Below are 415,429 nucleotides of genomic sequence, written 5' to 3'. Positions count from 1 at the left end.
GCCATCCTGGCAGGCATCTAGTTTGAATTTCATTGTTTTTAAACACCATTTTCAGCCTGTAGTGGCTTAACAGACACTTGGAAGAAACATGTTGGCTATGACTGAATTCTTGGGAAGTTCTCGTCTGAATGCAAAACAGTTGCGAGTGGCTCTGGCAGACTCTCTAGTCTGTGCCAGAGCGATGAATCACAATTCATAAGAAAAAAAATTGTTTTTTTAAGGATAATTAATGTGGTATTACAACAAAAATTGATATTTTGGAACATGGATGCCCCCCACCCCGCATTTAAATGAGAACTGTTGACGATGTAGTCAGGGGTAGACCTCAGTTTAAATTTGATGAACAATGAAAATGTAGGTCACCGCAATGTTTTGACAACAGTGTAGAACCGTTTAATATAACTGTGACAGTGCTGAAAACTCTTTTTTAATGGCTTTGTTTGGCCACCACGGGCATTTTGGAACAAATCATTATTGCAGTGCTTATTAAAGGTGAGCCAAATGCTCCTTCTCACATATCCTCCAGTCAGGCTGCGCATTCATTGCTGTTTCAGGTACATGAAAGGAAAAATAGTCTTTATGGGAAATCTCAGTCCTGCTCCTCTGCCCCTCATCAGCCCGAGGCATATGTAGTGGTCCTGCTCGCTCAGCTTTGGATTTACGGCTTTGCAGTCTCACAGATTGGTTTGTCTGAAGCTAGCTTGCTCTTTGAAGAAGACCCATAAACCTGACCAAATGCTGCCACTTAATGCTCAGTAATTAAAACAAGCTGGCGTGAAGCAAAGTCCCTAAATTATCAGCAGCCGGGCGAGAGATGTGAGATGTGGTCGTGCTTCTGGGAGGTCATAACTATTGACGCCTCTAACCCCAAAATAGATTACATCTTGAGTGGAATCCCGCGCCCACACGGAAAACCTCAAGGACTCCCGAAGCCACGGCGCACAATATGTTGTGTACGTTCAGGATGGGTGGCCGTACGAATCCAAACAAAATGCCACCGGGTTCGTGTAACGCGGGCCATTAATCAGAACAAAGCAATCCATGAAGTCAATCAAACGATCACGGACTATTTAACCTTTTTTTCTTGTGTCTCATACATGTACGTCATGCACATAAAATCATCAAAACACAATTTTGCTGCATATCTGATTGCCACTGAACAATCGCAACCTTTTTAATATGTACCATAAGATGGGGATGGAGGCATTTTTGTTCACCGAGTATACTTGAATTTAGGGTGCAAATCAAGCATGCAAGTTGTTTACGATGGTGGTCAGTCCATGATTCACTGACCTTGTCAAAGAGTAATGAACACGAGCTTGCTGTTTGGAAAGCGCCGAGGACGGATGGACTTTGCTGCCGAGCCTAGAAAGGCCACATGGAATGCTTTCAGAATAATGATTGCACGCGGTTATGAATATATATATTTTTTCAAAGCTTCTACATAATTGAGCTAAATTCTTGATTATCCTGATTGTTGGAAGGTTTAGCGTACGCCGCAGTCGGGTTAATGAGACTTCTCCTTTCTTCTTTCTTTACAGATCGGCAAATTGCACTCAGAAGATGACCTTCCATAAAAATCCATTATTCCCGTAGACGCAGCCGGATGAAAAAATGTTCTTTCTGAGATATAACTGTTAATTGAGTAGTGAAAGTGAACAGGGAGGCAATTCCAACAGATGGTCATGCGTCAGGGAGAAGACCTTTTTAATGAGTTTGTCTGAAGAGGTTTCTTCATCAGACCCCGCTGAATATTTACGTTTCACTGGCCATCAGGCAGGTTCTTTGCTGGCTCCCAAAAGCAGTGCTAACGGCCATCTGTTGGCGGGGAGGTTCCTGAAGGGGCCCAACATATACATAGCTGAAGGACACCAAGAAGTTGCGCTCATGGGTCAAACTTAACAAGAGTAGATTTAAAGTACAGGTCTGAAATTGAAAGCGAATCAGGTACGTTCTCACTTTTGATGTCATATATATTTTCGTGTGTGATGTTTATGTCTGGGGCGGCCTGGTGATCGTCCGGTTAGCGCGTCGACCTCACAATACAGAGGTGCAGTGTTTGATTACGGCTCTGACTTCCCTGTGTGGAGTTTGCATCTTCTCCCTGTGCCTGCGTGGGTTTTCTGGGGGTACTCCGGTTTCCTGCCACATTCCAAAAACATGCATAGCATGTTAATGAAACACTCTAAATTGTCCTGAGGTGTGAGTGTGAGCGCGGCTGGTTGTTCGACTTGGTGTGCCCTGCGATTAGCTGGCGACTGGTTCAGGGTGTCCCCCGCTGCTACCCAGCACCCACTGCGACCCTTGTAAGGACAAAGCGGATCAGAAAATAAATGGATGGATGTTTGTGTTGGAGTCACTGATGTAAAAGTTCACTTGCCTGATTTGCTGCAGATAGCATGGCTTCAATTCCCGCTCAGTGACAGTGTAAACGCGAATGTGACTAGACGTCTGTCTCTATATGTGCCCTGTGACTGACTACTAATCCGGGGTGTGTCTGCCTTTCACCTGAAGTCAGCTGGGATATAGACTCTAAAACAGGGGTGCCCAAACTTTTCGGATCGAAGATCTACTTTTCGATCAACTAACCTCATGGGATCTATCCTTACCGATGTGCGCACACGCACACGCGCACGCACATGCGCACGCACACGCACACACACACACCATGATGAGAAACAGCCTGAAACTGAGGCATGCGACGCACTTCTGCAGCCTGTTAACTATCATAGCTCACACGTACCGTTTTAAAGTGCTTACCTGGGCCCTCCTAGATTCCTATTCTTTGCCCGTGACCTCGGTGAATTGTACACGAAGCAAACTCTGAATGAGAAGAATGACGATAAAAGATAGAGCGCAACAGCTCTTATCATAAGCTGCAATTGCAGACCGCTGAGCGCGAACAACTTCCGGTGACGTAATCAGGCGCCACCATAAATTCAAGATTTACCTGCTTTATTTTATTTTTTTAAATATTTATTTTGTGAAAATGAGACTGATAGGATGATTAGGGTGCAGCGTACATGAACACAAAAAAATATGTTACGAACATGTACAAAGACACACAAATGGTTGTTTCTTTTTTTTCCTCCTCAACACTCTTCAGATCTACTCGGGACCTGTCTTAGATCTACCGGTAGATCAGTATCTGCCTAATGGGCACCCCTGCTCTAAAACATGTGACCCTGAACAGGACGAGTGGTATACAAAATGGATGGATGGATGAATTGCTGCTGAAGTAACACGAATGCATTCATGGCATTATGAAGCTGCTTCTTCCCTATGGAATTTTTGCACCACTATACAAGGAAAGCGAGCGACACTCTACAATTTGAAATGGATCCTTAACCCTGTAATGCCTGACCCATCAAGGAATAGCCAGAAAAATCTGATTTTTCAGAACTGAGATGTTCATTAAGTATAATAATAATAATAATTAAATGATGTGAAAAACAATTGTAAATAGCACTGCGACTTATCCATTTTGTATTTACATTGCATTTAATTGAACAGTGTTTGTTTGTTTTTTCTTCTTTCTTCTTTCTACCTACAATCTTGCTGCTGCAGACTGTAAATTTCCCCAGTGTGGGACAAATATAGGATATCTTAATCTTAATTAAGCCTTATAACAAAATCCACAAAAATATTTTTGCCATATCACGTTGTTTTAGATATTTTTTGTATCACATTTATAAGCATGATGTAGATTACATCTAAAAATGATCATTTGGGGAAAATCATATTTTAAACCTCTATCAAATTTGACAGATGATTTCATGTAATATAAAGAATGAGTTACATAATGAAAATGAATGTATCAAATATGATACAAATGGCATTATAGGGTTAAGGCATAGGTGTCAAATTCCCTGTTGCAACACACCTGATTCAAATGAACAGGTTCAATGTCAGGCTTGCGCAGAGCTTGCTGATGATCTGATTATTTGAATCAGGTGTGTTGCAACAGGAAAACATGCAGGACAGCGGCCCTTCAGGACCTGAGTTTGTCATGATTTGGTTTGGGACCAACAGGTGGCACTGTAGGGCTCCCCCTGCAGCTGCACACCTGTTGGTCATTAGGTAATTAGTGCTTTAAAACGACTCCCAGCCCGACCACTCATTGTTGGGTCATTGTTTGCTTGCAACTGTCATGTTTGTTTCTGTCATGGTTCTGTTCCTGTTAGTTTTTTTTTGCCACAGTCATGGTTTTGTTTTGCTACTTTGGATTAGTTTTGTTTGTTAGCACTGTGTTTGTTTTGGATTCAGTTTTCTCTATTTTAATAAATATAATTTGTCAAGTTCAGCCTGCTCCTCCCTCCTGCCAGCTTTTTTGGGGTCCGCCACCACCTTGCAACGTGACAGAGTTTGACACCCCCGGGTTAAGTGAAGGTCACTTGATGAGGGATAGCACAGAGTACAGCAGCATATCTTGTCATCACTGTGGTCAAAAACGTACATTGATAAATGGGCTTTCCAAAAATCATTTTGTTCTGGGAATGCTTGGTTGGTCAGTGTGACTATTTGTGCATCATTTACATTTTTGTTTTTGGAATTCTTTAAAAAATAAAATAAAATAAAATAAAGTTGAAATATGGGAATTGGAAATTTTTCTCTACACAGTACTTTTTTGTCCAACAGGCATATAAACCTGTACACTGTACAGGTTTATATGCCTGTACAGTGTACAGCTACTGGGGTGGTGGCTTTATGTTGTGTCTGGCTCACGTCTTGGCTAAGGGAACATTCTCTAAGCCAAGCCCCTATAGATAAATGATCAGCATCGCCAAAGAGCCGAACGTGCCTGGCTTTTTTTTTTGGTGAATAAGGAAGGAAGCAGACAGAGAGAGAGAGAGAAGTGAAAACACAGATACCTTGTCACCCAGAATGTATCATCGCCATTTTATCAAGATGCGTATTGCTGGAGATGCACATCCAGTCAAATACTGACATTGTCTCATATTATTGGTGTCCTGACCCATTTAGTCTGTGCGTTGAACCAAAGCTCAGGGTTGGGATTTGCCCTTGCCTTTATTGTAACTGTTGCAATCTAATGACACAACACACAGTGGCCTCTGAGGTTTAGTGTCAAAGGTCACCAAGCACAATAGAAATTGTGTTCCAGGGGATGATTTCTTGATCAACACACATGACAAATAAATAAAATTAGTTTCGCGTTTCAGTTTTCAACCCATTTCTTGTTACGAATCACGGATAATTATTTGTGCTTTCCCCTTGCTCGCACTTTGCCGTTGTGTTTCTTTCATGACATTCTCGATTTTAGTCATTCACTGCAGCACTGAAGGCTCCTCTTCATTGTCAGTGCACAGTAAGATGTTGCGCATATTCTCATCAGACCATTTCATGCACACTGCAGTGCTGACAGAGCAAATCCAGCCTTTGTAACCCCCCCGCCCCCTCAACCCATTTCCTAGCTCGCATTTGAGTGGTGTAGGCTGCTGACAGCAAGCTGTCAGCGTTAGCCTGAAGTGGAATACATATAAGCGCGGAGGTTAATTACACAATGTTTAGGTCCCTCCCTCGCCTCCCCAGCCACACCGATGCCAATCACATCCTGATAACTGCCTAATCAAACGTAGGCTGGCAGCTCTGCGGCATCGCAACAGTTACTTGATGGTGGCTCGTCTGGCAGGAAGTGTGTATCCTGCTCTTTGACTGTTGGAATTGGTTCGTACACGGGTACAATCAGCCTTTCTATTATTAAACCCCAAACCCCATTTATTTTTTTTTCTGTGAATTAGCAATAGCCTACACCAGCCTCATTAAAACTGGCAAAATAGAACTATTTGTCTTTGATACAGACTTTCAATACATTTTATTTCCCAACAGCATCACCCTCCATTTCAAATTCAGTCAGTTAAAAGCCGATTTTAAATACAGATTGACAAATTTGATTACCTCTTTCATGATCATCTGTTTTTTTTCTGCATCTGCAGTAGGCACTTTAGAAAGCAATAAAAAAACAAACATAAATATCCCTGGATGGTACTTGTACAACAGCATGTTGTTGTTAATTATTTCCTTCCATGACTATATTGCTCTATGGAGACTCATATATTTAGAAAAGATGGAAAACTTCTACAGATTCCCCAAGGTAATTCATTTCAGAGAGAAACGTCATTAAACACACTTTTCATGACTAGTGTTTGGAAATAGAAACCAAACAGGTTTGAAATCAAGTGGATGTTTTTATTTTGCTTCCACAACTTTGGCCCTCATGAATTTAGAAACTGAATTGGATGGTGACGCCTCTGAGGATAGAACAAAACACATAACGTCCTTGATGACACTCTGTGTCAGTGTCCATGCAAGGCACGCCCGCTCTGCTTTCATTGTGCTCCAGACAAGGTTCCGCAGATATTTCTCGGTCCGCCATCATTCCAACCAGATAGCACACGGCAAACTGCCTTTGTTAATGAGCCGTCATCTGTTTTAAGGCACAGCTCATTGATTAGGTCATGATTGCTAATAGGACGTGAAATGCAGCTCCCTTCTCAATAGACTACGACGGTGGTTCTTCACCTTGTTAGAGGGAGCGAACCCAACCAGTTCATATGCACATTCACCGAAGCATTCATTAGTGAAAAATGTAAATAATAATAATTTTATTTTTTTTACTAATCAAGACATAAAATGACACATTTATTAAAGATAGAAAAAAAGTAAACACGATTATTATGACGTACAAGTTTTTTTAATTGTGCACAAAATGAACCTGGGAGTGATGGCCAAGCGGGCGTATCATAACTAATTGACATGTTGAGTCGGGTGTGTCTTAACCTCCATGGCAGAGGCTCCGTCGAACCCCTGAGACTGATTCACTGAACCGCTATAGTTCAATCGAACCCAGGTTAAGAACCACTGGACTAGAATGAGTGACTGATTTAAATCGGATAAGTACTTGAAAAGGCAAACGCATTGATACATTTTTAATCAATTAAATTTTCTTAATCCTTTTTTATGCTTGGTCATGCCTGCTACTTACAACTGCCGCACAAACAAGGTTGAAATTTATTTGGCATTCACATTCAGAATAATAATAAATTAAAAAAAGAATCTAATATTATTATTATTTTTTGACTCATGTTGATCTCTTGAGAAATGTGACGAGTGAGGATGAACAGGTGGGCCCATGCCTGCAGGCATGTGAACCCAAGGCCTTCACTTTCCAGACTTTGCACTCGAGAGAGTTTTGGTGGACATGCAGCCGCCCCACCCCCTCTTCCCTCCGCCGCCACAGCTCCACAAACACAGTTGTTCATGAATATGGATTGCAGGCAAGGCTCCCTGGCACCATTAACGTGCCACAAGCCAGTATAAATCTCATCACCATAAAACCTCCAAATGTTCTGATAAAGAAAGTGCCACGATAACAACTGGTACAAGTCAAGAAGACAAACACTTCTTGACAGACACGTCGTACATTGTGGATTTGTCGCTTCGTCTGTTCTTTAAGTCGGTCATAACTCGGAGAGAGTCAGATGACAATAGTGCACTTAAGGACTAGTATGGTTTTGATGCAGAGATGGCAAACAATTAGAAAAGTCTGGCGATCTCAACAAGGGATTATTTTTTCCACAGACCTTTTAATTTTTATTTATTCTTTTTTAAATTGTTGTGTTGTTATATAGAAAGTAGGGCTGGATCGTTGTTTCCTCTAAAGGACCTTCTCCGCAGCTGCAATGTTGTTGAATGAGAACCTTTATGACTTGGGTTTTATGATACACGTGAATATGGTGTATTCTCAAGCCACGTATTGAACATGATGGCCTTGCGTCGTAAACTCTTCTGTTTAAGCGATGTCACTGCTGAAGGGAAATGAGCTGGGCTGCGGTGAATACGCAATGCAGCATCAGCTGGCTGCACGCAAAAGATGCCCATCCAATTAGGCAAAAACACACAAGGCAGGACATTCGTAACAGCATGCTAATGATTCACTTTATCTCTCATCAGTTTTTAAATGTGCCTGCTTTAGTGGAACCCTTTCAACTCCGATCCCAGGTTAGATATTAAATCTTCTCACCGGTGGTGAAAAACAGTACATTGCTTTAATGGGATTTGCTCTTGCTGGGTCAAAGACAGCAAGTCATCTATCCATCTTCTATACTGCTTGGTCCTGATTAAGGTTTAAGCACGAGCTGCCTATCCGCATTTTTGGCCAAAATGCACAGTTCACACTGGACTGGTCGCTAGACATTCATGCGGCACGTCCGCACAGAAAACAAGGAAGCTACAGTACCTGTAGAAAACCCAAGCGAGCATGAGGAGAATGCGAGGCAGACATTTGGTTCACTGTCGCCTGACAGCAAGTCATAAATAAATGAATAAAGAATTTAAAAAAAAAAAAGATTTAATGTCGACCGGTCAGAAAAGACTGGCTCCAGTTCCCCCTCGTCTCTAATGATGACAAGCGCTCTGGAAAATTGATGGATGGACAATTTAAATCATAATGTCACAACAGCAGCGAGCGTACTTCTTGTCATGCTTTTCCTGACGTTGACCTGCAAAAAAAACCTTCTATATCCCAAAAAAGAGGTGCCGTGAGACATTTTTTGTTTTATTTTTTTTATTTTTTGTTTCTCTAGTGTTCGGGCATGGCTCCCCGAAATCGACACATGAATATGGAGGAGCCAAGACTCCATAAGGCGGGCGGGCAGGCATCTCCTCTCTTCTTCAGAGCCGCTTCAGATGAGTTTCTTTGCGGGGGGTCTGCAGTGAATTCTGGGGGGCAGCACGGTGTCTGTGCTCTCAGCACAAACGTGCCACTTTTGTCTTGAGAGGAGCCCTTGCAAAATTCATTGTTTCAGCGCTCCAAGACGGCGCACGGATACGTACAAGCTGATGTGAAAGGAGGGAAGACGCCTCTCGGCAACGATGTGAAGATTCTTTTTCTGTTGTCATTGATGCCTATATGTGAATATACTTCTGTCAATATGCATCAAAAAGATGATCCCTTCCAAATGAGGTGAAAATAATCGATATTCACTACGACACTGAGGTCACAGCAGAGGTGCTTTTGTAAGTCTGTCAGTCATCCTTCCATCATTAGTTCAGGTTGGCCCAGTCCGTTCATTGTTGTTGGTGATCGCCAATCGGTGTCGTCCTTACTTCTGTCACAACGCAGACGCAGAAAAAAACCCCGGCTATTTTTGTTTTGTTTTGTTTTTTTGCGTGCATGCCCATGTGATGATTTTCTGTCACCGACGATGATGGACCGGGCCGGCCGGAAATAATGACGGAAAGATGACCGATGGACTGATGCGCCTAACCTCCACTGACGTCCCCCAATACTTGATCTCAAAGTATTTTTCTTAAATTTTAGTGATCTACTGAACCAAACATAGAAATGTGAAAAAAAAACCTTGACAGATAGAAACCTTGTCCAGTGTAAACTGAGTTAAATGACATTTCTGCAGTGTACCTGTAGGGGTGTTTGTTTTAGTTGCTCTGCGATTGTAAAAAATAAAATAAAATACACGCTAGGCTAATCACCATTTTTATGAATTGCTCTGATTCATGACCGATCCGTTCCGACTTCCTCTAGGAATTCCCACACCATGAAATCGTCCATTTCAACGCCACAGACGCGATGGTGAAGTACCGCAAATGTTAGCCTGTAATGCAATGAAGAGAACCGCGTCTGACCAAATTGGATTATCAGTTAGTTTATCAAAAGTGTATATTAAAGTGATGTAATTACAAGCGCGGGGTTGGCTGCTAAAGCAATTATTAAGATGAGCGGATATTCCCAAATCACATCACAACGGTGAACTTCAACCTCTCCACGCTGAGAAGGACTTGAAATTGAGAGAAGGCTCGTGGTCTCCATTTCCATTTGTCTTCGAAGGGATATCACTTCAATCTTCCATTTAAAATCACTCTGACCTTCCTTTGTTGCATTTTTGAATTCACAGACTCTCCCAAGTACTACGGATCGAGTTGCGCACGGTGAGAGGCTCAGAGCAGGTGGGGGCATACTGTACTTATTTGCCCCGCAGCCCCGGCTCGTTGCCCGTACCTCGGGGGTTCAAGCCCATGAACAAGAGCGGAGCCGCGCCTGGTTGATAGATCAGCTTCAACATCAGCTTGCGTGAGAAATCAAGGTTGCGTCCTCGTTTATGCATGCACAAACCTTTAGTAAACCAGGCTCTTCATCAAACATTTCCCGTGTGTGACAGTTTCACCTGAAAACAAATGCGTTCGTTTTCCATCGATCCCAATAGAGAAAATTCAATCTCAATATGAACAAACTGGAGGTCAACCTCGGTATATTCAACATTTGGAAGAAGCAAACAAAAGTCAAGTTATGGAGTTAATAGGTTTGTTCACAAGGACACGGGTCAAGGTTTTTGCCTTGGGGACGGGATTATGGCTGCGCTAATGACAAGCCGTGCACTGGGTTGGAGGTCTGGTACTGGAGGAGCTTGAATTGACTCCTTAATGTAATTATATCCGCTCAAGGGAGAGAAGGAGACAGAAGAAGGCCGGGAGTGATGTGACAGCCTCACAATGACAAGCAAGAGAGCGTCAGGAGACCCATCCCTCTCTGGGTAAAGAGTTGCGCTCATGGCCTCGGGCCAGGCACAACGGATTAAAAGATCCTCGCCACAGGCCCTGAAAACGGCACATCCGAATGCAGGACAGAGGGGCTCGTATTAGAATAATGGCACAGGCAGCTCATGCATATAATTCATTGCTATTCCAGTTCTCTGCAACGGGTGTCTTTTAATTTTCCAAACGGTCTATTATCAGTGGCGGAAATGTAAGCAAAAATATGCACAAGATGCTGCACTGTCCTTTCTATCGTGCAACCGTGGAAAAGAGTGCTCGCTCTGGTTGGCGCGCAGAGAAAGAAAGAAGAGGAAAAAAAAACGTCCTTTGATGAAAGCACCGCAGCCAGACCCCCACCTACACTCTCCCACTCTCTTTTGCGTCCTTGCCCTCTGGAGTTAATCTGGCAAAGAGGAGGCAGCCTCAACCAATTTACGCAGGCAGCATTCCATTCTTTTTTTTTTTTTTTTTTAATGCCTCACCGTTAGCTTTTTGCTACCCTTGCCCCATACCTCCGCTGTCATCCAACTCTTTTTGTATACACTCACATTTGTGTGTTGTTCTTGTGCATTGGATTTCGGAAAACAATCACAAGTCCATTAAAATGGAAGACAGTCCAACCGTTGAGGCAGGCAACATCTGCCGCGATGAAGTGTCACGGCACGGGTAACCACCAGCGCTCTTTGCTATCCGCTGGTTGTCTTCTTGCTTTGTTACCACACCATCTTTGACTCTGAAAAAAAAATAAAAATAACGGATGGAAGAGAAATTCCATTTTGAACTTCAATCTCAGCCACACCTCGAGATAGAACACATTTTATTTGCGAACGGGAGTCGGCAGTGGAAGGAGATGCTTGAATCGGAGCCGCGTGTGCTCGCCACATCATGGAGAACGAGCAGTGTTTATTTACCCTGTTCATCACTGTGTCTGAGCAGTAATTGGGCAAACGCAAACAGAGGTTTTTGTTTTGTGACGGTATTAGTCACGCTGGTGGGAGACGCTCGGTAGTGCTCGCTCCTGTAATGTGTTCAATAAATCCTCGGCACACACACTGATCCTCTTGAATGTTTTGGAAGCAGATCCAAAGCTTGCGGCCCATCAATTTTCTCTCCGCTGGGCTTGCCCAGATCAATTAAATCAAAGTTCAGTTCAACCGGACTTTAATTATTTAATGAACAGCATCTGGATCTTTGTGAGCACCGAATGGGAGTTGATGAGAATGTTATTGGTCATGACCACCTTCATCTTCGGAGTGTGTATCCATGAGAGCATCGTGCTGAATTGATAATAAGGAGACATTATTCAAATGTGCAATACCTTAAGCTGTATAAAAATGAAACATTTTTTTTTAATATTAATTGATAGATCATCTGAGATTTTGAGGTTATGAACAGCGCACAAAGAACGAGCTTGGCAGCTGAATAAGAATACAGTACTTCCTCATGCGGCCCGAGAAAGCACAAATAGTATAAATGATAATCATCTTCATATCACAAGGATTGATCGGTGAAACAATTTCAAAGCCATTTCAGACAAAGCCCTTGAACACAAGCCAAAGAGGCTGAACACAAGTACTGAATCTCAAACCAAAGCGAAATGATCTGTTTTTAACAAGCGATTTTATTATTTGTCCATTGTTGTTATTCAATATCTTTGATTATTAGCTACTGAAAGAAGAAACAAAGCTACCTGAGCTTTTTTTTTGGAAGGGGTGTCATGTCTGTCTTTCTGATTAGTTTTAAGCCGCAGCTGGAGTGATGAAGGGCGTTTCCCTCCAGCTGGCGCACCTGTTCCGCGTTTGCCAATCAAGCCTGCCATGTATTTAAGGACTGCCAAAGGGCTTGGACTGTTGTCGGATGATTGACCTTGCTGGCTGTTGTGCTTCACGTGTTTTATTCTTGATGTCTTTCGTAGTCGCTCCCGTTTTGTCAGTCTTTTCATGGTTTCTTTTTACCGATCTTGAGATTTAGTTCTTGGACTTGTGATATTTCGTTTGTGTATTCTCGGTGTTGTCTTGTACCTTGAATTGGGAAGCACCTTTTGTCATATGCTGAGTTTTGTCCTGGCTCCTTGTGACCAGCGATTTCAGTTTTTCACTTTGTTGGTGCGCTTTTCTGTGATAAATATTTTTGTTATCACACTTTGTTTGAGACTGCATTTCTGGAGTCCACAACATTATTTGGTTCGGTTCAGAATCTGATAGGGGCAAGTGGAAGAAGGCTTTTTTTTTGTGTTCATAAAAATACAGTTGGTACTTGGTAGACTATACTGCATTTTGTCTGGATGCTGGAACTCATGTACTGCATATTCATCTGTAGTTTGTTTCAACAGTGTTTGATGACTGCTCATGTCGTCTGATTGTACCAACCTGCAAATAAAAACAAACTGATGCACCGAGTATTGAGTACGACTGAAGTCAATTTTTGTATACCTAATTGTCGAGAGAATCTCTAAATCCGTGGTAGCAACAGTTGTTCCCGTTTCTTTTTGATGGACTTCTAGTATACGGAGATATGGAATTGTCATTTAATAGAGAATCTAATCGACAATAAATTTGTCTGCATTGAGATTGTCTTGGAGGATGATGATCCTTGTTTTTCAAGTGATGATGCCACCCAACTCCATGACTGATTTTCAAATTGAGCAATTTCACTAACCGGTTCCCCAATTTTTTTTATTGACAAAATCTGCAACATATCATTGTGCGTCCATATGCCAGCCCCATATTGTGACAGACAGAAATAACTGCTCTTCCACTCGATGACTGAGGGTATGATCAACCTGTCTATCCACTTGTTATGCAGTCATGCAGTGACAAGTAAATCCATTCGTCCATTTTCTATTCCGCTTATACTTATGAGTGTCGCAAAGTAGAGTTTCAAACTCGGGATGATATCCCGTGAACCACCGCCCCACCGTGACAAGTGTATTTGTGGGTAATTTGAGATAAGATCATTATTTCAGGTAAATACTGATCATGTTAAGACTTTCATGGTGGTAGAATGTAGACAGACAAATTTACCACAAATGTATTTCATATTTATATTTCTGTTTGATGTCAATGCGGCACATGCCGTGTATGGTGTGTCACATCAGCGGGCCTTAGAACCGCTCTCATCGCAATCTGCACAATGATGCATCAGCACTTTGGGCGCCCTATGTCAATATAAGTCTGCCAGCACCTACTGCAGCCCGTCACACTCAATCGACGGGCTGACATGACATGTCCTGCACCGTTGATTGAATTACCAGCCATTTGTCCGCCATGATTGTCTTGCCGTCATATCAGCGTTAATCTCATTGTGGGCGTTGTCATCGTGCATTATAACGGAATCAAGACATTTTACTGCCATTGGCTTAACTCGAGCTTTTCACATGACCCCAGCCAGACTGAGTTGTGCTTTTGTTTTATGATGTTCATAAATTCAATATTTGGTGTCAAATGAAACCTCGAATGGGGGTGAGAAGACACAAACAAACGATGCAAAGCTCCACCTTGTTGTTCTTTGATTTACTGTCCATACAGATGAATCGTGCGGCTTGGTCAGAAGCTCATTCAGTTTGTGCAAACAATTTACAGTATGTGATGAGCTCTGCATGTTCGCACTGTATGTTCTGTGCTGCTCAGACATATTTCCAGTGAATTAATTAGCAGAAGTGTGCAGCGTGGAGTAATTACCATGCAAGGGGTGGCGCTGGCTGAATTACGATTAGTATGTGAATAAATCCTCACTGGGGAGGTTTCGTTTGGGGGAAAATGCTTCTAGTAAACTGGGGTGTACCAAAATGATGAACAAGGTTTTTTGTTGTTGTTTTTGATGTATTGAAAATATATTCTCTCCTGTGGAATGTCTGGAAGATGCAGCCGCAATGGTGGGTCCTCAGTTCGGAATACAATCGTGTATAGCACGCGTTTTGATTCGGTCTCATTTTTGTGCATTTTGTTGTTGAAAAACTGAAGACAATACTGTATTTGTTGATTTTTTTCACACTGACCTTGAAATCGGAATAAAGCAGTTTTCAATTTTATGTTGAAATTGACGCCTAAAAATGCACAAGGCGTCCTTGATCGCTTTGGGGGAGGAGAACGCAAGAGTAAAGAACGAAGAAGCTGTTAGAAAAATGTTCATGTAAGTCAAGAGCATTTTGAGTTTCTGCCAAGATTTTGATCAACCATATTTCAAATATTTGAATCGTTAATCATGATGAGCTGACAAAACTGGGTTCAGATCCAGACCGGTGGGAAACCTCTAAAAGAAATCAAATTCAACACAATAACAGCTTGATTGGTTATTTATATTTTGGACATTTTGTATTCAGTTCACAGTTCAGGTAACGTTTGCCCTTTCACTTCTACTGAGACGAACAGAATTGTTAATAATTCAAACGATATTGGAATATGCATGCTTAGTCTCCCCATCGACTGCTTAAAATTCAGCGACGGAGACTGTTCAAATATAGATTTTGTATTTCATGCAGAGAACATTAGATTCACGACACTGTGAAATTTTTTCAGTGAAAAATATAACACTAATCAAAGTTTTTCCCTGTTTAAGCGTTTCTTCGTAATGTACATGGTGGTAATTTTGTCGCGTTCTGTAATGTACAAAGAACATAAATTCTCCCAGCAGGATGTTCAAGCATCACACGAATCTAGCCACACTAATGGCCTTGCATGTGCAATTTTATATTTATTTATTTTTACAGCCCATCAGGCCTTTAGCAAGGCACCCAGTGACACAACTTCACAGCAACCCGCAGATGGCCGTAATTCATTGGCTGCGGTGTTCAAAGCCTCGTAGTTCACCTTGCTCCCATGATGGCGACCTGGCCTGGCACGTTTATATTTAACGGGAAGATGAATGGCAGCTAGGGCACCGATCCTGTGTTACGGCGCGAGTCATGATAAATAATGGCAGCCGATTGACGGGACACAGGACAGTAAAGGGTTGAGATATCAACATCCATGCAGGCTCAACCAACCGCGGTGTAATTTTGCAAGTCGTTAAATCACCAACAGAGAAATATGAGTCCAAGGTTATTGAGTGCATCATGAGTGATGGAGGCTTAGGGAGTGGTCTGCAAGCCTCATGTTGTTGCGGAAATTAGATTTAACACTGTGTTGTTCCCTATGGGGGTTGGGGGGGGGGGATTGTGAATAACCCTCAGAACAGTAGATATCTGTTGATTCTGATGTTTTTAGGAACTATAATAGAGGTGAAAATAAAAGACAAATAACATACTGTGTATTCTTCAAAGCTATTACGGTTCTGGAAGGGCTCTGGAACAGAATCGGACTCAAAACGTGTACTCAAATGGAATTGAAGAAAAAGAGTTTATTCATGAAAAAAAAACAAGATTGACAAAGTATTACAATTGACGCTAGTTACAACATCCAGGGAAAAACAAAACTAACTAAAAATGCTTGCAAAAGGCAAAAATAAAACATTGAAATAGCTCGTCGTGAAAAGAAAAACACGAAGAATACAAAACCGAGACTAAGCTTAACAACAAAAATTTTTACCAGTACTATGAAGAATGCATAAACGTGGCAAGAATTTACATGATGTGAACAAGAGAGAGTCATTCAGACTCTGATCAAGTCTAGAGAAGTCAAAGTCATGAGCAAGGCGAGTAATAATCCGATAAAGACTTGGCAGCTTGACAGTCATTAAATACATGGTTAATTGAAATGAACATCGGCAGCAGGTGTGCACGCTGGAGTGAAGGCCCTCCTCTGCCACCTGCAGGAGAAACACACAAGAGCAGCAGAATCGTAACAAAAGCAGGTCTGTTTTTACACACCCCCTTCAACTTTACACTGGAGGGCGGGGCTTGTGTTGATTGGGATAGAATATGTGATATGAAGGAAGGTGTGTTTGGGGGTCGGGATGCGGGGGAACATCATCCCACTTTGTGAGGGACCAGATGCTGTCCCCTCAAGCAAAGAATTTTGCCCCAAACAGCACCTGTAAAAATCTCCATCTGTTGCAGTGGGCCACTGAATACGTCAGCCCTGGCTGAAGGCTCTCTTACTGTGCCGAGTCTAGCTGTCTGGCGTCGAGGAGCTCGTCCTGTCGGCTGCACCCCATCGGGTGGTAGAAAGAGAGAGAGAGAGAGACAGAGATGCTTTGGCAGTGTGACAGCAGCTTTATGCCTGTGCCATCTCACTGGAAGGAATGGAGAGGGGAAAGGAAGGCCTGTGTCGAATGTCATTGTGTTGACAATATTGTAACCGGGCTCATCTACGAAATGTCACAAAAGGTGCTCTGTGCTTGCAGCTGCTGTACTTGCACCCTTGGAGAACAAAAATCATGATGATCAGGCAGAGGCACAGATGTTACCTAAAAGCCTGTATGTTGTTTTTGAGTGCGGCGATATAAAAGCAGAAATAAACAGGTTATGTGCTCACAAACCAATACTGATGCCTGCTCAGCTTTACCATTCCTAATGTGATAGTCAAAATCCAGGAAGGCTATTTGTCTCAAAGTGGTGCTTTTGCATTTGTACGGTACTATTTTTCACTTACACGTATCATAGCGTTAGCATTCTCCCTATGCTAAAAACTGAATTGAAACATTTATGACTGGTATGCCTCTCAGTTTTTCTTTTTTGACAACGTCATTAGAAGATCGCAGGATTGTTTCTATAGATCGTGTTTTATTTAGCTGTGTGGCCTCTTCTGCGAAACCTCTATGAAGAAAAGCAGATTAGTTGTAAACATGTCAATAAAGTTTATAGGCCACATGCTCATCAAAATGCATGTTCCATTTGACCTCTGTTCAAAAACACCTCAGTCAAAGGAAACCGCTCATTCATCAACATTCAACTGTGAAGGATCTCTTAAAAACATGTTTCTGTGGCTCGCTCTCTCTCTTTATCGTACTGTTTTTTATTCAGACTCTTGACTCGCTTTCTTCCAAATACTTTTTTTTTTTCTTCTGAGTTGTAACATGTCGCTTTCACACCCGCGGCCGCATATCGACGCACATTCAACCCCTTTTTGCCGTAATCAAGGTTATGAGCTATGCAGTAATTGAGTTAATGAAAAGCTTGGGGGGTTCAGACAAAAGTGGACTTTAGCCTTCCTTTTCCAAGGTGGTTTAATGATGTGCCATATTTTGTGAAATGGCTGTTAGGGTTTTTTTCCTGGCCGGATGAGAGAACTCTGAATATTCATTAGGCTTTCTTAACTGGCATTTGCAGACACAGTAGCACTTCAGCAGACTCGTCTCTGCACCTCACTTGCTCAACTGAAGCAATGTTACGGTCGTAGTGGAACGCCGAAACGCAGTGTTGGACCATGCAGTACATGGCCAGTGCACTTCTACTTTATGTGCAAATAAGACAGGATGCACCAACTATTTGCCAAGTATAAAAATAAACAACAATCCCAATTAGGAGTGATCTGTTCCATCCAAGTGGATTTAAAACAAATCCAAATCCAAAGTGGAACATAAGGGCTATATCCTCCCTCTCATTTGCCTTTGATAGCCAACGAGAGCAAGCCAAAGCATGTGGTGGACATTTGCATGTTCAAAATACAGACCATCGTCACGCTTCATTTCAACCCAAGTACGTGTTGCTCAACATAAATGCGACATAAGAAGATTGTGGAGTGTCAAGATGTAATTGTATTCTCCAGACGAAAGCTGGTACCCAATCTCTTGCCATATGCACTTGCTGCAATTCATTTGCACGTCTGAGCATATTAATGCGAAGGTCCGTTCATCTCTCTCTAGCTCACACACGTGCAAAACGTATCCGCCTGTACCATCTTGGAATTAAATTGAAAAACTTTGCGCAATGATGACAATCGTGTTACAATTTAGAACAGTGCATCCAATACAGCTGTATGGCACGGCTCTGGTGAATTCAGGATGTTCTCTTTTAATGAGCGGAGCAGAGAGCTGCAGGGCATGACAGCGTGACTATAACGTGTGGCTGCCGCTGCTATGGAAATGTTTAAAACATGACGGGAAACCTCAGCTTCTCATGTGCAGACTGACGAGCTAACAGCACAGACGAATTGTTGAACAAATGAAAACTGATCTTGATGAGGACTGAAGAGTAGACATGAGGCGATGCTTTTTTATGGGCTTATCGTTGAAATAGAGCTGAGACAACAGTTTATTTTCCCGTTTGTTAATATTTTTGTCCCAAGGCCGAGGGTGTTTCAGATTTTTAGCGAGTATATAATTGTAACACCCAAGGGTGTGAAACTCATTTTTGTCACGGGCCACTTTGGGGTTACATCTTCCCTCGGAAGACCGTTACAACAGTGAAATGAAATAAATTTTTCTATATTGTTGCTTGTACACAACAAATTGATGGATTACCAGATTAGAAATCAGTCAAATTATTGTTTGAGTGAGTGTTAACAGGGTAACAAAATTATTGCAAAATCTCAACGTTATTTATTACACATGACAATTTGACATTTTGGTACAGATTTTAGCAAGGATCATGGAAGTTGATTTGCTTTCACGGGACGCATAAAATGATGTGACGGTCCGGATCTGGCCCCCGGGCCTTGAGTTTGACACAGGTGCCCTAAAAGTCGTGCAAAACGGAAAGCGCACCGTTACATTTCACTTGGTACAAAGAACTTTGACATTTTGCCTAAATTGCTTCATTCCATAATCAATTAACACATGACGAAATGATCATTTATTTATTTTCATTTTAGCAAATCTCACAGTATTTCACCACATCTTGTGAGGTTCCCCAATAGCCATTTAGTTTTATGATGCAGCTGTATTTTTAAACTTTAACCGGTAAGACTGTTGAAATGTTACTAAAAGCACAATGTTTGGAGGCAACAGAGTACAGTAACTGGATTTTTTTTTCTTCATTTCCCATTGTTTCCTATGGGAATTCAAACAAACCTGTGGTTGACCGGCGCCCTTACGCTGTGTTCAATGACTCGCTCAGCTGTGCACTGTACCTTTTAGAGCTGTAATAAATCACAAATGTGAAAAGAGCTCGGAGCCAGCAATTTCTTCGTGAAATGTTGTCGTGATAATATATTGATGGTTGTATTTCCTGATTTATATCACAAGAGAACGATATTGGTGGCAGTGGTGGAGATTGTTGCACCTTTGATGCTCATTTGTATTCATTTGTTGGCATCAAATATTGGTCAGCTGAAGAATGGCCATCTCTCTCCATGTCCTCCCTCCACAAATTCCACAAAAATAAAAACTGTGGGGCCTCATGACTTCAGTTGGGCTTGATGCTGGGCCCAACCCGCTCTTCTAATGAAAGTGTCACACACGCAACAGTCCTGGTATGTTTTAATTAAACGACCGGCTTCAGCATGGGGAGGCTGAGTACTCAATACCAGGACGAGAGTCATCTGCCCCCACAAGCACAAAGCCAGATGGACACCTATATGGGGTCTTTTAGTGCCAATTATTACGAGGATGGTATTGCTGCATCGGTGGCCTTGTGATAAAGTGGATCATACATAAAGCCCACTCCACAACGTGTAAAGTTGTAAGTGTAAGGTGTGATGTCTGTCCTTCACCCTTCTAGACAAGCAGCTACAGCAGGAAATCTAACATTGAATGCGAAACCACAAAATTTCAGGAAATGACATACAAAACTTTGCCTGACCATTTTTTTTTTTTTTGCAACATCACATTCAGGAGAGTTAAGTTCAGAGCACCAAACGAGTATACACAAAAGGACAACAGGGTTCACCTTATTATGCTCACATGACAATTAAGAAAAACTTTTCGAACACCCTAAATTGGATTGTGTCGACCAATTGCTTCAAATTTTAGACTCATGAAATAATATGAAAAGATGCAGGAAGTGAAATCTTCCATGTGGCTGTGCTCACCCAAAATCAATATCTACAGTGTGTGCAATTTCTTTGAGAAGGTTACGCACAATTTATGGCAGCAGACGTTGTCAATGTTGTTTTATAAAATGAACAGTAAAACGTGTTTATCGCATTTTGGTCATTGTGGGTTTTCCACGCAGAATTATTCATTTGAGTTGACAGTCCATCTTCATTTTATTGATTGGTTTATTTATTTTTACTGACATGAAATATTAATCTGACCTTTTGTGAACATACCGTTGGCCATACTGAGCAAAAATTAGCGATAATAGTCGTTTTCATGCTTTCGTTTTAAAAGCTATAGGGTGGCATAATCTCATTTTTTATTCATGAGATCTTCAAATGAATAATAGATTGTGTCCTTTTGAGCCCTGTGCCCTTGTGCTTATTCTTGTTATTAAGAGAATTCCAGATCATATCAGTTCGGCACGTTTCCTTTGGTGTCCTTTTTTTCCTTTTGGAAAAAAAAAAGTCTTCCGGCTCCCCGGCCACCAATCCATCATGCGACCTCGCTTTTGCACATATCGTACATCATCGTATATGATCTACAATTCTGTGTGTGTGATCTACTGTTCCGTGACATGTAATATATTTTCTTACCTCTGTCTTCATAAGAAACATCCAACCTCAGCTTTTCTTGTGTTCGTTATTCTCCCCTTTTCCTCGAACCTGCCACCTTTAAAATCATTTCACTCCCCCTCCATTCATTCCAACCAAAATAATTACCCACGCGGTATGAATGAATGTGTGATTATCGTACAAGGTAATATTGGAAAGATACACTCTTCATTATGGTTGGCTGTGTTTTGAAATTGCAATAATTAAACATCTGCCACATTTCAATTATTTCCACTTGTGGGGAAGAAGAGCCCCCGAGCAAATGGGGTGTTGTGCCCTTTGCATCTTGGGGAAGAGAAGAATGAATAATTGAGATCATTATCTCTCTCAGCAACAGGATTTCTCAAACAAAATTACCATAAAACATTGCTAATTTTAATGGGCGAACGAGAGTAATTCAGCTCAAATAATTTGAGCGTAGCGAGAGGCGTGAATCTTTCACCCCCACTTTAGGGGCTGGGGGTGGGGGTATGCAAGAAAGGAGCTTTGTTGTGTTTTGTACATCGAAATGTTGCACTGCAGTTATTCCGGGTCGGCGAGCTTGATCTGATAATCATTAATGATTCGATTTGAAGACATTTCAAATGGCTATATTATCCCATCCGTGTATTTTTCTTTTTCTTCACCGCTTCTACGAGCCCGTAAAGGTCAACCAATTAATCTAACCATAAAGCGTGATAAATTACAATGCCCTGTTTTACGTAATAATCCATAAAAATAACTGTGTCTATACACTGTGGCAAAGGGCTGACTCGAGGCACAAATACCACAAACTCTTGGTTGGTTTCTCATCATCAGTCGGCTTTGCATTGTCTGACACAAATTGCCAACTCGGTCGTTTTCGTATTTCCTTTGTCGGCTCTGAGCGAACAGCTCTGGAGGCATTGAAGGACGGTGTCAGCGTTGTTGCGGTTCAAGATCTTCTCACCCCGAGCAAAACCTGCACCAGAGCTTTAGAAGTTTCCGTCAGCCTTTGTAGGATCCTTGTTTTTACGTCATTCCTCTCTCAAAGCGCTTTGACGTATCTGCTTGAGCGTTCCCAACAGGAAGCATTCATCGTTTTGGATCAAAAGTCATCAGAGAGGTGTATTAACACAGCTGCTCATCGCTGACAGAGCCGAGGTCTCCCGCGTTTGAGCGCACAATATCGGCTTATCCTCTTAATGAAGCCGCTGTAATCACACTGGCACAGGATGGTTGTCTCTCATTAGCACGCGGGTCGGGGAAACGCTCCGCCACGCTTTGATGCAGTCAACGATTCCACCGGCGCTTAGAACAAAGAACGTCTTCCTGCAGGAAAAAGGGGAGGATGATTCCGTCAGTCTCAAAACTGCTCGGAGTTTATGGGGAAGCCTTTGTTTGGCTTCCAAAACAATCGGGACCGTTTTAATTAACTTTTGATTGTGAACAAATCACAGAGGGCTGTCAAGAGAACCGTGATTGAAAAAAAAAAGTCCTTTTAGATTATCTGGTGACCCGTGCAGTATGGTTTTTTTTGTTCTACTGTTGCTAAGTTGATGCTGATATCACTGTGTAGTTGACTCGGTTATGAACAATTAATCTTGGGGAGGAAGCCATACATCCTCCCAGAGGTCTAAAAAAAATATGCTCCCCCCCGCCCAAAAAAAACAACAAGTCTTATTCATCTTTTAGACCAGCGCCTAGATGAAATTATATATTCTTCCCATATGGGCAAGTTCTCTGCCCAGATGCTGTATGTCACAGCGGCACGAGGAAGGCTAAGAAATGAGAGAAGACAACAAAAACAGAAAGCACAGCTATTGCGAGAGACAAATACCGTACCTTTTTTTTTTCTTGAATCATTTAGAGTTTGTCTGGCCGGGGCTTCAGTCATACCAGGTAGCGTCCTGCGTTCTACGCTGATTAAAAGGCAGAACCACTCTCCCGCTTCCAGCAGTTTAGCCGCAGGCTATAATAGCAAACACAGAGGCTCTCCTAATTGTCTGCATACCTGTAGGGCAGTGCAAGTTTGTTCTCTAACCACAGACTGTTCACTCACCATGTCTGAAGGTAAATGGTTTGGGGGAAGAAAAAAAGCAATACGGGCAATCGTTATGGACTTGAGCAGCTGAGATTGGTTTAGAAACCCATTTTTTAATCGTCAATGTATAAATTGAATGTGCAAAACGGTTACTATGTCAGGTCGCTGAAGGTGAAGGGCAGTGAAACACACGCACAGTGACGATGCAAAGGGTAATTTGTTGAGCTCAGATCGTGTGTCAAGGTAATATTTTAGAAAAGTAAGGAACTGGTAAATTGAAAAAAGTGAAGGAAAAAAATGTATAACTGCCAAACAGCAAAAGTGGAAATGACTCTCTGCATTTTGTAATAGTTTTGTAATTCACAGGTTTCATCACCGTCATGATGTATTTGGACATTGACTTCATGAAGTCTTCCTTGATGCGTTATTGATTTGATTTAACGGTCCGCCATCAATATGCGAGAATAGAGGCTTCCGTTGTTAACATTTCAAATTTACACATGGCAGCCGGTACGACAAATGAGCTCAATATGTGTCAAGTATGTGACTGTACATTATGATTTGTACTGTTTTTAGATTTATTTACACTACTGTAATGTGAGCATTTAGTTAATGGATGTGCTTGGCGATGACGGTCAGGGATCAGTGCTTCCGGATAGATCATCTGTCAGTGACCAATGCGCCGGTGTAATTGTACCAGAAGGAAATCAACTCTCAGCTGAGGGAAATCACGGTTTTAATTGAATTAAAGATAAGACTGCACACAAAGGACAACAATGAGCAGCTCTTTAGACTCTACAAGCAGGTGACCCTCGATCGCCAGCCCTCTGGAGAACCATTTAATAGCTCACTGCTCAACTGTTAACATGGAAATCTTTGAGGGGAACGGCACGAGGATGCGCAAAGGCCACCCCGGTTTCCTTTATCTGATGGACATGACTTCGCATCACTTTAGATTTGTTAATCTGCCTCAGTGACACCAACATTTTTATTTTTTGTAGTATAAGGCAATGTTTTTTTTCCTTTTTTTTCCCTTCAAAATGCCAAATCTTTTTATTTGCCACGATGGCAATCAAGAGATACCATCTCGGAAACATCATCAGCTTCGTGCGAGCGTGAGTTTTTTTGCTGCTCAAGCACACCATAAGAAGCCGAATGGCGCGGTAGATTTTACGACTCAATAGATAAACACGTTATCGACAGAGGGAGACACACCTCTGAATCCTGATTACAGCCACTTTGTGACACCTGGGGGACTGAGAAAGATGTCTTTAAACCTGCCATAAATATTCACTGTGACTTAATTGTGCATGTGGATGTCATATGAAGATCCAGTAGCAGCAGCAGATTTCGCAGAAATTTATGCAGCAGATCTGCGCACTTTGCTCTTCCTGCACTAAACCTGGGAACATTCAGTTGAGAATATTGAACAAAAAAAAAAACTTCCACCGCTCACCCTCTGCCATTTTTTTTTCTTGATCCTTTATGGGTACCAACCCCCAGTTTTTATTGACCATCTCACTAATTGCAACCTGCATAAACAAAGCGTCAATGGGTGGGGCCGGGCAGGATAAAATGCTCAGATAATTAGTTTTGCCGAAGGAGGACGATGTCTGCCAACATTGATCCGATGCTTTTCTCTATTGAATGGTTGAGGGAGGGACGCAAGTGACGGTGACAGGTAGCTTGTGTCATGGATCACAGCCTCTCTTCAATACCTCGCCCCCTGACTGGGGGTTGGCTGGTTACCAATTGATTTGGGATAGCACCAGGGAGGAATAATTTAACACATGATGAGGGTGTTTTTTCTTTTTTTTTTTAATTATATGTTGCTGTCTTCTTCTGTCCACCTTCGAGTGCTACCTGCAAATTGAGTAACATTCTATTGATGTAGATTTGCGTGTAGACATAATAAGGATAGATAGATAGATCGCTAGCTAGTGAGATAGATAGCGAGCTAGCTAGTGAGATAGATAGATAGCGAGCTAGCTAGCAAGATAGAATAAACTAACAAAATGAAATCATGAAATGACAATTTGACATTTTCACTATCCAAACAAGATTTGAAGAAAAAAACCGTGAATCCAATGAAATTGAAGTTCATCTGTCCAATGACTAACACGCTCAGCGACTGCACAAACTCATGCCCTTTGACTAGATGCAAATTCAGGAGAAGGGGTAGCAGCCAGTATCATGCTGTCAGGGGCCTCAAAGCATTTTTTGCAGGCCCAAACACTATCAAAGGCACAGACCTACATTTCCAACTTAAATTAAGTGGCAATAATTTATTTCCAGCAGTTTTGACCAGAATAGCACATCTGAGCAGCCTATTCCTCCCTGAGCTATTTCCTTGCCTTTGGACATGGCGGCACAGCTTGTGTTTAATTGTCCCAAGTTATTTTTGAACGCTGTGTTGCAAATAATCATAAGTCAACTTGTGCTTTGTCTAAGTGTTGACAATAGCTACTGTGTTTGTCGTAAGTCCTTTTTTCCCCGTCTAGAAGGCTGTTTTGGAAAGGCCTCTTTAGTGACGCCTCAAAATAGAGCTGGCCCTTGAATACTGCTAATGGATTTTTAGTGACCCTAGGTGGTTGTGGTGTATGTTTTTCTATAGATTGAATGTGTTGGAGTGTCTTGAGACACCAGTAGAATGTTAAAAGATAAATCTTCTCTTCTTGCCTGTGTTTGGGGGGAGGTTTTACGCTGTTACTTCTGCTAAGCGCTATATAGGAATAAAGATTATGGTGGTGCATTGGGGTGCCAGTGCACAGAGCGTTTCAGGGGCGGTGGGGTGACCTTGGACATGGTGGTGAGGCAGCCATCTGTCTTGGGCCATGAAGAGGTGACCCGACATCATTGTATAGTCTGACGGGGTACACTGGGGTCACTGGGAGGGCCAGGCCTCTTGGGTGGAGAGCAGAAAAGGGTGTCTGAGCCTTATGTAAACTGGTGATAAAAACAATCAGCATGTGCACCAGAGACGCACTACCCATGAAGTATACCTTTATTTTTGGATTTTTTTTTACGAGTGTGTGGAAGAACTTCACCATGACACTGTATGTCATCGCTCAAGGAATACGCAATACGATAATTATCGTCGTTATAATGTGACCATCACAATAACCCCTTATTAAAATGGCGAGACATTTGATCAAAAGCACGAAAAGGAGAAGTTATTCTATATAACGTGCTCATAGACTCAAATCAAAATGGGCTTTTAAGTTCCCTCTTTCAGGAACATTTTAACAGGATCTATCATTATTTGTGTGAGTGTCAAGACTGCGAATAACAACATGTGAATTCTCCTCTTACTTTAGTGAAAACATGCTGGATTGAAGTTAGCATTTTTTAAAATTTAAATTTATCTGAAGCTCTTCTGGAAATCACATATGGTCTACTCTCGACTTTATTCAAAATGTATGTTGAGGACATGAGGCCCTGTAATGGGCAGCATTTTTCACAACCTCGTTTTGTTCAGTGGCTGTATCGGCGGTGTTGGACAGTCTGGCTGCTGAAGTTGAGGATGTGGAGAGAGGCGCGTTGGCGCAGAGCGCCGATGCGTATTTGGAACCGAGAGTTGCCGCTTGGAATTGAAATGGATTTCTATGGGACAGGAGAAGTGAACCAATCTCCTTTTTTCTTTTTTTTGTCAATGGATGCTACAGCTTCTTGTTGACTTTGAAACTTAGCTTGTAGCTGACTTGTGCACATTTTGAGCATGACGTCTCTGATCCACTGGTTAAAGGAAACTTTGATTCTCTCCTCTTTCATCTCAAACTGCTTCAAACAACAAAGCGTGTGACGGAAAAGTGGTTAGGACTGACTGCACGACTGTCCGTGTTTTATGTTATGTGTTGTGTTTATTATTTTACTTTGTTAACTGTTTTGTTAAGCGCTTTGTTACAGCTGTCGCTGTTTTGAAAGCGCTATATAAATCAGCATGTATTGTATTGTATTGAGGACCCTTTCCTGTTATTCATTCATTCATCTTCCGTACCGCTTGATCCTCACGAGAGTCGCGGGGGGTGCTGGAGCCTATCCCTGCTGTCTCCGGGCAGTTGGCGGGGGACACCCTGAATCGGTTGCCAACCAATCGCAGGGCACACAGAGACAAACAACCATTCGCACTCACACTCACTACCTAGGGACAATTTAGTGTTCAATCAGCCTGCCACGCATGTTTTTGGAATGTGGGAGGAAACCGGAGCACCCGGGGAAAACCCACGCAGGCCCGGGGAGAACATGCAAACTCTACACAGGGAGGCCGGAGGTGGAATCGAACCCGGTACCTCTGCACTGTGAAGCTGACGTGCTAACCACTGGACTACCGGGCCGCCCCCTTTCCTGTTATTGATATTTTAAATAGTTTTTGTTTTGATATTTTTGGATAATCCTTCAACTTTATGAACGGCTTTTCCGTGCCGGTGTACTTGACTGAATCAACGGTGCTGTGGTTGGGGCAGCCAAGTGGTGCATTGTATTTTACTTCAACTACTTCAAGACTATGAAACAACAATCGTGTCAAAATAATTAATTCTGAATTCTATGGGATCACTTAATCAATCATTAATAGTAACATTTTGTCAGAATTTTTTCAAGGGGCTATATGCACAACAGGTACCACAATTGATTTTCAAATGGAGTCATTTTATTATTATTATTATTATTGTTATTATTGAGAAACTCAGAAAGGCTTCTTGTTCTTTCCTTTCTCCTGTGGTCTCTGCAAAAGAGTCCAAGACAAAATGGGATCTGATGAAGCAGTCAGACATATTGGGGCCATAGCAGACAAGGTGTTGAATGATCGAGGGCCCATGTCTGTGCTTTCAGGGTTAATCACAACCCCGTAGCTCAAATTTCCCTTGGCAGTTTCAGTCACCGGTCTTTCTTTTCACCCTGGACTTGACCTGCTCAACTTGTACGTCTCCTGCCGCTTTGATGTAATAGCAAGTTTTCACTTCTCACCTCATGCTCATTAGTCACATTTGTGAGCAATAACGTCTTTTTTTTGTTGCAAGGTCTATAAATTCACAGGACTGCAGTCACATTAATGAGTACCCTTTTCTTCAGGTAGCTGTCAAGTGAAACCATCTCAATGTGTGTCATAGTTCAGTTATTTTACCCCATTGCTCTAAAGTGTTTTTTTTTTCAAAGGAGGCAATAAATGTGTTATTATGTGTTAATCACAGCCGACTTCAAAGCCCATGCTGAGCTTCCTGAACTTCCTGCACTCCATCTGGACTTCCAAGCAAGAGCAAGTGAGATCAGAGGTCGTGCTGGAGCTGCTCTCTGTCTGCTACTAAGTGGATAAAGAGTGTCAGAGAGACAAGGAGCTCATGAAAGTCACCATAAAATGGAATTTACAGCTTTGCATAGTAAAACTGACCCCTTCACATGTCTTGGCTTATTCGAATGTCTAATAGAGTACCGCAATACTGACAAGTGCTTGAGATGGAGCACGGTTGGTTGATGGCAGCTCTTGCGTTTTGTATGGTGAAGCGTTTGGGTTAATTAGTGAGCCATGTTTGGTCTTAACAGACATTTCGTTGACAACGTGCGGCGTTTGATCTTCATCATCATATGTGACCGAGAGGAGACATTGCTACATTGAACAAAAGCCAACTTATTAAATCACTAAGACTGAATTACTGTACTGCAGTCAAAGACAACAGCTGTGCTATGAACCCTTAAAAGCATATACTTTTTTTTTTTTGAGAGAAATGCCAAGCCAGATGAAATGTGACACAAACATGCTTTAAATCCTGCCGCTGGTGAGCTTGTGCAGTGTATACAACCTCCAAAATGACCATTACAGGAAGTCATTATCTCCCTAAGACAGACTTAATGTGCCATTTTTGGCTAAGCTGTTTTATACCAGGTCAAGACTAAGTGTGTGAATTGTGTGGATAGCTTCCTGATGTCTGTCGCTGCGATTTGCGGGTTAAGATAAGAGGTAACATTGGCTGGCCACTTAGTAGAGTAAAAAATGTTACTGGACTTGAATTTTCCTACTCAGTGGAATGGAAAATAGTACAAAAAGAGGTGCAGCAGTAGACCCACCCCACCACCCAAATCTTGATTATCACATTGAGATGCAAAATCTATCTATCTATATGTGCTTTGTAGGTATCGAAGCATACAGTGCTGTGAAATTGTATTTGCCCCCTTCCTGATTTCTCTGTTCTTTGCATATTGATCACACGCAAAGATTTCAGTTCATCAAACCAATTCTAGAATCACACAGTAACAACCCAACTGTACATGTGTACTGCAGATATGGATCTTGAGCTGCAAATGTTTGCGAGAACCCCCAAAATATTTTCGGGGCTTGCATCTGTTGTAAGGCAACTCGCTTGACAGGTGCAACCAAACTCTTGCCGGATTAAATAGCCATAAATGACTGTAGCCAAAATAAGATGAGACTAAAATAGAACCAAAAATAGAATGATGGAATAACAACCAGAATTATGAAAATAAAACAAAACCCTAAAGATGTCCTGTACATCAATGAGGTCACGATGATGATATTTAAAAATCTTGCCGCTTTGGCACTTCAAGCCTGACTGTGGACTCCACTGATTGACTGACTGATGAGATAATGAGTGAAAGAAAAAAGATGAGTGGGAGTGGGTTTGTGTGTCACCAAAATTCAGCATGTACAGTTTGTTTGAACTTGGGAACAGATGTCCTTTTTGCCATGTTGCATATGTTCACATTGAGGTGAACATAAATTGTAACCCCAGGTGTGTGTAGCTCTATCGGTTCCTTTAAGCAAACACGTCTCTGAAATGGTTCATTTCATGGATGGTTCGCAGCACTATCCCCCCCCGTCCTATTGAGTGAAGGTTGAGCCCGTATAAATGCATGGCTTTGCAAGTGCACAGACAACCTTTTCCTGCTGCTCCAAGCCACTGTGTATGTGTGGGTGAAATGATGTGTGGTGAATCCCACTTTATTATTTTTGCACGGCTAGACACTTTCTCACGCGCCAGGCTCCATTACTCTTTCATCTGGACCAAGCCGTATGAAATAATAGTGGCCTGGAAGCTGCCACCATATTCCCGAAATGACTTTTCCAAAATCTTGATGGTATCAAGCTCAAGAAATGGATAAAGAGGAAAAAGAAAAAAAAACTGAATACACTGAATCAAAAGGGGTCAAAGGGAAACCTGATTATTTAGCATTTTTGTGTGCTTTATTGGACATTTTTATGACTCGGATTGAAAATTTATCTGTTAAAGCAGTTCATAGTGAGACATTGCTAGCGTAACGACAGTCTCATTTGTGACCCTTAGCCACTTTACGTGTAAAGCTCTACCCAAAGCACATGCAGCCCTGTGAGCAAGATCCTGACTTTTGACCACTGACAATGACATTGACAGGATCATGACCTTGTGGAAGATGGAATGTGGAAGACATAAGGCGTGCCCTGACCTAGGCTTTTAGTGCAAGTGATTTTGATATGCCCTATTCACTTGATGCTGACTGATGAGTGCTTCCTTTTCTTTTGGAAGAAACAAAGAGGAACCAAACCCATAACCTAATTAAAATTATTTCCATCATGGCAAGTCTCCAACAGTTTAAAGACTGTTTAACTGATGAAAATGAGCCTGTTGCAGCTCCTACCAATTCGTTTGTAACAAAACAGGTTTACTCAAATGGGCTATACAATATTAGACGGCAAAGCTCTATTAGTTTCAACGGCACTTCCAGATTACGGCTGCTGACCATTTTACTAAATATGGTGCCCTGCTGAAGTTGATTAATTATACTGTTAAATACTTATCCTGTGAATGAAAAAAATGTGTTTTGTTCCCCTTCAAGCCATTATAGTTGACTAAGTTAACCAATCGTGAACAACAAGTTGATGTTGTGTTTGTCTTATTTGTAATGCATTAGTTTTTCAAATGTTTTACCTTTGATATGAGGGACCCGAAAAAGCTCCTTTGTTATAAATGTGAATTACACTGCGTATGTTAACGACAGGTGATACAATGTTGTTAGCCGTATTTCTTACCAATGCTAATATTTTGTTTTAAAGGCATGGCTTACGAACACCCATATACAATAGTGCAGGTGTCACCAACATTTTTGAGGGTGAGAGCAACTTCATGTGTACCGATTGTGTGAAGGGCTACCAAATTGATACACGTCTGAAATAACATATTTGTCCAAAATACCTTCAATAATATGAGGATGTGTTATTTTAAATACTTGATGATTTAAATTGTCAGACTTTGATCGTGTTTCGAAATGTCTCACAGTACTGCCAATGTTTGCATTTTTAAATCATAATTTCTACTAGCAAATCACAATGTCCAGGCACTGGCGGGCTACTCAAGTGGTCTTCACGGGCTACCTGGTGCCCGCGGGCACCATGTTGGTGACCACTGCAATAGTGTGTCTGAAAGTATTTTTTGTGTTGGTGGAAGTTAGCGCAGTACAGAATATACACTCAGCAGGATGCAGTCAAAGCCGTCAAGACCTTCTCTACTGGCCTTAAGACTAGCAAAAGAGCTGAGCATTTTGTCATGATATGGTTTGGGACCAACAGGTGGCACTGTAGGGCTCCCCCTGCAGTTGCACACCTGTTGGTCATTATGTAATTATTAGTTGTATAAAAGGACTCCTGCCCGAACACTCAGTGTCGGGTCATTGTTGCTTTTTGCTGCTGTCATGTTTATTTGTGTCTGTTGGTATGCTACCGTCATGTATTTTTCAGTTTTGGTCATGTTTTTGTGATTGAGGGTTTTAGTTTTTTTTTGTTTGCTACTTTGGATTTGTTTTGTTTTCATGACTTTGTTTTGGATTTAGTTTTCTGTGTTTTATCAATACACTTCTTCAAATACACCCTGCTCCTCCCTCCTGCCTGCTTTTTGGGGTCCACCACCACCTTGCTACGTGACACATTTAAACCTTACACGAAACCATGTCAGTTTGTTTCGGCAGTCTTTTGTCTTCATTTTTTGTGTATCACTTGGCTTAGTTTAATTTAAGTTGCTGGCTAACCCTTGAAAAGAAATAAAACTCACCTGAAGCCACAGTGCAAATTCAGTAGGGAGTCGAATGCCGGTGATTGTTACCTTGTAAAATGTCGCGTTTCCACCCGAACTTCCTCTTTAGCCTGCTTTAGCTTGAACACTTAACCAGTCCATTAAATTAGATGTGTGCACTTATGTGTTTCTAGATTCTAGAAGGACATGTTCATTGTTGACATCGTTCAGCTCATCTGTGCTTAAAGGAGCAGGAGGGATGAAATGCCACCTGCTTGTCTGAAGACTTGCTGCAACATTACTTCTGCATTCATTGAAGCCAGCACGCCATCTGCATGCCAATTACACTGTCGTACTAATCTCCCCCTACCACATGCGCACTCACGCTCGATGCCTTTCAGTGAGTGCACAGCCCCTGTAGGTACGGACACAACATCTGTAAATGAACTGACAGTTCTTCAAAGCAGCCACTAATTGACTCTTGCTGAATTTTACAGTCATTACCGAAGATATCACTACTCTACCTGACAAATTGTCTTCACATTATATGTCGTTATCCAATGTATCCAATGAAGTACAGTATAGTTGTAAGTACACAATGGTCTAAACCACAGTTTCGGAAGTTAGTTCAGCCCTGGGCCAAATCTTTTTCCAAACAATACAATCGAGGATCAGAAGGCCATTTTCCCATTTAAAATGTCTTTCTATTATCGGGTAGGGATGTAATAATACTGAAAAATTACAGTTTGAGTTAATCATGATATTGATGTGACAATACCAAAGTACATTGTTTTAAATTTGCTGTACCTTGATGGTGGAGTGGTTAGCCCGCCGACCTCACAGTGCAGAGGTACCGGGCTCGATTCCAGATACGGCCTTCCTGCGCGGGTTTTCTCCGGGTACTCCGGTTTCCTCCCACATTCCTAAAATATGCATGACAGGCTGACTGAACACTCCAAATTGTCCCTAGGTGTGAGTGTGAGCGCGGATGGTTTTTCGTGCCCTATGTGCCCGGCGATTGGCTGGCAACCAGTTCAGGGTGTCCGAAGACAGCTGGGATAGGCTCCAGCACCCCCCGCGACCCGAGTGAGGATAAAGCGGATCAGAAGAAGGATGGATGTACACTGATGGATCGGCCCGGTCCGGAAATGGACCGGTCATTTGGGAAATTTTTCCTGAAATTCACCATGGCCACCACACCCCTGTTTGTGTTCCAGTGCACAAAGCAACCTTTTTCAGCACTTTCACCAGTCTTGACACTGACACGGAGCTTGGAGGGAGGCACAAAGGTCTGCTGCCCTAAAACATGTTGGACGTTCTGGTGTTAGAAATTCGAGAAATAAGCAACATAACGGCTAGCATTATTGATTCTTCCCCACCGCAACTGTTGTTTTGGATCAGAGGACTACTCCAGCTGCAACACAAAGGAACACTTGCATCAACTGAGGCAATATGAAGGAGTTGTTCTTTGGTAATCATTTTTTGAAACCCATTGGTTCTTAAAATACTTTTGCAGAGGTTTAAAATCATTCAGGCGCCGACACACATGACATCGCTCCATGTGCAAGCAGTACTCGTATGGATGTTTTAAAGACGGAACACCTTAAAAAAAAAAATATACTTTATGTCCGCAGTTGTACATGCAAAAAACCAAGACCATCTATTTTGCTGGATTACCTCTTGGTGGATTTAGGCAGTAGCGAGTGCCTCACCAGAGACAAAAACAACCTGTCTTGATTTATTTTTTCTCTTTATCGTGTGTCAAGCTTCTTTACAGAGCCAACCTTGAAGGTATCTGTGGCACTTGACTTTCATCAAGGGATTAACCACATGGTACTTGCCTGGCTTTGGACACATTGCCAGTGCGATACTCATATTGAGTGGCTTGGATGAGCAGCAGGTCAAGAATATCCCATAACACTGCATAATACTGGTAGCAGTGCCAGCAGCTGTCCCCGTCCCTTCTACCTCCCCCACACACCCTGATTTGACATTTCATGTCACAATTTTGCTTGCACAGTTTTTATTGCAAGTCTTTCTACCAAATTGGATTTTAGCTCAAAGATGATGTTCCCAAGTCTAGCAGCGGACACAAATGACATTGCGAACGATATACAGTATTAACACTTGAATAAATGTGGTTTGGAATAAAATGGTTGGGTCAATTTAATTCAGATTGTCCACATCATAAATGATGAAGTCTGAACTCTTTATCTCCTCCAAAGGCTGTAAAAGAGTCACGCACCTGATGATTAAACACACTGGGATTCATTTCCATTTTTCTGCCACTTGACAGTAGATGGTGTCTTCTATATGATCTGTTTGACCCCAGGAGCTACATATACTCACGATGTAAATGAATTAATTAGTTTGCGCTGTTAAGAGAAAAAGTCGCTGGGCGTGTATCGGATGGAAATGCTCGAGTCCAGAGTTAAAATACAGATTCTGCTGTAATCACATTTAGTTCAGACAAACAAGATACTTATTAGACGAGCATATTAGACTAATATGCCCAAGTGGGGGCAGGGTGGCCATTGGGAAATTTGGGAAAATGTTTTTCCGAGGGCGGCCCGGTGGTCCAGTGGTTGGCGCTTTGACCTCGCAATGCAGAGGTACCAGGTTCAATTCCAGCTCCGGCCTCCCTGTATGGAGTTTGCATGTTCTCCTCGGCCCCGCGTGGGTTTTCTCCGGGTACTCCGGTTGCCTTCCACATTACATAAACATGCACGGCAGGCTAATTGAACACTCTAAATTGTCCCTAGGTGTGAGTGTGAGCGTGGATGGTTATTTGTCTCTGATTGGCTGGCAACCGGGATAGGCTCCAGCACCCCCCGTGACCCTTGTGAGGATAAGCGGATCGGAAAATTAATGAATGAATGTTTTTCCGAACGGGCAGCGCATTTCTGGGCCAGTCCTGGCCATCATGGCTGGCCAACACCTCTCTCGTGCCGTTTTTCAACACTTGACTGCTGCACCGCATCACTGGCTATGTTTCGACCTGTTGACAAAGGGATTTCAATGCATGATGGGCACCCCCTCTAATTGATGATATTTTTTGGCAGCCACTCTCGATGATTATTCTTGTGCCGAATTGTGTTAGTATTACGCCCCTGTGCTCAAGGCAAACTCCACCTGGCTAACACCTCATTGTGCCAACAGTCACCCTATGCAAAATGAAGTGAGGCGCTTAAGCAGGTCATTATACTTTCTTTCATTTTCTGAATTACTTGTTGATTTTACAAGAGGACTCCAAAGAAGCAATTTTAAGGGGGAATTTTTTTTCATCCCTCCCCCATTTCCTCTTGTGCTGGTCAATAAACAATTTGCATAACTTTCCTGCATCAATAATAAATGTGGGCGCCAAAGGTCTCTTCACCTGCAGTCTGGTTTTGATGTTTGCTACTTTGAAATTCACCACACGCTCAAACCATCCCAGGGGAGATCCTCATTGTATGCATGTGCGTGTTTGTGTAAGATGAGTGTGTTTGCATCTGAAAATTGTATGTGACTTGTCTTTTACAAGTCTGCCTTTTGCCATGCTGGCGACCAGTCCAGGTGGTGTACCCCCCACCTGTCGTCCTAGTCAGCTGGGATAGGCAGTAGCTCTCCCGCACTGTAGAAAATGGATTGATGGAAGTCTGTCTTTGTTTGTGGCCGTTTCCGTCTCAGAGGTGCTCTGCTTCTCTAAATTGCTCACAGCCGCTCTGTCAGAGGGGTGGGGCAAATGACGGTGGGGTTTTTTTGTTCTTTCTAACGAGGAAAACAAATGAGCCCACACGACCACACAATTAGGTGGAAGTCATGGCTATGTGTCGTCTTTAGATGAGCAACATGATGGCCTCTTTACCCCTGGCGAGAGGAAAGCCCTGCCCCAGGAGATGGCTCATTAGGGCTGAGGAGGGGAGGCGCTGCTGACAGTCAACACAGTGGGCGTGGTAAGGGGCTGGGGCGGGGAACCACTGCCAGTCAGGCACGAGAGAGATTTAAGCCTTTGACAACAAGTACCGTTCTGAATCTGCACTGATGTCTAATGCAAAGTCATGATGTCACACACTGTTAGCACATACAACGTGGTTGTATTTGCAGTTTTGATAATGCAAAAATAAGTAATTTCACAGAAAAGTGTGAAAGACAGATCATTGATTATAATTCAAGGGATCCTACACATCAATAGAGCATGCACGCATGGTTGTCAAGAAGGTGAGAATGGCTGCCCACCTTGGTTCAATGGGCTTGAAAATGCAACTGCAAAAAGAAGCATGGTGTAAATAAGAACCATAAACAGATTTATCACCTGACGGTATGGAGGATGAGATCACTGCATGAGATCGCCTTTGTTCAGTGGGCATGGCAGCGCTTGGTCCCATTGGGGAAAAATCACAGAGACTGTAAAAAGCCGGAAGAGTGCCACCACATGGTCAACAGTGGAATTTATGTTTTCAATTTCATGACCCATTGCATCATACCATTGCTCTCGGATTGCATCGACATTATTTTGACAGTTTGTTTTCTCGATTTGGTACATTTCTCAGATCAGAATTTAATTTCTCAAACCTATTTGTTCAAATCACTGTGTCACTAAAACTTTTTGAAGCTTGCTTATATGGACAGAAACGTTTTCAGTGGATGCTTGTAAAGTAGATAGGCTGAATTAGTGCTTCTCTCACACCCCCAGAATTTTAATAACTAATAACAGATCACTGTGGATGTGTTCTACGAATTAGGTGGTCGTGGTGGGGTGAGGCGGTCTCTTTTTGCAAATGGATGTGATATGTGTGGACGATAGACACTGTGAATCAAAGCTTTATGCCCTTTGCTCAGTACTAAATGAGATGCAACCATAAAATCCTTAATGGCTTTTTTTTCCCCCTATCACGTAATGGATGTTTTAATACAAGATGTCATGAGAAGGGACTTCTACGAGCGAGTCCTTATTGCGTGACATGTTCGCCTATCCCAGTAGTCTCCGGGCAGTAGACGGGGCAATCCCTGAACTGGTTGCCAGCCAATCACAGGGCACACAGATGAACAACCATTCACACTCACACACACACCTACGGACAATTTCAAGTGCTCCATTAACCTGCCATGCATGTTTTTGGAATGTGGGAGGAGACCGGAGTACCCGGAAAAAACCAACGCAGGCACGGAGAGAACATGCAAACTCCATACAAGGAAGTCCGGAGCCGGAATCGAACCCTGCACCTCTGCATTGTGAGGCTGGCGTGCTAACCAGTTTCCCACTGTGCCGCAGGTCGTTGGCATATTATTAAAAAATATACATGTGAAAAAAAATGCAAGACCATAGTTGAGTCTTTCCATCAACAAACACGTTCATTCATTTCCTCAAGCTGACGAGAGGAAATGCAAGACTGCGCGTAACCCCCATAAAAATATACCCCACGTGAACTACTTCAATGATAATTAAAACCTGTGCTGGCGTGTCTTCTTTGAAAACAGCAAGAATACACATTTCCCTTTTTATATTTTACGTCATAAAAAACTATATCCTTTGAAAAAGGAGACTCTCACCTTCTTCCCCCATTCCTTACAAGACAGATTCAACAATTAGCCTGGCAGAAAACGACATGTTTTAATTAACTATCGATCACACCACAAGCCCACCCCACGTTGTCCATCTCTGTCATAGCACGAGCTTGTCTGGTCCGGACACGGCCACCCGTGTCCCTACGGGACCGTGATGTCACACCATTCATCAACGTCTTCTGAAAGGCACGAAGCAACGGCTTCACCTTCGAATGTCCCCGCACGGCCTCGCTGCTCTCCCGTCACCCTGTGTGCTCTCCCAGGGGAGGTTTCAATTAAACAGCCCAAATATTTGGGAGGTTTTAATCCGCCTTCCACATTGTTTATCTCTCCCACAACCACCAGTGCCCAGCCAGTGGAGCCAGGAATAACACCGTCGCTCTGTCCTCCTTTTTATGGAGATTAGAGATGCCGCGTGTATGGGATTAGTCTCTTTGAGCCCATTTGGAGGCCATGAAGAGAGCGTCTCACGAGACCGCAATGTGACTGTTTAGCATCAAGCTGCAACAGAGTGAAACAAGTGGATTAAATTAAAAATGGAGTAAACTTTGCCGAAAAGAATGGTGAAAATTAATGGATTATCTTCTTAAGAACCTTTTTAATGCCAATAATTCATGCGGCAAACATCCTACTCACATTGCGGCACATGACTTTTGAAGCGGGGATATGATCAGCCCACAATAATAGTCAGGGGTCGGATTTTGGCATTTGTGCGAATGTTGTCGACCATTTTCCGACAATGTTTTTGTCAACCCCACGTGTGCATAACTTGTCAGTGACAATCTTTGGCCAGCGATTTGCTTGGAAATAGCTTGTTAATGGTCAATTGATTAGGGCTTAATGAGAGTATCGATCGGGGTGTTCCGCAATGTGATTTTTTAAATGAATTTTTTTTGTTCAGAGCTCAATTTGGAATGCTGCCATGTTTCTGTGGGCCGCTGTTAAATGCACATCATTACTGTTATTCCAGCTCTTCACTCAACTGGTAACAGAGGCACCTGGGCAGATAAGGGATATTACCTTGAGGAATGGTCTTGGGGATCATTTATTCCCACTGTGCTTTTACTTTTCTGTGACGTGAGAACCCGCAAGCGGCTCTATCTTTTACACCAAGCTCCGCCTAGTAAACAATTGTTTTTGTCTTGATGTGCCACTGCCCATTTCGAACCAGGGAGTCTCTATATTCTCTTCGTCGATCAATACGTAGATGCTCATTTGCACACTCCAGACACAGTCTTAATGCACTCTTCATTAATGAGCTACTGTATCTCCAAAATGGTCGCAGAATCGAAAGTGATTCAGGCTGATCACTTGTAATATGCATTTAGAAGCTCGAGAATGTGGATCATTTGGTGATAAACGTCTTGTGTGTCGTTCTCGAATATGTTTCAGTCTTACCATGAACGTACAGTGCTGTTTATCGGTCTGTGCCAGAGAAGCCGCTAGAGGCAATAAAGACGTCTTGGTAAAGGATGAGAGGCCCCCACTTCCAGAGAGCTTCATTACTCATCAGACACTGTTAGGGAAATTTAGGAACTTAATTTCGTCTTTCCAGGCGCCTGACACAGTCGCGATTCCAACATTGTTATAGCGGAGACTGATGTTTTCTTCAGAACTAATGTGCACTTGGCCAGCAATCCCTCAAGGAGAAGGATGATCTCTCCAGCTACATTTTTGGAAGTCATGCTGAGCGGGGGGATCTGAGCTCTCATTTTCTTGCCTCCGTTATATGTGGTAGTGTGAACATGTGCTTATGGATTGGGATTGTTGATCCTACATTCATGCAATCACTTTACATTCCATGCACAGTGTATTATATGAAATAGAAGTATGTAAAACACATCTTGGCCTTCTTATGCTTTTGCCACTGTGTAAATTAGTTACCGTATTTTCCACACTAAAAGGCGCGTCATAGTATAAGGTACACCTTCAATGAATCTCTTATCTATTTTAATACTGTTTTTGTATATAGGGCATTACATGACAGAATAGAAGCTACAATGGTGCCTGAGGTTGTGTTATGCATCCACTAGATGGAGCTACGCTAAAAGGAGCACAATACAATACACCTTTATTCATATAGCGCTTTCACAACCGGTGCAGCTGTAACAAAGCGCTTTACAGAACATTTAAATTACTATGTCCAAGAACTCAGAATATTGGTCCATGTATAAGGCGCATCGGATTATTTTAGGTGCACCTTATAGTACGGAAAATACTGTCATTGTGTGCTGCTCTTAATCTCCAAACATTGTATGTCTGCATCGTTGTCAGCTCTTAAACCACTGTAATCTTGCAGTTAATAATGTTTTTGTTTTGGCCATTTTGATCTTGGTACGGGACTTTTGAATTCCCGACACTTCCAATGAGGAAAATGTGTTCAACCTTGGAGGTTCCAATGTAGTTAGTGATCATATCTTCCACAATTGTTTTGTCTTCTATTTTTATATAATATTAAATTGTATCTGTGACTCTTTGTCCATTGCTCTGATGAAACGAGTCATTTGAAAACATCAGATTGGTACTACTAGCCCTTGTCAGTCTTTATTATTTATTTATTTATTTCATTGACAGCATTTTCAAATTTTCAGAAAATGCTAAAGTATGTGCTCTTTAATTCGACTTGATTTTCCATTATTAAAGCCAGACTGTACTCTCTGGCCTTCATTGGCCATAAAATCCTCTTACATTAGACCACACTCGATGCAGCTTCATTTTCTAGTTGTGTAGAAAAAAGATGGGCGGAGAAAATCCATTTCGACGTTGCTCAGGGCTTAAGATATGACCGTGGTTTATTTTTATATTGCCGCGCTCTTGTACCTGGATCTCCATTTTAATGGGCTAATTAGTGGGCAGTTATGCCAGCTGCCTGCGTCTGCCTTGGCCAGCGCGCAGCATCCTCAGCCAGCAGACTCGGGACAGCCGGCTGCTTTGCAAGGCTGTCATCGAAATCCTTTTTTCTAATCCTGCGCTCCCCTGCTGCGAGCCTGTTGTTGCTGAAGCGCCATGCCGAACATATGACAGCGCTGATAAGAGGGGACTTCATGAGATTGAGTCAAATTAAAAAAGGATCACTCTGCGTTATTAGCAAAACTTTGGCGGGAACGTTCTCACACTCGTAAGGATCCCTTGTCAACAGTCGTGTAGTGACACTAAATGCGTCTGGCTGTCATTGGGGTTCGCCTATGAAGAGGAGCGGATAGGCAGCGCTTAGACTTAATTATTTATTCGTCTCATTTCCTCATCTTAGTGAAGTATGCGTGTGTGCTCCTGATGCGAATGTGTAAATGGCGTCTGATGTAAAGGCGAGACAGTCGCGGTTTTCCATATGATTTGCCGTGCTGCGGCACTGAGAAGAAGCTTCTGGTTCCTCTCACGAAGAGATGAAAGAAATTGAGAATTGTCACTTGACTAAAGTTTGCAATCTAAAGAGCACATTACATTCATGTTGGGACCGTTATGGCGGCATCCTTCTTCTTGATGCTACACGAGCATCGAAAATGGAGTCCAGAACATTCAGAGATGCTCCAGTCTCACTGAAATTAAAGAAGAATTGACCAATCAGCCATTTAGTTTCCCTCACCAAATTGAAACCGTACTTTTATCTCTATCATTCACTTCTTTTCTAAGATACGTATGCTGTGTAAATGCACATTTGGACATGGATAACATACAACACTGTTGCCTGTTGTGTTATTGTTCTTTAATCAGTGATCACTGAAGACCATGTGATGGAAATGCCAGTCAGATAATAAAAATGAGGCACAATGCTCTCGATTTGACCACAGAGACCTTGAAGTGAGTCTTAAACGATGCCTTCTTTTGCGGCAAAAAGAGGAGTGAGAGCCATAAAAGTTGAATGATGACTTTAATTCACGGGTTGAAAGGGTTTACCACGATAACTTGTTCTGTTCCATAGCTCATCAGTATGGTTGATGGTGTGCTATTTGTAAAAAAGAAAAAAAAAAGCATAAATGTCTCCATGCATTCGCTTGAAGGGTAAATTGAAATGATAGGTTTAAAAGTGCTTCTCTGTGCTTCTAATAATCCCCATGTGATTAAAAAAAAGACAGGAATGTCTTTTGTCGTTGGTGTGTCTGGTGCAGATAGAGACGACCCAACCCCCCCCCCCCCCCCCGGCCCCCCTCAGACACACACACACATCAAGCGAATAAAAATGGCCTGCATGTTGAGAATGGGTCTCAGCGGCTTCTGATTGATTTGGCTGTAACAGTGACAACAGGCCTCCCCTGTGTTTCGCTCCGCATAATTCTTTGATTAATGCCGAGTATCCCAAAATCGGTCCACTGCAACACAAAAATCGAATTAAATCACCTGGATACAATCTGTAATTGATTGAAAGTGTCAAAAAAAGCGGGTGATACCATTAATAATGTGAAGGACCTCTCAAAAAAGGTGTATTAAGAGGTTTCCTTTTAATGGTGTGTTTATTTGGCCCATGATACGTTCCATCACGCCTGTGTGGAGCTATCAGGATGTCACAGGTGACGTATAGGTGTCGAACATCATCTTTCTTTTCAGTCCCTCTTTCACCCAGACATATTCCGATGTCACGACACTTCCCCACAGGACCAGCACATTGGCACGTACTATGTCTCTTTGTGTACAAAATCACAAGCCACAGATCACTAGACCAATAAATGGGAGCAGTGTGCACATCACAGTGTATGGACTTTGTTTCGAATCAATACTGTAAATTATTGAAGACGTGGGGTGCGGATATGCCAAATCATATTCATTGAAGGGAGCGAGGTCCCCCTTGGGCTGCCAATAAAGCAACTCATGTTTTATTTTCGTTCCCACTGTAGCAAGGAAATGGCGACTTTGCCACATTGTATTTTCCATGAATAACAATTACACATTTTCACAATTCTTCATATGCGAGAGCCTATTGCTTTATTTCTGTGCACAGTGCATACACTCCGCCAGCACACTTCATTATGGATTAGGCAAGCAGTAGTCCAAGACAGAGCAAACAAATCATATTGAAAGGTGACACTAATTGGCTAAATAGGGTGCGCACAACATTTCACTTACATTCAAAAGTATTTCAACACTTCGAAGTTGCAAATAGCAACGGTAATATACATTATGTGAAAGAATATTTCTGGAACTACCAAACCAAAATATGCATTTTTATTTCGTAAAGGCAGGTTTTTTTTTCAGGGGTTGCTTTGTATACAGTGAAGGGTTGTCATTTTTAATTTTTTTCAAATCGGTAATTCTATAAACTATTCAGTTGAATGAGTGAGTTATCGGATGGATTGCCAGGCATGAATATTACACTGGCCTGCAATTTCACAGTTTTTTTTGGTTAGTTTTTTTGTTACACATTTTCCCGCAAGAATCCCCTCCCTTAAAAGTCACAGGTAATCTCTTTGTAGCAACGTGTTGCTAATAGACGTGTATCTCTGTCAGCAGGCAGCAAATAAACTGCAGTAAATTTAGCGTTCTTGCATTTCTAACACAAATTAGCTTCTATTTGCAACTCTCTCGTCCACAAACGCAGTACAGTATGCGCCAACTAGTGATGCTAGCGGTAAGATGCTAGTGGATGCTGGACTCCAAATGTCAGCGACGATCCCAAAAACCCAGATTTAAAAAAAAGGGGGGGGGGGTGACATCAGGAAGGGCATCACATGTAAAAACATGCATAACATCGATGTGGCGATCCACTGACGGGATATGATTGACTGTAGTATCCACTTCCCACCAATAGAGGGCTTTCATAGACAGTGAAACGGTCATATGTAGTTCAGTTACAGAGCCATGCTTCGTTAATGTAGATGGAAAATCTCTGCGTGGATTGCATACATGCAACTGGCAAAGCCTAGGGTCAAAAATGTTTGCATCTCATGCAGCGGTTTTGTCTGTTGTGGCTATTGAGTCCACTTACATCCAATTATGTATAAAACGTCCATCCGTAACCAGCCACATTTACATTTTTAATGCGGTTGTCTCATGCCTATGAGGAAAGAGTGAAATGTGCACTCAGCATCGTTGTAACCCCGACTTTCTGTCATCCATGAAGTGAAGCCCTTGCTGTGGCATCCCTGTGAATTGAGCGCGTGCAAACCCAATGTGGCGTGTGCATCATTAGCAGCCGTCGTGTCAAAGAGCGTGCATATCACCTTCTTCAGAGCAGGTTTGGGTTTGATAAGTACCACTCAAGCTCTGCCGACCTTCCATTTTTAGGGAAATATTCAAGCCAAACAAGCGCAATACATTATGGCCTGTCACGGTCCAGCAGTTCCTGATGCGAGATACACACCGATGGCTGACAGCCATTATTATTCTCACTGCCGGTATTACACACGCAAGTGAGCAGATGATGCCTTATGTGTCGTAGCCCGATAGAGATGTCAATAACCACATCCACTGCCTTGTCAACGTGTGCGTCCACCAGCTAGCATCTGTTGGGCTCAGCGCCGTTGAATAAATCAGCGCCTTGTGAAATATGCAAGGATTTTTCAGGAAATAAAATCTTGGTCAAAGCTAAACTAATTGTTATCAGCATTTTATTTATTGATGAGTACGGATTGTTTATTTCTTGATTTAGTCAGTCATTTAAAAAAATGAATTGTACCCAATACTATTTGTTTTTTTAAAAAATGAGCATTTCTCATTGTGCTTTGCTTGTACTGTAACACTACCAGGCGCTTCTGCTTGTCTGCTTTATTCACACTGTTCAACCAGTGAAGGTGAGAATACTGAATGCGGGAACAATTAGTCCTCCAACCGCATTGAACGCTTGAAACGAATTCGGAATACAGGACAAAAGAAATGGAGAACGGGAGCTATTTACAGATTTCATATCCACCATGATAATTCTAGGTTAACTAATCTTCAAAATACAGCATGAATTGCTTCGTTGTTAGACAAGCATTCGTGCATATCCAGACCGCCTATTGACTAAATGCCTTATTTGAAAAGAGTAGCCCGCTTTAAAGCCAAATTCAAATGTGTCTTAATTAAGTGAAAATTAAAGTGGATAATGTGGTGTGCACCCCTACCCCAAGAGATAAAATGCCTGGAGTTTGGTGTACTAATGTGTAGCGCAATAGCAAGTGCTCATCTCTCTTCGTTCTCTTTTCATTCTCCTTGTAGCCGAATTCCATTCTGCAATCATCATTTCCTGCTGTGAGCTGGGCCATCAAGAGGAGGTTGCTGCACGCTTCTCTACACGGTATTCACTCTCAAGCATTTTTTTCACTCTTGCCCCCCGACCCCCCTTCTTGTCATCTTACATGTGCAGCAGCAGATAAGTTCTTGCCTTCTTTCATTACATCTTGAGTCAATTCAGGCAGATGGTTTAATCTCATTTAGACACTGTTGACCAAAAGGTGGGCAACAAGGGGTAAAATATGAACAATTGGGTGGAGTGTCTATTAGATTCCGGTCAAGTTAAGCTCCATTCTGGAATTTGTGGAATAAGAAAATGCTGAATGTCAAGATTCAACTGTTTTTGATTTTGTTTTTGTTTTTTTTTGTGAGGAAAATATCGAATGCCGAAATGGTGCATATAATCAGACAAACCACGATCTGTCAAAATTTGGTAAAAGGATTTCAGCCAGCATCATCACAAATGCAGGCACACCACAAGGATGCGTCCTCAGCCCCAACCTTTACGCCAGGATTCGTCAATCGTATTCCTCGATGGCCAGTTTGCAGGATGTTTTATATGTTTCTCTGCTGCCTCATAGCTGATTCAAATATTGCAGCAGGGAGCGGTAGAAAATAGGCAGGACAGCGGCCCTTGAGGAACAGGACTGAAGAGCCGTGCTTTATACCTTGTTGTGTGTTATCTTGCAAAGACATGAGAAATTTGATGACACCACAGTTTAGGATTGTATACTGGCAGGGAGGAAGCAGTTTACAGGATGGAGGTGGCTACAGTAGTCTGATGACATGGTGGGAGAACACAAAGAAGACAAAGGAGATCTAGTGGATATGAGGAAAGGGAGGAGACCACCATTGATCTGGAGGCTTGAAGTGGAAAAGGGCACCCACATCGGTGAGGACATTATCTGGACACAAATCCTGATCCTAACGTTACGCATCTTGATAAAAAGGCTCAACAGCAGCGATATTTTCTCAGGTAGAAATTTAGTCTGTCGCTCCACAACTTCTGCAGAAACATTGCAGAGAGCATCTTGACCAACTGCATCACTGTGTGGTACCGCTGATGTGCACTGCAGACGCCTGCCGAGAATAGTGAAATCTGATGACAAGATCACCACGACGCCAACAGAGCATCGACTGAAATAAGGACTGCCGACATCATCAAAGACCCCAGCACGGGCTCTTCACCCCCCCAGGCCCGAGATACAAAAGTGTGAAATGTATGACTACCAGATTGGTACTTTGCCACTGCCATCTGACTTCTAAACAGCTGACAGGAGTACGAGTGTGCTTATGATGCTCCCCCTAGTCAACTTTCCTTTATGATAATGTGCACAATCATGTTTTGCACAAGTTGTACAATTGCCATATGGGTTTAGCGTTTGGAATCTAGTTATATGGTGTTTCATTTTGCTTCATATGATTGTTTTTCTTACATCTGTTTACAGCTTTTTATTTGATCTTACTTATGGCATCCATTCGGATGACAAAATAAGTAAAACTCAGTCTCATGATAGGCAGCACAACTGAGATTCAAACAATAGTTGCTGAAGTCATATTTCAACAATTTCAGAAAACCAGCAAAAAACGAATTTCTAACAACACACGACTTAAGTAACATTAAAAATGACTTAAGCAATTATGTTACGAAGCCAACAATATGCGTGTTATTGTACTTTTCTGCATCATCATACATCTTCTATCCCTACATTCTACGTGTAGTCATGAGTTGTCTTTCAGAAAAAAAAAATTCGATCTCGCAAATGATTGAAGGTATATGTTCAACATTGGTTGCCAGTACGACAGATGACAGCTTTATTGTGAAAGGGATCAATTTACCAACATTAACCTCTGTAAACTGGCCAGATTTTTCACAGTTTCAGGTAATTTCTGTGTCATAAAATCCAGCAAGATGTATACGATTTTGATGACTACAAGCCCGTCAAATGTGACAAAGTCAACAGCATACTATAACTGTGCTGGAGTGCAGGACCATAAAAAAAACAACAATCCCTTTAGGATGACTTATTGTTCAAGTGAAATCATAAACCAAGTGTCCAGAGGTCTAAGCCTCTCACTTTATCACAGTATAGTATGGAATTGTAAACCTGGATCTGGCTTGGTTTTTCACTGCAGGGTCTCCTGGTCAGGAGGTGAAAATGGCACCAACTTGGTATATTCATGCTCGTATAACGTTAGACCAGCGTCACATCAATTAACATCTCTTCTTTATCATGTTGATCTTGAAAAATCAGACCATTGTTTCAAAAAGTTAATTGGTACGCATTCAAAAGAAATTCTACCATGACGCTACCATGGTATTTAAGAAATGATAATTGTGAATTTTCCCCATTCCTTGTCCCATCTCGGAACTCCTGCTGATTTTGATGCGTTAGATTCAATTACATTCTGTAAATAATGCACTAATACCACAGCAGTCATTCAAGGCCGGCTGGGTTTTAATTACTGCTAATTACAATTTGCATAAAGCTTTTCAACAAATGACTCCTGAAGCGCCTGTTATCATCAGGCATGGCCGCTTGTGTGTGGGTGCTGCTGAAAAGCCATCCGCCGAATGAAAGTCCAAAAAGCAAAAGAGCGAAATGAATGTCTGTAATGCATCAATGAAATCTGGTCTGTGTGCTTGTGTTTGTTTGTGAAAAGGTACAACTATGTTCTCTTAGGATCTATTTGCCATGTATTTCCTCTCCAATATTAAGGACAAAATGTTTTGTATAACACCATCAACTATCCACTCGACCGATTATTAAACCTTTTGTTAACCCTTTACCAACCTCACATATGAAATAGCAATGGCAATTTGGTTGGATATTGTATTCCCTTTCGACAAATATACCAAATGTTAGTAATAATGTATCAATAGCAATTTTGAGTAATGTACTGTATTTTTCCCACTATAAGGCACAGCTAAAAGCATTTAATTTTCTCAAAAGCCGACGGTGCGCTTTTTAATCCGATGCGCCTTGTATATGGATCAATATTCTGATTTCTTGGTCGAACTATTTGAAATGTTTCGTCAAGCGCGTTGTTACAGCTGCAGCGGTTGTCTAAGCTTGATATTAATAAAGCTTTATTATATTGTATTGTATTCTCTTTAGCGTCGCTCCATTTAGTGGATGCGTAACACTACCACTATTGTAGCTTCTATTGTATGCGCCTAATAATGTGGTGCAGCCTATATATGACATCAGTTTAAAAATAGGCCATTCATTGAAGGTTTGCCTTTGACTCACAATTACTCAAAATTTATTGAACATTTGGGCCAACGTGAGGTATTATATCATTAAATGTGATTTATGTAATAAAATGTGATTTGGGTGTCTGCACCAATCACTTATTTCTTCTTCAGAAACATTAGAAACTTACATTAGAGAGCTCCTCAATCACTTGGCCGAGGCCATCTCACCGCTCACAATTATCCCCTTTCCATTGCAAAATTTTGCTTCATATGCAAACTGAAAATAAATGTAAACTCCATCACGAGCTATTCTGCAGGACCAATAAGTGATAACCTTCACTAGCGTAGCCATTGGCCCATGTGGCATTGCCAAACGCCTCGACCTAAAAGGTGACACGAAATGAATTGGGCTCCACTGAGATAAGCATGGCCTAAAACTGAAATTATATTTGATGGCAGTCATTAGTTTGGTTCGTTGGCCAAATACATTACGCTGTCACAATTTTGGCTGATGGTACCAATTAAACACCATTTGTGGGCTTGTGTTAGAAAGCAGCAAATTGTCCTTGTGCAACAGAGGTTTTCTGTGCTATTGTTTGTAAAAAGGTGAAAGACTACGGACAGGCAGACAAATCACACTACTGAGGCTGATCTTGTGAAAAATTATTATGCTTACTGTATATTCTTATTTGCGTGCACACCCTGTATAACATTGATTGTGTTACCGGGGATAAAAAAAAAAGGAGATGATCTTACATGACATTCAATGCATGACAATGAACCAGTATTCTAGCTCATCCCAATTTATGATTCATAACGATGCTCAATCGCTCACAAATCATAAGGACACATAGTATCACATAAAAATGAGCAAACCATTTTTGCAAGTATTTTATGACACTATATATCTTCATGGGCCACCGCAAAGGAAATAACACTTTTCCACAATGTGAAGTAGTCAGTGTACAGCACGTGTAAAAGTAAATTTACTCCTCTCTCTCCAAAATATCCTGTCACTGGCAACAAAAGTGAGAATATTTCTGAGTGAAAATGTCCGAATTGGGACCAATTAGCATTCCCGTCCAATGTGTCATGTGACTTGTTCATGTTCAAGGTCTGAATGGGGAGCAGGTGTGTTAAATTTGGTGCTGCCACTCCCATATTCGTCACTGGATGGTCAATATGGCACCTCATGGCAAAGAATTCTATACGTAGCTGGAAAAAAAAGGTATGTTGTCGGGCATGCTTAAGGGGCACCTTTGCACGGGCATCAAAAGCGGCTGATTTATAAAAAATGTGAAAGTGTACTCCATTTGGTGCAACACTGTACATAGCGTCCTGGGTCTGCATCCTTTTCAGTGACTCCCTTGTCTCGGTACCTGCTTCAAAGTACTCCCCGCGATGAACGCGGCTGATAAACACGACAGCTGTGACAGAAAAGAACTTGTGTCGAGCTGATGTCGCCTTGTGACCCTCATTGTCCCCCTCTTGTCAACGTTTGTGACGCCACGGTGACAGTCGCTCTCAGGGGAGGAGCCTGCAACCTTTTCTTAACTAATGGATCCTTCATCATTCTCCTTTGCCACCAGTGCAAGCCCTGTGTTTATTGCTCTTTATTTTAAATTAAATCCACGGCCGCGACCATCTATCATGGTCGCCCATGACCTTTACTGAAGGTGGCGCCTTGGCGCTGCAGAAGCCAGTGTGTATGCTTTTAAAAGAGGCGAGTACACCAGAGAAGACAGTGCAATCTCTCCCACATATCTGGAGTGGAAAATCTTGAGTTTCTTTGTGAGAACACAGATAATATTGCTGATTATTGGATTGTTGTATTTTCTGTAGTTTTATTGACAAGTGCTGTTCCCGCACATGGAGAGCTCATTTTTGATCTCAGGGGGAAAAAAAAACGGTAGAAAGCGCAAGTATTAAGCCGATTATATTTAATTGAAATAAAATGATCATACTATCCATTCATCCATTCTTTTTCTGATCCGCTTCATGCTCACAAGGGTTGCAGAGGGTGCTGGAGCCTATCCCAGCTGTCTTCGGGCAGTAGGCGGGGGACACCCTGAACCGGTTGGCAGCCAATCGCAGGGCACACAGAGAGACGAACAACCATTTGCGCTCACAATAACACCAAGGGACAATATAGAGTGTTCCATGCAGGTTTTTGGAATGTGGGAGGAAAACGGAGTACCCGGAGAAAACCCACGTAGGCAAGAGGAGAACATGCAAACTCCATTCAGGAAGGGCGGAGCTGGGATCAAACCCATGACCTCTGCTTAACCGTACGACTCTAAAAATAAAGCGTTTCCCATTTAGTCATCTTTGGTTGACTAAATAAAATCAGTCAAACACTGTATGAGGAAACTTTATGTTCAAGCAATTGTGTCAGTTAAATTAAATTATATAATAATATAATTAAATTAGCATAAGCATGTGTCATCATTTTATGTCAAAATATGTAAATAAATAAAAAATATTAGCTGGCCCCTTTTCAAAAGCAAACTTTTTCGAAAATAAATGGCATTTGAGCCGTTGTTTCTTGTTGTTTCTGGACACACAAGTGCTTGAAAGCAGGATGTGGTGACCTCTAATGTGAAAATGTCAATGTAAAAAATAGTCTTTGCCCTTGAATGGGGAGGGACCACTGATTCCCGCTCTACTTGGGTCTCTGCTGAATTGGAGAGTGCAACTGTGCAGCAGAAAGTAGCACTCTCCCCAATCCCCCTGAGTCTGACGTGATGGCGCATCACCTACATGAGGAGCACTTCCCGTATGGCTGATACGATCTGCCCTCCAGGATGTCTTGACAGGGCAGGAGTGCTTCCTCCTTTTCTCTGATTTTACTTTGCCTCTTCTATTGAGCAGCGCCTCTTAAAATGTCATGTTGTATTGTAGTGGTCTAAAGATCAGCTCAGTTTTACACGTCCCAAGTTCTTTCCAAAGAATGATAAAATACGGTGAATTGGTGTTCCATTCAACTGGTGCTGTCTGGAAACTGATCAGATTTTCCATTTTATGTTCTGAAATTACCTGTCCTTTTCTACTCCTCTTTTTTTCACTTTTTATATGTTCAGTCTTTGTACGGAACAAAGGTTAAAAGCTCAGCATTCTATTCGATTTACAAGGCAGAGTGGTTTTGATGGCACTCTGTTAGGAAAAAGTAATTTAGGAAATGGAGGAATTATGTTATATATTTGAAGTGGTTGAATGTAATTTTGTCCTGTGTGCAGAAATGACTCTAAAAGGCCACTTTGCAGTGCTTTAGGCTGGTGAAATGTTTGTCTGTAAATGTGTTATGGTGCTTGTTGTACAATGTAACTCGAGATAATTCTGTACATTTATCCACATGGAAGCATCGGGCAATTTTGGGGGTAAATGGTTTGTGGACGTGGGATAACTGCATGTGTGCATAAGCGTGTGTGTCTCTTCGGGCAGTAGGCAGGGGACACCCTGAACCAGCCAATCACAGGGCACACCCAGACGAACAACCATGTGCGCTCACACTTACACCTAGGGACGATTTAGAGTGTTCCATTAACCTGCCAGGAGAAAACCCATGCAAGCACAGGGAGAGGATGCAAACTCCTTTTTGGAAGGCCGGAGCTGGAATCAAACCCTGCACCTCTGCACTGTGAGGTCGAGGTGCTAACCACTTGTCACAATGCCGCTCAGCCTTAATAATTTAAAAGAAAATATCCATCCATCTATTATCCTTGCTGCTTCTCCTCATTAGGGTTGCGGGAGCCTGTCCCAGCTGTCTTCAGGCAGTAGGCGAGGGGGCACCATGAACCGGTTGCCAGCCAATCGCAGGGCATACAGGAGACCAACAACAAACCACGCTCACAATCACACCTAGGGACAATTTAGACCATTCAATCAATCTACCAAGATTGTTTTTGGAATGTGGCGGGGGCGGGGGGAGACCGGAATACCCGGACAAAACCCATGCAGGCATGCTGAGAACATACAAACTCCACACAGGAAGGCTGGGGCTGTATTCAAACGTCGCTACCCACACACCCAGACCCACACACACAGACACACACATATACTTTATCTCTCTCTATTTTTCATTTTTCGTTTGCAAATTGAAAATGGGGGCGGGGGGGGGGGTGATACACGGATTGAAAACAAGTCAATCTCCTCAAACTCTAAAACTAAAACAAGGTGTGCACCCACACAAAATTCAAATTCACCAACCGACGGTGCAGGCATTCCAGCAACTCAAGGAGGAATCATCCTACTCCATAGTTAAGCTTCAGCTTGTCTCATTGTCACCCAACAGTTGCTGGTAACTGTGAAGAATGCTGCTGCTTGCAATCCGTTTTCATGACCATAACCCCTACAGTACACACAGCGCACCATTTTACCGTTATACCGTACGCTGTTATAATTGTTTCTTCCGTGGTTTTATCCGTGCGTTTTTTCCAGTCAATGGTGGAATATCAAAAGCGATACCCAGCAGAAAATCTACAACCTTTTGCATCAGTGTTTTCAAACAGCCCTGCTAAACGCTGAATATTTAATGAACATTTTTCATTATCATGCGGGCCTTTTACTACTAATTTGCTGTTCAGCGTAAGAGCATGTTCGAAATTGCTTGATGTTTACAAGCACATAGGTCACTGGCTCCAAGGTCAGATTTATTGTTGAAGATTGCGGCTAATGAATATGCAAAACGGAATAAAGAAGCCTCCGCAGTACACTGCATGTCATTTTCATAGCTCCTGCAGCCAAACACTTAATGAGGCTGAGGTCTTAATTAATGGATTGGTCCCATATGCCCTTTATCTAGTTCTTGCAACATGGCATTATATTCCTTCTTGGACTTTTGTGTCTTTATACTACTCTCAGTCATTGTCATGTTTAATGCATGGGTAAACAGATATCGGAGCCTTTTCGATAAGTCCACACTGGCACGAAGATCTCCAAAGCCAACAGATAGGACTGTGACCCTCTCCCGTGGAGCAATCCCCCCCCTCTTTGGAGCCGGCATGTCCGTTTGAATGAAATGGAGCGATAGCTGTCTGCCCTTATCTTCCAGCATTTGCTCCGCAGGGAGGGATTGAGCTGTTTTGGGAAATGGAACCAGCCTAGTAGAGCTGCCCATAACTCACCGTAGGGTATTTTCTGATGACCCCAACGGAACACAGAGCCCAGTAAGATCACATTAACACACACCGTGGAGTAACCACATACAAGATAACAAAAGAGAGTTCTCGCGGGCTATAAAGCCAGTTGGCCATGAATGTCCTTTGTCTCTGTCGCCGCATCATTCCTCCTCCATTTCCACTTTGTCCTGTCTTACCATAATGGACTTGCCTGGGATTTAAACGTTAGGTCAACACCCCGTTTCCAGACTCATCAGGGTACAGGATATTGAAACCGATAAATGGAAAAGAGGAATGAAAAGAGCTGCAGGGGCTTGGGCACGTAAACGCAATATTCCTGTAAGATACATGGAGATATACTGCCATTTGCCTTGATTGAATTTTGAGCCCCAGAATGCTCTGTCTTATCAGCATTATCGGCTATGCTTGTATTTCAAAAAGCTGGAGCGTTTGCCCAAGTAATGCTCACCTTGGACCACAGTTTAGGCATGCCACATGTCAACTGGTCGATACAACAATCACTGGTTGTCGCGGTATGCTGTGTGATTGGTGTTTTCCAAAGGACACATTACATTAGGATGTGAAATATGCACACAAAAAAAAGACCTGAAAGGGCAATTGTTAACATGGCCAAACCGCCTTTTGGTCAATGTCAGTTTCAAACAAAAGCTTGTGCTCAGTTTGCTTGAGCATTATTAGCGATACATTGCAGTTGGATAGTTCCCCCCCAGACGAACGGCTGTGGGTTGGCTTGGTACATGGTGGTGCTCAGTGCTATCGTTTAGACGTTGTGTATGTGTTCAGTAAAAATAAGTCATGTGCTCCAATAATGTTAGCCTGTGACCTGTTGCTGTTCCTTGAAAGATGTATTAGCTGATCGATTCCTCGGCCTTTGGAAACCAGTTTGTGTTTACTAATACAGTATACGTTGCAAAAAGAGCTTGTGTTATGTGGCAACAATAACGTCAAACGCGTCTTAAACACTTTTTAAAGTGTTTCAAATGACGACAGGTGTCAACTCCTACTACGTAAGTAGGCTTTGTAAGTACCCTATGTAACAAGTTCCTACAAGTTTATTACAAATGTGACTATATCACAGGGAACATTTATCGATCCTGCATGATAAGTTCTAAAGTTGAATGCTTCTCAAGTAGTCCATGCATTTTCTGATCTGCTTTATCCTCGCAAGGGTCGCAGGTGTGCTGTAGCCTTTCCCAGCTGTCTTCGGGCAGTAGTCGGGCTACACCCTGAACTGGTTGTCAGCCAATCGCAGAGCACACAAACTGTCGACGAACAACCATTCACACTCGCAATCACACCTAGGGACAATCGAGAGTGGAGTGAACAATTAATTAACCTACCATGTAGTGTATGTCTTTGGAATGTGGGAGGAAACCGGAGTAGCCGAAAGAAATCCAGGCAGGCACGGGCAGAACATGCACATGAAGGTATAGAACGGCCAGAGACAGGATCCAAATCAAATCATTCATGTTATGATTTTGTGTGCTTTATTGTCAATGAGTCAGCAGTACGTGTGAAACAAATCAACTTCACACATGAGGCCCATGCAAGTACCGCAGACCAGAAATACATTTTGTTGAAAAGGATCGTTTTAGTATTTTATGGTCCAAAAAAAAAAAGCCCTAAACTGAAACATTAGAAATCTCAGTAATTAGTGTGATCAACTCCACGACTACATTTGAACATTTAATTTGTGCTTTGATTTTTTTTTTTTAGACTTTCAATAACCCAGTCTCCCACTTGTCCTTTTGAGACGTCACCTCTTGCTAAAGCTCCTGCTTACCAGGCTTCCAGGAGTACATGTTGCATATGTGGCAGTCGCTGTTAATAATTGGGTGGGGATTTCGTCCTCCCAGTTTGGGGGGGTAACAGTTGCTACCTATGCTAATAACCTTGGCAATTATCCTCTGGAAAAGGGCCTCATCTCCATTCGGCACCCTCCCTGTTTTGGTGAAATCAAAACCCCTCTGCTTCCAAATAAGCCTGCTCCTTTAAATGGCCTATTTCTTACAGGCTTGCGGTGTGCCTTGCAGTAGGAGTTTCTCATCCGTCTCTGAGATGGTGTTGAGTGGTCTGCACGAAGCAGACTACATATCCATCTGGCGAGCAGAGAGGAGAGTCCCCGTTGGACGTGACTGATCCATACGGCCCCCGGTCGTGACTGGTTGTCAGCGTGTCCTGCGGGTGTAATTAGGGAAAGGGCAGAAGAGGTCCGGCAAGGCCCGTTGTGCCGGTGAGGCACAAATGGACCATCATTTAGTGGGATTGTAATGACATGAGCGCTGTTGGAGTTTTGATGACATGGCAGCCAGCGGTCATCATCACCATCATCAACACCGCACATGAGATGATGGAGGCAATATGGAGGTAGTTAACCGGTGCTTGATGCTGTCACGCGTTGAGCTTTTGTTTTCAGGGTCACTTCCCAAATCATTAGACGTACCACCAACAGGGAGTAGGCTACTCATGGGATTATGTACTCTCAAATTGCTTGATTCTATCACTGACTGGAGCTCTAATGGTTGCATGGGAAGAATCTGATTTTCATTTTGCAACCATTTTGTTATTTTAGCATGTGTGTGGCATTATTAAATCCCAAAAGGGTTTGTCAGACCCTCCAAAGCATGTGTGCGCCGCCTGACCGCACCCTTTCCCACCATCACTACCACACACGCAGACACACTTGTACACCCACACACAGCTGCTTCTGGCATAGGGGATAATTGTAAAGTGTTTATACACAGTTGACATTTCGATATTTGAGCAGGCTTTTCCCATAATCCCGACGGGGAAGTGTTGAGTGTTTGTTTGTGACATTTACGTACTACATGGCACAGGCAGTGCTTTGTGCATGTGTGGCTAAATTATGTTACATATCTGTACTCATGCTTTGTTAGAATTTAGGACTATGTTAGTTATAATAATCTCAAACTGATTAATAAAAGAAGGACAAATAATTGTAAGGCTTCATTAAATATTTATAGATAGATAGCTTAGCAAGCAAGCTAGCTAGTTAGTTAGCTAGATAGATATCCTCACCAATACAATACATCCTGATTTATATACCATACACTTTGTGTTTGTTTCTGGTGTTTAGTAAATGTTCACACTGACAAACAATGTGGGACACTTGATTAGGGACATGACTCAAGAGACAAAACATTCGGATCTAGGCAGTTAAGCAGACTTGGACACTTAGATGGGCAGCATGTAAATTGAGCACTCGAAATGTGCTGTCTCCTTGTATTGTCCGTATTGTTCAGTTTATAATCATAAAATGCACAATTATCCCAATTTAAAAAAATCAGTAAGATATTATACATCCTTTTTCCCCTTGTGATTTGTGAAAAAAAAAGTTGGCAGCGCTTTTGTAAAAAGTTTTCGATAACAGTGAAGCTCCAAAAAAGCCGTCTCTGTCTCATGAGTACATGTTCTCTCATAAATCTGTCAGCGTGCAGAGGTGCCATGTGCACCCACTGCCCCTGATTCATGCTGTTACATTTTTTCTCTTCTCTGAAGTGCAACCTTAATACACCTCTGTCCCATTTAACTTCATGTTCTGTTTTATTCATGATATCTTGCTCAGTTATTTCCTTTGATTTCTGGTGCACCTTTTTTTTTTTACGCTTGTTGTTCAGAGGCTCAAAGTGGCATCAACAACTAATTTGTGCCTCTGATTTCATTGCTTATCTTAAAATGCATTTTTTCACCCTTTGGCTCATCCAATGCTTTGATATACAATGAACATGCAATGAATTTCTTTTTTTGACTTTTCTCCTACCTGACAGTGGGCTGGACCTGTACCAGCAGCCCCTTCATCTCCCACACCCTAGCACAGCGTGGCAACCGAGACATAGCGCATGACAAAGAGTGGTGATTGCATAGCAATCCATAGTTATTACCCAAGAGGTGGAAAACATGAGCTGTTCAAAAGAGCAGCCCTTCAGATTGCCGACACCACATTCCTTCGCTTCCCGAGTCGTTCTTCCAGGAAATAATGACCACAAATGATAGTGGAGAAACACCTGAGCATGGTGAATGATTGTGCACGGCAAGCTGCGTTTAGATGAATGGTTTGGCAACATCGCTTCTCTAAATTAGGAAGCGCCCGCTTGCTGCCCGAACAATGACAACCTCTAAACTTAACAATGCCTTAGGACTCTGTAAGACAGGCTTGTGCAAACTATTTCTTCCAAGACCCGTTTCTTCGAAAAATGTAAGGGCATATTTTGCCTTTCATTTATTTAACGTGTTTAAACCAATCCATCAATCGAGGTAATGACATACAAAGCAATTCCATACATACTGGGTTTGTCCCGATCCGATCAACATGATCCGTAAAAACTGTGACGTTGTTTCTTTTGGTATACGTCACTCTACTGTCACGTCCCGTGTTTGCCAGCAGGGGGCAGGCTTCCTGCCTGCCGCCTACACACCTGTCACCCATTGGTGACTAATTACTCAGCCTTTATTTGGACGCTCTGGCAGTCTACTCACTGCCGGAGTATTCCACGCCGTGCCAAAATTCTCTCGCCCAATTCCTATTCGAATTATTCATTGCCTCTTAGCCTTGTGGCTGTTATTGCGCGTCATTATTCCTCTTTCGAGTGAAATTTATAGCATTGTCTAATCAGACCCTCCATGCTATTTTTTCCGCAAGCGTTTTCTGTTGTTCTCTTTATTTTATCCCTGGTCCTTATTTTGACCAGCGCTTTTTGTTATTCTCCCGGTCGGGTAATTTTGTGTTTGTATTAAAGACTCATTTTTTTCTCTGACAAACCTCTTTCTGTGTCTGCTATTTCGGGGATCCACTTTCAGTTATTTGGTTGTACATGAAGCGATTATTCTGTCGCTTCGGGTACAACGTGACATCTACGTTGTGCTTTGTGTGTCACATCATGGAGACATTGCGTTCATATTAGAAACCACATTTGTTTTAGTAGTAAGAATGAGTGCTAAAAAAAAAAAAACAGATTTAACAAAAAATATGAACTGGGCATGATGCCCAACATAGCCTGATAATAATAATTCAATAATGTATTTATTTATATAGCACCTTTCAAGCAATTCAGCACAAAGTGCATTACAAACAAATAAAAATAAATTTGTTGGTGTTCTGTTTTGTTTTCTGTTGCAATGAGAGTTGATGGGTAGAGTTGTTGCATCGCACCTGCGGGCAGTTGTCATCAGCGGGGTGATTAGAAGCAGGAAAAATGGAAGGCAGAGACTGACTTATTGCTCTATGACTGTTACAATTTGAACAGCATTTTGTTCAAATTGTAACAGGAAATTTCAAAATTATCTTCTGCCAAGAACTACATTTTGTTTGACCATCTACTATGGAGAGTTGCTGGGTGGAGTTGCTGCATCGCACCTGCTGGCAGTTGTCATCAGCAGGGTATTTAGACGCAGGAAAAATGGGTGTCAGACACTGACTAATTGCTCTATGCCTGTTATAATTTCCACAGCGGTTTGTTACTTTCATGCCCATTCACTGCCAGGAATTTCTTTTTGTCTGACCATCTACTTTTAAGTGCTATCGTGATTTTTCTATTTCTTGTTTTACACTCTGTGTGTGTTTTTGATTTCATATTTTAGTGTGCACCAGTTGCCTTCCTTCAATCGTATTCTGTAAAATCTTCTTGGTTGAGTGTGTTAGCTTTGCAATCCACCGTCAGCATTTTTGCGCCTCCTGACACAAATCTTAATTTTACTAAACGACCAGACCGCGAACAAACGGATGATGAGCTGCAACACCCACCCCCAGCCCACACCCCAGGGGGCTATTTTGGACACCTGTGGGAGAAGGATTTCTGAAACAATTAATTAAAATATACAAAACGCTTCAATCATGTACAAATGAGATGGTATTTTTGATGACGCCTTGCACAATATGGGCCAACCGCGGCTACCATCACTATTACAGTACATGTGTGGCCCAATGACAAAGAACACCATCAGATACACTATATAAAGACATATGCAACATATTAACACATTAAAGACTATTCAGTATTATCGTCAGATCATTTCTTATCTATCATGTGATTTTCCTCAAGACCGAACAAGCCACACATTACGATGATACCGTTTCAGTATCAATTAATTCGGCTGAGCAGTGATGGATGCGATGAAATGATTTGCACTTGGTGAATGAATGCAAATCAGGGCCAATAAAACCTCACTGCCATGTTATACTGCGGTGAAGTGTCATCCCCATAAAATGTGATTGAAAATCAAATGGCAGCTGTTAGCAGGTTTTTGTAAAGAAGGGTTTATGAGCAGATGGTGACTTCCAGATTTTTTTCCCCTTTTTTTTAGTATCATTGTACTGACCCGAAGACCTGATTCTGCTTCACAGTTCTGCTGTGATTCTTCTGATTCTTTGTTTTTTGGGTCCGTGACTTGTTTTTTAACGCCCAAGATGGCTCATAGGCCAAACATCATGCCATTTTGTTGACAATCTTTTGGGGAAAGTATGTGCCTTTTTTTCCCGGCATCGTTTAATGAACTTGCAAGATGCAGATCTAAACTGTCTCACTGCATCTAATCAATGAGCACTTTGGGTTTATCTCCTTCGCCCGAGGCTGTTTATTATGACCTCATGCAGGCTGCTCTGTCAGGATGCTCTTTTTTCTTCCGAGAAATGTAACTGTGGAGTAATGATGTGGAATTACTGATGCTTCGAGGGTCAAGGAAATGGTTGCTGCATAATGTCAGGTGGATGAGGCTGACTTGTGTATCATTCACCCACCATGAGGAAAATTACCAGAGACAAAATTGTTTACAGCTGGACGCCTGATAAATCTGTGTTGAGGTAAATTTGATGCTTTGTGAAAAAGGTGGAAAGGAGATGGTTTGGATTATCAAGATTGTGTATTTGAATCACTGCTTTAAGCACAGAAACAATCTAATGTTTTTTTTTTTTATTGCAGTTTTTTTCCAGTTCAGCTCCATTTCACTTAATTTCCTTTCAAGTAGGAAAACACAGAAATCGTTTTGTACGTGTTTAAGTTGGATTTTAGGCTTCTTCAGGTGCTGCTCACTTCTGGGAATCAAATTAATCTTTGAGAGAGGCAGTGATTATGCACACCGGATTTCTATTACATGGCTTGGAGCAAGTGTAAACTTTGCCATATTGTCGCTCAGCGAGCATCTCGCTATGCCGGCTTCTCTTAGTTGCAGTGCTCAATGTCTTCCTGACGCTGTTGCTTGCTGGGATCAGCCAAGCACAGATTAATCTAGGAAACATGGTAGGGACCTCTGCGCGCCTCTTTGCTCCATTGAAAACGTGACCAGGAATCCAAAATTAAAACCACAGAGGAATACAACGTTAATGAGCTTTTTTTTTGGGGGGGGGGGGTTGTTTTTTACCTCAAGTTCTTTTGACTCTCATTTCAAGGTGCAAAATGGATATGCCATGGATGTGGTCCCCCGGGCTACAATCACTCCACTGTTTGGTGTTAAAAGGATATCCCTGCTAACTGAAGGCTAATGCGAGGCCCCCAGAGCAACTGGAGACTGTAATAAATAGAAATAGAAGTGAAACAATAGATGCCAAAGAGGGAAATCAGTCAAGAAAGTGCGTTCAACTTCGACATCACACACAATGATCATTGACTAGTCTCACGAGTGAAGAGTATGAACATAAAACCGCCAGCATGTGCCATGTGGGATGCTCTCTTGACAGGTGGCAGAAAGTAACTGTGATGCTCGCAGATACGGCAGCTGGTCTCACAGGAAACTGAGAACAGTCATTTTGTTCAAATCTATGTGTCAATCAGCGCTTCCTTTAGTTGTCTATAAAACCTTGAGGGAGGGGTTGGAGGTACATTAACAACCCCAGCTTTCATCTGTCTTGATCTCGCTTTTCTGAATACTTATATTTACGGTATGCTTATTGTGGCTTCGTTCTATCACGGGGCTTTCATTTGTGACCACAAGCTCATCTATTGGGTTAATATTTTGTAGACCTTCTTGCTGTATAAAAACAATAATTTTCTTCAGGGGAATGTTGTTTTACAAAATCTGAGACCATGAACATTAGAGTTTGTCACCCCCAAAATGCCACTTCCCTCATTGTGGGTGCATACAGAGATATGCTCAGAGTATACTGCTTCAGTGCCACAAGTCAGAATGTTGTTCAAATATCAGCTTTGTTTGGAAAGGAATATGAGCCAAGAACGACAAAACCATAGCTGAATGTTAAGTTTTCTTTATAGTTTAAAATGGCTTACCTTGACCAGAATCCTGCATTGCATTGAAGACAAATGGACTTTACTATCAATGTAAAGTGTCCTTGAGTGTTGTGAAAGGTGTTTATAAATGATATGTATTATTATTATTATTATCATGGGTGTGCTGGGCCATCGAGAATTTCGGGAAAATGTGTTGATTTTGTCAGGACGAAATCAACACACCCACAACGCCATACGGCACAGTTTCCACAACAAGGAGTTGTTCTTCATTTGACATTTCACAAGTTACATTTATTAAGTGTAACGAGTCTTTAAAAGAGGGGGAGCCGTAAAAGAGGGGTAAACCCAAACAAAAGTCAACCTCAATTTGGCGGAAATTCACCTATTGCAGGGGACCGCGTGGGTTGCGAAAAGTGAGGAAACACTGCTCACACATTTTGATTATTCAATACCAAGCGTCTTGGTTTTGTTCACAGGATAATGGAAAATGCATTGGACCGTCTAAAGTCGAATGCAACTTCTACCATTTATATGTGACCACAACGCTCTGGGAAAATGTGCAAACTGGAAGAAATGGTTGATGACAACTATCGAACTGAATATGGAGCTTATTACAAAGTTGGTATGCAGTACGCCCCCGACTATGTTTTGCCTGCTCGATACGATACAACTAAGGCGACAATCGGTAAAGGGGAAAAAAAAGATTTGGCGTTAGGATGGGTAAAAGCTGTGATGTCGGGCAAAGACATCTATCATCGAGCTTTGCTTCAGTTGTCACAGGGGTTTGTTTGTTCTCTTTTACGGGATGCTGGGAAAAGAAACTTGGACTCTCTTTGGGTAACCCTGTCCGTGCTCCTGATACACTGGCTCATAAAAAATAAAAAAAATGTTGGTACTTTGTGGTTACAGGCGGCCTCACTTTAAGTTATTTGAGTTTTGGGAGGGTGTGCATGCTGGGAAAGGTTCCTCCTAATGAAGACAGATATACGCACTGAAGAATGTGCATGATGGGACATGACTTCAGGAACTTATACGAGACAACATATTTGTAATTATCCTTCACGGCTATCATTATCTGTTGCATGAGTTGAGTTTTGAATTAAAAACACTGGACTGCTTTTGTCAGGTATTTTTATATGACCTGTTTCTTTGGAAGCATAAGGGTATAAAAAGTGAACTCTCTGACTTCCCGTTATGCTTGATACTACAAATATCTTCAAATAGTCGTTTTAACATCATCACATTGTGTTAAATAGCATTTGATTGAAACATTTTTTATTGTAAAGTAAAAGGACAGGACTAATAAAATGTGAGTGTCACAAAAGAGACACAGTTATGATTATAAATCAAACTACACTTGATTAAAAGTGTTTGGTTATTCATAACCATCTGGCTCGGCATTAAAGGATGTTGCTTTCACAAATTATGCAAATGCATCCCACAGAATGCACGCGTAATTAACAAGAGCCGCTCCAAATGGGTTTGATGAAAGTGCTTTTGTTTTTCCTGCCACTTTTCAACCGACTGACTCAAAACATTCTTTCATTCGGGTGTGGATAAGTATACGAATGCTTGTCAGCTTTTTAATTGAATGGCTTGTGAGTCTTTCACATTTTTTTTGTTTCGCCTAATGGCAGTTAGAAAGGCTCCGTCACCCCGTGACCCTGCTCAAAGTGCTACTGCAAACAGGTTGATGGATTTTTTTTGGGAGGTCAACAATGAGAATTAAAGCAAAATGTGGACGAAAACAATTTATACGAGGACCTCGTGAAGCGCTCAGAAAAGAAAATGCTTAAACCATCGCCACGACAAGTGACTAATTAATTTCCTCTTTCATCGAACTAATATAATCTAATATCTAAACAGAATTTTCACCGTTTGTTTGTCGATCCCAAGCGCCACCCGAGAGAAGTTTTATTCAGCCCTTTGACAGACTAAAAAGAACGGATGGACTGTAGTGCCCCCTGTTGCCTTGGCATGCGCTTGACAGTCTACAGTCCCAATACATTTTCACTTAGTTGACTATATACTCTTGTATAATACGAATAGCATGGACCTAGATGTTTATATAGCACGCTAAGCTACGTGGATTGCGAGAAGCATGCTGTTAAACATTATTGTATGTAGGTGAACATATTGTGACATTTTGATATCGTAAAATCCCAATTCTAAAAAAAAAATGTCGATTTTCACTCATTCTCGACATAGGACCCAGATAAATAAGGCAAAGTTAAATGAAAATGGCAGACAGTAACTGCATCATATATTGTGAAAGGAATACAAAAGTGAAAATCAATTGAAGGTTTATGGCCACTGAGCCAGGAGATGCACCGTCTCTCGGGGCAGTGCATTGTTCAGATGATCTGTTCGACCCGCGATACATCGAGCGATACGTCCGAGGCGGACTGAACTGGCATGCAGTGTGCGGGCTTACGCAACTAGTTTTCGTTAGTGATCGACCACCGCCTACTCTCCTTGATAATCGCAGCGTGATGCTTGGGATTCAACTATACGTGCACCCGCCGCGGTCTGCCAGCAGATACAATAAAGGTTTTTGTTTTTAATTTCCTATATGTATGAGTGCTGAGCACATGCCTTTCAGATGAGATGAGAACACCACACATGACATACGGAAAATGTTTTAGTATAGATTGTCCCCCTCCCCCAACACACACAACGCATTGATATGTTTTGGGGAGCAATCTGAACAGCAACTAGTTGAATGGCCGTGATTACAGTTACGAAAAACAATCTTGGCCAGCAGGTTGCAGATATAAAACTGCTAAGTGCGGTTTAATATCCACTTGCTTCTCTTGCCCACAGACATTTTCAAACCGTCCTTCACATTTGGTACGTGTGCCAGAAACCAATAAACCAGAAGAGTATGTTCTCTATTCTAAAGGTCTGCAATCTCCTTCCTCACTGTGGAAACACGCAGTGGCATTTCAGTGGTTGGCAGGTGTCGAGCTCTGCATTTGTCCTTGACAGATTTGAGAGAGAGCCGCTTCAAACGCCCGAGTGCTGACCGCGACAGTCAAGTGGCTCAAGCCAACCAAGCTGACGTGCCCAAACTGATGCAGCGGGGAATAAAGAGATTCTTCTGTAATTGCCTGTCAACACACCATTTTACAGGTGACGACACATCACAAGATGGGCAGAGGTTCAGTTGTTGGTTTCCAGGTTAGGTGTTTGAAGTATCAAGGAGGAGGTCCCATCATGTTTTTTTTTTCTTTCTTCTCTCTACTTAAATAACGACAGAAGCCAGGATTGGGTTCATTGGTTGCATTGCTGTGAAATTCTCATCAGCTTCATTCAGCCCCGAGACAAATAACCACTTTTTGAATGACTGATATATGATGTCTGACAAGAATGAAGCAAGACCCTGGACACCACGCAATGGCGGGGTGCTGTCCAACGTTTTGCCACTATTCTGCTGGAGCATTATTCACTTCTCTCTGCATGCAGTTATTTTTACAAAGTTAATTTGCTTTGTCATGCAATTGAAGAATGCAGAAAATAAAATAATCAAGGGTCAAACATGGGATAACATTCGTGCAGAACAGAGGTGTGGTATTTTACAACATATTTTCCAAGGTACTAGCCGTCAAATGTTCATTTGTGGGATGGAATATTATTAAAAAAAAACAAACATGGTCGAAGCAAACTACGTTTTCTGTTTCTATTGTCTCGCAGCTACAAAATAAAAAAAAAAAATTAAATTCTTTTAGTATTGTTTCCCACACAATGTCTTGTAGATTTTGGGTTACCAGGCATTTAAAATGTGTGTAGTTTTTCCTGCGTGTTGGTGGGTGACGGAGAAGCTATGTTGGTTAACAGAGCAGTCAGTCTGGAGTGACATTTCCAGGGAATGTGTCACGTGCAAGTACGAGAGAGATGATGGAGTCGAAGCCTGGAGAGATTTACAAAGTACTACGCCAAAGCACTTTTCCGTTAAAAGACATGCGAAGTTAACAGCTGATGTTAAAGAGGTCTTCTCACGTTACACGTCTGCGTCCTTCATCGCTTTCCCCCGCTGCCCCTCCATTCTTTAACTTTATGGGTCAAGCAGGTGTAAAGCTAAATGATTTTTCCCCCCTACTGAATCCGAATGTGCCCTTGTTTTATTTTTCATCGAGCACAGTGGTGTCAAACTCATTTCGGTCACTGGCCACATCATAGTTTTTCCACAGAGGGCCATTATGACTGAAGTTCACGGGATGATGGCGTCGCGGGCACCCGCAGCGGCTTCTCTCCCTCCTGTGGTTGAGAGGAAAGAAATTTCATCTGTGCTGTATGTTGCACATGTAGCACATTTGACAATAAAATTGACTTGAACTTGAATGCAGGTTTGGGGAGGACCGGAATCAAACCCTCAGCCTCTGTGCTGTGGGGCATACGTGCTAACCAGTCTTTCACCGGGACACTGAATGATAATAATAATAATAATATAAAATGTTTTGCAATATTTGTGAGCTACGAGTTGTAATCAGCAACAGATGATTTTTTTTTCCTGAAAGAATTAAAACTTGCTATTGGTCAGTGTCATTTCAACATTTTAATTATTCTGTAAATGTAAAATAAATCACTTACCTATATTAGTCGAAGTGGTTTCTTCATCTAAACATCTGTTAGTGTTGTCTTTGGGAAGGACAACTTTAACCATCTTTTGACTAACTTTTACCATCACTGGATTAGGCCTAGATACCTGCAATGTAGAAATGATGAATTGTTCGTTTTATTACGAGATGTAGAAGCCAAGTGACCAAAAATGTACAGTGTCAATCATGACATCACTTGGCAGTAATGGTGAAGAGACGGTTTGGTGCCATCATAGAAAATGTCAAATTCCACAATGTCATTCCCCCTACTTTTTTGTTTTATTACCATAAACCAATTTTCTCCTCTTTACCATTCATCACACAAGATGACCGAATGTCGAGTTTTTACTACCGTCTAGATATTGCAACGCAAGTCCTCGATATGTAAGCTTTATCTTCGACAATTTGGCCATTTCTCTCTTCGGGATATCATCACGGCGGAAGACGCGCAAAGAGCCATCAATATGTGGGTGTAGGTGACCTCTCCTGCGCTCTGATTGTTTGTTGACAGGTCTGGTTGAGGGAGGGGTGAGTTGTGATACGAGACAAGGAACGTGCACAGGCACTGCAGGGTACCGCTGAGAGACCTTGGGTGCGATGTGCTGTCTCCAAAGATACATTTCCTGTTTAATCATGTTTACAGAAGAGCGCAAGAACACACTCGTAGCTTCGAAAACCCAACATTCACATTGCAATTACAGCCTTATCTTGAAGGAAACGAGCGATGTCATATAAGATGACTTGTTGATATTCATTATGCGTTACCAGTGCTGAAAAAGCGCTCTTGTGTGTGCTTGTCCCTATAGCTCTATGGGGCACACAGACACACACACACGGCGCTCATGTAGTTTGGCAGTCTGTGTAGTGAGAACATCATTTCCAGAGGAAAGAACATGTTGGTGGAACATGTTTAAAATCGGGAGCCCACCGAACAAGCGCGTGAAACATGAACACAAACCGTGCCAGTCAAAATGACTGATTACCTCATCGGGGGCAGGCTGTGAAAATTCAGCATTCCAAACGCGTGTCCACCCATCCTCCAGCCGCTACATGACCACGAGCCTTCATTCACCTCTCCCTGGGGTGTTCAAAAATGTATAATCATTAAAATACAACCAGTGGTTGGCCATCATTGTAATTTCTAAGTCTGAACTACCTTATGCATCAGATGTTGCCATTAGTCTCCCACGGAGACACCTGCGAGTCTGAATATATTATATATTTTAATTCAAAATCTTTGTGTGTATCTCTGTGATGCTAATTTGACTATACAGTACATGGAGTATAAATAGAGCCCGATAGCAGACCCATCACGACTGTGTGGAATATCAAAGGTCGGCTACATGATACGGCAGCGTGTGTGCACTTCCTGAGCAGTTAGTTGAGGTCCTCGGTGTATCTGCCGCCGTAAAAGCTCATATGGAAGTTGAGCCTGACTCCCACTGGTGACTGCCTGGGTGTCTGTTGGCTCTCTGTATTTATAGCTTGTTTTATATAGGAGGACTAGCCGCCCTCAAACTGCCCTTCACATCCGAAGCAAACCTTAGTCACTCGACAGATCACTTTCTTGTTTTGTGAATTTACTGACACTGAGAATTCATAAAACAAAGGATCACATGGATTTCAAAACAGTGTTCTCAGCCACACTGAGGTAACATATGTAGAATATGGTTTGGAATTGTCACGCTAAAATAAACAGGGACGTTCCCGAAAAAAAATGAAGTGCGGCATCTCGGTCCAAAAGATGTAGCCTTCAGTATTAATGGTACCTTCGCACATGTGCAATTTACCCCTGCCATGGGGACTAACAGCCCAATGTCATCACAAATGCTGTCTTTTGCACTTTGCACTGTTAACAACCCGGATGGTCCTTTTACCCTTTTTGCACATTGAGAGATGTTCTCAAACTGTTGCTCATCCTCACTCAACTGATTGAAATCAACCTGTGGGCTGTTCCAAACAGGGGCGGGGCATTCCTCAACTTTCCCAGTCATCTGTTGCCACGTTCCACTTTTTTTGGAACATGTTTCAGGCATCAAATTGAAAATGATTTGTCCACAAATCTAATTTCTTTCATTCCTCAACTAATCAGGATTATATTTGGATTCGAATTTCACCTCCATTGTCTTCCTTATTGTGGCAAGTTGCTGCAGAGCAAAACAAGATTTTAAGCCCAAGTCCAAACTGTTTTGCTCAGCAGTTGCTTGCCTTGAGCCCTTTCCTAGTGACCGTGTCAAACGGCCTTCCACGGATCACAGGCCTTTGACAGGAGAATAGATTGCATGTATTTAGAATTTGCCCCCACCCTCAAAAGAAAAAAAAAAGAAAGAAAAAAAACTCAAAAAGCAGTTGGCTGCCTAAGGGCTAAGAATGCCTCTCAATGTCCTTCATGACACTTGCTCAGGAAATGTGTCACACTTCAGTCTGTCAACACGGGGAAGAAGAATGTTGTTTCATGTTGCAAAGGAAGGGTTGAAGTAAATAAAATCTGCAGGCAATGGGTCAGATCTGCAGGCAATACGCCATCCGCCCTCTCCCTAGACATGTTGGATATTGAAGAAGCTCAATCTTGGTTTTTCTGATGTGAAATATATTCATATTTTGCTAAAATTCATCTCTTTTGTTGGAAGTCCTCAATTCACAAGCTCTACTCCTCCATATAGCCTCTCCCTTCAGGTTGACAGTATAATCATGAACCAGGACGGCATTTTATGTGGTCTCCTTTAATAATCACCAGAATCGTTTAACCTCTGAGGCGCACCTCGAAGGCTCCACCTCCTCCTGCTCACCCCAACGTCAATGGTCAGGGTGACTGTCACCCTCCCTATTTTCGTGGCTTCCTCCTCCTGTGTTGACATGCTCAAATGCTCCAGTAATGCCTTATAGGATTAAAGGTCATGGCTGACCCATCATGCTGGATTGGATCTCAGACATAACAGCGCTCTTCCCCAACTAGACTGAATGATAGCATTCACTTCACGACACTTCAATTAGTGATGCACAGTAATTGAATTTTGCTCGGTCTGAAATACCAAAATGGAAACTACAAATACGCCAATTGCAGCATTTCATCTTATTAAATGGACACTTACATTATTTTGACTAACATTATATTACAGCATCTTGTGTTAAATGATACATTGTAAACTGGTTATCCCGGAAGGGGTATTGCCCCATATGCGACACCTTCTCAAGGTTTCAAAATGTTCTGCTTTTTTTTTCTCCCTTGCTTTCCTGGGTTTCAAGGTCAGGGGATGTCATTAATACTTGTCACCTGTAGGCATGCGGAGCCCTTTGAGATTTTCTGTGATTAAGGGCCAGATAAATACATTTCAATTGACTTGACAAATGTTTCATGCAGAAAGTCCTTTGTTTCATTTATGTCTCCAGTTAGTGATCAAGGTTTGCTTGAATGTCAGAGGATGACCAATTACAAACATGCAGTGTGGCCAAAGCTTGGCAGAAAACAACTCCTCTGTTTAATCTCATCCAAGAAACTCGATTATGATAGTTTGAAAATTAAAATCCTGCATTCATTTACATGCTTCACTGTCATACGAAAATGTGCCCTTTTTAGCTGATACGAGGCTATGAGGCAATTTGGCTATAGTAAAGTAGCAACCATGCTGTCGCAAGTGTCTCTGAGCAGTCATAGTGTGAAAGTGCTTTTTGCACTTTGAAGAAAGTAAAGTGAAAGGCAAACTGTTCTATTTGAGATTTTTTTTTGCCCGATTGTTTTAATCAATTTTCTTTTCATCAGAATGTCAGTTCCAGTACCTCAAAATGGCCCAAGAAAATAAAGACCCCTCTCTCAAGATACTAATTATCTTGTCAGAGCCCTTTTCAGAAAACTCCCTTCTCTTCGCCAAAACAAAATGTTCTTAGAACAATTAGAGGATTTGATTTGGTGACTAACTTTGCCTTGAATTGAAGGCAAATCTCCTATTGAATACATTGATTCAAGCTGTGACTTGAGAAAATCAACAAGAGCATCTGCCGTTGAAGTCCACCAGGAGTGGATGCCTTGAATATTGTGATGTGATCTCTTTGGGTGTACGACTCCATTTGGATTTCATTGTGTGCACATCCGTGTATGTCATGCGTGTCTGGTGATTGATGGAGATGTTTCTATTTCCTCCGGACGCCACAGACGGATCATCTATCCTGTAACAATTTGGCAGTGCCCTGAGAGCCTTCGTAAGCTGAGAGGGGAAAAAAATGGTCAGCAGAACTGACAGCAGCCTTAATGAAAGACTCATCTGAGGCTCCGGGCGAGCAGGATGCGAGTTGTTTCATTGTGCGGGATAGATGGACTCGTTACATGGGTAGCTGTGGACATTTGCCATGTGATTCCTGTAGGCAACGGTTTACCAGGGCAATGAACTTTGAAATCAGGGATGAAGCTTTCCCCTTGTCTAGGGTTTATTTTCATGTGAATGGGCTATTTGAGATTGCCCAAAAGCTAAATAGCCGATGATATTAGCCTGCTTCTCCATAGGGACTTGTAAAGTGATATTGCAAGCAATCACTGTTAAATTAAACAAATTAAATGGATACGGGTTCCAGCGCCAAGTAGTTTACATCAAATTTCAGGGAGACAGATGATATGTTTCATAAAATGCGGTGTCTGCTACCACCTACCTTGCACAAACACTAAAAGAAAACACGTTTGGAGATTTATAGTGTGCAGCTGCAGTTGTCTTTGGTGTCCATTTTAACTGTAAACTAACCTTGTTTCTCAGAATGGTTGTCTGTGACAAATACATATTTTATGTTTATGTTTCAGTCGGGTTAAAAGTCTTTCACTTTCAGTTGCTCGGTTGGAGCAAGGAAAATGTCATGATGAACCTGGCAATTTGGAAATTATTTTTACAGATGAAAAAGAATTCCGTTTGGATTGACGATGACTCTGAATCCCGTCACTCCACAGATTATGCACCAACCTCTTGTCCTGGTCTGCGTCTCCCTCACCTAATGCGGTTTACGCAACCACAGAAAATACATGAACAATGAAGTCGCAGCAGACTTCCTGCATTTTCATTTAGTTCCAGCAGTTCTGCTTCTCTGTGTATATCAAAGTGGAAGATGTCCAGAGACAGAACCAGGTAATGAAGGCAGCATTAGCGAGCTAATTAGGCCGCAGTCCTGCAATGGCAGAGCAAATTGTTTCATCAAGTCATTTGCAACACGACTCGTATTTCAGAGCCAATTTCCTGCACCATGGCTGTATTCACAGACATAGACTTTGTTTTCCTAAATCTCGGGAGGCCGGGGATTGATTCAGATCTTACAAATGCTTTTGCCTTTACCGAGAGTAATAGTGTAAACCCAGCGCGCTTGTTCGCCTTTTTCAAAGTACATGAAAACGGATGATTACCCAAAGGATTACATTTCATAATCTATGTGCAGGTGTTATTAATCGTAGTCTCCCCAAATTGACTCGCGCAATTTCAAAACGACACCAGTAATCAGCGTAGGAGGAACTACATTTCAAATACCTTTTGATCAACTACAGGAAAAAAAATGATTGATTAATCACTGATTTTTGTTTGAAATAATTTCACAGGTCTATGAGGATGTAGCTCCTTAATGACTCAGCTATTGGGGCCTGAATCAGCATAGTTTGTTTGAACTGCTCGAAAAGGTACTTAATCAACAATCAGTTCCACACAATCTACATCAAGTTAATAGTCAACGAGACAATTAATATGCCCATTCTTACGTGCGCTCTTACATTCAACATTACCAATTCAAGAGTCGGATTGAATTGAACGTGAATCCAATTTTGCAGTCTTTGAGTGGCGATGGCATCTCCAGGTCTGTGGTCAGGCTACACTCTCAGCATCCCCTTCCATGAATGGATTGCTGTCCTGCCACTATTCGCTCGAAAAAGATTATGTGTCTTAGCTTTTCAAAGTCTTTTTCTTTGGAACTCTCGCCAAACCCCCTCCATCTTTCTGTCTGTGGAAGGTCACCTGAAGGAGGTAATCCCTATTCCTCTCTGGTTTCGTTTGCTTTTATCTGAGAAGCTTTGTGGCCGGTGCTGGAGCCCATCCAGCGATCAGCCAAGCAGGAGCCAGCACACAGAGAAGCAGAGGGGGGGGGCCTCAGTGCAGGAGATTGCTGCCTTTTATCCCCCTGGTATGAATAACAAAATAGATACCTTACCATGAGCTCTAAGGCTTGTTGCATGGAAAATACAAAGTATATATGAATCCCATTTCCCAAATATATTGTGCCGACTTATATACATATACAAAAGGTAACCAGGAGGTCCCTCTGTGAATATATGTTAAATCACAATGCGTTGCATCTTGACAGCGTTCCCATCGGCAGGAAAATAATAGCTGTTTTCTTTTTGCCTTAGAAACCGCTAAAGTTTGTTGACATGCATTTTCAACAGTCGTTCTTTGTGGAGATCTGATATCTACGCTTTCTGGTTCGTAGAGAATTTCCAAGGGTGTTCACCATTCCTCCTCATGCATGTGTGCCACGACAGCTAAAATTTAAGGGCCATTCAGTGCAAACGATGAGCTAAAGCCGAGGTTATAATCGCCTCTTCTGATGCTTGTTGTTGTTTTTTGCCCCGTGTGTAGCCTGCGAGCCATTTGGACACGAGGATGAGTGGCTTACAGTGACTAATGGGACAGTAAAAGAATGAATCACCTCCACAGGGGAGGTAGGCTGAGCTGCCAGAGTTTTGCTTGCCAAGAACATTACTGAGCTGTGTATATAATGAGACGTATTTAAAACAGCAATCATCCCCTCTTTTGAACCCTGGGTCATAGTGCAGAATCAGTCCCTCAGATGATTGAAAAGAAAAGCCATATGTGTGTGAGACTGAGCATATTAACCAAGGTCACATCCAATGGATCTTCTCCTGGAATTGCTGAGTACGATTAAATCTTGAGCTTAGAATCACATTCTGGCTCTAAATCATACGCCGGGTCATTACGCCAACGAGGGTCTTCTCCCAGCGCATTCATTCCATTGAATTAGAACATTATTCTGGACAATTTGGCTTGCAGATTAGCACTTCACACAGGCCATGATGCCCATAATTGCTTTCCAGTGAAGACTCTCGGGTGAAACATTTAAGGAGGTCTTCAAAATGAGAAATGTTTTGTCAACAGTTCGTTTTTCATAATTGTCATCAAGACACCTACTGTCCGGCTTAATGTCCCGAGAGACTCTTCAGGTCAAAATTCCAAATTGGGAATGATCATGTTAATTGATTCATTTTTCATTAAAGACCCTCTAAAGCAGGAATGCTCAAGTCCAGTCCCCAGGACCTCCTATCCAGTCTGTTTTACATGTCTCCTACCTCAAATACACCTGATTCAAATGATCAGGATTGTTCTCATAGTGGATTCAGACATCTGTTTCTAAGAACATTAAACAGGTATGAAGATCGTGGCTGGAAATGTGTGAATACTGAGAGCTATGTAGAAGCATAAATTGCCCCTCCCCCACGTACATAACATCTTGAGCGCGCTTGTTAACATCAAGGGATATCTGGTACAATTGCAACGTGCAGTCTGCTGGTACATCTTCCCTTCAAATAGGCCGCTAACCCTTTGAAGCGCTGAATTGTTGGCCTTGAGTGCATGCTGAAAACACACAGAGAAGGAGGGAAACTTTTTTTTTTAAATGTCTGACTTGACAGTGTGTGCACTGGATCTTCGGACTGGTGGCCACTTTAGAGTGCCTCATGGTTGAAGCATGGAAAATCCCCACAAAACCCAGGTGGATACATTTTTGCATCTCAGAAATGTAATTACAGTATGTGTAGGAATATAAAAGATGGTAAATGAAGTCGATTCCATTTTCCAGGTAGGTAGACAGATGAGTGGCGTGTTTCAATGAATTCAGATGACATGCCCACGTTGTTTGGAAGCAGAAAACAATGGCCTCATTTTACAAATATTTACTTGATTTTTTTTTTCAAACATTAAAATTTGGCAGAATTGTGAATGACATCTCTGTGGTGAGTCAAGTTTAGAAGACTATTTTATTTTAAGATATTTAGATTTTATAAAGCTTTACACTTATTTTGCACTTGCATTTTAATATAAAACTTAGTCATGCGTGATTTATTTCTGACTTTGCAGCTCAACTTTGCATTTAATTCCTCATTCCTATTCCAAATTGTATAACGTCAATAGCTTAGTAAAAGTGGGTTAAAAATCTTTTTGTGATGCTTTTTGTCATCTCTTGTTTTCAGGTTAGGTGATCTGGCCAAAACATGTTTGTTAAGCACCGTTCACATTTTAAAATTGATTATTGAAAACCCACAGCATTTGTTCAAATTGTGTTTGATACTTCAAATGGTTTTTAATTCATTTTAAAATGATTCTCAGTCAATGATGTGACTAATTAGATTTCTATTGGGACCTCAATGTTCTCTTCATGCAGCTGAAGCGCGCTGCACGCAGATGTCACCGCTGTCATTAAGAATTATTGTCTCCATTTAAAGTAAGAGTCTTTCGGGCTATCCTAGGAGTGCATGCATGCCTCTATTTGGCACTAATGGGAATTAACCAAGATATTAACCCCCTGCAATGTCCGATAACAAGATAATAATGGCACGAGTATGTTTTGTGTTGTAGAGTCATTGCCACCTGGATAGTTAATTAAGGCCCAGCAGATAAGGTACTCTTTTTTTTTTTCAGTAAAGGTCATTCATGGGAACATTGAGAGGGTGAAAGTGAAAAAAAAAACACGATCAATCACCACCTAAAAAATATCCGCTTTATTTATAAAAAAGATATGCGGAAATAATTCCATGAGTTGTTTTGAAAATATTTAAGACCTCAGCTCCGCATTAGACTGGAAATGCACAGTGATATACACATATCTACACCGCTGGAGATAAATTCTTGCAGAGCAGGCAGACATCATGAAAACGGAAAGTTATACTACAGTGATAATGAACTGACAAGTCCTGCTCCGCTGCCGTGCTGCCATAAAGCCCGGTGGGAATTTATGGGTGCAGCCATCACCTCACCCTTCCACAGATAACTACCACAGTCGCGAAGATCAGCGTCTACGAGTCAGCGAAGGCGAGGCGCCAAAGCTGTTCGGATTCATGATATGCGACGAGAGTGCAGAGGTCGCTGGACTCACTGCAGCACACCTTCAGGTGAGCGTCATCATCATCATCATCATCGTCTGTTGACTGTGCTGACCGATTTGGCATTTAAAATGTCTCCCGGTAACATTGCCAGAAAGATGGCAAGTAAAAAGAATTTATACATCGCTACATAAATATGATAATGTAATATTGAACATTATGTTAGATGAACTTACAGCCCGAGGACAGTGATTCAATTATTCAGGGGAATGTAATTACAAACCTCAGCAGCCAGAATACGAGGCTTGCTGCAGAGCACTTTTGCCACAAGCAAAGATCATCCACTGTCTGTTTTTTTTTTATTGATATTCTCATTTCTGCTCTGGTCAGGGATTTCGGCAATTCCACACCACCGATCAACGCAACACAATTAGAACAGTGCTTGCTGGAAGGAGCAGTCCAGGGAGAGGGCCGAAATAACTAGACCATACTGAATTTGTAATACTGTATGCTAAGTTAGTCCCTGAATATACAGTTGGAAATTCCACAGTGCCAGTCAGCGAAACTTCTTCTTCGACAATCAATAAGTTCCAACAAATATACAGCAGACGCATGGTGAATGTAGCCAAGGGTTTGTTTTCAATTTCAGCTCCCTTTTTGAGGCGTAATTCTCAGGTGATCATTCCGCCGTTAGTGTTATATGTTTTTGTTCTCATTACATTTGGGGTTTTTTCACTCGTGTCCTTTTTGTCGTCGGCTGTTCTCGTCATCCGGGTCCCTTCAGTCAGCTCTCCTCAACGCATAGTGCCTTGTCCAGGTGTGTCTCGTTGTCTCGTCACTTTGCTTGTATTTAGAGGCTCACCTTCTCAAAAGCCGACACTTTTCATTCCAGGTTGCTTACAGTGGCTGAGGAGATGAAATACTGGCCCCCAGAAAGCCATTTGGCACCTAATTGAGCAATCCTATTACTTCTCTCTCCCTTCAGACTGCCTTTCATTGCTTTCAAGTGATGACTGGAAGCTGCTATGAATGACTGTGTTACAGCCGTGTGTGAGCGTGCAACATCGAAGGAACTTTGTTGTGATAGCATGTGCGTGTGTCCTCGCGCATGCTCTTGGCCTCTCCTCACCTGAGCTACCAAATTGACTTAGGTTTTCTTGGACAGCGACAGAAATTACAGCTTCTGATGACTTTAAGAAATGACTGTTTTTCATATGTGGGCCTTAAGCATCACAGTGATTGATCTCTTCTTCCGACGGTCACCGTGGCTGTCCATTTTCTTGTTGCACTCTGTCCCTTCGAATAAAATTGGTCTGCTTAACACCAACAGCCATAAACGGAGAATACGGTGGGTCGCCTGTGTTCTGCTGTATCGTTGTTTTTTTAGCACATTTCAATCCATCTGAGATTCTCATTGCATTCATGTGTAAAACTGACAGCCTCAGAGAACTGGCCTAGTTCAACATGAGATTTTACCTGGGACAACGCTCATCGTATCCCTTCAAATAGACTTATGAGAGCTTGGAATGCAAGATCATTATACTCTACTTACTCTTTGCTGCCTTTCTGGTAAAGTTTTTGATACGTGACGGCGAATGCAATCATAGAACTTTCATCATTGAATCCAATGGATATTATCCTCTAAAGATGTAAATGACAAGTGATTAGTTCAATATTTCTTTAGCGAGTTTCCATAATTAAAGTCTCTGACCAGAGTCTTATTTTCAATCTTTGCCGGTTTAAGATATGCACAGACATACACTTGGAGATGATTAAATAATCTTGCAATCAGCATTTAAGCAGCGTGACTGTAATCTGCTGAGCGGGAATGGAATATCAGCCGGTAATATCTTGCTTTCATTGAATAGTGCCTGAGAGAGAGAAAGAGAGAGAGACAGTATTTATGTACTGTAGCTCCTGGTTTGGTGGCATATACTTTGAATCCCTTTTTTGACTCTGAATGTTCTTATTAGAGGAAATTAAAACAAATTTATAATTAATAGTAAATAATGAAAATCACTGTTTCTGTGCCCTTTTTTGGTCACCTAATTGACTGGCAAAAAGCATCAGATGCAAATCTCTATATAGATAGATTTTTAATGTAATTTTGGGCAATGTTCTTAGAAACAGATCTCTGAATCCACTTTGAGAACAATCCTGACCATTTGAATCAGGTGAGGTAGAGGTAGGAAACATGTAAAACAGACTGGATAGGAGGTCCTGGGGACTGGACTTGGGCATCCCTGCTTTAGAGGGTCTTTAATGAAAAATGAATCAATTAACATGATCATTCCCAATCACTATTTTATGGTGCCTGAGTGCCAAATACACAACTTTTGGTGCTCAATTAAGTGCCACACCCAAATTTCTATGTGCACCCCTGCTTCTATTCCTTTAGGCCAAGATAGATCCAGATGACTAATGTCATGTTATCAGGTCGCCTCTGCTTTTATCTGTCTCGACGGCGGATCCTTAGCCAAGGAGGTTTGAGGATACTCGATACATGTCTGCTCCTGCTTTGTCCTCCAGTACATTACCTTGTATTTTTTTTCCCTTTTTACAGCGGGGTACACCTCACTGCACAATTCATGAGGTATGATTAGTTTGAATCTCTCCCATTTAGAGTTGCCGTCACATCGCAGGAATTGCAGGTTGTTGTGAAATTGAATGCGGGTCTTTGTTCATTAGCCTGCATGAATTTTGAACAATGCGGAGCCCCACCGTGGACGAGCGCTTTCAGCTTCAATTTGTTTGAACAATATAAATGATTTTGACTCAGCTCATTTCCTGCGCCTGTGGCTGGTAATGCCTTGATCCATCTAAAGATAGCCTAGAACCCCTAATTACTCACTGGGCTGTTGATGTATTAGTTCTCATTTGATGATAGAGAAGAGACTAGATTCTAAATTGAATCGTCACCTTCTCCTCTGTTTAAAGCATTAACGTTAATGCTGCTTGTGGAAATATCCCTTTGTTTTTTCTGAAACACCTCACTTCATTAAATTCAAGGCTCTTTGGGGGTGATGTCTGTGATTTATTGTTGACATTTTTTTTTCTTAGAATTTACAGCAAAGCCTTGAGAGGAGATGGCTCCATAATCCCAGCTGTTTTATTTGTATTTGGACTGCAATTCCAGGCTGTTGAGGGCCAGCGCTATCTAGGAAGGTAGCAGATGAGGTCTTATCTCCCCCAGCAGCCCTCTTCATGAGCCACGGAGCCTCTGTGGGCCTGGAGCTTCGACCACACTGCATCTGTGTTACACGGCCTCTTGGTCTGAGACGGGGCTGGCCAAGTCCAGTCCTGGAGAGCTCTTATCCAGCCTGTTTTAGATATCTCAGTCTTCTAACACACCTGGTTCAAATGATCAGGATCGGTATCAGGATTCTCAGAGCTTGCCAATAAGATGATCATTTGAATCAGGTTGTTGGAGGAGGGAGACATTTAAAAATAGGCTGGATAGGGGCTCTCCAGGACTGGACAAAAGCATCCTTGGCCTGGCTACAGTGCATTTGTAAATTTGCAGTTACAATGGCAACTTCTGCTTCCTTTCCCAACTACCGTATTTTCCGGAGTATAAGTCACAGTTTTTTTCATAGTTTGGCCATGGGTGCGAATTATACTCTGGAGCGATTTATGTGTGAAATGGTTAATACATTGTACACATCACATGGTATTTTCACATTAAACCGCAAGAAGGTGCTCTCGGCCTGTGTAGATACTTCCCACGTTGGCGGTAACTGAGAAGAACAACTGACGATGACTCTGACGTATGCGACGTAGAAGAGGAAGCGCTGCATCTTCTACCTCCGGAGTTGGCGGAGTTGTTTAAAAGCGACACCGAGCATGAAAATCTCATTGGATTTCGTGATTTGGAGTGACGCTGATGATTTGCTCAATTTGTTAGCATGATCTTTGTGCTATAGTTGTCGAAATAACTCTTAATATGTTACGTGAACATACCAGGCACACACAGTTCATTGTTTAAGCATCATGTAACGTTGGCATATCGTACATGTATTCAGCCTGTTGTTCACTAGTTTTATTTTAATTTTAAATTGCCTTTCAAGATGACATGTATGTTTTTGGTGTTGGATTTTATCAAATACATTTCCCCCAAAAATGTGACTTATATATGTTTTTTCTTTCTTCATTATGCATTTTTTTGGCTGGTGCGATTTATAATCCGGAACCACATATAATCCGAAAAATACGGTAATACTGTGAGAAATGAAATCTCATGATGATACCGTCAAACTAGATTCAAAATGATGTAAACACATTTAATGGCTGCTAACTCAACAGATTAGTGTGGGAGTGGGTGGATGCCTGACGGTCAAGCCGCAGCCATTTTTCAGATTTGTAGTTTGGTCCAGTTGCTCTGAAAGCAACTTGGGACACCAATTACTTCAGCTAGAGCTCTCTGCTGTAATTGCATTAGGACAGAGTACATGTTTATTAATGTGTCCATCCAGTGCTGGCCTTTCACCTACGTACATCTCTGCTGAATATTTATATTCACACCCCGCCCCCCTCAAAACTGGCACTCTGCATGAAGGAAGTCCACCCCCTCCGCATCAATGACTCAATCAATAAACCCCTTGAATTTTAGCATGTCTTTTACGCCATCACTAATCCCATCATTCTGTATCAGTGAGTCAAATGTGCAGTACTAGACTTAAAAAACAAACAGACTCAACAACACTTCAATCCATTGGCACATTTCGAAATGCACAAATCATTTGTGTGCGTCTCCCAGGGTAAAAGTAAACACGGCTGACTTAAAATATCGAGCTTTTAAGAGATAACCACATTTAGAGTTCTCTGTCAGCTTCGTCTGTCCACACATGGCCTCATGCTGGGTGTGATAATGGCAAGACACGGTCCTCTCACAACCCATCAGTTGCCCCATGCAGAGCCAGGGAAATGAACGGGATGTGTGGTTGTATGGGCAGTTATCAGCGTATTGCTTTGGACAGCTGAGCTCCTGGATGTTCAAAAAAAAACCCCACAATCTTAGTAAGAAACCAGATGCTTAATAGCCAACATTCAAGTTGAAAATCACCTATTAAACAGAACAATTTTGGCATCATTCTTGAGTTTTGTCTGTCTAAACAGAATTTGTGATTGAAACTTTCCCCACCAATGCCACAGCAATGAGTCCTCATTCATTATCATTTGGATCATGACGCTTACAGTCCTTGTCCAAGTCAATTTGGACCCGCTCAGAATTTTTTAAATATGCCAGAAACCAGCTGCGGTCTGTTTTTCTGTGTTATCACAGAGTACAGTAACGTAGGAGCATCTGCACTCATCATCTTTCTCCATTCATGCCTTAATTTGACACCAATCCACTAGTTACACTGCAGAGTGGACTAGCTCATTTTCTGCGGTCCAATTACTGCCGAACTGTAACTAGCTTGGCTTGTATCCAAGCTCTGAACGAGTGTACTGACACACAAAGAGGTAAACGCGCTTTGTTATCTCAAAAATCTAATGACATGTGCCCTAACATATCAAACATCTCGTCAACACGAACTATTGGGCATTTAACCAAGATCCTGCAAGGTTTTAATTAAAATTCAAACATACTTCACGAGTACCACTTGAGTGTTGGAAATCTGAGCTGTAACCAGGTGTTCGTGATGAACAAAATTCAACATTCCCAAACAATTTGAGCTTTAAGATGTCCGAATATATCAGTTCAACTTAGTTGTCATACAGTATTGACAGCCAAACACAAGGGGGAAAATGTTTTTTATTACATGAGCTCATGAACTAAACAACATAGATCAGGGGTGTAATACTCATTTTAGTGTCCCGGGCCAATTTGGAATTATGTCTTCCCTCGTAGGGCCGTTATGACAGTGAAACCACAAAATTATTGTTTGTACACAACAAATTAACAGATGACGAGTTTTGAAATCAGTCAAGTCACTTATAACCGTTTACACTCACTTGAACAATAATTGAGCAAACTGTGTAAATTTTTTTTTATTTATTACACATCACAATTTGACGGGACACATTTTAACAAGTTGACACACATTATTTGCTTTTCCGGACCACATTAAATGACCTGGCGGGCCGGATCTGGGCCCCGGGCCATGAGTTTGACCCTGTGACATTGACTATGATCCACTGACTGATAGATACAGCTAAAGCACAGACATAAGCAAAGAAATGTAAAACGTTCCCAGATTGAATTTTCTATTCTGTCTCCTGCCTGTGTTTAGCGTGACTCACATCTGTTGTGAGTAATTGCACGGGTACCTTTGCTAGCCAACTGTTTATTTTCTTCTCGCACATTCCCTGTCAGGTTGTGATGTGCAATTCCGGGGAGAGGCCAAACTGGTTAAGGATCAGTGGCATGGGACTTGCTTTGCTCAGGTTGCCAGAATTCAGCCGTTTCATCTCTGCACAGTGAAGCATCGCGGGTTAGCATGGCATGTAGATCAAACGCAGAGCAACAGCTAAGGTGCCAATGACAGAGACTTGCTTGTACAGTATCAAGGCTGACAGACAAAGTTACAATGAGGGAGCTATGGATACTATAGCTTAACTCTCTGAGACAGGAGCCGTGTCATATAATTGATCATCACTTTGAGTTTGGACAGAAAGAAAGACAAAGAAAGATGCTTTTAAAGAAGGGGGTTCTATGGAGGCGATGGCGGACTACCAAGAGAGGGCCAAATTTCAGGAAAGGATGAGGGAACTCCCACCAGATGTTAGAGCATTAATTACTCCTGTTCAAGTACGGTGCCAACCTGGTGACAGTGGCGGGCATTCTGGAGACACAAGGGCATTCGTGATACGCACACACATACAGCAATAAACACCATTATACTGTAAAATTAAATTTACAAGTTGCACAAACAAGTCCTAAAAATGTATGATTGGATTGGGTAGAAAAATACCCTCCATTATCATTTCAGTTCACCATAGATCGATTAGGTTTCGTGTATCTGAGGGAAAAGGAGCTATTGTATGTTGTAAATGTAGAACTGAATTATTCTTGTCGCATTCTTTTAAACTCGATATGGGTGTGCGGAACCAATGTTTTTTTTTTTTTTGTTCCCCCTGCACTAAGAGGATTACAGCTTGTTTGTTATGGCTGGTGTCTGCATAATGACGATAAGGACGAAAGCCACAGATCCACCAGGTAAGGTGATGTCTGGGTCACTGCATGCCCCAATATTCAAGCCACCGGTGGTTTACTGAAGTTTAGTTTGGAAAATTACTTTCTTGTGAGTTAAGATTTTTTTTTTAAACATCTTTCATTAAGCGTCTTTCATTTGGCACCTTAGTTGAGCAGAGGCACAAATAGATGGAGAGTGGTGGTGACTGTCATCATTCCAGTTTCTCCTTTCTCCTGCTCCCCGGGGGCTGATGCATCATTTGGCTCACTCCAGTGCAAGTATAGCGCTATCGAATAGTTAGCAAGGCACCTTTCAAACGTAACGCTCTAGACTTTCTGCTGTAATTTCGCTTGCTGTTCTCATCACACACTGCTGGAGTGGCAAAATCCGATCCCGTGGATGTAACTTTTGCAGTCTGACGCAAAGCTAGCCAATCAGACTCCCATATACCGCGATAAGCGTGCGCGTGCATCACACCGTACGTACAGTATCGTACACGTTGCAACATTGGTCACCAGTCTGTTTTCACCTCTCTTTGACCCCCGCAGACAGAGCCTGGTGAGTGCTCTAAAATCCCCTCAACCACTTCAGTTAGGCTTGGCTGGCTGAAGAAGAGCACTCTTTGACTGCTCAGCCTGTGGATTACTCCTCAATATGGGATTACGCTCCATCGAGTATGTGCAGACACAATAGTTTGGAGGCCAGATCTCATCTAGACAATTGATTGGGTGTATAGATGCCAAATTGGTGTCATCTCATATTTTGTCTTTAATCCGAAACAACATTTATTTTGAATGATTGTTCACGATTGCAAAAATATGGAACAATGGGAGAGGATTTGTTTCCAAGGTCCTCATAAACCTCCACCCAAACTATTTAAAAAAAAAAAAAAAGAATATTCACTCAGTTTACGTGACAATTTATGTTGTATTATACACAATCGTCTCCGCAATTGCCTTTGTTCAAGTTGGGACAGCCGCATAATATTCTTACGAGAATTTAGGTCGTAATAATAAAGCTTCACTATTGCATTTGATGACCTTCATGTGCACGTGGAGTCGTGTGATGTGGTTGAAAAGTTATACGTAGTGAAGGTTATTATGCCGCTTGAAAAGACATTTATGTTGGCTTAACATGAACTCGGTGTGCAATGATTTTTGGCCCCTCATGAGACTGGAGAGTTGCCAGGAATTGGATGGTATTCCTGACAGAGGCTGCATGTCAACACTTTTGGACACTATTATGGTTTTCTACTTGGGATAACAACAACTGGCCAGCTGGCCATGCTTCTCCAAACCATTCAGTAGCACTAAATGTCAAGTGCAACCGACTTCTATTTACAACAAACCACAACCACATCATCAAATACAGATGTTCACACAATACAGCATAAATAATGAGCAATATTTGAAACATCAGGATCCCTGGACTCGGGGTCGTCAATGGCCTTAATTCATGATCGTAGGCCGTTTTGGAAGTGATTTGGAGGAAACGAACTTTTTGTAGCTCCAAGACAGCTAACAGTTTTAGAAGACTCATGCATAAAATATGTCTTTATCAAAGTGTTCATATTAACCGTTCTCTTTTCACAGCATGGGAAGTGTGATTCCTATTTAGAATTCAATTACGCATTTCGGATTTGAACTCAGGCATTTGTGAAGACTCTATAGACCGTAGAATTTTAGCAGCATCACTAAATGAATAACAAAAAGATTTACCGTCATTATGGTGCTATGCCGAACCTTATTTTATTGTTTACCCAAGCATACAGTCATAAGGCTAAGAGAGACTAAATACGTCCCAAGCTTCTTTTGAGTGACATGATATTTGCATTGATTGTCTCGTTTTGAAATGATTACTTTGAATTAGCATAAAGGCTTTTCAGATTCAGGAGCGAGGTTGTCATCGCAACTTCGAGCATCTCATCACAATGGTTTCATGAATTGCTGCCCAGCAGTTGTTATTCTACAAGTACATCTTAAGAGACAACTACTATACAGTATGTGGTCCCAATTTATTTTCCCCTTGCTTTTATGGGCCTATTTTTCGCTGCATTTATCCCAGATCCAACTGCAGCGCCGTGCACAGTTTATCACCTAGCCTTCCCGTGTGCTTTCAGCCCTCAAACCACTTTAGCACGTTTCAAACCCCCTTTGCATCCAGAGTTTATCACTCATGAGATGCCCTTTAAGAAGGAAGGATGGGTTAAAGCCCCGCAATTAATTGTTCAGATGAAGAAAAATGACTAGGCGCAGAGTTTTTGCTTTGGAGGTAGTCCAGTCCCTCCTCCTCTTTTGTGCTATAAAGCTCACCGAGCTAATGCGTTTCACTGTAAAGTGGAGAATTGGTCGCTGCTGGTATATTCCGCCAACTAGAGCTGCTGCCCTTGCCATCTTGTCTTATTTTTCTTCTTTCCATTTATCTAGTTCTATGTATGAGGAGATTATCTGAAATAAAATGAAAGAGGAATTGAATCGACTATCTACATGCTGGGATGTGGAAGTTTGAGGTAAACTTAGAAATAGTAGTCGGTGGCACAGACACCCATTTGCTACTGTCCATTTAATTTCCCCGCTGACGATACGAGAATCGTATTCCTATCTCTTAAATTGGATCTCTGGTGTTTCTTTAAAAAAAAAAGTGACATTTGTTTCTATTTCCATATTTTTACCGAGCAAGCAGACAGCATCCCAAATTGATTTACCGTGTACGCTTTTGCCGCAATCAGGAAGGAACGGAAGAATTTGTTGGCATCCCTTCTTCTGGCAGCCATTAATCTCCTTCTAAGACAATAAATCCCTGGTTAGTGATGTAATATTAACAGTTTGCACTTTAAATTCATAAGCAAGAGTTGTAGTTATTAATGAACACAAGTGGAGTTCATCCATTGTTGCCCATTTGCAGCATGTCAACCTTCATCCATAACCCAATCAGTCTGTTCGGCCGTTATGGCTTAACCCGCAGAGTATCTGTGTGTATAACAAGTGCACATGATTCATTTTCTCACATTAACACATCACTCCCTGCTCTGGCACTCTCATTTATTTTGCATTAATTCAGAAGAAGCTACAGGTCAAACCACAACGTGGACTCTGTACAGGCGAAATCAGGGCGACAGCTGAGTGAGTTACAAACATGGAAGACAACTGTCCCCACCCAGCGGTCACAATGGAAACTGCACGTTAAAGAGCTCTAGAAATGAAGTTGGAAGATAAACACAGACTTCAGTATTACTGCATAGCGTTGCTTCCGTCTGTCATATAACTGTCCACCCTTTGCCTCTTATCCTTGCGCTCCTCCCATCGCCCTCGCTCTCAAAATCACTTTGGGTTTGCATAATGAACAAAATTCGCCAAAGTCTCATTGCTTTGATCAGACCACTGTGCCGTGTGCGTCACCCTCTCCTCCTATCATGCACGGTGGATGGTTCTGCTACACAACCACCCTCACAATTGTTCAAGTTCAAACAAACCCTACCGGTGGTGTAATGACGCCTTTGTAGTGCAGCGCTTGTTCCGAGTCAATGGAAGACGCCTCAGCTGACATCCCTCTGAGCTGTTCTGAATCAGTCGTCTCTCATCATCTTACTCATCTGTGAGCTCACCGTACTGACTGAAACACTTAACGAGGTCTGCAGGCTTCTCCCGCCGCCACCATTACTTTCCATTTAAGTGTCCGCCACGCAAATTACACTACCGAGATATGGAAAGCGGACTCGGGGGATGATTGTCACGCGGTCCATGAGCTCAGGACAGGTGCAGGAGACGAAGGTTCCTTTGGAAAGGATCAATCTATGAAGCGCTTTAACGGTTACCCTTCATTGCACTTTAGCGCCCGCCTGGACCATCCCCATGTGCCCCAACATCCATCCCAGCACACGAGCTCGGCGTCTACCATTAACATTCATCAAGCTGCAAAGAAGAAGTGATGAGTGGGGTCGGGGGGGGGGGGGGGGCTGTTGAGCTGTGGTAACTGCAATAGAGCTAATGACATGTCTGGTTACCCCAACGGGAGCAGATAGACATTACGTCAGATGGAGCGGTGATGAGGCAATCCTGCTGAGGAGGAATTTTCGCGAGGCACCGCGAAAAAGTCGTATGGTCTTCAAAGAAAAAAAAGGCATGCTTTTTTTGGGGGACGGGGGCAGTGAAATATATGATGCTTAGCACTTTGTGCACATGCATGTCTCTTTGCAAAGCAGGGACATGCGGTCAGCCGAATGACTCTTACAAACCCGCCTTCCAAAGGGTAAATGCATAAATTCACCTTCTTTTATGATTCGATCTCATCCTAAATCCATTGAAGCTGATATTACGATATTGGCAAGGGCCCTTGCCACGAGTGCCAGTAACGGCTTTGCCTCGCAATATGCAGGACAAGCCATTAAAAATCTGAAATAGAAAGGTTGTAATGAAATATCAATTAGGCCGTATAAGAGATGGTTGATGATAGTTTAATGAGAACAACGCTCATTAAGAGGACGAGACGACTCATTCTGCAGTTTTACACTCCACATTCCAATTAGCCCACCGATGTTGCGGGTGAGCTAGAGGCGAATATCGGCCTTCGGCCGGGAAGCAGGATACACCTTGGACTGGTCGCCAGCCAACCATTTATTGGGACTGTGGGATGTGCAGGAAAAAAAACAACAACTTGCAAAGAACACAGAAATTCCACAGAGCCGCATTTCCAACCCTGAAATTTAGAGCTGTGTGGCGGACGTGCTCGTCACTAACCCACCATGCTGATTTCTTATAAGAAAGCATGAGGTTAGCCATCCGAACAAATGGACCGAGCTTGACCAGCATCTGGAGCAGATTGTGTTCAAACTTGGAGATTCTGCTCTATGTGTCCTTTCCGGCCATGCGTGTTATTCTATAGACTTCAAATTCCCTGCTACTTGTGACTCTTTTTTTTCAGTGCATCCTTTCACGCAAGATGATTTTGAAAGCTCTCAGAATAATCATCTTGTGCAAGGTTTGTTATTGCAACGCATGGCATGGCAGCTTATAAGAAAACATCAATTTTTAATCGGACATGTTTTTTTTTCTGTTTTCAGGGCTCGCTGACCTTCAGCCCGTGAAAATTCAACTCAATAATTCAGCATCCTCTGCATTTCCTTCCCCCCCTCCCTCCCCCCACCATCTCACACATCCAGCACACTCGCACACATACGCATCCCGGTATGAAATATGGATTGTGATTGCTGCTGGTGGGGTTTGTGGGTATCCCCACTGACAGCTGACTTTGTATCTTCGCCGACATTTTCTTTTAGATTACATTTTCCTTTCACTGATTTTTCTCCTCCTTATCTTCCCGAGCTCGGGCCAGGCTGCCGCCGGCTATCGGCACGTATCCACCCATGTGCTTTCTGTGAGACATTTAGGAGCCCGATTGACTGGAATGCCCAAATATTGTTTTGAAAGTGCAAAAAGTTCAAGATAAATTCATATACCGGTATGTTATTCAGCCAGTGGATCCCGGCTTATAAGTCAGTGAATCATCACATTCTCTTGATGATGATGCGGTCGACAGTTGAGATATTTTCATCAATTATACACTCCGGAGGGCCTCTCCAGTTGCTTTACACAATCTGCGGTCACGTCTCCTTCCGGTTTAATTTCACACCTGAGCAAGTGTAGCAGTCTGCCCGCAATGTCTATTCATCTGTCACACAACTCCATTTCATTTCAGGCTGGGTGTGACTCACACACTGTCAATCCAATCCGCTTCATCCGTGACCTTGTGTATCACTGCACTGATTACTGCAAGAGATGAGACAACATGCGGCCGCATATAAAAGACAAACACGCCGAGCATTATTCTTACAGCGTGTTCGTCATTGTTTGATGTTTTATTCCTTTTGTTTTTTATAAAATGAGGAGTGACACAACGAGGCGATGGGGAGAAGTCTCATTATCGGCATACTGTAAAGTGCAGTCACCATCAGATGAAGTGCAAGGTGGCAGCTGTTTGAATGAAAACAGGGGTCACCTCTTTCAGGCAGAGCCAGGAAGTTAAAATATGCAAATGGCTCCCAGTGCGTGTCTCTGCTTAAAGGGAATATCACATCTGTTGAACGGTGGCCAGCCTCTCGGATTAAAAACACGGGGTTGTGCTTTATCTACATTGATCTACCACTTATTTGAACCTTAAAAAGACTGACTGAAAACTTCACTTTGATAAATTATTCCAGAGAGAGTTAAAGAATACTATATGTACGTTGAAGTTTATTTTTAGGGGCCCCGTAGTCCAGTGGTTAGCGCGTCGGCTTCACAGTGCAGAGGTACCGGGTTCGATTCCAGCTTCGGCTTCCCTGTGCGGAGTTTGCATGTTCTCCCCGGGCCTGCGTGGGTTTTCTCCGGGTGCTCCGGTTTCCTCCCACATTCCAAAAACATGCATGGCAGGCTGATTGGACGCTCTAAATTGTCCCTAGGTGTGGATGGTTGTTAGTCTCTGTGTGCCCTGTGATTGGCTGGTAACTGATTCAGGGTGTCCCCCGCCTACTGCCCGAAGACAGCTGGGATAGGCTCCAGCACCCCCCGCGACCCTAGTGAGGATTAAGCGGTTCGGAAAATGGATGGATGGATGGATGGAAGTTTATTTTTAGTTCACAATGCTCTTTTTTTTCAAAAGAAGAACTTTATTTGTAAAACTGTATTACAGGCAGGATGGAACATTAACACTTCCCTTCCACGTACATTTTTTTAACCATGAATTAATGTAAATGGTTTCTATGGTGACATTTACAATGCTAGTAAGAAGATGATGAATGCAGGACATTGCTATCTGAAAACCTACTGTACGTGCTTTTTTAAAATCTGATTTTGTAGCAGTTTGAAAAACATCAACAGCATTTTCTTAATACAAACACATTTCTATCTGATTGGAAGATGTGCAGCACTATCGTCTCGCCCAAGGATATATCCGTGCTGCCTTCAAAATGTCCCAGTAGTCCCTTTATTAGACTCCTTTTTTATCACCAGCAGACAAATTCGAGGAAATATCCGTCTTTCTTTTTTAATGCTTCAGATAAACATTGCTACAACTCGGACAATTTGCGATTGTGTAAAATAGTCTGACGGCTTTTATTTTAGTCATTTCTCGACTTGGAGTTAAAGCTATGAATCTTTTTTAAGCGCCATTTCTGTTAAAGTACTCTCCAAAAGTCCAGCTCAGGTTAGGCTCGACGTGTCAGCTCTTGTGTTAAATGTACATGAGCCTTTCAATGGTGCCGATAGGTGACACAAAGAGTTTGAGGAATGGATGGAAAAGGCCAACGTTGTTGAGTTCTCATGATTCTCCTTCAGCATTTTAACCTGCACGATCCTGTCAAACAGCTCTTCTCCACCATGACATTATTTTTTACTGCGATACGCATTCCCGCAAATGAAGCTACCGACTGAAACAGTAGAAACAACGTTATCTGAAATTGAACGCTTTGTGTCGGCGCCGGCATGAGCCTGAGATGGAATTAAGCCCGAAAGATAAATGTAGCTGTTTAATTATCTTCCTTTATCTTCTGCATGCAAGGGGGAGAGCAGGAAGAAGCGATCTGCTCTGTGTGTCCTTGTCATCTTTCTCCATGAGTGACCAAGATGCGGCTCGCCAACATGGCCGCATGGCAAGTAAGGTGCCTTTCATGGTGGCTATTCTTATTAGACAGTATCAAGTCACTGATGCATGCAAGCTGATGCCATATAATGTAACTCGAGGGCACTTTCCAAGGCTCCTGTCACATCACTTAGCAACACCGGTCCAGGTTTTTATGTTTTTTTTTCTCTCCTCTACAAAATAAACATGGGTGGAGTGCACCCCTGAAATCTGTGATGTGAATAGTCTTTTTCATTCTGCTGGCTGTGAGCGTGCACTTAGATAAACCGCATGTTCTGTCTACATTTTAGCTGATTGAAGCCATTATCGCTGGCCTTTGCAGCACAGTCGATCACGAACATTGATATCTCGTTTGATGCATCCAATGTGAGCGACTGTAACACTAAAAGAACAGGCCAATGGGTTGAACCTGACTGAATATTTTTGTGTATTATCAAAATAAGACATTTTTAAACTTCCACTTTTACTCCGCAAAACATCAACCGCATCAATATCTGACTTGGTTTCAAAAAGCTTGCTGAGCACAACGGCAGTCCCGCTCGTGTGATATTGCTTAGACAACAATAATCATAAAAAGGTGGTTTTGTAATACACTTGAATGCAAAATGCAATTTTATCAGCCTTTTCGATTAATCGATGAGAAGAATCCATCCGCTTTATCCTCACAAGAGTCGCAGGAGGTGCTGGAGTCATCTTCGGGCAGTAGGCGGGGCCACGCACTGAACCGGTTGCCAGCCAATGGCAGGGCACACACAAACGAACAATCATTTGCGCTCACAACACCACCAAGGGACAATATAGAGTGTTCAATCAGCCTGCCATGCATGTTTTTAGAATGTGGGAGGAAACCGAAGTACCCGGAGAAAACCCACGCAGGCCCGGGGGAGAACATGCAACTCCACACAGGAAGGCCAGAGCTGGGATCAAACCCAGTACCTCCACACTATGAGGTCAACGCATTAACCACTTTTCCACCGGGCCACCCAATGAAAGAATCAATTCTAAAAATATTCAACAGTGACAGCCCTAGACTCTGCCAAAGCTGCGCTTTGTCACTGATTCATAACCACCCACAGCGAAGGCCTTGAAGGGGTTTGTGTTGATGGCCTCTCTTTTGAGTCCCTGCTTTTTGAGGATGTGGTTCTGTTGGCTTCATCAAGCCTTGATCTTTAATTCTTCCTAGAACGGTTTGTAAGCGTTGACACGGTTAGGATGTGAATGAGCTCCTCCAAATCCGAGGCCTTGGTTCGAAGTCAGAAAAAGGATAAAGTGCCCTCTATGGATCAAGGATGAGACCCTGCTCAGGGGTGCGATGGAGCCTCTGCCATATAATAAAATTTAAAAAAACTTTTCTTATGTCTTGAAATTTTACTTTCCTTTTTTTCTGTTTTTAATAAATGTGTTTTTTAATGTCTTGTATTTGTAAATACAAGTGAAGGTGCATGTGCAACTGGTTGGGTTTGACACCTCTAACAAGGTTAAGAACCACTGCATGAGAGTGATGGTGTCGCAGCATATGAGACAATTGTTTTGGCTTCTTGGGGTGGGGGAAATCATCGTGTGACGATACACAAATATTAGCCGCAGGTTCGCACTAGACCTTTACTTGTACTCACTGTGGTTTGGCATTTGAAGAATCTCATGATTGGCCAGTAGCTACCAATTTTGTTTGTTTGGTTTTATTTTTTGCACAATCATCAATAATAAACCTAACACACACACAAAAAAAAACGATAGGGTCTTTGTGCTTGGCGGAGGTAACAAAGGCTCCTTAATGACATTTAGTATGCCTATTTGCCATAAACCATTTGCGAGAAGCATTTGCATAGAGCAGTAGACCTCCAGGAAACCCTACCCATCCTCTTCAATACATTATCTATGTGTAATAAGATCACTTTGTCTCCGAGTATGGCCTGAATGAGAGCGACACCACTGAGATCAGCAAAAGCATGATTAGACGATGAGCGGCATGTTATTTTCATAACCCATTTGAGGGCCTCATTCCTCTTCGGCCCGTCTTGAAGATAATGTCCTATTTAATTAGAAATTGGAGATATCACATTGTTTTCTTTTTTTTTTTTTCTTACGAGAGGGCCACTTTAGTGCGGCATATAAGACATCAGAGAATCCTACACAGGGAGGATAATGGCCTCATGTGAGAGCTTGAGGGATTCAGAATAAACGGTTTTTCCCTCAACTGCTTTTTATCACTTTTTCTCCAAATGTGTCACACTAATCTCCTTTAACATGGAGTGCGGGAACAGTTTGGGTACCTGTAAAATGCTAGATCAAACCGTTTCCATCAAACGCTTGTGCCAGTTTTTTGTCTCATTTACACACACACACACACACACACATTCTCAATAATTCACGGTTGTATCTTTTTGTTTAGTTCTGGGCTGACGATATGCAGGGTGGAAATGAAATGCAAATGAGTGTGTTTGCTTGGGGAGAACATAGTCAGGAAGCGCTGAGCCATGAAGGCTGCTGGTTCAGAATTTTAGCAGGCCGCTAATTCCTCTGCTGGTGTGTTGGCACGCTTGGGGGGCTTTGACTTTTTACTACGTCGATATCGTGGAGAAAAAAAAGAGAAGCGGGAGGGGACATTGCACAGAATCGGTCAAATTTGTATTACCAAGAAATGCATGAAAGCACAATGAATTTAACTGTAAAACACCTTTTTTTAGTCAATCAATCTGTGAATCGATCTGATTTCATATGTAAAACAATCTGAAAAATTCATAGACACTAGCTTGAACGCATAATAACATAATACAATTTGTTGCCTGCCCCAGCTTCCTAAAATGAAATTTCAGCATGAATGATAATGTATTTTCCGCACTATAAGGCGCACCAAAAAGCAAAATCCGATGCGGCCTCTATATGAATCAGTATTCAGATTTTTTGGACATCGTATTTTAAATGCGCTTTGTTACAGATGCAGCCATTTGCCATATAAATAAGGCTGTATTGTATTGTATTCCCTTAAAGGGAATTCAACTCCAGCCACTAATGTGGCTTCTATTTTATGTGCATTATAATGCGGTTCGTCCTGTTTTTAAATAGACCATTCATTGAAGGGAGTACCTTATACTCCGAAGCACCATATAGCTGAGATTAGAGGGTCCCGAATTATTGAAGGTAAGGCAAAAATCACGCGACGTTGGTCCCAGACGTCTCGTGACTTGTCAGTAACTAAGCCAAGCGCCATCATCTCTTCTGCCTTTCCTTTCGTGAATGACACTGGAAGTTCCGCGAAAATTACGTTTGAATTTATGAAGATTGCTTCACCTGACGTTCACCTTGTAATCTATGCTTGTAATTCACATTTAGGCCTTCAGTCCCCAGTGTGGTCAAGAAGAACCGTATTTCACGCTGACAGTGTAATCTCAGGGGCGCATTAAAAAGTCATTATTGTTTAACATTCGGGTCCTGCCTGGGAAAACACTGACCATACTGGGTATAACTGTCGTTCCTATTCACATGGATGTTTAGCCCAGAATAGAAGGAATCATGATTGAGGTCCTCGCTTACAACTTTATTGATCACAGAAGGCTTGGTGCGCTCACGCCCGCTGAGTAATATGGCTCTCTGATGGTTTCTTGTGCGCTTTTGGTGCTGATTAGCAGGTAAACACAATAACAAGCCTTGATCCCTGCAGATTAGCGCCTGGATAAATATGGCTCATGGCAGGTTTGTTGGGATTCTTTTGGCACTCTATCTCCGCTCTACCATACGGTGGGTTTAGATGTGGGGATTTGCATGTATTTTCGACATTTAAGCCCCCCCATTTCTGGTGCTGTTGGTCAGGCTATTTGATTTGTGAAGTAATGAGTTGGATTATCAGTTTAAAAAACAAACAAAAAAAACCCTACAAAAAACATGATTGGGCTGGAAGGGACTTTTATTTATTAGCTTTGGTGGTATGAATTCCGTAAATTGCAGCACGTGGTAAGACACTTGCTAAGTGCTGTCCGGTCATCCTCGTAACTCTTGTGTCTCATTTCATCGGCTTACGGGCTTTTCATCGTATATTCCGTCACATGACAGATGGAGGAGCGACTCATCGCTCTCCATCCTGAGCTCTGCCGTTTTACACTCGACTGCTCGGTGCATAAAATTTACTTTGATCCTTGCCCTGAAAGGTCCTTGTCCCTCACTTTATTTCAACAACAAGCTAAAGTTGAAAGAACAAAGAAATGGTCGGCTGATCCATCCAGCCATCCATTTTGTGAAGCTCTTGTCATACGGTCGTGATGTAATCGTTTGTCTTTTAAATGATGGTTTAGCAGTGAGAAGGCATTCAAAGAGACAGATACTCTTTTTAATCATCTGAAATGAATGCGTTGGGTCTGATTACTGAGTTTCATGCTTTTAATTTTTTATTTTTTGAACGATTGCATTTTGCATGATTGTCACACCTCCTGCTGACCTGCTGAGGAGGCAGCCACTGGTGAATCATTATTGACTTCCTGTGCCGGCCAGGCTTTAATCAGTAAGATTTCAGGATGGATCAATTGCTTCTTTTCATTTTTCACACTTTGGGGGGTGGGGGGGGGACGCAGGGGGGGGGGATCAGTGGTGCTGGCTTTGTGCCTTCTCCTCCCACGTCTCCATTCACACAACTGTCAACTGTTCATCATTCACTAGCTGTGATCATGGTTGACGGCAATAAGTTGTCCATATTTTATGCGTTGTGTATGCGTCACATAATAGGCTGCGCTGTAGTGAAAATGCTCCTTGTTGAACTTGAATTGATTTGAACCTAATCGTCGTTAGCGATATGTTTTAGCAGGAAAAGAGCAATGTGCTTTCTGCGAAATGCATCTCCAAGCTCAGATGAGTGCGGCGGTTTTGTTTTCCGACTCGATTCAGGATCCTTGCTGGGATACGGTTGGGGCTCGTGTGATTACTGCTTGAACACTGATTAATGCCTCACTTTTAATTATTTGGGTTCTGCAGTGTGGCGGGGGCAATGTTGCCTTTCTTTTGTGAGCAACGTGGAGAGGGTTGCCCTCACTGCCGACTGATATGAAATTGGGATCCACACACTCTTCCGTGATGCCTTGCACATCAGGGTCGAAAAAGGGAGTTTATAATAACACAGAGTATGAAAACCATGTTGAAATTCGGCGGTAAACTCTGAGCACTCCCCTTGTGGGCCAGTAAATTCTATGGTTGTGAGAAAGACACACTAATCACAAATCGCATCACTAAGTCCATCATCTCTTACTTGTTCTTGCTTTTTACTCCGTTTTATTTCTTTGTTTATTTTAATGACGCATTCTGCTGTGAAATTACCAGATGCAAGTCTCATTTGAACAATTTATTGATTTAGAAATTCTCCCAGTATTTATGCAAGCTTTGAATAGGGTTTTTGTTTCTTTCTTTTTTTTGGCCAAAGTTAATTAGCAACAAGTGTACATTTTCGGCACGTCCTTCCCGTGATTTATTGCTCCATTTTAATTTCCATGCAAGTTTTTGTTTTGTTGTTGTTTTTGCAGTGTGATTTATTGGCACCGCTGAAGCGTGCTAACAATTAATCTATGGACTCTGAGTTTACACATATTAGCTGAGTAAATTATTTGCATGACATGCTGCAAATGCGATTCCACGCCATTCCTTTAGGTGGTGACGAGCTCTTCTGTAACCACTCTATTAGGAATCCATGCATCCATCCATCCATCCACCTTCTGATGCGGTTATCCTCACAAGGGTGGCAGTCGGTGGTGTACACCCTGAACTGGTTGCCAGCCAATTGCATCGCACACATCAACGAACAACCATCCGCGTCCACACTCACTCCTAGGGACTGTTAACCTGCCACGTATGTTTTTGGAACGTGGGGGGAAACCGGTGTACCTGGATAAAACATACGCAGGCACGGGGAGAACATGCAAACTCCACACAGGAAGGCCGGAGCCGATGTCGAACCCTGCCGCCCCTGTCTGGAATCACTTTCTTCAATCAAGCCTTGATCTGAATCAAAGCCAGATCAGTTTAATTGAGCTGCTCTTCTACAGAAACAGAGTTATTTGGAAGTTAATTTGGCGTTATCTTACTTATAAACTAAGGTAAATCATAGCCCCTCGCCTCACATACTTTGTAGTGACATTAGCAATAAAATCGCATAAAAGCCATAAGCGTGGCAATGAATCAGATCTTAAAATTAAACGTGCATATATCTCTGCTGAACACGCTTAATTAAACGACATCATGTGCATGTGACAAAACAGCTTTGAAGGTGCAGAAATATTCCGTGGATACCAATTTCTATATTTCTCAAATGAAAAGGAGCTCGTCTAAGCTACCAAGGAGACATTCTGAGGCTAATTCGATCGGATTTACTGAGAACTGAATTGAGTCACATGTACACGTGACCACCCCATGAAACATTTTTCACGGTGTTTGACAGAACAAATCTTTTTAGTTGACCGACGACTGCTCGCAGAAGCAGGACTATTTCTTGGATGTACAGAGTGTGGTTTTTTCATGTTTAATTGTTCCAAATGTCCCTCATTAAGCATCTCAGGGGAGAAGGATCAGTCATTTATCCATTTTGACCTCATATCACCAGCCAGGCTGACTCCAATTCATCTTCATGTTGTTCCCCCAGAGCTCCTTCATGTCGGCAACATGCAACCTGCAACAGTGTGCACTTTTATAAAGAGGAAGAGATTAAAGCAGGGAAATCAGTCAAACAACTTGGTTGTGTTGACCACAAAAATTGCTTGATGCAAAAATGTATCCCTCAAAAGTATCTGATAATCCCATGTAATGATTTTAAAACCTTAAAAATTGTCACACACACACACACAACAAAACAAAAATGAAAAACAGAATATCAATCCTTTTTTTCTCAGTTGTAGATTTTCCAAACCGGTCAATTTGACTGGCAATGTAACAGGAGGGTGAAAATATTCTTTAGTTTGGGGTTAGTATCGTGTTCAAACATCATCATTGACTGACTTAAGTGTTGTGTCAAGGCATCCAGAGCGATATCTGACATACCAAAAAAAAAAAAAAGTCAGTCAGTTGGGGAGTGTACAAAGGGGTGCATGCGTTGCGTGCAGAGGATTCCCCCGAGTAATCGATGGAATAAATGATGCGAGAAGCTATTCCAGAAAGATTTTTTTGTCATCCAAGAAGTGCTACAGCAAACTGAAAGTGATGTCCTCCTCTAAACAAAAGTCACTAATTTGTTTGGGTCACAAAAATTTCGTGTTTTTGTCACAGTATTTGATATCTCCGTACATTTTTCTTTTCATACTCATTGTTTTATTGGATGATTCCCCCCCCCCCCCCCCCACCATATATAACAACTGAAGCATGTCCTTTGAAATACACTTTGCTAGTCAACAACCGTGTTTTTGTTGTTATAACTCAACGACTGCATCGGTAGGTGATGCTGAGGTGTTTGCTAAGTAAAAAACAAACAAACAAAAAAAACCACAATGATGGATATATCACCTAATTGGGTCGTAGCATGGATCTCTGCTGTGCAAGCAGGTGTTTTCCTCTGAGGGGACACTCCAGCTTGTTCTCTGTGGGGGGGAGGCTTGTAATGAGATTAGAGACACAGCAGGACTTCATATGGGAAATATGATTAGGGGTAATAAGGCGCAGTCATTTTCCTGGTCTGTGGCTGAAAACTCCAGAGACCGCCTGAAAGAATAACCTGAGCAGAAATGTTTGCACAGCAATTGTGACGTCTCGCTGATTTGCACCCATTTGGTTTGGCTGCTCTTGAAAGTCCATGGCCGCCATGTTGCCAGGTGTGGACGCAGACATGTGCTTGGTGTGACTTTGATGGATTTGCTTGCTCATTGTAAGCTCCAATGATGAGGTCAGAGGCCCGGGAGACGGCAAGAACCTGCCGCGAAATGCTGACGAGAGACTTACAGATTGTAAGTCACTGCATCACTGCCAAGCTGGACGACACGATCTCACAGAGCTGCTGGAAACAATACAGCAGCCCTCCTCAGAGAACGCGACTGGTGGACGACTAACCAGAGTTGGAACAGTTTTTCGGTCAAATCTCTCTTTTCCCTGGAAGGCTTGAAGCAATGTGACCTCCGCGCTCAAGGCCTGGAGCTTCTCGACAAATACATTCTTTGTTTCCATTCTAAGTGTGAAGAGAAGATGACGTGCGGACTGCTTACCGCCATCTCGTTTCCCAATAACGCTGCTCCCGACATCCCAGCAGCCCATTTTCATTTCATCAGCAGTGAATTCTCCGACTGAAGGATTGACTGCGGTGCTTGTCAGGCTTTTATCTTTTGTCTTGATTCATTTTCATTTCCACCATCAAAGTGAGGAGAGACCGAGCAGCATCCAGTTCTATTATTTAGTTGGAGACGTGCTCATCTCACGGCACAATTCAAAGACATATCATCTCATGTGAGCCCTCCAATTGTTTCTAAAAGACACGGAGACATTAATGTACGAGAGAGAGATGATTGCCTTCGAATTTTATGGGCTATTACTGGAAAAGCAATGGATCTGGAAGATGCACTCTACCTTACGCCAATAAAGAAATTAGATAATACAGAGGGAGACAGTTGTTTTCTATTAAAAAAATAAATATAAAAATCCTGTTTTTGCTGTCCAGTTCTTCCTAATGAAAAAGCTACTGAAATTTGCATTTTTTTGAACAGTGTGTCTCGTTGCTTTGTTCAACAGCCCCTAAAATTGTGAATTATTAGCAACTGATACTTGCACTTTATTGTATATGAAGGCTGCAACCGCCACACTGAATTTGTGTCCCTTCCTAGTTCATATACTATAGATCAGATTTTTATTGTTCGGGATAGTTTGTTCGCGCAAATAGTCTTTTCTTGTTTCCGCCAGTTCACAAGCCCATAAAATTGAAGCAAACTTCAGCTGACATGAACTTTTGGGAAAGGACACAAAAGGATTTGAATGGGAGAACAACTATTGCTGCAGTAAGCGCTGAAGTCTTTGTAAAGATAAGACGGGTGTTTTCTCGCCACTTCCATGTTAGCGTTTTGTTAGAACACACACACATACTTCTTTGGATGGGTGCTTTTTATGGCTCACGTCACAGAGAAATACGCTTCTATTTCTTTTGATTGCTCTTGCCCGCTGGGCACTTTCATGTTTTTGTTCTATTGGTCAAGTTAATATGTCTAATAAGAGTTTTCTCTCTCTCTCTCTCTCTCTCTCTCTCTCTCTCTCTCTCTCTCTCTCTCTCTCTCTCTCTCTCTCTCTCTGACATTACTGAAAAAAAGACCAGTTCGATTTCATTTGAATTCTGACATTATAAAATATATCCAAATTGACAAATGCTTTGGGCCAGTCATCAAGATTTTTACAGACTTCTCTGCCCACTTGAGGCCGAAAAATATACTTTAAAAAGAAGCGAAATGCTGCTGTTGTGTAAGATAAAGCGCTGAGGTGCATCGGGGCGCATCATCATTGTTGTGACCTGGTTGTTTTGGGTCTCGCGACATCAAACATCCTCACCAGACGTTGATCAAGCGCCGACTTGCATCCCGGCAGCACCCGGCCACGGATCAACACTCCTTATGCGGTCATCTGGATCGTTCTGTGGCATTGCTTGTCAATAACAAATGTGAGCTCAAGCAGAATCAAAGGTTATGTTTTTTCAGAGTCCAGCTGGAATGATGTTGCTGGATGTGTTGTTATAACTTCAGATACCTGCCCAGGTGGACTTGCTGCTGCTATTCAGATGCCGCTTTGAGGAAATCGCTTCTTGAATTTGGTTGTGAATGTGATTTTTCTCCATTCCGGGCAAATTAGATGTTATTAATTGAGGAGTGGTGGTGTTTGCTGGTGCTTATAGCAGTGTGTATGATCTCAAGAAGTGTTGGAGCGCTTGGTCATGGTGCCACTGCTAGCAGCATTCCCCCAGGAACGTTGGGCTGACCCTGGAGAGGTGTTCCAATGATCCCCCTCCAGAGTGAGCAGAGCAGTTACCGTTCTCGCTCTTAAGCAGGTTTACTGAGTTTGATCAAGCATCATAGACAGCCTGAACAAGGAACGCTTGCATTGCTATTCTGCCCAGGTAATCCTGCACCGTGATACTGTATGTCTTTCCACCTTGTCCGCACTCCCTGCTGCCTTAGTCCCACTGTCACATGGATAAAACCGGTGGTTTTGCAAGCATGTTGTGCAATTTTTGCCACCAAGATCAAAGCTGCAAATGAGAGTTTTGTAGTCTACCCGCCGGTGTGATTTTGACTTTATAAATGGTGATCATGACTACACTGGCCCACAGATTGCCCGAAAGAGGCCCTACTTACAGTTTTTGTAGCAGGGTGCGATTTTGGGATTTTCATTTATCGGATTTTTAATCACATCGGATGAAATCTGTACCTGATTTCATCCCTATCCCATAATTAGAGGAAAGAACAAAATTTCAACCAAGCCTGGTCCTGAAAACTGTGTATTTTGGCCACCTGTTACAGAACCTCACTTTGAGCCCATTTTGTGTACGACTAGCGGTGTAAGGTCTGAAGCTCCTACATGGGTTCAGGTTGGAGTTTTTTGGATCTTTTAGGACCACAATATATCATGAATATGTTCAGTATTGTTAATTGAACAAAAAGCAAGCTGGAGTTTGTTGTGTAACAACCCGCAGTATGCTTCTGTGAGGTGCCGTGCATCACTCTCTCTATCTATATTTACCGGTACATCCAATGCAAGAATCGATCTGACAAGCAAATTTTTTAAAAAATGTATGCGGCGTTTGGAACCCACCACCAACCCCGAGAGCCGTGCGACGTTGTAGGGACGTGATGTGAAAAGCTCTCCGTGATGAAACGGACAATTTATGTCTACAGTGTATGACACTAAAATGTCACAGTAGCCCAGTTTTTGAAAAGCCATTTCATTTTTCACTGCTATGTGGGACTTTCAGGAATGGTCTCCTCTCATTCCACAAGTTCCATCACTGATACACATCCCATCCAATAATCTCTGGCCTTCCGTGACCTCAGGCAGTGGATGCAATTATCTGACATCTAATGCCCAACGAACTGCGCAAAGAAACTGCTTTTAGACACGCCGAGCCCCGCACTATTCCGCAGACACCCCATGGATTTCACTTTGTCCATTTCATTCGGAATTGGATTGAAAATATGACATCACTGTGGGTCAGAGGGCACAAATGGAATAGTGTAATAGCAATAAAGGGGAAAAAATGCTTGATGCCTTGGCAAACCTGCTGGAAAAAAAAGGACACTGGAAGGTTGGAGACTTGAATTCATATCATTTGGCATTAATTGCAGATATGTGTCACAGTGTGCACTATGAAGAAATCTGACGGGGTTTGTTCCCTTTCTGGTTGTGTTTTCAGATATTTCCCTTTTCAAGAGAAAATCTCATTGTATATTTAGGATATTTTAAATTTGGGTTCAATCCAAGACCCCCGTACACCATGTTCAAATGTTATTCTTGCAGTTTTTTTGAAATAAAGAGACCCAATGTAAAATAACATATCAAAGCAATATGCAGTACATTATTTATATTTTTGCCCAAACTGGAATCTGGTATACGGTCCACTCGGGGTGTCATCCATTATACTTTGGGCACAATAGAACATCACGGTATACAAAATAAGCTAAAACCTCCTTGTGCTGCACATCCCTTTCAACCTGTCTTGACGGGTGTTTCGCGGGTGCGCTCGTTTTGTTTCATGATTGTTTTCTCCCCTCCTGATGTGGCAGAGAAGCATTAGAATTATCAGTGAAAACAGCATGTGGCTGGGATACATCCTGCAGTAATAAAACCAATATTGCTAGATAATTATCATGAATTTTTACAATATGACCGCTGCTTTTTTTTCCCTGGAGGGGAAACCATCAAGCGTTTGTAGATGAATTCATTTTTATTAGGCCACAATAAAATACTGCATCGGGGTGTTAGCTGCAACAATAACCCCCCCGGCTTTATGGTCAGGGGAAACGGCAATAAAAAGTCTATGGTTGCATACCAATGTAATGGGCAACATCATGCAGCGTATAGTATGTCGTCACATTGTTTGCTTTTTATGTGTTGAATATAATTCATGTCCAGAGCAGTAAAATAACCTGTTAATCCTTAAATTTAGGGTAATCTGCCAAGCGTTTTACTGAATTATTAAGTGCGTTTACTACCACTATCAACTGAAAATCACAACGTTATCTTTAGATTTTTGTTTATTGTATATTTGGTGGTTAAGTATCAACATTAGTTTAAAAAAAATATTTGTTTTCTACAAAAAGTACAGAGCATACCGGTACATAAGACTTTGGTGGCAAGCTGGGTAAAACATTTTATTTTAAACCATCCCCCCTGCATCTGTCACCTAATTTCGCTTTTCGTGACTCAGAAAGTCGCCTGAGAGCTAACAACATCCAAGTTGTTGCATAGCCAGCTAACTCGAGGGCTATGGCACCCATTCAGCATGTTTGGGATACTCCGGATCAAGCTATATGACGGCGTGTTCCGGTACTACCATCCAACCATTGTCTTCTGCTGATCCGGTGGAATGCGCCCAGAAAACCACATCAGGGAGGCATACTAACATGATGCCCGAGCCTCCTCAACTGAGTGCTCTTGACGAAGAGGAGCAGCGACTTGACTGGGCTTCCCACCCTATTTCTAAAGGAAAGTCTGCTCCATAGCGGAGCAAACTCATCTGGGAGACAAAGTCTCTTCAAGGCATCCTGGGTCATCCCCAGGGCCTCCTGCTGGTGGGACATGCCCGAAACACCTCACCAGGAAGGCGTCCGGAGATATCCTAATAAGATACCTGAGCCACCTCATCTGGCTCCTCTCAACATGCAGGAGAAGCGGCTCGACTCTGAGCCACTCCCGGATAACCGACCTTCTCACCTTATCTCTCAGGGAGAACCCGGTCACCCTGCGGAGAAAACTCCTTTTGGTCACTTGTATTTTGGATCTCGTTCTTTCGGTCACTACCCAGAGCTTGTGACCATAGTTGAGGGTAGGAATGTAGACGACTGGTAAATTGAGAGATTCACCTTTTGGTTCAGCTCCTTCTTCAACACGACAGACCGATGCAAAGTCTGCGTCACAGCAGATCCTGCAACGATCCGCCTGTCGATCTCCCGCTCCGTCCTGAACTCACTCGTGTACAAGACCTCAAGATACTTAAATTCCTCTACTTGGGGCAAGATCTCATCCCAAACACAGAGAGGACACTCCACTCTTTTCCAACTGCGGACCATTGTTTCAGATTTGGAGGTGATGATCTTCGGAAGGGCTAATTTGACCATTTTACTACTTTTTTTTCACAATAGGAGGAGCAGCAATTTCAGCGAGACCAATGTCAGTTTACTTTCGATGAATTCCTTCGTCTTTTTGCAGCCTGTCACAATGAGCTATGACTGAGTAGTAGCGAATGTCCCTACCACACAGAGGTCTGTATCAGGAAGTCATAAATTCTTCGCTGCCTTCTGTTTGTTTACACCTCCCGTTTCCCGCCAAACAAACTATAGATTTCCCCTGAGAGGGCTATGTCATTCCCTCATGCTTTATGGCCAGAACCAGATGGGAACAGTCACAACACAATTTTTAAAACGGCATGTTTGCACAAAGGTGAGTAGCCTTGTTGAAATGACAAATAGACGATGGTCAAAACTAGCATGTACATCATGATGGTTATTTTTGTGAGGCACCTTTTTTAAAATTTCATTTTAATCCATTTTTTGTTTCGGGTTAAATGTAGTCATAGAATGGATTATTCGGATACGAGTCAATATCACGTTAAAGTGGTTTTGGTTTCCTTATGAAAATCACTCTGGCAAAATGAAAATACAGCAGAATAACAAGAACACTCTTATTATATTAGATTTGTTTGCATTTTAATTATATACAGTTTGCAAATATTGGTTTGGTTGCAACCTTATGCTCCAAGATCAGCGATCACTTCCCTCCAAGAACGTCCTGTTTGAAGCCTTACAATGGAGAGGTTTCATTTGACAATAAAGTTGTACTTGACTTGATCTATTTTACAATTTGTAAGCCACAAGTTTCAAACTGCAGTACTCAAAAGCGGCTCTCCTGCACATTTCGCTTCTCAACACATCTGATCGAAATGATCATCAGCAAGCTTCGTGAGACCTGATAACAATCCTAATCATTTGAGGCATGTGTATTTGCGGAGGGAAACATCTACAAACATACAGGATAAGGGGGCTCTCGAGGAGGTGACAATATCCTGAACTGCTCGCCAGCCAATCGCAGGGCAAGTAGAAAAACAAACGGTGTGAGTGAATGTGTTTCAATGACTGCATCAAATTATCGTGCGCATCCTCGGTCGCACTGCTGAAATTGTAATGGAAGTGGGAATAGTCTGGCATCCTGTTTGTCGATTAAAGTGGGGTGGAAATGAAGGCATGAGTGTGGAAATATAGTGTGCGCCAACCGTGACCGTGCGAGCTGAGAGAATGGGAGAGGTGCGTAATTGATCACGGGTGCGGTTTAGAACATTGCTCTGAAAGGTTGCGTGTTCAGTGTGCAGATCGTGCTCCCCTCCCATAGCCAAATAGCCTATTTTTTTGGGTGGGGGGGTGACTGGTATCGGGTACAATTTATGGAGTCATCTCGTGTGACATGATAAATGACAATTACGCCACAAAAGTTTTGTGCAACTCTTCAGGAGTATTACTACTTTGAATGTGAGTCCAATTCCAAAATGTGTGCCGTCAGGGATTATTGCATTTTTAAGTGCCTCTATACTTAAATTCAAATATGCCACAGTACATTTGTGATTTTTTTTAATTCAGATTTCAATGTGCATGTAAAATAATTAATTTCCTTATTCAGAAAAAAGATCCTGTTTTTTTTCTACATTCCAATTAAAAAAAATCATGCGCCTTTTTTACAGTGCCCATTCAACTCTTCACATTCATGAAAACATAAATTCAAGTATTTATCCCATCATGACACATACCTGTCACAAACACATTCTGACTGTATTTCCAACTGATTAACACCGGTTAAATCATGGCTTGAACCAGCGCTCTTTTGTGGAGGTGTGCACCTGCTATTTGGGGTTTTATACCCACGTGCCAGAATGTTTTATTAGTGTTGTTTCCTGCTCAGAGGGGCTGATGTATTTCACTGGTGAAGGACATGGCCCTGGCTGTTTATTTCCCATGATGAAATTGTCCACAGGTTCGTGTTGACTGTAAATAAAAAGTTCAATGAGCTTGGACCTCACCCCTTCCAGTGACTATCCCATCTACCCGTGTAATCATACCAGAACCTTTCAATTGTTTTCAATTGCATCAGTTGAAGGCCATTGCAATCTATTTTAATCTGTCTTAATACAACGAGTTAAAAATATCAAAGTTTAGCATCATTTTGTCATTAACTTCTAAATTAGCTTTGATGATGATGAATGTTAATATTATTATTTGTACAGGAGGAAAAATACACCTCATGAGAATGGGTTGCACAGTTTTAGAAGGTGTCCACTTGGGGGAGTAAGAGTGGAGCAAAATGGATGAACCCAGCAGAGGTAGAGATGTCGAAGCATTTGGTTTGACCGGCAATTCATGATTTGCTTTTACTTGACTGTGACGGTGATGAATCCAATGCAAGCCAAGTTAAACAGCCTGTTTGAAAGTCAGCACTTGAGCAATTAAGTGCTGACTCTGCCATGCATTGCTGAGTGTGCTGTAAATGTGACTCTCATACAATAGAACCTCTTGACTTTCTGGTGATTCGTTCTCCAGTCTGATTTTCAGCTCATAAATGATTGATCAAAGTTACTTCTGTTGAAATGAGAATTAGATACCCCCGCCCCCCCACCACTCCCCAAAAGGTGTCTATAATGATGTGATAACTTTAGCTGGGATCTTTGTGGCTGTGCTGCTGACTTGGCCAGTGTTTATCAGTAAAGTCAGTGGGTCAGATAATTGAGTAAAAAGAGACAGATGGTTGCAGCATTTACTGCTGATTACATGGAGGTCATAAAATGCCTTCCAGTAGCTGGGGGTGTCAGGTCCAGGCCTATTAAACTGCCAGAATACGACACCAATGTAAATGCCCTGGCCACAAGGTAGAGGTATTAAAGTCAAAGAACTGGGTCTATTCTTCAGAGAACTAAACAAGGATATAAAGTCATTTCAATGCTTACTGTGTGCAATTCAACATCTATCTATCCATCTATCCATCTATCCATCCATCCATCCACCCACATATATATGGGGCAGGGGGGGGGCGTTCATGGGGGAACCAAACAAAAATCAGCTGCTTTATCTCGCTTGGTTTTCAAACTCATTGAAATACAAAGTTTTCTTGCATGTCAGTTTTGCATGCTTGATTGAAGACATTTTATCCATCCATCCATTTTTCCAATCCGCTCACAAGGGTCGCGGGCATGCTGGAGCCTATTCCAGCTGTCTTTGGGCACACATAGACAAACATCCATTCGCACTTCCAATCACTACTAGGGACAATTTAGACTGTTCCGTCAACGTGATGATTTTGGAATGTGGGAGGAAACCCGAGTACCCGGAGAAAACCCACGCAGGCATCCGGGCGGGGGGGGGGGGAATGCAAACTCCACATGTGAATGCCAGAGCCTGGGTTCAAGCTCATGACCTCTGCACAGTGAGGCCAACGCGGTAACCAGTTGACCATCGCGTATGAAAACCTATTCGATCGTAAGATGGCTGAAACTATTTTGTCGTTAACCCTTTCATGTACAGCGGTTACTACAGTGGACAGCCTATCTATCATGTTATCACATTACAGGGTGCATGAAAGGGTTAAAACAGGCACTTGCTCCCTACATAAAAAAACACCACTAGCCATGAAATTCATCCACTTATGTGACATCAGTTGTCTACTGTCTGATCTTCAAATCCATACTGTCACTCGGTGTGTGATGCAATGTGTTCCGCTTGACCGCCTTGTAATGAGGAAATGCCTTTCGTTATCGGTCCATTAGGAGGTGACCACACTGTCTGATGCCAAGAAGCCCCCCCCACCCCCCCCACCATCCGAATGTCAGCCTCATGCTACGTGACATGCTCACTGGCGTAAGAACATGCACCCGTCTGTATTATCCACCTCTGATAAGACTGTATAATCAAGTGCTGGAAATCGTTTAGATCGCCCACATTGTTCAGTTCCTGTCTGACCTGCCATCAGATGCAAAATGCTTCTAATCTTCATCCACTTTGCATTCACCACCATTAAAATCCCTAGCTAGCTCACTGCACTGGAAATTTATGAACACTGACTTTGCTCATTTGCTTTCTCTGATCCCAGTCATGTAACCCAGGCTGCATGCTAGTGTGAAGTGTACACCCGTCACTCTCTGCACATTTCTCGCGGCGTTGTTAGTTGTGGCAGAGTATCGTGGGTTGCATGCAAATACTTTTAGAGTGCACGCCTGATGGATAAATGTTTGTTGTGTCTGTTTGAACAGTGATGAACTCTTTTTCTTTCTTTCGCTCTCGATTGATACAGATCTCAGTGGCCCTGTGCTTACATCTGTTGGCTTGCTGTATGGAAAATGTCCCTCTGGTATTTTCATGTAAAACACACACACACAGCTTTCACTCTCCCTTAGTTTGTGGCAAGTCCTCTTCACACAGTGAAAGCAGAATGGTGGAAGTCAAATTTTCTTTTGTTTTAAACATGCCCACATAGGCTTGATTGTTAAAATATCAAGTAAACTTTTTTTAATCTTAACGTGGAAGAGCTGAGACAGATTTTATGTCAACATCACAACATTGTACTTTCTCCTTTGATGGAGGTGGGGGGAGAAAGCATCTGAAAAATACACAGCTGTGATTGGTCCAGAGCTCTGCCACTCGACCAGCAAATACTCTCCACTTCCTCTGTCCTCCTTTCCTGGTGCAGCCTGGGAAGAGGGAAGGGGATGAATGTGATCAGTGTGAGTCGCCGGAGCTCCCTCAGCCTGCTCCTTCTTACTTGTCCTTGACGGGACAATCGGGGACGAATAGCGAGTTAGTTTGCGTCGTCAGTTGCTGATGCAAGGGCTGAAGTGCTGATTTGTGCTGGGCATCTTGGAGTGCTCTGATGGGAGGCAGTGCCGGCTCCGGCTGGGACTGGGGATGTTGAGTGTGGGGAGGGAGGGCCTGTTTGAGCTGGGACAGCAGCTCCAGCAGCAGGGGGAGTACCAGGCCGCCCTGCATTGCTTTCTCAGCTGCCTGCTTGGACTGACCCACGTGCAGAGTTTCACCTCTCTGCCCAACTGCCTTCACCAGGTGAACAAGCTTCACATTGTTGTTGTCCCATAAATTGTTTTTGTTTGCATATTCCCCACGTGCATCACCCAAATCTGACGCCTGGTAAATGTGTGCGTCTGCGTTGAACGTGTACACGGTGCTTATTTAAAGAGCACCCTTCGAACTTAAAAGAAACTCGCTATTGTTAAAGGGATACCAATTCTTGCCATTGTATGGGATTCACAAGGCCCGCGAGGGATTTTTCTTTTGCCCGATAAGTCCATGAAGGAATGTCCCAGATGTCAAAACATAGTCCACTCCAGACCACGTGAACGGTAACGTGATGATGAGCAGACCGAGGATGCTTCGAGGCGATAACAAATCATTTGTTTGACAACTCATGACATCATCCAATGTTTTTAACCCTTGATCGTTCTTCTGTGCTTTTCAGATTGCAGAACTGTTCATCACTGAAAAGAACTGTATCCTGTTCAATTTAGCTCTCTTATGTTTATTAGCCCTCGAGAGATCATGTACAGAATTCAATACAAATGGAAGGGTTGGAAGGAGAGGGAGTCAATATCTGTTGACAGGTTCGTACCTTTGTCCTGCAATGATACGGTGTTTGTCTAAAGCTCATGCATTAGTGGTAAGAGGATTTGTAGGCTCTTATCTTGGCACAACAGAGCGGCAAAGTAAACTAATTAACTTGTAGGCTATCTGCACTTGACTAGCTTGCCCATTGCCATTTAACAGCCTCCATAAAGCTCAACGTTATACAGCATAGGGATAACAGAAGGTGTTTGGTGTCTGTGTATATTTTCCTCTCCCCTGTCACTGAGACACTGCAACTCTTAACTGGCCTGCTACATGAAGCGGTGGCTACCCCTCACTAACCATTGTTTAAATGGCGTCGTTTGTTCAGTGTCGCTTCAGCTCAAGCAATCGGCAGGACCCCAGCAGCATGAAACATTATCCCTTACCTAGTTGGACAGGGTTACATCCTCTGCCCTACAGTACATTACTACATTACGGCATCAATATTCATGTCTACGTGTTCAATTGTTGAATATTTAGTGGCCTTGTGTAACCACAAAAAAAAAAAAGATAAAGAATTGCGGAACCTAAAAGAGTTGATGATAGTCTTCCTCGGCATTGTTTTTGATTGTTGTTTTTCCAGTGGCCCTCTGCAAAACAAGGTCAAAGTTCCGTAGCGAGTAATGATGAAGCACAGAAAACAGTATTGACCGTCTCTTCTCAATTGTGCAAAAGCTGAATTTTCTCATCAAAGATTTGAGTCACATTTGCTGGTATACACTTAACAATGAGGGCACATTAACCGGTTAATGGAGGCCTACTGTTTGGTTATCAGTGCAGGGACCTTTGTCCCGGCCAGAAGCTGTTTTGCTTGTTGAGTGTTTCCTGATACGGTTCCTGGAAAGCATGTGGCAATGAAGAAGGACATCAGATAAAACCAGTGTTCCGTATTTCCTATAATTATGGTGTGATGAGGCAGAGGGAGGGGCCAACACACAGTATACGGTAATTACATCTCTTCGAGTCTCTTGCAGTGATACCCAGCGAATTATCCACTTTCACTTAAGTGGTCCAAAAAAAAATGAGCAAGGCATTATCTTTTTACATCTATCTTTGCCAGCAACCTATAGTGACAGACGGAACAATTAAATGGGCTTCCACCAGATGGCAGAAGGTAAAATTGACCTGTGTAGCCAGCTGTTGCCATTCATATAACTGCATAACTTTGTGTGAAACTAAACAGGCCTTCAGTATTCAGTATACAGTCATCAGTATCATGATTTCAGGAAATTTCTAAGTAAAGTGAGATAAGTGCATCATTTTCCTTTGGCAAGGTGCCATTAGCTCACGCAAACGATGTGCCTCGGCTCAATAAAGATTGGGAATGTTTGTTCTATAGAAACAAATGAAAAAAATATATATAGTGCACAATGTTAAACGAAGGTGCCATCGTTAGTGTAAGCGCTCAGTGATAGCACAACGCTTAAGTTGTGTGCAGTTCTTCTTGCTTCCATTGTTGTGATCCACTCAGGCTAAATATAGCGGGCACAGGAAGTGCCCTGACCTTCAATGATGGCCGCAACCCTCACCCTACCCCCAAACAGTCTAACGCCACTTATCAAATGTATTTTCCCCCTCTGCTCAAAGTCCAAATACTTCTGGATGTAACTATTTATGAGCAATGGAAAGTCACATGGCCGATGAACACTAAGCAATTATTTTTGCACGTGAGGGATGTGGTTGAAGTAGGTCATTTAGACAGTAGGGGCTGTGTTTATTTTTAAGCACGTGGTCTTTAAATTCACCTGACAATTATCACTAGTCTGTCATTTCACAGAGGGCCCAGTACAATGGAGTCTTTCTGACAACTTAAGAAGACCCTATTTTTGAAGGTGCTTTTAATAGAGGCTTTTGATGACAACAGTACCGGTACTCAGAAATAACTGACGTCTGGCCAAAAAAATCCAACATTCAAATGCGATGTAGTTAGTACTTTGTGGAATAATGACAGGACTCCGCATACTCGGTTTAAAAATGCATTTCAGGTGTTGCATTTGTCACAATATGGTAACATTGATTGACACCAGAACTCATCAACAACCTGTAGTGTTGTCAGCCGGTAGAGGTCATTCTCGTGATGAGCGGGGGGGGGGGGGGGGGGGGGGGGGGGGGAATGACACAAGAAACAGAGCTGAGCTGAGCAACAGGGCTGTTTTTAACTTCAACAACTGACTCGTCCCACTGGACAACTGAGTGATCCTTTACCCATATAAACAGATGGGAAGGCCCTCCAGTTCATTCAAGCTGAAAAAATGTTCTACGAGGTGGCGTTGATCGAGCTCACGGCTCTACACGGGAGCACAGGCAAGTTCAATATGACAATGTGTATTTGAGCTCTCAGGATAGAGACGCATTTATTGTCACCATAAATCGGGATACTTCACTATATCTGCTTTGAGATTGGAGAAAAGTATCTGAAGTCAAATGTAATCAACTCACAAAATAATTTAACCTGCAATGGATGGGGTTTTTTTGGGGGGGGGGCGGATTTTTTTTTTTTTGTTCGTCTGGTTTGCTGCTACAGAGTATGAACATTTATTTTATGATAAATAATATCCAACTTAACTGCCCTGTTAATAGTACAGGTATTCTTATGCAGCAACATAACACAGTTCCCAAAAGTCATTTGAATCTTGTGGTCAAAACTCAGATTGGAAAAGTGTTTTGACTATTTCAAAGGGAAGGAAGTATATTTGCTCGCTTAAATTTGAATTGGACTGGACGTCGTGTGCCTCGTGATAATGATGTAGCCTCCAACCATTGACGGTAATGTTCCAGTTTTTCTCAATTCTTTTGAATTTTTGTCATCTTGTTCTGTCCCACGTCATTTTGTCACATGTCCACATTTTCTTTGCTCGCATGAGTATAAAGAAGCCTTTAGCCTGCATACCTCTCATTACTTTGGCTGTTGCAGATAAGACTTGCCGGCAATCAAACTGAAATCACAACATAACACTCTTTATATTTTTTATGTCCTGGTGATAAGCAACTCAACATTAATATTTCACAATATAAAAATAGCTACCGTACTATGAGGAAATAAAAGAATAAGGATACTACTACTACAACTAGTACAAATAATCATGTCCCGCCCGCGGTGATGAGACTTTTTTTCCTCAGGTGAATCTTGACTTTTTCTAATAAAGGGAAATATGTGAAGCTTGAGATCACCCAATCATCAATGGCTTTCCAGAAATAGCTCATTGCAAGTGAAGATAAGCACTTACTCCTCCCTGCTTCGAAGGAGAAACGCGAATGAGAACTTGTGGCCAAAGACCGTAAGAAGACGACACTGTAATTCCTATCGTGTTGCATGTACGATTTTCCCTTGTATTAGGTAATTGCCTGATATTTGCATCTCAATTTCTTTTTAAAATCCGTATTATCTTTGTGCTAAGTAGTGCCGTCTTTTCCTTTCCATACCACAATGAGATGGTTTGTCAACAAATTACGCTGCAACCAAATAAAAGTGAAATATAGATCTTGCCCAGTTTCGAACAATCAATCTACCACAGATATTCAAACTTTCAATTTGGATTACCGGTACTGAAATTGTCAAGCGAAGTGGCAGAACAAGCCTCCAGAGTACACTTTGACTGTCCTATCCATACACAAAGATGATGTTCCCCTGTTGGCACGCACATGGTCTGTGAACACAAATATTTACTTCTGAGCAATGCACTTCGGATTTTGAGAAAGAAACTGGCTTTTGCAAAGGAACCGTGATGTTTTGCATGTTGAGTACAAATTGTTTTTGAGAGCTTACCGTGTTTCCAAATTTAAATTCTGATCTGAGAAATGCACCAAAGACGCCGGGAACAACTGCAATGATAAAAATTAAAAAAAAAAGGAAATATCTGGCAGCTATATCTTCATCTGAATTATTGTGAAAATTATCTTAACATAAAAAAAAAAAAAGTTGACCTTCTCAAGGCAACCGAAGGCCCTCTTTGACGTGACTCCGTGTTTGTTTACCTACTGGAAGTTGAGCCACTATCAGCAGTGCGCTGGTCATTCATCATATCTTTCTCTCAGATCTGCGTGTCTGCCTCCTTCTGCATTTGCTGCAGAAGTGCTGTGTATCGTACCCGAAGTGGAGGGGAAATATGGGCGGTCATATGACCTCATGACTTTCAATCGAAGCTGTGTGTCGCTTTGCTTCAGAATACTTCAATATCCCATTGATCACTAGCTCGCTTTTCTCAAATGGGCATTAACCGTATTAAACTCATGTACCCCCTACTTAACGTGTGAAGCGTGTCCACAGACTTTCTATTTGTTGTTTCACATTACACGGATGTGTGTCACAGCGTTCTAGTGGGTGTGGCGAGTGTGTTGTTTGATCCCCTTATCTGCTCTCTTCGACCCATATCTCTGCACTCTTGTCTCCAGTTCTCAGTTGTTGCTTTTCTGCCTTCTCAGAAGTACCAGATACTCCGATACTATTTTTTTTCTTTATTTTAAAGCCCGCATATCACTACTCGAGAGGACTTTGATAGCCTGAGTGTTTTGTTGGCAGTCTGATTGTGATCCCATGCCCTGTATTTGTGAAACAGGGCTCCAGGAGGAGCCTTCACTGGGCTCTGCAGGATGCGCGACCCAAGAGGAACTCTCGGAGCAAGCATCCCAGGCAGAAAACCTGGAGCGCCTGGCCCAGCTTTGCATCATGAGCAAACAGTAGGTAAAACTTCCACCGAGGAATAAAGATGCCATTCAATGTTCAGATGGACATAATTTGTTGATGGCTGTTGAACCACCAGAGGTTGTGATGCAGTTATGAGGTTGTCATGCAAGTCATTTGTTTTTGAAATAACAACCACAACTGTTCCATTCACTGTAACTCATTCAAGGCTATTTTTAAATTATTATTTAAAAAAATTAAGAATCCAGGCATTCAATTCCAGGTGATTGATATATTTTTCAAAAATGTTCATGTGGTAGGGTAAAGAATGCTCTGAAAATAGCTGCCACTGAATGAATTCTTTAAAAATGTCATTTTTTGTTTGGTTTTATAAAAACAGTTTACTTAAGCCATAACTGTAAAAACAACAACAACAACACAGCACTCTACGTCGGTAGGAGGAATACCACACAAGATCTGGTGTCTCGGTCTGTTCTTTTTGAGGACTTGGGCTAAGGAGTTGCCGCAGAGGTTTGGCTGCGGTGTTTCTGTTGTAGAAATGGAACGGTTGTTCAACTTCTGCAGTGTACCTCAGGGAATGAATGCCCTCGCGTAGCAATACAGTTGGACATGCAAAATTCCAATCATGAAATGAGTTATCTTAGAACGAATACCGCCTTAAAGCATCAATGCCGCCATCACTCTTTCAGCCATATCGTAGGGAAGTCTTTGTCGGTGTTCCTCGATCAGGTGTCCGCTACGGGCCGTTTAAAAGCCGGAAATTTGACACCCGGCCATTACTAATTGAAGGGAAGTGTGGCTTTGGAAAAGCGAGTCTGACATTCTGTCACGCTAAACAGAGCTTGCTCGACATGATTACGCAAGACGTGAGGGTGTGAGTGCGGCGCGTTGACGGGTCATATATGAGGAGACACGGCTGGTTGACCTGCATATTTTCTGCATCGTGTCGACCTGGATGAACACTAGAAGGATGGATGAGAGGCAAAAGCCCATAAAACAACCTGCAGGCAAGAATAAATCAATTTTGCACTTCCTCCCCAGGCAGCAACCTTCTCCCCGCATCTAATCCCAGCAGGTGCATTTTGAGGTTGGTCTCGGTGCTGCACCTCCGACTCTGAAACAGATATAACGTTCACATGACAACTAACACGAGTCAACCCAGTTGACCCACATCGGTCATGGTTTTCAATTTTCTCTTTGAAAACAGAAAACAAGCCGAGTCAAACCAGTCAGTTTGTTTCAGATCGATATTTCACATTTGGCAGCAGTTTAAATTGAAAAGAGATTTCAAAAGTCATATTCAGACACTCGGAACATTTTATTCAACCGCAAAAATGAAATCAAATTGAAATGAGTTCTACTGTGGTTTGCCATTTTGAATACAGTACGACATGAAGAATTGCATTCCATAAATCTGAGACACGCGTCAGATTTATTTCCCCCCCTTGCGTCCTGAAAATATTATGGGTGTGGTTTCAACGTGACCATCTTTTAGTCCACAAAGATTTTATGGCTGCTCTTGATATTGTGGGTGTCACATGTTTAATCCATGGCAAGCCTACATGTGATTAATTACTTTTTTTTTTAATACCCCATTATAGACCTCATCTTGCGCTAGAGTACAGTGGAAAGGTATGTCACTGCCCTTTTTTCATGCACCACTTATGATAACCTGTAACCTGACAACATAAACTATCCACTGTAGTAACCGCTGTCCCTGAAAGGTTAAATTGTTATTTTGTCAATATTTGATACATTCAGTTCTGATTTGGACTCCCTTCAGGCTGCAAAAATCCACCAGAGGGCCTTTGGTAACGACCACCCAATAACTGCCAGAAGCCTGGAGCTCATGGCCACAGTATATGCCGAGATTGGCAAAACGGAATATTCAGGTAGGTCGTACTTGTCTCGTTGAATGGGTTTGCCGACATTGTTGAGATTCTTTGGCAGCCGACTCAGCTACATGACAAAACAAGAAGGTGCGCTCATACATATGGCGTCTAACCATGTAAGATATGAGGATCTCTTTTTTCAAAATAAAACAAAGGGCATTTGTTGTGTACATTGTTTGGTTTTACTGTACTCTGGGTACTCCATGCATATTAGGTTCATTGAATTTTCTTCACCGAGCTGCAAGAACTACATGAACAGTCGAGATTTAGCCTTGATAGGTTGATTATTTTTAATGATCATACATTCGCTTATCATCAATGTTATTATTAATGTTATGTTCATATTGAGTGATTGATTGATTAATTATGCTTGCAAAGAAGAAAGCTTATGCCTGACATGATAAATTGATTATGCTTGCAAAGAACGCTTATGCCTGCAATCATTAATTGACTATGCCTGCAATGAAGAACGCTTCTGCTTTTAATAATCAAGCCTGCAGACATTTTACCCTATACCAGAAAAATACGGGAAAATAATCATGACTGCCCTTTTATTCTTTTGGGTACACATTTCCATTCGTTCAAGTTAACCTCTACAAGAACTAGTGGCGTTATCAATTGATCACATTAATCCTCACATACATCATGCAAATCATTCAACATTCATTGTTGACAATGCTTACAAATCATACCTGGTGTTCAGCTGAGGCAAGATTTAAGTTGGGGCAACCAAATTGAAGATTATTGTGACCTCATTTGACAATAGAACACGTTATTCTGCAGTCGATAAAATAATTATTGGTATTTGTTTGTATTTTAATTGAAGATTGTATCACAGTCAACATGCTCGGAAAAAAAAGTTTGCATGTTTAATGTTGTTTGACTTGCCTTTGAAGTAGCCTGCGGTTTGATACAATATTGGGAAGTAGTCATGTGTGACTATGGTTGTGTTGCAAGACTCCCTGGGTCAGCGTGTGTCTGCGCTCTCCAAACGCTTCGCTGCTGCCGAGTCAATCAGGGAAGCCGTCAACGGTTTTCCTCAGTTACATCCGGAGAAATACTCGGAGGTTCACCACAAAAATAACTTTTGCCATCAGCAGGAAGACAAAACGGAAAACAAGGTAGAGTCAGATCCACCTGCGCATGCACACACACACACACACGTGCGCGCACACACACACACACACACACACACACACACAATGTCATGAGTACAAGAACACACACACACTTGTTTGTTCTGAAGGGAGATAGTTCCTTTGCACTGTTGGTCACCGTATTACATGCATATTGAACTGCCTCATTGTAAAGCGTGTCAAAGTAATAATTTAGCCTGCATGTTTTTTTTCATTTAATTTCTTTTTTTTTTAAACATTCCAATTGCACTTTCAGTTCGTCAATGGAAGAATTCCCACATCCATCCTCAAGAAGCCAAGCCCCACTCACGGGTCAGTCACAGAAGCCCTCCAAAGCCGGAAAGGCGAGCGGAGGGTTCGATTCCGGGAGCCCGAGACTACGGTTCATGGTGAGAGAACAAGAAAACAATGTGACTGAAAGAAACTATGCTGCCATCTGGTGTATCTGTTTTACTCCCATCTAAACATTTTGTAGCCTGTCCAATAACGTCAACACATACCTTATATCCTACATTTCTAAATTCAATGAAATCCTCCAAGGTCGCATAAAAATTTTAATTTCAGTGGCGGTCAAGCATGATAATCATACAAGACGTGGGTTTTCTCCGGGTTTCCTCCCACATTCTTAAAACATGCATGGCAGGTTAATGGAACACTCTAAATTTTCCCTTGGTGTGCGCACATTCTTGTTCGTCTTATGTGCCCTGCGATTGTCTGGTAACCAGTTCAGGGTGTACCCCGGCTACTGCCACAAGACAGCTGGGATAGGCTCCAGCATGTCCCACGACTCTTGTGTGGAAAAGCAGATTAGAAAACGGATGGATGGATGGAGGGAAGATTGATGGTCAAAATGTGATCACGGAACAGATGTATTCCGGATCGTGTTTTCTAAATCCGAAAAAAGGTGCACCAAAATGAATTGCAGCGGCTCCACTGTATTTGATTACAGATACCATTTGCCATTTCGCCATGTACAAACTTCCCCCGTTCATCCATTGACAATAGAAGGTGCACGGGTTGCACCAAATAAGAGGACTTTGTACTGTCTGACTGCTATGACAAAATAAATAAATACATTCAATACGGATAGAGATAAGATAAGATAAGATAAGATAAGAAAACCTTTATTAGTCTCGCAATGGACAAAGTCCCAATTCACAGCAGCAAAGTTTCAGCTGTAACTGCAGAGCATCCCGAATGTTTCCTTCTTCCACCTGACACGCTGCTTTTCTGTCGGCTCCACAGACATTCCTTCCTGCCATTTCCTTTATCCTTTATTTGTCCCACACAGCCTCCAGCAGCAAGAATGTAGGTAGAAAGAAGAAAGAAGAAAAAACAAACAAATACAAAACGGATAAATTGCAGTGCTAGTACTTAGCACTTATTACTTATTATTACGCAGTGATGACACAGGTGGTAATAATAATAATAATAATAATAATAATAGTAAGTTTCACTTGATGCATACGCAAGTGTCAGCAGTACTGCATTTATTTATTGCTTTTTAAAATTTGGATGAACTAAGCAAGCATCGCAGGTGGGCTGGGTATCGAATCATTCACTTATTCCTGTCGTCACTATGTAAGAAATTGCTATTGCATAATTGCAATGTGCCAGATCAGCTGGCTTGCCTTCTGTGCAAAGCGTTGACCAAAGAAATTAAAAAGCATTACAGTTTGTATATTCTTTTAAGTTTATTACAATATTAACCCTTTCATGCACCCTGTTACCTGATAACATCATACGCTGTCCACAGTCATAACCGCTGACCCTGAGAGGGTTAATCCAAACAATGCATTTTATCTCCATCTGTGTTGTGACGTATTGCTCTAAATATATGATTCTTATAATTCATATATTTGGAGCAACCCTGATAAATGTTTCTCGTGCTGAAAATCAAACAATATCCCACAAACTGGAAAGATTTTTTTTTCCATACCAGCACAATGCATCATGGGCTATGTTTGATTTTCTAGTGAACCGTCGTTGTTCATTACTTTTCAAGAACACTGTGGGATAAATTCGGGCTAATACATCAGAGATAAGGAATCACGACACATTCGAACGGCACAACAAAATGATCAGCTCCTTATTTCAGGCATGTAGTGGAGCGGGAGTGATTGCAAACACGGATTTGTCCTATTCCACCTCTAACACTTATCACAGTGAGTGTGATACAATGCTGCAGTGTGAATGACACTTGACATTCAAAGTAGTTTAACCAGCAAGGACTAGTGTTTATTTTTGTCAAAATCATCTTCTTTATTTAATCTTGCGTGTGTCTGTTTGTGTGCGTGTGTCTGTGTGTGTCCGTGTAGCCTTTGTAGCCTATGAAACGACGCCTTCCCGCCCTCACCTGTTCCTGTTCACTTGCCTGTTCCTGATGATGTCCTTCGTGGGCGTGGCCATGTACTGCACAGGCCGGCGACATCCACAACGAGTGTGCGAGCAGCTGGAGGCCGCTCTGGCTGTTTACCTGCTTCACATGAAGCAGCTTGTTTGGGGTTGTTGGGTGTGGTTGACCATGCAGTTATGAAGACCAGTCACAGGACAGGACATCCTTTGTGGTGAGACATCCAGCTCCCACGTGTGCAAAGCTGTTGGATTTATTTGATATATAGCTTAAAGTCCATGAATGAGTACGCTGAATATTCAAAGACAACGCATCTGCACCATGCGCTTGTTTGACAATTTGGCAGACCAGTCTTTGCCATGTTGGGTGGGACAGTGCAGCCAACACAACACATTTAAATCATTAGTCACTAAACAGTGAGCACCAAACCCGCTGAATATTTGTTTTATATTTTTTTAAATCGTCCCATTGGATGGGACATCTATAGGAGTGGATGAGGTGTGGGGGAGGGCTGAGCGATCGGGGACATTTGGGTAGTCTCCAAGTGGCTCATGTCATGAATCCAATATGCAACGAGTGCACTTCATTTGAAGGCAATTAAAGGAGCTACGGCGGCCCGGTAGCCCAGTGGTTAGCACGTCGGCTTCACAGTGCAGAGGTACCGGGTTCGATTGCAGCTCCGGCCTCCCTGTGTGGAGTTTGCATGTTCTCCCCGGGCCTGCGTGGGTTTTCTCCGGGTGCTCCGGTTTCCTCCCGCATTCCAAAAACTTGCGTGGCAGGCTGATTGAACACTCTAAATTGTCCCTAGGTGTGAGTGTGAGTGTGAATGGTTGTTCGTTTCTGTGTGCCCTGCGATTGGCTGGCAACCGATTCAGGGTGTCCCCTGCCTACTGCCCGAAGACAGCTGGGATAGGCTCCAGCACGCCCCGCGATCCTAGTGCGGATCAAGCGGCTCGGAAGATGAATAAAGGAGCTGCTTTGTTTGGCCATGATTGAAGTCAGCTGTGACCACTCCCAGAGTGGCGCAGTACATCCTCTCGTAGTTCCGCCGGCCTTTATTCATCTGAGAAATTACCAACATCGGGTCTAACCTGCCTCCAAGTTACGCCACACGCCGCACAGGATTTCCACCAGTCGCTAAGATAGAGCCATCGGTCCTCACTAGTAAGACAATTCACCAATACTAGTAATGGGTTTTTTTTTCCCACTGCTAGTGCTCGTTTTTACTAAATTACTGTGCTGTACTAGCAACGCCAAACAGGAATCGTGTATTATGTAATATTAGTCTTCTGGATCCCACCCGTAGCACCAACATAACCCATCGTATTGTCTCAATAGAAGTATGTAGTTCTACTAGGATGTCAAAGTTGTTCTACCAATGTGCATTAATGTCACACATTAGTGGAAACAAATTACTATGAAATACGGACATTCTATGAGTGTGTTTATTTTTCTTATTAGTGAAGGCAAAGTGCATCCTAGTACATGGACCTTAAGCTGGATAACAAGGATATCGAATAAATGCTCAAATGTATTTTCATACCCGCACTGATGCTCATGTGTATGTGACGTATGCATGAACACCTCAATGGTGTCGCTCCGGCTTGTTGCTCCTATTCGTCCAATTTTGCACATTTACTCTCACATTTTCCTTGCCACACTTGATTCCGCAGCTGCCCTCTATTGTACGGATTGTATAATTGTATGATGCAAGTATTTATTTTTGTACAGTACATGATTTGTGTATAGATGACATGAAACTGAATGTGTCAGTAACAAATATCATAAGATTCTGCTTTATACTTGTCCTTTAATAAAGGTAAATAATATTCAATTGACTGGACACAAAGTGACAACACTCTCGCACAATCCAGTGCAAGTGCTACATCAGTGATGTCGTCTTTATAAAGACAATAATGCTCAATTTTGACACTGTTTTTGAGTTGTGTTTTGTAATATTGTAGCCACGACAATTGCAATTTTTAGATGCAGTACTTGTATGGGACCGCATTAGCTTGTGTAGGTGTCTTTCATGTGGCCTATAAGTGTATTTGGCAGCTGTTATTCGGGTGAAATGAGAAGGAGAAGGATATTGCTTTCCGTCTCATTGCAAGACCGGTAGACAATCCATCTGGAAAGCACATCTGATCAGACTTTGTATAAGGTTTCTCATTGTGGACGTTGGGCTATATATTTCATTCCAAAAGCAACAATCAGTTTTCATTTGCGGTGTCTGATCAATGTCAGGGTGAGTTACAGTTGGAGCATGTTCAACTTGTTAGGTGATTTTGAGGCAATACACAAACGACAAATGGAACCAGTTATGTGAGTCTCCTTTATCAAAGCACAACTCACACCGCCATACACATTTAAATTATAGGAGCACAACACACGGTGTACTTTTCGTTATGAGCAATAAAATATGTCTCCGTATTTACCAATGATGAGTAATTCTTAATGGACTTTATGGAGAGTGGATTATGTCAAGGCAATATTGAATATATAATAACTATATGGAAGCAAATAAGGGTTATTCTTGAAAAAAAAGGATCCCAAAATAAGACATTTGTTCACACATTAGCTTGGTAGCATTTCGCATTTGGTCACTTTGTATGAAGTGCCTTCACGAAGGGTTTTCTTGGTTCCTTCTCTTTTATGATTTCAGTTGTTTGGAATAAAACTCATCCAATGGTGGTCGTCTTTCTTGTGAGATGCATGCAGTCATTTTTCTGCTTCTTTTATGGCACACAGTATGACTGTTTAATGATGGCAATAAATAGTAGGGAGTAGCCTGAGATACGGTTTGACACCAGTTGCGAAAAGCATTTGGGGACAGACTGCAGAAGTACAGTTATTACTGTATTATTATTTTTTTAATAACTATCATTCAGTTCAGGAACATCACAAAAGCATGCCGTTTTATTACTTTTGCCACAGCATGCAGGATGAAGTGTGGACTTCGAATAACACGAGTCTCATTGATTGGCGTATAAAACGAGATATATGGTATGATCCATTTAAATCTAAAAGCAATTGTAATATTATTTTGCCATGCATTTTGTCTCATACACAAGGTTTTACAAAGACATGATCCGACCACGTGTCCAAGCCTTTAACACCTTTTTCTGAGTCTCAAACGGGGAGTGCATTTGCAACGCGTTGGTACGAGCTCGACGATCAGATTAAAAGAGAAACTAGTGGGTGAATGGACTCAATCAGGGAAGGATTAACAACAACCCGTGGATTTTCCTTCGCGGAAATTAATCAACTAGAGGACAAAGGTAAACCCTTCTATTCACTCTGCACAACGGGAGCAAAAGTCAACTGATATTTATTGTCAACAGAGGCAAACATTGGCGAGTCTCATGGCAATAAACTTGAAGTGTGTGTTTGTGTGTGTGTGCGCGCATCTTCTGCTTTCTAGATGAGGCCGGTTTTGAGGTCCGAGTTGCGGCGAGAGGAGCGTCCGAGCAGCAGATCCTTCTCGTGGATGAGGCTGTCCAGCAGGTCTTCTTGTCTGTAGTTGTGGTAAACCTTGAGAAAGGCCAGCACGGCGATGGCAAGCCAAGTGAGCCACGCAGCCCACAGGCCAAACTACGAGAGGGGCAGAAATGTGTTTTCATGGCGAGTGACAGAGGTTTTTTGTTGGCTCTTTGGGATGATGACAGGAGAACTCACCTGAGCTATTGCAAACTGATCATAGAAAGCAGAGTTGTCCAGGCCCAGTTCCAGGTCAGTGTCCTGCATGTCTTCACAGCTATGTAAAATAGGACACGTTACTGTCACAAAATAACATCATAGAACTAGAACACTCAGTAGCGGACACATCAACCTAGATGTCAGGATGACTAACGTGTCGTGTCTAGTGGTGACCTTTGGGACCTGGAAAATAAGCCTGAACAATTAATCAAATTCAAATGCACAGCGCAATGACAGAATGCAATTTTCAAATCGCAAAGGCTGCAATTTTGAAAAAAAAAAAAACCCAAAAAACTCTGCTTCTTTTCAATAAGTCAGAAGGATTTATTTATTTTGGTATTTATTTATTTATTTATTTATTAACGACGTGACAATTTCAGCATTAGTTAACATTAGCATGTGTGTTTATTTTTCATCGTTTGAAGTCATATCCTCTAACATTACATTTACACCGCAATGAAAAATCTGGTTGACCAACGAGTGACCAGCGTTGGTTTACATCAGGGATGCCCATTAGGTAGATCCTGATCTACCGGGAGATCTAAGACAGGTCCCAAGTAGATCCGAGGAGTGTCGAGAAGAAAAAAAACAAACAACCATTTGTTTGTCTTTGTACATGTTAGTAATATATTTTTTGTGTTAATATACACTGCACACTAATCATCTTATCAGTCTCATTTTCACAAAAAAAAAATATTTAAAAAATAAAATAAAGCAGGTAAATCTTAAATTTGTGTGTGTGTGTGCGTGCGCGCGCCGGTAAGGGTAGATCCCGTGAGGTTAGTTGATCGAAAAGTAGATCTTCGATCCAAAAAGTTTGGGCACCCCTGGTTTACATTATCAGTCAAGCGTGCTCGGAACTCTAGCTGATCCGACTTGGATCAAAACATAGCCTTTTGTCTCTTGTGTTTGTTTATTTTGTGGTTTGCAAAAAAAAAAAAGATGTGGTGGGTCATTCACCGACCTGCTGGGCATGGTGCCACCCTCGGTGATGGAGTCGCACCACAAATTGAATCCCACGCTGACCATGGTGCTCGACAGAAAGACGGTGAACACCACCAAGGAGCTTATCAGCAGGTTGAGGAAGGCATTGAAGATGGAGCTGCAGAAAAAAAATGGTGGGCAATTATTATCCATCCTCATTTGGGTCTCGGGTGCACTGGAGCCTGTTGCATAGTACAGATAGAACTAACCATTCAGAGTCGCATACATATCGATAGAAATTTTTGAATCTTCCACTATCCTGACATGCATGTTATTAAGCCAGAGTATGAGGAGTATTCACCATTTCACATACGTAATCGCAAACCTTTATGGAACTTTGGTGCCACCAGGCATCTAGGTGTGAGTTATTTGAGGAGCTTCACTAAAGTACTTAGTTGTACTTTGTGCCAAGGAACCATTTTGACGTGAGTTCAGGTGTTGAAAATAATTTAAAATAATTGTTTTGTGCCATCTTATGTCATCTTGCTCCATTATAAACCTTTTGGGGATGTCACTTGCAAATTTTTCACAATTTGCAGCGGGCCTTGGTCCTTGTAACAATAAGTCCCAGACAAGTTAAGGCATAAGCAAACGTGGTGGCTGTTTGGGTTTCCTAGCCATTAGAGACCAAAAAAATGATTATGTGTCATGTTTTTGTTGAGATTACATTTGTTTTTGTTCCCTCGTGTGCCTTTTTTGTTTCCACCTGTTCTCGTCATCTGAGTCGTTTGTGTTGAACCAATCAGCTCGCTGAACCCTTTGTGTCTTGTCCAGGTGTTTCTCGTTGTCCCGTCACTTTGCTTGTATTTAGTTCCGTGGGTTCTGTTAGTCTTGGTCAGATCATTGTGTGTGTGTCATGTTTTGCTTCTGTCATAGGTTTCTGTTGTTTGTTACTTTGGTTGTATACTTCGGTTAGTTATTTTTTTTCCAGTGTACTCCTGTTTTTGTTCAATACATTTTGTCCACCCTCCTCCTGCTTTTTGGGGTCCTCCAGCTACCATCATGCAATCCATGAAATTATCATTGTTATACTTATTATTATTATGATTATTTGCAACACATGAAATCCAACTATGCTTAGAGCCCTATTAAGGCGTGAGCTGGCAGTATGTGTTCCCTCCATTTTTCTAGCATGACAGATATTCTTCTGTGTTTCTGTTTGTGATGCTCAAAGTAGCATGCAATCGGGGCGTTGGATGTGGACGATGTTGAAATGAGAACATGGGCACGGCCAGTACTCACTCGTCATGTCCTTTGCACAAAAAGAACAGCAGCCTCCAGGCCTGCACTGCGGACAATATGAGGGAGGCTATCCCGACAAAAGCGATGAAGCTGCAGGAGGACTCTGCTCCCCACTCCTCCACGATGAAGCGCTGCTTCGATACCGTGATGTTCTCATTCTGCCACATCCCACGAGTGAACAGCAAACATTTGCCACCGAAGTCCTCCGTATTTTCGGACAGAGGCACCACGGCGATGAACCCAAACAGGAAGGCTAAAAAATAAAGAACGCACTGAGCGAAAATTAAATTATCGAGAGCCATTTTATCCGTCTCCCTCCTCAGTGCAGGGTCCTGCAGAGGTTGCGCATGCGCAGTAGGGGCAGGTGCCGCATCCAAAGACTCACAGCTCTGAAAACTAACGAGCACGGGAGGCCCTCAAGCCACATCGTTTCTAATACGTCTTGACAGTTACTTTTTACACCTGTTCTAAAAAATACTACTGTCATTGGCATGCCTGACATTAATAGAACTGTTTTTTTGGGGGGAGCGGCTCAGGGGTTATCAACATATACGCATGTATGCTTTATGACTTCACAACATGCGTCCCCGTTGGATTCTGAGAGGATGGTTGTTTTGCGAAATTAAAGCCACACGTTTTTATATGTATTTAATCTCTATAAAAAAAAATAACGAGACAACCAAATTCCAGGTCCAGCATGTCAAAAACATTCCTGTGTATGTGTGTATTTAGTTATTAAAATACAAAGCCATTCACTCAATGTTTGCGCAATGTAATATTTTTGTGTTTTTACATTGATGTTGACTGGACTTACATTATATAAGTCCATCGTTTATTTTTTAATTTAAAGACATTACTTCATATATCCAATCTTACTGCAACAAGCACCATTTATATGGTGTTGCTTCTCACTTCTCCTTTTACAACGCCAAGAGAGAATTTCATTGCAAAAAAAAAGCTTGTGCCTAAGGCGTTCAAAATGAATTAATTTAATGCGGGCTCCATAAAATATTTTCATAATCATGATTATAAATGTTCATGTTAGATTAATTTAATATATTTAAACATGTAAGCCATTAATTTGGGGTATTGATTCAGGGGTTGCTGCTGTGACCACTGAATTTTCCAATTCATAATTAAACATCTGCATATTTAATAGTTTTAAACTACATCCCATAATGTATAGAATTAGATTTCGGCCTATAGGATCAGAGACCAGATCAAATGTACAATTGTGTTTTACCTTTTATCGAACAAAACATTTGGTCAACACAAATGAGTGTTGTTTGTTTAAAAAAAAAGTGGCAGTGTTGAAGTCAGAGCCAGGGGTGCTCATTTGATTTGCTTCACAGGGTCCATCTGGACCACCAAATCCATCTGGCACCGCTTACAGTGCCCTCTAGTGGATAATTTCCATTAATTGTCCTCTTTGTGCTTGATATGTGGTACGTGGTTTCCTTGTCAACAGTACCTGTACAGTGCTGTTAACGGGGGAAAACACTGTTCGACTATATAGCTCGTGTTATATGGAGGCCTGTTAACAAAATGGCATCGTTACGAATACAGTTTACAAAACAATCAAACATTCAAATCATGTAGCAAGAGAACTTGCTGAGGACCAGGCAACGACGATTCAGCTTCATCAACTCATTTGGAATCGGAGAAAATGAATAGCCACATGTGCTGTGAGATATTTAGTTTCTGCAGTGGAGCTGACAAGTATTTATGTGAGAGCCGTGCACACATCAGATGGCTATTTGTATCCATCATGCAAAGCGCATAATTTTGCATCCACTCTGCATGTGATTTATGTTTCGTTGGCACCACACCCCTCCGCACATTTATAACATGTTATCATATTAACTTGGTTATTGTGTGTTAGCTTAGCATGCATGAAGATGTTGACAGCAAAGATCTCGTCATTTCTTGCCTGAGCTTCTTTATATATTTTATGCGTTTCTGTAAGCACTTTTTTACTGTTGGTCACAATGAATCCAGACTGTGAGAAGAATTTTTAGAAGACACACGCACAAAAATAAAATAAAAAATCTGGCTGAACGTGATGTTGTGTTGACACACAGCTTGTCTGCTGTCAAAGTTTGATACAGGATCAAATGTAGAGGATGAGCAGACAACTCCACGGGGCATTCCAAATAAACGTGAAAGGGCGATTCCATGCACACCCACACGTAGAGGTCCTCAAAGCCTCACTTCTAAATAAAACAGTATGTGTGGGCTCATGAACCGAGCACCCAGGGGACACCAACTGCAAAAGTGTGTCAGGCTGAAATATGTTATTCCCGAACCTCCGGCCCCCTTAAACAGACTACAGAGGTGTAGAGGGGTGTGTGGGGGTGAGGAAGATGAGGAGGAAGATGCTAAGCCAAACGTAGTCCCTGGATTCAGACGAGAGAGAGCAATGGGCAGCAGAAAGCAAATAGGGGGTCATCCATTTTTCATGAGATGCGAAGGCGGCAAAGCAAATACACTTTATCGAGCGCGCTGAACAATCTAAAGTGTGCTTTCAAGGACACCATGAAATGAGATGCATTTACGCTCCAAATTGTCTACCGCACGTCCTTGCAGCGTCGGCCGCAACATTACAACAACACACGCCGGCTGCACAATTTATTTGGTCGGATTTTAATCAGCGAAAGGTTTAATAATTCACACATGATTAATAATTGCTTAGAAATACATTATAGAAGATTCATCTTTTCAGGTGAAATAGAGAGAGTGGGAGGGCGTGGCAGGACAACAAAATAGCAGGGGCCCCTCACAGAAAGCAATTTATTGGTGACAAGTAGATGCACAACACGGGCAGGTTTGCGACACCTTGCTATAGTCGCTTAAGATCACAAATATTTGGAAGTGAATAGCGATTTGATACACTACCACAATGGATTTCAATTTTTTTCCATTTCCCATCCAGCAAATGATGGCAGATTTCTTTTTGGGCTTGCTAAATGATCGCTGGCTTATACCTGAGGGGAAAACTCATTGTTTGTAGCTTGGGTTTGAAGTGTGTTTTGTGTGACACCAGTGCTGGACCTTCATCACACGATAGTGATTGTATATTTACACTTGTTTTACTTCATTCTTCTGAGCATGCACACAAACACCCTGAGCATTCCTCGGACCACTGTGAGCAACACCAGACATGCACACGGTGGCCAAACCAATATCACACCTGTCCAAAACCTGCGATCATAGCAAGGTATATAAGGTCTAATTACCTTTATATCAAAATAGAACATATCATCAAATGGAGACTTAGGACCTGAATAAAATTGGCCCAAGTTTGTGACTTTTATTTTCAACAGACAGGTGATTTTAAGTATAATTAATTAAACCAGTCTGTATAACTAGGTGGGCGGCCTGGTAGTCCAGTGGTTAGCACGTCGGCTTCACAGTGCAGAGGTACCGGGTTCGATTCCAGCTCCGGCCTCCCTGTGTGGAGTTTGCATGTTCTCCCCGCGCCTGCGTGGTTTTTCTCCGGGTGCTCGGTTTCCTCCCACATTCCAAAAAAACATGCATGGCAGGCTGATTGGATGCTCTAAATTGTCCCGAGGTGTGAGTGTGGGCGTGAATGGTTGTTCGTCTCTGTGTGCCCTGTGATTGGCTGGCAACTGATACAGGGTGTCCCCCGCCTACTGCCCGAAGACGGCTGGGATAGGCTCCAGCACCCCCCGTGACCCTCGTGAGGATCAAGCGGTTCGGAAAATGGATGGATGGATGTATAACTATGTTCACACATTGGAAAACATGTCATCTAATAAAACACAAAAAAAGTCTCGTCACCTGACTTTTGAAACTCGCAAGAGAGCCTCATTCAAGGGGCTCGTTAACTACGTCCATGTTTGGACTTATCGAATGGCGCGCTTGCAGCCTCTCGTCTGTGGTGAGTGTGAGTGAATGCGTGTCAACGTACACATAAAACTATCCGACAAGTGAGTGTTCACCCTCGGTCGCACTGCTGAAACCATAATGGAAGGGGGAATAGTCTGGTGTCCTGTTTGTAGATTAAAGTCATGTGGAAAGGAAGGAATGAGTGTAGAAATGTAGTGTGGGCATCCTATGCGCCAATTACCCAATTGCTCACGCGCACACCTTAGAGGGAACGTTGCTGCCGAGCATTAAGAAAGTCAGTCTATGATCAACGATATGGATACTATATTTCTTTTGTCCAAATACTCTATTATAAGCTCATCATCCATCCGTTTTTTTTTGTTTTTTTTTAATTGTGTTTGTCCTCATCAGGGTTTCAGCTGAGCTGGACCAGCTGACTTATAGTGAGAGGAAGAGTACATTCTGGACTGGTTACCTGTCAGTCTCTGTGCAAACAAACAAGCATTTAAACTCACATTCACAATTTCTCACAATGGACAAATCGCAGATTTCGTTTAACCTTTCGACTCTAAGTCGGATGTGTCAAACACTTTCCAATGTTCTGTCCTCTGAGCTTATTATAACCAATTAGATTACTTCGGAGTATTCATATTCAAATGCACAAAATGCCCTGTGTCCCATACTGTGCTTTCTTTTGAATATACAGTATATATGCAGTATATCAGTATATACTGTATATATATATATTTTTTGTGCCAGTTCTAATGGCGTCCTGTGAAGCAATCCTGCCATCTTTGTGTGCCTGAAAACAAGCCAAAACAAAAACAGAGAGAATTAGAAGCTCATATCCTGCACACTGATGTGCTAGGTCTGATGAAATATCCTGTAGACATTCATCTTCCCCCTCTGAGAGCACTGGGCCAGCCACTGATTAAATGCTCTTAATAGAGGCCATTCATCTCCTCCTGTTGAATCCACAGTGTTGTTTAAACACATACAATTAGCCAATACAACATAAAACCCTTGTTATGTGCTAATACTGGCACGGTTGAACCTACATCACAAAAACTATCGCTGTTTAATTTGGTGATCGTACGCTCATCAAGACTGTGCAGCTTCGACCAACACGCCAAACTCAGGTCCTAGTGGGCCGCTGTCCTGCATGTTTTCCAAGTTTCCCTGCTGCAACACACCTGATTCAAATGAACAGGTTCAATGTCAGGCTTGCGCAGAGCTTGCTAATGATCTGATCATTTGAATAAGGTGTGTTGCAACAGGGAGACTTGGAAAAAACGCAGGACAGCGGCCCTCCAGGAACTGAGTTTGACACCTGTGCTTTAAGGCACCGGGTCACATGAGACAGAAAACATGATAGCTCGATTGCTAGATAGCTAGATAGATACAAGTACCGGTATGTAGGTTGATAGAAAAATCACAATTGATGATTTTTAAATAATTAATTAGCATATTATTGCATGACATAAGTATTTAATCGCCTACGAACCAGTTCTCCCCACTGTAGATAGATATGACATTTACATCCAAGAGGAGAGTTTGTCAAATTTCTGACCTAATTTGTAAATAGATGTCATGGCATCAGTGTAAACGTGCATTGTAACACTCACATAATTGGCGGTCTCTCGTTCTCTCTCTCTCTCTCTCTCTCACACACATACACACAAGCTCAGCAAACATGACTTAATGAAGTTTTACCTGCCAGATGCCATATGGACCCAAATTGTAAACTAAATAATGAGACGAGTGCGTCACACTGAAATCATTATCCAATAAAACACTGCTAAAACAATTATCTGCTCATATCCTGCCAATTATACGACAATGTTTGGCCTTCTAACCCAGCATGTATTTGCAGAATTGCAGAATCAAATCACAAACATTATGATGGTGTTCTTTTTTGGACAAAGAAAAGGTTATCAGACAGGTCACTCACATCCCACCATGAAATTTTGGCCTTCGTTTAGAAGATGACATATCATGGCAGGCTTTGATGTTGATGCTGGAAGACAGGAGAAAAGTAATGAAAAGGGACTCGAGGAGCGGGCGGTACTGATGAAGAGATCACATGCCGTCTCGTGATGAAACAAAATCCTCTGAGACCACCATGAGATCATCGATGAGGCTGTACAGTGTAGAGCACTAGCGCCCCCTACAGACTACTGATCATCCACACTTCAGTGAGTGATGAGCAGGTTGAGTACTTGTTGTGACTGTCTTATTAATATTGTTTGTTTGAAGCAGAAAACATAAAAAAATAAAATAAAATTCCCAGCGCGCAGGATTCTCTTGTATAAAAATGATAGTACAGTACCTCTTTTTTTAAAAAAAACCCGATTCGAACGCATGCGCAGAGGAGATGTGCAAGTACCTAATTGACTTCTTTCACAAACAGTGGTCTGTGGTGCCATCTTGTGGGTTAGGGTTATTCCAAGCTTGACGCGTTATGGTTCAGTGTACTTTTTTTTTTTCAATCTCCTTGACTTTCAGGTCCATTGCCTTCATTTAATTGTGTAAATGATAATATGCTAGTTTGCCATACAGAATCATAGGAATGTTTTAGGTAGACTACAATTCAGTGTGTGCTCATAGTGCTCAGCATGATCATGAAAGTATCTTCAAGAGGAGTAGGTATGGTGTTATATAATTTTCATCATTCTGAAGGCACATTGTATCGGCACTAAAATATTGCCGAAACAAATATGGCAAAATAAAGAAAAGTATTGTACACTAATTAAGGCCAATATACTCGTGTATATATATTCTAACTGAAGTTCAAAAACAACAGAGAGGCAAGTCATTTCTGGCACTAGTTTATTCTTGTTCCATCGAAAGAAATGCACAAATCCGCAAAGCTACTACATACAAACGGCCGTACAATAGCGATTCCAAGTCAACTCGGATGTCATTTCTACAACATGTAACATTGCATGTACGCTGCATTCAGCAAAACAAATAAATCACATGTTCTTCTCTCATGTTAATGAAAGAAAAGTGGATCTGTATTCTATTACTTACGATAAGAAAAGACGGCACAAAGTTTTGCATAGCTTCTTTGTAATGTAGACTTGCTACTACAATATAAGGCACTTCATGGAAAACAAATTTTTAAAAATTATATTTGACATAATACCGTTTGCCTCAACACTTCACTTGCAAGGTTACATGACAAACACACTTCACTCTTCTTTTGGCATTAAGTCTCAAAATTCTCTAAATAATCAGGTTGGATTCTTGTGCATAATCTGACTGACAAACTGTCTAAACACCCCCACAAACCCCACTAGTTTCTCAAGAGGACAACGTAACACTGTGCAATGATTGTGTGTGTGGGAGGGGGTGGGGTGGGGTGGGGGGTTATGCAGAGTAAAAGGCAATGCTGTCCCCTGCAAATTCAAAACCTGACGAGGTGAATTGGAGACTGACATCTGAAGTGAGGGTGGCGAGGGCAGCGCTCTTCCTTGCTAAATTAAACATGTCATTTGTGTCCCACTCTGCTTAGTGTGAGTAGGGGAGTTCATGGGTGCAGATTAGAGAAGCAGCACCCATTCGGAAGAAGGTAAGGAGGAAGCATCCGCTCTATCCCAGTTGATCTTCGTACTGCTTGCGGAAGCAGTCTCCTGCTGGGAAGAAATCCCAGCACCGCTCTTGGTACATCTTCCACACATATGACTCCTGAGGCACATACGCACACAAAGAAAAGTATGGTAGCAAATTGCTTAATTGACTGTATGTTTCATTATTTACAGGCATGCATGCTTTTATTTACAAGGGTATTATTATCATAGGTTGTGAAACAATAATTTCAAATAATATATATATTTTTTTATTATCACGTGTGGTCACACCGGTTCTGATTCTGTCATGATTTGGTTTGGGACCAACAGGTGGCACTGTAGGGCTCCCTCTGCAGTTGCACACCTGTTGGTCATTATGTAATTGTTAGGGCAGGAGTCCTTTTATACAACTAACACTCAGTGCCAATCATTGTTGCTTTTTACTGCTGTCATGTTTTTGTGTCTGTTGGTATGCTACTGTCATGTTTGTTTCAGTCATGTTTGTTATTGAGAATTTTTAGTTTCTGCCATGTTTTTTGTTTGTTACTTCGGATTTGTTTTATTTTCATAACTTAGTTTTGGATTTAGTTTTCTGTGTTTTATCAATACACTTCTTAGAATACACCCTGCTCCTCCCTCCTGCCTGCTTTTTGGGGTCCACCACCACCTTGCTACGTGACAGATTCAGTGTAATGTCAATTGATCACAACAAATCATGCTGCACCTGGCCAGTGTGCTCAGTCTCGTCCTTGTTGATGAGGTACATCAGGAAAAACCTTGAATGAATAAATGAAACAAAGCAGAGTCAATGAAAGAGAAACACAAATATCTGTCATAGCAACACTACAAAAACAGACAAAACAAAATGAAGCTATGTGTGTTCGGTAGAGGCGGCACGGTAGTCGGCTGGTTAGCACGTTGGCCTCACAGTGCGGCGGTGCAGGTTTCGATTGCGGCTCCAGCTTTCCTGTGTTAGTTTGCATGTTCTCCCCGGACCTGCGTGGGTTTTCTCCGGGTACTCAGGTTTCCTCCCACATTCCAAAAACATGCATGGCAGGCTGATTAAGTACCCTAAATTTTCCCGAGGTGTGATTGTGAGCGCGGATGGTTGCTTGTCTATGTGTGCCATGCGATTGGCTGGCAACCAGTTCAGGGTGTCCCCCGCCTACTGCCCGGAGACAGCTGGGGTAGACTGCAGCACGCCCCGCGAGCCTTGTGAGGATAAGCGGATTAGAACATGAATGAATGGAGGATTAGATTACTTCTCCTTTCAGCGGCTCTTGCCAAGCAATGTCATGTGGTTCCAATGTTTATTTCACATTTTCTGCAACAGAGAATTGAATTTCTGAAAGTTTCTTGAATGTTTACTGTATAAGCGGATGGGGGTGCCTTGGGTGACTTTGGTACGACTATTAAGAACTAAAAACTTCATCATAGATACAGAAAAAGATAATACTGTATTGAACTATTCTAATGGTGGAATACTCACAGGTAATTGGCCAAATTGTGCTCTTGCAAAGTGTGAGTCTCAAAGCCATGAGGCGTTGTGTCAAAGTAGTCGTTTCCGATCCCACAAATGAAACATTTAGTCTGATGAGAGAAAGAAGAAATCATAAGGATGAGGAGGAAAAGGGAGGTCATCGCTTGGGTTGATTCTATTTCCGTTTGTCTGAAATCTCTCACCTCCATGTCCTCTTTGACTTGTTCCTGCTGGTCTCTCAGCTCTCCAAAAGCATCAATTATCAAACCTGCAACCATCAACAGATTTAACTTCATGGATGCCTTCACTGAAGGATAGAAGGCTACGATGTGTGTGATCTTCATAGTGTTGGACAGTCAGTGTGCGAAGTTCTCCCACAATATTTTACGACTGGCCCAGTCTCTCTCAGCTTATGATTTTGCGGCGATTCATCATTTGAATGGCAGTTGCACAATGTTGCAAATTATATCAAATTATCTCATTGCATGGAAGCTTCCAAACATTGAGAAAAATACATTTCTGAAATCTGCAAGTGTGACACAGCCTTCCACTACGTGCTGTCAAGCGATGGAAATGCAGGAAATATCTATGACACGGCTTGTGGTTTACAACAATACGTAACCATATTAATCATTTCAAATGGATATGGATGAAAGAGCGAAACTCGTAGTATAAAATATATACACGAGCGGGGGTGCCGACCAGGCCGGTTACATTCAAATGAACAGGAAAAGGTCCAGTGCACAGTCGCGACGACGCGTCTCACCCTGGATGATGGCCAGGAGGATGACGATGACGAAGAAAAAGAAGGTGATGTCAAAAAGGATGCGATACAGCTCATAGGGATCGCCAGCCGGGTCTTCAATCTCGTCACCGATGCCACCTCCAGCTCTCACACCGACATACATGTGGAATAAGTAGCACTGTGGAGGAAAGATGACTCTTACACTTGCACGGATTCCACTCTGGGGGGGGGGGGGGGGGGGGGCTATTAGAGTCGTTGTCTTACAGTCATCATGTCGTCACACTTCATGTCCGGTTCGTCGTCATCTCCGCTCTTGTTGTAGAACTTCCTGAAGAAGTTGAAGGCCACCACAGTGTAGAGGTAGACTACGACGGCCAGGAGACCCACTGTCAACACCAGCTGCGCACACACACACACAAGCATAGCCACTCTGTTAGAAAGGAACATCCCATTATAGGGTTATGGTTGACCGGTTATTCTACACCCAGGGCTGGTCGTATTTTATAATGGACAAAAATATTACAGTCACGGGTACGCTGTGCCTCACCTGCTTGCCATTATGGGTAACGGAAGACAAGATGGTGCGGAGCGTCTTGAATCCCATGGCGATGTCCAGTAGATGTGCAGCAAAGAAGAAGTTGTTATAGTGGCCCAGAATGGACATAGTCGTGTACCACCCAAGGTAAAGGAATGACTGATAAGGAAAGGCACTTGAAGTTACTTCAATTCTCTTATGCATGTATTCATCGATCTAAGCATTCATACTTACGTTGTCTGTAAACACCACCCCCATTTTCCAAATATGATACATTGTATCGATGGAGCTCAACCTGTTGACAGAAAAAGGTATGTCTCATCAAGAAGTTTCTTCTTAGACATCTCATCTCTTACCAGGACACCAACGATGCCTCCTTGGTAACAGCCTCCTCTGTCGGATTAAAATCCAGAGCACTTTTGTCCAAGCCCAGCAGCTCTGCAATCCTTTCGGCGCCATACAGATCACCATATTTTTTGATCACCTACAAGCAAAACAGGAGCAGGGGAACAGGGGAATGAGTCCCCAACTGATGTTTGCAGAATATTAGTATTCTACATGCTTGGTATCAGTGGGTGTGAAAACTTCCATGCATTTTTTTTAAATAGCACATGTACTCATTATGGTTAGCTGGAATTGATCACAGCTGACTCTGGTTGATAGGTGAGGTAGGCATACCAGGGACTGGTTGCTTGCTAATAACAGGGAATTTATATACATTTTTAAGTTGTTCTTCTTAAATTAATGAAATACAGATTGTGCTTTTCACAGTACACCCGTGATTGGTATATATTCATTCATTCATCTTCCGAACCGCTTGATATAATATATATATATATATATATATATATATATAAAATTGTTTTTTGTTGGTGATATTTATCACAACAATGTCAGTTAGCACAACAAAGCAAGAAAGTTGTTTTCTTCAAAACAATTTGCAGAGTTGTTTTTAAATCCGTAAATTGCGGGACAATATTAGGGACAATTAGTTGTGTAAACCTTGAGTTCTTTGTTGAAAATCGGGGCAAGCCAATTTTCACAGGAGCTAAACAAACTCCACATATTTTGTTGAATTGCCCAACTAAATTATGAGTTTGTTGTCTTGAATTTCTTTTTTACAGTATATGGATATTTTGAAGTCTTTATTGAACCTCATATCTGGAAAGCAGACTACCCTGAGAAAACCCAAACAAGCAGGGATTCAAAACCACACTCTCAAACTGTAAACCAGACATTCTAACCCCGAAATCAACTGCGTTGCAATGTGATAATGTCATACAATTGAGCCTCAAAAGAGAAATTCATTTTACACCAGTGACAAACAAGGCTGAAACAGAGATTCTTCATTCACTCAATCACCACTGGTGTTGACAATTATTGCATTATTATTACTTTACTGAATAGGGTTTGGTCCCTTGCTCGAAGGCACTTATAGGATGCTAAGGAAACAAACTGGCATCTTTAAAAAATAAATAATAATTAAGAACTATGTTTTCTTATCCAAGCAAACCCTTTTAGGATTTAGCGACTGCTACTCCACAGATACAATAGTTTGGTTTGAGAATATCAAATGCTCAATACCTTACCTTTCGTTTGACAAATTTATCCCAGTAGTTGTTGGGGAAAGACCTGACAAGACAGCATGAAAAAAAAAATACCGTGACACTCTTGGAAATATAAAGAAAGGATATGAATCGGCAAGCCGGACGTACGGCGTATTAATGACCAGCCTGTCCCACTGTCCTTTAATGTCGTCATCTGATGGCTGCTCTGTGATGTAGAGTCCAGCAAACTCCAACTTCCTGGCTATTTCTTTCTCACGCTTGAACACCACTAGAGGAACCTTATAGGCACACCATAAGTCATTCAATTAGTCCTTCGTGGTGTTTTGGTAATCTGTTTTATAAATTGTTTCATTTGGACAGTACGCTATATAGACAAAAGAACAGTGGAATCTTCCAAGGGAAAATTCTGATCCGCAGTCATGCAGAATTTGGGCTTTTAACTGTCGCCGTACAAGATGTCACCAAATAAAAGCACGGGGGGATATTACAGTTCACATACACTTTAATGTTTTACCTATTAACATGTTGACACACGCAGAGGCTCTTAGGGTTTCTTACCTCCCCTGAGGCTTGTTTGATTTTATGAGTGCACTGGTTAGAAATCTTGAATTCAGAATTGGAAAAAGCCAAATAAGGGGTCATTTTGAAGCGCTCGCAGCTTTCGACATGTCATAAAAGAATACGGGGCCCAAATGCTTTTGTCGATATAGCGAACCGTATTTGTATTTGTACTGTCTGTAAGTTCATTGGGCAGGTATGTGTGTACCTTCAGGTAGTAGTATCCCACGACACACAAAAAAGATATAACAGTGTGCAGTATTGCTAGACAGCGAAGTGTTGGCGCCATGTATCCTGTACTCTCTTGTAGGATAAAATATTCAAGAGAGCTGTCTTCTTCTTCCTCCTCCTCAGTTCTCCCTCGACCATTCCAAGGGTCCTCATCAGAGTTATCGCCAGTCACCTTATAACATCATATTTTTTAAAAAGTCAAATATTTTTGTTTTTTATTTTTACATGTTTGCAAGATGCATTTTTTTTGACTCACTTTATAGAAGAGAAGAATGAAATTGATTGCAAATGCGACAAAGAGTGCCAAAAATCGCAAGTTGTAGAAGTTCCTGGCCAGGTAGTTCTATAAAATGCAAGAAGTCACAAATATCCATCAAATAGTCATCGGTCATTAATTGGAGGGTCTGTCATAGAAATATAATCTGACCAGCATCTTGGTCTGGTAGATTTCCAAGCCAGCAAAGAAGCTGGCCGTGAAGGCCTCCGGTGGTTCTTTCTTGATGCTGAGTCTTTTCTTGGGGACCTTCTTCTCCAGTGAAAGCTCAGGAGGGGCTTCATCTTTGGCCTTGTCGTGGTCCTTCTTCTCACCATCGTCAGAGCTACACCAAGAAACATTTAAGACACATGTGGCAGGAAAGTCCTCACGAGGGTCGCGGGGGGTGCTGGAGCCTATCCCAGCTGTCTTCGGACAGCAGGCGGGGGGACACCCTCAACTGGTTGCCAGCCAATCGCAGGGCACACATACTGTAGACAATCACACCAATGGACAATTTAGAGTGATCAATTAACCTCTACCGGCCATGATTTGGGAATGTGGGAGGAAATCCACGCAAGCACGGGGGAAACATGAAAACTCCACATAGGATCGAACCCACAGTGCCGCCACCCTCTAAATTTAGTACCCCCCCTCCCCAAAAAAAGACAAAACACTGACTCTGCTTTCTCTGAATCAGATTTGTAGTCTCCATTTGAAGCCCTCTTCTTTGCAGCCATCTAGAAAACAGATGAACAATGACATAAACTTCTACAGCGGAAATTGTCATTGCACTTATTTTACAAATGCAGATTCGGTTCTAAATATTGCCTATTTTTGACCAGATCATGTTTCAATATTAAATATTGTCACCTGTGGCTTCAGTAATTATTCCCTACCAAAAACACCACCCATGTAAATACAAAATGTAGTGCAATATAACCTCAAAGTTTAAACACCCTAAAAGCTAAACTGGAAAAGCATTTCAAGCCATATACCTCAAAAGTCAAACAAAACGTGAGCTTGAAACATTCGATCGTCATGCATGATAACCAAATCTCACGAACCTTCACAGAGAAAAAGAGGAGCACCCGTGTTTATTTTTTTTCCCCTCCCACAAGTTTTTTGAATGCGACATGACACTTTCAATACCTCTGCCACGACATGACAGTGTCACTTTGCAAACATCGCCATCTTTCAGGCATCTTCAAATCGTGAGTCGTTTGACTTTATTTTAGCCTTACTCGATCCTTACACGTGTATCGGAGGAGTATTAAAATATTTCTTTCAATTTTTAATGGTAGTTGGTGGCAATTTTTGTAGACTGCTTATCCTTAGTACGGTTTGCATTACACGGACTGAACAGATTGTGTTCGATTGAAGGTTCCGCCGTTTTCGATGGTACTCACCTGAGCCTTCTTCTGCTTGACAGCGCTGGCTATGGACGGCGCGTCACCCCCGACAACCACCTCGGACACGTCCCCTAATCCGGGCTCCGCTGCATGTTTACCCTCCTTTTTTGGCTGGATGTTCAGCAGCTCGGCCATCAGGTCCGCCTCCGCCACTTCCCTCTGAACCATGTGACCCATCTCGGTCAAGGCTGATGCTTCATGCGCCTCCATCTTCTCTGCCTCCAACACATCGCCGTGGATCCCGAATTGAGTGGGATCCGGCATGTTTCCCAGAATATCCGTGACCTTCATGTTCTTCGCCCCTTCGACGAGGCCACCACCAAACATGGTGGTCCACAAAATATGAAAGAAACCCCAAACCAAGCTGTACACAAAGTGGAGGAGGCCGGTGATAATCATCCAGAAGAAAGCAAAGAAGCCATGCACCGTCTCCCTCACGCTCATCCTCCGGAATTTTCTGTACTGCCGTTTCATGCTCTTGAAAGTGAGCAACTGGCGAATGTGGCAGATGCTTTTTCTCATGGAGACACAAGCGATGGTAAAGGCCGATGAAGACTCCAACCTCATATTCTCCTCCTCTTCCTCCTCCTCCTCCTCCTGCTGGTTCTCCGCCAGGTTCTGTTTGTCGTCCTCGTCGTCTTCTTCCTGACGCTCAACTGGGTCCGGCTCTGAAATCTGAGATGCCAGTTGCATCTCGAAAATGGTATCCTCGCAGAAATTGACAAACAGCTCCATCTTTTCGCTCTCTCCGCCTTCGTTGACAACATCAAAGATGAACTGTCGCTTGGACTCTTTCACCTGAGGCTTCTCCCACTGGGTTCGACTCGACTCGCTGATTTCAAAGTAGACTCGTTCGATGCGCTTGGCTCCGCCCATGATCTCGATACGACCCAAGTAGGGTTCAAAGTAGCTGAGGACACTTTGGGCCAGGTCCTGGAATGTCGAGAGGCGAGCATCGTGCGGCATGTGTTCCGAGAGGTTTGTTAGCAGAACGGCCACGTTAAAGCCGATGTCCTTAGCGGGCTCATGAAATCTTTCCACGAACTGCACGTAGTTGAACATGTCGTTTTCATCCGCCTCGGCGCAAGACAGAAGAAACTCAATCTCTGACTGCGAATACTGCTTCTGGTTCTCCATGGACTTCTGGAAATCCTTCTTCGAGATGAAACCTTTGCTTTCGGCGTCGTAGATCTTGAAGCTGTCCGACGTGGTCAGATCCTTCAACTTGAGGAACATGTCAAAGAACTTGAGGATCATTTCCACATTGCTGGACGATTCCACCAAGGTGTCCACCATTTGTTTTCCAATGGTCCCGTTGACAACATTTCCTGTGATGGGATCAGCAACGGATATTCATCACACAAATCGTATTCATTGTGCAGATGACATTGTTGCGTTTTGCATTCTGCATACATGCTGCTATAAGAGATCCGATAGACTTCACCTTCGAGAAGAGAGAGCATCATGACGATCATGTCCTTCTGCAGGTCCAGCAGCTCTTTTAGCAGTTCAATTTGACTGGAGTCCTGTTGAACATTTTTTTTTGTTTACCAAATAATTCCATCAATATTTCTTCTTAATGTCTTAAGCGTTAATTCTACAAATGCTTCCAAACTTTAGACTGGAACTGTAATCTACCCTGTTTGGGTCTCGTTAAGGAACTGAACTTCCAAATTGGGAGATGAGCTGAAAAAAAAAATGGGTGCCAACCTGGTTGACTGGAATTGTATAAAATCTGAAAAATCAAGATTTCATACCTGGGATAACTTCATCTGCATATTTGCAAAAACATGCAGGAAGCCGACAACTGCATCCCACAATCTGCTATGAGCCAGACTCTGTTGGTTGCCTATACATGGCCCCTATAGAACACATGACACAGTTCATCAATTCATAACTTGTCCTCAGATTGGTCAAAACCGAGGTCTTGTTAGATGTCGGGATATCGCACCTGTATGTACTCCGTTAATGAGTTGAAGACCTGCTTAGCAACTGCCAGCGCTCTGGAGAAATTCCTCTGACCCGCCTCGTCAATGATATCTTTTCCAGAGTAGTACCAGTAGAAATCACTGATGGATTCCTATCAGGAAATATGAACACATGAAACAGCGGAAAATAAAATAGACAATTCATGAAGTGTTGTATATATTTTAAGAAGTGCTCATAAGCAGATGATCACACCTGAAGTCTCAGCAGGTAGTCCACGGTACTAATAATGATGTTAACTGTGGTAGTGTTTCCTGTCTGGGTCCTTAGAAAGTTCTGGAAATCTGACGAAAATGAATTGACATCACTAAGCATTAAAGATTCATCAATGAGATAACATGTTGTGATTTGGTTTAAGTGTGCGAGCGTACCGTTGTTGTGTCCCTCACACAGTAGTTGCAGAAATCGAAAAAGATCCTTAGTGAACTCGTCATTCTGAAGCACTTTGGAACCTGCGGTGACAAGGAACCAAATAAATGGTTGGTGTCAGTGGTAAAGCGGATGGATGAAATTCCTGTTTATTGATAGAGGCAGTAGTGGAAGAATTAATTTTGCAAGTATATAAGGATGTTTTCTAGTTAGCTAATTGCGTATACAGTAAAGACCCCTCCATTGCAGTTGTTCACAGTCCCCTGATTTAATGCAATTTTTATTTTTGTCTTGGTTCATGACTATTTTGTTTTGCCTCTAGTTTATTCTGGGAGCAATTCCAATGTTGACCACTGTATAGCAAAATACTATTTAATTCGACACAATGGAAATCTGACTATAAAAAAAAGAATGAAAACAGGAAGTCCGGTATTTTAGCTCACCCTCTTGTTGAATGTTTTGGTATTTTCTCAATCAGCTTTATGATTTGGATGATGCTTTCTGACCTTCCGTTTACACCTGTACATTATTAAGAGTTAATAGCTTCAAGGTGTTTCCAAACTTTTGACTTGTACTGTATGTAATCGACATAAATTTTTTAAACATTTTGTGACACACTTCTGTGTAGCAGATTGTCGTTTTTTTATTATTGTTGGGGCGGTCTGGAACGTAAACTTTGCGATGGAGGGCAATTGCTGTACCGCAATTACTCTAGTAATAGGAATACAACTGAGCAGTGTTGCTTAAACTCCAGACAAAACATATTGGTTTGGTGCAAACAAAGCAAAGATTTTACTCTTGATAGACACTGGTTAGTATAATCCAAATGAGGGCAAATCAATACAACTGGCAAGCATGACCTTGTGAAAAAAGAAGGAATTTGGGTCACCTGACCAAAGACTGAACAATATACTGTATTGATTAACCAGATGTTAAAATAAGCATGCATGCGTTCCGGCTGCTTGGGTTAATACTGTAAATAAGGAATAGGGAGATGCTTGTATTGCATTCAGGGTGCAAAGGGGGGAAACATCAGAGGGGTCAAACGGGTGGGAGGGAGCAATCAAGATGTCAGCATTGCATAGAAGAGTAGAGTAGAATCTAAACCGTGTATTTACCCCGCTCACTCACGTTGACTGCGACCGACGACATATCAAAAAAATAAATAAATGATAGGAACACACAAAGAGCAGACATAAGCAAAGGAGAAGACATTGATATTCAATCACAACGATAGGAGAGAATGATTGCACTCCAGATGTAACTTCTACATACATTGATTTGCAACATCAGCTTGCAATTGAAGTTTTAAAAGAAATTCAGTCTATTCTCTACAGGCAAGGATTAAAACGGTTCCCATCACTTATGCCTGAGTTGTGGTGAAGTGGAAATGAGCTCCAATGTTGCGTCGTGGATCATATTTTTGTTTCGATACAACTTTAGGTACAAATGCACAATCGAATGGGATCCAACGCAAGACTTATATTGACTCTGTAAATATAAAGCAATAAGTTACATTGTTAAAAATTATTTAATTGATTGTGCCAATGTACCTAATGAAGTTATCCATGATTCTACATACTGTATGCAAACCTGCAGTCAAATTTATTCCGTATTGGGCATGATTTTAATTGATGTCACAAAGTAAACGTAATTGATTGGCCGCAGTTAGACAGGACTTGGACATACAGTAACACAGGTGCACCTGTATGATGATAATATCAACATGAAACCAAAAAAACATGATATGAAAATGGAATTGTGCCACCCAAAAAGAGCAAAGGAGTCTTGTGCCGGTCTGCAGTGTCCCGGAGATGTGGCCAGCAAGGCCAAAGAAACGAGAACTGTGCAAGCCTGACCGACATGTTTTGATTTTTGAATCACCAAACTTTGCTCATAGCATGTTGAATTAATCGTTAAATGACTTCTCAACACATGGTTAAATCATCCTCTGTTTTTAAAGGGTGCATTTATTCATTCATTCATTCATCTTCCGTACCGCTTGATCCTCACTAGGGTCGCGGGGGGTGCTGGAGCCCATCCCAGCCGTCTCCGGGCAGTAGGCGGGGGACACCCTGAATCGGTTGCCAGCCAATCGCAGGGCACACAGAAACAAACAACCATTCGCACTCACACTCACACCTAGGGACAATTTAGAGTGTTCAATCAGCCTGCCACGCATGTTTTTGGAATGTGGGAGGAAACCGGAGCACCCGGAGAAAACCCACGCAGGCCCGGGGAGAACATGCAAACTCCACACAGGGAGGCCGGAGCTGGAATCGAACCCGGTACCTCTGCACTGTGAAGCCGACGTGCTAACCACTGGACTACCGGGCCGCCCAGGGTGCATTTATTTCTACATATAATTAGATTAGCCAGGTGTGCCTATTGAAGTGGCCAGTCATCATGAGCGTACCTTTCATTGACCTGAAACTAGCTAATATCACGGACGTCGAATACCTGTTGTATGTATGTTCCGTACTAATTTATTGCTCTCTGTCCGACTAATAGCAGGATTTTGTGAACACTAGGAGGCAGACTTTCACTTTGAGGCACAACGCAAGGATCAAATAAGAAACTATTGTATGTACAGCACGATTATACTGTCATATAATTATCGATTGGGAAGGAAAATGTGAGGTTATGTTGACGAAACATTACTCCTGTTTGAGTAAGAATGTACAACCCAACAAAAAGTTCTAACAAACAAGAAGAATGTTTCTTTATCTGAAAATGACAACATGGTATTTTGGAGGCTAAGACTTATACTGTAAATGAAACAAGAACATATTGTTGGTGCTGCTTTCGTTACATACTTGATCCTTCTTCTGTAACCATTCCAAGACCTTCTGCTTTGTTTTGCCTCTCGAAAGCATTGAGGTCCAGCACACTACGAAGGAAAGATGAAACATTATCGTCTCATATTTGTATCGCTTCATTAGACTACCGGTACATTGAAAAAGGGTGGTGGGGTGGGTATCGGTGTCTGTTACCTGCAAGACATCATTAGTCCAGATAAGCTTTTGAAGAAGCCGACATCTCGCTTCTCTTTCAGGTAGTCCAACATTTTCTGCACAAAACAAGGATGTTAAGAGGATGGTTGACGTAGCCGTTTAAATTGTTTCTGGTTCCCAAGCAGCGTTTACCTGCTGTACCAGAATGTTCCCGCCATTGAGAATCGAGATGCCCAGTTTCAGGGTGAAGGTTACCATAGCATCGAGTCGACCTAATGACCTCACTGTGTCAATCATACTTCATACAGTGGCAAATGTGGTGAGTGTATAAAGGTGGACAGGTACCTTTGCTAGCGCCAATCATCTGGAGGACCATCTCTGCAGCCCCACGGTCGTGCAGTCGAGCCTGCTGGTACAACATCTTTTGCTTCTCCATTTCCTTCTCCTAAAAGGCAAGACATTCAGCACACCACAAAACAGTGTGACAGAAAAAAAAAAGCGTCCACTGTTTGCTTCACTCGTACCTCAAAAGTTTTCTCTCTCTCATCATTCTCCTCTTCACCTTCAGCACAACTCTGAGAGGAGAAATATCATGTCAAACCGCTACATGGTTGCAAAGACGTTCAGACAATCATGTACCTTTGCCATCATGTCTGCGTATGCGATATATAAAGGATCGTCTTCCAAAGAGCTGAAAACAAACAATAGGACATGGTGAAAGGATGTACAGTCACATGATATGCGGTGTCACATGACGTGTGTTCACCTGCACTCTGTGAGAGCATTGTGGCTGAAATGCAGAATGAGCTGGTGAAGAGGATCGGGCTGCTTTCTCACCTCCTCCTCTTCCTCTTCCTCCACTTTGTGATGTATTTTCTGCACAAGTCATGGCCTTAGTTAAGACGGTAGGACCTGACTGTGCTGTGACAGTACCTGATATAAATTGTACCTTTATATAATAATATTGGATACGCTGGAAACGTGCAGACCAAGCACAATCATTAATTAACGTGCTAACACACACACAAGCAGAGGTGACATGCAGCAAAGAATGGCAATGAGCAGGAATGAGCGCTTGATATTTTTGTAGTTCTATTGACATCCAACTATTTATTCAGGAGTACAAAGATTGTACCAGCTGTCTTTTGTAGCAGAAAAAGAAAATGCTATTTTTCAACTATTTTACAAAGTAATCGCTGGGTCATAGCACGTGTATGCAGCAATGGCTGTTTGAAAGTGCTCTATGAATACAGTTGAGTTGAGTTGCATTGAGTTAAAATGTTTTCCCCTGTGGTTTCAATTTCACATTATGTGAGGAAAAAGCAAAACAAAACTAGAGTCTGTTTTCAAAATGTAGGTTAATTTGCACTTCAGTATAATTTAGTTCAGAAAAATACCAGGTGTAAAATTCAAATACCTTCAGAAATTGTCTTTGGATGCTGAGGTACTTTGCCTAGGAATACCAAAGGGGGAAAAAAACCCCAATCAGGAACGACTACATTGTTAGCTATTGAACGGAAAGCTACAGTGCCCTCATATTCCGCCCAAGACGACCATGATTATAACGCGACTCCCTCGTTTACCAGACTCAATTTTGAAGAAAGACTTTTGAAGAAAGACCAAATTCATTTTCAAACAGAAAATAATTACAGTACATCTGAAACAAATGATTATAACAATATATTTGAGAAAAAAAGCATGCTATTTTGCCTCATCCAAATCTTAAATAAATTGCATCATAACTTCTCCTCAGCTGCCGATTATCCTGGCCAATCTTCGACCCCCTTTTATCCAGATTGTCGCTACGTTTCTCCATTTTCTGTTATCTCTTCTATTATTTTCTTCTCTTTTCTTTCGGATCGCCATTTTTTTATTTTTATTCTTCGTGCTACCCCTATTTTTTATTTTTATTCTTCGTAACAGGGGTTCACTTTGGCCTGGGGAATCAAGTTCAGCATTTGCTTCAATGATATCTGGCGCCATCTAGCGTCGCGAATGGGTATAATATCTAGACCCCAAATATAAGACAACCCCGACTTTTTCAGTCTTATTTCAATGCAAAAAACACCGTCTTTTATTCGGGCCAATACAGTACTTTGCCCGTGTGCATTCTATAATCCGAGCATCATAGGGATGGCAAAAGTATGAAGAAGACAGAAAACCCAAATGAGGCAATGTGATTTGGATGCGCTCACAATGGGATGAAACACTGCAGGTGCACAAGAAGACGACTGAATGGTATTGCTCTGCATCAACCGCCATGTCATGCTCGCGACACAAACGTGCCACCTGGCTGACAAGTGGGAAAAACACCTTCAAGCATTTACAACAATGTCACGGGTACAACAGAAGGAGGAGAGGCACGTCTCCCCCGGGGCACACGGCCACCATCGCGAAGGCGCCGGGACAGGCTTTTATATCCTGGAACTACTTACTGCAAGATCCTGTACTAGCTTCTCCTCAAAGGAGTACTCCTCTGTTTCTATCCATATTCTCTGATAGGCCAGGAGGAAGAGGTTAATAGAGCGATGCCTAGGGAGGGGGTAAGAGGAAATTGGCCTGGGTTAGATTCAAGCAAAGGAGAGGAGGGAAGCAGGCCCTTCAGAAGAGGTTTCGAATTGTTAGTTAGTTCTGGGTACTGGTACATCCCACTGGTCATAAATACGGTTTCAACCACCATATATTTCAGTAAAGTCAAGCTAAAATGCTTTCAGAGGCAGCACGCTGGGACAAGTGGCGAGCATGCCTGCCTTAGATTTCGGAGGTTTGAATCTCAGCCTCAGCCTTCCATGTGGAGTTTGTACATACACTTTGTGCTTGCATGAATTTTCTCATGGGTATTCCTGCTCCCTCTCAATTTCCACAAAACATGAATAGTAGATTAACCCTTTCATGCGCCCTGGAACCTGATAGCATGATAAACTGTCCACTGTAGTAACCGCTGTCCCTGAAAGGGTAAATTAGACTTGAAATTGCCCAAGTGAAGTTCAAATGTGATTTTGATTTTTTTTAACATGTCACGCAAGGCCAGGGTGTGGCCCACATCTTGTCCAAACTCAGCTGGCAAAGGCCCCATATCACCCATGACATGAGTGACGAGAAGCGATATCGAAAATGGATGAATTTGTTTTCAGAGGAACACCGGAGCATCACACGCTTTATGTCAGAAATGTGTCACGAACTGTGAGGAGGGAAATTAGATGAAGAAAATGAAAACCAACGGTAATTGAGTATTGTACCGACACCCTGTCACGTCATCACGTCTTTCTGCTTGACACCTTACTGCCTTATAAACCAACAGACAGACCAGTGGCGAAACCAGTGGGGGAATTTAAATGAATGAAAGTTAAGGTTTGTGTTGGAAGGGAAGCAAAGGCTCACGACAAGAGGTTGCGCATGATTAGCAACGTGGGTCAAGGCTACGTTACCGTCAGCACGGAGAGCAGACTGTCATAGTCTGAGTTCTCATGCATTTTCTCCAACCAAATATGTTGATAGGCATTCAGGAAGTAATTATTGTTTTTGTCCCTGAAGGAGGCAAGTACAAGACAGTGTGACATTGAGGAAGAATTTCACTGAACTTTGTATTATCCTTTACATGCGGGGACCTCGTATTCGGGAGCAGAAGCACATCTGCATTGGAAACAGAATTTAATAAATGTTTGCTATGCCGGCACATATTTCAATGTCAACAACTGGGAAAGAATGGAATACACTGCCTGAAGGCAGGTTGTCGCAACTGAGCACATATCGAAGGTGGCCACCCTCCTGCTCGAACCACGTAATTGTTTTCCTCCTACTGTAGCTTGCTTGCTGTAATTGAGACCAGCAGGGCATGAAATTATGAGTGTCCCTTTTTGTATTTCTTGAAAACATCTGCAGGCCAGACATTTTTCCTGCAAAGGGGGGAGCCTGTGCACATGAAACACCTGCGAGTTGATTTGTTTCCTCCTAATACCTTGGCAGATTATAAAGTGGAGCCATTCGGAAACACGCAACGACCGCTCTTTTCCGCTGCTTGGATAGCAACTTTTGCCAGACGCATTTCTTGGATCTCAGGGGTTGTTCCACCTGCCAGCAGAAAGAAAAGATTCACGCTAACACATGCAATAGGCATCACCTCAAGTGTTTGTCATAATGTTAATGTTGTTGAGAACCGAATCATGACCGAGTGAAGGCAGGGTTAGCCATGATATTTCTGTATGTCATGAATCTGTTTGTGACCAACAGGTGGCACTGTAGGGCTCTCCCTGCAGCGGCACACCTGTTGGTCGTTATGTAATTATTGCTTTAAAAGGTTTCCCGGCACGACCACTCGGTGTCGGGTCATTGTTTGTTTGTTGTAGCTGTCATGTTTGTCTGTTATGTTCTCAATCATGTTTTGGTGACTATTAGTTTTGAGCTTCCGTCATGGTTTTCATTTGATACTTTAGTTCGTTTTGTTTTTAGGACTGTCCGACTTTGTTTTGGATGTAGTTTTCTCTGTGTTTTATCAATACAACTCGTCAAGTACAACCTGCTCCTCCCTCCTACCTGCTATTTGGGGTCCACCACCACCACGCAACGTGACACTGTACAGTGGTGTTTTTCAAATATCATCCTTATCCAACATACTGTATGTCTCGCCTCATGATTTTAGTTTATTCTTTTTAAAAACCCAATTTGATGCAGAACCTTCCGGTTATGCACACTACATTATAACTGCAGTTTACTCTCACTTCTTGTCCAATGTACTTTTTTACTTTCAGTTTCAGTTCAAGTGTCAACAAATTAAACACAAAAAAAAAATCGGATCAACCAAATATGCTTATATTTATATTGTCTTCTACTTTCTCCCTTTCATAATTTTGCTGGTGTAAATGGGGAATTTCTCCAATGTGAGACATAGTTTTTCTTTTCTTTTTTTCAATTGCTTATATTAATTTGTATTGTTCACTCATTGCGTGGCTGCAATTTCAAAATCACAAAATTGTAACATTTAACGGCATGTTTCCATTGGCCATTGACCTCCACGTCACACACAACTATTTGCTGCCACCACCCCCAGACAATGTGGGGAAAATGTAAATGTTCTACCTGTTCTAAGTTGAAAACGGCAGCAGAGATCCTCTGGATACGGTCCACCACCTTGTCAGGGTCAGGGGGGCCCTCCACTCGTACCATTATATCTTTGTAAAGGTTTAACTGCCACCTCACAGCGGGGTCTTCCGACTGGGACCGGGTTTCCGAGTAGCATGTCAAAAAGGCATAACAAACGTAATGTAGAATAGGAATTTGCAATGCAATGTCTATAATATGCATGCACATTACATAAAGTAGTCCACTCTCACCTTTTCTCTGAGGTGAAGATTTTGCCGAATGTGATCTTTGACCTCATCATCCGTGTCTCTCTGTAAAACCAAATCAAATTTGAGTTTGATCAGAGGCGCGCACTTGTCGAACGAGCGGGTTTTAGTCTGACCAGCAGATAGCGCGTCTTAGCCAAGGAGATGAGCTCTTGGTCCCCCGGAGTGCACATGTTGAGGCCGATTGGAAGCATCTTCTTGAGTGCAGCCACAATCAGTGATGTCTGGATGGAATAGAACTCACCGCGTCTTTTCTTGTGTTTCCGTTCCTGGTCTTGTCCGCCAGACTGAAAAGATACATATTCAAGATAGAAGTCACCATACAAAATACACAATGTATCAGAAATGTATTCCTAAATGCATTTTGCATTTAGGAATGCATTTAAGGAATTATTTTCCCTGCATGTCACCAGTCTTGATCAAATCTTTAAACACCGTTTTATCATTTTATTTGTGTGTTCTCGAGGTGGATTAAATTAAAAGCAACACACTACTTTTTTCTCAGCCCTGACACAATCTAGGAAAACACACACTTCACTGAAGAATGATATTTTCCAACTGCTAACCACAAAAATAATTCTCTATTTAATAAGCAAGAAGTTTGGGCTGGACGGTGGCTGATAGGTCTGAAAAAAAAAAACTCAATTTTTCTCCTGAATTGAAGCAGTCGACTCTTTGAAAACAAAACAGCACTGTACATACACACCTGGACAAATTTGCGGTTACCCTGCTGTTAATGAAAGAAAACCACAGTGGTTTGAGAAAAAAAAAACTTGAATCTGACAAAAGTAATCCGCCTATTTTCAAGCAGTACCAACAATTTTTTTTTTGTCTTGGCCTGTTTCATTAATTTTATTTTTTTCAACAATTGTGTTTAACTACAATTTAAAAGGAAGGTCTGATTTTTACTGGACAGTTTTCTTTTTTAATTTTTTATTGTTTAGTTTTTCATTTTTCATTTTTTTAATCATTATTTTTCTTTCATCAACAAAGGGACACAAACATTTCCACACGTCCATGTGTGTATTCACACTGACGTAAACACACACACATAATACATATAATCACAAAGATATACACTTGAAGCAACTGTACACCCAAATACAGCACACCACACTCTATCAAATAAAAGCACATTTGCCGAAAAAGGGTCTGGATATCATTATTTCACCCCCGAAGACAATTAAAACCAAAAACAAAAAAAGGAAATTCACAAGGCCACAATAATCATGAAAGTAGAAGACACAAATAAGATAGGGGACATGATAATAAGACTTCATTATAAATTACAAGGCCTTGCGCCATTGGTTCTTCAGCTTAAGAGCTGTCATGTAAACATGCTGCATCACTCTACCTTTTCCTTAAAGGACTGTATGAGACAGAAAGAAAGACAGGAAGGGAGAAAGACAGGCAGATAGCGGATAAGGATGACAGTTAATGGAGACACACATTCATCACTTGTGTGCAGTGTTTTGAATAAACCCTTCCAATGCATTCAAGGTCAACAAATATACAAAAATATTTGTTTCTGATGGATGAGTGTTAGTTGCATACATACGTAACAGCTCACACACATTTACAGACCTCATTTTTTCCGCACTATAAGGGGCACCTAAAAATTTTGTCCAAAGCCGACAGTGCGCCTTATAATCCGATGCAGTTTATATACAGATCAATATTCTGATTTCTTGGACGTCGTATTTTAAATTTTCTATGTAGCGCTTTTTGACCACTGCAGCGGTTGTCAAAGCGCTATCTAAATAAAGCTGGATTGTATTGTATTCCGTTTAACTTAGCTCCATCGGGAAATTCATTGAAGATGCGCCTTATACTCCAAAGCACCTTATAGTGCGGAAAATACTGTACTCTTAGAATGTTCTTTCTTGCTGGAATATCTTCTTTGCGAGTCCAATGGAGAAAATGTTTTGACTTTGTTTAGGCTGGGACTCGACAAAAAAAAAAAAAAAAAAAAAAAGACCACTGTTCCGAATAGCTAGACAGACCTTAGGAAGAGATCAGGCTGTTCTGTCATCAATGCACGATAGAAAAAATGGGGAGAAAAATGACACTCTGGAATATCATATTGAAAGATGTTGGCTATGAACCAGAAACTAAAACTCATTTGATAGAATCACGACATACAGAGTGAAATATGCCATGTATTTATTTTTAATAATGTTCGTGATTATAAATCACACCTAATGAAGTTCCCGAGATTCTCCATCTCAAGATTAAATATGGAAATTTGGTTTTGCTATGATGCATAAAATGTCATTTTTACTTTCTGAATTGCACAACTACTAAATGAATTTGTTTACCATATTGCGATTTATTGAGAGGCGCCTGTGGTGTATGGCTGTTTGTATTCTAGTTGCTGACCTACAAAGTCCTTCCCCACGTGACTCAATGTGATAGGTAATCCTATGTTATAACAATGTATTGTGCATAATTGATAAACCAACCTTTGACATCTTAGTTTTATTGTCTCCAGTCAAGAAGGAAAGGTTGTTTATTTCATTCTGGACCACAAAGTTCTGCTCCTCTCGTTTGAAATGCTGTGAAAAATTAAAGATTATAGATAAACTCAGAAATGACGAATCTGCGGATAAATCCATTCGCTCCTGTGTAGATCTTACATGTGATTTGCACCAAAGAATAAAAATTTCAGCAACCATCTTGAAGAGCTCATTTGAGTCAGCATCTGGTTCTTTCAGCCATCGGGACCTGCAGCAGAGGGACATTTGACTCTGATCGTGTCTACCTGAAGAGCTCCATCGTTGTGAACTAACCTGTTGTTGTCCACGTAACGTATGAGCATGGGGTAAAACGCATAAAGGTCCCTGCAGAGTACAGCAAACTCATCCAGGATGAGTAGTTCGGCCTCCTGCGTGTCTCCCTTGCTGTCTGCCTTCAGCAGCTCCTCCTCGGCCACGACTTTCACCGTCTTCTTCTTTAGCTTCTCCAGCGTAGGCAGGAAGTGGCTCTTTAGTAGAGCAGTGCGAGCTTTGCTGATAATGGGCTGCACATACACTGGACAAAAAGCAAAAAAGTCTAGCACGCCACAATATGTATTTGAAAAGCATGTATTAAAGGTAATTTATGTATGCAATTATTTCCCCTTGTGATTACGCTTTGGCCGTAATGGAAAAATACGGAACATGACAATATTGTGATGATTACACATTCTTAAATATTTCTAAATAGTGAGGCTACGCGGTTCAGAAAACAGATGGATGTTAAACGATGTGCTAGAGAAAAAACAAGGACGGATTCTGAACCAGCGCAAAATATATAAATAAATACATTTTGAAAGGTTTACTTGCATCTCTGATTAAATAACGTGCCCAGTAAAAAAAAATGTGTTGACCGGTGCCTTTGGCTGAATTAAAATACTGGCCTTGTTGAAGCTTGAAAAGTGTGCTGTTCTGTTCGTATGCAAATTTCATACGAATAAAAAAGAAATTGATCATCGAGAACACAATCACTAAATTGCTGAAAAATTTCCTCCTACTTTATCCTCTGAAATTGTTTAATTGTGCTCAAGTTCGCCTACCATCAGAAGATCTCATCTTTGAGAGTCATTATGGCTCAATGCATTGTACCCACCTGCGATCCTTTTCATCCATGAGGCCTCATCAATGCCCAGGTTGTTGTTAAGGATTTTCAGAATGTTGCCCAGAATGAGGCTTAGGTGCTCTGAGGTGATGGTGGAACAGCACATGCTGCTGCCACCAGGCGGCTGGTTCTCAGGCCCCCTCTCCCACCAGTAGGACAGGTAGTTACAAAGCATGGGCAAGACCACCTCAATCACATGGGGCATCTCGGTGTACCGCGCTCCAGATTCCGCCATGTCGTCGATGTCCTTTATGAGCCCGTCGAGCCGGGGCATTCCGGGACACATTTGTTCAACGGAATCCGGAATGCCGAGGACTAAAGATACCAGTGTGGATTAGACATTAAAGTGTCATGCTTTGAAATGGATTTTATTTAGAACAACTGCAGACTTGGTACAACTTGTGACTTACTGGCTCGTTCACGGCCACTCTTGGTGGTAAAAACTGAGAAGGGGTTGTACATGTTGAGCATCGGTTCTAAGAAAGCCACCGGCATGGCCCCCGCCAAGGTGGCCAGACAGTGACCGAGAGCTGGCAGCTGTCTATGGGGACACAGAGAAGCTTCGTGTCTGTCAAGGCATGGATTTACTGAACTCCAGCATTCATCACAATGGATACCTTTCTACGTAGATGTTTTTCCCAGTCCCCAGAGCATAAAGGCTGGTCAGGATCCGATAGCAGGACACTTGGACATCATCCACTGCAACAATCATGAAAACGGTATTATATTGTATTCCCTTTAGCATAGCTCCATCTAGTGGATGCATAACGCAACCCCAGCCACTATTGTAGCTTGAATCTGTGAGCTTTATAATGCGGTGTGCCGTAAATATGAAACCAGTTTTCAAATAGGACATTCATTGAAGATCAGCCTTATACTCCAAAGCGCCTTATAGTGCGGAAAATACGGTAATCTTAGAATGTTCTTTGTTGCTGGAATTTCTTCTTTGCAAGGCAAATGGAGAAAACAGTTTTCTTCTAAACAAAGTCAAAACATTATGTTCTGCTCAGCTTTGTTTTTGTTTTTGTTTCAGCACCAGCTGGAGTGTTGGGCGTGACCCTTCTGCGGTGCACCTGCGTCTCGTCATACAATCAAGATTCTTTGTATTTAAGGAGTCTCTCTGACTTCTGCTTCTCCTTGTCGGATTCTTGACCTTGTTCGCTGTTCATGCCCAAGTGCCATTATTTAGACCTCATGCTCGAGCTCATAGTTGCTTTTGTCTTGATACATTTTGGTTTCATACGCGTCTTTTTTGTGTCAAGTTATTTTTGACTAGTTCAATGTTCGTATGTTTGGACTCTTTTTGTGTTTCCAATTTTTCCTTGCCAGTTGCAGGTGTCTTTTTGTTGGTCTCAATTGGTTTCCTGGCTGTCAACCATTACAATCTGAGGAACACGATGCGTTCAAACGTTGTGGTTACCAGAGTGTGTCTTTTCTGTGGCCACGTTCACTTTTCACACTATTTTAATATCATCTGCAAATCCACGAACTCAGTTGACATCTATTGTTCATCTCAGTGCAATTTAGGTGTCCAATTTAGTATGACCTTCTTGCTTATCTGACTGCACTGTCAAATGGTTGGCTTTTCAGTCCCTGTTGATGCATCGCTGAACAAAAATAGATTTAAAAAATTGTAGCTCAGCGAGTATGTTTTGGATTTGCTTTTAGTTTATTCACAGTTGGACAACAAAAAAAATGTTGAATTTACTCACTTTTATTCCATTAATTGGTTCCACGAAATAAAGTCAACTGGAGCCAGATTGATCGACTAAAAAGATTTATCTGGATCCAGATGATTTTATTGACAATCTCTACGAATATATATCATACTATAGTACAGTTTCCCATGAATCATTTCTCAAAATGTAAAGAGCATCCCATTTCCCTGCATATTAACTTGCGCTTGATCATGTATCAGCTGTGGTAACTTACAAAGCAGGTCTATCCCAAAGTGATGTTCCGTGATGTGTTCAAACAGAGCAGTAAGGATGGGGAGCAGAGCCACCGTGGTGTAGTTGATGTTCTGCGACACGCCTTTCATCTGCGAGCGCGAATGAGTGAACTTCCCCAGTTTGAGGTTCTCAAAAGTCCTCTCCAGGTCCTCGGCGGCATTCTCAAAGAAGGTCCTGAGGCCGACCCTCACCATTTCAGAGCCTGACTTCATCACTGTTCTGCCATAGTGAAGAAAAATGGCGATATCACCACTCAGTATATTGAGTAATAAACAACTACATGACTCTTGTCATATAAAGTACAGCACTTCCCGGTATGAACGTTCATGAAATACGAGTCATCCAGCTCATTGCCTCTTGCGGAGAAACAATTAAGATTTATTCAATAAATGAAAAAATATTTACGATAACCCTTTTGGGGACAGCGGTTACTACAGTGGACAACTCATCATGTTATCAGGTTACCGGGTGCATGAAAGGTTTAAATCCGACTCTGACTTTGCTGATGTCGGAGTACAGAAAGAATATATGCAAAGCATTAATATGAATTGTCTATTTTCAGCATTTCATAATTCATAATAGTTAAATGAATAACAAGGGCTTGATGTGTCCCAGTAGAAAGGTGAAATGAAAGGTGAGACGCAATATGGCCTTCGTTATGTCTGAGCTGCATTAACAAGCAGCACATTGTAAGCCTTGGGCATCAAATGCTGCATGCAACTTCTTTGCTTAATTAAATGCCAAAGGATGCTCTTTGCTAATACCAATGCCTCCCACAAGACACTCCAGCAATAATATTTCATGACAATTATGTTTTAATGAAGATAGAATATACAAATGATTTAAAGCCATAGTCGTTGTACACCAGAAAAGTGAGAAAATCCTTTTCATGTTTTCAGAGTGCCTTTGTTGATACTTCAGTAATATTACTCTATCCATCCATTTTCTGACCCAGTTATCCTCACAAGGGTCACGGGCGTGCTGGAGTCTATCCCAGCTGTCTTCAGGCAGTAGGCGGGGGACACCCTGAACTGGCTGCCGGCCAATCGCAGGGCATACACATATGAACTACCTTTCGCGCTCACATTTAGGGACAATTTAAAGTGTACCATTAACCTGCCATGCAAGTTTTTGGAATATGCGAGGAAACCCGGAGAAAACCCACGCAGGCACTGGTAGAATTCCTCACAGGAAGGCCAGAGCCTGAATCGAATTCTGTACTTCTGTACTTTGAGGAGGACATGCTAACCAGTCAACCACGGTGCCGCTCGTCATCCTACTTATATTATATGCTGTCACGTCTACACCCACCTGGTATCCAGTGTGTGTGCCAGGATGTGCAAACAGCTCACCATCGTGGTAGAGTCACTTCCTAGGAGATATCAAGCATGCAGAAGGAATCATCAGCATGAGAAAAAAAGAAAAACAACTATGACATACAGTATTTTCACACAAAATGACACATTTGTATGCAAAAACAATGCAAAGAGCAAAAAAAATTATATATATATTACTTTTTTTTGTTCAGTAGAAAAAAAAAATGCACTAGCTTGAATTTAAAAGACAATAAATTTGTGTCCCAAAATTCAGCATTTCTGCTGAAGGGAAAATAGTCCAGTTTTATTGTCATATGGTGCTTAACATTTTGTACGGTTTGTGATTTCCACTTGCTTTGACGTGTGCCACTAGAGGCAACTCGGAGATTACAAAGTTCTGCGGCACACTGATGAGGGGATGTACATTAAAAAAACAACAACACAGATATGATAATAATATTGAAATAAAATTGGTTGTTTTCAATTGAAAAGATTACCACTACTCCGATCAGAATACCTGTATATCTTTGGATGTTGTCGCTTTCCAGTGATAAATATGTTTACAATGTATTCATTCGTTTATGATTGTTTTAGATAGGAATGGAATTCATATTTTTTGAGTGTCTCTACCTAAAGTATAATGAGAAAGAGAAGGTTTTGTTTAATTAAGAAGCTTAAAAGATTGCTGTTATTTAAAATGCTTTAATTTCAATTAAGAAGTCCTGATTTGCGCGCACACACACACACCCACACACCCACACACACAAATGCAGACGTTTACACAGAGAAGGAAGCAGCTTACCAAAGAGAGAGATCCTATGTCTGACAAGAGCTGCCAGTTTACAAAACAAGCTGGAAATTTGAAAGTTAGAAAAGGGAAGAAATTGAACAAGGTACAATTGAGTCAACAGCCAAAGGAAAGACAAACAATCAAGTTTGTTGTCATGCAGTGAGTGTTCCTCTCATGCTGTGCACAAGAGTGCAAGAGTACAAGAGTGTGCGTGCAGGGCAATGTAGAGTGACCTGGTAACCATTTCTTTCTCCTTGTTAGATGAGTAGCCGCTACTGCTCAGGTTCTGATTGGGTGATGACAGGAAGTAGAGGGAGTGATTCTTGAAGTATTGGTCAATGAGTGGAAGAAGGACCTGGTGAGGCAGAACAAAGGTGACATATTTACATATCACAGATATTTATACATCATATATGAGCGCATCGCAATCTTACTTTGGCAAAAAACTTGATTTCTTGCTCATGCGGTGACCTGTCCGTTTTGCCACTGGCAGCCATGGCCTCTGGATCAAATCAGTATTCGCATTAGAATTGAATCAAACATTCGTACGGTTCTAGTCGTGACATAATCATGATCATACCGAGGTGAGAGATGAACTCCTGGGCGGAGTCAACATACTTGAGCAGCTTCTTCAAGAACCTGTACGCAAACCTTTTCTCCATTGTGGAGGAGTCCTGCTCTAAGTCCCTCGGACCTCTGCAACACAATTCATTACATAATTTCCCCGCCAACAGTTCCTCGGGGTACGCGCATTAGTCCCATTTGTGTCCACCTCGTGATGCTGTAGCCGCTGATTTGCAGGAAGCGGAAGAGATCCTGAGCCTTCTCTCGATCACGAGCCTTCTCTTTCGCTGTCAGCGTCTCATAGGGCACCAGCAAAGGGTGCGTACCGCCGACTAAAAGCACAGTGTCCGATCAACCATGAGCAGTCGGGCGGGAAGATGCTTAAATGGAATGGAGGCAAAAAAAAAATCTTGTGCCTGGACAATGACCAAGCATTCCACCATGTGTTTGTAGATAGGTGACATGTTTATCTTGTTTGTTTCTTTTCTCTTGTGTCTATCTCATGTTTAAAAAAAAGCCCTCGTCCAGAGGATTTACCTCTCTACTAGTGACCCTTCACATAAGGCAAAAAACATCCCTCACCATAGCCACTGCCTCTCACACTATCCAACTGCCCTGTGCCAACGGTCGAGACCTTCAAGCTCCTGGGAATCACAGTCTCTCAAGACATCCAGTGGCAGGTCAACATTTAATTCAACTTGAAAAAGGCCCAGTAGAGGATGCACTTCCTGAGGCTGCTTGAGGAAGCGCAATCTGCTGAGGCAGTTCGACACAGGAGTCATCCAATCAGTCCTGTGTTCCTCCATTATAGCTTGTTTTGAGACTGACACACAAAAAAAGATAAAATGCTACTGCAACGGGCAGTTCGGACTGCGGAAATAAAAAATTATAATAATTGGCACCGCTCTACCCACTCTCGAGGACTTGCACGCCGCAAGAACCAAAGGCATGGAAAATCCGACTGGACCCACCGTACCCTGCCCACCACCTTTTCCAGCTATTACCCTAAGGCAAGCGCGACCGATCCATGCGCACCAAAACCAGCAGCCATTCAAACAGCTTCTTGTTTTGCTACCCACGCCCTAAACAGTAACTCAAATCTAGAATGGCTCTTTGGATTTGTTGCACACCCCTGTGGAACACTATTACCGCAATAATCATTGTATCTCCATTCTCTACATAGTTGAACAATTGTCATTGGTCAATATCCTAAAGCACCAGACACTTTAAATTGCTCAAGGACTTTCTGTATAATTGCACACCTAAAGTTGTACGACAGTTACTACTGCTGACCGCTTAAAAAACGATTATCTGCACCAACTGCACAACCGTCATAGTATTGAACTACTGCACAATGGTACCCATACATAATGGAAAGTTTTTCGATAATTGTATGTCATGTCTTTGTTTATCGTAGTTGCTTGTTCTTGCAATACAAGTGTAGCCTGTACTCCCGGAGACAAATTCATTGTGTGTGATGATTGATTCTGATTCTGGAAAAAAAACTGCTGAAATAGGCTGATGCTAACTAAGCACCTCAGACAGTTATGGACCTACTATACTTCAATACCTTGGAGACCTTGACGCAAACCATGATGCCCAAATTATTTGTATGCATGGGACTAGCAAGGATTTTTGAGCTACTGTAATTTGAGACATACAATGAAAAGAAACAATCGATCATATCACTTGCACTTTGGCAAGATTTAAAAAAAAAAACGAGCAGGTAGAGTTCCTTTCATTCGACAGTGACATCTGAATGTATTTGTATGTGTAAACAGTGAGCACAATGGTGCACAACAGTTCTACATCACCTCTACTTCCAAGGTCACTCTTTTTCCTTTTGGCCCAGATGTTATGGTAATTTTCAGCAACCACCTCAACCATTCCCTTGGGCCAAAGACAAAACAGAAGGAAATGTGGATCTCAATACTGCTTCAATAAATTGGGTGTATGTGTGTTGTAATCTTTTTGTTTGTCTTTTGCTCTTTGATTCACTCACTTGTAGCTCTCTGGAAAGGATCACGTTGCTTGTATCTATTGGGCCGGGATTAAAGCCATTTGCCTAAAAATGTTAAAAGAATGTGTAGTCAGTTGGTGAAATTATTCTATTGGTGTATTAAATCCATTTATAATATGTAGATTTTTTTTGCATCACACCTGTGAGGCCGGAGAGATTTTTCGTAGCTTTTCATTGTCCCTATGGTGGGACATGCTCTCTCCATCTCTGGTCCGGTCAACACTCCAGCCCATTGCCAGCATGCTCTTCAATGACTCCCTGATTGGCCACCTGTAAATCTCTTTCTCCTTGACATCAAGAGGTAACACAATGAAAGAAGCGAGGATCACCTTTGTTTGATTTACATATCCTAAATCTGACGTTCCCTACCTTCTCTGTCAGAGCTTTGTATGTCCTAAGCTGTGGGTGAATTCTAGCCTTCTCATCCACACAGTCTCCGTATTTCCACCCAAGCAGCACCTGGAGAACAATCGGAGCGGATTGTGATGGATAACGCAGCTTCTCTATTGTTCTCTAAAATCCTCCGCACAATGATACTTTTGGATTTTGTTCTACTTGGCTATTTGTTGATTTGTTCAGAAACAACAATGAATCATGTGGTGCAGTTGTGAATATTAAACAATGGAGGGAATTGCTCTTCCGTGCATAAACAAGCTGCCTTGTTGTCATGAGAATAAAGGGGCTCACAAAAGTCATTTTACTACAACCACTATTCTATTGCTGCATAGTTTATTGCAGTATGGATTCTTTTGTTGCGGGATTTTTTTTTCTCAAGTGTTGTGCTGACGAAAAGTAGCTTGAGGAGGGTCGCTATGGCCTTACCTTCTCTGCTGACCATTTCTCATGAGAATGTTCTGCATACTTGTTAACAAAGTGCTCAAGCTTCTCCGGGAGGGAAACGCTTAAAAAAAAAGACAGAAGTCTCTTTATTGCTATTCCTTTAGGACCACAAAGGCTTGTAAATGAGCATGATAAAATGTAGCTCTAGTGTGGCTTACTTTGCAGTTGTGATAGGTTTGGGTTCAAAGTTGCCTTGAGAATTTACAGAAACAGGCTTGTCCTCTGTTCCCCCAACGGGGGCATCGACATAGTCAGGCGGCAAGGCTCCGGCGATGGCGCTGAGGCATGGCATCGCCATCTTGAACAGCTCTGGGTCATATTTCTGCTCAAAAGGAAGAAGAAAGCTTTGCCTAATTGAAGCATTATCATTCATTACTTGCTCATCGGAGCTGGGAGGCGAATGAAGTAATGACAAGACAAAGAGGAAGCTGTAGAGGAGACGTTAACGATGAATTATGTTAAGAGCTGAAGCGCTCGCATGCTTCAGACTCTGGATCAATATCATCCATTCGGATATTGATGTATTTTTTTAGGCTGGCGCTCGGCACAGGCTCTTTTCGCTGGCATGCCTCTTGATAAGTGTGCTGAGTCCAGAGATTTGCGATATCTCAAGATGTCTTCTGCACACATGCGTGTTCATTTAAATAATAGAGCATGTGCACGGTCAAGACATTTCACCAAGCACATTTAAATGTCTTTGGCTGCCAAGGACAAATTGGGCTTTTTTGCTTGCCAGCTCTGCCAGAGTGATGTTTTCATACGTCTGATTTAGTTTCGCCTGTTGCTTGTGTACAACTGAGCCCATTGACGGGTTTGACACGAGAACTTGATTTTTAACAGGGATATATATATATATACAGGTATATAATGTTTTAATTTCGTGAACATTTATAATATGATATTACTGATAATAAAAATAAACGTCAAAACTTGCAAAAAAAACAAATTATACCTCCGTTCAATCCGACGCAATTCAGATGAAATTTGCTCTATGCATGCAAAGTCAAAGACTGCACATAATTGTCCAGGTCATTCGTTTAGTACACCACTGCAAATGGTCATAAAGATCCCTCAGGCCACTAATGAATGTGCTAGTTTTAATTTGAGAAAATCTTCTTGAGTCTTAGTCCCAAGACTGCCTTTAGAATATTTTAGCTCCTTATAGTTCTTAAGATCCCAGCTGCTCACTCACTCTGATCACATATTAGTTCTCAGTCCTGCTCATGATTCTTTTTGATAGGACTTCTATCTTGGTCCCTGTTTGCATGTATAAGAGGAGGTCGTGTAATTATGACTCCCGCCGCAATCCTTGGCGGCGATTTGGCCCTCTCACCGCATGTTTAGCAGTAAGGCTTTTTCATTTGACCTATCACATCAAAACAGAAGCAGCAGGGAACAGCTGGAAGCTAAAAGCAACCTGGAAACTTGCCCAGCAGTAAAATCTGTATTTTGAAACGTACATGGAAACTGTACAAGTTAGGTGTAATTCATATTGTTTTGTTTGTTTGTGTAATGTAGACCAATAAATAAATAAATATTCAGATGTATGGACAATTTAGAATCTCCAATGAACTTAACATGTATGTTTTTGGAATGCGGAAGAGATCTGGGTACCCGGAGAAAATCGATGCAACCACAAGGGGAACGAGCAAACTACAAACATGAAAGCCGCAGCCGAGATTCAAACAGAGAACCTCAAAACTGGGAGGTAGACATGCCTGTCTGTGTTTTATGTTTTGAAATGTTTAAGTAGACCCGCAAAATAAATGTGCCTGCCCCCCATACAAATGTGTTTCTATGAAAAATTGCTCTGAATTATTGTACACTGTGCACAAAATATTTATGAATTTTTGCCTGTTACCGATTTCATATTTGGATCACATGTATTAGCTGCACATTTTTTCAATTTTAGAGCTGCAATCTTCTCACTGTGGCTTGTCCGGTTAGCCGTCTCTGCAGCGTGCCATCCTTTTCCATCGAAATATATCTTCTGCATCCTTCTCTCAAACACCAACTGTCTGCATATTTTCTTCACGATATCCATTAATCTATCTTTTAATAATAGATTCATCTGGCAAGCCTTCTTGGGGAACTGTTGTTGTTTTTGTTTTTGTTGTTGTTGCTGACTTGGTGGATAGTGTAGATGTAAATGGACATGATGCCTCACCCTCTGGGACAACGACTCAAACACTCCCCAGAAAATCTTCTTGGTGAGCTGCAGTTCATCCTCAAGCGCTGTGCCATAGCTGCCCCAGCCTGATGGAAGGCAGTAGTACTTCCAGTTCTGCTCGTAGTGATTGGTTAGCAGCTGGAGGACAAACGGGGATAAAAGGTAACTTTTTATGAAGACTTAAAATACGTTACAAATTATTCACCTCATTCTTAGAGAACACTAACAATAAGCACAGAGGCTTTGGAAATGCAGAAAAGCACCATCACGGGCTCAGCATAAATTAATTCTGGATGTGTCTACGTAAAAATGTTTCTCCTATTTCACAGGCAGGTCACATCTTATAACTTTTTTTTTCCCCTGGCACTCAGATGGAAGAAGTGGCTGAGCAGAGCCAACAAAACCGTAATCACAAAATCTACTGCTTTATCCACTTGTTTTTCCTCCCTTGCTGCCCACCTCTTCCTCACTATAAGTTTAGCACGGAGGTGTACCACCAAGCGAGTGAGACACTGGGGAATAAAACGGCTATCTTAGTCGTACAACACACTGTAAGACTGTAGGTGACCAGAGTACCAAAGAGAGGTCTGATAATTAGGCAGGATTTTGAAGTATGCAGAAAAGGCAATAGGGGGAATATGATGAGAGATTTAAACAAAACAAGAAACAGAAGTAAAGAATATGTTGGCCACCCTCAGAGGCATCTTGCAGTATTCAGTCAGCATGGGTACATCAAAGACGAGGCGGTGCAGAAGCTGCTGCAGCATTGAAGGGCGAAGGTGCCTGGAGAAAAAGGCGAGAAAGAGATAAGAGCACCCTCTCTGAGTTGCTTTAACCCTTTCAGGGACAGCAGTTACTACAGTGGACAGTTTGTTGAGTTGTCTGGTTTCAGGGTACATGAAAGGGTTAAACTACAGTCACTGACTTGAGAGACAAGCCAGATCCGATTTATCGTTAATCTCAACCTCGGTCGACGCAGATAAATATGCTTTTTGTGATCTCCTCACTTGCAGACAGCCAGCAGGCACTCCTCTATGGCGTCTCTCTGGGCCTTGGTGAGGGAGCGGCCCTTGGAGAGGCGGTAGATGGTGTGCAGGGTGGAATCAATGAGCGTGGCATGGTGTTCGGTGCCGGCAAAGAGGGGTGCGCAGCGAGTGAGGAGAGGGAGAATGGCTGAGCCGATATAGCGGTTCATGGCCAACGCTGTCTCGGTGGTGCACAGACCCTCCTGGGGATAGTGGGGGTAAAATTAGATCTTGATAGCTCATTAATACTTGGGACGATAAGACTTCAGTGGTGAGATACAGAGTCCAACTAAACGGCACAATTTTTCTACTTTATTTCAAATACTGATTTTGCTTGCACCTTTGCCAAAGCTTTTGTGAAATATGACATTATAAATACAAATAATTACCGGTAACATGAAATGAGCATTACAACTGGTCACAATAATGAACTTAATTAACTTAAATTGAAAGTACCTATTTTTTGGAGCTACAAAATAATTGTTAAAATTGCTAGAAGGACACTCTACCCACACTTCTACTTACTGTATCAAGAGAATTTGCCGCCCTCAGGTCAGGAAGAAAGCCAACTTCAAGAAGGTGAAGAAGAAAGCTCTGGTCCTCAATACCATACACTCGGTCCAGGAACAGCACCATGGGGGCCTTGTGGTCCGGACAAAAGCAGGCTGACATATCAGGTTCTGTCACAGAGCCATCTGAGACACAACAAAAGGAATATGTATCTCATTTGGATCCTTGAAAACTTGCTTGGATGCACATTATACAAATGAAAGTACTGTCCTGGATTACACTTACAAGAAATTACTTTTTCCGCATGACGCATTTTAAACTACTCCAAAAAAAGAGTCATGGGATTGGCCAAAATTTCTTGGTAACAATTGAGATTCAAGGGTAAAGATTTGAATGTTGACGAAATAAGAGCCTCAATACTTTGGTCACTATTGGATCTTTGTTTATTCAGCTGATGAGACTTTTCTGTCTTCTACAACGGTCTGCTGACAGAGCTCACAGCTGCATCAGAGGCATATCTTGCCCTGCTTCTGCAGATCAATCAATAGAGCAAGACAGCTCAGTGTAGAAGCGATCTGGCTTACTCAGAGCTGTGGGAGTGCACAGGAAAGCGCTTGGCTGATTAAAAAGGCATGAGCAGTAAAATGAAATCAATAACCTTCTGCCCTGCTCTAAATGTCCAAGCTTTTGTAACCATTCTTATACGAGACACCCTGTTGTGATATGCAAATATAATTAATACTGTTTAATATCATACGACCTGTCACTAGAGTGGTACATTTGACGTTTGACAGCTTGTGAACTACATGGAATGATTGTTGCTTTTGTGGGAAACACTCGGTACATTATTTGGGTCGACTAGTGTTTCCATACCAGGCCAAGTCTAGTTTATAATGTTTGTGAATTTGGTAGACTGCGCTGCACGTAGGGCAATTTCTAGTGCACGTCTACCGGCGCATCTGCAAATTTATTTACAAATGTAGACTATGTAAAACCATGACTCTGACTTGTGGTGCTCAATGTATTTTACTGAGGTGCAGGCAGACAGATTTGGCGCTCTGCGGACATGCGTAGTGAATGTTATTGCATTTCATTGATAAAGATGACAACTGCTTAGGACAATCCTTCCGAATCATTGTCTCAATCAATTCATTGAATCAATTATAATCAGTATTATCTCAACAATATTTTAATAGCACATGTGTCAGTAATGGGGTGTAACACATGAACGGACAGTCGCGGGTGCAAGGCGTTCTCCTATTGCTCACATGCACGGCCAACTACATCATCCGCAAGTGCAGATCTTGCAGTTTATCAGTGCATGACATTGCACTGACCAGTGCGAGTCTATTTCTATTTCTAGTTCCCACAATGTCAAGTATGATATACTTGTGCATACTATGTGCTGACTGCCTTGATTTTAATGCAAATGAGGGTTGCTGCTACAATTGGCCATGAACAGGGTACTTACAACAGCGCATGCCGATTCTAGCTTTGCAATGTCTAGCAAAATAGCAAAAGAAAGAAAACTTCACCTTGCGCACACTTTGACTGCGCTTTGAGTTAGACTTGCACTGGGAACAGAAATTGGGCCCTTGGACTGGCTATAGAGTGAAGACTATACCTCTATTTATGATCGGTGTTTTGAGAGGTATGCTGATGATTCCCACCAGGTCCTCAGTGGGCACAAGGGAGCGCAAAATGGCACGAATACGAAGAGCTTCACCTTTCCCTTTGTTGATGAGCTTCAAACAGCAAATGAAGAAGTATTTAAATGCAAATAACAAACAAAACAAACAAAAAGAAGACATAAATATAATTTGTAGCGACCGCACATGCATCTCTGGAGCACAACGTCCCAACAGGTCAATGAGAGCTGAGTAGAAGGACATGATGGCATTGCCCATGTGGACCACTTCCTCTTCATTGTCACCATCAGTGGATCTACAGGTTGGGAGTGAACACAAACAGAAAAAAATACTTTCTTTCTGACATTAACTAAAATAGGAAACATATGGAAGCGAAAAGGGATGAGCAGCTAATCTAATGGCCAAGTATTCGGGTTGATTCACAAAATTTTGCTTGATCTGTTGGGCTCACACGTCACAGCTGACTCCCTGCACAGAACCAGGCAGATCCAATGCCGGCGTCTCGGAGATCTTGATGGCTTCTTTCATGGCCGCCAACAGTCCATTCCCTCCCTCCCCTCTCAGTGCAGGTCCAAAACACTCCGGACGACGGATGAGTAACTTGACCACGACACTGGAGTTCTCCTCCACACTTTCACCTACCACACAATTAAGTCATTCAAGCATCAGAACACATGCACTCAGCAGACACTGCAGAATGGAGATATCAACAACAGTCGTACCATTGACAAAGACGGCAAAGCGCAAGAAGGAGAGGTAACGTTCTCCCTCAATGGGGTTCCAGCCAATATCTGGATAACCTTTGGCCAGAAGCATCGGACAACTCTGGAGACCGCAGCCCGCCAAGTAGGTCACCACCTGCAGGTGGAGAGAAAACATAACCTAACATGCTGCCAACTGGATTTCAACCACATACCTTCATTGGGTTTGGTTTCAGCAAAGCCATGTATTCTGCACAATGCCCTTTTAAGTGACATTTCTTTGTTTTCTGCTTGGTTATGCAAAATGGAGGATCTGTCGACCTTTTTATACCACAACAGTTTGATTGACCCAGTGATCCCTGCTATGTGGAAAAAAGGATGCGCTTGGCCATCGCGCAGGCAGTCAGTCAGCTAGCCAGAAAGAACCCGACTCCAGGATCCGTGCGATGTGGCTCTACCCACCTCTTACCCAATGATTGTCACCAGGGTCCAAGATGCGGCCCTCGTGTGGTGATGGCGAGCATCAAAATCTTTGCAATTTCCAAAGAGTTCTACCTTGTCTAGATCAGGTTCTTCCAGTGCGAGGGCCAGACCGTTGTTGTCCATAACCGAGGAAGCAGCCACATCGAGAGGAGTGGAGCCCCTCATAGCTGGTGAAGCTGCAACACAAAATATACTGTACACTTCAGACATAAGCATTCTCCCATTGTTCAGTTGCATTCGCGGCTGAACAATTACATATAATGACATGAAGTGGGAGGAGTCAAACAAGAATATAGAATTTGCAATGTTTCTCTATTCAAACAATAGTGCAATAGCGCAGTGTGTAAATGTAGCATGTCAACAGAATTCAAATTGCACCAACCGAGGCCCACGCTGCTATTTTCCAGGAGGTAACTTAGGTGGTCAAACATTGCCTTCTGGTTCTGACGACTGATGCGGCAAAAGTAACACAGAAAGCGACAACAGCTTGCCACCATCTTGGGGAAGGCTATTTCCTGCAGGGTGAAAAATACAACATGAAGCCAAATTGCAATCGTCTGGAAATGTGTGTATGTGTGTGTGTGCGTGCGTGCGTGTGTGTGTGTGGTTATTTCCATTTGCTTGCCAGACTGCAGACTCGAATAATAATAATAATAATAATAATAATACAGTTTATTTATAAGCGCCTTTCAAGACACCCAAGGACAAGGATGAACTTCTCACAGCTCATCCATTCAGAAGACAATCAGTGAGTGCAAATTGCTGGTGTACAAAATTTGTGCCTAAAACTGAGTTTTAAGTTAGTCAAGGAGCAGTGTGCCCATCTTTTTAGAAGGTTACCATCTATCTCGCACCAAGAGCATCCATTTTTAACTGATTTTATGATTTTATTTTCTTCCATCCTATAATGTTCTCATTCTTTGTTTTTATGGCCTCTTCTTCCCAATACCCATGTAGATTTAGAGAAGTAATGTTCACCTCAGAAAACAAAAAATCAAAATTGACGTAGAAACGCTCAAGTATAAGTCAGCCTTCTAACGAATGACTGATTTTCAGAGGTTTTTCATCTGCTTCGGCCTTTAAATTTAATAAAGAAAAAAACAACATGGTGCCCCTGAGTAGACGACAGACAATAAAACACAGCCGCCATTCATCATTACATAATCATTATCGCTAAAAGAGAGATAATGACATTTCTGCAGCACGGCACGCTACAGCTGCAATAATAAATGTCATTAATCTCTTGTCTCTGATTTTGTTCCCCAAATGTGTGCAGTTTGATCTTTGTGAAGGCAATTTCTGATACCACTCAAGTGTTGTTGTATTTATTTTTTTTGTAAACATGTACCTAATAACATGGCGATTGAGCCTAAATAGCTTTCAAGCTTTCAAACCTGGGATTTGTCCCCTCCGAGCACATTGACCATGACCTCCATGACAGTCTCATGCATGCCCAGAATTCTCATAAGATTGGGGTGTTGATAGAAGACCTTATTGTTCATGATGTCACTGGAAGGGAAAGAAGAGCACCGACCGGTTGGTATAAAGTGTGTATTAAATACTGTATGGGGGAGGTCAATGCTGATAAACCCAAACAGTTTCACCCACCCAAGTCCATCGATCATGAGCTTCTCCTCCTCTTTCCCCATCCGAACAGAAAGCAATGATCTGATCTGTCCCAGAGAAGCCAAGAGCTTGATGGTGTCCTGGACTGAGGCGGCGCTGATGGTGTAAGTCTTCCTCATGGCCCTGAGCAGCTCACCGATGCTGTCATACTGCCTCCTCAGCAGGCTGAACATCCTCCGTACCAGCTCTGGGTCTTGGATGTGACACTCCTGGGCCCAGCTGACCATCGTCTGCGAGATCAATTCCTTCAGGTTGGCTGCAAGAAACGTTAGAGGAAATACACAATTTCATGTGTGTCAACACGCCCTGCAGACACACCGATTTGTCCACACCAGAAGGAGCCGAGATTGTTTTTTTTTTCTCCATTGTAAGTGATCTTAAACAATCCCAGTTTCTCCATCCAACAAGCAACAAGCACAGGTGTCAAACTCAAGGCCCTGTGCCACATCTGGCCCGCCACGTCATTTTATGGGGCCCGTGACTGAGCTCAACTCGTCATCTGAGTTTGAGTGTTGACCACGTGCCCCAGCCCATCAAAACTGATTGGCAGCTAGCCCATTTCCAGTAATACTGTCAGCGTCTTCTCAACCTTCTTATAAATCAGGAAACTGGCAACTCCAAATGGCAGAATACCTCCTATCGAGGTTCCAACAATATATGCGTCTTTCACGCTCTCCATGGAAAGAACGAACAGGAAAAACCAGCGCTTTAGAAGGTCGATGGATGTACTCTCCATAATAAGGAAAAAGAAAACACACCCACTACCTAACCAACAAACAGAAAAACTGGGATATGCACATTTAAAATGAAGGGTTTTATTTATGGCCAGAGAATTAAACAAAAAGAGTCTTGCCTGCAGCGATTCAATTCTCCCTCGGTTATTCCGCTGCCCTTAGCACACTCTCCAAAGCCACCAGGTGCTGCTGAGGTAGACATTTCTGAACTGCAGCTGCCACTATAAACCGGTCCTCTAATCAATCAGCCCTTATGTAACACTCCTAACAGTCTTTCACAAACAAATGTCCACTCCTCAATTTCATTCCTTCGTTGCACTTTGAGTACTTGGGCGGTCCGTATCTTGTTAATTTAAAAGCCTTGCATCAGCTTTAACGATGACACATGCGTATGGTCGTATCTCTAAACAGAAACAATGTGACACTTGATGATAACATAATGGCAATTATCCATAATAATAATAATAATAATAATGAGTGGAATAATAAAATGTACATATCACTGATTCTGTAATAATTTCAAATGAGCGCCTTGTTAAGAGGTCATCCAAGTGGAAAACGAATCCCCCTTTTGTTCTGCATTTTGGATTATGTTTCAACGGAAACCGAGCGTGCCGTGATTGTGCAACACCAGCACATTTGCTGGGGCACAAACACAGCCTGTCTATTGCTTTAATCAGTTGAAGGAGCGGATTTGATCATAAGTGCTTTGTTTTTATCCCCCCCCCCCCCCCCTTCTCCCACCACCCCACCCCTCACAAACGGTTGAATGATGCTCTTCACTCTGGAGCTCCATTAGCATAATGGAATTGCAAAGAAATTGAAAGAGGAAAATCTCGGCCAACCTCGTGATTTGGTTCACGAGACCTTTACACACTTAAAATTATTTTTAAGGCATTGTTGGTTTTGAGTTGCATTTATAGGCTTTTTATGCTCCCTCGCTTTTTGAAGCCCTTGTACCTGCCTCTAGCGTCACCAAAAGTACTTTGTAGTTTTCTTGGAATGACAGCTACTTTTATTCTGATTATACTGTCCATGAAAATATTCTGATTTCCACAAAAAAAAGAAGAAATCTTGACCATTTCATTTCCAGTTTTTCATGGCTTGGTAGTCGTTTTAGCAAGTACTCAATGGCTTCTTTCCTGGATGCAGACCTCTGTTTTGTTTTCTTCCAACTGGTGAAATGTATGATCTGGCATCAAGTGAAGCATGGATGTATTAAATGTCATCTAAACTTTGGTGCAGGCACCTATTTACTGCACAAGCGGGGTGCCAAATGCTATCATTACAGGGTATTGCATCATGTCAGCGGTTAATTGGAAACACCAGCGAGTCCTCCGGATGATCAGAAAATAATATACTGCAAACACTTCAAAACCCCAAATAAATGAATATCATACTCACATGGCGCAGCTTGTTCCTTCTCCAACGGTTGCTCTGTTTTATGAGCTTGTCCTTTGATTTTGTTCACCAGAGTTAGAAGACGGCCTTTAATGGATGTATCTTGCTCGTCCTCGTCTTCCTCCATCGGGATTCCTCCAAAAGACAAAGGGACGCGGCATAAACATCATGTGAAAAGCTCATTGTGGCAATATGTCAGGTCAAGCTAAGCCTCCTATGGGGTTGTACATGTCAAATGTAAGACGTGTGCTGCGGTACGAACTGGTTCTCATGCTTGTGGGTAATTCCAAGTTAATTGCTTCTCTTCGTGGAGGAAGCTCATGACAGGTTGGTGCGGTGTAGCTGGACTAAAGCTGCCATTAGATCGGCTGTACTGTGCACGGCCGGGCAGTACAATTATTTAGCAATATTTTCGCACACTGGAGAGGACGTAAGAGGAAAGCAAATACTGGTGATCCATAATTGGTAAAAGCAAGAGTGAGTCGCACTATTTCGGCATAGGGCTATTCTGTGTTTGTTTGTAATAGAAATTAGATCACTTTGAGTTTTGTGAATATCGAGTAAAATCACATGTACTGCTGTTTGGTGTTGTATATTTGAGCCTTTGGCGTTCTAGGTTTTAGCCCCGACACATTTTGGCTTACTTCAAGGTCACATACTGCATATTTCCCTAAAAAAAATTGACCAGAGACATTTATTTACTTAATTGCAGATAGTAGCAACTTGCAAGTATTTATTTGAGGTATTCTTAAATAAAATGACATACTACGTGATACAATATGAATACATATTATAAATACTCGTATATTATTTTGTCGGTTTTTGAAGGTCAGTACATCACAACGCGGATGGATTAAAAACGAAACCAATAAAAAAATTGCCTCAGTTGTACAGTTGGCATAGGTATGGTTGGGCATGAGTAAGTTGTTTTAAACTAAAAAGGAAAATATTTCCAGACAGTAAAAAAAATGTTAAATCGGGTCCATTATTGACAATGATAACAGATTTGAAGGATGCTATCAAGAACAATTTTTGATAGCATAAAAGTTGAGTCAATGCTAGGTATTCCTTTGTTTAAAAAAAAAAGAATCAAATGTGATGTCTGTGATTTTCCTTCTTCGTATAAGGACTCTGCAATTTAATAAAAGAGGGAAACTGTTTATTTTGACGTACATTTTTTTTAAACTGACAAATCTGTACTTTTATTTAAATAGTCCAGCATGTAAATCCTTTTGTCACCTCTGGCATTACAACCTTTTCTTCAAAAAATGTGATTTTCGAACGTAATATCCAGCTCACCACAATGTAGCTGCAACTGGTTGTGAAAATCAAAAAGCTCTCCTTGGATATCCGATGGACACGGACAGTCATCGCCAGTGCTGAAGGTCAGCAGCATGTTGATCTAAAATATAAAAAGGATAATAACAATTTTTTTACATATTCACAACCATTATTTTGCAAATAATTCGAAATATTAACACCAACAAAAAGCTCAAGTGTTCAATTTGGCGGTGAGAATGAAGGAGACGATTGGAAGTCATTAAAGCACCGTACTCTGTATCCAGCTGTGACCCCCCCAAGGGTGGTCTGGAGTGTCTGTGCTCATGTGTCTGCTTGGGTGAGCATTTGTGCCAGTGCGGGTATGTGCTTGCAAAACTGAAGCTGTATTTAGTGTGTGGAATCAAATTGATGAAGAGGACTTTCAACACCGACTACAGCCACTACAACTAGGCTGTGACGCCACGATTCAAGAATTCCGTGATACAAAAAAGGTCAGTGGGAATTGGAGTGTATGCAGATAAATTAGTCATGTTTGTGGAAAATTACGTAGGTTATAGAAAATGTTGCTCATAAATCTTTTAATTAGAGAGCCAGAGAGGCTGCCGACTCTGTGGTCAGTGATATGAACATGAAGGTATGTGTGTGGTTTATGATTTGTTCTATCTACAAGCAAATGCGTTTACAAGTGAGTCAAATAATGCATTTAGTATGTGGATATTTTTAAATGTTAGCCGTATTCATCTCGTGTTTCCACGTTTGGAAATTAAATCCAGTAAAACAATTATTTCATTGAAAGTACGCACAGCAAATTTACCATACACTTAAAAAAAGACCTCGACAGTATCAAAGATAACACTGCGCAATATCTATCCTTATTATTGTAGTGCAAATATGGAGCGCGAATGGATCATAATTAGACAAGCTTGTAGGATGTCCCATCATAACAGCAATAAAAATAAAAACAAATAATAATGAACAACAGTATTTCTACTGTAACGGCAATAATTATCATCATTGTATGAGCACTGCGGTGACGGTGTCTATTGGCCACACCTGTTCTTGGGGAGGCGAGCGAAACTCCTTGGTCTTTTTTGCCGTGACAGCGGCGGACATATTAAGGGCCAGCATCAGCTCGTTGTATCTGAATTTTTGGTTGAACTGTAGTTTGGAGACAAAATTGTCGGAAAAAGACACGATAGCTTCGATGCGGTGCTTGAGCTCACAATCGCAGAAGTAGTGTAGCAGCTCACACATCTGGGGAGTAGACAAACATTGTGTTGAATGCTTTGGAAATCGGGTGCTCTTGTACTCGATGTACCTTCCTGTTACCGAAAGTTTGACTGTAAACATTCCTGTTGATGCGATGGACAGGTATCCAGAATAAACCTAATCTGTTTGTGTGTGTATGTTTTCACCTGACGTTTCACAGGTTCAGGCAGCCTTTTCTCCAGAAGTCCTTTCATCAGCTGTTTGGCCTCTTTGGCTGCCTCTTCCTCTCCTGCTTCCACTGCCTTGTCCTCCGTCCCCGTTAATCCTTCTTTGTCAGTGGTACCAACGGGCCCTTTGTCATGCGGTGTCTCCCTAAATACGTTCGAGTCAATGAGGCATAAAATTTTGTGAACGTCCTCACTGCCGAATACGCCCATGGTCAGTAAAGTGCTGATGAGCTTCAGGATTGGCACAAAGTGGTACTCTACACCTCCTCCGACAGGATCACGGATATAGTGGCCACCACCTTGGACCGCCTCTGTCAACATTGAAATGGATTTTTCTTTTAATGCATCCAGCGGGATCTGCGGACTGTAGAGGTGATGCTCCCGTTTGGTGTTGATGAAGCAGGGAGGAGCGAAATTGAGACGGGGTTTGAGCGACGTACTCAGTCCCACCCCTGGCGGCGAGTGCTTTTTGGAAGCGTTGGAGAAGAGACGGATGGAACGCGTCTCCGCTGTGACCGGGATAATGAATTCATCTTTCATCATGAGTCGAGCACCTTTGGCGGTCTCCAGGTGGATGCTGATGAGCAGATTGTAAAAACCCTCTCGTAACATGCCCGACAGGTACTGGTTGTCAATGGTGTATAAGAGCTGGGATTGATCCAGGTGACTGCAGAGGGCGTGGGCCACACGGGTATTGCCCAGAGCGCAGAGGGCGCAGTAGAGCTTTAAGGTGTGGTAGTGGAACTCCCTCATGTCCTCCTGCTCCGACAGTTCCATGATGTCCACACACCTTTAAATAGATATAATAGATACAGTATGTATATTGAAAATCATACACAGTTCTGGGAAAAATCCAGCAAACCATTTGCCGTCGCTGTTTGATGACAACCGTGTATGCTAAAAGATTTCAGGAACTCCATTGAAACTTCACTTCTTACCGTATTTTTCGGATTATATGTCGCTACGGATTATAAATCGCACCAGCCAAAAAATGCATAATTAAGAAGGAAAAAAACATGTATAAATCGCACTGGAGTATAAGTCGCATTTTGGGGGGAAATTTATTTGATAAAATCCAACACCAAGAACATACAATTTAAAATAAAATGGAAAACAACACACTGTGTAAATGTACGATATGCTATCGTTACATGACGCATAAAAGATGAACTGAGAACGTGCCTGGTATGTTCAAGTAACATACTAAGAGTTATTCAGATATCTCTAGCATAAAGAGCATGCTAACAAGTTCACCAAACCATCAATGTCACTCAAAATCACTAAATCCAAATTAATAGGAATGTAAATGTGTTTTGTTAAATGTTCGTAACTATTCAACCTCGAACAATATCCGAGTCGAAGGCATCCCTCTAATAATGGTAGTTGATGAAGATGTATAGAATGTCACACTCCTGGTCATTGTGTTTTACATTCACGAGTCTGATGTATAACGCAGAGAAAACACCTGATATTTAGAAACATAACCATTTTAACATTTCTAGATCGTCAACCCGGAAACCTTTTCGAGCATCGGAGAGGAAAAATGATTCCCGAGCCACACACGGGCGCACACCGTCTGAGAAATCTGAAAATCTGTCTTCGCAGACTTTAACACTAGATGGAGGAAATATACTCAAACTAGCAAAAGCGTTTTATACTTGTGAATAGAAGTATCACTCTAGTAGCTCATTTTGGTCTTGAGAGAATTAACCAGAAACTGCAGCAGTGGAATAAAAAAATAAATACCTGTTCTCCTCAGGTATGTGAACCGCCATCATCTGCAGAGGCTCCACACACTGGACCGACCATCCGTGTCTCTCGCTGACCCTCGCTGTTTCTACTTTCAGGAAGGTGTTTGGCATACGGCTCCACAAAACCGCATTGATGGTCTGAACATCAAGGCGAGGGGGACACTGAGGCACCGGGTTCTTATGCTCACTCTTAAAAATGGCTGACGACAGTGGCATGGCGTTCTGTGCAGGGGGCATCACATATAGGCCGTTAGAGAGCTCCGTGCACGGAGTGATCACCCGCGATAAAAACGCAATGCGGTGTTAAAATGAAAGTGATTTAAAACTTTCTGAATAAATGACTTTTTTAAAGTAGAATGTGGTTATGTGGATGATTTATCCTATTTTCCGACAAGCAAATGGCACAAGTCCCCATCTTGTTACTGTCGCCTTTAGCATCTTATGATGACATTAAAATGCTAAATAGGGACTCGTCTGAGCTATTCAAGACAGAGCAATTTAATTTCCTCTGTATGTGTGCGACAGTTACAGAGAGAAAGCAATCATGATTTCCCCATTAAGCATTGTTTCCATCAAACGGTACAGTTAAGTATATATTGCTTATGCATGTGTTTGTTTGTTTTTTCAATTCCAATCTCAAAAATTGAGACTGTCACCAAATTATCACATGTGTTCCATTCTACTTTTTCGCATTTTCTACTTGGGCTACAAAGCAGAGCAGCACTTGATTAGTCATAAAGCATTGACTGGCAGAGTGTTTTTTTCAGAATTCTGGTTGGATGACAATGTTATCCTGAGTGATTCTGTGTTTCAGATCAGACAGTAACCTTGGAAATATTACATAAAGAGTCACAAATTGTACCTTTATTTTGGCTAGTTCAAATTGAAAGAGGTTAGGGCTGGTGGGTTGCACAAATACTGCGGGAAAAAGCTTGGTGTTTGGTTCCACCTGGAGCGGAGACAAAAGTAGCCATCACACACACAAAAAAACTCCCACATACAAATGTATGACTTGAGCAAAGCAACTTAATGTGGCATCATAAAACGTCACCATTTCGGATAGTGTGTGTGTGTGTGTGTGTGTGTGTGTGTGTGTGTGTGTTATGCATCATGAATGCGACAGTGAGGATGACTCAGCGCTGGATGACACCACTGAATTTAAGAAGATTAAACCCTTCAAAAGAGTTCTCAGAGCCAAACAGAGAAGTTGTCAAATGTGTGGAAATCAACAATGCAAATGTCATGACTATGTTAGGAAAATATGCAAAGACAGACAAGACAAGATTATCATTACAAACTGCTACGAGATGTATGGATGAACAATTGCAGAGGGTGTTATTGTCACTCTTCGACATTGAGAAATGTTTCTCAGATTATCTATCACAGGTCATTCTACAGTGCTGTATTAATCTTTAAATATCAATAAGTGGGTTAGCTTCTACAGCAAGCACATTCGTTACCTGGTAGGATGTGGATACTTCCTTGCCGTTGACTGTGAACTTCACCAGTCCAGTGGCGAGGTCACTGAGACATCCAATTTCCAGGTCGACGTTGCTACGGCTTGAGCCATGAGTAGCGTTGGTCACATCGCCACCCCACACCATGTAGCAGTTACTCCTCTTGACGCTATCAGAAGGTCGGTAATCATTGATTCCTCTACGCTGAAGACAAGACTAAATACGTGGCACACCGAAAATCTCACCTTTCATGGACTCGCCCTCGCTCATCACCCAAGGTCACAGTCACTGTTCTGGTCTTGCTGAGGGCAAAGTTGTTGCTATAGTAATGGTAGTCGGGGGTAACCCAGCCGACCCAAACATATGCGGGGTCTTGACCGGCAAAGACCCTCACGGAGTGGTAGTACTGTAAGGAAATGTGGAAGAGTGTAAATGTTGTGATGTAGCGATTTACTATGCATGTTAATTGATAATGTTTCACTACCGTTGTAATACTGCTGTAGTCCACTCGTCTACTTTCATCACTGTGCCGCACGGATCGCAGGGGATACCTACCAACGACCACATGTCAAAGATGATTTTGAGATGAGAATGTTTATTTGTTCATAAAAGGTGGTGGCTCTTCACTTCAGCCTGAATCTTAAATTCGCTACATCATTACAAGATATGTTGGACAAACCATGCAAGACGACCGCAGTACAAAAAGGGAAAATAACAACAACAGAAAAAAACCCAAATGGAAACAAATTCCCACACCCACAGTCTGCTTTGTTTGAATCGCATTACTTTACAAGGCCCATGTTCAAAGAATAAGCACCTATGTTTGACTTTGAGGGTGTCATCATCGTGCACTCCATTCACATCGATAACAGGACTGGTCTTGAAGAAGGAGTGAAACTCCACAGGCATACTGAGTCGACAAAACACCATGTCTGTGTTGCTGTTCTGGGTGCCAAATGTCTTGTGAGTAACCTTGAGACACGGCGGGCTATCCACAGTCCCGTCAATCCTTGTCACCTGCGAAGAATCGACAGTCTTATTATCCATACAAATGACCGCCGTTGTTTGCAAAAAGGTATTTCGGTCTATTGTCTTAACTGTGATGTGATTGTGCTCCTTCGGCACATTGACAAACGTTGGCAGACGCTTGCTGAACCACATGGTGAGCTGTCTGTTCATGTTGACGGCGAAGGGTTCAAATCCCTCTTGAAGGCCGCACATGGTGTAATACTTGAAGGTGCTGGCGTCTTTGCCAAGATTCATACGACCCACCTGAGCTAAGCCCAGGCTGCACACTGGGATGAACCCTGAAAAGCAACAAGGGCAGTCAATAAATCCTCTATTATCTTCGCCTCTACCTGCAGGATGGGCCATATACACTGCGCATGTGAAGGCTTCATTTCAAGACGATAGCAGTCTTATATTTGGTGACCTTATAGCAGTGGTTCTCACCCTGGGTTCGATCAAACCCCAAGAGTTCGGGGAATCGGTCTCAGGGGTTCAACAGAGCCTCTGCCTTGGATGTTAAGATACAGCCGACTCAACATGTCAATTAGTTATGGCACACCCGCTGCAAATGATCACATTACATGGCTTGTCCAATAAGTGCTGCGGGAAATGTAGTTCACTCGGTCGTCAACTGGTGAATGTCATGATCGTACGTCGTGTGATTTTTTTTCTTTTAGAATTTTTTGAAAATACATGCTAACTATGTCGAGCAAAAAAAGAAAGTGTTCGGACGAATATGTACAACCTGTATTCACATGCATCACGGAAGGTAATGGGACTCAGCATCCTATCTGCATGATTTGTCATGCCAAGTTGAGTAACTCAAAACTGAAAGAACACTTCTTGAATCATATTTGTATTTTTCCCTAATGAAGGGTTCTGTGAATGGGCATATGAACTGGTTGGGTTCGGTACCTCCAACAAGGTTAAGAACCACTGCCCTGAAGTAATGGTGTCCACTGAATCCCACTTCACAAACACAGTTTCTCACCATCCTCAGTTTCAAAGTCGGTGAAGCAAAGTTCAGAGCCTTTGTTGGTGATAAGTATCTCTCCGTTGAGTGTGAAGATCATGGATTTGTCCTCCATGTTGATCATACAGCCAACCACATCACCACTGTGCCAGCAGCGCCCGAACAAACGACCGCCCAAATTCAGACAGTGGCCCTGTGCACATGTCAAGAAGACCGGATGAAAATGTGCAAAAATGACCTGCTGACGGCCTCCTTTTAAAAAAATGGCAATATTGCACCCAATGAGTCTTTGGCAAAGAGTAAGGAGTGATTAGTGAGAAAGTCTGTCTGAAACCTAATGATGTGTATATCGATATTAATTTCCTCTCAGACACATGTTGATGATTCGAAATCACTGCTGGTTGCTTTGTCATTAAGAAATAATTGTTGCAAGTTTGAAAAGCTTTCCCTGAAAATGCACCATATTTCATGACTTCATTTCAACTTGATTGAATTGATAAGACTGTTGTCAAGACGTCCGGTTGAGAACTGCCCGCAGATATGCCAAAAGGTATCAGATAATCTGACCATTGATCTCCAATACCAAGAGGGAGATGCATTTGTTCAAATAATCCCTTGTGCTCTTACTTTGACAAAGACAAATAGAAGAGTAATAATGGATGCGATTACCCTGTATCCGTCAAAGACGAAAGCCAACTGATCTGTGCCAAGTTCCACATCTGGCTTACACCCAGGTCTTGCCCAGCCAACTCTCATGTCTCCTCCTGTGACGGCCTCAAATTCAAAGTACCATTTCCCCGTCTTCACCGCGTATGTGCGTTCTACTCTGAAGAATCGGATTTTGTCGATGCTGAGTCGCTCAACCATTTGTCCTGGATGGGATGGCAACGTAATTAGAGAAGGCTTCTTAAAGACGAAAAAGAGTTTTGAAAGTAAGAGCTATGTGCATGGACAAAAGTATTGGGGCACTTGGCAATTACACCTCTTGTCTCCTCAATGCTTTTGTCCATTTAGCCCACATTTTAAGATGCAACACACCACCTTCTTGATCGGATGGCTCCACATTGTAACCGTAACCAATCAGGGTGCGAATGGCCTCGCGTAGGCTGTCACGGTTTGATTTCCTGGTGCGCTCATCCAGGAGGGCATAAGGGACCAGGCGAGGGTTACGTTTACTTTTCAGATCCTGAAAGCACCACAGAGGAAGAAAAACAATATAAAAGTACAGTATACCACAAATGCATGTTTAAACATGCAACCTACTTCAACTTGAACGTCGCAGTCATTCATGCTTCTGGGATCATGAAAAAAGCTGAACTAACGCCATTATAAATTCGTGAAGTTGTTTATATTGTAGAAATGTCAACATTTGTGCTGAGCCTCCACTTCACTGTACATGAGCACATACGGACAATGTACCTGCTGAATACCGTACGTCCAACCCTGCTTTATACGGTCTTTGGCCCACACATTGTGTGCATTCTCTGCCAGTTTGTCCACCAGTAACTCTTGACCAGGCGTCAATTTCATGTCAGACAGGTCCAGTGGGGATGGTTTGTAACCACTGGACATCATGAAGCTGCAAGAGAAAAAGAGCAAATTATTGATTTCAAAATGCCAAATGACTATAGACTAAGGTTAGACCAGAAGAGGAGGAAAAATCAGTACTCTTACTTCTTTGGGAGTTTAATCTTCTTAAGTGACTCATCAGCATTTGAATTGACCTGAACTACTCGGCAGCCCAGTGCCAGCAGAGTTCTGTGAAGGGGGAAAAAAAACAGCACAGATCATTTTTAATCCCAAACATCACATCCGCCTTCGCCTTGACTACCGTATGTACATCCGAGAGTGGTGAACACTTGGTGGGGTGAGGTAATGTAAAAAAATTGTACAAATCTGCCATCATAAAACTCAAGGGAATTCCCAAAGGACTGTAAAGGGTGTGAAATTGTCTTCACACCCTCTGAGAGGATGTTGCAAAAAGCACCTTTTCATGGACATCATCCAGAGACTCAGACGACACATCAAGAATAATTATGGAAAATTCTGGCCTTCTGTGCATCAAGTTGAGAGTATTTATGTAACACATTTGTAATAGGTCCCCGTGGGACTTTTGGAGGCCAATTTAAGTGTTGTGTGGAATGCTGACAAACGGTTCAGGAGCAAAGAACATCTGACCTTGTTTGCATGTGCACTGCAAATGGAGAATTCACAACACCCAAAACCCCCTTAACGCATTCAAACCCTTTGACGTCTAAAAGCGCCAATTAAGGCATAGTCCCATATATATATATATATATATATATATATATATATATATATATATATATATCTCAATTTTTACATTGTATTTTCTTATTGTTTGTACAGTGTCCTTGGGTGGCATGAAAGGCGCTTTTAAATAAAATGCATTATTATTATTATTATTATTATATATACACACACAGTATATATACATACATACATCCGTAGCAGTAAACATACTTGAGAGTTTCTGTCGACATTTGCAGGTTGTAGTTCTTTTCAGTCTCAGGAAGCTTGGAGAAATCCACCAGACATGGATGCTGCCGCTTATTATCATCCCTGATCTAAGGGCAATAACAAGATGTATATCAACTGAATCTCCATCCCCAACAGCATTTGGTACTAAGCACAGAACTACACGTCTTGTCACTGTGGGCTGACAAGTGAAAAGAAATGTATACCACAGGCTGCCGCTGATGAAGAGTAACAGGCTGCTCTAGTGAATATGTCATGGAAGACAACGAAGAAACACATCCTCTCCTTGCATGACGGGAATACCAAGCGAGAGATGTATTGCCTCTCGAGAGGCTGCGCTTTTTGCCAAAAATTCCGTATTGGCAATGCTGCATGGCGATGGTGGATGTTTACCACAAATGCATGCACAGTTTGTGCGTGGACGTGATGAACACCAGCCAGCTCTTTCGAAAACAGTTTGAGTATCTTTTGAAGCAGTTTTTCACATCTACACAGGTTTAGAATGTAAAAAAGCTTGCTGAGACTTTCGGCCTTTGCAAATTCTTTACTCATAAAAGAAAATACTGTCGTAGTCACAGAGGGAGGATGTTCATGTGTTTAAATAATACACATACTATATTCAACATGCCTTTATTTCTTCTTAATAGGGCAAAGCAGGTTTTGTATGTTCATCACTCACTGCATGATAAACCAAGAGAGAGACATTCTCTTCGGGGTGCAGGTTTCTCCAATCAGTCGATTCGATACGTAGCTCGATAGCTCATTTTGGTTCACAAAGGCGAGATTAAGATTCAATTCGATATGATACCGCTCAGTTGGAGAGGGTGTATATTGTATGAGGAGATGAGTTTCTCATTGTCCTTTTACAATATAAATCAGGGGTGTCAAACACATTTTTGTCGCAGGCCACATTTTGGTTACCATTTCCCTTGGAGGGCCATTCTGACTGGAAGCATTAAAAAAAACAACAGAAAAAAAACTATTTATTCAACTATTCTTTAAGTTCCTGTCACGAGGAGTTTAGTAACAAAGAAATGCTTACGCTACAGTATCTCTCTAATTTATTCCATATAAGAATTTTACATTTTGGTAGCGATTTTAGCAAGCATCATGGAAGTTGACATGTTTAATTTGCTTTCGCGGATCACATGAACTGATGTGGCGGGCCAGATCTGGCCCCTGGCCCTTGCGTTTGACACCTGTGATATAAATGAACTTGTCAGTTCTGTAAATGTGGCATTTCCTTCAACGACAAGACATTTCGATTCGTACCTCAAAAGATCTTCGATTCAGTTCGATTCGATGCACTTAAATCTTTTCAATCAAATTCCATTTTCCAATTCAGATCATTCTTGTTGTTAAAATGTAATTCAGGTAAATGATCGTTTAAACTTCTACCCCTAAAACATTAAGAATAATATGGTTTACTTTTTGTTTGTTCACAGTCCCCGATACAAATAGAACTGTCAAATGTTGTTCTGTGGGAGTACTGCTGAAAGAAATTCATTTTGTTGGTTGAATCGTCACTTCTCACTTCACGCAAGAAAGCACTACAGCCTCCTATATTTTTACATGTTCAGGGTGCTTTGTAGTGCTTGCATATTCAATTAAAATCCTCATTTATGTTCTTCAATAAAGTGGATAATTAAATGTCACCTTGCAGAAAAGGCAAAGAAAGTAAAGTGTTCCTCTTGGTTTGTCACTGTACCAAAACTGGAGAGATCCTGTTGTGCCCTTGGGTGAAACAACAGTCAGTTGTGACTGAGTGTACACTGAAACACAGACCGCCATGTTGTGTTTCCTCCAAATAAACTGTGAGGAAGCTTCAGATGGTATGGAAAGCTCTGTGCATGGAGAAGGTAATTTGTCTTTCCACTTACCCTCTTTTTGGTGTGAAACGCAAATTATGGGAGAAAAAGCAAGATGACGTACAGGCTTTTGTGATAGATTCAATCCTAAAGTTACTCACTTTTCACTTAAGAACATGTGTGTAATTTCGATGTTTGTTTTCTCCAAAATATGACAAAATGGCTGGACTGTTTGTTTTTTTTTATTATCTTGATGAGGACTTTGTTGCCATCGTAAATGGCTGACGGAAATACTCTCACCTTGCCGTAGGACCAGCCCAGTTCGATTTTATTCATGCCCCACAATTCGTGGATGTTCTCCGCCAGCTTGTCCCGAACTTTCTCTAAATGAGGCGGCATAACGATCTGATGACACAAATGGAGTGGATTATTTTTTTTCATGTCATTCTTGCAGTTCAAGACCAACACTCCGCTCATTACCTGGCTGGTTTCCACCGGTGTGGGAATGAAAGAGGCCTGTGACAAGATGAGGGTGGTGCCAAGCAAATCTCGGACCCCGTCCACGTCCCTCTTGTACTCTTTAACTGGCTCCACCCTCAGCTTCTCTTTGGGCAGCAGGGCTTCGTAACAGGGGGCATAACTTGATGGTGGCAGGAATTTAAAGTCGCCATGACGACCACCCAACAGGAACCTTACCCTGATGACATTAAAAAAGGGTTAATTCCTTACAATGGAATGGAATACAAATAGAGGGAGCAGATGCTTCTCACTTTGCGGTCTCATAAAAATCTGCATCAGCGACTCTGAAACTTGAAGAGGGACCAGTTTAACTCAAGAGTATTAAAAACAACGTCTCCGCCGCCGCTGTTATGAAGCCCTCCTGAGGCAGCCCGATATAAAAGATTGGAGTAGATGTCGTGACGTTAACGTGGTGACACAAATGAGTCAGCCCTCAATTATTGAAGAGCCGGAATGCCACAAATGGCAAAGACTTTCACCTTTGTTCAGTGGGTCAGCGGGTTCATTTGCAAGCACGTCACTGCCCAAATTAAATGCCGCATCTGGAAATCACACAGCGTGAAAGGAATAACAAGGGCAGCCAATTTTCGTTTCTGCTTTGATTCATAACAGTTGATAATCCTGTGTATGAGAGGACAATTTTGGATTTGAGCACCACTGGTGGAGCATGTGGCAAATGAATCGACCTCACAGTCTCTGGGTTCAAATTGTCTGTTTGGCAGCGGGGAAGCAAGGAAGGCAAAGACTCATCTGCATATGAAGAGTAAGAAAAACAAGTTCATAAATAATGACATGAAATTGTTTTGTTTTAGTTCTTTGTCGTGCGATTTATATTCATTTTCATTTTGAATCCAATAATATGCATGATTTCATCAACAGAACTGCTGAATTTGTATATTTCCAATTTAAAAACATACGAAAAATGTGTGTGAAAAGAATGCTGGTGTATTTTTGTAAAACTTTTTTTTTTTTGGGGCTGCGAATTTCAAAATACACTACAAGGTTTGGCTCGTACATTTTTAAATTTGACTCAGTGCCTCACCAGCCATTCTTTTACAAGCAAGAAATAAAGCCCAGTGATGAATTATAACACAACAAAAACAAAAGTTATCACACTGATTCTGTACCAGAAATGAAGAATAAAAAAATAATAATAATTGCATCACAGTTGATCTGTTTGGTAGGCCCCTCCCACAGCAGCACACCTGTTGATCATCATGTCATTAGTAGATTTTCTGGTAAAAGGACTCCCGGCCCGACCACTCACGGTCGGGTCATTGTTTCTTTCACTGCTTCTGTTCCTGCTTCTGTTAGTTAGTGTTTGTGTATTACTGCCATGGATTTTTGTTTGAAGTTTTGTCACGTGATGCTTTTTGCTGATGCCGTTGGTTTTTGTTTGTTACTTTGGATTCTTGTTTTCAGGACTTTGTTTGTTGTGGATTTAGTTTTCTCTGTGTTTTAATACAATTTGTTAAACTCACCACCACCACCACATTCGTGACAATATGTTGCATGTGTAATGTTTTTTCATGTTTCAGCGCCATTACGGAGTATGTAAAAAATGTTACTTCGATACACCATGTTGAGAGTACAAAGATAGAATGCTGTATCATATTTAACATTCATAAAGTGTGTATACTTGGATAATAGACATTTGATATGTACCACAAGAGAAAAACAATATTTTGTCCCACCCAAAATGGACACCACTGGAACCTACAACTATGATGATAAATAATAAAATAATCCATTAACAGTCATTTCATTTTACAAAGTGACCATTTCAGAGATTGATCGTGTACTTGATTTCATCAGACTAAGCACGTGCACTCAATGTCGGGGAATGAGAAGGAGAAGAATGGTTCCACGGTATTCCTTGAGTAATGCTGCCAAATAGTAAACCAATCTTGCTAAATAAAGCAAACAGTAAATTATAATTCCTGTCAAATGTTTCGGGGTTTCAAAGAGTTAAATCGGCATTGCAAAAATCCGCCAGTCCTTATGAAAAACTGCCTGGGCATGAAATTGCATCAATGCAAGTTAACCACACTATCGGCGGTCGCCACGGCAACAGACAAATACAGGCCAGCCAGCCAATTTTACCTGTGTTCCAATCTAAAGGCTTTCAGGATGCATGCGCGCATGCAATTGGAGTGGGTTGGGAGGATGAGATGGCTTTCAAATATGCAAGGTTTTGTGGGAGTGGAATGTGTGTCTGTCTGAATCATCTCATTGTGCTTGTGTCTGCTCATCATGCGCAAGTGTGATGAGTGTATTTGCCTGACACAAACAACAGCAAATCTTACTCAAAGATGTATTTTTCATGCCAATTTTAAAAATATCTTTACATCAGGTTTTTGACATATTTTCTCTTTTTAAGTTTGACCTATAAAAGCTTGAGTGATTTTACCAATGCGTGAGGGGCAGGGGGGATCCACTTGTTGCTGACTCGACCCCTTAATTCATAAAGGTGACTAAATATTTTACTATACAGTATTGCATATGATGTTATTGTTCTGAAAACCTGATGCGCTAGAGAAAAGAACAAGGGCAGATTTGGAATCACAGAAAGAATATCTAGAAAAATGCACTTGCGTCTCAAATTCTAATATTTAAAAAAAACAACTTGTGTAATTCAAAACTTACTTGACACCCGCAGAGAAGCTGACCACGGGAAAGAAGAGTCCGTCTGTGTTAAAGTTCTCAAACATGCCCTGAACGGGCTGTCCGTTGATGCGGAAAGAGATGCTCGGAGCGCCGAGGTCGAGGCAACAGCTCACCACATCCTCTGAAGTCAGAATGTGCTGGTGGAGGGATGCAACCGCCCGGGGGATGCGTCCTAGGAAACATATAAATGCACGCTGATGTTGTTGGGTTTTAGTTCTGTCTAGACGCAACTCATCTTGCATGCATCAAGGGACTCAAAAAAAAACACACGAGGAGTTTCTGACCTGACCAGAGGTGCAGTCCATCAAAACCATAGGAGTAGAGGTCATCTCCCACGCCATTTGCCCCCCAGCCCTCACCCCCTCCAGGGTAAGGTGCGTAGCCCTTGGTGTTGGCCCAGCCCACTCGCAGGTGAGAGGGTTCACTGGTCACAAAGTGGTCCACCTGGTCAATCATCAGCTCGTAGTACCACTTCTTATACTGAGCTGAGCCCTCGCTCACCCCAAGGAAGATATTCGGTCTCATACTGCCAAGGGAAGAAAAACATGCAGTCACTTTAAGTAATTTTGTTCCAATATATTTGTCCCCTCCTCAGATCTAATTCTATGTGTGCCGTAAGGACAATATATTTAAATTGGACCGTTGCATCCCATGGTGCATGGGCCGTAAAAATCTGGTCGATACATTGGCATATCTAAAGCTGACAACTTGGTCATCTAGTCAAGAAGTACTGGCTTTCTCACCTTTGGACATCATTGACCAGCTGAGTTTGTAGCAGCAGGTCTCTCTTGGGCAGCAAGTGATCACAAATGAGGTTTTGATTGGTTCGCACGACGACGCCATTACACACACACAATGAGCAAAGCACATCGAGGATCTAGAGGCAGACGAGAGGATCATACATACTCATCATCATACATCATCATACATAATAGTGCAGTCGCTCTACCGATGTCATCCGGTATTTGATGTATGTGCTACTGACCTTGTGGTTACGTCCATGTTTGTATAGCAGCGATATGATGGACTTGATGTGTCCTCTCTGGATCATGTTGAGAGCCTCTGGGCTTTCAATTAGAATACAGTGCAGAACTTCGAGAATGCCTGTGAGTAGTCTTCAATTAGTCGACAACACGGGTCTCAAAGCATCAACCGGTATCTTTGATCAGGGATATTTCATAATGCAGCTGACGAAGATGTGCGGTATGAACAAGAATGACAGTGAGCTTACCTGAAGAAGACTCCAGTCTCTCCAGCTTACTAATGAGCCAATCCAAGTTGTTGGAAAACTGAGTGCAGTTGTTCCTGTTTCCTCTGATTAACGCTGCTGCATGGTATAAGGAAAGAATGCATGCTTGTTACAAAAAGGGGAGTCGTGGAAGGCAGACAAATAAAGGCAAACACAGAGAGGGGAAAAAAAATAAAGAGGCAATTCTAAATCCACTTAACACTGCACAGTAGCATGTGAGGGGAAGGGGGAGTGGATGGAAGGAGGATGAGACATGGCTGAAATACTAATATACTGTAACCCTGCAAGTGAAATAAGTGTACATAAGCATCTGAAGGCCACTAGCTAAGGGTGGGGAGTAGCTTCAGGATGATAGGATATTTAGGATTTAGGTTGTCCACAAACTCCCGTTGAACAAAAAAAAATCTAAAATAGATCACAAATGAATCATTCCCTTTTTCGCATCGCTTTCTGGTCGTTAATTAACCAGAGAGTGTTTGTGTATAAGATGAAAATGAAATGCAGTCATCTTTCGACGTCACGTCACTGAATTTATGAGCTGTCACAGGTGAGCAGAACATTTATGAGTGTGCAAGTTGAACATTCTGAACCGTCACGACCTTGGAAATCAAGTGTGCAGAGTCAGTAAGATGGGGGGGTTAAATAGCATGTCGGCGTAGCTCTAGTTGGACAAAGCCATTCATCACGGCAAGGAATCGCATGTGTGCATTGTATTATCATAGCTTACCCAACAGCTCATAAAGAAGGTTGAGGATGTCTTTCCAGGCTGCTCCGGCCTCTGGGCCAGCACACTCCCCAAAATGGGCCACACTGTTGTAAACATTCAGACGGTCTATGCAGTTGGACACGAGTGTCAGCATGCCCTACAAAATGAAGTCAACCATTAGCTTGTCAAAAATGGCACACTTGGGACAATTCCTTTGATGTACCCCACGGCCTGGAATCTGTGGTGCCCCCGTTGCCCTGAAGGGTGCGGGAAGCTGGCAGCCATTTGACTTCTGATCGCCAGACAATCACAGGGCACATATACACAAATAACCGTTCACGTCCATTTTCATGGGCAATATGGAGTCTTCAGTGAAGCTAACATGCAAGTATTTCAAATGTGGAAAGAAACGGCAGTACACAGAGAAAAACCATCCAAGCGGGGCGAGAATATGCAATCTCCACAGAGATAGGCCAGAGCTTAAATTTGAATCCAGAAGATCAGAACTGTGGGGTATAGTGAGGGACAAGGGCCTTCATTACAATGTCAGAGTGAGCTACTAAACAGAAATGTGAGGGGGGTGGTTCTGTGGTCTAGAGGGAGTCACTATGTGTTTGCATATGAGACCAACACATCAAGATACATTTGGTAATCCCTAATCAATCAATCAAAGTATACAGTGTGTATGTAGGGTTCTCTCTAAAAGCACATGACATCCCCCCCCCCCCCTCCATTGGCGTGTCTCTTGTCCCCTTCGGTGCTGGTGTCATGGTGATTTATGCCGCACGCAAGTATCTCCAGTGATCAGCTATGATAAACGCACCAAATGGAAATTGCTGATGATTTATAACGGCAGGAAAAATCAAGAGTCAGCTGTCTTGAGTGACAAATTGACCTTGTGAGTGAAAAGTAAAAGGGTGGATCACAGATTACCCCAACAGTACCTCGAGAGTTAAACTCGATAGAAGATGATGAAATACGGCCAATTTTCACGTTGTATCCAAATACATTTTTAATGATGTGATGTGATTATTATCAGAATTAAAACGAGTCTGGATACTTTTTATTTTCCTCTCCACTTAGCGTGAAGCTAACATTTGCTAACCGATGAAAACAATTTGGGTGTTGTCCTGATGGCTCGCGATCACTTCCTGGTAAACCGTAGCCGGTACAGGCTCCAACTCACCCGCAACTCTAATCAGGACAAGCCCAAAAGAAACTGGATTTATGAAGACACTACAAGGACAAAAGTATCGGGACACCAACTCATACAAAACCAAGGGCCTCAATTCCTGATTGCTAACTAATTAATTGAGAGGTATTTACTCAAAAATGTTCTGGTGTGCTTAAACTTACTTCCTGTTTGAAAAGATTCTGCCTGTTTTTGAGGGAGCGAAGCTTGATCTGCCTCTCTTCGTGCTCCAGCTCAGCATCAGGAAGCTGGAAGTAGGTGATGAGGTCGTTGAGGGTTTGGAGTACCTCCTCAATGGGCAGAGTCATAAGTGCCTTGTTCTTCAAACCCAGACAATCCAGATCCCTGACGAGGGGAAACAGACGTGCAAAATATTGCTCGCGTGTCGACAAAATACTACCATTGATGAATATGCTCTCGAAATGACGATAGGCTGGGATCACAAAAGCATGATGTTTTAGCCCACAGGGGAATCTATGCTGAAATGCTGATTTCCCACTGGTTGGCTAAAAATAGCTCCTGTCGTGGGCATGGGAGGAGTGTGAGGGGATGTGTGTGTCACCGCCTCAAGGGAGGCTGACACACACTCATATCTTCCCACCATGAGTGCTTCCAATTCCACACAAGGGACACAAGATGGGCGGCTTGATGACAAATAAAGGTCCTAAGCGCTTCCGCTTACACATTCCACCGCTTCCTCGTTCATCTTGGACAATATGCGGGCCACATTTATGATTTGGAAAAGCATGAATGGACCGCTGTCTCCGCTCAATTCCAATATTTTTACAATCTGGAGCAACGTTACATCATGACTCACGGCACTGAGCAAGCATTCGTGGGATGAGTTTGTACTTTTCATCACCAGGATAACTTACAACATCATCTGGAAAAAAAAAAACGGCGCGTGTTTGCTCCGCACAATATGGAGCAGAAGCACCTTTGCGTACCTGATGAATCTGTTAAAGAGGAGCGTGGTATTGCGGATGATGCGCGCTGCTCGAGATTCCTCGTGTTGACAGCGCTGCAGAGTCAAGCCGTCGTCCATGTGACCTTCGGAATGTAGACAGGCCTTCAGAAGGGTAGAGAAATAAAAGGGAGATTTTGTCATGATGAGGAAAAGCTACATTGGGTGTCAGGATGTCAGGAGGATGTCCTGCTTTGTTTCAATGAAGGTGTTTGTTATCATCAATTACAATCGTTTGTCTTTCACGCCTCCATGTACCCTGAATAATGGGAAGTTTTACATTTAGTGAAGGCGGCGATACAAGTTGAATCAACTTAACTGTTTGCTTCCGTCTCTGCTTTACATTCTAAGTTGATGGTGTGTGCTTTAGTTACGACACTCACTCGTCTCTTGAGAGGACCCAAACGTGCAGATTTGACATCAGGTGCCTGGTAGGAGAGCCACAACCCTGTGGCCACATGCATTATGAAGCTGAGCGAGTCTCCATATTTAATCTCCGCCACGCCCATCCCTTCAATGTCCCGCTTGGGGCTCTGGTCAAGCTTCTCCTGGACAGGGGAGGAGACAGAAACAAAAAGTCAAAGTTGTCAGTGTCTAACCCGATAAATGTTTCTACACCAGTCAACATTATGCCCACTTGCAGAATACAGTGATAAATGCAAATAAATAGACTCGAAGTGAAAGTTGTGCTTGAAATGCATCCTTTGGCAAAAAGCGCTTTTTTTCTTGGAAACGAGTATATTCAGGAAACTTACCTATATTCAACTGCTGTTTACTAAACAACGGTAAAAGGTGTAGAACCGGGGTCCCCTAACTTTTTCCTGTGAGGGTCACATAACGCCACCTACCTTGTCTTGTTTATGTCTGCTACCGTCTTGTTCACGTGTTCTACTAATTGATCTGAGACACAACTAAAACACTGAAACGTTCTATAGTGTGTAAATAACTTTGTGACCTTGATTTCAACCCTATTTGCATCATGGGTCATTGTGCCCCGAAGACCACCTTTGTACTTTTTTTTATACAGCTTCCATGGAAATGTGAATAAAAACATTTCAATTTTTCTGCAGTTGGGGACAATCTGGGAAAAGTCAGAAAATTTCAAGATAAAATTGTATCATTTAGGTGGTTTTGGGGGCGTTTTTAACACAGTGACGGGTCATTTTGACCCGAGGACAACAGGAGGGTTAGAGGGCCGGAACAAATGTGCCGTAGTTTGAGGACCCCTCGTGTAGAAGGAGTACTTTCTTTTCCGTGATGGAAGAAGCTTTCTTTTGGTCGCTTCCATGCTTTTATATAGCCGGAGAACTCAATTTTCTGTTGGCCTTCAAATATTCGTGAAAATGGTCCAAATTGGCTGGCAGCAGCTCTCCCAATTTGAAGGCATCGAAGGAGTTTTTAATGTGCGCCGGTGATCCTTTGTGACATGGGCCAACTTGTAGAGCAAAAGCATGCATGGTTGTGTGGCCTTGCCTTAGAAGCTCTGAAGCAGAAAGCAGTTGAGATTGTGTCGGACCTCTCGCGGTCCTGCAGCACCAAGCCCCGGTCCTCAGTCAGGGCCAGGTAGTGTCCCGTTGTCAGGTGTCGTAACCGGAACGGCTGACCCCATCGGATATGGCTCCCGCTCCAGCTAAATTGCAACATGTGCACACACGTAAAGGTGTCACAAGAACGTGTATAATTACTATTTTACAAACCCTGACAGTGTAATATCCACTAATTATAGCTGATCTGAGTATTACTGCCGGCCATTAATTATCAAGTGTGCCGTGTGATGAGGTAGAATAATTGGCAAATGGCTGGCAAAAATAAATAAATAAATAAACTGTTTCAGCATAGACAGAGGAATGAAAGTGCAAGAAAGCATTGAGGAAAAAGCAGGTTGACCAAAAAATGCATATATTTTTTAAAATGAACAGAGATTAGGTAAACGATTCACAACCCACCTGATCCGGAGTGGCTCCAGCCTCCATAATGACCTGGCCTTGGCACCGGCTTTACCTATTTCATAGTTGACTATCCTATCAACAGAAAGAGAAGCATGAGGTGGAAACTGTGGGTGCTTGAAATATCCAGACACCACGATACAGTCAAGGTCATCCATCCTACGTGTGACAAAAGCATCCATTTGTTTTCATCTCTCGCACGGTTAATCAAAGGAGGATGTCTGACACAAGCCCGCGAACAATAAAGCCTAGCATGTATTGACTCTGCGACCGGTGCATTCAAAGACAGGCGCATGTGTCCCCCGATAAGCTGCAGCAACATCCTCTATCAGTGAATAGCACTTGCAAGACTTGGCTCATCGCTCCAAGTGACATCTCAGAGAGAAACGTACGAGACGTGCTTCTTTTGTGCCATTTCAAGGGCACAAAAGGAGGCGAAGCCAAAAATGGAAATCACTACTCAATCCGGCCTCCCACAATTGCTGCGCTCTGCTCTAAAAATAGACTTTGTGCGTGCATGTCTGGGTGAACGTGTGCTTCGGAGGAAGACGCACAAGCACTATAACACAGCGTGTTGGTTGTAGAGGACCTAGCCCATTGGATTGGACTGAAAAGTCTTTCAACAAGATGTTGATTGTGCGTCTCTGATCATTTTTGACCATTCGTCCTTCACTGTTGTGAAGCCGGAGGTAACTGACATTGGTTGAAAAAGGATTTGAGACCCCGTGGAAATTATCACCGAAAAAACGAAAAACGACTTCTAAGGCCCCTATCTGTCCATTTTATTTGATGGAGTTGAGGTGAGTCCTGGACCAAGACTGTAGCTTTGACCCACTTCCAACTCGGTGTGCTATATTTCCCATCCCGAAATGTTTTGAAGACTCAGCAAGTCCCGGGAGGGCTTTGGATGAGTACTACGGTGGAGAGAAATGTTCAAGTAGCAAAATACTTGTTGCAAAGAGGCTAGTTTACTTGCTGGATACTGTCAAGGTGCACTTGAGCAGGGCAGTGTACACCCCCCCCCCATGACCCCCAATTTAACTCATTCAGTACCATCCAATTCTGGACCAAGTCTGAAAGGACGTTTAAAAACGCCTTTGGGAGTGAATGAGTTAAGTGCCGCAGCACTTTTTGAGCATGTACCTCTTTCACTCCAAATCTCTATTTGCACGTCAGCGTGTGCGTTGTTTGGTTCTCCGCGCAGTGCCTAACACAAAATGTATCGCAAAATGTGTATTTGAATTTGCCCGATGTGATCGTACCGATTGAATTATTGGCCATAACCTGTGCACGACCTGGAAATTACATCAGGCCAAAAGCAATAAATCTTTTTTTTTTTTTTTGTACCTCTGCTGCTCTTCACTTTTGTCTGACCCCGGGATGGTCACCACCTCGTCATGCCCATGAAACAGCCGCATCACATGGCCACCCAACACGTAGCCTAGAGGAGAGAAACGCAAGAACAGAGACTGGACCTTTATTGTCATGTTTTATTACTGCAACAGTGTGAGAATTCAATGACAAGAGAAAGAACCATTGAGATTGCAAAAGGCGAGGTGAAAAGAAAGTCATTGCACACACGAAGCAAAAAGGTAAGAATCAACAAGGAAAACCGCGATAAAGTTCAGGCGCATCGCTCATTCATAAGAATTAATTTGATTTAATAAAGGCTTCCCACTTGCTCGTTTGATTTTGATATTATTACTTTTGCAATTATTAAGGTAAGAGAGAGCCTATTTGGCACAATTGCTCTCTTGAATATTTTTTAACATATATTTTCACACTGCGCTTCTTTTGTTTTTTGTCGTGTTCATAAATTATTCACACCCAGACGAGTGAAAACCAAAGCAACGAAAATCCATCTTGAAAATGGCGAAGAAAATTAGACAGCGTGAAGGAAGGGGTGTTGGCTCAGCTGTCTACCTTCCTCTATGTTGCTGCCAGAGCAGATGGGATGGACGTTCCACAACGTCTGCATGAAGGATGCGTCCACCTGGATGTTGCCATTGGAGATTGATAAATGCTGTCGGACACACAAGATTGCAAACTGTGTTTAAGCTCATTATGTGCAACCAAACACTAACAGCATACGAGCGGTTTCAAGATTCAGTAATATTTACATAATACAGCATGCTCACTGCTCATGTGCATTATATTTACACCACAAGTATTCTGCTATCGGACTGGAGCAATCCCAAATGCAAGCTATATATTCTTATGTTTCCTTCTAATTTCAGTGTACCTGCAACATCTGGATTGGAATTTGGATTGGATAAGATTTATTGGCAAATGCACTGTGTATGTGTAACATCTGGTAAATACATGTAAAAAAAACAAAGTAACAAAAGAAAAAGCCTTTAAAAATACAATCTTGTTCAGTGTTGAGGGAGACGGTAATTTCACCGTGGTTATCAGTGAAGTTGCAGCTTACAGCCGTTTAGAGTTGCGATGCATCATGTGAGTGTAGGTACTGTGGTCGCAATATTTATATTATCAGTTCATGTTATGAAATGAAATAACCAAAATAATAATAATAATAATAAACAATTAAAAAGTTTTTTAAAAAAAGAAACATGATTTTTCTTGCAATGGCGTCATATAGGGCTTTATCTCTTGTATTGAATTAGATCTTGTAGATGTACCTAATGTTTTGTCCGTAGCGTGTGTTTCATACTCCAGCAAATTGAGTGGCAGCTGTGTCTTGAACTTTCTCCCCAGAGTAATGTGCAGCCCTTCAGTGCTACGTGTCCCCACAAACCACAAAGCGTGGGTGACAGCGAACGCAAATTGCCAGACTGACATTAGCGACTACAAGGCAGGCTCACATCATTCAAGGCCAAGCCCTTTGCTGCTTGCCGATGCTGTCGCCATCGCCATGGATCACACAGACTGTGCTGTAATGGTTTCAAGTGTGCAGCTATATCATGCAAAGATCAGGGGAGGTGATGTGCTATGATATGGAAGAACCCTTGCTGGAGGGAGTGACAAGGTTTAGAAAAAGGTGATGAAAGCATAGGCCTCAACCTCTTTTTCAAAAGCACCGAACAGCACTTGAATGGCAACTACACGATCATTTTGCAGTGAAGGAATATGGACTTTCATCCATTCGAGGAAGCCTTATCGCAGCAAGTGCTGAGGGTACTTGCGACCATTAAGAAAACGTTTGTGACATGAACATGACAAGCAAGAGCTACTTACAAGATATCGCTCAGAGGACACGCTGACAAGGATGAGGTCATCACCTATGCGCACCTTCTCTCCTTCTGATCTCTGCTTAGAGGCAGGGTGGATTGTCCACCAACAAGCCTCACCTACAACGATGTACACATTTACTTATACAATAGTATGTAAAGTGAAACACCCCACGGTTGGCACTCAAATGCTGTAGATTTCAGGTGATGGTACGATGGAGAAATGGCACCATTAGGACATGCTTCAACAATGAGGTGACAGCTCATCAACTGCAAATACTGGAGGGGGGGGGGGTGTTACTATGTAAATAAGAAGTTGGACTAGGAAAATGGATAGCACAAGACTATAAAATGTGTTGGAGACATCAAATCAGCCCTGACTAAAGTGGACAGAAATACATTTTCTGTCCACAGCGCTTTATAAGGAACGTTAACAGTGATGATAAAAAGGCACACAGTGAAATTTGCTCAGGAATAACAAAGAGATAGATCAAGAGGGAGAGGAGGCGCCGAGGGAGAACGACAGAGAGAGAATCTGCCGAGGATTAAAACAAAATAATGAAGCTTGTCTTTTTCTGCTTTTACCTGTTGAATCCTCCTGTAGGCCGACATCAAATGATAGCTTATCGGTCTGTGACCTTGATGTCTTCAAACAAGCCAGGTACTGTGAGAAACACACCCACACACACAGAAACACACTTATAGACACACACATTAAATAACCCTGTGCCACTGGCAGATGCTGAAATCTTCCATGACCAAATGTGCCAATTATGTTGCAATGAATGCAACGAATGCCAAGCGAGCCAGGTTTACCACAAGGTGATCCGAAACCACCCAAACCCAAATGAATCGAACCTTTCTGCGAGTGTAATTTTGTATATTGCCGCAAATTGGAAATGCATTTTACATCACACCGTTGTGTCCTGTCGTTTTCCTAGTATGTATTGTAAATGCATATCATGGTGCCGAACCATTTTTAACCCTTTCGTGCACCAATAATGATACCCTGTCATGTGATATTACCATGATAGGCTGTCCACTGTAGTAACCGTTGTCCCTGAAAGGGTTAATATGAAACAAAATAGGCCATCGTCTTGTCATATACCATATTCTGCTCCTGCTGCAATCCAGATTCATGGCTTGCAATTTCTTACCATGGAACTGAACGAGTGCCGTAGGAGGATGGCGTGTCCATACAGTAGAGTCTTGTGGCCACCACTCTGCGCTGCCTGAAGACATAATTCACATGTATCCATCATGATGGAAATGACATGTCATCTAAAACTGCCATATATGACCTCAGCGAGGAAATCCTCGCAGATAAAGACGGCCTCATGCTGGGAACACATATTTTCGAAAAGGGATCGTCTCCCCCTGAAATATGTGCAAGGATACTTTGTCATCTTTCCAACAATCCATCCAGAGGGATGTGGGAAAAATGCTAAACTACGGTCAGTCGTGTGAATATTAGCAGGGAACGGATCCATCGATTATGGAGTTTCAGATGCAGGAAGGGAACGAATGATATCGCTGAAGGAGAAATTTTGATGCTGATTTTGTTCAGCAGGATACCCCTTGATTACTCACCTTTCTTATCAGCCTCTAGGAAGCATTAAGGTAAGACAAGAGTTTCATTATTCTAAGACTTTCTTGTCACCGTGGTTGGTACAAATAACCAACATACTTAATGGCTGTAAGAAAATGTACCTTTTAGAAGGAAAAATTGTCTGTGATACTAAAAGGGCCCAAACTTGGTGCCAAGTGCAAGTCTTGTGCAAGGTGCAATCTAACTGTGCGTGGGGGTAGAATTTTCTTTCTTTTGGTATTTTCTTTGACGTGCCGTTAGAAATGGCCGTTTGTGCCGTTGTGGGACCGAACAGAGCCAATTTGCTTCCGGGCCAATGACCCATGGTTGACATGGCGAAAGAATAATGGACTCCCTGAAGTCTGTGGAAAAGATTGGAATGGGCAAAGTGTGTTTATTAGGAACTGCAAGCCGATTTCGATCTTGTGGATGATGTAAAGCTGGCCACTGCGAAGTAGGCACTTGGAGACGGCCTTCAATCCACAATCGTGTGTCTGTGTATGACATAGGGTAACCATTAGGACCAAATCTACTGCTAATAGATCACTTAACTGCTTTAAAGGCGTCTCCCATGACTTTTGTCCATGTAGTGAATATAAATTATACAATTGATCATTGGAAGCATTCACTCATTCGTCTTATTCTTACTTATTCTGTTCTCTCTACGGTATATAACTGTGCACCTCCACTGGTTACGAGACAACAGCAAGCCAGCGATTTGATGTTGACTGCAGCACTGGCTTCCAGATTTGTGTGCAGCTGTTTGAGGTATACTGAGTTTAACGTAGTGAGACACAGCTAGCTGCAATCACCACGACCAATAAACTCAAGTCCCCCGGCCTTATAGCACTGTGAGGCAGTTATCTATATAAAGGGAGCACAGTGCGAATGATCGAGGCTCAAAAACACTTAAGAAGCTGGTGGCGCAATTACTAAAATGAGAAAATGCATCAGCCATAGCTAACTGACCCATAAAGGTAAAGCATGCATTGAAATGGATATAAGAGGCAGTGGATGGTGTAGAATGTCATCCAGCTTTTGACCATTGTGTAAGTGACATATTTAATCTAACAGCTAGATGTCTGACAGACAACCCCAGACAGACAACCAGGGTACAGCTGTTTGCATTATTAGCCATCTGTTGTGCTCTGGAAGGACCCACAAAAAAGAGCAAAGACGGTGCACATTAAATGTCTGCAGGGTAGTGCTGTCTCTTTGATGGACCGATCTCAGCCTACTGATGGATATCAAGCTCTGTGGGGATGGTATGCGCTTGGGGTGTTATCTTTGTCGTTCATGATGTGTCCCCTGTGTCGTCTGGCTAAATCAGAGCCAACTAGCAATTTGCTTCAGCCGGCATCTATTGATAAGGCCATCTGTTCCAAGCTCTATATTTGCCGAGGCACTATAGCATCATATCCTGTGACTACATTTACATTAAAAGAATCAATGATATCTCCTAACTCTGTTTAAAGGTCTCAACCTGAACCAGAATCCACGGCGACTGTGGCCCTTTCCACTGGTAGAAATGTCTCAAGGCAATAAGACCACCTGTGACACTCCCATTTCTTTCAAACAATCCGTAGCCCTATAAGGGATCCCTCGTTTTTTCTTATATCGGTAATGTGTGATGTCATAATTTATTGGACGCCATTTGTAATCTCGAAACATGTACTGTACGTCAGTCATAAAGATGACCCCCTGTACTGTATTTTAATCATCGGGCTGCTGTGCCTTGTGACTTTTGTCTTCCCCGATGTACATGGAGGTGCAAGAGCCAACTCATTGCTCCTTCCAGCTTAGGGTATGTTTATTTTCATTAGATGCAGAAGAACTTCCTGATCTGGTTCAAACACTCATTTCCCAAATGAAATATGTCTTGGCTGAGGTCTTCTGCGCTGATTGCCCTCGTGTGAGGAGGAGTAACTTTGAACTCCTGGTAAAGGAAGTCTAATTGAGCGTTACCTCCGTGTTTAATATTTTGAGCCGTCTTTTCCTCTTGCTGCTGCCCATAATTCCCTGCCAGCACACCCTGAGAGTGGCGGAACCAATGGTCTCATCTGCTCACAGGCACCCCGTTACAGCCGCAAAGCTGAAGCCCTGATACATCCATTTATCTTGGACGTCAAGGCAATGAATATGATCCGCTAACAGTCGAGGATTTATTGGAATTCTCAACATCATTAGCCATGTGGCATTAAGGGGTGAACTGGCTAAAAAGATGAGAAGACTAGCTTTTTTTTCCCTTTGCTTGACATTACTGGTGGAAATGTGTGCTCTCTATTCCAGATAGCTTCTTCTCAGGGTTGTTTGCATCATTTCATCGAGTCACAATTTCTGAAAGAAGACAGTGACAAGCATAAGCTTATCTTGCTAAGAATATCATGAACCAAATGATACGGCTATGAAAACCAACAGAATGTCCCCAAGACACAAAAGATATCCTGATGTTAACATTTGTGAAAGGGAGCTAAACTCTATTTATCTCTGTCAGTTGATGTATTATATCCAGAGAGAACCAAATTCTATTTACCAGTAATCCACATCAACCACAGCTCCTATGATGAAGACAAATATTGCAGCGTGACGTGTCTGTGCGTCATTTCACTGCGTCATGCAGGAGAGACGAGAAGTGAAATGGTATGAGAGGTGAACATACCCATCGATCCGGGCCGCGTGTCTACCATGTGGCAGATGGAGATTGAGCACAGAAAATAAAACACCATGATGGAAGAATAGACATCAGAGAGACAGGTAGCACGCAGTAATATTAAGAGGAATTAGAAACACAAGACAATAAATTCATCTTGCCTTGATTAAATGTGCGACCCAGCGGCAACTTGTCTCATTATCCTCGAAGTAGCTCGGTAATTTTTTTTTTTTTTGCAAAGTTTGTTTCTCCCAAAGAAAACTAGGGCTAAATTGGACTACTGCATTCCCTTCATACACATTAATATTCAGGCAGGCCAAGACCTCTTGGCAACTGGGGTCCACTGATCACTGCAGTGGCTTTACTTAGGCTATTCATCTCGAAACTATGCTGACTGCAGACACTGCAAATGAATATGATTTCCAAATACTGTATTTACGCAGCACGTTATTGCTACATATACAGTATAAACAGTGTAAGTGTCCAATGGCAAATGATTTGAGTTTCAGTTTCAGTACAGAATTGTGTTTTCTGTATTTGTGTGTAGCATTGCTCACCCCTTCATTGTTCTGTCCACTTTTAGCCAGCATCTCTTGCAGGGCCCGCACCGACAGCGACTGTTCCAGCACAAAGGTACAGATGCATAGGTCTGGAGGGACATACTGCAGCAACAGAACAGAGCAGAACCCGGGTTCGTAATTACGACATGTTAGTGTATCGTTTCATTTTTGGACTATGCATTTTTTGTACAATGCCCAAACGTGAGAGAGTAATTCAAACAAAGAAGCTGTCATCACGTCAAGCGGATATTTTTTTCATACAAGCATATTTGGATTGAAGAACTTTTTTGCCATCAAAGCAAAATATCCACACGGACGTTGTAATGTGATGCCCAGTCATTAAATTATGGCTGACTACTGCAGTTTCACTGCACCTGACATATAATTGGATAAACAACAGTATACTGTATATCGGATCTATTATATCCTGTTCATCTTGTGCATGTCAGATTTCAAGTACAACTTGGAGCCCCGCCATATCCAGAGTTTTTTTTGGACGACGCTGTGATTGTAGGCTAGATCAGGAAGGAAATCGCTTTGGATGTCAAGAGACACAGAGCTCAACCTGAACCGGTTTATCTAAACGGTGACAGTGTGTTATTGTTAAGACAATGACATGCAGGTAGTTAATCAGAATCAACAGTCCGATTAATTGGTTACCGAGTAAGGTATATCAAGCCCATCCCGTTCTGCTGCACGGTGTCTCATTATCAGACCAGCTCACAGTTTTAGTGAAGCTTCTAATCTGGTACGGGTTTGTTCTGTGTGTTTGAGTGTGTTTTTAAACAGGGCACCAATGAAGACAGAGTGCAATATGGGGAAAACATCAATCGCACAAGTTTAATTAACACTCAATTGGGAGGAGAGAGCATTACCCATCCTCAGTTAACATACATAAATAATCTTTGAAATGGTAGCCAGTACTACATTTCTTGTGAATTATTCAGGTCCGATTTCCATTAATATAAAAATAAAAAAATAAAATAAGATCCCTGGGTTACTCCTTTTTTAACCCAAATATTTGGTCACATAAACGTGAATCGAGATGCCTCCAATTAATGGAGGATTTGATTTTGTTATGCTCATGCTCTATCCACGAGGAATCTAACCAGCTGTCGGATTATTCAGCCTTGCTCACGACTCTTGATTCTAAGTGCCGGTATGTTCTAGACGTTTATATAGTTCTTCCTTGTAGTTTACTCACCACACAAGTATTTTCCTTGTACGTACAGTCGTTCTTGTTGATATGTCTCATTTTGTGGTTTCGCGTATTGGATTTCCTTGTCCTTTGAGTGGCAAGCGATTGACATTTATCTTTATCCTTGCCTTTTGCAGCCGTTTTTGGTTCATTTTGTTTTGTTCTGGTTCTTTGTCACCAGCATCATTTGTGTACTTAATCGGTCTTGTGTTTTTGTCTTGAATAAACATTTTTGTTAACAATCTTATTCGTCGTGTCTGTGTTTGTGGGATCCGATTCTGTTCCGAACTCTATACGATGGATCAATGCTGTGGTGTGAGTAAACAAACTGTATATACAGCAGCTATAGTTGGGCCAATTGGAAATTGCAACGTCGGCTACAAACTCGCCTCTCAGCAATAATGTTGAAGGCATTTAGCCCAAGTAACAACACTGTCTATGAAACAGTCTATCAAAAACATCCAGGGGTGTAATTCAAGGAAATGATCGCCAGACTGCAGGTACACAGAGGCAGAGGCATCTCTGAACCTTGAAGAAAAGCTCATAAAATGAGTCTGCTGTAAATGCAAGTTGATACTGTAATGTACTTTTCAGTGCATCTCCAGTTGGCTTCATTTACTGTTTGCCGCAACAAAGGAATGAGCTTAATGGATGTTTTGTTTTTCCAGCAGAGCTCTTTCCTGGGCGACTACAACCTTTCATCCCAGTTCAATTTCATCTAAACTGTTTTGTGGAATTATCTGACTAGATTAGATGATTTTACAGAGAAAAAAAATGATAAAAAATTAAAATCCAATAAAGTGCATTTAATTTGACTCCTTTGACAATGTCCATGTCACATGGACCAATGAGCACCATACAGACACACTGATCCAGAAAGCATGAATAAGCCCTTAAATGACAGTGATGTTACTAAATCAGCCACACAGACTGAAATTCTGGGTTTGAATCTGAGTGTGGACCTTGCTTTAAGGAGTTTGCATGTTCTCCCTTTGCATGCATGCTTTTTTCCCCCTTGGCTATGAACTGAACAAGTGGTTGAAAATGGATGGAAGTTAGACACTGACAAGACTGACCTGCTGGACAGACAAATGCAAGGTAGAGAGGAGTGTGTGTGCCTACCTTTGCCTCAGACGTGGGCTCCAGGTAACATAGCCGGTTGCCCAGCCCCTCAGCAGCCAGGCAAAATTTTCGATTCTCTTTCTGGATGCAGGCCACACACTGGAGCACCACTTCATCATCCTGTGAAGACAAAACAGACTTCAATCTGGGTGTGCACTCATGCAGAGCCCATGGCACCCCAAAACGTCAAATTGGTATATTTACTGTTTACACAGTTGCAAAGGTAAGAAAATATATTAATTCTTTGACATTACCTTGATTTCTACATACAGTGGTTAGTTATCTAACTTCATCATAAATAAATAAATAAAAGTAATACCACAAAATTACAGCATACTGTATATGTTTGTGTTTTTATTGAACACAACATTTAAATGTCAAATCACAGGTAAAAAAGCAAATGTAAATATTGGGATTTAATAACTGGTTGAGCTTGCTTTAGCAGCAATAACCTCAACCAAACCTTTCCTATAGATGCATATCAGACTAGCACAATGGCCAGCATGAATTTTGGACCATTACTCTTTCCAAAACTGTTTTAGTTCCACAATTATGTCTGGTATAAATCACTCTCATGTTATCATGCCATTAAATCAATAGTGGAGCAGTTAAGATACCAACTGGAAGGGAATCGCAACCTGGAGACTCAAAATTGAATTGATTCACAACCCAAAATATCAAAATTGAATCAAAATTGTGAGGTTTTAGTAATGACAATGCCAGCTTGAATGATCATGTACAGTTTATTTTGTGTTTATCATTTTTCATTGTTGTTTTTGTCTTAACTTGTCTGTTTCATTATTTTAGAGCAAGGTTTTAAAATCTGGTTGCTCCCCTTGACCCAAGATAAACCGATAACAACTAATGCTAAGACCGCAGCAGCCATTCAGTTTATGCTCGCTCAACGCTTTCAAAATGCACTTTGAAGGAGATATTGTATGACTAAATACAATTTGCTCCCAACATTTTACTTTGATCTAAGACACACACCGGTAAATACATGTAGAGTATTCGATATATAAAATGACTATGATCATCAATATGCTATGGTTAATTTGACACATCTAAAACCCTAATGAGGACTGCCGAAAGAGCACGAAACAACATCTTACTCTGCTGCTGTCGCTTCTGTTTGTTTAGACATTTACTGAAGTGGTTCACATCAGCAGACTACTGTATTAGCATCGTCAAAGAATCATTGAGCAATGCTCTGAATCCTAAACACATTTTCCTAAGAGGATGCGTAATCGTTTCATATTCCCCAAGCGTAGCATGCTATGCTGCGAATCTAACACTGAGCACTCCAGTACACCGCAAAGAGTTAAAGCTTAACATTAAGCAGACAGATTTGTTTTTCTCTCCCTCGACTGGCTAATTGGAAGGTTTTCCTTTCTAAATGTGATGATCAAACACATCCATGGCTGAGCCCACCCAATTTCTTTCAGGCTATTTACACTGTTTGTATGGTGCAAATTAGCTTGAAGCAATTCATTGAGTTTGTAACATTCAAGGATAAAAAAATAAAATAAAATAAGCAATAGCCTGCGTAAATGAATACATCTGTGGTATATTTTGTGTTGTCTTGTGTTATTTTTGTTATTTTGACTTCAAAATGGCGCCGCGAGAGTGGCTGCCTTTCCAGCAGCTCCTTTATTTTGTTGTTCTACTTCTTACTTTCATAACTTTGCTGCTGTGAATTGGGAATTTCTCCATTGTGAGACTAATAAAGGTTTTCTTATCTTATCTTATTCTAACCGCATGTGATGGTTTGTGAGAATTTCAACATTTTTTTTTTTACGTTTACGTTGGCATGTAAATAGCGTAATAATGTTCTACAACATTCATGCAGATGATTGGCATCCCTTGACTGCAGTGCTTCAGTTTTCTTCCACTGCTGCTCAGCACTTGCTGCCAGCTTGATTGCATATCAGTTCAATTATCCCCTTTGCCAAAAGCTACTTCTGCTAAAAAAAAAAAAAAAAAACAGCAAGCAGGGCCATTGTTGCATAAACTTGATGATAGCGAGTGAAGACTATAAACACTGAACTCATACTAGTTACTCTTCGTGATAGCAGACGAAGCAGAAATCTGCTGATATGTGGCGTTATGGAACGAGTAAAGGGGGCGGAAGATTGTTGTACAACAGCCAGATGCATTATTTAAAAGAATGTGCTAAGAGCAGAATGCGGTGGTAATAAAGTAACAATATCCATAGGCCTCTACTGTATGTTACAGTGCAGCCTGATGAAAAAGTGCAATGAAAGATGCCCCGTGTATCTCTGGCATGCACGTACACACATTGTAGTTCCTCATTTGTTCATTTGGAAGAGCTGCATGAAAATCGAAAATAAGCCTCAGGGCCCTGATGTGCGTGACACATTTTTTTTGTCGGCTCTCATCCAGGCCAGTTCAATAAACTGACTGAAATTTATGAGAGTGAAGTTTGATATGACCATAAATATATATATATATTTTTTTGGGAGGCGGGGGAGTGTTCTTTGCACAATTTCACATGAAGCATTTTCTTATAAAACAAGTTACCGGTAATTGTCATTTTTGTCATTACTTTTTTATGGAAATTGTTTAGAAATAAAAAGTAATAATTCTCATCCTTAACCCAATCTCAATAAGAGTTCGGGGGCTTGCCACAATTTGCCAAATGTCTGAAAATTCTGCCTCAACTGTCTAAAGTGCAAGAACAAGGACCAAAAAGAGATTGACCCTTAAGGCACTTGACTTCATCTTGTGACATTAACGTCGGCGTGAGACTGAACGCCCTCTCTCAAATTGAAAAAAAAAAAAGCTTGAGCTCACTGATATAAATGTTATTTGAAGACCCACAGCTCTGTAATTTCATTAACGAGAATAATCGTATTATCTTAAAAGAATGTTGGGTTTGAGTTGAGTCTCCAACGGGCACCTTGAGATTGAATTTGACTTGGTTATGATATTACCCTACCTCACACACACACACACACACACACACACACACACACATTCCCTTATGCCTTTGTTCTGTGTCAATCTATAATCCTGTCATCTCCATTGTGTGCATACTGCAACAACACTGTAAAATCCATTTACCTCTGAGACCTGTGTGAGTAGCTCAAAAGCATATCAATGAGCACTCCCATCTTTGCGTTTTCCTGGTTTGGACCAATCACCCTCGTGGCATGCATGGGGAAAAGACAACATTGGGGGACTTTTTTTGCATAGTGACTGGAGGGCTTATTGAACGTCTGCCCACAAATACTCTAAGCCAATCACTAAACATGGACTCTCTGAGAGGCATCATAAGGGCTAACTTGGGCCAGAGCCCGCCAAAGCTCAGCTCCCTCTTTTTGTATGTACCACACGTCCTGTCAAAGTGCAGCACCATCTACTTCTACCTGCTGTCACTTGATGCAAACAAAAATCCAGTGAAAATCAAAATGGAGCATGATATACATTGTGGCAGAGCGGCACAACCGGGATGTGCAGTCCTCTGCTTCTGATACAGAGGATGAGGACTTTGATGGATTTCTGGGTGGTGATTGATCGAAAAACGTGAGAACATTGTACGATGGCTAAATAAAATACACCCGAACTCAGTTCTGCTTTCGTTGCCTTTTTAAAAACATGTTTTTAGCTTGTATCTGTATGTCTTGGCATGCTACCGTATGCTTCAAGCTAACGTGTTTTTAGCGTGCGCGCATGCATGCCGTATGTTTATAAGCTGGCGTATGTTTTACCACTTTAAAACTGCGGCCAATCATACCGTGTGTTTTGTCTATGTGTAAAATACAGAAATAGCACCCATTAATGAGACTGCGCCCAACCGTACGGTGCGGCGAATGGTTGTGAAAATAAGGTAATCCACAATTATGGCTAAGAGGACAACTTCACCAAGGGCCCACTGCCAGCCAGCGACAGTGTACATAGGCTCACTCACGTGATGACACTTTGTACTCGACAGAATGCTACAGCTGGAGAACAAAATGGAGCTGGCCAGCAGTGTCACCTGTCGTTTTCTCCACTCACACGCGGTCACTCATGCAGTGTGAGCATACTCTACAAGAAAGGACCCTTAGTCAGCTTTTCAAAGCTCAGAAAAGGGAGGACAAACTTCAGACTACTACTAAATGAGACATTGGGAACAGAATAAAACCCTCGCAACCTACTTTGGACACTTGTTTGGACATGTTTTGTTTTGTTAATTGGTTCCACGGTAAGCTAATTATTTTACCTAGTTGATGCAGCTATCACAATTCCGCCTACACGCCCCCATGATAGAAACACAAGCCAGATCAACGTTTAATGCTAAACCATAAGCAAGGGAGGCTTGTTTGCAAGCATGCAGACAGACACTTTGATTTTCCCGACATGTACAGTCCGACATTGAAGTTACGGGAACGGAATGAAAGGATATTTCCATTCAGTGTGAAATTGGCACTGGAGCATCTAGTCCTCCACAGTTGTAGCTTTAATTTGGCAGGTAAGCATTTTTTGTCATCAGGGTGCAGTAGGCCTTCAGTCTTTTACACTAAAAGGGAAAATACAGGAAGAAACACCTCTCCAAAAAGGATTGTGCTATGCAATTACATGCCTGAACAATGAGTAATGTATTTTACTGAACTATGTTGATGGAATTCGGGGAATATGGCAGCATTTTAGAAGGGGTTTGTCGTTGGCGAGGAGGAGGAACAAACAACAATCACCAACTCCGGTCCCTCATTTGCCAAGGGAATTGAGACTCTTTGTGAAACATATTGTATTTTTAGGCGAAAAAGCTTCTTGGAGGCCCAGTGGGGGAGTATTTCTTGCGCTGTGTACACAAAGCAAATTCTGGTACTTCAGTTTTCAAGCAAAATAACAAAGGGCAGCGATTGGAAACAATTTTTAATGCCGTTCTTGTGGTATTGTTGTGTGAATCCTTAAGGCACATATGGCATTCACATGCAATTTCTCCAGAAATTGTTTCATCACATTTTTGGGGGGTCTTTTTTCTGTGTTTTTGTTCTGTTGATGTTGTTTTTACTCTTTACTCTAGCATGGTTGAAGATGTCGTGGTTCTGTTCCGTTTGTGACCAACAGGTGGCACTGGAGTGTTTCTCCTCCAGCTCTGCACCTGTTGGTCATCATGCCATTAGCTCTTTTTTGTTAAAAGGACTGCCACGCCCACCGCGGTTCGTCAGATTGTTGTGTTACTGTCATGGTTTTGTTTTGTTTCTGCTGCTGTCACGTCGTTTTGTTTGTCATAGTGGTGTGTTTTGTTGTTACTTTAAGTTATTGAGTTTTTCAGGACTTTGTTCGTGTAATGTGTATGTAATGTGATTTTGTATGGGTCAATATATGACCACCGCTGCTTTAACTTGGATGAGTAACTTTTCAAAGAAATACAATTCTTCTCATGTGTTGTCATGCGCAAGTACCTCATGAAGTGTCCCCTGATTTTCCTGCCTCACACTGGGGAATGTATGCTTAAGCTGTGGCGATTCTTCCTCCACGTTCATCCATGTATCAATGCAGCTTTACGTGCAGGGGGGGGGGGGGGGGGAGACTGACTTACAGCTGAGACACTGTTATGTCAAGCTTATTTGTTCGGGGACTGTGGTGATACGCAGGTGAAGCGTTCACGTGCCAACTCTTAAGCACAGCTGAGACTATTTACAAAAGAATCAGAGGAGAGAATGGGAGAACATGGAAACCAGGACAGTGGGAAAACGTTCTGTGACAACTGACAATTCTTTGGATTGGCTACTGAAGGCTTATGACAAAAACGTCAGATGTTAAGCACAAGGTATTTCATCAAAATGGTCTGATTTTTAAAAAAATATCTCTCCTGAAGAGGCTCTGAATAATTTTGTGTCACTGTTCAGTTTGGTTTTGGGGTGTTTTCAGGCAAACTACCAGTTGAATCAATTTCAAAACATGCTCTGGTGGAAAAAAAAAATCTTGCTAGAAGCATAAAGACAGAGAAGCATTTTGTGTCTGCTTTGAGCCTCAGAGAAACTTCCATCTTCACCTACAAGGGAGGGCAAGATTGCTGCAGTTAACACTCCTCTAAATGGCTTACTCGGGGCGCAGCGAGAAGAAAGAACATTGGACCCCATTACAGGCAGATAGCGGAAGTGATGCATGTGGGAGAATGATTCACAAGCGCAGCCAAAAGAGGGAAGACTTTTAATGAATAAAATGCGACACACTGACATTGTTTCTGTGGTAACGCGGCTGTCGCTTACACGGTTTGCTCTTCTTGAGAGAGAGGAAGGATAACAGACTTCCTCCATGCATGTAATGAGGAATTGTCTTCAATAGTTAAGATATGGTCAGACCAACCCCATAATTTCTAGCTTGCGACATACACTTTTTTTTTAATCGGTCTACAATTTGCTATGGTTGGATGCACCCGGACTGTATTTTTTAAATTGGAGTTTGGAGCAAGCACAATCCCATCCATCTATCCATCCAGGGGATTCGCTGGAGCCCATCCCAGATAACTTCATTCAGAAGGCAGACTACACCATGAACTGGTCGTCAGCCAGTCGCAGGGGCACATATAGAGACAAACCAATATTCACATCCACATTCACACCGCCACTGAGTGACCACTGAGTACCGAATCCACGCTGCCCGGACACAAGTCCAGCGTGTGTACCGCTTTACTGTCAGCGTCAGGTCAAATTTATAATTGTGTCCTGAATGTGCGCTGTTACTGTAAATGCAACATCAAATAAAAGTATCAATCAGTATACAACCAATTACAGCAATGAGTCAAGTAATGAGGACACATCACAGGACTTGTATCAGAGGTACGACCTCCACACCAAAAAATTAACACGGCCGTCCGCAAAGCTTCCTTCACTGCCTTGTTAAATATTCACACTCTGACACACAGGATCAATCAGGGCTGCTTACTGCATGCTACTGACACCACTGCGGAAATTTCTTCATTTGGTGGCACGATCAATCGCTCATGACAGCAGCTTTACGCAGGCATGTCTGTGGGCTTGCTACTTCTGTTCACGCCGAGCGCTGCCACAGCACGTTGGTCACCGAGCCAGCGTGGCCTTTTCAAATTCACTACACCCACTTAGACTGATAATAAGTTGCCGAAATGTTATATGTGCCTTTGCAGGGATTCCTCCACCAATGAGGCTTTGTTTGTTCGTGCACTTATCATCGCATGGCACGCATGCTCTTCCGAATCCCTCCTCTTGCTCACTACCATGCCCACTCTAATGACATGGCACACAGTGAGCTCCCAATTCATTTAGAGAACTACTCGTGGATAATGAGCAGTCTGACCATAAGCTGATGTTCCATTCATATTATTCCATGCTCATTATGAAGCCAGTGTTTGTGCATCCAATTTGAAACAGGATTTAGGCAAGTTCCTGTGGCATGTACTATGCAGCCTTATAAGAAGCCCGCGGACATTAACACATTATTCATTGCCAGCCCATGGTAAAATAGTGGACCTTTTGACTTCTATAGCTGTCAATGGCAGTGGCGGTGAATGAGTTAAATAGTTTGGAGGATGCAAAGTCTCATGGCTCACAATCAACACTGCTCCTCTTCCTGTCAACATCAAATTACCCACCACTGAATCAACTTCAGCCGTTGCCTCACTACTTTTTCTCTCCTCCCACAGAGTTGGCTTTATAGGCAGCAGTCCGGCAGGGGTAATTTTGGCTCCCACTCCAGGGAAATTACTTTTCGTTGTTAGAGAAGAAGCATTTTCCAAACTGCTTTATCAAGCGCTTTGACTCCAATAACAGATGACATTTGGATGCCTGGAAGGAACATAGGGCCTCCATAACCAGGCAACTCAAAGAAGGTACTTAACTCCAGGGCATATACAGTCTCCTGCATGTGTGTACTCATGCTGCTCTGTTTGTACAAACATACATGTACCCATGTTAAGCATTCATTTCTGCAGGAATGAGCTGTAAATTGAGCACCTACGCTACATAAACATATGTGTGTATGTGTGTGTCTCCACGTTATGATTGGACTGATGAATAATATCTGTACTATGTTCTGCTGTGGCACGTCTGGTGCAGCCTGACTGCACCACAAATCTCCACATTTGCATTCACCGCACACACATGCACACCAAGCTTATTCACTGACCTAAAAGTACCAAATCCAAAAATAGGCTTGCCTATTAAAAAAAAAAAAAAAAAGAATGCAATTATGAAATGATGCCATTGACATTCTCTTCCAGAAAAGAAGAGCAATGGCGCAGAAATGTCAGCTCCTTTTAGTAGCAACAAGCGTGTTGATTTGGTGACCTCTATGCACTGCGGTTAAAAGGTTGAGCGGTTGTGGGGACACATGAGCAGGCGGTATCAGACGACAGTGAATGAGACAAAGGAACATTTTAAAAGATCACTGCTGTTCTTGGGGGAAGAAAGTACATCAACTACACATCCAAGACTCCATCACTTACAGTACATATAAGTGGTTCAAAATAGGGCCGTGTTTCTCTGATCCCTATTGACATCTGTAGAAATGGATGATTCATTAAAAAAGTGTTATGTAAACGACAAAGACAAACAGTAGGAATCCTTTGTTATTTGAATTTAATGGAAATCAGCGGCATCTATGCTTGCTACACTTCCAATATATCATCTCCTGCTGGCTTGGGGGTTTATCAGGATTTCTTTTCAGACAACACATGATTCTGTTTGAATTTGACCACAAATGGGCACATTATGTCATCATCTATTTTTTGCCAACAGTATTCTTGTTTCTTTAAACTGCTACCAAGACAGCCTACGCTGCATATCACATTGAACCCGAGTCCCTTGTCTGTCCTTATCATAATGATCAGAAATAACAATGAACATTGAATCTTGCTACATGGACTCGTGCTGCCGTTGCTGCACCGACCAAGCCTGGAGCAACTGTCTGCTCCCACTGCCATGGCCCCACATTTAAATACATTCACTGGTCATAAGATTAGGTACACCGGAAAGATCCAGAAGACTACCGCTATCTCAAATAATGTCTTTACATATATATATATATATATATATATATATATATATAGTCTTGTGCGACTGTTCTGTCAGCTCCTGGTTGACAGAACAGTCGCACAAGACTGCAGGTCCCGACGTACCAACCTGTGCACAGCCTGGATTGATTACAAGAAAGCCTATGACTCGATGCCACATACATGGATCACTGAATGCTTGGATGTGTATAAGGTGAACAGGACCCTAAGAGCCTTCGTTGCGAACTCGATGAGGATGTGGAAAACCACACTTGAAGCCAATGGCAAGCCACTTACCCAAGTGTCCATCAAATGTGGCATATACCAAGGTGATGCACTCTCCCCACTGCTGTTCTGCATAGGACTGAACCCCCTAAGCCAAGTAATCACCAAGACAGGCTATGGATACCGCCTCAGAAATGGAGCTACAATCAGTCACCTCCTCTACATGGATGACATAAAGCTGTATGCTAAGAGCGAAAGGGACATAGATTCCCTGATCCACACAACCAGGATCTACAGCAGCGACATCGGGATGTCATTCGGGCTTGAGAAATGCAGTCGGATGGTGACTAAGAGAGGAAAGGTAGTCCGCACTGAAGGGGTCTCACTCCCTGAAGGAACAATAGCAGACATTGAGGACAGCTACAAGTACCTTGGTATACCACAAGCCAATGGCAACCTCGAACTGGCAACAAGGAAAGCGGCTACGGCCAAATACCTCCAGCGAGTGAGGCAAGTCCTAAGAAGCCAGCTCAATGGCAAGAATAAGACCCGGGCAATAAACAGCTATGCCCTGCCAGTGATCAGATACCCTGCAGGAATAATAAGGTGGCCAAAGGATGAGATTCAGATCACGGATGTTAAGACCCGAAAGCTCCTAACCATGCATGGAGGGTTCCATCCCAAATCCAGCACCCTGAGACTGTACGCAAGCCGAAAGGATGGAGGCCGGGGACTAGTGAGTGTGAGAGCCACTGTCCAGGATGAAACATCCAAGCTCCATGAATACATCAAGGAGAAGGCTCCAACGGATGACGTACTCAGAGAATGTCTCAGACAATGGGGAACAGAAGATGAGGCGCTGGAAGAGGGACCATCATGGGAGGACAAGCCCCTACACGGGATGTACCACCGGACCATAACTGAAGTGGCTGATCTCAAGAAGTCCTATCAGTGGCTAGAGAGGGCTGGCCTGAAGGACAGCACAGAGGCACTCATCCTGGCTGCTCAGGAGCAGGCCTTGAGCACCAGAGCCATCGAGGCCCAGATATACCACACCAGACAAGACCCAAGGTGTAGGTTGTGCAAAGAGGCACCTGAGACGATCCAACACATAACTGCAGGGTGTAAGATGCTGGCAGGGAAAGCCTACATGGAACGCCATAACCAGGTGGCTGGCATAGTCTACCGAAACATCTGTGCGGAGTATGGACTGGAAACCCCAAGGTCAAAATGGGAAACACCTCCGAAGGTGGTGGAGAATGACAGAGCGAAGATCCTGTGGGACTTCCAGATCCAGACTGACAAGATGGTAATGGCGAACCAACCAGATATCGTGATCATAGATAAAGGGCAGAGGAAAGCCGTTGTAGTGGATGTAGCTGTCCCAAGTGATGGAAACATCAGGAAGAAGGAACATGAGAAACTCGAGAAATACCAAGGGCTCAGAGAGGAGCTGGAGAGAGCCTGGAAGGTAAAGGTGACAGTCGTGCCTGTGGTGGTCGGAGCACTCGGGGCAGTGACCCCCAAACTAGATGAGTGGTTGCAACAGATCCCGGGAACAACATCGGACATCTCAGTCCAGAAATGTGCAGTGCTGGGAACAGCAAGGATACTGCGCAGAACCCTCAAGCTTCCTGGCCTCTGGTAGAGGACCCGAGCTGAATGAGGGACGGACACCACCCGAAGGGTGAGATGAGGATTTTTTTTTTTTTTAATATATATATTTGTAGTTGTATCGTTGTGCTAATAAACATGCTTTGCATAATTAAAAATATTTGTAATATTTTTCCCTTCTGAGTTGCGAGATACTGTAAGGAACCCATTGGATGCCCCTCTGATTCTAATGTATTAGAGCACAAAAGCTTCAACCCTTTGCTGAAAAAAAAAGTACAGTATCACAAAACATTTCAAACTACTAACCGTATGATGTCCAGTATGTTCTACACACCGATTTTAAATTTGTATTTACCCGCCTAGTGTCATTCAAAACTGAATATGATTAACCTTACAAGGGCAGATTTTTGTGACTACTCCTGAAAGAACTGTTGGCTACTAACATATCAAATCTTGTGGTTGTGAGCGTACAGAATATAGCACCATACTGTAGTTCATCCTTCATAAAGAGGGTTTTGCACTAAGGAGACATTGTAACTACGCTGACAATAAAAGATTTAAGATACAGTATTATGAGCTTGATGGACTTGTTCCCAAACTTATTTATTCAAAGACTGCATAGTGCATTTATGCATAGCACAGGAAGTAATAACTAAGATGTTTCACAAACAATACGGCACTATAAACAAAGATGTGTGCAAGGCTCGAGCAGTTTCTTTATGTTATGACTGAAACAAAAACGCCCCACACGATGGGCACTTGATTGAGACAGAAAACAGCCTCCTTTGCACGGGATGAGGATAACATTTCGACAAAGACAAGTCTGCAGAGCAGCACATCGGCAAACGTGTACTCACAGTTCTGAGAAACTGAATCTCATCCTCTCCTTCCCCACCTTCAGCCATGGCTGCAAGTGAGCCCGCTCAGGCGCTGGCTCCTTTTCCTGGTCGACGTGAGCATGCAGTTAATCCACGCTCATACAGCGGCGAGACTGCCGGCCAAATCCCGGTGCTCAAGACTCCTTCACCGGTGGCCCCGGGGGGCGGGTTGGGAGGGGGGAGGACATGGAGTGTGCAGAGAGGATGCTGCTGCTCAAGATGATGCTGATGCTGGTTTGGCCGACCGTGTGGACGGCGTGGCGCGGAAACAAGGAGAAGCAGAGACAAATCAGCGACGTCGCCTTCGGATGCCAATACGGGAATATTATTATTACCTTTACAAACAACAAGGCTAACAATTAGCGGTCTTTTTTCTTTGATATTGTTGCTCTCGAAAAGCTTGCAAAATGGACCTTGGAAGCGAGCACGTTATCGCGTCAGATTCCATTTACCAGCTCAGATGAGCAACACGTCTAAAGAATCAATGTTTGGCCACAGCAGTCTGCGCGATCGTGAAACAAGAAAACGTTCTAAAACGACCCCATAACCAACAAAGATTTCAGTCATTTCAGATCACTAAAATTCATAAGTCTATGATTTAAACAATGGAAAATATAATATCGGTCCGTGATAGTGAAGTCGTGTGTGAAGACTGTTTTTCTGCTCTCAATGAAGGAGATTTCTTATTAAATCCAATGCTGCTCTCTAGTGTAAGAGTAGTGACTTACAACGCTCCAAAGAATTTCCACCCCCCGACATACTGTAATTGTTTGTCGGTTGAACTATCAGGCCTTTTCTGTTGGCGTAAAAAATGCCAGAATCACAGAGCTAAATTCGTATAGGTTTTTTCTCAATTAAATTGGATCCGTGTATTCATTTTTTGCATCCCTGTGGCAATGGAAACTGGCTGCAAACTGGCCGGATTACAGCCAATTAAAAAAAAAAGACAGTCTTTGACCAATTCTTCTCATGAAACAATTGACTATAGAATTGCTGTCTTTTAGGTGATGTTTTCATTTTATAGTCAAAGTTGCAAACTTGAATAATACATGAAACAAATATACATTGAAAGGTCATTTGATAACTCACTGAAGTTAGCAATTCCTTGTGTGTGGTTGTTCGTTTCTGAGTGCCCTGCAATTGGCTGGCAACCGGTTCAGGGTGTCCCCCGCCTACAGCCCGAAGACAGCTGGGATAGGCTCCAGGACCCCCGCCCCCCACACCCCATGCGCGACCCTAGTGAGGATAATGCGGGTTTGGAAAATTGATGGATGGATGGATAAATAAAGCATTAAAAAAATGAATCCAAATAGGTCCTGAAAGGTTCACCACCACATTTCTCCACTAGATGTCACTGTTTAGCTTTACTGTTGTAACTAAATGATGGGGACAAAAGAGAAACATAATCCACGTGTTTTCGCTACAAGCGTGTTACCTCAAATTGTAAGGAACACTGAAAGGTGGAACCATCTGACCGTAACACGTCATCATTAGCTGTCGATAGCTCCGTCGTTCTGCTTGCGAGTTGCAGTCGCACTAGCTCAAAATATTTGGAAACAGGCATTGAAAATAAACCAATCACATCACAGTTGGGAGTGCAAATCCTATTGGATCCCAGTCTTGTCAATCATCGAAGAAGAGCCCAGTAAATCCGCGGTGAGTCCTTGTGGCTGGCTGCAAGCCTCCAACACATACATGGCCAAAAAAAGCATTCATTGCAAGTGAATCGGGTAAGTAAATTTCTGCTTTGTTTCGACGAGGTGTTTCGATTTAACTTACGGTCGGTGCACTTGCACATTGCGCACTTTGCCCTTCCATTGTGGACCGCAAACTCAAGATGATGTATATTTGGTTAGGACATCAAACTGTGTTGTGTGTGCATTTTGCAGTGAATATTGCGCAATATTTCTGAATTGAATCGGCAGTTTGGTGAGCAGCGCCACAAATGAAAGACACATTATGCGAACGGTGTTAAGGAAATGCATGTAGTATTGTTTATTGCAAGGTGAAATCAACACCAAAGGACTGGGATGTACACAGGAGAGGTGCATTTTCCAAGTGTTAAAACTTGTCCATCGCTGATAAAAAACAACGTTCACGGTTTACTTCAAACGGGGAATGAAAAGAAACACGAGTAAAATGAAGATAATGTGTCATGAAACATTTACTCTATGTGCCATCTCGTTAATGTTTCAGTTTTCTCGTGGGCCATCTCGTTAATGTTTCAGTTTTCTCGTGGTGATATCATGTCAAAGGAGAAAAGGGAGGTAATGCAGGGCTTTATGATTCGACACATTAACCACTGACTTTGACCTCAGGAATATTTTTTTTTATTCACTCAATATGGCAAATTCAAAACTATATTTAATGTTCTGCTAATTATGTAACGGTCTAAAAAATGGCTGTCCATAAAAGTGTTTTTGTCTTCATGTGTTTTTCATGTATTTAGTCAAACGCATTGCTGTTTATTCTGTAACAGCGTAAGGATGGGGCATACGGTGAGCAGTCAAATCCATCGGTAGGTGGATCGCCTCCTTAGGTGAACAACATGTCACCCACCCATCATGGAGGGAACACACACTGTTTTACTTCTGTATGTGCCCATCCGTGAGCTCAGCAACACCAGCCTATATTTCCCTAAACGGACGGTCCCAAGGTTCAAGTACAAGAGTCGCACCGCTCCCTCTGCCGGGACTTGTAATGACCATGACTGTGGAAATGATGATCTCGCTGCGTCCAAACAAAGAGTCCAGTCTTCCAACTCCTTGGGCAAACCCCTCAGCTACCAGCGGGCAACAAAGACGGCTGTCGCAGAGCTCTCCTTGCTGGCTGCAGAGCACCACCAATTGCTGGTCGATCTCTTATCCTTGTGCAGGAATTGTGCCAACAAAGTCAAGATGGGTAACCAGGACGGGAAAATGCAGGATTACACCAAGGGGCAGAAGGTTGATCGTGGAGGTGAGGTTGTCTGCAGTAGCAACTTAAGTTCTCTTGAGCAAACGGCAACAAAGAGCCGAAAGATGAAGATGAAGGAAGGCAAGCGGCTCGATAGTGCAGAGTATTCCCTGTACTGTCAGATGAAGACGGGCGTTTCAAATGGAACTCCATCCTTTAATCTTCCTGCTAGGAATAGTGTAAACACAGCCTCTACAATGGATGAGACTCCTTCTACATCTTCATCTCTCCATGAGTCTCACAGTTTTTTTGTTAATCCTGTCCTGCCCATGGAGGAACCATTTCAGAATATCCGAGAGAGCTGGGATTTTATTGAGAGCAACCAGACGTTCGACTCAGACGTGGATTTCTGCAATGACTTCTCAGAGTATGACAGTGAGCAGGGTTTTGAATCAGCCTCTTGCAGTCTGATGGAAGGCCTGACCCGGAGGGAAAGCGGCACTAACCTTCGGCCTGTCAAGAAATTTCCACTGGAGCATGCGACAGTCAAGTCCACTCAGCAGCTGCAAGGTGAAGCCGACCAGAGGGAAAGAGGGGTGCGGTTGGTCGTTAAAGTGAAAGATTTGGAGGGGAAAGTACAACGTGTCAGTCATATAAGCCCGGATGGGTCAGGGTCTTCTGATTCATACCCAGGAACCAGCACACACACAAAGAAGTTTGGACAATCGAGGGAATTAAGCAGAGAGACTCATGTTAGAGTCAGCCGAGAAAAATCTGGTCACAAGCTTGCTGAGGGGCTGCGTTTGCCGCTTTCCCATCCCCATGAACTCCAACCCTTAGCTAAAGCTCGCACTAAGAGCCCATCTTCGCCTTCTCTCGCCGGAGTCTTCAACACATCCTTCCCTGCCTCCAACAGTCTCCAAAGCATGTCACCGTCCCCATCACCGAGCCCCAACCTCAACCACCGCATAGTGCTGCTCTCAGATCAAGATGTAGACCATGATCGGGACAGCAACAGCACCACGGATGAGCCCAAACTCTTCGCGGAGGTCGCTGACAAAAATGGCAACCGCCGAACCGTCGCGCATTTGGATTTGAATTTCAGCAGACGGCCGAGCAACTCCGGAAAATGGAATTCTTCTGGCAACTCCACAACCACAGGTGAGCAATTTGGAATACCCGCTTGGAACACGAGCATTTCCATCATGTAATCTGGATGTGAATGTTGACATTGAATGTTTCATCATTTTCAGGACTTTAGAAGGAGATAATCTGATTAAAACTCATTCAGTACCAGCCAATTCTGGACCAAGTCTGAAAAGACGTTTAAAAACGTCTTTGGTGGTGAATGAGTTAAATACTCTTAGTTGTGGCCTGAAGTGCTCATTTCCTCTCAGTTTTTACTCAAATTTTAGGCCATAATTTCTTTTGATCTCAGTCGAGGATGTGCCAGTGGTCTGTTTTCTTCTTTCAACAATGACATGTGACGTCCCCTACAAATTAAAAGCTACCCAGCAGAGTTATACAAAGAGCAAGGCGAGCTCTGAGAATAATTTGGTTGATGATCCCTTTTTAACTCTCTAAGCACTGCGGCCAAGTCGGAGATTAGTGTCTCTGATCAAAGGCTCAAACTTGACGCAAACCTCCACCCGACCATGGTTCTCATGAGCATTGCGCTAACTGAAGCATTGCCAATTTACTGCCAGAGGCTTCTAAACTCACAACCCCCACCCTCTCCAAAGGCCCATAGTAAGAGGAAACTGACAAAGGGTCACCGGCAGGTATGAAAAAGGATTATAATGACCTTCTTTTGTAAAACATCTTTTTGGAAATCCTTATCCCGTGTGTTTCATGCTATCTCCTGCATTTGGAGTTTCTTCACGACAGCTTTTCTTTCTATGTTCGTAGCCTGTCTTCGGTTTTTGAATTTTGGTTCCAGCACTCAGCTTCTGTCCCTATCAGTACTTAAATGAGGACTCAGAACTCAATGATGAAAAGGGTCGGAACCTCATGGTTTCGACCACTTGGGGGCAGCAGTGAAGGGCATGTTGACGTAATCTTACCTTGAAGTGTAATGGCATTTAATTTTTTTATTTTGAATTTTATTTGTTTTGATGCAACCAGTAAATATGTGAACTGATAAACTTGGTGTTACTTTCATGTTAGATTTTTGGGGGAGTGGAGGGGGGGTGCACCAGGTAAAAATGTGAACTGATTACCTTGAGACGAGACAACAAATCAAATTAAAATCGACTTAAATGCTCTAAAGAACTCGATATTCACGGCGGATTATGTTCCAAAACATTTGCCGCACAGGAGGAAAGATTATGACTTGTCGTGGGTTTAATCAAAACTATCTATCCTTAGTCCAATTAACTTGCCAGACTCTATTTAGTCCTGTCTCTCACTGTAGTCCTCCCGCTTAATACCTGACATATTTGATGTCTGTCGTCAGGCAGTTTTTTTCTGATCAGATTATCCCGTACGTTCCAGCAAGGTCACATGAATCTGAGCAGTGCAAGAGCTCCTTCTCTTCGCAAGATGTCATTCAACATAATGTGGGCTGCCTTGCAACATTGTTAGGCCACTGAGAACAAGGGTCAGCTCTTTTCAGCTGATTAAATGGACTTTGCCGACACGAGCTAAGAATGTTCCCCTTTTTTCCCATATGTCTCACGCAGCTGCAGAGAAATACAGCCCAAAGTTATCTCTCTGTAACCCCTGCAGCATCTTGGTATATCGTCATTACAACCGGATCGATTGTGTGTCTGCTCGGCTTTAAATATACATTTACCAGTGAAGCGAAATAAGGTTAACCAAATTGTCTGTGCCTGAGTTGGTAGGCTGTCAATCGCAATAAAGACACTCTTTCATATTCTTCCATTTTATGCTTCCCATTTGCCACCAGAATTGTATTTTAAATGAAAAATGACATGTGGGAGCTCTCTGGGTTAGTCTGCTTTTGATTCTCAGAGAATCAGAGACCTTTTCTCTGTCAGAGCAATCAATCAATCGGTCCGTCTTTCACAGCAAATGTGTGGTGAAACGGCAGTGAAGGCCACAAGACCAGCTCAATGATTTATAATAAGCCTTGCATTTCTCATGATTTATACAAAAGTTGATGATCCGCCATCCTGGGTAAAAGCAGTGGAGGAAAGTGGAAGCTGACACATGCTCTCAACATGCCCTATGGCCTACTTGCGTGACTTTGACTGATTATGTTATGCGTTTTATTGGACAAAATTGGGCAGCGTTGGCGAATATGTTTGAAGGTCTTACACAAAAATGAGAAGGAGTTGTAATCATCCACCCAAGACCATTTTCAATAATTTGCCACCAACATGGTTGGTATTGTTGCACAATTAAACAGGTTCTAGGTTTTGATGGTTCTACTTTTATGTTTCCTGTATCTAACTGAGCCCAATATCCATCCATCCATTTTCCGATCCACTTTATCCTCACAAGGGTCGCGGGGGGTGCTGGAGCCTATCCCAGCTGTCTTCGGGCAGTAGGCGGGGGACACCCTGAACCGGTTGCCAGCCAATTGCAGGGCACACAGAAACGAACAACCACTCGCGCTCACACTCACACTTAACTCATTCAGTACTACCCAATTCTAGACCAACTCTGAAAAGACGTTTAAAAACGTCTTTGGGAGTGAATGAGTTAAGGACAGTTTGGAGTGTTCAATCAGCCTGCCATGCATGTTTTTGGAACGTGGGAGGAAACCGGAGGACACTATATGCTTGAATTGAAAGTCTGTGTCAATTATTATCAACGTTCTTTTTTATACAGCACTTGTATTGGACCATATTACACGATACACATACTGAATCTTGTGAGTAATGCCTTATAGGTAAATTTGAAGGCTGCAGAAATCACACATGCATCCAAATTCGCTCTATTTTTAGTGTTATCGGGACCTGAATATTATTATTGATATGAATTTGCCCTACACTGTCGCAGCTAACTCAGCTTACTCCTGGCAAGCATTCGATTCAGTTCGCAGCATCCTTTGAGTAATGACCAGTCAGTGTCAAGTGACTTCAACCCTCATCCTTGACAATGCCACCCTGTCAGCACCTGACGTTCAAATGTTTCTGTGCCGTGCGAAACGCAGACAGATTTAGCCAATTTAGAGTATAACACAGCAACACCCACACGGTGTGACAGATGCTCATTTTCAATTTTATTACTTTTGTCACTTACAGCTGCACAGCAAAATAAAACTGACCTTGCCAAAGAACATGATGTACCGGTACATATGGATGGGTATGATCCAGTTTTAGTGTAATGCTCTTCCTACTTAATTGAGTCGTCTGAGAGCACCCGCTCGTCTGTACTGCGTGTTGCCGTTTATTGACAGTTTATGAGTCTGTCTCGGCAGGGAGCCAGATTAAATGACGGCAATGCCCCCCCTCCCCACCCCCACACAGGGTCGCTTAAAAGTGTGCATGTATGTATGTGCTAAATGAAGCCCTATGAATAACGTATAAAATAGCCTTTCTTTATTTCAAATGATAGTTCCTGTTTGCTCATTGCATAATGGAAACTGTTTCCAATCCGAGGTGGATAGTGGTGCCATTACAATGGTGTGTTTGTGTGTGTGTGTGCGTGTGGTCACTATAGAGCCAGACTGCAGTGTGTATGTGACAGAATTAAGGTTACACTCTGACCAGATGGAGGCAGTGTTGGCATTTTTAGGCATGTTAAATATGCTTCACTTAATCTCTCTCTCTCTCTCTCTCTCTGTGGGAATGTTATACAGTACAGCAGGGGTGTCCAAACTTTTTGCCAGGGGGGCCAGATTTTATGTGGTAAAATGTCGGGGGGCCAAAGAACAACAATATTGTTCAACAAATTTTAGTAAGCCAGTCTGTTTCACATGTCCATTTTTATTTTAATTTCAACAATCTTAAGAATTTCTTTTGGTTCATTTGAAACAGGTATATCACTTGCAACTGCTTATTCACTTGACTTTTTCTTAAACAGAAGTCTCCTGAGTGCAAATTGATTGATTTGAAACATAAAATGTATCACCATGACTTTTCAATAGTCACAAAACCTTTGACTCGAACAACAGGTAAATGAACAAGCAATACACATATCCATAACTGCAAGGATCATTTGAAATATGACATATCAGTCAATATAAACACGGAGTGATGTCTTGTTAACTCGTGAGTGATGCCCTCTAGTGTCTAAATCCCTCTTCCTCAACTGGCGGACCGCGATCCACTACCGGACCGCCGACCTCCTCTGTCCGGACCGCTGACCTCCTCTGTCCGGACCCTCGGCAAATTGTATGAAATAATAATTTATAAAGTGATTTTTACGTTATACATTTTATATTTGTGGACTATAATCTGCACATTACCGCGATCGCTTGTTAAAATTATCCGTTGTATTCTTTGCGTGCACTAACAGACGTAATGCAGAGGACCGCGGCAGCGCGACTTTGTGTGTATAATGTTTGACTCACTGGAGACCCTGGCTGAGCAGAGCATGTCGGCGATAACTATGCGATGATTGGCTCCTCTGAACTGAAGGTGTGCCCATACATATGCTTCAGCGTATACGATGCGCTGATTGGCTCCTCTGAACTGAAGGTGTGCCCATACATCGCGTCAGCGTATACGATGCGCTGATTGGCTCCTCTGAACTTAAGGTTTGCCCATACATACGCGTCAGCACGCGTCTATCCCAATACGCACGCATTCAAAATGGATGATTGTGTCAGGAAACAGACGCATGCGCGACGCTACAGTGTGCTCACAGCGTCAGCCTAGAAGATCCGCACACAGACAATTACACAAGACGAATCGCGTGAGGTTTCGATTGTGTGCAGTTATGCTCCCGTCTACCCGGGGATCTTTGCAGCTGTTTAATAGCAGAACACCGCAACATGGTAAATGGGCATCACAATGGCGTCAAATAATATTTGCATGCCTCAGACATTGCATTCACCTATAGTGGAAGCACATTCCTGTGCTCCCTTGTGTCAGTATTTAAAATGGTTCTTAACTCCTCTTCTGATATATTTTTAAAGTGATTTCAGAGGGGATGTGAAAAGGGGAATTGTACAAATGAAAAAGATATTTTTGTTTTCACGTTTAGTATTTATTTTGGTAAAATTAGTATTTTGTTTTGTTTTTGTTAAATTAAGGGAAAAAAAGACGACTACTGTTTAACAAAGTTAAAGTAAAAATGTCTTATTTCCCTAAAAGGGCTATTTCTATTATTAAGCTGGCACAACTTAACAAAATAAAAGTTACTCCCTTGAACATAACTGTGTTGAATGAAGACTGATTTCTTTCTTTTTACTTTTTTATCTACCTTATTTTCTGTCAAATTATTACTGTATATGTTTTATGTTCAATAAACAAACAATCAAGTTCCTGTGCCTCAACACAATACCTCTCATTATTTGCTGTGTACTGGCAAAGTGAAAATTTGTTATTTTCATGCACCCCATTATTGGTTGGTTGTGAGGGGTGTTGATTTGTATAAGCTTGGCCATACTAAATGGGCATATAGCCCTGCTCCCCATGACCGCCGTGCATGGGACCGGACCTTGGTCTTATTAAAAAAAAAAAAAGTGGACCGACAGCATTTCTAGTTGAGGACCACTGGTCTAAATGCTATTACTCATTTTGTGAATGCTATTACTCATTTAGTCACTAGAGGGAAGCAGTACTCTATGAAACATCAATCACCAGTCTACGAGACCTCAGTCAATGCAACACGTGTTCCATTGCGCCCAACCTGGGGGCCACACGGCACTGATTTTATGACAGGGGCCGAGGGCCGGATGAAATTCGACCGCGGGCCGGATTTGGCCCGCGGGCCGGACTTTGGACATGCCTGCAGTACAGTGTTATGAAAAATAATGTGCCCCTTTCCATATTTTTTGTACTTTGCATATTTACCACACACAAAGATTTCAGTTCATCAAACCAATTTTAATATCACACTGCGACAAACCAAGGAAATACAAAATGTTGTTTCTAAATCCCATTTTAATTTATTTGAACACAAAAAAAAATCCAACCCTACAGGTCCCTATGTTGTCCCTATGTGAAAAAGTAATTGCCCCTGAACCTAATAGCGGCTTGTGCCACCTTTTGGCAGCAATAACTGAAATCAAGCGTTTGCGATAATTGGCGATACGTCTTTCACATCCCTGTCGAGCAATTATGGCCCACACGAAACCTTAATTTTGATATTTTTTTAGCCATACAAAGGTGGATTTACTAGTGTGTTTCAAACCTGCTGCATGATCCAAGAGTGCTTGAGCTTGAGGGTGCAAACTGATTGTCAGATGTTCTCCTTCAAGATTTTCTGGTAGATAGCTTTTTAAAAAAAAATATTTTAGAATTTCTTCTAGAATTTCTTCAGATCATGACATGATGCATTTGTTTCTTGAGATCTTGTAGCCTATTTCACTTTGTCTGACAGATTTTATTTATGTAATTTCTTGATTCAACAAATGTGGTGCTCGATTGTTTCCTCTAAAATTGAACTCAGCTTTCCTAAAACTGTCACGAGTCACAGTTACTTTGTGATTTAACAAGGCAAAGGCGGGCAATTTTTCAAATACTGGGACAGGTCGTTTTCTAATTTTTTTGGGGGGGGGTCCCTTAATAAAATCACTCGTCATTAAAAACTGCATTTTCTATGTTCTTGGGTCGTGTCTATGCTAATTAGAATTGGTTTTATGAACTGAAACCATTATATGTGATATGTATGTAAAGAACACGGAAATCAGGAAGGGAGCAAATAGATTTTCACAGCACTGCATTTGCAGTGGACCACCTACTTTCAAATGTTAAAGAGCTTTGAAGAGAGTAATTGCAGTCTGTATTTGGAACTGTCCCAACACCCATTCAGCAGTCTTCACGGTGGCACTCTTTTCTCCTCTGCTCTCCAAGTGTGTGCCATGACTGAATTGAAGTCATTTGGCCTAAACTCAGATTCCAGGATTCTATTCAAAGTGACGAGCAATCCAAGTGATGGGCGACTGCAGTCATAGTGCAGTTCATCCAACCATCCATGATCTGATCCACTTCTCCTCACAAGGGTGATGGGCATGCTGGAGCAAGCGAGGGAGACCCTGAACTGGCTGCCAGCCAAATGGCAGGGCACACATAAACAAACAACAACCATTTCAACTCCCAGTCACACCTAGGAAATATATAGTGTTCAGTTAACCCGAACATGCATGTCTTTGGAATGTGGGAGGAAAACCGGAGTACCCGGATTCAAACCCGTGACCTCTGCACTGGGAGGCAGACGTGCAAGCCAGTCTACACCGTCCACACTGCAGTCCCCACATTTTATTTCAATGATACTTGATGCTCTGTTGGTCGTGTTTACAGTTTGCCACTGAAATTGTAATACAAAAATCAATCAGTTTGGAATGATAATGTGAAACATAGCAAGCCAATCACAAGTCTGAAATGAGAAAACTAGATCCTGATTAAGATGCATGTTTTTCTATTGACAGGAGTGGGCAGGCTACAGTGCATATTCTGTGTTTGCAAGGCCCACAAATTGACTTTTTTTTCTTTTTTTACACACCTAACCTGCAGATAAAATTGTATCAGCGAAAGGTGTTTTTGGAATTGTCTTTATAGGCTCACTATAGTTAACTGCTGGTGTGGCCCGTAGGAAAAGAGCTGAGTAAGTGCCGATAAAAATAGCCTCATGCCCCGAGGCTTGCAGAAAAACAGGACTCTCAATTGCTGTATCTTTGATGTTAAACGATTCCGACGCCTCCTTTCAAGCCACTTGTATTATCCACACCGGCTACACAGCACAACCTTAGTCAAGTCACATTTATTTATATAGCCCTTAATCACAACCACTCTCAAAGGACCTCGCATGCCCACAGTTGACAAATATTAACTAAATCCCTTGGTCTTGACCCCCAGTAGGACAAGGAAAAACTTCTAAAAAAAATCATCTAGGGAGAAATGAGAAACCTTGAGAATGGGCAGCAGAAGGGAGAATCCGCCTTCCAAGATGACCAGGCTGCAATGGATGCCGAGTCGGCAGCATTTGACACAATATAAAATTACAGTGTTGGAATGAATAAAAGTCAATTTAAGAAGATGAAAAAAACGGTGCAGTGGGGCGCCCTCGGAGAGGTTTGTCTCCCCCTCTGAACCTGGCCCAGTCGGTCACTGTAGAAATCTTCATTGCAGCGCCTCCGAGTGGTCGATCCAGCTCTTGTCCAGCCCAGTCGGCGCAAACAAATTGTGTAGCTCAGCAACTCGGCAACATAACACACTGCTAATTTTTCTGGGCTTGTCTGTATGTGTGTATCCCCTCCACTAGAGGACTCCCTCCTGCGTCATGATGATATTTGGATGGTCGATGCCGATGACCGTCAGGAGCCCTTGTCCCGTGTTCCCCGCCCCGATCACCTTGATTTCCTTCGCATTACACCGCCTGAGGATGACATAATTGGGGATACACCTTATTATCCCAAGCTGGGGTGCACGGTGAGAGTCCCTTAAACTTTCACATCACATTCTCCACATAGCCCTGGCATTTTTCCTTACCACATGATCGCAAATTCTTGAAATGGATTATAAGGTCAACATAGATTTTAATCTGCAGACAGATTCTATGCCAAATCTGGCTGCTAGGATTCCCTGTAACAATGAAATCACAACCGTCCAAACTACGGTGCCCATTTTGAGCAATTGTAGAACTTCCCACATGTATAGCCTTCTTCGAGCAAACATAAGTTTGAAATGTTTAATAATTTAAAAAAAAACACATGACCATGTCCTACCCAACAGAATCATTACATAACTTGTGCGATGAAGCCTCTCCTAGTTATTCAGATGGCATTTGATCAAGGTATTCATTCCTGTGGCTAATGAGGTAGATTACTTAGATGTGGTTTTGGTAGATGTGGGTATTTTATGGGTTTGTATCAGTCCGTGAAATCGAAATACTATTAGTACTTTTTGCAATCAATGCTGTTTGAGCAGGGCCTCAGAGGGGATTTAGCTCTGTGTGCGTGCGTGTGTGAGTGTGTGTGTGTGGAATACAACTTTGATTACATAACAAAATCCGCCTAAAGCCCACATTCACTGCGAGATTTTTTTTTTTCTCGGATGAAGCTCTTGAATGTCCTGAAAAGCGCCTATCAATAATACAAAATGTAATACAAACAAATTAGATCCGACGTAAACACTCATAGTTTACGTAATTAAATTTGTAAATGATAAAAATAGTGATAATGACCGATGATGAAATATTGATCTGAATTGTTTGCGCCCGATATTATTTGGGAACAAGAAAGTAATCTAGAGCAGGGGTGCCCAAATTTTTTGGATCGAAGATCTACTTTTTGATCAACTACCCTTACCGGCACGCGCACGCACACACACACACAAATTTAAGATTTACCTGCTTTATTTTATTTTTTAAATATATTTTTATAGTAAAAATGAGACTGATTAGTGTGCAGTGTATATTAACACAAAAATATATTGCTAACATGTACAAAGACACACAAATGGTTGTTTGTTTTTTTTCTTCTCGACACTCCTCGGATCTACTTGGGACCTGTCTTAGATCTACCGGTAGATCAGGATCTACCTAATGGGCACCCCTGATCTAGAGGTTTTGAAACTTTCTGTTTCATTCACCCTGATTACAGTGCCCACGTCAAAACATTTCTGTTTCGCATTCATCCATGGCTACAGATTAGTTGTTCAATCAAGCAGATTGTGGCATTCTAAAGGCAATGACCTTTTGTTGCTGAGAGCAACAAGAGGAATGCAAGTTCTCCCTGGAACTAGGAAAACAACCAGCACAATTTAGAGCGGATCAGAATCGCAAATAAGCTGAAAGTGACGTGCTTTATGAGTGCAGTTACCACGAATGGCAGTCGCGTTGAGTCACACTTCAATACCAGCGCTCTGTAACTGTTACTTGATATGTGACTTATCACAACAGGTTTATTGACGTTAGCATGCTAGCTACTCCTGTCTACAACCGCACAAGCTAAAGTTCACACGCTTTGTAACTGTTACTTGATATGTGACTTATCACAACAGGTTTATTGACGTTAACATGCTAGCTAATCCAGTCTCCAACCGCACAAGCTAAAGTTCACGCGCTCTTCAATGCAATAACTACTTGCTGCGATGCAGAGCCACTGAACTTGTATGTGCCTCTCCAGCTGAAGACACAACGCCCTTCTGTGTTTCCTACTTTGCCACACTGCCATGTTCTAAACGTGAGGTAATCAGACACCTATGGCTGGTGCTACAGGTCCCCTCCCAGAAAGGGAGGGACGTGGTGTAGTGGAAGGCGTCCACAGACTTGGTAGACCAGTGAGATTTTTTTTCTTCCCACAACCTGTAATTTCTTCTTTTTTTTTTTCTCATGCAACAGTCGCCTGGACTTTTCCTTCTCGCCAAAACAGATTGCTAAAGAGTGAACCGAAAGGAACAGCTCAGTCATGGACCGCATACTTTACGGCACCACTGAGAGAAGGATAATCCAAATCATCAACAAGGAAAATACAGCTCACCTTGTGGGAATATTTGCAATTGCTCTGTGAATGTTGAACTCTCGTCTGCTCTCCCGTCAGGATTACAACAGGATATCAATCTAGATATTGAACAGATTGACGGCACAGGAAACTTTGTCATAGCACTTTTTTTTACTGTACCGGTGCTAGTTTTTCTCTGACACAATGAGCACGTTTTGTATTCAACCTGTTTATTTGTCACACATACAGTAGAATTGTTATTGGTGCCCTCTTTTAGAAGGTAAGAGGAGATTCGTCCATACAAAGACCTTTTTGTTTCTTGCCAATGTTTGAGGTGGAATAGGCTCAGCTTTGGGACCCGCGGCTTGGACGCATATTTAGATTTTCCTTTCAATTCTGTCTATATGACACTCGAATGAGAATGGACGATTCACAGAATCTCTCTTATGACCATGGACCAAAGCCCACTCCTGGTTTATTAAATGTCTTTAACAATCTTCTCACGAGGGAGAGGTTAGGATCAGATGTGCAGCCGGCTGTGCTGACGTCTTTTAAGGAACTGTCAGATGTTGAAGAATGTCAAACTCTCAAAAGTGAAAATGCGCTGAAAGGGAGCGATGCGCTCTCTCCGGGGGATGAAGCCGCTTCCTATTCCAGAGAACAAAATGTTGACAGTGGGGAATGTCACAAGGATTCTGACAGTCCGGTTAAAGGAGAGTTGTCACACTGGTTGGACGAAGAATCAGTCCGGGTGACTCGAGTGATGACCTATAGCGACTCTGAAAATGAGGAAGAGGGGGCGGGACTTGAAAAGAAAAGCCTGTCAAAGAAGCTAATAATTGTCAGGAAGCCATCCTCACCCGAGGATAACAAGGTTCTCATGCACCGCGGTGATGAAGATGTACAGCAAAGTGCCACTGAGGCAGAGTTACATGTTCCGCAGTTTCGAACACATGGGTTGAAGGTATCACCTTTGGAATCATTTTTATCTGCAGACCGGTCCAGCCAAAGCACCGACTTTCGAACTTTCCCTATCTTATCAGCTCCCACAGAGAACACGGCTTCGATATTTAACAGAGTCGAAGCATCTAGCACAGAAGACGATGGAAGTAAACAAACCAAAGACACCGTTGAGGAAATGAACTCTTCTAAGCCCGTTGACTCCGTGATCCTAGGCCCTGATACAAAGCTTTCCCCAACATCACATCAATCCGGAACATGTGAGCAAAACTACGCCGATCCGCTTTCGAGCCAAGCGATCCCCTCCCCGAGTCTTGAAGAGCAGTCAGACCATGTCGAAAAAACAACAACATTGCTCTCCTCTGGTCTTGATCTCCAACCAAGTGCCAAATTTTCACCTCAACATTCACTTTCGTCAAAGACCTTGGATGTGTCCTCGTCCGTCTCACCCCAATCCAAGGACACATCCCACTCTTCGCCTCATTCTTTTCAGATGCCAGCTCTGTTTAGTGGCCTACGGGTGCTGAAGAAAGGAGCAATAGGGGAAGAACGAGAGACTGTGTCAGAGATCAAGCAGAGTGAGAAAGATACTGACTTGGCCTTGCTCAGTCTGAAGAAGACGGTGAACAAAACCAAGCTCCTACCTGAGCAGAAGACATCCGCTCCGACCAAAAAACACCTCGAGCCTAAACCTCTTGCAGGAAATCTGAAAAACAGTCATCACTTTAACCTTGATAAGCACAATGAAGCCAAAAGTGAAGGACAGGAAGCTGATCCAGAACTGAATAAAAATAAAGACTTTGAGACTGGAGATGAGGTGGCGAAAGATAAACCCCCACATTCAGAAATCAGGAAAACCTCTGACTTGGCGTATGATGCTTTTCGAAGTATTTTTGGCCCCAAGTCTGCCAAAAAGGAAAAAAATGAACCTGTGGATCTAGAAGCAGTGAGAAAGAAAATCAAGAATGACAAAGAAAGTCTACGATCTATTTTTGAGAGAAGCTCCAAAGCTCTGAGCAGGGAACCGAAAGCTCCTACAGAAGCTAACGTATGTCATAACCTCCCTCTATTGTTTCTTTTCATCCAACGTATTTATGATGGCAATAAAAAAAAAAACGTTCCGCTTTTTCCGGGAATATACTGACGTGATTGTATTTGCTCTGACAGACGGAGACTACGTCGCCTGCGGACAGTGAGGACCGAACTCCGGGTCGTCTGCAGGCTGTGTGGCCACCACCCAAATCCAAAGATGAGGAAGAAAAGGTCGGACTCAAGTACACCGAGGCAGGTAAAAGCCACATACTGTTATCTGTATTTACCGCGCTCCCTGTGAGCTGAGAGAATGCCGTGGCTCGAGGAAATGACACGGAATGAACTCTGATGCTGACATGTCTTTTTCGAAGACTGGATCGCGCAAGAATCAAAATGCGAAATAAAACGCGGGAAGTGTTTTGGTTTTAGGATTTGGATGCCAATATCGGGCATTTTGAAGAGCAATTTGACAGCATATTCATTGAATCACACAAATAAATCTAAGATAAGTCTTTTGCACTTCAATTGGTTCATCATCGCACTTTTGCGTGGCTGCACGCAAATCAAAATGTCAGAAATGATTGACACTGCCAAATCTATGTTTCCAATTGTCCATTGTTGGTATGATCATGCACACAATTTCATGACATCTCACATGTTGGACTATATTATTGTCACCAAAAGGGGTAACCTTTAACTCACTACAAAGCTTTACATGTTGATCATAAACAGAATACATTTAAGAGCCGAAAAAATTAATGCGGACCATTGATACTATAAGAATTGATGATGAAAATGAATGAATCCTGGTTTAGATGGGGGGGGGGCGTTCTGTCTTTACAGTTTTTATCAGAATCAGCAGATGATCTTTCTGACGTGTTTGACGTGACAACATGTTTTTAGAGCACCACTCTGTCACCTGCACGATTAAAAACAGGTTGTCCAAGTTGCAAAACCGGTCCTTCCGTCAACAATGACCCAACCCTCATACACTTAAAAAATGTGCCGAATTTGCCGACTTCGATTTCGTCAAGTGGTTGCATGAAATAAAATAAAAGATGAATTGTTTCGTAGACTATACATCTACAGTATTTGTAATGTGTCTGGATCAAGATGATATTTATTGCGACCACTTTGCGCACTAAAATTGATTATGTCCAACCAACATTTTTTGTCCGTGTGGAGATTTATCAATCGTTTGATCAAACGCAGCTGTCGAGCAAGAAATGCAACATTCTTCGTGTTCAATTACGTAGTTATCCTGTCTGTACATGTGCAAAAACACCAATAATGATGACAAATGTGTTTGCTGTGTCATCAAAATGTAGTCCGGTTGAGAAATGCACTATACTTTTTTTTCCAGAGCACCAGGCTGCCCTCCTGCAGCTCAAGAGGGAATGCAAGGAAGACTTGGAGCAAATGCATGTAAGTTATGTCACATGGCAAAGCCACCTACGGCGCTTTGTCAATACACCAGCAATAATGAGACTCAACGGTGGAAATGTACTACTCTACATGTACTCTAGAAAAAAAAACTCAACTCAAAAGAAATCAACCACTGTACTTAACATTATGAACACAGGATGGCGCCAAGTAAGCATGAAATGTTCAAGCACAGTCACACAGATCTGATACACGCCTCTCTACGCAATTTTCTTCTGAACTTCAGTCACTACATGAGGGCACGGTTTCAATTTCATTCAAGGTCGAATCCAGGCATTACCCCCAGAGAGCTTGTCGTTGGAAATATATTAACAAAATTAATGTTTTGTTTTGTACAGTGTACGACCATCCGCCAATATCGAAAAAAAATCTTCAAAAATCTTCCATGAAAAAGATGACGGGGAGGACAAAAATAAAAATAAAAATCTAAATATCTGAAAATGTTTGAAAAAATATCTGCAAATATGTGAATCCACAGGTGCCGAATTGCTGACACATTCTTGCAAGTATGGGGGGTCTTGCGAGATTATAAACTCCTTAACCACATGACCCCCCCCAACACACACAAGAGTGGACTGATGTTTTAGACATATTTTTTTTAGAATGCCAACAACTGAACAACAGCAGTTGATAAAGAAAATATGCGAATTTAAAATATAATAAGTTTTGAGATCTTGGGTTTGGTTCTTATTTAAACTGAAGCTGGATTCATAATACGATTAGTTGAAGTATACTGAAAAACAATATAGAAATAGACGAAAAGAATTCAAACTGCACCACGAAATCATTTTGAAAATGTGATCAATTGTTCAGTGCAGGTTTATTTACATGTAAATGATTGATTGTTGGGATCAACTGACGGTGTCTCAATCGAGCGCTGTGAAGTCACATACTGGTGGGAAGACGTTCAAACACCTTTGGCATTTTAAAACATTTAAATATATGATGATATAAAATCTTACAGACCATGTAGAAGGAGCTCCCAGTTACAAACCCTACTAACCAGATTTTTTTTTCACATTATTGTCACCTAATTATGTTCCGCCTTCTCTTAAAGTTAGACGGTACGCAATCGATTCATTGGCAATTTCTTCAATCAAAATCTGACCTCAGGAAGGTTTTCTGAGTCCGCCTGTTTGCAGGCTTTAATATACCCTCCTTAATAGACTGATGCCGAGACTGAGAAAAGTGTACAACAGTCAGCCCACAACAAAGAGTTGGAACGTGCCTCATGCTGTTTCGAAGTGAAACAAGTTAATAAGGAACATGTGTAAGGTTCATTGCCCAACAATTTCCTTGTTGTTTCCAGTCAATACTTTGCTTTTTCTTCTTTTTTTTTTCTTGTTTGAAATGTCAACTGTCGGTTGCTATAGATTGTCTTTGAGCAAGTCATTTATCACCCTGTGATGCACACACAGGCAAAATTCCGCTGATACTATAATATCCATTATTGTGCTTTTACAGTCTGATTTTGAGCTTGAGATCTTCCAACTTCGAGGCGAGCATGCCGTTGCATTATCAAACCTTGAAGGCATCATTGCCAAGTTGCAAAAGGACAAGACCTACAGTGTGGAGGGCAGACAGACTCGAGACGTGGCTGTGTCAACTGCTGACCACCCAACAAGTAAAACTAGCCGAACTGTGGGGATCCAGACAGACAGGGAGACGTTCATCAAGAGCCCAGAGGGTGAGGCGGGTGGTCTCGTTCAAGCAGTTAGCCAGAACATGCCGAAAAAACTTAACCTGGACTCTATCGGACTCAGTCTGGGGCTCAAAACAGCCTCGGGGCCTGCTGGACCAGCCCCGCCTCCGCCACCCCTGCCAGGCCCCTCAGGACCACTGCCACCCCCTCCACCTCCTCTGCCGGGCAATGTTGGAGGACCGCCGCCGCCGCCACCACCTTCACTCGCCGGGGGTGGCCCTCCGCCACCCCCACCGCTTCCCCCTCCCGGTCTACCTGGAGCAGGACCTCCGCCTCCTCCCCCTCCTCCGGGCAGCAACCCCCCACCACCTCCACTCATGGGGGGATTCAGTTTCAGTAAGATGTTCGAAAAGCCCCCTCGGAAGCCTGCAATTGAGCCCGCCTGTCCCATGAAGCCTCTGTACTGGACCAGGATTCAAATACATGACGATAAGTATGTGCAACGTATGAAACGTATGAATCTGTTTCACCATAACATGGATGGAATTTTCCACTCAGTAATGATAAAATATTGCGACATCATTGCTAAGTGTATTGGTCATACAAGTAGCGGCTCTTTTTAGGACAAGGAATGATACACCCTAAAAAGTGCTGAGTAGAAAGTACGGTAACCTAAATTGGGTGAAAGAGCGAGCCCAGCGCTGGGTCCAAAAGGGACTGAGCCAATCCTGAGTGATTTATTGCCAGCGCATTCATTGGCTTGAGGGTGCATGTTGGCTCAAGATTTTTATTCAACAAATGATTTTTTTTAAAACTACCCTCATATTGTGAGAAAAGGCCAGCATCAAATTGGTTACCAAGTTATCAGTGGAGTTGTAGTTAAAAATAGTAATTTTATGATCAACATTTTCCAAGAAGAAAGAAAAAGGCCCTTTCTGTCAACTTACAATGCAATCACTGTTGCTCAGGGCTCAGGTACTGACCAATTATGGCTCATCTGTTTTCTGAAGTTGAGCCGTCGTGATTGGTCGTTACCTGAGCTGTGAGCAAATGTGATGTCATTATGCCATTATTAGCTTGACTCCCCTTGAAACATTCATATCTCATCTTTTTTTTTAATGTTTAAAATTGCAATTTGTGAATTCAGGTAATTTTAACATGGCGAATTGGGGGTCTGTCCAGTACAAATTGTTCACCTCAGCACCATTCCCTTGCACTCAAGAGACTGTATTTGTAAGTGGATTATCCAGCCCATTTACTGCGGTTGTGGTTGCTGCCTCATGAGTGCCAGGCGTTCAACTTTATGAACTTGTATTTCCATGGCTGGATTAGTTGGGGGAAGCTAAATTTTGGTCCGTGCATTCTCACCGGACCAGGCACCACAGCAGCAGCTATAAATGTAGCCATAAAGTGTCGAGTTAAGGCGTATTAAAAGGGTTTAACTCTAACTGGATCAGCTGTGTGATCTTTTTTTAAATGGTGTGATGTTATGAACAGTGTGGAGTTTGAAACGTTGCCAGGTCCTCAAATTTGAAACAAAGCACAAATCTTAGCTAGCAGCTTAGACGACAGACAACTGAATGAAGGAGAACAACATTCATTCAGTCTACTCAGTAACGGAGTTGTCTGTGGAATTTTGAGACTGAATGGAACTGGGTCTCAGAACTTCGGGGAACATGTCGTCTTGGCGTGGTCAGTTAGACCCAACCCTAATTTTGCCCTCTTAGCAATTCTTGTGGACTTTAAGTCATGAGATGCCCATCAGCACTTTGTTTTGTTTTAGTAGCCAGTTAGGCAGACGAGGTTAAATCTGTCTGACAGTTCTGTTAGTGGTTATTTTTTCTTTTTTGTCTTTATGTTTATTACATACTGGCCTGATTCTAATTAAAGCCATGAGCACAATTATTATCAAACGATAACTGACACAAGAGAGTTAAAGTACTCTGACTGAGTGGATGAAATGGGCGAGGTTCTTCACTTTGTTACCTCTCTGAGTCACAGCAGACTTGGACCTCCTCCACAATGTTCATGCTTTCACGAGCCTGGCCACATTCTGGAAAAATTTGGTATATGCTTCGTTGAAGGCAGTCTAAATACTGAGAGATTTTGAGATGAGAGTCTGGATAGTCAGTACTCCAAGATGGCAACATTCGTACCCCACGGAGTCGTGTTTAGACTACTTCCAGAATTTTGGAGTAGAGAAAAAAAAACGAGAGATGAGATAGGCTAAACTCTAAAGGTAGCTACCTATCTTTATCATCTATCAAAGAAAATTGTAGTGCTGTGAAGAGATTTTAAAAAAGTGAGATTAATTATGATCTGTAATTGATTGATCTAATGAATCTATATTTTAATCTCAACTAAAAATTGCCGCAAAAACTTAAATTCTCGAGTTTATTTTGGTGGAGAGCTTTGCTATGGCTCGCTAACGCTTTCGGTGTGAATTTTAGCTGTGGCTGCACTTGCCACTGGGTGCTCTGCATTGATGTGGTAAGCTAAACTTGAGTTGATTCGGTGGTAAGCAAACTCCTTCTTACAAATTAGGCACATCACTCTCCCTTTATCAATAGTGCTGTTAGGGCGTTTTTTTGGAATGTACATTTTCCATTCAGGTAAGCCTCACCGCTGCTTACCTGGCCCTCCCAACTCAAATGGTAGCCTATCAGCTTATGCGAAACAAGCCCAAACATAATGACAGCCAATGTGACTGACCATTGTTTCCCACCCTCAACAACTCGAACACAGGAGGCCAACACATAAAAAGGGATTTCGATCCCACCTACAGAAACAATAGTTAGATATTAAAATTTTAATTAACGTGCTTAATCTGACTGTCATGAATTATTCACAACTAATGTGATAATTTGACACCTCTAGAAAATTGTCCAAGCGTCTTGTTTTATGTTTAGTTACACTTTAACCTGCTGGATTTACACAGTGTAAAAGACTGATCGATAAGAGGTAAACTACAAGGCAGTGTTTTCATTCCTTTTTGGATGTGAAAATATTGTCTCTTGATTTGATTACCATAATTTAGGAGTGCCAGCAGATGACTGGTGTGTTGGTAACAGCAGAGTGTTAAACATCCTCTTGAACTTTAAACAGCGCATGTTCTTGTTTCTACATCTGTTTGTTTTTATTATCCATGTTACTCAGCAACTTCTGAATTCATTGTAGTTCATTTGTTGGAAATCTTCCATAAGGACACAAACAAGCTTGCATCAATGTGTGGTTGTATTTATCACCCCGGGCATAACCAGTGCTTTTTAAGGCACAGAGTACAGTCTGGTTTAGAAGGTTTTGCTCCATGTTTTTGGTCTGACAGTGGAAATGAATATGTAAAATATGTGGCTCGGTTCAGTCAACATCTGTAATATTCCACACATACAACACACGATTCCTGCTTAGGAAGCTGAATCTGAGCCTTCATCTGATTTCTGCAAATGTTCTGTTCTTTTGTTTTGTTTTTCAGCAACAACACTTTGTGGGGGTCTCTGGAGGAGCCAGACATCATTGATCCGAAAGAGTTTGAAGATCTTTTCTCCAAGGCCACGTCTCAGCCATTGAAGAAACCTCTGTCAGACACGTATGAGAAGAAAGCCAAAGCAAAGAAGGTAGATGGACTTCATTTCCACTTACTTTTTGAGTTTTGTTTATTCCTGGAAATTACAGACTTAGGCATCTTGCTCAATGCAGGAGCCTCGGGGTGTTTGTTTATTTTTTTTCCTCAAAGCAAGGCCCTTCTCCGTTGGTTATAAATTAAAGAAATAACACAATGTGACACAGGAAAGATTCGCCCTCCCCCAGACTGCCGTTTGCATTTGTTAGTCATAGCATTGGGCAAACACACAATTCAGCTTTATGAGTTCACTCCTTTGTATATTCATTGTGGGAGACTATAAAATACACTGTTACTTTTCTCTCTTCTCTTTTTTGTGCCCTAACCTCTGCATAAAATCTGTTCCCGGGCACTTTCAAAAGATAACTAAAAATGCAGATCAAACAGCCGCCATCAGAAGAACCTTTATTAACTGTATAGGCAATGTCTTAAAACCATGGTTCTCAAATGTTTTACACCAATGCCACCTAAAAAAAAAAGACAAATGTAGTTCTCAAAGTACCGCAATAATAAGCAACATTAAAATACAGTAGCTTGCATTTTTCGTTTTGTTTAGTTTTTTTCTAAAAAGCTAAATAGGGGACAAAAACTGTCGTAAAAATAATCCATCCATCCATTTTCCGAACCGTTTGATCCTCACTAGGGTCGCGGGGGGTGCTGGAGCCTATCCCAGCCGTCTTCGGGCAGTAGGCGGGGGATACCCTGAATCAGTTGCCAGCCAATCGCAGGGCACACAGAGACGAACAACCATCCACATCCACACTCACACCTTGGGACAATTTAGAGCATCCAATCAGCCTGCCATGCATGTTTTTGGAATGTGGGAGGAAACCGGAGCACCCGGATAAAACCCACGCAAGCCCGGGGAGAACATGCAAACTCCACACAGGGAGGCCGGAGCTGGAATCGAACCCGGTACCTCTGCACTGTGAAGCCGACGTGCTAACCACTGGACTACCGGGCCGCCCCCGTAAAAATAATGTTAATTAAAATAATAAAGAAAATAAAATCAATAAAATTAAAATGTACTGTGCTTAAAATGAAGGGGGGAAACGCCTTAATTAATGCATCACAACGGTGTATCTCAAGGCACCATTGTACTTTGAGGGAAGTTAGAGGTGGATTTCCATAAACATTTGGTGGCATTTCAAATTGTACTGTATTCGACTTAAGAGGTTCCACTGTCCTCACCCTTCACTTAAGCGCTTAATGCTTTAAACATCTTGTCAGATGTTGCAGTTCCGAGCATCTGCTGTAGCCATTGCCATGTCAGCATGTTGGCCGCCTTGTGGTCCTGACTGCGGTGTCCGAGCAGACTGTCAACTCCAAATCTATACACGTCCCTTTTTCTGATCAATTTGTCAAGGCTCCACATGGGTCCACAGGGCCACAAAGTGCAGTGTGTGTGTATGCGTGTATGTGTGTGTGTGTATGTGTGTGTGCGCGCACGCGCACGTTGTTCTTGGTCTCCATTCTCAAATCACCCCATTCAGTCTGGTCACTCTTAAAGTGGCAAAAGCATTTGATCCACCAAAGGCAGCCACAACCAGACACAAATCCTTCCAACTGTCTCCTGTCGGGACTGACATCAGCTTTGCAGAAGTCTGACCAAAAGCGTGGAAACTTTGCTGGCACACTGATGTAAAATCCATCTGTGAAAAATAACACATTAAATTTAATCGGACCCACGATGCTCATTTTCAGCTCCATGTTTTTTTGGTCTTTCACTAACTACAGCTTTGGTGGCTCACATTTCTAAAGAAACAGGATTTAATGGTCCTCCTGTATTACTTTGAATATCCCCCACCCGCACCCTCTCTCTATCGGTGAAACGTTTCTGTAAATTAATTGTGAGTTGTCTAGTGTGGCTGTTTCAAACTGTATTGTATCAAAAGGTTTTATGAGGCAGGCATTTATAAATAAAGTGTTAGTATGACCTGCCTTATGAACCATTCTGATAACTATTTTCTGGATTGTACATAACAGCCAGAGTGAGGATTTGGAGGTGTTGTCCCGAGCACACCTCCAAATCCTTCCACAGTAATTCCAATATGGCCAAACAAGTGAACATTATAGTTCTCTGTAATTCAATAAATCCTTTTTTTTTTTTGCTCAGGACTGAAATACCTCTGGATACTTGGACTTGAATCTTTTTTATCTTAGGTTTCCAGCATATCTCGTGGTCAGTTATGTCACCCAAAAACTCTCCACATGAATACCTTCTAATCTTTATGTCAGCATTCTTGCAATTTCCCAACAGTATAAACTTGAATTTAATAACAATGCATTTCCATCAAACCACTTATTTAATTTAGTCCATTCTAAGGTGATTTCCCCCCATGAGCGTTCATTGAACTTTTTAAAAATATGGGGGCTGGGGGGTAGTTTCTCCTTGAATTTCTTTACAGGGTGTCGAAATAGCCTCCCCCAAAAGCTGATTTTTAAATATGAACATCCTCCCTCCTGCAAACTAAAATTCTAGAGGAACAAATGAATTTCAGCAATCATTAATTGAGCAAGCGCGTCGGATTCACAGTGCAGAGGTAACGGGTTCGATTCCAGCTCCGGCCTCCCTCTGTGGAGTTTGCATGTTCTCCGCACGCCTGCGTGGGTTTTCTCCGGGTGCTCCGGTTTCCTCCCACATTCCAAAAACATGCGTGGCAGGCTGATTGAACACTCTAAATTGTCCCTAGGTGTGAGTGTGAGTGCAAATGGTTGTTCGTTTCTCTGTGCCCTGAGATTGGCTGGCAACCGATTCAGGGTGTCCCCCGCCTACTGCCCGAAGACAGTTGGGATAGGCTACGGCACCCCCCGCGACCCTAGTGAGGATCAAGCGGCTCGGAAGATGAATGAATGAATGAATTAATTGAGGAGTGTGTTTGCGTGCGCGCGCGTGAGCATGATCGTAGCATGTCTTTCAGCATTTTATGCACTTGCTCCAAAAGTGTTGCCAGATCACGTTATCCCCACAGCCCGGGGCCTCAATACAGTCAGAGGAGACGAGTGGGGCGGGGGACTTTAATGTATTCGTACATTATGCATATAATCCACTTCCCTGATCTCCCAACAACTCCGCACAGCATAAGTGTAACATTGGGGGATGTTGCTGATGCCTCCATGAGTGATAATCTTTATCATGTGTGCCACAGAAGGAAAGAAAAAAAAAATCAAAGCTCTTGTTTATTCTGGATCCTTTTTTGTGTGCTGATTCGCATATCAAAGCAGAAGAGCCGACACGGATGAGAGCTTTTTTTTTTTTTCCCCAGAGCGGACAGGGTTCTCTGTAATTGCAGGCATGTGGCTTCACTCGAGCGGCTGTGCACCTATAGAATTTGGAAAGGGTGCGAGCAAACAGTTTGCCTGTCACTGCGGTCTTGATTGAATGATGACAAATCAGTCAAAGAAAACGGCAATCTCGTCCACAAATCAAATGTGAATCAACTATGCCTCTCCATAAACAAAAGAAACCCTTTTAACTGCTTCATGGGAATGAATTATGCGCAGTCATGGTCCGTTTATTGAAGACATATTTGGGAGTAGGTGTAAGATGAACACCATCGGGTGAGACTGGGGTTTGTTGAGTTTATCAAGGTGATAACAGACAAATAGTCGGGCAGACGGTCACCAGTGCTGCTCAACTGTGCATATTGAAACTGCTTGATTCTTCCCACTGTCAGTAATGTCGGCCACCTGCTTCTTCTCCCACGTTCTTCTTCGATCATTACCTCTGCCAATGACATTAATTTCTTTTGGTTTCTTTTAAGTTTGAAATTTTGTGTGCAATGTCCCATTTTGTCTAGATTTTTTAATGGGGTATGCTTCCAAGGATATTTACATTTTGGGAAGGTTTTACAAATTATCAACATTTCCTCCTTTGCTGCAGACTGCCTGTTTCACCTGCTGATGTCAAGCGGAGAATAAACTTGTCCAACATTCATTTAGTGATTAAAATGCATGTTGGACAATTTTATTCTCCTGGAGATTGATGCTACAAGTTAAACTGTAACCAATGTGTGCCATTTGTAGCAGCGTATACCTTTTAACAGCTTTAAGTGTGTAATTCTAGATTGTCTCTATTGTTTAAATAAGCTTAGTATTTTGTAAAAGTCTTCAGTTGAAGTTCTGAAACCAGAATATGTTTCAACATTTATAAAGAAACGATTTTGAGCCCAATTTGAAATTAATTATCAAGTAGTTTTGTTTTTTTGTTAAAACCAGCTTTTTTTTTCAACAATGTGGAGGAGAAAAAAATATGCCCTAATGTGCATACAGGGTATCGCACAAACCCCATCAGGTTGTTTTGGGCCTGTTGTGCCCAATTAGGATCTCATCCAATATCTAAAAGGAGGTCTCAAAATATCAGAAGCACAATTAAAGCAGTTCGCATATTGATTTCACGTGGTGTCGAAAGCCTTAGCCGGGGTCTTGTTTCATATAAATAGCTCCTTTGCCTTTCCACTTGAAACTTATTTGGCTTTTCTTGAGAGTGCCGCCGGACCCCCCCCCCCCCCCTCCACCCCCCCTCAAAGATAAAACAGTTCCCCTTTGTTCCACAGGAGGGAGACGTTTGCTCTTGATGTCTACCTGTCCTAGCATCAGCGTCGGACTCTTCGCTATTTACCTTAGCTAAACATCTATGAATGAGACCAAACATTCAGCATCACTTGTCTTTTCTCATTAGCTTAACTGTCGAGGCTAATTGGCAAGTTGCTACAGCCACAGCGAGAGGGAAAGGCTCCTGGGCCGCTTTAAGTGTGGCCCGTCTAAAGCGGTTAATTAGAGGTGTTGAGGAAAGCCTGGTACTCAGCCGTCCCGTGTCCATAGAGCGCGAGATCCCCAGTGATCCAGGTAATAGAGCTGGAAGCAGCATGGCACCCACTAACGCCCTGTAATGCAATACCCACTTCTAAGGCTTCTGCACGCCAGCTCCCACTGGACAACCCAGTAGCCGACAACACCATAATACCTAATGAAGAAGCCTGACACATTAACTTTTAGAGCAGGGCCTTACCATGGCAAAACTCTCTTTGGCTTTACAGCTAATTCACCCATAAGTAATTGTGACCATGTGTAGGCCCAAATAAAAATGCTGTGAATTTATAGTTTGTTATAAAGGGGGGGGGGGGTAATGCTCCTTGCTGCCTCACTCTTTTAGACTGTCCTTTTATGGTGCCACTGATGCCTTTGTACTTTCAGAGCGACTTGATATTTTTTGATGATATGTCACACGTGGGCGGCCCGGTAGTCCAGTGGTTAGCACGTCGGCTTCACAGTGCAGAGGTACCGGGTTCGATTCCAGCTCCGGCCTCCCTGTGTGGAGTTTGCATGTTCTCCCTGGGCCTGCGTGGGTTTTCTCCGGGTGCTCCGGTTTCCTCCCACATTCCAAAAATATGCATGGCAGACTGATTGAACACTCTAAATTGTCCCTAGGTGTGAGTGTGAGTGGTTGTTTGTTTCTGTGTGCCCTGCGATTGGCTGGCAACCGATTCAGGGTGTCCCTCGCCTACTGCCCGGAGACGGCTGGTGCTGGGCTCCAGCACCCCCCGCGACCCTAGTGAGGATCAAGCGGTACGGAAGATGAATGAATGAATGAATGAATGAATGTCACACGTGTTCTTTGGTGAGGCGGAGAAAGCGCTTTTCCCGTTCGGAGCGTGCAAGGGCATTTTGCAGCTGGTTGTGTCACACTGATGGGTCGTGACATTGTCATTTTGTTGGGTCAGTGCAAATGTTTCCCAACTTCGGCCCTCTGCCTTACTCATCCATCAAGTGGCGAAGAAAGAGCTATTTACGATAGGCACCCACCGCAGACTTTTTAGTCGTTAGTTGCTCTTTGAAAGGTTATTTTGCATTTTAAATATTGGTTATTTTGGCCCAATGCTAATAAAATATGCAAAGGAAATGGGAACAGGACAACGTTGCATTAGGTAGAAGTGAGAAAGTACATAGCAATGCTCTGTTCTGTCTAACAATAGCAAGGAATTTTGGTTTCTCTCCAGATAATCAAGCTGCTGGATGGGAAGCGTTCACAAGCTGTCGGCATCCTCATATCAAGCCTGCATCTGGAAATGAAAGACATTCAGCAAGGTGAAAAAAAAAAAGAAAATTCCTGCATGCTATCAGCATGTCTACAATCGTATTAATGCCTGAAGCAAAGAGATCACATTTACAGTAGATGCCGTGTTCTAGATCAGTAACCAGACTTTCCAATGTTTCCATTAACCAATAAATTGGGAAAGGCTCTTAATGAAATGCAGATGAAGTATTTTTAATGTTAAAATGGGAGCTCAACAGCGCAGGATAATTTCCTACAAACTTGACAGCTTCTAATTTGTAACTCGAGAGGCGTTTTAGTATTTGTTTCCCTTTCAAGTGGAATGTGGGTGATTTTTTTTTTTCCCCCGTTTCCATGATGGGAAAGAAAATGCCTCGATTTGTCAAAATGTGAGACACCACCACTGGCATGCAAGCGGACATACCAGTGGAGCCGAGATCCCTTCTCCACTGTTTATAATCAGAAAGCCTTCTGCCTCAATTGAAGAACTGCACGGTTGGACCGCATGCTTAGTGGATAATCTGTGGAAAATGTAGGCGTGCACGTAAACACATAAAATAGTGCATTCGGGACAGCGTTAGGTGGGCCGGGAATGGGTCCTGTGCTGGGATTGTGGCGGGGAGTGCTTGCCGCCTGGTAGTCTGAGCACGCGGCCAACGGATCTGTTTATTGTAGCCAGTGACGGTTTCCACAAGCCTAATGGGACTGACACCCCGCTAATGATCTAAGCATGAACAAAACCACCATCAACACTTAGCAGAAACGAAGCAACCACATAAAACACGAGCAAAGAAAGCCTCGCATGCAACCCGCTTGCCCTCTCCGTTGGACCTCTTTTCCTGAGATGGGGGACACGACTCTTTTGATTTGACACAATTGGAAAGTTGTTATTTTTAGGACTTTTTTAGGACTTGCGACTCGCTTATCAAAAACTTGGAACTGACTTGACTTCGGACTTGATATCTCAGCAGCTGGACTTGACTTAGATTTGAACTGCATGACTAGACAAGATATCTCGTTTATAGTTTGGCGTTTTAGGGAGGAAATCAAGAAAGAAAAAGAGGGCTTTTGTTTCCATTTACGCCAACCTGGGAATCCGGGCGGTGTCATGAGTTGGTGTGAAGTGGCAACGTTAACACCAACATCATGAGAATAACTCCAAGGATCATTCATTTGAATTGTAATAAACTTGTCGATGACGTTGACAAAAATAAGATGGCAAAACATATGGCATGCATCTCACGGAATGCATTCCCAACACCGACAACGTCACTCATTACAACGTCAACGTCATGACAAAACCCACAGACGGGTAAATGTAACTTGGGTTGGGTGAAAACTGTCGTTGTGAAAACTGTCAAAACCATTTGTTTCGACTGTTGCGTTTCGGTTTACATAGTCATGCCAAACTACCTCCCTGTGCCTTCTATTTAAAAATAAGGTGAATCGATCTGCACTAGGACAGTACGTACCTCTTATTTGCACTTTAACCACAGAATGTAAAAGAAGCAAAGTGGCGTGTAGCTAGCAATCAATTATGGAAAGCAAAAAAGGTTTGGAGGGATTGAAGGATGATCATTATTGATCAAACTGGGAAAAAGACAACAGCAACTTGCAAAGTTTGAAACTCAAAAGATGAGACACACAAATTCCATGTTTCTCACACATCTAAGATGAAACGAAGCTAGCTGAGTTAGCTTGGTAATTTAGATCGCTAATCTTTGGTCAAATTACTTCAGACTATAAAATAATAAATAATACTTTGAAAGGCAAAAAAAGTGATGGATTAGACACCAAACTCATATTTTATGTGGTCATGCCCCCATAAACGAATGAACGAATGAACATCAACTTCACTCAATGTCAAAAAGTGGCAACTTACTTAATGCCTTCCATTCATTCATTCACCATATTAACAGTGTGCTGCTTTTCTAAAAAGTTCTGTTAAAAAATGAACACGTATTGTTCTCAATAATTTAAGTGTAGCTATTCATTTTAGAAGCTAGTTTTCATTTCATTTTAGCGGTGTAAATGTTCATTTAATTTTGAGAGATAATTTACTTTTTGTGGTATGGTCAGTAAAAAAATATATTATCACTCCAACATATGTTATGACTGAGCATTTTTTGACTCAACTTGACTTTCTTGTCAAAGTCCCCACAGTGACTTGGGACTTGCTTGACACTTGCGGTTTATGACTTGCATCGAAGGATTCTTCTACATACCCTGGACTACTTTCCAGTAGTCACTTTGAACAGTGAACCCCATGCTTATCACAGGTGGCTCGTTCCAGATCCACCTGCAAAAACCACATACATTTAATAGCTTATTAATCGTTCCCACACGCTTCAAATACATGTGAACTTGTTAAAACATGTGTTAAAGTATTAAAATACATTTTAAAGTATTCCTTCTCATTCTCACGGGAGAAGACTCGGAAAAGACAGAACGAAGGTAGCAGGGAAGAACAGAAGACAGTCCTCTAGTTAAAGAGACGGGTTAAACTGCAGCCATCTGAGTGACTGGGGGCCTGAAGGGCCACCATGGTTCAAGAGCATTAGGAGGGTCTCCCACAAGCAACACCTAAGCCCCCCTGTATACACACACGCACTTCCTCACCTAAGCCGATGAGTGAAAACTGGAAGGAGAGGGTGTGAGTTGGTTGGCAGGCAAGCTTTGATCTGTCGCCGTGGAGAGATATCCGGCTCCCCTCGGATCAGAGCGTTTCCATGCACACTGGAGCAGGCCCCCCTTTGGTGTGTGATTGACGGCTGCATGGCTGAGGGACTGAATAATCCACTCTAATAAGATGTAGGAAATGGACCTCCAGCGCTCCCCCTGTACCAGACATGGTGACCACATTGACAGCTTCAGTGCAGGGGCAGCAGCTGGGAACCAGAATGCTGCGTATGACCTTGTTAGCTGGAAGCAGTGCAGGATTGAAAAGAGAAGGTCTGTCTAGTATTAATGGAGAAGCATTTGGACCAACATTTTCCAGTCTGAATTCAAGTCTGTGGTGTTTTTCTATACGGAAAGAAAAGTAAATTCCTACCGCACTTCTCTCCCAATGTTGACAGCAGAAATGACAGGGGATTGGTTTTTTTTCTTCTTCTTTTTAAATAAAAATGAAAATGAAGAGAGTAGATAAACAGTTTTGCTGTGATTCGTTTTCCTGGTTATTTCATGTCACACGGCCATGGTTACTTGTTACTAGCCCAGCAGAAGAGTGTAATCACATAAATGCAGAGATGGAAGGAAGGAACGATAGACAGATAGATAGATGATTCCTGTGCCCCCTCCTCCCATGCTAAGTAATAAAGCTTTGACACCGCTCCAGACGCAGAGCAGGAGTTTTACTTTCCCTTTCAGCGCTGTCATCTATATTTATGTGAGCCACACATGATGAAGATTAAGCGAAACCTGTTATAGGAAATGAAGCACATACTGTAAATCACACACATTGTAATCAAAATTTTTTTGCTCTTGCCGAGTTACAGTCACAGCATCACTAAATTGGAGCCAGTGTTTGTTTTTTTGTTTTTAATCGTTGCTCTTTAATTCAATCCAAAAGGACTGAAAGTCATATGTCATTGCGTTGGTTGCTACAACTGAACAACATTTAATTTTAAGTTTCCATTACTAGCGAGAAACAAAAGTTTGGTCCTCCCGTAGATGCACTGGGAAAGCTTTAAAGGCAGAAAGCTTCGGCCAAGAACCTCTCTCATTTACTTATTTATTCGACTCATTGTTGATCATTAATACTGTGTTTACTGTTTCAGCTGTTCTTACTGTGGATAACTCCGTTGTGGATTTGGAAACCATTGAGGCTTTGTATGAAAATGTAAGTACCGGTACATCCAAAAAAAAAGTTTAGTCTTTGTGTCATGCTTATGGCAAATCTCTCTGCCTTGCTGTAAATCGGGTTTGGCAACATTTATTAGCATATAGAGGTTTCTGCATTTGTCGATTTACTGTAAGATGGCGTGTGCTTTCATCACAGAGGGCTACTGCTGACGAGCTGGACAGGATCAAGAAACATTATGAGACTTCCAAAGAGGATGAGGTCAAGCTGCTGGACAAACCTGAACAGTAAGATGACTCCTGACAATGTTCAGACATTCAGACTGTGCCATGTCTGTGCTCGGGGGAGATGAAATAAATACTGTATTTGATTGAAATGTGAAATGACTAGGACAAATCACATTATCGCTCAAGTCAAACACTTGACGCCACCTTACCTCTCTGAGCTCATCCGCCCCTACACACCTGCCCGGCGCCTCAGGTCTGTGGACCAGTCTTTGTTAGAAGTACCAAGAACTAAACTGAGGCTCAGAGGGGATCGACCCTTTTCTGTTGCTGGTCCCTCTCTCTGGAATGACCTCCCACTGAACATTCGGCAAGCCTCCTCGCTGCCCATCTTTAAAGCCCTTCTCAAAACTCACTTGTATTCTTTGGCGTTCGACTCAGCATGACTTAGATTTGTTCTTGATTTTACTGCTTGGTGCTTTCTACCACCTTTATTACCGATTCGTCTTACTGTTTATTGTGTATGTTAAATCGCTCTATGTACAGCACTTTGTGTATGCAGCGATGGCTGTTTGAAAGTGCTCTATAAATACTGTTGACTTGACTTGACTTGACTTCTTCCTGGACATTGATTAGTTGATTCTCTCTGTGAAAACTGACACTGATTTCAAATCAAGTCCAAATTTGGAATCATCGCAATTAAATCAGATAGGGAGGTTTTCCATATCTTTCTTATCCCAGCAATATTTTATTGAGCAGCCAGTGCTGAGACCTGTGTCTCATTATGCTTCATATTGTATTGTATTCTTGGTTCTACGGTCACTATCGCACTGCTCTTCTTTATCAACATTAATACTCTTCTGTGGTTGAAAAAAATAAAAAGCTATGCCCGGTGTCTTGTGTTGTCTTGAGTTCAAACCCAACTCATAAAGACACAAGCTGTCGCTGAGATGATTTGTTTGCATTGACTCAAGGGCACCGCTCTATCTTCATGGAAAAATGTCAAAATTCTCCGAGCATGACTCGAAAAGAGTTCTTTTGGTGTGTGTGAAAGGGTCGCCTCTGCAGTTTCATGTCGTCAAGGTTAAGTAGTTCGGGCCAGTTAATGAGGCTTTGACCGAGCGGTGCCGCTGATCCTGGTCTTCCTATTTCCATGTTTGACCAGAGCTGTCACTATGGCTGCCTGAGTCATCCCGACTCAGTGTCAGTGGGCTCTAATCACACAGGATGTTACAGCTCCGCTCCCCTCCGACACTCCACTGTTTACATAAGTCGTCCCGCGTCGGGCCGAGGCCAACTTTGATCAGTCCCTGGACGCCGCTCGGACCTTTCTCCCCACCGACCCCGCAGCTCTTTCGAGGCCAGCCAAGCGACACCACCCATGACTTTGGCCTGCCAGGGTGCACCGGCACTGATTCAGCCGGTCCTGCGCAGGGAAGCGTGGCCTGCCAAGAACCCGGAATAGTCCTTCCTGTTAGACGTTTTGTTTAATTCTGTCATAACACATCTCCCCCCCACCCCCATTCTCCTCCTCCCCTTGTGTTTTCCAGGTTCCTGTATGAGCTCTCACAGATTCCCAACTTTGAAGGCCGTGCCCACTGCATCATCTTCCAGTCAGTTTTCTTCGACACCATCTCCTCCATCCGCTCCAAGGTGGAGATTACGATGAGCATATGCAACGTAAGAACACCGCTTCGTTATGCTACCTTAAGGCTTTCAGTCATCAAGGTGCGTTTACGTATTTGTGTTTGTCAGGAACTGCTGGAGTGCAAGAATGTGCACAATGTCATGGGTGTCGTTCTGGCCTTTGGGAACTACATGAATGGAGGGAACAGGACAAGAGGTCAGGCTGATGGCTTCTCACTTGAGATCCTCCCCAAATTAAAGGACGTCAAGAGCAGGGTAATGGTCAACTAAGTAAACACTCAAAACGCTGCGTCAATTATTTGCATTATTCACCCCCCGCACCCCAAATATTATTTTGCAGGACAGTCACATCAGTCTGGTGGATTATGTGGTTTTGTACTACCTGCGAAATATTGATAGCGTGAGTTTTCTTCAATCGAACAAACATGTTCGTCAAATTCCTCAATTTAATCGTCGTGTTATTCCTCCAGAACGCTGGCACAGGCAAGAGTGTCTACCCTTTGCCGGAGCCACAAATATTATTCCAGGCTGCACAGGTCAAATTCGAAGACATAACGAAGGACATGAGGAGCATGAAAAAAGATTTGACAGGTATGTATACCCTCTTCGAACCGTAACCCTTGCTCTCATTTCTGCGTCACACCCCCTTGTTGAGATTTGGGTTGTCATGTGTCTCATACGCGCAAACTAGATTCAAATATGTTGGTGTGGTCGTGAGGTAAATGAAGCAGAGTTACCCCAAGTGGAGTACAAAAGAGAGGCGAAGGGAGGGGGGGGGGGGGGGGGGGGATCACGTCTTTATCAAAATTACTGAAGGTTTCAAAGTGACACAGAATGTGCGTAACTGGCAACAGTCAGATCCAGATGGTCTTGCCCGATGCAGTAACACTGCCGTCAATGCTGGCCAAGTTCGGATGCAGTCGAGATAAAGCGGAGAGTGGCACGTGATCAGACAAACGTGGGATGATCAGACATGGGGAAACTTGTGCTTCTTGTTCAACAAATGCTTTCATTGCTTGAGCTTTTTGAGCATCTATGCATGTCCACTCGCGTGACACTTTCCAGCACGTGTATTTTTGACATTTTCCATGTTCGGTTAGCGTCAAGAAATATTCCTACATCGGCACTGCTTAAAAGCAGATAATTAAACTATGCGTCCATCCATTTTCGAATCAACTTATCCTCACGAGGGTTGCGGGGCGTGCTGGAGCCGATCCCAGCTGTCATCAGGCAGTAGGCGGGGGACACCCTGAACCGGTTGCCAGCCAAACGCAGGGCACGAATAACCATCCACGCTCACCCTCACACCTAATTTAGAGTGTTTCATTAACCTGCTATGCATATTTTTCGAATGTGGGAGGAAATCGGGAGTACCCGGAGAAAACCCCACGCAGGCACAGGGAGAACATCCAAACTCCGCACAGGAAGGCCGTAGCTCGAATCGAACCCCGCACCTCCGCACAGTGAGGCGGACGTGCTAAGCAGTCGACCACCGGGCTGCCCCAAGAACTCCAGAACAAAACTAAATTAACCTTTTTGACTTCGCATAGTATTTCCCTCTGCATTAATTAATTGTATACCTCCAAGGTTTCAAAAGTTGTAGTTTAACTTTCTAGCCGGTCCGTCATGGCCAGCCCAGGCCACAGAGAGGTGAAAGGCGAAGCCCCCCGTGTTCCCCCTTATGTCTGTGGTTATTTAAATCAACCAATAATATGGCATGTGAAAGCAATTAGATTTGCTCTCAGTTCTCCCCTCCGTTTTTTTTTTTTTTTAGATCGCTGTTAAAAGAACTCTCCTCTCTGACCTGGGGTTAAAATACAAAGAGTCTCCCAAAGTAGCCAGACCCACCTCAAGCTGTCACTCATTTATGAGGGAAAAATGGAAGACCCGAAGACAATAAATGCAACACAAGAGCGCTCGTATTTGATCCGTCGCAGTGCAGTCTGGCACAGTAGTCCTCCGGGGTATAAGCATCACAAGGCGAGCGTTGGATTGTGGACTTTTGGTGAGCCCCACCTATGACTCCCACCAGCTATTATCCTGTGCAGCCGCCAGGAATAAATATTTATGCCTGTTCTAAACTCACCCGAAGAAAGCAACTGGTCTTAATTACAACGCTAACACATTGTAGACAGTGTGAAATGCTCACACTGACTCCCATTTTGAGATTTGACTTTCTCAAGCAAGTCTGTGTGCCCCTCACCTCATCCTGAGATGGCGACCGCAGTGTCATTACTCTCTGACCTTGGGTTAACGGTCAGGTGACTTGGTGTTAGCACATCTCTTCCGGTGTAGCCCACACGCTTCCAAATTGCTGTTGACAGTTTGCATCAATGGGACATTGTCTCTTGTGATGATATATTTAAGTCTGCAGTAATGTGTGAACAAAACGGGGGGGGGGGGGGGGGGGGATCATATTGTACACACATTGTTCCAATAGGTGTCTGGGGCGCCATCCCCAGACAGTTTGCTTCTGCAGAAACTTCATCCACTTTGGATGGGCTTTCCTGTTTGGGGCAAGGCTGATGACCTCAATGTGGGGGAGAACAATGAGTGAATCAAACCCAAAGGATCTAAACCTCCTGGAACATCACTTTGGAGTTGCCACCAATAATGTAAAATATTGTCAGTTCTTTGTTTTTGGATGTCGTCAAAATTTGGCTAGCCTTTTTTTTCCCCATTGGATTAACAATTCAAACCCAACTTGCTACTTAATTACAGTGGACAGCAGAGAGATGACGATCCCAAGTAGCTCAAATTAAAAAATAAAAAAAGAAACACGGTTCTTTTGCTACTCGGGGGAGTTTAGTGTTTCACAGAAAGTCTGTCCCGCAGTTTGGCATTCATCACTGTGGCAAAGCAGACAGGGTCCTGATGTTAAATGGCCCTTAATGTCAGTTTCAGACATGGCCTTTAGTCTGAAGTCCATTTTACAATGCGGGCTGCGTTCGGAACGCCATGTGTGAAGTCTCATACGCGGCCGTGTTGCGCTGTAGCACCCTACAGTCCAAACCGTGCAATTGATAAAAAGGTGCTCACAGTAAAATTAGCGCGACAAACGGGCCAATAAAAAGCCTGCATTCAGTGATAGATACTATCGTGAATGAATAGTTGTTCGATTACTGTTTATTATGAAGTATAAATCAACTTTTGTCAGGCCATGCCATCCACTCAGCAGCTCATCTGTAGTGAAAAGTTATTCTTTTGCATTTGTTGTGTTCTACTTTCATTTTCCTAAGTGGAGGCAAGTGTGGACTGAAGGTCAACTCAACAAGCTAAATGTCAGTTGTTTTTCTTTTTTTTTTTTCTTCTTTCACTTACCGCCCCTCATCCTCCCACATTTGACTTCATTTCACGCAATAACCGGTGGACGCTCTTCCGCAGGGCTTTTGCAGAATGTGCGAAACATTTGTTAAGTGGAACTTAAGAGACTGCTGGTTATCCGACACGTGTTTATCTCTTGTGTGTGGGCTCCCGCTTGGATGCGCTTGCAGATCGCCGTTGGCTCGGGAAAGGCTCAAATTCTCTCGGGGGGGGGGGGGGGTTGTTGATGTAACCCAACCTATAAAACGCACGCTAACGTTCATCACCAAACTGGTTCTGTAAACGACAGAAGCATGCCAGCATTTTTCCCCCCCCAATATATCTAGGTGGCAAGTAACTTGGCAGCTAAAGACGCTGAGTCTCACTTTAAAGATCGGTGCTGGCTCCCATCATGACCCAGACTGTCTGTCTGACCAGCACCAGTTGAGACAGTTGGCAAAAAGAAAAAAATCTATGGTTGTGGTTGTCTGTCAAGTGAGTATTAAAACACTCGAGTTACATGAGAGCTAATAATTGACCTTCCCACACTCTCATTGCCTGTTTTAAATACATCTTAGAAATCATCCGTCTCCATTTTGTCTGAAAAACCTCCAGTTGAATGTGGAATCTCTGTCTTAGTTGGATGTAGTTTGCTTGCGCATCCCAATTTATTTGAATGCTTACACTTAGCGAGGTCGCTAGCTAGGTCTTTGGCCATAGGTAATGGGCAGTCCCATTCGTGGGAGCAGATGTTGTATTTATATTATATTATATTATATTATATTATATTATATTATATTATATTATATTATATTATATTATATTATATTATATTATATCGACAAAGTGTGTGTCCATGTGTGTATGTTGGTCGATATTGCTGCTGTGATGTTTTAGTTTGTATTTTTTAAACTAGCGGTATATAGAAAAATGCCCGCCATTGGCTGGCAACCAGTTCAGGGTGTCCCCCACCTACTGCCCGAAAACAGCTGGGATAGGCTCCAGCACACCTTTGTGAGGATAAAGCGGATAGAAAATGCAAAATGAAAGTTCAGGAAAATATGCACCACTAAAATAATGCCGGCGGCCCGGTAGTCCAGTGGTTAGCACGTCGGCTTCACAGTGCAGAGGTACCGGGTTCGATTCCAGCTCCGGCCTCCCTGTGTGGAGTTTGCATGTTCTCCCCGGGCCTGCGTGGGTTTTCTCCGGGTGCTCCGGTTTCCTCCCACATTCCAAAAAATATGCATGGCAGGCTGATTGAACACTCTAAATTGTCCCTAGGTGTGAGTGTGAGTGCGAATGGTTGTTCGTTTCTGTGTGCCCTGCGATTGGCTGGCAACCGATTCAGGGTGTCCCCCGCCTACTGCCCGGAGACAGCTGGGATAGGCTCCAGCACCCCCCGCGACCCTAGTGAGGATCAAGCGGTTAGGAAGATGAATGAATGATGAATGAATAAAATAATGCCATTTAAAAAAACATAATGATTCTCAAGTTGTTCTTAAAGGGGAATTGAAGTCAATTTTTTTCTTTACAATATGATCTATGCGCCTTTACTACTGTTTAAATTAGTGGAAAGAAATGTTTTGACTTGGTGTCCTCTTAATTTTCCGTGCTTTCATCTGTGATTTATAGATGCAGAAATGAGGTTAAAGTACAGAATGTCTTAATCAAAGAAATGTTGTTAATTGGGAATTTAGGTTTCATGAACAAACCGTTTTTGTTGTTGTTTGTTTGTTTTGTTTTGTTTTGTTTTTTTTCTCCAAAAGTTAGAGAAGTGGTATTCTTTACAGCTGCTGTGGCTTTGTGGTATTCCCTCATGCAGAGTTTTCTGTCTGGAATCTGGACCGCGTTTTGAGCAGAACCACTTCAAAATTGTTCTCTCTTGATTTTAATGGGTCTTTTGGAGTTGGGGTATTTCTGCAGAGGAAATGTGGTTTTTCGAAACAGGATATTTTGGTTGTTTTGTTTGTGTGTGCGTGGGTGTGTTGGTGTCTGTGGGTTTTTTTTTTAATATATTATCGTAATTGTTGCTCTAGTCGATTTAGAAAGGGAATTTGATTCTCCCTGTTCATAGTTAAAGCAGACATTTCCTCTTCAATTTCTTTAGACAACCAGTCAATAAAAGATGTCATCGAGTGAGTTGAGTGAGCTGCAGGTGCAAACGTCGGAAAGAGACAACGCAGCGCTTTTAACGCTTGTGTTTGTTGCAAAACAGTGTAGCGATTTAGTCATTCGAAAGTGGAGGTATTTATTGCAGCCATTAATGACTTACAGGTTGGAACATGGTGCCAGAGTTCTCTCATCCGGCATCTGTGTGTATCGCATCCCAGACTTACTTTTGACAGGAAGTGGGAAAGGTATCGGTTGGAACGTGCTCAGTCACGGCTGTTTCCTGCAAGCGCGTGCGAGTCACGTCATTTGGCACAGCGGCGAAAACTCATCCGGAAACGCAACACACGCACATGCACAGTCGCCTCCGACGGAACCATACCAAAATTTTCACCGTCAGCATCTTTGCTGCGCTCTTTTTTTTTTTTTTTTCATCACCTAATTGCTTTCTTAGCATTACGTTATTTGTTTAACATCTTTGTTTTTGGGCACCGCTGTGTTACATCTTTAATCACTTACAATAGCGTATAATTGATCATTAACTCCTTTTTTTTTCCTTCCCCCAGCTTGCGAGCGAGATGTACAGAGGGTGTGCGCTACCTCCGCACAGGAACACCTCCAGCCATTCAAAGAGAAGATGCTGGGCTTTGTTTCCACTGGTGAGTCAACTGGACTATTTATGAAAACGCGTTGTAAATATGCTGTCGCCAAAGATTTTGTTTTCTGACAAACTCGCATGTGCACACCATATAATGTACAGTGTGCAACATGCGCACCCTATTGTTGTACCGATGTCACTGGAAAATAGTTCATTTCTGAACACACCTCGCAGTTTCTTCTCTTTCTGGTAAGAGTTTCATTCCGATGGTGACGATATGAGCCAAATCTGTACGCAAGCATTATCGAGAAGCTAACTATGCCATGAAAGTAGCAAAGTCATAATTACTGAATATATGTATCTGAAAAACAGTTAAAAGCCAGAAATAAAAACTTACAAAATTCAAATGAACAACAATAAAGTATGACAGTAATCTTTCGAATGACGCTTGACTCGCACCTTTTGTAAATTTGAAATGTTGTATGTTGGCACTCTGGTGCTTTACTTTTGATTTACATGAGTGAATTCCCATACCTATAATGAGCACAATGCAGTAATTGCAATGCTTGTCAGTCATTTGTCTCAAGCTAATGCATTGTTCAAGCTGCACCGAAACACAGTTTCTAATTGTTTCGATTTGCAGGGCGCCTGACCAAGAATTGACAAATTAAACTTTATGTACCACAGAAGCTTAAAAGGCATAATTGTTGTTGTTCTTTGAAAGTAGTCCTCAATCAGCAGTGCGCTCCACTTTGTCATAGTTGTCACAACCGAGTTTTTTTTGGGGGGGGGTATCACTTAGCTGATTATTATACCAATGTCAAATAAAGGACTATGATTTGTTTGTTTATTATTTAGTTTGTTTTTCCACGATTCCACAAATGAATCACTGCCCTTTCAATATTATGCTATATTCACTCATTCACTCCCAAAGATGTTTTTAAACGTCTTTTTTAAATTTGGTCTAGAATTGGCTGGTACTGAATGAGTTTTAAACATACATTTGTAACATTTAAAATCTTTTCTCAATGAGTCAAAATCACCTACTAAAACTCAGATGAGGCAAAAGGAGGAGCGCCAGTGGTGAGATGGCCTGTCTCGTGAAAATTCTCTGCCTCTTCAAAAAAGAGCAGAAGCGATGGTCAAGAAGCTGACTATGGAGCCTTCAAAATGAGAAAGGTTGAAAGGAGAAAAACAAAACATAATTATATGTTTTGTTTTTTTGACACGTCAGACTCTCAGCTGCTTCGTGCCCATGCCTTCTCAGTGAATTTGTGTAGTTGCCGAGCCAGAAGCTGTCGTAAGACAGCGTGAGGAGGATTTACTGTCCTGTAGAAAGTATTGCTTTGCCTCCATCATGACTCCCTTGTACTCTTTCTTGACGTAAAGCAAAGGGGTATCTCTAGCCGGCGCCTTGTAAAGACTGTGGACCAGCGTCACAGGAGAAAATCGGTGGTGACATACAGTACTTATGTGTTTATTTATTTATTTTGGTGGCGGTGGAAAAGTCCCAAAATGTTTAAAAGCATTCCAAGCCACGAAAGTTGCCATCGACCAGAACATAACAAAACTACATCTGGACATCAAGTTGCAAAGTGTAAACTGCCTTTTTTCACCACAAGCTGTTGCCCATATCTTTCGAAGGGTATGGGATGGGCGGATGTTACGGCACGTAATCATCTTTTGTGATGATTCTGTGACTTCAAACGGCAAAACGTTTGCACATCAAACAACGGCGGAGATTAGTCCGTTCTGACTCATCAAAGTGATTGGATTTGTCACCCAGGTAAACGCCGGCTAGCCCGGCGCAGATGCATGTGTTTGACACATTGTAAAAATTGGATCGTATCCACGAGACACACATATGTACGTGTGTTGAGGCCGACCCGGGTCCTCGTGCTTCGGGTATGGTCAGACAGATATAGTGTGTGGTGAACGTCGCGCTCCCGGGAAACGCTGACCTGTAACCCAGCCTGTGGAGAGCCTCGCAGCGGGGGTGGGGCCTGCAGGTGAACCCAAAAGCCCCTCGCTCTCCCTCTTCAATCTCCCCCCCCCCCCAATATGATCTCTGCCTGTTTCAGCAGCGGATCCCTCCCAAATTGCAAGCGAGCCGTGCTTTTTACACGCTGTTCTCCTCTTGTCTCACTGCGCCGCTTGCCTCGCTTTGGAGCCACTTCAGACAAAGAGTTCTTGTTAAACAGCAGACAATGAAATTTCACAAGAGATTCACATTTCATAAAAGAAAATAAGGGGCTCCTTCAGCGCCGTTCTTTTTCTTAAACCTTGAACGGCCGGTCCGTTTGCTCTGATGTCATCCCACATGCTGCTCACGACTCGACATGGGGATTGCTGTATTCCGTGATCTATGGGCAGCAGCACCCTTGTTATCTACCCCCCCCCCCTCCCTGCATCGGTTTGGGAACCACATTCACACAAAATCTCAACTGCTTTTTCATTGTTTGCCCCGTTCCAATGTGTAACATGTTCGAACCAGAATGCGACGTTTGTGTCGAAAGTTGCATGTGAATGGAAGCGCTGCTGCTGTTGAACACATGCGCCATGTCATGAATGGACTTGTTAAAATGTTGAATGTGAGACTAAAAGTTGAAGTGGTCTGAATCGGCCACAAAAAGTGGAAGGAGGAGGTAAATACGTTAAAATAATTTTGAAATTGGGTGGTTGTTGCGAAAAAGTAGGAATGTGGGGAATGGGAATCGTTCCCCCAGGTTTTTTGAAAATTGAACAGCTTGAAGTTGGAATGGTTTGAATTGGGCACAGAATGTGGAAGGAAGATGTCAATGTGTCACATATCTCTTCAATTTGGGACTTTTCTTGCAAAAAAATGTGGCCTTTTTTGGGGAATGTGGAAAATCGACCCTAAGATGCATCAATTGAACTGAACAGTTTGGAGAAACTTTTTTTTTTCAAATGTTGAATGGCACGTTGACACAAAGGCATTTTTTGGGGGATGGAAAATGAGGAAATGGAGGAAAAATGTGAATTTTTGCAGCGTGTCAAAATGCTCCTCATGGTAGATCGAATTTTGGGAAATCTTTTGAAGTTTGAATGTTTTGAAAAGCGCATTCTTCAGCATTCACACAATAATAAGCACACTTGACGACACAAACTTGTTTTTCCTAACAAAATGTGCACATCATTTGATTCATTTTCTCATCTTTTCTCATTTCCCAAACTTTGTCGGTTCCGAAATATTGGACAAGAATTGAAAACATGAAATCCTACGGAGCAAAGGGAGGATATGGCAACGATGCCATAACGCCGCTTTTTTTTTTATGTCATCCCTCTTGTATGCTGTCTGGGGTTTCTGCTGGCAGTGATAATGTCATCATCGTTCAACCTGATTTCCTTTGCAGAGAATTGCATTTTATATTTAATTTGACATTTGAGTTGGCTGCCCACCCATCAAGTGTGAAATGATTTATTTCCCCCCTTACTTCAAAAATAATAACTGATAATTGTGTTGTGTTTGAGGGATGGGATATTTTTGACTTATTTTGAAGTTTGAAAGACGTCACTTTTAAATTATGGATGGAATCGCTGAAGACTGCACGTCTTTAAAATGCTTCTTTGTCTTCCTGTGTCCTTATCATTCGCAGCTTTCCCTTCGAAAAGAATTTTGAAAAAAAATCAGTTGCGGTGGAACTTTAATGATCCTCCTTTGGATTCCCTTTTTTTAATGGGAGCTCTTTGAAACCTCTGGGGAGATTTGGACGGGCATATCCGTGTGGTGAATACCGGCAATGGCTAATTGAAAACAAGTTCCCGCTTTTAATCTCATCATGCTGGTTTTGTGCGAAGGTGTAAAAGTCTCATCGCAGCCCTTGAGGCTATGTTTGTCAGTGAGTCACAATTTTTGAAACAAGCGATTTGCATAACATTCGCGTCTTCATCCTTGTCTAGTGGAGCTACCGGTAAGTCAGACAGGAAAGGATGGCCCCCAAGGTCCTCAGCATCGCTCTTCCAATCGTCTCCTCTCTTCTCTTTGTTATCTGAGCAGCAGGTAGAAAAGGGACTTGAGAAAAAGTGTTTCGGGGTTTTAAAGCTCAAATTTATTGTCCCTCTCAGCATGCACGTCTCATAACTTTCTCCTTAGCGACTACTGGTTTCATGTTTACACATAGGGAGCGCAGAAAGAGACACTTCACGCATGCTCTGGCCTCTCTCTCTCTCCCTCTCTCTCTGCCCCCCCCCCCATCCTCTCGGCTCCAGTGCCACCTCTACACAGCCCCGGCGCAGGAGTACCTCAGGCGCCAGCCTGACCCCCACTGTGTCTAACGCTATTGGTCATGGCCCCCCTCCCTCTATCCCAGACATGGTCAGCCCCTCCCTTCATTAGGGCTACTTTAGCACAGTGGCCCACATACATGTAAAAAAAAAAAAGGAATAATGTGGAAGGGGTGGATGGTTCGGTGTGTGAAGCTTACGTTTTCCCAAAAGACCCCCAATCCGGCCTTTGAACAAATTTTGGGAGACTTCCCCCTCTTAAATCTCGAAGGAGGAAAGGTCCCCCATCATTGTAAAAGAGATGAATCTGGAAAAATGCAATAAATCTGAGATCACAGGCTCTCTCTGGCCCTAGATAAATTCTTGCACCTCGGCCTAGCTCGGCGCACACATCTGCCTTGCATTTAGACACTTTAACATGGCAAGCGTCCACAGGAGCCTCTCTGTTCAACCCGCATTGAGCCCACTCGTGGTCCACATGTACACCTCCACTAACGGGGCGCTGCTCCACGCCAAGACACACCCGCCGTCACACTCACACTCCCGCGCGTCAACACTTGGTGGCATGTCCAATTTTACAGCATACACGCCCATTGTTCTTCTTCTACTGCCATCACTTGACTAATTCCACGATGAGCACACAGTGCCCTCTTCTGGTCTACACCTGAGTTGGGTGGGGATTATTCTGAAGTCTCTGTCAAGTCGAAATATACGTCCGTACATCTCCATAGTTAGCATCTTGTTAAGAAGATAAAAAAAGAAAACACGACGAGCAATTCCGAGTCCCGCTAAAAAGTGTACAGCATGACTGGAATCCGTTTCGCATTGCTTTGCTTACCACAAGAAAGGAACCCAAACACTGAGTCAATCATTGTGCGAGACATGCGTTTCCTCGCCGCAAATATTTTCGCCTCGTCGTCTTGCCTCACTTGTACATCAAGAAATCTGGAAAGAGACTCTTCAACAAAACGCTAGCCAGTCCATTTGGTTTTATGTTTCATTTTATTATGTTCAATTGTTAAACGTACACACCGAACGGGCATTTGCTTCCTTCGCTGCTATTAACTTGGTTCGAGGTAAAGTAGTCGACAACCGACCATTGTAAACAGTTTCCATAGTGCTCACCGGATAGGCCAATGTCCCCGCTCACCATTGTCCAGGAGTATTCAACAAGTTCCACATGTTCACAAACGGGTAACAGAATTTCTCCACACGACAAATGAATTTTGAGGGTATGGGACTCCAAGGGGTGGTTGACTGGTTAGCACGTCGGTCTCGCAATGCAGCGGTGTGGGGTTCGGTTGCGGCTCCACCAGTTTGCGTTGTTCTCCTTGTGCCTGCGTGGGTTTTCTGCGGGTATTCTGCTTTGGTCCCACATTCCAAAAACATGCGTGGCAGGTTAATTGTCCAAAACCAAAAACAAGCATTTATTTTATCTGTCAAGAAAAAAATACAGTATATTGAAAAAAGAAATGTACTGAGGTTGGCTGAAATTGGCTCCAGCACCGCCCGTGACCCTGTTCAGGATAAGCAGTGCTGAAAATGGATGGAGAATCCTGTGGAAGTCAATGCAAGGGAATGCTCTGGGAAAACAATTGTTTCAAAGCTCGTTTGCTTTGAGGAGAAATAAACCAAGTTCCAGAAGGGGAAACAAAAACAAAGAGCAAAGCTGTTTTAAATAACGTCATTGTCCTTTGCTATTTCGATAAGCCACGGTTGGACCAATTGATTAAAATTTTAAATCTATTTTTACGGGGAGGGGTGTGGGAGGGGGGCTGTGGATTTTATTTGGCGACCAAAGGAACCATCACTTGCATCATCAATGTATGAAAGGCTAAGACAATATAGTCTCTCTCTTTTTTATTTTTTACAGCGAAAACGGAGCATTCAGTGGAAGAGGATCGCTTCAGTGCTGCACGGAAAAGGTAAGAGAGCACCTCCGCCACTCGAGGCTAAATGAAATTTTCATTTTAGTTTCGAATCTTGAGTGATACAGAGGCATTCTTTTAGAAGAGGTATCCAACACATCTTGGTTATTTAGCATGTCGTATTATAAAGGTTAGCATGATTTATAACTTGATCATTTCCTCGATGTGCATGTGCTGAACTTCTTGATCTTCATCTTAGGGGGGGGGGGGGGGACAGCGTTGGATACTACTCATTACTTAACTTGGATATCAATTTGCTTATTTGTGGCCTTTGCCTCCTTCCCGTATCCTTAACTTTCTTTCCTAACACCATCTCGTGCATGAGGGACACGACAAGAATGAAGGTGTTGAACTCGAAGGCGATTATTGATCAAAAGGGCACTATGGCTGTCGGTCCCTTCGCTTTTAATGAAGTTTTCCTCTAATTTCATTGAAACAGGGGGGTGCGGGGGTGCTGGTTGCCTGGTGTTAGCTTGAGCGAGCGCCAAGTGAGATGTGGAGGGGCTGGGTGTGGGCGGAGGGGGGGTGAGGGGTTCTCTCAGGTTCCCAGAGACCCACCTCATAAAAATGACACGCTGTTGATGAATATGGGCGTCAGCGGGCTCACTGGGGCCTGGGTGGGCTCTCACATCTGTGCTGGATGAGGGATGGTCACTCCCAACACGCAAGAGCAGCAGCAGCAGTCGCGCTAACATTATGGCATGGTGTTAAGAAAGCAAATAGACAAGCAATCCTGGGCGCTACCTGACACCTCAGCCTCACCGGGAGGCTGGGAGTTGAGACGCCAGCAAGAGTCTCGCCGTAGGGCACCCACTGCTTTTTGTTGCCATCTTCACATATTAGCGGCATGAACAACTGCTCATTTTTGGATATCCCACTTCTCATTTTCCATCCTTCATTTTACATAGGCGCTTGTCCTCATTAGGAGCCCATCGCAGCTGAATTTGAGAGGCTGGTCACACCTGGACAGGTTACCAGCCAATTGCATTATACTGTTGATTGGCTGCTTGCTTGCTTTGGATTTTGGATGAGTAATCCTGCTCCCTTGCAACACCCCAAAAAACACCGTAGCTTGAGTTAATTGAAGACTCCTCGTTTTTCCATCGGTGTGAATGTGCATGCTTGTTTGGTTAGTGACCAGTCAAGGGTGTTATTCATTCATTCATTCATTCATCTTCCTAACCGCTTGATCCTCACTAGGGTCGCGGGGGGTGCTGCAGCCTATCCCAGCTGTCTCCGGGCAGTAGGCGGGGGACACCCTGAATCGGTTGCCAGCCAATCGCAGGGCACACAGAAACGAACAACCATGCACACTCACACTCACACCTAGGGACAATTTGTTGTTCAATCAGCCTGCCACGCATGTTTTTGGAATGTGGGAGGAAACCGGAGCACCCGGAGAAAACCCACGCAGGCCCGAGAGAACTTGCAAACTGCACACAGGGAGGCCCGAGCTGGAATCGAACCCGGTACCTCTGCACTGTGAAGCCGACGTGCTAACCACTGGACTACTGGGCCGCCCGTGTTATTCACTTTTTGGTTTTTTTTTTGTCTCAATGACTCGACGGAATTCCATGATTTCACGCTCCGTGTCTTAATTTGCCTCCACTCTGTTCGGTGTCATTTGGTATGCGATCCATCAGCATTTGCGGTTGTGTTCCCGCTCGCTGCTCGACATGGTTTCCCATGTATCGACTTGTCAAACTCGCTCTCAGATGCAAGTTTATTTCTCTCTTTTTTTTTTATTTCTCTCTTTTTTTTCTTTTTTTTTTAACAAAGGAATGCTGGCCTGTTGGGCCAAATATTTCCCCGATTCTCCTGGTTTTGTAATGCATCTATTTTATTTTTATTTTTTGGAATATACACAGCTGACAGTGAGGAACGCCAGAGTAAAGCCTTGCACGGCAACTTGATCATCGATGTGAGAAGCAGTAGAGTTAACGTTGTGTGTGAAGTTTAGCAGGTTTGCCAGGTTCTATTTGATTGTGTTTACGTTGTGTAGGTACACACACATGCGCGAACGCTCTTCCATCTGTTTCAAATGAAGTTTTGTCGATCTGCTTCTTACGTGAGCTCCGTCCGGAGAGTACGAGGAAAAGGAACCGTTGCTTGATTTGTGCACGCTTTGACACCATGACCCAGGGGTCAACCGAGGACCTGATCGACTCGGGTCATTGTGCCAGAGCAAGTCGGTGAGCTGGAGCGGCATGATCTACAGTTCTCTTTTTTTGGTTTGTTTTGAAGCATTGCAATAAAATGACGCCGGGTTGGAGGAATGGGAAGCGGGATTAGGCAGAAGTCCATTTTCTTTCCCCAGCTGGGCGACATCTTGCAACATTTCATTCACTGTGAACATGCCTTAGATTAGCGTCGCAAAGCTACCTTCCATCCGGAGGTCAGAAACTCTGCGAGTGACCATGTGGGACGAAAGGGAGCATCGCTTGACTCATGACCTCTTAGACAGGCCCGCCGAGAACATCTTTCATGTTTGGGTCGGAGAGGCGATCAAATCTCCCGCCCGTGCGTGCTGCTGGGAGTCCCACCAGGAATTCTGATTTGAATGCAGATTTCATGACTGAGGGGCGGGCCAACAACTGACTCTCTTGGAAAACGGATCCCTGATCGTGTTGCGCGCACTGGCACAACCTTTTTTGTTTCCGGTTCCTCGCCTCTCAGTCAGCCGAACCTCTGATTTTTGCAAAGAAATTTCATGTTGGCTGCTTTGCGACAACTCATGTTATCCGTTCTACAGTGGATGTACAGTAACCAAGGCTCCTCAGAATAAATGGTCATAATATCTTGTTTTGTACCTAATTTCGAATAAGACTTTAGTCGTTCAACCCATTAAAGAACACCAAACGAGTTAACGGGAACACCCGAATAAACTGCTTGGTATAGGATTTCACGCCGTGGAGAAATAAAACTGCTTTGCCATTGTGTAGCATTATGGGCCAAGATCCATTGTTGCAACAGACAAACAATGCATCAAACATAAGTTCTCAAGATTTTGTGGGATTTTTTTGGGGGGGGGGTTACGTGTTCAATGCCTCGTTTCCCTCGGTTCCAGGTTCCGGGAGATGGTCAACTACTTTGGGGTGAAACCAAAGTCAGGAGACAAAGAAGTGGACCCGAGTCACGTCTTTATGCTGTGGTACGAGTTCTGCAATGACTTCAAGAACGCTTGGGTACGCCAAAGCAAGAACATCTCCAAAGAGAGGTGAGCTGTTTCCGCTCACTTGCCTCAGATCGCCCAAATCCCAAATGCCCTAACCCAAATGTATCAAAGTAATTCATCTTGCCATCAAAAGACCTTTGTCAGTCTTGTTCTTGTTGTTTTATAAAAGCGAAAAAAAATATTCGCGGCAAAGTCACTATTCTGCCTGACATGTTTCTTCTCACACAAAGCTCATTTTCTCCGCTTTTTGGTTAGAAACCCGATGTTTTTGCTGATGTTGTCAGAGAACAACTTCTTGAAAATCACTCGAGATGATTCAAAGTGAAAAATCTCTCATTTATGATTGCACTTGTAATTGACATTAATGTAAAACTCCACTACATTATATTCGGTTTTGTGTTTTGGTTTTTTTTTCATTGAGCTGAATAAGGCAACCACAAGATAGAATCTAACTTCAACAATTTGAAATTCACATCCTCAAAATAGCACCTGTTTTGTTTTTACTTCACATCGGGACAGTTGCTTAACAAGTTGTCAGCATCACGCAAAATTAGCCTTGATTGTGCATGGGTCACGTGTGGTGGATGCTGCGATGTAATTAGAACAGAGAGGGAGGCCATCAAAGAGGAGGCGTCCTGAATTTATGATGTCTCCCGCTGACCTGGGGTGTTTTTTTTGAGGAGCCGGGTGGGGGGGGGGGGGGTTATTCCACCAACTCTCCTTGCGGCCGACTGTCTTTACTAGCGAGTGGATGGAGGCCACTGGCCGTTTAAGGCAGAGCACTCTGGAGAATTGATGAACACTGTAATGAAGCTGGACAAGCAGCCCAAAGGGCAAGAACGCTGCTCGTGCGGAGAAGACGGCGTGAAGCGCAGCGCTCACTTTTATGTTGCTTTTGGAAGTATCTTTGTGGTGCCATCGTGCCTCAGCATAACCTGGACTCATACTTACGCATATCGATTTGTTTTCCAAGCTGGAATTTAGTTAGTTATTTCCCCATGAGGTGATGGAGTCGCCTACCGCAAATCCATGTGCTGGAGTTGAATTATACAGTTCAGGTTTACTGTGGTATGAAGTCACCGATTACTCGCAGCTGATTGTGCCAATGGACAATTAACTCTATTTGAAATCCTTTTTGGCGGGCTCATTAAAGCCAAGGCTGCCTCATTATCGCATCAAGCAAGCACGTTTCGGGGGATTTTTTTGGGGGGGTCAGGGGGGTGTTGACTGGGCGCGAGCCGGAGATGAGTGTGTCAGCGTCTTAAGAGTCTTGAATGCAAGTGAAATAAATAAGTGCAGAGGTTGTGGCTTCGATCCCGGCTCCGGCCTTCCTGTGTGGAGTTTGCATGTTCTCCCCGGGCCTCTGTGGGTTTTCTCCGGGTATTCCGGTTCCCTCCCACATTCCAAAAACATGCATGGCAGGCTAATGGAGCACTCCAAGTTGTCCCGGGTGTGATTGTGAGCGCGAATGGTTGTTTGTCTCTGTCTGCCCTGCGATTGGCTGGCAACCAGTTCGGGGTGTTCCCCGCATACTGCCTGAAGACGGCCTGGGGGTAGGCTTCAGCATGCCCCGTTACTCCCGTGAGGATAATATATGCATTGGCCAGTGATCAGATCAGATTCAGTATCTGACGATACTCAGAATTAAAAATGTTTACTTGGGTTATCTTTGCTGGATATTTACATGATCATAAAGTGGAGGAAACGCAAAAAAAAATAAGAAAATAATTTGAAAAGAGGGCAAAAACTCTTCTGCAGCACTGTCAATGACAATCAACGATGGTCTGAATGTTTCCCTCAAGGTTGAAGGAAGCCCAAGAAAACATCAAAAAGATCACAGATGATAAGCGAGTCGAAACGAAGAAGATCAACGCCAACAGTCTGGTAAGGCTTTCCCCATCTTGTTTTGTGTGTCCGCCTCCAAAATGTTGCTCTGTATGTTGTGCCCGAGAGTTTTGCGTCTGCGCTTCACAGAAAGAGAGGCTGCGGCAAAAGGAGTCAAGCGTGTCGTCCAGTTGAATGGCCTGAACACCCCCCAACCCCGCCCCCCACCCACCCACCTCCTCGAACAACGCGCCTCGACCTTTTGGGTACACGAAGAGTCTGCTGCAAGGTTGCATGGCTGACACAAGCCCAAGTGATGAGAGCCCCAAAGGCCAAAGGTGGATCTCATTCATCCAGCGCGGTGTGACCCTCTTAGTGACCAGCTTGTGAAAGGTCTCAAGAGGTGTGGGGGGGGGGGGGGGGGGTCACTTCATGGTTCTACTGACACATCCATCAGGTTCCTCCTGGAAAATGGATTCTGTTCCTCATCTGGGCTGACAATCGCTTCAAGTTTGTTTGTGCGCTCGAGCTGCTATTTGAAATGATGCCCAACGCTCTGCTGCGGCTGGCTGCATTTCATTCGATCATTTTTGAAGGCAGTATGTTGTCGCAGGAGGAGTGGAGGGGACGGCGGTAGGGGGGTGCTTTGTTATTGAGGCATAATATGAGCAGCGAAAGTTTTCCTTTCCTTACTTACGCACGCGTACACGTATTAGGTCTCCCAGGTACATGCACTCACTCATTCAATGTACTTTTAAGGCTGCTAATGCCTCACCGGCGCCGACATTGGGTGACATGTTTGAAGCACTTTTCTTCTTGCAATAGCTAAGTTGACCCCCGATTGTAGTGTCCTTCAGGTTGTTATACAGCAATACCCGTTTTGCTGTGCTAGCTTGTAAATTTCTGTCTGTTGTTTTTCGAGCCTTTTGATCATGTGGCCACGTTTTTATGTCCGGAAAAGGTATATACGCTTCTCATTCGAGAAAAGTCTATTTATGTAAGAAATGATTTATTTTAATGTACAGAGACAAGAGGATATTTTAGCATGAACCTGTAAAGTGGGAGCTTTTTTTTTTGGGATGAATTTGACAATGCACGGTTCGGAATATTTAAACCCAAAGCCACAATTATCAGAATACCTCAGCGGGACCTCGATTATTAGAGTACAGATAAAGATGCATGTCATGTCCAGTGACCTGTTTAGCTTCCACCTGTGCCATTTATTTTGTAGGGAAATCAATTTTTGGGCAGAACTGGAAGGAAACAAGAAGACGAGCCGTTTGTTGGGTCGGTGGATGGAAGCTCTTCCACAGCTCTCATTTTATGGAATTGTTTTAAATTTCAAGAATAAATTCCTGGATGCTGACACAACAGAAGCATTCTCTTCATTTATCGCTCCCATCGTACTGATTTAAAAAGCTACCAAGAACAACATATTAATGTAAGAAACCTGTGGTGGTGGTGATGAATCCGTTTAATAACTGAGTAAGAATGAGGTCATCGAATCTGGCTTCTTCTTTTTTTTTTTTTTTAACTTGAACATTTCCTGGAAGGTTCTTAAAATAAGCAAATAGTGTTGTAAACATGTGGAACTTGTTAGGCTGTTGGAAGATGCTTTAAGCAGGTTTTTTTTTTTGGTTTTGTTTTGTTTTTTTATTAATTTGAGGCTATCAACATGAAAAACGTTACTTGTTTTGCTGTGCCAAAAATAGATCTGATCTAACAACTTTAGCCACTTAATCATTGTGAAGTCATTGTGGAAAAGCATTCAGTGCGTTTTTTTCAAATCACGTGTCTGTCTTATTAAATAACCACAACAAATTATGGTGGAAGCATTTTTTTTTTTACCACTCAACACACTAAAGAGTTGTAAGAAAATGTGCCTTTCCAAAGCACTTTAATCCTTTATTTATAGTTTGGTTCAATGCATTTAGCTCCATGGTGTTCATTTTTAAAAAGGCAATTCTAAAAGCATGATTGAACAATACCATTCCATTCAATCGTCCGTGAAATGAAATGAAAATGATTTTTAAACAAACTATTGCCAATTTCAAAGTGTGGATCATTCAATATTTTTGTTTAAAAAATGCTAAGATTCAAGTAACATGCATAATATTTCAGAATCCATTTATTATCTATTTTTCAGGGATAACTTAACGAGTACACCAAACATCCTTTACATGTAACATCTACATAGTTCATCTTCATAGGGTACAAACCACCACTGTACTTTTATGACCGATTGGCATCCAGCTAACCAAAACTCAACATTTTCACATTAAGGTTAACTTAAAACCATTCTTGAAATAATAAAATAAAATTTTAAAACAAATCACATTTTCCATTTTCAAATGTTGCTGCTCATTCTCCCAATTCCACACAGTGGAAAAATAAAAGATGAATTTAACAACGTCTGCGTGATTTCTTAAATAAGCCAAGGTGAGGAAAGGCGTACAAAAAGCGTGCGCATTACCGTCCAGCCAAGTGCCTCCATTCCAGACGTCTTAAAACTTAGATGGTCAAAATAGCTTTCGAACTTTAACATTATATGTCCACCATTTTTGTGCAAAAGGAAAATAGGGAAGATTGGATGCGACGTTCTCCAAACAGGAGATAAAAGCATGTGTTCTTGCTTCCTCCTCTTTCCTCTCAAAAAGCAAGCAAAGTAATATGAAGATATATGAGGAGCCTTAAAGGCTGACCATTTACCTCTCGCATTCACCCCCCCCCAAAAATCAATGTGTGCCCGAAAATAAAAAAATAAAGGCACTCACCCAAATACCTAAGGCACATGCAGAAAACACAAAAAAACTCACACACTTATCACATCAATCATTCAAACTCATTAATCATTACAACCTCTCACACTCACCCCCCCCCAAAAAAAAAATCACACTTGGCAAAAACTAATATTCACCTAAAAAAAATGAACAAAAGACACTCACCAGCAATCACACCCCCACCCAAAAAAAAACATTGCATACTCGCACCTCTTGCAAAACTGTCACACTCATTAAAGAACTAACTGGCCCCAAAAAATTATTGCAAACACACCAAAAAAAAAAAAACTCACACAAGCTCTTGCACTCAGAAAAACTCACGTGCAGGAAAAAAAAGTAATTCATGTGAAAACCTGTCATGAAAAAAAATCTCACATTCACAGACCCCCCTCCAAAAAAATGTCACCCTCCTAAGAAAAAACTCACATTCGCCCAAAGAATTTCTTTATCACTCTCACCCCAAAAATAAGATGCATAAAAAAAATCGACCCCCCCCCAAAAAAAATCATCCCAAACAAAACTGACATTCACACCTCTCCCACTGATCAAAAATTACATTCTATTTAAACAACCTCTCACAGGTTGTTTAAAAAAAAAGCTGTCACCAAAATCATCCTCTCATACAGACAAACTAAAATACACACATGTACTCACTCACATACAGTAAAACAAATCTCACTCACACCCAAAGTGTATCTTACTTATCACGAGGTTTGTGCGTAAGTGTGTGTGTTGGGAGGTTTTGGGTGAGACTGAGAAGGGGCGGTTTGGGGTTTGTGAGCGAGGTCAATGTTATTTTGGGGCCAATACTGCACCTCATTAAGAAACCGACGTCGATTATCGTTACGCTTGACTTAAGCGTTGGCTAGTCCAAGTCAATGGATATACAGCGACACTGTTTTACGCGCTGGATGCGTTTCTTCTTGGTGGGCGGCTGCAGGTCGGGACAGTTCAAAGTAAAAGTCATGGTGGTAAAGCGGTTGGGTTTACAGAAAGAGCACGATTGGAAGGCTCCCTCCTCCCTGCGGATGTGTCTTGGGATGTAAAAGGAGTTGCACTGTCCGTAGCAGAAGCGGTTGATGATAGTGCGGCTGACGCAGCCCTCCTCGTGGATGGTCTGCTTGAGGGGCTGCGTCTTGCACCAGTCCCGTTTCAAGTACTGCCGCTCGGTCACGTGTAAAGCCTCCTGGCTGGACTCCAGAACCTCGTCTGCCGGGGAGGGCGAGCCTTGCCTCTGGCGGGGCCGTGAGCCGGTCCCCGGGGGTCGAGGCTGGCGCTCCGACTCGTTCGGATTGTTTTTGTTGAGATGAGGAATGGCGCCCTGGGAGCCTCGGTTTCTTTTGGGCTCCCCCGGAGTGGATAGCAAGCCGACGAGCAGGAACAGCGTGCTGCACATGATACTCGTCCACTTGGCCATCCTGAACAAGAGACGAGAATGAAACAGCCACAAGTCGTTTGGAGTATGGATACGTTAAGTGCCCGAAAAAATGTACGCTCATTTTGTGGCAATTTACTCTGTGAGCGATTTCAGTGGTAGAAGTTGAGTTTGAAGTAAAAAAAAAATTGATGCATTCGTCTGCATGCGATATAGATACAGATAGAGAGAAAGAAATAATCCGGTAGTTGCCGTATAGGCAAATAAATAAGCAGATTGTCATAATGTGGCACGATAACGATAATTCACCGACCTGCAATCCTCAATGCGGCGATGACTGAATGTTGTCAATCCTCAGCAGCACCTTCCCGAGGCGGGCACCCACAATCACTGTCCACTGTACACCGCGGGGACCTTGGCAAGGTGGGAGACCAAGTCCTCCATAGACTTGAGGGGAGCACGGGTTCTAAGAGAAATTGCTGCAGCGCCGTACTGTCTCCCCTTTTAAATGTCTGCCAGCTGAGATGCGAACAACACTTCCCTCAACATTATTGGCTAACAACGATATGGAGAAAATCTAAACTTATCCGCCCCCTGAAACGCTTGAATGTATTACATGGAGCAAAGAGGGCAGGACCAGTGAATGCATCACAGGGAGCGAGGGGAAAGTAGGGGAGGACACTTGAACGCTTCACAGCGAATAAGGAAAGCAGGACAATCACATCGCAAGACCCGGAGGCGTGGAGGATACTTCGATGCGTTCAAAGGACCAAGTAGGCAAGACAATCAGTACAGAGCGTGAACCAAATAGGCGGGTCATGCAGAACGGGACCAAACTTGGCAGTCTAAACGTCACAGGGACCAAGAGGACAGGACACCTGAATCCACCCTCGTCATACACAACCACACCGTGTTTAAGATAAAAACGCGCACAGTACTTTACAAGTGTCTATTTCAGGGGTCACCAACGTTGAGTGATGTGTCGGTCGCGAACGAGCCGGTACAAAGAGCCGGCTCTTTGAAGTGAATGATGAGAGTCGGGACCCTCCCTCGAGAGCCAGCTCTGTCATTTTCCTTCTCTCTCTCTCTCTCTCTCTCTCTCTCTCTCTCTCTCTCTCTCTCTCTCTCTCTCTCTCTGTCTCTCTCTCTCTCTCTCTCTCTCTCCCTCTCCCTCTCCATGGCTCTCTCTTTTGGCAGTGGCTCAGCTGCCGTACTCAGAGAGGTAGACCAGAAGACAAAGGGGAACAGCGAGGGGCTTGGTAGGGACTGCACGGAGTGCGCGCTGAGCACATGCTCCGTCGCGTCTGCGTGCGCAGCCACAGACAGACTAAGGAATTGACTTTCCCAGTTCCAACTCTTCCAGAGGATCATAAACACAACGACAAAGACCCATGGTGATACAGCACCTGTAAAAGGTGCCGAGAGAGTTGTATTTTTTGGTGGCACTGTACTTGTAAAGTTGAAAGCCACTTCAGTTGAAGGTTTGTCGTTCCTATTGGTCACCAGTAGACGGCGCCCTTGCGTTTGGCAAAGACCTTGTCAACACCGTCGACGACGGGTGCGAGCCTCTTGCGAGTTTGCGGTCGAATTTTACTATGATTCTGGCTGCTGTTAGCTGACGTTGGAAAGCGAAACCGGGTTTATTGTTTTCCCTTGCCAATGGCGGGCCCTCTGCTTGAGTTTGAGACCGAAATGTTTCTGACATGATGATCGATATACAGTGAATACTTTGTGGGGGAAAAGTGATCAGGGCCCTCAGAAAGTCATCCAATGTTTCCTCCCCAATCTGAAACAATTTCACTGCGATCCTTTCGGGTTTTGCAGGTTCTTTAGCCCCCGGCCCCAGTGGGAACAACAAAGTACACCCCGAAAAAAACGACCATGTATAGTAAGGCGTTTTTAGACGAAAACAAAAAAACGACCATGGACTGTATAGTCAGGTGTTTTTCGACAAAAAAAAAGTCCTTGTATGGAAAGGCGTTTTTAGCTGAAAAAACCCCAATCATTTTTAGGAAGGCGTTTTTTGACGAAAAAAAACGACCATGTACAAAAGGCGTTTTAACCCCAAAATAACGACCATGTATAATAAGGCTTTTTTAGACGGAAAAAACGACCATGTATATTACGGAGTTTTGAGATGAAAAAAACGACCATGTATAGTAAGGCGTTTTTAGCCGAAAAAAATGACCATATATAGTAAGCCGTTTTTAGATGAAAAAAAAAGTCCATGAATAGTAAGGTGTTTTTAGACGAAAAAAAACGACCATGTATAATAAGGAGTTTTGAGACGAAAAAAAAAACCGACCATGAAATAGTAAGGCGTTTTTAGATGAAAAAAACAACCGTGATTAGTAAGGCTTTTTTAGATGAAAAAAACGACCATGTATAGTAAGGCGTTTTTAGACGAAAAAAACGACCATGTATAGTAAGGCGTTTTTAGACGGACCATGTATATATAGTAAGGCGTTTTTAGACGTGAGGTGTTTTAACCCGAAAAAAATGACCATGTATAGTAAGGCGTTTTAACCCCAAAATAACGACCATGTAAAGTAAGGCGTTTTTCAACGAAAAAAAACAACCATCTATAATCAGGCGTTTTTAGCCGACAAAAACGACAAGGTATAGTAAGGCGTTTTTAGACGAAATAAAAACGACCATGATATAGTAAGGCGTTTTTAGACGAAAAAAACCCGACCATGATATAGTACGGTATTTTAGACGGAAAAAACGACCATGATTAGTAAGGCGTTTTTAGACGGAAAAAAAAACACGACCATGGAAAGTAAAGCGTTTTTAGACGAAAAAAAATGACCATGTATAGTAAGGCGTTTTTAGACAAAAAAAACGACCATGATTAGTAAGGCATTTTCGAAGAAAAAACGACCATGTAAGGTGTTTTTAGACGAAAAAAATGACCATGTATAGTAAGGCGTTTTAAGACGAAAAAAACAACCATGTATAGTAAGGCGTTTTTAGACGAAAAAAGAAACAACCATGTATAGAAAGGCATTTTTAGATGGGAAAAAAAACACGACCATGTAAAGCGTTTTTAGATGAAAAAACGACCATGTATAGTAAGGCGTTTTTAGACGAAAAAAACCCCGACCATATATAAATATAGTAAGGCGTTTTCAGATGAAAAAAAATGACCATGTACAGTAAGGCGTTTTTAGCTGAAAAAAAACGACCATGTATAGTAAGGCGTTTTTAGACGAAAAAAAACCCCGACCATATATAAATATAGTAAGGCGTTTTCAGATGAAAAAAAATGACCATGTACAGTAAGGCGTTTTTAGCTGAAAAAACGACCATGTATAGTAAGGCGTTTTTAGACGAAAAAAACGACCATATATAAATGTAGTAAGGCGTTTTTAGACCAAAAAAAAACGACCATGTATAGTAAGGCGTTTTAGAAGAAAAAAACTACCATGTATAGTAAGGCGTTTTTAGACGAAAAAAAACCCCACCATGTATAGTAAGGCGTTTTTAGACGAAAAAAAAACCACGACTATTTAAGTAAAGCGTTTTTAGACGAAAAAAACGACCATGGATAGTAAGGCGTTTTTAGACGAAAAAAACCGACCATGTATAGTAAGCCATTTTTAGATGAAAAAAAACGACCATGTAAGGCGTTTTTACACGAAAAAAACGACCAGTAAGCGTTTTAAGACGAAAAAAATGACCATGTATAGTAAGGCGTTTTTAGACGAAAAAAAACCCGACCAGAAATAAATAAAGTAAGGCGTGTTTAGACGAGAAAAAAAAACCTTACTATACATGGTCGTTTTTTTTTTCTTTTTAAAACCCCTTACTCAACATGGTTGTTTTTTTCATCTAAAAACGCCTTACAGTACATTGTCATTTTTTTCATCTCAAAACTCTTTACTATACATGGTCGTTTTTTCCGGCTAATAACGCCTTACTATACATGGTGGGGGGCGTTTCGTCTAAAAACGCCTTAGTATACATGGTCGTTTTTTTTTCATCTCAAAACTCTTTACTATACATGGTCGTTTTTTCCGGCTAATAACGCCTTACTATACATGGTGGGGGGGGGGGGGGGGTTCGTCTAAAAACGCCTTAGTATACATGGTCGTTTTTTTTCCGTCTAAAATTGCCTTACTATACATGGTCGGGTTTTTTTTTCCGTCAAAAAACGCATTACTATACATGGTCATTTTTTTCCGTCTAAAAACGCCTTACTATACATGCTCGTTTTTTTCCGTCTTAAATTGCCTTACTATACATGGTCGGGGGTTTTTTCCGTCTAAAAACGCATTACTATACATGGTCGTTTTTTTCATCTTAAAACGCCTTACTATACATGGTCGGTTTTTTTCCGTCTAAAATTGCCTTACTATACATGGTCGGGTTTTTTTTCCGTCTAAAAACGCATTACTATACATGGTCGGTTTTTTCATCTTAAAACGCTTACCATACATGGTCATTTTTTTCCGTCTAAAAACGCCTTACTATACATGGTCGGTTTTTTTCCGTCTAAAATTGCCTTACTATACATGGTCGGGTTTTTTTTCCGTCTAAAAACGCATTACTATACATGGTCGTTTTTTTCGGCTAATAACGCCTTACTATACATGGTCGTTTTTTTTCGGCTAAAAAACGCCTTATGATACATGGACGTTTTTTTTTGTCTAAAAACGCCTTACTATACATGGTCGTTTTTTTTCGTCTAAAAACGCCTTACTATACATGGTCGTTTTTTTTTTTTTTTTGTCTAAAAACGCCTTACTATAGATGGTCATTTTTTTCGTCTAAAAGCCTTACTATACATGGTCGATTTTTTTCATCTAAAAGCGCCTTCCTATACATGGTCGTTTTTTTCGTCTAAAAACGCCTTACTATACATGGTCGGGTTTTTTTTCGTCTAAAAACGCCTTACTATACATGGTCGGTTTTTTTCCGTCTAAAATTGCCTTACTATACATGGTCGGGTTTTTTTTCCGTCTAAAAACGCATTACTATACATGGTCGTTTTTTTCGGCTAATAACGCCTTACTATACATGGTCGTTTTTTTTCGGCTAAAAAACGCCTTATGATACATGGACGTTTTTTTTTGTCTAAAAACGCCTTACTATACATGGTCGTTTTTTTTCGTCTAAAAACGCCTTACTATAGATGGTCATTTTTTTCTTCTAAAAGCCTTACTATACATGGTCGATTTTTTTCGTCTAAAAGCGCCTTCCTATACATGGTCGTTTTTTTCGTCTAAAAACGCCTTACTATACATGGTCGGGGTTTTTTTCGTCTAAAAACGCCTTACTATACATGGTCGTTTTTTTCGGCTAAAAAACGCTTACTATACATGGTCGTTTTTTGCTAGTTAAAAACGCCTTACATGGTGGTTTTTTTCCGTCTAAAAACGCCTTACTGTACATGGTGGGGGTTTTTTTTCGTCTAAAAACGCCTTACTATACATGGTCGTTTTTTTCGTCTTAAAACGCTTACTATACATGGCCGTTTTTTTCGTGTAAAGACGCCTTACATGGTCGTTTTTTTTCCCCGTCTAAAAACGCCTTACTATACATGGTCGTTTTTTTCGTGTAAAAACGCCTTACAGTACATTGTCGTTTGTTTCATCTCAAAGCTCCTTACTATACATGGTCATTTTTTTCGTCTAAAAATGCCTCACTATTATACATGGTCGTTTTTTTCGGCTAATAACGCCTTACTATACATGGTCGTTTTTTTCGGCTAAAAAACGCCTTATGATACATGGACGTTTTTTTTTTTGTCTAAAAACGCCTTACTATACATGGTCGTTTTTTTTCCACGGCTAAAAATGCCTTACTCTGCATGGTCGTTATTTTTGCCTAAAAACGCCTTACTAGACATGGTCGTTATTTTATTTTAAAACGCCTAACTATACATGGTCATTTTTTTCGGCTAAAAACGCCTTCTTATACATTGTCGTTTTTTTCCGGCTAAAAACACCTGACGATATATGGTCTTTTTTTTCATCTAAAAACTCCTTACTATAAATAGTGAGGTTTTTTTCGGCTAAAAACACCTTACTATACATCAGGTTTATATAACATACGGCCGGAAGTGGCCCGCCAGGAGGTTTGATTCGGCCCGCAGGTTAATTTAATAGTGAAAAAATGCACAAACGACACGGAATGAATATTTTTAATAAGGTGCAAGTTGTGGAATATCCACTGTTTGGACTCCAAACAATAAACAAGCAACAAAATTTAAAAAGACTCCAAACTTTGGATCCTTTTTAATGTTCAATAAAATACATAAAAAGCCGTTTCTTTGCTTGATAATTCTTGCTATTTGCAGTCAGTAGAGTGCAATATTTAGTTCACCAAGTCATTTATCAAAATGTATGCTAAATGTGTCATAAATATTTAAAAGAAAAGCAAAAGTTAAAAGATCCGTTTGAGAGCCAAAAAGTGTCGGCTCTTTTCACTGAGCCAACCAAATGAACCGGATCACTGAAGAGCCGAAAAATCCCATCACTACCAACGTTGTAGGCAGCGAGCGCCGAAGAATCACATGAGTGGCACGTGGCCCTGTTCGAAAAAGAGCTTACCAGTGAATGGGGCATTATAATTTTCTCGGAAGGATGTAAAACTGATCGTTTCAAAATGTAGACTTAATAGAAATCGTGTCTTAAACGTTGATGTTCGTACCCTAATTATTTTGAGAAATCATTAAAATGAACTTCAATGAGTATATTAAGTTTCACCACATTTTCTTTAATATGTCATGTATTTATATACAGCAGAAGTCATTTGTTTTGCAGCGAGTCGTCCGGGACATCACAACAAACTCAGAAATGGCTATGCAGCCCCCTCTAGTGGCTGCTAAGATATTGTCCTTTGTGCAACAAGATGACCGCTGACATTTTTTAGAGGTACTTATTGAGTTTATTTGTCACGTGTGTTTTACTGGTTGCAGAATTTTCTGATTTCTTGAATAATATTTGGCTATCCCCCCGCACCCCATCAAAAACTGTACTGACTCTGGCCTAGTACAAAAATAAGAAACAATTTAACAATAAAAAGAAACATGAGCAAATGTAAACAGTAATAGCCATAGAATGCATAAATTAAAGGGATATTACAATTTCCAGGAATTCCACCACGAAAAAGATTCACCAACACTAAACTACAGGAAAGTATCGTAAGGCAAAGGCACGTCATTTCTTGAGAAGGCAAATAATTTAAATCCCACATCAATAAGACTCAAATCAACTGTAATTTATGATGGCAAAAGAAGCATTGCTACAAATCAACAGGTTTCGTAGCCGGCAGCAGTCGTGGTTGGTTCAGAGGGTTTTTGGGTGAACCTCTATAATGTCGCACTTCATCCTCTGCGAGCTGCTTCAAAACAACCTTCTGCGCTGCTGCTGCCTGCCGGATGGACGAGTCCACATTGGCCCTGCTTTGGAACTTGTTGGTCATGTCGCCTAGAGCAGAAGTGATGCTTCTAGCAGCCAATAGGCTTGGCTTTCTGGGTGGGACAGGGGGCGGTTTCTTCAGCGGTTTGGCACTGTTCAGAACCAGTTGAGCCTCTCCCTTGGATGGCTGAAGATGTGCGCGCGGGGAAAGGCCGCTTTCCAAGCTCAAAGCTTTCATAGCTTTGATGCCTCGAGTGTCAATCATGTCCACATTTCGAGCGGGTCTGCTGTTCTCTCCGAGGAGAGAGTTGATCCTCCGGACGGCCTGACGCACGGGAGTGCGCTGAAACTTGAGCGGCGACCTGACATGTTTGGCCTCGGCGCCTCTGGGAGATTTAAGGGTCAATTTGTTGAAATGTTGAATGTGCTCTGCCACTCGGGGATGGCGGCAATCTGGAGCGTGTGGCGGTTGATGTTGCATTTGGGTGCTAGCCTTGGAGGAAGACACATCCTCGCGATATGCTGCGCCCTGCTCATCTGCAAGCCCAAGGCGCGGCGCGTAGGGGGTGGACCGCAGTCCTGGCGAGATACCAATCCTAAAGTGTGCCGGACTCTGTACGTCTAGAGCTTCAATCAGTCTGCTACAGCGAACCTGGTCGGGTGAGTCGTCACTTCCACCCATCGCTGAGCTATTGTGCCCAACAGCAGCAGTGCAAAATGAACCCTGAGCAGGACTGCAACTCCCAGCAGAATCTAAAACGATACTATCAATATGCAAAGGTGATAAGGCGGCTATGTCAAATGTAACGTTTAGCTCATGATGAGGTGGCAACTTGGACATGAATGTGTCCTCAGTGAAACGCACAACTGGGGGAGTCTTGGGCGGAGGGAGCAGGATACTGTCTGACAGCTGTGTTTTGGACTCTGGTGTTGGAGCTCCCAATTCTACGAGGGCATTCTCCACCTTCGGCGGGGATGCTATTATCCGGCACGAGGCTTTGGAAATGGAGGATTCCATTTCCAGGCTCTCCGCGCTGGAAGCGCAACACAATTTTTTGGACAGGTTGGACCCAGTCAAAGGTTTGGACACGACAACGGCGGGTTCGGACATGAAATGGCTCTTCAGACAAACACTTGTGGGCGTTTCAGGGAAGGCCCCTGTGCCAAAGAGCTGTGCTTCTCCGGGGGTCTCCCAGCTCCATGAGGTGTGGTGGGCACTGGGCTTACACTGGGGGGACAGCAAGTTGTCCTCAGACTTGCTGATAAACTTTGACCCTATTGGGGGGGTGGGGGGTGGACAGTAGAAGGAATGAGTCAAGCAAAGGGTCAAAGTATTAAAAGCAGCAATGCAGAGAAACAAGCGCCCTCAGGTACTTACTGTCGGATTGTGCATTTGTGGGCAGAAGCGATGGCTTGAACGTAGTAGTCTCTTTGGTGAAACAAAAACCGGTGGTGCTCTCCTGGGTGGCGAGTCGCCAACCTATGGACTGGGATCCCTACACCAGCCACCAGCAAGGAATGAGAAATGAAAAGATGAAATAGATGTCAGAGGACTTTTAGGACTAGTGTTAAAATGTTAAATGAACCCACAGATGTGACCCAGAACGCAATATTCTTTGTTAATTGCAGTTAGTTCTTCAGAGGATGAGGGAAGAAATGAGATTTTGCTCTTGGTGGTCAGCAGGTTTTATTAAGTCAAAAATGTGATTTGATTACATTTAACTGTAATACATTTGTTATTCAGTGACCACTCACCCAATGTATCAAAATTATTTCACTACAAATACCATATTTATACTTTAGATTGTGCCGCGTAAGTATTGTGCTTAGCGTCATAGAAACGATTGGGAATTGGGCTTCAAAAATATATTTTAGCTGTGTACCATCATACCCTACCCCAAATTCAAGTCTGAGAACAACCAGAAGATGCCTTTATCAAGTTTAAAATTATTACCAGTAAATATAAACTTAGTCTCTGTAAACATGCAAAATATAGTTGTTGTTGTTTTTTTTGGTGGGAGAACAAAGATGACCCCATCATTCATTCGTTGACTTCCCCCGATCAGTGGAGCGCACTTACGGCGTCTTTGTGGCTCCTCCCCAAACTGAAACGCTGGCGCAGAGACTTGCGCTGTGCTTCTTTCTTGTTGACTTTGGGAGAAAAGCAGCCGGCTCTTCCAGATTCAACTCTGGAATAGGATATAAACCAATACAATGATCAAGATATACATAATTTATTGCCATGTTGACCATTCAATTACTGCTCTTTAAGGCACTTCGGATTATAGGGGGCATTGTCGGCTTTTGAGAAAATTGAATGCATGTAAATGCGCCTCATAGTGCAGAAAATGCGGCAAGTGTTTTATGATGAATTCACGTTAATACTTCCGACGAGTCTTGCCACCAGTGTCTTGGAATTAAATAAATGCCATTGAGAAGGATGGAGTCCGTGTATTGCGACTCGTTGCTTTTGTGTGGGTCTACCTAATCATGTGTCCTCTGTGTGAACACTGAGATATGAAGGCTCGTGTTGAGTGGTCACCTGCTGACGACCTGTCTGCCGCTCAGTCGCCTGCTCTTTCTCCTTGCTGATGCGGCTGGCTGCCTTTGACACTTCCCATCAGAGGACAGAGCACTTTGGGATGAATCCAACACCCCTGAGGCGCTGCAAGCTTCACATAGAACAGAAGGAAATGCTCTTGAAGCAAACCACACAGCGGAACGTTTTGCTAGACTTTCGAGAGCAATTCAAATTACCTGATCCGGGAGTGGACGTGCCGCTGAACAAGGAACTGGGAAGCAATTCCATTCCAAGATTCTTCTTGACAGATTTACGTTTCTTGTTTGAGAATCCAAAAGAATAACCGGAATCCAAAGGTAGTTTTCGCTTGGAGGATGGTGTCGCAACCACAGGAGTGGCAGAAGAAAAGACTAAAAAAAAAAAAAAAAAAAAAACAAGGGTTCAACCACAAGTACTACTCCTAAAGATCTGTACAACAATTGATGAGTAAACATAGACATTGAATAACAGTGGAGATATTAATATTCCTTGCAGAAACCCGGTGGTTCAATAAATAATCAGCTGCTTTACTACCCAATTTTTTTTATAACATGGTTGATCATGATGCCCACTCGTACACTGAATCCCTGACAATCACATCTTACCTCCAAGACTGTGCCTGTGTCTCCCCCTCATCCCTGAGTTTTGGTCCAGCTCCTTAAGTTCATTGAACAGAGGTGACAGAATTGCTGGCTCACGGCGCATGGTGTCTGAAACCTTCTCTTCAAGGAACTTTGGCAGCACACCTGTGAGGCCCAGACCAGGGAACAGTTCGAGTTAAACCAGACTCAGGCCAAGAAGAGCAGCAGCTGAGGATGCGCGTCAAGTGCTACCAAAGTTATGAGCGTGCTCGATGAAGCAGCGAACAACAGCCGTCTGTAATCTGATGCGTTTTTCTGTGTTGGCGTTCATCTTCTCTGTGCCTTCTCCACAGTGGAGGAGATTGGGAGCCAAGATTACGGACAAGTTAGCACTGTCCATCTTATTCTCTGCGCTCCTGGAATCAAACGATATCAGAAGGCATTGATACAATGAGAATTGTGACTCAAATCCAGTATGACTGTCTACTGACAAAGCATGAGTTAAATTTTGCCCAAATTGTACAAAAATAGATCCATGAACATCCACATGAGGAAATGACAGCACATAAATGATGCATCAATTATGCAAATGATTATGGCATTACATACCATTCGTCGGCCGGAGCGGACTCTTCCTTTCACCGATTTAGATGATAACATCATCAAATGTAGTCGGCAATTAATTGGCCTACTTAATTGTAAGTGCCGTATCTCTAATGCAGCATGTTTTGACCCGCTATTTAATCGCCTATGCTTTCACGATAGTTTAGATGAAGGATGGGCAATTGGCAATAACGCTGATTAACATTCATGATACACTTCCCATGAAAAACTGGAGTTAAATGCAGGAAAATGGGAAAAATAATTTAAAAACAGAGGAAGAAAAATCTGTGAATCTGCATGTTCCAAATTGCAAATATGCAGCAGGTGCCTTTAGTGTTAAGTTGTATTATCAGCATTCACCACTAGGTGGCAGGCATGGCTTAATTGTGCTTACAGCAGGAATATTCTACAACAGGTGTACAATTTTTTTTTTTTTTTTTGGTGGATTAGCAATAGGCAGCCCAATAGTCCATTAGATAGCGCGCCAACCTCACAGTACAGAGGTTGTGGGTTCAATACCGGCCATCCTGTGTGGAGTTTGCATGTTCTCCCCGGGCCTGCGTGGGTTTTCGCAGGGTACTCCAGTTTCCTCCCACATTCCATTTTCTAGTCCGCTTATCCTCACAAGGGTTGCAGGCGAGCTGCAGCCTATCCCAGCTGTCATCGAGCATTAGGTGAGGTATACCCTGAACCGGTTGCCAGCCAATTGCAAGGCACACATAGACGAACCAACCGCGCCCACAATCACTTCTAGGGATAATTTTGAGCGTTCCATTAACCTACCATGCATGTTTTTGGAATGTGGGAGGAAACCAAAGAAAACCCACTCAGGCACAGGGGAAACATTCAAACTTCACACAGGAAGGCCGGGGCCAGAATTGAACCCTGGCACCTCTGCACTGTGAGGTGGACCATCACGCCGCCCCACATCAATGTCAAATGAAAAAAAGGAAATGCAAGCACCTCTTGGAGACATTCTGGAGGAACTCAAAGAAGTGCTGCAAAACACTGAGGCTCCTGTCAGGCAGGACGCAAGACAGCAACATGGTGGCACAGGTGCGGTCCTCCTTGGTGGGAAGCTGCTGGGCCTTGAGGAAGGCCTCCTGCAGCTCAGTGGGCAGAACAGGTTCTGGTAGCTCCCTAAAAAACTGCTTCACCAGGACGGCCACATCGCAGGGAAGCGCGGTAGACAGGCACTCCTCACCAGAATCCACTTTAGTCTGGTAACATACAACAAAACCCAGCTGTTAGAAACCCATTTCAAGGGGTCATGGTCACACATTGAGAGCAAAGTCACCAATCACTCACCTGCAGCACTTTCAGGCGAACAACAGAGCCCGATTTTCTGAATAGGCCTTCTGTGTCAACATGCGCCTGCAACTTCATACATGCATCCACTAGAAATCTAGGACAGCACAGATATGGTATATAAGCGCAATTGTAATACTGTATGGACTGACATGCCAAGTTGCCAGTATTCAACACATTAGATCACCCCAAATTGTATTCTGCGACATGGCACCATTTCGTAGGAAATACGGTCAAAACAATTATTAATTCCAGGTTAAATTTGTCACCATTCATATTCAGATTCATTTTCATCTCTCGTGTAAGTATAAAAAAGCAAGTTAGCCACTCGACAGGCCCAGTATGAAATGTTGTGATGAGTTGCTTCGCCTCCCTCTGCTGGTGGTTTGGCACAATCATTTTCTTTGTATGTTTAATTTCAGTATCTGTTCTGGCAGGTATATTTATCAAAACGTGTGACACCCCTACGGTTCATAATGCATTCCACTAGAAGATATGCTGGTTTTTACACTCATTTAATTTTTTTTTAAAAAAGACACTGCAGCCGTTTAACACATTGGTGAATGATCATGCGTGTCAGAAAGACAGACCAGTTCTTTGGTTCTTTGTGATCACTGCCATCCTTCACTGGTATCATCACTGTAACTCCCAACAAAGCCAAAGAAAAAGCAAAACACTCCTAAAGAATTTATCCTTGATATGCTTACTGAGTTGACGTCTCAGACAAGCGTGATGATGAATCTTGTTTGACACATTAGGCAGACTTTTCCCCCCCAGAAAATTTGGGTTGAACTTCCAATTGTAAATATCTTGGGGCTTTCAAAGTTGGAGGTTCCACTGTACATGTAAAAGAGCACATTAACTTACCGTGGCACGCTCCCATGTGTCATGTCATAATATGGTAAAATCTCCAATGGCACTCCAAACACCTTGGTCTGGGGGAAACAATTTGAGGAAAAAATAGAGCAGGATTAGAATTATAGCAGACCTAATTGAATCTGGAAATATCTATGGCATTGCATACTTGAGATTCTCATTGAAAAATGTCAAACAATATTCATCTACACTCATCTAATGTGATCAATAATGTATTAAAAATGTGGCATTTACACTTGAGTGATGCTGCTGCAGATCTATAAATGTAGGATTCTTCTTTTTATTATTATTATTGTTATTACTGAGGTTATACTTGGCAGTGCTACATTCCATTAAAAGGTGCTCATCATGTATTTTGGGAGATTTTGCATTACCATCTTCTTGTGTTAGAATTTTTTTCCTGGTCCCCAATAATGAGCATTCTTTTATGCAGACTTTTTGCACGTTTCTTTGGAGATTATCCAAATGGGGAAGTAAAAGGTCATTTCAAACAGAATCAAGTCTCGTGATCACAAATATTGTGACTCCAGGCCAATTTGAAAACAACAACATAAAGAACAAAGCCTGGCTTCGAATCTATCCTGTTTTATATGCTGTTGTTTGTATTCTCCAAGACTGTAGCCAGAACACGTTCTATTTTAAGTTTATGAAATAAACTGGTTGCACATAGGCTTACAGAGCAAAGTTTAATACATAATGTAAACGTCATCTTTGTTTACTCACCGAATTTGTTGTTGTAGACTTACAACTGGCTGCTTTGTTTTTGTTCCAGTTCTTTGTCTTGATCCCATACGTTGTGCGGAGATGCTGCACAGCCACTCGGCGAACCACATTTCTCTCCTCGACCATCATTTTCGTCTCCTACACTGCTAAACTACACCCTAAAAACGACGTTCACTTTCTTCTCACAAAAAGCGTGGAACTCCTTTACGTTCTGTCTTTTTAAACAAACAGTCGTGAAGACATCGTTACGTATGTAAACTCAACAAAAAAATGCAATCACGTTTTATGACACAAAGCGCAACAACAAAAAACGAACAAGTTTTCTTAGTCCAAAATTATTATTTTTTTTTAATCTGGTCGACGAGCTTTACATGAGTTTGCCAAGTACATATGGATAGCAATGCAGTTACCGAAGCTAACTTTAGCCAGCCGCAAAGAAAAACATTCACGTCGCTAAGAAAATAAATCTATATTATTCCATTCGAAACCCCCAATTAGACCTCTAAAGCAGCGACCACCTTGCATCGTACAAATTTCATGAATTAGCTTTCGCCTACATTGCCTCTGTAGCCATTTTTCTCCACTTCGGTGGGAAAAAAACTGACTCCCGACAGTTTCCGCAGTGTGTTCAAACTACAGCGCAGTCTTCTTTCGGCGATCTGATTGGCTGGACAAGATTTGAATGCCATTTTTTTCCCCCTGGTGCGCTTGGTTTATATGTCAAGGGTGGCCCCCATTGGTGAAGCGATATTTTCACTACTCTTTCCTGCCTGAGGACCTCAAACCACTTTTAACATAAACATTTTACAGTCACATGATTGTGATGTCAAAAGCGAACGTTGGAATTATATAATACATTCATTCAGGTTCAGCAGCAACTTCTCAGACTACTCTAACTCCCCCCAACAAGCACCTCCAGCAATTTTCACCCGTCCATCCATTCTTTGAAATACGTATCCACATATTTTGCTTTTTTTTACATTTGTTTGAACATTATGAGCTACATTTGAAAAGTGATCCAAGTGTTAAAATTCACTCGTTTCCACTCTAAATAAAATAAAACTATTTTCAATGTTACGGTCAGAAAAACACATTGCCTGCAGCTATTGTTATTTTATTTTTACAGCTATTATAAGTTGTTGTGGTGGTCAAATAATACCGTTTTGATAAACACTTGGGCCTATTAAATTTCAGTTTTGGTCATGATGTTACTTTAAGAGCCGAGTATTTCTATTCACTTGTAAAAAGCTATCTATCTGTCTATCAATGAAATGTAATTTTTACTCCAGTCCAGCTGGTGACGGTGTTGGTATATATCCAGTTTGTCAATCGTCATTAAGAGGAGAGGAAGAAATACAAGCAGCATACTTTCGGGTTGGTTGTTGTTTCAGAATTCCTGTCAATTTAAATCGTAATGATAAGTTTCATATCATTTCATTTAATGGCATTCAAATTATTCGTATTTCCTCTTCATTAAGTTATGCAGTATGGCAGGAAACTCGGCTGTTTTCAGTCGGCGTTTCCTCGCGGCGTTAAGGACAAGCACTTGGAGAACTAATGAGATAGCAGGCACCCGGTGGGTCTCTACGGTACTGATATCCAACCACGGGGGCTGTGGCGACCACACACAACTGGACCGCAGGGCTCCGACCTGGGACAGGGAAGGAGAAGGCGACCGCAGCCGATCCAGTCTGCTTCGGTCATTGTCCTTGGGCTTGGGACTGTGCACTTCTCTAGCGCTTCTGGATCGTCGAGAGGACGGCGGACCTGTAACTGAGCCCAAATCACACGGCATACTTGAACGCATCCTGCCGTCAGCTCAGTGCGCGTCTCCTTTTAAACCCGACACCCCTCGGCATAAATACAACTTCATAGCAGATGTCGTGGAAAAGTCCACGCCGGCTGTCGTCTACATCGAAATTGTGGGAAGGTGAGTTGTCATAATCGGGGGACCAAATGTCACGACGGTATTCCAACCAAGCCAATGCACATATACAGTATGGCACTACAAAAGTCTCCAGGTACACCACCAAAGAAAAATGTCACAAGATGATGTATCCTGACACAATGACGACCTCGAATAGAGTAGTGCACACAAGAAGACACTGTCAGTTACCGCCATACTTATTTGTTTTCATTAGACATTATATTGAGGGCCCCATTTGCTTTTGAGTGACAATTTCAAATTGTGAGACAGAAGTCAGATTTATTGTAATATGTAGAAGGGGTCCAAATATTTAATCAAGTCATCTGTTGGGTATTTCTTTGTTTTGTTTTGTTAGTGAATCGGATTTTAAAAACCTGATTTAATTTCAATCGCTTTATTAAAAAACATGACATTATTATAAACAGAAATTCTTTGAAAAAAATTAAACTACTCCCCCTTTTATATATATATTTTTTTTAAATAGACACCCATTTTCCCGGAGGGAAGAGGCAGTGTCCAATGGCTCTGGTTTTATTATAAGCAGCGATGGCCTTATCGTGACCAATGCTCACGTGGTGGCCAATAAGCGAGGTGTTCGTGTCAAGCTCACTAATGGAGATATGTACCACGCCACCGTGCAAGATGTCGATCCGGTAGCGGACATCGCCACCATCAAAATCTCTGCAAAGGTGAGAAAAAAAGGCAGAATTTGTTCCGCATGCCTCATGGAAAATAAAGATTGTAGCGCAACACTAAAAAGGGATGTGCCAAATATACCTCTTGCCCATAATATGCCTATTATTTTTTTCAATAGCTGGGAGAGGCTCAAGCATGCCCTTGACCGTGTTGAGGATAAGCGGTTCGGATAAAGGATGAACTTTGAGTTATTTTATTTAGTAAACTTCCATTTTCCAAGGGTTCAAAATTACTTGAAGTGACATAATTGTAAACACACATTTTCAAATTTGGCAGTCCCCTTCACTTGCTGCTTGGAACGGTTCTCAAACTGGGGCCAAGGACCTGCGGAGGTCTGCGAGACATAACTTGATGGTCCACAGAATAATTTGCAACAATTACAGTGTATCTTTTTTTTTAAAGTACATGCCTACATACAGGAATCAGCATCAATAAAATTAACCTACTCTGATGTGGTTGTAACATATCACATACAAATGTAATTTCCCTTCATAGGTGAAGCATTTTCACAGTAGCTCTCAAACGGCTTTTTCTCACGTGGACTGGTTAGCATATTCTGGACTTCCGGATTATGGTGTCCAAGTAAACTTTACTTGTTCGAGTGTTTTATGTTCAAACCAGCAGAGGTTTAACCTGCCCCCTACCCTGACTCGCAGAATCCCCTACCCACGCTCGTACTTGGCCGTTCATCTGATGTCCGCCAAGGAGAGTTTGTGGTGGCCATGGGAAGCCCGTTTGCATTACGGAACACAATCACATCAGGGATCATCAGCTCAGTGCAGAGGGGCAGTAAGGAGCTTGGCCTGTCGAACTCGAACATGGAGTACATCCAAACCGATGCGGCAATCGACGTGAGTGCGAGCTACAGTGACGAAGCAGACAGTGTAACTACCAATGTGTCTTATGAAGATTATTTGATTTTGCAGTTTGGCAATTCCGGAGGTCCTCTCATCAACCTGGTGAGTCGGTGCCACTTTCTGAAATCAGGGGTGGACAAACTATGATTCACATACATGTAGGAATGTTCTAAACCCCCTTTTTTCAGACAGATATTCACTCTGTGAGTACTGAACAATATTGTTTACGATACCTCTCGTACTTTTGATGTGTATAATTTTATTTAACACATTGATAAAAATGGTGAACAAAGACTTCAGACAAATTAGGTTTTTTTTTTGTGGGCTTTTTTTTTGCCCTGGTTTTGGTATTGGTGCATGGTATCGGTAGCCGCCTCCGCCATACCTGACACTTCAAAATAAGGCTGGTATCAGTACGCACCCACCCCTGCGTACATGAATCCAGACAGGAAGTTAGTTGAAATGATTTTGTCCAACATGATTGTCACCTGTGTTGATCACTTGAATATGACTTTTTCTTCAGGATGGTGAGGTCATTGGAATAAACACTATGAAAGTCACTCCGGGCATCTCCTTTGCTATCCCGTCCGATCGTCTGAGACTATTCCTTGATCAAGCTGCCAAAAGAAAAAGTACGAGTTTGTTTTTGTTTCCTCATGCCTCCTGTGCAGAAAGTGAAAAGAGATCTTTGGAAATTACTAACACTGACACACCCTGTTGTTCCAATTTCAAATGATAGGTTCCTGGTTTGGCGAGTCCGAGACAAAGCGGCGGTACATTGGCGTCGTCATGCTAACACTGACGCCGAGGTGAGCTTTTTATCTGCAAGGGTTGGGAGAGAGAAAAAGAAATCCAATCCAGTTAAACTGTCATCTGAAACCTTTTTTTGTGTTGTATCTCTCCTGGTGCCTTAGCATCATTGCTGAGCTGAAGCTGAAAGACGCATCTTTCCCAGAAGTGACACATGGAATTCTGATCCTCGGAGTTATCAGGGGCTCTCCCGCAAACAGGTGAGTAGACATATTGACAGTGGATCACAATCAATGGCAGCCCATACATTCTGTACCTTTTGGGCTTTCAGTGGGGACTTACCCACACCACCACGTCATACCACAGTTCAGAAAATAATAGAACTACTGTAAATCATAAGAACATACAATAAAATGCATCTCACCTTTTACTCTTCACCCACACTGTCATCTTTGTCAGATCCGGACTGCTGCCAGGAGATGTTGTGCTGGAGATCAATAGAGTGAAGGTGAACACCTCAGAGGAGATCTACGCCGCCGTGCGTGGTAGTGATAAAATCACAGTGGTGGTGCAACGAGGAGAACAGCAGCTTCAACTGCAAATGACTCCTGAATACACAGAGTGAAAAGCAGCCACACCAGATCTCACATTTTGCTCACATGCCAAGTAAATAAATCATGTTCATGGGTATAACTGTGAAACCCGTTAGTAGCTATAGTTGCCTGGAAATAAAGGGCACATAGTATGTAAAATTCACTTTTGAATCACCAATATTTTGTTGTTGTTTTATAGCTGTATTTCTAGAGTGCCTGCTCACCTGTCAAGTTTGAAATTGACTGTAAAATTTTGTGAGCCGACCTTTTTTGAAAATGTGTGTGCGCGCGCACGTGTGGGGGGCGGGAGGGGCAATGCAGTGTACTGTATGTCTCCTTTTAAATGTTTTCACATTTTATCCAGTCAGCATTTGATAAACATTCATCTATTTCTCATTCAACGCCTTCCGACGGTGTAAATTCATGACACATTAAGTAATAATTGGAAGACAGCCATTTAATGTTAGTAACAAGAAGCATGGTATAATTGATTATTTGTTCAATTACACAGACTACAATTAACGGAGCGATGTTGGACAAATTACAAATGGTGCTATGATCACATCAGTAAAATGCAGCTTGTTCAGATCCCCCTTATTTGTGTTTTGAGTGGAACCCATCTTTAAAAAAAAAAAAATCCTGGTTGATGGAGAAAAAGCAATGTGAAGTAACGCAAACCCGGTTACATATTTTGGCAGAGCTCAATTTGAGAACCCAAACCAAGTTAATTTCGCTGGTGTACAGTACATACAATAACACACATACAAGAAAGTAATAAAGTGACCGATGTACTGGACTGCTACACAAATGTATTCAAAGACTAACAAGACAAGACGGTGAATAAATGGAGCCAACATTCTAACCATATTTGTGGACTATGGATATTAAGACAAAACGTTGTGGGAGCAAAAAATTAAAGTGTTCAAATTTCATTAAAACTAGTTTTAAAAGGCTTAATATATTTTGCTGGTAACAGTATTCTTTTTAAGAAAATATAAATTGTGCGACTGAAGCTTACAATACACTGCTGGCAGTTGCGCCAGATTCTTGGTGGCCTGCTGGAAAAGGTCATCTGAGAGGCGCCGTGTGCTGAGAAACTCCCAGGAGGAGAGAAATGGAAACAGAAAGAATCAACAAACTGGAACCTTGTGATCCCCGAAGTGATTCAGATGCTGCTATGGCGTTTGTCACAGTGGAATGCTATGGACTTCACGTAATGTGCACAAACAGCAGCCAAACTTGAGTTGGACGTATTCAGATATATAAATAAGAGAATGGGCAGGAGGAGGAGAAACTAGTGTCAAGTCCAACAGCGGACTCAGTTGACGTGGTCCAAGGCGCGCAGAAGCTCCTCCCCCTGCAGCAGATACTGGCGGCCCTGTAACGGGGCGTTGACTTCGCAGTCGTAGCGGGTGAGCTGCGGCAGGTTGAAGAGGGACCTGGTGGCCTCTGATGTGCTGCCTAACAGGCAACTCGCCAAATCTACAACAACAACAACAACAACAGCTCATATTAAGAATAGAACAAAAGCCACCGATGGAGCAATCCACAAGAGGAATGTCCTCAATTCAACCTGAAGGCAGCAGGAGTACAGTTTGTGTTGTGCCCAACTCAACCTTCAGTTTCTTCCCTTGCTTCATGTTTTCCTTAGGCAAAGTTTCCTGGAAAAAATATCAATTGTTAATTTGGATGTCAAACTCGCATCTGGCCCACGGCATTTTATGTGACCCAGCTTGCCACCAGCCGATACAAATAAACAGTTACGGGTTGTTCTATGACAAATCACCTAGTGGGATTAACCAAGCAAATTTAGATTTGGACGAGACTTGTACTTGTTCATAGTGATGGCACAACCCTAAATCTCAAATTAGAGGTCAATCACAACGGGGTTCAACAGGGATTCCCAATCTGCAATCATTTTGAATATTGGCGCATATTTTAGTAACTTGACCTTTTGACCTATGATTTGACCTCGTGTATCTCCGAACCTTAATTTTTTCCCGTGAAATATAATTGTGACATGTTATCTAAAACATAAATTCCAGGTGTATTTTATTTATTTATTCTTAGCAATAAGGAGTAAAGGCATCCATACCCTCAGGATCTATCAACGAATATCTGAAAAAAAAAGTGTATTTTCAGTTGCAGAACTAGCCCTGAAAATGATGATAACCACGAGCAGTTATTTAATATGGTAGGGCAATTATAAGGGTTCCCTTTACAGAACAAGGGACAACGATTGGAACTGCCTCACAGCTACACACCTCCTCGAAATAAAACGCAGTGCACCTCAAATTCTGTCTATTCATATGCTTTCGCCAGAATCTTGCTGTGGGCCCACTAAGTGCAACTATTATAACGAGACTTCACTTGTGATACCAAAATGTTACCTGGCCGACCATCTCTCGTATGTCATCCATTTTTCTTTTGCGCTGTGCATTTTGAGCTGCCAGAGTGCGTAGGGACACCTCTTCGTCCAATTGTGGTGTTCTGCGGCACAAACATGACATGATGATACTACCGCACATATCATGCAAAATTTTGGACGTCGAGGTTAGCAGCTAGAGCATATGGTGGAACCTTTACCTCTTAATGAGGCTGGAGGAAGAGGGGGAAACAGCGACTCGGTCAGGCGGTGTCGGGGACGTGGTGCCACTGCTTGGCGTACTGAAGGACAGGCCAAGATCGTTATGCAGATCCTGAGTGGCGTGTGACGAGCTCTCGAGCGATTTGACAAGTCCACAAGATAGCGGCTGTTCGGGGCTCACACTACGCAGCTGGAAGTCATCATCCATGGGGATGTAGGGAGCCAACATCTCAAGGTCCAAGTCCTCCATTGCCTTTCGGGAAGAGAACCATTGTATCATTTTGTGTTCATTGTTTTGAAAGATCAATCATGAGCAAGACCATCCTTTCTGGTTTCTTTACCTGCATGGTAAAGGGGGTTTTGGGTTGTGTATCAATGGCAAACAGCTTCTCCACCAAGTCTAGTTTAAAGTCGGAGATGTCCGGGTCCATGGTCAAGCAAAAGTCCGGAGGAGGAGGTACCTATAGATAGAAATGGAGTTGCCTCTTATTGGAGAATTAAACAACAAATGCATTATCTGGATTGTGTCTTGCAGTCCACTGTAGAAGTGCGTAAAACTGCAATTACAAAGTATTCTACCGAGGTGAAAGTTTATACCATACACTACTCTGAAGTACCCATTCATTTAATGAAAAATGTTAGCTATACACAAGAACATAAAGAAAGGTAATGAAATGAAAAAAGCAATTTCTTCATGAACGAGGCCATTCGTGAACTCAAACTCAATGTACATCCAAATCTTGGTGGATTACAACAATAAATGGATTTAAATTGAGCATTTGGCGGCTTTACCTCTGCTGTGCTGTTGCTGGTTGTTGATTTGGACACGGGCCCGACATAGTTGTCACTTTTCCCGTTCGGAGCGGTGACATCAACACTGAGCGGCTCGCTGGGCGGCAGAGGAGAAAGAGGCAGTGCGAGCTTTTCACTGGTGGCAGGAAGCATCACATCATTGTAGAGGGGCACATCTTTCAACAGCTGGATGTCAGATTCTGTAGTAGAGGACAGCAAGGTGTTAGGAGGCAAGCATTCCATACATGTACAGTCAAAAGGACTTCCAAGTATGTATAAGGCCACAAACCAGGGCAGCTGAAATCCAAGGAAATGATGGTGTCTCCAGCTGCTGGGGCCAGCAAAGTCAAGGCCTCGGGCTCTTCCTTCAGCTGCTCGTACAGGCTGGTCACTGGCTTTGGCTCAAGCGTTTGTGTGAACAGCTTGATCACATCCAGCTCAGGAGCCTTCTCCTCCTCTCTTTCCTTGTTTTTCAGCAGGGTTGGGGACTTCTCTAATGAGCAGCTCAGGACAACAACCTTTTCGTGATCCTTCTGCTCCTCCTTCACAGGCTTCGTATCTTCTGTCTGCTCCAGGGACAAGATCAGTTTTTCGTCCTGGATGCCACTGTAGAATAGGGAGACAGGGAACCCGCGCCAAGTCACAGTTTATTATTCACATATGGGTCACCTGAGTTATTGTACCTCCAAAATCATCACTTTTCAAAAGACCAAAGAAAACAGCGTTTGTTCAGTTATTAACATCACATCGTCAAAGAGAGCAAGCCATTTGCAACGCTTCAGATTGGGCAAGAATTTGTAAAACTAAATAAATAAATAGAAAATCCCGCACGCACACACACGTGAGCATCTTTAGTATGGTTTTGTGAAAATGTACGACATTCACCAAACAGAGGTTTCGCCGCAACATCAGCGACATTCACCCTATTTTTCTGTGGACCCGATCCTCAACTAAAATTGCCTCTTATTAATGGTTTGAGGGATGCTGTCACTTTCTAGTATGCCACAAGATGGCGCCAAGGCAAAAGTGGAAATTATTGTTTGCGGGAAGGACATTTGTAGACTTAATACTTCTTGACTCAACATAAAATAAGCCTGGGTTGCAAAAAAAAACCCCTCACATGAGTATATTTTCGCTCACGTGCCTATACATGTGTATCTCCATTTGTTTCCATTTACTTTTTAATGGCAATGTTGTACGATGAGTTTGTGGGCGATGAAAGGCATTTTGTGATCACAGTTTGTATTATATTAATGATTTAAACTGTTAATACTGGCATTTATACATTTGATCAAATACAATTTATATTTCCATTGGGTGTTAATTACTCCCATTTTTTTATTGGTGGCAGGGTCCCCACGAGAAGAGCATGGGTTTATGTACTGTTAAAAAGGAGTGAGATATTTTATATATATATATATATATATATATTTTTTATTTTTTTTTTTTAATATGTATTTATTTTTTAAACTACCCACAACATCACTGAAAATAAAATGTTTCATTATAACCAAAGATGATTTATTTCTTATTATGAAGGAATGATTGGTACCTGAGGACAAAGTTGACACAGACCACACATTGCGGCTGCGAGTTCTTGTTATTGTAGATGACAGTTGCTTGCGTTTCCACCCACACAAAACCTCCTCTCTTGGCCAACATCCGGTATTGGCCTGTGCTGACCTGGCCCTTTGCAAACACTGCAACAAATACAAGCACCAGCACGTTGATGATACGTCACTCTCCAAAACGCTGCAGTCGGAGGTTATTTGCAACAATATTTGGGCTACATTCAAGATTCCATGTGGTCTTAGCAGTGATGCTTACAGTTGTGATGAGTCTTGGTGAGGTGGTCTGAGTCCAGTGCGTGATAGTACTCGTACACAGAACGATCCAACAGGTCCTCTGGATCATACCCCAAAAGCTCAGTGATCCTGAGGGAGCACAATGAATGATCAACATCCACTGCAACCTCAAATGAAAAGTCAAACCTTAAAATTTTGCAGTAGGCGCAGTGAGAAAGAGATTGCTGTGGGGGTGACAGGCAACAAATAGGACTATGATGCTGAGTCATGCACGCTCACCTCTCGTCACAATATGTGAATTTCATATCCATTGTGTGGCGGCTGAGAAAAGTCTTGGCATCCAGAGGGACCTCGATGTTGGAAGGGTGTGGGATAGGATCGCAGATCAGCACCAGGTAGGGAAGCGTTGGCTCCTTGTGGTCCTGCTCATTGAGGCCACTGTGTGAACGCATGTGTCCACAGCAGTGGAGCACCTGAAGGCGTGAACAGTGGGCTACTCTTAGAATCAAACAAAAGTATATTCCACGCTCCAGATTATTTGTCTTCGGTGATCGAGCACTCTCGATGTCGTGATGACAGGCAACTAAAGTGTAAAATGTAAATTCTGCTTTGGGTATGGAATTGTCATGATATAAAAATGTAATCCGAGTTCAGTAATTCGATGGTTAATGCCTTTCGCATGGGCTTGAGTCAGAAGGGTCTGGCTAATGGCCTATCAGATGTTGACATCTGTGCACATATAGAATTATAGACTGACTATTTTTGGATCAAAATGAAGTTTACTGACTAATGGCCACTTTGCTTTTCAATTGGCTATTGGGTTACGAGTGATGAAGACACTTGGCGACATGCAGTTCACATCATTATCAAGGTTTCAGTCCAACTCTTATAATGACCAGGAAGACCTTCCATTACCTTCCATGTAGCAGACTTGACATTGACAGTACGGCCCCGGCTCGTGAGCGTGCACTTCATTCGAAGGAAGAAGCTGCGCTCTGTGTTTGGTTCCTTTGTCTTTTTGGAGCCTGAAATGAAGAAAGTCCATTGAGAAGATGAGATCTTTCACCATTTACTGAAACGTTTCTATTTTCTATTAGTGATTAGAATTGAAAGTGCCTGTCGATTAATGTTTTTGTTTTGTTTTACTCTGTTTCATTTAAGATGCTTCATTGTCTCCGAAAATGAAATGCCCAAAGCCCACTGATGAAGCCCACCCATTTATTTTCTCTACCACTTGAGGGTTGTGAGGAACTTAAGCCTCTCTCAGATGGCACACTACATCCTGGACTGGCCACCAGTCACTCAACGGGCTATGCAAAGAAATACTGTATGCATGCTAAAATGTCTTGAGATGAAATGTAATATCAAAGGCATTTGTGTTGCAACATAGGAATGGAATGGTGATAGAGCATATCCTTCCGGTATTCAAAAGGAAAATTCACAGGCATTTGACTCTTGTGAGTTAGGATGGTAAAATTTTGCGTACCTGTTCTGTGGACCAGCATTTCCCTCAACTCGTCCTGGTCACAGGGATGTGTGAAATCAAACACGCTGTGCCCAGTCAGGTCAAACTGCAGAAGTCAGAGACAGAGTGCGAAGACATTTCACATCAGCATTTCATGCAGTGTTAACTTGATGTCCTCTAACCTTCTTTATCGAGAAGTATCAGTACTTCATTGCTTCTAAAAATACTAACACAAGTGAAGTGGAGAGGAAACCGTCTGAGTCTTAACGCTGACACTTTCGATTCAGACTTACCTGTGCCAGGCCGAGGCACTTGTTAACATTCTCCGAGAGATAAATCATGTCGCCATCTTCTGACAGCACCATTAGAAAGCCCTCCAGAGCTTTTAAGTAGGGGCTGTTCAACTGTGTATCCAACTCACTCTCCTCCTCTGGCTTCGGCTCATCTGGAGGGACAGAAAAGCAAAGTGTGAAATTAAAGCTTAAATGAGCCACGGTTTTCAAGGGCGCATCATGTCTGACGGTCTGAAATATGAATGCTAGATAAGGTGGTAAATTAGTTCAGGTAATTTTGGCTTCATTTGGCTCTGTTACCATTGACAGTTCTTAATTTGGTGATCTTTCGGAAGGCTTCATCTCACAGGATTACTTATGTGTGTGCAATGTAAGTCTTCTGTATGTTTATTGATTTCCTATATCTTGGATGAAATTCCCACCCTGCGTCAAACACGCCACCATGATCACAGTCCCCAAGATAATTGCAGTAGTAACGGGACTGAATGACAACAGGCCTGTCGTTCTGACATCAATGGTCATCAATTCCTTTGACCACCTCATGCTGGACCACTTAAAGAGCCTCAGAGGAACCCATCTTGACCCCATGAAGTTTGCCTACTGAGCAACATGTCAGTATATGGTGCATTCAACATGGAAGTGTATTTATTCTGGAAAAACTCAGTGGCGCAAGGACCTACGCTAGGATCCTCTTCGTGAAATTCAGCTCTGCATCATCATCATGCATGAACTCCTCTCCTCGAAGTTCGGCATTTCCAACTGCCAGTGGATTTGCAGGTTCTTGTCGGGCGGGACGCAGCGGGTGAGGCTGAGTGAAACCACATCACCCACACGCGTCATCAGCACCAGGACCCGAAGGACGCATCCTTTCCCTGCTGTTCGTGTCCCTCCATGTTAACGACTGCACCTCAATGAGCCCAGCTCTCAACCTCTCAAAGTTTGCAGACGACACTTGAATGCTCAACACTTGAATTTTCTGACAATTGCTGTAAAATTGATGTCACCTGAAGACTGAAAGTTTGGATAGTTTTTGACCTTTGTGAGAATAAAAGGCTTATTGTACTGTATGTTTGGGAGGTTGCCATGAGCGCAGACTTTGATGTCTGCAGCTGGTGGCTGCAGGGGGACAGGTTCCAAAAATGTTAATCAGTGAGAGCATATCAAATTTGGATTTCAATTTTTTTGTTTGTTTGTTTGTTTTGCATCTACAATTTCCAATTGAAAATCATTTTGATAAAGATGGTGCTTTTTTTTATTAATTTAGTGAAAATAGCTCATTTGGAAATGCATAGATTCCAATTGACTGGCAACAATATGGTGGCCAATATGTTCGCCCTTTAATTCCTTCCACCGAGACCTCCTACAATGATAGCACTATTATCAGGCCGTATATGAAAGCAGCAACTGACCAGTGCCGAGCAGTTTTCTCATGCGCAGGTAGCTGATGGTGAGCCTCATGACGGAGGCCTTGTCGAGGCCGGAGCTGATGCTGTGCGGCAAAGGCAGCTGCTCAGCGAGCTCGTAGAACACCTCGGACTCCTTCCCGCGCCGGCATCGCGCCGCATCCCTTGACTTCTCCTTCCTTCGCTCCGAGCTCACCCTGCAGGGGACAGTTGTGGGGTAAGTCACTCTGGCCACATAATGCCTGTGAAGCATTGAGGTGCACGAGAAAACTACTCATCCCTTCACACGGGATCTACATTGCGAGAGAAAACAAAAGCAAACGGCTTCATCAGGATCACGGTCATCATACTCGATTGGCCTGCGAAGGAGTGTGCTCCGTCACTTTGATTGGTTGAGAAGAACGTTCACTCTCTCTCGGTGCAACAGATGGCCAAAGCGCAACACATATTTTGAGGCGAAATTAACAAGCTACAAAATTAGCCAAAAAACTGAAACCATTTCAAGAGACCACAAACAGTGACCACACATTTTTTTTATCTTGTTTTAATTAACTTTAATTAATAAAAATGCTGTTTCATGGCAGCACAGAAAAAAGGACACCAAAATAAATTCAAACGTTTATACTTAATTTGTTTCACAAAGTAAATGTCAATTTGACAAGCACATGCTGCTCATTTCCACAAGGTAATCTGAATCTCTTGAACACACACACACACACACACACACACACAGGAGTGGAAATTTTTAATTAAATGTTGATTCAATAAATCAATTAATCAAAAAAATAGACAGAATATTCAAATACTTGACAGTTGGAACCGCAGTGCTATGTCTTAAGAAGAAAATGAGGCATATGCAAAAAAATCTGTGGCTGCACACGTTCACAGTCAAAGCAGTGAGAACAACTAAAAATAGCTCTGCGTGATGGAACAGTCAGGTGATTGGGAGCGTGCACACAAACAGCCCTTCCTCAACTTTCACCTGCCATTTAGAGAGTCCCATGCTTGGACAATTCCTGATACCTACATCAAAGGCCACTGTTATTACGTCTGCAATATGTGAATTGCCATGTTATTTGGATAATTTGTGGACGCCACCTTCAGAGGTCCACCAGTTGAACAATTCGCCATTCTGAGTGGAGTCATCTTCTCCACATTGTTGAGAAACTAATTTCCCAAGCACCTTCCGAATACAATAAATACCGTTGACAAATTTACGTCACATTATCAGTAAGCCTCATAGGGTGCAGTCAGATTGTTGCGATATGTTTCTGACACTTCTGCTTCTTGTTTTATGTCAAAGACACTAAAGACTAAAATGAATTCAGCAAGGAATATGGATGGATATTAAAGAATCATTGTAATGTCATACATCGAGCAAAGCTTTGAGGTGATTTGAGGACGCGATATGAAACCAAACATTCTTTAGGCATATGGACTCTTATTTCCGATTTAGATCATACCAATAAACTTTGGCAAGTTTTGAAACAATCGCCGCATGATATTAGTGCAGGTACCGCCACGCCAATAGCTGCATTAGAAGAGGCCAACATTTTATCATTAAGAGAGAACTTTTTGAAAGGCAAGGAGAAATTTTCTAATTTTGTGGATCAATTTTTTTCCCCCACAGGTTGATGCAAAGGACATAGAGGTTACGCCACTGGTGTCAAAGTCAAGGCCCGGGGGCCAGATCTGGCCCTCCACATTATTTTATGTGGCCCGCAGGAGCAAATCATGTGTGTCAATTATAATGATTCTTGCTGAAATCTGTACCGAAATGTCAAATTGTCATGGGTAATAAATAACGTTGCGATTTTGCACTGGCCCTCCGAGGGAAGCTGTAACTCCCAAGTGGCCCGCGACTCATTTTGATACACCTGGGTTACGCTACTTGACATTTACACAGATAAAAATTCTGTCTTTCTCAGACTGACCACTGTGAACCTTTTCAAAACACAAAGATTTTTTGTTTCATAAGTAGAGTCTTCCATCCAATCAATGATTTATTACTCAACATTCTAAACGGTAAGATGCAGCATCATGGTTAATCTGCTTTTTGTCTTACTAAACTAAGAAAATAAATGCAGTTTAACCTATGATCGAGATAGACACTGCTTTCGCTCTCTATCAGAAAGACCAAGAAAGAAACAATCCCCAGCAGATATGAACACTTTCCCCAGGCGTGAGGCCAAAGTTATACAACAATACTCATGCACTTGGGGTCAGGCATGGCCAGCAGTCATCTGCAGTTCAACGCTACAAACCTCAACACATATGGTTTAGCTTCTCTTTAATATCCTTGTGTAATTTTCAAATACAGTATAAATAAATACTACGAGTGAATGAACATCATGTATGCCAGCCACTATAACATCATGTGAACCAGCGGACGGGAGATTAACAGTGAAAGAAAAGAGTACGCAGTGAAAATCCCTGCAACCAGTAACTGGATTTCGGAGGTATTTTTGTTTCGGGGGACTGACACTTCACTTGAGATATCACTCTCAGTCACTACCGTTTAATTTGACAGGAAAGAGTGTCTAATGTATGATTTAATGTGCTAATGCCCCACAACTACAAGCTCTGAAACGAGGAAGCTGAAAATGTGGCCAAGGACCACGTTGGTGACATTGTAGTAAACTAGACGCATAACACAACTAGAGATGACGCATTTCATTATGCAATTTTCTCCAATAAAAGCCAGACTGGACTGAAAAGAGCAATTTCATTGTGGTCAGGACCATTGTTGACGGATAAAAAAAAAAAAAGAAAAACGAATTAGCTGGCCCGAATTGCAGCCTGGGGAAAAACAAATAAAGAGGATTGACTCCAGAAAAGAAAGGGGTTAAAAAAAAAAAAAACTGAGTGACCGCCAGTACTCGGCATTCTAAACATGGTGCCAACATTCCACTCACTCAGTGTTCTGTTCACTGGCTGCAAGTGTTCCTTTAGAGCTTTTTTTTCTTTTAGAGTGCTGTCAAAAACAGCATCACAATACAATACAGTATTATGGCTACAGCTAGCTAGTATTCGAAAAGTTATCCCAGTGATTAGTCGAGTAATCAAATAAAATTCAATTTGGCATTAGCAAACATTACAATACCATCCCCAAGGTCGGCACTAGGTCATGAAATATTTTAACTCAACACTATATAGCGGCTATATAGTATATATGCTATAGTATAGCATATATACTATATATAGTATATGCTATAGTATAGCATATATACTATACATGCTATACATATATATATATAGCATCTGTGACTCTGAATAATAATAATAATAATAATAATAATAATACATTTATAAGCACCTTTCACAACACTCAAGGACACTTTACAATCAAGGACAAAAGAAAGAAAAATAAAACCACAGATAAAATTATAAATAATAAAAGAAGAGATCAATTTAAATTGTGTATGCATGCGTGTGGGTTTAAATGGCAGGGCCAGGTGAGTGACATGGGCGTCCTCAGTATGAAAGTACAGCTGGCTGATAGGCATTTTTAAGGTGTACTTTTACCTTTGCTGTGGACTTAAGCAACATTGTATTACAGTACTAATTGAGTAGTAGTGTCTTTTCACCGCAGTTTCAACATTCCGGAGGAGATCTATCTGTTCGTTATCTATTATTGCAGCTTTATTGCTAATATAAAAAAGTGGTGAGCGACAAGGTCCAGTCGCACGTTTTGCAACTTTCTCAACCCTTGTCACTTCAGACGGTGAAGCGATGAATAATCTCAAAAGCTTTGATCCATATCAGTACCTGTTTAGAAGGCTGGTGGTGAAAACAGTAGTCTCATGCCTATTTACTGCACATGAAACCCTTCGGTGTTTTGCTTCCTACTTATATCTGTGATTGAATGCACTCCCTCCTCCTCAGCCGCAACATAATTTTACAGTCATTTGGATTGGATGTTTCTTTTTTTTTGTTTTTTACTTGTGCACATATGCACAGATAAGTTGCTATTATGGTTTTTTTTTATTGTATTAAAATTTCCAAGAGGAAATACATATAATTTAAGTTCATAAGTACCGTACTTTACTTTCTCAGTGTCATGTTTGTTTGTTTGATTGACTCCATATGCACCGTTAAGCTATGTGCACATTTTCATGCAAAAGGGTCGCAATTTAACGATGAGATTCTTAACAGTGTCCAGCCCGACACCGTAATGTAAAATTGCACATTATTCAAGCAATGTTCGCCCCTCCCCCCCCCAGAAAAAGAGTCTGGTGGCACATGAAATCATCACTGAGTAACAACAAGTCAAGTCAAGTACATTGTCCAACCACAGTAGTGTTGTTCAGAAGTTGTGTAATTTCGGATTTCCCGAAGGCCTTAAATGCAGACATTCCAGTCCGAGTAGTGATTGAATGAATATATGGATGTTTGTGCATTGTCGTCGCACACGCACACATGTACAGAGCAACTGACTTAATAGGGACAACCTGCCCAAGAAAAATGAAAACAATGGTTAGGGGAGTCACAGGGTGGGGAGAGCGGAAGCACGCAAGAGTGAGAGTTCATTCAAACACTTAGGCTGATGGTTGCGGCACAGTTCAGTGCTAGTTTCATATTGTTTTGGCATATTGCGACCAACACTACAACAACATTTGTTTTCAAATAAGACTTTGGTTATGGCTCAATACTCATCTTGTTTCCTTCACCCAGGCTAAGGCAGCGAATGCTACATCAACATCGGTGGCTATTGTAGGAGCATTATCCATCCACTTAATAATTTGCTTTTGACAGAAGAGTAATACAATGTAAGGGATATTGTATCTTTGGCATAGTTGCAATGTCAAGTTTACTCTTGCACCTAAAATATGAACACGCTCCGAATAAAAGTGTCCTGTGATTTCCAGTTAGGAAGCAAATATCATCCGGCAAGGATTGATTGTCTAGCTCACCAAACTGTGCACAGTCTTGGATCGGTTATAAAAGGCATGAAGTGGACTCCAGCAGTAGAAAAAAATCCCCTGCTACACAAATTTAGCAACTACTTCTGACGTCAATCCTTGGTGATTAAGAGATGAGCCGGGAATACTATGCAACATACCACTGGGCAACATAACTTGCATCAAACCTGAGTACAACTATGAAGAAGCAAATAACCGACAATGAAGGGGAAAAGGAGCCATATACCCCCGTTCAAATTCCAGATTTTTGTGATGTGAAAAACTGAGACTAAGGTTTTCTTTTCCTGTTTTCCCAACATTAACGCGATTTATAACCTCTACAATGCAATGAGGTGTTGGGATTGTAAAAACAAAAAAAATACTTATCTTGGTCTCATTATATGCAGCATAAAACCTGGCATTTTAACAATAGTGTTTAGACTTTTACAGCCACTGTAGTTGGCAAACTACACACACTAGATTATCAGACAAGTAACTCAACCTACACGGGACAATGTGCCAAATTTCAATTTGGCAGCAGGTAAGCAAATTAAAACCACAGGGGATTGGGCTCTAACAACATCGCTGTTAATTTTTATTTAAGGGACAAAATACTACATGATATCACTGCTACTTTACTTCAACATGTAAATGGCAAACACACAAAAATGACATCAAGTACAGCATGCAAAGCTCTTGATTCCTTTGTTGATTGGTTGGTCACTAAAATAGAATGTTAAAGGAGTAACTACAAAGCTACAATTGGCGTTTCAAATATTATCATGGACAACGTGTCTGCTTGGTTTCAGATGTGTGTTCTAACAATTTTTTTACGGCTGACGCCTGTCAATATTTAACTTACTGCGTTCTTACTACTGTTGACGTGTTTACACTAAGTGCCTGGCACAGTAATAACCCAGCGCGACCCTATGACGTTACCAGACGACTACTTATACATATTTAACAAGAACCACAACACAGCAATGCTCACCAGAGATAAGGTCCACCAATCGCTACAACGTCAAACCTTGACAGCAGTTATTACTGTGATAAAACGTGTCAGGAAAAGTCTCGTCGACCTAAAAAATAAACAAACTCTAAAGCGATTCTTTACAAATTATATCGACGTATTCGAGAAGAAATTGTTTACATTCTGGGAAATAAAGTAAACCCGACCAACAAAGGGGCGTCAGAAGCTCGCTAGCTAGTCAAGTTAGCCACTAGCTATCAAATACATTATGTCGTCGTAAACGCAGGAAGAATACACGTAAAATCGCGCTAATTCTAGTGTTCAAAAAACCGCGCACGTATTTTGACAAACGGCCGTGTATAGCGTTAAGCGATCGTATAAATTACCTTTTCTTTTCAGGTACAATTCCCGTGTCCATTTCAGGACCAAAACACCCGAGTTGTGTCGCTCGATCCGTGTCAAGCTGTCTCTGTAGCCGTCGACGAATGACGCCAAACACCAACAGATTCTCGCCGATGTGGGTTCCTCGCTCCTTGAGTGTTGTTCGTATGAGCTACCGGCGTGTTTATTTTGTGAGGAAACAAGTCTTCTCGCCGTTTATAGGCAGGCCATTCGTCCGTCCAAAACTGGCAGCGTTGCCACGCTGGAAAACTGGAAACTCGAACTACATGAACGCAGGATTACTGACTTCAGTGTAGGCCGCGGGGACGCGCAATCACATGAGCAGCCCCCCGTGGACGCGCCCTCAGACCCTGAAATTGCTTTTTTCCCCTTTGGCCTCCCATTTTGATGACAAATTCCAAATATAATGGGTGGGGGGCGGTGGAGTTTATGATTTTGTTGATATGTGTTGCTCACAACCGTGAAAACATTTCGTTTTATCACGGACTATATTTTTAAAGTAGCAATTGTGCTCCGAAATTGTGTCTTTCAAGGTACCTGCAAGCGACCTAAATGAGTTTTCTCTGCTGGGTCTCTGGGTTTAGAGATAAGGTGAGAAGCTCGGTCATCCAGGAGGAGGCTCAGAGTCAGCCGCTTCTCCTCCACGTAGAGAGGAGCCAGATGAGGTGGCTCGGGCATCTGATTAGGATGCCTCCTAGACGCTAGGTGTCCTGCTGAGGTGTTCCGGGCATGTCCCTGTTGTGTTCAATAAAATGCATGGAGTCGGACTCTGTGCTCACTGCCGTTTATTGTCATTAAACACCTTTTATATCAATGCTTTTGGCAACTACCCACTTTTACATGTCACAGTCCCACCAGCAGGAGGCCCCAGGGATGACCCAGAACACGCTAGAGAGATTATGCCTCCCAGCTGGCCTGGGAATGCCTCAGGATACGGGAAGAGCTGGAAGAAGTGGCTGGGGAGAGGGAAGTCTGGGCTTCCCTGCTAAGGTTGCTACCCCCGTGACCCGGCCCCGGATAAGCGCTAGAAAATGGATGAACGTACCTGCAATCTTGTTACTAAAATCGTTGAATCCATTGCAGAGGAAAGGAAAAGTGACAACAACAACAACAACCCCTCACTACAAGTTGTTGGGGGGGGGGATAAATCTCCAACAGGCATTAAAAAGAACGGGGGTCAACTCCCCCCAAAAAACAAATAATATTGAAACAAATATGCAAATATGTGAATCCGCAAGTACTGTATGTGGGATCCATTGTAGTTAAAATTTGCTCTTGACCAGTGAGTACACATGTAGCAGCTCACACAGCTAGTATGTATTCTCCAAAACATCCGCATTGATTTGCAACCCTACTATTTTAATTTAAATACAGCATTACACAAAGTTAATTTTTATTCAACTACAACTTTATTCATTCATTCATTCATCTTCTGTACCGCTTGATCCTCACTAGGGTCGCGGGGGGTGCTGGAGCCCATTCCAGCCGTCTCCGGGCAGTAGGCGGGGGACACCCTGAATCGGTTGCCAGCCAATCGCAGGGCACACATAGACGAACAACCATCCACGCTCACACTCACACCTAGGGACAATTTAGAGTTCAATCAGCCTGCCATGCATATTTTTGGAATGTGGGAGGAAACCGGAGCACCCGGAGAAAACCCACGCAGGCCCGGGGAGAACATGCAAACTCCACACAGGGAGGCCGGAGCTGGAATCGAACCCGGTACCTCTGCACTGTGAAGCCGACGTGCTAACCACTGGACTACCGGGCCGCCCACTACAACTTTATTTAATTGCAAATCATTTATTCAGCAATAATGTTTTGCGCCAAACAGAAAAATATGGAATAAGACAAAATATCTCTTATCCAATTTCTCGAAGTTGTTGGTGCTTAAATTATCATCCAATTCTCGAATGATTCATAAGTTTTTCATGTTGCCTTTTCCATGGTTGTTTAAAAAAAATAATTAAAAAAAAAGCAAACAAACCTCAAACTCGGTACACAAATTTAAAATGTGTTTTAATGAGGATAAATAACACGCCAAAGTGCTGTATTTTATGAAAACATACAGCAAAATAATTCAATAAAATGTGAAGAATTAAACGGTTTTTGCTACATTTTACACTTCAGTAGACATTTTGGTGTTCCCCCTGCTGTGCCTTCCTTGGCCACTTGGGGGCAGTGTGATTATGGAGAGCGACACATGAAGAAGAGTTTTATGACTCAGTCAGCTGAAGTAATATTGGTCGTTTTTCACAACAAATAAGAACTATAGACCCGTTAGTATTGTTTTGTGGTATGTGTCCATGTTTTGCACATTAAATAGCCTTTTTTCAGGCAATGTTGTGTTTTTGAAAGTCATTCTCGAACTGCCAAACCGCTGCTTGTTGTGACATGAGTCGTTTGGTTGTGTTTACTGCCTGCATCTATAATTTGTGCTTGCTTTTCAAAGCAATAAATATCTAAAAAAAAAAAGCTCATATCTCCCAAAATGTGTATTTTGCTTATATCTCAAGGCATCACGATGTAGTTCAAAGGTCCGTATCGTAGCATATGACCAAAGGTACAATGAGATAATTTATCCCTGAATCATTTTAGCCAATTTATTTTCAAAATGCATATACAACTGGCATCTCTTTGCATTAATCATTGCCCAAGAAGTAGTTTTCAGTTTCTAAAAAGATTGGTGACCCCTGGTTTTAAACCCACTGTGTTTTTTCTAGGATGTTTTTCACATATTGCCTTTAAATGCTTTGTTGTGGATCAGGAAAAGGAAGACAGGCGCCCCTGCCTCCCCTTTAACCTTGCATCCCTTTCTGACTGTGGGAAAATAGAGCAGCAGATTGCTGTGCTCCATGTATAGTCGTAAGTGTTCAGGATTTATTTTTACATGTTTGACCACACCAAAAACTACTCACTGGCTATGGTATGCATGTCAATGATTGCAAAACAAATGGTTTACTCATTAAAAGGTCCTTACCTGACTAGGCTAACACTGAATATGTCCTGCAATTGTTAGAATTTTTCCAATACTGTAGCCCTGATTTTTTTTTTTAATGAGTGCAGTTCAATACAAAAATGTTCTTTCTTTGGTTTTAAAATAAAATATTTTCTATATTGATTATTTCACCTTTTTTAGATTTCCCAACTTGGTAACAAAATGCAAGCCGTGTGAAAAGTCATTAATTAGTGGAGTCATTTTCTTAATTTGAAAGTTTTGAAACAAAAAAAAAAACCTTCTCTACATCGTGTTCCAAATAATTCTGCATAGAGGATTTGAGACAGGTTTGACAATTTGTTTTTCAAACACATAGGGTAAATGCTTACGGAGGTTGTTCCACATAATTAAGTCAGGTTTGAAGAAGGATCTTTCTGTTGTTCGTAAAACATGGACCCGTCCAATACCTTCGCAAAAGGAATGAAAACACTGAACATATTAGGAAAACGTGAGATAAGTGATGGAAAAAAACATGAAAAATGTAAAAAATGTGCCTCAGAGCATATTTACCTGTGCAACTGGCTTTGAGCTGGCCCCCAGAGTGGTGTTCCACAGCCTCATAGGAGACCTTAGCTGAGTTATCAGAGAACATAATGTTTACTCTCCTGGCCTCGACCTCTCTCATGTAAAGCTAAAGCTGTGAGTCTTTGCTTGGCGCTCTCAAGTGCCTCATCTGTGGACCTCTTGTATTTCTACAAGAGGTTTCTTTTTTTTTGTTCCAGTCTCTATTTGTAGGGGGCAATGCACGTGGGGCTGCCCTAATTCAATCAAATGGTACACACAGACATGCTGGCAGCCATGAGTTCATCTCAGTAATGACATTTGAGACAAGGCTCTTAAATCTCTCCTCCCATTTCTACATTACCTGAGGAAAGCTGCCAAACTGGGCCGCCTTAATGGCTAAACAAACCACCAGGCCATTTCATCTTGGGTTTCATTCATTCAACTACCCTGTATTCACCATCATGGGCACAACACAATGTCCTGAATATTAGTAGGCTGTCGAGGCCTTCGGACCAAGACATGACACCTTGGATAAAATTGATTTTTATGGCCAATCTCAGAAAACCAACATTGTAGCTTGAAAGTTACAGCATTTAAAACGAGTAGATCTTGCTGAGTTAAGGTCAATAAGTGTCAATGAAGAGCGTCGATTCTGAGATAGTTAAACCTCATTGTGTGCTAATGGGTATTTCTTTATTATATAGTAAGTGGTGCAAAATGTGGTCACTTGTGAACAGTTTCACTCCGCTCCGAATAAACAGGTAAGTTGTCAGACAATTGCCACATAGTAGGGGGTCGAAGATAAACAAATGCAGGCTTCCTCCTTCAAGCTAACAGGAAGTACAGTTGTGCTCTTAAGGGAGGTACATTCCACATCGGCGGCAGTTTCATCATGGGGTAGCAGAATTGTTTAAGATTCTGCCATTGAAGAAGAAAGACTCTTTCTTTTTTGTTTAAAAAGTTGATTTTTGTATCGCCTATAAAGGAGCCTATGCTCTTCAAGGCACCACGCAAAGGCATCATTCACCCCTGTCATGTCTTCCGGTTTGGATCAAAAGTGACGGTAATGACATAGTGTTTCCTGTTTATTCTTCACTAGTTCCCAGTCAACACCCCCGATGATTAGCCTGTTGCTTTAGTCTAGGACTGTACAAAGGAGTTCTAATTTACAGGTTTGTAAAAGGGCCTACAGTGGGCTCCCAGATACTGAATGGATGCCAAATACCACTTTTTTCTTCTTTTTTATGGGAGGAATGAAACTGAGAACGGGTAGGAGCCACAAATAAATGACTGCAACCGTAAAGCGACAAGAAAAATAAGAAATAATTCAGTAGTTGCCGACGAGTTCAATAATATCACTAGCATTCATCCTGAGTGAATATACGAATGTATGTCAACATTTTTAAAAGTTCAGAGGTTGTAGAATGACTCACATGAGCTTTTACCACAAATGAAATCTTGCATCATCCTCAACATGATCGGTAGAGTTTGGAGGGGTGACATGAGTTCGCTAGACTGTGACTGATAAGAAAAACAAAAACAAATACTGTCTCAGTCTACATTTAACAACATAATATCTTCCCACTTGCACCGTATAGAGTGCCAACTTTAAGCTTCATTCTTCAATACAAGATTTTATTTTTATTTATCTAGTGGGAGTGGCTTAGTGGGGGGAAAAAAAAATCGCCCCCAGGGTGGTGTGTGTCACAGGAAATAAATGATTCTACACACTCAGCCAGTTTGTCATTCAGTAAATTGCTGGAAGTAAAAAAAGAGATGAAGTACCAAGTCAACCATAATATGAGCTATTCCAACGGTAGAAAACTACATACATAAAGTTTGGCCAAAAAAAAAATGTTCAAGTCCATCACGACATATTGTAGTCAGTCCAAGCAAAATGTCATTTGAGAAGCGTGTCCCGTGTCTGACTGACTCCAATCTATTTTACGCTCTCATGCCTGTGGGGAATGTAACAGAGTCATACTGTAAACTGTCTTGGACATAGACCATCTTGGACATAGACAGAGAGCACAGGCTGATTAGCAAATCAGCACAGACGCTCTTAGTTTTCCAGCATTTCGGGTGAAGTGTATGAAAAGTCTTCAAACTCATCCTGATTGTTGGAGGACAGAGAGGAGTCATCGATTGGCGTGAGGGTGGGCTCTTCTCTCGTAAAGTCCGGGTCAAAGTTGTTGACGTCTTCTGGTGTTTTCTGAGAGAGACAAAAGGTATATGTCGAGATGAGATGATCACAAAGACTGCATCGCATCTGCTTGGTATTTATAGAGGAGGATGTGTGGCGTACGATCTTGGGCTTGAAAGGTGGCTCGATGGCTCTACGATTCAGCATCTCCCAGTCAATGTTTCTGAAAAAGGCATGGCTGGTCACAGCAATTTCGCCACCCTCCGATGGCACACAACCCAGGCGCTGGAGTGGGTTTTTGGTCAGGAGCTATGGATTGAAGAAATGGAGATGAACTTGGAAAAAAAAACGTGTCATCCCACTAAATGATACTAGCTAATGAGTGTCAAACACAAGGCCCGGGGGCCAGATATGGCCCGAAACATCATTCTTTGTGGCCCGCGAAAGCAAATCAAACATGTCAACTTCTATGCGAATTGCTAAAATCTGGACCAAAATAAGAGAGATATTGTTAGCATTTGCTTGTTACCAAACCCCTCATTACAGAAGTTGACTTATTCATATGGTTTAACAGTCATAACGGCCCTCCAAGGGAAATAGTGGCGACAACGTGGCCAACGACAAAAATGAATTTGACACCCCTGTACGACGTCATAAAGAAAAGGGAACTTGAAATTGTGATCGATCGACGACATTATGAGAAAGTATCTCTCCCTCACTACAGCAAGTCAAGTCAAGTCAACAGTATTTATAGAGCACTTTCAAACAGCCATCGCTGCATAGAAAGTGCTGTACATGGAGCAATTTAACATGCACAATAAACAGTAAGACAAATCGGTAATAAAGGCGGTAGAAAGCACAAAACAGTAAAATCAAGAACAAATCTAAGTCATGCTGAGTTGAATGCCAAAGAATACAAGTGAGTTTTGAGGAGGGTTTTGAAGATGGGCAGCGAGGAGGCTTGCCGAATGTTCAGTGGGAGGTCATTCCAGAGAGAGGGACCAGCAACAGAAAAAGCTCGATCCCCTGTGAGCCTCAGTTTAGTTCTTGGTACTTCTAATAATGTCTGGTCCACAGACCTGAGGCGCTGGGCAGGTGTGGAGGGGCGGATGAGCTCAGAGAGGTAAGGTGGCGCGAGATTATTCAGAGATTCAGCACATCGATTTCAGAGGGTGAACTGAAGCCCATGCAAGTCGACATTCAGTAAGTAAGGCCTCACCTCCGAACTCACAAAAACACACCCAGATTTCTTTTTCTTGGCACAACACGCAACGCACCAGTTGAGAAAAGTTCAGCTTGTTTTAACAGTAGTGCAACCGTTCCAGCTTCCTGGTGTTGTACACAAAGAAACAATCAAAGCGTAAATCACGGGTCCAGCTCTGACAGCTGCTCCGGGGTGTGGCCAAAAATGAAAGACAAATGTGTTTTGACTCGCCTTCAGCAAGAGAGCGAATAAGCAAATGTATTTTGGGGACAAGGTGCACATCTTAAGGCTGGCAATGACATTTAGACTTGGCCAACAAAACAAATGAGCCTTTCACTCCCCGGTGACAGCCACGAGATAAACACCAAGTCACTAGACAGATGAAGAAGACTTCCCAAATCAATCGGCTTAGTGGCTTTCAACGGAGAGCTCTCATGCCCTCTCATGAATCTAGAATAGGGCTGCCTGCAACTAACGATCAACAATTTAATAATCAATTAATCTGTCGATGATTTTGTTGATAAGTCAATGAATCGGATTTTAAAAAAAAACATGTTTCCATTTCCAACCCTTTATTCAAAAATAGAAGACTCTTTCAAATTAACAGTGCGGAAAATGAATGCACTAATTCATTAGGATAGTGACAGGTTTGCTCTGTAACATGTCAGAAAACAGGCAAAAATGTTGATCACTGTTTTCCAAAGTAAATGCAAATGTTTTATTTTGATTCAAAAATCCATGTAAAGCAGTGGTCACCAACATGGTGCCCGCGGGCACCAGGTAGCCCGTGAAGACCACTTGAGTAGCCCGCCAGTGCCTGGACATTGTGATTTGCTAGTAGAAATTATGATTTAAAAATGCAAACATTGGCAGTACTGTGAGACATTTCGAAACACGATCAAAGTCTGACAATTTAAATCATCAAGTATTAAAAATAACACATCCTCATATTATTGAAGGTATTTTGGACAAATATGTTATTTCAGACGTGTATCAATTTGGTAGCCCTTCACACAATCGGTACACATGAAGTTGCTCTCACCCTCAAAAATGTTGGTGACACCTGATGTAAAGTAACTGATAGTTCCAAATATGAACCGAATTAAGTCATTTTTAGATTGTGGATTCCATGAAGATGCTGCATAGATAATATTCTCTCCAGCACATCTTCATGCTAGTTAAAAAAAGAACTTCCAGTTACTTGAATAAAGTGAGTTTTTATCACAAACTTATCCTGTAAATATCAGCAGTACCCCTCATAGATCCAATAGAATAACAGGAACTGTTTGAACCTGTTCACGGAAACAAGGAGAACCTTGCGGCGATCGTCTGTCATTATAAATGGAGCAGCACGTTCAAAATCCGCTCACACTTCGAGGACCTTTCATGTAACATGTGACACACAAATGAGCTTAGCTTAGCTTAGCTTCGTCAAGCATGTTGGCGTAACAACATGGGTTAGTGAAGCAGCACAGCCAATGACAGGGGACGTGCCCACGTTGTTGTATTTATAGCCAGTTCGCTGAGACAGGGCATTGGACCATGGCTTAATATAGTTATGCAAAAAGTGGTCCAAACAGCTGGCCGGAAAAGCGTTTGTAAGCCTGCAGTGAGTGTCTCAGTCAGTCTGAAGCGTGACAAATAATCAACCAAACAAAGCAGAACGTAGCCCATTTCGATTCTGGTTCTGCAAGAGCTACTTAGGAATGTGGCAAATTGATCATTTTGTTAATGATCGGGGCTTAATGTCTTTTTCTGCGCGATGGGGGACACAAACCAAGTGAGAAATGGATTTTCTCTATCATTAGTTCAGCGTGGAAAAAACATCCAAGTCCAACAGATGCAATCGGAGCAGATTTCATGGCTGCCAAGGACGGAAAGTGACTCACATCCCGAATTAAGTCAATGTTCCTTTTTAAAGAATATAAACAGTAAATAGAGAGACTCACAGCTTTGAGGATATTCACGGACTCGACACTGAGCCAAGCGGCATAAGCAATCTCTTCATGGAGGATGGCCTCAAAGAGGTCATCTTCATTTTCGGCCTCAAAGGGCGCGTGGCCTTGCAGCATCTCGTACAGTAGCACTCCGAGCGCCCACCAATCAACAGAGGCGCCGTACACCATTTCCTGAAGGATCTGTGAAACAATGCCACATGTCGGCAGACAACATTCATGATCACGGCCAAGGGAGTCTTCCAGGAAATGTGAACTACATGAGGTCCAGCAGTGGGATGTTTGGTCTATTCTTGTGATGTGGAACTATTAAATGGATCCCTCGCCATTGCTTTTGTGCGTATGTGTTTGTGTGTGCAATTTGCCAGAAGTGGCAAAGGAACTTATTCAACACCTTTTCTTAGTAATTACATTTTACTGTACCGGTAATTACATTTTCAAGCCGCTTATCAACACACGGGAAACAGGATGTTCCTGGCATCAGTGAGGTAATGAGTTGAGTTACTACATTAGGTTTCATGCACATAGTACATATTCATAAACCCTTGTTTGTTTTGCACACAGTTCATAGGCAACCGGCGAACTCCTTAAATGAGGAAACGAGTGTTGTTGGAGTAGTAGTAGTAGTATTAGTCTTTTCAAATGGTGACAATGGTGACCACCATACCCAAGTACGGTAACATGCTGGTGCCGATGACATGCTGATCATACAGTATTGCATTATGCTCAATAATGTACATACTTGCAGAGTGAGAAAAAAATCAACAAATGGGCATTTGGATAAACTGAGTTGATTGACCATAGGCAAAATTAACAACAAATTTCTTGTCAGTGGATTTTTGGTCGGTGCATCTACGTAATAGAAGAGTGATAAGAGTCTCAGGCATGAGTAGATTGTGCTGGTTTGTGGCGAACAATTGTAAGAATAGGCTCGAAAGGTCAATATCCTAGCAGCTCAGTCTCAGTGCCCTCACAATGTTTTGAATGTGGACTTTGTCTTGAAGTTCTTCCAGTAGCTATAAAACGACCAAACACTCCTTTGTCATGGGCACACAATGTATTGTGGCCCAGCAACATGACTATTTTTCATGTCAGATCTTCTAGTAAGCATTTTTTCATGTTTCAAGTGTTTCTTTTGTTTGTTTTTTAATGCATGACATTTTAGGGTAATGGGCCAGGCAAGAATATTCTCTTGTCATGAAGGCCAAACATGCTTAGGTTAAGGAAAATTCCACCAAATAGATATGAACTCCAGCAGTGTTGAAAATGTGACTCCAAGCCAAGGTTTGCTGGCTTCCAGTTAGTCACGAGGGAGTCTGTCTGTGCTGGGAACGGGGAGGGGCCTTCCATATGACCATATGAGCGCATGTGGGTTATAAGAAGGCATCAAGCATGTCTGCCTTTCTGTCGTTTAAAAAGTTTGATAAGTCTGAACTGACCTCTGGGGCAATGTAATCAGGAGTACCGCAGAAGGTTCTCGCTCCGATGCCTTCAAATATGCCTTCTTTACACATGCCAAAGTCTGCCAGTTTACAGTGGCCGTCCTTGTCAAGGAGAACATTATCCAGCTTGAGATCCCTGAAAGGCAACACAAACAAACTGACAATTGAAAATCACAGTAATTGCATTGTGACATGATCATCTTTCTCCTGGAGATAGATCAATGGGTTGCGAGCGAGTGGCTGCAAGCCAGCCAGTGATCAAGATCCAGACAATTAGTCAAAATCTGTAGGGGGGAGGAAAGATTGTTTGAGGGCCAATTGTCATGTGAGAGAAACATTTGTCATGCGTATGAGCGGCATACAGACAGCGAAGAAGAGGAAAGGAACATTCTGTTGACCGATTGCCCCATTGGAGAATGATCAAATAAAGTGTCATGCACTGTGCTATAAATTATAGAAAAGCTTGATAAACAGCGTTAGAATTTTACTGCACATAACTTACTTACACATAGATTTCTGCAGAATTGAACTATCCTGGGGTCAGCAGCATTTTGTAAGGTGAAAACGTCAGTGAACAAAGCTGTCAAGAAGTCCCATTACAAGAGAACAATGCTTCGTTTTTGATTGACACTGTGAGAGAAGTATTGATTTAACATTGTTCTTTTGTGAAATTCTCAATATTTTTATGAGTGATAGAACTGGAGTGCATCATACAGAAAGGTGTTACAAATAACTGATGTATGTAGGTATGTAGGTTCTGCTACGATATTCTCTCTGTTCTCTGTCTGATGCAGTGCACTTAAAGGAAGATTAAGAACTGTTGAAGTGCAATAAACACTCGCCAGGAAACGGCACGATATGCTCACTGCGCAAAAAGCAACCTAATTGATTATTTGAAAGTTACATGTAAATTGAACGAAAAGACTTCCAGTTACCAGACCGAGCTAGCTGAGATTGATCTGGCTTTTTTTTTCAGCTTGCAAGATCCAACATGAAGCTGCACTAAATAACCAAATTTCCAAACAACAGTGACTAAGAACATGACACAGAAACTGAGCTTTTTCTTTCCAGACGGTGAGTTTTTTTTCCCTCCGTCACTAAGCAGCAGTTTAAAGCGTTGGAACATTGTAAACTGTTTCAGTTGAGTTCAGTATTTGCAAGAAAAACCACAAACAGGATTCCTATCATCCAAGAGAATACAATAGCTGAAGCTACAGCAGTTACGAGAGAAACTTCACATGACACAACATCATAGACCGATAGTGCTCGAGTGTTCTTCTTATCCTGCTTGATGTGTGTTATTGCGGTTGTAGCATGCAATATTGTGTGAGCCCTCTGCAACCAACAGGCATGCTATAACATGCACTTATGGCTGACACGGGACACATTAGCCTGATAAATATAACTCAGGTTTGACAGAGTACATGATGCCCTTCATCATCAAGTCGTGGCATGGAGCCCTCAGCAAGTGTTGGGTGGGGTTGACCATATTCAGTGAGTACATGGAAAACAAAGAGGAGGCTGAGGGTAAGCTCAATATGACCCCCACACAGTAACATGCATCAGGGGTGATTTTTACCCCAAATTAATTTACAGAAAGATATTTCAAGAGCACAAAATTGAAAGATGTAAGAGTCGGAATTTACATAAGAGAAGGGAGGCCCGGTGGGTGACTGGTTAGCACGTCCGGCTCTCAGCGCAGATGTGCAGTGTTCGATTCTGGCTCCGGCCTTCCTGTGTGGAGTTTACATGTTCTCACGGTGCTTGTGTGGGTTTTCTCCGGGTATTCCAATTTCCTCCCACATTCCAAAAACATGCAAAGCAGGTTGATTGGACACTCCAAATTGTCCCTGGGTGTGATTATGACCGAAAATGCTCGTTTGTCTATATGTGCCCTGCGATTGGCTGGCAACTGGTTCAGGGTGTCCCCCGCCTACTGCCCAACGACACCTGGGATAGGCTCCAGCATGCCCTTGTGAGGATAGGCGGATTAGAAAATGGATGCATGGATGTAACAGAAGACAAGGCACTGTGTTGTACAAAGTAAAAAAAAAACTGCATGTGGGTTATTCATCAACATTCTGGGAATATTCGTTCGCAGAATAATTATGTATTCCCTGTCGCTGTGTATTTGCTCATTCCTATTCGTTTCCATTTAGTCATTCCTATAAGTTTTATGGATGTATGTGGAATTGTTTTGTGTGTGTGAGTGTGTGTGTGTGTGTGTCATTCATACCGATAGATGATGCCTTTGTCATGCAGGAACATGAGAGCCGAGGTGATCTCCGCGGTGTAGAAACATGCCCGGAACTCATCAAATCTTCTGGACTTCTGAATGTGGAACATCAGATCCCCACCATTGACAAACTCCATCACGAAGAACAGACGGTCCTGGATATGAGATGAGGATATAACATATTTGTGTACATACACTTATAGTTGCAGACCCAGTGGCCCCAGAGAAACGCTCGTGTTATCAGTCATGACTTGTCTCGAGGCCAAGCTCACTTCAAGGACATGGCGGGCACCTCATACACTTCACGCGGCTGTAATGGCTTGCTGGAGGACTAAATGTGGTTTGAAGTTAGTGGGGTGGAAAAATATTGATCAAATCCATAAATCTTTCTTTCTCATTACAGGCTTTGGTAGGTACGTAGCGCTGAAATACAAGGATGTGATTCACGGGACTGGCTGTAACGCTTCATTAGTTTGGTCAGACAGGCAGCAAAAGGAGTGCACTGCTGAAAACCGGAGTGGTCTGCAGTTCTACATTTAATAATGCATTGGACCAACTTTTTTTCAGTTGTCTCTTGTTCTTAAAACTTTATTTTTACAGTGGTTGCATGATGTAAACGCACTTCACACACACACAATGTGTCATTAGCGGGCATATTGGTGCTGTATCACATTTTGGCGTCTTGATCTTGATGAGCTCCCTTACTAACGAGCGACAACCGTCAAAAAAAAAAAAGAAAAGAAAAGTTTAAAAACTGGAGGAGGCAGATGTTACTTCCCACCACAATTTCCTGTCATGTTCTTCAAATTTCACTTGAACACACACAGCAAACTTTCCAGTGTTGGTTTAAAACAATACATGACGTGGTGGAACAAAAGTCACTTGACCGCACCGTTAATAGGTTCAAGGGAGAGGCCTCGTTGTTAATGCTGGTCTTCGCGCTGCTCTATTTTAAACCTGAGTGAAGTAGGACAGTTGAAGCTCAAACATTGAAAAGAAGATTAAGATTGCCAGGGGTGGAAAAAGAGCCAAGTATACCGTCTCCTCTGCTGCCCTCTGCTGAACAACTAATGTAATGCAATTCTGGACTGGGGGAATAAAAACTGTGGTCATGTTGCAAAGGTTGGAACGTGCCAATGAAAGTCTAGTAACGCTACGTTTTAGTGAAATGCAAATAGTACGGATAAAAAGGACACTCATAGTCATTCTTGCTGAATACTGTAGAAGTTCTTGCGTATTTTAAAACAACAACGATAATTGTAATGGGCAATAAAAGGTGTACAAGCAAGCAACAATACATGATAAACTTAGCAAATATTGATAAATACTAAAACACATTTGCGCCAACCTGAACCAAATAGACAAAAACAACCACAGAACCACAAACTACAACAGCAATACACCCAATAAATAACAAAAGCAATACATCAAACCACAGCTATTACACAAACACCTACAAAACATATTTTAGTCTTCCAGAATTTCTGTGTCTTTTATTCACCTGTACATTCAACCATAAGAGGTTAGCGTAAACAGACATGCACAGTATGTGTGTGTCTTGGGTCTCCACTGACCTGTGTCTGGAAGCAGCAGTAGAGCCGAGTGAGGTACGGGTGAACGCTGGCCAGTGTCAGCACCCTCTTTTCAGTCATGGTACACTCCACGTCATCGTCCTGCAAGATGATGTCTTTTTTCAGCACCTTGACTGCAAAAACCCGATCTCTGTTGTTGAGTCTGGCAAGCAGCACCTGCAGAGACGTCACACACATGCATTTTTTAAAATGTATTTATTTAGTTTTGAACCTGAAAGGCCATTAAGTCATTATTGGACACCACATTTCCGGCCACCCCCCTGGAAGTCTTTCCCACCTTGCCGAAGCTCCCCTTGCCTAGCACTTGAAGAAATGTGAAGTCTGAGATTCCATATTGAGGCATCTCTGGCTGACTTTTCACACTCCTCTTCCTTTCAGAGGGCATCTTGGTTTTACCTGAACCAAACTGTAAAGGCAAAAAGGAAGAGAAAAATATTGGTGGAAGAACAACCACGGTGAAGCAGAATTTGTGTTGTCAAAAATTCTCATACTCTTGAGGTGTTTCTTTCGGAGAGCTCGGCGGCATGTATACCCATCTCTGCCAGCGTATTGGCCAGCTGCACGGTGTTGACGCCGCAGTTCTGTGCAACGTTGCCTTCACATCGATGGTGAACATTGAGTTTACAGACTGGAATGAGAAATCACAGAACACAAAATGATATGATATACTTGTGGACAGGAGCAGAGTGAGAAACTACTGCCTAAATCTTGATTTTGGGCGTCTTACTCTTGCAGTGTAGGCCCTGCCGGACAAATCCCCATAGGAGCGATCCACAGTGGTTACAGAAAGTGGGTGACTTGTAGTTGTGAATATGGAACTGGTGAGGAATGTTGATGCTGAAGCCTGAGCTGACGTACTGCAAAAGTGACACAGTGTGACGTTTAAGAGCTGCTTCCACAGTGCTGCATTAAATATAGTCACAAAAAAATGTGAAACTTGAACAGATAGTAAACAAGAAGCAATAAAGTAGTCTATCGCTCAAAATATAGAACAGCGGATAGGTGTCGTAAATGGGGTTTAAATCGGGTTGTGTTGCATCTCTCAAGCCACCTTGACAAATTAAAGAGGTGTGTCAGAGTGTGTGGCATCTACGATGTGGTTCATGTACTTTCCAGTACCAAGAGACTCAAGTCGGATATGACCTATTCAATGGCAGGCCGATTAAATAGGCTGATTATGGCCCTTACAACATCGGCCAAAATCATCGGCCACATGGTCGATGTTTGCCCTTTGTTTTTACCGTCATCTACTCGAACCCTTTACAGCAGTTGTACACAAGTTATACCGGTTTCCTTATTTATGACGCATCAATCTATACAATGACCTGTTATGAAATGAAATACTGTTTATTGTGCATGTTAAATTGCTCCATGTATAGCACTTTGTATGCAGCGTTTGAAAAGTGCTCTATAAATACAGTTGACTTGACTTGAACTTTCAATATATATATATATATTCATGAAATGTGTTCATCAATGAAACGCAATCTTTTTTTTTTTTTTCAAGTAGCGCTTAGGTGAGCAAGGATGTCATGCACAACCGAAAGTCACGCATTGTTACTAAATCAATAAATAAAGAATAATCATGAACTTCAAAACAGGGCAACATAAATGTGCTAAATATGACACACATTCAACAACTGGTAATTAAATGTATAGCGCCACGCAATGCATTGGGGGAACTGAAAAGGGAAGGTTATTATTATTATTTTTGAAACAAGATATTTATAAACTCTTTGCAAGGAACAGGGACTAGGAGGGCCCATGAATAGCGAAAATCCGTGTATAATTGACACCCATTGAAATGCATGTGGGAAAAATGACAGATTTTTTAATTAACCGGACGATAAATCTGTATTTGGCCTCGACATCAACCTCTAAAACTCCATATCAGTCAAGCTCTACAATCAAGTACTACAAAAGACATAGGGAAGTGATGGTACCTCTGACCCCTTCATGCGTGGACACACAGTGACAACTTGTTTGTGGCATCGCTTGTGAACCACACATGTACACACTAGATGGGGGTGGAAAAACAAAAAAGTCAAAATCGGAAGCAAAGCTCCACAGTAAGGAGGGGAAGAAGATACGTTCACCTTGGCACTGGTAGCCCTGCTTTCCAAAAACACCCCTGGAACAAAAATCATGACCGAAACTAATTAAGTTTCAAATCTATGCAAGCAGCGGTGACCTGGGCTCGGCCGACTTGCTCACCAGATGAATTCTTTGCAGTGAAAACAGAAGGTGGGCTGGCGAAGAAAAGTGGACATGAACTTGTGCCCGTTAACCTGGTGGACTTTCCGTCTCACGGCCCCCTGACGCTTCCTGCTAAACTTCTTGTGGTTTACCGGCATCACGATGGCCTCATCTGTTAAAAAAAAAAAAACACAAGCACACAATCAATTAACAAACCAGGAAGGAAGTTCACATCACCGCATAAGATCACATTTCATATCCATCTTTGATACAAATGATTTGATACTTACCAAACGAGTCGCGTCACGCTAAAACAACCATTGTCTAATTTGCATACGAGCCTGTTGTCAAGTCTATTATGACACAGGAACATTCGAAGGCAACGACTCCCAACCTGTGCCTCGTCATCGATTGTCCAATTTCACCCATTTGGTTCCAAAATTCTTATTTACTGCAAATAATGTCTTTGTGTTCATCTTCTGGTGACAGCAAAATAGAGCGACAGGTTTTCCACTAAATGGCAGAAGGTATAGTGTAACCTGTCCATCAGTCTGAGTTCGTTCAGACAACAGAATAGCTTTGTGTTCGGTCGAACAGGCCCAGGTGTCAAACCGAGCATGCCAATGAGAGAACATCATTGTTATTTTAGTGCGTATACTTTTTGAGAGACTTATGTTTGGCGGCGTGCCGTGACGACGAGGTAAAATCCGTGAATTGGCTGAATAAAGGTTGTAAACACTGTCCTATACGAAGCGCAGAGGAGCAGTATTCTGAATTGAAATTTGAGTCCAAATGTGCAGTCTGGATTAGGTTTGCTTTGACATTGAAACACGGGCATCTGCATGCACATACTGTAGCAAATTGTGCTAACGTGTGCATTCTAATTAACCCCTTTCAGGGACAGCGGTTACTAGAGTGGACAGGTTATCAGGTTACAGGGTCCATGAAAGGGTTGATACTCAAAGACTAGCTACCTATTATTTAGAACAGAGTCAAAGAAGAAGTGAAACCAACATTTTCTTGGAGGAGATGACAAGACATGGCATTGCAGTGACCTCACCATCTATGAAGGATCCGTTCAGCTTAATAAGGACGTAAATGCGGCCTTCGGGCTCCAAGTCCTTCTGCAGACAGAGATGCAAAACATTTTGCGCGGAAATGCCAATTTAGATATAAACCACAGCACTTTATCTTCCAACTCAGGCATAATAAGAAACAGAACGCAAGATGACAAATCAAAATCAATGTGTGATGTACTTTACAAGGTATGTTTCACCCTTTCAGGGGCAGTGGTTACCACAGTGGACGGCTTACCGTGTTCTCAGGTTATTATGGGGCGCACGAAAAGCTTAAATATTCATCAGGAAAATAAAAATTCGAAAGGTGTGATTAAGAGACAGTTGAGTTCCTGTATGTGTTAAATGCATACTAGTTCCTAATGTGTTAGGAATTTAAAAACCTTGACAGAAAAAAAAAGCGGGTCAGGCAGGTTGCGCTGGTTGCGGAGGCCTGTGCCGCAGGTGTTAAGCGATGTCTCACAAACACATGACACGCAAAGGATTAGAACAGAGATTTTCATCATTTTTGATTTCATCCAGCACCACAATAGAGTTTAAAGAAAACCATGAAAATGAGGGTGAGGAAGCCTTGGCTTCAAGCTTTGGACAAAGACACACCATTGGAAGTACAGTCGTACGTTTTAAGACTGTGAAAATGAATTGCAGGGAAGCGTCGCCTGACGTGTGGTGCGCACGGGCATCACCCAAGTTGGGAGTTTCCTCCCTGCAGCTCTTTGCTTAGGCATTCATTACAACTTCCTTTAGAATTTATTAAATTCTCTAATCCTCGAAATCCAAGTCACTGGCCGGATATAAAGCTAACAAAGCTTGCTTTTCAAAGAATGAAAAGTAAAATGAAGGCAATTAAAAAAAAAAAAAAAAGAAAAAAAAAAACAAGCAACACATGAAGGCCTGGAAAAGCGTTTACGGTTTCAGCTGTCCAAAATACATCTGGGGCTGCTGAAAATTGAGACATTTTTCACTTTTCAGGTGTCGTAATGTCTGATCAAGCCCACTTTTCAACCCCGATTTTGGCCGCCCCTCAGCAGTCGAGCCAATCCCAACGTTAGCATGAAGACTAGGCGAGCTATCATTTGCTCTCAAGCAGTCCCGAGTCTGAAAGTAAAAGTGAGTCCCCATAATGACAAACTCAAATTGTAAATTTCGTGTCAGGCAAGTTTTGGAAGTGGGCGGCTCACAAAAGTTGATGTAAACGGTTGTGTAATGTCGCACTTGATTGGCAGGCCCTGATCGAGACTCATCTTTGTCATCTAATTTGAAAGAATTTAAAAGTGTTTCATTCACCACGTCCCCTGACTTGTGATCGACAGTATTAGTCTTTGGTAACTTCATATTTGCTTTCAATATCCATCTGTCGTGTCTGTCTTTCTGTTTTGTTTTCAGTCTCGGCTGGAGTGAAGGGCGTCCCCCCCGCCCCCCCCCCCCAGCTGTCGCACCTGTTCTGCCTTTACAAATCAAACCTGACATGGATTTCAGGACTGCCAAACTGTTGTCGGATTATTGACCTTGCTCGCTGTTGTGCTTCAATTGTTGTATTCTAGACCACTTAATAGATTTCATAGTCGCTCTTGTTTTGTCATTGAGCTTTGAAAGTATTTTCATGACTCCTTTTTATGGATCTTAAGCTTTGGTTTTGCCTTATTGGATTTGTGATATTTCGTTTGTATATTAGCAGTGATCTCCTGGACCTTGCCTTTGTAAGTGCTTTTTGTTTTTCCTGGCTCCTTGTGGCCAGCAATTTCAGTTTGTACTTTGTCGGTGCGCTTATCTGTAATAAATATTTTCGTTATTGCACTTTGTCTGCATTTCTGGAATCCAAAACATTATTCGGTTTGGTTCAGAATCTGACACCAGCAGCCCAACAATATTGGAGAAGTTTTTATGCTATCTAAAGTTGCAGATGGGGGGGGGGGGTTGTGTCATCTAAAGGCTTAACATCTTCTTAAGTATTCTCTCTCTTTTTTTTTAAAGCAGATGGCCATTTCAGTCGAACAAGCAGCATTCACCGCAATGAGGTGCAAAGTCGCATTAAGTGGGCGGGAAAAAAGTCAGGTCTAAATGTCATGGCGATAACAACTTGAATATGGGCACATATTTTGCTTTCCTGCCCTAAATAGAAGCGCTTTGTGTTTTGTGTGCAACGTGAACACACCAGTGGGGCGTGCGGACTGGCCACATGCGAAAAAAGTTGAAGAGACTCTGCAAAGATGCCAGAAGATTAGAGAGAGACCATTGCGATATTCCTCTTTATCCTTGCACATTATCATCTTCAATATGTCTGTTCACCTGTGTGGTGGATTAATTTTAACTCTGTAAAGGTCAAAGCTTATGAACCAACACATTTATTTTGCCATTTCTGGATGTGTGTGCAGTGCTTTAACCATTATTGAATGGCAAAAAAAAATGTTGTTCTGATCAATTATATATTGAAGCATCTTAAGCAAAATAGAGTGCACTATTTGGCTGCAAGCAATCAAATTGCCGTTGATTTGGTCTGAACTAGTTTGATGTCTGAAGAAGACAGCTATGTGAAATTGAACCACACACCCTGGCACGACTCAGGGAGCATCATTTTGTGTAATACGACACAGAGATGCAAACAGCAGCTCAGAGAGACTAAACAAATGTAAAAATTATATATACTGTACATATTTATATACAGTATACATATATATATATATATATATACACACACACACAACTTTCATCAGACGTTCACAAGAATCTTACGATCTGCACTCACTTTTGCATCACACATATTGATCATCATATTGAAGCTTTTATTTGTTGGATCAAAGAAAGGTGCGGATTTATCATTAGGCAAACAAGAATGTCCCGGCTCCCCAAATATCCAGGGACTCCTAGTGTCTTCTAAAAACTGTGAAATAAACCACTTTTTTCACCAATGATTATTCACCGATACACCAGTATTTTTAAAATATCACATTTTAATTAACAGAATGACAAATCATTACCAAAAAAACTTTAATTCTTTGTTGCCCACGTTTCTAACTGCTGCAGTATAGCAATGACTGCTCGCAAGGAGGACTTACTGAAAGTCAGATATATGGGACCTTTAAGTATCAGTGGCTGGTGTTGGCAGCTTTCATGAGTACTCGATGCCTTGAATCAGCCCAATACTGATACCCGATATCGGTAATTGCCCATCCCTCGTAATCATAATTGTTTTGGTCCTAATTTCCACAGTAAAAAAAAAATATCCCACATAAAAATGGCCAACTTATCATGATTCTCTTGAGTGCCCCACTTCCAATTGTATAGACTTGACTGAGGAAGAAGGTGGCAATTAGCAAAACAAAATTGCTGGTGTGTTGTGAGGAAATTAGGAAAATGAAGCGGATCTACTCTAGGGAAGCAGAGAATAAGAAAAGGCAGAAAACAAACAGATTTTTATCAAAATTACCAAACGTTGCAACTGTAGTCAAGTCAAGTTCGAGTCATCAAGCTCCAAATCAAAGTCAGGTCCGAGTCATCAAGCTCCAAATCAAAGTCAGGTCCGAGTCATCAAGCTCCAAATCAAAGTCAGGTCCGAGTCTCAAGCTTCGAGTCCAAGTCTAAGTCCAAGTCCAGATGAGATCAAAAATTTAGAATAAGACAGAAAAATATTTTCCTGACCAAAAAATTTGAGAAATGTCATTAAGTTCAACACTCTTATCAAATGTCACAGAACCCTTTGCTTTATTAATCAACAACAAAATGTCAAAAACAATGTTGCTTTTGTGGTCGACCTCAGGGTAGAGACGAGGAGGAGATTGGGGTGGAGCAAACTGCCCCAAGCAGTGAGAGGAGACTACAACACAGCGATGAACACGAAGCTAAAGAATGACCATGAATGCGTCGCCGTGGCAGGGTTTGCTGTGTCTCCATTGCGGTCAGGTTAACCAATCAGGTGCCCATTTTGATTATCTCAACTTTGACTTTCATTTGAAAGAGGGCGTTAATTTTCAGGGATCAAAAACACAGTTGGACTTGGTCGAGTCGCTAAAAATATTTGGTGAGTCCAGGACAGATTTTATGCATCTGGGCTGGCGCTGAAACGTGTTAACACGTGCTCACAGAGAGAACACACACACTTCTCACTTCGCCCCCACCAGCGGTGGGTGTGTGTCAAAGTGACATTTACAAGATGTGTTTGTGGTTTCTGAGTTGATGATGAAGAAGGGTGGGATCAGTGCCGACACAGTCGTATCTGAGTTTACCAGAAATGGCATTTATTGCGACACAGTACATCAATACGTCAGTCTTATAGCTTCAATTCATTACACAAACATTGTTAAGAAGTCGATGCTGATGTATGTAGCTTGAAAAAAACATGACTAATGACCAACAAGGAAATGACCAGAGAAGCATGTATTAAAAAAAATATATAAAAATCCATCTTCATGACAGGTCCGTCGGGTGTGGCTAAATTCTCTTTATTTAGGTATGAGTCAACAATGTCAAACCCTCATGCAATATTTTTTTTTGGGGGGGGGGGGTGTATATATACACACACACACACACACACACATACATATGTGTGTGTGTAATATATATTAAACATACTGTACATGTATATATATATTAGAGCTGTCAGTTTAGCGCGTTTTTATTGGCATTAATTTAAATGAATTTTAACGGGATTTATTTTTTTCTCGCGAGATTAACGCAGCAAGCGTCACAAGCGGATGTTACTTGTTTGGAACTACTTTGTGTGGAAGGTTACAGTGTTCTGCGTCCATATAAATAGAGCGGGTGGAGCTTCTCTGTGTTTGTCTGACAGTGGTAGCGACCTAGCGAAAATAAAACGTCTCCAGTGTTGTCATTCGAAATGAGGTCTACACAAAAACTGTAGAGAGACTTCCGCACAAGAAGGACCAACACAATCAACATAGCCTGACTGTGTTAGGGGGAGTGACCCCCCCTCCCCTTTCAGAATGTTTTGCCCCAGCAGCACGGGAGAAGTGCGTGCGCTTTTTTGTACGGCGGGCAGGTTTGAATATAGCGGCACATAATGAACACTGGTGTCCGGTGTCTCGTTATTCTTCAACAAACATACAGAAACAGACTGCTGTGTTCACAGTGAACTTGAGAAAAACGAAGTATGTAACCATGGTTTAAATCTACTATAGGCTGAGTACTAGTTTACCTTAGATGTGCACTTTATAATGTTATATTGCTCTGTTTTGATTTTATAAAAAAAAAGCTGTTAAAGCAGCTGTTGTGTGACAAAATATTGTTTTCACTGTTGTTGATGGACAGTAATATTGTGTGAGATTATGTGTGATTAACTGTGAAAAATGTTCATGTAAAATTGAAAATCAAATTTGTTATTTCAGTAAAAATTTGCATTTGGGACATAGAAAACTGAATCATGATTCCATGTTGATGAGAGCATTAAAATGGGTGAAAAATAGGACAAAAAATGTAAAAGGAAATTCAGAAACGATAAAAAATGTGTGAGTAATCACGATTAATTTTTTAGTCCATTTGAGTTAATTATGACAGTTGCATTTTTAATTAGATTAAATATTTTAATCGTTTGACAACTCTAATATATACACACATACACACACACACACACACACACACACACACACACACGTAAATTGTGTATATTTATAGTTTTGTTTGGGTTTTTTTTACTCTACCCTAAGGACAAAGACCCATGTTTTTTTCTGTTTAATCACTTAAAGAACTTCAGGACAGGAATTACTCTTACGCAAAACTATCCAACATTGCATACTTTTTAGGATTTTTAAATTCCAATTTTAGTACTTGAATTATTTCGGGGGTTTTTTTACCCCCTAGCCCCCCCCACACCCCCCCCCCGCCCCACACACATAAAAACCACCTCTACACAAGATTTCCATTTAATAAATAGTAGGGTTAGGCTTTCACATATTCTTTACAAACCTCTATTAACAATCAAAACATCATCCCTCTATTACCTTTTATATGGAAAAAAAATTTTTTTGCTGAGTTTTCTTGTCATAAAAAATTGTTCAACAAATTAATCCGCAATGCAAAGGATTGAAATCCTGAAAATTAACATTCTATCATTTTGTTGAGGCTGAAGTTGATCATTGCAGTGGTTCTCAAAATCTCTGATAGCATTAGGACATAAATCTGATATCCCTGCAGAAATAAAGAGATCAAAAGTGAGGTTCCTTTTTTTTCAAGACTGTACACTGAGGTCCAATTTTTATAGAAAATAAAATTTTACCCAATGTAAAAAAAACACACGAGTTGTGTTTGTGATACAAACAAAATGCATCATTCTTCGTGTTAAGAACTACAAATTTATTTTTGTCCGTTTTTTTGTCTTTTTGTGATCATAACCAAGTAGCTGATTAAAGGCTGCATTCAGAAATGGCAGTGGAATCCCCTCTGCTTTCGACGAAATGTTCGCTTAATAACTAGGTACAAGTTATTCTTGTTAGTCGAAAATGGCTTAACTTTTAATTTTGTTTCCCATCTTTATTTAACCAGGGAATATCCCATTGAGATTTTTTCAATGGAGTCCTGGCGAAGAGGTAGCAACATAAATGAACATAAAATACAGTTACTAATACAATACATTTGCCGTGGCCACTGAAGAAAGAAGCAACTTCTGCCGGAAGTTACCGAAGTAGTCATGGCAACTTGCTTTTATTTTCTACAAGGATGAATCCACCAGGATTGCACCTTTGGCTAACATGCAAGGCAGTATGCTGGTCAAGATAAAACATTTTTATATACAAAGAAAAACTGGAACATAGTAATCGGATGTTTCATCATCCTCATGTGCTGTCAGCTCCATTTTCTGAATACAACTGGCATCCAATTTCCCAAATTCTTTTGTGTTGTACTGAGGTTAAAGTGGCCATTTCAAACAGACTGAGCAATTGAAAGACTGAGATTTTGGGGAAACCTTGTAACGTTGCTTTGAAAGGTTTATATTGTCTATAAATGTCATAAGATGGTGGCAAAGCACCTTTTGTCAAATAAACTATCCAAACTCGTTCTTTAGTACCGGGAATGCCAAAAGATGAAAGCAAAGCACTACTTGTGCCTTGAAGAACCTTCTCGACTCACTTTAACATAGCTCTTTGGCACAAAGATAACACAGGATACCAGAAAAGCAATACTTTGGAGTGAGCACAAGAACAGATACTCGCTAAGCTTTTCACTAACTCAAAGGACGATTTGTTTGTTTGTTTTTAAATCTATGAGTATTAAAATTCGTTCATACGAACCACGAATACATTGACGAGAGGACAATAGTTAACTCATGGATGGAACAAAGAATGCTTCATTGGCATACTCTTCATTTTATCTGTAAACAATTCGTGAATAATAATGAATTTGCAGCAGGTGATGGAGCCACAAATGACCTCAGATCCAAATGAGGATTTTCCGGTCTTAGTGGAGCGCTGTCATTGTAGTTGGCCCCCAGTTGTGACCCCCTTTTTCGTTTACTCACCCATCCCTCGTCGAACTTGTCAGTGTTGGCTTTCGTGATGAGGTCCACAAAGCGGATGGTGCAATTCGCCACAAAGTCGTCGTATCCGATAGGGGTTTCGTGGAAAACAGCCAGCTCGACGTGTTGTCCGTCTTGCACGGGGAAGAAAAAGTCCTCATTGTAGGTCGGAGAGTTGGTTTTTTGTTTGGTGTGAGTTTGACCCACTTTGACATCGTCCACTTTAAGGACAATGTATGGGTCCATGTTCGTCGAGGCGTTCTTCATGAAAATCCTGGAGTGGCGCCGGGAGAAAGTGGTCGGTTTCAGGTCCAACGCTTCCCCGATTCGGAGCTGGATACGGCCGTAAAACTTCATCCCTGCCACTAGAGAGGTTGAATATCAAAAGGGAAAGAACGAAGCCAACAGGAGGTCTTAAAGGAGGGCTCGAGACGAACGAGAGGACACTGCCGTTGCGTCCATGATGAGTGCACTTGTTGTAGTTCTGCTTGTTTGAACACTTGACATCCGCCTTCCTCTGCTTTGAATCTCGAGTGGGCTGACTCCTCAACAAAGGAACAAACACACGCCGATCGAGACTTACAAGTTCCGCATAACTCTGGGGGAAAAACACCTGTCAGGGCTGTGGAGTGCTACGTTCTAGTCACGTGGGTCTATGGGGCGATAGGTGTGACGAAAAAACGACAATATCCGCGTGCATCATTTTGTGCTTCCATCGCTCTTCCCTGTCCCCAAAGTCCTACAGCGCCATCTCGCGGGCAACCTAGTCAGGAGTTGAACGTTTCCCCAACTTTGTGTGTGTGTGGTGCGTCATACATTTTTAGGAGTAAGGCTATATTTATTCGTTTGCAACAAACATATTTCACATAAGCTGAAATAATCTTCACATTTTGGGGGTCACCTAACAATATAAATATAAATTTGAATGATTTGACGTTCGTGTTTCTTCTTGTGTTTTTTGATCCACTGGTTAAAGGACACTTTGATTCTCTCCTCTTTCATCTCAAACCGCTTCAAACAACAAAGCGTGTGATGGAAAAGTGGTTAGGACTGCACGACTGTCCGTGTTTTATGTTATGTGTTGTATTTATTATTTTACTTTATGTTAACTGTTTTGTAAAGCGCTTTGTTACAGCTGCCGCTGTTGTGAAAGCGCTATATAAATCAGCATGTATTGTATTGTATTGTATTGTATTATTGAGGTATTTTAGTTTTAGCTTTTCTTTATTTAGGAGAAAATGCCTGATTGTTTAAATGGCTGTTGGCTGCTCAAAGTTCCCCAGACTACGTCTGAATTTGATGAAACCGCTTTCACTTCCTCATGTACTTTACAACAGAAACTCAAACCCAACACATTGATCATCAAGTACCAATATTTATCAATTTCTATAAATCACTGCTTTTGAATGTAACTGTTTTTAAACATTTAGTTGTTTTGTTTTTCTTACTAAGTTGTGTCAACATCATTAAAAATAGCTCTCGAGATTCAAAAAAAGTTTTCAACCAGCGTGGAATTTCCTTGGGAAACCTCCTCTCATCCTTCCTTTCACATGCAATATTTTCATTTACATGCTTCCTCCTGTTGGTTCCACGATCAAAGGCTCCTTTCTGTTGGCATTATGCTTGAACTCTGACCCCACTCAGCTAAATATTGGAAGAAGAGTACCAGTGTCTCTTTCATGGCAGTAGCTGTTCTAAATAAAAAGCTGTCGTGGCACGGTGAACACATCTCTGGTATGACCTTTTAAAAAAAAAGTCAATGTTGAATCAGGCTGATTACAGGATGTCTTGACCAAAAGAGGAACCATGCTTAACACTTTCTTTCCAGTACAGTGCACAGTTCCCACATGGAATATATTAGTTAAGGGACAAAAAAGTGGAACTGCCTCGGAATCAAGCTTCTTGTTTATTCCATAAACAAATACAACGCAGCTCAGTCTCTGGCTAGCGGACATCATGACGATGACAAACATGACTATTACAACAGCACAAAAGGAAACAGGGAGGGTGTTTGTATGGCAGAAAAAATACCATACAGCAAGGTGAAGAAACTTGAACCACGGACCACTTAAGGAAGATATCCAAGTTTTTGGGGGGCATTACATAAAGGGGAAGTCAAGAAAAAAATGTTCCTTACAATATAATTCACCCCTAAAAGTCAAAACACATTATTGGTATTAATTTTGCGGAATATGAATTAAGCAGGAAAATCCATCTGTTTTTTTATCCACCTCAGGGGGGGCTGCCATTTTACCTTGTACTGCCATTTGCTGTTGACTGAAAATATGTATTTTTTCCCCACCATTTGTTTCTTTAATTCCAAGATACTCACGCCAATCCCGCCACAGCTTGCAGTGGCTGAATAATTTCATTTCCATAATTGACCAGCAGGGGGCAGAAGATGCCCGTTGAATAGAGTGCCTCAGTTTTGATGATGGAGCAACTTTCTGTATTCTCTCTCTCTCTCTCTCTCTTTCTCTCTCTCTCTCTCTCTCTCTCTCTCTCTCTCTCTCTCTCTTCCTCTCTCTCTTCCTCTCTCTCTCTCTCTCTCTCTCTCTCTCTCTTCCTCTCTCTTCCTCTCTCTCGGAGCCACAGCTGACATTTTTACAGTCCACCTTGATTTATTTTGTCTTTGTTGTGCAGACATTCCGCTTTTTTCCTCCTCCCTCCGTTTGTCAAAGTCCCCCGCTTTTGCCCTGCCTCACACTCGCCTCTTCCCAGCCTCGCTTTCGCTCGCCGTCCGACCATTTCAAATGTTGAATTATGCCCCCATGGGAGCGCTCCGTCTGACTCGAGACATCCGACTGGGTACATGGACGCATGGCTTTTATGAGCGCATAGGATTGCGGCTATATTTTCTCGTCGTGCAAACATACAAAACAGTCACAAAAGCTTCCAATTTATGACTTAATTTGAGCCGCATACCACTTAATGTGTTTGTAATCCAGAACAGCTCACTGTTCGGGTTTGATGGCCAAGCACATCCTATCCCTGCAAATAACCAACGCCAAACAGAACTGTTTAGATCCGTGGCTCTTGGCCTTTTGGGTGATTCATTTGAATAATATCTTTTAAGTAATTTTATTATTTACAATTATTTATTTACAGAAGTAAATACATGTTAACGTTTTTAATACTTATTTATTTGCTGACATTTTTTGTCACATAACAATCAAAATATGATCACAAATTCATCATAAGTTCTTTTCACATCTTTTCCTTAAAAAAATGGATCCCAGTTATTTAGATATCTATATATATTTTTAACTTGACTTTTAAGAGGTGCTGCTAAAATGTTAAGTAATTCTTGCCGATCCGCGACTCGGGTGGTAGATAGTTTCCCACAATCAAGACCAACCAAAATCTTTAGATTAAATTCAAACGTGTTGGTCATACCTTTTTGGATAACAGGGGTGGAGTGCATTAATCAACCCAAATATCACAAGGAAGGTATCCTCGAGTCTGGACAGGCTGACCACGGCATCACCTTCAATCATGACTCGTAGTAGATTCGTAGCAGTGATTTGGACTTCTTTCGTGGTGTCATCGACAATCGTCAAGGAGGCTCACGGAACAGATCAACCTCTGGCCGATCAGAGTTGTCCTATGAATGAAAAAAATAATATATGAAACGGACATACTGTATCATGTCGTACATAGACTATTTCTTCCCTTTCTCTAGCGGCTTCCAGTTCTGCCGTTAACTGCTTCCGTTTTCCAGACATGACATTTTAGCTGTAAAACAGCCAAGAATACAACAAATGCGAAAGGACTCTCGATGCTCACTGGGGTCAGTTTAAAAAATTGAGCGGACATTACGTGGCACGCAAGCCAAATATTGCCCACCCTTGGGCAAGACTCGATGGAAACCTGAAAGCCAAAACACTGAAACAAGTAGAAAGCCTCATAAATCACGAGTGACCTGTATGGCGTACTAGGAACAAGAAAGGGAACATCAAACAGAGATCAGGGGAAAATGTGCACTTTAGATCAATGCAGATGTAGGATGTACTTTACTGGATTGGTTTGGGGCGGGGGGGAATCAAAAGTGGTGGAGGAGCTCTGTGGACAATGCAGCAGAGGGTGGGAGGTGGCGGGATAGCAGAGGGTGGTGGTGGTGTTGGGGTCTCTGTCACAGCCCTTCTGGGTAATTGGCTCCAGATGTGAGGCTAGCAGCGTGGCCCCAGCGCCAGGGAGGCGTCAGGGCCGCATTAAGAGCTCAGCCCACAAGCGATGGGATCATGGAGAGGCGAGTTGGCCCTCAGCTCGCCACCCCTGACCAAACCCCATACTGGGCTGTTGACCAGTGAGCCTAGCACCTCTCAACCTGCCCCCCCCCCCCCCCCCAAAAAAAGACACTTCCTGAAACATCGCAAGGTTCTTTATTTACTTAAGACTTATCTCACCTTTGACCTTGATTTTCATCTTGACGCTATAAAAATCCCATCTTTCCTGTCGTTCTTGCAGTCTTGTCTACTTGCTTGCCTTTCACTCCACATGCAATATTTGAGACGCTGAAAAAAAAAACAGGAGGAAAAAAATTAAGTAGTGAGTAGCTGTAGTGGAATCAGACTATCAGTAGTGTTAGTGAATCACGTTATTCTTGCCAAATTCAATCTGCAGGACACTTCTGGATCCATTTTTAATGTAAGCTTTTACAATTTGTTGCGTTTTTGAGAATAGAAAAGTGCTCAAACTGGTGACTTATGAAGCCTAAATATATTTTACAGACTAAGAAACATAGCAATTTAGAGAAACATCCCACGCTAATGTTGGGAAGTGGGAGCGTAACGGCTCGCTCGCGCAGCTGCCGTGGGATCGATGCCTCATTCACGATCGCCTTGGTGCAAATTGGCGATCGGTCTGGGGTGAAATTCCCCCTTTCACCTTATATAAGCTGCTGTTCCAGAGTCTGAATTCCAAAGAAACAAACGAATCGTGAACTGTTAATCATCAGAACAAATCGTACTAATCCCCAGATACCTCGCATGGAATCCCTCTCGTGGTCGTGAGCAGGAAATGAGACAATCTGATTGGATGCTTTGCATGCGCTATGCTCCTCTGAAGATGCATTGAACCAGAAAAGCTGTGCTACACAGTACATACACACGCATTTGATGGTTCAAAAAGCTGTGCTACACAGCGCACATACATTCGATGGTCCCTTCTTGTTGAACTGATGTTTTTTTAAAACACAAATAGGAAGGCCCGTATGCATCTTTCCAGTCTGTTTCACTTCAAGGTCGAAGTCAGGACACTGGGACCGCAAACGCGCAGTGGAGCAGAAATTCCTGATTTTTAATAACATGGCTGATTATTTAAAAAAAACACAGCCAACACCTCTTAGATCAATATGAGAGCGGAGGCTGTGCGCAGCGGGGTGGATCTGAACCCCCGCCGCCATCCCTGCAACTCATTCTATCCCTTCGACAACCCCGGAGATGGTGTTGTAATATCACTGGACGCTGGACTGAGTTTAAGTCAACACAAAGAGTTCCACGTGCGTTGTGTGTCATAAGGTCTTCATTAAAACATTATCTCTGGTGATAAAAGTGTTTTTTTTTTTGTATGGCCTAATCTCTTCCCAAAGTTAAGTGATGCAAGGAATGCATGTGAAGAGATTGCGGTCATTCACTTGGTGGCAATGTTGTGCTGGTCAGTTTCGAACATGCCAAGGGGAGCTCATCCATTCATTCAAAAAAAATAACAAAAAAATCTGAAAAAATATAGAGGCAGCAATGTAACTTATGAAACTTTTGTGCAGTTTTCACAACACACTTTTTGTGGACAATATTCCCTAATTTGGAATCGAAGTGAAATACCTGATTGGGCAAGATTTACATACAACATCAGAACTGGAAGACATGACAAAGAATCTATTCATTCTTGATTTTTTTTCTTTTTTTGAGACCACTTATACACACACTAGGGTCGTGGCTAAACTGGAGCCTAGTAGGTAATATGTTTAGGACTTTTTTTTTTCCTTAGAGAATTTCTTTTTTTTAAGAATGCATGGTGGACCAGATCATGTGCTGAGCGCTTAGGTAGCAATGTGTTTGTTGTGTCCACTGCCGCATGCGATGGGTCAAATTTCATGAGCGTGTTTGTACATAACATTCATCTTCCTAACCGCTTGATCCTCACTAGGGTCGCGGGGGGTGCTGGAGCCTATCCCAGCTGTCTCCGGGCAGTAGGCGGGGGACACCCTGAATCGGTTGCCAACCAATCGCAGGGCACACAGAGACGAACAACCATTCGCACTCACACTCACACCTTGGGACAATATAGAGTGTTCAATCAGCCTGCCATGCATATTTTTGGAATGTGGGAGGAAACCGGAGCACCCGGAGAAAACCCACGCAGGCCCGGGGAGAACATGCAAACTCCACACAGGGAGGCCGGAGCTGAAATCGAACCTGGTACCTCTGCACTGTGAAGCCGACGTGCTAACCACTGCACTACCGGGCCGCCCTGTACATAACAAATAAAGATCATTTGTTGTCTTCTTCACTTCTGCCGTATAAACACAAGAACTACCTCCATAGGCGTGTCCTTGTGAGGAAGGTTGGTGGGGGACATTTCCTCCTCTGGGGACCACCTCCTTGAGGGTGGTATGAAGAGTAGGCCAGGGCTACTCTCTGCCATAATTCCTCCCATCAAAAGCAGAAGAGTCCGCTCAAATCCAAACAGCATCCCAATTAGAAAGTGCAGAGCATGTGCCGTTCATTAAAGCAACAATTTCACACTGAGATGCGGGCCTTGACATCCAAACTGCACCTGCCAATCAAACATGCTTGACCGGCAAGTTACACAATTCTGGGAATGATATGTAACAATGTGACATACTGGAACACAGAATATTTCCCTTTTATTGAGTGTCTTTCATTGATGTACAGTACAATCAAGAGGATTTCAACTGATGACAAGCACCAAGTAGCCGCAAACATACTATAAACAGTTTTGAATGTAAGTGAACAAAAATATTTATTAAAAAAAACAAAATTTTAGTGAATACAATTTGTTGTGAAATCCTAAAATTGCAATTGTGACAGACAAATCTGTGTAAGAATAGCACTTGATCAAGCAGTTAAGTTTCACCAAAGGCATTTTTTTAGACAATTTGAAAAGGTTCAAGAGTTTCTAGCCGCAAAAGTTAGACTGTAAACAAGAATCTCAAATCATTGTGAGGTTCATGGGAAACAAAAAGAAACAATCAGCCAGCCTAAAATTGTGTTCAAGTCTTTGAAATGTTGTTGTGATGTCTGGGCAGGACAATGGCATGATGACAACAACTTTCCCACAAAAAAAAAAAAAGTACACAACCTGAGTGACATAGACGTACGTGTCTATTCTTCTTGATTTCACCCGATAAGGTTCTTTGGTAAAATTGTCCGTCTTTGCCTTTGTGCTTTGAAAAAGAGGCATGGGGGAGGGGGTGAGGACTAAGAACTGTGTGTCCATGTGAAGATGATGATTGAGAAGCTGGTGACGCTCATGATTAAACCAAAGACTATCAGACACACCGCCTACAAGCACAATGTTTGCATTAAAGCCTTTTTTTTTTAATGGAGAGAAGTGCTTTAAAATGGTTTCACATCTGTCTGAAGAGAGCAGACTTACCCCGATTGAGTCGAAGGATTTGAGAGGCTGGCGAGCAATCTTGAGGTAGAAGAGGCCGGGGAAGACAAACAAGAGGCAGCTGGATGTGGTCGATCCTGGCAAACAAAGATCATTTCTTTGAGGGTAACTGCCGCTTCATTATATGGTTGACTGCGCCATAGAAGATTTTGTGAGCAGACGCTACAACTACAGTATGCTGCGTTCCAAATTATTTTTCCTAAATAGTGCAAATGCAAAAGGCTGCCAGCATAATTTATCAGCCGTGAAAGAATAAATTAAAATGTTTTTGAACAAAAAGGCTAATTACAACCTTTTTTAAAAAACCAATCACTGTTCCAAAAAAATGACACATAAGATACTTCAGAACATCTTATACATTGTAAAGAACTGCAAATTGCCATTTGTTGAATTTTCAGCATTAGGAGGTCATATCTATGGAAATCAATATCTATCTCAATTCAAAACAGTGTTATCAGGTTACAGGTTACCATAATTGGAGCAGGAAAGGGTTCATCTAAAAGTAATTCTACTTGTTTGAAACATTGAAACAATGATGAAAGTTAATCAAGTAAGGACAAAAAAATGTTAGACATTTGTAACTGTTGCTTTTTTAATTCCTTTTAAATGCAGCATGCTATAGTTTTGTGCTGCAGTCTCAACATGGTGGAAGCACATCTCTGAGGTGAAGTGGGCACTTTGAGACCACACCGCATGTGTCTTTTGCTGACTAAGATGATGCCTGATGTCTGTTTGAACTGGAAGATTTTTTTTTTACATATTTATCCAAAATAATGAATTTATTCGAAACCGTTTTACCTGAGAACTACATAATGTATGATAACTCAAATGCCGTAACAATGGGAGTCCCACGACTTACCCACGACTCCAAATACATTCCGAATATCGGGTACAAAGATGGCCAGCACGACCACAAGTCCCAGGATGACCAGAGTGGCTATGATGTGGGTCAGCCAGGAAAACGGCCTATTTCCACGCAGCAGTAAGATCACGGCCTTACGAGCCTTAAAAAATACCAAACACATAGTTCGTTAATCGAGACAGCACAAATTACACTTACTTGTACTACAATCGAAAATGCCGTTTTAAAGGTTGAAAAAATTAATTAACTCTCCCTAGCCACTTCTTCCAACTCTTCCCACAACTCTTCCAACAACCCAAAACAGCCAGCTGGGGGACAGTCTCTCCAGTGCATCCTGGGTCGTCCCCGGGGTCCTCCTGCTAATGGGGCATATCGGGAACCCCCCATCAGGGAGGCAGCCGCACCAGGTGCCCGAGCCACCTCATCTGGCTTCTCTCAACATTATATTGCTTTATAATTTAAATCAATAGACCTGCTTCTGAATGGTTATCATGTGTCCGTGGAAGCGATATTCTAGCAGGAAGTTGTTTTCATGATACACACAAACTTGTCAAGAATTCCGCTCTTTGTGAATCGGTGTCAAAGGAGAAGGTAAAGAGTAAAACAGTGAATCTCTTAATTTGGGTGTTGTGTTGGGAATAAGAAGAACATTCATTCATTCATTCATTCATCTTCCTAACCGCTTGATCCTCACTAGGGTCACGGGGGGTGCTGGGGCCTATCCCAGCTGTCTCCGGGCATTAGGCGGGGGACACCCTGAATTGGTCGCCAGCCAATCGCAGGGCACACAGAGACGAACAAACATCCACGCTCACACTCACACCTAGGGACAATTTAGAGTGTTCAATCAGCCTGCCACGCATATTTTTGGAATGTGGGAGGAAACCGGAGCACCCGGAGAAAACCCACGCAGGCCCGGGGAGAACATGCAAACTCCACACAGGGAGGCCGGAGCTGGAATCGAACCCGGTACCTCTGCACTGTGAAGCCCACGTGCTAACCACTGGACTACCGGGCCGCCCATAAGAAGAACATTGAAGTTGAATTGGTTTGAATCACAGGAGAAGCAAATATGTAAAACCTCATAAATTAAGATTTTTACTGTAACTTGACTTTGGAGAACGCAATAAGTAGTTGTATGTCCTGAAGGAAGTACATATTTTCCAGCTCGGACATTTTAAAAGCGGTCAAGAAATGTAGAAGGAGGAGGTCTACACCGTTTTTAAAATTCTGTCACAGAAAATCTGGACCAAAGAAAAACGAGAGAAGTTTGGGAATTGCACCCCCATCCCGCCCCCCGCCACATACACACACACACGAACACACACACACACACACACACACACACACACACACACACACTCCCAAGATGCTCTGAATAATGTCTTTCAAGTCTGCATGTTACTGTCAGTGCAGGTGTCGGTACGACAACAAAACAATTCAGCACTTGCTACTCACAGGGAAGTGGATGAGCGGTATGGTCAACAGCACAGAGATGAGGATGGCGAGTCGAACCGTCATCACCATGATGTCCCGCGGTATGTACACACCGTAACTGAGCAAAAGCTCAGAGTCCACATGAGCTGCGGGTTGACAACAGATGGCGTATCGCACAGGCGGCTTTGGTGGAGTGGCTCGATGTCAAAAACTGTGCCGCGGTCTACCGTAAAAGGTGAGGTAGCCAAAGAGGGCAGAAACCAAGTAAAGCAAGAAACTGAGGCTGATCCCAACATTGGTAACATTCTGCATCCTTGCTTTGGTCGGCCTGAAGAAGCAAAGAAGAAGAAAGACACAAGGAGGCAGGCGGTGAAGAGCAATGAGGAGGTCGGAGTGGGACACTGAGTACAGTTATTTTTAACAACTCCAAGGATGCATTTAGCAATTTTCTACACCTGCTATGCAATCTTTACATAAACCCCAAACAATTTCTCATGCGTAAAATTCCTCTTCTGGCTAACAATTTTCAAGTATTTTTGCCTGGAATTATACTTTTGATATACTTGAGCTACAGGTTCAACGTGTTCCATGACCACACTCGAAACTCAAAACACTTCTTTTTCTATTGAAATAAATGGAAACGCATTAATCTGTTCGAGCCCCCCGCCACTTTACCCCCCCCCCCCCCAAAAAAAAGAATTGAAGAATTTTTTTGGACACCCATGTTTTTGCATGGACATGGCATTATTCAGTCAAACAATTGCGTAGCTGACCGGTCCAGTTCGCAGTAGATAGGCAGGACGGCTGTGTGGCACAGGAAAGAGAAGGCCATGGTGGGGATGGCGAAGGCACTCTGAAACATACATCAGTATGGCATTTAGCAAATTATCCACTCACACTTTTACACAGGTGTGAGGGGCCGGTGAGTCAAGGTATGCTGATTGTTGACACAGCAGTCCAGACTAAAGTGTAACCACAAAAAGAAAACGAAAAGTAGGAAAACCGCTTTATGTAAATAAATTTACCCGTGATTTATCGGGGCTGTATTTTCTTTAAAGTTATTAGCATTACAGCTGAATGCATGCACTTTATGAGCTTTCTGCATGAACACGAGTCGCACACAGGCCATCTCTCAAAAGTATGACATGTCATCAGAGCTGACAAATTGTAGCAGACACTTTTAACGAGTTCTCACAGCCACCTTTTGTTATTAGTGTGTGTGTGTGTGTGTGTGTGTGGGTGTGTGTGAGCAGGGAGGACTAACTTCATGTACGTACCCTACTGGAGATAACGAAAAGTTTGGGCGTGCATTCTGTGTCCGAGGCATTTGATACCTGCACAAACATGGACAGAAGAGGGAGTCGGTTATCCCTGAGAAGAAATGACAGAAGACAAACACAATGGAAGATTGCTGGCCATTCATGAAAATATGAGGTGTGACAGCTGCGCAGCCCCATCAGCACGGCCATCAAAAAGGGTCCCCTTGATGACAGGAAAGCTTAAGAAAGAAAAAAAAAATCACAAGGAACCAGGTCTTGAGCATGGAGAGGCTTCTCCACCAGGAACTGTCAGATGCTCAGTGCCTTGTGAGTAAGTGCCACAACTCTCACCTCTTCTCATGCATTGAACAAAGCAAACACCATAGGACTTTTTCATAGATGTGCTGGTGGGGATAACTTGTGTTTGAAATATGAAATATAGCAGTGTATTGCATAAAACATAATGAAAGAGAATGTGAAAAAAATGAACTAGTTTCAAAACACATAACCTAAATGCACGTGTTGTATGTGTGCCTTTAAGGAGTAAGGCCTAGTCAATGACATCACAAGATCAAGTTGGCTTGAACCAAATTGGCGTGAGTGTGAGTTTTTCCGACCGGAGCGCGTTGCGCATGTTGTCATTTTGTATAAATGCACTTGGGTTAAGTAGTGAATATTTCTTTTCGCCATACATTAAGTTCCTTTACACTTGTATGACAGTAAATAAGACAGGTTTGATGATCGTGACAGTTTTAATCTGGAAGAAATGCACTTGAAATGATTTCCACTGGGAAAATATTGTGGTCAACTTTGGAGGCTACACTGTATTGGCACTGCTGTGAAATAGCAGAATTCCACTGTTTGGCGCATCGGGGTTGAAAAGAAAACAAGTCTCCCAAGTTAATCCACAACAGGTCTGGAGTTCTAATATGGTTTGTATCATAAAAGAGGGCAAAGGTCACTTCCAGGCTGAGGGGGTGAGGAGGTGAGGTCACCTGAACTTCCTTCCCCTAAGGTAGCAGTCGCTCCACTTGGCCCTCTCTGGTCCTTATCAAGCAGAAACCCCCACTTCGAGTCTAGACCACCGCTGTCACACAAGATCGGCATCTTATGTACGTACTTAATGAACTTGTTATTACCTGGTAACTACCCATGAAGATGGTGACGTTATGTGGCAGCGGGCAGGGGATAGACCATTTCTTGACCACAACCTGATGGCGGAAACACGGCAACAGGTCAAAAATACACATGGAAATAAAAACACAGAGAAAATGACAACTTACTACAATGGCAAAGTAGAACATGAAAAAGAAAGCGAGGCTGCTGGTGTAGCCCAGGAAGCCTGAAAGGGAAACCATATTGTATATGACCGAGGGGCCTTTTAAAGAAGCCATTTGACATGTTTCCTCACCAATTTTTGGCAATATTGCAAGTGGGAGCACCACACATAGCGTAATGAGGATCAGCTGCAGTCTGCCGTCTTCATACCAGGCCTCCCTGGAAAACAAGGAATACACATTTAGTAAATATAACACAACTCTTAAAAGCACTCTATATTATCAAACAACTGAAGACTACACAAAAACGCAATATGAATTAATTTAATTGTGACTGTCTTGTGTGGCTATATACTCATACCCTTTCAAATGTTCACTCTCATATTGACATTTTACCAAATCACTCGGATACATCTGTACACAAAACACCCCATATTTACAATAACAACAAAAAAAGACTTGTAGAAACGTCTGTATATTTATTAAAAAAGATCAACTGAAATATTACTTGGCCACAAGTATTTAGACACGTTTGTCAGTATTGAACAGGATTAAAGACCACTCCTATGTTTCTAGAATTTATTGTGTTCTTCTGAATATTTTATCTTCCTTTAACAAGAACAATAATAACAAGAAATCACAGTGACATTCCCACTGCTACTTTTAGGAGTCCAAAACACTGTTACCCATTTGGACCAATTTTAAATCCAAATGTGTTGAACAAGTTGCTAGCTACCACTAAGCTAACCTGGTTGTTTTCATCTCCGGACTGGTGCTCCAAGTTTGCTAACTCCCTTGCTAGGACGCCGTTCAAAGGCTTCAGCAAGCAAACAAAGGCGTTGATACTGTTATCTGGGCTTTATCGATTTGAGTGCTCCATAAATTTATTTAATGCTCATTTGAATGCAGCGCGACACGCACTGCCCGCATCCATGCAACCTTCACATGCTCTGTACTTTACTATGGTCTAATGAAGGTAACAAGAGCAAGGACGGTGGAGGGCAGAGGAGACGGAATGACAATGTAAGCGACGCACCGGTTAGCGTTATTGTTTTGCCGTAGTTCTGGCCAACAATCATCCATTTTGTTTTCAGTAGTTTGTTGCTATGTCACCGGTTGGCCGGATTCTTTCTGCAACACTACCATACGTCACACGTACTCGGATAGGAGTGTTGCCACCCAATTCCTCTGTGACAATACACGCAACAACAATATGTTCAGACCCGTTCTGACTTGAATCTGAAAATTGCGATTCGGTGTTAGTTTTTAACGTCCGATATGCTTCATTTTTCGATTGACCACAGCCCTAGCTCTGTTACATCTATGGAACACTCCAGGCAGCATTATTCTGCTCAGCAAGCATCGAAACAAGACTTCAGAACATTTCAAGTGACTCGCTCATCAAACTTCAAACAATATTTAACAGAAAACTAAGCAATAGATAATGGTCATTCACAAAGCTTGACGTAAAGAGATATTGCAAAACCAAAATACAAATAGCAATAAGTACTGAAAAACTCAAGGCTAAAAGAGAGCCATTTTAGAAATAAAAGTAGTTCCGAAATGTCAAGGACAGTGAGGCCTTTTTGAAGTATCTTAAAAGGGGACGCCTCTGGAAATTTGTCTCCATTTAACGCTCAAATACAGAGTGACAGAGCTCTCATGTGGTACTCATTAAAGGCTCTAGCTCTCACAAACCATAACAATTATGTAATTCACATTCAAACGCTGCGGCGTGCCATCAGATCAGATCACACCACGTATCGCTTGGTTTTCTGCAGAGAGGAGGGAATAATATTTTCCTTTGCTGAAGAAAAAGACGGAGCTGTTTAATGGTGATTGAGGCGGCGCATGCGGAAGGCACGCCGATTCGGCTGGGGTCTAGGTCAGATGGGAAGAGTGCTGCCTCCCATTGGGACCGCAAGATTGGGTCACAGGGCCTGGCTCCAGTGCTCTTTATGGGCTTCGCATAGTCGGCGGCAGCCTGCCAACATCGACACCCTGTGACCCTTCCATGGCAGTTTCACTGCGGCAGCATTAGCACGGGAACTCGTGGATTTACATGATGTCTGCATCTCCACCTATTTTGCCCAGTTACTATGTGGAAACTACTGTCATGTCCATAACGGTGCCAGAAGTTAAATTGGGTCGTAATTGCCAATAGGTGGCACAAGATGGCAGCAAATCATTTTTTTCTATTTGATATCAAAATAGCATCAAAAAAGTTTCCACAGCAATATTTTTATAGTCGACGGGACTGGTCCGCGGACCAATGTGAGTTTTTCAACTCATGGAATATAATCCCTCTCACCAAAATACGCGACTGTGAATTTCTGAATGTTGAACTGCAAAAATGCAAGGTTCATTGGGTAAACCGAAAAGGTGGTTTGATGGCTGAGGTTCTACCACACAGACTCATCCAAGCATATTTGTGGATCTTTCTTCGCGCTAGAGAGAACAGCTACAGTGGAGCAGAAAAGGGCATCCGACGTTTTCTACATAGTTTGAGGCTTAAAATTTCAAATATGCCTGAATATACTAAATAATTGCTATTTGGCATTGGGGTGGGGGGTGACTGATTAATGAATTCAATAGGTGGCATATACAAATACTTTTCAGATATCCTCTCTAACATTCGGGAGATATGAAAAATAGATGCACATACTTTTTTTCTCAAATCTACATGTGTGAGGATTCCTTCCATGCAACTCCAAGATACAACTCCAGGATGATTACAGAGAGGGAAGATACCGTTGAAGAAATATGGAAGATTTCCCGCAAATTCCAACATGTAGGACAGCCTTGAGTGAAGGAAGGAGCCTTGGAGTCAGTCTCAACAAATAACACAAAATCTGGCGGGCGAAGCACAATAATTTCCCCTCCACAACTGAGCACGAGAGGGGAGGAATTTTGGGCCTGGCTGTTTTATGACAAACGCGCCATAAAACTAGAATGATTAATTTTTTATTTTTTTTTAAATAGAACACATTACAAAACATTTCTGCTCGTTGGGTTTCGATGGGCCCCGAGTGTGCCTCTGCTCGCTTTTCAAAACCGCTCATTAACAAAAAAGTTGTTTCCCTCTGCAGTGGGCTGTAATTACAATGGCAAAACTGATATCCCCTTGTATCAGTCTGATTCCAGGGAACATATGTGAGAGATTTGAGGGTGAAAGCAGAGCGCTAATACAAAACAGCTGCCTTGAGGAACAATCAAATGTTGGAATGAAAGCAACTCGAGCTCTCCCTAAACCTGCGCAACCAATGACAAAGTGATACGAGTCAACTTTTGTGACTTCCTCGTGAGAGAAGCGAGCTTCTGAATAGAGAACGACAACGTCGGCTGCAGCTAATGTGCCGTTATGCAACTTAATAGTGCAATTACTCACTCAATATTAGTATAGTGGTAAAGGTTGTCCTCCAGTCACAACTGCACAAGAGCTGAATGAACTGATCATAACTGTCAGGTTTGGTTACCACTGTCAGAGAGCTTTTCATCATCCACATGCGGATATTCGTATCCTGCTGGTGGCAAGAGTGTTTTGTTGCGTGTGCAACTACCCACGTGTTTTTAGGATAATAATGTTTGCGGTGGTGGTGCTTCAAATTCCAATGTTGGCCAGTCGGAGGCCGCTTTTCCAAAATACTGTCACCACTCCACGAGTACGGCGGGAATCTACGAAAACCACGCTGCATTGAACGCATCACTTAGAATGACAACAAAGTGCACAACAACAGCATCTCTTGCGTGTACTTTTCAGTATTCGAAAGGAGACTGTGGTGGACTGTATACCACTAACCTAAAATAACGCAGTCGTAAAGTCATGATTACAGTCAGTATTTAAAAATACTTTCAGATGAAAATCAGGAAGCACGGCACGACATGTGAATGTCTTTTTTTTTTGTGTGCCAAGTTTGGATCCTTCTGCCCGGGCAGAAAAAACGAATCCATTGAGTGCCTTGTGCAGTCGAAAAGCATTTAAATTTTTATTTTATTTCATTAATGATTTTTTTCAAGTTTACTTTCATTTCATTCGTTTTCGTAAAATGTAATAATCTTGATACCGACATTGTAGTAATCAGGGTCCCCCCCACCTCCCCCATCCCAAACCGACAATTTGTTATGGTCATTGGTGTGAAACTTGATTGCATTAACTTGTTTATTTAGTTTCATTGATAAGGGCCATGCCCAAATGGGAGAAAATACGCGCTGCACCGCAACGAAGAATGAGGCCGATATAGTGCAAACTCTTCACCATTACAGTTGTGAGATAGTTTGTGTTTTGTTTGTAAAAGAAAAGAAAGGGGGTGGGCTTTCCCGCTTTAAGGCCACATTTTTAAAAAGGGGAAGTTGATTCACAGATCAAGTGTCCATTTATCCAATTAATCTTAAAAAACAAATAATTTTAAAGTGTCAAATATGCAGAATTGTGTGTTGTGTTTAACATTACAATACATGAATATTATTCTGTAAATTTAGATTTTTCTAATATTTTTTATTTTATTTTAAAAAAAAAGCATTAACCCATTGTCTATTTAGACTATTTTTCAAAACAAGTAATAGAAAATTGCAACACATATGCAACAAGAAACTAAATATTCCACAAAACAATTTAAAGAACAGAGGAGGCCCACATTCTGTGCAAATGAAATTAACACGTGCACCCACCCCGACTGGTCTGGACTCAGGAAGCTGCTGATGGCCGCCGGAAGCTCCGACTTCAAAATGAACATATATGACGACATGGCTGCGATAGAGCAGAGGGAAAGTTCACTGCGTTTGTTCGCACAGACAAGCCAAAACAAGCACACAGAGCACAAAATGCCACACAAGTGATTGGATTATTACTTTTAAGTATGTATGTGGGAGGTGATGGGCGTCCAGCGCGCAGGCTGGAGGGTTTTGAGTTAATGCAGACGGGTGGAGCAGACAGCTCAAGGAGCTCAACGGCAAAGCCGCCAGTGCAGAGGAGCAGACGTAGGGCAGATCTTTGGAGAAAGGCGAGGGGGAGGAATGCAAACAATAATCATATCTGACGTTAATCCCGCCACTTCTCCCCTTTCTCCACCTCCCTTGGAAACGGGACATTATCAGCCGACGACGGGCTTCCGTATCTTTCGAGAATGGGGATCAGGGTCACTTCCTTGGGTCACTCATGAGGGTGTGGGGGTAGTGGGGGGGGCGTTAAAGGGACGGAGGTTGCGGAAGAACAAGAGCAGGTTTGTGGTGTGAAATGGGATTCAGATGCAGCGTGCGGCCGGCGATAAAGGCAGATGATGTTAAGGGATTACATTTTGGGAAGGCAGACACAGACGGGGTTAGGAGGGACGTTATTGCCCCCGGGGCGGGGTTTTTGCCCTCACCGTTAAATAAACTACGACCATAATCCCTCAGATCCTGCATGTGTTTATAAAGGAGAATTCATCCAATAACCTCGAGGCCCACACAGACACAAGGACGCTCGCTCTGAGAATAAGGAAACACATTAAGAAGCACTTAAATCTGCCAGTAAATGAGCCTCGTTTTGGGGATTCGGACAGAATTTGCTGCAACACGTCATCCAAAATATGTTAGGAACTAAAATCGAGGAGAAAGAAGACCACCATAATGCTCCATATATGTAAAAAAAAAAAAGGATGCTTTGGCAGTTTTGGCAACAACCTTTTATGGGACGCAATGATATTCAACACATCTATAGTCTTTGTTATTCAAAGTTTGCGCAGTCACTAATTGTATTTTAAATGTTTTAATCGTGCAAATCAATCAAACGTGTTACGAGAAGTTCAACGTGCAGAAAAATAAAGTAAAAAGAAGCAGATGTTGGCTGTGTGTCTAGCCCTTTAGGGGGCGGGAATGAGGATCAAGCGGTTCGGAAGATGAATGAAAAAATGAATGATTTGTCCCACAGTCTGATGCTCCGTAGGTAGCTTTGCAAAACGCAGTTAAGACTTTTAATGATTGTCAAGCCTTTCCTATTTGATGATGCAACTCAATAAGGATGCAACATACCTTCATTTATGGCAGAACAAAGATGAGAGTTCTCCCAGCCAATCAGAGAAAAGTGGCGATAAAAATAATACATTTCACCTAACTATGAGGACAGAGATTTTTTTTTTTTGGGTGACAGCGGAACAATCATTATTTTCTGGTATATTTCACTGAGGCTTAATGGTCAAGTGTGAAGTAAACTTGGCCATTGAGTAATACTTAGGGCTAAAACTATTTCGTTCGCTAGTTTTTTTGTTTTTTTGTTTTTTTTACACAACCCACTCATTAGTTAGACCTATCGCAATGCGCCTAACAACAAAAATGCTTTTGTTCCTCAATCTCTAGCGAGTGACGTCTTTTCCGGAATGCCTAATCACTTGTTACCCATTGTACTGCATTGCTGACTGTCGCGTTAACTGCTCTTTGCCATTCGTTAGCAAGTTATTCGGCCAAATACATCGCCACTGTGGGGCGATGCACCGTTCACATTCAGCTAAACCAGGGATGTCAAACTAATTTCTCTCCCGGGCCAAATTATAATTACCGTTTCGCCTGGAGGGCCGTTATGACTGAAACCATATAAAGAAGTCAAGAATAATGTTTTATTCAATTATTGTTTAAGTAACTGGAATGAGGGTTTTGGGAATGAGAAAATGCATCAAATATGTCACTGATTTATTACATATGAAAATTTGAAATTTGGGTACAGATGTTAGCAAACATCACGGACGCTGTCAACTTTGATCAGCTTTCGTGGGCCAAAAAAAAAAAACTTTTGCGCAGTATTATGTATTATGACAAGTTTGTGATTATTCTCGCGTCGAGTCAATAATTACCTTCCTGGGATAAATGAAACATATCTTTTGAAAAGGCAGTGATAGCGAACATCAATGGCAGACAGCGATAAAATAAAGAAAGAAAGTAATCCAACCACAAAAGCACGACACGCTGCGCTGGTTCAGTTTCATGCATTGGCTTCATATGACATCACACTGCAACACTTTCAAAACAATATGTGATGGGGTCACTTATAGTACGTACTTACTTCTCTAACAAAGAGGTCCTTGAGTGAAGAGAAGGATTGGTTATTAGTAGAGTGGCCAGAAAACATGTTGTAATGACAAGCGTGTAGAAGAAGAAAATGAGTTGTGTGCGCGTGTGGTCATCAGAGTAAGCACAGTCAGCGTGAAACATAAGACAATCACTTTCATTTGGCTGTGCGAGCCTGTGGGCTGGCTTGTAATTAAGGTCAATTGGCCTATCAGCCTTTGGCAGTGCCGATGAATGTTTACTCAGAGTGAAGCTAATTGCGCTCTTATAAAAGGGGGCCTGGGTGCAGACAGATGCAGGCCCACATTGCGCCCCATGCTGGGAGGAAACCGCAGACAGAGCAGACGGGCAAGCGCAACAATCCGCAGGGCCGCGCCGCTAATGACCACCAGAGCGCTATCGCCGTGGCCGCAGAGTGAGGGGGCGGAGTCCTTAGGGGAGGAGTCCCATTTGGGTCTTAGAGGCTAGGAGTGGGTTTTACCATCAGTGATCAATTAGAGCACAAGTCATGTTTCAGGCCCCAGGGAGAGCGGCCAAGAGGACTGCAGCCATGGAGTCAAAGGTTATCGGGAGAGTCTGGATAATAGCCTTTACGGCTCTGTGGCAATAAACATTCAAAGGGGACGTATTTACAGCAGGGGGCGCTCTTAGCCTCAAGGATAATTGACATTGCCACTGTTGTGGGGGGCGGAGGGGCAAACAAACAATGCTTTGCATCAAACATGTTACAGCAACCAAAACAATTATGACCACCTGCACAATAGAATAAGAAAGGTGAGCTAAGAGGAAATTTTGGAAATAGCTATGCATGATGCAATGCAGTTCCACACCACTGTAAAGTGTAAGCCCAATCATACAAATATTGTTCAATTATTACTGTAGTGTGTCGGTTATAACTGATTATTATTACATTTCAAAGGCAGAATTTCTCTTCGTCTCAACCGATTGTACAAGCGCTCATATTGTTGTGGCCAGTTGATGTATATATATATATATTTTTTTTAAAGAAGGGAAAAAAAGGAGCAGACCTACCGCCAACATTTTGGATCAGGATTGTAATTCCAACAAGAACCTATCGAAATATTTTCAGTCAGTTCGCAGCAAGTTTTCAGCATGCCCATTTTTAAGTACATCTTGATCAAACTAGTAACTTGGACAACCAAATGCAAGTACAGTGCAGCCGTTAAAGTTGAACACAGACCATTTTGTGATGCTGACTCACATCTGATTTTACCTATACTAATTACCTCCCATTGGAATCATTTATAACATTAGAAACAATCACTTTGAGAGCAGCATGCGAGTATGCTAGCCGAGTAGTTTGCATTTCTGCTTAACTTTTTGGGTTGGTCATCACAAGTACACAACACAAAAGAGGAACAGTTATGACATGTATGGCAATTTCTTTTTTATTTTTATTGTCATGTGTGGATTCTCTCAGGTTTTGGTACAGTAATCCCCTGCATATTTACTGTTCGCTATTCACTCAGTCACCTTTTTAATTTTGTTTTTTGTTTTTTTTCTGTGGAACTTATAGCCAATTAGTCATGTGAAAAACTCACTTCACATTTTTGGGGGGAGGCATTTTCTGAAATGCCCTAAATTGCAACAAGATGCCGCCAAAGCCATCTAAATAGGTATTTCGTGTCAAGGAAGTACATGTATGTTTAAATGGTGCAACTCAATAAAACTCGTCTTTCACCTTTGTACGTAGAGTATGTAGGATCTAAGTTTAACCTGGGTTGTTAGTGCAAGCTACAGAGGGTCTTTGCCATATGTGCATGCACATGCACAATGCATTTTTTTTTTTCAAATCAAATCATCAGTAAGCCATTCATATTTAAGGATTAGGCTGTAAAATAAGGTTGAAATGACAAACTGATTTTGGATCATAGTTCATTGGCCACGCTTAAAAAGTAGCACAAATTTAAGGGCACTTTTAAAATCGGTGAAAAGCAAAATAACAAACTTAGTGATGGGAATTTGGGCAATGATTTCAGCCTAATAAAAAAAAAACAATACTTACTTTTCCTGGTTTTCCTAATGCTTGCTCTCCCAGATTTTCATATGAATTAATTCCTGCAGGAGTCAAGAAATGATGATTCGGTTATAATGAGGACAAGGAAACCAATAGATTGAAGCAATTTTTGCATCATATTTCTTGATGCAATCTTTGATGATGTAAAAAGGATAGTTTTGTCCAAAATTAGAGCGTCACTCTCACCTGTCAGGTCACAGAGCTTGAGGAGGAGATGTATGGAATATGCTGCCAGGCCGGACACGAGTGTCAACAGGATGCTAGGTAAGAAAGACGGACAGAAATGAAGCTTCTCTAAATTGGCTTAATTCATTTTGGACACATGTATTATTATTATTTGCTTACCAAAAGCCAACTATGCCGGTGCTTGCCATGGCATATGCTAGTCCAAGAATGCCGCTGCCCATGATTGCATTCATCAGGTTAAAAACAGAGGAGGCAAAGGAGGCCCTGCTCGCCTGCACACAATATGAAGACGGGCTTAGAAAACGGAAGAAATCAAATCATTTTAATTGATGGTGTGGACAACAACTGGTCACGCCTGACGATGGAGCTCATGAAAGAGCAACACGGTGGCATGTGGGATCAGGGAATGGAAATGGGAATGGATAGAATGAGATTTGAGACGCAGGCTGCAGGACAGCTGCCTGAGCTCTGGATAAACTGATTGACCCTTCTAATAGGGGATATCCTGGAGAGAACGAGTGGCAACTCTGGTGTCGGTGTCACAACAACCGTGGATTGACCTGCAGACCCGAGATACACTACCAAGAGACCCAACGTCATTTCCAACGGCAGATGAATTTTGCATCCTAAGTAATCTTGACATGTTCTTTGGTTTCAGAGAGCCCTGCTACAAAAACAGCATAGACCAACATGGTTTTGTTAATTTTTTTGTGCTTGTTTTGCTGGGGTCACCAACAAAACCAGCAGCAAAAGCACACCAAAAAAAAATCCAACATTTGAACCTCAAAATCTTCAGCGACTGGGCAATCAGCTCTATGTACTGAGCCACAGCTGTTCAACAGTGCCAGCATGTCGCTGCGGCCCTGCCACGAGCTGGTGATAGCAGGTGACCAGCTGGAGTTTTGCTGGGATCACCAGCTCCCAGCAGGGCAACAGCAGCTTGCCGGTTTTGCTGGATGGCTATGGTTCTGTTGTTAGAGCAGGCGTCCCAGCGACCGAAGGTTAGGCTATTCGAATCTTGGCTGCTTTATCGCACTTTTGCTGTTGATCTTGCGAGTCACAGCAGCAAACACAGCATGCTGGTGTTGACACCAGCAAGACCAGCACAAACGCATAAGACCATGGTGGTTTATGCATTTTCTTTTAAGCAGTGAGACTATATTCATCCATCCATTTTCTAATCCACTTATCCTCGTGAGGGTGGCAGGTTGAAGCCTATCCAAACTGTCCTCTGGCAATAGGCAGGGGACACACCAAACTGCTTGCCACGCACGCGCAGGGCACACAGACAAACTCCAATCGCACACAGAGTCAGACCCAGGGGCAATTTAGAGTGTTCCATGAACCACCCATGCATGTTTTTGGAATACCCAGGGAGTACCCAGAGACAACCCTCGCAGGCACAGGGAGAACATGCAAACTCAACATAGGAGATCTGTAGCCAGATTAAGATTAAGATATCCTTTATTTGTCCCGCAAAGGGGAAATTTACCGTCAGAGTTCAGAAAGGAAAACACTGGGTAAGGAGAGGGAAAAATATGACAACAATAAACCTTACACTTGCATTAAATGATGTAACTTTCCTGTTCAGCGTCCCATCCTGTTTGCACAGTCAGCAGCTCAACATGCTAACGTTAGCAAAAAATATAAAATCGTATTTGGCCAAACCAGAGCTAAATTCATCCGCTTTGTGATTTGCACTTCTTAAAAATTAAGGTGACTAATGGTCTTAAATCTCATCCTATGGTCTAGTATATTTACTGTCGTCCAAATAAAGCCAGGTTTGCACAAATATATTAAGTAAATATAATTTACGGCGAATATGAATCATGTTCTATCATAAAGTTCTGGCATTTTTAAAAAATAAATATGCGATGAAATAAGGAACTGAGTAATTTCGAGCTCTTCATTAGCCGCAAACAACATGTTTGAGGTTGCAATTTCAAATTGCATTATAACAACGTGTAATTTAAAATGAGTCAAATGCACATTCGTATTTCAAAAGAAATAAAACGACTGAAAGGGACAATCTTATTTGTTACTGTATAATGGTTCAACTCTTGAGACAGCACTTGGACAGAACAAAATTATAGTTTTACTGTTCCTTTTTTTTCTACTTACCGGTACATTTGACAAAGGCGCAGATTGGCTGTCAAGTTCCTCGTTTCCAGTCCCGTTAAGACTCATTTTCACCAAGAAAAGAAAAAGAACACAGGAACTCCAATAATGTGTCACAAAAGGTTGGCGCCGTGACTGAGAATTATATGACCATATGCTCAGGTTGATTTTTTTCATCCGTCTTTTCTTATTGGCTGCTTTGTGTTGTCTAAGTCATGTGTTTGTAATTTCCGTCGCACAGGAACGTCATGAAATATATTGACCAATCAAACACGGGGGGTTTCACTGTTGACCAATCACAGGAAAACACCGGTCCACTACGAATGACGTCGTCAAGGAAGCGTGGTTGTTTCTGAAGTATGTTGAGGTAAGAGCCGACTGTCAATGTTTTTGGCATTGATCAGTAAAATAGTTGATACCCAGCCCTTTAAATTAACTAAACGTGTCGTGCATGTTAGTTTTCTCACGTGTATGCATCTGAAAGCGCCTGGTTTGTCGTTACAGGATCCTGAAAAGAGTTTTTTTATCTGTAGAAACACGAGACAATACGAACGTTTCCGCGGTTCTTCGAAATCTCAGCTCTGCAGCCTCCCCCTGTGCAAATCTTGCGCTGAAGCCCCAAATGGAGGCCAAACTGTACCAGGCGCCTCCGCAGGTGCGCGGTATGACTTCTCTTGACAAAGAGGCCTTCGCACAGACAATCACTGTCCCAGCTCTACGGGTACCCACGCGGTTTCTCAACAAAGTGATGAAGAGCCTGAGAAAGTGCACCATCCAGCGCCCGGGGCTACCCAGAGTGGTTCAGGATAAAGAAGGGAGTCCTGACTTCAGGCTGGTGCTGTTGGACCCTCACAGAGTGCCCTCATCGGGCTCCTTTACTGAGGCTGAAACGGAAACGCTTAGGTCATTCGATGTCTCTCAGGAGCTACACGACTATGAGCTGAGATTGACCTACGACAATCTAAAGAGTGAGGAGGTGCTGGAGGCCGTGCTGCCTCTGGGGCAGGACGTGACGTCAGCGTTCAGCCGAGTGGGACACATCGCACACATGAACCTCAGGGACCACCAGCTCCCATACAAGAACCTCATTGGTGAGAGCCAGTGGGTAGATGTGCATTATTTTCTGGCCTGTGGACTTACTCAACTTATTTCACCCCTTAACACCACCAACACGTTGCAATTAAAAACTTTCAGTTCTATACAAAAATAATGAAACATGACATGGCAGGCATGTAGAGGCAGAAATGTGATTGTGCCTCATGTGAAAATCTGCAGACACCTCCTACAAGCAGTGCAGACAACAGAAAATGTATTAAAATGAATACAATTACATGGAACACATTTTAGAATTTGGATTGCAAATGGAGGTTCTGTGTAAATGTGTCCTCTGATAGTCTTTCGACCAGCAGATAAGACCTTGCTGGACACATCACCCCCCCCCCCCCACCCCAAAAAATAAACAGTAACAACAAACAAACTTAAGAAACATGTTTTCATGGATCAGCATAAACAAAACGGAGATTAAAAAAAAACAATAAGCAAAATTTTCTGCCCCTCCCATTGTAGGTAAAGTGATCATGGACAAGAACCCTGGTGTGACGTGTGTGGTCAATAAGACAAATATTATCGACTCAATGTATCGCAACTTCAAGATGGAGGTGCTGGCTGGAGAAGAGAACATGGTCGCCAAAGTAAGTTAAAAAACATCTAAGGTCGGTTGAAAAGTAATTTTGCACATGAGAAATTGATTGTAGCCACGTAAAATTTGCAACATGCGTGTATGCATTTATTGATCTTAAGAAACGTGAAAAATACAGTGTAATAAAAGTGCACTTCACTAGTGTAATTTTTTTCCAACCAGCTACGAATGACAGTAATGAATACTGTCGTTACAATGAAAACTGTACCACTACCTCAAAATATTACTTAGCCGTAAACAAACAAATCCTGTACATACACACCACATGCTGTTTATTGGACAGCGACTATAAAATATATGCAACTTCCGTTTTAGGGTTGCGGCTGAGCCTGTGCCGATCCCAGTGTGGTGTGTGATGTTCGTTTCATTGAGTTTGAATGATGGGTTAGCGACTACGTGATGTCAGCTGCGATATGCTTGAGCTCACCCGCCACCATATTGAGGGACGGGGGCCTGAGAAAATAAATAGATGGATGGACGTTCTCTTCTTGCATGGCAATGATGTAAGCTCAGATGCTCATCATTCTGTTTCCAGGTGAAAGAAAACGGGGTGACATACGAGTTTGACTTCTCTCGCGTATACTGGAACCCGAGGCTGAGCACGGAACACCAGCGCGTGGTAGAGCTCGTCAAGCGTGGTGACACCGTGTTTGACGTGTTCGCCGGCGTGGGACCCTTTGCCATCCCGGCGGCACGATCGGGCGCCGCCGTGTTCGCCAACGACCTCAACCCGGAGTCGTACAGGTGGCTGCAACACAACTGCAAAATGAACAAGGTAGAAGGGAAAGTGAAAACCTTCAACCTGGACGGCAGAGCATTCGTCCAAGGGCCGCTCAAGCGAGAGCTTCCTGCGCTGTTTAAGGGAAAAGGTGGCGTGCACGTGGTCATGAACCTGCCCGCTTTGGCTTTAGAGTTCCTGGATGCTTTCAGAGGCCTCCTGCATCAGGAGGCTCCCTGCGACGACAACCTCCCCACAGTGCACTGCTACGGCTTTTCTAAAGACAACAACCCTGAGAAGGACATGGTGGCGAGGGCGTCTCTCGCCCTGGGCTTCCCTTTGGAGGGGCGCTGCTCTGTGCATTTTGTCCGCAACGTGGCACCCAACAAAGACATGATGTGCGTAAGCTTCACCCTTCCAAAAGAGAGCCTCTTCAGCCAGCATGAAGAACAGACGGGTAAGAATTGACACGACATGATTTCAAATATTTAGAATAATCAGTTTGACAAGATTTATTTGAACTTGCTGCACGCTGCTCCCAATTAATTACCTGTGTGTCCACACTAGGAACACCCGCTAATTACCATTCTTAATACTTTGGCCGATTTGTGTTAATATTGACATTGCACTGACAGACTGTTTTTATTTTACCCGCAATTATCTGCAGAATCTTCAGAGGAACCAACCCCCAAGCGACAAAAGTGTGAGACCACAGATTCATCGTGAAAGTGAATTAAATCATAACTTGATGTCACTGTAAAAGTACGCCCGAGGACATATTTGAGTTGATTGCATTTTTTTTCATATGATGAACTGATAGCAGACACTGCCACAACAAAATAAGAGAGAGTGCAAGTTGTATCAAAAATTCTGAGAGGTATTACTCGGAAAAACATTTCTCATCATAGTTGGTAGTGGTGTAGTACTACCACATTGCATTATACTGAAGGGTGGTTGTGATATTTCATTTCCGTTGTCTATGTGACAGTCTCAATCGAAACTGAGCATTATCTTTTCGAATTTTGTGTCCAGCTATTCTATAAGAGCTCATTTGCTTTTTTTTCATGTCCCTACAGTAATGTTGTGGCCTTCTTAACTATTAATTGAAGTTGAGACAAGGTCTCAGCTATTAGAATCCAGAGCTTCCTTGAAGAATTTTCCTTTTTAAATAAATTGCTCTAACGAAAGTCAGGCTGAATTGTGATTTATTTACTGTACATTTAAAAGTGACAACAAAAAAAAAGATTCTACATCTCACATCACTGACCACCGTCGTGGCATTTGTCCTCTTCAGTGATGTATGAATAGTCCGTTGGATTGTGTCAGAGTTTGGGGTCAGCCATTACAGGGAAAGAGACCACTGAACGCATCCTGGATGGCTCGATGACACGCCAAAGCCGAGCTGTATCCTCCGGCTGTATCCTGAGGCATGGAGGCCCGCACGTGGTTCAAGTATCTGTAAACACACAGAAAGCCCCCGCCCCCACCCCACTCTCGTCAGTGATGTCATGGAGGTATTCTGTAAATCATGACGCCGTCTGACAGCCTGAGCGTTGCTTTCAAGAACAGAGAAACCCGAGTGCAAGTTTATCCGTTGTCAAATCCACACTTGGGGTTATTTTTTCTGGCCTTTTTTTTTTTTTTTTTTGCTACTTGATGAGATCGGCGCAGACACACGTAAGTGTACGTTAACACTGAGAACACCTTGTGCCCCGAAAGCCTCTGCAACACGGCGCTATTAAAGTATTAGAGGTGTCTCTCTTTTATTTTAAGTGCTTACAGATGTATCCTGCCAGAGTCGCTCAGGTTTTAAGCAATGCTCAAAGTCAGTGTTTATTTTCACAGTGTCATTCAAAAAAAAAAAAAAAAAGTTCACACAATGTGCTCACCACTTGTCTTGTAACAACAGAGCTACAAAAGAAAAGTGCACGAACAACGAAGGGTATGTTTAAAATGACCCCGTTTTTCTTTGAATGTTTGGAAAATTTCACTCTGGCAAACAGATACCCTTCGTCAGCATAGACATCACTTAATAAATGTACGACGGGGTTGTTTTCCAACTTTCGTTGTGCTGAGGCACATTTACAAAAATGTCAGCACACCGCCAAACAAACAAATCATGCAGCATACTGAAATAATGATGATCCACAGGTTAAATGTAACATTGCGTGGAAGCGCGTTTCATTGTTGTGCCCGTCACAATATGTTGCCTACAAAGACAGATGAACAAAGAGACATTAAACTGGAGTGCATAAATCATTTGTAGACTAATTTAGTGACATTTTCGAGTTAAAGTTTTTCCAGAACCAATTCATTTATTTAGTAGAGGGACAACTGTATGTTAAAGACGGTATTGTGTTAATGCCACCTACAACAAAATGTTTAAAGTGAAAAATACGAACACACCCACACACACCAAGGCGCCAGTATCTGTCCTGTGAGGGCGGAAAACTTCAAAGTCAGACGGGACTCGAGAGCACAGACGTCTGTGAATTCTATAGCCATTCAAGATGCTTTACACGGTAATCCAACCCCTGTGTGATGTCGGTGTGTAATTGTGAGAAAGTACACAGCAAATAGATGGTATGGTGACGTCAGCTCAAGTTGGCGCATTCAATTTCATTTTCTTGCTAGCATGCAGACTGGCAAATATTTTAGTCATACGTCACGCGACGTGACCTCGCAAAGTGAGACGAAGAGCGGCGTGGGGACGTCAATGCGTAGAAAGACCACTCATCGGCCACTAGAGAAACAACACAAGTTCAAAAGAGGAGGGCCAGTGATTAATAATAACTTCATTAGCCGCGAGCTGCTGTAGTCTGTCCTTCAGAGCACTTGAGGGAGGTCTTCTCATATGGCTTCCTGCATCCGATGAGTGCTGCCTATTGATTATATTGTGCTGGGCCGTTTTAATGGTGAAAAAAGTGGGCTATTTACAGCCGGGCTAAGTCTGCTCTTCCTGCTAATCTAATCCCCAAGCTACTCATGTGGTCATTCCTTCCAAGAAAGCCGAGAGCTCTGTGTAACTTTATACCGGCCTGCCCCTAAGGAGAGAACGAGAGAGCAGAAAGAGAACATGAAGGGGGGGGGGGGGGGGGGTGTGCAGTCTGTATCCGTGAGTGTGTCAGAGAGAAGGTTTGGGAAGTGGAGGTGGGGGGGTGCGGGTTACGACTTAAAATCACCTTTGGGTATCATGGTGACAAAGCCTCTTCTCTTAAACCAACCCCATTGGCCTCTGCTCACCCCTTGCACCCCACGTTAGTTCAGTTCTGCTCTATTAAGCCGGCGGCTCTATCTCCCAGTGAGCTCCGACGGCATCCAAGTGCGTTTACACAAACCGGCACTTGACGTTTCGCGATGGCTGGCCGCCGGGGAGCATGGCAGGGACATGCTTATTGGCATTTAGTAACATGGGAAATTGTAGTCCAGCTTGAGTGCAACACATAAAACGCAGAGATGAACGTAGCCTCCTAACTAACAACCAATAAACAACAACAAAAGCAGCTGAAGAATGCTCACTTTTGATTATACAGCCAAAAGCAACGCCACTTTTACATCCGCCGCAATGAATTTAGTCGTACTTGCACAATTAACACAACTAATCACCATAAAATTATTCTAAATACAATTTATAGTGTACGCTGCTTTATTATCTCATCTGCAAATCTCCTTTCGCTCATTCCCATCTCCCTCTCCTCTAACACTCATTCTCAACCCAAACGGTCAAGGCAAACTGCCGCTCCACTCCGAGTCTCAAGTCTGTTTTAAGTTTGTTCCGAAGAGGTCGTTTTTCCTTGCCTCCGTTACAGAGCGATTCTACACGTGGGGGGCTCAGTTGGTGTCTCGATGAAGAGAGCGGTCTTTGATCTGCTCCATATGTAAAGTGCCTTGGGATCATTTCTGTTGCGAATTTGAGGTCAATAAATCACATTTGATTCAATGAAAAATGTTTACGCCGTGGCAGAGGTTATTTGTGCTGTTGGATCGCTTTTGATTCTCTTAGGAGGGAGCTGTCTGATGGCATGTGACCTGAGGTGTTGGAGAGCTGGTGCAATTGTGCATTCTTTGTTTCATTTCAAATTAAAATAGGTCTAAATTGTATTCCAAGTGTATTGAAACACGCTTGCAGAATGTGTTCGATACAATTCACTCACAGTACGGAATCTACTAATGTACTTGCAAAAAAAAAGAGACGGCAAAATACGCTTTAAGCGACAGTGCCAACAGCTACACTTTCAAGTGTGTGCCCACATGCCCCTCTCAGCAGCCAACGGCCCGCCTCACCAACCCCCGCTTCTCCCTGAAGACCGGACTTGCCTTTTGTTCACGGGGCCCTGAAACCCAAGCCGTTTCGCTCTGTAACATCTTTCACTCTCTCGGCCCCACTGGAGCATTAGCTGCAACTTGATATGAGTCTTTTCAAAGCCTCATATTATTGTGTAAATATGGGTTACTTTGGATTGTTCCATTACGTCGCTTGGGGGGGGGGGGGGGGTGTAGGGCGAGTGCAGGTGATGAAGAAAGCGTAAGGACACGGTGGGGCAGTGTGCATGTCAGACTGCAATCAAAACCACAAAACATGCATGGGGTTTTCCACTTGCATGCACATTGACAGGAAGATTTACGACTTTTTTTTTTGGTCAGCCATCTATTTGGCATTAAAATAAGTAAAACTAAAGGAGGCAATCTCTGCTGCTTTTACATTATTTCAATGGCCGTTGAGCCACCCCCCCCCCCCCCCCCCACTTTAGATCTGCAGTCCTAGATACATGAGCCTTCCATCACTCATAACAGAAATTTCCCTGAAAGATTTCTTTCGTCCCACAGCCTGGATTACACAACGGTCACATCCCTCATTTCAAATGAAAAGAAAAATGCAGATAATGTTCCAGCGAGTTCAGCGTCATTTAGAGCTAAGAATGCACGCGCCCTTGTTAGGTTTGGACACACAATGCCTTGAGTCAAACAGCCACGAATCTGAACGGGAAACCAACGATACCAGGCGCTGGGTCCCTTCTTGTCTAGACTTCTCAGATTGACTGGAATTGGATTAAGAAAGCATGACAGAAAAGAAAAGGAGAATGTTAACATGCCGCGCTGGTTATTTCAGCAGGCAGACACTCAATGAACACGCAGACCACAGAGCAGACGCACGCAGAGGAGGACGCAATCAAAGCGCCTTCCAAAAACAAAAAAGCTCATTGTCAAAGCACTGTTTGTTTGACTGCAGCCTTTTACACGTGACAACATTCAGCAAACAGCTTTAAAGCACGTTCAGTTTTTGTGATCGGGAGCCAATCCACTGAATGAATGCAATGTCCAACGACGCCTTTCAAGTTTTAGCGGCGACCTGAGACTGGACCTCAGCTTCAGCACTTGTTGGCTTTTGCGGCGCTCTGACTGATCCACGGTCATCTCTCATTTTTACTACAAAGGATCAGAGCCGTTTTTTGGTTTGCCTCGCCGACAATGTCAAATTATTCATGTTGAGTTCAGACCGGTGCATTGATGTGTGCACAACAAGCACAGCTGACAAACACGGGACATATTTGTCAAAGGCCAGTCATGAGTTGTGCGTGATGGCAGCAACGGTGCCCGGAGGTCGTCCTTTAGCGCTGACTGTGGTTGAGGATTCCTGGCCTGGGAAGGATGAAGGCCGAAGGAAGAAGGGAGAGGGAGGGGTGGTTGCGCAGAGCCACACACCTGCCAGATGATTTGTCAGTATAGAGGGGTCAGCACTCAGCTGTCACCCCCTAATCACCCATCCTAGCCCTTAAGTCTACCCCCACCAAACCCTACTCTCCAAAAACACCCCCTCCCAGCATTCCACTGGCAGCTCCGGTTTCACCCGCAACGCGGTTGCCCCATCTGCCCCTCCTTTCCGCCGCTCCTGCCGCAGAGAAAACGTACCCGTGTGGAAGATGCAGCACACTGAGCACATTGTGCGTAACAGGCGGTGCGCGCTTGTGGCCCCTGTGAGCGGGTTACACAATTCATGTTTGTCTAAGGGCGAAGTTGTTCCTCTTCGGGACGGACGGTAAATCCGGCAGAGCACAGTACAGGAATTGGTCCACAGTGCGGTCCAGATACCCCCTGCAGACAAGGCAAACATTCTCACAGGTATGCTATATCTGTCAACAGCAGCTTTTCAGCGCCCCGGGTCAAAGGTCGTCCTCTTTTCCATTGAATCCAGCTTCCTCTGGGATGTGGCAACATGTGAGAAGGACCCTCGGCTATGAGCCGGCCCACTGTCCGCCAGATTATCTCAACTTGTGAACGAGTTAAGGGGACTCGGTATTGTTACATCACCTCTTATCCATTATCAAGCGTCTTATCATGGTCACTGACAGACCCGAGGTTGCATCCCTGAAGGAGAAGTGGCAGAAGCTATCACTCGCACTTAGTTAAGAGCAACATGTTTCGCGTGTTAACAGATTCTCTGCTTGATACTTGAAATTGACACCCACCTAATACATGGATGACACCCACCGAATACACGGAGGGCCAGTGAGAATCTCTAAGTTGCCCTCAAGTCAGAAGCTTTAATGATAAGCGATATTGTCGTCTCTTACAGACATCACCTACGATAACAGCCGATTGTTTTGCATGTGCCCGAAGAGAGAGTCCTTTCCTGACCTATAGCTGCCACCTGTCACCACTCATCCACAGCGCTGTCTTGGTCCTGCACATCCCAAATACGACCTGATGGGGTCAGTAGAGGCTGGCTAACTTGGACGGGCTTCATGTCAAAGTACAGCCAAGGTGCTTGGAGAGACATCACACATCCTGGGTGCTATTTGATATAGAGGCACGTCTTTCTTTCTTCTGCGGAGCTGCCACTTGATAACCCTGCGCCACCCTGAAAAGCTTAAAGGAAGGGGGGGAGGGCGCCCAGTGGACTGTAGAGGGAGAAGAATGACATGACATCAGTGTGTCGTCGCTAACCAAATGCAGCTGTAAACAATGGAGGGACATATGCCCTTCTGGGAATGGCTGCTAGCCTGGGGCACACCCATATACACCAGCAAAAGTAGCGTGACAGATGTAACATTCTGGCAATAGAGCACCTATACACAGAGGAAGAATAGAATTTTCCCGGGAGGGGGAGGTGAGGGCTGGGTATCAATTACAAATCACCTGAAGCACTGGAGGGGGCAGAAAAGGTGGATTTCAATAAGACAAGAGAAGAAAGATAGGGTTGTAGCAAGGGCAAAAAGACAAGAAACAAGGGGGCTCAAAACGCAGACATCATCTCGGTGATGTACTTCCTGCCTTGAGGTGTGTGTGTGTGTGTGTGGTAAACTCCACACTACACAAGTTTGCTTTCTTTCTCCCGCTCTTAAGAGGGTAAAATGAATCCGCTAATCACCCATACATCGCAGGATGCTTTGCTCCAAGAGTAAAGAGCAGGGAGGGTTGTGTTGAGTTTGCGTGAACACAAACCCACAGTGTGCAAGCACATTAGTTATGAGCGCAGTCAAACTGGAAAAGCATTCGACCTTCGAGTGAGCAGCTGCTTTCACGAACCTCCACAAATATAATTGCGCTTCAAAATAGTCACGAGAGATCACCTCTGCAGAGTATTGGCCTTGCTTGCAGTGAAGCTGTGACGCCAATAAACCTTCCTTCATGCTGGAAAACCGGCTTGCAGTGCCCGGCTCCATCTCAGAGGGAGACTGCTAGTCTGTCTGGCGCATAGTCCAAAGAGAGGGGGGAAAAAACAACAACACTCAAAGTGGTGCTGTTGTAGATAAACCAAAAATGTATATATCTTTCTCACTTGTGTAATGCTCGCTACTTTTCAGAAATGACTCACGGGCAAGTAAAAAGGCTTCTCAACTGCCACGCACACTTATTTAGGCTGGTACTTCGAGAGGATCAATATTTGCACAGATCTATGGGAGGGGAAACAATAGTGATTTGGCCTCCACCAGCGCTGTCTGTTAATGGTCTGTTTACTGAGACAGACAGGATAATGGCCTGGGTGGGGGCGGGTGCACAATTGAACGATGGCTGCACTCCATATTGTTTTTGATCTGGTTAGTAACGAAGAAAGTCCGCACCGACGGGACGACCGAGGCTGAGAATTTAAGCTCGGCCGAAATCACGTGATGGGCGGTAAGACACGGGGCGCTTCGTCGAACATGGACAACTTTGCAAGTCAAATGGCTGCACTCCAGCTTGTTTTCTGACAGCGGCTGCGATCTCTTTTGGCTATGCAAATTTGAACATTTGTGACCGCCGCGAGAGTGAAGCCAAGTAGACCAGAGCAATAGGAGCACTTAAATGATTGCAAGGATTGTAACTCAAGAAAGCGGCACAGGCACTGAGAGTGGAGGACAAATCAGATATCTGAGCAACCGAGTTCAACTTTAGGTCTCAAAGTATTATTTTGAGGGGAAAAGCCCCTTTGTTATGTAAGACCCAAACAAACCAAATTCCCATAAAGAGTCGTTCTGGCAACAATGCTGACTCTTTTTATTGGCCCGTTGAGTCCAAAATATGAGTAAGAGTAGATCAAAGACAACTACTCTTCAGGGAGTTCATGTGGGGTCATTTCAACCGGCGCCATAGCCTCCTGCTCATAACTTAAGCATCAAAGCTGTGTTTGCGCGAGAGAGTGTGACTGGGTGAGGTTCACAGTCTCTCCACGGTGCCATCACTCTGGTCCTGTCACTCTCAGCACCCTCTCGTACACGGTGCCGTACCGTAGGTCCACTACCGTCAGTGACCCATGACCCTCTCAAGGTCCTCCCCAATCACATCATCCGCCTCCAGCTACATCAGGCGCATCAGATGGATGCGCACCCAGCCGAGATCACAGAATGTGGGATAAATGGGGAAGCCCTTTCAGAAAATCCTCAGAATTTAAGATATCCTTTATTTGTCCCACACTGGGGAAATTTACATTTATGTGTGAAAAGAAAAACATCATGTCTGACTTGGACTTTTGTTCAAAAGTAAGAGGAAGAACCAAAGGAGACAGATAGAGACAAATTTAGCAAGCACAGAAGGAGATTCTAAAGTCCCTTATAGATGGCTTTTTGTGGTAATGCTAACTCCAAAAGCCACAGCCACAGTGTCCGAAAAGCTGTCTGCCCGGAATTGGGGCACTGTGCACTACAACGCTGGCAATATTCACACATGCCTATCACAAAAACCCACAGACATCATTGGGGTACGCTGCGGGTGAAGACTTCACGCAGGAGGAGAGTATCACTCAGAGACCCATTAACCTCTGGCTCACGACCAGAGTAGTGAGCGCAACATCCTTTAAGCACATGTTAAAATTGACTAGTCTATGTGTGTACAAGTGATTGATGCTTTACTTGTGTGAGCCTGAACGTATGGTCATATCAAGTGACAATGAGTATGTAATACGGGGGTTACTGAACCAACATAAAAACAAATGATTATTATATATTTTTTTTAACACCTTTTGAGCATTTTGAGCAGCCGTGACTGAAATTTTTTGCGGCCCGGTCAGGCAATGGCCCGACACAGCACCGTTTAATGTCGAAAACTGAAAAGGGATTTATTGAATGAAATCCCTCAATATATTTCCAGTTTAGTTTTTTTCTGCTGAATCTGGTGGGACTGTTCCAGAAGACAAAGGGGCCGACTGAATCATTCAGGTACAGTGACTGATGCTTTGTTACAGGGCCCCATCTCAGTTTAACCCTCTCTGACTGGCCTGTTTTGGTGGGAGAAAGTACACAGAGGTTCACTTCCTCCCATGGAGAGGTGCATTCCCAGGAGAGGAGCCCCAGACTAAACACTGTTCATTCAGCTGCTCGGCATCACCTCGAAACAAGCGGCAGATGCCTGACAAGCGCTCCCAACAGAACTCACTTTTTCCACCAATTATGTCAAAGAAAAGCAGGGGGAGGAGGCAAAACCTCTAAATATTATACATGCTGTCTTTTGGCAAGTGCATTGAGAAAATTTTGTCAGAGAAGGATGGGTAATTTCGGGGTGCTCAGAGCCAACACAAACAACTGTTCTGGCGAGGCCTCATTGTCAGCACTTGAGGTTTGAGTCAAATGTTTCAACGCTCTGTGGCCAATTGCTCTTATCCCTACCCCCACCAGCCCATATGATTTGTCCTTGTCCAAGATCTCAGTCAGCCTTTCATCACCTACACAGCCGGAGCTTTCAAAAAGTGTTCTTGTGGAAAACAAAGTCAGACCCCAGATGACAATCGCACATACAAGTCCAAGCAAAATGAAAGAGCGTTTCCGCACGGTCCTTCGTGCTGTACATAAGATGAACATGAGACAGACAGCCTCCTCCCACATTCAACCCTTCAGGTTTCCAAGAGTGGTTATACTGTTGACAACGCTGTCGCAAAGATCAGACTGCCTATTCGAGACAAGACGCGAACCACTTACCACATGAGATAAAAGTTCAAACGCTCAGTAGAGTGGGAACGTAGAATTGCCATCAGTTCAAATGATTAATGAAATCAAAAGCTTAATAAAAGTACTAGGGCATGAGTGGGTGCCCAAGTGACGGGATACACAAAGGAACAAATTCATGGGGAAAAAAAAAATCATGTGGCATAATTTTGTGCTGCGAGGAGAAAACAGAACTGCTCTTGGATTAGTTTTCCCCCCCCCATAAAACCGTACTAAAGAGACTGCAACAACTGATGGTGACTGAGTATCCTTAAAAGGTCTAGACTCTAGACCAGAGGCGGGCAAACTATGGCCCCCGGGCCAAATCCGGCCCGTTGGTCTTTTTAATCCGGCCCGCCGAAGGTTGGTAGACAATTAAGGTTCGATGTCAATGACTGCATTCATTTCATTTGGACTTGTAATGACAGGCATTTCAACGCCAGGTGGCATAGTTACTTGAAGTTGCAGAGCATAGGGAGGAAGGGGGAGACGATACGGAAGCCTGCAGTAGCGCCAAGTCAAGCAAATCCAGTTCGATACGACGGAATAATGTACTCTTAAAGTCTGAAAAACGTGTCAAAAAATGCAAAATACTGCTTTTTAAATAAAGAAATCCAATTAATATTATGTCGAATTTAGTTCACCCTCCATAACATTTTCTGGTTCTCATGTGGCCCTATGCAAAAAATAATTGCCCACCCCTGCTCTAGACAGTACTCTATTATGATACTAATATTTGATACAACTACATACCGTCGATAAATTATAAACTAAATGGATAATTCACAGTGTACTTCGCCTCTTGCCCAAAGTCATCTGGGATGGGATCCTGCTCAGCCATGACCCTGAACAAAATAAGTGGTAGGATCACGGCTGGAAATTTGACCTAATGCTTGTTGATTACTAACAAAGCATCTGCCACCTTTCAATATCATGCTTCAGCTATCAGCTGCTATCAGCTATCAGATTATCAAAGACTGATTTTTTTTAATTTCTATGGAAGTACATTAAACAGAGATCTTGTCCCAAATAATCTGCCTTTACAAAGAGAGTGCTCAGTTTTGGCACACGCTGTCAGAATGGTAATAAAGGTACACTGGGCATTAATGTAGTTGTTTGCTGCAGTGTAGAACTGCTTTGCATCATTCTGAGAGCCGTTTCTAATATAAGCATCTCATGTCGCTATATAAAGTGACTTGAGAATTAGAAACAGGCCGCCTGCTTGACGAGTGGTGAACACATCTGCCTCACAGTTCTCAGGGTCCGAGTTTGAAATCCTCTCCCAACCTCTCGTTTGGTTGCAGGAGCTGTTCTAGTTATTTTCTCTGGGGTACTCCAGACTGAAGACTTAACTGTCAATAGGGTTAACTACGGAATGAATATTGGCTCGTGACCACTCCAGGTGGAACCCCACCTCTCGCCCAAAGTCAACTAATATAGGCTACAGCTCACACGTGAAGCTAATAATGATAAGCACCAGAGAAAAATAGATGGAGTTGTTAACTCAAAATCTTTTTGACACTGATAATTAAATCTGACCAATATTACCTTTATGGGGACGATGGAACTTTTGATACAATACTGCCTGTGTATCGGACCATCTGAGACCATAAAAGTGTGTGAATGTGGGAGGGAAGTTGAGAAGACACTTTTGAATGTCTGAACATGTAGTCCATCTGGAATGAGAAGTAGCGCCCCTTTCAGCCGTGTGTTGACTGGATATCGGTACACGAGCCCACGTCTGGAAGCTGTGAAGCCAACAGGGAGGATTTGTGCCTGTGTGTTGATGTACAACCGTCTCCCCTTGACGGCTGCATCCAAGACAAATCACCACTGGTGCTGCTGTCACTGCGGGCCTTGACCAAGACAAACAGCCAAGTTTTAAAATAAGTACCTGCTGCCTTGCAGCCCCTTCCAGCTCAAATCCACACCAAGGCACATCCACGCTGAAACATATTTCCCTTCACAGGTCACAGGACTGGAGCTGGCGTCCAACACTCCGCACAGGGGACTCACTTTTCACCCCTTCAGCCCTGTCTGCATTCTCTCCCGCGCACACACGCATTATGTGAATATTTACCACGCAGCACATCGGTTGCATTCCAGCCAAAATGCTGGGAGTGCAATAACGGGGGCGATTCAATGAGGATACCAGGTTGGAGGAACATTGGCGGAGCGCATGTGCAAGCTTTGACAATCAATGTATATCGGAGCATACACCCACAAAACATGTGTCATGTATTGGCACATCAAGGTCAAGTCCTTTGGTTTGGTTGTGTATTGAGGACATTTCTTATCTAAAGATGAATGAGACATTAAAAAAAACGTGAGGTCCAGCTTTTATTTGAACTGTATTTAAATCTAGATATGTTTAACTTAGGACAGAGCATCTTTTTTTAAGCCACCCACTTTTGAAAAAAAAGTACAGGAACAGACATTTAAATTAACTTAAAATGAATAAGAAATTTGGTTGCAAAACTGTTAGTTTCAATAACTACATCGAGCCTGCAACCCAGTGACTTCACCAGGCCTTTAATCTAGCCTATTTTGTTTGTGGGTTTTTCTCCCATCAGTCTCCTCATGTTCTATTGGGCTAAGGTCCAGTTACTGACTGGGCCAGTCTCAGACCTTCCACTCCCCCCCCCCCCCCCCCGACAAAGTCCTTTGTTGTGTGGGTCCATGTATTTTGGGTTCGTGCCTTGTTGCATGATGAAGCTTCTTTCCGATTCTGTTCGATGCATTTCTCTGCAAATGGCCAGCCAAAATGGTTTCGTAGACTTGAGAATTCATTCTGCTGCTACCATCATGAGTTACATCATCAATAAAGACGACTGAGCTCGTTCTGGAAGCAGCCATGGAAGCCCAAGCCATGAGATTACTCCGCCATGCTTCACAGATGAGTTTGTGTGCTTTTGGATGAGAAGCAGATCTTTTCTTTTGCCGTACTTTGGCCTTTCCATCCATTTGGTTGAGGTTAATCTTGGTCTCATCGGTCCATAAAAGTTTATTTCCACAGCTTTTGTGGCTCCCTCTACTCCGTTGAAAAATGCAATCTGGCCTTCAGATTCTTTATGCCGATGAGTGGTTTGCATCTTGTTTGGCCTTTGTATTTCTTCTCGCCAAGTTTTCTTTGTACAGTAGATTGTGATACCGTCACCCCTGCCCTGTGAACGTTGGCAGTGATGTCATTGACTGTTGTCTTTGGGTGATTGTTCACACCCCTCGAAATGTTTCTGTCATCGCCGGCTTCTTCTCCTTGTACACCATCAGTCACGTCTTCCAATGTTTTGTTCACTTGCAAAGTGGGTGTCTTCAAACAAAGGTGCTCTGCCCTAAGTGTTTTTTTAAACACATCTGGACGTTAATACCATGAAATGACAGCTGGAATTCTGAACTTCTGTCTCCTAGTCATCTTTTCAGATGAAAACCACATTTCTTTGGGATGCATCAAAAACTAAGGAATGGACATTGCCGTTCCAATATTTTTGGTTGGGACTGCAGCTAATAAATATGCATACCCACTCGAAAGTGTCACGTGTTTTTTTTCACTTGACGACATTTTTTGGCATCACGGTTCATCTGACCGGGTCGGAGTTCCTCAATCAAGACCTTTTCGTGTCTGTGGCCGTTCCAGTGTCAGTCCACCTAGACGGACGCACAGACGCGCACATGTTCGCCGTCTAAACGATGCTGTGTTTCATATACGGTACATATCGATTAGCTTCGCTGAAAGAAGCATGGCCTCAGCATTTCACTGAATATACATCATGCAGCAACAGACATGCGACAGCTTTTCTTTTTGGACTCTCCAGTAATTCTGGAAAGAGCATGTTTCAGCTTTAGTCGTTGTGTTTCCCGGCAATTAAACAAGTTGACGTTGCTGTTAGACTGAAGGACAACCAAAATACAATATGCTGAAAGATGCATATCTCCGTCAAATGAAGGTTATTTTCAGGGCGAAGCAGTATTAAACACGGTCCACCTCCCCCATCTCCCCTAAAATATGACCTTGTTTTGATCCTGTCACCCAATAAAAACGGGCCACTCTCAATATGTGGGAGGGTTTTAGTAGCAGAGCCATTGCAGTGCAGACGGTCGGGCGCTGGGGATGACTGATGAATGACTTGCATTTGGTGAGGACTGGACCAGTGGCGTCGTGGATTGATTGGCCCCAAAGGGGGCTGTTGAGAGGGGGGGAGCACTTCCTGTGTGTGTTAATGGACGCTCCTGCAGAGGCACTGTGGCGGCTTGTGGGATGCGCTCCTTGGATAATTTGCTTTCAGTCTCGCCATTAATCAGAGGATAATCAGAAATGCTTCAGAGCGCTGGCAGAAATAGTTGAAAAGTGTATCACGATATACCTTAAGTATATCATATCAGTCGAGATTATATATATATATATATATATATATATATATATGAGAGAGAGAGAGAGAGAGAGAGAGAGAGAGAGAGAGAGAGAGAGAGAGAGAGAGAGTTGTTGGGTTTTTTTACTCTTCAAAATAAAGACCCGGAAGTAAAAAGCTGAATTTAGGGAATGTTGTTCTAAAATGGCAGTATAATATTTCACCTTACCGGTTTAGAGGAGTACACATCTCTCCAAATGTGTCTTCCTGCAGCGTTTCATTGAGTTCAATGGACGTTTATATTATTCAACTAACGGTGTCCAGCACCATATTGTGTTAAATGTTGGCCACGCTGCAGCCCTTGCAAGTTTTCTCATTTTTCCCCCAGATGCGTTTTTGAAGTTCTTCCTTGCCCTCCTGGGGGTTAACATCAGGGGATGTCGTTAATATTTGTCAACTGTGAGCATGTGAAGCCCTGTGAGACTTTTTGTGATGAAGGACTATAGACATACATCGGATTTGACTTGACTCAGAAAAATACCGTTCGAAATATCTGTTAATAAAATACACTTTCGTGCGCCATAATTTGCTCTTAGGTGCTTGTAATTGTGACACAAATCAAACATCATTCTGCAGCCTTGGCCTACAGCACACAGAATGCTGAGGTCGGGGGGTTGCAATATTATATTGAGTGCAATTTCTATTGATATTGATCAGGTATCTATCGCGCTATAAATTGAAATTGAATTGTTGACCGGGCCCTACATCCTAGCGACCTTCACCTTCACGTGCGTGCTTGAATCGCTAATTAATGCCTTGAATTTATGTAATTGCGGACTGGATGAATTTGACATCAATTTCATAGCCAATCAGAAAGAACACAACAAGTAAAATGGAAATAAGCTTCTCCAAGCAGGGACTTGAAAAATCTCATCAATGTGTGGGACTGAATTAGGAATTGCGGTACAACTGCAGCACATCATCACATTCGCACAGATTTTCGATTTGTATATACTTCAGCACTCAATGGGAACAAAAAAATTGTGTCGTGTAGATTAAAGCCAATTTCCAAATCACATACATTGTTTAATTTCAGTTAAGTTACGTGTCTACGGAATTCCCTGTGTTTCACAATTATTTTTCTTTTAAAACTTTGGCTACTATTCAACGAAATGAAAACGGTTTATATGTATGAAAAACTGTTACCCGAGTCTTCCCAGCTGCTCCAGCTCTGGTACCGGCGGTCCTGAGGTTTCAATTCGGAGGGGCTTGTAGTGGTAAAGCACTTCTTCTAACTTGGGCACAGCTTGCAGAGATACCGTCTGACGCTGGAATAAAGAGAAATAAAAGCAAGACGGGGAGAGAAAGACAAATAACCTTTTATGACTGGACAAGAATCATCTTTGGTATTGGTTTAAGCTGTCATTAATTCAATGCGGGACGCATATTCTATCCTGTCCCATCATTCTTCCAACATATACGCGCCTCCGCCAAAGACTAATGATATCAGCACTAATACTCAATGCTGATATTAGTGTTATTTTGTCATTTCGGGTCATGCATCCCAAAATGTTACAATTGTGCGGCAATATGATGAATCTGTTGTTTTGACCGCAACTAATAAAGTACTAAAAGTAATACCTCATTGCTCCGCGCATCAACTGGTCTCATTAATGAAAAAGCAGAGATCTGTCGAGCAGAGTACTTACCTTGTCGTTAAATCGTGCAGCCTCCAGATTACGGTACTCTATATGCTATACTGTGCAATGACAAAGATTTCAAATTCTAATTCTGATGACCGCTCTATGACTGCACCTGATCGTATGCAATAAAGACAAGAGGGGATACAGATACCAAAAGTAATTATGGAGCTCATTTCCCGGTAAAGTAGAGGAACAAAGAGAACAATTGATTCAAATTTGGTGCAATGATGAAATAAAAAGTTTCACAAATTAGGATTAGCTCAGTAATCAAACAAGAACGCTTTTACTACTCAAGGCCATTGCAGATTTGTTCGGATCATCATTCTTCCATCACAAGTACTACATCGTCGAACCCACTTTGTGTCCGCATGAACGTAAGCCGGCTCAGAAGAACAATCCGGGAATTGGAACGAGGATGCCTAACCAAACGGGGAACATAGCAGGGAAACTCAAAAGGACCAGAAAGACAAAGGAAGAGAGAAAGATGAGAATTTCGCTGAAGGCAGAATAAACAAGAGAGCTCAGAGGGGAGTTAATGAAAAGCAAACGAAATGAGTAACATGTGTCCCCGCGGCCTCACACACGCTTCAGCCTATACACAAGAAAAGCCACCTAAGCTCGACTGGAAATGACTAAATCACTAAGGATGCACATGGAGAGTGAATGCAGACTAACTGAGCCAAACACAACATCATTATTCTAAACAAACACACTTAATGTCTCGAGTTGTGGAAATCCATTAGAGTTAAGTCAACTACTGTTTAATGGTAGTAAAATACAACACTTATTTTGAATGGTTTCAATACACAGGAGCACCTCGACTCCAACGCTTTATTTAAATAATTTGACCAAGGATACATCTCCTAAATGACATTCTCATATCATGCACATCCTTTTTTTTAATGAGAATTGAGTTGACTAGAGTCTCCCACCTCTTGTATGTTGTGTATAAAAACAGATTTATCTGATTATTAAATACACCAACGACACAGGGTTGGCACTGAGTTCTGAAACTTCTTGGCCAAACTGTAAAAGCTCCTGGCTACACTTGATTGTAATTGGTCACAACATCATTAGTGTTTATGAGGGGTGGACCGTTTTTTTGTTGTTTTTTTTAAACTGTCCAAATCATTCGGTCTGACTGTTTTGCTATGGTGCGAATGTCTAGGGCGGAGCTAGAAATTTTCCGGCGGGGCGGCCATGGTGATAAAATGACTCATTGAGGGGTGGCAATAAGAAGCTCTGCCACGTGTCCGTCCCCCCCTCCCAATAAAATAGAATTCCAAATCATTTGTGTTATTGCAAATCGTCAGTATTGATGCAGCAGAGTTTTTGCATTGGAGAGATAACAGCTCACTGGAAATTGCCAAGGAGAAAAAGGACACCAGCATCCAATGTGGAGCCCTTTGTGAATAATTGCTGAATGCACATCTGTTTTTTACAAAGTTCAGTTCAAATTTCTCCCGATAAACTGTATTACAATTTTAAAAATGTCAACAGTCTCGTCTGCCCCTTTCACCTGGGGGTGCCGTTGATCTCCAATCCTATCCCATCATTCTTCCAACATATACGTGCCTCCGCCAAAGACTAATGAAACACAGACCTGCCAACTGAGGCCGAGCAACTTTGCCGCAAATTTGCACTCCCTCACTCTCTCATCTATCATCCGTCAAACTTTCAGCACTACTTATCTCCAATGTAACAGTCGACGCATGGGGCAATGGATGGGAGTTGGGAAGCAACGGAAGAAATGGAGCGGGAAAATCGATTCTTAAGTGACAGACGGAACAGCAAGCCTCCATTCTCGAGACCTTTCTGTTGCATTCCTTTGCAAGGTCGCCTAAATAAAAACAGGCTTAGCTTTAGCATTTTAGCTTTCTTGCTCAATATATTTGTGAAACAAGTGCTGTTAAGTCTTTCTTTATAACTTCACAGCCGTAAGTCGTGCAGGTTCCGGCTTATCGTAAGTATCACCTTAATTGTCAAATAAATACGTTTCAAACATTGGGTTATAACAGACGAGAAAGAGAGGAAGCCCACAGGCGTGTGTCTCAACTCTTTCGTTTCTATTCCCTGTACAGAGCAGGATATGCGGGTCCATTGATTCAACGGAATGAAAAAGCAGACGCTTAAGGTACGTTTATGAGGCACGCACTTGTAAAAATCGCCTTACTTCAAAAGGGCGAGAGATCCGCCTTTCAAACGACATTCCACACCGTCCGTCTTAAGCATACATTAAAAATAAGTGACACACACCATTCCGCAAACGACACTTAGAGACCAATCCTTTCACCATGACCATTGCAATTACCGTGACGGTTGAGGCAGATGGCTGCCCCACACTGTGCCGTGGTTGTCTCAGCTCCATTTTTTTTTCTTGTTGGACAGGCTAATTTCTTTCTTATTGGACATGCTAATTTTCTTCATGTTCCTTAGCCTGCTCCAAGTGCCTTTAGATAACTTTTGTTGTTGTGAGTCGTCACTGAATAGTGTTTGCCACCAATTTATTGTTGTTCATCCTTTGTAGCTGCCAGACTATGAGACAGAGAAACTTTCCAGCTCATTTCCTGTAACGGTCCTCATTCCCACAAAGCAAAGAAAATATAATGTCTTTGGTTTTAAGTATCTGCCCATACAGAGTCCCAATCCAAGACCTCGGCAATGTATACAGGAAAAAAAGAGCGTGTGTCAGATTTTTCACAAATGAATACGGATATATACATATTTCAATGATTATGTTTTGTATACAATACTGTACTGTATATTTACGTATATTAGATGCACCATTCCACCAAATCAGTGTCAATTGCGATTGGTAATACTCTCAAAATTAACTCAAAGTTCAACATTTTTACCTCTTTTTTTATTTTTAACACTAAATCTGATGCTACAGTTAATGAACATTTTAATGTGTAATTGGTTCATCTCAGAACCTTTTGCACTTAAATTCTTTGTGGGGGTTTTTTGCGTAGAATTAGCAAATACAGGCACCACAGCCCTGACTTTTACATTAATTGAATGTTAACTTTAAACAAAACATTTCAACGTACAGGAAGCTTTATGTATATGTATTAGACGAGTCAGAATCGCGCTCTCAGCTCACTCAACTCTTTGACGATGCCGTTTAGCGAGGAGGCTTCTTTCGATCAGGCAAGGCTGAATTATTAAGGAGCATCTTTCGGCAAACTCCAAAGAAGCAATGAAGAAAAACCCGCAGCGCTGCCTCTGCCTGAAGGAGAGCTGTGCGCAGCGGAGGAGAGAGGCGTATCTGTGGGTGTGTGGGTGTCACACTAACTGCATTGCTCCTAAATATTTTTTTTTTAAAAAGGGAACACTGTGAAACATAAATCTAAGTGACTACTGTTCTATTAGGCAAGATATTTGCATATGTGGATTATTTTGTACCTTTAATGTTTAAAAAATAATAAAACCCCGAATGGTTCGGGATATCCCTATAAGAAACATCGGTCATGCAGTTTATGACAGGATATGTGCGTAATAATTGAGATTTTAAAAATTAAGGTAAGACAAAATCATTTTTCATTTAAAAAAAAACAAAATACGGCAACAACAATGAACTTGACCGCATGAATATTTTGTTTTTCTTGCCCTTGCTATCACATCGGGTCAACAGTGTGGGATTGAATGTAGCAACATAATTAAAAGCTTTGAAAACAAATTCAGTTTCAATTCTGGTCAAAATTGAAATACAGGCTAATCTTCTATGTTGGTTGCTATCTCTATATCCGACCCAAGAGGAGTTAGTGTCTCACCAGCCATAAACCTCACCGCACGCCACAGCTTTGCAGGCTTTAATATTTTTGTCTGCATCGCGTACACACCACACAGAGCCCCTCTCCATTCATGCAAAATGGCATGCGATCTTCACGTAGCAAGTCGTGTAAAAGCTGGTCGCCCTTGCCTTACCTGTTTAAATATAACTTACTATATGACCAGAGGCAGCTGCCCCAGTGCAAAGCCCTTAAAGCTGACAAGTCCTTTTTCTGCCGTGGCGGGCTTGCCTGAGACACAGGCGAGTGTTGTTGAGGCCATCCTAAAGAGGGCCAAGCCAAGGAGAGGGGCAGAGGTGTGAATGCACACATGTGCCGGTGCCAATCACAACTGACAGTTCTCTTTGGCCCTTGACCTGACCCCTCGCAATCAAAAAGGCCTGTAGTGATCAATTGGAGTTCCGCTAATCCAACAAGTGAGAAAAAGTCACACACCCAAATTTTTTTTTAGATACATATACACAGTATATAATCTGTTATTTGTGATGACATTAAATAAATGGAAAAAGTAAATCACGGATTTGGTTTCCACCCCCTCCCCACCCTCCCCAAAAAATACAATTGAAGCTTTGGAGATACTGAATGGGGACTTGAAGGGGGTGGGGAGTATGTCACGCTAACCTCTCAGGCAGAACAGGTTGGGCCAGTCTGCCAGAGAAAAATCAAGCTCAGCTCGAGCTTACTCTGACGAGTCTCTCTGCCAATCAGAGGTCACCGTAGAGGACAATCAAACAAAGCAAAACAAACCTGACTGAAGAGTGTGTTCGTTTTTTGCACTTGTGTTTGTATTTTCCATACAGTTCAAGTTGAATTGAATAATGCCAGAGAGGACCCGGGGATATTTAAGTCAGCTACACATCTATGTTTAGGGATAAACTTGCCACCCACATTTGGCCAACTGTACATTTGAATTGTGCGTGTCCCTTGCCGCCTCCACCGGCGGCTTCGTCAACTATGTCAGCTGCTCTGTTGCCTGTGACAAGTGGATCAAGTCATAGTGGAGCGAGAACCTTTCATTTAAGATGCTGCTGAAAGCTGCTCTAGTCTCAAGCAATTCCCCATCGGTCAAACACTTTAAGGAATGGGACAAAGCAGCCGAGGATGATTCCGGGATCGCAAATACACACGCCAAGAGAGAACAAACACTTGACACTGCTTTCCTGAACAAAAACAAAAGGCAAAACCTTTAACCAATCCGAGACTAGGCGTTATAATTTGCTCGTTGCACAAACCTGTCATTTATCTGTTAATGATCATGAATTCATGTCCGTAAGCAAGTGGCAAGAGAGGTGACTTGTCATTGCTTGGCACCGAGACCGGCTTAATGTGTCAGACAAAAACAAGCAGCGTGTTTAAACAGCGACAAGCTAACTGCCTCCCTTTAAGTAATTCTCTTTTGATATCAGCGAGCAAGTGATTCTTCAAAGGATGTTTACTCAGACAAGGCACGGTTGTGTGCTTGGCTTTCTTCAATAGCACCAGTACAAAGTGGCGGATTAGCGCGCGATTTTCAAGCCATTCCTGAGGCAAGACCGGGCACATCCCGAGCCTCACAACGCACCTGGGCCCGGGCAACTTGACATTTGGATGCTTTCCCTTCATCAAGCATCCATTTGACAGCTTTCTGACTCAACCGGAATAGTCGTCCGACATTGGCGTCCCAGAGTAAAGAGCAGGCTTATATGTTTGCTAGCACGTTCCCAGTCAACAACATGACGCAGCTGCTGCATTCGATGAGACACGAGAGCAGTCTTTATTTAAAGACTGGAGCCTCCGCATCTTGACGTTCCTCGGATTGGCGGGCTCAACCACCGGCAAATATGCCATTCCACCAGTGACAGCTCACCTTGGCCCGAGAGAGCAGGCAGGCTAAAGTGTTGCATGCGTCGGGGTTAGTGATGATCACCGACTTGTGGGTGACAGATGAACTCACACATCAACACGGTCGATAAAATTAGAGGCCATAAAGTCAACCAACTGTTCATTCATCTCGATCACGGTTTGCTTTCTCCTGAGGCTAAACATCCCATTTGGCCGAAAATACAACTTTATATTTTTCAAAAACAAACTGATTGATGATCAGGGCAAACAACAACATTTAGGATGGCAGCAAGCGGAGATTGTTCCAGGGTCAAACAATTTGCACTCTGATCAACCAACACTAAATGGAACACTTTTGTCGGCATTTTGTTTTATCATCAACACATTATTCACAGAGAATGTTAAAATAGATCGAAATCGTACACTTGTTGCGTAGTAGGTTAATATAAGAGTAGAATATCTCATTTGGGGTTTTGAGGACAATGATCTGTTTTGGTCAAAAGGATCCACAATGCCAACGCTGCCAAAAGGCCTGAATAAAAAGCAGTGATTTGCATGCCGGACCAGTGACATGTTTATGCGTTTATCAAACGGACAAAGATACGATTTTAAGTTTTTGAATTGGAAATTTGGATTTTTGGAGTCCACCCAAGATGAAAGGGTTCCTTTGCCCAAGCGTCCCACCGACTGTATAGTTTTGATACATTTGTCTACGTAGTTTTCACAGATGCCTTTTGCAAAACTAAAACACTGCATGGACAAGAGTCTCACTAACTAGAACATGTACCGCATTTAATTGGTAGGAGTGTAATGACCAGGTGTCCTATGGTTACTTATGCCAAAGAGTTTATATTTCCAAGCACTAATTGGCATCACTCTGGGTGCTTTCTTGACAGACGGGCTTTGCTGATGAGTTTCCTCCAACTCAAACTCATCTTGGAACAAGGGACCGCAACCTAGCAGCTAAATGAATTCCAGCAAGCTGCAAGAATTTGCCAGTCTGTGCTGAAATTTCACCAAGTCAAACACAAGTCATGCTTTTGGACTCCGAGGTGAAGGAAAATTCAAACCCACATGTTCTCCCGACTTGCAGCTGAGCGAAGCATATGTATGCGGAGGGCTTAGGGACGGTAGAGTGAAAATAAATGAAGGGGTGGGAGGGTGGGGGGTGCAACCGCAGAAGAAACCAAGAGCAGCGTAAGATCGCCGTTTCTCTCGCCATCAGCAAGTTTAATTTTGCGGCGATAGAAAAAGAAAGTGCAACCCGTGGGCACTTTTTGATCTGGATGATGAAGAACAACCATGGTTGAAGAGTCAATCAAGGAAAGGAGAACTTGAGGCAAGAGAGGATTTGGCAGGAGCTTACAGGTGACGACCTTGCGGATATTTCTCCAATGCATCACTGAACTGTGGGAATGGAAGCACTCCTCATGAGGGTTGTTGGGGAGGGGTTCAGGTGATGACACAGCGTTTCTCATCACAGTAAAATGAAAACAAATGACTGGAAACTAGAATAGCAGCAAAATGAAATGGAAGGTCTCTGCAGGCATGGAAAGCTTAAGAGGGTCCGGAGTCAAACCGTCTCTCTCTCTCTCTCTTAGGGCCCCGGTTCAAGCTCAGAGCAATGTGATGACATGACAAACGGAGTCAGGACCTTTTTCTTACGGCAAAGGTGAAGCCGAAATAAGGAGGAAAAAACTCCCCGAGCTTTTTGGTCCAACATGAGATTTAATCTGAAATGTTGTTCACTAAAAGTAAAACACAGAAAAAGTGTCCCACTCACCATCTGGATTCCTGTTGAAAAGTGATTGGTGGCTTTGACCGTGTGTTTCTGCTGCTCGATCTCCGTCTCCAGCTGGGAAACGCGGGCCTTGTGTTTGGCAAGCAAGAGGTAGGCAGGAAGCTGAGATTTTTCCTGAGAAAACAAATAGTTTTGCATCAAAGGCGCTGCACCGACTCGAATGCAAGAAGCTACAAGGTCGAGCCTCAGAGTGAGGTGTTGTCTGGTCCAGTATAAGAACCAAAACTCGCACATGTACTTCACTGATGAGTTTGAAGATTTTTGATGGTTCGGCAGGACATGCAAGGAGACATTTGTGTTTTAGGATAATCCCCCAAAATGTGTTTAATAGCTTCCGGTGATGACATGTCCTGGGGTCTCCGTCAAGGTTATCGCCACTGTGGTTAGTGTCCTATTTTCAGGCCACAATTTGGGAAATAAGACGTTCAAACATCCAAGGATGTTCCCATTATATATTTGTCAGAATTCTCATATTAATAATGGCATGAAATTAAATGTTATTTTCTAGTTTATAAAAGCATATTTTTTGATTTACCCAAAACTAATCAAATTAAATTACATTACATTTAAATTTATTTATTTTATGCCATCGCAATTTTGTCAACTCCTGTTCAATTTGAAGAACACACGTTCTGCTATCCGTACGAAGGGTCACAGGCAACGCCGCAAGATCAAACACACATACGCGTGGATTGAATCCAGTTTTGCGTTTGGCAGCAATGTCAATGTACCGTGGACTATACAATTGAACGTGTTCAGAGGCTTATATCTCTGTCAAATCTCATCAGATCTGGTTCTAATTATGTTGTGCTTATGTGGGATTTTAGCACATTTTGTGGCTTTGGATCAAGACCGCTGGATCTGAATGTAGTGCTGCCTGTCTTAGGATCGTAGATCTTGTTAAAAAAAAATAGACTGATTTTGGCAGAGCTCCTGCCTCCCTGTGTGGAGTTTGCATGTTCCTCCTGGGTCTGTGTGGGTTTTCTCCGGGTACTCCGGTTTCCTCCCACATTCCAAAAACATGCATGGCAGGCTGATTGAACACTCTAAATTGTCCCTGGGTGTGAGTGTGAGCGTGGATGGTTGTTTGTCTCTGTGTGTCCTGCGATTGGCTGGCAACCGGTTCAGGGTGTCCCCCGCTTACTGCCCGAAGACAGCTGAGATAGGCTCTAGCACACCCGAATCTCTCGTGAGCATAAGCGGGATTAGAAAATGGATGGATGGATGGATCTACTTTTACCCAAGATTGGGTCAATTATTTTGATGTAGCAGATTGATTTGAAGATTGACTATGAGCGTGGGCAACAAAAGGCTCGAGGACCCCCCGTGACCCTTGTGAGGATAAGCGGATCGGAAAATGGATGGGTGGATGGATAATTGTGTTCTTTCAAAATAGCCACACCTGACCACGAATGAAGACACTGACACTATTTGTACTCAATGCATGTGAATAAGCACACAATGTCTACTTTTCAAACTAGGTAAAGTGGTTAGGTACTTTACTTAGGTAAAGTGAAGCACAATAATCAACAAGTTGGTCGTGAAGCAGATCATTAACCACAAGTTGAGGAAACCACCAAAAAGGCATCGTGTTTACTTTGTATGTGTGTGTGTGTGTGTGTGTGTGTGTGTGAGAATGCTGTGTTTGGGGGTGCTGGTATATACAGATGTCAAGACCCAGAGGGGTTCCCCGGGGGGGGCAGCACTGATCTCATCTGCCCACATAGGACGGGCCCTGTGCCTTAAACAAACAAACACACAGCTTAACCTGCTATCTGTGATGGTGCTTCGGCAGGCCGCACCACAAGAACAATCACTTCCAAAGCCTGCAGCTCAACACAATGGAGCCAAGAGGCTTGGGAATCACAGAATGAGAACAATGCACCCAGTAGCACAATGACTGGTAATAAGCTCTTAATGATCACCCATGAACCCTCAGGCTTTGTGTGTGTGTGTGTGTGTGTGTGTGTGTGTGTGTGTGTGTGTGCGTGCGTGCGTGTCAGCGATGGAACACGTCGTATGTCATCATGCGGTGGCTCTTGATATTTGCGCAACAGCACAGACATGGCATTCTGTTTGTGCGTTGCGTCGACTTCTCACCAGTTCATCCAGCAGAGCCTGCTTGTTCTTCTTTTTGGCCAGCAGTTGCCTCTGCTCCTCCTGCAGCACATCCAGTCTCCGCTGCTCATTGCCCTGCTGCTCCAGCAGGAGCAGCTCCTCCAGTTCCTCCTGCTCTCGAGTCTGAGGTGAGGCAGGTGGGTGGGATTCAATAAGTACATCGATCACAAATGGACAACTCATTAAAACTACTGGAAAAGTCAACGGAACAGAAGTTTTAGTTCCAGGGCAGACTGCACCCATAATGAGATCCAATCCAATGACAACAGTGTCAGATGCGAAGCCTTATTCTCTTTATTCCCTTCCAATTTTTGTCTAACAGCCTAACTCATTAAAAATGAACGGACTGTATACATACAAGCTTGGCTTTATTCTTCTGGATGATCTCCCTGTTCTCCCGCTGGTACTGCTCCATCCTCAGCTTGGTGTCCTCCACATCAACATTGTTTGTAAGGTTAAACACTGCACAGGCAGGAGACACAAACCGCAACGAAAGCGCTTGAGTCTGTCCATCACGGCCGACTCGAATGATGCAGCCCAGCTGCAGTCAGTGTTATTTTAAATTCTGCAGATGATCCAAAGAAAACAAATACGCCTTCAAGAAGGAAAGCAGGAAGAAATGTTGTAATGTACACAAAATCTTTGTGAATCCTCACTTGGACCAAGAGACCCTCGGAGGTTGCCTCAAGCACTGTTAAGCGCTAAAAGCATATGGGATGTTGGCATTCATGACGTGTTAGCGTTGGCAGCTCTACCCTGTGATCTATGACCCAGGCTGGCATGCACTAATGCCTGTTAAACATCTCTCCTTGCAGCTGGGGAGAAATCATTACGGCGGCTGGAAACATCCTTTTAGCAGACTTGTACAGCGAGAATTTAGTCAGTCAGTGCTCGTACCGACGTCCTCCACTTGCTCCAAGTAGTCGTTATATTCTCTCAGGCTGGGGAAGTCGCAGTCCCTCTTGTTGTAACTGCGAAGAGATGCAAGAAACCGGAGGAAAGCAAACATGGGCCGACATTAATATACCCCATTAAATCAACCATTTTATAATAGCCTGTCTGCATTCTGCCTAATAGACACACATTAGATGTCAATTAAGGGGCTATTAAAGGACAGTTGAGATGGAAAAAAAGGAGGCGGGGGAGGGGAGCTAAGTAAAAAAAAAAATGGCAGGGAAAGAGCCTTCCTGCTTGGGGCTCCCCCAGGGAGACTCATTGTCTACAAAACAAACAACGTAATGAGGAAGACAAAGGTGGCTTAAGAAGTGGGAGGCGGCACGGGATGACACATAAACACGGCGGGGCCACACCCCTCGCCCTCCCTCCCTCCCTCACTCACATCTTCAGCACCTTCTTGCGAATCTCCACCTCCTTGTCGACCGTGGGGTCCTCGAAGAGCTGCACGCGGAAGTTACTCTTCCTCAGGGGCGTGTCGCACTGCACGCAGTTGCTGGAGCCGCGGACGAAGAGCATCTCCACACAGTTCTCGCATCTTTGAACGCACAATTCAGGGGTCAAAATCAGTATTTTTCGGTAGACCCATACATAAATACAATGAATCGTGATTGCACTTTTGTGCATTTTCAAACTGTGTGTGATTAGAAAAAAAATCAAGACAAAACCGCGATTCTGTTTGAAACTGTTGATGCACCGACTGTGTTAAAGTAGCCTTTTTTTTCTCGGTTTACCGTAGCATCAAAGCTTATTTCCGGTTAATCAGTCCACAGCGTGGTATCAATTACCATAAAATAACAACATCCAACGTTTTGCCTGGTACTGCAGTTGGGAATTGTCTTCAGTGGGCGACGTGGATGTTAATGGGACACAAGAAATACCGGTTAGGCATGTCCCTATCATGTGATCGGAAATTTTGGCCCCATCACGTCAGAGGTTTTTCAAAATGTGTTATTTATTTTTACATTTCATTTTATTCTTTTTATGGGTTACAAAGCAACAGAATAATACAGAGGGGTACACAGATGTTTCCAAATATACAGTATATAGAAAGAGAGAGCGAGAGAGACAGAGAAAGATGTGACTTACACAAATAAAAAGTGATTTGTAATAGGAACGGCAATTAAGTGGCCTCCCACTCTCCTGACACTCCATTATCAGGTGTGTCTGTCTGCACTGGAAAGACATTTGTCTTATTACATCGATAGATAAAACCCAAGAAGTGCGGTCTGAGTTGCCGTGACATAATTGTGTGAAATAGCAAAAAAAACACAGAAAATGTATTTACCCAAGTAAGTGTGCTGTAAAAAAACAACAACTCAATTTTCATACAGGCTCAAGGTTTTATTCAAAAACAAAAATAAAGATGGAAACTGTATTATTCTCGACAATCTAACCAATCGAGGCCACATTTGGCAACGTGAGCAAAATTTTGACTTTCTGGTTTATGTCTCGAGCAACTTCCGAATGTAGGAAAAAAAATGTATGGTGGAGCAGTGCAGTCATGATGAGTTTTTCAGGTGGCGTTTTGGCTCCCGATGAGCACGAAGCAGGCGCTTTCATTGGTGAGTAAAACAAAAAAAACCAACAAATCAACTGAACAAAAGCACTTTTAAATGATCATATTGGAGAGTTTCGGGTGAATCTGAGCTTCAAAGTCGAGGCTTTACCTCATTCACCGTCATGACTCGCTACCATGGCAACCTGCAGACCCACCTGAGGGCACAACCCTGAGCTTAGCCATCAATCACACTTTTTATGCAGGTAGGCGTTTACCCATCAGTCACACTCGAGTGACGAGTGGACACTAAGAACAATGGGAACACTCCTAAATCTCCCCTGATGGGGCGGAGGTCGTGGATAAACGTTTGCACAGTGCACTGTTTTAATTAACTCTCTGTGGAGCTTTTTTTTTCCACAGGAATTCACCTTCTGCTTCTGGCTTCCTTCAATAAAAAAAGGACATCTGGTTTCCAACTGCCACTCACCGTTTCTGCGCACTTATTGCATTCATAGTTAAATACAAAGTTAGATCCACAGGCATTTGCAAAATGATGTCAAATTGGGTCGGGATGAGGCCACTGGCTTGACCGTTGAAAAATAATACTTTTCCTTTCTTTCAAAAAGCAGATATTGCTTTTATAGGATTCATCTGCAATTTGAATCTACATCCTCTCAGTTTTGTCACACTCGTCTGAATGTGAGAAAAGAGTCTTTTTGGGACACCTAGAGTATTCTGTAGAGGATTCCTATTTTAGTCCTTATCGAAGACAAATCTGTATTCAAAATTAGCGGTGGGATCCGCCAAGTTATTTATTTTTTTTTTTAATTCTTCTGACTCCGATTGAATATTTACATGTGGTTTGAAAAAAAAAAATCTGTTGCATTTCTTTCGAGTGCATTCATTTGATGATCTTTATTGTGTTGATTTTTTGTATCTGCTCAATTAAGACGCAACAGCACCGGAGATCCACTTGTTCGCTGTCACACCTTCGCTCAACACCGGTGAGCGTGTTCCTTTAGCAGTTCTACACATCCGTGCATGCGCTCACACCAATCCTACCGTGTTTGACACATGATGTGGTATGCTTTGGATCATAAGCTATTTCTTTGCCCAACTTCTAATACATATAGCCTCCATTTTTTTTCTGTAGTTCGAGAACTTACAGTAAAAGTTTTTTTTTTAAGGACTTCACTCTACATTTCCTTTTCTGGAACGTGACAAGTGCCTTTTCATTTTGTTATAAACCCTGCGTCTTGACATTCATGAAGGCCTTCTCCGGAGTGTCATTGATCTCTGCTAATGTGGTGAAGGGGATTTTCTTCATCAAGGAAAGGATTCGTTGGCCATCCAATTTCACTGTTTTGACTCTAAGCTCATGTGAAAAGCAACTTCGAGACTATTTGAAGGGCATGAAAATTGTCTCGTCGGTCACACAATCTCAATTCATAAAGCGTGAGTTTCACATCCCAGACAAAATTGAAGGTAGCAAACCCCTTTTGTATGTAAACCATCATTGGGAGGGAAACCGGAAGCGTCAACGTGCTGTAATACCCCCTCGCATGTGGGCAGAGAGCGCCACAGTCGCGAAGCATTTTCTGTCACAAATGTGACAAACCGTCAAACATACAAACGCAAAATGAAAACACTCACTGCGGACAATCTATAGACCACAATCTCAGCCTCACACATAGACTAACTGACTCGAGGTCCGCAAATCACTCACTAGGCCACACCGCTTAAAGGCACGCATCTAACACACGAATACGACAGTACCTATCGTAATTAAATGTCCTGTGCCACAACCATTTACATTCCTTGTGTTCTCTTTTAGGATGATTTTATGCAACTCGGCATTATGTTCTATTAAAAGGTGTGGCGACAATTTGTCTTTTTGGGCTGGAATGGATTGAATTGCATTTCAACTTACTGTATTTCAATGGGGAATATTATTGGATATACGAGAACACAGAGTGACAAGCTTGGTCAAGGAACAAATTACATTTGTAAGTTGAGGTACCGCCGTATTAATAATTAGGTCGTATTGTCCAAATACTCAACTCAACTGCATTTAGAGAGCACTTTCAAACAGCCACCGCTGCATACAAAGTGCTGTACATGGAGCAACCATCATATGTACAACAATAAAGCAATAAATCAGTGACAAAGATGGTAGAAAGCACCAAACAGTAAAACTAAGATCAAGTCTGAGTCATGCCGAGTCAAATGCCAAAGAATACAAGTCAGTTTTGTTGAGTTATGTGCTCCCTCTTATGAGTACCAGTCAAGAGACGGGCAGCAGCATTCTGGACTAGCTGGAGACGCTTAATGGAGGATTGGCTGACTCCAAAGTAAAGTGCATTACAGTAATCGAGCCGGGATGTGACGAAGGCACGAATTACTGTCTCAAGGTGCTCATGAGAAAGGATGATGGTGATATGGTAAATACGCTGCATAAAACGGAAAATGTACCGTAATTCTCAAATGGGAAATGACGCATTGATGTCAAAGCTAAGCAAAGTAGCCGGGGGGGTGCTCAGTGTATTAACGACACAGTCGAGTCATTTCTTTTCAAACCACGGTGCCGCTTCAGAAGGGCTCCAAGCGATGAAGCCCATTAGAAGCACCGTGAAAGAGTCGCCGTGCGAGACGTTTCGCCTCGTCAGCAGACCTTAGCACTTGCAAGTATATAAATAAATAACGCGTGAAGAGAAAGCGCAGAGTCACAGACTTTGGATGTTTAGGCATCATTTCTCAGATATGGGTCAAACAGGTCTAACCTGCTAAGTGCATTTGCCAAGCTTGCGTGCAACCTCCGGAGGTAAAATACATGGAGCATTACAGTGGCAAATCCGTCCGTGGAGTTCGCCATGAAGTCGCAAAATAAACCTGACACCGTGGACAGGAACATCTGCGTTGGTCCGGCAAAGCACATGGAGCCCCAGTGCCCAAGTGCACTCTGGGACAGGCAGATGTTCACTGCAGCCCGAGGCTACGGGAGATGTATAGGCCTCGGCCATATGGAGGGAGATGGAGGGCTGTGGCTTGTTTCCACAGGCCCACAAAGAGCCCATTCATCAACATAAGCGTAAGGAGTGGGGCGTAGCTTGCCCCCTGCCCCATAAATGGACCACACAACTGAACCCTACAAAGGGGGAATCCTGCGAGCATAGAGGTGAACATCTTTTTTTTAATTGTGTGTGTGTTTAGGCAGAGGAGACTGTGTGCATCTTCAGCTTTAGCATTGAGCGCCATGACTTGTGTTATGACTAATCAAAGGCAGAAATCTGAAACAGCGCCATATTGTCGCGATTGAGGGCACACCGATGTCTCTTTCGATGTCCCAGGGCGGTTGTTGCTGAGTGAGGGCTCCTGACTGACTCCTCCCTCTCTCACCTGTCCCTCTTACAGCTCCAGGCTGCCCTATCTCTCCATCTGCAGCTGTCAGCAGGTCACAGTAGGTGGTGGGAAAGCAGGCGAAAAGAGCGGCACGGCCATGCAAGAAGCCTCCAAAACAGCGACCAGTAGTTTTGGCTCTCGGTCAGAGCTGAATAAAAAGTACAGTGAACCCCTGCTGTTGGGGAGGGAAATGGTCCAGAGTCACCCGCAATATGTTAAAAGCCGCGATATAAAGCGACCATATCATTGATATTGATAATTTTACAAGTCCCACAAATGCGTGTTCTCACTTTCTCACTGTCAAAAAATGCAAGGCAGAAGACCCAAGACTCGCCCACTCCTTCAAATAGCAGGAAAAGCATGCTGGGTTACCATATCATAATCAAATCAGATAATAACAAAAGTCCATTATCTTAATGCTAACATATCATGTCAAATTGATAAGAACATTAAACAACATTTCTAGCCACTTTTTCAACCGTTTCCTCCCGAGGTGTCTTCGGTTTGGAGCCTTTCACGCTATCAAGACTACATCTTTTCTGCTATGCACAGTGTGAATTCCAGATCTAAAATCTGTTGATAGCATTAAAAAAAGGAAACAAGTTGGTTGTTTGTTACAAAAGTGAGATGTAGAACAAGAGAGAGAGAGAGAATTAAACATTGTGTATCCAAACCATGTAGTTCAACAGCACTCACGGGCGTATATTCACTAGGGATGTGAATCTCAGCACTGAGGACGATTCGATACACATCTCGATGCACTACCAGCGATGCGATACTTAAACGATACATGGAATTTTCTGGCGACACGATACGATACGTTTCACCGTCTTCACGATGTGATACGATGCGATACACATTTAGTTCACATCAATGCGATCCGATACGATACAGTGCAATTTGTTGTGATATTGTGTGTGCAATTAAACATGATGCAAATACGCAAAGAAAAAAAGTTTTTAAAAAGATTTGAATTCAGTATGGTATTGCAAAAAGTAGACCACTTTATTCCTTATAAACAGTAGAACGTGTAAAACAACTTATTTAAGCCCTTTCACGATTGGGTTTTGTGCAAAGAAAACGTAAACAATTTGGCACCTGAGACTCACAGCTGTTGCCGTAGTGTAAACACAAACAGACTACTCACTGAGTGTTTTATATGAAATATCCATCTCCATAGGACAGAAAAAAAATACAATTGAAACAATGTGGCAGTCACAGCCTCAAAGCTGCTGTGTGTATTGTAACGTACACAGACCACTCTCACTGAGTGTCAAAATGAAATGTCTAAACGAGTCATCCATATATAGTTTTTCCTTGCGCGGTCACAGTGAGCTGCAAGGGGACCCCCAAAATAAGAGGCGATTTTTTTTCTGATCCCGACCTGGTTTGCCAAGTTTCTCCGGTGTCCAACGAGGAACTGGACGGGGAGGGGGCGGGAACCTTGTCGGTGATGTGGTGTCATCGTTTTAAGTGGTCTGCATATTTGTGGCGCTGCCGTTGTATGGCTTCGTAGTGCGACATTCTTTGCAAATTACCGAGGTTTTATCAAGCTTTCCATCTTTCTTTTCGAAGCCGTAGTTTCCAAACATAATATCTGAATGTTGCGAGTGCATTAAATAAAGTAGTTTCCTCGCTGCTGCTTGCGCGAACTTCCATAGTTTTTCGCGAGAAGTGTACTGGACTGTATGTACACTCACGGCTTCCGTCCGTATTCAACACAAAACGCAAAGTAATGATGGTGCATTCATTGCGCCTAGGAAAGGGCATATAGGTGACGTTTAACATGAATAAAACGGTGCTTGAATAGGATTTTACCGATACCCACCAATGCATCGTGATGAATCTCGATGTCACCCGTCAATCGCGTCGTACCCAGTGAATGAGCCGATGCACTCGCATCGCGCACGTGCGCATCGATGTATCGATTATTTTCCACACCCTTAATATTCACTTTGCTTAGCAACCTTCTCCACCTCATCCTCATGTGGCGGCATAACGTGATTCTACACTAAAGTCGTTTATTAGTTCAGCCCATAAAAAATAAAAACCGCAAAAGTTGAACCGCAATATACTGGGGGCTCACTGTTAAGTCAAGTTTGAGTTCATTCGTCAGTGACCTTGAGTCATACCTGCCATTACAAGCACAACCCCAGCGACCTCAGATACCCGCAAACGTGGCTGCGGCCAAAAAAGAAGACGCTTCATCCCCAAGAGGAGGATTACTTACACAGGAAGCTTGCTACATGAGATGTTGAAAAATTAGACCTCAGGAGGTATTGGCAATGAAGCACTTGATGATGAATCATGCGGATCGTATCACTGAATGAATGAATAAATAAAAAGCTGTGTCTGATGGTTTGACGTTTTACAAGACTGTGTCTGTAGTTTGAACATGTTTTAAGTTCTCCACTTCTCTCATATACACAGCGGGGTGGAGCCAATGTAAACAGGAGCCGACAGGCAAGCGGCCCCCACTCTGATCACCTCGGTGCAAAAACAATGCACCATAGTGTGTCTGCGCGTACAACAGCACGTCAAGTCGGACTTGAAGCAGCTAATATAAAGGAGCTCCTGATAATGCCTCTTCATGATCAAAAAAAGATGCCAAGTTGAACTTTATTTTTTATACTGCATTGTGCCTCTGTACCTTGAAATGAGGATTGAATACTGCTGCTTTCAATGTCAACCACCATCCTGAAGATGATTAGATGATATGAAGGACTATTCACCCTTTTGTGCACCCTGTAACCTACAGGTGTCAAAGTTAAGGCCCGGGGGCCAGATCTGGCCCGCCACATCATTTTACGTGGCACGCGAAAGCAAATCAAGCATGTCAAGTTCCATGATGCTTGCTAAAGTCTGAACCAAAATTTCAAATTGTCATATATAAGCCACAATAACAGTCATTATTCTTGACTTCTGATTTTAAAACTTGTTATCATCAATTTGTGATTAAATGTGTGATTAAATTGTGATTGATGATTACACATTTATATGGTTTCCCAAAATTCATTACAACCACGAAGAAAGTCAAAATGTTGAGAACAACAGTTGTACAGTAGAATCATCTTTTAGCTAAAATAATCTCTATGATCCGAATAAAGTTCATTTCTGTTTCTGTGGGAATTTTAATATTGACTAATTTATTATTTAACAAACTGTACTACTTAAAAAAAAACACTTGTCACACTTTATAAGTGGGCATCAAGTGGAAGCTGTTCAACAATCAGATAGAGTGACTCGCCTCCATTTAATTGGGCATGACCGCATGTGTGCCCAAGCATCAAATCCCAGAAGGACATGGCCCTGATGTCATCATACAAAGGTAATAAATAACACATATCAGACACCCTCGGTGACAGGATACAAAATGTGCTGTTGTGCAGTTTAAATTTAGACCGCAAGCGTTGGAGACGCTTGATACTGCATCGTGTTGCGCTGCATTGCAATGCACTGCACTACATTGCATTGCCAGGGTAGGAAGTCAAATCAACTCCACTGTGGAATGGACACCAATTTAGCATCAGGTTGACAGTTATTCCAAGGTAGGACGTCATAAGAATCGGGGGGAAAAGGCTATCTGATACAGTACAGTTCGACAAGACATACTGTAATGTTTTAAGATTGAGATTAAGAAAACCTTTATTAGTCTCGCAATGGAGAAATTCCAGATTCACAGCAGCAAAGTTATGAAAGGAAGAAGTAGAATAACAAAACTGCAAAAGTCAACTGCTATGCATTTAGAGAAGCACCCAAAAGCGTCTGAACAGGAAAATCGCAAAAAATAATAATAATAATACAATGCGTGACTCCCCACCGCATATGAAGCAATTGACCGTTGCAGATATAATCGGTCAGCAATGGCAGTGGCTGGCTGAATCTTGGTTCGAACCGGAACATTGGACGTAGCATTTCTGCAATGTTGTGACGCCAGTCATTGACATTTTGCATCCCTGCAAAAAACAGTTCCCCAATGGTCGGGCCACTCGCGGCCACTTGTTGCACAACAGTTCAGCCGTGTGCGGCTTTGTGTGCGGCGGGCCTACCTAAGTAAAAAGGTGACCCAGCGGTGGGACAACTTAAATTGCGACATTGCAGAATACTTTTAATTTTCTGCGTGCGGTCGTGTAGTCAGATTATACTGAGGCTGACCTGATGACAAAGCATGGCCGCTTCCTGATGGGGCAGTCAATAACTAAATAGTATAGAGGGTTGAAAAGATGCTCTCGTCAGGCTGCCTAGAGTGTTGCTTACGTGCCCCCTTTTAAAAAAGCTGGTATACAGTTGACAAGGTTAAATCTTTAAAAGTGCCAAGCAAACAGATTTTAATGCCGAAAGTTGCTGTGTCAAATTGTGTTTGACGACCTCTTGTAACTAAGCGAGGTAACCAAAACACTAAGACACACCTGTCATTATGATGCAGTACAGTCTAACAATGTCAATTAAAAAAGAGGAATATTTTTTTTGCACAACATACAGGCTATACCCAATGTCTCAGCACATAGGGGGAACAAAAGAATATTTTCAAGAGACAAAATTGTCAAAATTTCGTTCAGTTGGAATATTTTGGGCATAATGTTTTGGGAGTATAGAGTCCGCGTGTCGTGGTCTCTCAATCTCTGCTATTGAAATCAATATGGTTGAATGAATGAGATTGCGGTTTGCTTGCTTTTAGTACTGATGATGCTATTGAGCAAGGGATACAACTCAAACTGCTCTGGGTGTAATTTAGTAGTACAGTATATAATTCCATGCTTTGTCATTGTCACAACTCGGTGAACAGCTATTGTGGTTATCATGATCATTATTATCATTCAACTCGAAACAAAGCCCCGACTTTGTTCAGATCGCTGCACAAGACTGCGAATGCCACCAAGTGTTTATTTTGCATTAGCTATGCTGAACACTTGCTGACACTAACACAATCAATTATTCGTGTTTAACAAGTAATCACGTTGAACTAGTTATTTATACTGAGTTGAAAGGCAGATGTTTTGTGTTTTGATGAATGTGGATTAAATTGGCTACTGGAGCAGAGTAAACGTTTTGTCCAGTGTGTCTGTGTAATCAAAATGTAAATACTCACAGCGTGTGTCCGCACACGTTCACCATCAGCTTGAGCGAAGGGTTCCTGTATTTGGTTGTTTTGCATCTCGGACAGCTTTGGTCGTCCATTTCGTTCCTCTGTAACCGCAAAATGAGGACGATAAAGGGGGAAAATAGCAGAAACTTGCAACTCCAGTGCTCACATTTCCGGTGGGTGACTCTTGTGCTTCATCGAATAAGGTCCGACTGGAAACGAATATCAAAAGTTCCTTTTTCCTCTCCCTTTAAAATCGTCTTCATTTTGAACAGACGCTCAAAGTTGTATTTTGACACAGTTCTTGTTATTATGCTGTTTACAGTCCCAAAGAGATTAATTACTAAAGTGCTATTGAAACGTTATGCTCAAATGGTTGATTTCGTCCCATTCTTTCTGACGCATAGAAAATTAATGGATACACGTTTATGGAGTTTATTAATAGTACCTGAGACACTGTACGAAAACAAACGCATTATAATTGCTATCTTTTTAATAGCTAATGTGTGTCATAATATTTACTCAGTCCAGTGTGATAAAGGTTTCTGTCTTTTTTTTTAAATGTTGCTTGTCAACTATTCCCGACTGATATGAACGTATGATCAACAATTCACAGGAGTTTTTTTGTGTGTGTGACTGGGTCTTTTCTGCACTGCGTCATATTGGTTTTTTTTTCTTTCTAATTTGGTGACCTTAGTCAGCTAAATGAAAGAGCTCAAATTAATATGTGATACACAAGAATGATGAATTGGAGTTTATACAACCGGAATAATAAACACAATGGTATACTGTACTTACATTAACTGTGCCAATGACATAAGATAATACTTTTCTAGCCCCATATTTTTAATCATCCATTGATCACATTAGTTTGTGCAAGTGTACCTAATGAAGTGACTCAATTGAAACTGAAAGTGATTGGGGGAAAAAGTAATTTGGATATTTTTATAGGTTCATAACCTCAGCAAAGTTGTCAATACGTTTTGATTTTGTTTGTAGCAACATTTTCCCCTTGTGCTTTTTGTTTTTAAAAAGAGTGCAGTTGACCATGCCCCGCTATTCGTGGGGGATAGGATAGCTGGGAGCAGGCCTGACCGCAAAAATCCGCAAATACTTGACACACAAGTGCCATTAATATTTCCCCCCGAATTTTTACGCCCTAAAATAACACAAATATTGAAATGATCGGGTTAAAAACCGAAAACAAGCAGGTGATCAAAACAAATGCAACGAATAAATGGGTGTGAGGCAGAGGTTCACTAAAAATATTGGTGAATGCTGTAAGTGCAATTCCAAACCGCTAATATTCGGGGGCCATTGTATTAGGGCTATTGTCAGTAAAAAAAAATATACTACTTATTTCTGATTCTGAAGATTTATTTTTTATTTTTCGTAAAAGTTGCATCAGTGCTTGGAATCTTATCAGTCTTTTTTTACACAAGTTCTACAAAAATACAGAGTGTTTTGCCATCTCTCTGCAAGCAATTTTACATTACTACAATTGACTCCAGGAACTACCCATTTTTTTGTCGAGACGCGGACATTCGTTGTTTTCGCAACATTAAAAAAAAAGGCTTTCACTTGTCTCAAACTCATTCCCACGCTCGGGGAAGTGCTCACCTTGTACAGATTGGACAGTACAGGTGATCTCTCTGTTAGGACTACAGAACAGCGGAGCTTGCATGACTGACAGCTGAAAAGCAAACATTCGCGTCCTCTGTTTCCCCGTCGCTCCTCCCACCGCCGGGCCGTCGGCGGCCAATCGGGTGGCTGTTCCGCGCATAGACCTCAGCGTGTCTCCTTCCACTTGCAGTCGGCGTGGAGTAAAAAGTCACGTTGGGAGGCGAGAGGGAGAGAGAGAGAGAGAGAGAGAGAGAGAGAGAGAGAAGTATCTACTTACAGCTGCTGTCAGATATTCGATCGCCTTCGCATGGCGAGGAGGTAACCTGATCAAGCTGGGAGGAGGAGTGACTCGACCAGGGAAGCCTTGAGCAAAAAAAAAAAAAGGAAAATGTCTTCTTCTTCTGCCGGAGAAGTCACACGAGCAAATGACATCAAGAGGGAAAATGTGAAGGAAGCGGACAAGCGGGAGTGCATCAAGCTTGTGGCGCTGGAGGCGGCCGAATTGTCCATGGAGCGAGCGGCGCCCAACGCGGAGACGGTGCGCACGGAGCTGCTGGTGAGCGCCGCCTCCTCGCTGGCCTTCTCCCCGGAGCAAGTGGCGTGCGTGTGCGAGGCTCTGCAACAGGGGGGCAACGTGGACCGCCTGGCCCGTTTCCTTTGGTCCCTGCCCCAGAGCGATCTGCTGCGCGGCAACGAAAGCATCCTGAAAGCCCAAGCCCTCGTCGCCTTCCACCAGGCTCGCTATCAGGAGCTCTACAGTATTCTGGAGAACCACAGCTTCAGCCCGTCCAACCACACCTTCCTGCAGGATCTGTGGTACAAGGCCCGCTACACAGAGGCGGAGAAGGCGCGGGGGAGACCCCTGGGCGCCGTGGACAAGTACAGGATCCGGCGAAAGTACCCTCTGCCGAGGACTATCTGGGACGGAGAGGAGACGGTTTACTGCTTCAAGGAGAGGTCTCGGAACGCACTGAAAGACCTGTACAACCAGAACCGGTACCCCTCTCCGGCCGAGAAACGCAACCTCGCCAAGATTACGGGACTTTCCTTGACCCAGGTCAGCAACTGGTTCAAGAACAGGAGGCAGAGGGACAGAAACCCGTCCGAGGCTCAGTCCAAAAGGTGAGGCCAACGCCGAGCACCTTGCGCATAATTCTCCAATTCTCAAATTCTGTCTTTGTTTGATTTGTGACGGTAAGGCGGCATAAATCGGGAAAATATCTCCAGTGCAATATACTGTACGTTTGCGGGTGTCGAGCACGTTTGTAGTGTTTTGAAATATGAACTGCTTGCCATTCGGATCCGGTTTCAAGTGTGGCGTGGAAACCAACGATAACGCTCAGACACACACAGTACACTTTGAAATAGTTACTCAGGGAGTTGAGGGAGGGGGACATTTGAATTAAGCACGTTTAAATTTCTAATTCATTATTTCTCAAAACGCGCGCGCATGCGTGTGGACACAAGAGTCAACAATGTTATTATTTAGTCACCGAATGTCTGATGTCTGCCTTCTTTCATGTGGTCTGTGTGTGTGTGTGTGCGCGCGCGTGTGTGTGTAAGAGAGAAAGAGACCTATTTTGCCTCTCACAATAATAGATGCGCGCGCGCACACACACATGAACAGACAAAAGATGGCCACCTGCTAAAATAAAATATGCCGTTTATATTGAGTGGGAAGCCGCACTTGTGTTATCTGTTCCTGGAGGGGTAATAGTATAGGAAGGGGGGGGGGGGGGTGTAAAGAAGTTTTGCCCTCTAGTGGGTGGGGGAGCAGCTGTTAGAATCAATCTTAAGACAGAAGGCTATGAATTGAAATAACTACATTGCATATCCTTTTTTAAAAACACAAAATGCATATAGAGAATTTGAATGGAACTGTAAAATGAGGGTTACATTTCAAGTAAAGACATTTGAAGCCATTTGTTTTGCGTCCCACCACCCTGACCAGCACTGCTGGCTGTTTTTTATCACACCAGAATTTATTGCGCCAAATGGTTGCACGCTTGTTGACGCTGGTCGTCTCTCCATGAGGCAAGAGGGCAATGCATTCCCAAGCACACCCTGCTCTTCAAAGCTGTGTATAGCCTCATAACACGACAACAAACGTGACCCGAGGTGGCTCTTGCTTGCAACATGTGAACAGCAAGGAAAATTAACTTTGAAAAAAAAAATATGATTAGAAATGTATCATTAAAAAATCGGTGTAATGGGCTTTACAGTACATCCGTATTTTATGACCTGCTATTTCTTATTACCTGTCCTCCATCGCCCCCCCCTCCCAGTGAATCTGATGGAAACCACAGCACAGAGGATGAGTCCACCAAAGGTCAAGATGAATTGTCACCCAGGCCCCTCTCCAACTCCTCAGACGGTGTCATCACTCATGGGACACTTCCGATTCAAACAGGACCTCTGGACAGTGGGGTAGTCATTCAGCAAATCGGGGACATCAAAATGCCTGCTGGATCCAACAGCGGGGGGCTCTACAACGGAAGTCTGGTCCCCAACAGTACCTCCTCGGCAACGTTCCACAACGGCGGCTCGTCTTACCTCCACTCACCTGGGAACATCCTCTTCAACGGGCTCAATTTGGGCATTCAACCCCTGGCGTTCAACACTCTGAGGCCATCTGGGGCGGTGCTGCTGGGAGGCTCCGGAGAGGACATGCAGGAGAAAGGACTGGGTGGCTCCGCTGAGGACTCGGCCCTGCAATACGTGTCTTCCTACTCGGGCTGTGTGAACGGAGGGGCCGTGAAGCTGGAGGGGGTTCACACCATGGCCGCCCAGAACGGGGGCTCCTCCGTGCTGACCTTCAGCTCCTCGCTGGGCGGCTACAGCCTGGTGCAGGTACCCAGCGGCGTGTCTGACGGTGATGGAAGCTCGCTGCTTAACAGCGATGTGGGCCTTCCTCCCCTGCAGCTCTCCTCCTCGTCCTCTTCCTCCTCAATCGCGCAAGGTAGGGTCTGTGAAAAATCACTGTTGTTTTTTACACGTTGCACCATGCGAAATGGAATTCCGGAGAATTAAAGCTTCAATGTAATTTGATATGGTGAGCATTGATTGATATTAGGACGGTACTTTGCCCTTTTTAAAATGTTGAAGTGCTAATCTCCGGACGCCTTTTCCGCTGTGAGCTACTTCATTCACGGATGTATTTTAACTGGCTTATGCCGCACAAAACAGTGTGTGGAAAAGAGACACCCGCTACCCCAAACACAGAGTTAGAGAGAGAGGACTGGTTCTTTGAAAAATCCAGAGATGAAGAAAAGCAAGTCACCATCACTCATCATCGTGGCACTCTTGAGCTTCAGAGCCGGTAGTAGCGAAAACGTGGTTCAGGCAATCAGAGGCCCTGAAATGCACTAAGAGGGAAGAGCGAATATGCTATTACAGCACTTACTTTGACATCGAGCAGAGAATCCACGGCAGGAGGAATTGAAAGCAAAAACAGCGAGTGTAGCTTGCTGTTGAGGCAGCACAGACTCGCGCTCCAACAAGACGATGTGTGCGAGACGCACAACAGCTGCCTTGAGGCCGAGGCCTCTCAATCAAACACACACACGCTTATGAATAATATGAGAAGTGAGAATGGATTTACTGTTGTGCACCATCGGTGATGTCAGCATTGATGTGTTCTCTGTTGTCCGGCCACAGGTACGATAGCTCTGAACGACGTTGCGGTGAGCTCGTCCAGCGAAGACTCCTTCCAGCAGCAAGACAAGCTGTCCATGACCTCTTTGCACCACGGCGCCGTCCTCTACAATATGAGCAGCGTCAACCAGTCGCCCATCAAGAAGGAGCCTCTGGAGGGAGGCGGCTACTCCTCGTACCACCACGGGCTCCACCTGGACCCGAGCGGACAGATGGGCTACTCGACCCCCAGCTCCGAAGAGACGCCATCCAGCCAAGCCCAGGTCTCCGCCAGCACAGCCGCCTCGTCCGGCCCCGAAGTCTACACCACGCTCACCGTCAGCACGCCGCTAATGGCCCAAACGAACCTGAGCGGTCACCACCTCCAGCCCGCCGAGTATCTTAGGGGACACGAGGTCCGGCCGCCCCAGCCCTCGCACCTAATGGGCCCCTGCATGGACAACGAGTACATGAGCCTGGCGGAGAACAAGGTGGACAACCCGGGGCCGGCTGGCGTGACTGACATGGTGCGGGCCATGTGCGGCGACATGGAGCCTGTGGAGGGGAAGGAGCTAGCCAAACTACAGACAGTACAGATGGATGAAGACATGGCTGACCTTTAACCTCAAAGCGGAAGCGCGCATGTCCATGCGAGCGGCGATGATATTTTGTGTGTGCGTGTGCGTGATTTATTTTAATCATTCATTTCGTATATCTGTTAAATTATTTGACAATGCTGTGTTGACTTCTACAATGCACTCACTTAAGACAGAAGGCCTGTTAGCACGCCAGGACACTTATGCAAAAGAAAAAAAAAAGAGAGAACCCAGAACATGGTTAAAAACAAGCTCTGTTCTTCACACGGAATGTTACAACGACTTATTGCAGCAGTCAGCGAATGTTGTTTGAGCCGCGTTTAAAAGTGCAGTTTTACAGGCAACACCTGCTACTTCCTGTTGAGTGGACTTGATTTGCCCAAGCAGGTGCTGGCATGCCGCAAGTCACATGACCAGGATGTTCCTCCAAACTAAATGCGTCATCTGGGTCAAACCAAAAAGGTCATTCATAAGGGGGGGGGGGGGGGGAGCAAGTCTGTGGATGTGGGCCAGTTTTACTGAAGGACTTCGCACATATACGGACAGAATGTCATTGGACACACAAAGCTGCTCATTTCTGACTAAGTGCCCTTCAGTAAGCACCTTAAATTGCCTCTCGAGTCTCAAAGATGAATGTACCTTTTTTGGCATTTGCACTACCATCACGACATTATCCGGGCTTCCCCGCTGTTGTTTATCACAGGCCTCAACAAATGCACATGAGCGAAAGCTATCTTCGAGCCTTGTCGCCAATTGAATGAAAAGGTCACACTGCGGGGTTCACATGTCAATCATACGTTGTTGGAGACGGCTGCGGCTACGTTAAATGGGTGTGAAGATGTTTTATCGTGTTTCTTTTGAACGTGCCTCTACAAATGTCGGCGATTCCCGGCGCAAATATATATGCTTCCCAAATGGATCAGGAACAAAATGGACAAACTTTTTTTTTTGGGTTGCAATGACATTTTTTTTGTCTTTTGTTGTTGTTGTTTTTTTACATAGTGAATAACACTGAAAGGAAGCTTTGCAATCTGAAGGCAAGACCTCAGATTCAGCGAATTTCCACCGCCTCCACCACTGCTGTTACTTCGGCCTTTACTCGGAATATTTGTTGGTTGTCAGATTAGGAGAAGACAAGAGAATGTGGAGGCCATTTGTCAAGTGAGTCTGGGATTTTTTTTTTTTACCAGGGGAGAAGACATTCTCCCCGTCATAAATGAAAGACCATCATAGCACATTTCAGCCTTCCGGCCAACTCGAGGCATTCATCTCTGGAGTGCATCAAACTTAGCTTTTTTGATGTGTGTGTGTGTGTTTAATACCAGATTCCTAATTAAAGTCTACCAATTTCTCAGTGCTTAAACTTCATATGCAAGAAGTGAGCGATGGGCAATTTTTTTGTTTGTTTGTTTTTTTTTAACTTAGTTTGGACAAAATGTTTGTTATCTGAAATTATGTGAATGTATTTTTCTAAACCTCTGTAATGCAATAAAAGTCTATATTTATAAAAAGAGTTAAAGGCAGTGTTGATCCTTGCAAAAGAAACAAAGCAAAAAAAAACAGCGGGTCGCTTTTGACCCCTCTGTGTACGGGCCACGCATGTCTGCTCACAGCTTTATGAGAGATAATAGAAACAAAGCATATGTCTCTTCAACATTGAAATAGCCAAAGTGTGAGGATGAGGGGGGGAACTAGCATGCTATAATCCAGCGAGCCTGCTGCCGCTTGCGATCTCTGCAAGTGATCGTTTGCACATGCCTGGCAACCTGGACTTCATTAGCCCTCCTTTTCTCATCTCAGCCCCTGTAATTCAAATAAACAGCAATGAGATTTCCAGAGGTAAAGCCTTTTGGGGTGGGGGGTCTACGGCTCCACAGAGCCCAGTCCAATCCAATGGCCTGGGCGAAGGCCAAACAACCCCCCTCCTCCCACCACCACCCAAACCAATCCTCCTCCTCTCTGCTCCTGACCAACATGTGGAAGAATGAATCTGAGGGGCTGTCACTCAACAGACACTGAGGCTCGATCCTCAGAGAGCCTGAACTCCTCACATGGCTTGAGGGGATTCTCTGGAAATTCACAAATTCCCACCAAATGTGTGTCCTCACTCCGTGGCGCCCGACCAAACTAGCACAGGGAGATAGGAAAAAGGCCAGATTTGACAAGAGGACAAACAACGAGGGATTTGACTTTATCCGTGGCGTGTCTGTGGTGGATTATTGACATTCGGGCCCAAGGAATTGGATGCGATCTAACTGGTGGTCCACATAAACAGAGGCTATTTGTCTGTGCTCATTGTTGGAGCAAAGGCCGCGAGACAAATGGGTGAGCCGAGCAGGAAGGGAGGGCGAGGCTGGGATAAAGTTACCTGTGCACAGGTGACCTCGTCGCCATGGGCAGTGGATTAGCTGATTGTTGGGTATCGGGTGACCTCCCCGGCCCTCCTGCAATATTGAAGAGGGTGAAAACAGCTTTGTTAGAGGCCAGAACAAGATCCCGTTTGGAGTGAGCACGCGGAAGCCATGGGCTGACTCTCACGCAGAGGATGAGGAGCAGGAGGAAGAAAACTTCAACCTTGGTTTATGAAGCCTATGAATGCAAAGGAAAAAGAGCACCCACCATTGTTGCATCATACGCGCAGTTCATTTTCCACAAGCGTGACATTGAACATTCAATCCGCATCCTTCATGAGGGAAAATCTGACCATCCCCATATACTCTATTTTGCCCATATTTACTAAATGCAATTCAAAACATACTTGTGGGGGGAGGGGGTGGGGGGGTTGTAGGCAACTCCTCCAGAACGCCGGCCTTATTAAAAACACTGACCTCTGAACTTTTAGATGCTTTGAAAGCTGACATTTAATGCGGCGCAGCAGACTGCAAGCCATATGTAACATGACCTGGGGAGGACCGTACTCCGCTGCTCCACGTCCCACTAATGAGAGGGCAGGGGTCGGCGGGTACCAGCCTGGCTCGTAGAGACCCACCACTCCTGAGCTGCTTTCCCGCTGCTGCCGGCAAAGTTTAGCTCTCCCCAGGTTGCTGGGAGCTGCTGTTTGGAGGAACAATATTGAGGAATAAGGAGTTAGTGTGGGAAAGACGATCAGTGCTGCTAACAGCTGATGGAGGGGGATGGACGACACACGCACGCGCACACACACGCGCGCGCACGTTGAAGGAGTTACTATAAGAGTTGTGTGAAAGTATTGTCTTGGCGCCCCCTCCCTGCCAGCATGCACACAAGAACGCCTCAACTATCTCGTCGTGTTTGCGCTTTTCAGCTAGAGCTGTTTGTTTATTTCTGCACCCCAAAAAATACCCCCCCTGTCCCAAACACACACCTCCCCCAGCCCTAACAAAATAGTTTGCTGGCGGTGTGTTTACGGACCGCAGCGCCGTAAACGCGCCGAGGCTGTAATTGCAACGCATTTGGGGAGTCGGCCCTCTGGAGGAAATGCGTAATGATTTTGATGACGGGGGGACGGGGGGGTCGAAGCCCCAGTGCACTTGTAGCAGCTCTAATTTTCCAACATGACAGGAAACTCTGTTAAGCTGATAATTGCAGCTCCAATTTCATTTAACTCACTCATGTCAACAGTTGTGTTGTGTTTGAGGAGAAGGGTCTGCATTTTTATTTGGGACACACTCAACGAAAGGCGTAATTGATTTGCTCATTAACATTTATGGACAACTTCGTGGGGTTTGTTTTTTCGTATCATTGCGGTGTACAAAAAAAAAACGCACATCGAGAAGGCCAAATCTACGTTTTCTCATGATTTGAATTCACTCTCCGCCCAGGAAAAAAAAAGTCAGACTAAACTAAACTTCCCTGCAGGACTTTATCTGGCTAATTTAAACAGCATCAACGCTGTTCCACTCAATGCAGCTGAAATAGCACTTTGGATTTAGATGGAAGGAAAACCATCTGCGAGCCGTTTCACTTTTCCTCCATATTTTACAAATATAAACCCCCCGCTATACGGGGAAGCCGTTTGATGGTGACGTTTTTATGAAGCGTACTCTTGTGTGTTCCAGCTCGAGTCTCTCTTATTTTTCCTCCTCTCGACTGGGGCGAAATGTAGCATTTCATTGGTTTCCCTGACAACGCTCGGCGAAAAAGACTTTTGTCCCAACGGGACAATTAATAATGAATATATACGTTCGGAATAATTTAAGAGGGCAGCTCAGGTGTATTTGAACGGGCTGAAAACGAACACTGAAATGTTTGTTATTGTGTTGTCCCTCACACGCGCATGGAACACTTCAGTCGGTAAATCCCCGCAAATCATATTGAGAAAGCACTAACAAGTGATAGCCTGTAGTATCCCCGAGGATTGCATTACTTGCACGGGTAAAATGGGTGGGGAGCGGGGGCGGGGGGCTCAGCTCTGGCCGTGGCCGATGGAGAGTCGACATCTTGAAATAATTTCGCCCCCCGGGCTGCTCGGGTTAAAGGAGGAGGCGCGTCGCAATGTGGTAGAGATATTAGAGAAACCCGAGAGCTGCTCATCAGACAGCTCATTCACTCAAGCTTTTACACAGCCACATATGTCCTTTTGTTATACTGTCCGGCAACGTGCACGTGTTTATACACACATCAGGTCAGATTGCAATGCAAAGGCCAAATCATTTGCATTTTTTTTTACCGGTCAATAGTCCTGATCTTTTTTTTTTTTTTGTAGATTTCAATGTGTGAATCAATATCAGACAACATTGTGTTTCTACCTGTCAGGTGATACGATTTTTTTTGCATGTGTATTTATATTTTGAGTTAGAATTTTATAAATGTATATCGGATATAATATAGCACAACAATTATTATTATTATTATTATAGTAATTCAGTCAGCACCATTTAAAAAGGTACATAAAGAGCATGACAACCACAAGCTCCTCCCTCATTCATGAGTGGGGGTTCTACAGTCTGTGGAGACGCATATGGCCTGCAAGGGCATTTGATAATACAATTCAAAAATCATGTAAAGACTCGAACCATTATATGTGTTTAAAAAAAAGTTAATCCACGAATACTCACAATAATTCATTATAATATTGGCTCAATTGTTATCATATTTCTTTCCAAAATTCATTACCTTCAGAGAGGTTGGATTTACGGGAAGAGAACCATCAACTCATAAAGAAAGCTGCTGGTTGCTTTGGAGCATGGTCAAGTGCTCTTGAGCAATGCAACGCTATATATGACTGACATCCATGTACATATTGAAGTCTGTGTTTGCATGACACCGTATTGAAAATTGACTTTCTCCAATGTTAAGTTTGAATATGTAAATCAAAGTCTAAAATTGTTCCCTTTGCGAACAAGTCGCATTTACAAAAATCGTAAAAAGTAATCAAGAATTAATCAATTGAAAAAATATAACACTCAGGCAAGTTTGACCCCAGACTACCTTTGTAAATGTAAAAAATAACACTTATTACAATTCAATTGATATTAATTATTTACACTTTGATCTAAAAAAATATTGATTTAATTAAGTATATGAGTACACGTGTAACCACGCAACACGAATGCAACTACTTCGATCTCATTTTTTAAAATATATAAGCATTTTAAAAAGGGGAATCCGGTTTCAAGAGTGTGCAGGGCGTAGGCAAAGAAATGTGATCCTTGAGGCTCGAACCGACAACTGCTGCAGCACACGGACCAATGTGGTACCTCGCACTCATTTACTAATGGATCGGTTTAGTGTTTCAGCCCACCGAAAAAACGCCGCATGGAACCACGACGGTCTAATCTGAAATCGAGGCCAGAAAATTTAGAGGAGGAAAAAAAACCCTACAAAAACATGATGAAGCAGAAAAATAAAGGAGGAAACGGCTTAGATAACTCAGCGTGATGCCCCCCCCCCTGGACATAATTCAACAGACGTCATGCATATAAATTTGAAGTGTTACGAAGATACGTAGCCCTATTTTTCAATTTAATGCGACAGAGTTGCATCGAGATTGTTTTTGGATTGTGGAGCCTTGTATATCAAAATGAATCATATCAGGATCTCTCTCTCGCTTTTAGGACCATAGTAAATTTAACGCGTCAGAGTTGCAATTGAGATTTTTGTTTTTGTATACTGTACAGCCAATGAATCGTGTCAGAGTCTCTTTCTCACACGTACAAACACACGCATGCGCAAACACACACACACACACACACACACACACACACGCGCGCGCGCGTGGTCTATAGAGCGTTTGGCAAGTTGTGGTTTGTCTTACAAAAGACGTGCTTACTGGGACACCAAACCTAGCCATCATAGGAACTTATTAAATTCTATCACCCCATAAAATAAACGGCCTCGGCAATTATTAGACTGTGAAAAGGTAGTGCAGATACAACAATCTGTATGTAATTAAGGGAGATGGGCGTTAACAAGAAAGGCCTCAACACACACACACACAATGTATACACTCGCATCCACACGCACAAAAACTCACTATAACAATCAAATGACCCCCAAAAAACAAATACATCTTGCCGCTTTAATTTGCTTATCCGGTACGGATTTTTGCATGACTACGATTTTGAAAGCTTCACCCCCGCTCACGTTAATCCCGACTCTAAATAATATCTACATCATCGAAGCGGTTTAATGCGGCCTTTAAGAGGTCTGCAATAATTGATTAGTGTTTAGGAGCTGCCGTGGGGGCGGGAGGTGGAGGTGGAGGTGGAGGCGCGCTCCTATTTCAGCCCCTGACGCGCTGCCTCTGGGGAGGAAACGGAGCTGCAAAGTCAGTGCTGCTCTGCTGTACAGGGGCGCAGGGCAGACGCAGAGCCAATCACCGGAACGCACTGGGCTCTCCCTGTAAGCCTGACATATCTCCTCGAGGAACAAATTGTCCCGACAATCAACATCCCGAATCTACCGGAGAGTGAAAGGAGTGCGGCGAGGAGCGGAGATCGAGGAGAGGAGAGTGGGCAGGCCCAACGCGGAAGGATTTGCATCGCGACGAGAAAAGAAGAAGACATAAGCGTCCATTTGGGACGGGGCTGGAGGGGGGATTTTCTTTTCCCATCATGTCGATTTTACCGTCTTTCGGCTTCACCCAGGAGCAAGTGGCGTGCGTGTGTGAGGTGCTGCAGCAGGGAGGCAACCTGGAGCGGCTCGGTCGCTTCTTGTGGTCGCTCCCCGCCTGCGACCACCTCCACAAGAACGAAAGCGTCCTGAAGGCGAAAGCGGTGGTGGCTTTCCACCGGGGCAATTTCCGGGAGCTCTACAAGATCCTGGAGAGCCACCAGTTCTCCGCGCACAACCACCCCAAACTGCAGCAGCTGTGGCTCAAGGCGCACTACGTGGAGGCGGAGAAGCTGCGCGGTCGGCCGCTAGGCGCCGTGGGGAAGTACCGCGTGAGGAGGAAATTCCCACTGCCGCGCACGATATGGGACGGCGAGGAGACCAGCTACTGCTTTAAAGAGAAATCCAGGGGGGTCCTTCGGGAGTGGTACACGCATAATCCGTACCCGTCCCCGCGGGAGAAGAGGGAGCTGGCCGAGGCCACGGGACTGACCACCACGCAGGTCAGCAACTGGTTCAAAAACAGACGGCAGCGGGACAGAGCCGCGGAGGCCAAGGAAAGGTACTCCAACCGCCTCCATACTGCAAATCACAAAATCACCAAAAATAAAAAATAAAAAAAATTGAAGGGTGCACGGATTCGAAAATAAGCAGAACGCACGCTTGAATAGTTTTGATCTTCCATAATACAGTTTTACATTTTCCGTTTTGATTATTCCAATTTCTGTTTAGTTTTAATTTATTTATTATTTTATTCAATTGGGAGTATGAGTGAAGAAAGTCCTCTCGGAATTGCCGATACGAAATCACGAGATTGCACCCTGATTTGACGCCATGCTGTCTTGTCGTTTCTCCCGTGCAGGGAGAACAGCGAAAACAACAACGCAAGCGGCAACAAACAGAACCAGCTGTCCCCGCTGGACGGAGGAAAATCGCTCATGTCCAGCTCGGAGGACGAATTTTCTCCCCCTCAGAGCCCCGACCAGAACTCTGCGCTTTTGCTCCAGGGCAACATGGTCCACCCCGGGGCCTCCGCGTACTCCATGCCCGGCCTGGGGGCCCCACAGCCGGTGCACGGCATGCACGGACACCCGCACCAGCTGCAGGACTCCTTGTTGGGACCCCTAACCTCCAGCCTTGTGGATTTGGGCTCTTAAAGACGCTATTTTATTCGACGAAGAAAAGAAAAAAAAACAACAACAACAACAAATACAAAAGAGGACTGATGAGTGTATCAGATTGATGTACGAAATAACACGATTGTAGCCTATACCTTATTATATAGACTGACCTGTCGTTAAATGTGATTCGAACTTAAAATTCCTCGATGCGCTTAATCTGTATATCGCCCCGACAGGAGGTTTTTATTATCTCTTGCACATGAAAGCCCAAACAAGACCGAAAACCCTGAACAAAACACTTATGCGGACTACTCGTTTTCTTAATTTATATTTTGTTAAAATAATTCTAGTCAGGTCCTGCCATTAGTTTCAAATAAAACTAAACGTAATGGATTTGTCTGACGTCATTCTGCAGTGGTTTATATTTGTGGATTTGTGGCAAGCAAACAAACAAACTAACTAAACATTCTCTCTCTCTCTCTCTCTCTCTCTCGCTCGCTCGATGTTCATTTTTGCGCACGATTCGAAAAACTTCTCGATCTTATCGCCACACGTTAACACGTGGCAGAAAACCAAAAAAAGCTGAAAAGTAGATTGCTTGTTTGGTTCATTATAAATCTCGATAAAACTATTACGTCCTGTTAGAACAGTCATGTACTCGACGAGGGAAAACAAACGCCAATTCTTTTTTTTTTTGTTTCAGGTGCGGGTTTTTTTTTTTGCAGGCAGGGGTGACGAAGAACTTTTTTTTTTTGCTACTCTGCCATGCTTTTTTGCGCTGTCTATTGAGTTCGCCTTGTCGATTGCAGGCCATGGGAAATAGTGAGCACTCATCTTTTATAAGAACGTCCGTTTTCAGACCTAAACAGCAAACATCCTGTTGGAGAAAGGAAAAAAAAACATAAATAAAGGTCAAGTTCACTGGCCGATGAAATAAATATACAGTGCAAACCAACATGCGATAGATATTAGCACTCTCAAAACTGGCTAAAATAATATTACAAATAATCCATCATATTTTTAGATTTATTGTGAAGGAGATCAGGTTATCAGAATGGGCCCTGAATATAAAGATGTCCCTCCCCCCGCCAACTCTCCCACACACTCATGTCAGGGTAAATTGTTTCGAGCAGAGAGCACCGAGGATTTCCTGCAGCATAATCTGAAACAGTTGCTGTTAGCATTACTGCCTGATTGCAAAGATTGCCGGGCTGCAGGGACAGCACCCAGTTTCATTTTGGGGGTGAGTGGGTGGGCGCCCCCAGCTATTTTGCATAACCACGTCGCTCCATAACGTTCCTTACAACCCCGGAAAGACTAATATGTGGCAAAAATGTGATTTTTAATTTTTTTCCAGGGCCTCTGTCCAGATAAAATGGGAAAATTAGCTCTGTTAATCACAAGTAAAAGAATCAATATAACACCAAATGTAAACGAAATGGGAAAATGTGACTAACTGTAGAAGTGGAGTTTAAAAAGTTGCGAAACACCACCAAGGTGAGGTATTTCGTGACTATTAAACGATTCAACATTCAGATAAATGTTGACAATGGCGACGAGCAAGCGGTGGTGTAAAAAAAAAAAGTGCAGGAGATGTTCCGGTTTCAATTACGCCATGACCTTCCCTGAACTCACCCTCATGATCTTATTACATCTAAAATATTCAACAAATGACTTCTTGGTCCTGTTCAAAGTCTTAGCACAGGACCATGACGCCTGACTGGGCACAAACATGTTTTGGTGAGTGTCAGGTGAAGAAGACAAAGTGTTTGGTCTGAACGACAGAGCCGAATGCGGTGTTTTCCAACACACATATGACACTTGTGAAAAATCTCTCCTCACATAGCACCAAACCAAATGGATCTGCGGGTCAATATCGAGCGAAAGAGCATTCCGTTTTTCTATCGCTGGCAAAGATGGATGGACAAAGACACATCATTTGTAAATAAATGATCATTTTCAGACTGATTCAGTGAAATTGGATAGTCTCTTAAGGCACACTAATGCGCCATGGCACACTGGGAGGGAACCGCCGTTCTAATACAGCGGAAAAACAAGAAGGAGACTTTGGAGACACAAAATGAGTGCGACCGAGAGCTGCGCATTATAAACAAGTGACTCAACACGTGCTGATGAACGCATTAGGTAGACCGCGACGGTTTTGTATTGCTGCTTCGTGCGATCGAACGCAATAGCCGAACATAAACGACGCTGGGCACTCGGCAGAGGTCAGCAGAGAGCCGAGCTTCCGATGACCCCATCGCACAGCGTGTGGCTCTGCTTCTTGGCACAAGACCGTGGCTAAATATTCACAAATTAACAAACAGGTGATCACAAAGCCACCCGAAGTGACTCCTCATACCTGTTAATCTAATAACAACATGTCCAGAACGGCAGAGACACAGCCAGGATTAAAAAGGCTCTGCGGGCCACATGACAGTGAGAGGCCATCAGTCACCTTCAGGATGTGTGAAAGACTAAAATCAATCCAATATGGAAACCCGCACCCGCTGCTTTTAATCACCCTCAAATCCCTCGTTTCCGAATCGGGGTGGGGAGGAGAAATGTTGCTTTCATAAATCTATGCGGCATATCAGCCGCCATGTGTCTCTCCGCACGAGGCCTCCATCGGCAAGCGGGCGTTTAGTGACAAAAAGCGCAGGTTGGGCCGGTCGCCGCCAGCAACAACAGCTGCTGATGGCAAACAGGGTTCGAGTCATCAACGGGGCATTTCATTTGTCATGCTTGTAAAGTGGCAGTGGCTCTAAATCAACAGCAGGAAGGGCCCGGACGTGTGCAAATAAACATGGCGAGCGTGAGCTTGCGCAGTCGGCCTCACGCTGATGTTTGCGCTGGCACCGGGAAGGGTGTGCGTCCGCTCTATGAACACTTTCTGGGGTGAGCGGCCTCGTACGTGGTCTGACAGAAGGTCGGCTACCCTTACAGCGCATGTGAGACGCTCCCAGGTATCCGTAATAATCACGAGGTGGAGGAGGGCGGTGAGGAAGGTGACGAAGGGAAGGGGATGTGGGGAGGGGGTGGGGGTGGGGGGGGGGGGGGGTAGGGTTGATCAGGGACAAAAGGATCTTTTCAGGCCTGCCTTAGAGCAGAGGGAAGGGGGTAGTCGAGAGAGATTTTCTTACCAATGATGCATGGATCTGACAATGTTCTTGCCTGGCCGAAAGGCACATGCAGGCGTGGGTGTGTGTGTGTGTGTGTGAGAAAGCAAGTGAAAGAAAGTGCAAGTCTGCAAGGATATGCTTACACGACAAGTACTTGCACTGTTTTTCTCTTTAGTGATTGAAATTTTTTACAGATCGAGAACAATGCCAACATTATTATAGTTCACACAAACATGGAAAATTGACTACAAACGCCGTCATGCGCAATGTCGAGGAGTTCGCAATAACAAAGACAAACTACATGCATGTCCTTCCGGATGGTACCCGGCTACTGAATACAGTGCTCTGTGTGTTTTGTTTGTGTTAAGTCATGCTACATTGTTGGCCACAGCAATGTGGTAAATGTCCCTTCGCTGGTGGTGTAAACATTGTTTCGACAGCACCGTGCTCCGCTCTCATTGATTTAATTGTGATGTACACGAGCATTGCCAGACTACACTTACTGTATGACTCAGACACACATCCTTCATTTTTTTAGACGACTGTTGCCACCAGAATGGCAAAGCTATCGTTTCCAATCGTTTTCCTATTCAAGGCCCGTTTTCAAATGTTTGCTCCGTAGCCTCCCGAAACGTTGTTGTCATGTCATGTTCAATTTTTAATCTGTTATTTGTGAAAAACGGTCTTGTGCACACAGACTCTAAAATGTTAAATTAAAGCAGTTTAAAGTCAAATTCTAAACGGGCCAACTTTTAAACAGGAGCCAGTTCAAATCTCGAATAATGACAAGATGTTTAGAATGGTGTTAGGTATAGGGTCAGGGTTAGAGTTAGGGTCACCTAACCCTAACTCTTTGTAATTTCATAGACACGCTAAGATGGCATGTTTAAAAAGAGAGACTTGTGGGTGGAGTCCCAGAGGTGGTCCGTCAGTACGTCACTGATGGACGCCCGTTTCACGTACGGGCGGATACAATAACATGACTGACTCACCGACTGGCGATTAGTTTGGTTCGCCTTGAAAAGATTACAGACTCGGGATTACGGAGCCCAGGTTGCTGAAACATGACGAATGATGGACTGGCAAAATGTTGTTAATTGACCACCTGTGCTGACTCCATTCACTGCCAAGCGACTGCTCTCTTTCCCTATGGCACACTCATGTCTGAGATGGAGACCTATCTGTATGGAAAAGGACGCAGCAATCTGTGTGTGACCGGAGCATTGTCACGGCTCTTCACTAAATGGCGGCTTATACATAGCGGTGGACCTCATGAATCTATCCTGACTCCTGATTGAAATCTAAGAGTTACATCTCTGATGTTAAGTGTGAGTAATGGCGACTCTCAGTCTGCAGCAGCCTTCAAACTGGCCAGCTTCAGGGGTTGCAGACCGCTGGTCTATGGAGTATGAGCGTTACAATTATTGGCTTTGACTTTCCATCATACGCTATTAACACATACGGTGGGAGTTGCAATTTGAGACAATACTTTTAAAATTGTGCAGTCCATGGCCAGACTATGTGATTGAATGAACTCCCCCCCCCGCACAACGCCCAAAAATGAATTACTGTAATGAGGCCGTATTGGGTTAAAAATTCACAAGAGTAGGAAACCGTTCCTCCAAGAGGAAGCAAAACGTGACTAAGTTGAAAGAATTCTCCGTCTCCCGGCTGGCTGAGTGATGGCTAACCCAGAAGCACAAAGAATTCGAATGAGGGGTCGAATGAGGAGTTGACTCAGCAACGGATCCCTGACTATTAGGGTGTTAGATAGGATGTTGTATGTCAAATGCAGGGCACCATCGTATACATTACTAGGTGAGAGGTGGAACATTTTCTAAGACAAGATAAGACATATGAGTAATGTCGAAAAGAGGGCTGGAGGAAAAAAAATGTGCCCGGGAGGCTCCATAGAGGTCATATATCAAGTCCTGCCAGATCCCAAATCTGGTTTTGGCAGTGGAGAATCGGATATCCATGCGACTTTGGAAGAAGAGGGGGGGAAAAAAAGGTTTGCTGCAGTTGGCCTTTCTGGATTTTGAAAGAAGTTTTTTTTTTTTTTTAAGTCTTGGCTCAGAATGATACAGACGTTCCTGATGCTGTTCCACCCTTTGCAACCAGAGCTGCCAACTGAGTACCTATAGAAATTCACTTGTGTGGGAAAGCGCACGCGCGCACACACACGCACACGCACACACGCACACGCACACGCACACGGACACACAATATGATCAATAATTGATGACTATTACCACTCCAAAGCTTTTCTGGCAAGGTCGACCAGACACTGCTTCTGGTTGGATTTGTGCAGGAGAAGGGGTAGGAGATGCAGCAAGAGGAAGGGGTATGGGACCATGAAATGTACCTCACACTCCTGAGGGACATCACCTCACCCATCAATGGGGCTCACAAATAGCTGAAGGACCGCCTCCTTTCTAAACATACCGGCCAAGCCCAAACATCACATCACTGCAGCTCTATCTTCCTTCACAACCCTGCAGCTATGTCCACTTATTTGTCTGCAAAAGTTGGAGTGACAGCACCCCGAATCTGAGCTGCCATCACCCTCCCTTTGCCCTTCATCTTTGGACTGCGGGGCCGGATTAAAAAAAAAACAAAAAACCTCTTGGTTCCATGCTTAAAAAAAAAAAAAAACATTCAGGAAATGAAAGTTGTAATATGATCCTCTGTGTGCCAAACATCTCCCTGAACAGGGGACAAAAGGCCAGCAAAAAATAAAGAAAAAATTAAAATGCTCCTGGGCCAATTTTCGTTAGCGCATGATAGAAGAGGAAGGAGGCTGGTGGTGAAAGGGACATAAAGGGAGAGAAAGATGGATGCAAAGGGGAGGAACAGGAGAGAGGCCGCAGAATCCAAGCAAGGAATTAGTTAGGATGAGATTGCTTCCCCAAACAGTGAGGGAAGGGAGGAGGTGAAGGTTGCCGATGTGATGAACTCCTCCTTGCATGGAGTCGCATGCAAGAAGTAAAATAAACGCACCCATTCCTCCACAGTGTTTTCCAGCGGGCCTCTCCGGGAAAGAGCCCTTACCATTCCACAACCTACAGTCATGCTCCAGATCTTGTTATGCAGGACGGAGAGAACCAAAAGATATTTGATGTCCAACCAATCGGTTTGCTTTAAACACTCACAGAGTGTACAGTATTTGAATATGATGCAGGCATCTGGGCACAGCAGATGAAATACTTGTGCTGGTCCTTTCACTATTACTGTACCTGCCAAACATGCAGTACTAGTCAATCCTTCACTGTAAACAAAACCCAAAAAGTTGAATGAACAAGGGCATGGTGCGCGACTGGTTAGTAGGTCTGCCCCTGCAGTGCAGAGGTGCAAGGTTCGATTCCGGCTTCGGCCTTCCTGTGTGGAGTTTGCATGTTCTCCCTGTGTCTGCGTGGGTTTTCTCCGGGTACTCCGGTATTCCAAAAACATGCATGGCAGGTTAATGGAGCACACCCAAGTGTGATAGTGAGTGCGAGTGGTTGTAAGTCTGTGTGTGCTCTGCGATTGGCTGACAACCGGTTCAGGGTGTGCCCCCCCCCCTACTGCCCTAGTGAGAATAAGCGGATTAGGGATAAGGGAGTGGGTTAGGAAACCCCTCGATCATTATTTATTTCTTTTTTGTATCACCCTGTTTGCGCCTTAAAGCTACCACTCAAATAGCTATACCCTATCAATCTCCAAACACTGCCCTACATTTATTTACTCTACCCTGGTTTCCACCTTTCTCTCAGCCAACCCTACCAAACACACCTAACGACCTGAACGCAGCAGACTCGATTGCCGGTCAGTCAAAGCGGCCCCATTCATTACCTTTCAGTTCAGGACAGGAGAGGCCTGTGGTCTGTCTCCATGGTGGAAGCAAAACTGACTCGCTGGAGTCCAAGCAGGAGATCGACACACACAAATGATGATTAAAAGGAACTCCAGAAAGGTCCTCATTTGCAGATGAAGTAATGTTGGGTGTAGCGAAGTGGGCACTTGGGCTGCGTTGGACCCCCTGTTCATGCATCAACCAACCAACACATCTACTTACATTGCTTCCTACCATAGCAGACAACCAACCCTATCAACCCATCACTTATCAACCTGCTAGCAAATACATTTATGTAGCATACCTAGTTTCCTTCCTATGTACCCACTAACCAATCAAGCCTACCAAAAATACCTAGCGATCATACCGCATCACACTTAATGTTTGCTTGTCCATGTTCAATAGTTTGCAGGTTAGTGTGTCCCATTTAGAGTTTTACTCAGTGAAAATGGATGCCTAAGGCTTTTGTAAAGTAATGTATCTTAGCTACAACACCCTCCTTCCCGCACATCTTCCTATAACTTACATTTCCTGTCCATTACTTTTTAAATAAACACCTACAAATTCCACTTGGCCTTCGTGTAATATCATTAATTAATTAATCATTAACAAAAAAACAAATCAAAGGTAATTTGAGCATTCTTTTTTTCCCCCAGTAGTATCAAACTGGTTGCCATTCACATTATTCAGTACTCAAGAAATAGCTCTATCTTTCAAAAAGGTTGGTGACTCCTGGTCTAAATAGAAGAATTTTACCAAGCAGCGAGTGGGTTTCGACCTCTTGAAGCAAAGACATCTGAGCTGACAGCCTGAGTGTCTGCTTCGGCCTCTCTGTCTCAGAGTTTGGCAGGTTTATAACTCTGACCCCAGACCATGACTGAGAAGGGCTCAAGGTGCTGAACTTCAACTTGGCAACAGCTGCAGAAACGAGAGACCTGAGAGTTATAAATATAGACCGTTAAAATCAAAACTGTTGCCCTTGGTCTCTGCCTTAACACTTTCTCACACATGTACATTCACACCCTGTACTGTTTAATGTGTCCACTCATTCACACTCAGGCAAAAATTCACTTGAGATTGTGTGTGACGCGAGTCAAACATCTTGAAGCTCTTTTCATTCATGTACAGTACTGTCGAAGAACCAACCTCCCAGTGAAAACGCCCGTTTGAGAAATGATGTAGCAATATTTAAATTTTAAAAAAGGCACATTGTAGGTATGTAGACTGTACATTGTGTTCTCTTGTTGTAATATATATATTTAATTTAAACGTAACCTGCGCGGCGTTAAATCCGCAGCGGTAGATTTTTTTCTTGTGGAGCTTGAGCACCCCCTTGTGGCCAAGAATGGTCCAACGGGTTATATTTTACGATTGAAATACAGTTGGATCAAAACTATTGCAAATTGAATTAAAAGGATCATAGGTTTTTTTAAATGTGCTTAACGTACGTTTTTGCATCCCAGCCTGTCAACGCCATTGAGGCATCGTAAAATTGTTTCCCGGCTTGTTTTGTCATGTTCTGTTATTCTAGTCTAATGCCTGACAACTGTGACCAATAGTCACCAAAATGTATATGTACAGCTTTACCCGTGTCCACTTCGACCGGTGGTAATATAAAAGTAATCAGCACAATATTTCGGATTTTATTGACATTAAATGTGAGCTCCTATGAGGAAAACCCTGATCACCTACATGAACTTGAAATTATCGTGCACATTGTTTTTATATGTTTACGGGTTGAAGTGGACAAGAGTGGGAATGTCCATATGAATTTTGGCGGCGACTGGTTGGAGTTTTCGGCCATTTAGCGCGCAGAAGTTTTGTTCGACTCCATCGGCGCTCAGCCGATGATATTGCCAAGTTTAGCTGTATATAATTTCTATATTTGGCAAGAAAGAAGAAAATAGAATTAATAAAATAATAAATACATCCCGCCATCGACCTCATTGAGAATATTATGGTGCAGGAACTGGATAGATGGACACACGCACACACACACATGCACACACATCTATGTAGATAGATAGCTAGATAGCTAGATCATATAATATGATGATAGAAGAGAGCCATCTTATGAAGAGACAAAGGTGGGTTCCCCTCATTATTATTAAGGAATTTAATATTACATATTAACTTTGCCAGGCTCTGATTTGAATTCGTTGAAATCTAATCAACGTTGGAAGCGTCTGTGGATGTAGTGAAATAAAATGTCCAGCAGGTGTCGCCACTGACACATTGCATAAGAAAGAACTGCGGGGGGGAAACTCAGATGAATTGGTAGTGATGGAACGGTTGTTAATGTGTGATTTTCGTCTGATATGAGGATATGAATTCAATGTTTCCCATAGTGCAAACTCAATAATTCGTTCGGTGACCACTGGAACAAAACAGTTATTGTGAGTTTGACTTTGGAAAGAGTAAACTGTGTGTGGCCTTAATAGGTGACAAACAGGAGCCCTTGTAAAATATACTGACTCCTGTGTACATTCTAATAGCAATGAGTTGTCACTTGATCATACAGTAGTGCAGAAAACCGACCCCTTTTTTCCCCATAAATTAATAAGGACGACAAGATGCTAATGCATTTTTTAACCACACATTGAAATTGACTTTGAAATGGTGCCGCAGTTTTCCATGTGCATGAAGCACAATATGGGAGCACTGGCATATTTTTTGTAATGCTGAGTCAGTTAATAATAA

At 42.7% G+C, this 415,429-nt stretch overlaps 14 protein-coding genes and 3 long non-coding RNA genes across 42 annotated transcripts; 7 read left to right on the top strand and 10 right to left on the bottom strand.

The window, feature by feature from the left end:
* The first annotated feature begins 31,566 nt into the window (after nucleotides 1-31,566).
* Nucleotides 31,567-31,890, top strand: LOC127615332 (uncharacterized). The gene is made up of 2 exons (XR_007966892.1): nucleotides 31,567-31,751; nucleotides 31,788-31,890. It is a non-coding gene; the product is annotated as an uncharacterized LOC127615332 (long non-coding RNA).
* Nucleotides 31,891-68,302: 36,412 nt separating this feature from the next.
* On the top strand, nucleotides 68,303-289,742 carry LOC127614637 (serine protease HTRA2, mitochondrial-like). 3 transcript variants are annotated; one of them, XM_052085970.1, is made up of 9 exons: nucleotides 68,303-68,313; nucleotides 285,723-286,261; nucleotides 286,743-286,947; nucleotides 287,611-287,805; nucleotides 287,881-287,913; nucleotides 288,335-288,443; nucleotides 288,551-288,620; nucleotides 288,726-288,821; nucleotides 289,021-289,742. In XM_052085970.1, the coding sequence occupies exons 2-9, from the start codon at nucleotides 285,819-285,821 to the stop codon at nucleotides 289,184-289,186; spliced, it is 1,317 nt and encodes a 438-aa protein (XP_051941930.1). In that variant the 5' UTR covers nucleotides 68,303-68,313; nucleotides 285,723-285,818; the 3' UTR covers nucleotides 289,187-289,742. The 3 variants fall into 3 exon arrangements, with proteins under 3 accessions (XP_051941930.1, XP_051941929.1, XP_051941931.1); XM_052085969.1 differs by lacking the exon at nucleotides 68,303-68,313 and adding an exon at nucleotides 285,618-285,705 and having other exon boundaries at nucleotides 285,810-286,261; XM_052085971.1 differs by lacking the exons at nucleotides 68,303-68,313; nucleotides 286,743-286,947 and having other exon boundaries at nucleotides 286,116-286,261.
* Nucleotides 107,529-120,335, top strand: c14h14orf180 (chromosome 14 C14orf180 homolog). Its single transcript, XM_052085978.1, has 9 exons — nucleotides 107,529-107,918; nucleotides 108,331-108,361; nucleotides 110,694-110,780; nucleotides 113,033-113,153; nucleotides 114,720-114,750; nucleotides 114,902-115,010; nucleotides 115,968-116,131; nucleotides 116,403-116,535; nucleotides 118,465-120,335. The coding sequence occupies exons 1-9, from the start codon at nucleotides 107,766-107,768 to the stop codon at nucleotides 118,680-118,682; spliced, it is 1,047 nt and encodes a 348-aa protein (XP_051941938.1). The 5' UTR covers nucleotides 107,529-107,765; the 3' UTR covers nucleotides 118,683-120,335.
* Nucleotides 120,821-124,926, bottom strand: LOC127614645 (transmembrane protein 179). The gene is given in 5 exon segments (XM_052085980.1): nucleotides 120,821-122,093; nucleotides 122,178-122,256; nucleotides 123,163-123,300; nucleotides 124,425-124,876; nucleotides 124,879-124,926. Coding segments are annotated over 5 exon segments (891 nt in total). The 3' UTR covers nucleotides 120,821-121,919.
* On the bottom strand, nucleotides 131,086-214,792 carry ryr3 (ryanodine receptor 3). Of its 8 annotated transcripts, XM_052085937.1 has the most exons (107): nucleotides 214,475-214,792; nucleotides 214,119-214,370; nucleotides 202,443-202,562; nucleotides 200,120-200,224; nucleotides 199,572-199,592; nucleotides 196,915-196,929; nucleotides 196,482-196,556; nucleotides 195,910-195,988; nucleotides 195,332-195,444; nucleotides 194,057-194,156; nucleotides 193,481-193,574; nucleotides 192,134-192,208; nucleotides 191,661-191,817; nucleotides 190,571-190,735; nucleotides 190,171-190,292; nucleotides 189,388-189,568; nucleotides 188,053-188,188; nucleotides 187,308-187,403; nucleotides 187,062-187,180; nucleotides 186,820-186,953; nucleotides 186,361-186,602; nucleotides 186,056-186,248; nucleotides 183,371-183,587; nucleotides 183,191-183,295; nucleotides 181,068-181,171; nucleotides 180,258-180,341; nucleotides 180,003-180,162; nucleotides 179,625-179,769; nucleotides 179,253-179,455; nucleotides 178,602-178,776; nucleotides 177,701-177,909; nucleotides 177,420-177,619; nucleotides 177,087-177,153; nucleotides 176,848-177,008; nucleotides 176,606-176,771; nucleotides 176,008-176,094; nucleotides 175,141-175,367; nucleotides 173,374-174,184; nucleotides 173,012-173,212; nucleotides 171,977-172,079; nucleotides 170,681-170,812; nucleotides 168,525-168,798; nucleotides 168,311-168,425; nucleotides 167,299-167,431; nucleotides 166,989-167,092; nucleotides 166,455-166,590; nucleotides 166,184-166,370; nucleotides 165,919-166,027; nucleotides 165,708-165,828; nucleotides 164,099-164,268; nucleotides 163,556-163,776; nucleotides 163,241-163,331; nucleotides 162,546-162,686; nucleotides 160,537-160,700; nucleotides 160,361-160,439; nucleotides 159,908-159,997; nucleotides 159,679-159,825; nucleotides 159,521-159,583; nucleotides 159,333-159,408; nucleotides 157,727-157,850; nucleotides 157,535-157,650; nucleotides 157,389-157,456; nucleotides 157,188-157,309; nucleotides 156,967-157,016; nucleotides 156,160-156,220; nucleotides 154,829-155,067; nucleotides 153,514-153,595; nucleotides 153,307-153,437; nucleotides 152,888-153,211; nucleotides 152,071-152,311; nucleotides 151,918-152,005; nucleotides 151,744-151,836; nucleotides 150,636-150,650; nucleotides 149,398-149,568; nucleotides 149,267-149,326; nucleotides 149,013-149,147; nucleotides 147,895-148,007; nucleotides 146,372-146,468; nucleotides 144,703-144,812; nucleotides 144,576-144,627; nucleotides 144,461-144,511; nucleotides 144,282-144,381; nucleotides 144,129-144,208; nucleotides 143,976-144,052; nucleotides 143,799-143,872; nucleotides 142,101-142,118; nucleotides 140,985-141,065; nucleotides 140,809-140,897; nucleotides 140,579-140,707; nucleotides 140,385-140,489; nucleotides 140,072-140,153; nucleotides 138,625-139,955; nucleotides 137,897-137,955; nucleotides 137,390-137,561; nucleotides 137,219-137,305; nucleotides 136,940-137,134; nucleotides 136,321-136,451; nucleotides 136,195-136,237; nucleotides 134,962-135,089; nucleotides 134,840-134,900; nucleotides 134,618-134,764; nucleotides 134,335-134,469; nucleotides 134,092-134,248; nucleotides 133,529-133,593; nucleotides 133,335-133,435; nucleotides 132,570-132,621; nucleotides 131,086-131,963 (listed from the first exon to the last, which is right to left on the bottom strand). In XM_052085937.1, the coding sequence occupies exons 2-107, from the start codon at nucleotides 214,164-214,166 to the stop codon at nucleotides 131,868-131,870; spliced, it is 14,706 nt and encodes a 4,901-aa protein (XP_051941897.1). In that variant the 5' UTR covers nucleotides 214,167-214,370; nucleotides 214,475-214,792; the 3' UTR covers nucleotides 131,086-131,867. The 8 variants fall into 8 exon arrangements, with proteins under 8 accessions (XP_051941897.1, XP_051941896.1, XP_051941899.1 ...); XM_052085936.1 differs by having other exon boundaries at nucleotides 214,119-214,792; XM_052085939.1 differs by lacking the exon at nucleotides 142,101-142,118 and having other exon boundaries at nucleotides 214,119-214,792.
* Nucleotides 215,751-267,534, top strand: LOC127614627 (formin-1-like). Of its 2 annotated transcripts, XM_052085949.1 has the most exons (19): nucleotides 215,751-215,869; nucleotides 216,619-218,195; nucleotides 226,374-226,540; nucleotides 230,680-230,800; nucleotides 231,908-231,969; nucleotides 233,452-234,122; nucleotides 237,102-237,243; nucleotides 243,248-243,335; nucleotides 247,083-247,144; nucleotides 247,304-247,392; nucleotides 248,880-249,009; nucleotides 249,085-249,231; nucleotides 249,317-249,376; nucleotides 249,447-249,567; nucleotides 254,955-255,047; nucleotides 261,105-261,156; nucleotides 264,227-264,376; nucleotides 266,137-266,218; nucleotides 266,309-267,534. In XM_052085949.1, the coding sequence occupies exons 2-19, from the start codon at nucleotides 216,704-216,706 to the stop codon at nucleotides 266,351-266,353; spliced, it is 3,774 nt and encodes a 1,257-aa protein (XP_051941909.1). In that variant the 5' UTR covers nucleotides 215,751-215,869; nucleotides 216,619-216,703; the 3' UTR covers nucleotides 266,354-267,534. The 2 variants fall into 2 exon arrangements, with proteins under 2 accessions (XP_051941909.1, XP_051941910.1); XM_052085950.1 differs by lacking the exons at nucleotides 215,751-215,869; nucleotides 216,619-218,195; nucleotides 226,374-226,540 and adding an exon at nucleotides 228,412-230,560.
* Nucleotides 224,421-228,072, bottom strand: LOC127614651 (uncharacterized). Its single transcript, XR_007966663.1, has 2 exons — nucleotides 227,932-228,072; nucleotides 224,421-226,487 (listed from the first exon to the last, which is right to left on the bottom strand). It is a non-coding gene; the product is annotated as an uncharacterized LOC127614651 (long non-coding RNA).
* LOC127614650 (gremlin-1-like) lies at nucleotides 269,788-270,921 on the bottom strand. Its single transcript, XM_052085984.1, has 2 exons — nucleotides 270,627-270,921; nucleotides 269,788-270,356 (listed from the first exon to the last, which is right to left on the bottom strand). The coding sequence occupies exon 2, from the start codon at nucleotides 270,353-270,355 to the stop codon at nucleotides 269,804-269,806; it is 552 nt and encodes a 183-aa protein (XP_051941944.1). The 5' UTR covers nucleotide 270,356; nucleotides 270,627-270,921; the 3' UTR covers nucleotides 269,788-269,803.
* On the bottom strand, nucleotides 276,446-285,432 carry LOC127614629 (rho GTPase-activating protein 11A-like). The gene is made up of 11 exons (XM_052085953.1): nucleotides 284,332-285,432; nucleotides 283,600-283,667; nucleotides 282,733-282,829; nucleotides 282,388-282,644; nucleotides 281,074-281,237; nucleotides 280,846-280,986; nucleotides 280,438-280,611; nucleotides 280,223-280,352; nucleotides 279,761-279,869; nucleotides 279,059-279,176; nucleotides 276,446-278,955 (listed from the first exon to the last, which is right to left on the bottom strand). Exons 1-11 carry the CDS (start codon nucleotides 284,458-284,460, stop codon nucleotides 277,565-277,567), a joined length of 2,778 nt encoding a protein of 925 aa, XP_051941913.1. The 5' UTR covers nucleotides 284,461-285,432; the 3' UTR covers nucleotides 276,446-277,564.
* hif1aa (hypoxia inducible factor 1 subunit alpha a) lies at nucleotides 288,153-304,101 on the bottom strand. Of its 4 annotated transcripts, none has more exons than XR_007966653.1 (18): nucleotides 303,757-304,101; nucleotides 297,506-297,696; nucleotides 296,097-296,248; nucleotides 295,825-295,909; nucleotides 295,254-295,363; nucleotides 294,618-294,811; nucleotides 294,361-294,467; nucleotides 294,086-294,233; nucleotides 292,823-293,139; nucleotides 292,534-292,733; nucleotides 292,083-292,202; nucleotides 291,741-291,994; nucleotides 291,545-291,644; nucleotides 290,728-290,815; nucleotides 290,173-290,636; nucleotides 288,986-289,169; nucleotides 288,515-288,625; nucleotides 288,153-288,428 (listed from the first exon to the last, which is right to left on the bottom strand). XR_007966653.1 is itself a non-coding variant. In XM_052085954.1 (15 exons), the coding sequence occupies exons 1-15, from the start codon at nucleotides 303,786-303,788 to the stop codon at nucleotides 290,473-290,475; spliced, it is 2,262 nt and encodes a 753-aa protein (XP_051941914.1). In that variant the 5' UTR covers nucleotides 303,789-304,101; the 3' UTR covers nucleotides 289,591-290,472. The 4 variants fall into 4 exon arrangements, 1 of the variants encoding a protein (XP_051941914.1); XR_007966652.1 differs by having other exon boundaries at nucleotides 288,525-288,625; XR_007966654.1 differs by lacking the exon at nucleotides 288,515-288,625.
* A 1,676-nt stretch (nucleotides 304,102-305,777) lies between these two features.
* On the bottom strand, nucleotides 305,778-329,251 carry prkcha (protein kinase C, eta, a). Of its 6 annotated transcripts, none has more exons than XM_052085964.1 (16): nucleotides 328,590-329,251; nucleotides 321,106-321,169; nucleotides 320,064-320,217; nucleotides 319,946-319,980; nucleotides 319,793-319,866; nucleotides 318,577-318,706; nucleotides 318,341-318,477; nucleotides 318,127-318,255; nucleotides 317,832-318,005; nucleotides 316,258-316,412; nucleotides 314,019-314,157; nucleotides 312,574-312,762; nucleotides 309,583-309,729; nucleotides 307,284-309,489; nucleotides 307,103-307,202; nucleotides 305,778-305,946 (listed from the first exon to the last, which is right to left on the bottom strand). In XM_052085964.1, the coding sequence occupies exons 1-14, from the start codon at nucleotides 328,941-328,943 to the stop codon at nucleotides 309,340-309,342; spliced, it is 2,031 nt and encodes a 676-aa protein (XP_051941924.1). In that variant the 5' UTR covers nucleotides 328,944-329,251; the 3' UTR covers nucleotides 305,778-305,946; nucleotides 307,103-307,202; nucleotides 307,284-309,339. The 6 variants fall into 6 exon arrangements, with proteins under 6 accessions (XP_051941924.1, XP_051941923.1, XP_051941922.1 ...); XM_052085963.1 differs by having other exon boundaries at nucleotides 307,103-307,180; XM_052085962.1 differs by having other exon boundaries at nucleotides 305,778-307,202; nucleotides 307,284-307,346; nucleotides 308,711-309,489.
* A 6,178-nt stretch (nucleotides 329,252-335,429) lies between these two features.
* Nucleotides 335,430-352,670, bottom strand: slc38a6 (solute carrier family 38 member 6). 2 transcript variants are annotated; one of them, XM_052085967.1, is made up of 16 exons: nucleotides 352,443-352,670; nucleotides 350,481-350,593; nucleotides 350,322-350,395; nucleotides 350,124-350,176; nucleotides 349,130-349,169; nucleotides 345,728-345,806; nucleotides 341,194-341,279; nucleotides 341,066-341,124; nucleotides 340,922-340,993; nucleotides 339,801-339,857; nucleotides 339,297-339,376; nucleotides 338,751-338,851; nucleotides 338,545-338,669; nucleotides 337,084-337,228; nucleotides 336,207-336,301; nucleotides 335,430-336,112 (listed from the first exon to the last, which is right to left on the bottom strand). In XM_052085967.1, exons 1-16 carry the CDS (start codon nucleotides 352,614-352,616, stop codon nucleotides 336,029-336,031), a joined length of 1,437 nt encoding a protein of 478 aa, XP_051941927.1. In that variant the 5' UTR covers nucleotides 352,617-352,670; the 3' UTR covers nucleotides 335,430-336,028. The 2 variants fall into 2 exon arrangements, with proteins under 2 accessions (XP_051941927.1, XP_051941928.1); XM_052085968.1 differs by lacking the exons at nucleotides 349,130-349,169; nucleotides 350,124-350,176; nucleotides 350,322-350,395; nucleotides 350,481-350,593; nucleotides 352,443-352,670 and adding exons at nucleotides 345,908-346,047; nucleotides 348,093-349,098.
* A 55-nt stretch (nucleotides 352,671-352,725) lies between these two features.
* Nucleotides 352,726-356,043, top strand: trmt5 (tRNA methyltransferase 5). Its single transcript, XM_052085972.1, has 5 exons — nucleotides 352,726-352,806; nucleotides 352,944-353,530; nucleotides 354,006-354,130; nucleotides 354,674-355,313; nucleotides 355,524-356,043. Exons 1-5 carry the CDS (start codon nucleotides 352,799-352,801, stop codon nucleotides 355,580-355,582), a joined length of 1,419 nt encoding a protein of 472 aa, XP_051941932.1. The 5' UTR covers nucleotides 352,726-352,798; the 3' UTR covers nucleotides 355,583-356,043.
* Nucleotides 356,044-356,045: 2 nt separating this feature from the next.
* mnat1 (MNAT1 component of CDK activating kinase) lies at nucleotides 356,046-391,988 on the bottom strand. 7 transcript variants are annotated; one of them, XR_007966660.1, is made up of 10 exons: nucleotides 391,940-391,988; nucleotides 391,777-391,874; nucleotides 382,173-382,325; nucleotides 381,731-381,804; nucleotides 381,192-381,295; nucleotides 380,816-380,956; nucleotides 378,698-378,829; nucleotides 370,806-370,927; nucleotides 362,428-367,109; nucleotides 356,046-356,312 (listed from the first exon to the last, which is right to left on the bottom strand). XR_007966660.1 is itself a non-coding variant. In XM_052085975.1 (8 exons), exons 1-8 carry the CDS (start codon nucleotides 391,863-391,865, stop codon nucleotides 356,192-356,194), a joined length of 936 nt encoding a protein of 311 aa, XP_051941935.1. In that variant the 5' UTR covers nucleotides 391,866-391,979; the 3' UTR covers nucleotides 356,046-356,191. The 7 variants fall into 7 exon arrangements, 3 of the variants coding, with proteins under 3 accessions (XP_051941935.1, XP_051941937.1, XP_051941936.1); XR_007966658.1 differs by having other exon boundaries at nucleotides 362,428-365,560; nucleotides 365,984-367,109; nucleotides 391,777-391,980; XR_007966661.1 differs by lacking the exons at nucleotides 391,777-391,874; nucleotides 391,940-391,988 and adding an exon at nucleotides 382,522-382,632.
* A 1,609-nt stretch (nucleotides 391,989-393,597) lies between these two features.
* six4a (SIX homeobox 4a) lies at nucleotides 393,598-399,135 on the top strand. The gene is made up of 3 exons (XM_052085966.1): nucleotides 393,598-394,515; nucleotides 395,679-396,352; nucleotides 397,051-399,135. Exons 1-3 carry the CDS (start codon nucleotides 393,782-393,784, stop codon nucleotides 397,647-397,649), a joined length of 2,007 nt encoding a protein of 668 aa, XP_051941926.1. The 5' UTR covers nucleotides 393,598-393,781; the 3' UTR covers nucleotides 397,650-399,135.
* On the bottom strand, nucleotides 396,228-404,224 carry LOC127614652 (uncharacterized). Its single transcript, XR_007966664.1, has 4 exons — nucleotides 399,991-404,224; nucleotides 397,227-397,477; nucleotides 396,995-397,153; nucleotides 396,228-396,359 (listed from the first exon to the last, which is right to left on the bottom strand). It is a non-coding gene; the product is annotated as an uncharacterized LOC127614652 (long non-coding RNA).
* Nucleotides 404,225-404,390: 166 nt separating this feature from the next.
* LOC127614646 (homeobox protein six1b) lies at nucleotides 404,391-406,182 on the top strand. The gene is made up of 2 exons (XM_052085981.1): nucleotides 404,391-405,216; nucleotides 405,517-406,182. Exons 1-2 carry the CDS (start codon nucleotides 404,657-404,659, stop codon nucleotides 405,809-405,811), a joined length of 855 nt encoding a protein of 284 aa, XP_051941941.1. The 5' UTR covers nucleotides 404,391-404,656; the 3' UTR covers nucleotides 405,812-406,182.
* The last annotated feature ends 9,247 nt before the right edge of the window (nucleotides 406,183-415,429 follow it).

The sequence above is a fragment of the Hippocampus zosterae genome, chromosome 14 (assembly GCF_025434085.1).
Source record: "Hippocampus zosterae strain Florida chromosome 14, ASM2543408v3, whole genome shotgun sequence".
In the NCBI taxonomy this organism is placed as follows: Eukaryota; Metazoa; Chordata; class Actinopteri; order Syngnathiformes; family Syngnathidae; genus Hippocampus; species Hippocampus zosterae.
This window is presented reverse-complemented; position numbering and strand designations above follow the sequence as displayed.

Bases quoted from the DNA above. Each gene is read 5' to 3' on its own strand.
- mnat1 (XM_052085975.1), bottom strand. From the start codon at position 391,865: ATGGACGACCAAAGCTGTCCGAGATGCAAAACAACCAAATACAGGAAC. The intron at 381,805-382,172 runs GTGAGTGAGGGA...ATCTCTTCGCAG, and splicing joins CGCAAGAAGGTGCTGAAGAT to TTACAACAAGAGGGACTGCG. The intron at 370,928-378,697 runs GTGAGTGGGACA...TCTTTATTCCAG, and splicing joins TTTCAACAGGAATCCAGATG to CGTCAGACGGTATCTCTGCA.
- six4a (XM_052085966.1), top strand. From the start codon at position 393,782: ATGTCTTCTTCTTCTGCCGGAGAAGTCACACGAGCAAATGACATCAAG. The intron at 394,516-395,678 runs GTGAGGCCAACG...CCCCCCTCCCAG, and splicing joins TCCGAGGCTCAGTCCAAAAG to TGAATCTGATGGAAACCACA. The intron at 396,353-397,050 runs GTAGGGTCTGTG...GTCCGGCCACAG, and splicing joins TTCCTCCTCAATCGCGCAAG to GTACGATAGCTCTGAACGAC.
- c14h14orf180 (XM_052085978.1), top strand. From the start codon at position 107,766: ATGTTGAGTGTGGGGAGGGAGGGCCTGTTTGAGCTGGGACAGCAGCTC. The intron at 108,362-110,693 runs GTATCCTGTTCA...CCATATAAACAG, and splicing joins GTTCATCACTGAAAAGAACT to ATGGGAAGGCCCTCCAGTTC. The intron at 116,132-116,402 runs GTAGAGTCAGAT...TTGCACTTTCAG, and splicing joins AAGACAAAACGGAAAACAAG to TTCGTCAATGGAAGAATTCC.
- LOC127614650 (XM_052085984.1), bottom strand. From the start codon at position 270,355: ATGGCCAAGTGGACGAGTATCATGTGCAGCACGCTGTTCCTGCTCGTC.
- LOC127614627 (XM_052085949.1), top strand. From the start codon at position 216,704: ATGGAGGGAACACACACTGTTTTACTTCTGTATGTGCCCATCCGTGAG. The intron at 226,541-230,679 runs GTGAGAGTCCCT...TTGCTCTGACAG, and splicing joins ATCCCAAGCTGGGGTGCACG to ACGGAGACTACGTCGCCTGC. The intron at 261,157-264,226 runs GTAAGAGAGCAC...CCTCGGTTCCAG, and splicing joins TTCAGTGCTGCACGGAAAAG to GTTCCGGGAGATGGTCAACT.
- LOC127614637 (XM_052085970.1), top strand. From the start codon at position 285,819: ATGGCAGGAAACTCGGCTGTTTTCAGTCGGCGTTTCCTCGCGGCGTTA. The intron at 286,262-286,742 runs GTGAGTTGTCAT...TTTTTTAAATAG, and splicing joins TACATCGAAATTGTGGGAAG to ACACCCATTTTCCCGGAGGG. The intron at 288,621-288,725 runs GTGAGCTTTTTA...CTGGTGCCTTAG, and splicing joins ATGCTAACACTGACGCCGAG to CATCATTGCTGAGCTGAAGC.
- prkcha (XM_052085961.1), bottom strand. From the start codon at position 328,943: ATGAAGTTTTACGGCCGTATCCAGCTCCGAATCGGGGAAGCGTTGGAC. The intron at 321,170-328,589 runs GTGAGTAAACGA...CTCTGTCTGCAG, and splicing joins ACAAGTTCGACGAGGGATGG to AAGGACTTGGAGCCCGAAGG. The intron at 316,413-317,831 runs GTCAGTGGAGAC...TCTCATATCCAG, and splicing joins ACTGCTGCTTCCAGACACAG to GACCGTCTGTTCTTCGTGAT.
- hif1aa (XM_052085954.1), bottom strand. From the start codon at position 303,788: ATGGACACGGGAATTGTACCTGAAAAGAAAAG. The intron at 294,468-294,617 runs GTGAGCGTGCAT...GTGCTCCCTCAG, and splicing joins TTCACATATTGTGACGAGAG to GATCACTGAGCTTTTGGGGT. The intron at 290,637-290,727 runs GTTGAATTGAGG...TTGTTGTTGTAG, and splicing joins TGTACTCCTGCTGCCTTCAG to ATTTGGCGAGTTGCCTGTTA.
- trmt5 (XM_052085972.1), top strand. The intron at 354,131-354,673 runs GTAAGTTAAAAA...TTCTGTTTCCAG, and splicing joins AAGAGAACATGGTCGCCAAA to GTGAAAGAAAACGGGGTGAC. The intron at 355,314-355,523 runs GTAAGAATTGAC...AATTATCTGCAG, and splicing joins CCAGCATGAAGAACAGACGG to AATCTTCAGAGGAACCAACC.
- LOC127614629 (XM_052085953.1), bottom strand. From the start codon at position 284,460: ATGATGGTCGAGGAGAGAAATGTGGTTCGCCGAGTGGCTGTGCAGCAT. The intron at 279,870-280,222 runs GTGACCACTCAA...ATCCTATTCCAG, and splicing joins GGCAGACAGGTCGTCAGCAG to AGTTGAATCTGGAAGAGCCG. The intron at 278,956-279,058 runs GTAAGTACCTGA...CCCCCCCAATAG, and splicing joins CACAAATGCACAATCCGACA to GGTCAAAGTTTATCAGCAAG.
- LOC127614646 (XM_052085981.1), top strand. From the start codon at position 404,657: ATGTCGATTTTACCGTCTTTCGGCTTCACCCAGGAGCAAGTGGCGTGC. The intron at 405,217-405,516 runs GTACTCCAACCG...TCTCCCGTGCAG, and splicing joins GCCGCGGAGGCCAAGGAAAG to GGAGAACAGCGAAAACAACA.
- ryr3 (XM_052085936.1), bottom strand. From the start codon at position 214,166: ATGGCTGAAGGTGGGGAAGGAGAGGATGAGATTCAGTTTCTCAGAACT. The intron at 187,181-187,307 runs GTAAGCTCACTG...GACTACTCACAG, and splicing joins GAGACTGGAGTCTTCTTCAG to GCATTCTCGAAGTTCTGCAC. The intron at 136,452-136,939 runs GTACACACATAC...TGTGCCTATAAG, and splicing joins TGGGATACTACTACCTGAAG to GTTCCTCTAGTGGTGTTCAA.
- slc38a6 (XM_052085967.1), bottom strand. From the start codon at position 352,616: ATGAAAAAAATCAACCTGAGCATATGGTCATATAATTCTCAGTCACGG. The intron at 339,377-339,800 runs GTACGTACATGA...TGTATGTTTCAG, and splicing joins TTTTCGTTATCTCCAGTAGG to AGTGCCTTCGCCATCCCCAC. The intron at 336,302-337,083 runs GTAAGTCGTGGG...TTTGTTTGCCAG, and splicing joins GAATGTATTTGGAGTCGTGG to GATCGACCACATCCAGCTGC.